This window comes from Corythoichthys intestinalis, chromosome 7 (genome assembly GCF_030265065.1).
Source record: "Corythoichthys intestinalis isolate RoL2023-P3 chromosome 7, ASM3026506v1, whole genome shotgun sequence".
Classification (NCBI taxonomy): Eukaryota; Metazoa; Chordata; class Actinopteri; order Syngnathiformes; family Syngnathidae; genus Corythoichthys; species Corythoichthys intestinalis.
This window is the reverse complement of record NC_080401.1, coordinates 12,003,481-12,460,319: the sequence shown is the minus strand read 5'-3', so window position 1 is coordinate 12,460,319 and position 456,839 is coordinate 12,003,481. Positions and strand designations below refer to the sequence as shown.

General features: G+C 39.6%; 9 protein-coding genes, 1 long non-coding RNA gene, 11 other non-coding genes and 1 pseudogene across 24 annotated transcripts; 6 read left to right on the top strand and 16 right to left on the bottom strand.

Moving 5' to 3' along the window:
- The first annotated feature begins 14,893 nt into the window (after positions 1 to 14,893).
- On the top strand, positions 14,894 to 41,578 carry meltf (melanotransferrin). The gene is made up of 16 exons (XM_057840134.1): positions 14,894 to 14,939; positions 21,111 to 21,265; positions 24,513 to 24,612; positions 26,588 to 26,773; positions 26,853 to 27,012; positions 31,403 to 31,470; positions 31,576 to 31,760; positions 31,993 to 32,158; positions 33,136 to 33,281; positions 34,981 to 35,077; positions 35,155 to 35,349; positions 35,453 to 35,606; positions 37,982 to 38,049; positions 38,135 to 38,322; positions 40,608 to 40,800; positions 40,900 to 41,578. Exons 1-16 carry the CDS (start codon positions 14,897 to 14,899, stop codon positions 40,959 to 40,961), a joined length of 2,166 nt encoding a protein of 721 aa, XP_057696117.1. The 5' UTR covers positions 14,894 to 14,896; the 3' UTR covers positions 40,962 to 41,578.
- A 3,469-nt stretch (positions 41,579 to 45,047) lies between these two features.
- On the bottom strand, positions 45,048 to 45,987 carry ncbp2as2 (NCBP2 antisense 2 (head to head)). The gene is made up of 2 exons (XM_057841852.1): positions 45,928 to 45,987; positions 45,048 to 45,822 (listed from the first exon to the last, which is right to left on the bottom strand). Exon 2 carries the CDS (start codon positions 45,735 to 45,737, stop codon positions 45,432 to 45,434), a length of 306 nt encoding a protein of 101 aa, XP_057697835.1. The 5' UTR covers positions 45,738 to 45,822; positions 45,928 to 45,987; the 3' UTR covers positions 45,048 to 45,431.
- Positions 45,988 to 51,818: 5,831 nt separating this feature from the next.
- On the top strand, positions 51,819 to 57,681 carry fkbp2 (FKBP prolyl isomerase 2). Its single transcript, XM_057840418.1, has 2 exons — positions 51,819 to 52,376; positions 57,041 to 57,681. Exon 1 carries the CDS (start codon positions 51,937 to 51,939, stop codon positions 52,351 to 52,353), a length of 417 nt encoding a protein of 138 aa, XP_057696401.1. The 5' UTR covers positions 51,819 to 51,936; the 3' UTR covers positions 52,354 to 52,376; positions 57,041 to 57,681.
- A 919-nt stretch (positions 57,682 to 58,600) lies between these two features.
- On the top strand, positions 58,601 to 119,685 carry ncbp2 (nuclear cap binding protein subunit 2). 2 transcript variants are annotated; one of them, XM_057840415.1, is made up of 6 exons: positions 58,601 to 58,885; positions 59,147 to 59,233; positions 59,310 to 59,404; positions 59,503 to 59,641; positions 119,333 to 119,466; positions 119,543 to 119,685. In XM_057840415.1, exons 1-6 carry the CDS (start codon positions 58,811 to 58,813, stop codon positions 119,547 to 119,549), a joined length of 537 nt encoding a protein of 178 aa, XP_057696398.1. In that variant the 5' UTR covers positions 58,601 to 58,810; the 3' UTR covers positions 119,550 to 119,685. The 2 variants fall into 2 exon arrangements, with proteins under 2 accessions (XP_057696398.1, XP_057696399.1); XM_057840416.1 differs by lacking the exons at positions 119,333 to 119,466; positions 119,543 to 119,685 and adding an exon at positions 65,554 to 66,138 and having other exon boundaries at positions 58,651 to 58,885.
- On the bottom strand, positions 99,965 to 122,579 carry LOC130918594 (uncharacterized). The gene is made up of 3 exons (XR_009063788.1): positions 122,326 to 122,579; positions 120,554 to 120,726; positions 99,965 to 100,080 (listed from the first exon to the last, which is right to left on the bottom strand). It is a non-coding gene; the product is annotated as an uncharacterized LOC130918594 (long non-coding RNA).
- Positions 120,415 to 287,629, top strand: LOC130918591 (contactin-associated protein-like 4). Of its 2 annotated transcripts, XM_057840413.1 has the most exons (24): positions 120,415 to 120,737; positions 146,286 to 146,396; positions 188,613 to 188,806; positions 200,254 to 200,401; positions 203,242 to 203,436; positions 211,397 to 211,572; positions 215,711 to 215,854; positions 216,504 to 216,771; positions 220,913 to 221,056; positions 227,336 to 227,507; positions 231,972 to 232,078; positions 235,929 to 236,048; positions 236,300 to 236,497; positions 238,790 to 238,952; positions 239,478 to 239,602; positions 242,811 to 242,981; positions 247,680 to 247,898; positions 251,654 to 251,893; positions 259,578 to 259,802; positions 260,093 to 260,226; positions 260,487 to 260,574; positions 282,559 to 282,774; positions 285,749 to 285,820; positions 286,691 to 287,629. In XM_057840413.1, the coding sequence occupies exons 1-24, from the start codon at positions 120,662 to 120,664 to the stop codon at positions 286,879 to 286,881; spliced, it is 3,897 nt and encodes a 1,298-aa protein (XP_057696396.1). In that variant the 5' UTR covers positions 120,415 to 120,661; the 3' UTR covers positions 286,882 to 287,629. The 2 variants fall into 2 exon arrangements, with proteins under 2 accessions (XP_057696396.1, XP_057696397.1); XM_057840414.1 differs by lacking the exons at positions 120,415 to 120,737; positions 146,286 to 146,396 and adding an exon at positions 168,928 to 169,301.
- On the bottom strand, positions 190,190 to 190,260 carry trnag-gcc (transfer RNA glycine (anticodon GCC)). Its single transcript has one exon. It is a non-coding gene; the product is annotated as a tRNA-Gly (tRNA).
- On the bottom strand, positions 190,608 to 190,678 carry trnag-gcc (transfer RNA glycine (anticodon GCC)). The gene has a single exon. It is a non-coding gene; the product is annotated as a tRNA-Gly (tRNA).
- Positions 192,085 to 192,155, bottom strand: trnag-gcc (transfer RNA glycine (anticodon GCC)). Its single transcript has one exon. It is a non-coding gene; the product is annotated as a tRNA-Gly (tRNA).
- An 8,653-nt stretch (positions 287,630 to 296,282) lies between the features above and the next one.
- trnag-gcc (transfer RNA glycine (anticodon GCC)) lies at positions 296,283 to 296,353 on the bottom strand. The gene has a single exon. It is a non-coding gene; the product is annotated as a tRNA-Gly (tRNA).
- A 380-nt stretch (positions 296,354 to 296,733) lies between these two features.
- Positions 296,734 to 296,804, bottom strand: trnag-ccc (transfer RNA glycine (anticodon CCC)). The gene has a single exon. It is a non-coding gene; the product is annotated as a tRNA-Gly (tRNA).
- A 6,516-nt stretch (positions 296,805 to 303,320) lies between these two features.
- On the bottom strand, positions 303,321 to 303,391 carry trnag-ccc (transfer RNA glycine (anticodon CCC)). The gene has a single exon. It is a non-coding gene; the product is annotated as a tRNA-Gly (tRNA).
- A 147-nt stretch (positions 303,392 to 303,538) lies between these two features.
- Positions 303,539 to 303,609, bottom strand: trnag-ccc (transfer RNA glycine (anticodon CCC)). The gene has a single exon. It is a non-coding gene; the product is annotated as a tRNA-Gly (tRNA).
- A 1,429-nt stretch (positions 303,610 to 305,038) lies between these two features.
- trnag-ccc (transfer RNA glycine (anticodon CCC)) lies at positions 305,039 to 305,109 on the bottom strand. Its single transcript has one exon. It is a non-coding gene; the product is annotated as a tRNA-Gly (tRNA).
- A 506-nt stretch (positions 305,110 to 305,615) lies between these two features.
- On the bottom strand, positions 305,616 to 305,686 carry trnag-gcc (transfer RNA glycine (anticodon GCC)). The gene has a single exon. It is a non-coding gene; the product is annotated as a tRNA-Gly (tRNA).
- A 151-nt stretch (positions 305,687 to 305,837) lies between these two features.
- trnag-ucc (transfer RNA glycine (anticodon UCC)) lies at positions 305,838 to 305,908 on the bottom strand. The gene has a single exon. It is a non-coding gene; the product is annotated as a tRNA-Gly (tRNA).
- A 148-nt stretch (positions 305,909 to 306,056) lies between these two features.
- trnag-gcc (transfer RNA glycine (anticodon GCC)) lies at positions 306,057 to 306,127 on the bottom strand. The gene has a single exon. It is a non-coding gene; the product is annotated as a tRNA-Gly (tRNA).
- Positions 306,128 to 306,224: 97 nt separating this feature from the next.
- On the top strand, positions 306,225 to 311,374 carry LOC130919057 (V-type proton ATPase subunit E 1-like). The gene is made up of 3 exons (XM_057841451.1): positions 306,225 to 306,372; positions 307,217 to 307,480; positions 311,064 to 311,374. Exons 1-3 carry the CDS (start codon positions 306,225 to 306,227, stop codon positions 311,372 to 311,374), a joined length of 723 nt encoding a protein of 240 aa, XP_057697434.1.
- A 9,523-nt stretch (positions 311,375 to 320,897) lies between these two features.
- Positions 320,898 to 327,521, top strand: LOC130919056 (uncharacterized; annotated as a pseudogene).
- Positions 327,522 to 349,949: 22,428 nt separating this feature from the next.
- cp (ceruloplasmin) lies at positions 349,950 to 371,820 on the bottom strand. Its single transcript, XM_057842217.1, has 24 exons — positions 371,573 to 371,820; positions 366,125 to 366,369; positions 365,823 to 366,035; positions 363,625 to 363,798; positions 363,458 to 363,549; positions 361,900 to 362,062; positions 361,633 to 361,771; positions 361,428 to 361,567; positions 359,216 to 359,356; positions 359,078 to 359,122; positions 358,766 to 358,980; positions 357,515 to 357,662; positions 357,032 to 357,244; positions 356,541 to 356,745; positions 354,916 to 355,055; positions 354,688 to 354,816; positions 354,365 to 354,471; positions 351,400 to 351,455; positions 351,148 to 351,219; positions 350,841 to 350,932; positions 350,593 to 350,732; positions 350,454 to 350,510; positions 350,214 to 350,319; positions 349,950 to 350,143 (listed from the first exon to the last, which is right to left on the bottom strand). The coding sequence occupies exons 1-24, from the start codon at positions 371,728 to 371,730 to the stop codon at positions 350,118 to 350,120; spliced, it is 3,216 nt and encodes a 1,071-aa protein (XP_057698200.1). The 5' UTR covers positions 371,731 to 371,820; the 3' UTR covers positions 349,950 to 350,117.
- An 11,902-nt stretch (positions 371,821 to 383,722) lies between these two features.
- On the bottom strand, positions 383,723 to 396,091 carry tm4sf18 (transmembrane 4 L six family member 18). Its single transcript, XM_057840215.1, has 4 exons — positions 395,690 to 396,091; positions 389,324 to 389,392; positions 388,467 to 388,609; positions 383,723 to 384,675 (listed from the first exon to the last, which is right to left on the bottom strand). The coding sequence occupies exons 1-4, from the start codon at positions 396,074 to 396,076 to the stop codon at positions 384,477 to 384,479; spliced, it is 798 nt and encodes a 265-aa protein (XP_057696198.1). The 5' UTR covers positions 396,077 to 396,091; the 3' UTR covers positions 383,723 to 384,476.
- Positions 396,092 to 401,220: 5,129 nt separating this feature from the next.
- LOC130919441 (glutathione hydrolase-like YwrD proenzyme) lies at positions 401,221 to 454,374 on the bottom strand. Of its 2 annotated transcripts, XM_057842166.1 has the most exons (12): positions 454,170 to 454,374; positions 446,862 to 447,015; positions 446,634 to 446,787; positions 441,762 to 441,968; positions 438,560 to 438,712; positions 438,389 to 438,476; positions 437,965 to 438,136; positions 410,667 to 410,823; positions 406,956 to 407,138; positions 406,645 to 406,729; positions 406,016 to 406,111; positions 401,227 to 401,716 (listed from the first exon to the last, which is right to left on the bottom strand). In XM_057842166.1, exons 1-12 carry the CDS (start codon positions 454,267 to 454,269, stop codon positions 401,571 to 401,573), a joined length of 1,695 nt encoding a protein of 564 aa, XP_057698149.1. In that variant the 5' UTR covers positions 454,270 to 454,374; the 3' UTR covers positions 401,227 to 401,570. The 2 variants fall into 2 exon arrangements, with proteins under 2 accessions (XP_057698150.1, XP_057698149.1); XM_057842167.1 differs by lacking the exon at positions 410,667 to 410,823 and having other exon boundaries at positions 401,221 to 401,716; positions 437,955 to 438,136.
- Between the last annotated feature and the right edge of the window lie 2,465 nt (positions 454,375 to 456,839).

The window sequence follows — 456,839 nt, the reverse complement described above, 5'->3', positions numbered from 1 at the left end:
AAAAGATGATACACACAGGCGTTGCCTCTGTAGAGATATTTTACAAGCATGAACAATGAACGTAGGTTCGCAGCCGTGTTTCCCTAACTCGCCCACTCACTGAAACGCTGCGTAGCTGTCCGTCTTCTTCTGGCGCGTGAGCGCTCTTCTTCGCGTAAACAAGTGCAAGTGCGCCCGCATGAAAGCGCCACAAAGTAAAAGCATGCTTTTCAATATAAAAATAAAGTCAATAATACAATTGAACACACATTGCAAAAGGCAGAACACTAACTTGGCCATAGCTCTCAAGAATTATTCCGATAAGTATAGCATAAAGAACATGCTAACAAGTTTACCAAACCATCAGTGTCACTCCAAAACACCAAATAACATGTGAAATGATATAATAATGTGTTAATAATTTCACATATAAGTCGTTCCTGAATATGTCACACCCCAGCCAAAGTATGAAAAAAAAAAACTGCGACTTATAGTCCCAAAAATATGGTAAATCACACCCACATGGTCCTGTTAAGCCAAAACCAAGTATTGTATTGTTGTCCTTGTTAACATAACCAGTATCTCATGCCTTGTTCCATCCCTCCCCTCCACATATTCTCGGTGTAGTGCACATTTAGAAACATCACCATCACAGCTAGATGCATCAGTGTTCCTTCTTACTGTGGTTGCACAAAAAATGGGGGCTTGTTCCTTTGGCATTTGAGGTCTATGAATATGTGATTCACTTTCTTTTTAAGAATGCCTTGTGGGTCTATTGGGTCACTCGGGTCATATATTGTAGTTATTTAAGACTTTGGAAGAACTATATAAATTTAGTGGTTTATGCCTTTTAATCACGATACATCCACATACTGTAAAGGACTGTGCCCTGGTACAATACACTTACTTTAATTTGGTCTCATGGCGCTCTCCCTGCACTGAACATCATTCTGCTTAGACAGTGTATTTCCATACAATGTTGATACATATCAAATCTCCAGAAAAAAATACAAAAATAGCGGAAGAAGCCATCATGATGTCACCCACAATTCCAAGCGGTGGAGTTGACTATTTCAGCTGTCGCCTTTTTCCTAGTCTGGTGACTCATAGATATTTGTTTACAAGAGGACTTCTCAGGGGTATTCCATTAAAACATTAGTATTAACCTACTTTTAGAAAATATGTGAGATCATGATCACAATGATGTCCGTTTAAAATGTTTTTTTTTTTTTTTTTTGTAGGGAACGCTTTGTGCCTGGTTAATGAAGTGTTTTGTACTTTGAGCGCGACGGTCATAAATGGGGATACTGTTAAATAAGGCGTTTGCATGTGTCTTCTACCAAGTTTTAAATTTGAAATTATGAGATGCGTTTGGAAACTCGGCCCCGGATGGACCTTGTCAACTACTTGTTTGCCATTACTCCTATTCTCACCCCACCTTTAAGCTGACTGGAGCCAGCAGACTTACAGAGAAGCCAGTTTTGCTCTATGTGTTTTGAAAGCTAAAAGGATTTCCCCATTTCTCAAAGTATCTCAAGCTAATTTGTATTCATTTCGTGAATTTTTGGGGGGTGGGGGGTTGATTTAACAGAACTGGACTCTTTATTTGATTCTGGCTATATGTTTTAGATACCACTGTCTGTTAGAGTAAGCACTGATGCAAAGAATCTATTTCAAAGATGGATCTACAGTCTATATAACATGATATTTATCCCTCCGCTAACTGCCTATTTTGGTACAAAAATAAATGTCTACTGAGATTTGATGACGTCTGTTTTGATTTTCAAACATTTTGTGTTGATTGTGTGACCCTGAAGAACATGCTTTTATTGCCACACAAAAATAACTGATTGGCTGCCAGCCCTCTCATTTTTAAAATGAATTTAATGTACTGGTATATTGCCGTCAATGGCAGCAAATGAGTTAAAGCAGGACCGGAGTGGGACTCATTTTCAGCCCGGGAGTTTCATGCTTTGACCTACTGTATTAAAATATTGTAATAATAATTAAACACGATTAATCGCATGCTGTAAATTGTAAACTTGCAATGAATGGCATTTTTTTAAATCTTAATTTTTAAATAGACCAGTAGCACAGGAGTTGACCAATGTGCTTACCTTACATAATATTAAAGCCACATTAGAAACAAGAAAAGAGTTTTACTTGGCACTTGTAAAGATGAATTAAATACGGATTTTCCCCAAATAACTTGTAAAATGGGAGGCACAGAGGAAGATTGGTTAGCATGTTTGCTGACAGTTCTGAGATCAAGGGCTCAATAACAGGTTCTGTGTGGAGTTGCCATTTTAGTTTTGGGGTACTATTATTTTATACAGTGTATCACAAAAGTGAGTAAATCCCTCGCATTTCTGCAGATATTTAAAGGATATCTTTTCATGGGACAACACTGACAAAATGACACCTTCACACAATAAAAAGTAGTATGTGTGCAGCTTATATAATAGTTAATTTATTTTCACCTCTAAATAAATCAAAATAACCCTAACCCCTGGCAAAAAATTGAGTGCACCCTATAGAAACTACGTACATCCCTAAATGTCCAAATTGAGTACTGCTTGTCATTTTTCCTCCAAAATGTCATGTGACTCATTACAGGAGTGTTGTCAGCATTGCTGCAGAGATTGAAGAGGTGTGGGGGTCAGCCTGTTAGTGCTCAGACTATACGCCGCACTCTACATCAAATTGGTGTGCATGGCTGCCACCCCAGGGGGAAGCCTCTTCTGAAGACGGTACACAAGATTGACATTTTTGGTCTAAAAAAGACAGTTACGTTTCGCCAGCCAAGGGGATGTCACTCGGAGCCTCCCTGTGCTTTTGCGCATCTATAGAGCGTCTCGGTCAGCCATGACAGCTGCCCAACACACGGGTAGGTTCATCACTTTCATCCGAACATCCTCAACAACAACCATAATGGGTCGCGCCAAGCAGCCAGACGGGTTCACGCTCGTCATGCTGCCTCAACGTGCCTCATTTTGACCATTAAAACCCAAAGTTAAGTTATACCAGATCAACTCAACAGGAGGATACTCTCTCCCAGAGCTGGCGGCATTGGGAGTGTGTCGCTTGGTCTTGAATTCCAAACTATGGGATGCTGGAAGGGCCATAATTTATCGCGCAAAGGGGGGGTTGCGCATAGACTTTATTGACTGGACACGGGGCGCAGGGACAATTCATAGGGGGCCTATCTCTGTCAAAGCTGACCAAGTGGAAACGCAGACAGCTTTTTACGTTGAATTTTTTGGTGAATAAATGCTTAAATCCCTGAATCATTTATAGTTATGGACGTAAAATCTCGATTCTTGGTTATAAGTAAAAAAACGGGCAGTTAGCATTTATTTTATGTAAATATGTCCAATGTGCTGCTAGTTTTTAAGCCACTGTGGTGCCACCTTATCACTAAAGAGCTTTTTACGTTGACATTCTTGTGAAGAAATGCTCAAATCCCTGAATTCTTTATAGATATGGACATAGAACAGTCTCGATTCTTAGTTAAAAGCAAAAACAAAAAAACGGCAGTTTGCATTTATTTTACGTAAATATTGCGAAATATAACGCCAATGCTGCAGCGGATAATTTTTCGGATAATTTGATTTTTTTTCACGTTTCAAAATGCATGCATGGTACGAAAAATATAATGATTACCTTGAATCCTCGAACAAATCACTCCTGAGACAATCCTACCTCTTTGTATGAGGTACAGCTTTCGTACTTTTTCAACCTAAATCCGGCATTGGGTTGCCGCATGAGTTTGAGAAGACCGACTGTGAATAACTGCAGCGGAGTGTGGGACGGCCCCCTATGAAATGGCGTGCCGCAGTGTCTGGGGAATCGGTCCCGTCAATATACAGTGTATCACAAAAGTGAGTACACCCCCTCACATTTCTGCAGATATTTAGGTATATCTTGTCATGGGACGACACTGACAAAATGACACTTTGACACAATGAAAGGTAGTCCCCTCAAAATACAGACATTAGTACAGTATCTAAACCCCTGGCAACAAAAGTGAGTACACCGCATGGGAACTACATACATCCCTAAATGTCCAAATTGAGTACTGCTTGTCATTTTCCCTCCAAAATGTCATGTGACTCGTTACAGGAGTGCTGTCAGCATTGCTGCAGAGATTGAAGAGGTGGTGGTGGGGGGGGTCATTCCCACCACCATGCTTGACTGTAGGCTTTCTCCTGGATTGACAGCCATGCACATCAATTTGATGTAGAGTACAGCGTATGGTCTGAGCACTAACAGGCTAACCCGCCACCTCTTCAATCTCTGCAGCAATGCTGACAGCACTCATGTAACGAGTCACATGACATTTTGAAGGGAAAATGACAAGCAGTTCTCAATTTGGACATTTAGGGATGTACGCAATTTCTAAGGGGTGTACTCACTTTTGTTGCCAGGGGTTTAGATATTAATGGATATATTTTGAGTTATTTTGAGGGGAAAATAAATTAACTCTATTATATAAGCTGCACACAGACTAATTTTCATTGTGTCAAAGTGTCATTTTGTCAGGGTTGTCCCATGAAAAGATATACCTAAATATCTGCAGAAATGCGAGGGGTGTACTCACTTTTGTGATACACTGTGATTATGAAGTCTATGGGTTGCGTTAATGCCGTTATTAACGAGGTTATCTGACAGCTTCATTAAAAATGTAATATTACGACCGGCCCAAGTGTCAGGCCGGCCCACCCGGAAGTGTCCCAGCCCTCCCAACTAGTCACTCCGGGCCTGAGTTAAAGTGTAATTGCACATCCACTACAGTAGATGGCGGTAACACACTCATTGTAAGAGTGTGTACTCTGTGTGGGGCTTTTATGTGTCAACACGTGTTACATGTTAACATCAATTTATGAATGTGTTTAGTCCTTGTTAAGATTATATAACATACAATATCAGACAGTATCCCGCAAGAAAAGAACACAATTAGATTATCACATGTTCCTCAAACTAATTCATCGAAAGGTGTCATTCACACCTTTCAATGGATTTAAAGTGATTTAAAATTTATTTCATATTTCACGCGGTATTTTATGCTCCTGATTGAAATGGACCGCTTGGATGTGTGTGGAAGCGATCGATATATTTTTTCAATTTTTTGAATCCCACGCCACGAACATAAATGACTTCCTGGATTGACGAAGAAATGCGAATGTGACGTCAGTGGGATAATCATCTTCAGAATACAGCCAATTCTACAGTATGCAGAACAACTGTGGATTCAGCGGATTTTGTGGATTATTTCGTTTATTTTTTGCATCACGCCAGCCCAATGCGCTGCAGGCTTTTGTTGCTGCACCACAGAGAGGTGTGTGTGCCGTTTTGGGTTTCAAATAGTTCCTGTTCACCGCGGATAATGGCTAAAACAAGTCCGACAACTGTGGGACCATTGTGAGGTGAGTAAGCGACGTGTTTTATATTATGTCACATACTGGGATCATGGAGAACGTTTTGCACACTTGCATTTTGTGGGTGAAACTGAGAAGGCCACACGGCCGACGACTGGCGGCTTGTTGCACACCATGGTCGCCGGCCGATAGAGGCGTGCCCGCTAAGAATTTGTTTTCTTCGGCTTGGCCACGAGCAGCCCCCCTGCTCTGACGTCGGCCGCTTTGGCTTGCCTATCCAGTCCGCTCGGTCCTATTTGCTTGCCCGCCGAGAATGCACTTTCCTCGGATTGGCCACGAGCAGCCCCCCGCTCCAACGTCCGCCGGTTTGTCCACCGAAAATGGGTTATTTTTGGTGTTCAATCCCGGCGACGAGCACTGCCAGTCCGCCGTGGCCACAGCAGAATGACGAGCCATAACTTGCTCCCCGCAGGTGGTTGGCCGATCCAGCCCACTCGGTCATCTTTGCGTGCCTGCCGAGAATGCGCTTTCCTCGGCTTGGCCACAAGCAGCTCCCTGCTCAGACGTCGGCCGGTTTGTCCGGCGGTCATTTCCCAGCTGCGTCCCAGGCAACGAGCACTCCTGCCCGCAGCAGAGGAACGACGAGCCAAAACGTTCTCACCGCCGGGGGCTGGCCAATTAGTGAAGACAATTAACCCCGCCACTGTGTGTGTGGCATGAGTTCGAAAGACGAGAATAAGACTTGGAAAAGCTGCTCGTTTCGGGTTGGCATGTCGGGTAGATGTCACGCCTCCTGTTTTGTTTATACTCTTTCCTCAGTCTTTGAAGCCGGGGCAGGGAAACGACAAAAGCCCGACAAACTCCAGTGGCGTAAAATACTGTTCGGGAAAAGAAGAAGTGGCAGTAATTTTGCCCTGTCGTACTGCATAAATGCATTTTTAATATTTTATATTCCATTCAGCACTAAACTCTTATTTGTCATGACCATACCAATTATTTAGCAATTGGGGAAAATACTTAGATAAAAAGAATATCCTGTAAAAATATTGGAGTAGAGAGATTGAAACAATGATGACATTTTGCTGCGCTGTGTCGTATTTTCCTCATTCTGAATCTTTTCTAGTTCTAAATCAGATGAAATCGTGACCTGCTGACGTCATCATCCAGCTGGGGATGCTAGAGTGCTATAAGGACAGGCAAGTCTTAACGGCAGATTAAAAGACTAATTTCTCATCATCTGCGCTTTGCCAAATTGTTGTTTATAGTCAAATCGTCTCAAATTATGATTCTAATTCACATAATAATGCGACTTTAGATTTTTTATAATGCTGTCACAGGCACTTTAAGAGTAACCTTGAAAAATGGAATGTTCCGTATTCAGAAACAAAAATACATGTGCCGCATTGAGCTTTCAAGGGGCACGCTTTGCCCCATATTATCATGAAACGCGAAAATTGTGTCTTATTTGTAGAACAAACGTATACTGTGGTATGGTGCTTTACAAGAATATGCATGGAAACACATTCCAAAGCCTATCCCGCGATTTCACCAATGACTTAAAGCAGTAATGTGAAGTAATTTCTTCACATGCCAAATAGGGTCACAAGTAAAGTAATTAAACATTGTCCAACAAATAAAGCATGAAAAAATAATTTATATGTTGTATATTTGACAAAATAATCGCGTTTCCGAAGTTTGAGCCTGAAAGGGGACGAACCCGGAAGTGATACGTCACACCGGGAACGCGATGGCACCTGCATACATACGGCCGCCATACAAAGCCCTTCAAACAATGATTCAAACAGCGATATAAGCGATAGATCGAGCGCAAGGGAGGAGATCCAAGTTTTTGAAGAGTTGGAGGAAGAAGAGGAGCTTGGAATTTTATGTTGGACCCAACATGTATTAGCCAGACGCTAATCAGGATGCAAACAATGTGCCTAGACCACCTGACATGGAATGGATACAAGACCCATCGAGATTACAACATTGGTAAGATAAAGGCTGTTATTATTTTCATGATTTGAAGATGCAGGCATTTGCACATAATTTTATGTTTTTGTCTATCTGATGACATTGTTAAAAAAAATAATAATCAGACTTCATGTTCATTTTGGCAGATCTGGCAGCTCTCGTGCATATAAAATAATAATATAAAAATGTTGGGGGGAAAGAAGGAGATGAGTCGTTGTTATATCTTGACCGAGTGACCCACGCGACACCTTTATTGGCTTTTACAACTTTACTCAACGTCTTGCCAAGTGACTCTGAACAACTTTTCTCTTTTAGTCAAGGAGTAAGGCACAAACAATAACATCTAAATGACATGCGTACCCTCTACTGGTGAACTCCCGTATTACAACTAAATAATATCCACTATATCACAGTCATCGATGGTTTTCTCCACTTTATTGTGGCAACAATAAGAAAACAAAGTGGCGTCTAATGGCGTGAGGAAATGTAGTTTTTTCACACAAGCGAACAGATTACAAAGCACCACTTCAGTGTTGTCCCGAGACTACATTTCCCATGATTCACTGCGTGACCTGCGCGCTCGCTGATTCGCTGCGAGATTGACTCAATGCCAACACGCTAAATTATCACCTGTCAGCGGCTCTCGCGAAACAAACTAGAAGGCTATCAAGCGATCACCGTGAAAGAAATGCCGAACTGTACAAATGCAATGCAATGCTAGAAGCATGAAATACATAATAAAATACAAATAAATGTGCACAAACTCACCGGCGGTGTGTGTCTCTTACTGCAACGTGACCGTGAATTACCGCGACGCCGACCCGCTTATGTGCACATCCACACCCCTTTCCCGATTGACAGTGGATTAACCCTTTCGGACAACATTGTAGATGACGCACAATTTAAACACGCTTAACCTAGCGAACGCAACAACAACTATGTTCGGGGATTGCCACGAGTTAACTTTCGGCTAACGTCGCTAGCTTATACTGTTCATTCCAAAACAGTTGGCAGCTCTGCTTTGACAAAGTCATCAGTCAGCTATCCAAAAATCATACTTACTTTTTGGCAAATCCTTGATCATAAGCAGAGCGGTTAAGGAAGCAGGCATCTTCGAAGTGTTTGCAGCAGAGAACATGATGGCATGAAATTCATTCACTTCGTGCGAACGAAAGATGTCCATTTACGTGCCCTGCTATCCTTTGGCCACTCATACAACTTTTCGTTTGAGTGAGAACAAAACATCGCCACACGCCGCCGTGGCATCTTACGCAACAAACAATACTGTTCTATGGCGGACTTCCCTCGCACTTCCCGGCAGAGGTTGCGCTAGACTTTTTTGTTGTCTGTCATTTTGACTGACAGTGTCATAAAAATCCGGTCATAATCTATTTTTATCCGTCACTTAAATTTTTAAAATGATAATAATGACATATTCACTAGTATTTAGTTTTCATTCATTTTTAATTAATATTCTGTCCGAACAAGCTTAACAGAGAATCCACACCGTGCCATCACACATCAAGCAGATGAATATGTAACTTTTTCTCCGCAGTGACAAAAACAGCTGACTGTGGCCCCAGTATGTAGGCTACGAGCCGACCTAAGCATAGCTTTAGCTTTTTTATCGACGCGACTGACAATGACATTCTCCTGTTTCAACAAGCTATCCTTTACCATCAGCCCTGTCTTTCTTATATATCCTCTGGTTGTCCTACGTCTCTTACCGTTCTTGGGGGTAATTTAGTTAGCTTTGTGTAGCGATCGCAAATGCTACTCAGTGACAGCCAACGAACACTTGTAAATTTTTCATTGATAATATATCTTAATCCTATAATTTATTTACACTTCCCCCTTACTAAAGTTGTTTTATATATATATATATATATATATATAACAGAAACGGTAACAGTGGCAGTCAAATACCATTGCAATTCTTTTCAGGTCATTGTCAGACAGAAGCAGTACGGCACAACGTTACGCTACAAAAATAAGTTAAAAATATAAAAATGGCTTACCTCTTTGTCCTCTGAAAGACCATGCCAACCCAACATAACGTTTACTGCATATGAAACGTGAATGGATTCGCCGAGCTGGTGTTAAAGTCCGCGCAAGTTGATTCGGTCTTCACATTTTTTCCTCCCTAGTTTTTGGTTCCGGAAACGTTTGAAGAAAACATCCTTCGTGTGTCGTAATGTCTAGAGTCGTTTCTACAAGTTTCAAAAAAGCAATGCGTGATCGGCATGTTCGTTTTTGAAAGATTACCGGAGAAAAGTAGCACTTTTTACATTGGCTCTATGCGAGGGTGGGTCTATAATGTCCCACTTCAGCTTTACTTCCGCTTTACGATGCAACGTCACGGTCTAAAAATAGCCTGCGTGCGGTACGCCATTGCGTGCCCGCTTGTGCACAATCAAATGTCTCAAGTGGGATTGCTGCAGAGGCTTTCCTTCATCCTCCACTGCATCAGTCCCTCTTTTTTCACCTCTTTTATCAACACCATCGTCGTTTTGGGGCTTTTTGAAGAAACTTCGGACACTCAGTTGCCTTGACATTTTTCCGAGTAAGGCCAACGACGTCATGCATCAAGAGAGACAATAGCTAATTAATATGCTCACTCGCCACCCTGTGGTCTGGGGTGTGAATTGCAACCTATCAAAATGACGGATGGACTTCATTTTTTTCCGTCACCGTTTTAAAAAAACGGTCAACGACGGAAAATATTCGGTTAACGCGACCCCTGCTTCCCGGTGTGACGTGATTTCCGAAAATTGCCGAAGAAAAGCATTTTCGTTGTCAAGGACGTTGCTATGGGTTAAACAAAGAATCTGGAGGGGTTGCGTTAAAAAAAATAATGAGAATATGCCTATAACTGTTTAGTCATTGATATTATTCAAAAACATGGTTGGCCAACCTTACTTCACATTGCAGCTTTAAAACGGAACAATGACAATATGAAATCCCATTCATCTCATTGGTCAAGGTACCGTCGCTTGCCATGATGATAAAGGAAGACAACATTAGAGTGTGGGAGAGTAGAGGTTTGAGTGAAGCTTGAGTAAAAACCTTGTTCAAAATGATGATCATTTGTTTTCTTGTTCTTATCTGTGTACTTTTTCACTAATTGTACTATATTTTTGTGTTCTGGCAATTTTATTTGTATTTCCACATTATGGAGTGATGTTTTGTGAAAATGCTACTTCTGAGGGGACCTTGAACGGAGCTTAAACTTGTTTGGAAAAAAAAAAAAAAAATTACCTCAGATTTTGCACTTTTTTTTAACCCCCCAAAAAAGGCCACAGATACACACACGCACCCACCCACACAAAATCTCATGAATTTAAAGGATAAATCATTTAAATTGATTTTGTTTTTTTTAATGAAGCAGGACAGATTTATTCTAGTATATTTGGTATTAAAAATACATTGTTGATAATTATCATTTTTCCATTTGTTTATATCACTCAAATATGTATGTGATTAATTCAGGTTTGAGTAAAATTATGATTTTTTTTTATTTTTTATTTTTTTTAAATCACTTTTCACATAAAAAAAAAAAATTTAAACTGTGACGGTTATCGGGCCAGATGTCCGGCTCTACCTATGAGGTGTCCCTTATTTTTTATTTTTCCAGGGAGTTGGCATTCCTAGGTGTGAAATCCAATCCAATTGTACACAAAAAATTCAGGTAGGTGGCAGCTGTTGAGTAACTTTTTTTTTTTTTTTTTGCCCACAGAGGGGCACTATTTCTCAATCTCGGTTCAGATCACAACACAGTTATGTTCAACGGTGTGTCTTTTAACATGCAGTAGTATAGTAGTACAATCTTCTGGGCATCCATATCACAGGATTACGATACTGCTGTAATTTCATAATTTCTGTCTTCAGGTGAAAATGAGATGATTCCCAAGTCATCTGATGTCATGTCATGTGTGAATGACTCATGAATTTCCACTCACCTCAGAGATCTGAGTTATATTGTTATTGCAGCAACGGATTGTGCTGCAATAAAGTTATCACCATTCAAGTTTACAAGAATCATCATAGGCATCGTAAAGATAGACGCCTCTTTCAATTAGGCTGCTTACTGGACCTGATGTACAGTACCAAACAGCCGCCATCTTGGATGGGCCTCTAATCCAGTTCTAGTGTGTTTATTCATGCTTCAGCTACGTAGAGGCACATGTCCTGAATCTGTACCAGATTTTCACACTGCAAAAGTCAAAAATATAATTGTGAGCAACTGAGAACGTAAACCCAACTCCTGGCGTTACGTAAATTATTTGAGTACAACTGAGTCATTGACAATAATATAATGCTATGCAAACTTTGTTAATAGCTGCCTCACTTTCAGTATACAATCAAAAACTAAGCACAGAGCCAGTGACGTCAACTGAGTTTTTATTCTGAGTACATTTTTAAGGGACTTTGCAGTGGAAGTTACATTGATAAATAATTTGATCGGGCCCCCCCAATTTTTTTTTAACCAGAATAGCTCATTTGAATTAATAAAACATTTCTAAGTACCGGAAATACAAGGCTTAAGAATTGGGAAAAAAAATTAAGCTGCCTGTAGGCGTGTCTAATGACTGCTCAAACCACACCCTACTTCAAGCGCCAACTGTCTGTCAGTAAACTAGGTCTGTGTCTATGGCATTATATTTGTGCCACAATTCCGAGCGAGCAATGATTGATTTTGAGTACAGAAAAATTGATTTCGAGCACAGAAAAATATATTGAGCGAGCAATTAAAGATTTTGAGCACAGAAAAATTATATCATATTGAGCAAAATAAAATCTACTCTGTGCTCCCTGTGTGTGCATGTTAGTTTTACCCGCTCTATTCCACCCTCTCGCTCTTGCTCAATCTCTCAACCCCTACGCTCGCCGGCTTGTTTTCCCTGCCCTCTTAGTTTGGCACACACGTTACAAATGTGCCACGAAGCCAACCAATCAGAGAGCTGGCGGAAGTACTGTACACTGGCTGTTTGCCCTCCAATTAGATCATTTGTTACATTCGTCCGAAAAAAGCAAAGGAGATGGACTTGGTAGGGAGAAGGATGACTTCTTCGGAAACTGCTTTGTGCATTATTACACAAAAATCGAGACTGTTTGTGATTTAAGCATTTATTCACAAGAATTTTCAATGGAAAAAGCTCTTTGTCTGTGTTTCCACTCAGTCAGCCTTTACGGCCACACCAACAATGCTGGCTAATACGCCAGCCTGGGCACCTGGTCCTACACCAACCCCTACGACGACGGAAACAAGCAAATCTTCATCTACTTTGACCCTGTGCAACATGGGCCCTTCGAGCGTGTGCAAGTAAGGGGGACAGTTGGACTTGGAGCAATTGAAGAAAGAGTAGCAACACAAAAATACCACCAACAGATGCGGAGGTATATACCTTTGTGTGAAATCAGTAGTCAGATTGGCCCTACGACCCACCAAATTCAAATTATTCCGTAAAAACCACTGATTGGTGGACTACCGACCGAAATGAGTATAGAATTTGTTAATAAAATTGTTTAGGATTATTTTAGATGCATATGTTATATTTTTCTTATAGAGTATTCGACGAGGAATACGATAGACCCATTAATAGACTTTTTTGGAAAAATCCCCATTTCTTTAAGTACGGTAGTCACATGAATAATGAGGTGGCCTGTGAAAATCAACGCAGAACAACTCTGCAAAGACTTTCCAGAGATTACTTGGTAAGTTACTCTTTAAACAATCATGTGGTATTAATAGCTGATTGGACTTTCTTAAACATGTATAATCTATGTGACAAGGTTAGCGCTGATTGGGATTGATAACAGAGTCGTTAGAAAAATCGGCCAAATGATTCCATGGTATGAAACACCCTCTGCACTTATCGCTGTGACGTGTAGTATAGCTGCGTGCGCTAAATCTGTTGGCCCTCTGGGGGCCCCTGCTGGCTGGGGGCCCTAGGCAATTGCCTGGTTTGCCTAATGGGACGCTACGCCTCTGGTGGTCGTCAACGCCAACACGGTCGCCGGGCTGAGGCTTCTCGCCATGACCACAGGCAAAGAGGAACATAGGGACATGGAGACGGAGAAGGAGCTGAGCCAAAAGGCGAAGCTCTCAATTTACTAGTTAATCTACTTTCCTACCCTCACCTATGGTCACGAGCTTTGGGTCGTGACCAAATAGAACAAGAGATCGTGGATAAAAGCGGCCAAAATGAGTTTCCTCCGCAGGGTGTCCAGGCTCTCCCTTAGAGATAAAGTGAGAAGCTCGGTCACCCGGGGGGGACCTTCTCCGTGTTGAGAGGAGCCAGTTGTGGTAGCTTGGGTATCTGGTTCGGATGTCTTGTGGATGCCTCCCTGGAGAGGTGTTCTGGGCATGTCCCACCGGCAGGAGCCCCGGGGACGACCCAGGACACGCTGGAGAGACCATGTCCCTCGCCTGGCCTGGGAATGTCTTGCGATCCCGCCAGGGTTTGGTTCAAATGGCTGGAGAGAGGGAAGTCTGGGCTTCCCCGCTAAAGCTGCTGCCCCCACGACCTGACCTTGGATTAAGTGGTAGATGATGGATGGATGGATGGATGGATGGATGGATGGATCACATTTGATACTTTAATTTCCTGATTTTGAGACTTTCTCCAAAAAATTGATGGATGCAAGTCAACATATGCATCTGCAGGTTCCATGAGAAAAAAAAAAAATCAGGTTATAGATTATAGATATAGATATAGTTTTGACAAATTTGAAAAAATTGTTCCTGTAAGACCTTATCTTTCCAATTTTGGGATTCTCTGACAATTGCTTCATGTTGCAAATCATCAAAACAACTGCACCGTCCCTTCAAATGAGCTACTTCCTACTTTTCCTTGAGTACACCAGTACTTTTAGAGTTTAGAAATTTACAATGCAGTGTAAACAGCATCAATAAACTTATGCTGTCTGTTTCGACAAGAGTGAGTTACTAGGTAATGTTCCAGCATTTACAACCTGTACGTGTGTGCTGCGTGTTGACCTGAATGTCCACCAGTGGAAAAGCACCACAACCGCAGATTTGAAAACTTTTAAAAGACTTCTCTGTTCACACTCTGGTCTGCAACTTGGCAACTCTGGCAGTGGGAGTTGTGTGTGAGGTAGCACATTTCCTGGAAGAATTTAAAACAAAACAAAAAAATCTACTTTTTTGCCCAGTATATACCATTATAGAGTACTTCTATTAATACCTGACCTATTGTTTTACCCTATTATTTACTCAAATCTCAATCATTATTATTGTGCACAGGAAAGCCTGTACATTGAAAGCCGGTGAGTAGCAGGGAGGCGCGTAAACTGCCTCCACACAGCACACATACTGTTTGTAGTACACTCTTGGGTTAGTGTGCTGCTTTCATCACACGATGGGAATAAAACTTGAGCATTGCTTGAGTGTCCTGCCTTTATTCCACCAGAACACGCAGTGAAGTTGTGCAACTAATTTCCTGAACCTCATCTCAGAACTTTGACCTAGGTTTTGAAGATAAAACTTGCACTTGGACTGAAGAGTCAGCAAAGAGAGAAAAGTTGGCTACGTGATCACAACCATGTGGAGCAAGGCGGGAATCCTTCTGTTCATTCTACATGCTGGTGAGAAATAATTTTACTCCCACTTACTTTTCTTGAGGTAAAAGATCTATTTAAATAAAATACTAATGTGCCTGATATTAAGAATGAAACATTTTGATTAATCAGTTGGGCAAAAAAAAAACTAATATGGTATTAAATTTAGACTATAGGATAGAATTATATTTTTTGTATGTATTATAGAAACTGGACTGACATTTCATCTAATACAGAATGTTAGGGTATTAAATTGAGATACGTAAATCAGTGGCTTGACCAGTGTTTCATGTTCAGTAAAGGGCGTAGGGATGGTATGGACATAACGCTACCAACTTTTCAGGATGCTCAATTTTTTTCTTTCTTTTAAATCATTATATATGTTATGTTGCCACGTCAAATTTCGTCTTTCAAAATATTGATTTCATTGTTGACAATGAGAACAATGAGCTATTCTATTCTATTCTAAATTGTCCCCACCAACTTTTAAGCAGCCTCATTTGCATGAAATAGTGAGTACAGTTATATAGGTAATTTAGATTGTCTTCCAATATGTTGTCGGATAGAATTGGCCCTATCATTATAAAATGATTTTTTTTCCCCATTATGTTCAGACGCCTTTTCACTTGTTGAATGCGCCAGTCCATTTTCTTTCCTCAAACACACGTTTGATTGGCTGAGGACTTGCAATTATTTAAAATGTATTTATTTATTTTCTACATTTTTTATTTTAAAAAATATTTTTATATACAGCAAATGGACACATTTTGTCAGATATTCTTACATTAATCATAATCAAGTTAAAAAGTTTCCAATTTTTTTGTTGAGTTTAAATGTGCTTGTGGACAAAAGCTGTACTTTACCTGAAGGAAGGCTTCATTGATATTTAGTTTTATTATAATTTGACTAAGATGTTTTTTTTTTTTTTTTTTTTTTTTTCAGTTATATTTAATTCATTTATTTATTTAGACAGACATTGTTGAGTGGTCTTAATACAAATGTTTATTTTTTTTAAGCATTCCTGGATTGTTAAAAGGTTATTAACAAGTTTGTATTTATTGTGTTAATGTTAATATAATTTATGTTCAAATATTCCAATTGAAATTTGCCAATAAAATGCAGAAATGTATTCTATAAGTTTTAAAATGATTATTTAGTAGTTTTTGAAAACAAAAGGTAGAATCGAACGGTGTATCACCTGAACCGACACACATGAAAGTTAGTATAAGTCAATACAGATTTGTTTTGTATGGATCATTTAGCCTGTCCGTAAATTAGGTTCATGTTCATGAGAAATGCCTGACCCCCTGTTTAACCAATCCGTTTGGTCTTATTAATCTCCCATCCCCAACAAAATGTGCACATGCATGTTTATGAGCGTCCCTACTAATGTTGAGACCAAACCCTTGAGAATTGCATGCAGCTTTTTCTTAAACAAGGAAAACAAAAGGAAAAGTATTTAAAATACAATATTTATTAGTCATTTAGAGACCAAAGTTTCAAATTCAATGTTGTCTTTGTAAAACTCTAATGTTTTTCATTGCTGAAAGTCTAATAAAATAGAAAATTTAGAGTCACTTTCATTTGTACTGCCAATAATCCTTACTAGTACTGCAACGATTAATGGATTAACTGGAGTTATCCGATTAGAAAAAAGCTTCAAATTAAATTTGGCTGCTGACTGGCGTTGTAATGGTTTGTTTTGAAAGTGTTTGCATTTAGTTTATTGATTTGAGTGGATACATGCATTGCTCTCTATTGGCAACAGTGAATATCTAATAGCTCATTTAACAAGGTTGAGCCCAGCTGCTCCCTGATAAGACCAACATCATGTACATTTTTGTTTGAGCTAATGTTTTTTATGTATTTTTAATTTAGTTGATAAGTATATTAAGCAGTTTTTTTTGTGGGAATATGTGTTTAAACAATTTGTTTAGAGCATTATATTATAAAAACATTAGCATTTCATAGCATTTAAGATAGCGAACTTTTGCCATGCAAATTAGCTAATTGTTCTTTTGTTGTACTTAGATCCTCATTTATTTTTTTTTAATACCTCTTGAGGCTAAGCTCAAGTATTTTCATTTATTTTTAAATACAGATCCTCTTTTTTTTTTTTTAATACCTCTTGAGGCTAAGCTCAAGTATTGTCATTTATTTTTAAATACATTTATTGCTCTTGTGAAATGAAAGTACATTTCTGCATAGTTTGAAGAAACTTTTATTTTGTATTCACATTTAATGCTCTTTTGAAAGTGCTGTCTTTGCCAGCCTTTATCTACCATCTCCTAAAATCTTTTCTGCAATGCATTAAATGTTCCTAATCCGATTACTTGATTATTCGAACGAACATATTGATGATTACTTAAATAATTGATTGCTGCAGCCTTAATCATTACAACAAATATATATACAATTACAATATAATTTGTGCGGTACCATTATAATCTTTAACAAAGAAAACAACTGCTATTGAGGATACCGTAATTTCCCGAATATAAGGCGCACCCGTGTATAATGCGCACCCCAAATTTACTTGTAAAATCTAGGGGAAAATATTGTACCCGTTTATAACGCGCACCCTAATTTTAGCACCAATAAATAGAAGAATACAAGAAAACAGAGCTCGTGTACAGATACAGAAATGTCATTTTACTGACTGGTGAAACACAGCACAAGCCTAGCATATTGGTAGTTCAAAACATTACCATAAACTGACAATATTTACGGTAATAATACGATTTGACAACTTCTCCAGCTTACCAGAATCTAGGAGAAAACAAAACAGATGTGACTTTTCTTTTAAAGGCTGCTGTATAACTTGCTCGTTTCTTCATGATGAATAAATGTTTCTTCCATGGATTGATACGGTAAAATGAAAGTGAGAACGTAAGTCGGAAATCCGTGAGAGCTCATCGCTATGACCACGAAAGTAATAGGAACTATTGTTATTTGGGATTGAGTTTCCTGAGGGACAGTTATAGTTGACGGACACAGGAAGTCTGTGTGCTTACATTATGGTCAGAGTTGCGGAGCTGCAATAAACGTTGACTCAAATGAGTTCAAGAAACTAAATTCCGTGCTTTATGAAGAGTAAAAAAAAGCAGAATTTAACACAGACGAAATCATTCGACCGGTTAGAGTGAAGTATTACCGAAACAAAATGGTGACGTCACGTACCGTAATGGTCGGCAACGGGTCGTCGCATACGTTTCTTCAACACAACGTGGTCGTGTCAATAAAAAAAAATCGGTTTATATATATATATATATATTTCTGTCTCCATCCATGTACCCGTTTATAATGCGCACCATGATTTTACAAGTTGATTTTGGGGAAAAAAAGTGCGCGTTATATTCGGGAAATTACGGTAATTGTGTGCTTAATCGGGCAGAACTACCACAGAGCTATCTAGGGTTACCAACCGTTCCATGAAAAACGGAATCATCAGCTTTCCAGAAACAAAAGTACGCGTCCCGTATTAAGCTTACAAGGGATGCGCTTTGTCCCGTATTATCATGAAAATCCAAAATATAAAAGTTAAAAAAAAAAAAAAAAATCATTTCTTTATTAAATGCTTCATTAAGCGTCCACTCAAATCCGCTCCAGCTGCTCACCTACACACAATGAGCTGCAACAGCAACTGTTTAACAAGTTAAACGATTATTGACGCATGCGGCGCTTTGAAGGTCGAGTCTCTGGCAAGATCAAAGCTTAACCGTCTGACGAACAGAGCAGGGAAAGGGAGGGAGCAATGTGAGACTGCGCGATCGGCTCGGGACAGCTTATCTGTATTTTTTTTTTTTTTTTTTTAACTGAAAAAAATCCGCGATGGACTGAGGGCGGGACGTTTGAAGCGCGAAGTAGCGAGGGATTACTGTCGTGGTTTATTTTTAGCACGGACGAATAGTGGTATGGTACTTTTCAAAAATGTGTCAGGGAACATATTCCCCCGCCTTTCCTGCTTTTTGACCAATGACCTCCTGACAGAACAATGACAATCCCGCTCATCTCATTGGTTGAGGAGACACTATAGTGTGCCATGAGGAAACCGGAAGACAACATAAGAGTGTGGGCGATAAGAGGTTTAGGTTAAGCTCGAGTTAAAAGCATCTTCAAAATGATGATCATTTGTTTTCTTGCTCATCTCTGTGTACTTTATTTTGACTTTTTGTATTATATTTTTGTGTTCTGTTAAGTTCATTTGCATTTCTACATTATAATTGGAGTAATCATCAGTGAAACTTTTATTGCTGGGTGGACTTTGAACGCACCTAAAATGTAAAAAAAAAAAAAAAAAAATTACCTCAGCGTTTGTTTGCACGTTTTAAAAAAGTATTTAAAAAAAAAAAAAAAAAAAAAAAAAACGAAGGCCAAAAACACACACACAAAAACACACACACCCCACACCCACACACACATACAAAAGGCTCAGGATCTTAAGGGTTAAATTATACAGTTTTAAATTCAGCTTGAAATATCTAAATTTTATTGTAGAATTTTTTGTATCATGAATACATTGCTGATAAATTGTTTTTCATTTGCTTATATCACTCAAATATGTATCTTATCAAGTCAGTTTTGAGTAAAGTTATTATATTATAATTATAATTTTAAAAAATCAGTTTTCACATACAAAAAAATAATTAAAGGGTTATCAGCAGGGGTAAAAGTGGCCAGAATTTCTTGCCGGAACTCCCCGACGTGAAAGTCGCCACGGAGCCAGAAATTTTGTTCATTTATTTATTTATTTATTTTCATTTTTGTGGGGGGTCAAACCTCCTAAAACTACTGAAATGCAAAGACAACTGTTTTGGCACAGTTATTTCTATAACACATACAAAAACTGATTTTCGTTCAAAATTGTATTTTTTCAATGATTTGCAAAATAAAAGTAAACAAAAACAGCAATAACCCCAACCTCCATCTCCTAATTTTTACTTTCCCTCATTTCCTCACATACTAAATGCCAAATCTCAATTTTAACTACGTGAGAGCATAGGATGTATATTAAAATTGAAGTTAATGTAAACATTTAGTTTTGCTTTCTTTTTTTTTTTTTTTTTTTTTTAATTATAAAGATATAAGGAACATACATTCAGAAAAATAAGTGCAAATGACTTACAGTATGCAGAGTGCAATGGAATATATTTTGAAGATCGCACAAACGTTGACTTTTTTAAATCATAAGGAAATGCATAAGTAGCCTAAAATAAATGAACAAATACTAGTATAAGTTCAAAGTGCACATTGACTGCTAATATGTTCTGAACCTCTCAATCAGAGCAAGTAAAACTAAATATGATAAATACTGTAAGCCTCCTCAACTCTTTCCTTACTCTTAAAGATTTGATCCATTTTCTGTTGCATTGCCATTTTTTTGTCGCATCAATTCAACATTTTTTTTTCCTTTTTGCTGTTCCAGAAAACACAAATTTGAACTAATCAGAGCTAACTATCTCTGCTGATCACATGTCAGTATGTAAGCCAATTGAATGGATTAATGAGTCCACGTGTTTTGCTTTGTTGCGTGCATTCGCACATTGACGTGACTCATCATCATCAGACTCAGATAATTGCAGCAGCTGGGGAAACCTCCATGCCGTCCGTGGAATAAAATCAATAATAAATATCGGTGGAAACGGATTACGCTACACAAGCACTTTATTGTGCTTGTTGTTAACACTTGTGTATGTAAAACTGATGTTGGTAGATCGTTTTTTTCTTGAAGATGAAATACATGTGTGGCAGTTTAGGATATTTTATTTATTTATTTATTTATTTTTAATATAGCGTTTTGACAGTTCCCGTCATATTTTTGGAATCAAAGCTCCATGTACCGGAACAACATTCCGGCCCTGAACCTTATACCGGAACTGCATTCCGGCCCTGAATCTTATACCAGAACTGCATTCCTGACAGTTCTGGCCCACTCTCACCCCTGGTTATCAGGCCGGCCGGCTCTATCAATGAGAGGTCTCCTTTTTTCAGGGAGTTCGCAACCCTAGAGCTCTCATTAGTTTGAGAAGTAATTTAGTTTAAAATGGAAACCATCCCTTTCACCTCAAAAAGTTGCTTCTGAAGGTTGATATGAACGAGAAAAAAACGATCACAATGCATTTTATTCATGTTGAGATTCTATGCAATATAGCAAAGGTAACGATGTAAATGAACTCTCATCTCTATCTGTTTCCTCAGTGTGTGGTCAGAGCAGCATCAGGTGGTGCACCATCTCAGATTCCGAGCAGAAAAAATGTGAGGCCATGTCCCTAGCTTTTACCCAGGCCTCCATTCGACCATACCTCAACTGCATCCGTGGCACTACAGAGGAGAACTGCGTGCAGAAGCTCCAGGTTCGATTTTTAATCAACTAGGACATACATGGAGCAGTGCAAACTCTAAAGAGAAACCTGTTTGAAAGAAAAAGCATTACTTAGACTAATAGTTAATAGTGATAGTTAATAGGGGTGGTAAAAAAATTACGTCACATCCTTATTACGTCACGCAATTCTCGTATCGATTCAAAACCTGTCTGTATCAATCCTTATGCGTGTGTTTTTGGTGGAAATAAACAATTCAGTGGCTGCACTTCTACTTGCGTCCAGTAGTTGGCAGCGCGCAGCAGCATAGCCTTGCAGTCTGTTGAAGAAACAACAACATTAGACTAATCAGAGTAGAGATTTTTGTACGTCACCCTCTAGCAGTTGCTTGGATTACTCCTTTTATAAATCTGAAGTTTGGGCTCATTTTGGTTTTTACTGCAAAAACGGAGGTGTGGAGAATTTAGTTTCCTGCATTTAAGCAGTTTCGGAATAAAGAAGGTTTGCACAAAAAAAAAAAAAAAAAGATCAAATTGTTATAGAAAATGTTATAATGAAAGCCATATGTATTCAAACATAAAAAATATTTTTACCTGAGTCGTGGATGAGGTTTCAGGAATAAAGTGATTCAAATGTACTATTTTCCATTGTTTTTTCTAAATTGATATACAAATATCGCAATAATCATCTTTGAGTGTATGGTGCTAAATCAAGGCCAAAAGTATTGCAATCTGAACAAAAGAAATGATTGAAACAAAAAATAAACAAATAAATAAATTGGATGTTTGAGTTTTTTTCTTGAATCTTTCAAAAGCAAAAAAATATTTTTTTTTTTTTTCAGTTAAAAAGTTGATATTTTCAGGTTCAAATATTTTTGGTTTCAGGTATCGAATTTTCACCTTTAATTTTTTTTAACTTTCAGATCTTATTTTTTCAGTTTCTTTTTTTATGTTGTTGATATTTTCAGGTAACGTTTCGGTTTCCGTCACGCCACACTCTGTCCACTTTTCTTTTGTTGGTCATTCTAGACCAGGGGTCCCCAACGACTGGGCAGCAGACTGGTACCGGCCCGTGGCGCATTTGGTACCGGGCCGCGCAGAAATAATAAATAATTTATTAACGACTGCATTCTGGCCGAATGACTTTGGCCTGTGCTGCTTAACACACCAATATCCCTGTCTACTATAGATATACAACTACAGGATAGGAGGTCGTCATAGAAATGCATTGAGTGGACTGTTAGCAGTACATCTTGTTTTGTATATCTTTGTGCGCTTGGCCTCGATAATAACATATGACGTAGGTCGTCGCCTATCACATTTGTTCCCGGAAATAATTAGCCGCACACTAGAATGACTGAAAAACTGACGTCTTTGGACAGATTTTTTTACGGGGAAAAGGGAACCTGACGAGCCAGAGGATGAGCCTACAACCTCGAAGAAAACAAAATCTATGCTACTTCCCAATCACTAAACACCCACGAACAGCGAAGGAGTGGATTCGTTACCCGTATTTGAATTAACCGAGTGATTCGAGCATGTCTGTGCAACAGGAATATCAGCTTGTAGAGATCGCAAATCACGGCGACCTTAAACGTACATTTGAGACAACAACTCTACCGAGGTTCTGGATTAAAGTCATTTCGGAATATCCTGACATCGCTTGGAGAGCACTGAAAGCTGTGGTACAATTTCCAACATCGTATCTTTGCTTCTCTCACTCTCCCATCTCGGGACCATCTTGTCTCAACAAAACAAGCTCAGACCTCCCACTGATTCAGCGGGTGAGTTGTATTTTCCGTGCACTTAACACAACAGGGCTAAAAACAAATATTATTTTATATTTGCTGTATTTTTCTGCCGCACATTGCTGGTGTTCTGACAAATTTGGCATGCGCGTAACGTTAAAAATGACCGCAAATGCAGCGATTCCAAAGTACACACTACAAACTGTCTTTAAAGAAAGGAAAATTAACTTAGGTTTGCCATGTTAGCTGCACACAAAAACTGCACGCACGCAGCTCTCCCACTTAACGACTTCGCCTTGTCGTTAAGCATTAATTTACGCCTTTTTCGTGTTGCACGTGTATGTTTATGATGTAAATAGTTTTTTAGTACCGTTGGATGACATTGAGAATCCAACAGAATATAAAAGAGGGCTTTTTTCACCACCACAAAAGCTTTGGGAGCAAAATTTGATGAGGGTGCAAAATCTGACATAACACTGGTCCGTGAAAAAAAAGACCCAAATCACACAGGTCCGTCGTGCAAAAAAGGTTGGGGACCCCTGTTCTAGACAACTCTTGGTCAGTTTTGATGAATAATAATTGGAAAATATGCCAGGTTCATGACTTTTACTTAAAGAAACGGTGTGTCCGAAATCCAAAGCAAAACACGAACGCAGCGTCTTTTTGCTAGTTTGTGCTGTAAAATGTTTCGTTTGTGCTGCTATCATTTTTTAGATATTGTTATAATAATTTCGAGTGACGGCGTCACTCACAGCCCCCCATTTATTGCAAAATGCACCCAGAAGTGGTGACATTTGTTTGTGGTTGCTGTAAGGACACACCTCTATTATTGAGAGAGTTGGAACGCTCCATCAGCTGCGGGGAGTTAGAACACGGATGTAAAAGTGGAGAGAGTATGGCGTTATAATCCATCAAAGAAGCCACGTCTCCTGAAGGCACCATCATTTGGTCAACACGCCTCTCGTCGAGGCCACGCCCCCCCCCCCCCCCCCCCGCACCAAACATGAACGTGAAAAAAAAAAATGAAACTGAAAACATAAGATATGAAAGTGAAAAAAAAAATCTGAAGGTGAAAATTATATAAGCGAAACCAAAAAGTTACTATTTGAACCTGAAAATATGAACTTTGTAACAGAAAAAATAACATGTTTTTTTTTTTTTTTTTTTTTACGCTTTTGAAAGATTCAAGGAAAACATCTTAAACATCGTTTCATTTTTCTTTTTATTTCAGATTACAGTACTTTCGGTCTTGATTTAGCACCATACAAGTGTAGTATTGGGATTAATTGGGATCAAATCGAATGGTGACCTGTGAATTGTGATACGAATTGTATTGCCAGATATGAGGCAATACACACTCCTAATAGTTACCAATTGTAGCGTTTAACCCCCCTCCACTTGTCATTCATTTTTGAAAGTGGCAAATCACTATTATTAAAATGTTTCCAATTCCTCACAAAATGTTTGAACACAAATGGGGTCTAATATGTTGGTGCTGCTGTTCATTTTGTTTGTTTTTGGGTACGTGTGTAGGCAAATGAGGTTGATGCTTTGTCCATGTTTGCCCCTGACATCTACAAACTGGGAAAGAGTGCCTCATTCAAGATAGCTGCCAGTGAAACAAAGGCCGATGGTAAGACTGTTGATCTTCACCACTTAAAAGTGAAGAGAAATCCCTAAAGCGTGTGACTCTTTAACAGTTTAACAGTTTTATATCATTCTCGCAAGCTTAAAAATTAAGATGAACATGATGCATTTCAATTAATAGCCTAGTTAATAGTTCAAGGAAAGCACTTGACTTACATAGGGTAAAGTCGGGAAGCAGATGGGACCCTGCCAGAACAGATTAATCATGTACTAGTATTTTTCCACTTACAGTGCCTTGCAAAAGTATTCGGCACCCTTGAACCTTGCAACCTTTCGTCACATTTCAGGCTTCAAACATAAAGATATAAAATTTTAATTTTTTGTCAAGAATCAACAACAAGTGGGACACAATCGTGAAGTGGAACAAAATTTATTGGATAATTTAAACTTTTTTAACAAATAAAAAACTGAAAAGTGGGGCGTGCAATATTATTCGGCCCCCTTGCGTTAATACTTTGTAGCGCCACCTTTTGCTCCAATTACAGCTGCAAGTCGCTTGGGGTATGTTTCTATCAGTTTTGCACATCGAGAGACTGACATTCTTGCCCATTCTTCCTTGCAAAACAGCTCGAGCTCAGTGAGGTTGGATGGAGAGTGTTTGTGAACAGCAGTCTTCAGCTCTTTCCACAGATTCTCGATTGGATTCTGGTCTGGACTTTGACTTGGCCATTCTAACACCTGGATACGTTTATTTTTGAACCATTCCACTGTAGATTTGGCTTTGTTTTGGATCATTGTCCTGTTGGAAGATAAATCCCCGTACTAGTCTCAGGTCTTGTGCAGATACCAACAGGTTTTCTTCCAGAATGTTCCTGTATTTGGCTGCATCCATCTTCCCGTCAATTCTAACCATCTTCCCTGTCCCTGCTGAAGAAAAGCAGGCCAAAACCATGATGCTGCCACCACCATGTTTGACAGTGGGGATGGTGTGTTCAGGGTGATGAGCTGTGTTGCTTTTACGCCAAACATATCGTTTTGCATTGTGGCCAAAAAGTTCAATTTTGGTTTCATCTGACCAGAGCACCTTCTTCCACATGTTTGGTGTGTCTCCCAGGTGGCTTGTGGCAAACTTTAAACGAGACTTTTTATGGATATCTTTGAGAAATGGCTTTCTTTTTGCCACTCTTCCATAAAGGCCAGATTTGTGCAGTGTACGACTGATTGTTGTCCTATGAACAGACTCTCCCACCTCAGCTGTAGATCTCTGCAGTTCATCCAGAGTGATCATGGGCCTCTTGGCTGCATCTCTGATCAGTTTTCTCCTTGTTTGAGAAGAAAGTTTGGAAGGACGGCCGGGCCTTGGTAGATTTGCAGTGGTCTGATGCTCCTTCCATTTCAATATGATGGCTAGCACAGTGCTCCTTGAGATGTTTAAAGCTTGGGAAATCTTTTTGTATCCAAATCCGGCTTTAAACTTCTCCACAACAGTATTTCGGACCTGCCTGGTGTGTTCCTTGGTTTTCATAATGCTCTCTGCACTTTAAACAGAACCCTGAGACTATCACAGAGCAGGTGCATTTATACGGAGACTTGATTACACACAGGTGGATTCTATTTATCATCATCGGTCATTTAGGACAACATTGGATCATTCAGAGATCCTCACTGAACTTCTGGAGTGAGTTTGCTGCACTGAAAGTAAAGGGGCCGAATAATATTGCACGCCCCACTTTTCAGTTTTTTATTTGTTAAAAAAGTTTAAATCATCCAATAAATGTTGTTCCACTTCACGATTGTGTCCCACTTGTTGATGATTCTTGACAAAAAAATTAAATTTCATATCTTTATGTTTGAAGCCTGAAATGTGGCGAAAGGTTGCAAGATTCCAGGGGGCCGAATACTTTTGCAAGGCACTGTATGACTGCACGTCATTCCTTATTGACTTTAATTTGTAAAAACATTTCTGTCTCACTATTATATGCTTTCCCGGATCTCACTAGTGTTTATACTGTATGTGTCAGGTACCGGGGCCTCTTACTTTGCCGTTGCTGTTGTCAAAAAGGCCAATTCTGGAATCAACATTAACAACTTAGCTGGGAAAAAGAGCTGCCACACTGGGAAAGGCCGAACGGCTGGATGGAATATGCCCATTGGATACTTCATCGACCAGGGCTACATGTCCGTAATGGGCTGTAAATTCTCACAGAGTAGGAAGAATTTATGATTAAACAGTCTTCAGTTATCGAACCTGAAACACTCCCTGACAGTTTCAATACGCGTGATCAGGTGTGGCACAGTTTTTCAACAGCAGCTGTGTTCCGGGAGCAAATGAGGAGGCCGGTGATCCCGCGTCTCTGTGCCAGCTGTGCATTGGTGATACAAACGGACAACACAGATGTGAGGCCAGCAACGATGAACGATATTACAGCTATGAAGGAGCTTTTAGGTAACGATTTGCACCTATATAACGTTAACCTAAATTTTAGAAAAGGAACGAGTAATAATAAGATTCCTGTTTGATTATGTTTAAAAGAAAAAAAAAACCTAAACACAACTTATTGTTTCCCCATTGCCTTCTTCGTAGGCAAAGATGCTAAATTGTGTATTTGTATTAATGTGACCCAGTGTTGTTTTTGGCAGCCCTTTTAATTTTTGTCTTATTCTTTTGGATGAAAATACTTACCGTATTTTTCGGACTATAAGTCGCACCTGAGTATAAGTCGCACCAGCCACAAAATGATCAACGAAGAGTAAAAAAAAACATATATAAGTTGCACCGGAGTATAAGTCACATTTTTGGAGGAAATTTACCTGATAAAAACCAACACATATAACAGAAATGTAATCTTGAAAGGCAATTAAAAATAAAAATACAATAGAGAACAACATGCTGAATAAGTGTACAGTATGATAATATTACATGATGCATGAACAACCAAATGCGAACGTGGCCGGTATGTTAACGTAACATAGCTATTAAGAGTTATTCAGATAACTATAGCATAAAGAACATGCTAAAAAGTTTACCAAACCATCAGTGTCACTCCAAATCACCAAAATAACACGTGAAATGATATAATAATGTGTTAATAATTTCACACATAAGTCGCTCCAGAGTATAAGTCGCACCCCTAGCCAAACTATAAAAAACTGCGACTTATAGTCCGAAAAATACGGTATTAGTCTTAGTCACATTTTAGTCATTTTCAAATGTTTCCCATAGCAAATATGTTCTGCCCTGTTGCTTAATCACGTCTCATGAGATGAATTTGATCATCTCAAATTTATTTCATTCTCTGCTTATTTGTTTCTGAATTTGTGCTCTAAGGAAGAGTACCCTTAGGAGCAAGGGATGAGTCAAAATGAGCAAAGACATCATTGAGACAAAGGAGATTGATTTGAGAAAATTTTGAGAAGACAAATTCTCATAATTGAAAATTGAGTTATAGCTCCTTTCTACTGTATCCTCGTTGACCTACTGCTGACGCAGCACCAAGAGCAATATGGGGTTCAGTGTCTTCTTCAAAGAGACTCGAACTCACAACCTCTGGATTGGGGAAGGACTACGGTACTCTATCAATGAGACGCGCACGGGCTCAAATGCACTATATTCGATGTGACACAGGACATTAATAGAAAGCAACTTCAGAAAGAGTATGTAGCAGCGATGAACCAAATTTATTTTATTTTCCTTCATTTACTAATCTAAATATTTCTTTGATACTTCAAAATACTTCCAAATTGCGGACATGTTGGCTGTGAGCCAGTCGTTTTAGCGAGACCACGTCAGCCAACGTGTTGCTTCTCATCGTGTTTTGATTACATGATCACATGAGGACTAAGGTTCTTCACACTATCCGGTGGTCTTCAATACAGATAATGGATTTATAGCTATTTCAGCCGATAGTTTTTAGTGCTGAATTTTTGGTCACTAATTTTTACATTGTATAAATGAACCAGATATGTTATTGAATTATTTGCCCAATTACAGTATATTATTTTGTCAGATTTGGGCGCGAGATGAATTAAGATGTGATTGGACATGTCAGAGCAGACACTACTCTTTTCTTACAGTGAAAGAATCTTGAGAACCCAAAATGAGCAATTACAGAAAGGAAGGAGATAAAATTGAGAAATATTTGTAACTGGCACAATATAGGTTTACTTGGCTTGTCCAGGAAAAGAGGCAGCTTTGAGGCAAGTTAAATAATAAAATACTTTGGTCTTCCATATCTTTCACTGAGACATGACTGAGATAGTGAGGCCAAGAAGGGAGATCAAATTGAGACATATATAAGATCAACGGAAGATCTCATAGTTGTCTCTTGGTGAGATCTTGAAAGGAGACGGCTGTGAGACATCGTGCCAGTAGAACTATTTGTCAAGGCCTTCTCATGTAATGCTCACTGTGAGACTTACTTCTCACTAGACAAATTTTGAGAAAACCACTCTGGTCTCGACCGTTGCTGATTCACTTCTCAGATATGTAAATGAGACATGAACAAGAGCTCATCTTCAATTTTGCTTTGCCATGGGTTTCGTCTTCATCTAGTTTTAGTCTATGAAATCTCATACAAATTTTGTCTAGTTTTAGTCGACAGTTACTCAAAATCGTCTGGTAAATTCAAACGTTTTAGTCGAAAAATAAATAAAGGTTTCCAACAATTTTGAATGAACATCGACAGACGAGCACATATTGTAGCATCTACAACGACACTTTGAGATGATAATGCACACTCAGCAGGAAAAGAAGTACATTATTTTCAATTAAAACTACCAAGAAGCCACGAACTGTATATGTCGGAAAATACTCAGGTGACTTGAAGTTCCGCTCTGAGATCCCCAATTTGGCCAAATTTCAAAACTGTCCGAGAGCATTTAAAAAAAACAAACAGCAAAACCATAACTGGAGGTAAGAGCATGAGAGAGCATAATTAAGGATTTTAATGAGATATTATTGCTTACTTACCTTGTTTCGATCCAAAAACTCCATGTATTATGTATCACGAGTGTCAAGACTCAGATGTGAACGGCCACAGCCGGATTTGGGGGGGATTTTATGGGTGAAACATTGTAATATAACAAGGGTTGCGATGCATAAATCGCAGACATCAAGGAGTGGTCAAGATGTTCTTTTTCATATATTGACCCTTTTCAACGTTTTTTTTTTTTTTTCTAATTTTTCTTTGTTTGGACCGATTATTTATTATCTAACATATCGGGGAAAATGTGACAGTAACAAAAAAAATACAATTAAGCGATATTTATGAGGTAGATATCCATGACTTATTTACGGACACCATTTTTTTCATTGTGACATAATTTGTTTAAAAGTTTAAAATATGCGAGTGAATAATTTTTTAAAGTCGTTTTTTTTTTTTTTTAATGAAATATTAGACATCAATTAGTGATTCTAATCTAAAAATGACATTTTGAATAATAAATAAAATTACCTTCTTTTTATGGCTGGATTAAAACAAAAGCGGTTGCGGGACGTCTGTAAACAGGGGTTTCCAGAGTAAAACGGACAAATTAAAAATAGTTTGGGGGCTTAATGCACTATGAATCTGCTATGACAGCATATAGACATATTGTTCTATCAAACACAACAGTTTTTTTGGCTTAAAATACAGCAGTTTATTTTAAAGAGGGATGCAAGAGCAGAAACTTCTTTTTCAGTTTGTCTGTGTTTTCAAGCCATATATATATATATATATATATATATATATATATATATATATATATATATATTTATTTTTAAAAAGTCAGAGCGTTTAACATCCTCTAGACCAGGGGTCCCGAAACTTTTTCCTGTGAGGGCCACATAACTTTTCCCTTCTCTGATGAAGGGTCGGGGTCAGTTTGTAACAGAAAAGGTGTGACGTTTGCAGCAGTGCCTAAATGTAAAATGTATTGCTTTTCAGAGAGCCCCAATCAAATAACCCTTTCTGGATTCTTCACGGAACAAAAGTAAATAAAATAAAATAAAATAAAAATAATAATATAATATAATATAATATAATAGAATAGAATAGAATAGAATAGAATAGAATATAACACTATTAATTAAATAGATAGTAACCAAATAACCCTCTCTGGGTTCTTCACAGAAAAATGCCAGGAAATAAATAACACTATTGTAAAAAAAAAAAAAAAAAAAAAAAAAAATGCTCCCTGGTATTGTTCAGGGGGCCAGACCAGATGTGGAAGCGGGCCACATCCAGCCCTCGGGCCGTAGTTTGGGGACCCCTGCTCAAGACTTACTGACCAGAAGAGCCAAGTGTCTCTGCTTTTGGCTGGCTACATTCTAAAGCTAAAGCTAACGTGAACGCGAATGCTATGCTAACGCTAGGATTACATTTAGCATCTGATGATCACTCAGCAGAGACTTTTAAAGGCCAGAGCAACATTGCATATTTTCTCTTACAAAGATAAGAAAACAAATCTTACTGTGTTTCCAAACAATCAAGATGGAGCACAGCCTAGCTTGAGACACATCCTAAACTCCAGTGAGGAGGAAAGGCCCAGCACATCTCACATGACTGACATGACCCAAACACTGCCATGATACAAGCTGACGTACAATATGAAAATGTCACGCATTGTGAACATATGACAGAAACAATGTCGCATTTTCGTCTCGTTGTCGTCTCATCAGACGAAAACTGGCATTCGCCTAGTTATTTTCGAGTCTCCCAAGCCTCGTTTTTAGCTTGTCAGCATCATGGAAAAATTGTTTGTCGAGGAAAACAACACTGATGTGACTGCTTATTTATGGGTGACTGGCTTTTGTACAAAGATTGCAACTTTTGAACGTCAACTTTGATTGGTCTCAGGTGCCTGGCTGAGGGTGCAGGAGACGTGGCCTTTATCAAACACACAACAGTGGAAGAAAATACAGACAGTAAGCGTTTAGTTAAATTAGTTGGCAGCTACAGTGTATCACAGGGACAAAGTATTGATAAACAATATTTGTGAAACTGTCTGTTATCACTTCATTTTTCTTCAGATCATGGTCCAGAATGGGCGAAACCTTTGAAGTCAGCAGACTATGAGCTTTTGTGTCGGGATGGCAGACGAGTTCCTGTCAGTCAGTGGAAGACATGCAATCTGGTCCGTGTCCCATTCCGAGGCATTGTGGTTGGCAATCATGTCACTCCATCCGTGGTGTTTAACATGCTTCAAGAAGGACTGGTAGGTCCAAAAATTTCACTTGTATACAAGTCAACATCTGAAAACTTTTCTTAAACTCTTTGTTTATTGTATGAGTTATTCACAACAGTTGACTTTTATTTGATAATGTAGCGTTGTCACAATTTGGATTATGGCTAAGTAATTCAACTCACGAAAAAAAGATATTATTTGCTAATGGTGATTCATCATGATGTATGAGGAAGTAAAATTAATTTGTCCTTTGCATCTACAGGAGAAGTCTGGATTCAACATGTTTTCCTCCACACCTTACGGAGAGGGAACACTACTCTTCTCGGAGTCCTCCGTCATGTTTCAAAACGCCGAGTATGATGATCCGAAGAAATGGATGGGTCAGATCTATTATAATGCCATGAGTGCTATGGATTGTAAACCTTCAGGTACCAGTTCCAATTATTTGCATTCACTTGTATACACTTAATCTACAATGAAGAGTAAAATGTGTTAAGAATGAAGTGGCATGGGAGGGTGGGCCATGACAACTAAAGTTAAGCGACAAATTATATCTGCATGTTTTACTTTTTGATATGTCTTACTTAAAAAAATAAAAATAAAACGAAAAATAAAATGAATTAATCGAATGTATTTTTATGGCAAAATTCCATTCGACATAAGACCATTTCGACTTACAAATAGGTCCTGGAACGAATTAAATTCATATGTAGAGGTACCATTGTATTTTCCGTTGCTTGTAATTTTGTTGATACTTATTCAATTTTTCTCTTTTATATGTCATTTGGAAGCTGATATCTATTATTTGCTGCAACATAAATCGTTATGTTTATTAAGGATAAATTTGCTGTCTGTGGAGCTCAATGCACTTTGCTAATCTTTGAGGGACTGAATAAGCCAACAATTCAGTTTTGATGTTCAGCTGCTGTTGCCGTAACAGGCTGACCTGACTGTGGAAAATCTTTGAATGTACCGGCCTCGTTAAACCTTTTCAAAAGACTGATTATAGGATGGGCTGGATAGGTTGCAGGTATGAAATTGCCTTTGAAATTCTCGTTCAGTAAATGTGACGCTCTCAGTATTCCAGAAACAGTTCAAAACCGCAGTCTTTTGCTCTTTTGTCAATAGGCTAAACATCATCAATATAACGATATATCTGAAATACAAAATATAAGATTTCAGCTTTCAAATGACATATGAGAGATAAAAAACTGAGTACGTATCAACAAAATTACAAGCAAGTGGAAATATACTGTTACTTATGGCAGACATATATTATTTACAACAGATATGTTGCAACAAATAGTATCTACTCACCAACAGTGGCTACTTAACTACATTATCCAAATACATAAAACATTTGCAATGTATCTACGTACCTGATCATTTGTCAATCTTTCAATAGAAAGCTCTTTGCGGTGGTGTGTGCTGTCTGCGGGTGAGCAACAGAAATGTGCTGCAATGGGTAGTGCCTTTCAAAATAAAGGGCTCGCTCCGAATGTCAATTGTATTTATGGGGACTCTGTGACGGACTGCATGGAGAAAATAAAGGTAAGGTGATCATTTTCAAATGGTATCTGACATAGGCTGAGTTTTACTTTTTTTGGGGGGACACAATATGTTGATGACCCCGAAACGCAGTGTCAGCAATAGAATTAACTTACAAGAATATTTATAATAACAAGTTGAAAATTAGCATTTTTTGTTTCCCATCATTCTTGAGGGGGATTCTAAGTCAGGCTGCTTAGGACAGCTCTACCAAGATTGTCATCCATTGAATATGGAATGCCTGCCGGTGTCGTGCCAATGTAGTTACCCCCATAAAAAATTGGATCCCCTGGGCGGAGCCACTGCGCAGCACTGATTTACTTGATTTCCGTGTTTTGGTGATATAGTTATCTACGAGGTTTCATGGCCCATCCATAAAAATTTCCATCCATTTTTCTATCGTATAACATAACATACATACTGAACGTAAAAAAGGGCAATGTTTTACAGTTTTACTCGTAGGATAACCTGTAACTGTTATTACTGTAATTCAAGTCCAGAATGGAGTTTCTCCAGTTTAATAAACGTCGATGTCCAAAATATATAACTGTGGTTCTTTTCTGGCTTCAATTATTAAGTCGACATAACTAATGCGTGTGTGTGCGCTCCCGCGGCCAGGTGATACAATTTTTGACGGGGGTAACTACATTGGCAGGACACTGGTGGTGGCTCTGTTGTACAATTAGCGTCTTTTGTGGGGCAAATAGAAACTCCGCTCAGCATTTTGGTGGTGCTCTTTTATTCGCATTTCATGGTCCACATTTTCAATCCTTGGTTCTTGCTCAGTAGTTTTTGTCGCTTTTGAAAGCTTAGGTTTGAAAAAAATTACGTATAATTATCTTTCCTCTTCAGTCTCGGATGGTTTTGGCTAAGCAAAGCAAATGACCGTCTAAGGTGCGAGTAACAAGATCTGTTTGAAAAATAATTTTTACCCATTATAAAAATATCTTTTTTTTTTTTTTTTTGTTCATTCCATCTATTTTTGTTGTTTTATTGCTTTACAACGTTTATAGACAATATTTTACCAGAAAACGCATAATTTGAAATCATATATAGGAAAGTCAATTACATGCAATTACACTTTTCGGCCACCGGGGGAGGGGGCGTGTGTGTGCGCTCCCGCGGCCAGGTGATACAATTTTTGACGGGGGTAACTACATTGGCAGGACACTGGTGGTGGCTCTGTTGTACAATTAGCGTCTTTTGTGGGGCAAATAGAAACTCCGCTCAGCATTTTGGTGGTGCTCTTTTATTCGCATTTCATGGTCCACATTTTCAATCCTTGGTTCTTGCTCAGTAGTTTTTGTCGCTTTTGAAAGCTTAGGTTTGAAAAAAATTACGTATAATTATCTTTCCTCTTCAGTCTCTGATGGTTTTGGCTAAGCAAAGCAAATGACCGTCTAAGGTGCGAGTAACAAGATCTGTTTGAAAAATAATTTTGACCCATTATAAAAATCTTTTTTTTTTTTGTTCATTCCATCTATTTTTGTTGTTTTATTGCTTTACAACGTTTATAGACAATATTTTACCAGAAAACGCATCACTTGAAATCATATATAGGAAAGTCAATTACATGCAATTACACTTTTCGGCCACCGGGGGAGGGGGCTGGCCCCTCCGGCCCCACCTTAAACTCTGCGTATGGTCTTTGAAATGTTCATTTGCATTAAAATCCCAAAAATGTACTTTACCACTTTTTCAGAGCAATGAGGCTGATGCTATCACTCTTGATGGAGGTTATATCTATACAGCTGGCAAGGACTATGGCTTGGTACCCGCTACTGGAGAGAGCTATACAGGTACAAGAAAAGAAAGTGTGAAGCATATGGACGCAATACGTATACCATAGACTGACAATGTATTCATGTTTGTCCAGCGGACAGGGATGGCTCCAGTTATTATGCTGTTGCGGTGGTGAAAAAAAGTAGCTATGACATCAGGAGCCTTGATGACTTGAAAGGCCTTCGCTCCTGTCACACTGGATTTGGTCGAACAGCTGGTTGGAATGTTCCTGTATCGACCCTGATAGAAAAAGGCCTGATCAGCCCTCAGCGCTGTCAGATCACCCAAGGTTGGTGGAACCAATAGAGTCCATGGAATAACTCAATCAGATCTAGCCAAATGAAAGAATATTTTGCTTTATATTTCCTATTTGTGCTTCCTACAATACCTAGCTGTGGGTGGGTTCTTCAAGCAGAGTTGTGTACCTGGTGCAAATCAACCCGGTTTTCCTAGCAACCTCTGTGGCTTGTGTGTGGGAGATGACTCTGGACAAAACAAATGCGAAAAGGGAAAGGACCTGTATGATGGTTACGACGGTGCCTTCAGGTAGGAACATTACACCAATTGTGCTTCTTGATATAATTTTTTTCCCTGACATATTACTGAATGATGGTGGAATAGTGTTGAGCACATCTGACTCAGATATTACCATATTTTCAGCACTATAAAACACATCTAAAAGCCTTCAATTTTCTCAAAAGAAGACAGTGAGCCTTATAACCTGTTGCGCCTTATACAGTGGGGCAAATAAGTGTTTAGTCAACCACCAATTGTGCAAGTTCTCCTACTTGAAAAGATTAGAGAGGCCTGTAATTGTCAACATGGGCAGACCTCAACCATTGGAGACAGAATGTGGAAAACAAAAAAACAGAAAATCACATTGTTTGATTTTTGAAGAATTTATTTCCATATTCGAGTGGAAAATAAGTATTTGGTCACCTACAAACAAGCAAGATTTCTGGCTGTCAAAGAGGTCTAACTTCTTCTAAAGATGTCTAACACCTGTCCACAAACTCAGTCAGTCACACTCCAAACTCCACTATGGCCAAGACCAAAGAGCTGTCGAAGGACACCAGAGACAAAATTATAGACCTGCACCAGGCTGGGAAGACTGAATCTGCAATAGGTAAAACGCTTGGTGTAAAGAAATCAACTGTGGGAGCAATTATTAGAAAATGGAAGACATACAAAACCACTATTAATCTCCCTCGATCTGGGGCTCCATGCAAGATCTCACCCCGTGGCGTCAAAATAATAACAAGAACGGTGAGCAAAAATCCCAGAACCACATGGGGGGACCTAGTGAATGACCGACAGAGAGCTGGGACCACAGTAACAAAGGCTACTATTACTAACACAATGCGCCGCCAGGGACTCAAATCCTGCACTGCCAGACGTGTCCCCCTGCTGAAGCCAGTACACTTCCAGGCCCGTCTGCAGTTCGCTAGAGAGCATTTGGATGATCCAGAAGAGGACTGGGAGAATATGTTATGGTCAGATGAAACCAAAATAGAACTTTTTAGCATGGGGGTGGAAACATCATGCTTTGGGGCTGTTTTTCTGCAAAGGGACCAGGACGACTGATCTGTGTAAAGGAAAGAATGAATGGGGCCATGTATCGAGAGATTTTGAGTGAAAATCTCCTTCCATTAGCAAGGGCATTGACGATGAGACGTGGCTAGGTCTTTCAGCATGACAATGATCCCAAACACACAGCCAGGGCAACAAATGATAGGCTTCATAAGAAGCATTTCACGGTCCTGGAGTGGCCTAGCCAGTATCCTGATCCCATCCCCATAGAAAATCTGTGGATGGAGTTGAAAGTCCGCGTTGCCCAACGACAGCCCCAAAACATCACTGCTCTAGAGGAGATCTGCATGGAGGAATGGGCCAAATACCAGCAACAGTGTGCGAAAAGCTTGTGAAGAGTTACAAAAAACGTTTGGCCTCCATTATTGCCAACAAAGGGTACATAGCAAAGTATTGAGATGAACTTTTGGTATTGACCAAATTCTTATTTTCCACCATGCTTTGCAAATAAATTCTTTAAAAATCAAACAATGTGATTTTTTTTTTCTCCACATTCTGTCTCTAGTGGTTGAAGTTTACCCATGTTGACAATTACAGGCCTCTCTAATATTTTCAAGTGGGAGAACTTGCACAATTAGTGTTGACTAAACACTTATTTGCCCCACTCTATATGGATCAATATTGGTTAATCATGGCAACATAATTCCCTTTAGCACAGGACCATCTAGTGGTTGTATAATGCAAGCCCAACCACTACAACAAGCACTACTAATGCACCTTATAATCCATTGTTGACACTTTGCCATTGATCCCAAAAAATGTTTGCATTATTTTGAGTTTTACAGTTGACAGTGACTTTTTGAAATGACTGAAATAAAGGAGGTTTTCCACAATATACTTATTTCTCAAGATCCACCTATATATCTGCCCCTTATACATTCATCCAAAGCAAGTTATTGTTAGGAAAAAGAAAAACAACAACAAAAGTGGATCTGTATTGATCAGTCATGACATGACATTCCCTTTAGTGCAGCTTCATCTAGTGGATGCGCAATGCAACCCCAACAACTACTACTACTGCACCTTAAAATGCGGGGCGCACTATATATGAAAACGGTTTTAAAATAGGCCATTCATTGAAGGTGCGCCTTATACTCCGCTTATATTGCGGAAAATACGGTGGTCTCTGCTCCTGTGTGTTAACTCAATATCCACATGCTTGTGTGGGTTTTCTCAGGGCCCTCTTAAAATATTGTCAAGGTCAACTGAACACTTGAAATTGTACAAAAGTATGATAAAGACTAACAACTAAGGACAGTAGAGAATTTGAAGTTAAAAAATGCCTGATTTGTCAAAAAAAAAAAAATAATAATAATAATTGTTTCATGCAGGTGTCTGGCAAAGGGAGATGGAGATGTTGCTTTTATCAAGCATTCAACTGTTTTCAAAAATACTGATGGTAAACAGATCAGAAATCAGAACAGAAATGTTTAATATTTTCCTGAATCCTAACATGAAACTTTTGTGTGGTTGTTCATGTTCAGGCAACTCTAGTGAATCTTGGGCCACAGATCTCCATTCCAAAGACTTCCAGTTGCTCTGTCCCCATAACACCAAAGTTGACGTCACTAAGTATAGATACTGTAATTTGGCTCGCGTCCCCTCTCATGCCGTAATGGTGCGGCCTGATGCCAACATCCACGCGATTTATGGTCTCCTGGACAATGCACAGGTACTTGAGAATAAATTTTACAAAGTTTCATATTCTGAAGGATGTCAGTCACTGTGAGCAGAAAGTATACTGTAGTGCAGCTCTATGGGACACATAACTGTCAGGATTGAGTAATAGAGATAGCACGAAGGTTAAAGGTTAGGTTGCTTGGGTGTCTTTGATGGAGTTTTCATGTTTTTGCGGATTTCTCAATCACTGTAGATAAAACATGAAAGTAGTGTGAAAGTGAGTATTGATGGCTGATTATCGGACTATTGAGGAGGAGTTCAAGTATCTTGGGGTCTTGTTCACGAGTGAGGGTAGGAGGGAGCGGGAGATCGACAGGCGGATCGGTGTAGCGTCTGCACTAATGCGGACTCTGCACCGGTCCGTAGTGGTGGTAAAGGAGCTGAGCCGAAAGGCGAAGCTCTCGATTTACCAGTCGATCTACGTTTCTACCCTCACCTATGATCACAAGCTGTGGGTCGTGACCGAAAGAACAAGATACAAGCAGCCGAAATGAGTTTCCTCCGCAGGGGTGTCCGGGACTCTCCTTTAGAAATAGGGTGAGAAGCTCAGTCATCCAGCAGGGACTCGTCGAGCCGCTACTTCTCCGCGTTGAGAGGAGCAAGCTGAGGTGGCCCGGGCATCTTGTTCGGATGCTTCCTGGACGCCTTCCTGGAGGGGTGTTTTGGGATGTCCCACCGGCGGGAGGCCCCGGGGACGACCCAGGACACACTGGAGAGACTATGTCTCTCGGCTGGCCTGGAAACACCTTGGGATCCCTCCGGAGGAACTTGTTGAAGTGGCTAGGGAGAGGGAAATCTGGGCTTGCCTGTTAAAGCTGCTGTCCCCGCGACCTGACCCTGTAGCAAGCGGAAGATAATTTTCATGCCTCTGGTGCAATCGATATGCCCCGTGCAACTATACGCTAATTGAACACTAGAGGGGGCAACATGAGTACAAACACGATTAGGCAGGTGAAAAAGCTCCTGACCAATAGAAATCAACATTGAGAGCAGCGTACCTTCAGATGGGTACTGCACACTCTTGTAGAGTAGTTGGGGATATGCACCTGATATTGGCTTGCAATCCGCATTAAGCTTTTCATTAATCATTTTGCCAGGAGATGTTTAGTTTAGTTTCAGAGTTTTTTCAGCTTGTTAAGCTTCTGTTTGCAGTGTAATCAATTTTATTGCTTGTTTTTTTTTATCATTCTGCAATTAAAATAAAATTGAGCTGTCAATGAATTTTCTGGTTCTTTCTTTGAACATTGGTTTAGATCTCTGTATCACATTTTTGCATTGGGGAAAATACTTTTGAATAGAATTTAGAATTTACAGTGTATCACAAAAATGAGTACACCCCTCGCATTTCTGCAGATATTTAAGTATATCTTTTCATGGGACAACACTGACAAAATGACACTTTGACACAATGAAAAGTAGTCTGTGTGCAGCTTATATAATAGAGTTCAGTTATTTTCCCCTTAAAATAACTCAAAATATAGCCATTTACATTCCAACCCCTCATGTAGCGCAACAATACGTCTTTTAAGATCCTCAGAGAGTTATTTGCCATGTGGTGCCATGTTGGAACTTTCAGTGACCAGTATGAGAGAGTGTGAGAGCTGCACTACAAATATGAACACACCTGTTCCCTATGCACACCTGGACCTAGTAACACTAACGAGTCACATGACATTTTGGAGGGAAAATGACAAGCAGTACTTAATTTGGACATTTAGGGATGTAGTTTCTAAGGGGTGTACTCACTTTTGTTGCCAGGGGTTTTGATATAAATGGCTATATTTTGAATTATTTTGAGGGGAAAATAAATTAACTCTATTTTATAAGCTGCACACAGACTACTTTTCGTTGTGTCAAAGTGTCATTTTGTCAGTGTTGTCCCATGAAAAGATATACTTAAATATCTGCAGGAATGCGAGGGGTGTACTCACTTTTGTGATACACTGTATACCGGGCTTTAAACAGGTTTATTTTGGTGTTGAAATTGGCTGTTTAACGAAGTAAACGGGACATTGCTCTGTTTTGAAGCCAGCTTCCAGTGGTAAGCTTCTGTACTGCAAGTTTTAATTCATTTTCAAAGACGGTTGTTTGTCCCTTAGTATAATGTTAGTATAAGTATAACACCATTTACCATTTACCATTGTGAAATAACTTGTATAACCTTATCCAACGTAATGCAGGCATAGCCCAGTAACTTTACTGAAAATTGAGTTTCTGCCACATCTCAAATGTTTTGCTTCATCAAACATTTTAAACACTCTCATTTTTTCTCTGTAGACATATTTTGGCAGTGACACAGGTGCAGAGTTCCGCATGTTCGACTCGCAGGCATACAAGGGCACAGATCTCCTCTTCAAAGACTCCACTGTACGTCTTGTGGGTGTAGCTGACAAAAAGACCTACAAGGAATGGCTAGGCCAGAATTACTTGGACTCACTGATCAATATGGAGTGCAATACATCACATAGAGGTAAACATATCCCATATCTTTCATCTTTTTAATTCAGTGTTTATGGATTGAAATTGGATTGTGACAACTGTAATGTGTTGAATTTCTTGTGTATTGTAGTGATTTCCTCACAGTGGTTTGTTGGCGTAATGCTGCTCTGCTCCATGTTGATGACCATCTGAATGTCAACATGAGGAACTTGACCCACTCTCATCCCTCTCTTTGTTTTCCTATCCTGATACCCCATCACATATCCCTGGTTAAATATGGATTCAAACCTTCTCTGACATTAACAAAAGAAAAAGTGTCACTTGTTGCTATAAAAGAAAACCTGAGTATTACACTACTAATTTGTTTACAGAGGGTGAGCTGCCATATCAGAGCATATGCTGTCACCTGTTACATTCTCAGAAGTCTACAGTGATCCCTTCATTCAAAATAATGTTTAAAAGGCCTTTGGTGCACAGAGAAATTCCATTTTACCATGTCGTAAAACATTTCTGGATTTTCCCTTCTCATTGCTACCTCTTGCTTGTTCCTTTTTATATTCAAACTATCCATTTAATGTGTTTTCTTATAACTACGGATTTTTTTATATGATGTTCAGATGCCATATCAGTGTATATGTACTGACTCATACTGTTGGAAATTTGTGCAATCTATACTCTGAACAGAGATTTTATTTCGGTGTGAAATGATAAATTGTAACTAATATTTAGTTGCCAGGCCAGTGAGTCTGCACGGGTATTAAAAGCTACTTTTCTATTCAGCTGTGTTGTATCTTAATAAATTCATAAGCATTTAACGGCATTTGTGGTGTTTTATAAAAGGCCAGCAAGTGACAATGTTTATTCTGTATATCCTGATACTCTTTTTTTCCTCAGACAAAAAATTTTGTCTCTGTTGCTCTGTCATCTTGCAGAATTCACTTGAAAACGTTAGCATCGACTTGCATCTTTGTAATGAATGAAGAAAGGGGGAAGTGCCGTATGCCATTAAGTAAGGGTGTAACGGTACATGTATTTGTATTGAACCGTTTCGGTACGCGCTGCTCTGTTCGGAACGGAGGCGTACCGAACGTGTTTCTGATGTAATGTAACCCGTACTTTTCTAGGCTGTGAGTCGATCAGGTTACAGTTTCTTTGTGTAGATTATATTTACTCTGTCTTCTCTACTATAATGAGGACCAACACGGTAGGACAGAATAACCCAGAAACGTCAACTGCGCGACAACATGGCCCCCGCGAGAACGCAGTGAAACGCGGGCGTTAAAGTCAATCAGCCAATGCTCACCAGTCGCAGTGCGGCCGCGTGTTAGACGTGTCCCAGAAGCAGCTCGACACGACGCACGCGAAAAGAACGGCAGAGTTTATTATTTGACGTGAGACGTGACCCTCCTGCGTCAATAGTACTACCGGGAGCTAGGATCGGGCAGACCGGAAGTCACTTGTTTAAAAATACGGTGGATCCGGTCGATTTTCAAACTAATATGCAATCGTAACCCACTTTTTGAGTCCATCACATTTCTTGAGTGATAGATCGGAGCACAGTTGACTTGTCTTTGTTGATTTACTGCTGTCTTCTCTGCTATAATAATAACCAACCTGGCCCCTTATTCAATACAAAACCCTCCTACCACAACATAACAAGTAGGAACTAATATTCACATAGGAACTAAAGTTACACAACATAAAATATACAATATAAATGAATGCTACATCACATTTGTAAAATATAAGTACATAATAAAATCAATAATAGCCCATTTAAATAAATTGAAATGAGCTAAAACACCTGTAATTAAATAATAATAATAATAATAATAATACACAAATCCTGCTTACACAATTACATTTATTAATTTCTGTGTGGCGCTTTAACTTGAGAAAATCCACCAATAAAGCTTTTGAAAACCGTTCATTAAAAAAAAAAAAAAAAAAAAGATTCATTGAGGCATTTCATTTGTAAAATACATGTTAGAATCTTTGTCATTGGGATTGCTTTTCTCTAGCACAGGACTTCTTTTTTCTTCTTTCAGAAAGAAAGCTGACCAATAAGCGGGGTCTGAAAGGCAAATTGTTGTTGGATTATCTTTGAATACCCGCTACTTTTTGAGCAGAATTCTAGCTTTGTATAGGCTAATGTTCCTATTGTTGAAAGCACAAATGTGTGTAATAAACAACTAGCACGTTTATATTTTGCATTTTGTTTTCTTACTGTACCGAAAATGAATCGAACCGTGACCTCAAAACCGAGGTACGTACTGAACCGAGATTTTTGTGTACCGTTACACCCCTACCATTAAGTAGTTAGCACATATATAGTTTTTTTGTATGGTAGGGTTCCTGCCACCCTCCTCAAAGTTAATTAGTGCCGGTGAAGGCGATACAGACCCCCTCAAGATATAAAAGAGGTGTCATTCAACTAGCTGTCAGTCGACATATCACGAATATTATGAAAATATTTTATATATGGTTGAAAAGTTACCTAGTGTTGCTTTAAGTACAGCTACAGGTGCAAAAAATACTTAAGTACAAATATTTAAGAAAAATCTACTGAAGTAAAAGCAATTCCTTTAAAGTTTACAAATGGTGTATAGCGCCTTTCCACCTTTTAAGGCCCTCAAAGCACTTTACTCTCTCATTTCGTCTCTCGTCTCCTCATCTACCTACAACCTCTGGGTTGCGGAACGACTACACTAGCACTGAGCCACATCATTCCAAAGTAAAATGTATTTTCTCCCGATGCAATAAATGTGGTAGCTTGTACATATATATTTTTATATTTTATAAATATATACATACACAGAGATCTGAGTCAACATTTAAAGACCCAGAAAACTAATTTACTGCCGTTTTAAAACTGCAGAATGGAAAAAAAGCAATAAAATTGTCTGCACTGTAAACAGAAGCTTAACAAGCTCAAAAATTCCAAAACTTAGTTTATAATGGCAGATTGCAAACAACTATCAGGTGCATACTGCAACATACTGTAGGAGTGTTTTTTTTATTGGTCAATATCTTGTTCACCTGCCTAATGTTGCTTGTATTTGTGTTGCTGCCTTTAGTGCTCAGTGAAGTCTACGTTTCAGTAACGGTTTAGTTGCACGGTGCTTGTCATTTCTGCCGGAGGCATGAAAACAAAACTATCTATTCAAAATGAGGAAAAAAAGAAAAGTAACGTGTCACGTAGGCGACAATTTGAAAAGTAGTAGTGTAAAAAGTACAGATACCTGCTGTAAAATGTAGTGAAGCAAAAAGTACCACTTCGTATTTGTACTCAAGTACAGATACACAAATATGTACCTTTGTACTGGGACAGAATAAAGTACAGTTTACCACATGGAAAATGTAATCATGATTCTTTGATCACCTTCAGATTTGACTTTCCAAAGAAGCCCTCAGATTACACAACTGCTGACACTTTAACACAGGTTTTAAATTTAAAGCCTCGAGGCCTTTTTTGTCAACGTGACTTGGTCAGTACTTTCAATTTTTCAAATAAAAAATATTTACAGCACTCGAATGTGCAGACATACGTGGTTTTTACCACAGTACAGTTGTCATAATGACTCTGAGCAAAAGGCTGCAAATTTTCAAGAAATTAAAAAGGTCATAGTCCGCCCGTCTGCGTGGCTGTTGCGCGCCCGGTGGGGCTTGCGTGCTGCTGGATGTGGTAGGGCATGCTCGGGTTAGGGGTTCCGGTGCCGGGATTGGCGATGCGGCGGCGTAGGGTTGGTCGCCAACGGGCTTACACTCATAAGAGATTCACACGATTACTGGGTTCTATATCACAGAACTGATTTGTGTACACTCTACCCCTTTCAATCACTTAGCTTATAGTCTTATAGACACCCCCACCCCCATTCTCCTCTTTCACTGGCCAATAGGCCCCCACATGGTGTAAACCGGAAATACATCTCGCTGACGATAGCACCAGCATATTAGTAACTAGTTTAGATGTTCAATGTATTTCTTGTTGTTGTTTGTGTGTTTCTTTTCTTTCTTCTCTTGTATTTCTTTTCTTCTGTCCCCCCATAATCCCTTCCTGTTCGCTGCTTCGTCATAATAAAAAGGTATTTTGAATGATCACAATGGGAGTATGTCAGACTCTGAATGTGAAACATTAAAACTGTTCAGAATCCGGGCACTTAGACTTCCATTCTCTGTGTCAAACAGCTGTACAGGACAGGTTAAAAATAAATAAATAAATAAAAAGGTCATAGTATCTCATACAGGAAAGCAAGTGGAAAAGTGACAGACCAAACATTTAGAATTATGTTGATTTAATCTCTTGAGAATATACAGTACTATCTTTATTTAATTTACATTAAAATGACACTCATTTACATTAATTTCCAAATGTTGAATCGGTTTGGTTGACACTAGTAAAAGTTGAAGAAGCTTATAGGGCCACCGCCATCAGTGCATGCTAATCACACATGGGCATACCAACACATACATCTGTATCGTGTTCCAATTAATGTCAGTGTACTGTACGGCCTCAGATTCCAATCTGAATCAAAAGCTCCATGGTTTGAGGTCAGCTCGTTTTGACAGGACAGCCACCGATGATTCATTGTCTCCAATGTTGACAGATTGTGTTCCCATTTAATGTGTCTTTCAGACAATATTCAACCTTCAAAGGTCCATCTATTTTTTAACCTGACGTGATCCATCTTTCCAGCCGTCCTTTACTTCATTGACAAATGTCTCTCGGACTCTCTTGAGTCGCCTGCCGACGTCCTCCACGCCCCCTGGCACTCGATCAGCCTCCTCTCGAAGTTGCCGCACTGTCTGGGACCGCAGGACCCGCTGCGAGGTGTCTCTGCCGAATATTTGAGCCTTGGTGATGGCGTACGCGGTGATCTGTGCAGCCCTCCGAATCGGGCGAGACTCCGCCAACCTCTCGACGACATGGAGGTTGTTGAGCAGGGAGAGCAACATTCGAGACAGCATCGTCACGTCACCTCGAGCAGGTTGCTTGTTTGGTTAGCTTGGCACTTAGCAATTGAAACTTGACAACCCCCGATGTGGAGTCGTTCTGGAACAACAACCGTACGCAACGATAGTTTGACATGTAAATTAATGGACGGACTACGCGTTTTTCTAAACGGATGGTTTAATAATCTGAATAAAGGTGACTTACTTAAGTTGCAAAGGTGTCCGTGACCGCCTGCAAACGTCACTGGTGAAGCGACGTATGAGATAGTGTTGTATCGGTCGCGAACGATTCGTTCTTTTAGAACGAATTGTTTGGGTGAACGAGACCGAACTAATCACCATCTGCACTGATTCGTTCTATGAAGTTGGTGCTTGTTCACTGCGTGGGAGGGCGTTGAGCAAGCGGCAGCGTCTTCTGACATCGCACACGACCAATCAGACGCCAGCCTCATCGCGGGCAGGGGAGGGACCGGAAACAGAATCAGGGCGTATGTTCACTTCCACGTGTGGCCAATAAGCAGCCAGCGTGCAGGCAGGGGGGTAAGACTGAGTTTTGTCACTTCCCGTTCAGTGACTCGGTCCTCCGGCTCCTGACGTAGCTTGCTGCTAACTTGACTTTCCAGTAATGACTATGCGGTGAACGAATCAAAAAATGAAAGGAAAGGACTTTGTCACATATTTGTTAACGTGGAGCCTATTAAATGCAACTCAAAAAGACAAAAACACCACACAAATCTAGCGAGCATGGTTTAGTGTACTACTTTTCTCAACAGACTCGGGACTACCTATTACGACATACTATCAAATTTACAGTAATTTAAAACACGGGTAGCTACAAGGCAAGCAAAAGCTGAGCTGCGGTGGCGTGACGGCAATGAAGGGGGCAAAGAACTGTCACTATATGGAGGCTTCATGGCAGCGATATTTACGTCATATGTGCACAGAAAAAATATATATTGTATGATCACCATAATACTGATTTGCAATGAAACGGTATATACATGTCCATTTTTTCCAAGTGTTTTATTTTTATTTTTTCGTGTCAGGTGTTGATTGGTTTGACAAATTATGTCAATCCGTCCATCATGTGCTACTCAAGCGCCCCAAAACAACGCACATGGACACGGGAGATGTCGCAATATGTCTACATTTTTCTTATCAGACTAATGAGAGTAGAGAGGCGATATCGTAAAGAGCAAACAATTATTTCTCGTCAGCATTTGACGAACTGAGATGCGGGGACGCCAGGGGAGCTGACCGGATTATTTTATTTATTAATACCAGTGCAAAAATTCAATACGATCACCATAATACTGATTTGCAATGAAACTGTATATACATGTCAATTTTTTCCGAGTGTTTTATTTATTTATTTTTCGTGTCAGAGCGTGTCGGTTGGTTTGACAAATTATGTCAATCCGTCCATCATGCACTACTCAAGCGCCCCAAAACAACGCACGCGAACACGGGAGATGTCGCAATATGTCTACATTTTTCTTAACAGACTAATGAGGGTAGAAAGGCGACATCGTAAAGAGCAAGCAATTATTTCTCGTCAGAATTTGACGATCTGAGATGCGGGGACGACAGGGGAGTTGACCGGATTATTTTATTTATTAATACCAGTAAAAAAATTCAATACGATCACCATAATACTGATTTGCAATTAAACTGGCAAATATGAAAATGTAGTATTGTCTTTATTTCAGAGCAGCACATTCGACAACTAGCTATTTACACTTATAGTTTTAACAATAGTGACTAAAAATAATAGTGATGAGCATAAAAACAAAAATACAACAGAGCGAGAGGTAAATATGATGTGTTGGTCGTTCCATATTTAGACATTAAACTATCGATCTATTTTTATTTTCGTGACAGCAAGCATGCTGCGTTGGCTGGTGGCAGCAGCATTATAAATGTGATCTAGAACATGCTAAAGAAAGTCCGTGCGCCCCCGACCCCAACCCCCCGCTGCCCCCACAAAAGGAAAATGTTTAACCGTGTCCTCAATCGAAATGCAAGCACGAGCCATGACTTTGAACTAGGACAGACGACGCGGAAGTTCTCCCTCGCTTTTGCAGCAGCGGGAGGGAGGGAGACGAGGCTGTCTGTGAAAGCAGAATGATATTGCCTGTCACTCATTACTGAAACTACGACGAGTGGTCAATGTGCAAGAGAGGGAGGGACCAAGCAATGTCACTTCCCGTTCAGTTATATTGCGAAGCGGTCTTTGGTGATTCGTTCGGCAACGTCACTTCCCGTTCACTAACCGAACGATTCGTTTGGGCGGGGAGGGAGATGAGGGTGGCGAACGATTCGTTGAACGATTCGTTTGAACGAATCTTTTTACTGAACGATCCGGAATGGATTCGTTTACTCAAGTGAACGACAGATCCCGTCACTAGTATGAGACTCTTTTTCTTCTTCTAATTCATTCTAACAGGGTAAACGCGCCTATGAGGAAACACCGCCCCTCCTGTTCAATTTACGTCATTACATTTTCAAATAACAAATACCATAGATATAATCCATAAAACGCTAGATGTCTGATGCACACCGTGAGTCATTAGGAAGCAATGAAGCATGTACTTTAAAATGGCTACAGATTGCACAATAGCCAACCAACTTTCAAACCACTTGAGTTGTCATAAACGACATTGACGCAATCAATATACTGCACAATTGAAAACAATTTTAACTTGTTTGAAATTCAACATCGAGCCTGAATCATAATCATTCAGTTGTGAAAAGGATTTTTCTTCAAAATAAATGAAAATGAATAGTAATAAGCTGGGGGGAAGAATAATAAAAAGATATTCAGATAAGTGTGACCCGTGTGCATTTTGCGCGCCGAAAATTCTATTTATTGATTTTTTTTTTTTTAAATTGATTTCTAAATATTTTGTGACCTCATATAAATTAACTATTTGGTCGCCAGTGACAGTAATAGACATCCAATCCATTTGAACTGGGAAGGCCTAAAAGCCATCATTCGATGCGAGTGAAAATTCAAGTGGCCCCTTTCCCCTTATTGATTTTTTTCCCCCAAAGATACATTACAATTTAACAATTGTGATACTATATCATTTGACCACTTACAGTCCCTCCCCGTTAAAATGGAATGGACGTCTATTGTCGTGTAAAGCACTTTGAATTGCCTTGTGCACTTTTAATGAGTACTAACTCGTAGTGTTGTTGGAACTCCAATCTGGATTTCGTTGTTATCCTGACAATGACTAATAAACTCTGAATGTGAATCTTGTGTTGAATTGTGCTATACAAATAAGTTTGCCTTACCATAACACATATGCACTGTGATCTGGGCTGGCAGTAAATGAGTTTAATGATAACTTTTCTTTTGGTATTTATACTGACAACAAGGGTGTAGGTTTGGTTTCAACATTGGTAGGGATGAGGTAACAGCATAACCTTCATGTACACTTTTTGCTCGGGATGGGACATAAATAAGACCAAACAGATTGGGTGAACGGGGGTCAAAGCTACATTTCTCACGAATATGAACCTAATTTATTGATCGGCTAAATCAGGGGTGCCCATTACGTCGATCACGATCCACCAGTCGATCTCAATGGTAATTTGGGTAGCTCGCGACATCCCAAGATTTAATTTCTATTTTTTAATGTACATAGTTAATTATGATTATGTTGTGTTGTGTGAGCAACATGAGTTTATCCAGCACCCGTCTCTCTCAAAGCAGATTTTTGCTCAAGTATTTCTGGTTCTATAGTTTCCAGCAGAGTTTGCTACATTTCTCACAGTTTAATTAATGTTAACAGTCGAAAACACAAACAGAAGGACACTTCTCTCTAAGCAGCTTCCTACTCAAGTTTTGCAGGTTAGCAAGTTCACACAGTTTTCACAGTCACACATCTTACTCTGATGCAGATTGGACTTTCAGTAGCAAAAATAGTGGTGTGTTTCCTGCCTCAACAACATTGGCGTCGTCTAAAATTACTTACAGTGGCTGCTTCTAGCCGAAAAAAAAAATCTTTATCTAATTTCCCTCTTCTTCGGCGGCATGTTGTTGACATAGGGGCTGTGCGAGTGCGAGCATGCATGTGTGTCTGGGACGGGTGAAGTCATCAGCCAATTAACTATGTGTTCAGGGGGGCGCATTCAGCAAATGAAAAGAGGTAAATGTAAGTTTTAACATATTGAAAATAATTCACTTAATAATGGTAGCGTCAGGGGTGAAAGTGGGCCAGAACGGTCAGGAACGCAGTTCCGGTATAAGATTCAAGGCAGGAATGCAGTTTCGATATAAGATTCAGGGCCGGAATGCTGCTCCGGTACACGGTGGTTTGATTCCAAAAATATGACTGCAACGGTCAAAACACTATGTAAACAAAATGCTAAGCTGCCACACATGCATTTCATCTCCAAGAAGAAAACAATCTACCAACATCAGATTTACATACACAAGTGTTAACACCAAGCATCATAAATTGCTTGTGTAGCGTAGTCCGTTTTCACCCATATTTATTATTTATTTTATTCCACGGACAGTATGGAGGTTTCCCCAGCTGCTGCAGTAATCTGAGTCTGACGATGATGAGTCACGTCAATGTGCGAATGCACGCAGCAAAGCAAAACGCATGGACTCATTTATCCGTTCAATTGGCTGACATACTGACATGTGATCAGCAGAGATAGTTAGCTCTGATTGGTTCAAATGTGCATGTTTCCTGAAACAGCAAAAAAAAAAAAAAAAAAAAAAAAAGTTGAATTGATGCGACAAAAAAGGGCAATGCAACAGAAAATGGATCAAGTCTTTCAAAGCAGGGATAGAGTTGAGGAGGCTTATTTGTCATATTGAGTTGTATTTGCTCTGATGGGGAGGTTCAGAAGATCTTAGCTGTCAATTTGCACTTTGGTTTTATATTTGTCCATTTATGTTAGGCTACTTATTCATTTCCTTATGATTTAAAAACTTCAATGTTTGCGCAATCTTCAGAATATATTCTATTTCACTCTGCATAATAGAAGTCATTTGTACTTATTTTTCTGAATGTATGTAACATATCTTTTTTATTAAAAAAAAAAAAAAAAGAAAGCAAATGTAAATGTTTACATTAACTTCAATTTTAATATACATCCTATGTTCTGAAGTAGTTAAAATTGAGATTTGGCATTTAGTATGTGAGGAAACGAGGGAAAATAAAAATTAGGAGATGGAGGTTGGGGGTATTGCTGTTTTTGTAAACTTTTATTTTGCAAATAATTGAAAAAATACAATTTTGAATGAAAATCGGTTTCTCTATGTGTTATAGAAATAACTGTGCCAAAACAGTTTTCTTTGCAGTTTTCTTTGCATTTCAGTAGTTTTAGGAGGTTTGCCCCCCCCCCAATCTTAAGTAGTTAAAATTGAGATTTGGCATTTCATATGTGAGGAAATGAGGGAAAATAAAAATTAGGAGATGGAGGTTGGGGTTATTGCTGTTTTTGTTAACTTTTATTTTGCAAATCATTGATAAATACAATTTTGAATGAAAATCTGTTTCTGTATGTGTTATGGAAATAACTGTGCCAAAACAGTTTTCTTTGCATTTCAGTAGTTTTATGAGGTTTGAACCCCCCCCAATAAATAAATAAATAAATAAACAAAATTTCTGGCTCCGTTGCGACCGTCACGTTGGGGAGTTCCAGCATGAAATTCTCGCCACTTTCACCCCTGGGTAGGGTCAATTATTTTCTTGCATCATATGGAATGACAATCTAAATTACCTTTCTAGCTGAACCTATTATATAATGCATACAAGTTTGCTTAAAAGTTGGTGGGGACAATTTGAGCATCCTGAAAAGTTAGTATTGTTATATCCCTACCATCCCTATGCAAACCCACACCCTTGACTGACAAGTTAGCTAAAGTGAATTATCAACATTAGTTCCTTTTTGGGACTCGTTGATGCAGCCCTGACTCTTAATTTCAGCTACCTCCCACCAATAAATTCAGTTTAAAAAGCCTAATAAAGGATAAAGCAACTTTATTTGTAATATGCCTATTTTTTTAAATCCGCAGATCAACTCCTATTCGAAAGGTGGCGCTGTTTGTAAACGACAGAACTCATTTCCTCGACTGATGACCTACTTCCATTTCCCCTATCAGTGAATGCACGCCTCTTATGTGCTGATTCAACTCAATTGTGCAGCTTGTTGAAGGTACAGAAAGCAAAAAGAATTCAATAAAATCATGCGGGCGTTTTTCTTGTTAGCGCTGACGGCGCTGTCCCTGAGCCCAGTGCTGGTCCACGGGTCCGAGAAGAAGAAACTTCAGATCGGTATCAAGAAGCGAGTGGACAATTGCCCCATCAAGTCCCGCAATGGAGACGTGCTGAACATGCATTACACCGGGAAGCTGGAGGACGGCACCGAGTTTGACAGCAGCATTCCCCGTGGCAGACCCTTCACCTTCACACTGGGCAGCGGTCAAGTGATTAAAGGTTGGGACCAAGGCCTGCTTGGCATGTGCGAGGGAGAGAAGAGGAAGTTGGTCATCCCCTCCGAGCTTGGTTACGGAGACCGAGGAGCGCCACCCAAGATCCCGGGAGGAGCGACCTTGATCTTTGAGGTGGAGTTGCTCAGCATCGAGAAGAGATCCGAGCTTTGATGGAGGGGTGTTAAAATAGCCTGGTAAGTTATCCGAACACCTGTGTCGGCACAATCTTACCTGAGGTGGTTGACAGAACTCTTTCTCATTGTGAGTTAATTCAAATTAAAAACGAAACAAAATCACCCCACCAGCATCCTTCTTTGCACTTTTTTGCACTATAATGCTATTGATTATTTATTGTTTTTGGCTGATTTTCTAAATATTTTCTTTCCTGTCATATTGTATGGAGATTGCCCACTCACTTGAGTTTTCCCCCCCTCTATTTTCAGTAATAAGCTATCTATAAGTAACCAAATGCCTTTGAAATACCCCACATTAAGGGAACACACTTTTTTTACCTGTCCTGTTCAGCTGTTTGACACAGAGAATGGAAGTCTAAGTGACCGGGTTGTCTGAACAGTTTTAATGAACACTCTTTTGTGATGTCACAGGTCTTTTGCACCAAGGATTTGTTGGAAATGCATATATGTGTAAAGTGGGGGCAATGGCCCGGAAACTAGGGATGTCCTGATCGCATATTTTTGCGTCCGGGTCAACTGATTTCGAGAATCTGCTAATACCGAGTCCTGATCCAATACAGAAAAAAGTGTTGTGTTTTTTAACAACATTTTAAACATAGCACTGTCCCACTGTGCCACCCTCATAATGTGAATTACTTTTAAACAAGAATAACTTAGAAAAATGCTTGTCTCTATTAAATGCGTCATTCAGTCCCCTCAAACCCAATACGTTTCTGATAACAGCCTCTCACTTACACAATGGGTTGTCACAGCACACTGCCGCTAGTGTGTAACAAACTAAACGATGATTGACACATTTGCAGCTAGAGCTACCAAGTTTCTCTGGCAAGATCAAAGCAACAAACCTGTCAATCATCGTTGACTTTAAGAAGCTAATACCAGACCATTGCTGACCAAGAAAATTAGCAGGAGGGAGAGTGAGAGGCTGTAGGAGCATTAAGCATAAAAACATAAATATATTTTTTAAATCAAAAACAAGATCCTTTTCATCTGATTCCAATCCTCTGAAAAATAGCATGAAAATTATATATATCAAGGAAAGATGCAATGATGCTATTGGAAAAAAAGATACTGTCCTATCCATCTTGTTTTCCACTGCAACTTAAACCTAGGGCAGGTTAATGCAATGGCTAACTAATCAGCTTGAAATGGAAACAAAAATTGGCCAAGTAGTGTTTGACCTTTGGACTCAAATGTAATAACTAGAATGGGGAATCTTTGGGTACCCAACGATTCGATTACGATTCAGAGGCTACGATTTGATTACAAATAGATTATTGATGACCCCCCCAGCTATTAGCTGTAGAGCTGTCCCGACTAGTCGATGTTGTCGACGTCATCGATGACGTAAATGCGTCGACTGGCAAAACATACAACAAACGTAACGTAAACATAAAACAAACAGGTAATGACGGGTTAAAAAAAATTACATGCAGCTAACGTTTAGAATGGTAGGCGCTCGGCAATACAAGCGGTTGTTACTGGCACCCCCAAGAGGGCCGCTGTTATTTCAATGTGACCGGCGTTGTCAGATTGAGCAAAGAGGACGCCGCCGCCTTCCCGAGGAGGAAATCGGACGAACTCAGACGAACCGATGACAACGAGCCAAGTGAATCGCCGGTGAGGAGTTGAAAACACTGCCAATTCCCTAAAAGGGCAGAGATGGTTACACGTGAAAGCGGCATAAGGCCAAAAAAAGCGGACCAGAATAACCAGAGCCTGGAATTATTTCAAGTAAAATATGGAGGGTGCCACTGCGTGTACTCTTTGCTAAGCTGAGCTCGCATACCACGGTAGCACGTCGGCTATAAACGAACACTTGAAGCGCTGTCACCTAAGTATAATTTTCGAAAACAACAAGAAACAACAAGCTAGCGGATTGTAAGTCCATACAACTCTCTAACGATTTTTTAAATGGAAGTTGCCTTTATGTGCGTCGTATCAACGCGCATTTTTATTTAATAAAATAATATAATTATAGGCGGCATGGTGGCTGAGTGGTTAGCATGTCTGCCTCACAGTTCTGAGATCAAGGGTTCAATCCCGGGCTTCGGCCTTCCTGTGTGGAGATTGCATGTTCTCCCCGTGCCTGCGTGGGTTTCCTCCAGGAACTCCGGTTTCCTCCCACATCCCAAAAACATGCATGGTAGGCTGATTGAACACTCTAAATTGTCCGTAGGTATGAGTTTGTGCGTGAAAGGTTGTATGTCTCCTTGTGCCCTGCGACTGGCTGGCAACCAATTCAGGGTGTCCCCAGCCTACTGCCCGTAGTTCGCCGGTATAGGCTCCAGTAACCTCCGCGACCCTCGTGAGGAAAAGCGGCATGGGAAATGAATGAATGAATGAATCTAATTATATATTTTTTGAATTATTATTAAATTTATTAGGCTCATGGAAGCTCCCACTTAGGGAAAATATATACATATAACCTGTATATACATAATATAAAAAATATATATGGAAACACCACTGGCCTGCTTACTGTTATCCATGACTGCACTAATTACACTAGTTATTTAATATTATAAAGTTTTACATATAGTAGTATACTATAAAATTAATACTATATACTTAATTTTTGTTACTGTGGGTATGTGTGCCTTTCATTCAAAATAATTGTGGTAATATTTCATTGTGCCCTCTGCATTATCTTCAGGTTAAAACAAACAAAAGTTGAACAGTTTTTCCCCTTCCCCAAAAATGCGGAATGCACACCGGTCAGAGCATCTGAACTCACACAAAGTATTCTGAAAATGATTGTCCAGGACATTGCAATTCATTTTAACATTTAGAACAATATAGACAATGACATACCGCAAAAACAGTAAGAATTGTTTTGACTCCTGTTAAAAAGGTGAAGTCACAGTGTTTCCGTTTACATTTTTTTGCACCAGTTAATGCCAGCAGCATTTGACCTCATTGTTTGTGATTTATTATTGATATTTATGTTATTTATTCATACGTTAATAAAGAATTTAGGTGTTCCAATTTTTTTTTTTGTGAATTAATAAGCTTTAACAAAAATTTCATTATTAAATTAGTAAAAAAAAAAAAAAAAATTATTAGATTAGTCGACTAATCATAAAAATAGTCGGCTGACTAATCAGGAGGAAATTAGTCGTTTGGGACAGCCCTAATTAGCTGCTTTTAATCTTTCATACATTAGTGACAAGAATTGTACAAAAAGCCTCTCGGGTTTGAATAAACGACTATTTCAGTATCAACAGTTCAAAACAGTAAATAAAATACTCAAGTCCCCATTCTGTATCAGCAGCATTAATCTACATTCTATTAATTTAATGTTGTAAATCAACCGTTAAAGTTGTTAAAATTGCTCCTGTTATTCCATAATTTCCCTTCTGTCTACTTTTGACATGTGAAAGTTTTAAAACTATTTTAAAGATACATTAGATTCAACTCAAGATTTTGCCGATTTAGGAGTATTTAAAAAAAAAAAAAATTTGGTTCACTTGCAAGGTTCGCTACAACAACCTTCCAGGGAAGTCTACTGCTTTAAGATGGCGGCTGTTTATTAACGCCGGCAAGTCTGTAATTTCGCATCTACCGTAGTTTTCAATACATGTGCTGCTAACGCCGCCGAGCCTGTCATTTCACATCTATTTCTTTATACAAGTGATATCTACCATAGCATTATGTAGACGTAGTTTGTAGCAGCTGCCGGCAGCACTCAGGTATTATTGTTTTTTTTATCTAGCGGCATGAGTTGAGCCAGAGCCGTGAGTTGAGCATTGTCATTACCCGGGTAATTACAAGCATGATGTTTACTCTCTGACCATTCCTCATTGCTTCCCGAAGACCGCGTTGACTGCGTTTTAGTTTCGCTTTACTGGACATATTTCAATAATCGGAATTAGGATGTGTGTGAATCGTTCTCGAATCTTCCACAGCCGAATCGCGAATAATCTAAAAATCGGAAATTTCGCACATTTCTAGTAACAGCAGTTTAAAACGTGCTTGAGGGATGTTAGCATGTTTCAATAAATCAAAACTTTAATAAGAAATAACATTTCATTCATTGAAAATGCCGCACAAAGTTCTTTATAAAATAAAACAAAAGCAGAACGGATGCCAAGCACACAAGCTTTACACTTTAGAATTTTGTTTTACACACATTAGGAAAAAAAAAGTGAAGTGAAATGACGTGAACAGTGCTTCCCCCTCTGTTATGTTAAATACTGTATGAACAATACAAAAGGTTATGGTGATTGATCAAAAGTATGGCATTAAAGCTTTTACAATGAAAAATGTGCTGGTGCACCTTCAGAAAAAAATTAGGCACACAAGTGCAACCAATGCAAAAAGTAAAAGTGGAGCCTTGGTAATATACTGTATATTGCAATGTTATTTTTTCCCAATATCGTTCAGGCCTAAAACAAAACAAATCCCCCCCCCCCCCCCCCCTTTTTTTTTTTTCTTATGGGATCGAGACTTCGTATCGCCAGATTCTCAAAATCAGGTGACTCGTGTGCAGAAATATGCAATCGGGACATCCCATGTATACACAAGTCTTTTTATCTCAAGGTGCTCTGCGATTGACTGATATAGCCTTGACATACTAATTAATAATACCAAGTGGATTGTTCAATAAGTAATGTTTTTTCTTTCGATGTTCAATTAGTAATGTTGTTTCTTTCGATTTGCAGGAGATGCATCTTTTCTTGGAAGGCACATCTGACATCACTGAACAAAACAGCGTGATAAATTTCAGATCGGACTTCAACATCAACGCATTACATACTCTATGCTCTTTATTTTACTGGAACAATGTTGTTAAAATAAGAACTGGCCTACTGTAATGGATAAGAAACACTGCAGCATTCCAATGAATTACAATAATATTTTTTCTGTTATGAATAGGCATATTTATGTCATTCTTTTTCTTATAATAGACCAGGCAGATAATTTCACCAACTGCGGTGATAGACAACAAACAATGTCAGCTATCGTTGACTTTTTTTTTGTAAAAGGATAAAAAGTGACCTTTGAAAAAACAAGACTTTTTTTTATTTCCCTTATAAAATGTGTTTTTAAAAAAACATCTTTGAATATCTAATAGATACAGTCCCACTCTCACTATTCTGATTACAGTATATATTAACTGCATTTCCGCTTGAATTTATACGCTAAAAGTGTTTAATGATTGACTAGATGTATGAATTGAAAGTTTGGGTGGCCGGAAGGAGAAGAGAATCGGCTGGATGTCAGGGGGATGATGCATAGAACACTTGTGGTTTGTGACAACTTATGATTTTCATGAGAGGTTAATGATCGAGTACTACTTGTCTTAGCTTTGCGTTCTAATTAAAAGCCACTGTAGATGTCTGAATATTCTCATCCATCCAGGTCATTTTAGTCTCTGTGCATGCAGATGCCATCAGTTAATGCAAATGCTTATTTGGGACAGCACTATCCTGGATGTTGTTGTAGGAACTCAGCTATTTTTCTCCAGGTTGGAGGTTCACCCTCAAACAATAATTGGCCTCATTCTTTCATAATTTCTTGTAGGGTCTCTATAATGTCTTTTCACTTTAACAGATTACTAGCCTTTTCAGATGGCAAAATGTATGTAAGCTCTGGTCAAGATTGCAACAAATTGCACAGAGCATGTGAAGTCATTTTTATATAGCCCTACCATGAGTCTCAAAAGTCCTACAGGAGACCAAAAAGAACAATATCCTCTGATCCAAACTCTCAGTTAGGCAATGTTAAATCTCCAAACCCCACCAAGGGGTGTTTGTGGAGATGCTTACACAAATCATATATAAACAGCAAATCAAAAGATATGGTAGGCTATGGCGGTAATAGCATATTTAAATCAGGCTAGATGTGTAATGGCTGGGTCGGCGTCGTATATAAATGGTGGCCTTTTTGCCTCGGGGAACTTCCCATATGGGCTCTACAGCAGCTGACGTAAGGAGCAATTCCACTAAAATTCGCTAAATTCGAATTCTTGACGTATATACAAACTGTTTGGTTTATAACAAATGAATTATTCAACATTGAGACAATTTTGAGTAGACATGATAAATATTCATAGGTCTGCAGTAAAAAAATACTGCGTCTCTGACGTGTAAGACATTTAAATCAAGTCTTTTGGAAATCGTGTAAAAATTGAGCAATCTTTCTCTATTACAAAGTACTCGCTCTATTCTGTATACTGGTATGTACGTTGAATGCCCCCGAGGCAAAATGGCCAACGAGTGACGACGCCCGTGATTACTTGCTCAAAGCGCGCAGTGACATCTAGCCTTACATGTAATATCTATGGCGAAAATACCTAATGCAGCGCAAACCACCACTCTAGGATTGTTTCACACGGACGTGTTTAAAGTACGGACCCTACAAGCGGAAACGCCGTATTGGTTCCGTGACGCCAAAGAAGTGTTATCTCCTCGTCTAATAATTCAGCTACAATGTCTGTGAAATTGAATGCCCTAAATAGTGATTCCTACACCGATATTGGAGCATACAGAGACCAACATTTTAAGGTAAGACATGTTTACGTTACGAGTTTGCTTCTTCTTGGGTTATGCTAGCAGTTTGATGATATCTAAAACGCCAGCGAAGGAATTGTCCATTTTAGTCTTAATAAATTCAGACCTATTTAGCGTCCAGAATTATCGAAATATAAATCCACACACTGTAGTTGAAGCCTAGGAATTACTAAATGAGTTTTTAGATTTGATATTGTTATCATAATCTCCAATTAACGCTTAGTTAATGTGTACGTGCTTATATTGTATTTCCAGGGTAAATGTCATATACAAGAGAAGCTGCTGAAAGCAAGCCACACTTTGTATGTAGGAAATCTCTCCTTCTACACCACAGAGGAACAGGCAAGAGATGCTGAACTTAACTAAAATGATCTGTCGTGTTTATACAGAATAACCCGTGTCTTTCTATTTTGTGCAGGTTCATGAGCTCTTTTCAAAGAGCGGAGATGTGAAGCGCATCATCATGGGTCTAGATAAAGTCAAGAAGACAGCCTGCGGGTTCTGCTTTGTGGAGTATCCTTTTGTGCCTGTTCAGTTTAAAAGTGCCCAAACACACATCTGAACTAACTCAAGTACTTCTCCTCATTGACCGGACTTAACTCCATGTGTAGATACTATACAAGGGGAGATGCAGAACATGCAATGCGTTTCATAAATGGCACACGTCTCGATGACCGTATGATCAGGACAGACTGGGACACTGGATTTAAGGAGGGAAGACAGTATGGACGTGGCAAGTCTGGTGGACAGGTAGGTCATTTGGGAATTGTCACTTGCTGCACTGAGTACTTCTGCCATTCTATGGACGGGTAGTCCCAGGTTACGAACGAGTTCCGTTACTACACTGGCGACGTACCCCGAATTTCTGCTCAATAACAGCGATTAAAATTTGCGTTTATGACTAGCTGCTGAAGCAGTAGTAATCCTCACAAATGATAATCAGGTATCTATTAGCTTCCATTATCAAAAACAAAATCGCATAAACTCGCCAAAGTATTTGATAATTCGATCACGATTAAAAATGGACAATAAACGGTACAAAAACTGTTATATACGGGTTTCACCTCTGTGGATGCTTCACAAGCAACAAATGTGCGCGCAAGCTTGCAGCTGTGATCTATCTACGCCCTCACTCCTCCTTTTGTGTGCGTGTGCGCAAAGACGTTCTTCATGTATCATTCATTCACAAAAACATTTTGGAACACACAAGCTATTTAAAGAACAAACACATAAATAACAATAATAAATCACAAACAATGCGATCAAACGCTGATGGCATTAACTAGTGCAAAAGAATGGAAGGTAAACAGATTCACAACACTGTGTCTTGACTTGTCCAACAGGATTCAAAAGAATTCTTACTTTCTCTTTTTGTGGTGTGTCTATATTGTTCTGGGCATTAGAGTGAACACCACCAGAGTAGATAAATAAATGTCACATATCACTAGAGTGAATTACGTGGGGGAAAAAAAAGGACGACAAGATTAAAGTCGTACGATTGCCAAGAGAAAAGAAAGTCTCATAATTACGTAGGTGGAATGTAGCTGTGAGCCGCTACGCACATATACTTTAGCTGGAAGCTACGACGAAGTATACGTTTTTCGATTGATTACAATTTGATGTAGACTAAGAAAAATAATAAGGTTTTTCTTATTTGTAAAACCGATTCTAAAACAAGATGCTTTCAATATTGTTAATTTTAAGGGAGGCGGCAACGCGCTATGTAGAGTACGTAGCTGCTTATTCAGCTACATTAGCCCCTAATACTCCATTATATGACGCACATACTGTAAAAGGCAACTTCAATAAAAAAAAGTCATAATATGGACTTAGTCAATAAATAAAATGAATTACGAATTCAAAAAAATGTATGAATTACAAATTCAAAAAAATATAATCAAGAAATTCATTCAACAAAGTCTATAAAATTAACTACGGCTCATAAAGGAGGGTGTATTGGATTTTGGGGAAGGAATGTGAAGTGTATTTTAATGCAAAGTGTGTGTTACATATGTATATACACTCAAACTTTTGAACGGTAGTGTGTATATATATATTTATGGCGGAAAACACTCAGGTGACTTGAAGTTCAGCTCTGAGACCCCCAATTTAGCCAACTTTCAAAATTGTCCGATATGCACGTGTGATACATCATTGGAAAGCTTAAAATCTCAATTTTCTGGGGGAAGAAAAAATTTGGACAGGAGGGCATTTTTAAAAAATGTTTTTTAAACAGCAAAACCCTACCTGGAGGTGAGAGGACGCGAGAGCAGAATTAGATGCCATGACTTTAACGAGATATTATCGCGTACTTACCTTGGTTTGATCCAAAAACTCCATGTCACATGTACCACTGAGTGTCAAGACACAGCTGTGAATGGCCACAGCTGGATTTTTTGGGGGATTTTAAAGGTGAAACATGGTAATATAAAAAGAGTCGCGATGCAGAAATCGCAGACATCAAGGAGTAATCGAGATTTTCTTTTTCATATATTTACCCTTTTGAACCCCCCCCCCCCCCCCCCCCCCCCCCAATTTTTCTTCATTTGGAGCGATCATTTATTATTTAACATATTGGGGAAAATGCGACAGTAACAATAAAATACAATTTGGCGATAGTTATGAGGTAGATATCCATGACTTTTTTACAGACGCCATTTTTTTCATTGTGACGTATACTCACCGGCCACTTTATTAGGTACACCTGTCCAACTGCGTCTTAACACTTAATTTCTAATCAGCCAATCACATGGCGGCAACTCAGTGCATTTAGGCATGTAGACATGGTTTATCTCCTGCAGTTCAAACCGAACATCAGTATGGGGAAGAAAGGTGATTTGAGTGACTTGAACGTGGCATGGTTGTTGGTGCCAGAAGGGCTGGTCTGAGTATTTCAGAAACTGCTGATCTACTGGGATTTTCACGCACAACCATCTCTAGGGTTTACAGAGAATGGTTCGAAAAAGAAAAAATATCCAGTGAGCGGCAGTTCTGTGGGCGGAAATGCCTTGTTGATGCCAGAGGTCAGAGGAGAATGGCCAGACTGGTTTGAGCTGATAAAAAAGGCAACAGTGACTCAAATAACCACCCGTTACAACCAGGTAGGCAGAAGAGCATCTCTGAACGCACAGTACGTCGAACTTTGAGGCAGATGGGCTACAGCAGCAGAAGACCACGCCGGGTGCCACTCCTTTCAGCTAAGAACAGGAAACTGAGGCTCCAATTTGCACAAGCTCATCGAAATTGGACAATAGAAGATTGGTAAAATGTTGCCTGGTCTGATGAGTCTCGATTTCTGCTGCGACATTCGGATGGTAGGGTCAGAATCTGGTGTCAACAACATGAAAGCATGGATCCATCCTGCCTTGTATCAACGGTTCAGGCTGGTGGTGTTGGTGTAATGGTGTGGGGAATATTTTCTTGGCACTCTTTGGGCCCCTTGGTACCAATTAAGCATCGTTGGAATGCCACAGCCGACCTGAGTATTGTTGCTGACCATGTCCATCCCTTTATGACCACAATGTACCCAACTTCTGATGGCTACTTTCAGCAGGATAATGCGCCATGTCATAAAGCTGGAATCATCTCAGACTGGTTTCTTGAACATGACAATGAGTTCACTGTACTCAAATGGCCTCCACAGTCACCAGATCTCAATCCAATAGAGCATCTTTGGGATGTGGTGGAACAGGAGATTTGCATCATGGATGTGCAGCCGACAATTGTGCACCAACTGTGTGATGCCATCATGTCAATATTGACCAAACTCTCTGAGGAATGCTTCCAGCACCTTGTTAAATCTCTTCCACGAAGAATTGAGGCAGTTCTGAAGGCAAAAGGGGGTCCAACCCGTTACTAGCATGGTGTACCTAATAAAGTGGCTGTTGAGTGTAATTTGTTTAAAATATGCGAGTGAATAATTTTTTAAAGTCGTTTTTTTTCTTTAAACAGAATATTGGGTAACGTTTTTCCAATCTTCTATTGTCAAATTTCGATGAGCTTGTGCAAATTGTAGCATCAGTTTCCTGTTCTTGGCTGAAAGGAGTGGCACCCGGCGTGGTCTTCTGCTGCTGTAGCCCATCTGCCTCAAAGTTCGACGTACTGTGCGTTCAGAGATGCTCTTCTGCCTACCTTGGTTGTAACGGGTGGTTATTTGAGTCACTGTTGCCTTTCTATCAGCTCCAACCAGTCTGGCCATTCTCCTCTGACCTCTGGCATCGACAAGGCATTTCCGCCCACAGAACTGCCGCTCACTGGATATTTTTTCTTTTTCGGACCATTCTCTGTAAACCCTAGAGATGGTTGTGCGTGAAAATCCCAGTAGATCAGCAGTTTCTGAATTACTCAGACCAGCCCTTCTGGCACCAACAACCATGCCACATTCAAAGTCACTCAAATCACCTTTCTTCCCCATACTGATGCTCGGTTTGAACTGCAGGATATTGTCTTAAACCATGTCTACATGCCTAAATGCACTGAGTTGCCGCCATGTGATTGGCTGATTAGAAATTAAGTGTTAACGAGCGGTTGGACAGGTGTACCTAATAAAGTGGCCGGTGAGTGTATAATGTGATTACTTTTATACTTCAACTGGGGAATAATAAAGTTCCTGACAACCAGGCCTATGTACTTGGTCAAATCAGAAACTCTTAATTAGGGCTGTCAAACGATTAAAAATTTTAATCGAGTTAATTACAGCTTAAAAATTAATTAATCGTAATTAATCGCAATTAATCGCAATTCAAACCATCTCTAAAATATGCCATATTTTTATGTAAATTATTGTTGGAATAGAAAGATAAGACACACAACGGATATATACATACAACATACTGTACATCAGTACTGTATTTGTTTATTGTAACAATAAATCCACAAATGGCATTATTAGCATTCTTTATGTTAAAGTGATCCACTGATAGAAAGACTTGTAGTTCTTAAACGATAAATGTTATAGTTACAAGTTATAGTAATTTTATATTAAAACTGGGGCTGTCAAACGATTAAAATTTTTAATCGAGTTAATTACAGCTTAAAAATGAATTAATTGTAATTAATTGCAATTAATCGCAATTCAAACCATCTATAAAATATGCCATATTTTTCTGTAAATTATATATATATTCTGTAAAATAAATTGTTGGAATGAAAAGATAAGACACAAGATGGATATATACATTCAACATACGTTACATAAGGACTGTAGTGGGCATTTCACTCTACTGTCATTTAAATCTGTCTATGCTGTCCTCACTCCGAAGCGTCTACTTTTTACAAAGCTAGACAGCTAGTGAACGACGCCTTAATAATTAGACTTCTTCCTTTTTCATCTGATTTATTAATAAAATGGCCTCAAACCATTGTCCTCTTTAGACCGTCGTAAAACTACAAAATAAAAGTACACAAGCATTGCATTAGCAACAACGTTAGCTTAGCACGCTATACAGGTTCACTAAACATAAACAAAAAGCGTCTCATACAAAAAATATAACATTTCGCTTACTAACATAATATGTGCATTCTTTACAACAACCATACTTACGGACAAATCTTGTCCAAGGATCATATAAGCACAACATTATCAGCCCGAGACGTCGTGCAGCCATAATGAACTGGAAAGAAAGCAATAAACCATGTCGCTAAGCGACCACAAGAGTTCGCTGTTGGACAGGACAAAAAGCCTTGCTGTAAAACTTACCGAAAGGCAGAATACTTTCTGAGCGGGACATGTGCGTTAATTGCGTCAAATATTTTAACGTGATTAATTAAGAAAATTAATTACCGCGCGTTAACGCGATAATTTTGACAGCCCTACTCTTAATAGGTGGTGGGATAAAAAGAACATACTCTTACTGTGCAAGTTAAGAGTGTTATACTTGACCCCTTCAAAAAAGGTTTTATCTGAATAGCAGAAATAGAAAACCTGTCACCTTGTTTAAGCTTTTTGGCCCACAGTAGACCTAATATCCCACAAATATGTATACAGTGATACCTCAGCTCACGAACGCTTAAGCTCACGAACTTTTCGCCTCAAGAACATTAAATTCGCGAGCATATAGTCTCTGCTGACGAACTAGTTTTCGGCGGACGAACCAAACCACTCGGTCGAACAGCGCCACGAGAAGCTGACGCACGCTCACGGCGTCCCAGTTCGTCCCCTCCCTTTCGATGAGTGCGGACGTGGTTTGTGTTTGATAGACATTTTGGACCATATTGAGTGTACTTTTGTTATTATGGGACCGAAAAAGACCCCACCACAGGCTAGTGTTAAGCCTAAGAAGACATGAAAGAAAATAAGGTATATTTTTGTGTAGTTTTAAGGCTTATTTAGTAGAAAATTATGTTTTATGGGGACCTGGGAACGGATTATTCTCATTTTAATGGTTTCTTATGGGAAATAAATGTTCGGAAGACGAACTTTTCGCCTTACACACACTTTCTGGGAACCAATTATGTTCGTGAACTGAGGTATCACTGTATTTTTAAGCACCGGTAATAGATTTGAGCCATTTCTTTTTACTATATACTGCATGTTCATGCTTTAGGATTGTAACTTGCAGCTAATACTGTGTAATTTAGTTGGCCAGAAATATGAACACTGGATGTACCGGAAAGATTATAAACCGAAGTGAATATTTGGTTTTTTTTTCTTCCCTGTTTAGGTAAGGGATGAATACAGACAGGACTACGACCCAGCCAGAGGTGGCTATGGAAAGTTGGCTCAGCAGCACAGAGGTCCACAGTAGCTTTCTGTCCTGATGCATTGTGCCCCCCCCCCCCCCCCCCACCACCACCAAACAATATTACGACTGTAAATCAGCAATTTGAAGAATCCATTTTTTCACTATTTCTGATGTTGAAGCTGAGTGATAATTTTAATGAGACGGTGAGATCCTTGTCAGCCTCATTATACTTGTCTGCTGGAGGAACAAAAAGCAAGCATGCCATTTGATGTGTTTTCCTTCAAAAACATTACTTCATTGGGAATGTCCCAAATTGTGTATTGATTTTTTTTATATATATATAAAGTTATACTTTTCTACCTCTGCCAATGCTTTTTCATTATGTAGTTGGTAGTCCATATGAATGAGTGACCACAATCAAATAAGAACTGCATTTTCATGAAGCCGAGTGGAGATATCTGAACAATGAACATTAAATTTAATCCTTCATCTGTTGGTTTCCATTAAAAAAAAAAAAGTAACGAGCATTTGTACCTTTCAAGATTGGATTATACATTATAATGCTACCTAATGTGACCACCTTCCTGTTTACACTTAAAGCTCCTCGGTATGTTCTGAAAATGTACACAAGAGGGCACAAGATGACCAAAACAGTGGTTCACACAATGGGTTCGAGTGGAGGCACAAAATCGAATCTCCTCTGTTCCTTGGTTCATTAACACAACAAACGAATTTGGATTTCAGCAATTGCTTTCTTTGGGTTTGAAGCTTCGATTTCTTCTTTTACATCTTCACAGTTACCAAATGTCTTTATCAGAAACCCTCAAAGCTTTTCAACGTGTCCTAAATGACCATTTAATTAAAATAACGAATCATCCGATTGAATTTCATAGTTATATGGCGTGAGGCTGAACAGAGAGGGGAAAAACCTTTCAGTTCTTCATTTTACTTTGATCTTTTATTTAAAATTAAATGATTTAATTACCATGCTAAACCAATCCAGCCTGTCTAAGAATGTCTGGAGGGAAGTTCACATATTATTCTTAACTTTTAGGTTTGCAAAAAGTTGAATCAAATGACATATTTGGTACCGAATCCCAAAGGGGTTGATGGCCATATGTGTTGGGAAAATATACCTCATTAGGGGGGCAATTATGTTGGCATCCTGACATTTCCTACTAAGAAATGATACAGCCTCACAGCACCTGGTTTTGCTCAGGATAACATCATGGTTATTCGTCACGGTAAGCAATAGTTGCTTCTTGTTTTGGCTCCGGTCGCAAACAACAGGATCTATCTCATGTTTCTTAATTGCAAGTCCCCTTGTGCCTCAAAACAGTTGACTGCCATAGTTTTGCAGGAATTTGAAGTATCTGGGTGGACTTGTGCATGGTCTGTCAACTGTTTGAGATGTGGATTTGCCAAACCAAGTCCCTTTCGAGGCTCTTTCAGTTCCTGAAAGAAGGGTTGACTACTGCCAACTCTGGGCCTACTTCCTCTTTGCATGGTTTTCTTCCTTTTCACCATGGAAGATATGCTTAATCCCCCCCTTTTAATTGTCCTGGGAGGTTACCTGTGTATTTCGTTGCACGTGGGTTGCGTATTTGTGGATCACTGTGTACGTACTGGCAATTTAGCGTTCAGGTTCTAAATGCTTGTACATAAATAACGTTTTTATAATTTTAATTTCTTTTTCAGATTATTTAGCATTAAAATAGTGCCTTAAAGTGCCTGTGACACCAAAAAAGCATGTTTTATATTACAATATTTGATGCTCCTGAATGAAATGGACCGCTTGGATGTGTGGAAGCGATCGATATATTTATTCAATTTTATTCAATCTCGCGCCATGAAAATGAGTGACTTCCGGTTCCTGTCTCAGGTTGAGGAAGAAGGCGAATGTGGCGTAGAGATTATCTTCATAATACAGCTATTACTATATAGTGCATGCAGAAGGACTGCGGATTCCACAGATTTTGCAGATTAATTCGTTTATTTTGTGCGTCACGCAAGGCCAATGTGCTGCAGGCTTTTGTTGCTACAACAGGGAGAGTTGTGTGAGGCTTTTTGTATTTCCAAAAGGTCCTTGTTCACTGCGATGAGCAAAACAAGTCCGACAACCGAGGAACCATTGGACGGACAAGAAAGTGAGTAAGCTTGGTGTGTTATTTTATGTCAAATACTGGGATCATGGCAAATGTTTTAATAAGGAGGTGGCTTGCATTTTGTGGGTGACAATTTAGGAGTGGGAACCTCTTGGTACCTCACGATACGATACGATTTGCGATACAAAGCTCATGATAACAATGATCTGATGATATGGCGATACAACGATTATCGATACATTGTTCAGGAAATCATTCTAGGATATTTTACAAGCAACTAATAAACAGAAAAACACAATTTTCGTCCTTCGGTTGTGTGTTTATCACTAGTAGACGTCCAATCCATTTGAACTGGGAGGGTGGCAGCGAATCAACAAATTCGTTCATTCACTGCCCTCCCTCCCACTTCAAACGGATTGAACGTCTATGGCCGTTAGTGGCAGCCAATGCCAGGCAATGAGGTCATTTTGGGCCATTGACCTGTTGTTTTTCAGTTACTTCCTGTTGATTTGGGGGTATTTTATAGGTCAGTTCCTGTTTATTTTGAGTTACAGAACAGGAAGTGACCTGGGAATCACCCAAATAAATAGGCAATGACTCAAACTAAACAGGAAATGACCTGTAAATGAACAGCAAGTGACCTGTAAATGCCCCGAAAATCGGACCGAATGACTGGCTTTGAATGAACAAACTTTCCCTGTCCAAATGGATTAGGCGTCAAGCACCGTCAATGGCAGCCTTAGAGTTAACTGAGATTATTTTGTTATTTTGGTGGAAGACTGGTAGCAACTTGATGGTTCTTTTTTTTTTTTTTTTTTTTTTTTTTTTTAAACACTGACACCTTTTTAAAACGATATCTTGATTCTTGACAGGAGCATATCAATAAACTTTTGGGATACAAAGTATCTCGATATATCACCATTTCGATATTTTGTCACACCCTTAGTGACAATACTCGCTGTCCACCCAGAAGGCCACACGGCCGAAGACTGACTGCTTGTCGCACACCATGGTCACCTGCCAATAAAGGCATGCCCCCCTACAGAGCGCTTTTCGCGGCTTGGCCCCGTGCAGCCCCCTGCTCTAGTCTCTGGTCTGTCATTGTGTAGACTTCCACCCCCCCTTGGTCCTCTTCGCCTGCTCGCACACAGAGCACTTTCCTCGGCTTGGACCCGAGCAGCCCCCCGCTCTCATCTCCGGTCCTCGATTGTTTAGACTTCCAGCCCCCTCGGTCCTTTTGCGTGCCCGCTGAGAATGCTCTATTTTCGGCTTGGGCTCAGGGAGTCCCCCGCTCTCGTCTCGTTCTCCATTGTGTCTATTTTTCGCGCTATCTGTTTTATTAACATTTTTGGTGTTTCCCCTTCTCTCCCCGGCGACAAGCACTGTCTGCCAGCTGGGGCCGCAGCAGAACGATGAGCTGTAACATGCTCGGCGCCGGGGGCTGGCCGATCGGTGAAGACAATCAACCCCGCCGCCGTGTGCGACATGAGTCAGGGTAGTTTTGTGTGATTTTTCTTTTTCAAAAGGCGAGCATAAGACTTGGAAAAGCCTCTCGGTTCAGGTTAGCATGTCGGCTAGCTGTCATGCCTCCTGTTTTGTTTGCGCACTTTCCTCTGTCTCCGAAGCTGGGGTAGGGAAAAGACAAAAGCCGACTAACTCCGGTGGCATAAAATACCGTTCAGGAGAGGAAGAAGTCGGCAGTTTTGACCATTATGCAGTAATTTTGCACTGTCGTACTGAATAAACACATTTTTAATATTTCATATTCCATTTTGCACAAACCTGTTCTTTGTCATGACCATACCATTTATTTAGCAATTGCGGAAAAATACTTCAGATAAACAGTATATCCTGTAAAAATATTGCTGCTGTCTGTCGCATTTTCCTCATTCTGAATCTTCCCCCTCAGTGGACTGAATTCTAAATCAGATGAAATCGTTACCCTGCCGACGTCATCATCCAGCTTGGGACACTAGAGCGCTATAATGGGCAGGGCTAAACGGTAGATTAAAAGACTAATTTCTCGTCATCTGCACTTTGCCAATTTGTTAAATATGGTCGAATCGTCAAAAAATATGATTCTAATTTACATAATAATGTTATTTAAGGTTTTTTTTTATGCTGTCACAGGCACTTTAAATTATTATTTAGAGGTCACATGACAAGGTCATGGGAAGTGTTGCATGCATTAACTGCAATTATTTCTTAAGGAGAAAATACATTTTTGCTATGAGCACATTCATGTTACGAGTTTGGTCTTGGAACAGATTATGCTCTTATCATGAGGGTTAGGGATGTACAGAAAGCAAAATTCTTGGCAGATATCCTTAACTCCTCAATGGGCTCTCTGGTAAAAGAAGCTCACCTTGTGAAGACTGAGGAAGTTGCGAATAGCACAGTTCATGTTGTACAGTACCTCACTTTTTATGGCATGAATTCTACAGAGTTATATGGGTAATTGTGTGATTCCACATGTTCACATTTAATGGCCCATCTCATGCATTTTTCTGTGTCACACTTGCCCATTGGTTTCGCCGCTGAGGTGATTTGGGGGTGTGTGATACATGTGCTAGAAGCTAATTAGGCATACTGTTAAGCTGTTAACATGATAATTCTCAAATCATATATGCCATTACAAGCTTAATCAAACTTCAAGTGTCCAATGTGAAAGTGATACCACCAATTTTATCATGTGCTCCACATTCACACCTGACACCTTTCAAACTAACTGGTCACATGATACTTGGGAAGAAAAGTGGATAATCAGGCTCAATTTAGACAATTTCTTTATGGGGTGAAGTCATGTTATTAAAAATGGCCAGAATGTCCTTTTGCAAGCTAACTTAGTTAGTTCATTTTCCTTGCCTCAGCCAACAGCCACTTTCTCATTATTCTATAATTAACAACAACAGCAACAGAAAATGTAAATGCAACACTTGTATTTGCTCCCGGTTTTTATGACCTCGTCCATGCCCCTCAAATGATGTTCATAAATCTATTAGAATTCTCCTTTTGTCAAGATTATCCATGTCCCCCTCACAAGGTCAGGCATATCAAGATGCTGATTAGACATTTTGATGATTGCACAGCCACGCCTTTGGCTGCTTAAAATAAATTAAAAAAAAAAAAAACACTTTGAAATACGCAGTATTGTTTTAACGGGGATTGGATCAGAAATCCAGTCAGTATCTGGTGTGACCACCATTTGCCTCAGACAATGCAACAACTGACAAGACTGTTTGATTGTGGCCTTTGTAATGTTGGTTCACTTCTCTTCAATGGCTGTGTGAATTTGCTGGTTATTGTCAGAAACTGAGGCCATGTCTACTTGTAACGTTATTTTGCAAAAATAACTTTTTCTTCGGTTTAGCCTATCATCCACACGCACATTTTAAGCATTGAAAACAAGGGTTCTTAAAAATTCTGACCAGAGTGAAGATGTGCAAAATCTGCATTTGTAGACCCTCATATGGACACTGATAACCAATGATTTAACTGTGGAAAAGTCACTATTCGCGACAAACTTTGTTCCTATGTCACACATGACTCGAGACCAATGTTTACGTTTGGAGACAACATGGATACCTTCGCAGTAGGTGGTCACAATATCGGTGATTCTTAAACTACACAATGTCAAAATTCGACTTTTTGTGGATGAAATGTACCCATTTTCTTCAAATAGTACTTCAATTATGCATTTTTTCCCCTAAAAAATGTTGAAATCATGAGATCCAAATTCTTTAAATTTCCAATTTTACAAAAGGCAAAGGAAGTTGACTATAATATTCTTAATAGAGTACCCCTCTTCAAAATTCTTAAGTCTCTGCATTAATTTAGACCACAACATCTGTATTTTTTTGTAATTAAGACATTGAAACGACTGACCATTTATTTTTTAAATGTAAATTTGTTCATGCTTTCTGAGACAATTTGTATGACTGGTTATTTCCTAAATAGCCCAATATCTCCAGCCTCACAATAAAAAAGTTTTATATGGTATCTCTTTATTAGATTAATCGCACAACCTAACCTTTAACACAGTTATCATTCTAGGTTTTTTTTTTTTTCATACATAAGAATATTTAAAACCAATTCTAAATTTTAATATTTTTCATAAAGAATTGTGTCATTATTTTTCTTACTTGAAATATATGAAAATGTAAGATTGTAAAGGAGCTTGAATTTGCTGTTTTTTTTTTTTTTTTTTTTTTTTTTTTTTTAAATTGTTTTATTTACTTATTTATTTATATTTTTTTCTCTACTTATTTTACTCTAACTTTTTACTTAAATTTCCTGTGTGATTGTAATTTGGTGTATGATTAACGGTTATTCTTTAGGCTTGTCTGTTATGTTTAGATTTAGACAACAATGCCACAACCATGCCACTTATGTTGTAATGTTGTATCTGTGAATGTACGATAATAATAATTTAAAAAAAAAAAAAAAAAAAAAACCTTCGCATTCGCAGTTGGTTAAGATCTAATTATTAGACTGGTTGTATTGCTACCATTTATTTACAGACTCTTGCATTGCTCCATATTGAGGAACACAGGCGGAGGAGACTGTTTGCACCCTGTTGGAGTTGTATACCTTGTCAACATCTAGGTCTTGTGTAAGCTTTTCTCCTGCAAATTAGACAATTATTTTTCGTGGATTCCTATGAATGTACTTAAAAACGAATGAATGCGGTTGGCTGTGGATGCTTTTTTTTTGTTTTCTACAAACACGGTGGTGTGAACGTAATTATTTTTTCCGTGCGTATGAAAGCAGGATCCTCGTTCAAACAAACAAAAAAAAAAACTGCTAGGTGTAGACATGGCCTGAATCACGCTGTCCTATTCACTGATCCTTAGGAACCAAAACATGCTTAATTAGTAGGACCTCTGTTGAGTAAGCTGTCCAAGAAAGAACTGGGATGTTTTCTGTTTCCAGGAATTGCTTACAGATCCTTGTAAGAACATGGGGCCATGCAAGGGTTATGGATGAATGACACAACGGTCATTATGGGATCTCTGCATACAAATTGCCTCAATAAAATGACCTGTATTCGTTGTCTACTGTATTTTTCGAACTATATGTTGCAGTTTTTTTCATAGTTTGGCTGGGGGTGCGACTTATACTCTGAAACGACTTATGTGTGAAATTATGAACACATTATTATATCATTTCACATGTTATTTTCGTCTTTTGGAGTGACACTGATGGTTTGGTAAACTTATTAGCATGGTCTTTATGCTGTAGTTATCTGAATAACTCTTAATAGTAGTTATGTTAACATACCGGCCACGTTCCCATTTAGTTGTTCATGCATCATGTAACATTATCATACTGTACACTTATTGAGCATGTTGTTTTCTATTGTATTTTTTTATTTCAAATTGCCTTTCAAGATGACATACCTGTTCTATGTTTTGGATTTTATCAAGTAAATTTCCCCCAAAAATGCGACTTATCCTGTGGTGAGACTTATATATGGCGGAAAACACAGACGACTGAAAAAGCAGTTTCTGCTCTTGCACTCCTCTTTAAAAGAAACTGCTGCATTTTAAGCCAAAACAACTGTTGTGTTTGATAGAACAATATGTCTATATGATGCCATAGCAGATTCAGCCCCGAACTATTTTTAATTTGTCCGTTTTACGCTGGAAACCCCCGTTTACAGACGTCACGCAACCGTTTTTGTTTCAACCCAGCCATGAAAACAAGCTAATTATATTTATTGTTCAAAATGTCTGTCATTTTTAGCTTAGAATCATTAATTGATGTCTAATATTTTGTTTAAAAAAAAAAAGTCTTTAAAAAATATTCATTCGCATATTTTAAACTTTTAAACAAATTGACAAAAATGCCATCTGTAAAAATGTCACGGATATCTACCTCATAACTTGCTTGTATTTTTTTGTCACATTTTCCCTGATATGTTAGATGATAAATAATTGATCCAACCCAAAAAAAAACAACAAAAAAAAGTTTAAAAGGGTAAATATATGAAAAAGAAAATCTCGACCACTATTTGATGTCTGCAATTTCTGTATCGCGACCTTTGTTATATTACCATGTTTCACCCATAAAATCCCCAAAAAATCCAGCCGTGGCCATTCACAGCTGTGTTTTGACACTCAGTGATACATGCGACATGAAGTTTTTGGATCGAAACAAGGTAAGTACGCGATAATATCTCGTTAAAGTCATGGCATCTGTAATTCTGCTCTCGCGCACTCTCACCTCCTGATAGGGTTTTGCTGTTTAAAAAATATATATATTTTTTAAATGCAATCCTGTCCAAAAATTTTTCTTCCCCCAGAAAATAGAAATTTTAAGCTTTCCAATGATGTATCACACATGCATATTGGACAATTTTAAATTTGGCCAAATTGGGGGTCTCAGAGCGGAACTTTAAGTAACCTGAGTGTTTTCCGCCATATGTTTTTTTCCTTTTCATTGCGCATTTTTTGGCTGGTGCGACTTATACTCAGGTGCGACTTATAGTCTGAAAAATACGGTATATACACTATCCATACACAGCCACAGTAGGGTCACGTGATTCACAACCACGACATCAGCAAATCTCAGCCATACGGTGGTGCCTCCAGAAATTTTTCTTAGGGGTGGGCAAATGGCGCCACTTAAAATCTTGCAAGAATTATATTCTTTGGTTTGGTTGGCTAATGATTTAATGTCAGCTATCCATATCAGTCCAGTCAACATTTTGAGTTCCACGGCTGCTACAATCTGACATTATACTGGTGATTGGGGTGGCAAACAAATTTATAGGGGGTGGGGGGGCGTGGCCACCCCCTGGTGGCGCCATTGCAGCCACATGACGCCACACGCTGCCTGCTATCTATTCTGAACAATGAAAACCGAGGTTTCAGTCGTGAAAAGACCATCTCTGCAGTGTTACAGATGCCATCGAATGTAAGCATTCGCTTTCTCAAGTCAATCACGGAGATAAACCTGGAAACCCCCAATGAAAACGATGAGCAATCAGAGCTTTCCTGAGATGATTTCAGACACTTTATGCTGAAATTGTTTGTTTATACAAATTTGTTGCAGCAGCTGTTGGTGTCTGAGGTCATGGGCTGTTGTGGATATTCGTAGTCTGTGCTTGTGAAGTCGATTGGATGTACTGCCATTTGTGGCATTGTGCTGTGTCATACAAGTGTGTTCATTTTTTATACAGATGCGTAGGCCTATAAAGCGGGTAAAATTGTATTTCTTGTCCCTTTTCACTGTTTCTACTGAGAAGTAATGCAAAGTTTTTAAAATCTAGGAAATTGCAGGGCAATATCCTGGGGCAATATTAAATGTAGAAACCACAAATGAGAAGCTGCCTCATTACTGACGGTAATTTCAATTAATTTCCTATAATGGTTCTGGCTTCTTCAAGTGATGCACACTGTGCACTCGTATCTATAAAAAAAAAACAGGCTGCAGTACAACATGATACATCTTCATTTGCTGTGTATGTGTAATACGTTACGGTAAATATTGTATCACATTTAAACAAAGCTTTTATTGATACTTTAGCAGACATTTTTTTTTTTTTCCCCCCCCAAAAACAGAAGTCCATCACTTTAACACTCATTTAAATATTAGCAAGTCGAACAACAAAATACTCAAGAGTTAAACTGTGCCCACAGTTTTTTATTTAAATATTTCAAATCATTTGAAGCATTAAATAATAGAATGTCTTAGTTCTCTTCAATCAAGTAAAAGCACAGAAAAGCACCAGTGGAATTGCAAAACTGCTTGTCAGTCACAGCTGCAGGCCTTTGTACAGTACGCTTGCAGGTTTTTAGCTCTCACCTCCCTCCTGTTGGGAGCCGTTGACCCTAATAATTTAGTTCATGCTTCACTGTACTTTCAATTCCCCATGGCTGTCTGACTGATTCAACCCACCCTCCATGCTCAACTAGCGTTATGATACATTCAGTAAGTTTCACCATTTATTCCCTAAAGATCAATGTGAGCTGAATTCAACACACATATCAGAGGGTTTTCATTAGCCACAAGTTCAGGTTTTGTAATGACTGCTAAAACCTCTTTCATTTTTCTTCACTTTCACTGACAAATATCATTTGAAAAATCCTTATTCATAGATTTATTAAGACTTTAATCACATAAACAGTTATAATTGTTCACAGTTATGTTCTAGATGAAAAATTACCATCTATTGAGAATAATACTTCATTTTCAGAGGTCATGACCTGAAAAGTTTTCGCTCCCTGGCAGAAGCACAACAGTACTCAAGAATTGTTTATCACAGTTTTGTGAGGAAGGCGTCAGTGAAGCAATATGAATATGCAGATAAAGGAGGAAAAACTTGCAAAAAAATATTTCATGACTGTTTTTCAATTAGGAAATTGTTTTGAAATCAGTGTATACAATTACAGCAACTTCAGTCAGCCAAATGGAACAATGTTGCATTGGTTTAAGAATCACTTGTTTGCTTCTATAGCCCAATTCCCACGGGATTGGTATTATTTTGTGGACCTTAGGTGATTTGTAATAATTGCGTAGGATGCAGGGGATCTTAATTCTGTGCAAATGTGCCATGTGTGTAAAGTAAAAATGCTCCCTCAAATTACATATTCTATTACATCAAGCGCAGACGTCCACTGTGAATCTTCTTGCCAGTGTTCGTTATTGTAATTGCAGACCTTTCCTTTTATTTTGCCTTCTGTTCTCTTTCAATCTTCGCACACCTTTCTGTATCTGTTCTGAACAATGAAGGAAACGGTGGAAATTATCATTAGCAGTCTTCAAAGCTTTTTGGGGACAAATTATAAAACAGCCTCATATCGGACCATATGGGGATGCGGCAAAGCAGCCCTATGGCCAGGCAGAGCTCAGCAGGGTGCCGGCTGCCGAGTCAGCCAAAAAATCTCCAAGAAGGCTCTCCTCAGTGGGCTGAAAATGCTTCCAAACAGCCCTGTTCAGGTGGAGCTCTGTGGGCTGCCAAATCAGCAAAACTAAAAAGCCCTCCAAAAGAGTTTTCTGATTATATTAAGTTTATTGGATTACTAAAACACACACACATGAAATAACTTTAAACAATTTTATAAATTGAAAACCCTTGTTTTACAATTAAGTAGGGTGACCAAACGTCCTCTTTTGCCTGGACATGTCCACTTCTACACTGTGTCCAGGATGTCCGGCGGGGTTTTATAAATTCGTGAAAATGTCTGGTATTCATTATTTTTCACGTGAGTAATTAGCGTGTGATGTAATTTACTGACGCTTTGCACAGAATATTACGAAACTCTGATGCCTGTGACGTGTGCCCACTGGTTGGTTCTGCTGTGTCAGTAACAGAGAAAACAGACGTCAGAGCAGTGTTCCGTCCTCCCCCAAAGTGCTAAAACAAAAAAATTAAAGACTAAAATGACATTTTTGAGTGTGTGTGTGTTAAATGAGTATTGTTGTAAGGCTACGTTTGATTTACATTATTTCACTGGAAAGAAAAAGAGCTTTTTAATAAAGCTGGATTTTCTAAAGAAGCGGTAAGATTTAGAAAATTATTTCAGATTATTTATTTGTACAGTAAGAATTGAAAAGACAGCTATTATTTTGTTCAAGGATGATTTGCTAATACAGAAGAGGAATTACTTTTTGTTTAATCATTATTTTACTTCAGTTTTTTTTTTATTTTTTTTTTTAAACGTTATTATTGTTTTATTGTTTTAGGAATAATAAAGCCTGTTGAGGAACGTTTGAGAATCTGAATTTGTGTCTTTGGTTATATAGCTATTATTTTGTTATAAAACTGAATTTTCTATCCAAACGGAGGAGTCAAACTTTAAAACTAGTAAAGTGATAAGCATCTTTGAGTGAACTATGGGTAAAATTTAAGTATATCAAGGCCGGGCCGAGTGTCCTTATTTTGGGAAATCAAAATATGGTCACCCTAAAATTCAGATGAACCCTTTGTCTACAAAAAGCATCATGAAATATGAAGTGCTGTAAAATTACTTGGTAGACAGCTGTGTTGACTGTGGACTTGATAGAAGACTATGGATATTCATCAAGACATTACATTGCCCTCTGGTCCCAAGTCCCCTTTTCAGATCACTTGCATTTGGCTTGGAAAAAAAAATTAAGGTGCCGGAGTCTTATGCAAAACAGCAGGAATACATGTCAAGTTACTTAAAAGTCCTGTGAGAGGCTTCCATTGTCAGTAATGGTTTGAGGAGCTACGTTATTTCCAACTGGATTTGCAAGGTATTTGTACATTTCAGAAAATTTCCATGATACAGGATTGACCCTCAAACTGAGTCTTGCACTTTGGGTCGTTGCGTGGACTTGAGCCGCACCCCAGCGGAAAGAATCTTGCTTAACAAAAAAATACTCCAGATCTCATTTTTTTATGTGTAATAGTGGAGAAACCTCTAAATAAAAGCCAGTATTTCCAGGAATTGGCTTCCCCTTTATCAATGCCATTAATATTTTAGCTCGTTAGCGGTGTCATCTTTTTTTGTGTGTTTACTGTTTTTCTCAATTGCTTTGGTACGTTTCTCAGATCAGAATTGAAATTCTCAAAACTACTTGTTCAATCCTCACAACATGTCGCACAAGTAGCAAAACAACATGGATGACCTGCAAAAGCCAGTATTTTTGTGCAAAATGCTTAGTCTATAGCTCCAAATTAATTTTCTGCGTCAATGAACATGTCAGTGCTGGCTGAATGACAAGTCCTTGTTTTATTGTGTACAGACAAGACAGTCAGATGGCTTAGCCATGCTCTCAACTGTACAGTTACTCTGGTGAAAGGCTCTGATGCTGAAGATAGTTTAAGTAAGTTTTGATGAAAATTGCAAGTTACACCTTTGTGAGTGATTGATTGCTGAGACTGGACAAATTCAGTTTACACTTTTACTGTTTATACAATTTCCTGACCATGTCACTGCGATACAGAAAGCAAAAGACAGCACTGAGTATCACAAATTTTAAAAAATATATCAAAATTAGGAATGTGAACATAAGATAATCGGCACAACTAAACTTTGAGTTCCACATGTCGGGATTTTTTCCCCCATTCTTTCTACACATCTTGACATTCCTCCCTGTTGGGCCACACATTTTCATCCATATTACAATGGATATCCTCCCTTGCTATACAGCGTGGAAAGAATCTTCTTGAATGCCTTATCTGAATCTGCTGTGATGTCATTGCATGCTGCATTAATGGCATCCAGAAGAGTCATCAGAGTATGAGGCTGACGATCATACACTTGCCCTCTCCATGTGGAGAAAAATTCTTCTATTCGATTGAGGAATGGGGAATATGGTGGGAGGAACTCCATTACCATTCTGCTGTGGGTTGCAAAGCATTCCCTGATTGTGTTGGAGTGGTGGAAACCCACATTGTCCCAAACTATCACAAATTTTGTCAGGTTAAAATAAGTTACATAAAACAAGTAACAAAAATGCTTAGAAAAAAGCACACACATGTTGACATATTCCGACAACATGCTCATGGATTTTGCATATAAAGACTTATGCAATTAAGTAATAACTAAATGTTGTCGGTGGTGAGACTATTCAATAGAGACCCATGATCATCCATTTTGACCATCATGGCGGATGCAACTGATAATGTAGGAAACAGCAGAGAATTGTACAAAATCATTAGCGTGGATGCGCAAAAATATCTACAACTTGCTCAAAGGAATGAGAAACTGTTTTTTTTTTTTTTTATTATTTGCACAAGTGATGCGATGTTGTGACGAGTGAACAAGTAGTTTTGAGAATTGCAAGCCTGATCTGAGAAACCAGAACAATTGAGAAAAAGTGTAAACATTACAACATATTTTCTCCATTATCAGAGGCCTAAGAAATTTCCCATCTGCATACTTAAATATTTTGAGCATCTGTTTTTAGCTTGAAGGTCATTTATACTATAGTTGTTGTCTGACCCGTAAAAGTGTGCTGGTAAAAACAGTGATGCATGAAAAAGATATGGCCCTTCATTAATGAGGTTTTCTTAACTATGGTTTTCTTAACTATGGTAGTTATGGGCATTCTACATTCAAACAGAACTGCCTGATGTCAATCCTGCTCTCTTACATTTCATTATTTGTAGAGGGCAGAGACAGAAAAAACTCACAAAAATAACAACACAGGTCTTTGAGTACAATATGGCTCCAGAGGAACAATACCTTCAGGATGGTAAAACTTCAGTTCATTTGTGCTGTCTTGCCTTTCCTGGTATTTGACCTTTTAAAGTTTTTGCACACTGTTTGCACCTTGTTGGAATTGTTTACCTTGCTAACACCTAGCTCTTGTGTGAGTTTTTCTCTTGTGAATTTGTGAAGTGACTTGCTCCTGAACTACATAAAGTGTCTTTCTCACCATTATGGTTTTATTATATTTTACTCTCACTCTTTCCGACCATGTCTGTTAATATTTATTTATTTATTTATTTAGTTATTTTGCCAGAAAAGAACAAAATCATCTTAGGTTTAGTTAAAACATAATTGTACTTAGGTGTGAATTTTATGGGTTACCTATCTAAGATGTGATGTAACAGATGTAACAGCCCAAAATCTACTAAAAATGATCTTGAACACTGATTCTGTGTTTTTGTTATTCAACATCAGACAGGGCATAGGTGTAAAAGTGCTCTGATGCAAGCTTGCCCATATTGGCAGGTGGTTGCTTAGCATCGATGGTTTTCCCGCTGGCCAGTCTATTGCAGTTTACCTTCAGAAATCACTTTGTGAATCCCACTGCTATTGAATAATCAGTTCGATGTCATCAAAAAGTGATTTTAGATGGCCTTCTATAGGTGAGCCCTCACAACACATAGACAATTAATTGGTTGTTCAATGGTGCGTGGAGCACTCTTATCTGTAATGTGAAAATGGCTTTTTTTCCCTCTGTCCTGTTCTGTTTCTTTATCTACTGTTTCTTCTTGGTCATTTTCCTGGCATTCTTGTTGATTTGTGACATCATGATACCTCCCAGGTCAATGTTGGTGCTACAATAGACCTCTAGTTTGGGGAAACAGCTTGTTGGGAGAGATATTTTTACCTGTATATGTGTAAATTGTAGTGTTGTAGTCAACCTAAGTTTTTTTTTTTTCTTAATGATTTTGATTGGTTTACTCGTTCTTCAAAACTTGGTGAAGCGGCTTTTACTGTGTTGTAATGGTAAATGGTAAATGGAGTTATACTTGTATAGCTGGCTGCAATGAGTCCTGCTTCAGAACATATATTTCGGGGGTAATAAATAAGGCCCAATGTATTCTTTAATTGTCTTGATCATCCACTTTATGAGGATTTCGACCTTCCATCTGGATGTCGCTCGTAAATGCCAAAAACAGATAGATGGTTTGTCAGTGCCTCGAGACTAATGCCTCTAGTGCCTCTAAGACTCAATTATAAATAATCAACTTTTCCCAATTGACCATGACTAGCTATAGGGATATCACTTTTGATTTTGGTATTTGTTTTTGCGTGCCAATTCTCAAATCGGATCAAAGCAGGTAAAAATATGTAAGCACTGCTGTATTTCTGTTTTTGTACCTTATGCTTCCTACCAGAGCTTGACATTTACAGCTGCCAACCCACCAAATATGGATCAATTTCAGCTATGGTGGGGAATGGCACGACTCACAGTAGCCACTTTCAGGCAAGGGCGAAGGTTTGGTCTCAACATTAATAGGGACGATATACAGTGGGTCAAATAAGTATTTGGTCTACCACTAATTGTGCAAGTTCTCACACTTAAAAATATTAGTGAGGCCTGTAATTGTCAACATGTGTAAACCTCAACCATGAGAGACAGAATGTGGGAAAAAAAACAAAAAAATCACATTGTTTGATTTTTAATTAATTTATTTGCAAATCATGGTGGAAAATTTGGTCAATACCAAAAGTTTATCTCAATACTTTGTTATGTACCCTTTGTTGGCAATAACGGAGGCCAAACGTTTTCTGTAACTCTTTACAAGCTTTTCACACACTGTTGCTGGTATTTTGATCTCCTCTAGAGCAGTGATGTTTTGGGGCAGATCTCCTCTAGAGCAGTGATGTTTTGGGGCTGTCGTTGGGCAACACGGACCTTAAACTCCCTCCACAGATTTTCTATGGGGTTGAGATCTGGAGACTCCAGGACCTTGAAATCCTTCTTACAAAGCCACTCCTTTGTTGCCCTGGCTGTGTGTTTGGGATCATTGTCATGCTGAAAGACACAGCCACGTCTCATCTTCAACGCCCTTGCTGATGAAAGGAGATTTTCACTCAAAATCTCTCGATACATGGCCCCATTCATTCTTTCCTTTACACAGATCATTCGTCCTGGTCCATTTGTAGAAAAACAGCCCCAAAGCATGATGTTTCCACCCCCATGCTTCACAGTGGGTATGGTGTTCTTCGGATGCAATTCAGTATTCTTTCTCCTCCAAACACGAGAACCTGTGTTTCTACCAAAAAGTTCTATTTTGGTTTCATCTGACCATACCACATTCTCCCAGTCCTCTTCTGGATCATCCAAATGCTCTGTAGCGAACCGCAGACGGGCCTGGACGTGTACTTTCTTCAGCAGAGGGACACGTCTGGCAGTGCAGGATTTGAGTCCCTGGCGGTGCATTGTGTAACTAATAGTAGCCTTTGTTACTATGGTCCCAGCTCTCTGTAGGCCATTCACTAGGTCCCCTTGTGTGGTTCTGGGATTTTTGCTCACCGTTTTTGTTATCAGTTTTGACGCCACGGGGTGAGATCTATCATGGAGCCCCAGATCAAAGGAGATCTCTGATGTCTTTCAACAGCTCTTTGGTCTCAGCCATAATGGAATTTGGAGTGTGCCTGACTGAGATTGTGGACAGGTGTCTTCTATAAAGATAATGAGTTAAAATACATGCCATTTATACAGGTAACGAGTGGAGCCTAGTTAGATCTCGTTAGAAGAAGTCAGACCTCTTTTACAGCCAGAAATCTTGCTTGTTTGTATGTGACCAAATACTTATTTTCCACTCTAATTTGGAAATAAATTCTTTAAAAATCAAACAATTTGACTTTCAGTTTTTTTTTTTCTTCCACATTCTGTCTCTCATGGTTGAGGTTTACCCATGTTGACAATTACAGGCCTCTCTAATCTTTTCAAGTAGGAGAAGCACAATTGGTGGTTGACTAAATACTTATTTCCCCCACTGTAACAGCATAACCTGCACGTACATGTTTTGCTGGGGACAGGACATTAATAAGACCTAACAGATTATTGAACCGGGGTCAGAGCTACATTTCTCACAAATATGAACCTAATTAATTGATAGGCTAAATAATCAGTGCAAAATAAATCTGTATCAACTTTTACTAACTTTCAAGTTTCAGGTGATGCAACATTCGATCAAAACCTTTGTTTTCAAAATTTACTAAAGAAACATTTTGAAGTGCAAGTCCCTTTATTAAAAAAAAAAATGGGGAGCTATCCAAGAATGGGTGCACTTTTGGGGGACACTGGAGCACCCCTAGACTCAATTAAAGTTTTGTGGAGTGATTTAAGGAAAAATATTAATGAAAAAAAGTCAATAATATCCAAGGACCGATCTACATCTGAGGCAAACTAGACTACCCAAAGACTTGAACCAAAGTACTCTCATGAAATTCTGATGTGTGATTTCATTTAACAGATATTTTTTTAATGTCAGTTCATGTTCATGTCAGTGTCCACCTGAAGTGTACCCATTTTTGGATAGCTCCTCTTTTTTTGAATGAAAGGACTTGCACTTTGAAGCCACCGCGTTGCATTACCGTAATGCACATAATGCAAACAATGATCCAAAAGAGGGACAGCTATCTTGGCTTCGTTGTTCCTAGTGGAGGTTGGCTAGACTGCAATAGTTTTGCAGGTTAGCAAGTTTAGACAATTTAATGTTATGCTAACTCTGACACAGGTCGGACTTTCAGTAACAAAATTTGTTTTTTTTCCCCACCTCTACAATACGTCTTTATACATTACTTACAGTGGCTTCTGCGGCTGAAAAACCCTTCTAATATCCCTCTTCTTCGAAAGGGGTGGAGTAGGCGGCATGTTTGCGATATCAATCTGACGGGGCTGTGTGAGGGTGTATTTGTCTGTGTGGTGGGGTGGGGGGGGGATTGTCATCAGCCAATCAAATGTGCGTTTGAGGGGAAAAAAAGTGGAACGGCACATTCAGCAAGTGAAAAGGAATAAATGTTCGTCTGAACTTTATTAAAATAATTCTTTTAATAATTTTAGGGTCTATTCTATCATTACAACATATCTGAAGACAATCTACATTGTATCACAAAAGTGAGTACACCCCTCGCATTTCTGCAGATACTGAAGCATATATATCTTTTCATGGGACAACACTGACAAAATGACACTTTGACACAATGAAAAGTAGTCTATGTGCAGCTTATATAATAGAGTGAATTTATTTTCCCCTCAAAATAACTCAAAATATAGCCATTAATATCCAAACCCCTGGCAACAAAAGTCCCTTGTCCAATGTGGACATCCCTAAATGTCCACATTGAGTACTGCTTGTCATTTTCCCTCCAAAATGTCATGTGATTTGTTACAGGAGTGCTGTCAGCATTGCTGCAGAGATTCAAGAGGTGGGGGGGTCAGCCTGTTAGTGCTCAGACCATACGCCGCACTTTACATCAAATTGGTGTGCATGCCTTTCACCCCAGGAGGAACCCTCTTCTGAAGACGGTACACAAGAAAGCCCGCCCGTCTCATCAGACCATAGGACACGGTTCCAGTAATCCATGTGCTTTGTAGACATGTCATCAGCAAACTGTTTGCGGGCTTTCTTGTGTACCGTCTTTAGAAGAGGCTTCCTCCTGCACAGCAAAATCTTTAGAGTTGATGTTTTGGTGTAAATAATTTTGAGTTGATCGGTGTTGATTTGGGTGTTGTTTTAACACTAGCAATGTTAAAATCGCACTTGGCATGGTGTCAATTAAGTGAGTTGAACATCGACAACCCTTGCAGAGTTAAATATACTCCTAGCAGAGTTAATCAGCCACACCCAGTTTAAATGCATGTGTCAGAAAACAAAGCAGGTGCAAAGACTTGTGGGTGGAGTGACACCACGACTGTAAGTAGTCTTGTCTGTAAATAGGTGGGGTGCATGTGTTTGGTTGAATAACCGATATAAGTAAGCCTGACTTCTATGCTTTCTTAAGGAACGCAAAGTCACTGTTCCCTCTCGCATGCGCAGCAATAGGGTATAACAGGGTACTCTCTGTGCATGGGTCCCCCACTCATGAAAAAATATTAACATCATCCCAAATAATTTTTAATGGTAACACTCTTATTGGAAGAAAAAAAAAAATCAGTCTTAAAAATGCACTTTTATGTGTCACAAAACAACACAATAAATGTTAAAAATTAACACTCATAGTGAAAAGGAGTAACACAATATAGTGTTAAAAGTACACTTTCATGTGTTATTGGACAACACTGACAGTGTCAGATATTTAATACGATTAATGAGTTAAAATATTTACACTTTCCAAAGTGTAACTTTAACTCAAAATCCGTGAGAATTATATAAACTCCGAAAAAGTGTTGATTTGAACTCTATCCGAGTTGAATTAACACTCATGATTTTGCTGTGTGGGGTGACAGCCATGCACACCAATTTGATTGAGTGAGTGCGAGAGTATGGTCTGAGCACTAACAGGAAAGCACATGGATTACTGAAACTATGTGCTATGGTCATCAGCAAACTGTTTGCAGGCTTTCTTGACGTGTCAATTTTAAAGTACCGTACTGTACATCCTATGTCCTTAAGTAGTTATAATTGAGGTTTTGCATTTAGATGCGAGGAAGTAAGGGAAAATAAAAATTAGGAGATGGAGGTTAGGTTTACTGCATGGTGTTTTTATTTGTTATTTTGCACATCTTAAAAAAAAATTCAATTTAAAATGAAAATCAGTTTCTTGTGTAAGCCTTGTTACAAGAAGTGTAATCCAGTAGGCTAATGTCTGTGTAAAACCTGTTGTGTTCTAGTGTATGTAATTGGTATAACTGCCAAAAGCAGTTTTCTTTGCATTTCTGTGGTTTTAGGACGTTTGCCCCCCACCCCCTAAAAAAAAGAAAAATAATTTATATATATATACATATATATATATATTTCATCTGTCTCCGTGGCGACCTTTATGTCAGGGTGCTCTGGCAAGAAATTCAAGCCACTGTCACCCCTGCTAATAACCCAAACTGGCCGGTGAACACCTCACTGTTTGAAGGCTATGTGGAGTGCAAACTGCCACCCGTTACGTTAAGCAGCTATGAGGCTGTAGTTAGCTGTAAAAAAATGTCACTTTCCATTATATGGCATGTTGTAACAGCAACGTACTTATATGTGTAGTGTATTACCAGCACCTTTTGAGTAAAGAGCCCCGCCTCCAACACGGACGTAATAAAGACTAAAGAACACTCAGTCTTTTTCTGTTGTCCTTCTCCATCTTGTCCGTCTCAGGCAATTTTGGATTAAATATTTTAAAAAATTACTAATATAACCAGTAATATAACTTATTTCTTTCAGCAAAGAGTATGAAGTAATACACGGCATTACAATTTCTTATATTTTTAAGCAATAATGTTCCACCTCTGCATCCTTTGCTCTCACACCAACTACCTTCATGTCCTCTTCACTGCATCCATAAACCTCCTCTTACCTCGTTCTCTAGACTTCCTGTGTTGCATATAGAAATCTAGGATCCTTTTGCCTATATATTCACTATCTCTCTGTAATTTCCGGACTAAAAGCCGCTACTTTTTTCCTTCATATCGAATCCTGCTGCTTATAGTCTAGTGCGGATTATTTGTTGATTTATTTGTGTTAATAGGTAACACTTTATTTGACATCGGTGTCGTAAGACCGTCATAATTATGACATGATACTATCATGGACATTACTGAATGCTTATGACAGATGTAATTAAGTGTCACCTCGCAAATTATGTCACGAACTCCATTTATGTCCAGCTCGGATCTTTTACACCTATTCAAAAGTGAGGTAATTTGCTGGATAACACTAAATGACATCTGTAATAAGTATTCATTCATGCTCATGACAGTGTCATGTCATATTTATGATTGTCTAATGACAGTGCCACTGTCTAATAAAGTGTTACCAAATGCCATAACTAGCAATTAATGAAACAACTTGAACAGTAACTGAAGAAATAATGAGCACAGAATATGAATTTTGATAGTCATTTACATCTGTAGCACTGCAATGCATGCTAGGAGTCATGGTGGACAACAACAGTGTTGACAGTAGGTGGCAGCAGAGGTTGACTGTCTCCCACTAGGGAGCAGTAATGGCCAAAGCTTTGCAGCCAATTGGTTCAAAGCTTCATGGTGGTTCATTTGGTCTTATAACAGTCGTATGATGCCGCTGTCAAATAAAGTGTTATCAGTTAATATCTTTTGATGTAAATATCCCATGATATGAATAAAAATCATACAACAATAGCCACAAAGTTTGGTGAGCACATGACACGGTACATGAACCGTAACTAATCATACCACGACTTAAAAAGAGTATTAAAGACCACAAAAAGCCTAATGACTCTGATTGATAATGCAGTATTGGGATACACTGACCAGCACTTTCAGCAGCAATATCTATCTTTCCATTGTTGGATAGTTTCATCTCCACCAAATACATTTAAGGCATTGTTCAGTTCTACTTTATTGCTTTTCCACGCATCAAGATTCTCAGGAACTCAGCCGGTCGTTATGGAAACAAGTTTTCCTTCCTTCCCTCCTTAATCAGTGTCAAAGTTAGGGATGGCATCTTATTTCTCACTTCTAGCAGTCTTAAAGACATACAAAAAAAACCTAAAAAAAAAAAAACTGGTAAGTTGAAATACCTACAGTGGGGCAAATAAGTATTTAGTCAACCACTAATTGTGCAAGTTCTCCCACTTGAAAATATTAGAGAGGCCTGTAATTGTCAACATGGGTAAACCTCAACCACGAGAGACAGAATGTGGAAAAAAAAAAATACCGAAAATCACATTGTTTGATTTTTAAAGAATTTATTTGCAAATCATGGTGGAAAAACAGGATTTGGTCGATACCAAAAAGCGGTTGAGATCTGGAGACTAGCTTGTGAAGCTTGTGAAGAGCTATAGAAAACGTTTGGCCTCCGTTATTGCCAGCAAAGGGTACATAACAAAGTATTGAGATGAACTTTTGGTATTGACCAAATACATAGTCATCAAGACAGTAGGACTGAATGAAACTTATTTAATATAAAATAAAAGAAGCTGTTGTGCTGGTGCAGTATGTCATGTTGTGGCGGGAATAAAATAATTACTTTCCCTCCCTGATGAATTCACCTAATTCAGTGATCCCTTCACCATTCTACTAAAGTTCTTTCAGTAACTAACACTCTTTTGGTACATTGTGTTGTTGTGTTGCTTATACATAATTTTCATTTTAATTACACATATGTTTTAAATGGATGGAGGGGAGGGGGTGCTGGCAATGATATTTTGACACTTAAACACGATAGCCACACGCATCATCTTCAGTTTGTTTTTGACCCTCTCCTCGCCCAACCACTTCCCATTAATGCCTGCGTCTGAACCCCCTGAAAGTTCTGCCCCGGTACCACTTATGTACACTTAAAAAGCAAGACTGGAAGTTGTCCTGTCACGTACGAGCCTATACACAACAAGCCGATAGTGGCAGGTTGGTTGACCGTCATTTAGTGCTGACAGCAGGCTATTAGATTTTTTTTCATGCATATTGACGGCATGGCCACCTGGATTGAAGAAAGTGAAGCCCAATTCATCAACATGATCCACTAGGGGCCACTCCTCTGCGACATTCCATACAAACAGCAAGTGGACAGACTGATGAAAGGAAAACTCAATCGACCACCAACTCATTATATTAGGTGATATTGATCACTCTTTTCGTGCTCTGAAACAGAAATTGGGTGTTGTTGTTATTGTTCTCTGACATCCTTGGTATAATTGGCTCTTTCAATTCAAATCTGTCCAACGTTAACTAGCATATGGGTATGTTCAATACATCTTTAGCAACAAGAGGCACAAAATAATACTTGTTACAGACGACACAAGTTAACATGACAAAAAAACATGAGTATTATATTACAGTACATTAAAAACTACAGGGGTGGGACACAATAATGGAAACAGCTAACATTTTGACATCATAGTCAATTAACATAATTGTTAAAGATTGGCATGAGGAACATTCTAATCAAGTTGAGCATCTCGTATGGCCGGCACAATTCCCATACATCAACATTATTATGCATTTATGGTCAGTTTTAGAGATTCAATTAAGACGTTGATTACCACCACCATTGTCTCTAAAATAGAAGGTATTTCAACTGAAGAATGGCTTAAAATTCTTTTGGAAACAATTCTCAAGTTGTATGAATCAATACCTCGGAGAATTGAGGCTGTAATTGCAGCAAGAGGCGGGCCTACACCATATTAAATTAGTTTTTGTTGATTTTTTTAAGGTGTTTCCATTATTTTGTCCAACCCCTGTATCTCAACTTTACAGTAGACAGTTTAAAAACAAAACAAAAAAAAACAAATGGCTTAACATTTGTTTAAGCAGACATTCCAGTAATACAAATTGACAGATATTTACTTTTTTTTTTTTTTAATGTACATCTGTTACGGCACCATTTTTCTGTTCGTAATGGTGCCTCTGGCACGTAACACCAACACTGCAAAAACATACCTCCTTAAAACTTCCGTATTTTTCGGACTACAAGTCGCACCTGAGTATAGGTCGCACCAGCCATAAAATGCCCAATGAAGAGAAAAAAATATATATATAAGTCGCACCGGAGTATAAGTCGCATTTTTGGGGCAAATTTACTTGATAAAATCGAACACATAGAACAGATATGTCATCTTGAGAGGCAATTTCATATAAAAATGCAATAGAGACCAACATGCTGGTTAAGTGTACAGTATGATGTTACATGATGCATGAACAACGAAATGCGAATATACTGTCCTCACCAGGATGTTACAGCCCAGTCCTGGCTATACAGCGAGCTAAACACCCAAATGACGATGCTGGACTTCTGTATAATATGCTGAATCAGTTTCGTCCTCGATACCAAACAGGTTCGCATCAATGTAAATAAATGATAATTAGGTGCTATTACAGCAATGACACAAACGGTTAGCATGCGTTCGCTAGCATTAGCACATCGTTCAAACAACCACACAACTGGCTCTAAGTGTACGATCGTGGATGGAAAACACACAACAACAACAGAAAAGATGATACACACAGTCGTTGCCTCTGTAGAGATATTTTACAAGCATAAACAATGAACGTAGGTTCGCAGCCGTGCTTCTCTCTCGCTAACTCGCCCACTCACTCAGAGCTGCGTAGCTGTCCGTCTTCTTCTGGCATGTGAGCCCTCCCTTTGACGTGAACAAGTACGAGTGCGCCCCCACGTGGGAGTGAAAGCGCCACAAACTAAAATCATGAATTTCAATATAAAAAAGTCAATAATATCATTGAACACACATTGCCAAAGGCAGAACGCGAACGTGGCCATAGCTATTAAGAGTTATTCTGATAACTATAGCATAAAGAACATGCTAACAAGTTTACCAAACCATCAGTGTCACTCCAAAACAACAAAATAACATGCGAAATGATATCATGATGTGTTAATAATTTCACAGATAAGTTGCTCCTAAGTATAAGTCGCACCCCCAGCCAAACTATGAAAAAAACTGCGACTTATGGTCCGAAAATTACGGTAGTTAAATTTCCTTGTTTTCAGTGTTAATCTACTAGAAATAAGTGGATTTGTCTGCCAGTGCTTAAAGTAAATTTTACTCAGACTTCTTGAAATAAGAAAAATAGCTCGGCTTTCATTAAGCTTAAAATGAACTTGACAGACTTATTATTTAAATCTTAAAAAAAGCTTTAAACACTCATTTTAAGTACTATTGCGTGTATAATAAGCAAAAATTACTTCTTCCCAGCAGCAAATTGAGGAAACTAAAAATATTTAAAAGAAAAAGACTTAATCACCTATATTAAGCAATAAATCAAGTATGTTTAATCTTTTAAAAAATATCAAACACTCACTCGAAGCAAAATGTTGCTGAGGTCAAGCAAAAAAAAAAAACAAATTTTCAGGAACATATCTAATTAAACCTATTAAAAAAATCACTCATTCTAAGCAACAGAATAATTCCGTTAAATTGTAAAATATACTTGAAACACTTGTTTTCTAAAATTAAAATATCTTATTTGTTACTTGTTTTGAAATAATAAGTTTGAGATGTTCGTGAGCTTGAGATGAAATGATTTGTTTAAGTTATATTAGAGTGTTTGTTATTTTAAGGGGGGGGGTCAGAAATGTTCTTAATTTAAGAAAGATATTGTTTAAAACATGATTTGAAAGCAAATTTTTCTTGATATAGGTGAAAATTTAGATGTACAGTATGCACTTAATAAGAAAAACATGTAATATTAATTTAAAATTGAATATTCTTACAATTAATCTGTTAACTAGTCTTTAACACCCAAAACACTTTGGAGAACATTATTTGACTAGATTAAAAAAAAATAATAATAATAATCTTATCAAGACGTTATAAATTTGCAGTGAACAAGATGCTTGCACTTCATTGCATTTTGTGAATACCCGCCCGTCTCATCAGACCATAGGACATGGTTCCAGTAATCCATGTGCTTTGTTGACATGTCTTCATCAAACTGTTTGCGGGCTTTCTTGTGTACCGTCTTCAGAAGAGGCTTCCTCCTGGGGTGACAGCCATGCACACCAATTTGATTAAGTGAGTGGGAGAGTATGGTCTGAGCACTAACAGGCTGACCCCCCACCTCTTCAATCTCTGCAGCAATGCTGGCAGTACTCCTGTAACGAGTCACATGACATTTTGGAGGGAAAATGACAAGCAGTACTCAATTTTGAACAATTAGGGATGTACGTAGTTTCTAAGTGGTGTAGTCACTTTTGTGTCCAGGGGTTTAGATATTAACGGCTATATTTTGAGTTATTTTGAGCGAAAAATTAATTAACTTTATTATATGCAGTAAGTTGCACACAGACTAATTTTCATTGTGTCATAGTGTCATTTTGTCAGTGTTGTCTCATGAAACGATATACTTAAACATCTGCAGAAATGCGAGGGGTGTACTTACTTATGTGATACACTGTATATGTTAACATTATATTCTTATGTGAATATACAGGCAGATGGTTACATTACAGTTTATGCATTCTTATGCCTTGTACAGTCTGGAAATTGTAACGTGTGAATGAGCTGGGACAATGCTTTTACTGTGTGTTGGTCTGATATACCAAACAAGCACTTTGAAGCCAGGCAAACGATGAGTCTTGATGCAGGAGACACTCACAACAGGACGACTTTGCCTTCAAACTTTTAAATGAAAATAAAAAGAAAGAAGGTAGTCTGTCTATGTACTGCAGTGATCTGCCGTGGTGCTGGCAAAAAAAACAACCCTGTCTTGCTTCCACATGAGCTGGCTTCATCTGAACTGCCCAACTTGAAAAGCTGCTTCTTCCTACCAATGACTCATCATGTGACTACATGCACAGTTTCAGGATACATTTTATCACATTTCGAGGTAAACTATACATAAAAGCTTATTCATGCAATAATTGTGACATTACTTTTAACTGCATTATCAATTATAAAATTAGGAAGATGTCAACACTTTGCAATAAATAAAATACACTTCACTCACTGAATTCGCTTCCACACTGTGTGTACAGTGAATAAACAGACAATTACAGTATGATACTGATCGTGTTGTGGCTCATTTGCCTGACTAGGATGCAGGCACCGTCTGTTCACTTTAGACTCTGTGTTGGTTTGAAACTGAGTGTGAGTGCTGTCTCTATATGTATTGATTAGCAAGCAAGGAGCTGTCTGCCTTTTGCCCAAAGTCATATGGGATAATCTCCAGCTCACCACGAGCCTTAAGAGGGTCAGCTGTTATAGAAATTAGACGGACTGATGTCGTGTTGATGCTACCCCTTTGGGGGCCCAAAGCTGAAAAGTAAGATTGTGTGGTGATATATGGGGGGGCCACTAAGTCACTACTCCCCACGGGACGTAAGTCAATTTAGCGTACAAGCACAAAACTTCACAAATGGCTAACAAAGACTGATTATTTATTCAATTACAATTTACTTGGTAGATGGAAGCATCAAAGAATCCCGTCATTTTTAATGGTGGCAAATCGCTCTATCACTCTGCTCTGACTCCTACAGGTCAATAAAGGTGGTGGAGTGATGATGATTATTAGTGTATTATTATGACTAACCACTGATGATAATCATACGTGAATGAGCTCTACTCCTGTACTCTTCTATGCGTAAAGACAGAAACACAGCTGATACTCCAGAGGGAAGACACCCCAAAGATAGTGGTAAAAGGAGTGCATTTCAGTGATATGGAAATTCTCTATATGAACAAATGGAATGGATTGGATAACGACATACTGAAGGTTTTTTTTAACCTTACTCTATGAAGTGAGGGGAAACCTGGCAGATTTATGATCATATTACTAATATTCTGGCAACTGTATAGTGAAGCATTTTTTGTAATGTTTTTTTTTTAACCAAATTATTTATGGGGGGCTTAAGAATATTTCAGGGGGCTGAAGCCTTCCTAAAATAAGCCTAACAACGTCAATGGATGAGGTGCAGCCAATTGTCACTGGAGATGAGATAACTAAAGCACAAGTGCCAGATTATTAGTTCACTAAACAGCTTTAAAGCTAAGGATAATGACGATCTTGATGCCAATATGATAAACAGGCATAGACCATACGTGGAGATCAAGGGGGAGCATAGTCGAAAATGTCATTGCATATAATTGACTTTCCAATCCAGTATATGAATTTAAAATTGTCTTTGCCGGTAAAATGTTGTCTATAAAAGTTATAAAGTAATAAAACAAACCACAAAAAATAAATGAAATGAACAAAAAATAAATAAATAAATAAATAATGGGTCAAGACAAATTTTCAAACAGATAATGTGACTAGAACCTTAAAGACGGTCATTTGCTTTGCTTAGCCAAAACCACCTCAGGATAGAAAAAACAAGAAGAAGACAACAACAAAAAACAAACCTAAGCTTTCAAAAGCGACAACAATTATTGAGCGAGAACCAAGAATTGAGGATGTGGACCTTGAAACGCCGGAGCGCTCCGCCAAAATGGTGAGCGGAGTTTCAGTTTGTCCCACTTAAGACGCTAATTGTACAACAGAGCCACACCCGGGCATACCATATACAATTGACGGGGTCCTTGGCCAAAAGCATAACTGTCCTAAGCAGCCTGATTTAGAATTCCCCTCAAAAATGATGGGAAACAAAAAACGCTCATTTCCAATGTATGATGATGTATTGCTGGCTGGGATATTCAGTCAAAAAGAATGCAGTCTCCTGTTTGGCCAACCGCCATTTTCAAACTCACCACAGTGAGGATTCGTTTTGCGAGGGTGTGAGGGATTGGAAAAACTTGTAATTAAATTGGATATCTCCGCGGAACGCAAACATTGGTGTTACTTCTCCACGGAAAAACACGCGCGCTTATGCAGGAATGCACACACACACACACACACACACACACACACACACACACACACACACACACACACACACACACACACACACCACACACACGCACACACATAACTAGGATGATCTACTAACCGAGCATAAATCTTGTAAGTTAATTTTATTGCTGACACCGTGTTTCGGGGTTACCAAAATGTTTTCCGCTCCCTGCCACCAAAGTCAAACTCTGCCTAAGATAAAGACAGACTCATACCGACGCACACATCTGTCGTTTAAACATTCAGTGGTTCCCGCCACATTACCTTGCTATCATATCTCTAGACTAGAATGTAATGTGTTGTGGTCAACGGTGCCAAATCGCTCTATTGGGAGTGTACCACAGGTGTCCCACAGATATTGTAGGACCAGTTATTTTCTCTCTGTACATAAATGATCTTCCAAATTCATGCTCGACTGTGCACTTCAAATTGTCTGTATAACATAGTTTCTTTGCTTAAATTCTTAATAACTATTATGTTTAAACTTTTCAACCAATACAGTCTTTTGTTTGTGGAGAGGTACCATTGCTCAGATCACCATTTAGGCTAGGAAGACCTCTGCATCTTTTACGGTAACCCCTCAGTTTTATCTGGAGTTGTTCACAATGGATTGCTTGAGACTGAAAGAATTCAACAAACAACAATTTATAACTCAGTCACTGCAGCTACAGTTTTAAACAATTTGTACCTGTTGCTGTTTTTTCTTTCTTTCTTTTTATAGTAGAAATAATTAAGAAAAAAAGCACATATGAATATATTCATTAGCAGAATAACTAATGTGTGAAAATGTCAAAAGGCGATGAATCACTTTAACTGTGTTAAAATACAAATATTGAATGGGCCACCTGAACCTGACAATATTTTTGCAAAAACTGCTCACCCGCTACTTCGGCTTTTTCTAATTGCAACATATGCCAGTGGGTGTGTTGCAGCTCCCTGAAAAGGCCTTAAAAAGAGGTAGAATCTTGAAAATGAAAGATTAATGCAAGTGGGCATGGTGAGGTCTTCCAGGAGCTAGCAGTATTGGAGAAATCACATACTGTATTATCCAGCCAAATGACCTGCCCAAAGCTCCAGGAATCGTGCAGCAGATGTTGCGATAAAAAGTTAGAGGAAGAGAACATTGATCACTTGGCTGACTGCATTTGGTTTGCAAAACAGATGGGAAACAAAATTGGGCAAGCAGAGTATGCTGAACAGCAGCTATAAGATTTTTGATATATATTTTGGAAACAAATAAAACAATATTCAGAGTAGTGTTTGGATATGCCGCACTGCCAGGTAAAATGCTGCAGACCCTCATTCCCTGTCACTGCCAAATCCTTTCCTGTGGCAGGATGCTGAGTGATGGATGTTGTGTGCTCATGGACACATCATTGTAATTCGGTTTGCATTATGTTGAGCTCCAATACAAAGGTGTATTATTTTACATTTTGTAGAATCTATTAGAAACACCTGGAAGTCTGTCAGAGTCATCTTGATTACCCAAGTATGTTCAAAACAGAAGAGTTGTTTGTTTGTGTGTATGTTTTTTAGCCACTGTTGTGTACATTGCAAATTTATAATTTGTTAATCAGATTTTTTTTTTTAATCTAGTCAAATAATGTTCTCCGTATTGTTTTGAGTCTTAGAGACTAGTTAACAGATTAGTGTGTCAGATCATTCCACTTACTTGAAATAAATATAAGTACCGTAAGTATCACAATTTGTTCTTATTCAGCCCACACATCTAGTAGTTGGTTATTTTTCACCTAAATCAAGAAAAAATTGCTTGCAATGAATGTTTTGAAAATATCTATTCTTGAGTTAAGAACATTTGACTTTTCAAAGTTTATTAAAAGATTAAATATTCTAATTTATTGCTTAAAATAAGGCTGTTAAGCTTATCTTCGGACAGCTATTTTTCTTATTTCAAGAAATCGAAGAGAGTAAAATTTACTTGAAGCACTGGCAGATAATTTCACTTATTTCTAGTAGATAGACTATAACAAAAACAAAGTACATTTAGGACATGTTATTTATATGTACAGTGAACCATTTAGCAATGTAAGTACCATTATTGGACAATGCTGGGTAAAGGATGCAAAGAGTCATCATGCAATAAATACAAAGTGACCAGTAGTGCGGTAATTATGATACATATTTGTGACAATGCTGCAGTCATAGTCTTTAAAGTGTCTAGAGTGGACGACTGATTAATAACAGTTAAGTATTTAATGCAGAATTCTAAAACTACAATAATGAATATGTCAAAACAGAGATGCAAAACTGGCAAAAATTGCCAAGAAGTTAGCAGGAAAGTCAAGTTCAAGAAGGAGAAGAAGTTCAAGAAGAAGACTGATAGTGTAGCTGGTATATTGGCCTGAATTTGACACAGGCAGCTGTAGGCTCAATTCCTGCTTAGTGATGATGTTAATGTGAGTGCGAATGGCCTGCCCTGTAACCGACTGGTGAAGTCAGCTGAGATAGGCTCCAGCACCCTATGACCCTGAAGTGAACAAAATGGCTAAAGAACATATTCTACCCTAGAGCTGCCATTGACCTGAATTGGCAAAATAAGAATGGCCCTGTTGTTGTTTTCCGTTCATGTTCATGTAGAGCAATTCTGCACGTTTATTTATCAATTTATTTATTTAAATGGATTCGTCTTTTGTTTACACTGTCCATTAGAGCTGATGTTTTTTCAAAAATTTTTTCTATCCTTCTTGCCCGATGACAAAAATGGAATTCCGCTTCATGAGCGTGCTCTGTTACAAGATTTTTTGAACGTGCCAGAGAGCCAGCCAATTCATTTCTTTATGCAAACCTGTCACAATGGTTGATGAGGCTTATGACTCCGTTCCCGGAACATGTTGCAGTGCTCATCCAAACTAATGAAAACTACAGTATAACAAAATATTAAGGCCAAACTATGAGAAAGAAAGAAAAGGACACTCACAAGAATACGTATTTGAATATATTTTAGTGTTGCTCCGATACCATTTTTGGCACCGATACCTGGCTGTGCAGTAATCGGCTGATACCGATACCATTCCGATACCACTTCGTTTGAAATTATATATAATACAGTAGATATATACTGTTTATATGAAGAGCTACATACTTGGATGTGAAATCATGGCTATCATGGCTTTGTGAGGATGCTGCTTACCTTTGTGAAACAGGAAAAAGACTAATATAAAGTGAATCCGGTAGAACTTTTTATTGCATACCTGGTATGGGTGACAAATAATAATAATGATCTAATAATAATTGACCACAGCATCCTGTTTCTCAATCAGCCTTCCTTCCTGAGCAACAGCAGCAACATAACTCAACTCCATCTTTATAGCAACGCACAAATGCAAGCAGCGCACGAGTGAGTCTTTCTCTCTCTGACAGAAAAACACACAGCCACTTAGCTTAGCTTGCTTTGCTTATTTCTACAGCACTTTGGAAACAGGTCTCAAATTACTGTGGTATTTCTTTCAGTAAAAGACAATAAAAGTAGAGTAGAAGAAGTGAACTGACCAGAGTTTGTTGCTGTGGTCCAGCCCCCTTTCTCTTGGTAGAAGTTGCTGCTGTTGCAGCCTCAAACTCATTGTGTTCGTCCACATGTTTCATCTTCAAATGTTTCATCAGGTTCGAGGTATTGAAACTATCCGATTTAACTCTACCTCTTGAAACTTTTAGGCCGCAAATCTTGCATGCAGCCATTGTACTCGACGGAGTTTCGATGCCAAAATATTCCCAGACCGCAGACATTTTCTTATACAGGTTTGTTTTTCTTCCATATGAAAAATCTGCCCCGGCATTGGTTAAGAGTCGCTATTAGCCCGCTCTCATTGGTCTGTAGAAGGCCAATAGCGACAGCTACTTGGCATGCAAAGTGATCACGTGTGATCACACAACACAGAGTGTAGTGAGCAGTGTTGTTAAAGGGCAATTGAAGGGCTTTTGGGATTTCGCTCTTGAGTGATTTACTCAGTTGAATTGTATTAAATGCATCATTCGCTGTGTCAAAAAGTCACATAAAAAAAAAAAAACAAAAAAAAAAATTGACCGCATAGTTTTTGAGTTATGGCCATAGCAACACCCTAGCAGCGAGGGACGCGCCGCCCTGCCAACCGCTACCTGATGACGTAACTTCCAGGGAGCCTCGCCACCACTCTGAACACGGAAATATAGCACCACGCTATCCTTGCCATATATTGCAAACATTTTCTGGGTTATACTCGCGAGATTTGTCATGCCATCTCGATGTGTAGCGATGAATTGCTCACAGGAAGACATGAGACTCTATGAGTGATCCAAAAAAAAACTTCTCCTGCAAAGGTTTGGACCGTTTTTGTGAGCATGCATACAGGTCCCCAATAGGCTCATTGTTTTCATCATTTCAGCGACAACAGCTTTGAAAACTTACAACAACGCAACCTTGGTTTTACAAAGACGTAAGTAGAGACCCTTACTGGCTTTTATGATTCTAAAATTTGATGCACTTCTGTTGATAAACGAGGGGGATTCCTGCTTCCTGTTTGTTTAAGTGCAACATTTTTTGTTGTTGCTGTTGCCCTGTCATAAGTAGATAGGTTTGCTGACAGGTCATCTACTCATGTGATTTTATTACTATATCAATAGGTATTATGTAAAGTCAAATGCCCCCAGCACCAAATAGGTCCTTGGCTCGTTGTTTTTGACCTGTCACAGGTTAAATATAAAGCCTATTTATAAAACAATCCACCTGCCAGGCCCTAATGTATCAAATACATCTCAATAAAACAATGACTATTGTACTACAGCATCAACATCAAGGTCTGCCTATTCGAAGAGGGAACAATAGCATCAAATAGATGCTGCTTTGACTGGGGCATTATTATTATTTGATCACCAAGAAATTATTATTAAAAATTATTAAATTAAAATTAGGATTCGTCCAATATTTTCCTGCTGCTGCGATTTTTTTTTTTTTTCCCCCAGGAAGCCAAACATAAAAAATTAAGCGGCGGAAATCCTCAACACGATGAAAAAGGCGTTGCAAGTCAGTCGCCCCCCAGTTTCCCAAAGTCAAGAGAGACTGGGTCGAGTCATATGATGACCCAAGTTATGCGGTGTCCAGCGATGACGACTGAAGAGATCCTATGAGGCCTGCCAGATGCTGAATTTCTTCCGTCTGCGACATCAGATGAAAATGACTTAGGAGAAAAAAATGTAGCAAATTTTGATTACATGAAATCTAGTCATATATACAGTACACATTTTTAAAAGAAAAATCTAGTTACCTTCATATTTTAATAATAATGATTTATCTTTGTATAGAGAACACTTAATGCTACAGAAAAGAGTAAATACATTTTTCCCACTGCCATTATCATTTCTCAATGTTGCGCTAGTCCGTTGCTATCCTTGCTTTGTATTGCTTACTAAATTTATGTTCTTTGATGTGTGCCATTGTTTGCTTGGTATAACTTAGCTTTCTATGTTGTGTCACAATTTGACAGCGAAAGCTGATGCTGATTTAACATAAATCTGGTTTCATTTATTATTGTGGCCTATTGAATATTGTTTCAGAATGTAATATAATTACAATATATTATATACCAATAAAATACATTAAACAGTCAACAAAATATGTCAATGTTGTTTACAATTTATGGTTTTATTTTTTTAATGTAATTCATGCCATGCCCCTGTCAGTGCTTCAGCCTCCTCAAGTTTGACTCTCACGTCTGGGATCTCCTGACGACACAGGCATACTCTTGGAGGGTAATTACTTGACGGTTTACAGCAACACCTGGAAAATAAAATCATTTTGTCATTTATTTTAAAAAATGAATAACCAATCATTTGATTTAGAAAAAAAAAACCATGAAAATTATCACCAGTTACTTTGCCAAGTAACTAATTACTCTTACATTCAGGTAACTGAGTTACTAACGCAATTACTTTTTGGGAGAAGTAATTTGTAACTGTAATTAATTACTTTTTTAACGAAAGATTAACAACACTGGTAGTGAGTGTCAGGAGAAAGAGGTCTGCGTTCAAGTGATACCGGTAAATGGTATCCGTGCCTTATTTGTTGGCACTCGCCGATACCGATATCACCATTTTAGTGCCGGATCGCCCCAAACCCCCCCCCCCCCCCCCCGATACTGGTTTCGGTGCAACATTAACATATTTACACCTTTCACTTAAAGCAGTGCTTCTCAATTATTTTCTGTTACGCCCCCCCAAGGAAGACGTAAATGTTTCGCGCCCCCCCCCCCCCAACTCTCTGCCACCACTGTAAATAGTATCATTCGTCTATATTACTATTATAAGTACGCCTCAGCCTAACATTGTGTCCTTTTTTTCTATTAAAGAAAAAAAGTAACATAGATCAACTTATAATAAAGTATAACTTTTTTAACATTGTGTTGCTTGTAACAGAAAAGACTTAACGTGCATCAATTTGCCTGAAGTTAAAAAAAAAAAAAAAAAAAAAAAGTCACATCCAAACTGTAAAAATACACTCAAGGTACATTTTTGACCATTTGATACTGAAAAATAAAATGTAATAAAATCAGTAAATAATAACAAATTCAAATTGATTAGAAACATTTACTCTTCAGGACAACGTGCCAAAAAATTTGACCGAAAAACAACTGAATAGAAGGGGGGAAAAAAAGTCTTTGGACAGAAGGAAAGTTTTTATTTTCGCTGATTCACCACAGTGCTCACTGGTTTACTGATATAACACTGACAAAGCGGGACGATTGTGACAATTGGCAATATTCGGCACATTTTCGCTGAAAAACAATCAAGCGGCTTATCAATGAGATTGAGGTCGAATGTCTTTAAGTGGCGTCTTAACTGATTTGGCTTCTCCGCTATAATCATTTTTAGACTCAGTAAACAGTGGTCTTTCCTCATTTCCCACTATATTAAAAGTCAAAGGCAAACGGCCCGAAAAAAGCGCATTCTCGGCGGCCGAGGTAGAACCGTAGGTGAGGGCGGTGGTCGTGACGATCCCAAGCCGAAAACGGCACTTCTCGGCCGGACACGTGAGAACCGAAGAAGACAGTGGGTCGCTGCTAGTGTTGTATCGGTCGCGAACGATTCGTTCTTTTAGAACGAATTGTTTGGGTGAACGAGACCGAACTAATCACCATCTGCACTGATTCGTTCTATGAAGTTGGTGCTTGTTCACTGCGTGGGAGGGCGTTGAGCAAGCGGCAGCGTCTTCTGACATCGCACACGACCAATCAGACGCCAGCCTCATCGCGGGCAGGGGAGGGACCGGAAACAGAATCAGGGCGTATGTTCACTTCCACGTGTGGCCAATAAGCAGCCAGCGTGCAGGCAGGGGGGTAAGACTGAGTTTTGTCACTTCCCGTTCAGTGACTCGGTCCTCCGGCTCCTGACGTAGCTTGCTGCTAACTTGACTTTCCAGTAATGACTATGCGGTGAACGAATCAAAAAATGAAAGGAAAGGACTTTGTCACATATTTGTTAACGTGGAGCCTATTAAATGCAACTCAAAAAGACAAAAACACCACACAAATCTAGCGAGCATGGTTTAGTGTACTACTTTTCTCAACAGACTCGGGACTACCTATTACGACATACTATCAAATTTACAGTAATTTAAAACACGGGTAGCTACAAGGCAAGCAAAAGCTGAGCTGCGGTGGCGTGACGGCAATGAAGGGGGCAAAGAACTGTCACTATATGGAGGCTTCATGGCAGCGATATTTACGTCATATGTGCACAGAAAAAATATATATTGTATGATCACCATAATACTGATTTGCAATGAAACGGTATATACATGTCCATTTTTTCCAAGTGTTTTATTTTTATTTTTTCGTGTCAGGTGTTGATTGGTTTGACAAATTATGTCAATCCGTCCATCATGTGCTACTCAAGCGCCCCAAAACAACGCACATGGACACGGGAGATGTCGCAATATGTCTACATTTTTCTTATCAGACTAATGAGAGTAGAGAGGCGATATCGTAAAGAGCAAACAATTATTTCTCGTCAGCATTTGACGAACTGAGATGCGGGGACGCCAGGGGAGCTGACCGGATTATTTTATTTATTAATACCAGTGCAAAAATTCAATACGATCACCATAATACTGATTTGCAATGAAACTGTATATACATGTCAATTTTTTCCGAGTGTTTTATTTATTTATTTTTCGTGTCAGAGCGTGTCGGTTGGTTTGACAAATTATGTCAATCCGTCCATCATGCACTACTCAAGCGCCCCAAAACAACGCACGCGAACACGGGAGATGTCGCAATATGTCTACATTTTTCTTAACAGACTAATGAGGGTAGAAAGGCGACATCGTAAAGAGCAAGCAATTATTTCTCGTCAGAATTTGACGATCTGAGATGCGGGGACGACAGGGGAGTTGACCGGATTATTTTATTTATTAATACCAGTAAAAAAATTCAATACGATCACCATAATACTGATTTGCAATTAAACTGGCAAATATGAAAATGTAGTATTGTCTTTATTTCAGAGCAGCACATTCGACAACTAGCTATTTACACTTATAGTTTTAACAATAGTGACTAAAAATAATAGTGATGAGCATAAAAACAAAAATACAACAGAGCGAGAGGTAAATATGATGTGTTGGTCGTTCCATATTTAGACATTAAACTATCGATCTATTTTTATTTTCGTGACAGCAAGCATGCTGCGTTGGCTGGTGGCAGCAGCATTATAAATGTGATCTAGAACATGCTAAAGAAAGTCCGTGCGCCCCCGACCCCAACCCCCCGCTGCCCCCACAAAAGGAAAATGTTTAACCGTGTCCTCAATCGAAATGCAAGCACGAGCCATGACTTTGAACTAGGACAGACGACGCGGAAGTTCTCCCTCGCTTTTGCAGCAGCGGGAGGGAGGGAGACGAGGCTGTCTGTGAAAGCAGAATGATATTGCCTGTCACTCATTACTGAAACTACGACGAGTGGTCAATGTGCAAGAGAGGGAGGGACCAAGCAATGTCACTTCCCGTTCAGTTATATTGCGAAGCGGTCTTTGGTGATTCGTTCGGCAACGTCACTTCCCGTTCACTAACCGAACGATTCGTTTGGGCGGGGAGGGAGATGAGGGTGGCGAACGATTCGTTGAACGATTCGTTTGAACGAATCTTTTTACTGAACGATCCGGAATGGATTCGTTTACTCAAGTGAACGACAGATCCCGTCACTAGTCGCTGCGTGAGTCCAGCTCTGCATGAGTCTCTTCCGTGTGCTCTTGCTTACTTCAAAAATACTGCACGCACTTTGAAAATGAGAGCGCCACTGCCACCCACGGAGTGGATGTGCAAGTACACTTTATTCTAGTACGGCAAAAAAAATAAAAAAAATAAAAGCATGTTCCCCGAGGTCACTCGCGCCCCCCCTGGCATCGCTCTGCGCCCCCCTGGGGGGGCGCGCCCCACCATTTGAGAAGTACTGACTTAAAGCAACATTCTGCAAACTCACACAATTTTGTGCTTCTTGAGTGTTGATACAATTGCAGAATGCAGAGGATCAAGCAAATGCATGCATCACCATTTTAGTCAGTGGCTTTCTGGATTTCAAAATCCAAACTCGCCTGTGTATATTAGCGCTTACCCTCCCTAAAATTGCCCGTCCTCAACATTTCACTAATCTCTTCCACTTCAAAATATTTTTTATGTCCCCTTTACACCCTTGAATACCTACCTTTCATTTCTGCTCTCCCAGAAAGAACAGCTCTCTTTTCATTTTAAATGACATTTAAGAAGTATTATGAAGATGAAAGAAAAGTCCACTTTAATGATTTAATGTAAAAAAAAAAAATAAAAAAAAAAGCAGTTAATCTTCGACAGGATTAGTGTTTGACTGGTGAAATAGAGGTGTTCATGTTGGATGATTTAAATGTGTTAAAACTGACATTTGTAAAAATCAAAGCCACTCATTTTGCTACTTTATTTCTTATTAATATTAGAGGGATCCATGAAGCTCTTCAAGGAGGCTGTGGGAATTTCACTAGAATAAAAAAACAAATATAAAATGATGAATAGATGATGAATATCATTGAGCTAACAGGCTAAGGACAACCAGTAGTTCACAAAAGAAAGATTTTGAGAACAGTAAACAAAACCCCAAAACAACAATAGGTGACACATTTTGGACCTGAATCTTCAAAGTATATGTAAGTGACCTCATCAACCCTATAATTGCAACATTATCACGTCACAATTTTACAGGGTAATTTGCAAAAACATAAATGAACAACCCACCTTCTGACACTAAGCCTTCTAGAGATTAATTTATAACTGACATATGAATCAATTTTACAAAATCCCCTTCTTTGAATAGTTCTGTGTGCCAAAATTATTCAAAGCCTAATTCAGTTTTGACATCTAATTTATTCAATATGATAATGTAGCGTTTCTTTTTCTTTTCTTTTCTTTTCTTTCCTTTTTTTTTTTTTTTTTTTTAATTTAAGAGAATGATATATGAGAATAAACATCAAGTTGTCTGATATTAATGTCAGTTACTTGAGTAGATTTCCAAGTCAACACCAATGAATATATAACAGCGTCTCACATAACTTCAGCCTGTATAATTTGATTAGGAATGGGTTGCTGTAGCAGCTTCAACAGCGAAGCCTACTTGCATAGTAATAAATCTATAGCTGTAGGCATATTCAGTCAATGAGTGGGAATTGTTAACGGTAGAATGGCTTGATTGATTAGAGTGAACAAAAAACTAAATGTAAGGTGTCAGAAGCAAAAATGTAAGGCCGGGTGAAATGGCTTAAAGTTAATGTCAATATAAATAGAATACTTTTCTAGTGACAGTATATATATAATTGTATAAGTGTATATAGAAACGTTTCTGAGTATTTCTGAGTGGTTTGTATATATTTCCATAATCCACCTTGAAAATGTATTTCTATTCATTCCTTCTCAGTAAATCAGCCAGCTAAGGATTTGAAGCCCTGACTTCACACAGTGGGTGTCAGCAGCAACATCTAGAGAGTGGGTGTAAAGGTATCATAATCTATTCTAATACCACGACTGACTTTGACACAATTACTTAAACAAAATTCGTATGCTGCAACTTCAGAAATGATTTTTTATATTATATTTACATACGACATAAATAAATAAATAAATAAATAAGTGTCTTTTAAGAGTTTAAAAATAAATCATAATTTGTGCAAGCCTGGGAACACGTTGGGATCCCGCCGGCGGAGCTGGTTGAAGTGGTTGGAGAAAGGGAAGCCTGGCCTTCCCAAATAAGTATTTGGTCAATACTAAAAGTTCATCTCAATACTTTGTTATGTACCCTTTGTTGGCAATAACGGAGGCCAAACGTTTTCTGTAACTCTTCACAAGCTTTTCTTACACTGTTGCTGGTATTTTGGCCCATTCTTTCATGCAGATCTCCTCTAGAGCAGTGATGTTTTGGGGCTGTCGTTGGGCAACATGGACTTTCAACTCATTCTACAGATTTTCTATGGGGTTGAGATCTGGAGACTGGCTAGGCCACTCCAGGACCTTGAAATGTTTCTTACGAAGCCACTCTCCTTTGTTGCCCTGGCTGTGTGTTTGGGATCATTGTCATGCTGAAAGACTCAGCCACGTCTCATCTTCAATGCCCTTGGTGATGGAAGGAGATTTTCACTTAAAATCTCTCGATACATGGCCCCATTCATTCTTTCCTTTACACAGATCAGTCGTCCTGGTCCCTTTGCAGAAAAACAGCCCCAAAGCATGATGTTTCCACCCCCATGCTTCACAGTGGGTATGGTGTTCTTCGGATGCAATTCAGTATTCTTTCTCCTCCAAACACGAGAACCTGTGTTTCTACCAAAAAGTTCTATTTTGGTTTCATCTGACCATAACACATTCTCCCATTCCTCTTCTGCAGCATCCAAATGCTCGCTAGCGAACTGCAGACGGGCGTGGATGTGTACTTTCTTCAGCAAGGGGACACATCTGGCAGTGCAGAATTTGAGTCCCTGGCGGCGCATTGTGTTACTGACAGTGTTGTCACGGATTACTTAAAAAAGTAATTTAATTACTGATTACACCTAAAAAAAGTAATCTAGTTACTTTACTGATTACTTTATTATCAGAGTAACTAAGTTACTTTAAAAGTAACTTGTCAGTTACTTTTTACCAATTTTTCTCCTTTTGCTGCCTCAACATAAAAAAAACAGAAAAATTTCATCACGTGTAATTGAGTTTTTCACATAAGGCTTAATCTTTGAGTTAGCGGGGGTTTAATTAGTCGATGGAGATGATTTCAACCACCAATGACTCGCCCTAGCTTAGCCATTCTGGAGCACTAAAACTAACAAATAACTGACAAACTGCACGAAATTTGTTTAAATAAAGTCCAACTACTAATTAAATCCCCGCTAACTCCAAGATTAAGCCTATTGTAAGAAATTCTGAACTTCCCCTTTGAAATAAAGACCTAGCCATTAAAATGTTGTCTATAAAAGTTGTAAAGCAATAAAACAACAAAAATTTATGAAATGAACAAATATCCTACAACATACAGTTTTCATAATGGGTCAAAATCATTTTTCGAACAGATCATGTGACTAGCACCTTGAGACTATCCTTTGCTTTGCTTCGCCAAAACTACACCAGAGGAGGCAAGATGGATATTTAGAATTTCTTTAAACCTAAGCTTTCAAACGCTACCAACAACAACTTCAACAGCTGATTGAACTCGAACAGTATCAAGATGTGTGTATTTGATACACTGCCAATGGGTTTTCCCATTGTGAGTGTATCAAATACTTGTTCTCCCCACTGTACAGTATTGGCCAAAAGTTTGGAGACACCTCAAAGGTGGATACTTTGAAGAATGTAGAATACAAAACCTGTTTTCAGTTATTTCATTTTTTTTTGCCATTCCACATGTTCGTTCATAGTTTTGATGTCTTCAGTGAGAATTTACAATAGCAGTGAAAAATGTATAAAACGCAAAAATTATTAAGTGTGTCCAAACTTTTGACTTTCGTTTCAGTCTTCAACATGCTTCTCCCCACGGTCCCACAAATATAAAACTCCGCCTACGATTACAAACTCTTAACTATAAAATGTACATAACTACACATATTATAAAGGCTAGTTGCTGGCTGCCTCGTTACCTGTCGTCTTGTTTTGAGTTTTCGCAACGCGTTGTGCTGTAATTCCAGGTGCTTCCTTGTTGAATTGGATGTCAAGTATATAGCGGTCGACAGTCCATCTGAGCCAGCGCAGAGTTTGCAAAGCACGGAGATATTTTTGTCATCTTTACTGGACGGATATGTGAAGTAACGGCTGTATCTCCAGTGAGCAAATGCTGCCGTTTATTGTATCTCTCCGGCTCCTTTACTGTTAGCGTCGCCCGGCTATGTGGCAGACGGCGCGCATACAGCATGGTACTGCACGTGACCCGTTTTTTTCCGATGAGAAAACGTGAGATGTGATGTCACTCCCAAACTCAAATGCGGTATTTTCTATTCAAATGCTCTTCGTACATGACTACAGTATTCTTCATTCTACATACAGTATGAGGCAAAAACAAAATAGTAACGCACAGTTACTGAGGAAACTAACTTTAATCAGATTACTGGCTTGGAAAAACTAACGCGTTAGATTGCTCGTTACTGAAAGAAAGTAATCAGATTACAGTAACGCGTTACTGACAACACTGGTTACTGATAGTAGCCTTTGTTACTGTGGTCCCAGCTCTCTGTAGGTCATTCACTAGGACCCCCGTGTGGTTCTGGGATTTTTGCTCACCGTTCTTGTTATCATTTTGACACCACGGGGTGAGATCTTGCATGGAGCCCCAGATCGAGGAAGATTATCAGTGGTCTTGTATGTCTTCCATTTTCTAATAATTGCTCCCGCAGTTGATTTCTTTACACCAAGCGTTTTACCTATTGCAGATTCAGTCTTCCCAGCCTGGTGCAGATCTACAGTTTTGTCTCTGGTGTCCTTCGACAGCTCTTTGGTCTTGGCCATAGCGGAGTTTGGAGTGTGACTGACTGAGCTTGTGGACAGGTGTCTTTTATACCGATAATGAGTTAAAACGGGTGCCATTAATACAGGCGGGTGCCTCTCTAATATTTTGAAGTAGGAGAACTTGCACAATTGGTGGTGAACTAAATACTTATTTGCCCCACTGTACATCTGCTTGAGGACCGTCGCACTGCAAATTTATAATGTCGTAATCAGATTATTATTCTTGAATCTAGTCAAATAATTTTTTCCATCTCGTTTTGAGTGTTAAAGACTAGTTAACAACATGTATGCGGTATGCACTATTGGTGGTTGACTAAATACTTATTTGCCCCACTTTAAATAAGTTCAAAAACATGAATTTGCACATTTTCCAGTTTTTAAAAAACATATTACTCCCCATGGGTTAACCCTTTTTCAAGACAAATATCTGGCCATTCAACCCACTATTGGAATAGGTCCTATATCTCCGTTTGCCCCATTTCGAAGGAATTTAGCTGCATAATATACTATATGCAGGGGTGCACATAAGTAGTCCGCATGCGCGCATGCGTACCGGACATAGACAAACGTGCTGGCCATCAACGGCTTCCATACGCTTTTGCGTACCAATGGCTGACCATAAGCCTGTCGCAATATGCAACAATTCCATTTATCGCGCGATATATAAAAATGAAGGCGGTAATTTTTCCGCTGCGATTTATCGCCTCGCGTGCACGTGCGTGCGCGCGTGCGGCAGACGTGCTGTTAAAAGTTCGGATTCCTCGTTACCAACTGCGCAAAATGCATCTTCGTTCCAAGTCCGGCAAAAACTAGCGCCGGAGCCAATCGTTCCCATTATATCCTGTTGTTCAATGTATACCGGCCGCATCAGTGCTCCGGAGTGATTGTGGACCATCTACAGCGCGCCGGTGTCGTTGACGTGTGGGCGCTCCCGTCAGGACTGACATTTCATGCGGGTGGCTGTTTTTCGGCACAACGCCGGATATTTACAACGAAGTCCGCCAAAACATTGTTACCGACTAGGCTGCTACGAACAACCTCGCTTTGACAATAAACAGCTGATTGAAATTAAGAGCGCTGTGTCATATGCTGGTGTTGTGTAGTAATGAGCAGACGTGACTTCAGCGACGCTTGTTAACTTTTTTAATGCGCGCACACACTAGATATCATGAAATGGCACACTAGATGTGCTACGTCCCATGCCATTGGCTACGTGAGCACAGAGTGATTATGGGTTACGTAGTCCATATACTACATCGATGAATTCTAAACTGTCATGACCGAATGGAAGTTAGGAAGGCCAAATCATTCCATACTAGTGACTACAGATAATGTTGCAAATATTGTTAATTCAGTACGTGACACAGATGGATTCGGACCACAAATAGGATGTCTTGCTCATGTAGTAAACCTAGCTTCTAAGAAAGCTGTAGCAATCAACAGTGTGCCTTGCCTCACTTTACAAACAGTAAAGATTGTTCTCAGCACTTTTGTACAAACATTTTTCAGATCAGTAAGAAGTAAGCACATACAGTAAATATTATGCACTAAAATGCATGTTTATATGATGGCAATTTAATTTTTGCTCGCTAGCAAAAAAAAAAAAAAAAAAAAAAAAAAAAAAAGAAACAAAAAATATAATTGTTATATTTTTTTACGGATCATTAAATGTATTGAATCGGATCGAAAACCGTGACCCCCGTATCAAAAATCGTACCCGACCGTGACTTAACTGTATCGTTGCATCCCTATGGAACACCATTGCAGAAGCTATGACGGGGAAAATTTTTCATTTGCCTAAAGGCTTAAGTTATTAAGTGCAATTTTTTTTCTCTTTTTTTACAATTTTTTTTAACACATTTTATTTATTCTGTGGTGCTGTGCGGTATCAATATTGTTGTTTTTTTATTGTTGTAATGGTAAATTGGTTTTAAAAAATTGGGGGGGGGCGCAATAATATCGCAATAATTTATGAGAATAATTATCGCACACTAATATTTGTTATCTGACAGGCCTAGCTGACCACTGTATTTGCGGCGAACACGAGAAAATCACTTCTCAAAATGTCAAAGAGGCAGCCCCCACTGAGTAATTATTTCCGTGTTCCCCCACCCCCGTCAAAAGACAGACAGACGACAGAGACATCACCGGAGCTACCGAAAAAAAGGACTTTTGCTCAAAAGTGGCTGCAGGAGGTACCATGGCTAGAAGCAAATGATGCTCGCACGGAAATGTGGTGCAACATTTGCCGTGAGAATCCCAATGTCGCTAATAAGAGCAGCGCATTTTATGTAGGGTCAAAGAATTTTAGCCATCCAAACTTTGAAAAGCACGAAAAAAAACAGAGCATGTGGCAATTAATCAAACTATCGATGTCAGACAGGACCCCACTCGCCCTATGGACAAGTGGCGGAATAAAGTTATTGTAGAACAGCGCCATGCGCTGACAAACGTGTTTTTGCCCGCATTTCACAAAGCTAAACATGCACGTTCAATGAGCTCTTATGAGGAGGACATCCCACTTTTACAAAGGCTTGGAGTTAATGTGAGAGCCGCATATGAATGCCCTTTATTTTGAATTAGTGCTTTTATGTTTATTTCTTTACATTTCACTTCAAAGTAATGGCAATTTTGTTGTGCCAGTTGATGATAATCAAGCGTTAATTGTTTATATAATTAATTAAAGGTAATTGGCTCTAAGTAAAGCTTGTCATAATTTTATCGCATCAGGCGGGTCGGCTCTCAAGCTCAATGAGAACCAAGTCACATCTCCAGGTCCTCCTCTGAGAACCTGGGCAAAAAAATTATGTGCACCCCTGACTATATGTCAAATAACAGTGTATAACACTTTTGGAGAGAGGAGGAAATATGACTTCTAGTGTCGAGAAAGAGTCGCACCTTTAGTCTTAAAGGTGCTAAATGGATTGTGTGACTTTTTCACTCGTAACTGCTACCTCGGCATAACTGCTGGCAGAGGCTTGCCGAAACAGCGCTGCTACTGTGGGTACGCGCGTGGGTGTGCACAGGCGCGTGCTTCCCTAGAGCAGGGGTCGGCAAAATGTTGAAAGAGCCATATTGAACCAAAACAAATACGTGTGGAGCCGCAAAAACATAAAAGCCTTAAATAAGCCTAATAATAATAAGAAGGCAACTCCTGCTGTATGTACTGTATCTGTATTAGCTATATTAGCGTACTATCAAAATGACTAAGTTGGCTAAAAATACGTAATGAGCCTTCAATGATTTAATGTTTATTTTCCCTGCAGTTCATCTAATGTATGTATGAAGCCACCTTAAGCTTAACTTCATTACAATATTAATGAATTGTTTCATTGCTTTTATGAAATTATAGAAATGCAAAAAGAAATAAGATTTTTGATGTAATTTTTATTTTGAGGTTTTGAAAAACAATAAAATGGAACTTGCATAACATGCCCCTCATTTGGGCATGTCTTTAATTTTCTTTATTATCTTGGTTTTGTATTTGAAGTCTGCAAATAGGTGTTCTGATATGTTGATGAATGTCTCCTTCATGTACTCCATCTGTAAACGGGTTTCTATGATTTATTATCTCCCGAGTTGCAACAAAACTTGCAGCAGTAGTGGAGTTTGGCGATGCAATCCACTTAAATCTATTTTTGCTCTCCTCTAAGTTCTTCAGAAGTAATGCAATCACACTTTTTTCTATCACTCCCAACTGGGTACTCGGCTTCAAATGTATCATGCCTTCCCTTTCCATCTTTTCATTTTACTCTTTTTGTTATTTGACAACTTCTCGCCACCGAGTAAACATTCAGGCAATCTTTCCATATTGGCAACGAATGCAAGTGATTCGGTCCAAGAAATGTTGAATCCTCTGTTCTTGGTTATTTTTCTCGTTTTCCCTTTCGATACCATGGCCCATCACACAGCCGCCGGTTTGTATACAGAAGCCACCCTGCTGATAGAAATGTGTGTTGCAGGCTATGACGCAAATCTTCATTGACAGAAATGTTGAAATTTAATATTTATTCTAGACATTTTTATAGCATTGGAAAACGTTAAGAATGTTTGTGTCATTTTTGACCTGAACACTCTCAATTGAAGTGCAGACTATTGGGGATGTCTCAGTTAAAATGTCAAGGCTTTGTTTACTCATCATGGCATTGGTGGAGCATGCATGGAGTAGGCAAGTATTTTGAATTAACACAAAACATTCGATATGGTACCTTTAATAGACAATGGAAAGTAGCAGGATAGAGAGATTTACAAGAAGGGGAGTCTGGCAGATTATGCCATCAATTAGATTAGATTCGTTTCAGGATGTTCTCTGTGCGTCATGAGACTTCTGAGCTTCTTCTTCCACAATGATTCAGCACTTCTATGGCTCCAACATTATAATTTTTTAGTCACTGTTTCTTAGTTAGGAAGATTACATTCCATTGCAGTTTGCATTTTTCCCCTCCTGATTTCGATAAGAAATCTTCTAGCTCAGGTTTTTCATTGTCGTTTATTCTATGCCACAAGCAGTTTTATCGCAGCACTTTTATCAAATAAGTCCTTTTTTCCCCAGAAAGGAATTGTTTAAGGCCCATTAACAAGGACTACATGCTTAATGTGTCGCAGTATCCCACCGGGATATAGTTTATTTATTCATTCATCTTCCATACTGCTTATCCTCAGGAGGGTTGCAGGGGTGATGGAGCCAGCCAGTCGTATTATTTGGACATTGATCAACTATTTTTTACTGTTACATACAGTAAGTGTTTACGTTAAATAATCGAAAAATTGCAGTTGAACCTTTCCAGGGACAGTGGTCATTACAGTGAATAACTATTCAAAAGTTTCTTTTTTTCTAAATGAATACAGGTGCCCCCCAGGTTACTTATGCGATTTCGACTTTATGACGCCAGAGTCTCATCCTTCATTTTGTCTCCAACTGTATTTAAAAATTTTTTTTTTTATAAACAGTACCCTATTGTACTTCACAGTATCTTATTTTTTTACTTTTTCAGTTTTACTTAGAGCTAACAAGGCAACTGTGCTTTTTGAAGCTTTTTACTTCCTTCTCTTTTGATAATTTGTAAAGCTGTAACACACATATGTACACTTATGTTCAAATCAACACGCATTTTAACAATAAAACACTTGACACAAAACAATGGGTATTCAAACGTCCATCTTGTTTGGTCAATATGTAAATTTAGTAGATTAAATAAGCCTAATTTGCCTAACAAAAGTCCGCTATCTTAAATGCTACGAATGCTGACGTATTTACTAAACTGAATTACAAATGCAGACACAAACATATATTAGCTGAAACAACTTACAGCCTTGTGTGGGCCAAACCAGAGCACAGCTATCCTCTGTCCATGTCAGACATCTGAGTCTGCTCCTCAGTCATACAAGGCGACAGTCTAGCCAGACTCAACACTGCCCCAAGAGGGCACTGTATCCTCCATTATTAAACAAAATACAGTGGCACCTCTACGTACGAAGTTAATTCGTTCCAGGACCTTGTTTGTAAGTTAAAATGGTCGTATATCGAACAGGATTTTCACATACGAATACATTATAATTCCATTAATTTGTTCGACAGCCTGAAAACCTACACTAAATCCTAATAAATACTGCTGTTACTATCGCAAATAGCAATTACAAAGAGCAAAACAAATACATTATGAATAAAAATCGTGATAATAATAATATAATAATAGTAATAATAATAATAATACCTCTAATAATGTAACAAATCGGGTTCTAATGTGGTGAATGTATTTTGCGTGTTGTACCTAAACCGCGGGGCTGACGGCAGAGTCAGAGAGAGTGCAGTTGGGATATTACTTTCTCTTTTAACGTCCTGTTGTTGCTGGCTGGGCTTCGACAGACAATTGGCGTGTTGTGTTGCTCAACTTCTGAAATAAACTATGAAAAACTTGACGAATCTGGCGATCTCTTTGGTGATGGTACCACAATAATAATTGTCACCTTAACTTATAAAGACTGGCAAATGGATGTCGGAGGTGTATTGTCAAGCAGTTCACGAATGCGCACCACACTAGTCAATTGTAAGCCTCACCTTTTTTGTTTTTTCATCATCTGCTTTAACATTCTTCGAACCCATGTTGATTTCTCTCACAAGAAAATCCGCGTGCATCCGTCATGCAGGGAAACAATGACATTGCGACGCTGTCATAAATCGTCGTATTTCGAGCATTTCGTCGAATGTGGAAACAAATGGCATATGTCTAGGTACCACAATCGTTTCCCCTACATAGTAATTATTGTGGCGGGCCGCCACACCAAAATAAAAGCCGCCACGCCTTGCAAATGCGTTTTTTATTTTTTTTTTGGAAGATTTAAAGATCAGAATATCAAGAATATGGACCAGGTCAGCACGATGTCAAAGATGGCATCACAGACTGATGAATGGGGAGTGCTGCTGACGGCAACATTCGGCCATTGCGTTGACAGTGCCCATCTAAACAGTGAACTGGGAGATTTTTCTTCAATGAACTGAGTAAGACATTTGGTCAACTGTACATTGTACAGAACTGTACAATGTGGGTTTGAGATGCTTGAGTGTCTTCATTTCCTAGATCTCATTTTTTTCTAATTTCTGTGTTGGTGAAGACAGACTTGAGCAACAGGGGGATCATCTTGCAGCATTCGTCACATTGACTATAAATGGACCACCTATTGCTGATTCCCCCCAACCCCACTCTTTTTTTTTTTTTTTAAATCCAGGAAAATCAGGTGTTCCCAGGTAGGGTGCAAACTGATCTTTGTTATGGTTCTTGAAAAAAATAAATAATAAAAAAAAATAATCATAATTTAAAAAAATCCTATTTGTCATGATATGAAACAAATTCGCCACGGCACAACATGATGGGGTTTTCCGACTTCGACGCAGTCCACCACCACCACAGCTTCAAAAAATCCGAGGGGAAACCCTGTACCACTCTGCAATACTTTTAGACCTTTGAGTTATTTTGATAGCTATTTTGAGATTTAGGGGTACTTAAAGGGTTAATTCCGATTTCCGCGGAAATTCGGGTTTTGTCACCAGCATAGGAACGGAACTCGATCGTATCTCGGGACTACCTGTATAATAAAAACATCTGAAACGTTTAAAGAAAAAAAAAAAAACACAAAAAAATTGAGTTTTAGATCATTAAATGTTTGATACATTATGGCCAACTATGATTACATATTGCTAATTAGAAAATCTTTCATTTAATGTGAGATATGCGTAAACAGCATGTAACGTCACACCTCCATGTATTTAAAGGTAAACAATGTATTTTTCTTTTATTCATTTTATAAGCCAGCTGTTGAATCTCAAGATTCATATCCTTTAAGAGTCCCTTCTTTCTGCTTTTGTAATACACTTCAGACAATAGTACCATTACACTGTCAATTGAGTCCTTTATGTGTTCTCCGTAAAATGTGCGTGTGTGGTGTTACTACTATATACACTCTACAGTGCCATCTCTCATATGCTGTTTATCAGTTTTTTTTCGCTGCATGTGCCTTCGCTTATTTTTTGCGTACAGATATCCTTTTAAACTGCATGCTCTTCCGCATAGAATCATCCAGCACATTGTGATGCCAGTGCACCAGCCACTGTGGCTCACTCTTGATAGTTATTAGCGTTCTACTGTTTCCTCTCTATTTGAAACTGTAATTGGTCATCCAGGGACTTCTAATGTGTGACAGTTTGAATAACGTGTAGTCTTTACTGGTTTATACAGTGGGCTGTATCAACTTCTGTAGCAGCTAAAATGTCACAGAGGAAAAAACTTTCCTGGCTAATCCTCCCTTTTAAGTAGAGGCTTGTACAAGGACTTTTCATCTTAAACTGTCACAGTGCTGAGCTTTAATACTTTTATTGTAAAATGACACATTAATTCGACAGTAAATGTGCTTGGTGACTTCAGAAGCACCCAATGAGTCGAGCCTAAACATTTGTACATGATATGTTTTTGTTATTGTTCATTCATTCATTCATTTTCCAAGCTGTTTATCCTCACGAGGGTTGAAGAGGTGCCGGAGCCTATCCCAGCTAACTACAGTGGTGGAATGTAACGAAGTAAAAGTACTTTGTTACTGTACTTAAGTACATTTTTGTGTATCTGTACTTGAGTACATATATGAAGTTTTACTTTTTACTATATTTTACAACACGCATCTGCACTTTTAACTTCGCTACTTTTCCGATTGTTGCCTACATTACACGTTACTTCTGTTTGTTTTGTTTGTTTGTTTCTTTTATTATGAATTGATAGTTTTGTTTTCATGCCTCCGGTGCAATCGATTAGCCCGGTGCAATTATACCGTAATTCAGCACCAGAGACAGCAACACGACTAGAAGTAAGATTAGGCAGATGAACAAGATATTGACCAATAAAAACAACAGTGAGAGCAGCACACTTTGAGATGGGTGCTACACAATCTTGTGCAGTAGGTGGGGGTATACACTTGATAGTTGCTTGCAATCCGCCATTAAGCAAAATTTAGGATTTTTATTTTTTTTTCTTTAGCTTTATAAGCTAGTGTTTACAGTGCACTCAATTTTATTGCTTGCTTTTTTTCCTTCTGCACATTTTTAATTAAAATTGAGCAGTCAATGAATTTTCTGATTCTTTCTTTGAATATTGGCTAAGATCTCTCTCTCTCTTTCCCTCTTTCTCTCTTTCTGTCTGTCTCTCTCACACACATATATCACACTCTATATATTGCATCGGAAGAAAAGACTTTTACTTTTTACTAGGGCTGTCAAAATTATCGCGTTAACGGGCGGTAATTATTTTTTTAAATTAATCATGTTAAAATATTTGACGCAATTAACGCACATGCCCCCCTCAAGAATAAAATGACAGCACAGTGCAATGAAAACTTGTTACTTGTGTTTTTTGGAGTTTTGCTGCCCTCTGCTGGCGCTTGGGTGCGACTGATTTTATGGCCTTAAGCACCCATGAGCATTGTCTATTTACATCAACAATGGTGGGCTACTAGTTTATTTTTTGATTGAAATTTTTACAACTTTTATTAAAACGAAAACATTAAGCGGGGTTTTGATATAAAATTTCTATAACTTGTTCTAACATTTATCTTTTAAGTCTTTCTATCCATAGATCGCTTTAACAAAATGTTAATAATGTTAATGCCATCTTGTACTTATATTGTTATGTTGAATGTATGTATCCATCTTGTGTCTTATCTTTCCATTCCAACAATGATTTACAGAAAAATATGGCATATTTTATAGATGATTTGAATGCGATTAATTACGATTAATTAATTTTTAAGCTGTAATTAACTTGATTAAAAATTTTAATCGTTTGACAGCCCTACTTTTTACTTGTAATTTTAAACAAACACAAGTACTTTTGTACTTTTACTTGAGTATTTTTTTTCTTATAGGGGCTACGTGTACTTAAGTAATTGTTTTGCACCTGTATCCATACTTTTACTTAAGTAAAAAAAGTGAGTACTTCATCGACTATACAGTAGGTGGGGTACTCCCTGAATCAGTTTCCAGCCAATTACAGGGAAATTATTAGTTTTATTACCGTGTTTTCTGCACAATAAGGCGCATAGGAGTATTAGGCGCAGTAGTAGTAGTAGTGGTTGGAGATGTGTTGTACATCCACTAGATGGTGCTGCGCTAAAAGGGAATGTCATGCCATGATTAACCAATATTGATCCATACATAAGGCGCATCGGATTATAAAGCGCACTTGTCTGCTTTTGGGGAAATTTAGACTTTTAGGTGCGCCTTATCGTGCGAAAAATACGGTATTTCTAACATATTACGCTTTCAAACCTCGTGCATTTGATCTGGAAATAAGAGTGTTTCGTTACACCATTACACCAAAAAAACAACATATTTTTTTATTATAAATTGGTATATATGGGTATGATCATAATGATGTACAATAAAGTAGTTTGTTGATTTTCTAAGTGTGGCCCAGATGACATGATGTACACAGTGTGGTCCAGGTTAAGGGTTACTAAATATTCTTTAATGCGGCTGGGATTAATGAGGCAGAGTTGCTCGACTTGATGTAGCGTAGTTTTCGGACTATAAATTGCAGTTTTTTTCATAGTTTGGCTGGGGGTGCGACTTATACTCAGGAGCGACTTATGTGTGAAATTATTAACACATTATGATATACGTTCACATGTTATTTTGGTGTCACTGGAGTGACACCGATGGCTTGGTAAACTTTTAAGCATGTTCTTTATGATATAGTTATCTGAATAACTCTTAATAGCTATGGCCACGTTCGCGTTCTGCCTTTGGCAAAGTGTGTTCAATTGTATTATTTACTTTTTTATATTGAAATGCATGCTTTTAGTTTGTGGCGCTTACACGGCCACGTGGGGGCGCACTTGCACTTGTTTACGCGAAGAAGAGCGCTCACACGCCAGAAGAAGACGGACAGCTACGCAACGTCTCTGAGCGAGTGGGCGAAAGAGAGGGCGAGAGACACCTGCAAACCTACGTTCATTGTTTATGCTTGTAAAATGTCTCTACAGAGGCAACCCCTGTTTGGATCATCTTTTCTGTTGTAGTTGTGTGTTTTCCACCCGCGATTGGACACTTAGAGCCAGTTTTGTGGTTGCTTGAACGATGTGCTAATGCTAGCGAACGCATGCTAACCGTTTGTGTCATTGGTGTAATAGCACTTAATTATCATTTATTTACGTTGACGCAAACCTGTTTGGTATCGAGGACCAAATTGATTCAGCATATTATACGGAAATCCAGCATAGTCATTTGGGAGTTTAGCTCGCTGTTTAGCCAGGACCGAGCCGTAGCAACCTGGTGAGGACAGTATATTTGCATTTCGTTGTTCATGCATCATGTAACATCATACTGTACACTTATTCAGCGTGTTGTTCACTATTGTATTTTTACATTAAATTGCCTTTCAAGATGACATACCTGTTCTGTGTGTTGGATTTTATCAAGTAAATTTCCCCCCAAAATGCGACTTATACTTCGGTACGACTTATATATGTTTTTTCTCCTCTTCGTTGGTGTTAGGGCCTCTGCCCCTCCTTCCTAATTACAGGTCAGACGGGTGGAGTGGCCGCAGCTGTGATCAGTTACAATCAGCCAGCTTTAAAAGCCCAGCGGACGCACCACAACGTCGCCAGATCAACTTGTCTTTCTTCTCAGTCAGTTGTATCCCGCACCCCTATTATATACATTGATTTTGACTCTCGGCTAATGACCTCTTTGTCTTGCTTCCAGGACCTGATCAGCACGCCCCTCGTCGGATACCTCAGCTTATCTTCTGACCCGCTAAACCCGACAGCTGCCGACATCCCACGTTGGATTCAACTTGCAACAATTCCTCCTTCCGTCTGAGTAATCATCGTGTGTTCAATAAACTTGGCATCTCCCCACTCACGTTCCCTGTTGTCTGCGTTGGGATCCCCCACCACTTCCGCAATCCTTAACAGTTGGGCATTTTATTGCTGGTGCGAGTTATACTCAGGTGCGACTTATAGTCCAAAAAATACGGTAGGTCTTGGAATGGACAGGCCAGTCATCAGCATCAGAATGATCATCATCCAAAAACTGCTGATAGATTCTATTCATATGAGGCTGGGCATCACCAGCAGATATCCTGTATATGAGCCATTTCAGCAACGTGTGTAGTGATATGAGGGTGTGAGGACCTAATTTCAGTGGTCAGAATAAAAAAGAAGACCTGCCACCAAACGATTTATAGAAGAGGATGAATCAGGTAGCAGGGCCTCTGAAGTTTTTCTCGTGTCAAAAACTCAAATCTGAACATTCTGTCATCTGTGGAGCAAATAGGAATCAATTCTCCCTTTCCTTGAGTTGTATCAGAAAAAATCAATCCGGCTGCACTGCATTGACCTGTGAGATCCTAGGTGGTTGTGACACATTTTGTTAAGGTTTAACATTGATATGTGGTTGTTTGGAACATACAGTATTCCCTCTTAGCGTTGGAGCGCTGTGCATCTTCTCTGCATCCCAAATTCCCCGTGCACATGTAAAATAAATGAATACATAATAAGAAGTTGACAGCTCTTAGAAGAGTCACTGGGCAGAACAACTACATTATGTGTGTTATCCCAAAACAATAATGATCCTCAACTTGCCACTGCTCTGTGCTGATACATCTGCAATAGTCTGTGAAAAGCCACCCCACCTCTTGATTTTCTCCCTCCTTTTCCTCCTTCTATTACTTGACGGAGTGCAGACGGTGTGAGAGCATTCCCTTTTTCTTACCGTCTGTACCAACTAGACTGTGGCAGCAGCTGAGTGTAGCTGGAGGAGAGAGAGGCAGCGAACAGGAGCAGAGAGGACTGTCTGCACTCACGGTATCGTGGTTTCAACATGCCTCTGAGGAGTACAAGTCTACCTGGGATTGCTGTGCTCATCTCTGCGTTGCTTCGCAGCCCCTGTGGGACAGGTGAGCAGTCCTTTTAGGTTCACCGTGAGCCATAGGCTGGTTTTTGAAACATTTATAATACTGTGATACATCCCGGGGCACGGGGTAATAATTCTTACTTTGATGATGGACAGCTTTTTAAAAGCATATAAGAAAACATAAATTCAAGGAACCTTTTTATGTGTGATGTGCACTCTATGGAGCAGTTTTGAATCTCATGACACTTTGTGTAATGACAATAAAGGCATTCTATTGTATTTTATTTAAAATGGTTTTACTCCTACATTGTCCTCAACGTCCAAAACTGATGGCTTGTCATGTTTTGTCTTTCTATCTTAATTTATTGCCATGAAAAATACATCAAATTAAACTGGTTGTAGTTACAATGTAACTAGACAAAAATAACAAACATTCAAATCAAGTTTCTTGCATTCATGCAATTATTATTGTTTTTTTAATTTATTATTTTTTCATATTTTCATTATTTTTTAATATTAAAATAATGGGGAAAATGTAATAAATAAGGGAGTATAACAGAGTTATACAGAAATAGTTATACAGAAATATATACATACTGTACATACCTTCATACTTAAAATCATGTTGTTTAGTGTTAGGAGATGTGGTTGCTCAGCATAATGTTCAATAGTATGTCAGTTTCAGCCAACGTAGTTTGCAAAGAATACAAGTATAAAATACCCTCTCATGGAAATAAGATTGAATAGTGGTTGTTGAGAAGATTGATGGCAAATGAGAGTGTGGTTTCAAAGCATACAGTAAGTATAAGCTAGGCTTTCTCAGCTCTTTTGTTTAGAGAGAAAAATAACAAAAAATATGACATTGAATGACAGACACTTGCTGGCATTGACCGAAAATGACATAAAAATAGTGAAAGATACAACAGCACCTGCATAGTTCTGCTACCATCAAGATAAAGCCAATTACCGAAAGTTCAGATTTTATTTCTATTCTGAGTGGTGCTGGAAAATGACATGATGATCAGATGAGTTAAGATGTATGAGTATTGAACAAACAAGGGAGAACAAAAGTGAAAGCTTTTAATATGAGTGATCAGATCCATATCCTGCCTGACATGACATGAAACAATGAAGCATGAACAATGGCTCCAACTGCAAAACTGTCAACCAACATCTCCATGATTAGCTGCACTCAAAAAAAAAAATGAAACATGGTATTTAAGGAACAACCTTATTTCAAGTGGTTTCATACAACTGCTTTAAGTAACTATTAAGTTATGTAGTTCAGTGAAAAATGCCTAGATGATTAAGTAAGACTTAATAAACTAATTGAACGAGTTAAGCAATTCCTATTCATACCTTTTACATGCAAAATGTGTAACCACCACTTGTTTTCTTACAAGAGGAGTATTAATTTTAAATATCCATTGTAATGTGAATATTCTGGATAGTAGGGGACTCTAGTGCAGATTTTGCGCCTAACTGGCAATTATACCCTATTGTTGCACTTGCAAGAGATAACAGAGGGACTTTGCATCCCTTAAGTAAGCACAAAAGTCAGGCTCAATATTTTTTTTTTTTTTTTTTTTCAATCAAACACATTCCAACAATATACAGACAACACTACTTACAGTCGTGGTGTCATTTCACCCACAAGTCTTTGCGCCTGCTTTGTTTTCTGAATGCTGAAACACACATTGTCAGCCGCGCTACGCTTAGCTCCGTTCCGAACGACGCAACAAATACGTTTGTATTGTAGTCAATACGAGGTGGTCCACATGATTCGCTCAGCTCCGATCCGGATGCGCCTGAGTCCGCCTCTCCGATCCGTCAAAACTAATATATGTACGAGGTCTATTTTCTGGTCCGTCAACCTGCGGCCGGATCAAGCCCTGCTGTTTAGCACACACCAAACAGGAAATATAACAGCAGCAATATCCGGTCTTTCAAAGCAAATAATGTTAATAAAAGTGTTATGCATCTAATTTTAACCATATTTTATTGTAATTTACACAAAACAAAATGTATACAGGTCATTTGCATGGGATGTACAGCACTCACGTATCTCCAAACAATATATTTTAAAATGACTAAAGGAAAAGACATTCTTCATAATACTATTGTAGCGTGACTAGGAAGTGCTGCATTGGTCGTCAGCGTGACTCTCTTTTATTGGTGTTTTTGATGCGGCAACACGAAGAAAGCGCAGAAAAAAATAAACAGTAAAAAGTGAGCTAGACTTCTGTGCTTATTTACTGAAACTAATTGCCGCTGACAATTCTTGCAAGTGCTGCACTATGTTTGTGTATATATGTGTGCGCGCGCTAGAGATAAGATCTTAAGCCAAAAGCCGACCCGACCCGAATTTCGGGCATGGTCGGGCCTATAATGTCAATTATTACGTTCGGGTCGGGCCGGGTTTCTCTCTCGCTAACTTTTTTGTAGTAAATATACAGTATATATATATATATATATATATATATATATATATATATATATATATGTCAACTAAAACGATGTATTGATATTAAACTAAGGAATACCGGTAAATAAATAATTTGAATGAAACAGAGAAGGCGCTGTATGGCAATTGCGAACGGAGCCGCGCGGAGCCTCTCCTTGTCAGAGAGGCGTGTCCATGTGAGCACTATATCCCACACAGAAATATATTAAACAACCTTTTCCAGTGTTATTTTGTTGTGTAAATGCATTTGTAATGATTATAAAAATATGCAGACTATTTAAACATTTAAAAAACTTGCGTTTTTTTCTGGCAACTTGGGAAAATCAAAATAAATGTAAAATGGGCTGCTGCATTTAATTGCCAAGAAATTGAAACATGAACTATCCAGCTGATAGAACAGACACACAAATATAAAATATATAAATGTTTATTGAATATGCATATACACTCTTGTTAACTGGGAGAATTCTTTACAAAAGACAGGCTTTAACTTGTTTTTCCAAGCAGTGCTCTGTCGAGGTCTGACTGACACATCGTGCTCCGGCCTACAAATAAAACATAACATTTCGGGGATTTTTTCCGGGCTTGGGCCTCCAAACAAAGTTGATTGATCGCGCTTGGGCCGGGTCGGGTTTTAATACCCATGGGCCCGGGTCGGATCAGGCTGGATTTTTTAGCCCCAATCTTACCTCTAGCACGCGTGTATAGGGGCGGGGGAGTTGCATCCGCGGGTTATTGTGTGCTTTTGTGTGAGTTGAACTGAATTTAACTGTAGCTAAACTGTATTACTGGCCTTTGTGCATTTTTGGCGTGTTTTTCTCCCTGAAAATACTGTCACAATAATAAACGTTGTGTTGATCTGATCAGGTATAGTCTCCTCCATTTTGAGCATGCGCGTCTAGAGTCCACGGGTGTACGGACCGCATGAGAGTCGTATGCTGTGGGCATTGGGCTTTGCTGGCGATCTGCATTGTATTTGTTGCGTCATCCGGAACGGAGCTGAGTGGAGCGGAGTGGACTCTGTGTGTTTCAGGGGTGTTTCGGGGGTGACACGTGCACTTAAAATGGGTGTGGCTGATTAACGCTGCAAGTACATTTAACTCTGCCAGTGGTGTCTGTGTTCAACTCACTTAATTGACTAGTGTTAGAACAACACCCAAATCAACACCAATCAATTTCAAAATGTGTGCAATCACGTTACATATACATTAAGTAATTCTTTTTCATTAGTGTTTTAATTGACTCTCTTACATAAATGCAACAATGGGTTCAGTAATTTGTAAAAACACAAAGCTAATATGTATATACAGTAGTACTTCTACATACGAAGTTAATTTGTTCCAGGCCCTTGTTTGAAAGTCAAAATGGTCGTATGTCGAGCAGGATTTTCCCATAAGAATACACTATAATTCCATTAATGTGTTCCACAGCCCGAAAACCTACACTAAATTCTCAATAAATATTGGTGTTACTATTGAAAATATCAATTACAAATAGCAAAACAAATACATTATTAATAAAAATCGGAATAATAATATGATAATAGCAATAATAATAATAATACCTGTAATGATGTAAGAAACATGATTCTAATGCGGCAATTGTGTTTGCGTTGTGTACCTGAACGCATCGCGTGGCTGACTTGGTAGAGTGAGCCTTTTTAGTTTCACTTTTACCTTGTTTACTTGCTGCGGGGGACACCAGGCATAAGTTGATGGAATAAAGTATTAGAAACTAGGGCTGTCAAACAATTAAAATTTTTAATCGAGTTAATCACAGCTTAAAAATTAATTAATCGTAATTAATCGCAATTCAAACCATCTATAAAATATGCCATATTTTACTGTAAATTATTGTTGGAATAGAAAGATAAGACACAAGACGGATATACAGTGGGGAGAACAAGTATTTGATACACAGTCAATGGGAAAACCCATTGGCAGTGTATCAAATACTTGTTCTCCCCACTGTATACATTCAACATACTGTACATAAGTACTGTATTTTTTTATTATAAATAACAATAAATCGAGAAGATGGCATTAACATTATTAACATTCTGTTAAAGCGATCCATGGAAGACTTGTAGTTCTTAAAAGATAAATGTTAGTACAAGTTATAGAAATTTTATGTTAAAACCCATCTTAATGTTTTCATTTTAATAAAGTTTGTAAAATTTTCAATCAAAAAATAAATTAGTAGCTCGCCATTGTTGATGTCAATAATAATTATGGTGCTGAAACCCATAAAATCAGTCGCACCCAAGCACCGGCAGAGGGTGGCAAAACACCAAAAAACACAAGTAACAAGTGGAAATGACACTTTGCTGTCATTTTAATCTGTTTGAGCGGGGCATGTGCGTTAAATGCATCAAATATTTTAACGTGATTAATTTAAAAAATTAATTAACGCCCGTTAACGCGATAATTTTGACAGCCCTATTAGAAACCTAACGAATCTGGTGATTTCTTTGGCGACTTTACCACAATAATAATTGCCACCTTAATTTATTAAGACTGGCGAATGGAGGAAGACCGTCATAGACCATCTACGTTTGTATTGTTGAGCGAGCCATATCACGAATGCGCACCCCACGCTCATATTTTTCTGTCATATCTAGTTTCATGTCAATGCATGGGTCGCGTTAACCGAATATTTTCCGTCGTTGACCGGTTTTTTAAAACGGTGACGGAAGAAACTGAAGTCCAGCCGTCATTTTGACAGGTTGCAATTCACACCCCAGACCACAGGGTGGCGAGTGAGCATATTAATTAGCTATTGTCTCTCTTGTTGCATGACGTCGTTGGCCTGACTCGGAAAAATGTCAAGGCAACTGAGTGTTTGCCTGGCACGGCCAGACTGTTCTCCCTGTATTTTTCAAACACTGAGAGAAAAGTCTGGGACACAGCCTCTCGAGTAGGTACAAAATCAATCGACAAATCAGATTTGTTTATTTGCGTGACGTGTTCTTCACGAGGAACGTCACTCTTGCGCGCCGAAAGTCGTCTCTACAACAACAAGGATGGCGGGAGAGCCGAGAATATGTTCCAATCCACGGTAAATTCAGTTTTAAATGAGCTAAAACACATCGACACGAGACATTGACAACAGTCTGTCTCGCGCTAGCCATGTTGAATAAACTCGGTTCTCCTCGTATGTTTACTTCCGCGCGCAAGTCCCTCGTCCTGCCCTCGTCGCTTTGCTAACGGCACGTCTGCCCGTCGCTGATTGGTGCACTCCGCTGTCTGTTTGCCCTTTGTTAAGCTTGTTCGGACAGAATATCAATTAAAAATGAATGAAAACTAAATACTATTGAGTATGTCATTATTATCTTTTTAAAAATGTAAGTGACGGGTAAAAATAGATTATGACCGGATTTTTATGACACAGTCAGTCAAAATGACAGACAACGAAAAAATCTAGCGCAACCTCTGCTCAATGGTAGCGGTAATCATCACCTTTTTCTTTTTTTCACCACCTGCACTAACATTGTCAGAACCCATGTTGATTTCTCTCACAAGAAAATCTGGCATGTGTTCGTCTTGATGGAAAACAAAGAAACTGCGGTGCTATCATAGATCGTCGTATTTAGAGCGTGTCGTCGGATGTAGAAACAAATAGCGAGTCAAATTTTAAGTCGGATGTCGAAAAGATCGTGTGTGGAAGCGATCGTATGTCGAGGTACCACTGTACAATGAAAAACACCTATTCAAAAATTTGATTTTATTTAATTTAATCATGTTACTTATATATTAAGCAATAATTTATCAAGCTGTCAAACGATTAAAAATTTTTAATCGAGTTAAGCACAGCTTAAAAAATAAATTAATCGTAATTAATCGCAATTCAAACCATCCATAAAATATGCCATATTTTAATCAATTATATAATATAATAATTCTAAATTATTGTTGGAATGGAAAGATAAGACACAATACGGATATATACATTCAACATACTGTACATAAGTACTGTATTAGTTTACCATAACAATAAATCAACAAGATGGCAATAACATTATTAACATTCTGTAAAGCGATACATAGAAAGAAAGACTTGTAGTTCTTAAAAGATAAATGTTAATACAAGTTATAGAAATGTTATATTAACACAAAACTAATGTGTACTGTATATACAATAAAAAACACCTATTTAAAAGTTAATATAGTGTATGTGCATTTTTTCAGTGTGCACAAAAAAACGATTCTTCACATTTTTCCCCCTTTTGGGCTATAGCAACACATATTACAATCAACTCCATGAGTGTGAGGTTCATCTAAAGTCCAATCCTAACCCATGATTAAAAGAAAGTTAGTTTACAACATAAGCTAAAACAACAAATGTAATGACAAAGAAAATATCTTAATGTATGCATGTAAAAAATTTTTAATACACAGCCAGATATCCTCCTTGCCTGACCAACCGTGGATTATGAACAGTGTTTTGAGGGTATGTTCCAGATGAATTGAGTCTGATTAATGTGTTCAGGCCATTTCAATTTTACTTTTATTTTAGTGTTTGATAACAATATGAGCTATGAGGAAATATTTTCTTCTTACATTTTTTACATGGTGAGAAGAGCATAAACAATTAAAAGATTTGTCATGTCAAGAAGTTTTGGATACACATCTGTTAACACATACACATACGTGTTTCCAACTGCAAAATGTTTTTCACAGCATTCATGGTGATTTGTTTGCATACATAAAATATGGTTATGCAGTTTTATATTGTTATCAGTAAGAGAGTGAACTTCTCAGTCGTTGATGGAGCGAGAGCACTCAACACTAAGGATGTTCCGATCGCATATTTTTGCACCCGAGTCTGAGTCACCTGATTTTGAGAATCTGCCGATACTGAGTCCTGATCTGATACCGAATTTTTTATTTGTAACAAAAGTTCCAAACATAACTGTACTGTACAGTGCTACCTCGACACACATCGACATTGGACCCTTTCGATAGCCGACGTAAAATTTGGCTTGTCATTTGTCTCGACATATGACAACATGCTCGAAATACATCGATTTACGACAGCGCCGCAATGCAAGGGTGTAGGTTTGCATAGGCACAGTAGGGACATAACACTACCAACTTTTAAGGATGCTCAAATTGTCCCCACCAACTTTTAAGCAACCTTATTTGCATTATATAATGACGTCAGTTATATGTCACAATGGTGTTATATTTATAGATGGGTAATTTAGATTGTCTTTCCATATGTTGTAAGGATAGAATTGGCCCTACCATTATTAAGTGATTTTTTAAAATTATATTATTTTATTTTAATAATTATTTATTATGTTCAGACTTACATTTACTCCTTTTCACTTGCTGAATGTCCATTTTCCCCCTCAAATGCATGTTTGATTGGCTGATGACTTGCATTTATGTAAATGTATTTATTTATTTTCTACATTATTTATTAAAAACCTTTTTTGCAGCCTATGCAGACATTTTTTCAGATAATCATACATCAAACATAGGTAAGGTAGATAGTCTTCATTTTTGTTGAGTTTATCTGTACTTGTTGACAAAAGGAGCAGTGTTTTACCTGAAGGAAGGCTCCATTTTTATTTATTTTTGTTAATCCTTGTCTAAGAAGTTTGTTCAGTTATATCTATTTATTTAGACAGACAATGTTGCGTGGTCTCAAGACATATGTTTATTTTTTTGCATTCCTAGCTAGTTAAGAGATTATTAACAAGTGTGTATTTATTATATATGTCAATATAAGTTACGTTCAAATATTGCAATTTTAAATTTGCTAATGAAATTATAATAATATTCTGAAGTTTTCAAAATGTTTCTTTAGTGGTTTTGGAAAACAAAGGTTTGAATCGAACGATGTATCACCTGAACCAATACGCATGAAAGTATAACTCAATATAGATTAAATTTGCATTGATCGTTTAGCCCATCAATTAATTAGGTTCATATTCATGAGAAATGTAACCCTGACCCCCAGTCACCCAATTTAGTTAGTCTTGTTAATGTCCCGTGCCGAGCAAAAAGTGTACATGCAGGTTATGCTGTTATATCGTCCCTACCAATGTTGAGAGAAAATTTATGCCCTTGCCACAATTTCATTGTTTTTCCTCATCAAGGCAGTATGGTGGATTTTCTTGAGAGCAAACTCAACATGGGTCCCAGGAAAGTTAGTGCAGGGGATGAAAAAAGGAAAAGAGTGAGGTTCACCATTGAAATTAGGAAGGAAATGATAGAAAAATATGAGCGTGGTGTGTGCGTCAGTGAACTCCCATGAATTCCCTTGTTTGCAGTGTGAATCTACTAGAAATAAGTGAAATTATCTGTCAGTGCTTCAAGTATATTTTACTCACTCAGATTTCTTTAAATAAGAAAAATTGCTAGCTGAAAATAAGCTTTAACAGAGTTATTTCAAGCATTAGTTTAGTACACAGATTCCAGAAAGGGCCTAGTGGGTGCAGGTTTGCTTTCCAACCAATGAAGAGGACACCTTTTCACCAATTAGATCTTTTACATGTGTAATCAGTTAAACTTTGTCAGGTGCTGCTTGTTTCAGCAGGAAGTTAATTGGTTAAACTTTCTGCGCGTTATCGGTTGGAACAAAATCCAACACCCACTAGGCCCTTTCTGGAATCGGTTTGACACCTGAGGTTTAGTATGTTTAATCTTAAAAAAAAAAAAAAAAAAAAGCTTGTGTGTCAGAAATTATCCTAATTCAAGACCAGATATTGTTCAAAACATTATTTAAAAGCACAATTTTCTTGATTTAGGTGAAAAATTACCAGATGTATGGGTTTAATAAGAACAAATTTTATTATTTACTTAAAGTAAGTGGACTACTGTACCGCATACATGTGTTAACTAGTCTTTAACACTCAAAACGAGATGGAAAAAATTATGTGACTCAAGAATAATAATCTGATTACGACATTATAAATTTGCAGTGCGACGGTCCTCAAGCAGATGTACAGTGGGGCAAATAAGTATTTAGTTCACCACCAATTGTGCAAGTTCTCCTACTTGAAAACATTAGAGAGGCCTGTAATTATCAACACTGGTAAACCTCAACCGTGAGAGACAGAATTTGAAAAAAAAAAAAAAAAATCACATTGTTTGATTTTTAAACAATTTATTTCCAAATTAGAGTGGAAAATAAGTATTTGGTCACTTACAAACAAGCAAGATTTCTGGTTGTCAAAGAGGTCTAACTTCTTCTAACAAGGCTCCACTCGTTACCTGTATTAATGGCACCTGTTTTAACTCATTATCGGTATAAAAGACACCTGTCCACAATTTCAGTCAGTCACATTCCAAACTCCACTATGGCCAAGACCAAAGAACTGTCGAAGGACACCAGAGACAAAATTGTAGACCTACACCAGGCTGGGAAGACTGAATCGGCAATATGTAAAACGCTTGGTGTAAAGAAATCAGCTGTGGGAGCAATTATTAGAAAGTGGAAGACATACAAGACCACTGATAATCTCCCTCCCCTTTTTGGTAGAAACACAGGTTCTCGTGTTTGGAGGAGAAAGAATACTGGATTGCATCCGAAGAACACTGTACCCACTGTAAAGCCTGGGGGTGGAAACATCATGCTTTTTGGCTGTTTTTCTGCAAAGGGACCAGGACGACTGATCTGTGTAAAGGAAAGAATGAATGGGGCCATGTATTGAGCATTTCAAGGTCCTGGTGTGGCCTAGGCAGTCTCCAGATCTCAACCCCATAGAAAATCTGTGGAGGGAGTTGAAAGTCCACGTTGCCCAACGACATCCCCAAAACATCACTACTCTAGAGAAGATGTGCTTGGAGGAATGGGCCAAAATACCAGCAACAGTGTGTGAAAAGCTTGTGAAGAGTTACAGAAAACGTTTGGCCTCTGTTATTGCCAACAAAGGGTACATAACAAAGGATTGAGATAAACTTTTGGTATTGACCAAATACTTATTTTCCACCATGATTTGCAAATAAATTCTTTAAAAATCAAACAATGTGATTTTCCTGTTTTTTTCCACATTCCATCACTCATGGTTGAGGTTTACCCACGTTGACAATTACAGGCCTCTCTAATATTTTTAAGTGGGAGAACTTGCACAATTAGTAGTTGACTAAATACTTATTTGCCCCGCTGTATCCTCATCTACTCGATCAGCCGTCTTCTTCGACCTCCTTTCGCCAGTCTCTTTACATTAAGGTTACGATAAAAACGTTTTTTTATTTCTGATTTTTTATTATTATTATTATTGTAATAACAGCAAGGTCGCCAGCTTCATCAAGTTTTTTCAGAACTTGTGCAACAAAACACCACTACTGTCCGCCGTAGCCAACGCCAACAACGTGAAAAGAGAAAGCAAAATCGCACCTTTCTCACTGTTTCATCAGTCGCACAGGAACAACAATACACAACCGCCACATCAAAACAGTTTGTTACATTATTATTATATTATAATCCGATTTTTGTTTATAATGTATTTGTTTTGCAATTGTACCTGCATTATTTATTAAGGATTTAGCGTAGGTCTTAAGGATGTGGAATGAATGAATCGAATTATAATGTATTCTTATGGGAAAATCCCACTCGACATACGACCATTTCGACTTACAAAACAGGTCCTGGAACGAATTAAATTTATATGTCGAGTTACCACTGTACTGCCTTTTTCGCATTTTTCCAGGAGTGTTACGGAGTATAAAACGTATATATGTATTTTTGTTTCTTTTGACAATGCCATTATATTTCTGGATTAGTTTGTTACTTTTTAGCCCAATTGTTTTTTTTTTCTTTTCTTTTTAATTAAAAACCTGATCCACTTCACCCGGTTCCAGTCTTCTGAAAAATAATCTAAGGGACCCGATTTCCAAGCACGTGATTGGATCGGGGACATCCCTACTCCATCCTGTTTTAAAAAGAGTAGAAATAGGGCATGTCACCTATCGTGATGTCAACTTTTGGTTCTGCCTTCTAAACTGCAGTTTTTTTTAAAAATCATATAAAATAACCCTCAAATAATTAAGCGAGACCTGAAAACTATTGCTTTTCTCAAAAGTGGATAAATCTGACTTAAATTACAATATTAATGTAAATATGTGGCTGATCTGTTAACACCACTCCTCAATCTCCTCGCTGAGACCAATAGGTCAATCCTAAACTCTTGCTTTCCTGTGCTCGTTTGTGCTTTCACATGCCCAAAACATGCATGCTACATGGATAGAAAAATTAGGTAGGTGTAATTGTGAATGGTTATTTGTCTTTTGTGCCATGTGATTGGCTTGCAACCAATTCAGGGTGTACAGAGGTATTTCAGAACTAATGATTTACATTTTATCCCTAGTGTTTTAGTCTTGTTGAAATTTCAACTTTCAATCCAAACCATTTTGCTACCAAAACAAAAAGATGCGTGACAGTTAATGAATGTGGTGTCAACAAAAACATTCCGGCGTGTGGTGTCTTTCTCGAGGGCACCTAGACTGTACAGGTCTACACATCAGGTTCGTTACATGTTTTGAAATATTACTCCCAGTATCGCTAATCCTCTTACTGATGACTTTCCTTATGGGTGTCTAGTAGAGTGTTTCATCAATTGGCTGAGAAAATGAGCTGCGGGTTCTGATTATTTAAATAGCTGAGGTTGAAGGGGCTACTTAAATCAGCAGTTATTTTCTTGGAGGGCGAAAAAATCATTTTCAATCCACTGCAAGTGAGTCAAATATGCTGTATGAGTGCTTGATTTAAGTTTGGGTTTAGCGCCCTGCTTCACATGCAAGCAAATCTGTCCCATCAGAAATGTATAAATTTTCAGAGAGTGTGTACAGCCTCAAACTTCTGTATAAAATCAATTTCCTGTGAATGTGCTTGAAATTTCTGAAGCCCGCCAAATCCTTTATGCTTTAATGAGAACTGGGATAAGTAGTGGATAAATCACATTCCCCTACTTGGTGTCATTCTCACAATGTGTTTTGTGCAAGTGTAGTTAAAAGAAGATTGTGATGAAGTCAAGGTTATGTAGCAGGCACCGGCAGGTGGTGGTGCAAGTCTGGAGACTCCTGTCACAAATCTTGATTTATTAATCCACAGCAAGTAGTTAAGCAATACAAGTGATAAAGATCTGCAGTCAATCCATCTGCACTTTGTGACCTGTGGGATCTTATACAGTATTTGGCTCAGGCCTGCTACCCATAAATGAGAGTCACCAGAAAACAAAGCCATCCATCAACAGACTGTCATTACCGTATACAAGATGGCTTTTTATTGTGCCAACCATCAGCCACGTTCTGCTGAGATCATCATTCATTCCCAGTCTTTAAATGCTACAGGATATTTGGAACCACAGTCATTAGGTAGATAATATGAGAGCGCAAAAAAAATCAACAATTTTATTTCATACAGTATAACTCCTTTCCCCACATCCCTTTTAATTATTACTGTATACTACTTATAACAAGTTAGAGATATTTGAGTGAAATTTCAGGATGAACCTGAAATGCACTATATCCTTTAAAGGTGAGATCAATTTTGACTATCTGTAACTTTTTTATGCACCAACTGTTCAATATTTCAGTACTTTATAATTACTTTTAGTGGTATATACAGGGGTTCCCACGGTCCTTAAATAGTTTCAATTTGTTTTTGTTTTTTAATGTGTTTTTTTATTGTTTTCCAGTCACCAGATAAATTGAACATACATTCCTGAACAATGGAATCAAACTTGCAAACTATGTGACATTAATACTGTATATAAAAATAAGTTCAAAATTTTAAATTGGGATAATCAAGGTCTTAAATTGCCTTAAATTTAATGGAAAATTGCAGTAGGTAAAAAATTTCCAGACGATGTGTTTAAAGTCAGGGGAATCACTGTAGTCTGCCATAAAACTTCTAATATTGTGTATTTGTTGTATTAATCGCTGTGCACTAGATACGAAAGTTTGGGATAAATACAGTATATGTTATGTACTTCCTTAATCTACCCATAGCAAAGCAAATTGAAGAAGAGATCTTGTTCATGTCTCATTTACATCTCTGATCAGTGAATCAGCAATATTTGAGACCAGAGTGGTTTTCTCAGTTTTCTCAAATTTGTCTTGTGAGAAGTAAGTCTCACAGTAAGCATTACATGAGAAGGTCTTGAGAATGAGGATAAGCGGCTTGGAAAATGAATGAATGAAATAATTAAAAAACATCTGATTCAACGTAAAAATTAGAGACGCGTTGAAAAATTTGGCGCCGAAAACTATCGGCCGCTACAAATGCATTATGGGTTTTTGGTTTTGAAGACCGAAAGTTTACCACCAAATAGTGTGAAGAACCTTAGTCCCCTTGTTTGATGACGTAATCAAAACACGGCGAGAAACAACACGCTGGCTGACACTTTCTGGCTAAAACTACTAGCTCACAGGCAACATGTCCGCGATTAGGAAGTCTTTTTGAACTATCAAAGAAATATATGAATGAGCAGCTTCTGCTCTTGCACCACTCTTTAAAGTAAACTGCTGTATTTTAAGCCAAAAGAACTGTTATGTTTGATAGAACAAAATGTCTATATGCTGCCATACCAGATTCATGGTGCATTAATCCCCCGAACTATTTTTAATTTGTCCGTTTTACCCTGGAAACCTCCGTTTACAGACATCGCGCAATCGCTTTTCTTTCAACCTAGCCATAAAAAGAAGGGAAGTAATCGTATTTATTATTCGAAATGTCTGTCATCTTTAGCTTAGAATCATAATTTATGTGTAATATTTTGTTTTAAAAAAACGACTTTATAAAATTATTCACTCTCATATTTTAAAGTTTTAAACAAATTACGTCACAATGAAAAAATTTGCGTCTCTAAATAAGACGGATATCTACCTCATAACTATCGCTTAATTGTAGTTTTTCGTTACTGTCGAATTTTCCACAATATTTTAGATGATAAATAATCGATCCAAAGAAAAATTGAAAAAAAAAAGTTTAAAACTGTAAATATAAAAAAAATGAAAATCTCGACCACTCCTTGATGTCTGCGATTTCTGCATTGCGACCCTCGTTAAATTACCATGTTTCACCCATAAAATCCCCCCAAAAGCCAGCTGTGGCGATTCACAGCTTTGTCTTGACACTGATACATGCTACTGTACATGGAGTTTTTGGACCGAAAAGAGGTAAGTACACGATAATATCTCGTTAAAATCATGGCGTCTTTAATTATGCTCTCACGTGCACTCACCTCTAGTTAGGGTTTTGCTGTTTCATTTTTTTTTTTTTTTTTTTTTTAAAGATACCCTCCTGTTCAAAATTTTTCTTCCCCCCAGAAAATTGAGATTTTAAGCTTTCCAATGATGTATCACACATGCATATTGGACAATTTTTAAATTGGGGGCCTCAGAGTGGAACTTCAAGTCACCTGTTTTCTGCCATATACAATGAAAAACACCTACTTAAAAGTTAAAATAGTGCATGTGCATTTTTTTTGCATTTTTTTTTAGTGTGAGTGAGGGGGTTTTGCTGCATGCATGCGCACATCGTTGCAAACCATCAAACTCAGATACATAAATAAAATAATAAATATTTGTGGAAACGGATTACGCTTTACAAGCATTTAATTAACTTGTTGTTAAAACTTGTGTATGTAAATCTGATGTTAGTAATTTGTTTTCTTTTTGGAGATGCATGTGTGGCTGCCCAGCAGATTTTTTTTTGACATTTGCTGTCATATTTTCGCACCGTTCCAGCCCCAAATCTTTTACTGGCATAGTGGACCGTTCCAGCCCACTTTCACCACAGCTTTGGACTGAGTTAATGCTCACTGTGCACACTCTGACAATGAGCGGAACTGCCATCTACTGTAGTGGATGTGCAATTACACTCCATTATAAAAATTTAAAAAATAAAAAATGACACCTGGGATCACGTGCATTCCCGGCGGCATTGCACTGCACAGCGGCGCAGTCCCCATCACATTAAGAGAGTTTAATGTATTTCTTTTGGGAAAAATTTAATCAAAGTTGATCAGTCATAAATCTGAAAGTGTAAAATTGCATATAATTTTTTATTAGGCCAATGCAGGGATTGCTGTGTTTTTTTCTCGAGCATGCCGACCCATATCTTTTCACACAATTGGCATTCGGGACCATTTAAAGGCTTCCCATTTTAAAATTGAATAAAGCAAGAGGAAGTATTAAAATAAAAGGACAAGTCAGCAATCTTTTCTGAGACGGTGATTTCTTTTTTCCTCATTTGGTTTCAAAGTAAAACTGAATAAAAGAGGCACAAGTATATAAGGTATTCCATTCCAATTTTAGCAAATGGCTTAGCAAATAGAAGAGGGTATGAGTTATCTGTCATACATTTGCAAGGATGGGTGTGTGTGTTTATGTGTGAAGAGAGTGGTACTAAGAATTGGATTCGTAATGATTATGCTTATTTAATTTACTTTTTCATGCTTTTGTCATAATTAGCCAGGTGTGGGTTGGAACCAAAATGCAGATTCGGCGACAAGCTTGACAGTTTGGCCAGGAGGCCGTTTATTGCAATCAACAGCAGAGTTCAGAGTGTAAAAACAGCAAAAAGAGGCAGACCGGATTACTGAAGTCAGGCGTGGTTGCGTGGCCGTCAAGAAGAGCAGGCAGGATTAAATATGAAAGAGGTCTCAGGACGTGAAGCTTTGTGCTGGAACGATCAGACAGTGAAGTGAAGTGAGCCTGCCACTTAAATACTCCCCTAACGATGATCAGTAGCAGCTGTGCCAAGCCGAGAGGCGGGAAAAGGCAGGTGAGTGAACCAGAGAGGCAGGGAACATGACAGGGCCCCCCCTCAATGGCCGGCACCCGACGGCCCAGGCGCCTCAGGATGGGCAGCATGGAAGGCACGGATGAGGGCGGGATCAACGATGAACCGGGAGGGAATCCAGGAACGCTCCTCAGGGCCATACCCCTCCCAGTCAACCAGATACTGGAAACCCCGGCCGTGACGCCACACCGCCAGGAGCCGCCGGACAGAATAGACCAGGCCGCCATCCACAAACCGGGCGGGCGGCGGGGGTCTGGCCGGAGGGACAAGACGACTTGCACGGGCAGGTTTCAGCTGACTGACATGAAAAGTGGGATGGACTCTCATGGACTGGGGTAACTGCAGGCGCACGGATACTGGATTAATAACTTTAGAGACCGGAAAGGGACCCAAAAACCTGGGAGCAAGCTTCCTCGACTGGACCTTCAAAGGCAGATGTCGTGTAGACAGCCAGACCCGGTTACCCGCAGCGTATGTCGGGGCAGCAGACCTCTTGCGATCCGCAGTGGTCTTGTAGATGGCCGAACGACGGAGCAAAATGCGTCGAGCTCGTTCCCAGGTCCGACTGCATCTACGGCGAGAGCTGAAGGAACTGGAGAGTTGTTATCGAGTGCAGGAAAGAGCGAGGGCTGGAAGCCATGAACAACATGGAAGGGTGAGAAGCCTGTCGCTGATGATGGAAGAGTGTTATGTGCCACCTCCAGCCACATCAGCTTCTCGCTCCACGTGGAGGGGTCCTGGGACGCCAGGCAGCGAAGACCAGTCTCGAGAATTTGGTTCAGCCTTTCCGCTTGACCGTTGGACTCGGGGTGGAACCCAGATGAAAGACTGACGGTTGCCCCTATCATCTTGCAGAAGGCTTTCCAGAAACCACATCAGTGGGGAAGCCATGCACGCGAAAGATGTTGTACATCAGTACTTGCGCCAGTGCCTTGGCAGACGGTAATTTTGGTAATGGGATGAAATGTGCCATCTTGGAGAATCTGTCTACTACTGTGAGAACAACGGTGTTGCCAGAGGATGGGGGTAAACCAGTTACAAAGTCCATACATATGTGTGACCAGGGTTTGGATGGTATAGGTAAGGGATGGAGCTCACCAACTGGTCTGCGCGTAGATGGCTTGCAAGAGGCACATACTGAACAGGCGTTGACATATTCGGTCACATCGTTGCGCATGGCTTTCCACCAGAACCTCTGAGATATGACAAAAGTTGTTTTGGTGATACCCGGATGACAGGAGGTCTTGAGAGTGTGGGCCCAGTGGATAACCTCACCGCGAAGATCAGGCACCACGTATAGCTTTTCCTTGGGGCACTCTGATGGAATCTCTGTGGACTCAAGAGCAGATTTTACTTTGCTTTCAATATCCCATGACAGCATGGATAAGAAACAGGATTCAGGCACGATTGGCATCGGTTCAGAGGGTCTTTCCTTGAATCGAATATCCTGGATAATGCGTCTGGTTTCGTGTTCTTGGACCCTGGTCGATATGAGATATGGAATTGGAACCGGTTAAAGAACAGAGACCAACGGGCCTGGCGTGAATTCAGGCGTTTAGCAGTCTTGAGGTATGACAGGTTCTTGTGGTCAGTCCAGATCAAAAGGGGCTGTGACGCACCTTCAAGCCAGTGCCGCCATTCCTCTATGGCTAGTTTAATTGCTAATAGTTCTCTGTCACCAACATCATAATTTTTCTCCGTCTCTGACAATTTTTTCGACATGAAGTAGCAGGGGTGAAGTTTACCGTCCATGGGATTTCTCTGGGAGAGCACTGCTCCGACTCCCACATCTGAGGCATCCACTTCCAGAATGAATTGGTGAGCCGGGTCTGGCAAGGAGAGAATGGGGGCAGAGGTGAAGCGGTTCTTCAGCAGATCAAATGCTTTCTGGCATGGCTCTGTCCACTGGAAGCGTTTATGGGTGGAAGTGAGAGAATGCAGGGGTGAGGCAATGGTACTATAATTCTTAATGAATTTTCTGTAAAAATTAGCAAAACCCAGGAATCGCTGTAGCTCTTTTAGGTTCTTTGGTACGGGCCAGTTCCGGACAGCCGAAATCTTTTCAGGATCCATCTTGACCTTACCCTCGGCGAGAATGTACCCGAGAAATGGAACGGAGGATTTATGGAAATCGCATTTTTCAGCTTTGACATACAGCTGGTTCTGCAGCAGTCGCTGAAGTACTGCCCGTACATGCTGCTGGTGTGATTCCTGGTCGTGGGAGAAAATCAAGATATCGTCAAGATACACAAATACATTCTTATTCAGCAGGTCACCAAGAACATCGTTTACAAGGTTCTGGAATATGGAGGGTGCGTTGGTGAGTCCAAATGGCATGACGAGATATTCATAATGTCCTGAAGGGGTGTTGAAGGCTGTCTTCCACTTGTCTCCTTGCCGTATGCGCACCAAATGGTACGCATTGCGCAGGTCCAGTTTTGTGAAGACTTTAGCACCTTCCAATAACTCAAATGCAGACGATATTAGCGGGAGAGGATAACGATTCTTGACTGTGATTTTATTTAGGCCTCTATAGTCAATGCATGGTCTTAGTGTCTTGTCTTTCTTCTCTACAAAAAAGAAACCAGCCCCAGCCGGGGAAGAGGAATGACGGATCAGGCCCGCGGCCAGGGATTGCTGGATGTACGATTCCATGGCCTTACGTTCGGTTGCAGACAAGGAATAGAGCTTGCCTCGTGGTGGGGTGGTACCTGGCAAAAGCTCTATAGCACAATTTATTTCTCTGAAGGGGGGAAGCGAAGTAGCTTTGCTTTTACTGAAGACTTCCGAGAGGTCATGATAACAACTTGGAACATTGGTGAGATCAGAAGGAGGGACCAAGGTTAGAGGAAGTCGCGGAAAACACAAGTCCATGCAGTCTTTTCCCCACTTTATTATATTGCCAGTGTTCCAGTCTAACTGTGGGTTGTGTTGCTCTAACCGCGGTAGACCAAGGATTAGCTCATGGGGCATGTGATCAAAGACATGAAGGCAAGATTCTCAGAATGGGTGTCTGTAAACGTCACACAAACCGATTGAGTCCGATGGGTGACTGATCCAAGGGGGGTGCCATCGACAGCCTTGACCGCCAGGGGGCTAATCAGACGAACCAGGCAGGGTGACAGACGCCTAGCAAGACGGAGGTTGATCATGTTAGCTTCTGAACCCGAGTCAATGAAAGCTGAAACTGTGACATGACAATGGGGTGAAGACAAGATAACGGAGGGAGTGATGCTCCCTGGATTACTGATGATATTCAGGCTCACCTGGACTGATGCGTTTGCTGGGTATAATGCGGCCTTGACTTGACAATTGTTGACTACGTGGCCAGGTTGTCCGCAGTAAAAACATAGTCTATCTCTTGCTCTGCGGTGACGTTCCTCTGGGGTGAGACGGGTACGACCCAGCTGCATTGGCTCCTCCGGCGTTGGTTCTCGTGGCGGAAGGGGTCGAGGCGAGAACTGTTGAGGTCGCGGCAGGTAAGAGTTGGTGTTCCCATGATTGTGGTGAGAAGGTTGCCGTGGCAGACGTCGTCCTTCCTGGTCCCGCTCGGCAAGGCGTCGGTCAATCTGCATGGCCAGTGCAATGAGGGAGTCCAGGTCGCCAGGAATGTCGATGGCTACCATGGCCAGCTTGATGGGGTCAGACAGAGCTTGGAAGAATGCATCAGTCACTGCGGATGGGTTCCAATCGCTGTCGGCCGCCAGCGTACGGAATTCAATGGCGAAGTCAGCTACTCGGCGTTTCCCCTGTCGCATGTTCATTAGGGCTAATGACGCCTCTCTTCCCGGCGGTTTGCTTTGAAAAACCTGTTTCAAGGAGCTGGTGAAAGTCTGATAAGATGAACATACAGGCGAATTACGGCTCCACTCAGCGGTGGCCCAAGCTGCGGCTTTCCCTGAGAGATGGGAAATGGCATACGCCACCTTGGAACGCTCAGTCAGGAAGGCAGAGGCTTGTAATTCAAAGTGGAGCTCACATTGCGTTAAGAAGGTGTGGACGTCTCCCGTGTCACCTGAAAAGCGCTCCGGACGGGACAGCTGTAAGTTTGCCTGTGTGATTGGAGCCCCCAATGGTCCATCGGAGAGCAGGTTGGGTTGGTCCATACGAGCAGCGGTCGGCCTGACTGATCGGGCTGTGGGTTGGAGTTGAAGAGCGATGTTTCCAAGCTGGGAGTTCAAGCTCTGTATCATGGACTCTTGTCGATCAGTTATCTCTTTCAGAAATACATGGAGGGAGGACAGCCGTTCCTCTTGCTGCAGGAGTTGCTGTTCTTGGGCTCTGAGGGCGACGTGATACAGAACCAGATCTGCAGGCTCCATGTTCTGGTCTGATCGTTCTGTCATGATTAGCCAGGTGTGGGTTGGAACCAAAATGCAGATTCGGCGACAAGCTTGACAGTTTGGCCAGGAGGCCGTTTATTGCAATCAACAGCAGAGTGTAAAAACAGCAAAAAGAGGCAGACCGGATTACTGAAGTCAGGCGTGGTTGCGTGGCCGTCAAGAAGAGCAGGCAGGATTACATATGAAGGAGGTCTCAGGACGTGAAGCTTTGTGCTAGAACGATCAGACAGTGAAGTAACGTGAGCCTGCCACTTAAATACTCCCCTAACGATGATCAGTAGCAGCTGTGCCTAGCCAAGAGGCGGGAAAAGGCAGGTGAGTGAACCAGAGAGGCAGGGAACATGACAGCTTTTTGGGGGCTGTATTTTTTTCCCTAAGAGTATTGTGATTCACGGACAGATGCAGTTGTGTTCAAAATTATTCAACCCCCACAGTAGATAAGTGTTTTTGCACGTCTGACATTTATTTTTCATCTTGTTTATAATCACATTAAATAATGACATGTCAAATGCAAATGCAAGTGAAATAACAAAAATATCTAAGGGAATATTCCAATTTATGGCCTTTCTGCGATTACTTCATTGACAAAAATTTTCAGCCTCATAGGTATGTGTAACTTAAGTTGTTTTGTGTGACAAAATCCTTTGCAACAATAACATCGTTTAGACGTGAAGCATAGCTTGACACAAGTTTCTCCACAGGTACCTTTGCCCATTCCTCATGGGCAAAGGCCTCCCGTTCATTAACATTTATGGGCTTGCGTGCTGCAACTGCCTTCTTCAAGTACCACCAGAGATTTTCAACAGGATTTAAGTCTGGTGATTGCGATGGCCACACCAGAATCTTCCAGTACTTCTTTTGCAACCAAGATGTGGTAGATGTTGAGGTATGCTTAGGATCATTGCCCTGTTGGAAGGTCCAAACCCACCCAAGCCTCAATTTCGACAATGACTGCATGACATTTACATCCAAGATCTCCTGGTATTGAACTGAATTCATAATACCTTGCACATGTTGAAGATTCTCTGTACCTGAAGAATCAAAATAACCCCAGAGCATGACTGACCTCCAACCGTGCTACACAGTAAGTAGGTTGTTCTTTTCTCTCTAGGCATCATTCTTTCTCCTCCACACGTACTGTTGATCCATTGGCGCAAAAAGTTCCAGTATGGTCTCATCACTCCAGAGAACAGTATCCCAAAACCTTTGGGGTTTGTCCACATGGTTTTTGACATAATTCTTGTGGAGGATTCTTTTTCATAGGAGTCAGCAGGTGGGTGCGCCTGGGAGTTGTTGCATGGAAGCCATCATTTGGCAGTGTGCGTCTTATTGTCTAGGGTGAAACCTGAATACCTTCCTATGACATGTCCTGTCATAGTTCTTCAGCTGTCACCCGGGGATTTTTCTCCACCTTTTGCTTCAGGTATCGCACAGCAGTTGCAGATAGTAACCTCTTTCGAGCACGCCTAGGTTGTGTTTCCACTGTGCCTTTAGCTTGAAACCTGCGCACTATGCTCCCAATTGTGTCTCTTGAAATTTTTAGTCCTTTTGCTATCTTTTTATATCCATATTCTTTGCTCATGAAGTGAAATGACCTCCTCTCTGAACTTCTTTGACCATTTCTTGGACTTCACCATGTTGTAAAGATGTCATTAACTGCCAAGAAGAACCATGTGTCACAGTCCTTTTAAATCTGCTTAATTGCTGCTCATTAGGGTTCTGTTCACATCTGCAAATGTTTTAGTCAGCTGTTTGACAACACCTGATGGAAACCTTTGTTCTTAAGAGTGGTGGACTTGGGGGGGTTGAATAATTTTGTCAATATGGTAATCACAGAAAAGCCATTACCGTATTTTTCGGACTACAAGTCGTACCTAAGTATAAGTCGCACCAGCCATAAAATGCCCAATAAAGACAAAAAAAAGAAAAAAACATATATAAGTCGTACTGGGGTTTAAGTCGCATTTTTGGGGGAAATTTACTTGATAATATCCAACACATAGAACAGATATGTCATTTTGAAAGTCAATTTAAAAAAAAATACAATAGAGAACAACATGCTGAATAAATGTACAGTGTACAGTGCATGCACAACGAAATGCGAATATACTGCCCTCACCAGGACGCCACGGCTCGGTCCTGGCTATACAGCGAACTCCCAAATGACGATGCTAGACGTCCGTATAATTTGCTGAATCAATTTGGTCCTCGATACCAAACAGGTTCACATCAACGTAAATAAATGATAATTAGGTGCTCTTACAGCAATGACATAAATGGTTAGCCTGCGTTCGCTAGCATTAGCACATAGTTCAAACAACAACACAACTGGCTCTAAGTGTCCGATCGCGGGTGGAAAACACACAACAACAACCGAAAGATGATACACAGGCGTTGTAGAGATATTTTAAAACCATAAACAATGAACGTAGGTTCGCAGCTGTGTTTCTCTCTCGCTAACTCGCCCACTCACTCACAGCTACGTAGCTGTCCGTCTTCTTCTGGCGTGTGAGCGCTCATCATCACATAAACAAGTGCAAGTGCACCCCCACGTGGGCGTGAAAGCGCCACAAACTAAAAGCATGCATTTCAATATAAAAAAGTCAATAATACAATTGAACACACATTGCCAAAGGCAGAACGCGAACGTGGCCGTAGCTATTACGAGTTATTCAGATAACTATAGCATAAAGAACATTTTAACAAGTTTACCAAACCATCAGTGTCACTCCAAAACAGCAAAATAACATGTGAAATGTTATTTTCACACCCCCAGCCAAAATATGAAAAAAAAAAAAAAAAAAAACGCGACTTATAGTCCGAAAAATACAGTAATTGGCATATTCCCGAAAATATTTTTGTTATTTCAGTTGTATTTGTCTATTTGACATGTCATTATTTGATGTTATTATAAACAAGATGAAAAATGAATGTCAAACTTGCAAAAATACTTATCCACTGTGGGGTTGAATAATTTTAAACACAACTGTATATGTGGAGTCTTTTTGCCATACAAATTATTATGTTGAAGTACAGTATTCACTCGGGCTACAAACTCTCGTGAGAGATAACTGGTAACCATGACGTTTTCTGTTCTGTTTTTTGTTTGAACTGAAAGAAAGGTTAGAATCCAATGCAAAAGAAAATAGTAATTTGCCTTTTTACATGGTTGCTTTTGGTTTTGATACAACCTGTTCAACCCACAATATATATCCCACACCAAGGGTGTAGGTTCGGGCTCAACATTGGTAGGGTCGATATAACAGCATAACATGCATGTAGACTTTTTGCTGGGGACAGAACATTAATAAGACCAAACTGATTGGTTAAACGGGGGTCAGGGCTACATTTCTCACAAATATGAACCTAATTATTTAGGCTAACTGATCATTGCAACATAAATCTGTATTGAGTTGTACCAGGGCTTCTCAATTATTTTCTGTTACGCCCCTCATAGGAAGACACGATGCGCTCATGCACTGGTCCTCATGGGAAACGCAGTGTTAAAAAAAACTACCGCTTTTGTCCACCAGCGTCGCCAAAATCGACCAAAACTGAAAAGTTACCAAGTGTTGCTTTAAGACCACATAAACAAAACAAAAATGAAAATTGGGAGGGTAAACCTCGGTTCACTACATTTCTCACAGTTTAAGTAATGTGAACACCAGAAAATACATACAAAAGTGGAGGACACTTCTCTCTAAGCAGCTTCCTACTCATGTTTTGCAGGTTAGCAAATTCACACAGTTTAATGTTAGGCAAGCTCTAATGCAGGTTGTTGCAAAATTTCACTAGCAAAATTAGTGGTGTGTTCCTCACTTCCATAACATTGACGTCTTTTTACATTACGTACAGTGGTTGCTGCTGGCTGAAAAAAAACTTCTAATATCCTTCCTCTTTTAAGGGGGTGGATGAGGCAGCATGTTGGCGACATGTTGTATTTTCGTTGGGTCAGTGTGGGTGTGTGTGGGGGGGCAAATCCTCAGCCAATCAAATGTGAGCTTGAGAGGGGAAAAATGGACTAGCACATTCAGGAAGTGAAAAAAGGGTAAATATAAGTTTGAACATAATGAAAATAATTCACTAAATAATGGTAGGGTCAATTGTATCCTTACAACATATGGGAAGGCAATCTAAATTACCTATATAACTGAACTCATTATAAAATGCAAATAAGGTTGCTTAAAAGTTGGTGGGGACAATTCGAGCATCCTGAAAAGTTGCTAGTGTTATGTCCCTACCGTCCTTATGCAAACCTACGCCCTTATCCCACACACATTAACACTACCTACTAAACAAGTTGTGCATACTTGCAAACAACTCTTACATTCATTTTTCTGTCCTACTTTTCCTCATGAGGGTGATGGAGCCTATTCCAACTGATAACGGACATGTGGTTATACCCTGAACTTGTTGCCAGCACAAAGCACTTATACACAAACCTTTCACACACACAATCACACTTATGGTTAATTTAAATGTTCAATCAATCTAGCATGCAAGTTTTTGTGATGTGAGAGGAACCTGGGGAAGACCCACAAAGGCATGGAGAGAAGATGCAAACTCCACGCAGGAAGGCCGGATTCCAAAATTTAACTATTGATCTAAGAACTCCTAGGAATTGTGTTCGCCAATCATTCAAGGTGCTGCTGCCTGCACACAACTATTGTGGACTAATATATGGGGAAGTAAAGTGTGTGATAATGGATATTATTACAAACCAGTTTGACATTAATAACATTTTAAAGCACTTATCGTAAGGTAAAGCTACTTCAAGTTGTTTTTGGAAATCAAGATTTTTTTTTAATTCAACATGAACTATTATACAAGATTTCAGTAAACATCAATCAATGCAGCTCTTTGTCTCTTTTCAACAGTTTGACAAAATGTTGTTCTTCAATCCATACGTGAATGAGTTGAGAAAAGTCTCACCTTTGATAAAAATATGTTTCCCTTACTCCTGTCTTTGTGACAATACCACATTTTCAATTGTGCATTCTACTCAACCGACATTATTTGTCAACAGATGTTTGTGACAGCCCGCTGGTGTCTAATCTGCCCCATTCGTCATTCCAAAGCTCCTCACAGCTGTCTGGTAGCCATGGGCCAGTCTACGCGAAGGTCAACAGGAGGGAAGGTGAGACTGCCAATCAGCCAATGCAATGATTCACAGAAAAGAATCCAAAGGAATAAAGGTTTAATAGAGTATATTATTTCAAATAAATATTTTATTTGCTCCAAATTTTAAAAGTGAATGTGTTTAAATTAACTGTTTATTTAAAAACAAATCCAGATATGAGGCAGTGGTGATGACTGGGTTTAGAAGAATACGAAAAGTTTGTAACTTTTTAACCTGCAGTCATTACTTAGAATTGGCGTTTTCTAACATCAGCAGTAAAATTTGCTAACTCTAAATCCGAGTGAGACCAGAGTGGGAAAGGTGATGAAACTAATTAATTGAGTCCAACTTTCCTGAGTAAGGAGAGCTTTGTCACTTTAGGTTAAGAACCTATTTACGACCATCCATTGTTAAATTTGTCATTTCGTGGGAAGAATGTATTTCGCTGACTGCACACAACAATGACCAGAATTTCATTAGGGTGAACTGATTTAAGTTATTGGATTTGATAGACCACTTTCCTCTTTGTCTTTCACCAAGCTGAGTAAGGCATGTTTTAAGTGTTTTAGTGCTCTTCAGTATAAATCTGTAAGTTAAAGTGTTTGACAAAACCTTTGTCGACATTAAGCATTTCGCTCATCTCTGACATCAGGCATAATGTAGACTACACTCCTGGTATGATCAATTGTCAATTACAGTACACGTAGAGTGACAAACATTCACCCTGTCACCATGAAGTGAGAACCGAACCCACACAGTGCATACAGAACAGTGTACAGTTTGCGGACCGTCATTGAAAGGTTTTGTCATCAACGTTTTTTTTCTTTCTTTAATGGGATTGTCCAATCATTTTGATGATTTGCTTCTAAATACAATACATACAGTATGTTTGAAGATAAGGGCCATATAAAGATGTGCACAACATGAGAACCAATGAGTTCTTAGAATCAGAATCTCTTTTTATGTCTGGATTTTTGCCAAGATTTTTTGGGTGATTCTAGAAAGATCTAATACCACAATGCCTTTAATAGGCACATTTCTTGGATGCCACAATGCACAGAACAACATGATGACTGTCAGGGAAGCTCAAATTTGAACTCCAAGACAAGTGTTACCTCGATAGCGCGATTACAGAAATGAATACGAACCCAACCATGGATTGCTTTTCTTCGAAGGTTTTATAAACAAGAGCTCTAGGGCACAAAATGATGTGACCCAGCCAGGAGCTAGATCACCCAGAAAGTACGAAGCAGTACAATAGAGGCTGGATATTTATACTGTTGAAAAGGGCAGTGCCGGAAAGGAAACTTTACCAAGAAACGAAACTCATCATCTCACAAGCCTGGGTATTTTTCCATACAAAAACATCTTTGAGCTGAGACCTTGAGCACCGGTCCCAGCTGGAACAAAGATAAGAAAACACAGTCCTCCCTTGTATTCATTCAGGGCATATGAATAAGAACGGAACATAACAGTCCATATTTGGGCATATTGATACCGTCTACGATCGTCAAGGCCATGAGAAGGCACACTCAACAGATTAATGCTACAATGTTCTCATTCAACCATAACAAAAGCATACAAAATATAATGTAAAATGGTTTTGTTTTAAGCATGAATAAAATTCTCTCACAATGGCGTTATTTAAACCACAGAAAAATGAGGAGGTAAAAAGAGGTTGGCCGACTTCTTTAAGAGCCATGCGCACAAGCACCTATGAATAACTAGTAAAGCAGTCTTTGCCGTGAACATTTTAAAAAGGATAGTTTTGTAAACTTCAATCAGAAGCAACAGGATTCATGAGTTATTTCATGCTGGTTAATGAGGCAGCACTGACTATCTCACCACCTGATCTTTGCTGTCGTCGACTACCCTGGTCGGCAGTGTACGTTGACATTTGTGCTTTTATGAAAAATGTTATTTTAGTCCACATTTACGAAGTTTAAAGCTGAGTACCTATACAATATACTAAAAATGCTAATTCCCATTTTAAAAAGGGCAATGCGACATATTTGCAGACATGTGCGATCAATATTCATCAACGTGTAGTACAAAACAATCAAATGAATATAAATTATTAACCACCCGATGGCTGTTAATCCAAACACTGAGTAAATTGACAATATTGTCTGATAAATATACATATGTGTGGTTTATCAATTGTGCAGTGTTAGACTAATGCTTATTGATCATTTCCAAAAGAAGGATTAAATAATAGTGTTGTCCGAAAATGACTTTTTAACCGACAACCCGATATAGTCCAACTCAACAAATCAGATACCGATACATGCGATCGTGCACTTAACATATTATAGTTAATTGTATTGTGATGTCCCACTGGATGGTTTAATAATGTAACAACGTTTTCCAAATAAAATAAACATTGTGTTAAAAATAAGCGAACAACTTCAACTAAAAGTATGGAAAAAGTGCAAATCTTGTACTACTATATTTGTTGTTGAAATGAAAATAGTGCAAACATCAGGTTTTTTTTTTTAATCAAATGCAAGTGCAAAGTGCCAATAAGGCACCTTTTCTGTCCTCAATGTGTGTGCGGTTACACAAATGAACAGACAGCGAACAAATCAGGCTCTAAAGAGATGTTAGATCCTGGAGTAAAGTTGAATTGGCTTTATCGTGGTCATATTTCTCCTGACAAGAGCACTGATACTTTTTTAAAACTAAAAACAACAAAACATTACGTCAATATTAAAAAAAAAAAAAAAAACACAAATAAAGCAAAATATACACCACGTGTCAATTTGAATAGCAACTTGTAGTACAGCTTGAAGCAATGAAATAATGTAACCACATTTGACCACAAACGCAAGCAAAATGGAATATACACATCTCCAACGCTGATGAATATGAAACAAAGGAAGAATATAACTTACAAGTCATGCTTGTATAAGGCACAAACAACATGGTGTGATGGCAAGAACTGCTATATGGTGCATTGGCTGCAGATGTTAGCTCCTCCATTTAGCTCTCTATTCGCAATGAGCTTGCGTCTACATATGATGACGCCAACAGAAAGGACTGGAACAATTCAAAACTAATTACACAGAGCGCCAGCAAAGGGCGTAAAAAACACCAGAAATACAGGCAGGCAATAAGTGGACATGACAGCATTGCCATATGCATATTGGCCCAAAACAGATAACGAAAAAACGATGTCCAGATTATCCAATATCGTTTAAAATGCTTTTATCGGGCGATGGACAACTCTATAAAATAGCATTCTGCTGCAGACTGAGAGAAACAATGTTGATTCTCTCGCGCGTCAGTCTTCTGGTTAAAAAATAATTGATGTTAATTGAATGGTCCAAACATATGTTTGTGTTCACAAGGCAAACATGCTAAAAAAATAATAGTATCCACGCTGTATCAAGTGCAGGTAGTTCGACTGACAGATGGCACAGGGGAGAGGTGTGTCTTGAATACAGTCATCAGACACGCCTACAGCGTCTGACACCTGACAGACCAGCCTTATTTTCTTCCTTTTTAAAGCCTTGATACAAATACTCATATTTTTCTTTACTTATTTATTATTGGCAAGCTTGTTAACAACAGTTTTTACTTTCACCCAATAAAACAATTTATTAAATTTGTCTTTGACTGGACTGTCCCTTTAAGAATGTTTTTTTCAATGGATCAAACAAATATTTAATTAATTTTGGACATGCTTAATATTGTAAAACAAAAAAAAAGCAGTTCACAACATATTATTTTTTCATAATATGGACATTTCTAAAAATGTTTCCAACTTTTGCCTGGTACTTATGGTACTTTTGCATCATAGTGTCTTTACTCTTTACTTATTTACATGTGAGTTTTGAGCAAAGAGGTTACTGGAGAGAGGCTGGTTCAAATCAGCAGATCACTGCTATGCTCGTGTGTATTAAATATCGTTGTAATCAACCAAAAAGGATAGAGAGGTATTGAACCAATTGCATCAGATAAACTAAAGGTTTTTGCTTGATCAATTTGGTTTAGTGGTTAATTCTTTTCTGTGCTCTGTGCACAGAAAGAACAAATTGTTTTGGTCGAGAATGCCAATACAAGTTTTGCCCTTTGTCGATTTAAGCCTCTTGCTCTTGCTCTGTTGCTGACACTGACTGTCAAGAAGATGCTTCAGGCCAGTGAACTGATGTGAACAGACTGAAAATTGAGCTGTTGAAAAAGGCAATGTCCCTCGACTGTCCTGTTCTTCCTGACTGTTTTGTTCTGTGATGTGGCAGAAGTGCAAGAGAGTCTCTGTCTCTGGCAGAGAACAACACTTCAAAGGCAAGTGTGCTAGATACACACTGTCCAAGCTAGTTTTGTGCAGATGGGGAGTGACAGAAATGGCTTTTGCATGCATGTAGACGAAATGAAAACAGGGTTGCAAAGATGCTGTGTGTAGAAAAGGATAAAAATTTGCTTCTTCAACATTTGCTTTTTGTTAACTGACCAGTCTCCTATTTTCCCCCGTGCTTTTGTGTATCTGAAAAGTCAAGGTTTTGGAGAGATCTTGTAAGACAGCTGAATAGACAAGAATACAGATGTATCCTGAATAAGTCAGCATATTTGAAGAGATATGCTTGGAAAATTAGTAATTTAGCAGTGACAAAAGTAAGATGTGACAGCATGCTTTTTTATACAATAGTGGTCCCTGAAAAGATTAACACAGGTCATTCTATACCAGAGATTCAATCTCAACTGAACAGCCAATAATTCTTTATTTGAAAAAAAAAAAAAAAAAAAAAAGTTAATTAAAAAAAAAAAAAAATGACTGACTCTAGAGGTTATTCTTAGGGATGCACGATATCCATTTTTTGAAACCGATACAGATATTGATAACTTCCTGCTCCTCAAGGCCGATACCGATACGATAACCGATAATATATACGTATATCATTTTTCCAATGTATATTCACCTGAGATTTTGAACACCTGTAGGTAAAAAATACTAGTGGTTGATTCAGCATAGATTTGCCTTTGAACGAACCAGTATTGTCATGATGGAATGAGCGTTATTATAATGAACAAAACAAAGACAAGAACAGTTTTGACTTAAAAAAAAAAATGCCCCTATTAATTTTTTCAAATAAGTATAATTGGAGTCAATCACAATCAGTCAGTCAATATCATTGAAGATGTGTTCCCCTGAACAATGAGCACTGATCTAAAACAAACATAAACCCAACAGGTATTGTGCTTTGTCAGCAAAACATTTGGTGCAACAGGAGAGGAGACGTTTGTGGTCTTGGTCCATGAAACAAATTTCTTAACCTGGCAGTTATAGGACAGCAAGTCTATTAATAACCAATAGGCCTCTTAAGAACTTGTAAACATAACACTGTAAAATGAGAACATTTGCTAATTGCCATTATAAGGTTGATCACTCAGTGATGGAAAAAATACGGCCTCTCGAATAGTAACAAAACTTAGCATACTGGCAAAACAGGAGTGGAAACAAAAGCACACATCCCAATCCATAGACACCATGCCAAAAATATTATTAATAGGCCCGATAATATATAGTGTTATTGGATTTATAGGGATGACGTCATAATTCGTATTATCGGACCAATAATTATCGTGCACCTCTATTATTCATGTAAGTGGATAGTATGTTTGTCCTCCCAAAAGACTTTACAGAATCACAGTGTTAGTTTGATATTTTCCCCAGTTTACTGTAGTTGTGACAGGTCAAGTAATAAAATCGAAATAGCCAAATATGTGTATAATCAAAGGGATGGAGAAAAATGTATGACTTATTAAGTGTTGTATTTCCTTTGGTAACCTATTTGAAATTCAGTGTTGTAATGCCTTTATACTATGTGGTCAAGGATTACACAGTTGCTGTTGCATTTCACTCATATTTTGAGGAATCTGGTAATAAAGTACATGTACTGCTCTCAGGTATCACTCTCTCTCCAGACACGGACTAACTTCAGCCAGTGTTTTTCAACCGGTGTGCCGTGAGAGATTGTCAGGTGTGCCGCGAGAAATTATCCAATTTCGCTTTTTTTTTTTTTTTTTTAAACGTCGTCAGGCGTAGTTGCAGAAAGAAGGAAGGAAGGACTAGGTAGAACGTTTCGGTTGTGTGCCAATGAGGGAGGGATTGCTCGTGTCGCGTTCAAGAACTGCTCGGATGTTTAGCCACCTTGCTGTCCGCGACAATCTGGACCCCAGCACGTCTACTGTACGTCATTGGATTAGACTCGTCAAGTGTCGATATACACGAAAGTGTTCTTTCTATTTTATCCATATGTGACGACTGTCAATCCTCCCCCTGTGTTTTATTCCAACACATTTTCGAGGACAGCAAGGTGGCCGATGGCTACGAATCAGAGCAGTTCTTGAATGCGACATGATCAGCTATCCAACAGCGCCATGGTGCCAAACAAGCTTAAACTTCATCTCCAAACGAAACACCCGTCGCGTCGCTTCAAAATAGGTCGATGGACTATTTAGTCCGCCTTTGTGAAAACAGAGAAACAGGCAACTCTTTTGAGAAAAACTACAAAGGTAAATGAGAAAGCCCTCAAAGCCAGTTACCTTGTTGCTGAACTTGTTGCCAAATTCAAAAAGTCCCACAGTGTGGCAGAGAAATTAATACTACCTGCCTGCAAAGTAACTGTCAGTGAGATCCTCGGCCCTAACGCTGTTAAAGACATTGCTAAAGTCCCCCTGTCTGATAAGTCTGAGCTTTTCAAGCGTAACTGCAATTAAAAAAAAAAAAAAAAACAGACAAAGAGCTGTTGAAGAAGAGCTTCGTGTGCATCTTTCTTCAATTCCAGCCAGGATATCGGCTTTGTGTTCATCTAAACAGGCTCAAGTCACACTGAGTTAGAATAAATATTGAGAAATTATTGGATAATTAAATATACTGTACAGGAAGAAATTTTTGGTTTGTGGTGTGACGCGACATTTTTTCCTATGTAAAAACGTGCCGTGACTCAGAAAAGGTTGAAAAACACTGACATATGCCAATCTTCAGGCCCTCCCTTAACTGGTCTCACTCAGTTACATGTTTTCCCACTGTCCTCCCGTTATGAAGCCCCTTGAGAAGAGAGGGGTTGTTAAAGGCTAGGTTCATACCGCAGCTCTTGATGCACAAATCCATTTTTTGATTGTTGATTTTGATTGTTTTTCCGGCTAGAGTGAGGTATTAATTTGACGGTCAGAACGGAACAACTCGCATAGAAGTGGACCATTTCATATTCAGGTCCCTTTCGTCTGTGGTTTTGAATCCCATTTGGGCACATTTTTCAAGATGTGGTGGCGGTCTGAACTCTCAAGTCTCCCAAATTGGAATTCATATGGCAATTACGTCAGCAGAAAGTAAGAGATGCAGGGAGGACAGCAGTGAAGGAGCTGTGCATCACCATTAGCGCAAGGGTGACCACTTTCATAGGGTCAAAATGGAGGACATGTTTAAAAAAAAAAAAAAAAAAATCAGACTCCCATTGTATTTTCATCAACAATAAAGTTTTGCACAGTTTATAGATCATATTTGTGTAACTAAATAGTAAAAAATACCAATTAAAGGTCAAACTTTTTTCGACAGTTTATTTAGTTTACTGTAGGCAAACGTGTTTTTAAATTGAAACGTGCTCCAGAACAAATGTTATTTTGAAACAGTATTAACAAGGAACATTTGTAACAAACAAAATTCTTAAGAACAAAATTTTTTACTGTGTAAAAATGTGAGCATTGAACTGCTCAAAAGAAGTGAAGCCTTTATAAGAAGAACAACTTTACAAAGTTCAGCTGCAGTTATTTTATTTTCCAGAGGCGATGAGGATTCTCGCCTCATTCTTTTATGTTTTGTGTTCTCCGTGTGACATTCTATGGCTGCTTTGCCCCTGCTGCTAACGTCCGCGTCACACCGTCAAAGCATGCAGAAACTGTGGAACGAGTCTCGACTGCTTTTGGCGAGAAAATTGTGCTCTTTCGTCCGTTCAATCATAAAAGATGTCCGCTGTTTTGGCATGTTTGCTAGCGTTGTTGTAAAATCTCGGTGAGGAAATTATGTCATCAGATAGACACACGTGAAGCTTGGTTTACATTTTATTGAACAAATGATATAGGACATTTTTAAGTGAAGCCACTCTTGGCCAATTACAGACCAGTTGTGACAACCGGGGGCTCATTTGCATCACCATTGCGTTCCCATTTTCTTTAAAAGCCAGACAAATGGCAAAGGGGTTGTGCCGGGTGACGGACACATCACTGAAAAGGTTTCCATTCTAAAACCAGACAGATGGTCACCCTAGTTAGCCCCTAGCTTGAACTCGGCTTTTAAGAGGGAAGTGGGCTTGACCACAGGCATTAAAAAAAATAATAATAAAAAAAAGAGCAGGCCTCAGAATTTTCTTTCTGTGCAACAAAGGAGCAATATTTCAATACTGCCTACACGGCCGAGTTGGGACAAACTGGTCGTATGTGTGTGCGTCATGCACGCACAATGTGTGCGTGTTTATCAATAAATTCTGAATATAAGAGTAAACGAGGATTTTTTATATCTTTTACATATGTCCTCCTTTTGGAAAAGGTCATAGAATAACGTAGAGCCAGTCATTTGTTTTGATGCTTCTGCGCATGCGGGTCAGTTAGCTCAACGCGTGTTGAATACGCATGCGTAGTACTTGAACGGGCTCAGTGGAAAAAGGAAGTCTCAACGTCACACCAAAAAACAGAGGTAACAAAAAATCTGAATTGTGCATGAAGACCTGCCGTCTGAATCCAGCCGGTAGTAGTAAGTAGTAAATCCCTAAAGGTTTCTGTCTGTTTCTGTGCAAGTGCAGTTGCCTGTGCGTTAAAACAATATTGTCATCAACTATTTTTGTTAATGTCGTCCGGCAATAAAGGGTTTGAGAGAATTTGACGTCAAATTTGTCCCAAAATGTCAGTTCAGTGCATCTTTTTTGTTTAACCCTTGAGAGTCGAAGGACGCGCCGGCGCGTCCTCAGCGCACGTCGTCTTTGAAGCGCCCTCGTGTTTTAATTACGTCACCCATATGCCGTTGGTTGGTCTTGTTTTAAAGTGCGGAAGTTGCGGTTTACTCTTGTTGTTATTTGAAGTCAATCGACCAACTAAAACGTGAGATATTGTCATTTAAGTTTTATAGTTTTATTGTCCTCTCAAAAAAACATTAAAACGCTGCATGGATCATTTGTTTATGTCTACATTTCCATCATTTCTTGTCCTTTTTCAAAACGGAAGCTCCATGAAAAAACACAAATCAAACGAACCCTTTCGAAGTCACAGTGGACGCACAAAATGCGTTTTTAAAAAAAATATATATATATAACTGCCATGCGAGGTTCCACCGAACGAGAGGGAGGAGTGTTCTGAAGCAGCGAGGTGGCGACCGACGGCCGTTTGAATCGAGCGAGCGAGCGACTTTGTGTGACTTTGAGAATGAACAGATAACTAAATTTAGCGCAAGCAATTGTGCTTTTTGATCAACTTGAGGAAGAGGATGGTCCAAATTCGTCATCATTGTCTTCTTCGGAAGAGTCCTCGAGTGTGACGGAGATAGTGACGGATTTAAACACGTGGGTGACGCCATCGATGAGCAGAGGTAAGCCAACTCACTTTTTTTTTTTATGCTGAAAAAGTTTCTTTTGAAAGCTTCTTTTGATATTGCAGGACAAAGTTAATTTTGATGCAATATAAGTGTGTGTTTGTGTATATAATAATAAATGTGCAGGTCTTCTTTCTATATGAAGATTAGGGATGTAACACATATTCAGCTATGGTATTCTTTCTATTGTCATACATATAGATTTCCATTATTATTTATTTCTCTATATATTTTTATTTTATACTTTAATATTTTCATAAATACTGACTTTTTTTTCATGTACTTTTATAGTGACAATGAAAGTAAAGTGAAATGAAAATGGAAGGGTGGAAAGAGGACCGACACCCCATGGAAGTGTGGGCTGTGTGATGTAGCCCTGTGTCAAATTCCAGAACGAAACTGCTTTTCGGAGTGGCATGCCTGAAAAAAATTTAACTTGTTTATTGTAAATATTTTTGAAAATACTTTTTTTCCCCAATGTTATATATATATATTTTTCCCACAATCAGTCTTCTCAATTTGTGTGTATAAATGTGTGTTCAAGAAGCTTGATTGTGTGTACATAGTTTTCATCAGGTGATGGGCCGCAATACCTAAACTCATAAAGAGATGGCCTCTAAACACCTTTTGTGTTTGATGATATATTTTTTCACTGTTCTTCACTGTTTGGTCTGCTGTATATAACCTGTTTTGACTAGAGCATGTATAAAGGCAAAAAACGCCTATGGTTATACCTGTTGTTTATGTTGAATTGTCAAATATAAGACTATTTATTCTAAATTTTTTTGGTTGAATGTTCATCCTAACATGTTGAATAAATATTACAAAGTTTCAAAACGGTTCGTTACGCATGTTTGGTTGTCAATTGGACATCAATATTAAAAATTTTGATAAAACGATTTTGAAATTTTTGGTCTTTTGGGCCCAAAATGATGATTTATAATTGGTCAGTGAAGGAAACAACAGTTTGGACATGAAGTTCAAGGTGTCACAAAAAAGGGACCAAACCAGGCCATCGTAAACAATTCTTTCTTTGAAATATAAAGGCAACTTCAAAGGCATGCAAAATCAGACAAAATAGGCCCAGAACTTAAAGGGTTAAACATTATTTCCCCCGTTATAGTAGTTCTAAGAAATTCCTGATTTTCATAGACTCTTTCAACAACCATATTACCACATGAAAGTCATTTACACTAAAAGAAAATGGTAAAAAGATTAGTATTGCTTTAAGCAGTGAAAAACATTCCACTTCCACAAAGAGCAACAAACATGAAGCTGTTTGACATTGATTAACAAATGTCAAGGAGCCTCATAGTCAAGAAGTCGATTGCACTGATTCTGAACATTGTCAAAATGAAGTTGCTAATTCATATGGATTAAAAATTCTTTTTTTTTCTGGGCAATCTTTGCAAATATGTGCCTGACTTCCTGTTAGTGCTGTTTCATCGATCAAGGCACAGTACATAATAGTTTCATAATAATGCTGCCTTCGTGTGGTGTCATAATGTTGGTAAATACCAATTGTCCAGTAGAAAATTGCAAGTGAACGCCCCCTCGAGTATTATTTAGTACTGGAAATTTAATATGAAACGTTGATGAAAGGTTTCTGAGACGAGACACTCCATATTACCGTTTTCTGAACTGTTTACCATTGACGGCATCATTTACCGGGACCCCTTGATGACTCGGCCCATATTCCAAACAACATGTTGCATGTGGACCCGCATTTCTATACCACAATATGGATAACTACGCAAGACCTAAAAAATGATGTTTCAAGACATTTTTGTGCAACAAAGGGTTCGTCCAGGATGGCTGGCTGAAGGTAGTTTACTGTGTCAAGCAAATGCACCGTAATGGGTGGTGGACATGGTTAAGAGGAGTGATAATGATAGATGAATTAATGAGTCTTAAACAGTTTTGTCCACGCGACAAACCAAAATGAAGTGTGTGTCTGCCATACTCTGCAAAAACACACCACCTTAAAACTAGTTACATTCTGTTTTCAGTGTAAATCTAGTAGAAATGAATGAAATTATCTGCCAGTGCTTCAAGTAAATTTTACTCACATTTCTTGAAATAAGAAGAATAGCTATCTGAAAATAAGACTTATTTAAAGCAATAAATAGTACTGGGGCATGAACGATTCAATTCGATGCGGGCAACAAGCCGAATCGATTCAGCGCATTTTAAAATATATAAGACTAGTAGCCTAGATCTTGAGCCCAACCCAGCTCGACCCGAATTTCGGGCTGAGTCGGCCCCAAAATGTTAATGATTTACGTTCGGGTCGGGCCGGATTTCTCGCTCGCTTTTATTTATTTTTTTAATAAATATATATTAGTATACTAAAACGATGTATGGATGTTAAACTAAGGAATATTTGTTATAAAAATAAATATATTGGATAAAACAGAGAGAAAGGGCTTTGGTAATCCCAAACATGAGCCACAGCAGAGCCAGTGCATTGTTTGCGCATATGAACACCATGGCCCCGCCCTCCTTTTAATCTTCCCCTCACCCTTTGGCCTCTCCGCGAGTCTGCAACTGCATCCTCGTATTTCCTTTTCGAATTTCGATATAGAGCAGCAAGAGGTGAAAAGCAAACTAAAGACGGGGGGATTGAAAAGGCAAGAATCCACGAGTGGTGTGTGGAAAGGATTTAAATCGATAGTGGAAGATGCTACAGAAAACCGTGTCGGCCTTGCCGAATGCAACAAATGTGGCGCTTTGCTCTCGTACGAGAGCAGAAAGACTGGCACCTTGACGCTGAGCAGGCATTTTAAAAACTGTACTGGCCTAAAAGATGATATTCGTCAAACATCGTTATTATCATTTGTTTCGAGGGCTGCACCTTTTCGTGCTAAGCAGGACATCGTGGTGTTCCTTTAAATGTTATTATTTATTTTATTTCAGTGCTCCTTAAGGCAGGTTGTTCTTTTGTGTGTTCTAATGCGAGTCATTAAAATAAAGAATGTTGTTTAAAAGTATTTTAGTTTATTTCTGTATATGCCTCTGTTCCTCTCATTGTCAAGAGGCACGTAGTGAGCCAAATATCCCACACAGAAATATATTTAACAAACCTTTCCAGCGTTAATTCGTTGTGTAAATGAATTTATAATGATCAGAAAAATAGGTAGACTATTTAAACATTAAGAAAACTTGCGTTTTTTTCTGCCAACTCGAAGAAATTAAAATAAATGTCTATTGCATTAAATGTTTATTGAATATGCATCTTACAGTCTTGTTTAACTGGGAGAATTTGTTACAAAAGACGGGCTTTAATTTGTTATCATTACGCACATGGCATCGTCACAAAAAACGCAACCACGCATCGCATCCCCGCATTTCCTCCCCCACCTGAGTCCTCACAAATAAACTGGGCTCGGGCCTACGAATAAAACGTACATTTTCGGGGGGGTTCCGGATGCGGGCCTACAAATAAAACGTAAAAATTTGGGGGGGTTTCGGGCTCGGGCATCCAAATAAAAAATGAAATTTTGGGTTTTTTCGAGCCCAGGCCTGCAAGGTAAGTTAATTGCTCAGGCCGGGTCGGGCTTTAATACGCGCAGGCCGGGCCGGGTCAAGTCGGGCTGGATTTTTTAGGCCCAAACTAGGCTCTAATATAAGTACATTCAAAAATCTTCCCTGCGCAATTCCGGTGATGCAACGGATTTAGTTTTCCCATTTGTATTATTATTCTCATGTTTACCTGTAGAGGAAGCTACTTTACATTCAAAGCAATGCAGGGGGGACGAGGAACCCAAATCCGCTTCCTCACCAAAGTAATGTCACAGACATGCGCATTTGCAATCGAGAGAGCAGAGAGATAGGACATAACATAACAATGGCTGAAGCGGAGAAAGAGGGAGTGCTACTGTGTGTAAAAAAGGAGAACGCCCTGGTCTCATTCAAAGCACAAATTAAATGCTGTGATGTTTTTTTTGTTTGTTTTTTTTAAATATATATATCTGAAAGTATACTATTTTCATTTGACTTCAACCAGGAGTGACACAAGAGCCAATAAAAAGTTGTTTAATGTCTGACCGCTTGTGTTGCCTCATGATTCACGAAAAATATGCTTTGCTTTAGAATTTTAATGCATCCCAGGCTTTAATGCATCTCGATGCATTGCCGAATCGAACCGAATCGAATCGTGGCCCTCCAAATCGTAATCGAATCGAATCGAATTGTGAGGGCAGTGCCGATGCACACCTCTAATAAATAGTATATTCAATCTTTAAAAAAGCTTGTTTGTCAGAAATGTTAATTCAAGAATGTTCAAAACATTATTTGAAAGCAAATTTTTCTTGATTTAGGTGAAAAATGACCAACTTTTAGATGTATGGTTTTAATCACAAACAAATAGTAATATTTACTTAAAGTAAGTAGAATAATCTGACACATTAATCAGTTGAATAGTCTTTAATACTCAAAACAAGATGGAGAAAATGACAGTATTTGACTATAGACTTAAGAAAAATAATCTGATTAAGACGTCATAAATTTGCAAAATAAAAAATGGGGTGTTGAACTGACATAAAAAAATTATGGAAAGAATTTGCACCTGATAATATAGCTTTCCTTCAGCATTTAGCAATTGTGTCCTTTTAACACAAAGCGCACGTGTCAGGCCAACATTAGGCACTCATGTTGCGCGAACATAACACACTCCTGTTGAGCCAACATAAGGCACTCATGTTCACCCCAAAAACATGTTGAACCGACATTAAAGAAATACATAATTTGCACCTGATTAAATTGCTTTCCTTCAGTATTTAGCAATTGTGTTCTTTTAACATAAAACACACATGTTAAGCCAACATAAGGCACAACTAGGGCTGTCAAATGTATCGCATTAACGGGCGGTAATTACTTTTTTTAATTAATCACGTTAAAATATTTAACGCATGCATGGAACGACCCGCTCACGCATTGCCGCAAACAGACTACAATGGCGCCATTTTATGTATATACAGAGCTCAGAAGCAGTGACAAGTGAGTGGAGTGGATACAGGCATTCATTTGGACTGTGCCTGTAATTGCCAAAGCTTTGACATCTCTTCCACAACAATTATATCTATTGAGGCGAGCGACGTGGGGAAGAATGATAGGAGTTGATCTTTTTCTTATCACCCTGCATTGTACACAACGCAGAGAAGATATAGCATTTGCAGCCACCATACACAGTCATTGTTGCCCCACTTCCCATCATGCATTTGGGCAGAACAGTTAAGTCACTACAGTAATATTTACTGAAAGCTCAACAAAAACAGTGGATGGCAATATTTAGTAAGGGTGTCAACAATAATCGATGCGGCGATGCATCCCGATGCGGGCAGGGACGATTCGATTTGATGCGGGCAACACGCTGAATCGATTCGGCGCATTTTAAAATATATAAGTACGTTCAAAAATCTTCCCTGTGCAATTACGGTGATGCAATGGATTTGGTTTCCCCATTTGTATTGTTATTCTCATGTTTACCTGTAGAGAGAGCTACTTTACATTCAAAGCAAGCCCGTAGAGGTTAGATCGGGCCTAAAAAAATTCCAGCCCAACCCGACATGGCCCGTTGGTATTGAAGCCCGACCGGCCAGATCAATTAACAATAGATTTGCATGCCCGAGCCGAGTGATGCGAAAAAAAAAACAAAAAAACGCAGCAGCAGCAGCAATTTATTTTCATTTCTTCAAGTTTTCTTACTGTTTAAATAGTCTACATATTTTTATAAGAGTTATAAAAGCCTTTACACAATGAAATAATGCTGGGAAAGTTTAATATAAAAAAAAAAAACACGGTTTTGCAGACACACAGAGGAGAAGATTCGAAAGGATCACATTTGCCTTTGTGTGCATAAATAAAAGTGTCTTTCCTAACAAATTCTCAGTTGGCAGACAAAAAACGCAAGTTTACTCAATATTTAAATAGTCTACATATTTCTAAGAGATTTATAAAAGCATTTACTCAACAAAATAACGCTGGGAAAGTTTAATATTTTTAAAAAAACACGGTTTTACAGACACACAGAGGAGAAGATTCGAAAGGATCACATTTGCCTATGTGTGCATAAATAAAAGTGTCTTTCGTAACGAATTCTCAGTTGGCAGGAAAAAAAACGCACGTTTACTCAATATTTAAATAGTCTACATATTTTTGTGAAATTTATAGAAGCATTTACACAACGAAATAACGCTGGGAAAGTTTGATTAAAAAAAAAAAAAAAAAGCACGGTTTTACAGACACACAGAGGAGAAGATTCAAAAGGATCACATTTGCCTTTGTGTGCGTAAATAAAAGTGTCTTTCGTAACGAATTCTCAGTTGGCAGGAAAAAAACGCAAGTTTACTCAATATTTAAATAGTCTACACAGCCCTCTGCGCATTTTTTTTTTCTTTTTTAATAATTTATTAGTCCGGCGCGGCGGCCCGGCCTGACCCACCGAAACGTGAATGCTTAACATTTCGGGTCGGGTCGGGTTCGGGCACAAGATCTAACCTCTACGCAGGGGGGACGAGGAGCCCAAATCCGCTTCCTTACCGGAGTAACGTCACAGACAAGCGCAGTTGTAATCGAGAGAGCAGAGAGATAGGACATAACATAACAATGGCTGAAACGGAGAAAGAGGGAGCGAGAAATATTATAGATATAAGATAGGCTAGGCCTACATTTTACTTTTGTTCTACATTGCAATTTAGTTGATGTTTTGTTTGCAACTGAACTGATCCCTGGATTGATATTGCGATAAAGATGCTGCTGCACTACAATATTTTCTTTGTCGTTTTCTTTAATATTTACTTGAATATTTTTATTGATGGGTCGTTGTGACTAAAATACAGTGACTTTTATTACTGATTTTGCACAGGAGTTCAGATGTTGCACTGTGTGAAAGGCTGCTACTGTGTGTAAAAAAAAAAAAAAAAAAAGAGAAAGCCCTGGTCTCATTCAAAGCACTAATTAAATGCTGTGATCTGATTTTTTTTTTTTTTTAAGATATATATGAAAGTATACTATTTTCATTTGACTTCAACCAGGAGTGACACAAGAGCCAATAAAAAGTTGTTTAATGTCTGTCCGCTTGTGTTGGCTAATGATTCACGAAAAATATGCTTTGCTTTAGAATTTTAATGCATCCCAGGCTTTAATGCATCGCAATGCATTGCCGAATCGAACCGAATCGAATCGTGACCCTCTGAATCGAATCGGATCGAATCGAATCGTGGCCTTCCGAATCGTAATCGAATCGAATCGTGAGGGCGGTGTCGATGCACACCTCTAATATTTAGTCACAATATACAAACTCACAATTATCCTTTAAGACTCTATCCGTGAATCCCTTTCACAGAAAGAATGTTAATAATGTTAATGCCATCTTGTGGATTTATTGTTATAATAAACAAATACAGTACTTATGTACAGTATGTTGAATGTATATATCCGTCTTGTCTTATCTTTCCATTCCAAAAATAATTTACAAAAAAATATGGCATATTTTAGAGATGGTTTGAATTGCAATTAATTATGATTAATTAATTTCTAAGCTGTGATTAACTCGATTAAAAATTTTAATCGTTTGACAGCCCTAATTGTAACGTAAATGGCCGTCAATGGCATCAATTTATATATGCCTCAATGGAATCCAGTACATTGGCATCAATGGTAGCGACATTCATGATAGTCAATGGCATCGACGTACATAGCTGTCAGTGGTGTTGACTTACTTAGGCGCCAGTTCATTGTCAATGGGCTGTAATGGTAAGTGGTCATACATCACAACCACCTACAGTGCCTTGCAAAAGTATTCGGCCCCCTTGAATCTTGCAACCTTTCGCCACATTTCAGGCTTCAAACATAAAGATATGAAATTTAATTTCTTTGTCAAGAATCAACAACAAGTGGGACACAATCGTGAAGTGGAACAACATTTATTGGATAATTTAAACTTTTTTAACAAATAAAAAACTGAAAAGTGGGGCGTGCAATATTATTCGGCCCCTTTACTTTCAGTGCAGCAAACTCACTCCAGAAGTTCAGTGAGGATCTCTGAATGATCCAATGTTGTCCTAAATGACCGATGATGATAAATAGAATCCACCTGTGTGTAATCAAGTCTCTGTATAAATGCACCTGCTCTGTGATAGTCTCAGGGTTCTGTTTAAAGTGCAGAGAGCATTATGAAAACCAAGGAACACACCAGGCAGGTCCGAGATACTGTTGTGGAGAAGTTTAAAGCCGGATTTGGATACAAAAAGATTTCCCAAGCAAAGCTTTTAAACATCTCAAGGAGCACTGTGCAAGCCATCATATTGAAATGGAAGGAGCATCAGACCACTGCAAATCTACCAAGACCCGGCCGTCCTTCCAAACTTTCTTCTCAAACAAGGAGAAAACTGATCAGAGATGCAGCCAAGAGGCCCATGGTCACTCTGGATGAATTGCAGAGATTTACAGCTGAGGTGGGAGAGTCTGTCCATAGAACAACAATCAGTCGTACACTGCACAAATCTGGCCTTTATGGAAGAGTGGCAAGAAGAAAGCCATTCCTCAAAGATATCCATAAAAAGTCTCGTTTAAAGTTTGCCACAAGCCACCTGGGAGACACACCAAACATGTGGAAGAAGGTGCTCTGGTCAGATAAAACCAAAATTGAACTTTTTGGCCACAATGCAAAACGATATGTTTGGCGTAAAAGCAACACAGCTCATCACCCTGAACACACCATCCCCACTGTCAAACATGGTGGTGGCAGCATCATGGTTTGGGCCTGCTTTTCTTCAGCAGGGACAGGGAAGATGGTTAAAATTGACGGGAAGATGGATGCAGCCAAATACAGGAACATTCTGGAAGAAAACCTGTTGGTATCTGCACAAGACCTGAGACTGGGACGGAGATTTATCTTCCAACAGGACAATGATCCAAAACATAAAGCCAAAGCTACAATGGAATGGTTCAAAAATAAACATATCCAGGTGTTAGAATGGCCAAGTCAAAGTCCAGACCTGAATCCAATTGAGAATCTGTGGAAAGAGCTGAAGACTGCTGTTCACAAACACTCTCCATCCAACCTCACTGAGCTCGAGCTGTTTTGCAAGGAAGAATGGGCAAGAATGTCAGTCTCTCGATGTGCAAAACTGATAGAAACATACCCCAAGCGACTTGTAGCTGTAATTGGAGCAAAAGGTGGTGCTACAAAGTATGAACGCAAGGGGGCCGAATAATATTGCACGCCCCACTTTTCAGTTTTTTGTTTGTTAAAAAAGTTTAAATTATCCAATAAATTTTGTTCCACTTCACGATTGTGTCCCACTTGTTGTTGATTCTTGACAAAAAATTAAAATTTTATATCTTTATGTTTGAAGCCTGAAATGTGGCGAAAGGTTGCAAGGTTCAAGGGGGCCGAATACTTTTGCAAGGCGCTGTATGTTTTCCTGTCATTGAAAATGAAGGGAAAATGTTTGCCATTAAAAATGAATGGAATTCCGGTCATTTTGATATTCAAACGATGCCGGTCGGTGAAACGGTTTGGAGTCTCCAGTGCGCCGAAAAAATATGGATAATAAGATTATGAAAGAAATAAATAAAAATAAAGTTGAGGAATTTTAATCTAATTAAAAAATAAAAAAAACACACTTTTCACACACAAAATAATAATTAAATGGTGATGTTTTTTGGGCCGGACGGCCGGCTCTACCAATGAAGTTTCACTTATTTTTTTCAAGGAGTTGGCAACCTTACTTTTAAATCTCGCAACAAATGACGAGATTATTGCAATTGGTTGGAAAGGCACGTTAACATTATGTTGCATCAACATTATCTAATCTAGCTACTCATTCATTGCTCATGTTCATGTATGGACTTCATGATTTAATCATGCTCACCTTGGAAACATGATGTGTTCTTGCTGAAAATGCACATTGCCTTTTAGTAAACTTTACAACCTACCGGAGTAATTTTTTTGAGTGGAAGCACAAGAAAAGGACACACTTGTTAATATCATGATGATGCATTAGCAAGTGGTAAGGATAGTCTTTCCCAGCGCAAGTGAAGATGTCCCTAATGTAATATAATAAAAAGTTTTTTTTTCTCCATTATAAAAACAATTTTGTGTATCCTGGTTCAAGAATTGTGACATGACTTGAATTGTGACTTTTTTTTATTTTTTATTTTGTCTCGTTACAGCCATATTCATAATCATTGTAATGTTTTTCCTATCGCAATTTTAGTTTGTGAATTGGTGTCGTTCTTTAAGTCTCCTCTGCGATTTCACTTGTCCAACTCAGCTGTAACCAGCAAAGGTCAGGAGTGTCTGCTCTCTTGTTATGCTGTCAGTGGACTTGTCTGTTAGTGAGGCACTTATTACTTCACTTAATGAACAGGAAGAGTTTAACTGTCTCAGCTGTTACTAACATTGGACAAAGAAACAATGACCTTAGACAAATTGTCAATTTTCACCTGAATCAATCAGAATTTAGTTAGTTTGCAGTACAAACAAAATGTAATTTTATATTTTGAAAGGTTTTACATACAAACACATGTAATACAAGTCATAATAGAGCCTAGGGTATTAAGTTAGAACTTATGCTGCATCAAAGAAAACAGTAGCTACTGTATTATGAAACAGCACTCATTTAATAATGTATATGTGGAGTCAGGGGGGATATCAACGATACAGCATTGCATCTCTATAACTGAAGAATGGAAAAGAAATTGGATTCTTTTCAAAAACTGAAAAATGTCCAAGCAAATCTTTGATGCCCAAAATGAAGTATTAGATTAAAAGCAACCCGCAACATACCATATGCATATTCAAATGTTTCAGGTTTTTGCAAGCGAACAGTACAAAAAAACATAAATCAGCATAATTGACGTCGACATGAATGTACAAGTACTCAACTCCTCCAACTGTTACCGCTATGTTAGAAAGGAGAAGGCTTTTTACACAATAAAATTTTTGTTTTGGCATCACAGTGTGTTTGAATACCAACCCAGTAGTCCTGTTGATAGGCTAATGGGCTCTATGCATGTGCGAGACATCCAATGGATCAAGGATGGTCAGCTATTTCCGGCTCGCTATGCAGGTAGTCCTGGGGTTACGGTGTCATTGACCAACAACATTTCAACTTTACGACACCCGTGCCTCATCTGCCATTAAGTCCCCTGTAGCATAGTTTCTGCTTAGTTAGTACATAGTGCTTGTCTTAGTATGTGCGCCCGCAGTATTTTTGCCTTTCTTTTCCCTCCTTTTTCCATATTATGGCCCCAAAGAAGAAAGCTTGGTCTTCAAGGTTCAGCTAAAACAGTGCTTCTCAATTATTTTCTGTTACGCCCCCCCCAGGAAGACGTAATCGTTTCGCGGCCCCACACTCTCTGCCGCCACTGTAAATAGTATCATTTGTCTATAAAATTATTATTATTTTAAGTACACCTCTGCCTAACCTTGTGTCGTTTTTAATATTATAGAAAAAAGTAATATAGCTCAACTTACAGTAAAGTATAACATTACTAACATTGGTTTGTTGGTAACAGGAAAGACTTGAAGTGCATCACTTTGCCTGAATTAAAAAAAAAAAAAAAAAGTCACATCCAAACAAATTCAAAAATACACTCAAGATACGTTTTTTGACCATTCAATACATGAAATTTAATAAAATCAATAAATAACAATAAATTCAAATTGATTAGCAATATTAACTCATGAGAACAATATGCCAAGCCATTTGACCGAAAAAAAAAAAAAAAAAAAATTAATAGAACAAAACCAACAGTGTCATTGGACAGAGGGACATGTTTTTTTTTTTTTTTTTTGCTATTATGCACTGAGCAATTTGTTATGCCACTTTATATGATGGTAACAGTGCTTGCTGGTTTACTGACAAAGCAGGACGATTTTTGGCAATATTTGGCACGTCTTCGCTGAAAAAAAAAATCAAGCGGCTTATCAATGTGATTGGGGTCTAATCTTTTTAGGTGAGGTCTTAATTGATTTGGCTTCCTGCTACCCGTTGCAAACATTTTTAGATACTGACTGGTCTTTCCTCGTCTCCTACTGTATTAGAAGTCAAAGCCAAAATCTGCATACGCTTCGTCTTAGCTCTTCATATCTCCAGTGCTCTTTGCTGTGTGCTCTTGTTAGGTTAAAAAATACTGTGCACACTTTGAACACTGAGTGGATGTGCAATTACACTTTATTCTAGTACGGCAAAAAAGTAGTATGTTCCCCGAGTCAGAACAGCACCTTTATTTTTTTATTTTATTTCACATGCGCCACACCAGGTATCACTCTGCGCCCCCCCCCCCCCCCCCCAGGGGGGGCTGCCCCACTATTTCAGAAGTACTGAGCTAAAAGAATTAGAGCTGTCCCGACTAGTCGACATAGTCGACGTCATCGATGACGTAAATCCGTCGACGAGCACAACATCCCGTCGACGGTTAATGAAGGGTTAAAAAAAATATGCGCGGAAAGTTCAGAATGTCGGGTGCTCTGTATGCAAGCGGGGAAAGCGGCACAAAGCCAAAAAAGCGCACCAGAGTGTCCAAAACATTGACAAAGAAATAAAGGAGGGTACACTCTTGTGTCCTGTCTCTTCACTGCCAAGCTTGGCTGCACGTCGGCCGTGAATAAACACCTCAAGCGCCGTCACCGTTTGTAAAAAAAAAAAAAAAAAAAAAAAAAAAAAAATCTTTTTTTGTACACCAGAGGGTGCTGTCGCTTTACTAAATAATAATGTTTCATTGACAATGGGCCTATAAGTGCTATAAGTATTGCCAACTGAAAGGTTTATTTCATGTTATGGTTTATTTTATGGTATAGAAAATTATATAACGTTAAAAGGTCATAAATATATACAGTATATACAGTGATTGCACTCAAGGAAAAGATTGTCAATGATAAGGTAATAAATTAAGGTAAAGGCAATTCATATAGAGTCTACCCACGCACCACGTGTTCGCTGTAGGGTTCCGCCCACTTGTCCGTCATTTTGACTCTGTATTTGCATTGATTTCAATTGATGGCGCAATTTAAAATGCATTTCATGGAAGACCCGGTGCTTTCTGATGCCGCAAACTCACTGGATCTGTTGCATAAAAGGCGTTATGAGGAAAAGCTTCGTTCTATACAGTCGCCAGATCCATATTTGATGCCCAAATCGATGTTTTTCGACCCAATGTCTTCGCCCTGTCTGCCTGACATCTGCTACGCTGATATTTAAAATGATCTTGTCCACACAAAATCAGCCTATTCTCACGAAAAACTTCAAGAGCTTGGACGCTTATAAATACTTCGTTGCTGGTTGGGTGAAACAGGTCCTCGTTTGGCAGGAATCTATCTTGTGCTTGGAAAGGTGAGTTACGAAATTTTCCATTCGAATTCTTCTGTTATTGCTAACATCCACTGTCAAGTCTAATGTATTTCATGTCGTTTGTCAATGGAGTTAAGGCTTTCAATGTTTATATGGTTTAGCGATAGCACGCACTACATACATACGTGTATGTTGTCGGCGATTAGCCTAGCAATGATCTTAATTGTGGTTATTTGTCAGCCCCGTAGACGAGGCCAGTTTCTTTTACTTGGTACCAGCTAAATATTATTCAAAAAATAACGATGGTGGAAGATAGGGAAGTCACAAACATCTTGAATTTGAAACTATGTCGTACTACGTCGTATGTTGTCGGCGATTAGCCTAGCAATGATCTTAATTGTGGTTGTCAGGCCAAAACCCTCTAAATATATATTAAATGCATCTTACCGGATATAAAATGACTACTACATAGTCTCTGGTGATTTTTTGGTGTCCAATTTTCACGTCGAATTGCAGCCGTCCATTTCGCTCTTCTATTTGGATCCCTCGGAATACGGTAAAATTTCAAGTCTCTCCTTCCATCTTCTCTGTTAGTGCAACCAACAGCCACACACGCCTTCACCATTTTGATTATTAATGTTAAGGAGCAGAAAAACACGCTGTAAATAGGAGAAATGTACGTAGCCGTAATAGGTTAACACTATGTTTTGACGGACAAGTGGGCGGAACCCTACAGCGAACACGTGGTGCGTGGGTAGACTCTATAGGCAATTCATTGATATATAAATAAGGTTTAAAAGTAAAAAGGTGAAAAGTTTTCATTAATTTCTAATTGTGTTGTTTTATTTGTGTGCACCGTAGCTCTTACAGTGTGATTACATCAAGGATGGAATAAAAGTTGTAAACCATCAGTTTAAGAGACCATCTTTTCAATTGGGATGCTACACTAGTTAATTCTATCAGCATTTGAAGTCATTGTTTATTTGTGATTTATTATTGTTATTTACGTGTTTATTTGTACTTTAGTAAATAATTTAAGTGTTCCAATATGTTTTTTGTGAATTGATAAGCGTCAACAAAAATTTCATTGCTAAATTAGTAAACAAAAACAAAAAATATTTTTTTAAATTATTAGATTAGTAGACTAATCGTAAAAATAGGCGGCTGACTAATCGGGAGAAAATTAGTCGTTTGGGACAGCCCTAAAAAGAATAGCAATTAACATGGAAACGAAGCTTAGCAGACAACGTAGAAAGAAGGGACACCTACGAACATCGGTAAAGATATGTGTGTAATGGCTAAGAATGGCAGCACAACATTAACAATAAAATCTCATGCATGCAGGCTTGTTCTGAATAAAAGGAAAAGGAGGCTAAGGCTGGATAAAAACATTTCAGTTGCAAATGAACCGCTGAAAACAATAACTCTCCAGTCTCCATAACCCTCTGCAATAATAGTCAGAACAGCACCTTTATTTTTTTCATTTTATTTTCATTGTGTGTCGCAATGCCCACTGCATACGTCTCTCATCCGGTCCGTACACCCGTGGACACATGCACAAAACGGAGAAACAGAACATGTTCTATTTCCTGTTTGGTGCGTGCTAAATGGCAAGACTTGATCCGGCCGCGGGTTGACGAACCAGAAAATAGACCTTGTTCTTATTTTCAGTCTGACGGAGCGGAGAGGACGGAGTCAAGCGGATGCGGATCTGAGCGGATGATGTGGACCACCACATATTGATTAAAATAGAAACCTATTTGTCGCATCATTTGAACGGAGCGACTGGAAATTCAGGTTACGTCGCCAGCGTAATAACGAAACTTGTTCGTAACTCGAAGACTCCCATTAACTGCTTGAGTTGTACTTGTCAACATGACCCAAATAATGCATTTATCAGCAAACAAGGAGCACTTACGGTCGCATTGATGAGTGCCTGCTTTATGTCAGGCTTCTTGCAGGTGTAGTGTAGTATTCAGTGGGTAAAGGAGCACAAGTTAGTTGAAACCAATTCCACTTGAGCTTTTCGGCAGTATCAAGCAAATATACAGGATAGAATTTAAGTGCTGCTCCAGTAAAGAAGAGTTAATTAACTTATTTATTATTTGCTCTCTGAATGTATTTGACAACTCCAATAGCTGACTCCGTGCCCGATCCTGTGTCAGCTTGCCAGATCAATAATGAATCAAATGTCAATATTGATATTGAATCAATATTGAACAAACAACTGATTTTATTACAAATGTTGACGCGTGGTCGACACAGAAGACGTTTGGTAATGTTTGAAAAATTCGTTGTTGTCGTGCTGAACTGGAAAAGTTCTGAGCAGATCAATCACAGTCCTTCGACATTCACATCACGCGCGTTTTTTTTGGAGGTGCACATCAGAATCAGCCTTAAACAGGAGAAGACGCAGGATTCAGGACATATCATCTTGGCGTACGGACATTTTTATGGTAAGTGCTTTTTTCAAAGACATTACTGCGTTTCGAAGTCACTTCTTGACTGCTAAACAAGTTATTCAATAGAGCGTTAATAAAATTGGCGGTGTATTCACGTGTTCTGCTATGGCTGCAAGTTATGTAATTGAAAAAATTGTTGCATAACAACATATGGAGGGAGAAAGCATTTACTCTGTGTTGCTGTAAATATTTCAATGTTTGAATACTATCATTGAAACTGAGACTCTCTTCCTTGTGTTTGTGTATTTGTGTTACTACCTTGATTGCACAGATGGGTGAGCCTGGGACGAGGTGCTACTGATCACCATCAGCTGCTTACTTAAACCAGTCCTCGGCCTCACATCATCACCAGATCAACAACTCACCTACAGATATGTGACTTTCAGCTACCCTGATATAATCCTGATACTGTACTCATTTTTGAGTTCTTACCCCCTAGATCCTGTACTGATTGCCTGGAAAAACACCTGCCTGCCCGTTCACCTGTTCTATCACCGAACTGCCCACCGGATTCTTCGGACACTATCTACCACTCCCTCTCATCGTCAATTAATTAGGTCCCCCGTTACTCTAGAACCTTAAAAAATATAATATGTTGTTTACAGTCGAAAAAGGTGTCAGCCTTAATGTGGAGTTGCTTGTTCCAATTAAAATATTTTGTGAAAGAACAATGTTGTATTGTTATGTTGTTGTATGTTTGATTAATATGTTAGCATTAATAAATAACATGAAAAAGAACTGTTGTCACTATTGCTTTTAATAGACACATTTAATTTGCAATATAAACACATTACAGTGAGATACATTGGACAAAATGGACCCCAAATTTAATACTGATAACAGTTTTGATACAAATCTGGCCCAGATTGGGTACCCATAGCAAAGCAAAATTCAAGATGATCTTGTTTGATGACGTAATCAAAACACGGCAAGAAGCATAACGCTGGCTGACGCTGTCTTGCTAAAACTACGAGCTCACAGGCAACATGTCCGCGATTAGGAAGTTTTTTTGAACTATCAAAGAAATATATAAATGATTAAATGAGCAGAAATAAAACAACTTTGCTTCATCGCTGCTGTATGCGCGTTCTGAAGGTGCTTTTCATTGATATTTCACGTCACATCGAGTATAGTGCATCTGAGCCCATGCCTGGTTCAGGTATAGAGTAGTTTTTCCACAACCCAGAGGTTGTGAGTTCAATTCTCTGTCCTGATTAGCTCATCTAATATCCTTGAGTGAGACACTGAACTACACGTTGCTGAGTCACCTGTAGATGAGGATATAGTGCAGGGGTGGGCAAACTATTCCACAAAGGGCCGTAGTGGATGCGGGATTTTGTTCCAACCCATCATGAGGCCAGCGTTTCACCAATCTGGTGTCTTACAAGTGCAATCAGATGATTGCAGTCAGGTGCTTCTTGTTTCTTGTTTGAAACCTCATTGGTTTAACTGTCTGTGCCGAATCAGTTGGAACAAAGACCTCACCTACTGCGGCCCTCGAGGACTGGTTTGCCCACCCCTGATATAGTGTCAAAATTCTTTGAGTGCCTGAAAGGCTATACAAGTGTAACTTCATCTTCAATTATGAGAATTTCTCTTCTCTAATATTGCTCAAATCTGGTTTTCTCAAATCAATCTCCTTAGTCTCAATGATGCCTTTGGTCATTTTGACTCATCACTTGCTCCCAAGGGTACCCTTAGGAACACAAACTCAGAAACAAATAAGCAGAGAATGAAATAAAGTTGAGACGATCAAATTCGTCTCACGAGACGAGATTAAGCAACAAATGAGTAGCAAATTTTTACTATGGGTAACATGTGTGCCATATCGGGGCCATACATTAATGTCGTGTCCAAAACTGGTTGCTGATCCGGCAAGTGACTCTTTACTGAGTTTGGGGCATTGTTCAAAAAGACACTGGGGCGGATCCGTTTTACGAAGTTGGGCTGGAATTTGCAGTACATATGGCACATATCCGCTTGTTATATTTTGCTATCTAGGAAATGATTAAGGTGCTCTTCACTGGAGCAGCACTTAATCATGTTGTATTTCACATGCAATGACAATACTCTTCAATTAAATACATAAAACTGTAAAAAAAAGTAAATTGTATATTCCACCTGCAAGAAGCCTGACAAAAAGCAGGCACACATTACGAGACTTTAAGTGCTCGTTGTTCTTTGATACATTTATTTTTCTGGTTGTGTTGACAGGCACAACTCAAGCTATTCCAGCGAGCCGGATGTACAGTAGCCAACCATCGTTGAAATTATTGCCGGAAGTCCCACCTTCTCATATGCACTTCTTTAATATCTATTGAAATATTAGGGCCATTTAATGAATAATTGAAGTGCAAATCTAACATCACGCTCCTTTAAATACGTCTATGTTTACAGTACACCAGTGTTGTTTTTGGCAGCTCTTTTAATTTTCGTCTCAGTCTTAGTCAGGGGTGAAAGTGGTTAGAATTTCTTGCCGGAACTCCCCGACGTGAAGGCTGCCATGGAGCAAGAAATTTTATTTATTTATTTATTTGATTTTTATTTGGGGGGGCAAAACCACTCAAATGCAACTTTGATCAGTTATTTCTATAACACATACAAAAACTGATTTTCATTCAAAATTTTATTTTTTCAATGATTTGCAAAATGAAAATATGAAAAAACAAAAACAGCTATAACCCCAACTTCCATCTCCTAATTTTTATTTTCACTCATTTACCCACATACTAAATGCCAAATGTCAATTTTAACTACTCAACAACATAGGATGTACAGTGCCTTGCAAAAGTATTCGGCCCCCTTGAACCTTGCAACCTTTCACCACATTTCAGGCTTCAAACATAAAGATATAAAATTTTAATTTTTTTGTCAAGAATCAACAACAAGTGGGACACAATCGTGAAGTGGAACAAAATTTATTGGATAATTTAAACTTTTTTAACAAATAAAAAACTGAAAAGTGGGGCGTGCAATATTATTCGGCCCCCTTGCGTTAATACTTTGTAGCGCCACCTTTTGCTCCAATTACAGCTGCAAGTCGCTTGGGGTATGTTTCTATCGGTTTTGCACATAGAGAGACTGACATTCTTGCCCATTCTTCCTTGCAAAACAGCTCGAGCTCAGTGAGGTTGGATGGAGAGTGTTTGTGAACAGCAGTCTTCAGCTCTTTCCACAGATTCTCGATTGGATTCAGGTCTGGACTTTGACTTGGCCATTCTCACACCTGGATACGTTTATTTTTTAACCATTCCATTGTAGATTTGGCTTTATGTTTTGGATCATTGTCCTGTTGGAAGATAAATCTCCGTCCCAGTCTCAGGTCTTGTGCAGATACCAACAGGTTTTCTTCCAGAATGTTCCTGTATTTGGCTGCATCCATCTTCCCGTCAATTTTAACCATCTTCCCTGTCCCTGCTGAAGAAAAGCAGGCCCAAACCATGATGCTGCCACCACCATGTTTGACAGTGGGGATGGTGTGTTCAGAGTGATGAGCTGTGTTGCTTTTACGCCAAACATATCGTTTTGCATTGTGGCCAAAAAGTTCAATTTTGGTTTCATCTGACCAGAGCACCTTCTTCCACATGTTTGGTGTGTCTCCCAGGTGGCTTGTGGCAAACTTTAAACGAGACTTTTTATGGATATCTTTGATAAATGGCTTTCTTCTTGCCACTTCCATAAAGGCCAGAGTTGTGCAGTGTACGACTGATTGTTGTCCTATGGACAGACTCTCCCACTTCAGCTGTAGATCTCTGCAGTTCATCCAGAGTGATCATGGGCCTCTTGGCTGCATCTCTGATCAGTTTTCTCCTTGTTTGAGAAGAAAGTTTGGAAGGACAGCCGGGTCTTGGTAGATTTGCAGTGGTCTGATGCTCCTTCCATTTCAATATGATGGCTTGCACAGTGCTCCTTGAGATGTTTAAAGCTTGGGAAGTCTTTTTGTATCCAAATCCGGCTTTAAACTTCACCACAACAGTATCTCGGACCTGCCTGGTGTGTTCCTTGGTTTTCATAATGCTCTCTGCACTTTAAACAGAACCTTGAGACTATCACAGAGCAGGTGCATTTATACGGAGACTTTATTACACACAGGTAGATTCTATTTATCATCATCGGTCATTTAGGACAACATTGGATCATTCAGAGATCCTCACTGAACTTCTGGAGTGAGTTTGCCGCACTGAAAGTAAAGGGGCTGAATAATATTGCACGCCCCACTTTTCAGTTTTTTATTTGTTAAAAAAGTTTAAATTATCCAATAAATGTTGTTCCACTTCACGATTGTGTCCCACTTGTTGTTGATTCTTGACAAAAAAATTAAATTTCATATCTTTATGTTTGAAGCCTGAAATGTGGCGAAAGGTTGCAAGATTCAAGGGGGCCGAATACTTTTGCAAGGCACTGTATATTAAAATTGAAGATAATGTAAACATTTACTTTTTGTTGTTTTTTAATTTTTTGATTGATTGATTGAATTTATTTCGAAAACATCCATCACATTATGGATATACAAGAATACAAACAAAACATAAGACTCAAAAAGGAGTAGGAAGAAGTAAAAAACTTATATGAATCCTACCCCTTTGTCCGCTACATACTCATCAGCATGAATCAGACAAAACAAATACAATTCACAACAGTTCAATAATGCCTAAAGAACAATGGTTGGTATCACTCAACATTTTCTCAACATAAATACTATAATTCATTTCTATAATTACAGAAAACAAGATCTTTGTATTTTCTCTTAAACACGCTCAAATTAGCGCTTTTCTTTAGGTCCTCAGTAAGTTTGTTCCACAAGTCCACACCTAAGATTGAAGGACAAAAGCTCTTTTTTGTTGTACGGTGATATTGCTTTTTGAAGTTTAACTCCCCTCTCAGATTATACCCTCCTTGTCTAGTTGAAAACAAAACTTGTATATTTCCAGGTAATGCGTTTTTCCGTGCCTTTAACATGATTATGGCCGTTTTGAATTTGATTAGATCCAGGAATTTTAACTGCTTGGATTCCAAGAACAGTCTATTTGTATGTTCAAGGTATTTAGCCTTGTGCACTATTCTTATTGCCTTTTTTTGAAGTACCACAAGTGACTGTAAATTCCTGGGATATGTATTGCCCCAAACCTCCACACAGTAGCTGAGGTATGGCATTACTAATGAAGAGAACACGATATGGCGTGCTTTATAATTTAAAAAGGGTTTCGTTTTGTTCAGTAGTCCAACACTTTTTGCCCGTTTTGTTTTTATGTTCTTTATTTGTGACTTCCAAATCAACTGTTCATCCAGTATTACACCTAAAATTAATTAATTAATAATAAGGATATAAGTAACCTACATTAAGAAAAATAAGTACAAATGGCTTATATTATGCAGAGTGAAATGGAATATATTTTGAAGATTGTGCAAACATTGACTTTTTTAAATTATAAGGAAATGAATAACTAGCCTAACATAAATGAACAAATATAAGACCAACATGCACATTGACAGCTAAGATGTTCTGAGCCTCCCCATCAGAGCAAATAAAACTAAATATGATAAATAAGCCTCCTCAACTCTTTCCTTGCTCTTAAAGTTTTTATCCATTTTCTGTTGCAATGCACTTTTTTTTTTCCAGAAAACATGCACATTTGAACCAATCAGAGCTAACAATAGCCACGTTTACATGCTGACTTTTATTCATACGGATTCAAATCATTCCAAATGGAAATTTCACATCAGCTGTTTACATGTCACTTCATCTATTCCGATCCAGCGTTTACATGTGTCTGCCTTTTGAAGGGGAAACGATATCGTCATCGCACACACCATATAACTGTTTGCATTAGTCTAACACATATATAGTCTAACACATACATATGGTACAGGTTTTCGTAGGCACCGTCTAACTGTTTGCATTAGGCTAACACACGTAATATAATTAATCAGGAAATGTGTATCATTTTCATATTTACGGTAGGACTACACTACTAATATAAAATAAATAGCACACCATAGTTTAATGAGAAGAAATAGAGATACACAATGCCGTCTTATCACAAGAGTGACGCACATACTCGGGGAATCTGCTCTCAGCAAACTCCAAGGACAAAGCGCTTTGTCCTAAAACAAGCACCACCAGCCCGGACAGCAAAGTTGATAGCGGGCGTCCCAATCCGCGCACGAACCTAAACCGCCCAAAACCGGCCACAGCGGGGGCGGCCCCAAAGCAACGCCCAGAAACGCCTTCGACGAGACCCGCGTCAGCAAAGACTTCAAAAAGACTGGACACTGAGATAAGACAGATTTCTTCTGCTCGGAAACATGTAGCCTTGTTTTGGATCCAGAATTGTCCCTCCGTCGTCTGTTTTTGCCTTGTTTTTTACCATTGTCGACGAATAAATTGTCAACCTGTTTTCGGCGAGTGTTCTTCAAGCTTTTGAAACATGGAGTCAGTGTGCAAAGGGTTAACACAGGAACGCGCGGAGTTTAGCTTCCTCCTTAGCCTGGCTCCTCGGGGGAGTCAGCGACGGAGCACATTTCCGTTCTGTTGCCGGCCTCCCCGTGCAGTTTGGGCTGGGAGGACTAAATTCCTTCAGTTGGTGACCCGACGTGATGGTTTGACGACGTGATAGGCCCAGACGACGGAGGGGATGGACGAACGGCTGCGGAAGAGTCAACTGGAGCCCTTTTAGGTGCACCGCTAAAAGCCGAAAAGGTAAAAAGACGTTTTGTCATAATTTAAGGCGGGTGAAAGTTGGCTTGAAGCGACCTTCGACCATTTTGTGTTTTGTCTAACTGTGATTTGTGCATTCGGTTGAAGGAATAAGGGGAAACAAGTGTAGTGTAACATCAGTCTTCATTAGTCTTAGCACTAGAGGGGTAGATTCAGAAAGAGTGCAACATATACGCCATGCGTCGCGTAGTTTAGGCTGGGCGAAGGAAAAAAAAAAAAAAAAAAAAAAAAAAAAAAAACAGGACAAGCTTAGGTTATTAGGAAGCGGTGTCCCCGGAGCCTCATTAAATTGCGAGAAACTTAACAACACAAAAGAGGTTGTGAGCCGCTGCCTGCGCCTGTCGCGCGCACTTGCGCGCGCACGTCTATGTGCGCTCGCAACCGCGCGACCCTCTCCATTCCTTTCCTACATACTAAAATACTATAATTATATCACAAATACTAAATAAAATGCTAAAATAAATATGTAAGAGGATCCTGCTAAAATAAAAAATAAAAGAACAATAATTTAGAAAATACTAAAAAAAAAAAAAAAAAAAAAAAAAAAAAAAAAAAAACTAAGACTAAAAACTAAAAAACCATTAGCCAGTTACTGGCTACTCATTCCTAAATATTAAATAAAAGAACAATAATTTAGAAAATACTTAAACACCAATCTTCCGTGAACACCAGACCCCCACCCCTTTATCAACTTCACCCTCCCCACTCGCGCTTCCCAACCACAGGTTGGGACACAGCGTTTCCCTCCCGCTCAGGCTGGTTGGCTCCTAGACAACAGGTTGTTGTTTCCCGATTTGATGTGGTGGGACATACGTAATATATACATGCGCATGTATGCATATACATACAAAGATATGTGTATGGGATAGATATGGGCATGTATATTTGAGTATAGAGTAGATGCGACGACCCACTTTTTAAGTTAGATGAGGGGTCTGTTACGCGCAATATGTGTATGCATTTATATGTATATTTAGAGGTATACATATAAATTTGGATAGACATATACTTGTCCTGAAGGTTGTGGTGGTTTGGCTGGCGGGCAGCGTCAGGCCGGGCCAAAGCCACCGGGACTGGAACGTAGCGGTTCCGCACCTCAGGGCTGACGAGTCGGAGGTTTGAGAGCTGGGTTGTGGAGGCCCTAGGAAGTGGTCCCCCCTTAAAAAAGAATAAAGGTATTAAGCCCGCTGTTGGAAGTGACGCCCAACAGCAAAGAGGGCCTCGCTGCTTGCGGTAAGCAGAACAATAAACATGGCCATGAACACATTCGCCCAGCGGAGATTTAGGTCAGGGACCCGTGACAAATGGCTATATGAATGCGCTAAGGAGGGCTGTGAGGGTACAGGGAAGAAATTAGACGAGTTGTTGTGTCGTGTAGTCTCTTGTTAAAGTAAGTGGACGTTTTGTTTTGCTTAGTGTTGTTCGAAATGAAGCCGAAAAAATAGGAAGCGCCCCTGTTAACGTTCTGGGAGACAGCCGTTGGCATGGCGCCTGGAGTTGGGCTATCTGATTAGAAAAGAACACTGTGTTCAAAATAAGGAGGGCGGGCCGTCGGTGGCCCCTATTTGCAACATGGGGTCCTCGACGGCATCCGCTGGGTTGTTTGCCAAGATTGATTATAAGGGGAGGCTAGAATTGAAGCTGGGAATTTTCCAGTCCTTGTTTAACATTTTAAGATAAAATTGAGAGCCAAAAAAGGGACAATATGTAAAAAATTCTAAAAAAATCAGTAGATCTGATTAGAAAAGGAACACAGTGTTCAAAATGAGGTGCGCGGGCCGATGGGCGGGAGGCCCCTCTTGCTCTTGTTCAGGCCAAGCAGAGCAAGGAGGGCTGAAGTCCCTGGGTGTTTGGTAAAGTTATAGATTTAAAAAAAAAAAAAAAAAAAAAGCTTTTTCTAACAAGAAGATTTTTACTCACAAAAGAATGTAGAGAAACAAAAGAATATTAAAGTGATGCGTTCAACCACGAACTTACAATTATTAGAATAACAAACATGCAAACCGAACCAGCAAAGAACACCTTAAAATTAGTAACGGGGAATTGATATCATGGCTCGCTTCTAGTATGACGAATAGTTTGAAATGTAATTTTTAGGGGATTCAAGCATGATGAATATGGGGAAAGTGTCACTTTTGGATCACATGTTGATAGAATTGGCTGTCGTGAATTCAGCTGAGATCCAAAGAACAACAGGATAACTTTATTGATTTTAGTTTTGATATAAGAAGACAATTAAAATTGAACTAATTTTTGCTGTTATGAAAATAGAGTAGGAAATAAGTGGCCAACTTTGTCGAGACAGGCCATGACCAAAGTTAATTAACAAATTATCAAATAGGGGGCCACAATAAAACATGTAACAATGCAATATAAGAATTGTAAATATTTGAGCTAATTGACATTCATAACACCCCTTAAAGTAACTAGAACATCTTTGAAAAAAAAAAAAAAAAAAAGCAAATGGTTCTTTCATAACACTTATCACGATTCCAAATTTACATCGGAGATAACGTTCCCAGAATGAGATAAATAGTAAGTCTTATTAGTTTTTATTTTTATCTTAACTTGGATATTTTCTTTTCACTGTTGACACTTGAAGGAAATAATTTCATTTAGTATATTTTCTTTTCCTTTTGCACTTTCGTAAAACTGATTTTGGAGTTATTTTGTAGTTCCGTTTAATTTGGAGTCTATAGAAGCTAATTTAAGTTTGAGATGCCTTGCCTAAAGGGTTAAAGTTTAGGAAAGAGCAAAGTTTTAAAGTGGGTCATCTCAAGCTCAAGTCTCTGGTTGTTTTGGTAAAACAATAGATAAGACAGTCCTTCCCTAGCCACTATTGACTCCCGGAAGAATGCGGAGGGAGAATCTCCTATATGTGTTAATTTTGATATACGGGACAATGTAAAAGTGGATTTAGGTTTTTAAAAAGACTTGAAAATGCCAGATTCCACTAAAATATAATCTTTTGGGTCACCTGCGGATAGAATTGGGCTATCCTTGCAAAAAAGAAATCAAGAAATGAATAAAATAAAATAAAAAAGGGGAATAAGACATTTTCACCAATTTCATGATCTGGGATGAAAAGACAAGACCAATGTAGGTAAATTTTGTGCTTTGAAATTATAGGGGAAATTAGCAACCAATTTTTTAAGAGAAAGACCACAGTAGGAATCGAATTAACAAATTACATAAGAGGGGAGGAATTAAATTTGAGAACGTAAACAAACACGGGCATCGTGCCAAATGCAATTTATTATGCTGGGGAAGTTGCTTATGTTAAAAGTTAAGAATAATACTCGAACGATACAACGATAATGAGACAGAATCTAGAGATGAGTTAATTTAATTTCAGAATACCTTTCCAAGTCTACTGCCTATAAATACAATTTCCCCAGTATAAGACAATTTTTATGTTTTCATTTTGGATTTTTGTTCTTGATCTTTTGATGAATTACTCTCATGTGATATTTTTCCATTCCTTTGGACACCTTTATGGAACAGATTTTTATTTTTAAGGACTTGAATAATATTTAAAAAAAACAAACAAAAAAAAGGAGGAGTGGAGAAAGTGTTGTTTAGTTCCATGTCTGTGCTAACTGTATTTTTCATATTTTTTTAGAATTTTTTCTAAAAATTCTATTCATCTATTTCTATTCTTTTCCATTTTTTATAAAAAGTCAAACTGGTTGACTTGCATTTATTCTATTGATCCTATTCACTGGTTCGTTATTTTGCAATTATTTTCGGGGGACCTAATTGTTTCACAAAAGGGGAGAAAGATATATATTTTGAATGACATAAGGAACAAAGGAAAAGGCATCACTTTCCAAGACATAAATATTTTAATTATTGCTGAGTGGCTTTGTTTGGGATCTGAATTGGACATGAGGGGTTTGTAAACTGGAAATAATAAGACATATAAATGTTTTTGTGTTGATTGTTGCAATGGTAACCATTGAACAGTTTAAACGTGTAGTAGACAACCACACACCGTAGAAATGAATGTACAACTCCCATCCTTTGACAAAATGATTCCTTGTGACTAGGGTTGTTGACGATCAATATTATTAAGCTTATTGATAAAAAAAAAAAAAAAAAAAAAAAAAGGAGTTAGAATCTCAAATGATGGCATTTAGACCACCATAGGGGATAGTTTTTGATTTGGTCTAGATAATTGGGGTATCACACAAGCTGATGTAACTTGGGAATGATAACATGTACTGGGTATTCATAATGCACTTTGAGTAGTAGCTATGAGTGATATAGCCATGCTTACAATTGCAATTGTGGGCATGGCTAGAGGGGGTTAAGTGGGCCAAGATAACACCAACATTATTACTGAAAGTTAATATGGATGCGGACAACTGTAAATTTTTATTGACCTGTACAGTCTGTTCAACTCTAAACATACAGTTCTTAGGCCCAACAAACAGTAAATTATTATAAACATAATACTATTCATAATCTCACTTAGCTTTAATAGCACGACATATTTTAGGAGCACGCAGAGGCCATTACAACGATCTAAAGTTTTCCCGGACCACATTGTTTCCCAAAAGATTTCAAGGTTTAAGGATAATAATCTGCCACATCACATGTTGGAGTTTTGAGACTGGTGCGGTTGGGACGTTTCAGGTGGTAAGGTTACAAATAGGCCCAGTTATGATAAGTAAGTATGACAAATTGTCTATTCTTAAGTTTATCCTTATTTCTGTTTATCGATCCCCTGAAACACCAGATGTGTATGTTGACAGGATGGGAGGACATTCGCCCTGAACGCTAGCAGGGCTGGAACTGGGTGTGACAAGCGGAGCCATCGCACCGGCACACGGACCACCGGTTGCGCGGGTGGGAGAAGGGATCGCCAATGGTTGGAGGATCAAAGGTTTGATTCCAGACCCCACCTATTCCCTCAGGGCTGTGACCGCGGTACCGCACGAGCCGTGAGCTGGTGGCTGTGTGAGAACAGGTGCTCACAAAATAATGGTTCATCGCCAAGGGACAGCCGTCACGACTGTCCCCACGGTTTTATACTCACCCCAGCTGACGATGCTGTGTTTCGTCGGGGTGAATGTTTTCCGGTCTTTTTGAATTTGAGAAAGTATTTAAATGTTAGAGAGATTACCGTGCCTCAGACGTCTCGACAAGCATTAGGAAAAAACTAAAACATGTGAGTACGTGGCATATTTTAAGTACACCACATAGTCCCAGATGTATTTGATTAAGATTCTTTACTTTTATTATTTTATTTTCACTTTCTAATGATTAACTTTCCTGTAGGTACCGCATTATATTTTAGACACCTTAAGCTCATTGTTTGTGTTCTACACAAAGGCAAAGTCGTTCTATGCTTTAATTAGGGAGTGTTTTAAAATATGTTGGAGGCTCTGTATTCTTTTGAGTTGAACAGATTACAGCTACACTAGGATCCACTAGGGTGGGGGGCAACCATGACGGATCCGGACTGGGAGAAAATAAACAAATTCCCATACGACCCATGTCCTAGGAAGCGACAATTGATTATGGAAATAAATAGGTTTAGCGTCATGGTCCCTGTCGCTATAGTGCTCTCGTTTATTTGTTCTTTGTAATATTATTTTTCGCTAAAAGGTTTGGATTTTCTTTCCTTTTTCCCTTTTATTGATTTCACATGCGGATGTTGCTGTTAGAAATGTGGTGTGGAAAGGTGCCCCTGGCGTTGTTGGTAAGTGGTGGGAATACACATTGTTTATGTAGTGGGGTTTATTTTTTCCGTCACATTTTTTCGATCTTTTGCAGTCACATTTGGGTTTTGTAATTCCTCGACACATGTCATATCACTGGATTGTTTTACATCTCCACAATCACCATAGATTCATTTTCGTTCTTGGGATTTTTGTTCAAAGACTACTATTTTTTCGTTAGGTTCTAAATCATAGTACTCGGTAGATTTGTGCCATTTTTAAGTCCCAGTTTTATTCTTTAGCCTTTAGCCATATTTGTCATTTGGGGTGGAGAATATAACTTTTATTATTTTTATATACTTTTGATTAGGATATTTATTCATTTTTTGGTCAATGGGGCGGAATAAAGTTTTTCTTTAATTGGGGTGGAATAAAGTTTGCCTACAGGCGTCTGTGTCCATCATTTTCAACAACTGGTAAGGGGTGAAGACGTTTATTTCGAGTTTCGAGTTCATGGTGTCCAAGTTTTTCTGTATGGCAACATTCCGCTTTTGTACAGTACCGCTTTTTCACCATTCTCTAGTCAATGGGGGAATGTTTTTGCTGTGTTATGTTTTTAGATGTAGTAGTTTGTCAGTGCTGTTCTTTTTCTTCATTTAAAAGCTGTTCTGAGATGTTTGACACACTGTTGCATTCGTTTTTCTTCAGGGCTGTGCACAGTTCCCTCTTACTACAGGTGGTGGTTGACCCTAACGTTACGGAAGTGAAAAGAGGGGCACTTAAATTTTCATTTACTGGACCAAAATTTAACTCAGTACGGTTCTCACTTTTCCTGATTTAAAGGTTGTTATTCAATGGACCAAATTTAGCTTAGTGTGTCTCTCATTTTTCTTAACTAAAGATTAACTTTATTTTTATTTATTTTAATTTAATTTAATTTAATTTAACTGAATGTATATCTCATTTTTCCTAGCGACAGGAATAACTTGATGGGTAGCCCGTCTATTTGATCATGAAAAATCGGTCTCAATGCACCTGTACAAAGAGGGCACTGTGAGCTGATGCCTATAGCCACGGGACCGAAGACAACCAAGGATTAACCCTTTGAGGCGGTATCATATTGTTTTAAAGAGTACTTAACAGGAGTCCTGAGGGGGACAAATTTCGCACATCCCTGTTTAAACTGTTCATCAATTGCTACATTTCTTCCACCACTTGACAAAGCTAAGTTCTAAGGCCACATCCATGTTTTTTCGATCCCCTGTCGGGGCTCGAGAGGGGGAATGAAGGGGAAACGATATCGTCATCGCACACACCATATAACTGTTTGCATTAGTCTAACACATATATAGTCTAACACATACATATGGTACAGGTTTTCGTAGGCACCGTCTAACTGTTTGCATTAGGCTAACACACGTAATATAATTAATCAGGAAATGTGTATCATTTTCATATTTACGGTAGGACTACACTACTAATATAAAATAAATAGCACACCATAGTTTAATGAGAAGAAATAGAGATACACAATGCCGTCTTATCACAAGAGTGACGCACATACTCGGGGAATCTGCTCTCAGCAAACTCCAAGGACAAAGCGCTTTGTCCTAAAACAAGCACCACCAGCCCGGACAGCAAAGTTGATAGCGGGCGTCCCAATCCGCGCACGAACCTAAACCGCCCAAAACCGGCCACAGCGGGGGCGGCCCCAAAGCAACGCCCAGAAACGCCTTCGACGAGACCCGCGTCAGCAAAGACTTCAAAAAGACTGGACACTGAGATAAGACAGATTTCTTCTGCTCGGAAACATGTAGCCTTGTTTTGGATCCAGAATTGTCCCTCCGTCGTCTGTTTTTGCCTTGTTTTTTACCATTGTCGACGAATAAATTGTCAACCTGTTTTCGGCGAGTGTTCTTCAAGCTTTTGAAACATGGAGTCAGTGTGCAAAGGGTTAACACAGGAACGCGCGGAGTTTAGCTTCCTCCTGGCCTGGCTCCGCTCGGGGGCGTCGAGTGGCGGAGCACATTTCCGTTCTGTTGCCGGCCTCCCCGTGCGGTTTGGGCTGGGAGGACTAAATTCCTTCACTTTATTCCGAAAGGACGTTTGACAACTGCCGTCTGACATGCGCAGATTAATCAAAACAAAGCGTCACGTTGCAAAACATGGAGATCGATCGTCAGATCAGTTGCTGTTTTAACTTTTCGAGTGGAAACAAAACTTCAGAATGACACGCCGTTCATTTAAAAAGTTGTGTGGGTGCGCTGTGCGTGTGCTTGGAAGCCATGTTGCAAGTGACGTTACTTACGTCACCAAGTGACGTCACCACGTCAGTACGGAGCATGCGCAGAAAGAACGCAACCAGACACCATTCCGCTTCCCTGTTTACATGATATAATTTTACTTCTAATCGGTTTGGGAAAAGGAATATTCCACCCCTGTGAAACGGAATGAAATTCCATTCGGTTTGGGCCTGTTCATTCCGAATGAGGTGTTTATATGGAACACATTTATTCGGTTTGAACAAATATTCCGATTGTAATTGGAATATTTGGCTCCATGTAAACGTGGCATATGTCTGATGATCACATGTCAGTATGTCAGCCAATTGAACGGATAAATGAGTCCAGGCGTTTTGCTTTGCTGGTGCATCCGCACATTGACGTTGCTGCATGCATCTGCACATTGACGTGACTCGTCATCGTCAGACTCAGATAACTGCAGCAGCTGGGGAAACCTCCATGCCGTCCATGGAATAAAATAAATAATCAATATCGCTGGAAAGGGATTACGCTACACAAGCACTTTATTATGCTTGCTGTTAACACTTGTGTATGTAAATCTGATGTTGGTAGATTGTTTTCTTCTTGGAGATGAAATGCATGTGTGGCAGCTTTGTATTTTTATATTTTTTTACATAGTGTTTTTACAGTTGCCGTCATGTTTTCGGAATCAAAGCACCATATACAGGAACAGCGTTCCGGCCCTGAATCTTATACCGGAACTGCGTTCTGGTCCTGAATCTCATACCGGAACTGCGTTCCTGACCGTTCTGGCCCACTTTCACCCCTGGTCTTAGTCTTTTGGACGAAAGTACTTATTAGTCTTAGTCATATTTTCGTCATCTCAAAATGTGTTTGTCTTAGTCTAGTTTTTGTTGGCAGAAACTCAAGACTAATTTTGTCTATTTTTAGTCGACGTTTACTAAAAATGTTGTCGTCTGTAAAATATAAAAATTTGACTCCAAAAATAAGGGTTCCCAACTTTTTCTTATTAGCATTTACAGATGAGCACATATTGTCGCATCAACAAGGACAACGCTATGCTAACGCTACGAGTTATATTTAGTGTGTGATGATCACTCAGCACAGACCTTTAAAGGCTACAGCAACATTGCATATTCTCTCTGGTATAGATAACGAAACAAATTTTACCGTGTGTGTCTCAAAACAAGTAATGGGGAGACTGGAGAGGACACTAGCACGTCACATGAGCGACACAACCAGACACTGCTATGATGCAGGCTAACTAAACATAAAATGTCACACATTGTGAACATGTGACGGAAACTATGGCGCATTTTCGTCTTGTCAGACAAAAACTGGCATTAGTTTCGTTATGTTTTACTCTCCCAAAACACGTTTTTAGCTTGTTATCGTCTTGTCATCATCATGAAAAAATTGTTCGTTGACGAAATGTTTTCATTATAGTCATCGTTGATGAAAACAACGCTGCAGTACACTATATCAATATACGTACAAACTATTTATACAGTACTAACATAACATATTAACATAACATAATACAATATTGACATGTAAACACTAAAAGGTCATGAAAAATGAGATTCACTGACTCAAGGAGCCATCTACCTTAAATATTCAATACAATCTGCATCGTATCTGTATGGGCAATACTGGTCTTTGCAGTCACTTGGAACAGAGGGATGCCAAAATATATAGCATCGTATACCATTATTTTCCATGCTGTCAGTGTGGATGTTCCGCCTCCACCGGAGAGGTTTGCTTCCTGAAGGAGAGAGCATGAAAGAGGCGGATGCTGCGATGTTGTTGTTGCGAATGTTGATGACACGTAATTTATCGTGCCTTGAAAATCATAATTGTTGGCCATTTCATACGATATATCAGATGAAAAGTCAATATAATAACAATCATAACATGCCAAGGTGAGTTAGAGTATAATAACCGCTGCAAAAAAATAGAATAAAAGTAACATTAAATGTGCCGTAGCTCTGTCCTCCAAATTTATGTTTTAATGATGGGTGAATTAATATTTAATACATGTACCGGATGACTAGAGAATTGGACGTCTTAATGTTAACACTGGCCTACAAGGCAGTTATATTTAATTTCTATGAAGTATGCCAGAGGGAAAGTACAAATTTTTCCAATCAAGTTACCTGGCTGTGTGAATAGTGCCTTGTCAAACTACCTTCTTTCCTGTTACTCTCAGTCTTGTATAAAGTGACACATTTTTGTTGTCGCAGGTGCTGGAGGGTGGTCTCCTCTCATCTCGGACAGATACCAGTGGCTTGAGGTGGACCTAGGGAGCAGAACACGGATCACTGGTGTTGCCACTCAGGGACGTTATGGTAGCTCCGACTGGTTAACGGCCTACCTGTTGATGTTCAGCGATACAGGCCACAATTGGAGACAACATCGTCAAAAAGACAGTTTTGGGGTAATTAGAGCTCCATTGTGTGGTTTTGGTTTTAATTTTACTTCACCGAGATGCAGTTTGAATTTTAACCTTTTGATCACCTTTCATTGGCAATGTTTTTGTATTGTAACTAGTTACGCAAATTTTTTCCATGCATATTTTTTTTTACAACGTTTCAAAGTGCATGCATGGGCTATTTTATATAATAATTACCTTAAATCCTTGACCAAATCCCTCTTGAGACACTGTTCCCTGCTTATATGCAGGAAACTTTCATCCTTTTTCCACCTAAAGCCAGCGTTTGAAGGGAGTGTGTTTGAGTTTATCATAGTGAAAGCCAAACGCTCTGCCTGGGTCGGACCCCAACAGGAAGGCCTGGTGCAATGTTTATGGGAGGTGTATTGTCAACTGATTGTGAAGTCTATGGCTCAACAATGGCCAGCTTTCTTCAACTTTCTTTGCATGCATGCAGCCGAATAAACTTCAAAACTTTTCAAATTGATACTGCATTGGCTGGGAATCCAACCCAGGCCTCTCACATGGCAAGTTAGAATTCTACCACTGAAATACCACTGCCCGCATGTCAGCTTCGTAAATGTGTGTAAATCTAAAATGTTTCATCAAAAATGCAAGAGTGAAAGCTTGTCAAAATAGTAACCCTTGTCACAGTATTCTGGAAGATCACTGCAATTTAACCTCAATCAGATACTGGATTGGCTGGGAATCAACCCAGCCGAATAAACTTCAAAACTTTTCAAATTGATACTGCATTGGCTGGGAATCAGACCCAGGCCTCTCACATGGCAAGTTAGAATTCTACCACTGAACTGCCAATGCCCTCATGTCAGTCAGATAACATGTGTAAATCTGAAACGTTTCATTAATAATGAAAGAGTGAGAGCTTGTAAAAACGGTGAACCTTGTCATGGGATTCCAGAATATCACTGCATTTTAAAATCCAACTTCACCTAAAAACTACTCAATTAGAAACTGCATTTGCTGGGAGTCAGACCCAGGCCTCTCGCACGGCAAGCAAGAATTCTACCACTGAACTATCAATGCCCACATTTCTACCATGTAACATGTGTAAATCTAAAACATTTGATCAAAAATGCAAGCGTGAAAGTTTGTCAAAATAGTGAAACTTGTCACAGTATTCCAGAAGATCACTGTAATTTAACCTCAATCACATAGGCTGGAAATCGAACCCAGGCCTCTCGCATGGCAAGTAAGAATTCTACCACTAAACGACCAATGCCCACATGTCAGCTACATAAAATGTGTAAATCTGAAACGTTTCATTGAAAATGAAAGCGTGAAAGTATAGTGAACCTTGTCATGGGATTCCAGAATATCACTGAATTTTAACAACAACCTTAACCTCAAAATTACTCAACCAGATACTGCATTGGCTGGGAATCAGACCCAGGCCTCTCGCATGGCAAGCGAAAACTCTACCACTAAACTACCAATGCCCGCATGTCAGCTACATAACAAGTGTAATTCTGAAACGTTTCATTAAAAATGAAAGAGCGAAAGCTTGTCAAAATAGGGAACCTTGTCATGGGATTCCAGAATATCACTGCATTTTAAGATCCAGTTTCACCTAAAAACTCCTCAATTAGATACTGCATTGGCTGGGAATCAGACCCAGGCCACGAGCATGGCAAGTAAGAATCCTACGACTGAACTACCAATGGCCACATGTCAGCTACGTAACATGTGTAAATCTGAAAAGTTTCATAAAAAATGCAAGAGTCAAAGTAGTGAACCTTGTCACAGTATTCCAGAAGATCACTGCAATTTAACCTCAATCACATACTGCATTGGCTGGGAATCGGACCCAGGCCTCTCGCATGGCAAGCGAGAATTCTACCACTGAACTACCAATGCTCACATGTCTGCTGTGTAGCATGTGCAAATCTAAAATGTTTCATCAAAAATGAAAGAGTAAAAGTTTTTTAAAATAGTGAAACTGCTTACCTTACATGTCTGTAAGGTAACATGTGTAAATGTTAAATGTTTCAGCAAAAATGAAACCGTGAAATCTTGTTAAAATAGAAAACCTGTTCATGGGACTCAAGGATATCACTGCATTTTAACAAAAAACTTAACCTCTAATCTACTCAATCAGATACTGCATTGGCTGGGAATCAGACCCAGGCCTCACGCAGGGCAAGCAAGCATTCAACCACTGAACTACCAATGCCCTCATGTCAGTCAGGTAACATGTGTAAATCTGAAACGTTTCATTAATAATGAAAGAGTGAGAGCTTGTAAAAACAGTGAAACTTGTCATGGGAGTCCAGAATATCACTGCATTTTATTATCCAACTTCACCTAAATACTACTCAATTAAATACTGCGTTGGCTGGGAGTTGGACCCAGGCCTCTCACATGGCAAGCAAGAATTCTAACACTGAACTACTAATGTCCACATGTCAGTTGTGTATCATGTGTAAATCTAAAATGTTTCATCAAAAATGCAAGAGTGAAAGTTTGTATAAAATAAGGAACCTTGTCAAAGTATTCCAGAAGATTACTGCAATTTAACCTCAGTCACATACTGCATTGGCTGGAAATCGGACCCAGACCTATCGCATGGCAAGTGAGAATTCTACCACTGAACTACCAATGCCCACATATCTTTAAGGTAACGTGTAAATGTTAAATGTTTCATCAAAAATGAAACCGTGAAATCTTGTAAAATAGTAAAACTGTTCATGGGATTTAAGAATATCACTGCATTTTAACATAAAACTTAACCTCTAATCTACTCAATCAGATACTGCATTGGCCTGGGAATCAGACCCAGGCCTCTCGCAGGGCAAGCAAGCATTCAACCAGTGAACTACCAATGCCCTCATGTCAGTCAGGTAACATGTGTAAATCTGAAACATTTCATTAATAACGAAAGTGAGAGCTTGTAAAAACAGTGAACCTTGTCATGGGATTCCAGAATAACACTGCATTTTAAAAATCAACTCAAAACTATTCAATCACATACTGCATTGGCTGGGAATCGGACACTGGCCTCTCCTATGGCAAGCGAAGACTCTACCACTGAACTACCAATGCCCACATGTCAGTCATGTAACATGTGTAAATCTGAAACTTTCCATTAAAAAAAGAATGCGAGAAAGCTTGTCAAAATGGTGAACCTTGTAATGGGATTCCAGAATATCACTGCATTTTAGAATGAGTGAAAGCTTGTCAAAATGGTGAACCTTGTCATGGGATTTCAGAATATCACTGCATTTTAACATCCAACTTAACTTCAAAAATACTCAACCAGATACTGCATTGGCTGGGAATCGGACCCAGGCCTCTCGCATGGCAAGCGAGAATTCTACCACTGAACTACCAATGCCCTCATGTCAATCTGGTAACATGTGTAAATCTGAAACGTTTCATTAATAATGAAAGAGTGAAAGCTTGTCAAAATAGTGAACCTTGTCACAGTATTCCAGAAAACCACTGCAATTTAACCTCAATCACAAACTGCATTGGCTAGGAATCGGACCCAGGCCTCTCGCATGGCAAGCGAGAAGTCTACCGCTGAATTACCAATGCCCACATGAGAGTCAGGTAACATGTGTAAATCTGAAACGTTTCATCAAGAATAAAAGAGTGAACCTTGCAACAGTATTCCACATTATCACTGTATTTTAACATCCAACTTCACCTCAAAACTACTCAATCAGATACTACATTGGCTGGGAATCGGACCCAGGCCCCCCGTATGGCGAGCGAGAATTCGACCACTGAACTACCAACTTCCACATGCCACTTTGGTAACATTTGGAAAGCTCAAACGTTTCATCAAAAATAAAAAAGGGAACCTTGTCATGGGATTCCAGAACATCACTGCATTTTAACATCCAACTTAACCTCAAAATTACTCAATCAGATACTGCATTCGCTGGGAATCGGACCCAGGCCTCTCGCATAGCAAGTGAGAATTCTACCACTGAACTACCATTGCCCACATGTCAATTAGGTAGCATGTGTAAATGTTAACCATTTCATCAAAAAATAAAGAGTGAACTCTTTTCAAAATCGTTAACCTTTTCATGGGATTCCAGAAAATCAATGCATTTTAACATCCAACTAAACCTCAAAACTACACATTAGATACCGTATTGCCTGGGAATCAGACCCAGGCCTCTCGCATGGCAAGAGAGATTTCTACCTCTGAACTACCAATGCCCACATGTCTGTTAAGTCACGTGTGTAAATCTGAAAACTTTCATCAGAAAATAAAAGAGTGAACGGTATTCCAGAATATCACTGCATTTTAACCTCAAAACTACTCAATCAGGTACTGCATTGGCAAAGAGAGGTGATGATTTTTCCACCTCAGCGTCCCCTGAGTGCTGAGTGTTCACTTCTCAGTCACGGGTTCCTCCGTATCCTTGTGGCAAGACAAGATGTCTCGCCATTTGTTCTGGACTTTCCGCAAGAACTGATTTCTGGATCTGGTGGTTTAGACGTGGGCTTGTAGATGTCTTGCCTATCACCTAGTTGTTAGTGTCCATCTTGCTCAGTCAGCTGCATGACGCGCGCGTTGGGCTTCTGTGGTCAGAAGGCGTCCTGTATCTTTCTGTCTTTCTCTGCCTATTGTCTTGGTGCTGCAAGTTCTAATCATTCCAAGTCCAACTGTTCATAATATCAAATATTTTTTGTTTGTTTTTCTTAAACTATGATGTAAATGCTATTTAATTATATTGGGTGTGTAAGAGTAATACAAACAGCGAAATAGTAAATACGAGAAAAGATGTGATTCCCTGACTGATTATATGAAGTGTGTTCAAGTAATACAGACAGTCAAACAGTAAATACGAGAAAAGATACTATTCCCTTCAATATAAAACTTATTTTTCAACATTGGATCAAAATTGAAAATATTTTAGTTTAGAATATCATCACTTTACAACATGAGATCAAATGCATCAAAATGCAAAACTGTCAAAATTAAAAATGTATTCCCTGAGAACAATTTATCTTCTCGTGGAAAGACATGCAGTATTGTGTCAGTGCTTCACCATTTGTGTCTGATTCTTCCTTATGCTGCTCCTCCTGTTCCCACCCTTGACTTGTCTTACTGAAGGCTTGTTAGAGGGCACTCGTCTTTCCGAAAAGGCTGAGGAAAAACTAAAAGAGATGCTACTCAGAGCTATTTGGTGAACTTAATGCTCCACTGACCAGACAGATAAGCACTTCAGAATGCTGAAGACGGCGCTAGGAAGACAATTACACACGACCAGATAAGCCAATTTCAGTCACTGAGCAGCACATCAATTGTACTCATATCAAAGACTCATCTTCTCAAAAGGAGAAAGGCAGAAACAAAGGTCATTCACTTGAATAATTGTATGACATATAACCATAATTCTTCCCACTATGGAACACACGCTAGGTCTTTTTTTTTTAAATGTCAACCAGTTTTGCAGTTGAAGTATTTGTGATTTTAGTGCTCATTACCAAGAATAGAGTTAGGGTTGGAGAGTCATGCTTGACTAGGGCGTCAATGAGCATTCGATAGTTCTGCGGCAAGGGAACGCGTTGCTCTGTAATTCACCGCCAAGCCACTACAGGGCTGTGGCGTTGTGTTTGTACGGTTTTGGGGGACTTGTCGACTTCCTCTAGTTTTCTTCCGGTTACACAACAATGCTAACGGAGAAAAAAAAAAAAACAATCCCAACAGAGATGGAACGCTTGAATGTGCATCTTCAGCTCATCAACATTGAACAACAAATGTTGATCATACAAATGTTGAGGCGCAGAAGACGGTTCGGAGGTGGTCTGTCCGACTGTTGATGCCGCACGGAGACTTCTAGCCTCGGGTTGAAGCCAGCAGCTGTGGCAGCTAGCTTCAAACTGGCGTCGAGCACTGTGTCCAGCGTCTTGTCCGAGGTCTGCAAAGCATTGTGGACAGCCCTCCAGCCCGATTTTTTGCCGTGTCCCACAACCAGCCATTGGGAAGCCATAGCAGATTTCTGGTGGCTATGGGACTTCCCAAACTGCGTTGGAAGCCTTGATTGTAAACACGTTATCATAAAAGCACCAAGGCACTCTCATTCAGTGATGATGTATCAAGTATTTGAACTGTCTGTTGTTGAAAATTAAACATCAAATCAACTCTTTTGACACCAAATCTGTGCTTTATTCTTCATATACTTGATGTGTGAAATGTAAATAAGTCACAGAATCACAGCAAACATAAGCACATAATAAAAGATGAAGTGCACCAACCAAAAATACGACATAAAGTGATAAAAAGCTGGTAGTTTTTGGCCGACTGTGTCACCGCTTCGGGTGGCCATTCGCTTCCGAGCACACACATACTTGTCTCGGTGGTTCTTCCATTTTTTTTTTATGCAGTGGCTGACCTTGCCATTTGGCAAACTTTATAATGTCTTGACGAGACATTGTGGAAGTTGTCGTACTTGATCTTCGAGAATACTCCCGTCGGCTTGGTCCATTTTTGCGTGTAGCAAAACAATGTTTGAAAATGGCGGTGATTTCGCTCTGAACCAGAAACAACATTCTGAATGGACCAATCACAGTCCATTTGCGCCACGTCACCACGTGTTGACGTCGCACAAGTCAAGATTTTGTTGAGGTGCACGGCAGGCTACGCCGGAAGGTCGTAAATCGGTTCTGCCTTGATGGCACAGGTCTGCCGCAGAAGCATAATTCGGCCTTTAATTAAACTCATAGGAGAGAGGTTTATCAGCATTATTACACTTGTGGTCTCGATACACAGGATGTGACGTTGCTCGCCTTCAATTCTTTTTCTATGGAACTAGTGTGAAGAGGCAAAAATGGCCTACCCTCTTGCGGCCAAGTGACACGCGACAATAGTGCACATTGAATTTCACGCTCCTTCACACACACACGTGCACACACGCAACGGTTTTGTTGAATGACAAATCACCTGAAAAAACACTGGGCAGCCCGGATATCATGTCCATACTCCACAATTTTGCATTATGGACGAGCACATCATTTTAGTCGTGTGCATATTCTTTATAATTCTTGGCAAGTTTAGAAGGATATGAATAAATAAACAGCAACAAGTGAACTTGTTGGCACTCAGGTAAATTTTCTTTCATTTTGCAATCCTTCGAGCATTTTCTCAAATGTGTTTACTGATGTAGGGCTACCCGACTGGATTGCTAAAATGAGTATTTGTAATATTTTATTCCACACGAAAAATAATATGAAATAAGGCATATAAGGTCTTCACTGGGAAGTTATTGCCAATCACAGACAAGCGATGACACACAGGCAGAGCATGATGTGTGGGTTTAAGCTCAATGGCAATTACTTTTGCATTTCGCCGTTGCTCGTCGCCTCTCGTCTGCCAAGCCCATCAGGCTATATTTACACTTTGAAAGTCTGAGTCTGGGGACTCCAGTTATATGGTGGCACCAGAGGTGGGTAGTAACCAGTGCTTAATTTGTAAATCGTAAAATGCCAGAACGCAAAGTACATATGACAGGGCAGAGTTGACGAGACAGACATAGGTCCTGGAACATACGCAGAAAATGGTGCTGAAAACAGCAAATGCCCACTTGCCATGCTGTGGGACTTACAATCCTCAATTTCAGATAATATCCATGATATACGTACATGATATCATAACAATTTACTATTTTTTAGGCTATACTCTGCACAGCACGGGCAATTGCCCACATAACCACAGGTGGGCAGGTGGGACTTACAGTACACAGTAAGCAATTAGTTTCTCAACAGGTCTAACTTGTAAAACATAACAAAAAAGTCAGAGATTACCAGTGTTGTTAATAACGGCGTTACAATATAACAGCGTTACTAACGGCGTTATTTTTTTCAGTAATGAGCAATCTAATTAATTACTTTTCTCATCTTGGCAACGCCGTTACCGTTACTGAGGCGGGAAACGCGTGCGTTACTATGCGTTACTAAGTTGGTTGAATAAAAAAAGTCTGAGAGAGACGGACTCACGGAGACGAGAGAGCAGAGCAGAAGTGGGGAGGACGCCGTTGCAAACGCGATGCTAGGTGGCTCCAATCGGTCTTTGTCAGTCACGTGCCCAAACTAGCGGACACGCCTCCATGCACCATTTTGAGTGTACCACGGATGTAAACAAACCAGAACAGGAGTAGCTCCGACGCCGCATTACTGCTTCCATCTTCATCGCTGGATATAAAATAAACTCCCTCGTTTACCTGAGTGAAGCCATAGCCTACAAACTATGCCCACATGATACGGTAGATATCACATATTATAGAACTAGATGCAAATGACAGACACGGCTGCATTGGCATTGCGTTAGTAAACAGCCGCCATCTTAAAGCAGTAGACCTCGCAGGAAGGCTCTGATGTAGAGATCCTTCCTCGCGAACCTAAGTAACTTTTATTTTTAATGTTATTTCAAAATGCTCCTAAATCGGCAAAATCGTGACTTAAATCTATCTTTAAATGATGAAACAGTTTTAAAACTTACACATGTTGATTGTTGAAAGTTGACAGAAGGGAACTAATGCGATAACTGGAGCAATTTTAACAACTTTAACGGTTGATTCACAACTTAAAATGACTTCCACACATAGCAAAGGTTACTATCTAGTTATCGCAAGACCCTTGTGTCTAGTTAAGTGGAGGGTAAAGAATTGGGCTAGGGCCAATTGTCCCCAAAACCCTTTAAACTTCACATTGTGTGACCTTTTTTTTTTTTTTTTTTTTTTTTTTTTTTTTTTTTTTTGAGAAAAAAAAAACATGAAAATTATCACTAGTTACTTTGTTAAGTAACTAATTACTCTTACATTCAGGTAACTGAGTTACTAACGCAATTACTTTTTGGGACAAGTAATTTGTAACTGTAATTAATTACTTTTTTAAAGTAAAATTAACAACACTGGAGATTACAATACATAACACAAACCCATTTTTTTTTGCGAGTTTCAAACCCCCCCCATCTTCTCTGGCCCCAAAGTTCCCACTGCCTTACAAATTGTGCAGCCCAAACCCGAATTTCCCTTAAGAATACTGGCCTGTTGTTCCGACTGTTGGTTGTCCACCTGGCTGACTGCTGGCGCTGTAGCTGGCCCCCACTCTGGGTGGCACTGAACCTGACCAGCTGCTGCCATGGTAGCAACCCCCAGCCCCGGCTTAGCTGTCTGTCTGTGAACCTGCCCAGCTGCTGCAGCGCTAACCTTATTCTGCACCAGGTCCTGCCCGTTAGCATGATCGCTGCAGCTTCCCAGTTGTTGCTTTTTTGATTTGTATTTACATCTTCCTTCTTTTTGAAAAAAGAGAGTAAATGCAACTGTCTTTTTGGCATGTTGAACTACCCTTTGATCCTGGCTGCTTGCTCCCGAGATGCCACAAATTTCCAAAGGTTTTTTTTTTTTTTTTTTTTTTTTTTTTTTTTTTTAATGTCAAGGGCATAATTTGTTGGTACGGCTTTTCAGTGCATCAACAAATCTCTGACTTTTTCAAATGACATTAAATTTTTATAAACAACTTTGTTACCAGCATCACAACGGGGCCACTGTCCTGTTTCAATGTGACCAGCATTGCCAATTTGGTGTAGAAGAAGAAGTGGGTGAGCGTAAGGAGGAGAGAGAGGGAGCGAAAAGGAGAGTTGAGTTGCGCTGGAGCATGGTGTTGACTGGTTGATTGTACCCCGCTAATTTTTGTTTAGTTAATAGAAGTCTCCATGCAACAGCCATCCGAGGCGTCTCTGTGTTTTTATGCACTACACCACCTCCCCGAAGGAAGAACCGGACGTAGGAGCAATGACGAACAAGCCACGGAAATCGCTGGTCCACATATTATTAATATTTTCTATACACGAGAGGTGCCAGATCTGCTCAAATAAGTCCCAGGACACAGAAAGGCCAAAATCAAGAGGTGCCGGATCTTGCTCCGGCCGGACCCGGCACAAATTAACCCCTGGTAGTAACGCGTTGCGTTTACTCAGTTACATTTATTTGAGTAACTTTTTGAGAAAAAATGTACTGCTTAGAGTATTTTTACCAGGCAATACTTTTGCCTTTTACTTGAGTAGATTTGTGAAGAAACACTACTCCATTACTTAGGGCTACATTAGAGTTGTTACATTTTTTATACTTTATACTACATATTAACTTTATTATTGCCAGATATGCCGGCAGTGGCCGTCTCAGTTTCACAAATGAGAAGTTGAAACAACCACATGACTCCGTTATACCAATCAGAGTTAACAATGTTTTTTCTCCACGAGAGGGCACTCATGCGCTTTAGACGGGTGATGTTTCATATTGTTGTTCTGGTGTGAATTCAATTTTTGTGTCATCAATTAGGCCTTATATGGTCATGTAATCGGTTATAACACAGAATAATAATTACAGTTCATATCGATGAAGAAAAAGAATAGCACGATTTAAAAAATAAATCAAATATTGTAAGCAGTTACTCACAATGTTACTGATTGAGAATTGAGTATTCTTTTCAACTAATACTTTTTTTCTTGTACTTGAGTAAATTTTTGGATGACTACTTTAACTTTTGGTTGACTACTTTTACTTTTCTAGTGATGTAATTTAGAAGTAACGCTACTCTTACTTGAGTAAATCTTTTATCTACTCTACCCACCTCTGGTTGGCACCAATTTGAGTATTTGAGACTTGGGTTCCTACAATTTATGAGAGACTCAACTCGACTTTGACTTGGTGTTCATGAAACTTAACCTAAATTGGAAATTTGATTACTGTAAATTCCGCACTATAGAGCACATCTGATTATAAGCCTCACGGTCATGTAACAACCATAAAATACATTACTGATATACAGTATCTACACATCAAAAACGTAAAAAAAAAACTAAATTGTTTTGCGTACACAAAAGCTGAAACCCCACGGCAGCTCGTCATAGCTCATTCATGTCATACTTCCACACTTAAGATGTCGGGTGTAGTTGGCGGAGATTGAGATGCACTCCTTAAAAGGGCCCGATATGGCTCATGAGATATACATTCTCCCTTTACGTAAATCCTATACTTGATATAAAATAATAGCATAGTACATTTAAATGACCTGCAGAACAGCAATTAAATTTTTTCAGGTAAAGTGGCAAGTTTTTTTTTTTAATTTTTTTTTTTTAATTATTAATGAAAAGAAGCTTCTCAACTTTATCACGCAGACAAGTTTCTCCGCTCTTTGAGAAAATAAGCTGCAGCACTGTCTCTCGCTGGTGAGGCTGCTTCTTTATTTCACATCCTAGTAATGCTCTTTATAACGCAGATCAAGTGGAGTCGCGATGAAATACACAGATTCTGAATAGACCTCAGTGAAGCATGTGCTGATGGACTGACTCCAATAGTTTTGCTTTCATTGTTTTCCCTCCATAGTCTGTCAACTTAATTGCGCTGAAATATGACGAGTGTTTGTCATAAGTAGAGATGTTTTTATAATCTTTATTATCTTACGTTTCGTAGGCTCTTCCAGGCAACAGCAATGCTGACACGGTGGTCCAGTACAAACTTGAAGAGATGGTGGTCACTCGCTTTCTCCGCCTCATCCCTCTGGCCTGGAACCCAAATGGAAGGATTGGACTTCGACTTGAAATATATGGATGTCACTATGGTAAATTTTATTGTTTTTTTCCGAATTAAAGTAAATTAAACTAATCACCAAAAACAACAACAAAAAACATTACCTGTACATACTGTAGATATAAGCTGCAAGGTCTTGAACTAAGGCACTTACAGACAGAATTTTTTTTTTCAACAATACAGTGGGGCAAATAAGTATTTAGTCAACCACCAATTTTGCAAGTTCTCCTACTTGAAAGATTGGAGAGGCCTGTAATTGTCAACACGGGTAAACCTCAACCATGAGAGACCGAATGTGGAAAAAAAACCCAGAAGATCATATTGTTTGATTTTTAAAGAATTTATTTCCAAATTAGAGTGGAAAATAAGTATTTGGTCACCTACAAACAAGCAAGATTTCTGGCTGTCAAAGAGGTCTAACTTCTTCTAACGAGGTCTAACGAGGGTCCACTCGTTACCTGTATTAATGGCACCTGTTTTAACTCATTATCGGTATAAAAGACATCTGTCCACAATCTCAATCAGTCACACACCAAACTCCACTATGGCCAAGACTAAAGAACTGTCGAAGGACACCAGAGACAAAATTGTAGACCTGCACCAGGCTGGGAAGACTGAATCTGCAATAGGTAAAACGCTTGGTGTAAAGAAATTAACTGTGCGAGCAATTATTAGAAAATGGAAGACATACAAGACTACTGATAATCTCCCTCGATCTGGGGCTCCATGCAAGATCTCACCCCGTGGTGTCAAAATGATAACAAGAACGGTGAGCAAAAATCCCAGAACCACACCTAGGGACCTAGTGAGTGACCTACAGAGAGCTGGGACCACAGTAACAAAGGCTACTATCAGTAACACAATGCGCCACCAGGGACTCAAATCATGCACTGCCAGATGTGTCCCCCTGCTGAACAAAGTACACGTCCAGGCCCGTCTGCGGTTCGCTAGAGAGCATTTGGATGATCCAGAACAGGACTGGGAGAATGTGTTATGGTCAGATGAAACCAAAATAGAACTTTATGGTAGAAACACAGGTTCTCGTGTTTGGAGGAGAAAGAATACTGAATTGCATCCGAAGAACACCATACCCACTGTGAAGCATGGGGGTGGAAACATCATGCTTTGGGGCTGTTTTTCTCCAAAGGGACCAGGACAACTGATCTGTGTAAAGGAATAAATGAATGGGGCCATGTATCGAGAGATTTTGAGTGAAAATCTCCTTCCATTAGCAAGGGCATTGAAGATGAGACATGGCTGGGTCTTTCAGCATGACAATGATCCCAAACACACAGCCAGGGTAACAAAGGAGTGGCTTCGTAAGAAGCATTTCAAAGTCTTTGAGTGACCTAGCCAGTCTCCAGATCTCAACCCTATAGAAAATCTGTGGAGGGAGTTGAAGGTCCGTGTTGCCCAGCTACAGCCCCAAAACATCACTGCTCTAGAGGAGATCTGCATGGAGGAATGGGCCAAAATACCAGCAACAGTGTGTGAAAAGCTTGTGAAGAGTTACAGAAAACGTTTGACCTCCGTTATTGTCAACAAAGGGCACATAACAAAGTATTGAGATGATCTTTTGGTATCTCCCAAGAGGTTTTATTATCTCTTTAATAATTACACCAGAACTTTATGGATTACTTATCCTGCTAACGGGAAAGATTTTTACATGGTTATATGATTATGTATTCAGTCATGATTATATAGGAAATTTTATTTTGTTGCTTCATCAAACAATCTTTTATTCAGAAAAAGCACGGCTCAAATGATCCCCTATGATGATATCATTTAATGGACCGCCTGGATGTGGGTCACCTGGGCGCTCTTCTGCAGCCAGGCCTGAAAATAGGGCACGATGGGAGTACCTGGTGGCCAGGCGGTCGCTATGGGTACGGCTTGAAGAAGCAATTTGGATTCCCCTTTCCATAGGCACCTCTCCTCACCTATAGTGGGGCTAAACAAGCTGTATTGCAGCTGAAGGCAAGGCGCTTGGAGGGCTGATCCACAGCTACAGAAGCTGGTTCTTAGCAAAGGAGCCTGAGCTGGTGTCGGACTCACCTCAACACCGATGCATTTTAGGCTCTGGTACCAGTCCTCACAAGAGGGGTTGGACTTTATTCCACTCTGGATTTGCCCATGCTGGAGTGCTCTCCTTCTCCCCGACTTCTCTGCATTGAGAGGAGTCAGATGATGTGTCTCTGACATCTGGTTTGGATGGATGTGCGGCTCTGTGTTAAGCTGTTTTAGGCACATTGCATTATGACGGCCTTGGGACGACCCAGGACATGCTGGGAAGACTCCTGTCTCCTGGCTGGCCTGAGAACACCTATCCCTTGAAGCACTGGATGAAGTCATCAAGAAGGAATTTTAGAGTTCTGTGATTAATACCTTGTGACCTGACTGTGTATAAAGTGGAAGAAGATGGATGGATGGATGGATGGATGGATGGATGGATGGATGGATGGATGGATGGATGGATGGATGGATGGATGGATGGTTGTTGCTTCATCATGTGAAGACAGATGGTTGTTCTTACTGATTGCCAACTAGTTTAGTCTTTTCAACACTTTAGAGGTGTTGGAAAGTAATCATTATTGATAATGATGACTATCAGCAAATCTTCAGGTACTGTGATTTTTGGGAACATTTTGTAAGATCTAATGGATGCTTCTTTTTACAAATATCTAGTGTGTTTCAGAAGTCATTTGTTTGTTTGTTTGTTTGTTTTTTGTCTCAAAGCCCTTTGAGACACCCTTGTTGTGATTTAGCGGTATACAAATAAAATTGAACTGAATTTTTTTTTTTTTTTTTTTTTTTACCAAATGGCAAACATATACAGTACCATATTGTGTTGATGTTGCTCTTTGTTTCTAGCTTCTGATGTAGCAAACCTTGATGGCAGCAGCAGTGTGCTATACAGGCTGAGTGCTCAGTTGAGCCCGTTGGCCATTTCTCTGAATATGAAAACCTCAGAGAATTGCGGAATCCTGCTCCATGCTGAGGGAAAGGGAGCTCACAGCCTCACTCTGGCCTTAGAAAAAGGCAAACTGATGCTTTTTCACCAACAAGGTACGTTCTTCTTTTAACCTACAAGATTATGATTATAGGTCTTTCAGTTTTTTGGTTTGTTGTGTTCTTTAGTTTCACACAAAATTGAAATGAGTCATATTTTTAATTCAAACTTTGCTTTGGGCTATTTAAAATAGTGCTCGTTCTCAGGTGATAATCAAAATACTGTAGACGAAGATGCTGTTCTTAAAACTTCCAATGTGATGGAACGTAGCAAATGACTATGTAATTGGTTAGGTTTTCTTGAATTCTGAAAACAGAAATGTGTCATTGTGAAATGACTCCTACTGTGTATGAAGGTCATTAAATGTAGGTGTCAGTGTGTGTAAATGTTTATAATGGTCCAGCTGTATGCGGTATGTGCATTTGGCTGGGAGAAGCTCCTGGAGAAGTGGTAAGATAAAATGATTTAGGAAGGTCAATGTTATTGTTTTAAGTTCATGTTAATGGACAGCTACTCAATAATGAAAACCACAACCGCAGTAAGCGTAGACCTTTGGACAATTTTCATGAACATTCTGCTCAAGCATTTGCTTGAAATCTTTTTAGCACTGTGGATGTGACTACAGCTGGTTCATTTTCTGAGTGAATGCTTGAGTAGTTCATGTTGGAGCAGTCTTGAACACTAAATTGTACAAATTATGTAAATATAAAAGTCGCAGCATTATAGTGTCTGTTCTGCTGTTACTCCCCCTCACATTCCCAAACCTTACTTTATGTTTGAATTGAACTGACTTTGTTGTGAATGTAAGGAATGTAACCATAGCTCACAGTTTGATTTCGTCACGGTACGATCATGACTGCAAGGTCGTTGGAAAACTAGTGGCATTGCAGGAAGGTTGACGATACAGGTGGAGTGGCAATGTGCACGAAACAAAAATAAAACACATTTTTTTTCTTAACTGGCTAAGTCTTTCTCAATAGACTTGTCTCAAAGTTTTTTTTTTGTGAAAAAGCGTCATTCATTCATTTAACTTTCATTTCCAGGGTGACAACAAGTAGAAACTTTCTCTCCTCTAACGTTAGCTTTGATCAGTTTCAGTTTAGTTGCAAATTGCAAAAAGGAGGGTTGCAACTTGCAACCCTAATGAGGACAAGCGTGATTAAACATGGGTAGATGGATCATCAGATTGATGATTATTTGGCTTCCAGCTCCTCCTTACTAATCCAATCCGAAACAATGAATACAGCATCCCTATTTTTTTCACTAATTGTTAATATTTCTAGGGACTCTATAAATTTTACACCTTTTGTAGGAATATTTGCTCATTCAACCTCTCCCAAAAATAGTTGAGACCGGTTCTGATTTGTTAATTTACTTAGTGATTCAAAGGGATCCATAATCTGAACCGCTTATGCTTTCAAGAGTCACTGGGGCCAATCCCAGCTAACTACAGGCAGTAGGCAGGGTGCACCCTGAACCAGTTGCCAGCCAATCGCAGGGCACAAACAACCATTTGCGCATACAGTATACCTAGGGGCAATTTAGAGTGTTGAATCAGCCTACCATGCATGTTTTTGGGATGTGGGGAGAAACAAGAAAAACCCACGCAGGCACATGGAGATCATACAAACTTCACACAGGAAGGGCAGAGCCCAGGATTGACCCCTTGATCTCAGAACTGTGAGGCAGACGTGCTAAACACTCTGCCAAGGCACCTTGGCCCCAGCAGCTCTAATATTCTTACTATTTTTTATGTTAAATGGCCCTCTTCAAGTGGGCCAAATAACATGATGATAAAGTAAAAAGAGACTTGTTTCTGTATTATCGCTGCATTAGAGGGGTTTTAATTCCCTGGTGGCATCAGTGACTGTCAATTTGTTTTACTGAGATCTAATCTTTCATCAGTGTGGCATGCCAGTCACAAATCCCTTTATCCCTTTTGGTTTGACAAATAGCACAAGTGTAACAAAGGAATAGTAAATGATATAACAATGAAGTGCTGTACAGCAGTGGTCCCCAACCAGCGGTCCGCAGCGCATTTGCTACCCGGCCGCCAAGAAATAAATAATTTATTAACAGCTGCAATCTGGTCCGTGGCTCTTGACACATCAATGTCCCTGTCTACGATATAGACTAATCTGAGGAAATATTTGTATAGATCGCCATCTTGTGGTTGGCCGCAATTACTAGAGTGTTTGCACACCTGTAGCAGCCCAGCACCAATCAATGTAAGCAGTAACCTTAGCTGCTGCTGGCTGTGTGCTGCTGGCGGTGACGTCTTTGGACAGCTTTTTTACGGGGCTGAGGCCACATGCTGAACCAGAAGAGGAGCCTACAACCAGGTCCATTCTGCATAATATGTGGCTAAAAAATAGCAAACGGGGCAAAAAAATCAAATGCACTGAGAGCATCATACCTCATGGTGAACCGTATTGCTAAAGCTAAGAAAACTTTCACGATTGGAGAAGAACTCATTATGCTTGCGACCATGGATATTTGACGACAAGTTTCAGGAGAGGCCGCTGTTAAAAAAAAGGTTGATTCAGTGTGTGGTGAGTGACATTTTCTCTGCACTTAATACTAGTCCTTCTAAAAAAAATTTTTTTTTTTTAAATAGCATATTGTGATAAAGTTAATTATTTTCTGGAATGTACTGATAAAAATAGATTTTCATATATTTTAGATTTATTACACATAACTGAAGTAGTTCAAGCTTTTATTGTTTAATATTGATGATTTTGGCAAAAAAGTAAAGAAAAAACAAAAATCCCTATCTCAAAAAATTAGCATATTTCATCCGACCAATACAAAAAAGTGTTTTTTAATACAAAAAAAGTCAACCTTCAATTGATTATATCAGCTATGCACTCAATACTTGGTCGGGAATCCCTTGGCAGAAATGACTGCTTCAATGCGGCGTGGCATGGAGGCAATCAGCCTGTGGCACTGCTGAGGTGTTATGGAGGCCCAAGATGCTTCGATGGTGGCCTTAAGCTCATCCACAGTGTTGGGTCTGGTGTATCTCAACTTCCTCTTCAAAATATCACACAGATTCTCTTTGGGGTTCAGGTCGGGAGAGTTGGCAGGCCAATTGAACACACTAATGCCATGGTCAGTAAACCATGTACCAGTGGTTTTGGCACTGTGAGCAGGAGCCAGGTCGTGCTGAAAAATAAAATCTTCATCTCCGTAAAGCTTTTCAGCAGATGGAAGCATGAAGTGCTCCAAAATCTCCTGATAGCTAGCTGCATTGACACTGCCCATGATAAAACACAGTAGACCAACACCAGCAGCTGACATGGCACCCCAGACCATCATTGACTGTGGGTACTTGACACTTGACTTCAGACATTTTGGCATTTCCTTCTCCCCAGTCTTCCTCCAAACTCTAGCCCCTTGATTTCCGAATGACATGCAAAATTTGCTTTCATCTGAAAAAAGTACTTTGGACCACTGAGCAACAGTCCAGTGCTGCTTCTCAGTAGCCCAGGTCTGGTGCTTCTGCCGATGTTTCAGGTTCAAAAGTAGCTTGACCTGGGGAATGCGGCACCTGTAGCCCATTTCCAGCACACGCCTGTGCACGCTGGCTCTGGATGTTTCTACTCCAGACTCAGTCCACTGTTTCTGCAGGTCCCCTAAGGTCTGGAATCGGCCCTTCTCCACAATCTATCTCAGGGTGCGGTCACCTCTTCTGGTTGTGCAGCGTTTACTGCCACGCTTTTTCCTTCCCACAGACTTCCCACTGAGGTGCCATGATACAGCACTCTGGGAACAGCCTATTCGCTCAGAAATTTCTTTCTGTGTCTTAGCCTCTTGCCTGAGGGTGTCAATGATGGCCTTCTAGACAGCAGTCAGGTCGGCAGTCTTGCCCATGATTGCGGTTTTGAGTAATTAACCAGGCTGGGAGTTTTTAAAAGCTTCAGGAGTCTTTCGCAGGGGTTTTGAGTTAATTCGTTGATTCAGATGATTAGGTTAGTAGCTTCTTTAGAGTACCTTTTCATAATATGCAAATTTTTTGAGATAGGGATTTTCTGTTTTTTCTTGACTTTTTTTTTTTTTTTTTTTTTTTTTGCCAAAATCATCAGTATTAAAACAATAAAAGGCTTGAACTATTTCAGTTGTGTGTAATGAATCTAGAATATATGAAAGTCTAATGTTTATCAGTACATTACAGAAAATAATAAACTTTATCACAATATGCTAATTTTTTTTTTAGAAGGACCTGTATTTCTTTTTTATCCTCGATGTGTTATTTTATATTTACTGTTATTTTCTGCCACACATTGCCAGTCCATGAAAAAAAGGCCCACATTACACCAGGCCGTGCTGCAAAAAATGCTGGTGACCACTGATGTACAGGACAGAGGTGAGGGTCCTGCTTTCAAATCTGTTGCTCTGTTTTCCTGATTCATGACTGTCCTCTTATACGAAACTTTTTTTGTTTTCTAGACTTTCTATTTTCATTTGTCAGCCTATTTCATGCGTTGCCTCATTTCTGTTCCTACTACTTGTTAGATATATTATTGGCCATTTTCAGCAGCATGCACTTTGTGCACTCCACATCTGTCTCTCCTCTCTCCCATGGGTTTGCAGTTGGCAGACAGTGTAATTTAGCTCACTGACTTGATGCATCCATCCCGAGACACTGTTTGCTGTCGGCTCAACAGTGAGAGGAGAAAGGGGGAAAACCTGAGCATATAGACATATTGCTAGCAGCATATGATAACTTGTAAGAGGCTACTCATATTCCCTCAGGTCCTCAAGCACTCTTTACACCAATGAATGTCACATCATGAAGTAAACTCACTGGCTGCATAACAAAGCGAGCATAGAAATCAAACATGGCCAATCCCAAACATTTAAACATAAGTAATTCAAGAACTTGCTTTGTCAGGGAAATTGTTTGTGCGGCAGCAGCCATTGATTATGGTGTGCGAAAACAGGAATGATTCATGGGACTAGGGGGGGAGACAGAAGAAAACATCCATGCTGTAACGTGTCTCAATATGCCAAGAAGTTGGAAGAAAATGACTAGCTCATTAAGATTTATGCCCTCTCTTCAAAACACTCATTTCTTCGTTGCTTTGCATTCATCAAAATGTCAGTTCGCTGTAATGTACTTCGCTCCTTGCCAATTCAGATCAATTCGTAGCTGTCAAGAGACGCTATAACACACAGCAGCAAATGCACAGTGGACTGGTGAATGTTTTGGCCCTTCACTTGCACAACTTCTGAGTGTTGCTGAACAAATTTGAGATGCAGACATTCATATTTTTTCCATGTTTTGGAAATAAGAGTTATCTTTTGTCCGCAGTGTCTTTCTAAACTATGAAATCAGAATAGGCATGTTTATATTTTCACGTGATGTTCACTGGCCATGCCTATCTGGACAAAGTAAAGCAAAAGTACTGTTATTGGTCCATTTTTGTATTTGTACTCTTATATGGTTTTTGTACTGTAAAATAGCATTTTTTTCCAAAACAGCCACAAAGAATGCAATAACCTTTCTATGTTTTCTATTTGTGCTAAACACAACAACAACAGCAGTACTCTGGTTTAGGATGGATAGAAGTTCAAATTTCCCTACATAGTTTTCATGTCACGTCAGGAGTACTTTACTGAATTTGAAAGATTGGACTCCACTGAGCCACAACCCGTAGTCCTTTTGTTTGTAAAATAAACCCAAAAAGTACAAAACACAGTTTTAATTCCATTTTGCTGTTGGCCAGGAAGCCAGCATCAGCAAACGGAAGAGATGTAATCAAAGACAGGCTTTTTTGCGCGCAGCGCCCTCATTTGTTTTGTTACGTTCCTATGGCGGCCAACGTTTTAGTTGTTATTCCAAGAAATTCAATCGTTTTCATCAGAAAAATGGTTGATACGTGTTGTACTGGGGCACAGCGGGGCATGAGCAAGAGCTAGCAAAAAAAAAAAAAAAAAATAGCACTTATGTATCATAAAAAGTCTGAAATAGTGCTTTAAACTATGTATGATAGTACCAAAATACATGTTTCTGTAAAAAAAAAAGGCATTATTTATTTATTTTTTTCTCCCAGCTATCAGTATTCAAAATCAAAATTGGGACATCCGATGTTGATAGCATAGAATTCACCTTTGCTCATGCTCATCAACTTCCATCTCTCCTTCACCTCTTCCTGAAATCTGCAGTTCTACTTTGTCTGGACAGAAATGGGTATATATCACTGTCACTGTTATTCTATGAATCAGTGTTTCTCCACTTAGAAGTTGTGACCTAAAAGTCGTTTATGTTGCCTGGGTGCGTTACCTATCCCTTACTCTTCTCGACATCCGACGTAAAATTTGACTCGCCATTTGTTTCTACATCCGACGAAATACTCGAAATACGATGATTTATGACAGCGTCGCAATTTCATTGTTTTTCTGCAATATGGACGCACAGCGGATTTTCTTGTTAGAGAAATCAACATGGGTTCCAAGAATGTTAAAGCAGGTGGTGGAAAAGGAAAGGAAAGGCTTACCATTGAAATGAAGATGGAAGTATGAAAAATATGAGCGTGGGGTGCGCGTCCGTGAACTGCTTGACAATACTCCCCTGAACCTCCATTCACCAGTCTTTATAAGTTGAGATGACAATTATTATTCTGGTACCATCGCCAAAGAGATCGCCAGCTTCGTCAGGTTTTTAATAATTTTTTTCAGAACTTGTGCAACACAACACTGCCAGAACAACAGAACGTTAAGAGAGAAACTAATATCTCAACTATACTCTCTCTCACTTCGCCATCAGCCCCGTGGTGCGTTCAGGTACACCAGGAAAAATACAGCCGCCACATTAGAACCCGATTTGTTAGATTATTACAGGTATTATTATTATTTATTACTATTATTATGTTATTATTCCGATGTTTATTTATAATATATTTTTTTGCTCTCATTTACTGAAAGCTCAACAAATACACTAGATGGCAATATTTAGTCACAATACACAAAGTCATAAGTCTTTCTATCCGTGGATCCCTCTCACAGAAAGAATGTTAATAATGTAAATGCCATCTTGAGGATTTATCGTCATAATAAAAAAATACAGTACTTATGTACTGTATGTTGAACGTATATATTCGTCCGAGTTTTATTCATTTTTTTCTTAATGCATTGCCAAAATGTATATGATCGGGAAAAATAATCGGGAATGCTTGGAATTGAATCGGGAGCAAGAAAAAGCAATCGGATCGGGAAATATCGGGATCGGCAGATACTCAAACTAAAACGATCGGGATCGGATCGGGAGCAAAAAAACATGATCGGAACAACCCTAGTATCAGCAGTATTTATTAAGGATTTAGTATAGGTTTTTGGGCTGTGGAAAGAATTAATGGTAAATGGTCTTATACTTATATAGCGCTTTTCCACCTTTCAAGGCGCTCAAAGCGCTTTACACTATGTATTCTTATGGGTAAATCCTGCCCGACATACGGCCATTTCGACTTACAAACAAGGTCCTGGAACGAATTTACATCGTATGTGGAAGTACCACTGTATTTTTCTACGTTATCCCTGTTTTAAAACAATTCAGCGGGACAATAACATATTTAAAACTTTTCTTAATTAATTTATTTTTTAAAACATTCTTTCTTCAGTATCGGATTGGAACTCTGAATAAAATGTGAAGTGTTTTAAATAGTTTTGCTCTATTTTGCACAGGAACAGTTGCTGCAACAGTTAATGCAATTTTCTATGTAAAAAAAAAAAAAAGACTAAATATCAAATATCACCTAGTTTAAACGGAGATACATGCCTCTGTGTTTTTATGAATTTTAAAAGATAATACGTTCATCGTTGAAGTATCGCAATACGTATCTGAGACGAGCTTAGCAATGTATACATATACAGTATATATACATATTTATACTGTATATCTACACATATTATAACATAATAATATATACACACACCAAAAGTAAGAAGAAACCATTTATCACTTATAACTCATATTTTCACTTTGACAAAAATTCCCTTTTGTCTTCCATGCTGCAGGTTTGAGTTCATCCCCTGATGGTCATGTCCTAACATCAATGGGTAGTCTGCTTGACGACCAACACTGGCACTTCGTAAAGCTTGAACGAACTGGCAACCACCTCAACTTCACCGTAGATAAGAATACACAGCAAGTTGTCATACCAAATGAGCTCAGCCATTGGGACATTCACTGGGTGAGAAATACACAACGACCATACATTTTGACCTGTGAAACTGTCATCTCACTTAAGGTAGTCTGCACAAAATGTTCTAAAAGGTTTTGTACAGCGCAGTGTAGCATGTGTTAGTTTGATGGTCATGCTCTGGTAATCCGGTGTTTTCACATTCTAGAAATGTGTGCTTTAAATTGATTTAACTCTAAATTGCCTTGAAGGTGTGAATGTGGGTGACTGTGAGTATGAATGGTTATCAGTACCCTGTCCTCAGCCAAAATTAGCTTGGATTGGGAGAAGATAAGCATTACAACATGAATGGATAAATGAGGTATTTTTTTATTTTATTTTATTATTTTCTTGAATACAACATGGCTAGTGTTGAAAACCTTCCATTTGTGTAATATAAAGATACATATTTAATTAAAATTCCGCACCTACTGTCGGGCAAATAAGTATTTAATCAACCACCAATTGTGCATGTTCTCGTACTTGTAAAGATTAGAGAGGGCTGTAATTGTCAACATGGGTAAACCTCAACCATGAGAGACAGAATGTGGGAAAAAAAACAGAAAATCACATTGTTTTATTTTTAAAGAATTTATTTCCAAATTAGATTGGAAAATTAGTATTTTTAAGTATTTAAGTATTTGGTCACCTACAAACAAGTAAGATTTCTGGCTGTCAAAGAGGTCTAACTTCTTCTAACGAGGTCTAATGAGGCTCCACCTGTTACCTGTATTAATGGCACCTGTTTTAACTCATTATCGGTATAAAAGATACTTGTTCACAACCTCAGTCAATCACACTCCATACTCCACTATGGCCAAGACCAAAGAGCTGTCGAAGGACACCAGAGACAAAATTGTAGAACTGCACCAGCCTGGGAAGACTGAATCTGCAATAGGTAAAACGCTTGGTGTGAAGAAATCAACCGTGGGAGCAATTATTAGAAAATGGAAGACATACAAGACCACTGATAATCTCCTTCGATCTGGGGCTCCATGCAAGATCTCACCCCGTGGCGTCAAAATGATAACAAGAACGGTGAGCAAAAATCCCAGAACCACACAGGGGGACTTAGTGAATGACCTACAGAGAGCTGGGACCGCAGTAACAAAGGCTACTATCAGTAACACAATGCACCGCCAGGGACTCAAATCCTGCACTGCCAGACGTGTCCCCTGCTGAAGAGAGTACACGTCCAGGCCCATCTGCGGTTCGCTAGAGAGCATTTGGATGATCCAGAAGAGGACTGGGAGAATATGTTATGGTCAGATGAAACCAAAATAGAACCTTTTGGTTGAAACACAGGTTCTCGTGTTTGGAGGAGAAAGAATACTGAATTGCATCCGAGGAACACCATACTCACTGTGAAGCGTGGGGGTGGAAACATCATGCTTTGGGGCTGTTTTTCTGCAAAGGGACCAGGACGACTGATCTGTGTAAAGGAAAGAATGAATGGGGCAATGTATTGAGAGATTTTGAGTGAAAATCTCCTTCCATCAGCAAGGGCATTGAAAATGAGACGTGGCTGGGTCTTTCAGCATGACAATGATCCCAAACACACAGCCAGGGCAACAAAGGAGTGGCTTCGTAAGAAGCATTTCAAGGTCCTGGAGTGGCCTAGCCAGTCCCTAGATCTCATCAACCCCATAGAAAATCTGTGGCGGGAGATGAAAGTCTGTGTTGCCCAACGACAGCCCCAAAACGTCACTGCTCTAGAGGAAATCTACATGGAGGAATGGGCCAAAATACCAGCAACAGTGTGTGAAAAGCTTGTGAAGAGAAACAGAAAACGCTTGGCCTCTGTTATTGCCAACAAAAGGTACATAACAAAGTATGTATTGAGATGAACTTTTGGCTTTGACCAAATACTTATTTTCCACCATGAGTTGCAAAAAAAATTTCTAAAAATCAAACAATGTGATTGTGTGTTTTTTTTCCACATTCTGTCTGTCATGGTTGAGGTTTACCCATGTTGACAATTACAGGCCTCTGTAATACTTTTAAGTGGGAGAACTTACACAATTAGTGGTTGACTAAATACTTATTTGCCCCACTGTAAGCACACCTGACCAAAAGCCACACTGGCCAAAATTATTGAAATTAAAGATAAAAAAAAACATGTAAGCTACGCCTGAGTATTAGCTGTAGGTGTCCTCGCTTTAATATAGGATATTTTCATGGAAATAGTTTGCACAGAAAGATTTGAGTGATCAAACATTTATTACTCAATCAACATCATCTAAATGTTACGTTCTCCTAACGCAGCCATCAGGGCAGCCAGACAGAGCCACAAGTACCGCTGGTGTTCTCAGAGCCAGTCTGAAACCATAATAGCATTTAACTTTAATACCCAGGTCACTAAAGTTATGAGAAAAAAAAATCAATATCCACTATACCTTGAATTCATAGCTTCTGAAACTACTCATTAACTTGTTCTTCTCGAATGGCAGCAAGCATCGGGCTGAGCCTTCGTGGTCAACAAAATCCGTTAAGTGCTCGCTGAAAGCAGCTAGCCGTGTACTGATGCAAGCTTAGCAGCTTCGTTGCTTCAAACTTGCTAATATCCTTCTTAGAAAAAAAATCTGTTTCACCCCCCATTGTTAGCCCTAAATCATTATTCTGTAGTGGCCTCATGCCTGGGACCGAGAACCTATTCATTGTGAAAATCCCCAGTGTAGCTGAATTCCAACAAAGCAGATGGCCGGCTAGCAACTATGAGCCCTGCCATAGCAGATTGTGGATATTCATTCTTTTAAAATATGTCTTACCGCCCATGGTCTGCCTTAGATTGTCCCTCTATCGTGAAACCAGTTGTCTTATTTGGACAAAAAGTCAGCTCATGCATGTAAATAAAACATATTCTTAGAAAAGGAGCATCAGTAATGCTCTCAAAAATCTCTAAAAAACAAAGCTAAGGGTGCATTCGACAATTTACTAAGACTGTGTGGCTACACCCGGTAAACTCACGCAGTCACGCTAGTCGAGACTTTTGACGCACCCAAAGTGGTAATGGGTAATGGGTCTTTAAACCACGAATAGAAAGACATGTGGTTCTTAAAAGATAAATGTTAGTACAAGTTGTAATAATTTCATATTAAAATCCCTATGAATGTTTTCGTTTAAATAAAATTTGTAAAATTAGAGTAACTAGTTGGTCGCCATTGTTGTTGACGACGTAACGGACTATGGGTGGTGACGTCACTGGACCACGCTGCCGGACTTCCACGGTGTCACTCTTTAACTACACAAACATGTTGTCGGTTCTGCTTTCCCAATCTGAACCCAAGTGGAACATTAATGAGTAGGACAGCTCTGTCGATATTTCACAAAACGAGCAGCAAAAGCAAAATGAACAGGAAAGACGGGATGAGATGAAAGTATCATCCATGTATCAAGTTCGCTAGTGACAGCACTCTCCTGCTCTAGTGACGGAGCAGGAGAGTGTTTGATGTCAAAAAATGTTTGAGAGTCATCTGGGAGGCTGGCGATCATACACTTGCCATCTCCATGTGGAGAAAATTTTTTCTATGGGATTTAGGAATGGGGAGTATAGTGGTAGGAACTTCATTACCATTCTGTTATGGGTTGCAAACCATTCCCTGATTATGTTGGCGTGATGGAAACTCACATTGTCCCAAACTATTTCAAATTTTGGCAGGTTAAAATAAGTTACGTAAAATTAGTAATGAAAATGCTCAGAAATAAGCACACACATGTTGACGTATTCTGGCAACATGTTCATTCATTTTGCCTGTGAAGGCTTACGCAATTAAGTATTGACTAGATGTTGTGGGTGGGGAGACTATTCAATTGAGACCCATGATATTCAATTTTGACCATCACGGCAGATGCAACTGATAATGTAGGAAAGAGCAGAGAATTGTACAAAGATTGCATTTGCATTTGCATGAATGCACAAAAACATCTGCACCTTGCTCAAAGGAATGAGAAATTGCTTTTGTTGATGTGCGCTAGCAATGCGATGTTGCAACGTAATTTTGAGAATTGCAAGTCTGATCTGAGAAACGTACCAAAGCAATTGAGAAAAACCATAAGACCCTAAATGTAATTTGAACCAAAATAATCATCTTTTATGGATGGAGGTGGGGGTTACCAAGGGTAACTGTTTATGTGTTGGTGAATTTTGCAGTTGAGTCTTGGAGCTATCCAAAGCACTGGACCTCAGTCAAATCCTTTTAAGAAGAACTTCAATGGCTGCGTGGAAAACCTGTATTACAATAATCTCAACTTGATAGAAATGGCAAAACAAAACAATCCCCGGGTCACTTTGATGGTAAGTTGACTTTTTTTTAACAGTTTTTCCTGCTACAACAAACTATGGTTTAGTTATCCACTCTTCTATCCCATATACTCTGTTTCAAGCTAATATCACTAAGCACGTTTTCTCGAGACGTTTTCTCGAGAACGTTGTAGAAAATGTATTATGGAAAAGAAAAGCAATTGTTTGAATGTTTAAATTACATGGAAACCTCAAAATATAGCCCAATTCTTACAAATTGTAATAATTTTGAAATTTACTGAATATTACATGAATTCGCTGCTCAATTTGCTGACATCATTTATCCGTTCATGTCATCATGATCATGATCATCATCATTATTTATTCATTGTCTTTAGTAACTGTACGATCAATGTTCCCAACTTGTTGATAGTACCATATAAAGAAAAGAATATCACTGTATAATAGAGCCGAATAAAATAGTGCTTTTATCACAATGGGGGGCAAGCAGGCAAGGAACCTGGACCAAAATGTGGGGAAGTAAGGAAAGCGAGTAAACAAAGTGGGAAGGTACAAAAACTTAAAAGTATTTATTAATTTGGTTTGGACAGAGCCCCTAATACTTGTAAGAGGTTTTACCAAAATGTAATATTAGATTTTTTTTTGTCCCATTGTTCATTGGCTGCCTTCCTCTTCTTCTCAGGGCAATGTGACTTTTTCTTGTGCTGAGCCACTTTCAGTGGCTGTAACGTTCACTGACCCCCAGAGCTTCTTCGAGTTGCCTGGACGCACAGCAGGTTCATCGGGGCATATCATTATAACTTTACAGTTCCAGACATGGAACAAGGACGGATTACTACTCACCTTTAACATTCTGCAACAAAACAGAACTCTCTGGCTGTATTTAAGTGAAGCCAGACTCCAACTACAGATCAATGACAGTTTTGGGGCACTGCTCAATCTCCATACAGGTTGGTAATATATACATCTACTGTATACTGTCAAACTGAATGAGATACAGTATCTCATTTTATTTATATGACCACTGTGGTATCTTGACCTACAGTAACAGTGCCCCAATTTATGACCTTTTCAAATAACTACAGTAGACGTGCCTTGGTTGAATTTGCTTTCTGTGATGGGTTAAAATAGTTCAAAAACTGTTACGAGTGAGCTTAATATTTCCCCTCTTAAGCAAAGTGAAAATAAAGGAGGAGGTTAATTAGTGAATAATACAAACAGTCAATGACACAAATGCAAAATGACAACACTAGCGTGCAGGTCCAGTAGGCCCAAATTCACTTCCAGCTGCTCACACGAAGACTAACCTGCCATGTTGCTCACATGGTTTCAACTCTTAACACTTTATGGGACAGTGGTCACTATCTGATCATGCCTGGATGATATTTATAATTTGACAAAATTGTCCGATATCACGTGTGATACATCATTGGACAGTTTAAAATCTCAATTTTCTGGGGGAACAAAAATTTTGAACAGGAGGCCATTTTTAGAAAAAAAAAAAAAGTTTTATGAACAGCAAAACCCTTTCTGGACGTGAGAGCAGAATTAATTAATTAACGAGATATTATCGCGTGTTTGCCTTGTTTTGATCCAAAACTCCATGTAGCATGTATCTCCGAGTGTCAAGACACAGCTGTGAATGGTCACAGCTGGATTTTGTGGGGGATTTTATGGGTGAAACATGGTAATACAAAAAGGGCCGCGATGCAGAAATCGGAGACATCGAGGAGTGGTCGAGATGTTCTGTTTCATATATTTACCCTTTTAAACATTTTTTTTTTCAATTTTTCTTTGTTTGGATCGATGATTTATCATCTAACATATCGGAGAAAATGTGACAGTAACAAAAAAGTACAATTAAGCAATAGTTATGAGGTAGATATCTCTGACTTTTTTACAGACGCCATTTTTTTTCATAGTGACATAATTTGTTTAAAAGTTTAAAATATGTGACTGAATAATCTTTTAAAGTCTTTTTGTTTTTGTTTTTTTTGAATGAAACATGAGACATCAATTAGTGATTCTAAGCTAAAAACAACAGACATTTTGAATAATATAATTAATTTCCTTCGTTTTATGGCTGGGTTGAAACAAAAGCGGTTGTGCGACGCCTGTAAACGGGGGTTTTCAGGGTAAAACGGACAAATTAAAAATAGTTTGGGGGCTTAATGCACCATGAATCTGCTATGGCAGCATATAGACATATTTTTCTATCAAACACAACAGTTGTTTTGGCTTAAAATACAGCAGTTTCTCTTAAAGAGGAGTGCAATAGCAGAAACTGCTTTTTCAGTCTTGTCTGTGTTTTCCGCCATATACTGCACGTATATATGTATGTATGTAAATATGTCCAAAAAAAATAAATAAAATAAAAATATGTCTGTCTATATGCTGCAATATACTATGTACAAATTTATATATATATATATATTAGGGCTGTCAAACGATTAAAATTTTTAATCGAGTTAATTACAGCTTAAAAATTAATTAATCGTAATTAATCGCAATTAATCGCAATTCAAACCATCTATAAAATATGCCATATTTTTCTGTAAATTATATATACATATATTCTGTAAAATAATTTGTTGGAATGGAAAGATAAGACACAAGATGGATATATACATTCAACATACGGTAGATAAGGACTGTAGTGGGCATTTCACTCTACTGTCATTTAAATCTGTCTATGCTGTCCTCACTCCGAAGCGTCTACTTTTTCCAAAGCTAGACAGCTAGTGAACGACGCCTTAATAATCAGACTTCTTCCTTTTTCATCTGATTTATTAATAAAATGGCTTCAAACCACTGTCCTCTTTAGACCGTAGTGAAACTACAAAAAAAAGGACACAAGCATTGCATTAGCAACAATGTTAGCTTAGCACGCTATTAGGGATGGGAATCGAAATCCGATTCCAATTCGGAACCGGTTCCGAGTGTTTCGAGGCCTCGACATCACAATGAAAAAGCTTGAACGATCCCTTTAACGATTCCTAAAGACGCGTATTGCGTCGTGACGTGTGTTGTTGTCCAGACGCATCAAACTAGCATGGCGCCAAGAACCACTCGCTCCAAAGTTTGACTACACTTCACCAGGAAAGAGTGTGAAAATGAAAGGTTACGACGGGTAAGCACGAGCATAACAATGACAGCACGTAGGTTCAAACGCTCGAAAGTGTGTCTTCACTTCACAAGGAAAAATTACAACAAAGCGACTTGCAGTCATTGCAAGGTGGAGATAACTGCATCTGGAGGGAATACGATTGCGCTGTCCTCAAACTGCGGCCCGCGGCCCAAATACGGCTCGCCTCCACATTTGGTCCGGCCATTTTGAATTTTTTTTTTTTTTTTCTCAATCGTGTTATTTATTTTCTGGCCTTTTCCTTGAAGAATTCAGAGAGGGTTATTTGGTTATTATCTATTTAATTAATAGTGGTTTTATTATTAATTATTATTACTATTATAAAGAATCCTGAAAAACAATAATTTTTTACATTTATGCACTTCTGCAATCGTCACACTTTTTCTGTAACAAACTGACCCCGGCCCCTCATGAGAGAAGGGAAAAGTTATGTGGCCCTCACAGGAAAAAGTTTGGGGACCCCTGCTTTAACACATATTGCCAAAGGCAGAACAAAAACCTATCTGCCAATATATACCAATATTTTTCATTTCTATTAGATAAATGTTTCAGTAAAATGTTACACATTCTTGTGTATTTGCCACTTATTACCATAGTTAATATTGAGGCTTTGGGCCTCTTTTGATCTCGTTGTGAGTTTGTAAGGTTGTGACTTCTGAGTAAACAAACTCGATGCCAATCAAAACGTTTGTTCTTTTTCCCCAAATTAGAATCGATAAGAGAATCGATAAAGAATCGAATCATTAAGCAATATCGATAATGGAATCGGAATCGTAAAAATCCTATCAATTCCCATCCCTACACGCTATACAGGTTCACTAAACATGAACAAAAAGCGTCTCATACAAAAAATATAACATTTCGCTTACTAACATAATATGTACATTCTTTACAACAACCATACTTACGGATAAATCTTGTCCAAGGATCATATGAGCACAACATTACAACGTAGGCGTCAGCCCGAGACGTCGTGCAGCCATATTGAACTGGCAAGAAAGCAATAAACCATGTCGCAAAGCGACCACAAGAGTTCGCTGTTAGACAGCACAAAAAACCTTGCTTTAAAACTTACCAAAAGGCAGAATACTGTCTGAGCGGGACATGTGCGTTAATTGCTTCAAATATTTTAACGTGATTAATTAAAAAGATTAATTACCGCGCGTTAATGCGATAATTTTGACAGCCCTAATATATATATATATATATATATATATATATATATATATATATATATATATATATATATATATATATATATATATATATATATATATATATATATATATATATATATAATATATATATGGAGAAAAGAATCCTGGTATAGGCTATCAGAATTCACGCAGGAAAGAGTTAAATGCACATTGGAAACACTACAGTTTTTGCTGTGACTCTCCTTGTTCTAATTTATTATTTAATTGCACTTTACATACACTTGTTTGCAATTTTCCTTTGAATTTTCTTTTATTAGTTTTTTGTTTTTGTTTGTATATTATGGTGGTATTTTCCTTGATTAAAACATAGAAAGTTATAAATTGTTTTGTGTTTCGGAAGGAGATTAAACATATCATTGGCATTTCAATAGAGAGAATATATTTGCAATAAAAGTAAATTGAGTTACTAGCCTGTTCAAATGAAACTAGTCAATATGTACAAACTTCCAGAAGCAATCAATATTGATGTAATCTTTCCAGCATTAATCAAACCTTTGTATTTTTACTCTCCATGCTCACCTTTGAGCTTTTTCAGGTTTATTCTGTCAGACATGACATTCAACTTGACTGTGTAACCTTTCTCATGATAAGTGAACTTTATTAAAAAAAAAAAAAAAAAAAAAAGCGTGTTTTTGTTAATTCTGGAAGAAAGAGAAATTTCACCAGATGTGGGCTCATAAACAATATTTTACACAGAGCAACTTGATTTTAAATGACATTTTTCTGCAGGTTCGGGGCTGAGCGACGGTCTGTGGCATTCTGTGAAGCTTACCTTTGCAGAAGATCACCTGAGTATCAGAGTAGACAACGATAAAGGAGCGACTGCCCATACTGCAGTCATTCCGCACCCTGATGGGCAACTATACTTTGGTGGTAAGAAAACATATTCAATGCAATATTATCTACACAATTTTATACAGTATATGGAATATTAAGTGCCTCCACACCATTTAACAGTAAACCATAGCAGATATACAGTACTCTCATTGGCCATATCAAAATTATGGTTTACTGTTTCTTCTTGAAGTACATTTTTACATTTGTTTGAATGTGTCTGAATTGGAAATGCAGTACATGTCAACATAGAAGCTATTTCCTTGTAGAAGAAAGTGGTGTGAGTTGTGCCGGGAGGAAGGAGTGCCACGACTACTGTCCTGAAAATCAGAGTAGTCGGTCTATATTTCACAGACTATTGATTTGAGATCAAATATGACTGTTCCCGAGGATGCATCACATGCTAAACTAATTGTACATACTGTATTTCCGTTTGGGGCATTAATGCCATCCTCTTGCTTTAAAGACACGTTTGAATAAAAACTGGCACAACTCACCCCACTCTCCCCTACAGGTGCTTCTTTTCTTTAATTTGGCAACTATTTAATACTCTCAAGTCCATGTTTAATTGAATACAATGACCTGGAAACTCATTAAATTTATTGCATGTTAACAAAGTAAAAATATATTACGAATCATTTTACATGTAAGCATAATTAAATATGAAAGTCCATCTAATGTGCATGAAATATAAAAAAGAAATTATGTCTCAGTCACATACTGGAAGGCTCAGCCATCAGTGTTTGAGTGCCTTAAATTTAAAGTGATAATACACAATTAATAATGTGTCTAGCTCTCCCATTTTCTGCTGGGAGCTGTCAAACTGCACCTAATGGTCTGACTATAATTAGAGTAATGTAGCGCCTGTAGGCTGAATAGCAATGAATCTGTCTGATGACTACCATCAGCCTCAAGAAAGAATATCTGATAGATCATACAGTACACATGGTGTTTACGGTCTGTTAGTGGATAGAGTACTATACTGAATACTTTTCAAGATGAATAAGGCAGAATAAGAATAAAGACAAAACAGTGAATAAGTAAAAATGCAGTTTAGTAACCCATTACATTTTTAACTGTTTCATATATATAAAAAAAAGTAAATGAAAGATAAAATACAGTCTGCTTTAGCTTAATCTACCTCAGATGATTCATTAAATAATCCCATAGTCATGTTAAAGATGCCATCAAAAAATTTCATGGTAATATTGCAGCCACTTTTAATTACACACAAATGAAGGTGAACAGCACTCTGCTCACAAGATATATTAGAACACTACCAACAACTGCTGACTAAATTAATTGTATATTAGTGGGATACCATGTTGAATACATTTAAATTTATTCAACAAATTTAATTCCAGACATTTAAGCCTCCTGATGAAAATAATCCATTTCTCTACCTTTGCCAACAGGCAACTCTTAAACTAGCTTTGATGTTTTGCTTAAATCTTTGGATATTATTACAAATGTGTCCAGGGCAAGCTTTTTGTATATTATGATTCACTTAATTTATTCCAGAAAAAAGAACAACAAAATAGTTGCTGAAGTGCATTTTTTTTGGTCATTTTCCCTATGATTTAAATATTATTCCTTTTGTTATTCATTTTTGCCCAAATAAAATTGAGAGCTAGAAGGATCGCCATTAGTCACATTGCATTTACAGTACTTTATAGACAAACAACCACACACGCTAACATTCACAAGTTAAATTAGGCTTCAGCTAGGAAATCTGATGCAGTAAGTAAGTAAGCATGGAAATTCTACAAAGAAATGTTTCAAGAACCGGGATCTCTAGGCTAAAACTAACATGCTAACCTGCTTACTCCTATCGACCATGCTGACTTTATTTAACTGTAACGATAATTGCTAAATATTTTGAAGACTCCTCTTTTCAAGAGGACCCCCCCCCCCCCGCCCCAATATGCTTTTAAGTTGTTGCAATTTCCCATGTAAAAGCTAAAATACTTTGTTTAACATTGAAGAAGAAAAAAATTGATTTTCTGTTTTCAGAGATTATTTAATTCTATTACCAAACAGGAGATGCCGACACACAATTGAGGAACAAAAAAAGCAATAATCACCTAAACTACATACAGTTATTAAGGAATGAACAGTTAAAAGCTGGCCGGCAGTGGTGGAATGTAACAAAGTAAAAATTTTGTTACTGTACTTAAGTGCATTTTTGTGTATCTATACTTTACTTGAGCACAAATATGAAGTGGTACTTTTTACTTTTACTTCTACATTTTACAGCAGTTATCTGTATGGTTTACTCCACCACTTTTCAAATTGTCCCCTGCGTTACACGTTATTTTTGTTTGTTTTCTTTTTTTCTCATTGTGAATCAATAGCTTTGTATTCATTCCTTCGGCACAATTGATAAGCCCCGTGCAACTATACCTTAACTGACCACTAGAGGCAGCAACACGAGTACAAGATTTACAAAAAAAGTACAAGAAGAGTACAAAAAAAGAGTACATGAAACAAGATTAGGCAGGTGAACAAGATATTCACTAATAAAAATCACCACTCTTGCACAATAAGTGGCTGCATGCACTTGATATATGCTTGCAATCCGTCATGAAGCTAAGTTTTGGAATTTTTGAGATTTTTAAACTTCTGTTTACAGTGCAGTCAATTTTATTGCTCATTTTTTACGCTCTGCACACTTTTCAATGAAACTTAGCAGTCAATTAATTTTCTGGTTCTTTCTTTGAATATTAGGTCAGATCTCTGTATGTATCTACAGTATGTATGTATGGATGGATGTGTATGTATGTATACTGTATACATTGTAAAATACCAGGGACGTGAAGGGTTAGGGTTTTGGATCGGTTTATTTAAACAATGAAAAATAGGAAAAGAACAACTAAAACAAAAAACCTCCGTAACTGGGGATCAGGGCCACACCGTGCAATGCCACTCCCGGTATTGCCCATTAATCCTGGAGATGCAGGGGGGAAAATAATGTTAGTCAGGATTCCCGATCGGGGTTACAAAACGAGTACAAACTATCTAGCTGACTTCATACCCACGTCTCATGGACACCCTTTTTATACGTTGGGGAGAGCCCCTTGATTGGTGACGCAAACTATCTGTTGCCTCTTCAGGCAATTTGATGCATGTGTGGTGGTCACCTCTCTGGAGAGTTGATCTCCAGGGTACTTCATATGGAGTCTCTGGTGAGTTCGCTGTCCAAGGTGCTGAGCCTCCGTGGTGACACTTGTTGAATTAACCACTGAGGCGCCACACATTTTTGCATAGCAACTTTTTCTTTTTATTTGTAAATGGTAAATACTTATATAGCGCATTTATCTACATGGTTACCATGCCCAAAGCACTTTACATTAGCACACATTTACCCTTCCACACACACATTCACACACCAAGGGTGATGCTGCCATGCAAGGCGCTGTCAACCCATTGGGGGCAGATTAGGGTTCAGTGCCTTGCCCAAGGGCACTTCGACAGTGGGCAGTAGTAGCCAGGAATCGAACCGCTGACCCTTCGGTCCAAGGACAACTCCAACTACCAACTGCACCACGGCCGCCCTAAAGCAAGTACCATATTGGCCCGAATATAAAATGGCCCTGATTATAAGACAACCCCCTCTTTTTCAAGACTCAACTTTGAAAAAAGACTTTTCGAACACCAAATTATTTTTTATACAGAAAATAATGACAGTACATCTGAAACAAATGATTATAACGATATATTTGAGAGAAAAAGCATGTTATTTTGCCTCATTCAAATCTTAAAATCTGAACATTTAACTATGTAAAATAAAGTGCAATCACATTCGTAAATGAATGGCTTCTGGTTTTTGAAATGTAAATAAACCGATATATTGTGATAAAACAACAAAATTGCAATAACTGCATTAACCATCAAAGTGAAACACATCTGAATAAGGAAAAACATTGCAACAGAATAATACAAACTGGTTAAAATTGAGAGCTGGCGCCATCTAGCGTCGTGAATGGGGAGAGTAGCTGAGATCTGTCATGACAGAACATCGCTTCACATCACCGCGAATATAAGACGACTCCCTCTTTTTCAGTCTTATATCAATGCAAAAAACACCGTCTTATATTCGGGCCAATATGGTACTTATGTACTTTAATTTAGTAATTTTTTTCTTATACACTTGCACTTTTACTTAAGTGATTTTTTTCCACACCTGTATCTGTTGTTTTGCTTGGGAAAAAAAAAAAAAGTGAGTACTTCATCCACCACTGCTGGCCGCCCAGGAGTGAATTCCCTTGAGTGCTCCAAGCGCCTTTGAGAGGTTTCCGCCCCCAACCTTCCAAATGATGCAGTTTATATTGTTGGTATGCAAATCAGCAAGTTAGTGCCAGCCCTCCAGCTGGGCAAAAACAGTGGAAGGTCACTTGAGTCACTCTTATCTGGATGACCTTGTTGAGGAAGGAATGCTCCCATATCTCTTGCCTCATAACAAGAAAAAAAAGTCATATAGTTCACAGATGTCGGTAGTATACTAGCGATGAAGGAAAATGTATGATCATGTAAAATGAACAAATGAGTGGGAATAAATGAATACATACAGTGCCTTGCAAAAGTATTCGGCCCCCTTGAATCTTGCAACCTTTCGCCACATTTCAAGCTTCAAACATAAAGATATGAATTTTAATTTTTTTGTCAAGAATCAACAACAAGTGGGACACAATCGTGAAGTGGAACAACATTTATTGGATAATTTAAACTTTTTTAACAAATAAAAAACTGAAAAGTGGGGCGTGCAATATTATTCGGCCCCTTTACTTTCAGTGCAGCAAACTCACTCCAGAAGTTCAGTGAGGATCTCTAAATGATCCAATGTTGTCCTAAATGACCGATGATGATAAATAGAATCTACCTGTGTGTAATCAAGTCTCCGTATAAATGCACCTGCTCTGTGATAGTCTCAGGGTTCTGTTTAAAGTGCAGAGAGCATTATGAAAACCAAGGAACACACCAGGCAGGTCCGAGATACTGTTGTGGAGAAGTTTAAAGCCGGATTTGGATACAAAAAGATTTCCCAAGCTTTAAACATCTCAAGGAGCACTGTGCAAGCCATCATATTGAAATGGAAGGAGCATCAGACCACTGCAAATCTACCAAGACCCGGCCGTCCTTCCAAACTTTCTTCTCAAACAAGGAGAAAACTGATCAGAGATGCAGCCAAGAGGCCCATGATCACTCTGGATGAACTGCAGAGATCTACAGCTGAGGTGGGAGAGTCTGTCCATAGGACAACAATCAGTCGTACACTGCACAAATCTGGCCTTTATACCATCCCCACTGTCAAACATGGTGGTGGCAGCATCATGGTTTGGGCCTGCTTTTCTTCAGCAGGGACAGGGAAGATGGTTAAAATTGATGGGAAGATGGATGCAGCCAAATACAGGAACATTCTGGAAGAAAACCTGTTGGTATCTGCACAAGACCTGAGACTGGGACGGAGATTTATCTTCCAACAGGACAATGATCCAAAACATAAAGCCAAATCTACAATGGAATGGTTAAAAAATAAACGTATCCAGGTGTTAGATTGGCCAAGTCAAAGTCCAGACCTGAATCCAATCGAGAATCTGTGGAAAGAGCTGAAGACTGCTGTTCACAAACACTCTCCATCCAACCTCACTGAGCAGGAGCTGTTTTGCAAGGAAGAATGGGCAAGAATGTCAGTCTCTCGATGTGCAAAACTGATAGAAACATACCCCAAGCGACTTGCAGCTGTAATTGGAGCAAAAGGTGGCGCTACAAACTATTAACGCAAGGGGGCCGAATAATATTGCACGCCCCACTTTTCAGTTTTTTATTTGTTAAAAAAGTTTAAATTATCCAATAAATTTTGTTCCACTTCACGATTGTGTCCCACTTGTTGTTGATTCTTGACCAAAAATTTAAATTTTATATCTTTATGTTTGAAGCCTGAAATGTGGCGAAAGGTTGCAAGGTTCAAGGGGGCCGAATACTTTTGCAAGGCACTGTATACAATATTTTAAAACAAAAAACATCGTCATTTATAAATTTGTCAAGATTTCTCTGACTAAAAGTCTGATTTTTTAGTTTTTCCTTCTCATTCTCATGCCGAAAGCCTTCCACTTAGCACTCCTTGATTAATGTAATAAACATAAGCATGTTTCACTGTTGAGTACTGTTATTCAACACTATGCCCTCAGATAATTACCATAATTTAGTGTCATTTCGTGGCACTTACACACCAACATTAAAGCAGACATTTGTAACTGTATTCGGTGTTAGCCAACCTTGCACTCCATTAACTGTTTTGTCATGCATGATCTTTTTCAGGCTGTCCTACACTGGATAATAATCACAAGTGTAGCAACCCCGTTACAACCTTCCAGGGTTGTATGCGTCTTGTGACTCTGTACAACGATCTGGTGGACTTCATCAAGATGCAACAAAGGCTGCTGGGAAATTATAGCCACTTGTGGATTGATATGTGTGGCATCACCGACAGGTAAACCTCCAAAATGCTATGATTCCTCTGACCCTGCAAAATCCAGCAACAAGCCAACCAGCTGATTATTCCTTATTATTTTATGTAATTAGTAAATGAAATAACAAAGTGCTGATTTTATTTTCTTGACAACTATTTTGTCAGGTGAACCCTTTAATTTATAGAGCAGGGGTCAGCAACCTGCATGCAGCTCTTTGCGCTGCCCTATTAGCTCCCTGGAGCTTTTTCAAAAATGTTTGAAAATGGAAAAAGATGGGAAAGGAAATATACAGTATTTTTTTTTTGGTCTTAACAGGGTTTCTGTAGGAGGACAAACATTCCTTTAATTCATCAATAAAGTAGTGAAGTTAAACTTGAGGCGCATTGTACAACAGAGTAGTCACGTTGTGCATCATTCTCTACAGGATGAACTGGAGGGAAAATAAACATTTAATTATGAAAGCTCATTATGTATTTATAGCCAACTTCGTCATTTTGATTATAGGCTAATATAGCTACTATAGATATATAAAGCATGTGTTGCCTTCATTATAAGACTGATATAAGGCTTTGAATTTTTGCGTCTCCAGACATATTTGTTTTTTTGTTTTTGTTTTCGTTTTGGTCCAGTATGGCTCTTTCAACATTTTGGGTTGCTGACACCTGGATAGAGCATGGCGATTGTTACATATCAAGCTAATGAAATTAAGTTTTAACATCTTAATTTTAGTATGCAGTCAAACACAAATAAAATAATTACAGTTAGTTTTTCATAAATTTCTGAAAAGAAATAAAATACATCCATCATTTGCCAAAGCTTGAACAAACTGGTACAACTCCAATTGGATATATGTTGATTCTGTACATAGGTTTGTCTTCGTTTTAATAAGCAGTTAAAACAGTTTTGAGTAAATCTTTACAATTTTTTTTTTTTTTTTTTGTAATTACAATCTAGGGGGCATTGGAAAATAATGGAAACTGTTGTTGGATAAAGATCAAAATGGTTTTGTCCAATATAAGCAAGACTCCTATAATATCTAGAACGTGCTAAATATATTTGAGTTAAAAAAAAAAAAAAAAAAAAAGCAAACTGCAGGAGAGACAGCAATAAAATCCTTAATTGAAAAGGCCTTTGATGAGTAGAGTGGCCCTATTTAAAACCATTTTTGTACCTGAGAATTTGTTGAGAATATCAAAGAATCGGAATTAGCATGTATTCAAGGGCAAGTAAAACTACCAATATTCTATACTGGTATAAAGATGATGAAATGGGAAGTCAGCTGGGATCAACTTCAGCTATTCCAAACAGGACAACATGAAGAGATAAAAGTTGTTTGTAAAAAAATCAAATTACGAGCGTATTCCTAATACGAATTCTTTAGGGCATCAGGGCTCATACAAATAATTGCATTGGGAATCTTTACACTCTGCACCCAAAGAAATTGGCAATGTGTTCACGTTTGTGTAATCACAAGTCCTTTGAATGAAAATCTGGTGTAGTATTATGATTTATATATATGGCGGAAAACACTCAGGTGACTTGAAGTTCTGCTCTGTGACCCCCAATTTGGCCAAATTTCAAAACTGTCCAATATGCATGTGTGATACATGATTGGAAAGCTTAAAATCTCAATTTTCTGGGGGAAGAAAATTTTTGGACAGGATGGCATTTAAAAAATAAAATAAAAAAAGTTTTTTAAACAGCAAAACCCTATCTGGAGGTGAAAGCACGCGAGAGCAGAATTACAGACCCCATGACTTTAATGAGATATTATCGCGTACTTAACTTGTTTCGATCCAAAAACTCCATCTCGTATGTATCACTGAGTGTCAAGACACAGCTGTGATTTTGAGGAGGATTTTATGGGTGAAACATGGTAATATAACAAGGGTCCCGATGCAGAAATCGCAGACATAAAGGAGTGGTCGAGATTTTCTTTTTCATATATTTACCCTTTTAAACCTTTTTTTTTTTTTCTCCAATTTTTCTTTGTTTGGATCGATTATTTATTTTCTAACATATCTGGGAAAATGCGACAGTAACAAAAAAATACAATTTAGCGATAGTTATGAGGTAGATTTCCATGACTTTTTTACAGACGCCATTTTTTTCATTGTGACGTAATTTGTTTAAAAGTTAAAAATATGTGACTGAATTATTTTTAAAGTAGTTTTTTTTTTTTTTTTTTTTTTTTTTAAATATTAGACATCAATTAATGATTCTAAGCTAAAAAAAAGGACGGACATTTTGGATAATAAATATAAATACTTACCTTGTTTTCATGGCTGGGTTGAAACAAAAACGGTTGCGTGACATCCGTAAACGGGGGTTTCCAGGGTAAAACGGGCAGATTAAAAATAGTTCGGGAGCTTAATGCGGCATGAATCTGCTATGGCAGCATATACAGATATTGTTCTATCAAACACAACAGTGTTTTGGCTCAAAATACAGCAGTTTCTTTTAAAGAGGAGTGCAAGAGCAGAAACTGCTTTTTCAGTCTTGTCTGTGTTTTCCGCCATATATATATAATTTAAATCCTTGCAACTGACTCGAGAGAAATGGCTGCATATTTCCATTTGAAGACCACACAAAACAATGGACTATTAGCGCACTTGATTCTTTGATAATGACCACAGTTAAGAAGCTGAGAACAATGTCCTCATGCGGCCTAATAAAAAATCAGAACAAAGTTGTACTGCAATTGATGTTCTTCCAATGCAAATCAGCATAACGCTGTCATGTGTGGTTAACATATTGGCATGTGGTTTCAAATCTCATCAGATCGCACTGCTCACAATGATTTGAAGACGTTTTCCCCAAGCCAGTTTTAAAACATCCCTCCAAAACCATAGGCACACAGTCTGTTCATTTTCAGTTTAATTTCAGTTTTGAGCTGCAGTTGGTATTCCAGGTCCCTGTCACCACCCCACTGTGATTCTCGTCATGTATATTTGCCTCCATCGGCACTGAACCTCAGCACCTTTCCCAGCTTCTTCCTGCGGATTCCTCATTTACCAGTTTTTTTTTTTTTCTTCTTCCCTGTGGTATTACCTTTTTACCCATATGAATCTGTATTGTGTTCGCTTCCTTTGAGCTTCAGATCATGTTGTTGAGTTGACCTCTGCGGTGTATCAAAAATATTAAACAGAGTAATGTTAGGAATATTTTCTGCAGGATTATTTGCATTTTGTACCTAAAAGAAAGCTATTTTGCACCATAATATGTTGTGGTTTGCTTGTCTGTCTCGCATTCTTGAGTTATCAAGGTGGGTTCCAAATCATGTGTGTTAGGTTAAATGAAGACTCTAAATGTTCCGTTGGTGTAAGTGGGAGTGTTTAGTTTTGTGTTGGACATTGTTCCAAAAGCAGTTCCCCAGATTTCATTCTTATTTATATGTATAATTTTTTTTTAATTGAATCCAATTTTAAAGCTTTTCTGTTCACAATGTATATGATAATAGACGAGGCAGATCCGTGCATGTCTGAAAGAACGCCCAAAGAGCACTTGGTACAAAAAAATATTTTTTTGTAATTTGAGTTAACTGAGATATATCAAGTTAGGCATGTTTTCCAGCCCAAGATTATTACTTACTTATTAAAAAATTCTGTTCACAACAAGGTGATAAATATTGAGTTTGGTTTACTTATCATATTGAAAAGTAAATTTCTGTACATTATTGTTTATTTTAGTATTCTGTTTTCAGACGTTTACGCCTTTTTATTTATTTTAATTTTCAAAACTTTTTAAACGTTGTATGTATATTTATTCATTTAAAGCACACTTAACTACCCAGGAAAACATTAGCCTCCCACTGACCCCTTAACAGTCATGTACAGGTTTCGCTCTCACAGCAGGACCTGCTACATTGTTAGAGACTTCACTCAACTGTGTCACCATCTGTTCTCGCTACTGCCATCTGACAGGTGTTTCAGAGCCTTGATGATCTGTACTTCCAGGTCCATACCTCGATGTGTTATTTACGCCATAGTTTTTTCTTGATATGCAACTAGAGTTTCTAGCATATTTCCCATATATAATTAAACAGATGGATTTTTTGTTGTTCACCAGTCATGAAAAAAAATGTGCATTTGAATGTGTCACTTATGTCCTTCTGATGTAATGGATTTGAACCCAAATGATTTTTTACTGCAACTTCTCAACTTAGAATACTGTCGGCCGACGTGTACTAATTTTGCAGCTGTGGGATAAATAATGGTATATACTGTCGCAAACTGATTGCACTTCAGGAGGGTTTTATCTTTATTATGCAGTCCTTCAGCTGTTTCAACCTCTTAATTCGCACACTAAACTTATATAAATAAGAATAAATAAATAAATAAATAAATAACAATATTATTAAAAAAATAATAATAATAATAATAATGTTAAAAAGGGGGGGGGGCAATTTAGTTTGAAGGTGCTTTCATTTTGGGTCCATTCAACCTGTTAACCTTCATCCACTTTCCCCCTTGTCTTCCTTTCAGATGCTCTCCTAGTCACTGTGAACATGGAGGAACATGTACTCAGTCATGGAATACCTTCCATTGTAACTGCTCTAACAGTGGTTACACAGGGGCCACCTGCCACAGCTGTGAGTAACATTGTTCATTTAATGGTTACAAGAAATATTTCAAAATGCTAGCAATGAAATATATATTTGATATTATTTAAATTTATAATGAAGACATATTTATAATGCGGTTATAGTCTTTATATTGTATACGTACTGTGTATTGCTCACTATATAGTGTCTACATTTAGTACAGATTGCGCATTGATTACACCTTAATATGGCTTCTCCCAAGAGGCACTGACACACAATTTATTATTATGTATCCAAGGAAAGCTGCATTATTTTTGTTTCTGCTAACTCAGGGGCAAGGAAACTTCCTGTGAAAACCAATTAAAATTCACCAGACATGCAGCAAAATTACCATTTGGGCAGGGCAGTATTTATATTGTATGTAAATAGACATTTTACATCTCAAATGTTTTTAGGACTTAATTCATAAGGCCATTATGCAAATAATAACACAAGCCCAGCAGCACTAGAAGGAATGATGTTACAACACAGCTGCTGTTCATTTTCTTACCCTCATATTTCAAGTAAACTTGAAAAACCATTTTACTTTATCCACACACTATTAACCAAAGAAACATATTTCCACCACACATTCTAAGCTTTTGTTGTCTTCTTGAGATTTTTGTTGTTTTTAATTTTTTTTATGAAGAGGAAACAATGGAAAAGGTCCTCAGATTTTAATGTTTCATCAATAAATAAGTAGAAATGGATAATTTTGCGAAGCTGGCACAATAGAACTGCGATTCTGAGTCAGTACTCAAGCAGCCGGTCAAAGGAGACAAAATAATGTTTTGGAATTCAACCACGGATAGAATATTTTTAAACATGTTGCCTTGTTGCCCTAAGTTTAAAAGAAATGCTGTTTTTGACAGTGATTTATGTGTGAACCAATTTAGAAAAATATTTTAAAATAAATAATAATTTTTTTCAAAGGGCCTGTTCTACTTGCAACAAACGTCTTAACTTACATACCGGTAGTTCTTGCTATGTGAAAACTAAACTTTCCTAAAACACCTTAAACTCCATTTGCAGTATTTTTACTGCAATAGTTTTCTATCAATTGTGTCCAATCCGATTTTAGGAATGTCCAAGGGAGAAGTAAATGTGACTGAATCGATTGAGCGTACTTTCTTCCTCTTCGCAGGAGGTCGTAGTGGTTGGTTTTGTCCTTGGTGGTATTCTCGTAGGGCAGAAAAAATCAAAAGGAAGACAACAATATGAAAAATAGAAAATATGAAAATGACTCTCCCTGGGATTGTAGCAGTTAGAGTTGTCTGATAATGGCTTTTTAACTGATAACTGAAATCCTGATATTGTCCAACACCAAAAATCTGATATGAATAACAAACCGATATCAATCGATCCAGTCGTTGACTTTGGCTAGTTGTATTGTGATGCCCCACTGGATGCTTTACAAATGATAAATGAAAAACTTCAAGGTTTTCCAAATAAACAACCAGTGTAAAATAAGAAAACAGCTTCAACTTACGTTATGGAAAAAGTGCCTATACTGCACCACTATTTTTATTGCTGGAATCAAAATAGTGAAAACATCAGTTTGTTTTTTATCAAGTGCAAGTGCAAAGTGCCATTAAGTCACTTATTATGTCCTAAATCTGTGTGTGGGTACACAAATCGACAGAGAGCGAACAAATCAGGCTCTAAAGAGAAGTTAGACACTGGAGTAAAGTTGAATTGGCTTTTCTGTGGTTATCTTTCTTTTGACAAAAGCATTAATCCTCTTTTTGTAAAACAGCAAATCATTGGGTCAATAATATGAATGTTTTACGAAATTTTTTTACGAAATTTCCGGATCACACTTTTATGGAAGATGAAAGAAATTTCGTAGCAGGTTCGCAGTGAGTAAGCAACAGGCACACTTTTGCTTAATAGACAATGTTTATTGATTAGAAATTACAAATAAATGAATGTAGAATGTAGAAAAAGGAATAAAGCAAACAAAGCAAACACAACAATAACGCTAGATATAGACTGTACTTCTAGATCCCCGCGCTACTGTTACAAGATATTCCTTTGAGAATAGCAATCAAAACCCTTACCGTTTGATAAGCGGGTGGAGAGTCGACACCCCCGGCAGAGTTTACAAAGGAATACAGGCCAGGCAACCGCAGGAACATCCATGGCTCCAACGACCCTAGCTACTCTAGCTACTCTAAAGACTCTAAAGACTCTAAATACTCTCGAAAAATGTCCGGCTATATATTGGCGCATGTCACGTGGGAACAGAGGTGGACACACTGCCTGCAATCTTATTGGTTCACTTGTCGTATGAATCTCGTGTCCAAATATGATTGGTTTACTTTAATACATAGCCTGAAGGCACTCTCTAAGGCTCTTTATTGTCAAAGGCAGATATGTGACTTTTATACATAGCCCAAAGGCACTTTGTTATTTAATAATGATGGAACCAGTGCGGGTCACAAAAAGATCACAGGTGTTTTTCTACCAAATTTTTCTCCATACAATGAAATAGTCATAAACTAAAGCAACGTATACACCATGTGTCAAATTGTATAACAACTTGTAGTACAGCTGGCAAGCAAATAATTTACCACATTTTACCACAAATGCAAACAAAACGAAATATACACATCTCCAATATACTGCACAGCACTCATGAGTATACAACAATGGAAGAACATAACTTACAGGCTTACTTGTAAAAGGCTCAAACAATGTGGTGAGGTAGCAAAAACTGCTATGGTACATTGGCTGCAAGCGTTAGCTTGTCCATTCAGCTCTCTCTATTCGCAATGAGCTTTGATTACATCAGCAGAAAGTGCTGGTACTTATCAAAACTAATTACACCTAAGCGCCAGCAGGGGGCGACAAAACAACAGAAACCCTGTTAGGCAGTAAGTGGACATGACAGTACTGTCATATGCATATTGGCCCAAAACCGGTAATGAAAAGCCACTGCCGGTATTATCCAATGTCATTTTAAAATACTGTCATCGGCCGATATTATTGGCTACCCAATAATATCGGACAACTCTAGTAGCAGTAGCTACGTTTGATGTCGTCGATTGATGACGTCGTATGAGTCTTGAGAGTGTCGCAGATTATCATGGAATCAAAGCATGCTTACTACCTCTTTTTTCCTCAACGCACCCTTGGTGTTTGCCTGGTAAACCAGCCTGACATACACCGTGTCTAACATAAGGTAAAAATTAAATTGCTGCTAGAGATGGGGCTAACAACCACAGACTGAATCTGAAAGAACCAATGCGACGCATACTGCCGGTTGTAGTGAATTTATAGTTCACAATCTTGTACATCATGTATTGTTGTGTGCAGTACCTGTTTTTGCAAAGATAAACAATAGAAATCTATTCGAATGATTTGCTGGATTAGGGTTTTAGGTTTTCCTTTGACTCCGTCTAAAAGACCGAGAACGCTCAAGACTTTTCATAACTCCCAGGAGTGTAAAAAAGATTCGCCGTGGCTTCCATTCATGACACATCACAAAGTCTCACCTCTCATGCTGCGATTTGTTAGTGCAGATTGGAAATTGGAAATCCAATTTACAACCTCACAAGACCAGACTGCCTTGCCATATATCGTGTACATGTCGAAAGTCAGGCTACCTTGTGAGGCTAACGTGGTAAAAAGACCTTCAGTAAAGTCACACAAGATATTGGCAATTTGAAGGTGGTGCTTCAGGGGCAATTTGTTATTTACAGATTTCTCTGAAATGGCTTGATGTTGTTAAAAATTAATGTCCATTTTGTTTAATTAAAAGATGAATGAATGAGCTTGTTGATGAAGAACAGATCATCATTACGCCATAGGCCCTGTAACATTCCATGTATAAGCTTGTGCCTATTTTTCTCAACAGCAAGGTATGAACAGTCGTGCGAGGCCTACAAACACAAAGGAAGGACATCAGGCCATTATTATGTAGATGTGGATGGTAGTGGTCCAATTAAAGCTCAGCTCATATACTGCAACATGACAGGTAAAACACACACACACACGCACACCTACACGCACACACACACACATGCACGCACACACCCACCCCACACACAACATAATGTAATCAAAAAAATTAGAATCTATTATAAGGTACTTGAATTAAATATAATTACCTCATATTTATTTTGTGTAATTACTAAATTGTTTCTTCTTTTGTTCCCTCTAATTTTTTGCGTCTGAAGTGCTATATTAACTCACTTGGAAATCATGTCTCTTGTGTGACCACTTAAGACAGAGCCTGGATGGTAATCAAGCACAATAATACAGACCTGACCACGCTGCAATCAAGCACCGAGAGAAAGCAACATTTAGCCCATTTCCGTTATGCATCCGAAGAGGAGCAGTTAGCGGTGATCCTCCGCCAATCGGAGCACTGTGAGCAGGAACTGTCTTACTTTTGCAGGAATTCCCGTCTCCTTAACAAACCAGGTAGAACTTCAAATGTGATGATTGATCTCCTTTTAACACGAGTTATTTTGGGGGGGAAATTAACTCACCATTCTAATCAGTCAGAAAGACAATTGGTGCTGACAATCGTAAATGTTAAACCAGTTAAATATTTCAGATATTAAAGTGCCTGTGGCAGCATGAAAAAAAAATCTTAAATACTGTCATTATGTGAATTTTGAGACGATTTGACTATATTGTAGCGGATGATGTTGTTGAGTCTCGTAGCTCGCTGAGTAAAGTTTTGGGTTGCCGTGTTAGGCCGCTTGTGTCTCTCGTGACTCTGTTAACTCAGCCCGAACGCGCACGGCCAAATAGTTCCCCCCAGGAACACAACATGACCCACTCAAGTCCAGGTGAATTCTGTGTTATAATGTAGTGGTCACTACAATATACAACAATTTGGCAACGCGCAGATGATAAGAAATTAATCTTTTTAATCTGCCGTTTAGCCCCGCCTGTCATTATAGTGCTCAAGCGTCCCCAGATAAATAAAAAGTAGGGTCATGACAAATAACAGTATTTAAATGGTTAATGGTAAGTGCTAAACGGAATAGGGTTAGGGATATGAATATTAAAATGCATTTATTCAGTAGGACAGGTCAAAATTACTCAATAATGGTCAAAACTGCCATCTTCTTCCTCTCCCGAATGGTGTTTTATGCCACCAGAGTTAGTCCGGCTTTTGTCATTTACCTGCCCCTGCTTCGGAGACAGAGGTAAGAGCTTAAACAATGACAGGCTGGCTGTGCTTGTTGCCTGGAATGAACGCCGAAAATAGCCCATTCTCGGCGGACAACACCAGGGGACGACGGGCTTCCAGTGCTCGTGGCCAAGCTGAGGAAAGCGCATTCTCAGCAGGCACGTAAGGAGGACTGAGCGGGCTGGATCGGCCAGCCCCCGGGGTGAGCAAGTTACAGCTCGTCATTCTACTGCGGCCATGGCGGGCTTCAAGTGCTCGTTAACAAACCGAGGAAAGCGCATTCTCGGCGGGCACGCGAAGAGGACCGAGGGGGTTGTGTGACAAGCCGCCGGTCGTCAGCCGAGTGCCCTTCTCGGTGGACAGGGAGCTTTGTCAGCCACAAAATGCAAGCCACCTCATTATCAAAACGTGTGCCATGATCCCAGTATTTGACATAACATAAGATATGTAGCTTACTCACTTAGTCATCCATCCGATGGTTTTTTGATTGTCGGACTTGTTTTGGCCAAACTCCACGGTGAACAAGAACTTTTTGAAACCCAAAAAGGTTCACACGCCTCTCCCTGGTGCAGCAACAAAAACCTGCAGCACATTTGGCAGGCGTGATGCGAAAAATAAACTAATTAATCCACAAAATCAGCTAAATCGACAGTCCATCTGCATGCTATAAAGCAATGCTGTATTGTGAGATGCTGACCCGGGTGATGTCACATTCGCATTCCTCCTCAATCCAGGAAGTCACTCATTTTCATGGCGAAGGATTCAAAAAATAGAATAAAAAAATCAATCGCTTCCACACACATCCAAGCGATCAATTTCATTCAGGAACATAAAATACCACGTGAAATATGAAATAAACATGCTTTTTGCTGTCATAAGCACTTTAAAGTACTGCATGTGTGTGTGTGTTTGTGTGTGGTCAACACCGATGACGGCCTAGCCACAGATTCACAAAAAATGAAAATACTAGTATTGTTGTTTTGGAAATATCCTAAAGCTTGTGCTGCTGTGGAATACAGTAGAGGAGTGAAACGACAAGACTTTGACACGGAGATGTCTTCCTGTATTTCCATTACTTCGGTTCTTTATTTCCATAGTAGTTTGACTGCACTCTGGTATGATGCTGCTTTATTATACAAATGTGAAGACCAGCGAGCAATGCATTACAATAGTCAAGACTGGACATGATGAATGCGTGTATTGTCACTCATGGATGTGTTGGAAAGAGCTGGGTCAAATGTAACACCTCATTCTTTTTGCTGCTGGGTTGTCTTGAGTAAAAGTATTATTATTGAAATTTAAAGTAGTATCCTAAAACACGGGCTTGTGTGTAGCCAAGTCAATAATGAGCAGGATTTATAAGCAAAAAAACTACCGAAACAATATTACAAATTATATTGAAAATAATCTTTCAGGATATTGTTGCTGTATTTAAAAAAAAATCGGCAGTTGTAAAAATAACAATCCTTGCCTGATCCAGGTTTACCAAATACTGTGGTCATGAGTGACTACCATTGATTAGTATCTGTTTAAAACTAACTAACCAATTAAAATGTTTGCCTATGTTTCAGACAGTATGTCACTAAGCTGGTGGTTTGGAGGTCAAGCTCCCGGACAGATCCAAACACACTGGGGTGGAGCTCTGCCAGGCAGTCACCAATGTGCTTGTGGCCTGAACAACAACTGTTTGGACCCAAATGTCCAGTGCAATTGTGACGCATACAATGAACAATGGTGGTGTCATTTATAACGTTTCTATGTATAGTATTTGATAAATATAATATGAACATGTGTTAACATGTAGAGATTTGCTTTACGGATTTGAAATTGGTTCTGTTTTGCATGATGACCAAATTTTTTGGACTATAAGGCACACCAGATTATAAAGGGCAAGTTTATTATTATACATAAGACACAACTTAATTATAAGTTATATTTGTGCATCAGTTTCCTACGTTTGTCATTTCTTCCCTATCTTTTAATATTGGAATTATATTTTTATTTAATACATTTAATTTTTTTGTGTGCGTGTGTTTGTGTGTGTTATTTGTGGGTTTGATGAATGATAAATTAGTGTTGCGGACTTTATTGGAGCAGTATAATATGTAAGGTGCACTGGATCACGGGCACACTGACAATTTTGGGAAAAATAAACAATTTTAAGTACACCTCATAGTCCGAAAAATACGGTATCCATTGCCTTCTTAGTCGTTTTATTTGCCTTTTTGTCATTTTGCTTCATTGCCTTTTAACTCCCAGGACTAATGACTCCGGTCTCCTCACCCATAAAGAGACTCTTCCAGTACGTTCTCTGGTACTGGGGGGCATAGAGCCAGACTCAGAAGCTGCCTACAAGGTGGGACCTCTACAGTGTCATGGAGACAGTAGGTTCCTTAAATTTGTTGTTTTAAATTTATTCCTCCAAAGAATTAGCCGCGAAAATGCGTTGATTCTTCAGAAAACAATCCTGATTCTGCAAGAGAACTATTCTTGATTCTGCGGCTTATAAGATGATTTTTTTCGCAAGCAGGATTGTTTTTAGTGTTTCCCATCCAAAAACCAGCCGTTTCGGTCAAATTTGTCATGCTCGCGCATTTTTTTTTCAAAACAAGGCGTGCACAATGGCAGTACACACGCATCATGGATCATTTACGTACTACTACTAGCCGACTACAAAGAGAGCGTTGTGTTTCACCTAAAGCACAGGTGTCAAACCGATTCCAGAAAGGGCCTAGTGGGTGCAGGTTTGCTTTCCCACCAATGAAGAGGACACCTTTTCACCAATTAGATCTTTTACATGTGTAATCAGTTAACTTTGTCAGGTGCTGCTTGTTTCCGCAGGAAGTTCATTGGTTAAACTCTCTGCACGTTATCGGTTGGAACAAAATCCAGCACCCACTACGCCCTGTCTGGAATCGGTTTGACACCTGTGACCTAAAGTATGTGTTGGAGTTTTTTTATTGGAAATAAAAGCCCCCGTGAATTTTAATGCAAATCCCTGCAGCTAGACGGCGCAATGACACGCAAACACATTTGAAAACTGAAAGAGGCTAATAATCCTCGGTTTAACACCCCCTTTTTACAACACTCAAATAACTTGCACACGGATATCTGACAGTGCTCTGCACGGCAGCAGGTCAACAGCTACAACAAACTATAATATCATAATAATCCTCTTCATTTTCGCTGTTTTTGTAATGAAAAAATCGCTAATTTGTTTTGGTGCCACGTTAACGCCTCCTCTGTCAACAGTTTACTTTTCCACTCCAATAGCGCATTATTCAACGTGACCCGTAAGCAAGCAAGGTGTCAGGTAGTGTTATTAACATCAAAACCTTTTTCAACATATATATGTAATCCCCAAAGATAAATATGCTATTGTTTCAATGTTTGATTAATTTATTAAAAAAAGAAAGAAAAAAAAAATCTCCCAAAACACTTTTCTCCGCAACACCAGGGGGAGCTGCAGCACCCTCAGCACAACACTTTCCGTGCCACTGTATGATAACAAAAAAAAAAAAAAAAAACCTAAAATGAACAGTTGCAAAACAGATTAATACGATATGGATATAACAATCTCTAATGAGATTATTTGCTATATCCAAACACTGCGAAAGATTGTGGTAATAGATTATGAATACTCAATAGTGTCTTTGTCACTCGTGGGTAAATTCATTTGCATTAATTTTGAAGTGCAAAACATTTAATTAAAACCCTAACCCTTGGTTTGAGGCATAAACAGGGGTTAAATTGACAAGAATTTCTTGCCAAAACTCCCTGAAGGTCGCCATGGAGCCAGAATTTTATTTTTTAATTTTTTGGGGCTGGGGGTGGGAGGGCATCGGACTTACTGTGACAAAGCTAATAATCTGAGAAACTGATTATCATTCAAAATTGTATTTTTTCAATGATTTGCGAAATAATAGTTTCGAAAAATACTAGTAAACCCAACCTCTATCTCCTAATTTTTATTTTCCCTCATTTCCTTACATCTAAATGCAAAAACTACATTTTACCTACCGTATTTTTTCTGCACTATCAGGCGCATCTGAGTATAAAGCTCACCTTCAACAATGGCCTATTTTAAAACTGTTTTCATATATAAGGCACACTGCACTTTAAGGCGCAGTAGTATTAGTTGTTGGGGTTGCATTATGCATCCACTAGATGGTGCTGCGCTAAAGGGAATGTCAGGCCATGATTAACCAATATTGATCTATATACAAGGCACATCTGATTAAAATGTGCACTGATTGCTTTTAAGAAAATTGAAGACTTTTAAGTGCACCTTATAGTGCGGAAAATACAGTACTTAAGAAAATGTAAGGAAGAATGTAAACATTGACTTTTTTTTAATAACAGAGATACAAGTAACATACATTAACAAAAATAAGTGAAGAAGATAACTCAACATTGATTTTTTTTGTTATTATAAGGAAATAAAGAAGTAACATAACATAATATAACACAACATAACATAATTAAAACAAGTCCAAAGTGCAGATTAACATGCAAGATGTTCTGAACCTCCCCATCACAGCAAATAAAATAAAATAATGGCCTTTTTTATCGCATTCATTGAACAAAGTTATTCCTTTTTCCTTTTTTTTCTTTGCTGTTCGTGCATTTGAACCAATCAGAGCTAGCTATTACATGTCAGTATGTAACCCAATTGAACAGAAAACTGAGTCAAGGGTGGTTTGCTACATGCGCACATCGATGCGACTGGTCAGACTCAGGTACAGTGCTGCCGTTGAGGAGAACTGCGTGGAATAAATAAATCATAAATATTGGTGGAAACGTATGACATTACAAAAGCACTTTATCATGCTTGTTGTGAATACTTGTGTATGCAAATCTGACATTAGTAGATTGTTTTCTTCTTGGAGACGAGATGCGTCTGTGGCAGCCTGGTAATTTTTTTTTTTAACATGAGGTTTTGACAGTTGCCGTCATATTTTTAGGATCAAAGCACCATTCCGGACCTGAATTTTTTACCGGAACGGCGTACCGGACCATTGCGGCCCACGTTCACCCCTAGGCATAAGTGATATTGAAGGCTATATTTAAATAGAGTGCAAGTGATCCTCTTGATCTGGATATTATTAAAAAATAAATAAATAAATAAATAGGCTTACTGCATAGATTGCGGGGGGAAAAAATTACTTTGTGCAGGACATTGCATTAAACGAAGCAATTACATCACTTTAAAAGAGGCAGTCTTGTAAAAGCAATGCCATTTGTTTCTAGGGCCAGTTACTATACAGTAACATCCAGCGGCCAGGATGAAAACTATTGTACATGTAATAATAATAAATAAATTTTAACATCAGAGCAATAAACCCAATGTATGAAATATATTTTGGTTCCAACAATTTCAGTCTTTCAATTACAACATGGCATGTTTATTTCTGTTTTAGAAATTGCATCTCGTTTTGCTCTGTACTAATGACCTTTACAATTGTCTTTAATTTAGCTTTTTACTTTAATCCCATAATCAGTTCCAAGCATGAAGTTGCAAGTGTTATATTGCTCTTGTGATAAGTGTTTCCAAAGGGGACTTTGCAAATGGGTGCCTTTTTTGTGTTCCAGAAAGTTTTTGGAATGCTGCACTCTTTGATAGAGAGACGTCCTACCTTCATTTCCCTACCTTTCATGGAGAATTAAATGCAGACATTTCTTTTTTATTCAAAACAACATCGTCCTCTGGAGTCTTCCTTGAAAATCTGGGCATCAAAGATTTTATCCGTATTGAACTCAGATGTAAGTGAAAGCTTAGCTCTTTTTTCCATACTATGACCTTATAAAAGTTTTTGTCCCGATGTTATCTTGCCTCTGGTTTCTATACCTCTATTTTCATTTCCTTCTCTCAATCCAGAAAAAAAAACAGTAGAGCATGTCTTCAGTTTGGCTCATATTGTTTAGGCAGCAGGTGGTAAAATGGCTCTATATCTATATTACTGTTTTTGGCATCACTCAGACTACAGACGAATTTCCTCCAGGGATTTTCAATCCCACAACACTGTATTTTCTCACTTACTATCCATACCCCATAAGAAGATAGCTGTCAAACAAGAGTCAGCACTCTGATGACTTCTTCTCTAAATGTGGATTCATGCAGTCTGTTAGTTTGATGATTAATGTAAAAGACTCATTAGAGATGACTGTGCGTCACAGATGACTCTGTGGAGCTAATAAATAAGTATAAATATTTCAAAGCGTAATCAGTAAAGCCTATTCCACATTAGGAATAATATAAATAAACATTGCGAATCATTCATGCACCTGTGGAAGAAAATGATACAATTTTGAGTCACAATCCTTAAAGCTACTTTATCAATACAAACCAAAAGGAACACACGAGTGCTAGTCAGCATTAATAAATTAATTGTTTAGGTCAAAGAAAATAATGTTCTTCATAAACCCGCCTGATTTGAATTGATAAAACTGCTAACTATTTAATAAGGTTCCAAAATAGGGCAATATAAGGCCGGTCCATCAGGTCTCAGATTCTGTTGGCATTGCTGCTGAGTGTGCTCAAATCTCACCCTGCTCAAATGCAAAATGTCTGCTTGCTACCATAGCTTGTTACAACGTGAATGACACTTGTTTAGATGTTTGCCATGTCTACCGAATTTAACTACCATGCCGGCGAGGCTTTGTGAATACAAGCAAAAGCATCTCTTTTATCAGCAGTGCTTTGCGAGAGTGAAACAGCAGCATGGCGGTGAGCAAGCCGCAGCTCGTACAGCAGTTTCCATCACTAATTCCGTACGTCATATACAATTGCCCTTGGCAGTATTGTAGCTGAATGTTGCATCCACCACCCAATGAATTTCCTCTCGGCCGCAGGGCCGCCCCAGTGCTGCTCGCGGCTGGTCGTCTGCTACACCGTGCATCAATACACAAATCTCACATTACATAAAACATATATGAAGATATATTTTGGTAAAGGAGGCCATCATTTTTTCTTTGCCACACCCGGATGATGATGATGATGATGATGATGATGATAAACTTAACCAGCTACATGTAGATTCAAATCACAGGAATAACATACTGCACATACAGAAGTCAAACAAAACAGTAATATAGAAACACATGCCAGTGGCTCCATTGTTTTGAAAAAAATGCAACAATATGCATAAATATACATATGTTCAAGCAGAAAAAGGAACCGTCTAGATCAGAGTCAGTGATGCAGTCAAACTGAATGGGAACTGAACTGGAGCTATAAACACACATATCCAATTTGTAGACAGCCACTTTATAGTGGTGATCCAATCTTTATAGTGACATAAAATAGTAACTGAACCTTTTGGAATTTCTTACATTTCTGCATAAAATCATCACATTTGATCTGATCTTTGTAAAAATCACACAGATGAAAATGCAGTCTCTGCTTTAACTCAAACCACCCAAACATTCATAGGTTTTCATATCTTAATGAGGATAGCATGCATTCATTGAAAGAAGGGCGAAAATAAGTAAGTGAACCCTCTGCCCAAGGAGACTTAAAAGCGCAATTGAAACCAATTTTTACCAAGCATTTTAAGTCAGGTGTGTGCCCAATCACTGATGTGGTTTAAATCTGCCCTGCCCACTATAAAACACACACCTGCTTAGAAATGTCTTGATGAGAAGCACTGTCTGATGTGCATCATGGCTCGGTCAAAAAAGCTGTTGGAATACCTTCGATCAAGGATTGTTGATTTGTATAAAGCTGGGAAAGGATACAAAACCATTTCCAAAAGTCTGGATGTTCATCAATCGACAGTATGAGTAGTTGTCTACAAATGGAAAGAGTTTGGCACTGTTGCTTCTCTCCCAATGAGTGGCCGTCAACCAAAGATGACGCCAAGAGTTCAAAGCAGAATACTCAGAGTGATAAAAAAGAACCCTAGAGTGTCTGCTAAAGAAATCACTGGCACAGTCCAATATCTCTGTGCACACATAAACTATATGTAAAACTATGGACGGGAATGGTGTTCATGGGATGACTCCACAGAGGAAGCCATCGCTGTCTAACAAAAAAAAAAAAAAAAATAAAAAATAAAAAATACATGATTGCTAATGTTCGCAAAGAGGCACTTGGATACTCCACAGAGGTTTTGGCAAAATATTTTGTGGACCACTGAAACCAAAGTTGAATTTTTTGGGAGTAACACATAACGTCATCTGTGGAGGAAAAATGGAACAGCTCACCAACATCAACACCTCATCTCCACCGTGAAGCATGGTGGAGACAGCATCATGATTTGGGGCTGTTTTGCTACCTAAGGGCCTGGACAAGTTGCAATCATTAATGGTAGAAGGAGTTCAAAAGTTTATCAGGATGTTTTGCAGAAAAACCTGAGGCCGTCTGTCAGACAGTTGAAGCTAAAAAGAGGATGGATGCTGCAACATGACAATGATCCAAAACACAGATGTAAATCAACTTTAGAATGGTTTCAGAAGAATACAATAAACGTTCTGGAGTGGCCAAGTCAACGTCCAGACTTGAACCCCATTGAGATGCTGTGGCATGGCCTAAAGACAGCGATTCATGATAGACATCCCAGGAATCTGACTGAACTACATAAGTTTTGTCGCGAAGAATGGGCCAATATTAGTCCTGATCAATGTGCTAGACTGATCTGCAGCAACAGGAAGCATCTGATTGAAGTTATTGCTGCCAAAGGGGGGTGGCACAAAATATTAAATGTGATGGTTCACTTACTTTTCCCCCTTCTGTCCTTGTTTGCATACTATCCTCATTAAAATATGTAAACCCCCATAAATGTTGTTAACACAGACACTGTTTTTTCATCTGTGTGATTTCGACAAAGATCAGATCACATTTGATGGAGATTTTATGCAGAAATGTGAGAAATTCCAAAATGTTCAGATACTTTTTCATACCACTGTATTATGTCTGCATGACTACGAAAATCTCAGAATATTCATAGTGGCAGCCTAAAATCAAGAATAACTGTCTTGGATATTAGAGTGTAGTTCCCAATTTAACTTTTTTCACTGGAAGCACAATAGCACTAAACCTGAACTTTAGTGGCACACATTATAATTTGACCTGGAAAGTAAATATTCACTTTCCCACTCATTTTCACTATGTCACTGCTAAATACTTTGACAGCCTATTTGTGCATTATTACAAACAACAGGACTTGAATTGTGTCTGTAATTAAAAAAATATTAAGAATGATACGGATGAAAAAGACAACAACATCAAGATTAGGATGAGGATGAGGACGACACTAAAAATTGGAATTATTGTCAAGACCAGATATTTGTTATCCATTCATTCATCTTCCATGCCGCTTATCCTCACGTGGGTGGTGGGGGTGTTGGAGCCTATGGGCAGTAGTTATACATTATTTTCAATGAAAATATATACCTTTTTTATGGGAATTTATGTGAGTCTAAAAGCATCTAAAAAATAAATTTAAAAAACACAGTGGAAATGTAAGACAAACATATAAATACAGGTTGTTTTTTTTCCACATCTACAGCTCAAACGGGTGTCAATTTCCCTTATTATGAGTCAAACTTTAAAAGCTGATGTTCATGAGTAGTGTACTTACCTCCCAGCCAGGAGTGTACAGCTGCACAGAAGATAATTGACATGAGTGATATCCTAAAAGTATGATAAAATTGAGACTTCTTATTTCTTGCTGAACGGGCACAGAAAAGCGCCTGAAGCTACAGTCTACTCGAATCCTCTTGTAGCTCACCCAGCTGTTCCAGCTACTGCCCAGTTGTGGCAACAGACTAGAGGGAATAATTTCATATTATAATTAACTATAATAACCTATTCATGTTGACTTCCAATTTAGAGGCCGTTTAAGTTTTGTAGTCATTTTTACATCTGTTCCCAAAAGTGCTGGCAAAACTATTTGAGTGTACCAGCACTCATTTCAATTGACATTATTGGGGATTTTAGTAAAAGGTCTTAATACTGCTGAATAAACACAACATAGTCACCAAAGGAACATAGCTTTCTGAAATACTTAATTTAATTTTTATTGGGGATCTGAGTAAATCAGGCCCCAGCGTTGTGCATTTGACGAAAAAATGATCAAGAAATGAATATTGCTTATCCTCATACATGTCACATAATAGCATATGATAAAACTGTTCATAGCAGCAAGAGAAAGTGTGTAGTGTTCATCATCACAGACACATACGCAAATAAAGAGAGGGAAATTATTCAAGATGTAATATAAAAAAATCATGTCTAGAAAATAAAGTGACAAATGAAATGTGAAAGATTCTTGAACAGCTGCTACTCAAACAGCAAACCCATGAGATCCCTCTGCAAGTTCAATGGTGGGACAAAATCTTAATTGTGTTCTTTCTTGTACTATTTATTAGAATTCTGCAAGAATATGATCTCAATTCAGCTGTGAAGATAAAGTTTGCTTGTCTCAGTTCATCTGTTATGCTCCCTGACCGTGTCTGCAGCCCCCTTTGAAGTGATCTTCTCTTTCGATGTGGGGAATGGGCCACTGGAGCTCCGAGTGGAAACTGGGGTCCCTCTGAATGACGAACGCTGGCACAGCGTCCGAGCCGAACGAAATGTAAAAGAGGCAACGCTTCATGTTGATGACTTCCCTGCAGTTATACAGGAGGCTCCTTCAGATGGCCAAATCCATCTGCAGTTAAACAGCCAACTGTTTATAGGTGAGGAGCAAGTGTTGTTACTTCTGCCAAGCGCCTATAACTTTAAAAGAAATTAGACTCCCCTCTTAAAAGATATTCTGAAGTACTACCGTCCACTATCTGTATCCCTTCAACAACAAACAGGACTACTCTTCCACTTTGCTGTGCATACTGGCTGAACGATATTGGAAAAAACTGACATTGCGACTTTTGGGGATTTTGCGATATATTGCGGTATTGTGATGTTAAAACTAGAGAATTTTCACGAGATGACTTGAAAAGCTCTGTTTGGGGAGACTTTGGTTGACTCACAATGACCACATTGTGGTCATTTGAGATGTAATGATCCGATCGCGTGATAAAAAATCGGCCCGATCGCGCCATTTCTTAGCAGATCAGAATTGGGTGAAAAGGATCTGTGTTTTTTTTCTCTCACCTTCCGTACTGAAAAGCAGTGCGTCCAAACCGTTTTTCTTAGTCACCACTGCAGTTGGCATTTTGTACTTAGTGCTAACGATGATTGACAGGTTTGTAGCTTTGATCTGGGCAGGGACCGCATTAGTTGCTCTAGGAGCAATGGCACAAATGTGTTAATCATTGTTAAGCTTGCAGTCTGGCGTGTGCTGTGGAAACTCATTCACTGTGTATGTGAGAGGCTGTGAGAGGCTGTTCTCGACAGCGTGAGCATCAAAACAAAAACAAAAAAATTTCGGGACTCAGTATCGCCAGATTTTCAAAATCGTGAGACTCAGACTCGGATGCAAAAATTTGCGATCGGGACATCTCTAGTATTCATATAATACCATTTGACCCAGGCTAAGGGGGTTTATTTGTGAATGATTGGTGTATATAAAAGGGATCCAGGAAGCCATGTCTGCACAGTTGCTGCTTTTGTGAAGCAAAACAAAAGTGTACATTAAAAAAAAAAAAAAAAGAAAGAAAAAAATCGCACGTCCTGCGATGGGACTATTAGGCATACGCACATTGCGATGGCGATGTGCAAGCGATATATTGTGTAGGCCGATAGTTAAGATATAATGTCTAAAGCTATTTCTTCTGATTTGATTTTATACTACCATAATTTCCAGACTACAAGCCGCTACTTTTTTCCCTCATTTTGGATGCTGCGGCGTATGCAGTGATGCGACCAATTTGTGCATTTTTCTGACAGCTGCCCGGGGCGCTCGAGCATGGAATGTGGGAATGAGACGTGGAATATAAGTGTCGAGGAAGACACTAGTTTGCACTATTACCGGTGGTTTAACTTTGTATGTTGTGCATGAATAGAGGTGGCGGACCCTCGTCTTTGTGCATGAGTAGAATTGGCAGATTTGCATCATGGAAAACGCTAGAAAAAATTAAATTGGCCATCCGAGTTGTATGGGAAGTTTCGATGACTCGCGGCGAGAGATCGTTTGCCAAGACTCGCCTCACGCGAAGAGCAGCTATTGCACAGGTATGCTGGGTAAGCCTGCCAGCGTGAAGCGGTGTGAAAGAAGTTCGCCATCACCAACGGGTTTCGAGGGGCCAGTCTGCTACGTGACGAGGAGGCCGGCACGGGCTCATGAGTAAATTTGCCTCATTATGGGAGACATTGAAGGCAACAGCGAAGGCGACAGCGAAGGAGACACTGCGTGGCGAAGTGTATCTGAGCGTCTTCATATCCGACACTGAGGGTGAAGACTTCCATGGTTTGAGCGCACAGGAGGAAGATGAAGATTGCTAACAAAGACTTTTGTGTTTTTAATAACCAGCCCAATTAGTGCTGTGGAAAATAAGTATTTGGTCAATACCAAAAGTTCATCTCAATACTTTGTTATGTACCCTTTCTTGGCAATAACGGAGGCCAAACGTTTTCTGTAACTCTTCACAAGCTTTTCACACACTGTTGCTGGTATTTTGGCCCATTCCTCCATGCAGATCTCCTCTAGAGCAGTGATGTTTTGTGGCTGTCGTTGGGCAACACGGACTTTCAACTCCCTCCACAGATTTTCTATGGGGTTGAGATCTGGAGACTGGCTAGGCCACTCCAGGACCTTGAAATGCTTCTTACGAAGCCACTCCTTTGTTGCCCTGGCTGTGTGTTTGGTATCATTGTCATGCTGAAAGACCCAGCCATGTCTCATCTTTAATGCCCTTGCTGATGGAAGGAGATTTTCACTCAAAATCTTCGATACATGGCCCCATTCATTCTTTCCTTTACACAGATCAGTCGTCCTGGTCCCTTTGCAGAAAAACAGCCCCAAAGCATGATGTTTCCACCCCCATGCTTCACAGTGGGTATGGTGTTCTTCGGATGCAATTCAGTATTCTTTCTCCTCCAAACACGAGAACCTGTGTTTCTACCAAAAAGTTCTATTTTGGTTTCATCTGACCATAACACATTCTACCAGTCCTCTTCTGGATCATCCAAATGCTCTGTAGCGAACCGCAGACGGGCCTGGACGTGTACTCTCTTCAGCGGGGGGACACGTCTGGCAGTGCAGCATTTGAGTCCCTGGCGGCGCATTGTGTTACTGATAGTAGCCTTTGTTACTGTGGTCCCAGCTCTCTGTAGGTCATTCACTAGGTCCCCCCATGTGGTTCTTGAATTTTTGCTCACCGTTCTTGTTATCATTTTGACGCCACAAGGGGAGATCTTGCATGGAGCCCCAGATCAAGGGAGATTATCAGTGGTCTTGTATGTCTTTCATTTTCTAATAATTGCTCCCACAGTTGATTTCTTTACAACAAGCGTTTTACCTATTGCAGATTCAGTCTTACCAGCCTGGTGCAGGTCTACAATTTTGTTGTTTGATAGAAGAAGTTAGACCTCTTTGACAGACAGAAATCTTGCTTGTTTGTAGGTGACCAAATACTTATTTTCCACCATGATTTGCAAATAAATTCTTTAAAAATCAAACAATGTGTTTTTATGGGTTTTTTGTCCACATTCTGTCTCTCATTGTTGAGGTTTACCCATGTTGACAATTACAGGCCTTTCTAATATTTTCAAGTGGGAGAACTTGCACAATTAGTGGCTGACTAAATACTTATTTGCCCCACTGTATATATTGCTAGCAATTTTTTCTATTTGCGTGATGTATGCCTTCTGTAATGGATAAAAATTGGGATTTTTTTTTTTTTTTTTTTTTTTTTTAGGTTTGATATTCAGTCAGCCAACTAAACTGCAAACAGTACAATCCCATACAGGTTAACTAGCTAAACTATTAACGTTGTAACAGGTAAACGTTATTATGTAGTTGACTGAGATACGTTTCGAGCTCTGTTAAGATTCATACAGTATTTTACAGCTACCGTATGTTATGTGGTAGACTCAAAAAATGTAGGATCCATACAGGACATCACTAACATTTTGTTGTATAATTTCTATTTAATAATTTCTGTTCTGTTCTGTGAAGTTACTTGGGTTTCCAGTGTATTCAAACTGTCTGCATGCCGTGTCCGGATACTTTTTTCCTGTAGTGAATGGAGAGCAAGGAAACGACATTTATTAGTTCACACTAGAGATTGGAATTTATTCTTAGTTGTTGTGTTGCCATAATGGTAGGTTGTTACAGATCTTAAAATGTGATGTTGTAGAATCTTTATAGTTGAGGGGAAAGGCTCACTTAGTGAAAGGGGTAAAATATCCGCAACACGTCCAGATGACACATCTATCAGCCTGAAACTTGGCATTGTAACACAGACAAGCCTATACTTCTGATTAAGCCTGCATCAGCAGAGAAATAAGGAATGACTTTAGTTGCCTTTTTGTCTTTTATTTCCCTTTTTAGGAGGTACAGCTTCCAGACAAAAGGGCTTTAAGGGTTGTATCCGTTCTCTGCAGTTAAACGGGATCACTCTTGATCTGGAGGAGAGGGCAAGGGTCACGCCTGGGGTCCAACCTGGATGCCCTGGCCACTGCAAAAGCTATGAGTTCCTCTGTCAAAACCAGGGACTTTGTGTGGAAAGACACAATGGTTTATATTGTAATTGTAGTCAGTCAGCCTACACTGGAGCCTTCTGCCATAAAGGTATGGATTTTAAAATTCTTCTTTCTGATCAAATATTTGTTTGTGGCTGGAGCTGTAATTGATTTGTAACAGAAGACATATGTGTTTTGTTTTTTTGTAACCAATGACAGATAAATACATAATGAATATGACATCACATTATAGTAAATGAACCTCTCCATGAAATACATACAGTACAATATAACTCCAAAATGGTAATTCAGTATCTCCTCGCACATTTAAAGGAAACCTCGAACTTAAAGCCACAATTGTTCTCTTTTACTAAAATATGTTATTAGAAACACATAAAATATTGCCATTGATTTAAAAATCTATGATATTTAGTACATGTTTTGACCTACGGAGGGCGCCGTGTTTTATGCGCGCAATGAAGGCTCGGGGCGATGATGTAGTTTTCCACTGTCACTCGACGAACACTACCAGGTTACTCCAATTCCTTCTACGCAGCGAGACTTCCAACACACGCGTACATTGGTTAAAAGTGGCGAGTATTTACTTTTTGTGTTTTTATTTTTATGTGTATTTTTATTACCTTTTAATTGCCTCAAAAATACTTTTTGCATGTGTTTCCCTCTCATACATTTAAGCATTGTGTTTTGTTGCATTGTGGTAGCTTTAAAGCAGATTGTTGATCTGTTGACCACATTAGTCACGTAGCATATTTAAACCACCCTTATTTGATATTACTACGTTTAAGTATTTTTTTAAGGCCTCTTTAGTATGTTCTGTCTGTATGCAGCTAAACAAAACAAGCTGAAAGCGTACGGTAGTATTTTGGGTGTCAAATTCACCTCTTGCAGGACGTTTCGCCCTTGTAGCAGATTTTGGCAGAACTACGTTTTTCTTTCCTACGCTCGTCTCATCCCATCTTTCTTGTTCATTTTGCTTTTGTTGGGTGTCAAATTCGCCTCTTGGAGGAAGTTTCGCCCTTGTAGCAGATTTTGGCAGAACACCGTTTTTCTTTCCTACGCTCGTCTCATCCCATCTTTCCTGTTCATTTTGCTTTTGATGCTCTTTATTGTGAAATATCGAGAGTGCTATCATGCTCATTAATGTTCTTCTCGGGTTCAAATTGAAAGGGTTGAAGAGATGACATGTTTATGTCGCTAGAGTCATACTCTGTAAGCCCGGCAGCCATGTGACGTCACCGCCCTGTGATATCAACAACAATGGCGACCTACTACTTAGACAAATTTGACAAATTGTATAAAAACGAAAACATCAAGAGGCATTTCAATATCAAATTATTTTAACTCATAATAATGTTATCTTTTAAGAACTACAAGCCTTTTTATCTGTGGATCCCTTTAAAACTGTTAAAACAACATCTGTATAAAACTGAGTTACATGTTTGCTTGCAGTATCATGCAATGTAGTACAAACCAAACCAAACAAAATAAAGGGGACAAAAAACAAGCATCACAATGTGGTATGAATGCACAGTACGTTCTTTCAAGCTTGACTTATTCTATCTGCACACATGCTTTTTTACAACCATACGATTATAATTCTTTGTGGTTACACGCAGTGATGCTTTCAAACATTAAAATGATAGCTGTAGAGGTTAATTTCTCATTGAAGAATGTGAACCTATATTTGATTTTAGGCTGAGTCAGGTGAAAGTACCTCAAAACCCAATTATGTTAACTTAACATGACCCGGTGAGACTGTACGTGAAAAGAAACGTTATCTTTCTAAAGAAGCCCTTCAGTCAGCAGATATCAGACTGACCCTGAATTGACTTCTGTCAACATTGAAACAGTCTGGGCTTTTTTTTTTTTGAGTGGCTTTGAAAACACCATAATGAGCACTCTGTCCAAAAGGTCAAGGAGAATGGTAACATGAAAGGACTTTTCCACTTCATTATAACATTTTATATTAAACGCAGTTCATCACTGGCCAACTAATGTCACTAACAATGGTGAAAGTAAAAATAATATACGAATAAAATAAAATGAAATTTAAGAGGCTAGGAGAGTTTACATGTTCGCCTCACAGTTCTGAGATCAAGGATCTACTGGCATTTATAAGTGGCTGCTCACAGCAGTTTTGCCTACTTCCTAGAAATCTTGGCATTTATTAACATTTTTCTCCACTATCAAACAGCGGAAAAAGGAAATTCTGTCATTTCTCAAATTCTCCAAGATTCTTTCAGCTGGGATGTACTGGATCAAAAGATTACAATTCCTTCAATGTGAATCAAACTGAAAATTAACCAGATACAAGGCATTAGAAAGGCTTCCTTCACAATGTCGCTGTCTTTGAATGGCTTCTAGAGCTTAGAAAGGACGTGACATACGCAATAGGAAACAATAGTTGCAGTTAGCTTGAGTCTTCGTTCAATCATTCATTTTCCCTACTGCTCATCCTTGAGATGTGGTAAAAAAAAAAAAAGACTGCTGTGCAGCAAGCTGTGCTTTTTCAGGCCGTAAAATGGTTTTTGCACAAAAAAAAAAAAACATTGAGCTCCAGATTCCCTTTCTTCGCCACCGTTGCATTGCAGATTAAACAAACAGGCCTGGAATGCAAAAAAAGAACTCAGGATGAAAATGATGCATTTCCTCTTTTTTCGCCGCCATACCAAAGTTTCAAAGAGTGAAGAGAGAGAGAATTTTTTTGGACTATAAATTCTTTTTTCACATTTTGGCCGGGTAGTGCGACTTATATGTGAAAATATTAAAGGTAAACATGATTCAATCAATATGTTGTTTCTATATTCTTTATTTTAATGTAGTTAATGCATCAAAAATATAAAATACAGTAGCACTTTGACATACAATCGCATCAACATACGATCCTTTCGATACCTGATGTAAAATTTGACTCGCCATTTCTCTTGACGTATGATGACATGCTGGAAACACCGCGATTTATGACAGTGCCGTAATTTCATTGTTTTCATTGGAAGCACAGGTAGATTTCCTTATGAGAGAAATTAACATGGGTCCAAAGAAGGTTAGTGCAGGTGGTGGAAAACAGGTGACAGTTACCATTAAAATTAAGATGGAAATGATAGAAAAATATGAGCGTGGTGTGCATGTCAGTGAACTGGCTCGACAATACGGCCGGATTATATCTGCGATCTTGACGGTCCTCCTCCGCCAGTCTCTATAGGTTAAGGTGACACTTATTATTATTATTGTAACATCGGCATGGAAGTTGCCAACTTCGTCAGCTTTTTAATCATTTATTTCAGAACGTGTGCAACACAACACGGCTACTGTCCACCTTAGCCGTTACCAATAACAACAGAACATGAAAAGAGAAAATAAAAACATCCCACTCTTCCACCCTTCCACCCTTCCTTCCTTCCTTCCTTCCTTCCTTCCTTCCTTCCTTCCTTCCTTCCTTCCTTCCTTCCTTCCTTCCTTCCTTCCTTCCTTCCTTCCTTCCTTCCCTCCCGTCAGTCACACGATGAATTCAGGAACAGCTATTTGTAAATGTACCAGCTGTAGTTATTAAGGATTTAGCGTAAGGTTTTGGGCTGTGGAACGAATTAATCGAATTATAATGAGTTCTTATGAGAAAATCCCACTCGACATACGACCATTTTGACTTACAAACCAAGTTCTGTAGACGTATCACTGTAATATACAGTATATATATAATATACAACTGAAAATAATTTGTTTAATATAATATTAAAAACTTTATTTCAATATAAATCGCCATTGTTGTTTGGGTTGCTCTGTGTTCTGGGTAGTCCCATAAAATAATGCCGCTGGCTGTAGAGACTATCCATAACGATGAGCTCAAACATTCAGCCTTTCTAGTTCTAGCCATTGTGAAGCAAAACTAATCAAGACTGACCAAGACAGAAGTGAAAAGGTAGACAACATCACAACAGGAGAAATCTTTAGTTGGCCACGTTCAATGGTGGGTCTGTTTAAAATATTCACCGATGCCAACGCAGATAGAAATTCTGACACCATATACTTTTCTCGGTTGTTTATGCATCATGTAACATGAGCTGAATGTGTTACGTTAACATACCGTACACCTATTCAGACTGTTGTGCCCTGTTCTTTATTTTATTTTTTTAATCTGATTTGTCCTTCAAGATGAAACATATGTGTGTTCTGGATTTTATCAAATAAATTTCAACCAAAAACTTATACTAAAGTGCGATTTATAGTCCGAAAAATATGACATTTGTGACCACAGACATATACACTTTTGTAAAAGATAATGCCGCTAATTGCTGCTGACAAACAAAAATTGAAATACAGTCAAACAAAAACTTTGTTTCCCTTTTTTTTTTTTTTTCCATAACTGCTCAGCATCGATTTTGTATCAGTCCAGTACTGGAAGTTCACGATTCACCAGTAGCTTGCTTCTCAACCAACAAATGTGCGCGCAGGCTTGCAGCTGTAAACTATTCCCTTTTCTCACTCATCCCTCGCCCACTTCTTCATAGAACTAAATACGCGCTTCCTCATGTGTGTGAACGTGCATTCTTCCTTGTGTACATGCGTTCTTAGTTGCGTGCGGTAGTATTACCTGCTCTGTGCTTCCTGCGCCAAAATAAAAGCATGCATCACAAAACAAAAGTCAGCATTTTATATACAGTATATATACCGTGTTGGCCCGAATATAAGACGGCCCTGATTATAAGACGACCCCCTCTTTTTCAAGACTGAAGTTTGAAAAAAGACTTTTTGAAGACCAAATTAATTTTTATACAGAAAATAATTACAGTACATCTGAAACAAATTATTATAACAATATATCTGAGAGAAAAAGCATGTTATCTTGCCTCATTCAAATCTTAATATCTGAACATTTAAATATGTAAACTTAAGTGCAATCACATTCATAAATGAATGGCTTCTGGTTTTTTAAATGAAAATAAAGCAATCTATTGTGATAAAACAACAAAATTGCAATAACTGGATTAACCATCAAAGTGAGGTCTAACTGTAACTGTAGTCTTGAAACAAATCTGGAAAAACATTGCAATAAAATAATGCAAACTGGTTAAACGAGAGTAGCTGAGATCTGTCATGACAGAATGTTACGGCACTGGGCCGTAGTTCTGTCACTCTCCCTCATTTTCTCTCTCCAGGTCGCCCAGCTGCTGCTAATTGTCATCAGCCCTGTATATAAGACTGGCCGACCAGCCTGACGGCGCGCGGCGGATACTGCCTGCTGCCAGCCAACCTATTTGGGCTCAGTTATGTTTTTGTTAGTTATGTTGCCAGTTATTTTTCTGTAACTACTTACTTTTGCACATTTTGATTTTTTGGTTGGCAATAAAATTGTGTTTTCCAAACGTTTTTCTATAACCCCCGCTCAGCGCCATCATTTGTACCACGCCCGGCCATTTTTCTCTTCGTTATGGTGCCGCTGGCACGTAACACAGAACATTACTCCTCAAGTTCAGCATTCGCTTCAATGATATCTGGCACCATCTAGCATCGTGAATGGGTATAATGTCAAGACCCCGAATATAAGACGACTCCCACTTTTTCGGTCTTATTGGAATGCAAAAAACAGTCTTATATTCAGGCCAATACGGTACATATATTGGATATAAAATGCTGACTTTTGTTTGGTGACGCATGCTTTTATTTTGGCGCAGGAAGCACAGAGCAGGTAGCACTACCACACGCAACTAAGAACGCATGTACACAAGGAAGAACGCACGTGCACACACACGAGGAAGAGCACATTTACTAACCCTATGAAGAAGTGGGCGAGGGATGAGTGAGAAAAGGGAAGAATTTACAGCTGCAAGCCTGCGCGCACATTTGTTGGTTGAGAAGCATCCGCAGAGGCAACACCTGTATATAACACCTTTTGTACTGTTTATTTTGCCTTTTCAATTGTGGTCGAATACTTGGGGCGTATTTGTTTTTGTTGCTGTGCGGACGCTAACTGATACATGTGAATGCCAATTTGAATTGCTGTTATTGTAGAAGAAACAGATTAATTTCATTTTATTTTAGTTTCATTCTGCAAGTTTTGATGTCATTAGCAGCAGAATAAAGTCAGCAAACCACACGGACGTCTGACATTATCATTTCGGAGCTTAGCTCGCTGTCTAGCTAGGACTTAGCTCCAACGTCTTGGTGAGGACAGTACAATGATTTATACAGTGGGGCAAATAAGTATTTAGTCAACCACCAATTGAGCAAGTTCTCTTACTTGAAAATATTAGAGAGGCCTGTCATTGTCAACATTGGTAAACCTCAACCATGAGAGACAGAATGTGGAAAAAAAAAAAACAGAAAATCACATTGTTTGATTTTTAAAGAATTTATTTCCAAATTACAGTGGAAAAGAAGTATTTTTTTTTTCACCTAAAAACAAGCAAGATTTCTGGCTGTCCAAGAGGTTTAAATTCCTCTAACGAGGTCTAACGAGGCTCCACTTGTTACCTGTATTAATGGCACCTGTTTTAACTCATTATCTGTATAAAAGACACCTGTCCACAACTTCAGTCAGTCACACTCCAAACTCCACTATGGCCAAGAACAAAGAGCTGTCGAAGGACACCAGAGACAAAATTGTTGACCTGCATCAGGCTGGGAAGACTGAATCTGCAATAGGTAAAACGCTTGGTGTAAAGAAATCAACTGTGGGAGCAATTATTAGAAAATGGAAAACATACAAGACCACTGATAAACTCCCTCAATCCGGGGCTCCATGCAAGATCTCACCCCGTGGCGTCAAAATGATCACAAGAACGGTGAGCAAAATTCCCAGAACCACACGGGGGGACCTAATGAATGACCTACAGCTGGGACCACAGTAACAAAGGCTACTATCAGTAACACAGTCCACCACCAGGGACTCAAATCCTGCACTGCCAGACGTGTCCCCCTGCTAAAGTCAGTACACATTCAGGCCCATCTGTGGTTCGCTAGAGAGCATTTGGATGATCCAACAGAGGACTAGAATGTGTTAGGGTTAGATGAAACCAAAATAGAACTTTTTGGTAGAAACACAGGTTCTCGTGTTTGAGGAGAAAGAATACTGAATTGCATCCGAAGAACACCATACCCACTGTGAAGCATGGGGGTGGAAACATCATGCTTTGGGACTGTTTTTCTGCAAAGGGACCAGGACGACTGATCTGTGTAAAGGAAAGAATGAATGTGGCCATGTATCGAGAGATTTTGAGTGAAAATCTCCTTCCATCAGCAAGGATATTGAAGATGAGACGTGGCTGGGTCTTTCAGCATCACAATGATCCCAAACACACAGCCAGGGCAACAAAGGAGTTGCTTTGTAAGAAGCATTTCAACGTCCTGGGGTGGCCTAGCCAGTCTCCAGACCTTGCACATTTAGTGGTTGACTAAATACTTATTTGCCCCACTGGAATATGGAATGTTTTTGGATAGTTATTTTGAGATTTAGGGGTGCTTTAAGGGTTTATTCCGACTTACATGGAAAATCCAAGTTATGTCGCTGGTGTAGGAATAGAACTCATTTGTAACCCGGGGACTACCTCTAAAGTGTGATTACTGATTATTACTATCTTTCTGATTCTTACATTATAAAGACAAAGGAATTCCTGCAGTGAAACAAATGAGGCATCATACTCTTTGCACATTCTTTGTGACAACGAAAGTACATCCTTTCCTGGATAATTTATCCATTGAATATAGTGCTCGCTGCAAATGTGTGACAACTTAATGCATGGGATACCAAACTTACTAGAAACTCTAATCTGTTTCAGTGATTTCTGCCAACTTTAAGTCATCAACATCCATAAGATATACCCTTCAAGAGCCCCATGAACTGAGCCAAAACCGTAGTGCCTTGACTTCATCTATCTTTTCTAAAATGACACTGAAAGGAGAAAATATCTCCCTGAACTTCAGGACTACACAGACTCCCGCACTGCTGCTCTTTGTCAACTCATTCTACAGGCAATACATTGCCCTGCTCATCAACAGACAGGGTAAGGGCATTCGTGGCTTGTCAAAGTAAAGTACAATACAGTTGTTGTTATTTTAATTTCTAATGTGTTTGTAATTATGTTTGTAAGATGACTAAAAGTATCCTGGAAGACAGCTCTTTTGTCATTATTATTTGAAGTTGTAGTGTTGTAATCTTGCATAACATGCAATGCATTTAAACTTACGCCTTCAAAAGTATCAAATAAACTATGAACATTTTTGCAAATATCTTGAGTTTGATGTACTTTTTTCTTCATGTGAGCATATTTTTCATTTTGTGTGTGTTTGTTAGGTGAACTAGAATTAAGGTACAAGTTACACAACAGCAGAAATGTGGAGGTGTTTGGAAGCAGTGTCATGAACCTGGCAGATGGACGCCTGCATGCAGTGGCCATTAAAAGGCGAGGAGACACCATCTCTATTCAGGTACATGCAGCCACTTAGATTCCCATAAATTACCCGAGCAAGTAGAGTAGCTCACAGCAACAGTATGTATATAGTAGCATGTTGTTTCTGATGCTTTTTTTTTTTTTTTTTTTTTGCAATGAAACACTATAGAATGTTGTTTTTGCACATTGTATTAAAACATTTTAGATTATACTCTGGATTTTATTCGCTAGAGTCTCTTAAGAAACAATACATTTTAAGTGTAGGTAATTTTTCTTTTATGGAACATCATTCCACAGGTTGACAAGAGTGACAGTGAGAACTTCCGCTTGACATCTGATGTAGAATTCAACAGCATAAATGCAATTATTCTGGGAAGAGCACGGGGTGAGTGAGGCATATAGGTACACTTTTGTTAAAAGTAACCACTCCCAGGATTCTTATCATTTTCACTCTTACTGTACATGCATAAGATTGTGATATTTGCGAGTTTTGTGATTGGTAGCAATCAATTTTGTAGGTCAAATCGCTCTGCAAACTAGCAGATTTCGGTGACCATGGAACATTACATTGTGCGTTATTATGTGATTGCGAATGGTTGTCTGTCTCTGTGTGTGCCCAATGACTGATTGGCGACCAGTTTAGCATGTATCCTGTCTTTCACCTTAAGTTAGCTGGCATAGGCTCCAGCGCCTTGTGACCCTGGCAAGGATAAGTGGTGTTTGAAAATGGATTGATAGAACTTTCAAGTATTTGGGCAGAAATCCTTCAGCAGTTCTTATTCGGCATTTCACCATATTCAGTCCAACTTCATGAAGATTGATTGTGAACCATGAATTTCCTCTCTCTGAAGGAAGGTTGCTGACACGCACCAGCCATACAAATACAGTATATACTGTAGATGCATACATGTGCATTTGTTGTAGTTTATTACAATATTTTTGTCACACAACCTTTTCCTGTGTTTATGTCTCACCTTGTTTTTCTCGCAACCTCCCCCTATTCTCACCACGGCCGTCTTAAAGTGCCCGTGACACCATAAAAAAAAATCTTAAATAGCGTTATTATTGGAATTAAAATCATATTTTGAGACAATTTGACCACGTACAACAATTTGACAAAGCCCAAATGATGAGAAATGAGTCATAAAATCTTCTCTTCCTCTTGTCATTATAGCGCTCTGGCGCCTCTATCTGGGTGCTCACGTCAGCGAAAGAGTGATTTCATAGGAGGAGGAAGCGTTTTTCAGCGATTCTGGTTCAAGTGTGGCTCTTTCAAGTGATATTGTCGATCCAGAGGAAGCATGTGGCATACGACCATATACGAGGGGTATTAAAAAAGTAATGCACCCAACTTTATTATGTACAAACAAATTATAACGGGAACATGTATTATACATTTTAAAAAAAGGTACAAGTGTGAGGATTGCATTTTTACTTCCCCACATAGTCTCCACCTCTCTCAAGAGCTACAGTCCACCCATGAACGAGGGCATGTATACCAGTGTTGTAGAACTAAGCCGGTTGATCTCTAAACCAATTCTCGACAGCAGTTTTCACTTCATCGCCATTGCCATATCGGTTGCCCCGGGGTCCTTCTTTCATTGGACCAAAGAGGAGGTACAGTGCCTTGCAAAAGTATTCGGCCCCCTTGAATCTTGCAACCTTTCGCCACATTTCAGGCTTCAAACATAAAGATATGAAATTTAATTTTTTTGTCAAGAATCAACAACAAGTGGGACACAATCGTGAAGTGGAACAACATTAATTGGATAATTTAAACTTTTTTAACAAATAAAGAATCAACAACAAGTGGGACACAATCGTGAAGTGGAACAACATTAATTGGATAATTTAAACTTTTTTAACAAATAAAAAACTGAAAAGTGGGGCGTGCAATATTATTCGGCCCCTTTACTTTCAGTGCAGCAAACTCACTCCAGAAGTTCAGTGAGGATCTCTGAATGATCCAATGTTGTCCTAAATGACCGATGATGATAAATAGAATCCACCTGTGTGTAATTAAGTCTCCGTATAAATGCACCTGCTCTGTGATAGTCTCAGGGTTCTGTTTAAAGTGCAGAGAGCATTATGAAAACCAAGGAACACACCAGGCAGGTCCGAGATACTGTTGTGGAGAAGTTTAAAGCCGGATTTGGATACAAAAAGATTTCCCAAGCTTTAAACATCTCAAGGAGCACTGTGCAAGCCATCATATTGAAATGGAAGGAGCATCAGACCACTGCAAATCTACCAAGACCCGGCCGTCCTTCCAAACTTTCTTCTCAAACAAGGAGAAAACTGATCAGAGATGCAGCCAAGAGGCCCACGATCACTCTGGATGAACTGCAGAGATCTACAGCTGAGGTGGGAGAGTCTGTCCATAAGACAACAATCAGTCGTACACTGCACAAATCTGGCCTTTACGGAAGAGTGGCAAGAAGAAAGCCATTTCTCAAAGATATCCATAAAAAGTCTCGTTTAAAGTTTGCCACAAGCCACCTGGGAGACACACCAAACATGTGGAAGAAGGTGCTCTGGTCAGATGAAACCAAAATTGAACTTTTTGGCCACAATGCAAAACGATATGTTTGGCGTAGAAGCAACACAGCTCATCACCCTGAACACACCATACCCACTGTCAAACATGGTGGTGGCTGCATCATGGTTTGGGCCTGCTTTTCTTCAGCAGAGACAGGGAAGATGGTTAAAATTGACGGGAAGATGGATGCAGCCAAATACAGGAACATTCTGGAAGAAAACCTGTTGGTATCTGCACAAGACCTGAGACTGGGACGGAGATTTATCTTCCAACAGGACAATGATCCAAAACATGAAGCCAAATCTACAATGGAATGGTTCAAAAATAAACATATCCAGGTGTTAGAATGGCCAAGTCAAAGTCCAGACCTGAACCCAATCGAGAATCTTTGGAAAGAGCTGAAGACTGCTGTTCACAAACACTCTCCATCCAACCTCACTGAGCTCGAGCTGTTTTGCAAGGAAGAATGGGCAAGAATGTCAGTCTCTCGATGTGCAAAACAGATAGAAACATACCCCAAGCGACTTGCAGCTGTAATTGGAACAAAAGGTGGCGCTACAAAGTATTAACGCAAGGGGGCCGAATAATGTTGCACGCCCCACTTTTCAGTTTTTTATTTGTTAAAAAAGTTTAAATTATCCAATAAATTTTGTTCCACTTCATGATTGTGTCCCACTTGTTGTTGATTCTTGACAAAAAATTAAAATTTTATATCTTTATGTTTGAAGCCTGAAATGTGGCGAAAGGTTGCAAGGTTCAAGGGGGCCGAATACTTTTGCAAGGCACTGTAGTATGACGGTGCCAAATCAGGAGAATATGGCGGGTGTGGTGTCACAGTTCATCCAAATGAAGTGATGACCTCCATGGTCCTGATGCTTGTGTGAGGATGTGCATTGTCATGCTGGAGGAGCACATTTGCCATGTCCAAGTTGGGCCGAACACGTCGAATTCTTGCTTTGAGCTTCCTAAGAGTCTCTATGTATACCTCAGAGTTAATGGTTTCCCCCTTCGGCAAAAAATCCACAAGGATTACACCTTGAGAATCCCAAAAAACGGTGGCCATAATTTTGCCAGCTGACTTTTGGGCCTTAAACTTTTTAGTCCGTGGTGAATTTGGGTGACGCCATTCCACAGATCTCCTTTTAGATTCAGGTTCAAAATGGTATACCCATGTTTCATCTCCAGTAATGAGGGATCAGGGTTCAGAGGGGTTTCTTCCTCTGCAACAAGGTCTGACGAGCTTCAAGAGAGGCAACCATTTTGGAAGCTAGTTTAAGCTTTAAAAATTTGAAAATAAGAAAAACACATATAACAATCGCAGAAAGGTGTGTCCTAAGATTGGTAAAATCCTGTACAAGCAATGCACTTGAGTGCATTAATTTTTGAATGCCCCTCGTATATTTGAGTCATATTTGGAGGAGGAGGAAGATTCAGAACGAGAAAATGTGACAAAGACATCAAACACGATGCTGATGACTAGAGCATACTGTAAAATGTCATCATTGTTTTTTATCTCTCTAACCCAATGTATTAGCGCGGGCTAAAAAAAAAATTGAACAAATATATCAATCGCTTCTACACACATCCAAGTGGTCCATTTCATTCAGGAGCATAAAATACTGCGTGTAATATGAAAAAAAGATGATTTTTTTGTGTGTTTGTGTCACAGGCACTTAAAGGAGCATTCTGTCAGCATTGCCAGGGCAAGGTGTCGGTTTTTCTCAAGACTGTAACAATACAAAAAAATTCACAATTTGATTCATATCCCATGTCTTGACTCACTACTCAATGCACAATAGGATTTTTTAAAATGTGAACCATATTTTACTTCCCATAATTTACGCACTATAGAACATTCCTGCCTATAAACCACACAGCCCAAATTTCTTAAAATTCAATTAACAAAAATTAATATGTACACCTCACTTGATCTGAAGTCGCACGTACAAAAAATGAGTATGTATCCATACATTTTTTATGGTTTACTTCAACACTGTGTGTATTTGAGGGTCATTAAAGCATTCATGAGTCTCTGAGGTGTCATATGATTGAATGTAAGTGCATTTTTTTTATTTTTTTATTTTTAATGTTTAATTTTGTCCAGTCTTTATGCTTGTGCAAAATTATTAAGTTGACATTCCTGATGGTAGTAATACTTAATGGCACCCCACTTAAAATGATCAATGCACAAGGACTTATTCTTTGTCAATATAAAGTATAAACACTTGCCCATTGACACATCCAGTGCTAAAGGCCAGACACGGTCTAAACAATAAAACACTTGCCACTGACCCAACCACTCAAAAAATGTCAAATTATTTATTCCAGTTCGATCCTGTCAGGGACATATTAATGAGAATGCTGCTGTTTGCAGGGGCAAACAAACATTACCACTAAAATAGCTTGAAAAAGGAATTTCTGGGCATTTTTCAATGCAAGTTATCTTGCAAATTTGATGTTGAATAACATCAAAAGTTATGACAAAATCTTTCATTCATCTTTCATGCCGCTTTTCCTCATGAAGGTCACAGAGGCCTATCTCTAACCAGAACCCTAAAATAAGGGACACCTCATTGATGGAGATTACAGGCCCAATAACTGTAAAAATAGAAACTCTAAGGTAAAAAAAAAACAAAAACACTTGTCTCTCAAAAAAAAAACAAAAAAACTGTAAACATAAACTCTGAGGTAACTTGCAAACAAAAATTCTAAACCAACAACAACAAAAAAATTGCTAATTTTTAAATGTATTTATTTATTTATTTATTTGGTAGTCTATGCTGCTATATTGGTTTCCGTCATCTTCATGAGAAGCGACAATAACTCAACCAATATAAAACCACATACGTTGCTCACACAACATAATTAACTAAATATTCATTTAAAAGAAACAAAACTCGCACACTACTCGTCTAGTAGATCGTGATCGACGTAATGTGCACCCCTGTTCAAGACTAATTGAAAAAAAAAGTTTCTCCAGTACCTCTTAACGTCTGCCCAATACTTTGGATTTTTTTTCTTTTTTTTTTCGATGAGGCAGAAATAATATGGTGCCTTCTAACAAGTACGCAAATTCTGAAACCTGCGAGGTGCTGACGTATTGATTGCATGCTGTTCTGTGGACGGAGAAACTCAAGTCATGGCTGAGGAATGCGCTTTCTTGAAGTATGGGACACTTGAAAAATGGCTTGCACATCTCCAATTGCTAAGCTAAATCATATCTCGATGCACATTTGTGTGTAACTGGAGTTCACAATAACATAGAAAAAAAAACGATTCCGTTCTCACCGAAACTAGTAAAATTCTTTACAAGGCTATTACAATCTCTCTTACTTCTTAAAATTAGATGAGTGGCTATTTCCTTTGTAACAAGGGGAGTCCAATGAGAGCCGGGTGTGTAGGCCGAGTCCTCACGGTGATGAAGCTGAGCGAGCGAAGTAGCTCCCAGCTGGATTAAAGTGCGACTGGTGAGAGGGTGTAGAGATTGCGAAAAAAAATGTGACAATAAAAACAATCGTTGTGCAATAAAAATATTGTTCTAAACAACAACAAATGCACATGTACAGTATGTATTTAAATATTTTGCTCGATTAAACTAATCTCCTCAATCAAGGACTCAAATGCACTGTACGTTTGGGTGCAACGATGTGACGCAAGACATCAAGGGAAAAAAACTTACGAACGAGCATGTATAGCAGCGATGAAACAAATTTATTTTATTTTCCTTCATTTTTTTAATTTGTTTTTTTAAACAAAGTGCTGAGAGCCTTGCAATAACGACAGAAAAATCCAAACATTTTCAAGGATTTCAAGAACCCATACGAATGTATACGTTCATTCTAAAAATCAGACACTATTTAAGAGTTTCATGATAATACGGGGCAAAGTACGTCCCTTGCTAGCTCAAAATGGATACATACTTTCGTTTACCAATACGGGACAAAAGGGACAGTTGGCAACTGTAATCCCCACACTCACACTCATACATGGAGCAATTTGGAGTGTTAACTCAGCATGCATGTTGTTGGGGTATCGGAGGACACCAAAGTACCGAGGAGAAATCCCACACAGGAACAGAGACAACATGCAATGCCGAAGCCCAGGATCATGAACCCTTGATCGCTGAACCAGTTGGCGGACGATCCAACCTCTTATCCACCGTGCCGCTGTTATTAAAAATATGTTTAAAAAACATAAATAAATAGTGCAACGTCACCTTTAAACATTCAACTACAAAACTGATGTTTTGCCATGTTATTTTGCTTTTCGTTGCATTCTTTTCTGTCACCAGGAATAAAAGCTACATATAGTCTTTCCATTAGGAGGTGGAAAATGGTCACAGAAGGAGAGCTTGAATATGCATTTAAATGGCATTAAAAGCTCTTTAAGTGGACAAGTCATGTACATGGGTAAGACAGCGCTGGTATTTTGTCACTAATGCAAAAGTTCAGACACTATGAGAGTGTATGAGAGCATGCATCTGGCCTTTTGTCTGTTATCTTAGTGTCGAGCGTCGGTGTCTTTATCCTTCATGTACGCCTACAAACTGCTTTCAATATGACATTACGATAATAACCTTAGAAAAGGTCCTTCACATTGTATGCTAATGAGGAATGATTGAAAAGAGCAAATTACTTCCAAGATTGGAGTCAGAACCCTGCTTTTCAACATAACACCCTTTGACACTGTGCTGCTGTGGGATGTTTAACTGAATCAGGGAGTCACGTACTACAGTTCAGTATCACTCTTCAAACCTTTTACTGCAAAGACATGTTTTGTCTACAGCAGAATTTAGTAGTTAGTACAAAGTGTGATTTATTTTTTTGCTTCAACTAGTATTTTTGTTGTTGTTGTTGTTGTTCATAATAGACAAAAGTGTTTAAGCGTCTTTGTGGGGCTTGATAAGCGCTCTAGAAATAAATGTATCATTATTATTAAAAATCTGAGAAAATCTGTTAGATTAACTAATCTAAATTTGTGATTAGCTAATCCATTAAATACAGATCCCATTTCTCTTAAATATGTTTAACTTTAGTTGTCATACCGTATATTCCTCTCACTGACTCAGATTTACCCAGTTAAATTGACTATTTTAAATTCAATTTTAAATTGACTACAGTTTGATAGCCCAATCGTGCCGATAGTTTATTTTCTCTAATGCCCTCTACACGTAGCACAGTATCCCCCCCCCCCCAAAAAAAAAAAAAAAACCCTTTTCTACAGTTTAAACGATCATCCACACACAAATGCACATTTTAGAGCAAGTACTTTTACTTGAGTAATTTTTTGCACCTGTTTCTGTACTTTTACTTAGTAAAAACAGTGAGTACTTTACCCACCACTGCTCATTTGTAGGAAAAATATTATCCACACATAACTACATAAGTGTGTTTTTTTTTTTTTTTTTACATATTTCTTGACGTGCATTCAAGCACAGAGTGATTGAAAGTATGTGACAGTGAAATGGTTCAACGATCGTATTTTGTCTTTTTAGCCCTTGCCCTCGTGAGATATTTGTGAACCATTAAATTGTTAGCACAGGTCGCTATCGCTCGCAGTCACTTATGTGTTTACATATGTGTATTATATACACAGGTACCTCGACATACGATTGCTTCGACACACGATCTTTTCGACATCCGACGTAAAATTTGACTCGGTATTTGTTTCTACATCCGACGACATGCTCGAAATACGATTTATGACAGCGCCGCAGTTGCTTTGTTTTCCCGCAAGACGGACGCACGGCAGATTTTCTTGTGAGAAATCAACATGGGTTCCAACAATGTTAGTGCAGGTGGTGAAAAAAGGAAAAAGGTGAGGCTTACCATTGAAATTAAGATGGAAATGTGCGCGTCCGTGAACTGGCTCGACAATATGGCCGTAGAATGTCTCCTATTTCAACGGTCCTCCTCCAACCTCTGTACGTCAGCCTTTATAAGTTAAGGTGAAAATTATAACTGTGGTAAAATCGGCAGAGAAGTCGCCAGCTTCGTCAGATTTTTAATCATTTATTTCAGAACTTGTGTAGCACAACACGCTTTCTGTCCCCCGCAGTATACAGTGTATCATAAAGGGAGTACACCTCTCGCATTTCTGCAGATATTTAAGTATATCTTTTCATGGGACAACACTGACAAAATGACACTTTGACACAATAAAAAGTAGTCAGTGTGCAACTTATATAATAGAGTTCATTTATTTTCCCCTCAAAAGAACTCAAAATATAGCCATTAATATCTAAACCCCTGGCAACAAAAGTGAGTACACCACATAGAAACTACGTACATCCCTAAATGTCCAAATTGAGTACTGCTTGTCATTTTCGGTACAACGGTACACAAGAAAGCCCGCAAACAGTTTGCAGATGACATGTCAACAAAGCACATGGATTACTGGAAGCTTGTCCTATGGTCTGATGAGATGGGCGTGCTTTCTTGTGTACCTTCTTCAGAAGAGGCTTCCTCCTGGGGTGACAGCCATGCACACCAATTTGATGTAGAGTGCGGCGTATGGTCTGCGCACTAACAGGCTGACACCCCACCTCTTCAATCTCTACAGCAATGCTGACAGCACGCCTGTAACGAGTCACATGACATTTTGGAGGGAAAATGACAAGCAGTACTCAATTGGGACATTTAGGGATGTACGTTTTTTTCAAAGGGGTGTACTCACTTTTGTTGCCAGGTGTTTAAATATTAATGGCTATATTTTGAGTTATTTTGAGGGGAAAATAACTATTATATAAGCTGCACACAGACTACTTTTCATTGTGTCAAAGTGTCATTTTGTCAGTGTTGTCCCATGAAAAGATATACTTAAATATCTGCAGAAATGCGAGGGGTGTACTCACTTTTGTGAAACACTGTATGCCAAAAACAAAAGGACATTAAAAATGAAACTAAAATCTGTACCACACGCCCCTATCTCACTATGATGTCAGCCACGTGGTGCGTTCAGGTACAGTACGACGCAAAACACATCCGCCACATTAGAACCCGATTCGTTACATTATAACAGGAATTATTATTATTCTGATTTTTATTTATAATTTCTTTGTTTTGCTTTTGTCATCGCTAATCAAAATAGTAACAGCAGTATTTGTTAAGGATTTAGTGTAAGTTTTTGGGCTGTAGAACAAATGAATGGAATTATAATGTATTCTTATGGGAAGATCCTACTCGACATACGACCATTTCGACTTCCAATCAAGGTCCTGGAACATAGTAACTTCGTATGTAGAGGTACCACTGTATGTCATTAATACATTTGTGATGTGTATGTGATGTTGTAAGATTCCAACTCCTCTGGGAGCGTAAGCGCAGTCCATGAATGTAAACACCGGTTGCACATATGACGTTTGAACATTTTTTGTCGTTCAACGGTTTAAAAAAATGCAAATCTTCAGTTATTAATGTACACATGACGACGGATCAAACACAGAATTCGCAAATCTTCACTTTGGTTGAAGTTTTTAAAAACCTTCATTTTTAATGTACGAAATGTGCGTCTGCATGTGGATGATAGGCCAAACCGTGGAAAAAGTTGTTTTTGCGAGATATCCTGCTCCTTGAAGACATGGTCCATTGAGCTTGAAAAACATTTCCTTCAAAGATTCCAAGTGGTCATGAAACTCGTAATATACTTGACTGTTTGCGTTTGTGATTGTGAATTCATTTTCTTGCTAATTGCAGACATGGAACAGCTGGTCCTATTAGTTACTCAATGCCATTATAAGGGCAAAATACCTAAGTACAATATTTCATTAACAAGCTTGTGCAAGTACAGAAAGAGAAAGGTAAATGTGACATTCAATTATGAACGCATTTCAGTGACTTTGGATTTTATATCTTCGTCAGTGACTTTCTGTGACTCTTCCAGTAACTCGATATATCACTTTCTCAACCTGTGGCTATTCCACACATGGTGTCAAAATGTAAAAAGCACCAGAGGACAGTGTAAATTTTGGGAATTTTACTGGTTGATTCATGGATCAAATCAATGCTTAGAAATTGAGATGTTGGTGTTCATATCTCTTGAAGGACACCAAGATGTCCTGAAACATTAGACAGCTGCATTCAACTGCTTAGAGATCAGCAAATTAAGTTCACATGTAGAGGTCAGAATGCATTTAAAGTGGGCAAATAAGTATTTAGTCAACCACTTATTGTGCAAGTTCTCCCACTTGAAAATATTACAGACAGAATGTGGAAAAAAGAACAGAAAATCACATTGTTTGATTTTTAAAGAATTTATTTGCAAATCATGGTGCAAAGTAAGTACTTGGTCAATACCAAAAGTTCATCTCAATATGTACCCTTTGTTGGCAATAATGGAGGCCAAACGTTTTCTGTAAATCTTCACAAGCTTTTCACACACTGTTGCTGGTATTTTGGCCCATTCCCTCCATGCAGATCTCCTCTAGAGCAGGGGTCCCCAACCTATTCCACTAAGGCACACTGTGGGTGCAGGATTTCATTCTTACCAAACAAGATGACAACACTTTTTCCCCAATCTGGTGTTTTACAAGTGCAATCAGTTGATTGCAGTCAGGTGTGGCTTGTTTTAGCAGAAGCCTCATTGGTTCAACTGTCTCTGCTGGATCGGCTGGAACAAAAACCAGGACCCACAGTGTGCCTTGAGGACTGGGTTGAAAACCCCTGCTCTAGAGCAGTGATGTTTTGGGGCTGTCAGACTATCAACTCCCTCCACAGAATTTCTATGGGGTTGAGATCTGGAGACTGGCTAGGCCACTTCAGGACCTTGAAATGCTTCTTACGAAGCCACTCCTTTGTTGCCCTGGCTGTGTGTTTGGGATCATTATCATGCTGAAAGACCCAGCCACGTCTCGTCTTCAGTGCCCTAGCTGATGGAAGGAGATTTTCACTCAAAATCTTTCGATACATGGCCCCATTCATTTTTCCTTTACACAGATCAGTCGCCCTTTGCAGAAAAACAGCCCTAAAGCATGATGTTTCCACCCCCATGCTTCACAGTGGGTATGGTGTTCTTTGGATGCAATTCAATATTCTTTCTCCTCCAAACACGAGAACCCGTGTTTCCACCAAAAATGTTCTATTTTGGTTTCATCTGACCATAACACATTCTCCCGGTCCTCTTCTGGATCATCCAAATGCTCTCTAGCGAACTGCAGACGGGCCTGGATGTGTACTAGCTTCAGCAGGGGCACACGTCTGGCGGCGCATTGTGTTACTGATAGTAGCCTTTGTTACTGTGGTCCCAGCTCTCTGTAGGACATTCACTAGGTCTCCTCGTGTGGTTCTGGGATTTTTGCTCACCGTTCTTGTTATCATTTTGACGCCACGGGGTGAGATCTTGCATGGAGCCCCAGATCGAGGGACATTATCGGTGCTCTTTTATGTCTTACATTTTCTAATAATTGCTCCCAGAGTTGATTTTTTTACACCAAGCGTTTTACCTATTGCAGATTCAGTCTTCCAAGTCTGGTGCAGGTCTACAATTTTATCTCTGGTGTCCTTCGACCGCTCTTTGGTCTTGGCCATAGTGGAGTTTGGAGTGTGACTGACTGAGGTTGTGGACAGGTGTCTTTTATACCGATAATGAGTTTTAAAAAAAAAGGTGCCATTAATACATGTAACGAGTGGAGCCTCGTTAGACCTCGTTAGAAAAAGTTAGACCTCTTTGACAGCCAGAAATCTAGCTTGTTTGTAGGTGACCAAATACTTATTTTCCACTGTAATTTGGAAGTAAATTCTTTAAAAATCAAACATTTTGATTTTCTGTTTGTTTTTTTTCCCACATTGTCTCTCATGGTTGAGGTTTACCCATGTTGACAGTTACAGGCCTCTCTAATCTTTACAAGAAGAAGAACTTGCACAATTGGTGGTTGACTAAATACTTATTTGCCCCACTGTATATGGGTTTTAGGTTCATGCTGAAAGTACAACCCATAAATTCAATATCCAAAAATTTATGTTGGTGATGTTTGTGTCCTTATATGTTCCAAATAGAACCTGATAGTTAGAATAATTTTTTCTCTATAGGTTAAGGTCGCTTTATTTGTATTTGTTCTAATCTTACTTTGGACTCAATCAATAGTAACAAGTCACCCAGCCTCAATCTATGAGTAGACACACTGAGGCAGTCATATTTGAATTGGAAATAGAAATGATATATTGCACTGTCAGTCCCTGCCAGTCCTGTCATCCATCAGATTAATTCATAAACCAGAAAAGAAGAGTAGCTGTGATTTTCACAGGAAGACACACAGGTAAAGAAAAAGAAGCGAGGCAGTATATGTGGTGGCATGAAAAAGTTTGGGTAGACTTGGTATGCCTGAGTCTTTTCATGCTAGTATAGTTCATAGATATGAGGAATCTGCTGCTTTATTCATTCTTAAATATAATACTGAAATGCTTAAATGTGTCTTCTTAAGTAAGTAGGATTTCATCAGAAAGATTGTGTAAAAGTAGCAAAAGATAATGTTCCAAACCTCAATAATCGATGTAAGCACTTACGCAGACTCTTGTTTGGGAGGATTCTGTAAAGTGAGTTTTGACATGACATCGGGCAGTACTTGAGTTCATTTGAAAAAAAAAATACTAACGGTATATATGTTCAATTCAATTTTATTTGTATAGCCCTGGATCACAACAACGTTGTCTCAAAGGGCTTTGCAGGGGCAATATGATACACAATCAGAAACAGCAAATGAAGCAACAAAGATGAATAAATAAAGTTCAAGTCCTGGGTATCCCCCATCCTTAGACCCTCCATGTCGGCAAAGAAAAACTCCCAAATCTCCAGAGTCTTTGGGAGAAAATGAGAAACCTTGGGGAGTACCACAGTCAGGAGAGATCCACTCCCAGGACGGATAGACAGGAAGCCCCAGGACTGCTAATGGGAATTAGCAGGCAAAGTTACAGTCCGTAAAGATGCAGTGGAGTAAAGGAACAAGAAGAGGTCCATCTAGCCAGATGAGACGGGGGGATATGTTGTTTGTAAATAACACTTAGTGCAAGTTAATATTATTTTCAGCTGAAAAAAGCAGTTTGACAATAAATTGTTTTTATTTTCTATTATGTTACTTCAGCGAGTTTATACTACATATATACTGTACAGTGGTACCTCTACATATAAATTTAATTCGTTCCAGCACTTGGTTTGTAATGGTCATATGCCGAGCGGGATTTTCCCCATAAGAACACATTATAATTCCATAAAGTCGTTCAACAGCCCAAAAACCTACGTAAATCCACAGTAAATACTGCTGGTGAAATTACAAATAGCAATTACACATAGCAAAGCAAACAAATTATACATGCAAATCGGAATATTAATAATAATAATAATACTTTCGTAACGAATCAGGTTCCAATGTGGTGGTTGTGTTTTACATACTGTTCCTGAAAGCGCTGTGTGACTGAAGAGAGTTAGAGAGGTTCTGATGAGTGGGAAGTTTTTACTTTCTCTTTTCATTGTAGGTGTCAGCTATGGCGGACATTAGCTGTGTTGTGTTGCACAAGTTCTGAAATAAGTGATTAAAAACCTGATGAAGCTGGCGACTTCCTTGCCGATGTGGCAATAATAATAACAATAAATTGGAAATAAAAAAAGCTGTCACCTTAACTTCTAGAGACTGGTAAACGGAGGTCAGAGGAGACGGCAGGTGGAGTAGAGGAGGATACATCTGCTTGAGGACCGTTGAGATCGTGGACATATTACGGCCTCATTATCGAGCCAGTTTACTGACGCAGACACCACGCTCATATTTTTCTGTCATTTACTTCGTAATTTCAATGGTAAACGTCACCACCTGCACTAACTTTCTTGGAACCCGTGTTGATTTCTCTCACTAGAAAATCTGCCGTGCTGCTGACTTGCTGGAAAACAATGATATTGCGATGCTGTCGTAAATGGTCGTATTTTGAGCATGTCATACAGTATGTCGAGACAAATGACAAGTCAAATTTTACGTCAGATATTGAAAGGATCGTATGTCGATGCATTTACAGTGTATCACAAAAGTGAGTACTCCCCTCGCATTTCTGCAGATATTTAAGTATATCTTTTCATGGGACAACACTGACAAAATGTCACTTTGGCACAATGAAAAGTAGTCTGTGTGCAGCTTATATAATAGAGTTCATTTATTTACCCCTCGAAATGACTCAAAATATAGCCATTAATATCTAAACCCCGGCAACAAAAGTGAGTACACCGCATTGGAACTACACACATCCCTAAATGTCCAAATTGAGTACTGCTTGTCATTTTCCCTCCAAAATGTCATGTGACTCGTTACAGGAGTGTTGTCAGATTTGCTGCAGAGATTGAAGAGGTGGGGTTTCAGCCTGTTAGTGCTCAGACCATACGCCGTACTCTATATCAAATTGGTGTGCATGGCTGTCACCCCAGGAGGAAGCCTCTTCTGAAGACGGTACACTAGAAAGCCCGCAAACAGTTTGCTGAAGACATGTCAACAAAGTACATGGATTACTGGAACCATGTCCTATGGTCTGATGAGACGAATATTAATTTGTTTGGTTCCGATTGCCTCAAGCATGTGTGGCGGCGACCAGGTGAGGAGTACAAAGATAAATGTGTCATGCCCCGGGTCTGGCATGGTTGTGGGAATTAACCCCCCCCCCCACCACCTTTTGAGTTATTTTGAGGGGAAAATAAATGAACTCTATTAAATAAGCTGCACACAGACTACTTTTCATTGTGTCAAAGTGACATTTTGTCAGTGTTGTCCCATGAAAAGATATACTTAAATATCTGCAGAAATGCGAGGGTTGTACTCACTTTTGTGATACACTGTATATTTTGAGGTACCACTGTATATACTAAAGATGCACCGATACCGATACTAGTATCCGCAGGGGGTGCCGATCCGGCCCAAAATGGTGGTATCGGTATCGGCGAGTACCAACAAAGACGGCGCCGATCCCATTTACCGGTCCATTATTATAACATTTGACCACAGCCTTTTTCTCCTCCTGGCGCTCACTACACTCTGTCTCTGTGTTGTGTGATGACACGTGAACACCAAGCAGCTATCGCTATTGGCCCGCTCCAGGCCAATGAGAGCGGGCCAATAGCCACTCCTGACCAATCAAAAGGGGGCTTTTTCATATGGACGAAAAACAAACCAGGAAATATGGCAGCGGTCGGGAACTATTTCCAAATAGAAATCCCGTCGATTAAAATCAATGGCTGCATGCAAGATTTGCGGCCTGAAAGTTTGGAGATGTGGAGTTAAATCGGCCAGTTTCAATACCTCGAACTTGATAAAACATTTGAAGACGAAACGTGAACGAACACAACGAGTTTGAGCCTCCAAGAGCAGGACTGCTATCCAGAGGAAGAAGGCCGCTGGACCGGAGCAACAATCTCTGGTCAGTTCACTTCGTCTACTTTACTTTTATTGTCTTTTACTGAAAGAAATGCCGCAGTAATTTGGGAAGTGTTCCCAAAGTATTGTTGCCACCTTTCAGAAATAGAAATAAGGGACTCCCACCTCCCGAAAAAATGGAGAGACGGGATGCTGTGGTCAATTATTATTACTTATAATTGTTAGCGTCCGCAAATGCGGAAACAAGGTTGAACCTCGAAGCAGACAACAAGTGGGGGATACATAAAAGGGTTTAATGATTGCAAACAAAAAATAACACGCGATCGCGGGATGGTAGAAATAACAAAAGGAGTCCGTGACAGCAGGTCGACGGACAGACTAAGACAACAGGCAGCGGTTACAAACAAGAGCAGCACACTAACAGAAAAACCCAATGCAGGGGCGTACACAGCAAATGTAGCGAGACTGTTGCGCCAGATGTCAAATGGCGATCAGCAAGGCAAATATCTCGGCAGCCTTCTCTGAGAGCACCCGTGCTTAAATGCTGCGTTGATGAGCCTGCATTGGATTCAAGTGCCACGCCCCCACGCCCAGCAACAAAACACAATCTAACCAGCAGCAGAATGTGACAATAATTTCATGAAAGTTGCACTGTTTGGACTTTGAGAGGTTTAAAAAAATTTATTCAGTTCATTCAGAGTTTACTATTATGAATTTATTTTTACTTTCTTACTGTTGGGCTAGTATTATACATGTTTTATTAATTTCACAAATTTAGCACTATTTTGGCCTTTGAGAGCCAAAGGTTTATTCAACTATTGTCTACTAGGGTTTAGTGTACTTTTTCCTATTTTGCAAAGGTAAGCAACAGCCTGACAAAGCCTTGATAGCAATGATTTCACATCCAATTATGTAGCTCTTTAGGGAAAAAAAAAAAAAAAAATTTAAGAAAAAAAAAAAATATATATATATGTATATATATATATATATATATATATATATATATATATATATATATAAACGGGGTGGTATCGGCTGATACTGCACAGCCAGGTATCGGTATCGGGGCCAAAAATGGTATCGGTGCAACACTAGTATATACTATAAAAATGTTGGTTTTGGAACTACTTTCCCTTAAACCTGATAACTGGTTGGACCACCATCAGCAGCAAATACCGAAATCAAGCATCTCTCTGGAAGTAATCTGGCTCCAGAATTGTTTCAGTTTATTTTTAATTTGTTTCACATGTGAGTGGTGGGTTTTTGTCCCAGTCATAGCATTTTTATCAGATTCAAGTCCAGACGTTGTCTAGGATACATCTAAACATTGCTTTTAATTGTTTGAAGCACTTCAAAAGTTTTTTGGGGGTATGTTTTGGATTGTTGTCCTGCTGTCACACGGTGGGCTGGCAGACGGATGACGAGCGATGGACCTGATTGTGGGGGAAAAAAACAAAGCACAGAGGCGAGGCTAGCGGACAGGCAAGCCAGGCAGTTGCTTGGGGCCCAGGCCAAAAAAAGGGGCCCCCAAAGGCTGCCAAATTGTACTCCACAGAGACAACAAAAATAATTTGAGTTGACACAGAAAAACCACCTTGTGGGGCTCCACTCCATCTGTTGTAGCAACCACACTTGCTGTCATTGGACCCTGCGTATTTCATGAAAAGTCACACTTAAATGTGTTATTGTAACCGTGTAAGTTTATTTTACTTGATGTTACTTATGTATATTAGTAATTTTTTTTTTATTTAAAATGTTTTATATTATAACACATGTTGGAAGAGTGGTTAGCACATCTGCCTCACAGTTCTGAGTATGCTGGTTCAATCCTAGCTCCGGCGTGTGGAGTTTGCATGTTCTCCCCGTGCCTGTGTGCGTTTTATCCGGGTACTCCGGTTTCCTCCCACATCCCAAAAACATGCATGGTAGGCTGATTGAACACTCCAAATTGTCTGTAGGTATGAGTGTGTGCATGAAAGATTGTTTGTCTCTGTTCCATGCGACCGACTGGATACACTCTATGCTGGTTGCCAGCTCAGAGTGTATCCTTCCTCACCCTGTTTGTTTGGTGGGATAGGAGCCCGCAACCCTCATTAGGATAAGGCATGGGTGTCGAAACCTGTCCTGAAGGGCCACTGTGGGTCCTGGTTTTTGTTCCTACCAATCGAGCACAGACAGTTTAACCAATGAAGTTTGTGCTAAAACAAGCAGCACCTGACTGCAATCAACTGATTACACTTGTGAGACACCAGATTGGTGTAAAGATGTCGTCTTGTTGTGTAGGAATGAAATACAGCACCCACTGCGGCCCTATGTGGAATAGTTTCGACACCACTGGGATAAGGGCTTCAGAAAATGAATGAATAGGGTATATTGTCTGGCAGCTTTTTTTCTTTTGCGCTGGCCTTGTACATTGTTTACTTATTTGTCGTATATTTATGTTTGCAGAAACCAAATTTTTGTGGTGTGCATGTGTGGGGTGAGGGCCCAAGGGATTCCTTGCTTTGAGCCCAAGAGACCCCAGCAACGCATCTGACATTGCAAACAGGCGAAAAGGGGAGTTAGTACACAACGTTTACTTGGTGACGCTGCGACATCAAGACGCAACAATTGTGTTGCGGAATGGCCTCACCTTTACATGGTGACGGTGAAAACAGAAGGCGAAGATGCAAACTTTTGATAAATGCCTCCAAAGCGGAACGATCCAATTGCTGGTATTGCTCCGCAACCATATGCATGGACTGCTCTTGCTCCGATGACGTCAGCACTCGCACACGTCACTTTGTGCATGCGCAGTCGCTGTTAGTAAGCATTCAAAACAGCAAACATGGCAGATCGGTGGCTTTAATTTACTGATTTTATAATATTTTTAATTTAAATATATTTTATTTTCATGTTTTTGTGGTGGGGGTACGCCATTGCTTCGAGTGGGTGGATGTGTTGTCTTCCGAGCTGAGGAAGCTGTTGTCAAGGAAGTCCATCATTGGCTGTCGCTTTGTTGAACTTTGTCATATTCTTGGAGCATCACCATGGAAACGGCCCCTAAAACTAAAAATGACAAGGTGAACCCAATAGCAACCTAGCAAAAAATGTACATAACAAAACCAGACAAGAACACACGGAGTGACATGGACAATGACACAACTAAGGCTGAACTGAGACCGTGAACTTAAATACAAAGACAGGGTAATGAGACGAGATATGGCTGGTTTGCACGAAAGGTAGAGGGGAACATGGTAACAGGTAACCTGAATTGGTAATCACAAGGACCCAAGTGTGTTTCAGTCATTTTTTTTCAGACAGTGGTAAAGAACATTTTCTTCTAAGAATTTGGTAATAATCTTGTCTTGTCTTAGTTTGCAATGTTGTAGGGGTTTGCAGGTATTACCTCATGTAGTACAGTGGTATGAAAAAGTATCTGATCCTTTTGAAAATGTTCATTTTTCTGCATAAAATCACCATCAAATGTGATCTGATCTTTATCAAAATCACACAGATGTAAAAACAGTATCTGCTTTAACTAAAACCACCCAAAAATTTATAGGTTTTTATATTTTAATGAGGATAGCATAAAAACAATGACAGAAGGGGGAAAAATAAGTAAGTGAACCCTCTGTCTAGGGCAGGGGTCCCCAACGACCGGTCCGTGGCGCATTTGGTACCGGTGTTGTGCCGAAAAAGAGCCGCCCCGCGTGAAATGTCCCCCCTGACAGGAACGCTTATTTATGCTTTATTGAACATTTATTTAATGTATTTAATTTATTTATTTATTTTATAATTGAGCGCCCACACGTCACTCGTACAAACAGCTTTTTCTAACCAATCGATGGAAATGGAAACAATTTTCTTCAACCGAGAATATGTATTATTTTACTCTGCTTGAACTAATAAATGTCATACCTGTATGATTGTCATTGGGAAATGGTCATGAAAAAACTGTAGACTAATACATTTCTGTTCAAAGATGGTTATGTGGCCCTAGTCCACGATTTGTTACTAAAATACCGTACTAGTATTTTGTGTAATTTATTTATTTAAAACTGATTTTACAGCCGTAAATCCATTACTGTAATGCGTCCATGAAAACATTTGATGTTTTCACCTCAATAAAGCGTTATAAATAAGCGTTCCCGTCAGGGGGGACATTTCATGCGGGGCGACTATTTTTCGGCACAACACCGGGCCGCACAGAAATAATAGATAATTTATCAACGACTGCTTTCTGGCCGATTGACTTTGGCCTGTGCCGCTTAACACACCAATATCCCTGTCTACTCTAGATATAGAGGAGGTCGTCATAGAAATGCATTGATTGGACTGTTGGCAGTACATCTTGTTTTGTATATCTATGTGCGCTTGGCCTCGATAATAAGGTATGACGTAGGTCCTCGCCCATCACATTTGTTCCCGGAAATAATTAGCCCCACACTAGAATGACAGAAAAACGGACGTCTTTGGACAGATTTTTACGGGTAAAAGGGAACCTGACGAGCCAGAAGATGAGCCTACGACCTCGAAGAAAACAAAATCTCTGCTACTTCCCAATCACTAAAGACCCACGAACTGCAATGGAGTGGATTCGTGACCCGTATGTGAATAAACCGAGTGAATCGAGCATGTCTGTGCAACAGGAATATCAGCTTGTAGAGATCGTAAATCACGGCGACCTTAAACGTACATTTGAGACAACAACTCTACCGAGGTTCTGGACTAAAGCGATTTCGGAATATCCTGACATCGCTAGGAGAACACTGAAAACTGCTACAATTTCCAACATCGTATCTTTGTGAAGCGGGCTTCTGTCACTCTCCCATCTCGGGAGATTCAGTCACTGATTCAGCGGGTGAGTTGTGTTTTCCCTGCACTTAACACGACGGGGCTAAAAACAAATGTTATTTCATATTTGCTTTATTTTTCTGCCTCACATTGCCGGTGTTCCAACGAATTTGGCAAGCGCGTAACGTTAAAAATGACTGCGAATGCAGCGATTCCAAAGTACACACTGCAAACTTTCTTCAAAGAAAGGAATATTAACTTACATTTGCCATGTTAGATGCACACAACATCTGCACGCAGCTCTCACTTAACGACTTTGCCGTGTCGTTAAGCATTAATTTACACCATTTTTGTGTTCACATGTATGTTTTTGGCGTAAATAGTTTTTAGCACCATTGGATAACATTGAGAGTACAACTGATTATATAAAAGTGGGCTTTTTTCACTGCCACAAAAGCTTTGGGAGAAAAAATTTATTAGGGTGCAAAATTTGACAACACCAGTCCGTGAAAAAAAGACCCAAATCACACTGGTCCGTGGTGCAAAAAAGGTTGGGGACCCCTGGTCTAGGGAGACTTAAAGAGCAATTGAAACCAGTTTTTACCAAACAATTTAAGTGAGGTGTGTGCCCAATCACTGATGAGTGTTTTAAAGCTGCCCTGCACACTATAAAACACACACCTGGTAAGAATTGTCTTGATGAGTAGCATTGCTTGATGTGTATCATGGCTCGGTCAAAAGAGCTGTCTGAAGACCTGCGATCAAGGACTGTTGATTTGTATAAAGCTGGGAAAGGATACAAAACCATCTCTGAAAATCTGGATGTTCATCAATCAACAGTCAGAGAAGTTGTTTTGCTGTCTCAGGGCCCAGGACAACTTGCAATCATTAATAGTAATAGGAACTCAAATGTTTATCAGGATGTTTTGTATGTAAACCTGAGGCCGTCTGTCAGACAGTTGAAGCTAAAAAGAGAATGGATGCTGCAACAAGGCAATGATCCAAAACACACAAGTAAATCAACTTCAGAATGGTTAAAGAAGAACAAAATGCACGCTCTGGAGGGCCAAGTCAAAGTCCAGACTTGTACCCTATTGAGATGCTGTGGCATGACCTAAAGACAGCGATTCATGCCTGACATCCCAGGAATCTGACTGAACTACAGCATTTTTGTAGAGAAGAATGGGACAAGATCAGTCCTGATTGATTTGCCAGACTAATCTACAGCTACAGGAAGCGCCTGGTTGGTTATTGCTGCCAAAGTGGGGGCCACAAAATATTAAATGTGATGGTTCACTTAATTATTTTTTCCCCAATCTGTCATTGTTTGCATGCTATCCTCATTAAAATATTAAAACCTATAAATGTTTGGTTGTTTTTAGTCAAAGCAGACAGTTTTTTTCATCTGTGTGATTTTGACAAAGACCAGATCCTCTTTGATAGGGATTTTATGCAGAAATGTGAGAAATTCCAAAACGTTCAGATACTTTTTCATTCCACTGTAATCCTACCAAATTACTGTAGCATGATAGCATGACAACAATTTTAACTATGCATGTACGTATGTTAGCCATTTCAACATTCAATATATTGTACATAGTAAGGGAGAAAAATAGTCATTAAATAGACTCGTCAGTGTGAATATGACAAAAAGAGTCACTGGGAGTTGCATTCTTAAATCTACCTGCATGTTATTTTTGTTTATTTGTCTCCAGATGCTGATATTGTGGACATGGAGCTGGCCAAGGTGGCTGCAGTTGGCTTCACCGGCTGTCTCTCAGCAGTTTACTTTAACTCCATAAGCCCCCTTAAAGCAGCTCTGTTCCAACCTGGCAGGCATGTAGCCATCACAGGCCCACTGACACAGTCAAACTGTGGTTCTCTGTCCTCTGCTAATCCCCAATCTCCAGTAACAACACATTCTTTACCAGGTACAACAGAAAACAATACTTGACCATACAGCACCCAGTTTTAAAAACAATGTATAAATGATAAACAAGATGTCTACAGAGTAATCTTACATTTCACTTCTACCTTTTTCTGCTGTCTTTTTTCTCTCTCTTATTCTGTTCCGGCCATTTGGTCAAAAGTTTGGACACACCTTCTCATTTATGCCTGTCATTATTTTCAGGACTATTTACATTGTAGATTCTTGCTGCAGGTATTAAAACTATGAATGAACATGTAGAATTATATACTTAGCAAAAAAATGTGTAAAATTGAAAACATGTTTTATATTCTAGTTTCTTCAAAATAGCCATTTTGTTGTGATTTCTTGTTTTGCACACCCTTGGCACTCTCTCGATGAGCTTCAAGAGGTAGTCACCTGAAACAGTTTTTACTTCTCAGGCATGCCTTCTCTGGGTTAATTAGTTGAATTTTTTGCTTTATCCAGTGGGTTGGATTGCATTGAATGGGGTGTGTCCAAACGTTTGGCCCTGTAATGTATCTTTGTTACTTACAATACCATGAAAAAGTAATTTCCCTCCAGACCCAAAACCCGGTTGGACCATCCACACCAGAAAAAAATTTAAATCAAGAACTTCTGTAGAAGTATTTCTGCCCCAGAATTGCATGTACAATGCTGTATGTATGTTTTGGATTGTTGACCTGCTGCAGTTTGCTTCAGTTTGAGGTCACAATCTAAAGGTATTATATTCTCCTTCAGGAAATTCTGGTAAAGACCAGGAATTACGGTTCCTTTAATTACAGCAAATCATTTGTGTCCTGAAGTAAAGAAGTAAGCCCACATCCTCACACTAACACAACTATGTTTGACTATTTGTATGAAGTTGTTTTCTGAAATGCTAGGTTATATTTTTGCCAGAATTAATAAAATGCACCTTCCAAGAAGTTCAACTTTTCATCCCATCAGTCCATATAATATCCTCCCAAAGTCTTGGCAATCATTCTGATGTTGAATTTGTTGTTGTTGTTTTATAGGAAGACAGGTACATTTGTTTTTAGGTTATTAGTTATTTTCTTAGAACTTTGCTACGGATTACAATTTGTCTATTTCTTCCTTATTGTTGAGCCATGGACACTGACCTCAAGAAATGCCAGCGGTTATTTAACTTGTTGTACTAAGTTAATTTGTAATATTCTGTTGAGTCATCGCCATGCTCTTGGGGTCATTCGGGGAGGCCTCCCACACCTGAAGTTTGTTCTTGTGGATAATAGATCTCATTGTGGTCTGCGGAAGTCCTTAAGCTTTAGAAATGGTTTCGTAACTCTTTCCACACCAATAGAAACCAATTACCGGAACTTTATTTTCCTCAGTTCGTTTGGATCTTGGCATTTTTATTGCAGCTGTGTTTGCCAGACAGTTTCTATTGAAGTGATTTCTAATCTTATCTTTGTCTAAAATTTATATTTGTTAATTTTAATCATTAAAGTAGGAAAATAATTCAGAAAATAATGAGAATCATGAGAATAGTTTTTCACGGACACAGCCACACGCACGCACACGCCCCAACCCACCATATGTCAGACTCATATGTTAGATTGAGTTATTTTCAGTTTGATGACTGTTGTATCGTCCAGCTGCCTCTGGTAATAAGGCGTTACAAAATGTTTCTCACTTAATTCAATCCAAGGGCGTAGGTTTGCATAGCGACGGTAGAGACACTACCAACTTTTCAGGATGCTTAAATTGTCCCCACCAACTTTTAAGCAACCTTCTTTGCATTATATAATGTGTTCAGTTATATAGGTAATTGAGATTGTCTGCCCATATGTTGTAAGGAAAGAATAGACCCTACCATTATTAAGTGAATTATTTTCATTATATTCAGACTTACATGTATCCCTTTTCACTTTGCCGAATGTGCCAGTAAATTTTTCGTTTGATTGCCTGATGACTTGACCATGCAACACAGACACACACGCACACTCATACAGCACCGACAGATTCATGTCGACAAAACGCCACCGCCTCCACCCTCTTCAAAGAGGAGGGATAGTGTTATTTTTTTTGGCAAGCAGAATTCATTTTAAGTAATATAAAAAGACATCAATGGGTGGAGCAGGGTAGGTGATGGAAACACCACTATTTTTGCTACTGAAAGTCCGAACTGCATCAGAGTTAGCATAAAATTAAACTGTCTGAACTTGCTAACCTGCGAAAGTACTGCAGTTAACCCAGCCTCCACAAGGAACAACGAAGTCAAGCTAGCCGTCCCTCATTTGGATCATTGTTTGCATTATGTGCATTTCGGTAACGCAACGCGGTGGCTACAGAGTGCAAGTCCCTTTATTAAAAAAAAAAAAGAAAAATGGTGAGTTATCCAAGAATGGGTCCACTTCAGGGGGGCACTGACATAACATGAACTGACATGAAAAAAAATCTGTGAAATTATATCACACATCAGAATTTCATGAGAGTATTTTGGATTAAGTCTTGGGGTTGTGTAGTACGCCTCAGATGTAGATCGGTCTTTGGATAGCTTTGATTTTTTTTCATTACTTTTTTCCCAAATCACTTTTAAAATACATTAGTTTAAGTCAACGGGTGCTCCAGTGTCCCGCAGAAGTGGACCCATTCTTGGAAAGCTCCCCGTTTTGTTTTGTTTTTAATAAAGTGACTTGCACTTCAAAATGTTTCTTTTGTAGTTTTGAAAAGCAAAGTTTTGAATCAAACGTTGTATCAATCAATTAGATTCATATTCATGAGAATTTTAGCTCTGACCCCCATTCAATAATCTGTTTGGTCTTATTAATGTCCCGTCCCCAGCAAAACGTTTACATGCAGGTTATTCTGTTATATCGTCCCTACCAATGTTGAGACCAAACCTACGCCTATGATTCATTCATATACTATATATGTAAACAAAGGAGAACACAATAATGCCTATAGTACACTGCAGCTCTTTTTTGGCTTTATCTTCCTTTTCAAAATGTTTCCAGACCCACCTCCTTCACTGGATCCAAGTCAACCTTTAGTCAACACCATCAGGAGAGACTCAGCTGTAATTGGAGGTACTGAATCAGATGATTGAAGTTATAAAGTTTGTTTGTGTCTTTTTCCAAACATGCGATGAACCATTTTGTAGTTAGTCATTTTCCTTCTTTTCCAGATGCCTAATGTAAAACTGTTGCAAGCATCACACAGTAACTGATATTTAATAACCAATCAATCAATGATAAATATAACCTGCGACACTTTAAAAGGTGTTTAAATGTGGGTCAAGCATTATCATGACTTGACAGAACTATATGACGCATCTGCATCCATGGAAAAGGGCTGTGAATCTTATGCATTAAATGTCACTGCGTGGGTTACCTTCTATGTTTATCAATATTGTTCAAAAGCATTTTCAATAGCTACTTGTTTCATTTATGTTACCTTTTCCACCACCTTTTGTACAAATGCTGCATGTCCATCAAGAAGTATGAGAGGAAACATAGGATTTTGATTGTATTGGTTGTCTGTTCTTGCTTCAAGCAGCACTTTCAAACATAGAAATGTTTTCATATCGTTGTTGCATTGTGGACTAAAATTCACCTACGCTGGAGGTTTTGCATTAAGCCAGTGCTTTTCAGACTTTCGTCCCTTAAATCCTTCGCTCACACAAGTGATTTTACTTTGAAACTCATACAAACACAGCAGTGAGTGTGTGTACTTTACATCTATGTTAATGTTTACAATTTACAAGTTATTAGTATAGTGCAGTATAGTATTTTATTTTTATCAAGCACTCATGTGCAATTAATCTCATATTTTTTAAGAATTAGATTTTTTATGACCACGTTTAGATAACGTAGCTGACATACCTTAACAGCAATATATATCTGACTCTTTGGTACATGTGAGGCATCTTTGACTAATATTAACGTCACTTTTCGTAGGTGTTATAGCGGTGGTGATTTTTATCACTGTTTCTGCGTTGGCCATCATCGCCAGAATCACCTGCAACAGACACGAGACGTATCGGAACACGGATGTAAAAGCATCACAGCCTGACGTTGTTAACGATGTCCATGACGAACCAAACTACCATAGTGCTCGCAATGATAACCAAAAAGAGTTTTTCATATGAAGGAAGTGTTACTGACAAAAGAGACTGGCTCTGATCTGCAGCACATTTTTACGAAAAACCGCATTTAGAGCCCTGGGTCAATTATCTGTACTTTTTAATTTTGATTTGTAAATATTGTATGCTTTGCACAACTGGTAAAATATCAGTGATGAGTGGATATAAGATGTCAGTATTCTAGTATTCTCATTTTAACAGTGTGGATCTTATAAAATATGAATAAAGTGATTGTGTACAGTATTTAAAATAAATCTTACGTAATGTCTTATTCAAAGCACCAATGCCAAATTTATTCTGCATACTGTATGAAAATGTTGTAAAACTGGTATTTTGGGGGATTGAAGTGGTTTAGCAGCTCATGTATATCTTGAAGAAGCCATTGAGTGGCGACTCTGTGATGGATTGTCAGCAATCTTACGGACCGAAGATTCAAACCCACAACTTCAGACTCTGAGGGAGACGAGCTGATTAAATTCAATGTGTCCTGCATCAAACAGTTATCAAGCTGCCAAATCAGATGGGGCACCTCCTGTTTAATATTAACTTATTTCACCATACATAATTGTCTAGTTTGATATTTTGTATATGTATTTACATTTGTTACAACAGTGTTTCAGGGTTTTTTCTTTAAAAGAAAATGATCGTTGGTGGTGGAAGGTTAATATTTAAATACTTTTTTGAGGGGGCTTTGGGGTTTGTTATGAAAAATAAATGTACATTGGATGAAAATTGCAAATGAATTAAAAAAAAATGCCAGTCATTTGATGCTTAGATATTTTTTGTGTTTTGATTTTATACTTCTCATTAGTTGCATGCTGAAAAGATTAAGATGTGACTGTATGCAGACTGATTAACAGATGTTCAACTTCATCTATATTCAATTCAATTTTATTTGTATAGCCCTATATCACAACAAGGTTGTCTCAAAGGGCTTTGCAGAGGCAATATGATACACAGTCAGCAACAGTAGATGAATAAAATAAAGTCCAAGTCCTGGGCATCCCTCATCCTTAGACACTCCATGTCGGCAAGGAAAAACTCCAAAAACCCTTTGAAAAAAATGAGAAACCTTGGGGAGAACCACAGTCAGGAAAGATCCACTCCCTGGATGCATAGACAAGATGCACCAGGACTGCTAATGGGAATTAGCAGACGGAGTTACAGTTTGTAGAGATGCAATAGAGTGAGGGAACAAGAGGAGGTCCATCTAGCCAGATGAGATGGGGGGGGGGGGGGGGGGGGGCAATGAGGACGTCCATCCAGCCAGTGGTCCAGATAGTCAGGAGGCTGCGGCTGAAAAATAGCCTCTCCCCAGAGGGGAGGAGGAAAGGGGACACCGGGTGACTAGTGATGAAGAGACTAGTCAATTAGATATTAAAATTAGAAAAGATATTTATATTGATACCAATATAAAAAATATACATGGTTAATATTTGCCCTTGACCTGTGTTAAATGAAATTCATAATGTATTTGTTAAAACGCAACAACAAAAGGAAAATCCATTGAAATGAAGATATGAAGTACCGGAATTGCAAATAAACACATAATGCAAGGTTCATCAAAACGACTTTTTTAATATTTCTTTGATCTTGATAGAAATTTGCTGAAGTGTTCAGCGTTATGTAACATTTCGACACATTGCTAAACAGAATGGATAGTGTGTCACAGAATATTGACACCTGGTGGACATCAAAAGTTCCTACAGATAACCATGTTTACCTCTCCGACTCTACTTGTTCCGTGACCACCAATATTCTGGTACTTTAGGCAATTTCAATTACTCATATATTCAGTGACGTTTCCTAACATGGGCGGGTTGGGCGTTCACCCAGGGCGACAAATTGCTAGAGGCGCATCAGTGTTGTTTTCGTCAACGATGAAGATAACGAAAATATTTTGCCAACGAACACTTTTTCATGACGATCACAAGACGATAACGAGCTAAAAATGTGTTTTGGGAGACTAATACATAACAAGACGAAGCCAGTTTTCTTCTGACGAGACAAGAACAAGACGAAAATGCACAATAGTTTCAGACACATGTCCACAATGGGTGACATTTTATGTGTAGTTAGCTATCGTACACAATCGGCACAACTAAACTTTGAGTGCTAAATGTCGGGATTTTTCCTCATTCTTTCTACACATCTTGTCATTCCTCCCTGTTGGACCACACATTTTCATCCACGTCACAATGAAAGTCCTCTCTTGCCATACAGCGTGGGAAGAATCTTCTTTAGAGCTGTCCCGACTAGTCGACATAGTCGACGTCATCGATGACGTAAATCCGTCGACGAGCACAACATCACGTCGACGGTTAATGAAGGGTTAAAAAATATATATGCGTGGAAAGTTCAGAATGTCGGACGCTTAGTATGCAAACGGGGAAAGCGGCACAAAGCCAAAAAAGCGCACCAGAGTCCAAAACATTGACTTATTTTTAAAGAAACAAAGGATGGTACGCTGTTGTGTCCTGTCTCTTTAATGCCAAGCTTGGCTGCACGTCGGCCGTGAATGATAACAACAGGAGATTGTAAGTCCTTCTAACTAACTAATGACATGTTTTATTGAAGTTGCTAAGCCTGTCGCGATATGCAATGAGTCCATTTATCGCATGGTAAATAAAAATGAGGGCGGTCATTTAAGTTAGTTAAACAAGACTAAGATGCATGGTAAATGGTATATGGAGAATACTTATATAGCGCTTTATCTATATTGTTACAATGCGCAAAGCGCCTTACATTAGCACACATTTACCCTTTCACAAACATATTCCCACACCAAAGGTGCTGCTGCCATGCAAGGCCCTTGGCAACCCATTGCATATTCAATAATCATTTATGTCTTTTATATTTGTGTGTCTGTTCCATCAGGCGGATAGTGGATTCGACATTTATTTTAATTTCTTCGAGTGGGCAGTAAAAAAGTTTTCTTAATGTTTAAATAGTTTACGTATTTTTATGATCATTATAAATTACACAACAAAATAACGCTGGAAAAGTTTGTTAAGCATACAGTATTTCTCGTATGAGAGCAAAGCGCCACATTCGTTTACATTCAGGGAAGCCGACACAGGTTTCTGTATAGCACCTTCAACAATAAATTTGAAGCCTCTCCATACCCCACTCCTACCGGTGCATGTTGGCCTTTTCAATTCCCCCGTCTTTAGTTTTTCACTTCTTGCTGCTCCATATCGAAAAGGAAATACAAGGTCAAAAATGTAATGGATGCGGACTCGCTGAGGGGAAGATTAAAAAGAGGGCAGGGCCACAGTGTTCACCTGCTATGGCATGCCAAATTATTTATTTTATAACAAGTATTCCTTAGTTTAACATCCATAGATTGTTTTAGTATACATATATAGATTGTTTTAGTATACATATATAAATATATATTTATTTTTAAAAAGTTAGCGAGAGAGAAGTCCGGCCCGCGTCGACCCGAACTCAATAATTGACATTTTGGGCCCGACCCAGCCCTGCTGGTGCACAAAGAGGGAGGCTAATAGAGAGACAGGATGCTGTGGTCAATTATTATTATTATTACTTATAATTTCATGAAAGTTGCACTGCTTGGCCTTTGAGAGGTTTAAGAAAGTTCAGTTCATTTATTATTACGACTGTATTTGTACTTTCTTACTGTTGGGCTAGTATTATATATGTTTTAATTTGACGAATTTAGCACTATTTTGGCCTTTGATAGCCAAAGGTTTATTCAACTATTGTCACCCGTGCCAGGTATGCAATAAAAAGTTCTACTGGAGTCACTTTGTATTGGTCTTTTTCCTGTTTCGCAATGGTAAGCAGCAGCCTGACAAAGCCATGATAGCAATGGTTTCCCATCCAAGTATGTAGCTCTTTGAAAAAAAAAATATATATATTAACGGAGTGGTATCGGTATGGTATCGGTAGCGGCCGATACTGCACAGTCAAGTATCGCGGCCATATAATGGTATCGGAGCAACACTAGTTGCAAACCATTGCCTGATTATGTTGGAGTGGTGGAAACCCACATTGTCCAAAACTATCACAAATTTTGGCAGGTACTAGAAGTCCCATGGGTGTCCCATTTTGGGACATCCTGGGATCATCCCCAAGACTGTCCCACTTTGGGACAGAAAGTAGCCTTTGTTTTGTAAATGGGGCCATTACTGATGCACCGAGGAAGGACACGTCGGCCGCATCCCATTTCTATTTTTCTACCCGTACCCCTTGGCCCTTCAAACGTAGCAATAAGGGGTAAGGCTTGAAATGTCAGCCCTACGAATTGGTACACCTCTTCACACTCACGTACGTCTTAAGTCCGTTCAGCCAGGTGTTACGTAACCAAAAGCGACGATAAAAAGTGCACTAAGTGCACTTGTACGTTTAGCAAAACTGAAAAACAAAACAAACATTACACATGAAGAACCACAATGAACAATGAACTAATATTACAATTAGTGGTGTCCTTTTTTTTTTTTTTTAATTCATCACACCCCTAATTAGTGCACTTTTTATCGTGCTTAATCTTTTTAAACTATTACTTTTCTGACTGAAGAAAACACATTGAGAGTAGACAATACTGGTCATCAGCTGTTAGAATATTATTTGTATCAAGCTTGTTTCATTTAATTTAAGCAAAGCAAACAAAACAAACACTTGTAACTAACGGAAGGGTCCACAACACATGCACATAGATGTGGAGCACTAGTTCAGTTTAATTTAATTTGGTTTCAAATTAAATGTAATATTTACACCATTGTATGAAACCTGAATGATAGTTTGTTGCTGCATTTGAGGAAGGTGGGTAGTCAGGGTTTCCAACCTCTGATCTGGAAAAATATCATAAGTACGCCTCCATCACTTGATCGCTTATGAGGTGTCAGGTTTGCTGGAGGTCAAAATGTCTTTTGAAGGCCAAAATAAAAAAACAACTTGTGGCGATCAGCCGTCTTTGCTGTTTACATTCGCTTGGAATGCTTTAAGGTCAAAACTGGTACCCACCGAGGATGATAAGTCAGGCTTCCCACCTTCCTCGAATGTAGCATGAGAACGAGAGACCGAAGCACTCCTCTTTATTTGGGTCGTATTACGCATCTAAAAAATAAGTCCTTGTAGAACTAAATGAATTACGGCAGTCTGGTGTGAAATTGTTTTGGCCGCATGTGTGTTTTGAAACAATGATCTGTGTTTTAAATGTATTTGACTGTGTTGGATCTGTTCGTAGAGCTGTATCGTTTTTTTATTGGCATGCTATAATGGTGCCATTGACTCGCACTAACCTAAACCCTCCGGAGCCTTGACACTAACAAATAACTTGCAAACGAAACTGTACAGTTGGGCAAATAAGTATTTAGTCAACCACCAATTGTGCACATTTTCCTACTTGAAAAGATTAGAGAGGCCTGTAATTGTCAACATGTGTAAACCTCAACCATAAGAGACCAAAAATGTGAAAAAAAAAACAACAGAAAGTCACATTGTTTGATTTTTAAAGAATTTATATCCAAATTAGAGTGGAAAATAAGTATTTGGTCACCTACAAACAAGCAAGATTTCTGGCTGTCAAAGAGGTCTAACTTCTTCTAACGAGGTCTAACGAGGCTCCACTCATTACATGTATTAATGGCACCTGTTTTAACTCATTATCGGTATAAAAGACACCTGTCCACAATCTCAGTCAGTCACACTCCACTATGGCCAAGACCAAAGAGCTGTCGAAGGACACCAGAGACAAAATTGTAGACCTTCACCAGGCTGGGAAGACTGAATCTGCAATAGGTAAAACGCTTGGTGTAAAGAAATCAACTGTGGGAGCAAATATTAGAAAATGGAAGACATACAAGACCATTGGTAATCTCCCTTGATCTGGAGCCCCATGCAAGATCTTACCCCGTGGCGTCAAAATGATAACAAGAACGGTGAGCAAAAATCCCAGAACCACACGGGGGGACATAGTGAATGACCTACAGAGAGCTGGGACCACAGTAATAAAGGCTATTATCAGTAACACAATGCGCTGCCAGGGACTCAAATCCTGCACTGCCAGACGTGTCCCCCTGCTGAAGCCAGTACATGTCCAGGCCCGTCTGCGATTCGCTAGAGAGAATTTGGATGATCCAGAAGAGGACTGGGAGAATGTGTTATGGTCAGATGAAACCAAAATAGAACTTTTTGGTAGAAACACAGGTTCTCGTGTTTGGAAGAGAAAGAATACTGAATTGCATCCGAAGAACACCATACCCAATGTGAAGCATTGGGGTGGAAAAAATCATGCTTTGGGGCTGTTTTCTGCAAAGGGACCAGGACAACTGATATGTGTAAAGGAAAAAATGAATGGGGCCATGTATTGAGAGATTTTGAGTGAAAATCTTCTTCCATCAGCAAGGGCATTGAAGATGAGACGTGGCTGGGTCTTTCAGCATGACAACGATCCCAAACACACAGCCAGGGCAACAAACAAAGGAATGGCTACGTAAGAAGCATTTCAAGGTCCTGGAGTGGCCTAGCCAGTCTCCAGATCTCAACCCCATAGAAAATCTGTGGAGGGAGTTGAAAGTCCGTGTTGCCCAACGACAGTCCCAAAACATCACTGCTGTAGAGGAGACCTACATGGAGGAATGGGCCAAAATAGCAGCAACAGTGTGTGAAAAGCTTGTGAAGAGTTACAGAAAACGTTTAGCCTCTGTTATTGCCAACAGAGGGTACATAACAAAGTATTGAGATGAGCTTTTGGTATTGACCAAATACTTATTTTCCACCATGATTTGCCCATAAATTATTTAGAAATCAAACAATGTGATTTTCTGTTTTTTTTTTCCCACATTCTGTCTTTCATAGTTGAGGTTTACCAATGTTGACAATTACAGGCCTCTCTAATATTTTCAAGTGGGAGAACATGCACAATTAGTGGTTGACTAAATACTTATTTGCCCCACTGTATTTGTTGAAATCAAATCTACAAACTAACTAAACCTCTGCCGACTATAAGATTAAGCCTAATGTCAAAAACCCTGAAACTTAGCTTTAACGCGTCAAACCTTTTATACAGATATGGCATTGGCTGGGGATCGGACCCAGGCCTCTAACATGGGAAGAGAGAATTTTAACACTGAACTACCAATGCTGACAGTCTGAAGAAAGATATGAAAAGTGAAAATTTCATTAAGAAAGAAGGTCAAAGCTAAATTAAGTCAATACAGTAAAACTGATCACAGTCCTGGATAACAGAATAACACTGCCTAAAAGTGTGAAACCTCTTATACAGATACTGTAATGGGTGGGAATCGGACCCAGGCCTCTCGTATGGGAAGCAAGAACTCTACCACTGAAATACCAATGCAGACACTGTGAGGAAAGATATGAAAAAGTGAAAATTTCATTAAAAATGAAGGTCAAACTCAAAGTGCGTCATAACAGTAAATCTGATCATGGTCCTGTACAGAGTAACACTGCATTAAAGTGTCAAACCTTTTTACACAGATACTGCATTGGCTGGGGATCGGAACCAGGCCTCTCGCATGGGAAGTGAGAATTCCACCACTGAACTACCAATGCTGACAGTATGAAGAAAGATATGAAAAAGTAAAAATTTCATTAAAAATGAAGGTCAAAGCATAGACTTCATTACCTATTGACCTGACACTTCGTCATTCTTTGCGTAACGCCTTATCACAGGGAGCCGAGCTTCAGTTAGTATAGTCAGGCGAAGACGGCACATGCTCATGTCTGAGCTCGATTCAAGCTTGGATTTTTGAAAAACCACGAAAGATGTACCGCATACAAACAGGAAGGATTGTCTCAGGAGTGATTTGTTCGAGGATTCAAGGTAAATATTATATTTTTTGTACCGTGCATGCATTTTGAAACATTGTGAAAAAAATCAATGGGAGAATGGGAACCGCGATGGCATTGGCGTCATTCTTCGACATATGTACGTATATATATATGCGTACATATATGCGTAACTGCCCGGTTTTTTGCTCTTTAAACAAAGAATCGAGACAGTTTTGTGTCTATTCATAAATATATTTATTGATAAAGTATTCGTAAATATAAATAACTCCAATTATTTGCACTGCATGAACATAGGGCTCTCATACACATTTTATATTTGTTTATTTAGATGTTCTACTTACAAGTCACTTTTGAGATTTCCACTTATCATGCACGGCAAAGGGAAATGCTCCACAATTTCACTGTACAACTGTATAATGACAATAAAGAGCTATTCTATTCTATAAAAAGTTGTGATTGTATATAGGATTTATTAGTTATCTATTTATATATAATAATTGATTCTGCATGTTTTCCTCAAGTATTATTATTATTAGTAGTAGTAGTATTGTGAAAATTGAGTGATTTATTAGCTTTTATGAACATGCAGTAAATAAAAGAAAAATAAGTTGGTATTTTGAGCAAAAACTTATATGACATGTTAAATATTGGTATTGAACCTGAAATTATTCTTGCTTATCTCTGCATTTGGTGATTTTTGTGCATGTAGTGTAAAATCTGAGAATTTTATAGCCATTTTAAGTTTTGTCATACTTATACAGTAAAAAATCAATAATTAATCGGGATTTTATTAGGGATCGACTTTGAATTTTTTTTTATGCCACTGCTCATGGAGGTTCATATATGGTGAACAGAGGTGTCTGTTTTGGTTTTAGGTCACTAGCAGCTTTAGTTTTGAAAATATTTGAAGTTTTTGAAAATAGACCCCTTACGAATCGGCCCCGTTTCCCGTGTCATGTCAATAGGTTATAAAGTCTATGGTCGAAGTCAAATTGCGTCTAAACAGTAAACCTGATCAATGTACTGTATAACATAGTAGCAAGGCCTTAAAGCGTCAAAAAGCTGATACAGAAACTGAATTGGCTAGGAATCGGACCCAGGCCTCCCGCATGACAAGTGATAATTCTACATCTGAACTACAAATGCTGACATGCTGAGGAAAGATATGAAAAAAGAATAATACCGCATTAAAGTGTCAAACCTCTGATAAAGATACTGCATTGGTTGGGAATTCTGGCAAGCGAGAATTCTACCACTGAACTGCCAATGCTGACAGTATGATGAAAGTTATGACAAAGTGAAAATTTCATTAAAAAAGAAGGTCAAAGTCAAAGTGTGTCAAAACAGTAAACCTGACCATGTATAACAGAATAATACTGCATGAAAGCATCAAACCTCTGATGGAGATGCTGCATTGGCCGGGAATTTGACCCAGGCTTCTCGCATGGCAAGCAACAATTCTACCACTGAACTATCAATGCTGACAATCCTAACAAACATATGAAAGTCAAAATTTCATTAAAAATGAAGGTCAAAGTCACGTTGCGTCAAAACAGTAAACCTGATCATGGTCCGGTATAACAGAGTAACACCGCATTTAAGCGTCAAACCTCTATTCCAGATTCTGCATTGGCTGGGAATCGGAGCCAGACCTCTCGCATGGCAAGCGAGAATTCTACCACTGAACTACCAATGCTGACATTCTGAGGAAAGATATGAAAAAGTGAAAATTTCAGTAAAAAGTTAGGTCAAAGTGTGTCAAAACGGTAAAAGTCTGCATTAAAGAGTCAAACTTCTGATACAGATTCTGCATTGGCTGGGAATCGGACCCAGGCCTTGAGCATGGGAAGCAAGAAATTCTGCCAATTTCTTCCGATTCCAATAAATTCTACTAATTCTGCCACTCTGAGGAAAGTCAAAATTTTATTAAGAATGAAGGTCAAAGTCAAAGTGCGTCAAAACAGTCAACCAAATCGTGGTCCGACATGACAGAGTTCCATGGCACTTAATCGGAGCATGGCCCAATATGACAGAGTTACAAGGCATTTAAGTGTCAAACCTTTTATACAGATTTACTGCATTGGCTGGGAATCAGACCCAGGCCTCTCGCATGGGAAGCGAGAATTCTACCATTGAACTACCAATGCTGCCATTCTAAGGAAAGATATCCAAAAAGTGAAAATTTAATTAAGAATGAAGGTCAAAGTCATAGTGCGTCAAAACAGTCAACCGAATCATGCTCTGGTATGACAGAGTTGCACAGTATTTAAGTGTCAAACCTCTTATACAGATTTTGCATTGGCTGGGAATCGGACCTAGGCCTCTCGTATGGCAAACAAGAATTCTACCACTCAACTGCCAATCTGAGGAAAGATATCAAAAGAGTCAAAATTTCATTAAGAATCAAGGTCAAAGTCAGCTTGCGTCAAAACCCGATCGTGGTCCAGTATTCCAGAGTAATACTGTTTTTAAGCGTCAAACCTCTTGTACAGATTTTGCATTGGCTGGGAATCGAACCCAGGCCTCTCGCCTGGTAAGCGAGTATTCTATCACTCAACTAACAATGCTGCCGCTCTGAGGAAAGATATCAAAAAAAGTCAAAATGTCATAAAGAATGAAGGTCAAAGTCATAGTGCGTCAAAACAGTCAACCGAATCATAGTCCGGAATGACAGAGGTTCACGGCATTTAAGCGTCAAACCTCTTAAACAGATTTACTGCATTGGCTGGGAATCAGACCCAGGCCTCTCGCATGGGACCCGAGAATGCTACCACTGAACTACTGTAACTGTAGTAATACAAGAAGTTGGAATTTATTGATTATTTTGCATCCACATTGTTTTTGTTTTCTACCTGTGTTGCAATACTGCCATCTTATGGTGAAATATGTTTTAGTGAATACGTAAAGTTCACGTGTTGTTTTGCGTGTACCGCGACAAGAGAGAAAGAGCGCGAACCCACGGACCGAAAGAAAAGAAAAGATGGAGGACACTAACAAAAGAATACAGACTCACGAAGAAATTTAACAGCTCTCTTATGTTTGGACAGAAGGTGCACACGGTATGATTGTATTTTATTTGAATGGATGTTGTATTTTATTTTATGGAGGTTTATTGATGGTTGTTTGTATGCTTTTTTAGTTTTTCACGGTGTTGCTCGCGCAGCAAAGGAGGAAATAAAGTGGCGAAATACATCAGTCGATTCGTGGCCATTTTCTGTTCCACTCAAATAGTTTGAGAGCCGTTACAGTGAAAAACGTGTCCTGTTGGGGCCAACTAAAAGACTTGTCCATCGTGGCCAAGTGAAAAACACGTGTGGGCCAAGTGAAGAACGTGGCCCAGTGTAAAACGTCGCAGCTAAGTGAAAACGGGTTGGCCGAGTGAAGAACGTGGCCAAGTGATAAATGTGACCGTTGTGGCCAAGAAGAAGACGCAACCGTTGTGGCGAAGAGGTGCCGCTGGCCAAAGTGGGAAAAACTGGTTCCTTTGGTGAAGAAGACGGTGGCTCATGCGCTGTTGATGAAGCATACATCCCGCGACTTTCCTTCGACTTTGAAATGGAAAGTAGTTCAGAAGCTCGTGTTTTAGAGTACGTAATCAAAGCTCTAGAAGATGAAAAGGCCACGTTAGAGATTAAATTATCGGGTGATCTTGAAGACGCAGAAAAGGAAGAGGTTGAAATATGTTTAAGTGAAATCCATGCAGACCTTGAAATAAAAAATTTTGGCCAACATCCAATGCTACCTGCATTTGAAGTTGAAACAGGAGTTAGGCGTTAAGAGAGAGAAAAACATCTAACTGACAAACTGTTAGAATGGAAAAAAGATGACATAACAAGCAAAGAAAGACTTTTTATATCAACCTATTTGCAATTTAAAGCAGAGGTTCAATTAACAAGATCCAAACTGAAGGTGGCATGCTCTAACTTTGAGTTATGTGATATGATTCAAAGGGTTGCAAAATGTGAGTCAGATGTAGGTCAAAATTATTTTGCTTTACGAACACTGATCACACCATCTCAAGACATAAGGAGAAAAATGAACAGTTGAAGTTCAGTCTCCACAGAAATATGAATGCTTCTAAAAAGGTGTTATGCAGATGTTGACAAAGAATTTGATGCACAAGCTGCAAAAGAGTCACTAGCCCAGCTACAGCAAAGAGAAGATGCGAAGTCGATATTTGGCTCAACAGTGTCAAGACTTGAAAGTAGGTACAAAAGTTCTAGTGAGCATGAAAGTCAATTTTCTGCCAAAAAAGCCGAAGCAGCAGCACGTTTAGCTTCAAAACGAGCAGAAATAATAAGAGAAAAAGAATCTCCGTCCAAAGGCAGGAGATACTAGCTCAACAGGAAAGGTTGAAAATGTTGGAAAACCGAAGAGATCTTGAGGCAATAGATGCAGAATACAATGCATATGTTGAAGAGGAATCAAAGATGAATGCTGAAATAAATGCTAGTGAAATAAAATTCACTTCAAGTCGGCCTTCAATACAACATAACATTGTCCCGCGCCCACAAGTTCTTCATGATCCAGCGCTAGCAACCTTGCCGGATGTAAAAATTACACCAATTTCCCAAAATGTGCCAGTCCCACAAATTAATGATAGCAATACGGTGCTAAAGAACAGTGAAGTAGCGCTAGTTCAAGCGTTAAAAGAATGGTTTACTATGACTAGACTACCAGCCCCAGAGCCATTTATATTCAGTGGAGATCCATTGAAGTTCATCGAATGGAACACCTGCTTTAAGGCTCTCATAGAGACCAGCTGTATTAATCCAGCACACAGACTGTTCTATTTGAAAAAATACCTAAGTGGAGAAGCACTTACTGTACTAGAGGGGACATTTTATCGAAGCGATGAAGAAGCCTACCATCAAGCTTGGGAAGCTTTGAATAAACGCTACGGCCATCCTTTTGTTGTCCAGAGAGCCTTCAGAGGAAAATTGAGCAGTTGGCCAAAAATTGGGTCAAAAGAGTCTCTCAAATTGCGAGAGTTTAGTGATTTCCTCATTTCATGTAAAAACGCTATGCCCCATGTACAAGGCCTTAAGGTATCAGATGATTGTGAGGAAAATAAAAAAATACTTCTCAAGCAACCAGACTGGGCAACAACACATTGGAACAGACATGTAACCAAAAGACTGGATGAAGGAAAAGAATATCCAAGTTTTGCAGAATTTGCTGATTTTGTGGCTGAAGAAGTACGCATCGCATGCAATCCCGTCTCGTCCCTGTTTGCACTGCGAACATTCGACAAACCAGACAAAGAACAGAAGCGTATGAAGGCAAGTGTTCTAACTACTACGACAAAGGCGGTCAAAAGAACGAAGACTACAAGCACAGCTCAGCGTAACGAAGAACCCAGAGTTATCCCTTCTTCTGGGCTAAACAAACGAAAAATTGAATGCATCTGCTGTAAGCAAAGCCACTTTATTTACAAGTGTGAAAAATTTGCTGAAATGTCTCTGGAGGAAAGGAAAAAGTTCGTCATTGAGAATAATATGTGCTTTAGTTGCCTAAGAGTTGGTCACATTGGCAAAAATTATCGTCAAAAGGCTTCCTGTAATATTTGTCGAAAAAATCATCCTACTCCACTTCATGAAGATCGTCAACAAGTGGACAAACCTGAAAAGCCACCAGAAGAAAATGTTTCTGCAGTGTCAAATAATGTGAAAATTGACAATAATGACCGTACGTCAATGATTGTTCCCGTATGGTTATCTGGTGCAAATAATAATACACATGAGATCTTGGTTTATGCACTGCTAGATACACAAAGTAGCAATACATTAATTGTCCAAGATATTTGTGAAAAAATCCAAGCATTTACAGAGCCAATTAAGCTGAAATTGACAACAATGACAGACAAGGGTTCAGTTGTACAGTCAGAGAATAAATGAGTTTAAAGTAAGAGGTTACTTTTCACAAGAGTACATTGACTTACCAACCACATATACTCGTGATTACATTCCCCTTGAACAAAACAGTATTCCCACTCGCAGAACAACAAAACTGTGGGCACATCTTCAGAATATTTCAAAAGAAATGCCAGAATTGTTAAGATTGTCCTGCAGCACTTCTAATTGGATACGATTGTGCAAGAGCTCTTCAACCAAGAAAAGTGATCCCAGGCAATGATTATGATCCTTATGCCATTAAAACAGACTTAGGTTGGAGTATAGTAGGATCCATCAAGCCTTGGACAAATTCAGTGGAGGTGACCGGAGCATGCCATCATATTTCTGTTAAAGAACTGCCGTTCATCACTCCCTCCTCTGTGATTAGAGCATTGGAGACATATTTTCTGGACACAAATCCTAAATAAGCAACTATATCACAAGAGGACATTTAGTTTTTGCAGATCCTGAATGGAAAAATACATTTTGATGAGGAAGGTCATTTGGAAATGCCATTACCTTTCAGAGAATGTCCACAGCTTCCAAATAACACACAGCTTGCAATAAAGCGACTGAATCATTTGAAAGCAAAACTGGAAAGAAATGCTAAATACAATGAAGACTATACAAGACTCATGAGATGTGTCTTTGAAGATGGTGATGCAGAAGAAGCAGTAGGCATACCTGCAGATGGTGTCACATGGTATATACCTCACCATGGGGTATATCACCCCCGAAAGCCAGAGAAGATAAGAGACATTTTCGACTGCCCTGCTAAATGTCAGAATGTCTTTAAATGACCATCTTCTCACAGGCCCTGACTTAATTAATGCACTTATAATAGTACAGATTTAGAGAACATCAAGCTGCCCTCACCTGTGATGTAGAGAAAATGTTCCATCGCTTTCAGTTTCTCCAGAAGACAGAGACTTCTTAAGGTTCCCTTGGTGGCAGGATGGGAACACCTGTTTAGCGCTCAAAGAATATCGCATGCGTGTTCATATTTTGGAGCAGCATCTTCTCCAGGATGTGCAAACTATGGCATCAAGTATCTTGCTCATCAATATGAAAACGAATATCCCTTGGCAGCAATTTTTATTCTCAAAAACGTTTACGTGGATGATGGGCTGATCAGTGTTGGTACAATCCAAACAGCAAAACAGTTAGTCTGTCAAGCACGAGAAGTTTATGCAAAATGAAAAATGCGTTTGCACAAATTTTTTTTTTCATTCATTTTCCATGCCACTTTTCCTCACGAGGGTCGCGGAGTTGCTGGAGCCCATCCCAGCTAACTACGGGCAGTAAGCAGGGGACACCCTGAACTGGTTGCCAGCCAATTGCAGGGCACAAGGAGACATACAACCATTCACACGCACACTCATACCTACGGACAATTTAGAGTGTTCAATCAGCCTACCATGCATGTTTTTGGGATGTGGGAGGAAACCGACGCAGGCACGGGGAGAACATGCAAACTCCACACAGGAAGGCCGAAGCCCGGGATTGAACCCTTGATCTTAGAACTGTGAGGCAGACGTGCTAACCCCTCAGCCACCGTGCCGCCTTGCACAAATTTGTTTGCAACAAAAGAGAAATCTTGGAGGTACTCCCAGAGTCAAAACATGCTAACAATAGCAAAAATGTCAATCTGAACTATTCCGACATTCCAATGCAAAGTGTCCTCGGAGTCAAATGGGTCGTAGAAGTAGACTCGCTCTCGTTCAATGTCGCTTTCAAAGAAAAGCCAGCTACTCGAAATGGAATCCTGGCAACAGTCGCAAATGTTTATGATCCACTGGGATTTCTCTTTCCACACCTGACTGGAAAACAAATTCCTCGGAAAACTCGATCATGGTCCAGTATAACAGAGCAACACTGCATTTAAGCGTCAAAACCTCTTATACAGATTTACTGCACTCGCTGGGAATCTGACCCAGGACTCTCGCATGGGAAGTGAGAATTCTACCACTGAACTACCAAAGCTGCCACTCTGAAGAAAGATACCTAAAAACTCAAAATTTAATTAAGAATGAAGGTCAAAGTCATAGTGCGTCAAAAAAGTCAACCGAACCATGGTCCGGTATGACAGAGTTGCACGGTATTTAAGTGTCAATCCTCCTATACAGATTTTCATTGGCTGGGAGTTGGATCCAGGCCTCTCGCATGGCAAGCGAGAATTCTACCACTGAACTACCGATGCTGACAGTTTAAAGCAAGATATGAAGCAAGATATGAAAAGGTGAAAATTTCATTAAAAATGACAGTGAAAGTCACGTTTGATCAAAACAGCAAACCCGATTATGATCCAGTATAACAGAGTAACACTGCATTTAAGCGCCAAAACCTTTCATAAAGAGTTACTGCATTGGCTGTGAATCGGACCCAGGCCTATCTAAAAACTCAAAATTTAATTAAGAACGAAGGTCAAAGTGCGTCAAAACAGTCAACCGAATCATGGACCCGTATGACAGTTACACTGTATTTAAGTGTCAAACCTCTTATAGAGATTCAAAGTCAAAATGTCATTAAGAATGAAGGTCAAAGTCATAGTATGTTAAAAAAAGTCAACTGAATCATGGTTCGGTATGACAGAGTTACACGGTATTTAAGTGTCAAATCTCTTATACAGATTTTGCATTGGCCGGGAATCGGACCCAGGCCGCTCGCATGGGAAGGGAGAATTTTACCACTGAACTACCGATGCTGCCACTCTGAGGAACGATATCAAAAAAGTCCAAATTTAATTAAGAATGAAGGTCACAGTCATTTTGCATTGGCTGGGAATCGGACCCAGGCCTCTCGCATGGGAAGCGAGAATTCTACCACTGAACTACCAATGCTGCCACTCTAAGGAAAGATATCAAAAAAGTCTAAATTTAATTAAAAATGAAGGTCAAAGTCATAGTGCGTTAAAAAAGTCAACTGAATCATGGTCCCGTATAACAGAGTTACATGGTATTTAAGTGTCAAACCTCTCATACAATTTTTGCATTGGCTTGGAATCGGACCCAGGCCTCTCGCATGGGAAGTGAGAATTCTACCACTGAACTACCAATGCTGCCCCTCTAAGGAAAGATATCAAAAACAGTTAAAATTTAAATTTAATTAAGAATGAAGGTCAAAGTCATAGTGCGATAAAACAGTCTACCGAATCATGATCCGGTATGACAGAGATGCACTGCATTTACGCGTCAAATCCTCTTACACAAATTTACTGCATTGGCGGAGAATCGGACCCAGGCCTCTCGCATGGAAAGCGACAATTTTACCACTGAACTACCAATGCCGACAGTATGAAGCAAGATGTGAAGCAAGATATGAAGCACTACCAATGCTGTCACTCTGAGGAAAGATATCAAAAAAAGTACAAATTTAATTAAGAATGTAGGTCAAAGTCATAGTGCATCAAAACAGTCAACCGAATCATGATCCGGTATGACAGAGATGCACGGTATTTAAGTGTCAAACCTCTTATACAGATTTTGCATCGGCTGGTGTCAAGTTCAAAAATTAGATCCTTAGGTTGACATTGTAAAATTACCCAAAAATAAGGAGAGAAGACACTCAGTTTTCTTGGCCAAGGAGGTCAAACATGTGACTCGTAAGTCACCAAGATTGATCTAAAGGACAAAAAACCCTCCTTGGTATTTTATTTAGGGGTTTTCCCTAAACAAGATTGGGAGCCGCCCTCAGGGGAGGGGGAGCAAGCTGGCGACACCCATGTGGTTTTTTATTGGATATGTGTGTGCATGTAGGTGGAATTAAGTGATACACGTGTGTGGAGCAAGAGCTTATGTAAACAATCAAAACAATCATATAAACAGTCAAAATAATATATAAACCGTCAAAATAATGTGGACACTTTTAGTTATGCAACGTTAAACAATCAGCAAAATAGTCCAAACACTTCCAGCTGTGCACCGCTGTGGCCCTGGAAGATGTCCTCGGATGGAAAATCGTCCTCGAAGGGCTAGGCGAAAGTCCAAACCCCAGGTGCTGAGGATGCCTGGAAGGTCTAGTTACGCAATGACGTGGCCATGAAGCCACTCCGACCCTCTTCTACACTTTGTAACACTTAAGCATTATACTACAATCTGGTATAGCAAGCAATAATCATTTACTGGTTATATAAGTAAAGAAAAATATGGCAATATGTATTATTTATGGTATATATGAGCATAAGCAAATATTCAATAAGCAAACATTTAATAAATCAAACCCCGATAATTATCTCAACAGCTGGGAATCGGACCCAGGCCTCTCGCATGGGAGGCGAGAATTCTACCACTGAACTACCAATGCCAACAGTATGAAGCAAGATGTGAAGCAAGATGTGAATCAAGATATGAAGCATGATATGAAAAGGTAAAAATTTCATTAAAAATGATGGTCAAAGTCACGTTGCATCAAAACAACAAACGCGATTATCGTTCAGTATGACAGGGTAACACCGCCATTAAGCGTCAAAACCTCAGATACAGATTTACTGCATTGGCTGGGAATCGGACCCAGGTCTCTCGCATGGGAAGCGAGAATTCTACCACTTAACTACCAATGCTACCACTCTGAGGAGATATCAAAAACGTCAAAATTTAATTAAGAATGAAGGTCAAAGTCATAGTGCGTCAAAACAGTTTACCGAATCGTGATCCGGTATGACAAAGTTGCACTGCATTTAAGCGTCAAAACCTCTTATAGAAATTGACTGCATTGGCTGAGAATCAGACCCAGGCCTCTCGCTAGGCAAAGGAGAATTCTACCACTGAACTACCAATGCTACCACTCTTAGGAAAGATATCAAAAAAAGTCAAAATTTAATTAAGAATGTAGGTCAAAGTCATAGTGCGTCAAAAGCTGGGAATCGGACCCAGGCCTCTTGCATAGCAAGCAAGAATTCTACCACTTAACTACCAATGCTACCACTCTGAGGAGATATCAAAAAGTCAAAATGTCATTAAGAATGAAGGTCAAAGTCATAGTGCATCAAAACAGTCTACTGTATCATGATCCGGTATGACAGAGTTGCACTGCATTTAAGCGTCAAAACCACTTATAGAAATTTACTGCATTGGCTGAGAATCGGACCCAGGCCTCTCGCTTGGCAAGGGAGAACTCTACCACTGAACTACCAATGCTACCACTCTGAGGGAAGATATCAAAAAAAGTCAAAATTTAATTAAGAATGTAGGTCAAAGTCATAGTGCGTCAAAACAGTCAACCGAATCATGGTCCGGTATGACAGAGTTGCACTGCATTTAAGCATCAAAACCTCTTATACAAATTTACTGCATTGGCTGGGAATAGAACCCAGGACTCTCGCATGGAAAGCGAGATTTCTACCACTGAACTACCAATGCTACCACTCTGAGGGAAGATATCAATAAAAGTCCAAATTTAATTAAGAATGTAGGTCAAAGTCATAGTGCGTCAAAACAGTCTACCGAATCATGATCCGGTATGACAAAGCTCCACGGCATTTAAACATCAAACCTCTTACAAAGATTTTGCATTGGCTGGAAATCGGACCCAGGCCTCTCGCATGGCAAGCGAGAATTCTACCACTGAACTACCAATGCTGACAGGATGAAGTAAGATATGAAGCAAGATATGAAAAGGTGAAAATTTCACCTGGGACAATTCATCACAGGCCTTGCTGACAGCGTCACCGATGTTATGAGCAATCTCCATTACCTCTTTGGTTTGCTGCATCACTCTCACCGAGAATCGGTGTATCCAGAGGGCACCAATACACAGCGGGAGGGCGAGCGCCAGCAGTGGGCCGAAGATAAAGAGGTCTTCCACTCTCTCGATCTGAAGAGCCGTCAAGCATATGGGCCTCTATTTTCCCCTGTAGAACCTAACCTAACCTTATAGAAAAAATTCTGTCCAGTGAACTCAGCGTCCAGTCAAGCAGCTCCAGTGTACGGTTGTTGAGATCACACAGCAGGCACGTGCACGAGCAGATTAGTGATCTGAGTTTGCTACAGGGCATATTTTCAGGGCGTACAAAGTTATGACTTTGTCTCTGTCCCTGATATTCCATCATCTATTTGTTGTGGGAACATTTTGTTGTGGCTGTGTGTGTGGCAATAGTGTTATGTGTTATTATAACTGGTGTTCAAGTAGCAAATAAAAATGCTTTCCTTATAAGCCTTTTTGAAGTAACCAAATGATTCAATACTCGTAAGTGCTGGGTCACTGGTATTCCATAGGCGAGTGCCAATGTTTGTAACCGAAAATGATTTTAAGGTTGTTCTGACTCTGATAAGAAAACAATCTGGTTCCTCTCAGGTCGTAATTGGATTCCCTCAGTTGGAATCGAACTTGTAGGTTAGACGGGAGACAGTGTGAGTGGCCCTTGTACATCATTTGAACAGTTTTGAAGTTTATCAGGTCATAAAATTTTAATAGTTTGGATTTGATGTAGAGCTCATTTGTGTGCGCTCTGAATGGTGCGTTGTGAATGATCCGAATTGCTTTCTTTTGCAAGATCAAAAGGGGATAGAGGTGAACCTTATGTGTGTGTCCCCAAATTTCCACTACCAGTTGCCCAGTCTTGCAAGATATGAAAAGGTGAAAATTTCATTAAATATGACGGTCAAAATCACGTTGCATCAAAACAGCAAACCCGATAATGGTCTAGTGTCAGCGATGCCGACGTTCAGAGCAGATCAAGCATATCATAGCCTTCATTGAGCAGGAGGCCAACGAGAAAGCGGAGGAGATTTACGCCAAGGCTGAAGAGAAATTCAACATCGAGAAGGGCCGCCTGGTGCAAACGCAGTGCCTGAAATTCATGGAATACTATGAGAAGAAAGAGAAGCAGATCGAGCAGCAGAAGAAAATCCAAATGTCCAACCTGATTAGCCATGCCCGCCTCAAGTTCCTCAAAGCAGATGATGACATGATCTTGGACATGCTCAACGAAGGCCGGCAACGAGTCGCCAACGTGGCGCGATACCCGCAGTGGTACTCTACGCTGATCGACGACTTGATTCTGTAGAGTGTACAGGGAAGGGGTCGCGTTAACCGAATATTTTCCGTCGTTGACCGGTTTTTTAAGACGGTGACGGAAAAAACTGAAGTCCGTCCGTCATTTCGACAGGTTGCAATTCACACCCCAGACCACAGGGTGGCGAGTGAGCATATTAATTAGCTATTGTCTCTCTTAATGCATGACGTCGTTGGCTATTCTGTCAGAATATTGTAGCGTCACCGGGGTCTGGCGGCGGCACCGTGATTGACACATCAACGCGAGGTTCTTATTGGTGCACCCGGTGTGCCAGCGTGTCATCCAATTGGTGGACTAGATTGCCGCCTGTGTATAGACCCCAATCACATGACGTCACAACTCCGCCCCCCTGACTGGAGCCGCCATATTGTGTGTCAGCTCGTCGTGTTTACATATTGCCGCTACGTTACGTCTCCTATTATGGTGTAGGTTCACTATCCTCTTCCCCTCACTATCCACTCGCTCTCGCTATATGATTGGCCGAAGAGTCGAAATGCTCTCCCGTGATTGGCCGAAGAGTCGAAATGCTCTCCCTTGAAATGCCTGTTTAAAAATGGAAAAAAGGAAAATCGATGGATGATACTACACACAGAGCGTATTATTAACAAATGCTAAAGTTGTATATTCATATAGCGAGAATAAGGAACGTCACTGACAAGCGCAGGCCCCCGCGAGTGGATAGTGAGGGGAATAGGATAGTGTGCCTACAACGGCGTGTTTTTCTGCTCGTTAACATTAATAATCAAAATGGTGTGTGGCGGTTGGTTGCAGTAACAGAGAAGATAGACGGAGAGACTTGAAGTTCTACCGTATTCTGAGAGACCCAAAGAGGAGAGCGAGATGGACTGCTGTAATTCCACAAGAAATCTGGGCACCAAACGATCACCACAGACTATGTAGTAGTCATTTTATATCTGGTAAGATGCATTTAATATATATTTAGAAGATTTTGGGCTGACAACCACAATTAAGATCATTGTGTGACGTTGGTGATTGGGGTCTATATAGTTGCCTCTTTTTCTTTGGGGGCGGAGTTGTTGTTTTGTTGGTGTTGTTGGCGGTAAGCAGAGTAAAAAGAGGGAGAAAAATACCACGACTTCCATGTCTAATTTTTCGCCGCCATGCAAGCGTTACAATATTAATTAAAAAATGAATGAAAACTAAATACTATTGAATATGTCATCATTATCATTTTAAAAATTTAAGTGACGGGTAAAAATAGATTATGACCGGATTTTTATGACCCTGTCAGTCAAAATGACAGACAACGAAAATGTCTACCGCAACCTCTGGTACAGGGTGACCCAAAAAAACAGTTTACACTGCCATAATACAATTTAAATGCCATGTTTATTCATCTTAGAATTAGAATTTAATCACAAATTATACATTATTGTAAAGAACATGTACAGTACACTATTTTTAAATGTGTCCTCCCTTAAGTGTCACAACAGCCTCCAGGCGCCTGCGGAACGCTTGACAGGTCTTCTTTATGTAGGATGCTGTCATCTTTTCCCAAGATCTAACAATGGACCTCTCCACAGAAGTTTGTGGCTTCTTACAGGCACTGTCCTCCACAGTTGCCCATATGCTATAATCCAGGGGATTGAGATCTGGACTCTGGGGTGGCCACATATCACCTTGTCAATCAACTTTTTGGTCCGCACAGATCATGTTTTCCAGACCCAGGTTTTCGTGAGGCTGTTCCAGTATCTTTCAGCTTCTTTTTAACTTTGTAGACTGCACATCAGGATATTCTCAGATTTGCTGCAATCTCAGTAGGTGTCAGACCGGCACGCAGCAATTCAGGTACAGCTAAAGTTTTCTTCATTTTCAACAGAAGCACAGGAATTGTAGAGACGAGAGATTACCAGCTGCATTGAGTGACCTTAAAGTGCTTGTGACACGAAAAAGCATGTTTATTTCATAATACACGCGGTATTTTATGCTCCTGAATGATATGGACCGCTTGGATGTGTGTGGAAGCGATCGCTATATTTATTTAGTTTTTTTAATCCTGCGCCAGGAAAATGAGTGACTTTCGGCTTCGGTCTTGCATTAAGGAGGAGGGCGCTGTGACGTGTACGGTAGAAGACGTCCTCTTCACGCTACAGTGTACTGTTGTGTATGAGGACGAAGGATTCAGCTGATTTTGCGGATTAATACGTTTATTTTTCGCATCACGCCAGCCAAACGGCTGCGGAAAAATCATTCTGTATGAGGGAGAGGCGTATGCGCCTTTTTGGAGTTTCAAAAGGTTCCCATTCACCGTGGATATTTACTGTGGGACCATTGGACTTACGATGAAGTGAGTAAACATCTTGTTTTGTATTATGTCAAATACGAATACAGCGATTACAAAGTAAACACTACAAACTTCCTTTAAATGAAGGACTACTTACTTTTGATCATTGATAGGCATGTAAAAAGCTCTCCTAGTGCATTAGCAGCAGCACGTTAGCTGCGTTAGCTCCAGCCACCCTCCTCCGGGGAACGAACTGTAAATTGCTCTCCGCCGGGCAGTTTGCCGATCCGCTAAGACATTCGACAACCGGGTCGTCATGTCAAATAATCCAGGATAGCTATGTGTGATTTTCCGCTTTGAAGACTTTGAAACATCACTCGGTTCGGGTTAGCATGTCGGCTAGCTGTCACGCCTTCTGGTTTGTTTACATTCTCCGAAGCCGGGGAAGGGAAATGACATATGTCCGATTTAGGTGTCATAAAATATCGTTCGGGAGGTGCGACAGTAAAGGTGAAGTCGACAGTTTTGACCGTTATGGAGTAATTTTGCCATGTCGTCCTGAATAAATGCATTTTTATTATTTCATATTCCATTCAACACAAGACTGTTATTTGTAATGACCATGCCATTTATTTAGCAATTGGGGAAAATACTTGGATAAAAAGAGTATCCTGTAAAAATATTGAAGTAAAGAGACAGAAACAATGACATTTTGCCACTCTCTTCGTCGCGTTTTCCTCGTTGTGAATAGTTCCCCCTCAACGGGCTGACTGGTCCTTCTCATGCCATTTATATAGCTATTGGGGAAAAATACTTGGGTAAAAAGAATATCCTGTAAAAATATTGGAGTAGAGAGACTGAAACAATGACATTTCGCGGCTTTCTTCGTCGCGTTTTCCTCGTTCTGAATAATTTCCCCTCAATGGGCTGAATAGTAAAATCGATGAGCCAAGTCTACCGCTGACGTCATCCACCTGTTGGGGACGCTAAAGCCCTATAATGGTAGGCGTGGCTAACCGGCAGATTAAAAGACTAATTTCTCATCATCTGTGCTTTGCTCAATTGTTGTATATAGTCGAATCGTCTCAAAATATGATTCTAATTCACATAATAATGACATTTTAGACTTTTTTTCTCGTGTCATATGCTCTTTAATGAATCACTTAAGCATGACAACCTATTTAGATATGTTTCAATTATGTTTTAAACAAGCAGTCAACTGAGTGTAAACTTTTTTTTGGGTCACCCTGTACAGTATATCAACTGCTGGAGCCCAAAGTGACCATTCTGTGTCGTAATCAAGACTTCCGGTTGGTCCAGGCATCCACTCTGAGTAATAGTCCGGTGTACAAGGCAGCCGTGAAGAACAACCTAGAGGCCCGCATGGATCAGGACAACTTCCTGGCGCTTGACATCTCAGGAGTTATTGAATTGTACAACGGAGACAGCAAGATTAAAGTGGTCAACACTCCGGAGAGCAGACTGGACCTCCTGGCTCAGCAGATGATGCCCGACATCAGAGTGGCACTTTTTTGCGCCAACCCCAATCGCAAGTTCATGGACTGAGAAGCCCTGTCCCTTTTTTTTTCTGTTTCGTTTCCATTTTCTATTGTTTTAGGTCACAGACCTGCGCAAAAAGGCAGTGCTTTGTCACTGTTCTTAATATTATTGTCATGTATGTGTCATGTGCTGACCAATGTTTTCCTCTGCGCGTGAAGAAACGCCACCTATGTGAAGCGTGACTTACTGGATTAAGGCAAAGAGAGTCAGGCTGTTTAAAGAGTTAATTTATTATTTATTTATTTTTTATTATTTATCATTTATTCCGTCAGAGAGGATGCACTGTCTGTATCTAAGTTTTCCTGACTAAATTATATGTTTGAACATGTCATGTGCAGTCAAATATAATAAAATATATGAATGGTGGTATTTTTTTTTCTTTTTAATTAAGGTCCAAGTCGAAGTGTCTCAAAACAGTAAAAATGACCATGTATAACAGAATAACACTGCATTAAACATCTTATACATATATTGCATTGGCTGGGAACTGGACCCAGGCATCTCGCACAGCGAGTGAGAATTCCACCACTGGACTACGAATGCTCACAAAGAAAAGTACCATGTAAAAATTGACACAATAAAACAAAACACAATATTAGGCAAAGCTCCGCTCACTCAAGAGCAGGGGTGGGCAAACCGGTCCTCGAGGGCCACAGTGGGTCCTGGTCTTTGTTCCAACTGATCCAGCACAGCGCTTTTAACCAATGAGGTTTCAATGGAAACAAGAAGCACCTGACTTCAATCAACTGATTGCACTTATAACACACCAGATTGGTGAAAAGGTGTCCTCTTGATGGGTTCCAGCAAAAACCTGCACCCACAGCGGCCCTTTGTGGAATAGTTTGCCCACCCCTCCTCAAGAGGGACACATTAAATACTCTTGAATTTATTAGCTGATGACGATATTAAATGTAGATTTCAGAAACCACAGAGGGCAAAGACCGGCATCTAAAAAATTTGTAATTTTTCACCTAAATCAAGAAAAAATGTCTTCAAATAATGTTTTGAACAATGTCTATTCTTGAATTAATAACATTTCTGACAAACAAGCTTTTTTTAAAGTAGAAATATACAAATTTATTGCTTAAAAAAATATCTTAAGCTTATTTTCAGATCAATTTTCAGATTTGTCTTGTTTCGAGTGAGCAACATTTACTTGAAGCACTAGTAAATAATTTCACTTATTTGTAGTAGATTTACACTGAAAACAAGGGAATTTAACTAATTTTATGGAGGTTTGTTTTTGCAGTGTGACAAACACAAAGATAGGGGACACCAGATATTTCTCAAACCTTTCAATATTGCTCCTCAAAATGAAATTTGTGGTGGTACACTGTAAGAGGATGATGTGTGTAGAACCCAGCCACACAGTGAGGTAAAAAGGAGTGATATGTATATCCTTTGCATTAAATTCATACACCCAAGACAAAATTACTGTATATTACTTAAAAAAAAAAAAAAAATTAAAAAAAGATGCACTTTATCGTCCACAAAGTTGCTGACCTACCATTGACATTTTGGCTCCAAATTCAAGGTGACATAGGTGTATGGCACCGTAAAAAAAACTTAACATAGATTGCTACATAAAGTTACGATCACTTTGAGAGAACCAAATTGATACATGCCCTTATGTTTGCCATTGTATGCCTCATAGCTTCTTGCCTAGGTCACTGCTCTTTTTGCATAAATAAATCTTGTCCCTAAGTGTCCTGCATTCGAAAGCTAGACAAGGGCACAGTCACACAGTAGATCACCAGGCCTTGCTGTGCCACTGATTACATCTTCGGCATATTTATGCAGAAGAAGTCCCATAGATAAAAGCCTCATGTTTTATTGATATTTGGCATGCACAAAGTTGGAATTCATCCCTCAGACAAATCACCTCTGATCGTCTAATACTATGTGTCAGGAATGAAAACAGGTTGGGTCACAGGACAACCTAGTTTTTTTTTGTTTTTTTTAAATATAGCAGTTCATTATACCCAGGGTTGAAAGTGGCTAGAATTGACAAAAGGGTCACCACAGAACCATTTTTTTAGGAGGGTTGGGGGTCAAACCCCAAAACCCAAAAAACCCTTAAAAACACAGAAATGCAAAAAAACAAAAAAACAACAAAAAACAAGTTTGACACATGCATTAGGCTACTGCTTTAAACTTACTGTAACAAGGCATCCATGAGAAATTGATTTTCATTCAAAACTGTAATAAAATATTACTATATAATAATAAAAATAATAAAAATTACTTACATTGTGCACAGTGAAATGGAATATATTTTGAAGATAACAAAACATGTTCTGAACCTCCCCATCAGAAAAAAATTAAAATCAAGTCTCTTCAACTCTTTAGTTCCTCCTAAAGATCTGATCATTTTTTTGTTGCATTGCCCTTTTTTTAATGCATTAATTCAACAAGCCTGTTCTTTTTTTTAATCCAAGAAAACATGTGCATTTGAACCAATCAAAGCTAACTATCCATGCTGAGCACATGTCAGTATGTCAGCCAAATGAACGGATATCTGGAGTCCAGGCCTGGGAGGGTGGTTAACCCTTTAACACCTAAGCCTATTTTGGCCGAATTTGCATTTGATGTTGCCTTTATATTTCAAAGAAAAAATTGTTTATAATGGCCAAGTTGGGTCCCTTTTTTCAGCACACCTTGAACGTAGTGTCTAAATGGTTGTTTTCTTCACTGACCAATTATAATCCACATTTTGGACCCAAAAAGACAAAAATCCTGTTGATGTGCCGTTGACAACCAAACATGTTCGACCAACCGTTTTGAAGCTTGATAATATTTATTCAACTTGTTAGGATAAACATTCAATAGAAAAAAAATAAGATTTAATAGTTTTATGTTTGACAATTCAACACAAACAGCAGGTATGGTCATAGGCGTTTTTGGCCTTTACACATACTATGGTCAAAACAGGTTATATACTTTGCAAAATAGTGAGAGAAAAAAATTATATATATTATCTAACACAAAAAGGGTTTGGAGGATATCTCTTTGTGAAGTTAGGTGTTGTACCCATCACCTTATAAAAAGTATATACGTACATGCAGTCAAGCTTCTCGAACACACGTCTACATAAAAATTGAAAAGATTATAGTGAAGAAAAAATATATATAACTTTGTAAAAAGTATTTTAAGAAATATTGACAAGTAGTTCAGTTCAATTCAATTTTTTCAGGCATGCGACACAATAAAGTTTTTTTTTTTTTTTTTTTGTGCACTCAATAAAGCTTCTTCTTGAACAGGTCACGGAGTTGCGTCACACACAACGTCACACAGCCTACTCTTTCGCCGTTTGCGGCTTTGCGCGCTGCTGTCACTTCTACTCGCCGAGACGCCGACTCATCCCAAGAAAACAACGACAAATACGGCTCATCTTCTTCCTTGAGTTAATGAAATAATGCATTAGCTTGCGCTAAGTGTAGTTTTAGATCCATTCGGCACGTTTCAAAGTCGCTCGCTCAAACCAACTGGCCGTTGCTTGCTTCGCATGCCTCCCTTTCAATAGTTGGCGCCTCGCTCGGAAATTTATTTAAAATGATCACATTCGGTTCGTCCTTCTTGACATCACAATGGCTCTTGGGATTTGTAGTCTTTTGTGCTGCTTTCGGTTTTGAAAAAGGACAAGAAATGATGGAAATATGGAGATGGATACATGGTCCATGCAGCGTTTTAATGCATATTTATGAGTGCAATAAAACTATAAAACTCAAATGACATTATCTCCCGTTATTCTTGGCTGATTGACTTCAAATAAAAATTGGTGTGGACATCAACTTCTGCACTTTCAAACGAGACCAACCAGCGGCACGTGGGTGACGTAATTACAGCGTGACAAAGCTTCAAAGACAATATGCGTTAATGCATTGCTGCCGATACGTTCGGTGTTAAAGGGTTAACTGAGCACAAGCGCACATCAAAGCAACTCGTCAGACTCAGATATCTGCTGCAGCTGTTGTAACGATCACTTCTGTGTTCCTCTTTGTTCCTTACGACATCCACCACACAGTGGCGTCTCTTTATTCACGTTCGTCTTCTTCTTCAGTTGCTACTCACTTTTTGGTGGAGTCAATTGTGACCGCATGTGCGTGGTCCTTTGCACTCCCGAGTGACGAGTGGTGGAGCTGGATTTTATTTATTTTTGTGTAATGAAAGTGAGTTAGTTTAAGTCTGCTCCCTTTTTTATGTTTTTATGCACGTATCTTGCCCTGCCACGCGTTACACTGTGGAGCTCTGTGCTGTCAGTGAAATAAATAAATATTACATGTCGGTGGAAACGGATGACACTACACAAGTACTTTATTATGCTTGTTGTTAACACTTGTGTATGTAAATCTGACATTAGTCGATTGTTTTTCTTTTGGAGATGCCTGTGTGGCAGCCAGGTGGGTTGTTTTAGCATGGGATTTTGACAGTTGCTGTCATTTTTTCGGGATCAAATCTAAACACCGTTCCGCACCGTTCCTGTGTCGAATCTCTTACCAGAACTGTGTTCTGTACCGTTACGGCCCACATTCACCCCTGTTAATACAATGTATAACATTTTCAATGGATTTTGAAGCAGTTAAATAGGTCATGTTTTGGGGTCACGATTTTATCATTCAAAATATATTTAAAGAATGGTGCCATTTGTGCATCAATATAGTCTACTGTTATTTAATTATCTTATATTCCTACACATTTTGTGTTTTTGTTGATGTCAACATTACCTCACATAAGATGTTTGTGCAAAATGCCAAAAATTGTCTTGATCAAATAACATCAAAGGGTGTGTAAAATATTAAGAACATGCTATATTATGCTGTATTAAGGAGTAATTGATATCCTTAAATACCTAATTCACTCTGCACTTACAGTGGGGCAAATAAGTATTTAGTCAACAACCAACTGTGCAAGTTCTCCTATTTCAAAAGATTAGAGTCCTGTAATTGTCAACATGGGTAAACCTCAACCATGAGAGACAGAATGTGGAGGGAAAAAACCCCAGAAAACCACATTGTTTGATTTTTAAAGAATTTATTTTCAAACAAGAGTGGAAAAGTATTTGGTCACCATCAAACAAGCAAGATTTCTGGCTGTCAAAGAAGTCTAACTTCTTCTAACGAGGTTCCACTCGTTACCTGTATTAATGGCACCTGTTTTAACTCATGATCGGTATAAAAGACACAACATCAGTCAGTCACACTCCAAACTCCACTATGGCCAAGACCAAAGAACTGTCGAAGGACACCAGAAACAAAATTGTAGACCTGCACCAGGCAGGGAAGACTGAATCTGCAATAGGTAAAGCGCTTGGTGTAAAGAAATCAACTGTGGGAGCAATAATTAGAAAATGGAAGACATACAAGACCACTGATAATCTCCCTCAATCTGGGGCTCCATGCAAGATCTCACCCCATGGCGTCAAAATTATGACAAGAACGGTGAGCAAAAATCCCAGAACCGCACGGGGGGGACCTAGTGAAGGACCTACAGAGAGCTGGGACCACAGTAACAAAAGGGTATTATCAGTAACACAATGCGCTGCCAGGAACTCAAATCCTGCACTGCCAGACATGTCCCCCTGCTGAAGTCAGTACACATCCAGGCCCATCTGCGGTTCGCTAGAGAGCATTTGGATGATCCAGAAGAGGACTAGGAGAATGTGTTATGGTCAGATGAAACCAAAATAGAACATTTTGGTAGAAACACAGGTTCTCATGTTTGGAGGAGAAAGAATACTGAATTGCATCCGAAGAACACCATACCCAATGTGAAGCATGGGGGTGGAAACATCATGCTTAGGGGCTGTTTTTCTGCAAAGGGACCAGGATGACTGATCTGTGTAAAGGAAAGAATGAATGGGGCCATGTATCGGGAGATTTTGAGAGAAAATCTCCTTGCATCGGCAAGGGCATTGAAGATGAGACGCGGCTGGGTCTTTCAGCATGGCAATAATCCCAAACACACAGCCAGGGCAACAAAGGAGTGGCTTCGTAAGAGGCATTTCAAGGCGTAGCCAGTCTCCAGATATCAACGCCATAGAAAATCATAGTGTTATTTTCCACCATGATTTGCAAATAAATTCTTTAAAAATCAAACAATGTGATTTTCTTGTTTTTTTTTCCACATTCTGTCTCTCATGGTTGAGGTTTACCCATGTTGACAATTACAGGCCTCTCTATTATTTTCAAGTGGAAGAATTTGCACAATTAGTGGTTGACTAAATACTTATTTGCCCCACTGTATATGTTAAAACACGAGAGTGGAGATGGGCTGATTTGGTTTGGGATGACGATATTTTCGACCAGAGGGAAAAACTCTTGCTTTGTGTGCTTGTTGGAGTGACAGCCAGATAATGTTTGTGGAACATGGCTAAACAGAGAAAATTGTCCTTGTTTTGAGCCCACCACAACAGCACTGGTCTTGTACTGTAGTGAACATTTCTCCACCCTCATTAAACTATGAAGTTGTTGAAAATCTTTCTGGAGTCTGTCTTTTTCCACTTCCCTGGTTCGTTGTCACTTTATACAGATGCAAATTCAGAAATTGAAGACAATTTAAATCAATTATGTTGACAGACACATTTCATTCAGTGCATTTGGTGCAGGCGACTGCCTCTTCGTCAAGTAAAAAATATGTGCGTAGCTACTATTCACCTTCAACTTCTAAATGTTTTCGTGGAGTAAAAAAAGTCAACTTTTTAAGCCGTCTATTCAACCATCGCATCCAGACTGAAAATGAATTGTGCTTGCACAAGGCCACCGTTTACACATTTATGCATATTTGCCTCAAAATGTGACAGCCAGGAAAGATTTTGTTGTATTTTCCCTGGGACATTTCATCATAAACAGTATATGTTAATTTTCATTTTTAGAATTAATATAGGTCAACACATAAATATGCCAATGTGTGCTTATTATGAGAAGCTAATGTTAACACTGAGCTTAAGCTACTCTGTTCTAAATTTGCAGCACTGCTTAACTTTGCGTTGGACGTTAAAGTGTTTCTGTGTAGTCTGGGAGACCGACTGTGGCCCCTGTGTGCTGGTCATGTCATTGCTGTATCAAACCAGTGTAGGGGCTAGGGTAGAAAAGTGTAGGCTTAAACGTTTAGGAGAAGTAAGCCTATAAGTGATACAACAAAAAGTTTTGTCTGTTTGTTCAAACCTTTTTAATGTGCACATGTAGTCTTCCAGGATGCTTCAGCCTACACTAAATTCCCCTGGTTAAGTGTAAGTACCAGTACTAACGGCTTAAAATTAGCTTCAATAATCAAAACATTAAGGCTTTAATGACTATATAGAGAGCTTATAGTTAAGCTAAATGGTTCTCTCGTGTCTATAAATGGGAATAAATGCATCTGGCTAATTTATGCAAGCTGTGAATATCTCAATAACATTCCTCCGGTAGCTTTGAGTGTTGATGATCTGCTTGTACATGAATCCTTTGAAATACTCAGAGTCATTGCAAATCCCGTCAGTCACATTTCTGTTTGAAGACTGCTTGTTGATTTGGTTCCCTGTCTCCTTTGTGATATTTTGTGTTCTTTACAAAAACGTGTAATATTAAATTCTAATGTTGCACCTTCTGGCTTGTCCAATTAGTTTGTGAGAGGAACTTTTTCAACTGTATATCTGAATGCCCTTCTTAACTCACTTGTTTCATTTTTTTTTTTTTTAATTGATCAGGGACTGGGACCATCACTATCTACATGAAAGTCAGTGGCATGTATCATTAGACTACTAGCGAATACTAGTAACTTTAATTACAGAATGTGATGAGCACTGTTGCTAATAACGGTGTTTCTAAGAGCATTATTTTTTTTCTATCAGTGAATAATCTAATTAATTACTTTTCCCATCTTTGCAACACCATTACCATTACTGAGGATGTGAAAGGGCGCGTTATTACAATTTGGTTGAATGAAGCAAAAGTTGTCTGATTTTGTCACACATCAGCTGCCTGCCTGAAGAGAGCAGACCGGGGGGCAGTGGAGGAGGGGGTGGTGACGCCGTTGCAAAAGCGCTGATGATTGGCAAAGTGTGCACAGCATGCCCTGCTTCACTGCATACTCCGGCAAACACAACAATACAGTGATAATGGCGACGGGCCAGGGAATTTCAAAGGTCGCGTTCTCAAACTAGAGTAGGCCTCATATACAGTTTCAGAGATTTTACATTTGTGTTTTCTTAACAGACTGTAGTATATTTGATCCAAATAAATCCCAAATGTTCTAAACTGTTTTATAGTGTTTTAATTCTTCAATCAGTAAAAATAACCATCTTTGATGTAAAAGATGTTATAGATATGTATCATGTAATAAATTGTGAATAAAAGATGAAAAGTTACAGTTACTTTGCTGAGTAACTAATTACTCTTACAATGAGTTACTATATGGTGTTTGTTCGGACATAATTCACCTAAAGGAACTTTCTACGTGTGTTGAGAGTTCCGCCCGGACTTCCCCCCCTGGCGGACCTCTTCTTCATTTGGTTACACTACACTACACACGTGTCTGCGAACTGATAGCTTGTATGCTTGAGCTGAGCAGGGAAATAAATGTTCCCAGTTGGTGATCCCATCACTCCGCCTACGACTCCTTTTTCCTGGCGCCACACTGGTGACCCCGACAGTGGACCTGCAGTCTCCGGGACCACAGAGAGCTCAATGGCCGATAATGCCACACTTAAACTGCCGGAATACTGGGAGTCGGCACCCGAGGCATGGTTTGCACAGGCCGAGGCGTAGTTCGGCCTGCGCGCCATCGACGACGATGAACGACAATTTTGGCATGTCGTTACAGCGCTGAACAGCAGGACAGCGTCCCAAGTTGTTCGCTTCATCACCTCCCCGCCAGCTCGGAATAAGTACGGCGCGCTGAAGGAACACCTCCTGCGGGTGCATGGTCTGTCCCAGCGTGAGCGTGCACGCCGACTGTTGGACATTGGCGGGCTCGGCGGGCGCTCGCCGACTCAGCTCATGGACCACATGCTAAACCTCCTGGGCGACGAGGAGCCGGGTTCGCTGTTCAGAGAGCTGTTCCTGCGGCAACTTCCCGTACACGTGCGCACCGCCCTCGGCAACTCCGACGTCTCGGACCCGCGCGCTCTAGCGGAAGAAGCCGAGGCATATTTGACCGCGACCCCTCGTGCGGTACACGACCACGTGGCGCCGCTGCAGGGCGCTTCCGAGTACCTCGCCCCTGCGCATGCCACGCGCACGCCAGCCGACCAGCGGAGGAGCCGTCAGGAGCGCAACCTACGGGAGGGCTGGTGCTTCTATCATGCCCGTTTCGAAGCCAAAGCGAGGGATTGCCGACATCCGTGCAAGTACGCGGCGACGGAAAACGGCGGAGCCTGCCCCCTTTAGTGGCTGGGGTGGCGGGCACTTCCACCCAGCTACTTTTTGTCGTGGATTCTCTCTCCGGTTGCAAATTTCTGTGCGACACCGGCGCGCAGAGGAGTGTAGTGCCTGCTTTACCCGGAGAAGTGGCTGGCGCTTCGCCCGGTCCTGCGCTGCGGTCAGCTGATGACATGCCTATACAGACGTACGGATTTAAGACATTGGATTTGCGCTTTGGCACTCAGCGGTTCATCTGGGAGTTCGTCGTGGCGGACGTCGCCTATCCCCTTTTGGGAGCGGACTTCCTCTGTGCGCACAACCTGTTGGTGGACGTCGTGAATGGACAACTGGTGGACGCTCTGACATTCTTTTCTATTCCTGGGGTCAAGGGTGCGGGCGAACGTGCCTGCTTTTCCAACTTGCTCGCTGAGGACAATAAGTTTTGTCGGTTGTTGAGTGAGTATCCCAACCTCACTCGTCCCACCTTCTCCGCCGTCTCCACTAAACATGGTGTTGAACATTGCATTGTGACTTCCGAGGCTCCTGTGCATGCCCGTGCCCACCGCCTCGACCCAGCTAAATTGGCTGTTGCCCGAACCAAATTTGAAAACATGGAGCGGCTGGGGATTGTTAGGAGCTCTAGCAGCCCCTGGTCATCTCCACTACACATTGCTCCTAAGCGTGATGGTGGGTGGAGACCATGCGGGTATTATCGTCGCCTTAATGACATCACCACGCCCGACCGGTACCCCGTGCCGCACGTACAAGATTTTTCGGCACACCTTGCTGGTTGTGTGGTGTTTTCCAAGGTGGACCTGGTGCGCGGCTATCACCAGGTGCCTGTCCACCCTGCGGATGTACACAAAACTGCTGTGATCACTCCGTTCGGGCTTTCTGAGTTTTTGCGGATGCCGTTCGGGTTAAAAAACGCCGCGCAATCTTTCCAGCGATTAATGGACTCCGTTTTACGCGATATGCCGTCCGTGTTCGTCTACCTGGACGACATTCTTGTTGCGAGCAAAGGCGTTCAGGAACACATGCAACACCTGAGGGATTTGTTCAGTAGGCTGGAAGCGCACGGTCTTGTCGTGAATCCCGCAAAGTGCGTTTTTGGTGTCCCGTCCGTACAGTTTCTCGGCCATCTCGTTGACAAGGATGGTGTGGTTCCAGTGCCCTCCAAAGTGGAAGCTGTCACCGCTTTTGCGCTTCCTCGGTCTCCTCGGCGCGGGGGCTCAGGGAATTTTTGGGGATGGTGGCGTACTACCACCGTTTCATTAGGCACGCGGCGCACGTCATGCGCCCGCTATATGAAGCTCTCAAGAGCACGACTCCTACGCAAGACATTGTTTGGTCTGCCGAGAGGTTGGCGGCGTCCGAGGCCTCCAAAGCTGCTCTCGGACAGTAGAGCCTAGTTCGGGCCTAAAAAATCCAGCCCGACCCGACACGGCCCGCTGGTATTGAGGCCCGACCCGGCCCGAGCTCGATCACTTAAGTAGATTTGTAGGCCCGAGCCCGAAAAACCCGATTTTTTTTTTTTTTTTTTTTTTAATAAATAATAACGCTGGGAAAGTTTGTTAAACATATTTCTGAGTGTGTGGGATATTGTTCTCACATGGACGCGCCTCTCTGACAAGGAGAGGGAACAGGAGAGGGCGGCGCCTCGGCCGTGCAGCGGGAGGACAAGAAGAAAAAGCGGCCGGCGCCACGGCGTTCGTGCACACGCACAAGCAAAAGCGCAATACAGAGAGCCTGCTCTCCAATTTTTTTATTTTTTTATTTTTTTTTTTTTTAAATAATTTATTAGTCCGGCATGGCGGCCCGACCCGACCTGACCCGAACGTGAATGCTTAAATTGTGGGTTCGGGTTCGGGCACAAAATCTAACCCCTATCGGACAGGCGACGTTGCTGGCGCATCCTCGGCCCGACGCGCCTGTTGCCCTCACTGCCGACGCGTCCGATTACGCCGTGGGGGCTGTTTTCGAACAGTGGGTTGACTGTTCCTGGCAACCGCTCGCCTTTTTCAGTCGCCAATTGGTGCCTCGTGAGCGCAAGTTTAGCGCCTTCGACAGAGAGCTGCTGGCCCTCTGGCTAGCCGTGCGTCATTTTCGCTTCCTGTTGGAGGGTCGTGACTTCACTGCGTACACCGATCACAAACCTCTCGCGTTCGCGATGTCATGCTCGGCGGAACCGTGGTCCGCGCGGCAACAGCGCCAACTTTCATATATTTCAGAATTTACCACCGACATCAGGCATATCTCGGGTAAATCAAATGTGGTTGCTGACTGGTTTGTCCAGGGCACTCGCCGGCGCGGTTCAGCTTGGTTTGGACTATGCCACCATGGCGCGGGATCAGGAGCAGGACGACGACGTGAGCGCTCCCTGTTCTGGTGATTCGGGCCTGCACGTGCAGCGCGTTCCGGTGGGCGACTTGGGCATTGCGCTGTGGTGTGACGTTTCTTCCGCCGTTGCTCGCCCTTTGGTCCCTGCACGCTGGCGTCGGAATGTGTTCGACGCGGTCCATAGCCTTTCCCACCCTGGTCGGAAACCGTCCGCGAGACTGGTGTCTCAAAAGTTCGTGTGGCGTGGGCTCAAGAAGGACGTGCTTGCGTGGACTGATTCTTGCGTCGCTTGTCAGCGCGCCAAGATCCAGTGTCACATTAAAATGCCCCCTGAGACCTTTCGCGTTCCCGAGAGGCGTTTCGACCATGTCAATGTGGACTTAGTGGGCCCGCTGCTGCCGTGTCGCATGGGTTCACACACCTGCTCACCATGGTCGATAGGACCACACGTTGGCCCGAGGCTGTTCCGTTGTCGTCCACGTCCACGGCGGATGTAGCGCGTGCGTTTATTGGGACGTGGGTCGCACGTTTCGGGACGCCTTCTGATCTTTCGTCAGACCGGGGGGTGCAGTTTACATCCGAGTTGTGGGGCGGCGTCGCCGACAGCTTGGGTGTCAAACTGCACCGCACCACTGCGTATCATCCACAGGCAAATGGGCTGTGCGAACGTTTTCACCGCTCCATGAAAGCCTCCCTTCGCGCGTGTTTGAGCAACGGGGACTGGGTAGATAAACTTCCATGGGTGCTGCTGGGTCTCCGGTGCGCTCCCAAAGAGGATCTGCAGGCATCTTCCGCCCAGTTGGTTTACGGCCAGGTGTTGCGCGTCCCCGCTGATTTTGTTTCCGAGGCAACCGTTCCGTGGTCTGCTGTGGGTCAGAAGGCTGACCTGCTGGAGTTCGCCGGCAGGTTTGCCCCTGTCCCGACCTTGCAATACTGCGTGCCCCAGGTGCGCGTTCCGTCCTCCTTGCGTTCCGCGAAGTTCGCTTTTCTCCGCCACGATGCGCATCGCGGCCCCCTGCGGGCTCCGTATGATGGCCCTTACAGGATTCTGGAGCATGGGGACGGTCTCGCTGGACAGGATTAAACCTGCTTGTATGAACCCTTCTCGGTCGTTGGAGGTTGCGCTGCCTCCTCGCCGGGGTCGCCCCCCTGGTCGGCGTCAAATAGGTTTGGCTGACTCGTCTGTTCCTTCGCCCTCCGCCCTGGGGCTGCCACCGCCCCTTTCACCCCGGCCTTCCTCTCCTGTCGCCTTCCCCCGGCGTACGTGTCGTGGTCGGGTGGTTGTGCCGCCTACTTTTGATGACTTTGTGTATGGGTGAATTCTGGGGGGGCTTGTATGGTGTTTGTTCGGACATAATTAACCTAAAAGGAACTTTCTACGTGTGTTGAGAGTTCTGCCCGGACTTCCCCCCCCCGGCGGACCTCTTCTCCTTTTTGGTTACACTACGCACGTGTCTGCGAACTGATAACTTGTAAGCTCGAGCTGAGCAGGGAAATAAATGTTCCCAGTTGGTGATCCCATCACTCCGCCTACGACTCCTTTTTCCTGGCGCCACAACTAACTCAATTACTTTTGGGGAGAAGTAATTTGTAACTAACTAATTACTTTTTTAAAGTAAGGTTACCAACAGTGGTGATGAGGTGTATATAAAACATGCTATTTGATAAAACAATAAGATTTTGAGGACACCCTGTTAATATTGCAGGGTTGCTTAGCAATAATGTAACAATTATCGAGACATCCATTATGATAAAAATGTTTTCTCATCACGATGCAACATTCATCAAACTTGGTAATGCATACATTGTCCTGCCTCTGAACTCATATAAGAGTGGTTCTGAAATGTCCCCATTGGGGTGTACACTGAACTCTAATGTGATTATTATTCAGCTCTTTAAACAGCACACTTATCAAAGGCCAACTGTCAGACCTAAAGCAAGCCAGAAGCTTCCCAGTGGGACATAATAACTTAGTCTAAATGTTATGAGTTTAAACAGTGAAGGTCACATTAAAATCTAAATGATGGAGCAAATATTAATGATCACATATATTTTATAATAGTTTGCCCGCACTCATACTCAAGCAGTTTAAAAAATGCAATAAGTCCCAAAATTCAAAACACCAAAAGGGTTTGATTGTTTGCTTTGTGGTCAACAGCACGATAAAATTCTTGTCCTTTAATGTCCCTTTCAGAATCACTCAGTGTTTAGAAAACGCGGCAGAACAATTCAAATCTGAAGACTGGAAAGTGGCCAAACATTTGCACATATGCACTCATGGTTTGTGTTTGTGTAAAGTGTTTACAGTTCATTTTTGCTAAGGCACCTGTTTTGTGTTTGGTTCATTTCATGTTTGTTGCTTTAGTTAGTGATGTGCCCTACTGTGCCGAGGCGCCGATGCGTGTACCGACTAAACCGGAAAAAAATTTGCAAAGCGCACATCGAGGAATGTGTTGATTATGCTTGTGGCCACGCCCGAAGCCTCAGAACGCGCGTTGCTATGTCCGAAGCCTCGCGAGATGGGCTTCCTACATCATCGCCAACACATAGTTTCTCGGGTGATTCGAAATAAAATGGTGCACCGAGACGACAATGAGCTGACAGGTGACACTGACAAATCCAACTCGCATCTTCAATCAGATTCGTTTTGCAATGGACGCATCATCCACAATGAAAAAGACGAGAACATACCCTGTCTGGGATCATTTATAGCAGATCTCTCCAAAAAAGGTACAAACTATAATAAGCAGTGTGAATATATATTGTAAATTATTGTGACAACACAGTGTATCCCTCATTAATGTCTTTCTTCTACTTGCTGATATTTCAAAAGGTGAAGTGTAAACTTTGTTCTAAAGAACTTGGGTACCAAGAGAACACTTCATCTATGTTGAGGCATTATAGGGCCTTGCATCAAAATAAGGAGACAACTCAAATGGAACCACGCCCAGGTAAGCCATTTTAACATGCAATGAAAAAACAGCATAGCCTACCATGTATATTTCAAATGTGACAGATGAAATGAATGACACCTATCATTAATAGGCCAACTCTGTTTCTGTTCAACTGCAGTGGATAAGAATGCAGTGGAAGAGGCATTGATCAATATGGTAAATGAAGATTGCCAGCCCTTCAGTTTTGTGTAGGACACAGGGTTCAGGAAGCTTATCCAAGCTTTCGACCCTACATATGTTCTCCCCCACCAGGCAGGTCTATATGAGAGCACATAAATCATTATTCCCCATTCACCCATAACCGCTCTTCCAATATTGTTCTTTCTCCTTTCCTTTAGACTTTGAGAACCATGGTGGAGATGTACCGGCAGGCAAAGGAGAAGGCCAAGAGCTTATAGCAAAGTCCTCTGCAGTAAGCATAACAGCAGATATGTGGACCAGCATCAACACAGATGCATATCTGGCAGTCACTTGTCATTTCATTGATTAGCACACCTCTCTGCATTCAGCTGTGTTAGGTGTGCTCCATTTCCCTGACCACCATACAGCTGAGAACATGGCTGCCGTTAAATCGGCACTCATGGCACAATGGGGCATTTCCACCAAAGTAACTTGCCTTATGACAGATGGTGCAGCCAAAATGGCTGCATGTGCCAGAGATCCTCATCTGCACACTGATAGTGAAGAAGGCTCTGGCAGAAAACGCTGAGCTGTCTGAGATCCGTCTTCAGTGTAGGAGGATAGTTGGCTACTTCAAAAGGAGTACTACTGCAAAGGTGAATTCCTTTATTTTATTACACAGCAGTATCCAAATTATTGCTCAATGGCTATATTTTTTGTAGACAAGGCTGACACAGGTGCAGGAGCAAATGAAGCCTACAGAGCCTGTGCTGAAGCTCATTCAAGAGGTAAGTTGACATCCATAACTGCTTCCATTCCTCTTTCAAACAATAATGACCTTTTATTTTTAGGTGGAGACACGCTGGAACAGCACCTTCCACATGCTGCAATGCATGTACAACCTCAGGGAAGCCGCAGGAGCAGCCCTGGCAGGCCTACACACTGACATTACCCCACTCACATCCCACTAGTTGAGGCTCATTTCTGAGAGTCTGCAGGTGCTGTCCCCATTTAATGATGCCACCGTAGAGCTCTCAGAGGAGAGGAGAGTGTCAGGGTCTAAGGTCATACCACTTTTGGCCATGCTCCAACACACCATGTAGGATGACATGGGAACCATACAAACGGAGGAGGACAAAGCAATGGTTGAGGGTCTGAAAAAACAACTGAGGGACAAGCTCTACAACCTCCAAGCCATGAGCGTCATGCCACTGGCAACACTGCTGGATCCCAGGTTTGTATCAGTTGTCTGTTTTTCTCATCTGTCTACTAGTAACAACAAATGAGCAACTGCCTCTTGTTGAACAGTTCACAACTGCAATGCGTCTCATTGTCACTTGTAGGTTCAAGAAGATAGGCTTCTTTAGCACCAGTAAAGCACAAGAGGAGGCTCACAGCTGAATGTGCAACAGTGATCCGGCACAGGACATCTTCCTCCTCCTCCTCCTCCTCCAACCCATCATCTTCATCAACACAACCGGACACAACAGAAGCTTTCCAGCTTGTGGAGCAAGGTAATATTCGATACATTCTAATGGTGTTAATTAAGCAATAGGAAATGAGCGGCAGTGCATTATTGTGGGATAAGGCATTCTTTTGCTCCCATCTCTACGATGGGCAGCCAGAACCGCCTGTTGGCTGTTTGTATGTTTGTTGTGTCTTGGGTGACAAACTGTGGCGGCGATTGGACCACACACACTCATGCAGAGGAGCACCCAGAGTGAGACCGCAGATGCGACTGTGGAGGTCCACACTTACCTGGGGGGAACCCAACATAAGCAGGATGTCAAACCCACTGGACTACTGGGAGCTGCACAAACATGTCTACCCAAACCTCTACAAACTAGCAATAACCCTTCTCTGTACCCCGGCCTCATCCGTCCTTTGCTAAAAACTATTTTCAAAAGCAGGAGAAATCCTATCTAAAAAAAAGAAACCGTTTAAAGCCAAAAACTTTGGAAATGCTAGTTTTCCTCAATAAAAATGAATGAAAGGTGTGTTTTGTTCCATGTTTATATGTCAATGTCTAAAAGCAATCATTCTTTCAAGTAACACACACACATTCATTCACATCACAACTCCCTGCCCTTTTGACCCCATCAAATCCATGGTATCATTTTAATCACTCCGTCTGTCATGACATTTGTTTTCCACATGAAGGGTCGATAGAACAAATGAAGCCTCATGATGCTTCAGACCAGGAGCGAACCAGTTGGATGGAAAGCCTCATTGCTTCTTGATGCTTCAGTTTACCATCACTAGCTTTAGCGCATCTTGCCCTGTGATCGCCTATTGATTTCTCCTGTTGATGCCTTCCCCTTATGTGTCTACCACTCGCTAGACTCTTCCGTCAAACACCTGGTCACCACCACTCTCATCGTCTTGCTACCGCGTGTCTGTGTGTATTTAAGCTCCCTGTCACACTTGGGCAGAATGGAGCGGACTCACGTGCAAAATTCAGTCTTTATTGAACACAAACAGTCAGAAGCAGGAACAAACTGAGGGCGCTCCAGAAGGAGGAAATAACGAGCTATGAAATAAAATGATACAAATGGGAAACGAGAGCCAGGCAAAATGCACCAGAGTAGGGCACTATGACAAAGGACTTGGCACTAGGCATAAAATAACAACAAGCTGTGGTAGAATACTATGAATAAATTTACAACGTAGAAATAACTTGGACTATGAATACTGGCCGTAGTGACAACAAAGGGCGAAGACACTTTGGCACGAGACTAAGGGGTGACAAACAATTTAAGCACATGAGAAATGGGTCACAGGTGGGAACAATAGGTAATCATAATCAGAGACAGGTGAGACAGCAGGAAGGGTGAGTGGTGGAACAACCCTCACCCAGGCGTGACACTCCCAGTTTTTGTTTGGCCCTTGTCAGCAAATATACCGCGTATTAACAGGTTGGTATGGATGTAAAATACTTTACTGACATGTAGTTGCCAGGCAGAAAGGTAACTTAAAGCACTCAATGCGATGGACAGGCTGTGTACTGTGCAAGTGAGCCTGTGTTCCAAACGGCATCACATTATGAATGCAATGAATTATTATTCATTATGACCTCAAGGGGGCAGTAACGTACTGTAAAAAGTCAACTGGCTCTTAACACTGGAGACACTAACCAGCACATTATTTTTTTTTTATTTTTATTTTTTTTTTTTTAATTAAAAACCCGATGCTTTTCACCCGATTCCAACCCTCTGAAAACACATGACCGTGTCGGAGACATCCCTAGTCAAGTATGAAAATGTGACCGGTTATTTGAATGGCACAATTCAATTGTTAAATTGAAGAGTCAAGTTATTTGATGTACCCATGCATACTGTATATGCTGTAAATTCTAAAGTTGTAAATAATCCATCAATTATACATCATTCAGTGGTATGAAAAAGTATCAGAACTTTTTGGAATTTCTCTCATTTCTGCATAACATCACCATCCAACGTGATCTTATCTTTGTCAAAATCACACAGATGTAAAAACAGTGTCTGCTTTAACTAAAACCACCCAAACATTTATAGGTTTTCATATTTTAATAAGGATAGCATGCAAACAATGACAGAAGTAGGAAAAATAAGTAAGTGAACCCTCTGTCTAAGGAGACCTAAAGAGCAATTGAAACCAATTTTTACCAAACATTTCAAGTCAGGTGTGTGCCCTATCACTGATGAGTTGTTTAAGTCTGCCCTGCCCACTATAAAACACACACCTGCTAAAAAATGACTTGACGAGAAGCATTGTCTGATGTGCATCATGGCTCAGTCAAAAGAGCTGTCTGAAGACCTGCGATCAAGGATTGTTGGTTTGTATAATGCTGGTAAAGGATTTAAAACCTTCTCTCAAAGTCTGGATGTTCATCAATCAACAGTAAGAGAAGTTGTCTACAAATGAACAGAGTTTGGCACTGTTGCTTCTCTCTCAAGGAGTGGCCGTCCACCAAAGATGACGCCAAGAGTTCAGCGCAGATTAGTCAGAAAGGTAAAAAAAGAACCCTAGAGTGTCTGCTAAAGTAATCATTCTCACAGTCCAATATCTCTGTGCACACATCAACTATATGTATAACTATGGCCAAGAATGGGTGGACTCCTAACGCATGGGGGGACTCCACGGAGGAAGCCACTGCTGTCTAAAAAAAAAAAAAAAAAAACATTGTTGCTCGTTTAATGTTCGCAAAAAAGCACTTGGATACTCCACAGAGGTTTTGGTAAAATATTTTGTGGACTGATGAAACCGAAGTTTAATTGTTTGGAACTAACATACAACTTCATGTGTAGAGGAAAAATGGAACGGCTCGCCAACATCAACACCTCATTTCCACAGTGAAGCATGGTGGCGGGAGCATCATGATTTGGGGCTGTTTTGCTGCCTCAGGGCCTGATCAACTTCAAATCATTTAATGGTTGAATGAATTCAAAAGTTTATCAGGATGTTTTGCAGGAAAACCTGAGGTCGTCTGCCAGATAATTGAAGCTAAAATGAGGATGGATGCTGCAACAAGACAATGATCCAAAACACAGTACTGTAAATCAACTTCAGAATGGTTTCAGAAGAACAAAATACACATTCTGTAGTGGTCAAGTCAAAGTCTAGACTTGAACCCCATTGAGATGCTGTGGCATGACCTAAAGACAAGGATTCATGCCAGACATCCCAGGAATCTGATTGAACTACAGCAGTTTTGTAGAGAAGAATGGGCCAATATTAGTCCTGATCGATGTGCATGACTGAAAAATAAAAGTCCTGCTCAATGGAAAAAAAGTTTGTTTGTTTTTAAACCCAGATATCTCAAACACATTTTAGAGCAGTAATTGCGATACATGATACCGTGAAACCGTGATATTTTGGCTTATGGTTATCATACCGTCAGAATATCATACCGGCACATGCCTATATTTATGTCAAACCAAAACCCAAACTTCAGTTCAAAATGTGAGTGTTAGTGTGTAAGCTTTATGCTTTGAGAAAAAAACTCACTTTGAAATGTTTGAGGTTCGGAGGTTGCTTCATACATTATTTTATGTTTATCTAAATTGAGACATTAAACTTTAAAGTAGTAAAAAGAAGCAGGGGAATGTTGGCGACACAACCAGGTAAAAGTCAGAGGCTAAACCGTCACATTGGGCTACCAGGAAAGCGGGCTCTCCATTGGCCGTGTCCTCCAGGGCCCTTCATTGATAGCGGAGGACACAGCTGACCAAAGTTTCAAACCCTGAATTAGCACACAGCTTTAAGCCCCTTTCAAACACGTTGAAACACTATGAGAAGCGCAGGATTTAAATGGACAGCCTTTGTATGTGAACGCAATTTCCCGGGTCGACTGACGAAATCACGCAGACATTTCACGGGTCGTATAATTCCTGTGAAAGTCTCGGGACGAAAGCAAGCGTTAAAATTCCCGTGTCACAGCACGATGGCTGATAATATCACTGTGGGCGATCGCCACTTCTGCTTTCTTTGCAGTAAGATGAAAAGCGGTAAACAAACATCGCAATTATCAACATGGCAAACTGGAAATAGCAAACTAAACTGAAAACATAACGGAATTAAATTGCTACTGGATCGTAGAGTCGAGGAAGAGAGTCCATCGTCCATCTTTGGAAATCTGTGGTTTATTTTGTTGCAGATGTTAGGGTCCACAACTGGAAACAAGGTTGCACCTCAAAGCAGAAAACAACGGAGGCTGCGGCTGTGGCTCGTGGGCCGGGTGGGCGGGTCGTCTGGGGATGGGCATAGCGTTGGTGGTGCGTCCCCTCTCGCCATCCCTGAAGGCCGTTTGATGGTTGAGCGGGTGGCCCAGGGGACCACCCTGGATCCGGGGGGCTCCATTGCTGGAATGTGGGAGGAGGGATGGGCTGCGTTGAATCCCCTCCCCCCTCACCGCACGCCCTCCCTCCCCGGGCTGGCTGGGTGGGGCCATGGCCCTGGGTTGGCGCCCGCGTGTCGTCTCCGCTCGTCTGCCTGGCTATCGTGCACTTGGTGGGGCTCGCGTGCAGTTGTATGTGATGGGGCGCGCTTGGTTGGGGGGTCCCGGTGCCTGGATTGATGGGGGGGCGGCAAAGGGTCTGTCGCCAACGAGTTTACACTCACGAGGGATTAACATGATTACTGGGTTCTAGATAACAGAACTGATTTGTGTACACTTTTCCCCTTTCAATCACTTAGCTTATAGACTCACCCAGCCCCGCCCCCTTCTTTCCCTGGTCAACAGGACCCCCACATGGTGTCAACTGGAAATACATCTAGCTGACAATAGCACCAACATGTTAGTAGTTAGTGTAGACGTTCAATGTCTTTCTTGTTGTTGTTTGTTTCTTTTCCTTCTTCTCTTGTCTTTCTTTTCTTCTGTTCCCCCATAACCCCTTTCTGTTCGCTGTTTTGTCATAATAAACGAGATACGTGAATGATCACAATGGGAGTATATCATACTCTCAATGTGAAACATTAAAACTGTTCAGACCTACCGGGCACTCAGACTTCCATTCTCCGTGTCAAACAGCTGAACAGCACAGGTTAAAAAGAAGAAAAAACAACAAAAACAACAACAATAGAGGGAAGCATTCAAGGGTTTATTAAATTTTTTTTTTTAAATACACGCGATCGCAGAAAAGGGGGAATAACACAATGGGTCCATGACAGTAGGTCGACGGGGATCAATAATACTAACCTAAGCAGTAGGCAGAGAGGTGATAAGACAACAAGACAAATACACTTAAATACCAGCACAGCATAGGGGATTTCAGAACAAGGGTGGGAGAGGTGTCAAATGACGGCCAGCAAGTTAATATCTCGGCACCCTTCTCCTGGATCGCCTGGGCTTAAATGTAGTCTTGATGAGCTTGAATTGGCTGCAGTTACGACTCTTATTCAGGAGAAATTCCTGAATGTGCTCTAGGATCTCCCTCTCTCTGGGCTGCTAAATATTCCATTTTAGCTGCTTACAAGCGGACTGTAAATTCTGTCACCGTTACTGTGTAGTGAAAATCCATTATAGTCAATTAATTCTAACTTCCTTGTTTGTCATGTTGACTACCGTTTGGGTCATATTGGGATAATTTACCACATGAAAGTAGCAAAAACAAACAGGAGGTTATGTACTCTGACTGGCACTGCATGACTCCTGTAAGGATTATGTGTCAGATAGGTGAGCGCCGAGTGAATAATGTCCTCCACAACAGCAGGTGGTCTTGCATTTGCTGGACAGGGTGCTATTTCCCACTAGACCTTAATGTAAGCAGGTGGTTGCCAGGGTGGACAAGGTGAGTGACAGACAAAGTTGCTAATTTCATCCCTGTGGAGGTGTTAGACTTTTCAGGTAACAAATTCTGACAGCAAATGGCCTGCTGAGAAGTGCAGATATTTTTCAGCTGCTTGGCATTGGTGGTGGGGGTGAGCCGCAGTGGCCCGCTGATGGATAAACTCTGGAGGGCATGTGGGGCATCTCAAGTAATTATGAATAATGTCTATGTGTCTGCTGGATCACAAACTGGAGAGGCATGAAATGAGTTTAATTACTCAGTTTGCACACTTCAATTGTCTTTGTTTTGGGCTGATGGATATTAGGAACACTTTGCTATAGCGGAGGTTAGAGTCAAAAGTAAAAACATTTCAGGGTCCGCATTAAATATATTTTTTGTTTCTGGATGAAGGAGATTGATGGCAACCCGATACTAATGACAGTTCACAGCTGCAGCGATAACGGTCCATTGGGCAATCTTATCACAACATGCAGCATCTGTAAGTTCTTGTGTCAACAAATAATATGCTGTATCTGCATTGCATTTGTAATATGGCGTGTACAATATGTTCCTCTCTTGCATCTTCCGTCACCAATTTAATGACTATCAATTAGTCCAGTTATATGTTTCTATATTATTTTCACGTACTGTCGATGATTGTGAAGTACTGTATGTGTACTATTACTACATACGAAAGTATGTGAACTACCAAGGACATGGCGAATCGGTTGTCGTTGTCATTGTAGAGCTTAAGGGATTTATCCACACTTGCTGTGCCCTGAGAACACATTAAATATCAAGTGATTTATCTAACTGTTTTCACATTTTCAAACAACAACAACAACATCAAGAAAACAATCTGATAAGCAGCTCAGGGCTAAACGCAGCACCTTTGTTCCATAACTCAGTAAGCACCCTCAACATGTTTGGCTGGCATTTGAAAGATAAGAGTTTTAGATTCACAATCTCAACTGGTAGCCACTATATCTGACATTTCCCTGACCTTTATATTATTTGTCTCAAAATGTAAATGTTCTGCTCCGGTGGCATCCTACCTTACACCGAGATTTGATCGTTTCTAAGATAATCAACTATTTCAAAACATCATTCACATTACTGGATTCATTATGAAGTCAGAGGAACATAAATTACAATTTCCATAATGTGTATATAGTCTTCTTTTGTGTACATACAACTATTATCTATTATTATCATCGAGTCGTACAATATCCATGTTTGAAACCTGCTGAGTACTGTGGTTCCATTACAAACCTTTCACTGTTTTTTGACAGAACATGACATTTCTATTTCAACCAATCAGAATTCCATCAGCTTTATAAATTGAACTTGTCAATGACCTGAATAATGCTCAAATTTAATTTCAACGTTTAAAATGATGGCATAGGTTGAGTAAGGGAAATTATCAGCATTAGAAATAAAAGGATGAATAGATGGATTCCAGCGGTTTAATTTTCTCTGAATAAGGTGCCCTAACTTTGATGTTTAGCTAGTCATTACATTGTCCTACATCACTCTCTGTTCTCAACACAATTCAGGATTTGAAGCATTTTTAAACAAACTACACAATAAAATGATTTATTGTTACGATTTTTTATTTAATATCAAATATTAATGACATTAAATTCTAACAGGAGACTTAAAAAAGGAGGGTCTAAGTTAATACTTGATATGAAAATTGATTCAAATGCATTTAGATATTATTTTAAGAGCACTCATTTCAGGACAAAACCTGTGTGAAATTGTTGCCAATTTTGACACCAACAAAATAAAGTCAGTATAACTATGGAGGTAGATTTGTATCTTTATTATTTAATCAAAATAAAAGTTTCTTCAATCAAAAAAAAAAGTTGTGGTGTCCATGATTCTTGCATCTTCAAGCATTTCAGTCATATGCCATTGGTGTAGCCACATGTCACTCAAACATGTCTGACCAATAGCGAAGTGCAACATTTGTGTCAAAATTATTCAGTTTAAAAAAAAGTGTTTGAATTTTTTTGCACTTAAAATCAAAGTGAGTTCAAAACTTTTTGCACTTTAATAAAAAAAAAAAAATTCAAATAAAAACAATATTTAAAAAAATAAAAATAAATATTTTTAGAGGAGGGCAATTTTGTTTTTGCATGTGATTTTTTTCCTTGTTTGAAATTTTTGTTTTCTTTGATTGAAGCAACTTTTTGGGGGGATTGAATGATTTATTCATAAATGTCCTACAGACATAATATGGCCCAAACACAAAAAGATTGCTTCAATCAAAGAAAACATTTTCAATGAAAAATGAAGTGTTAAAATGCAAAAATTTGAGTCCCAAATATTTTCTCACATACAAAAACTTTTTTTCTATGATTGAAAAAAAATTTTTTTTGATTAATTTTTCTTTAAAAATTTTTTTTGCAGCAACTTATTTTTAATTGAATAATAAAGACAGATTTCCCAGCCAAAATGTGGCCCGAATGCAAAACAACATTACTTCAATCAATAAAGTTGTTTCAATTAAAAAAATAATAATAATTGAACCAAAGAAAAATTGTTTCAAATGCTTCATGAGTTTATTTTTGCATTGACATTTTTTTTAATTGAAGTGACTTTTTATTGAGAATATATATATATATATATATATATATATATATATATATATATATATATATATATATATATATATATTAACTCATTCACTCCCAGCCATTTTCACTGGAGCAAGGCCCTTTGCTCCCAGCCATTTTACTGGATTTTGACTGATTTTGCAAGGCCCACAGAAAATTCTGTTCTATTGCTATATGAACATGGAACCCACCAAAATAAAAGATTAGACTCTCTTCTTTCAGCAGAAAAAAAAGTAAGTTCATATCTTTTTCCATTCTTTAGAAATCAGCATTAGAAAATAGCTTGACACTTGAAACCGTTCAGTGTTGCAACTGTTCAATTTTGCACATCAGATGTTTTTAAAGAAAAAGTCTTAGCCAAAGTTATTTATTTTTATTTTGTTTTTCAAAATATCTATATTTCAGAATATTGTATTTTCTATTTTTGAGCAGAATTCTAGCTTTGCATAGGCTAATGTTCCTATTGCTGAAAGCACAAACGTGTGTAATAAACAACTAGCACATTTATATTTTGCATTTTGTTTTCTTACTGTACCGAAAATGAACAGAACCGTGACCTCAAAACCGAGGTACGTACCGAACTGAGATTTGTGTGTACCGTTACACCCCTAATATATACAGTGAGGAGAACAAGTATTTGATACACTGACAATGGGAAAACCTATTGGCAGTGTATCAAATACTTGTTCTCCCCTCTGTATGTATATATATATATATATATATATATATAATATCTGGGATAGGCTCCATCACCTCTGCGACACTCGTGAGGAAAAGAGGCATGGAAAATGAATGAATGAATGAATGAATATATATATATATATATATACTGTATATATACATATATGTTTTTTTTGGGGGGGGGGGGGGGGTTGGATAATAAAGGCGCAGATCTACCTCCATGTATAACAGAACATTAGGTAAGTATGTGAACATTTCCATCCACAACCGCTGCCGCTGCATTTGCAAATCCGCAAGTGATCGACTGTCCTCAAACATGTAGGGAAACTCATTTTCAACAATTTATTTGTCACATTACGTCACGTCACGATTTTTTTTTAATGAATAAAAAAATTACACAAACGTAGAGGGGAATACCCAGTAGTTTTGACTCATTTTTTTAATTTTTACAGTCGGTAATTCTTAGCGCTGGGCTGTTCGTTTGAAGTTTGCCGATATTTTCATTCAACAAAACCTCTTGTCATTTCTTACTAAACAAAAAAAATGTACATACGTTGACATAAACTTGTCTTCATCGTTACTTTTGGTGTATTTTGGGGCAGTTTAAATGATGCCTACATATTTTGACCCCCGCCTCACTGAGGGGCGGGACTGAACTTGATGTGGAGTAGGGAAGAGCGCAGTCAACTCAACTGAAGCACACATCTCAAGTAATAATTTCCAAGCACTTTCAATTCACCTTTGTGCATGAACTAATATTTTCTTATTTATGTTTATTTTAGATTAAACTTTCCAATGATACCTTTTATTATTAAAATCAGTGATAAAATAAAGTTAGAGGCCCTTACCTCACCCTACTATAAAGGTAGAAATGGGCCACAAAGATTTGGAGTCCCATTGATTCCTACTGCACTTGTTTGCTTGCACTTGTTATAGAATAATGATCTTAGTCTCATTGGAATCACACTTCCATGTAGATTCTAATTATACCAATGTTTGCATTCTGTAAAAAAAAAAAAAAAAAAAAAGTCACATACCTGATTTTTGTATGCTGTCAGAAATCCCAGGTTTTCATTTTGTTTTATTTTATTTTTTTCCCCCTCAAGCTACATAGTCACCCATGGAATTGAAGGAAACTTGCTGGTCAGACAGAATAAGTGCTGATACTGCGGATACGAATGGTCAACATCATGATGGAATAGAAGACCATATTTGCAGGAAGGATTGTAGGGATGGATGCCAGTCAAAGTGACTGCCTCTCACATGAGATCAGACTCTTGGGGGATACCAACACAAAAATGCATGCTGGCACAATGACAAAGTCAGTCAGTCAAAGACAAGAGAATGAATGCATCAACCAAAAATAACCAATTGTAATTAGAGTAAATGCAGAATAATAGTATCAGATTAGTCTGCTTCCAGCATTTAACAATACGCAATAACGCATAAATAATACAGTAAAAAATATATATAGATTACATGTGGGCCGTTTCACCTATACTGGACAGTTCTCCCAGAGCCTAAATCCAATGTGTGGATTTAAAAATTTTTTTTTGTTCTCCAAAATGGTCTACGAATAAACGCTCACCTCAGAAAACTATACTTGAAGGTTTGCATCCTAAAGTTGTTATAGTAGCTTTGCATTTAAAGCAGACCCATAATAAGCGCTTTTTAGGGATATCAGCTGTCGAATTATGAAACTTCATTAACCATTGCTTTTTCCTTAACATTGTTATTTTTTTCATACCCATCCAATGATTGTTTTCTTCTCCTAACACGGTGTTGACCGTAACGGTCATGAAATAATGCTTCATTAGAATGGCCAGTCATCTTAAATTTTTCTTCCTTCCAGTATTTATTGTCGTTTATGGAGATTGATACACAGTTTGTGGTTGTAGCATCAATGCTTGCTCCTACTGTATACTATCCCAGCATTCACAACCTCACTTGACTTCCTCTCTCTCTCTTCTCTCACACAGGAGTAAAAAGATATGCACCTCTAAACAGATTGCAATACATCAACATGACAGCTCTATACCTCCAAATTGCTATGATGTTCAGAGGGTGATGATCACCCATCTATATTTAATTGTTCTAATTATCATCAATTCAGACTCATTTGTTATGGGTTTATCATTAGTACTGCTCACTTATTATTTGATACTCCCATTTCCCAATACTACTAATGTGAATGAGGACACTAATGTAGCCATTTTACATTATAATTAAGATACAATACACTCCACAATTAATCATAAAATTGTACAAGAATGAAACCTTGTGCTTAAGAAGACACGTGATTCTTTCAGAATAATTAGTGTTTTAAAGTTGTTTTTTTAAAACACAGAATGATCACTTGAATAATCAAGCATTGAGCTATAAATATTCGCATTAATTATGTATGGGGGACATTAAGTTCGAGTGGGCCATGTTCTGCACCTCAATTGTTGAGGCGGCCGATCAGAGTTGTTGCCGTAAGGTGGTTGGTGCTTGTCAAGGCGGCAATCCTCTAAACCCGCTGGTGGACACCAACGGTAAGGGATACCGCCAAACTGAAGAAAGCCTATCGGGCCTTTTGGCCTGTAGGACTCCAGAGGCAGCTGACAGGTATTGGGGGGGCCTAACAGAACGCGGCTTCGGCAGTCGCTGAGGTAAAAACCCGGACATGGAAGGACTTCCACGAGGCCATGGAAAAAAACCTCTGGAAGGGTTTGAGGAAATTCTGGTCCACCATCCGCCATCTCAGGAGAGGAAAGCAGTGCACCATTAACGCTGTTTTTCGTGGAGATGGGGTACTGCTGATCTTGACTCGGGAAGTCGTGAGTCAGTGGGGAGAATACTTCGAAGACCTCCTTAATTCCACAGACACGCCTTCCTTTGAGGAAGCAGAGTTTGTGGACTGACAGGTGGGCTCTCCAATCTCTGGAGTCGAAGTCACTGAGGTGGTTGGAAAGCTCCTCAGTGGCAGGGCCTCCGGGGGTGGATGAGATCCGCCCAGAGTTCCTAAAGGCTCGGGATGTTTTAGGCTGTTGTGGCTGACTCTGGATTGGCAGACCGGGGTGGTGGGACCGGAGGGTGTGTTCAAATTTTAGAGGGATGACCCTCCTCAGCCTCCCTGATGAAGTCTAAGCAGGGGTGTTGGAGAGGAGGGTCCATCAGGAAGTCGAATCTCTGATTCAGGAGGAGCAGTGTTGTTTTCATTCCGGCCGTGGGTAAGTGAACCACCTCTACACTCTCGGCACAGTCCTCGAGGGTGCATGAGAGTTGGCCCAGTGGGTCTACTTGTGTTTTGTGGATTTAGAGAAGGCGTTCGACCGTGTCCCTTGGGGTGTCCTGTGGAGGGTGCTTCGGGAGTACGGGGTACTGAGCACCCTTGTAAGGGCTGTTCAGTCCATGCATGGCCGGTGCTAGAGTTTGGTCCACATTGCTGGCAGTTAGTCAGATTAGTTTCCAGGGAAGGTTGGACTCCGCCAAGGTTGCCCTTTGTCACCGGTTCTGTTCATAACTTTTATTGAGGGGTTCCGGTTTGGTGGCCTCAGCATTGCATCTCTGCTTTTTGCAGATGATGTGATGCTGTTGGCTTCATCAATCCGTGATCTCTAACTGTCACTGGAGCATTTCGCAGCTGAGTGTGAAGCGGTTAGGATGAGATCACCAAAGATCACCATCTCCAAATCCGAGGTCCTCAGTCGGAAAAGGGTTGTGGGCCCTCTCGGGGTCGGTGAAAAGATTCTGCCCCAAATGGAGTAGTTCAAGTATCTTGGGGTCTTGTTCACGAGTGAGGGCAGGACGGAGCGGGAGATCAACAGGTAGATCGGTGCAGCATCTGCAGGGATGTAAACTCTGCACCGGTCCATTGTGGTGAAGGGGGAGCTGAGCCAAAAGGCAAAGCTCTCGAGTTACCAGTAGATCTACGTTCCTACCTCACCTATGGTCACGAACTGGGTCTCCTGACCGAAAGAACAAGATCGCGGATTCAAGCGGCTGAAATGAGTGTCGTCCGCAGCGTGTCCGGGCTCTCCCTTAGAGATAGGGTGAGAAGCTCGGTCATCCGGGAGGGACTCCAGGTCGAACCACTACTCCTCCGCATTGAAAACAGCCACTGGCCTCCCTGGATAACTGTGCCGGGCATGTCCAACCCGTGGGAGGCTCCAGGGATGACCCAGGACATGCTGGAGAGACCATGTCTCTCAGCTGGCTTAGGAATGCCTTGGGATCCAGCCGGAGGAGCTGGCTAATGTGGCAGGGGAGAGGGAAGTCTGGGCTTCCCTGTTAAAACTGCTGCCCCTGTGACCCAACCCCAGATTAGGTAGATAATGGATGGATGGATGATAATATCTACACAATTCATTTTCTACTCTTTAGATGAGAAAGAATAATCATCTGATGAGCCCTCCTCTCCACTCAATTCACTAATTAGCTGCTAGCAGATAGAAGGAGATTCATATCTATTATACAGATGAAAAACAGCAAAATCGGAGAATCGGGGTGGTGGAGATTTAAACTGGATAGTATAAGATATAATAAAGCCATTTGTTATCCTGAAAGCAAGCCCTTAAAAAGGAAAGGTTTTTGGTGTCAAAGCGATACGAACTACAGCGGTGATGTATGGGGTGTCTGCCATGGATCTGGCTAAAAAACAAAAGAGCACAATAATACAAAGTACCTTGGGAGAGAAACACTTCGGTCTGCTAACTTCATTTGGCCACTTGTCATACTATAATTACCCTGATCTTTAGATTCCTGCCCTCCCCATAACCTGAAAACTGCTGGCAGAAATATGAATAATGGAAATCTGAAAGGAATGTCAATTAAGTTTTTATATTGGTGAAATGAATGATTCACATCCTAATATATTCAGCCCTTCAGGAGGCCCCGACCCATATTTGATAATAGTTGCAATATAACTTCTTATCACCAATTCCGCTATGGATGCATCACAACTCACTGAAAGGGAATGTGAGGTTTGTAAAACTTACTCAATAGAAAATGAATTACATTACATTTAATGGTTGCTGGCACAAGCTAGCTGGGCAGTCCTTTGGAGCAAGGTTCTTATGTGAATTGCACATATTAAGCCCCTAGCCCAGACACGTCCAAAGTGCGGCCCGGGGGCCAAATGCAGCCCGTGGTCAAATTTCATCCGGCCCCCAGCCTCTGTCATAAGATCAGTAACGTCTGGCCCACACACAGACTTAATAAATTGGTCAGCAGAACTGCTACCACTATATGAAGTAGCTTACACACTAAATGCTGCTCCTCATTTACCCACTAAAAGGCAGCAGCACTCTAAGCAACATTACACCGTGTAATCCTTCCAATTTTCTAAAATGGCGACAATCAACAAAAAAAAAAAGTTGACTGCGACGGCTGACGCTTCAAGGATAGGTAGAAATTGGACTATTTCTTCAATAAAATACGCAACAACTGTGTCTGCCTCATTTACAAAGAGACAGTTTTTAAAGAATTCAATGTGAGGTGATATTACCAAACAAGACACGCTGACATGTATGACAAGATTACGGGGAAGATACGCAGCGAGAAGTTGAAGCAACTTTTGAAGCTAGTTTAATTTCACAGCAGCAGTATTTCGCATGAGCCCGAGAGTCGAAAGAGAACGCTAGTTGCGAAATTGTTGAGCTTATTAATTTAAAAAAAAATAATAAAGCAAATGTGACACACAGAATGGCTTGCTAAAATTTGCTTAAATATATTGTTCTGCGTAAAGGACGTCAGCAAAGGTCGGCCCCCCACATTTTTACCACACCAAATCTGGCCCCCTTTGCAAAAAGTTTGGACACCTCTGCCCTAGCCTGTCACGACAATTACTATATCGACTTATCGTCCAAATAGTAGAAACTAATTGGCCATGTATTGAATAGTCAACTATTATATTTTTCAGGACGTGATAAATTACATGTCATCAACATTCATTGGCATAGACTTGTTTACTCTCTCTCCCCTTCTGTAAGAAAACTAGCTCTCTGCTAGAGGCGGGACTTACACACATACACACCGATGGGGTGGAGAATAATGGTGTACAACACTGCATATTTGGCATTCCTCTGGTCCAAGTGTCTGCAGGGCCAGCCCCATATTGCCATGCAGATACAATGCATACAATTGCAAGTGCCATCTGTGTCTCGTGTGTGGGGGTATTTTTTTAAGCGTGAACAGGACTGCGCCTTTGGCAATATGCAAAAAACATGTTAATTTCGGCATTCATGTGCAGGAAACAGGAGCAGACCGCATACTGCACCTCAAGGTTGCCAGATCACAAATGAAATCTCCATTAAAATCACTCTGTAAAACCCGCACAGTTTAATAAAAACGAGCACAAAATACAACCTCTTGCCCAAGGTAGGATTTGTTAAAAAAAAAGAGAGACCAAATTTTATCATCCCGCCCAATGCATTTCTCTCTTGCTCCAAGTCTTTGAAAGTAGCCCACTTGGGTAGAAAACAACCCAATCTGGCAACACTGCTGCACCTGTAGCAGGCACTGCACATGTGCTCTTCATACACAGAGGTAGGTAGTAAGGCATTGTTTACTTGAGTAACTTTTTCAGAAAATGTAGTTCTCAGTTTTACCACACTTTTTACTTTTACTTGAGTAGATTTGTGAAAAAGAAACACTACTCTTACTCCACTACTACCACTACTCTAGAGTTGTTACGTTTTTCCTCTTTATTCTACATATTGCCTTTGGACTTGGTTGTAGGCTCCACATCTGGCGCAGCAGGTGGCCTTTTCCCTATAAAAAATAAGCTGTCCAAAGACACAACCAACAGCAGCTAACGTTACTGTTTACATTGACCGACGCTGAGCTGCTATATGTGTGCAAACACCCCAGTAATGCCAGTCAACCACTAGAGGGCGACGTACACAAATTTCTACCTGGACTAGTCAATAGAATAGACAGGCTTATTGATGTGTCAAAATTCACAGCCAAGATTGAGGTTCTCTGCGGCCCGGTAGCAAATGCACCACTAACCGGTACCGGTGCCAGGCCCAGTAGTTGGGGATCACTGGTCTTGCCAAAGTTAAATCAGTATATTGTTATTTTATTCTCTTGCACACTTATGTAATAAATGTACAGGTTCTATTGTTCAAATTCCTCCCATCCATTTTCAAAAACCTCTTCTCCTCATTAGGGTCTGTGAGTCAAATGAGGCCAATACCAAAATCTGACAGAACTAATGGCTGGTCTCGTCACTAGCCAATTGGAGCGCACACGTAGAAAACAATTTACACATACAGTATATGAACAATTAAAGTGACTTCAAATAAATCAAGGAGCACGTTTTCAGAAAAGTAGCTGGAGCACACAGAGAAAGCCCACAAAAGTAAAGGGAGAACATGCAAACGTCTCATAGAAAGGCCCGAATTAAGACTTGAGCCACAATAACCTGAACTGACAGACGTAAGCACTGCGTGAGGCGATAATTTCCAGTGTGTTGAGCTTTCGAAACTCAGCATGGCAAAGACTGACTCTATGTGGCCTGATGTTTACAGTATATTGTAGTTGAATCAAAAATGACTGAAGAGTAGCCAACTGCACAGGTTGGTGTGCAGACTTATACTGCGCACAGCCTCAAGTAAATAAATTCTTTGATTTCCAAGCCCAGCTGTTCATTAACTCTCAGCGCATCTTGTAAAACTCACTGTGGTATGATTTTGGCATGTGATAGAGAATCAAGCGTGTTATGTCTTGTATTTGGTCTCCAAACTGATTAAACAGCTCTCTACTCATTAAATCATTAATCAAGCTTATGCCAACTTGTCCCAGAGAGCTTCATGTGGGTAACATCCATGGCCCCATTTATGAGCTTCAAACATGCTGGTGTTAGAGGGTAAATGCCTGGAATGTAAGGAGTAATTCAGAGGCACAAATCATATTAACACAACAATACTGCATGAGACCCAATGTGGGAATTTCATGAGCGCAGACAACAATTTGACAGGTTTGCCCGTTCAGCCTGGCTGATTTTCAAAACACCAGCTGGAGCAGTGCCGCATGGGCCAAGGAAAAAGCCATTAACTTTAGGAACAAATTTAATTAACACTGCAATGAATTAATAATTTTGCTATGGTTTTCACCCATGTCTTTGGATTCTTCTTTTACGGGTAGTCTTGGAAGACTTTATAAATTGAAAACAAGTCTGACATGTGTTGCACAGTAAAGTATTTTTCATTACTATTTTAAAAGCTTTACCTATTCTGTTGTGTTTCCACCATAGTATGAGGCTAGGGGCAGGATGGGGGTGTACAGGAAGGAACCACCCAACACACAGCCATTGCCTGGCTGAGTAGCCAATGAGCTATGTTCTGATTGGCTGTTTGTGGCACTTTTTTGACATGGCAGGCAAAAAAAAAAAAAAAAAGCTTTGTGCACGTGCAAAAAATAAAATTACCAAAATGAAAAATGTGTCCCAAAAAAATTGCAAGTATAAAAATTAGGGCTGTCAAAATTATCGCGTTAACGGGCGTTAATTAATTTTTTGAATTAATCACGTTAAAATATTTGCCGCAATTAACGCAGATTACCTGCTCAGGCAGATTTAAATGACGATACAGTGAAACGCTCACTTGTTAATTGTGTTTTATGGAGTTTTGCCGCCCTCTGCTGGCGCTTGGGTGTGACTGATTTTATAGGCTTCAGCACCCATGAGCATTGTGTAAGTAATTATTGACATCAACAATGGCGGGCTACTAGTTTATTTTTTGATTGAAAATTTTACAAATTTCATTAAAGCGAAAACATTAAGAGGGGTTTTAATATAAAGTTTCTATAAATTGTACTAACATTTTTTCTTTTAAGAACTACAAGTCTTTCTATCCATGGATCGCTTTAACAGAATGTTAATAATGTTAATGCCATCTTGTTGATTTATTGTTATAATAAACAAATACAGTCCTTATGTACCGTATGATGAATTTATATATCCATCTTGCGTCTTTTCTTTCCATTCCAAATTTACAGAAAAATATGGCATATTTTATAGATGGTTTGAATTGCGATTAATTGCGATTAATTACGATTAATTAATTTTTAAGCTGTAATTAACTCGATTAAAAATTTTAATCGTTTGACAGCCCCAATAAAAATAAATATTTGCAAATGCACCAACTGCTTTTACAAGCACAAACTATTTTTTTAAGCTTTGTGTGTGCGTGTGCGTGTGGGTGGGTGGAGGTGGTATTTCATCGATCCTGCTTTCTCTGGTACATTTTAGTCACATGTTGAACTTTCAATACATTTTCTATCTGTTCTTGGGACATTTGGACAAGAGATCCTGTTTAATGCTTCAGTCAGTAGTGAAGCAGAGAAAATCACCTAAACATGTCATGTTTTTTTGGGGGGGGGGGGGGGGGGGGTCGCGTGTGGAGGGGCGGGGGGTCTTCTTGGAACCCTCCCAGCGTCTCTCAACATTCAATCTCTCACTCCATGTACGATGAAAGTTTTGCAGTTTGACTTGCTGTTAGACTGCCCTCTGCTGCAAAATCACAATCAATACAGTCAAAGAAAATCACATGCAGCCATTACATAGACAGTACAGTATTGTGAAAAAAATTAGGACAGCCTATGGAAACCTGTGTTTTCTAACATATTTGGTCATATGGATATTTAATATCAATTTTAACAATCTTGAGAGATTCAATTAATAGAACTAAACAATTAAAACTGAAAAAAATATATTTTTTATAATAATTTCTGAAAAATGTAATCATAAATAAATGATTTCCGATGAGGAATAAATTATGAAACCCCCACATTCAAACCCACTTAAAAGGGCTAGAATCACACACAGGAGTATTACATCAGGTGCACATGATTAGAATATCATTACCCAGTGTTTCGAAGGAGGCTTGCCTCATTTAAACCTTACATTTAGTTTGGTGTACCCCTGACTGTTGAATTGAGAGAAAATTAGCGGGAAACATCCCCCTAGGAGCAGGCTACAGGCACCCGGAGCCTACGCTAAAATCATTGTTCTTGGAACCAATGCAGATCGTTGAGGTTAAGAATTTAATCGCACAGTGTGTTAACAAAGACTCGACTGACCTAAATGAAATTGATATGAAATTTATTTAAAACATTCATAGTGAAATACTACACCCCATAACCCATATCTTCAATAAATCTTTTGAGACAGGAGTCTTCCCTGATGAAATGAAAATTGCGGAAGTTGTCCCAATTTTCATAGGAGGAAACTCACATGAGTTCAATAACTATAGACCCATTTCAATCCTGCCTCAATTATCCAAAATCCTCTAAAAACTCTTCAACGACAGACTGGAAAAATTCATAACAAAGCATCATTTACTACATGATAGCCAATACGGGTTTAGGAAAAACCACTCCACTGTGCAGGCACTAGCAGAGTCACTAGAAATTATCACGGATGCTATTGACCAAAAACAATACTCCGTGGGAATTTTCCTGTACCTGAAAAAAGCCTTTGATAAGGTTAACCACAATATCCTACTGGTTGAACTAGAGAGATTTGGAATTCAAGGCGTTGTACTAAATTGGGTACGTAGCTACCTACATAACCGATCGCAATATGTAACATTTGATGGGTGTAAATCAACTACACGTCAAATCACATGGGGCGTGCCTCAAGGCTCCGTCCTGGGACCGAAACTGTTCATCATATACATAAATGAGTTATACAAAGCATCTGAACAACTAAAAATTGTACTTTTTGCGGACGACACCAATATCTTTTGTTCAGGGAAGGACCTGACAAGCCTCACTAAGCAAATAAATGCTGAACTAGCAAAAGTGCAGTAATGGTTCGACGCTAATAAATTGTCTCTGAATCTCGAAAAAACTAAATACATGCTATTTGGCAGAAAAGGTCTCAAGGAGCACTTAAACTTACAAATAAACAATGTGATGATACAAAGAGTAAGGCAGCAAAAAGTTTTGGGTGTAGTACTAGACGATTTATTAACATGGAAGGCCCATGTGGACCAGCTGCGCAATAAGCTTGCCATAAGCATTTCTATTCTCTTTAGAGCCCAAAATATGCTAGATGAGAAGGCTCTCCCAACTCTCTACAGTGCACTTATCTTGCCGCATCTTAGTTATTGTTCAGAAATTTGGGGGGACACACATAAGGTTCACCACTACCCTCTTTTGATCTTGCAAAAGAAAGCAATTCGGATCATTCACAACGCACCATTCAGAGCACACACAAATTAGCTCTACATCAAATCCAAACCATTAAAATTTTATGACCTGATAAATTTCAAAACTGTTCAAATGATGTACAAGTCCCACTCAAACTGTCTCCCGTCTAACCTACAAGTTCGATTCCAACTGAGGGAATCCAATTACGACCTGAGAGGAACCAGATTGTTTTCTTATCGGAAAGTCAGAACAACCTTAAAATCATTTTCGGTTACAAACATTGGCGCTCGCCTATGGAATACCAGTGACCCACTACTTACGAGTATAGAATCATTTGGTTACTTCGAAAAGGCTTATAAGGAAAGCATTTTGAGTTGCTACTTGAACACCAGTTATAATAACACATAACACTATTGCCACACACACAGCCACAACAAAATGTTCCCACAACAAATAGATGATGGAATGTCAGGGACAGAGACAAAGTCATAACTATGTACGCCCTTAAAATATGCCCTGTAGCAAACTCAGATCACTAATCTGCTCGTGCACGTGCATGTTGTGTGATCTCAACAACCGTACAATGGAGCTGCTTGACTGGACGCTGAGTTCACCGGACAGAATTGTTTCTACAATGCGACCTACACCTAACCAACGGCACCCTAATCAATGAACCCACACTAATCGACAACATTGCTTAAGTGCCATGGCAATTAATAATGTTTGGGAAGATAATTCATGTGAAAAACAAAAAAAACAAAAAAGAAAAGCTCATGTAATGTGATGTATACAACTCTACCATGTTTGATTGTGCGTCCTTGGCTGTAGGGGGACGGGTATTGCTAAGCATATGCTTCTCCCGTCCGTCTGCCCTTGTCTTTCTTCAGTTCTTTCTTTCTTCGGCTAATCATATCACATTTTGTAATTGTCAATGATACCGATGATGATGACAAACATTTCATTCAAAACACCATGGTGAGAGCAAAGGAGCTGTCTGAGGCCTTCAGAAAGAAGATTGTAGACGCTTATGAGTCTGGTAAGAGATTTCAAAACATATCAAAAGAGTATAAAATCAGCTATTCCACTGTCCGGAAAATAGTCTACAATTGGAGGACACTCAAAACAACCGCCAACATGCCCAGGTCTGGCCGTCCAAGCAAGTTCACCCTGAGAGCAGACCGCAAGATGCTAAAAGAAGTCTCCAAAAACCCTACAATGTCATCACGGGACCTACAGCAGGCTCTCGCTACTGGTGATGTGAAAGCACATGCCTCTACAATCAGAAAGAGACTTCACATGTGTAACCTTCATGGAAGGTCAGCAAGGAGAAAATCTTTGCTCTCCAAGAAGAACATGAAGTCCAGGCTGAGGTTTGCCAGAGTGAATGTAGACAAAGACCAGAACTTCTGGAATAATGTTCTTTGGACAGATTAATCTAAATGTAATTATTTGGACACCAGAAAAGAGGACATGTTTGGCGCAAACAGCATTCCAGGAAAAGAACTTCATATCAGCTGTGAAGCATGGAGGTGGAAGTGTCATGGTTTGGGGATGCTTTGCTAAAGCAGGACCTGGCCAGCTCACCATCATAAAATCTACCATGAATTCTATCGTGTATGAGAGGGTGCTTGAGGAACATGTGAGATCATCTGTGAAAAAATTAACACTGAAGCGAAAATGGACCCCGCAACATGACGATGACTCAAAACATACCAGTAAATCCACCAAGGACTGGTTGAAAAGGAAGAAATGGAGAGTCCTGGAATGGCCGAGTAAAAGCCCAGATCTTAATCCCATTGAGATGCTGTGGGGTGACTTGAAACGGGCTGTAACACCTCAAACATCTCACAGCACAAAGTATTCTTCATTTAGGAGTGGGGGAAACTTTCTTCAGACCAATGTCAAAGACTGGTAGATGGCTACAAAAAGTGTCTCACTGAAGTTATTTCAGCCGAAGGGGGTAACACTAGCTAAATAGGTGGTAGGGTGTCCTAACTTTTACCTCAGTTAGAATATGCATTTTTGTTGATATATTTGGTCTAATGAGTAAAACAATGTTAATTTTTGTCGTTTACCTGCTATTAAATCACTTTCCTTTCCAGTGATAAATTAAAACAAGATCAGACATTGATATGTGAACATTTCTTAATAAAGAACTGAATATTTAATGGGGTGTCCTCATTTCTTCACATGACTGTAAAATGTCACATAGGCATATTATAGTGTAATAAGGATAACACATATACTTTTTATGGTATATATTTTAATAAAAATGTGAAGATCTGCAGTTTTCTTGTTTCTTCAAAATTTTAACCAGTGAACCCCCTCTTCTTCACTACAGACATAAAAATAGTTACATATTAGCATATACTTATTAAATATCCTAAACTTCACTGTGTACTCACCTTTTTCTCTTACAGTATACATAGCTATTGTGCCTGCCTTAATATGGTCGGTAACATGACAGTGAACCATCCACGTTCCAGGATACTGAGGACGCATTTTTACTGTCTACATGGGATGAAGGAAAGATTATATTACTGTAACAGAAGACTATAGCAACAATGAATGTCTAAAGTGCAGTATAGCAGCTTTAGGATAAAGTATGCTCAATAGCTTGCAGGATCAATCAATGACAGCTTCACCTGGAAGGTGGCTGGAAAAAGTTGAAACACATCTGTCGTGTGAGGGCCTCCACTCAGCTGGTGAAATATGAATGTTGGAGATGTTAGTTTACCAATGGTACTTTATGGTAATACAGTTTGTTTTCTATATTTAAATTACCTTATATTCCACACTATGCCCATGCCAGTGTACACCATGTATGTCCACCTCATTACCCATACCCATCAGGTACCAGTAAACCTTGTCCCCCACCTCCATGTTCAAGCCGTTCAGGTTGGCGTAGACAAAACCATTAATGGCTGCATATTCATGCACAGAAAAGAAAAAGTTTGGAAAATTAATGTCATTTAGAAAACATTCATAACAGCATACAGTTAGTAAAGGCACTTTGAATAGGCTTTTCTAACCATGCATTTTGTTGCTCTCTATAAAGTCCTCATCATCCTTCAAGTTTGGTCGTGGGTTCCTAATGTGGGTCCTGATGTTTTCATCTAAATACCTGGTAAATATTGTTTATGAAACCAATAAGCCAACATAATTAAAGTGTTTCATTTGGCAACATAACAAGGAACATATTTTATGGTTAGATTGGGAAGTCCATGGAAATTGAAGATACACCTTCGGTCAGCATTTGCAAACCTTTGCAAGTGAGCCTAGTGGTTGGGAATCACGTTTTCCTAGACTGTTAGATTTTTGGGAGGAAACTTTACTTACCAGCTCTCATTTTCATCAAATACCATCATCAGCAAAGCAAATTCCTCTATTTCTTTCTTCAGGCCCAAACTCCTTGAAATAACATTTCAAAGTACACTTTAGCATACAGTGTAATTTCATTATGTGGACAAAATACTTTACAAAACACTACTGCAGTATATTTACGCAATGACACCACACAAACATTTTGTGTAAAATAAGTTATGAAGTATTATCATTCATACCAAGAAATCAAAATGGAGAAATCCTTACCTAGCCAAACTACGTCGACAGATGACTAAGGGGCCAATCAGACCACTGTATAGGTCCTGGCAGACAGGGAGGTAAAATGTCAGTACGTGAGTGCGTGGGTGTGTGTTGTTATTAAAACCAGGGGTGAAAGTGGCTAGAATTTCTTGCCGGAACTCCCTGACATGAAGGTCGCCATGGAGCCAGATTTTTTTTATTTATTTAATTTTGGGGGGGTGGGGGGTTAGGTCAAATCCCCTAAAATCGCTGAAATTCAAAGAAAACTGCTTTTGGCTCAGTTATAACTATAACATATGCACGCAAAAAATAAATAAATTAATTAAAAAAAACTGCTTTTACACAAGCATTAGGCTACTGCATTACACATACTGCTACAATGCATTGATGAAAAAACTATTTTCATTAAAAATAGTTGTTGTTTTTTTTTCAATGACTTGCAAAATAACAGCTAACGAAACTGCAGTAACCCCAACCTCTATCTCCTAATTTTATTCTGATCAATTTTCTGTTGTATTGCCTTTTTTTTTAATGGCATTAATTCAACATGCTTGTTTTTTTGTTTTTTGCTGTTCCAGAAAACATGTGCCTTTGAACCAATCAGAAGTACCATCATTTTTGGACTATTAGGCGCAACTATAAGCCGCCATCCATCAAATTTGACACGAAAACAACATTTGATCATAGATAAGCCGCACTTGACTATAAGCAGCAGCTGTCCTCACTGTTTTATGGGATATTTACACCAAAGATAGAATAATTTATTTAACAGCGGCATCATAACATTATGAGAAGATCAATTAAACCACCATGAAGCTTTGAACCAATTAGTTGCAAAGCTTCATTGCTTCAAGAAGCTTTATTTGGCTGTCACTGCTCCCATGCGGGAGACAATCAGCCTCTGCTGCCACCTGCTGTCAACACTTTTGTCATACAACATGCCTCCTAGCATGCATTGCAGTGCTACAGATATAACTAGTAATCTAAATTCATGTTCTGTGCCAATTATTTTTTCAGTTACTGTTCCAGATGTTTCATTAATTTCTAGTTATGGAATTTGGTAACACTTTATTTGACAGTGGGACAATAAGACTGTCATAAGACAATCATAATTATCACATGACACTGTCATGAGCATTAATGAATTCTTATAACCGATGTTATTATCATCATCTGCAAATTATCTCACTTTTGAATAGATGTAAAAGACCCAAGCTCGACATAAAAGGAGTTGGTGCTGTGATTTGCCGGATGACACGTAATTACATCTGTCATACGCATTCAGTAATACCCATGATAGTGTCATGTCATAATTATGACGGTCTTATGACACCACTATCAAATAAAGCGTTACCTATTAACCCAAATAAAACAAACCACACTGGACTATAAGCTGCAGGATTCAAAATGATGGAAAAAAGTTGCGACTTTTAGTCCGAAAATGACGGTAACTATTAAGGATGCAACAATACTCGGTTTTATATTGAGCCGGTCGATACGCCCTGTTCGATTCAATACGCAAAAATATTCGATGCAAATGAAAAGCTCCCAAAATGTATTTTCCGAAATTTTTCTTGCGTGTGCTCGCTAATATGCCCGGGGTGCATCGAAAACTGAGGGCTGTGCCTTCTGCCTTGAAAAACTGAGATCCTTTGCGCGAGCAGCCCTCCTCCCCCAAACTGCGTGGAGGGTGGAGCGAAGCACGCTGCATTTGTTTGTGGCTGAGGTAACTGACACGACAACCATGGCTAGCGAGGAAAGACAGAAATTTGAGGAGGCACCTTCAGCGTCGTACAGAATCGCTGTGTGGCAGCATTTTGGGTTTGCCCTATCCCCTCTCGTACATATTTCACAAAGACTGTCTTCCCGAATATTTACAACAAAGTCCTCCAAAACATTGTTACCGACTTGGATGCTACGAACAACCTCACTTGGACAACAGACAGCTGGATGTACATGATGAACAATGAGTGGCAAATTAAAAGCGCTGTACTTCTAACTCGTCCTGTTTATGACAGTCGATTGTCATATGCTGGTGTTGTGCAGTAATGAGCAGACGTGACTTCTGTGGCATTTGCTCACTCGCGTGCACACACTAGATATGATCAAATAGCAAACTAGATGTGCTACGTTAGATCCCATGCCATTGGCTATGTGAGCCCAGAGTGATCATGGGACACGTAGTCCATATACTACATCGATGAATTATAAACCGCCATGACTTAATGGAAGTTAAGCAGGCCAAATCAATCCATACCAGTCACTATAGATAATGCTGCAAATATTGTTAATTCAGTACGTGGCACAGATGGACTCGGACCACAAATAGGATGTTTTGCTCATGTAGTAAACGTAGCTGCTAAGAGCCATAGCAATCAACAGTGTGCCCCACCTCACTTTACAAACAGTAAAGATTGTTCTCAGCACTTTTATACAAAATTTCTTTCTGATCCGTAAGAAGTGAGCACATAAATATTATGCACTAAAATACATGTTTATACTGTATGATGGCAATGTTATTTTTACTTGTTAGCAAAATTTAAAAAAAAAAAAAAAAAAACTCAGAAACAAAAAATACAAGTGTTATCATTTTTTTCCCCAGAGCATTAAATGTATTGAATCGAATTGAAAATCATGTCCCCCGTATCGAAAATCGTACCGAACCATGACTTAACTGTATCATTGCATCCCTAGTAATGGTTTGACATGACTCGTCATTCAGAATACTGCTGCAGCTGATGAGAGCTCCGTGCCGTTCGTGGAATAAATAAATATTGGCGCAAGCTACACAAGCACTTTTTTATGCTTTTTGTTAACACTTATGTAAATCTGACGTTGGTAGATCGTTTTATTCTTAGAGATGAGATGCTGCCGTCACATGTTCGGAATACAAGCACCGTTCCGCCCCGAATCTTTTACTGGAACGGTGTTCCGGACCGTTCCCCCCCACTTTCACCCCTGATTAACATACCTTCACAACGTCCACTGTGGAGTAGTATGCTGACACAGAGCACTCTTCTTGCTCAGCTGTTGGTCCTGTATTCTTTGTAACATACCACTCATAGGTGTGAGTCTCCCCTGTGATGTGATGTCATAGTGGGAAAACTTATTTAGATGATTAATAACGAACATTGAGTATTAATTTGCAAGTTAAGGTTTGGGGGAGGGAGGCTATGAATTGTCTATGTATGACCAACTCAATCAGCTTTTCCATTTCAACTTAAAGAGAGCAAAATCAACAATAAAAAAAATAAATGACTTTTGTTGTTGTGCAGTCGTGATGGCTTTGTTCACCTGGTTTGGTGTGGTAAACATTTGAGTTTTCTGTCTTGACTCCATGGGCGTGAATTGAATACGATCTTGATGCCATATTCTTGAAAACTACCTTTACCTTGTCACCAACGTTAGCATGGATCATAGGACCTGAGAGAATTAGATGCATTGGTAACCAATGAGTGACTCTCTGCAATAATTAGGTCTCAAAGTTTAATATGAGCCTTGAAACACTAGTTTGTAACCAACCCATAATGCCGAGGTGTTCCATGTCAGAACCTCTTTCCATCTGGTTGTTGAACTTTTCATTGGTAAACTGACGGTAAACAACCTTCTTATAACGTGAGCCGATAAAGCCGCCCGACTGGTCAAGGAAGACTGATGCAGGACTGCGGGGAGAAAAAAGGCAGTTATTTGGCCACCAAAAATGTAATACTTTTGCAATTTTATTTTTCATGTTTATATCAAATAAGTATTTTATTTAAATGACCAACATACTGTATTTATGTTAGCGCTTCAGCAGCTTGTTACTTTTCATGAATTGTTTCTGTGATTATGAGCCAGGTGGAGAACGAGCCAAAATATTCCAAAAAAGAATAGCATCCCTTTCAGAAAATGTGCATGAAGGCTGATTGATTAACTAAAGTGTCAAATTAGAATGATCAATTGAGGGCTATAATTTCTTTATACGATAGAGTATATTATAATAATCCACACATAATGCAGATATAACAAGAGTGACAACTTAAAAGAGTTACTAAAATGACATTTAGAAAGTTTGTAGTGATTCGATATGAAATTAGTGTCACCAGAAAATGAATTGCTAAACTTTAATCCTCAGATTTAAAGTGAGTTGCTTTACAAATTTAAACTGATCTTGAATCATTGCATTGTAAAATCTAATATAAACATTATGAATTTAAATCTAATTTATGCCAGTACTTTAGGAAAAGCATACAATCAACCTTTATTTTGACATTTATTCTCGTAGAATTAGTTTTACTTTCTTTCCTCGTACTATTACTTTGAGAATAAAATTCGTATTATAACGTAAGGCTAATGTATCCGAGTAAGCAGCTACGTACTTTACGTGGCACGTTGCCACCTCTGTTAAAATCAACAATATTGAAGGTATCTTGTGTTTTAGAATCTGTTTTACCAATAAGAAAACCCTTAAGATTTTGGCTCATCTACAAGTTATTATCCATAGAATTATCTATAATCTAATGTTTCTTTGTCGCTCCGAGCTAATGTACGTAAAGTGTGTAGCGGTTTACAGTTACATTACTCCTACGTAATAATACTATTTTTTTGCCCGTAACACTAGTACAACTTTAATCTCGTCGTCACCAACCCCACCCCTTTTCTTCATTTGGCCATAATACTCCGTTATAGAATATAAAACCAAGAAGCCAAGAGAAAATGTCTACTAAACCCACTGCGAAGGTATCCGTGTTGTCTCCAAATGGCAACATTGTTCCTACGTTATACATGAAACCAAGGTGTGTCGCAGACAGTGAAGTTTCCACAGTTAATTTTTCAGTTATAAGTGTCCATATGATGGCGCTACAAACGCAGGATTGGCGCATCTTCACTTTTACCAAAGTTTTTAAGAACCCTCGTTTTCAATGCCCAAAATATGTGGACGATAGGCCAAACCGTTGAAAAAGTTCTTTTTGCGAAATACTCTGCTACGTGTGTGTAGACACGGCCTTAATTGCCAAATATACATCTCAGAGATACGTATGAATACAAATATTTTACTGCAGTTTTAAAACTCTTCTGCTAAAATGGGGGGAAAAATATTCAATTCCTTAGATTTTGTATAGACAAAAAAAAGGGGCGAACTGTGTTTGACGACAGGTAGTTGTTACCTTTGCTGACCGCGAAACATTTCAGCTTCCCAAGTACGATTTGGAGAGTAGTCCCAGTCCATCTCCATGGCAGCTATGTAGTAAGTTTTAAAGTGCAACATCGTCTCACCCTGACGCTGCATAAAGCTGCATTTCTGCACTGTGTAATTGGCTCGCATTCCTCCACGATAATTGTTGACCATAGGTGACGCTACTTCAAATTGACCTGGAAAATACACAGGCATGACTAGGTGTTATTTCTGATATTTTTTAAATTCTTTGTGAAGATGGCTATGTGTATCTGCCCTTAAACTGAAACCCTTTCAATTAAGGTAGGAGAATTATTTGGGGTCAGAAAAGTAAAGTTCTTAATATTTATCTTAAACTGGCCGTAAATATGTTTTTATGTAGAGTTGTAATATGGCCTGGCCAATAACCAAATAAATTAAAGAACATTGTACATGGTTATACAGTTTGTCTCTTTTGAAACATAATATGAATGCAGAGACTACCCATGCTATCTGGCTCCATCGTAACAGTGTGTGAGATATGTGGAAAAACTGAAATGGCATCCAGTCTGTTCTGGCGAAAGATGAAGCGGTTGCCATTGAAGTAGAGACTGTTGATATCAGTCTCTGAACCCAGTCCTGACAGGTGCCATGTGACTTTGTCCCCCTTACACATCGTCAAGCCTTGGAGGTTCCCATACACAAATCCATTGATGGCTGAAACAAATTAAGCAAAAGTTTCAAATTGGTGAAAGTACAGTAATGAGAAGTGGCATATTTTTAGTTTTCCATTTAGCAGCTGGAGACTGCAAGATGTGGTTCATTCCTTCTTCATTTAGCAACACAACAAAGCATATCATTAACAAGTGAGCATGTGAATGCGCTTTGTGGAAAGTGCTCCCTGAGCACCACCCCAAGCAAAGTTGTTTCGCCGCCTCTCGACGCTGCTAATGTCAAACATGTTAAAATTCAGATGTGATTGCCTACAATGCATCTTGTTGCTCTCAATAAATCCCTCGTCCTCTTTAACAGTGGCAGCAGCTGTGGCGAAGGCGCGAATGGAGTCATCAAGATACCAGCTCAGATTTTCATCAAAAACTGTGGCCAGCAGGTGGAACTCTTTATTATAGTTCTTCTGTAAGGTGGACAAAAAAAGAAAGAAAACTGAAAACAACATGTAGAGGTACCATTAACTCATTCACTCCCAGCCATTTTCACCGGAGCAAGGCCCTTCGCCCCCGGCCGTTTTACTGGATTTTGACTGATTTTGCAAGGCCCACAGAAAATTCTGTTCTATTGCTATATAAACATGGAACCCACCAAAAGAAAGATTACAGACTCTTCTTTCAGCAGAAAAAAAGTTAGTTCATATCTTTTTCCATTCTTCAGAAATCAGCATTAGAAAATAGCTTAGTGTGGGCAATTGTCCAATTTCTGATGAAAAAACAGAAATTGAGATTTTTGTAAAAGCATACATTTCAAACATAACTTTGACTTTAACACAGCTATTTTTCGCTTTTGTGACATACCAGACATCTGAATAATGTTTTCGCTCTACAAAATAATATAAATAACAAGACAAATAGACATAACATAAACATAACAACGGGGAAGGCTCTCGGCTGCTCCCGGTTGAATGAGGTGGCTCCCAGTAATCTGATGAGTCTGGATCAAGATCGGTCTCACTTTTTTCATCATCTTCATCGTTGGTTTCAACCTCGGGTTCAGGAGTAACACAACGTGAGCTCCGCAGAACACTGGTGGAACCTGACGCTGTTGTGGCCGTCACAGTCTGTCTCATCAAGAAAGATTTTTTTTAGTCCTTCTTTGACGATGGTTTCGTTTTCTTTTCAAAACACTCCTTCAGTGTCGTTTGCCTTTTTTTCCTGATCGTTCTCCACATTTTTCTCAAATTCCCACGATCCCTCCAACTTCCGTTTCCTGACTATTTTTCTTCCTTTCTTGGCCCGAGATAGTTCTTTTATTGCTTTAAAATGAGTTTTGAGCATTGTGCATTGCAGTTTAGGTGCAACAGAACCTAAGAGATGCCTCTTGAAAAAAAAAAAAAAAAAAAACGTAAAAGACGTATAGAAAGAATTAAAAATAGAACGTATTTATACATTTTGGGAGCAAATGAGTCAAGTAATATTAAGTGATATTTCCAATTCCCTGTAAACCCTTCATTAAGGTACCTGTACCCAATCTAAACTTTTGCTTTTTTTTGGGGGGGGGGGTTACCTGGATTCCTTTCTTTAAAGAATTTGGTCGACAGACAAGCATTGGTCCAACCAGTCCAGAGTTTGTGTCTTTTACAGGGTCTACTGCTGAGTAGTACAGGTACGTCAGACAGTCAGCTTCCCCCTGCACCGGTCCAGCACCCACAGGCACAACCCACTCATATGTGTGCATCTTCCCAGGTGTGACCAGAGCAGCAGGAGGAGGAGTCACTGTCCCTGTATATACATACACAGTATCACTGTGTTATTTATAGCTCCCAGCAACTATACACGCAATGGCTTTTGTCATTTTAGATGATAATACATCACTTACTTTGTTCATGTTTTAATTCCCTTAATTTTTTGGCCGTGTAAGACTCTAAATAAGCATAAAAGACAGAATACAGTCAGAACAAACATGAAACACATGAAATGAAAAGAGCTGTTCAAAATACATGACAATTTTTTTAACCTTCTAGTTCATTGTGATAAAGCGTTCCATCTTGTTCAATACTGTACTCTACGCCATGCGGCTGTATGGAGTAAGGCCGACTGGCCTTGTTCTTAAAGACCACCTTTATAGTGTCCTTCTCTTCAGCTCGCAGTACGGGACCTGTAAGACAATTAAAATTGAAGTTTCTGAGCTTTAGAAGTGGATTAAATATAATCTGGTCATGGTGACAAAGGGGTACATTTCCAGTAAAAAGTCATTTTTGGAGAACTTTAAAGCAGAGCACTCATTGAAAGTGGCACCAAAGTGTTTTTTTTTTTTTTTTTTTTAAGAGCCTTAGATGCCAGTTTACTAGGTTTGTATGTCAGCTTGCTTTGAATATGCCCAGAATGTCGTTTTTTTTAAGCGGTTTTAATTGTTTTGGGGGGAGGAGCTCTTCTGCTGACATGGGTTCTTACGATTCTGACGCACTGGGGGGTTTGAGTCGATCAAGAACCAGGCAAATAGGCCACCTTTTGCTAGCAGGCAAGCAGAGCAGCCGTTAGGGCAAACAGTGGCGGAGGGGGGAAAAAAAGTAAAAAAAGACAAGAACTGGTCATGCGACAAAAGTATTGTATTTAGCCACAGGAAATGCACGTCTATAGTATGTATTTGAAATACTGCATTATTTGTATACAGTATGCTTTGTGCGGCGCAGTTAAGAACCAGGAAGTGACAACCTCCAGACAGCTTTTCTCAGTGCTCAGAACTCCTGATATTATTGGGTATATAGGAAAAACGAAGAGAGACATTACTTGCATAATATGGCAAGGTGTGACGTCAAACCATGCGCAATTTTAAAACCATTTGCGGAACGAATTCACTTGCAAACACAATTCCAATTTAATATTTAAAAAAAAAAAAAAAAAAAAATTTAAACTAAAATACGGACAACACACTTCTACCATGGCACACTTTCGAACTCCTATGCATAAAACCATAGACTTCATAATATATTGACGGGACACGGGGCCGATTAATATGGGGCCTATCTCCGTCAAAGCTAATGGAGTGGAATCACAGACAAGGAGCTTTTTACGTTGAAAATTCTTGTGAATAAATGCTTAAATCCCTGAATACTATATAGATATGGACGTAAAGCAGTCTCGATTCTTGGTTAAAAAAAAAAAAAATTTTTTTTTTAAACGTGCAGTTAGCATTTATTTCAAGTAAATATGTTGAATGTGCTGCTAGTCTTTAAGCCACTGTGGAGCCGCCTTATCATCACAAAGAGCTTTTTACGTTTAAAATTCTTGTAGATGAATGCTTAAACCCCTGAATTCTTTATAGATATGGACGTAAAACACTCCTGATTCTTTGTTTAGAGAGCAAAGTACCGGGCAATTTGCATTTATTTTACGTAAATATGTTGAATGTGCTGCTAGTCTTTAAGCCACTGTGGCGCCGCCTTATCATCACAAAGCTTTTTACGTTGAAAACTTGTGAATAAATGCTTAAATCCTTGAATTATTCATAGATACGAACGTAAAACAATCTCTATTCTTGGTAAAACGCAAAAAAAAACTAGCAGTTAACATTTATCTTACATAAATATTGCGAATTATGACGCCAGTACCAGAGCAGTTAATTTCTTCCATTGATTTTTTCACGTTTCAAAATGCATGCATTGTACGAAAAATATAATAATTACCTTGAATCCTCAAACAAATCACTCCAGTTTATACGAGTTACAGCTTTCGCTCTTTTTTAACCTAAATCCGGCATTGGATCGCTGCATGTGTTTGAGAATAACTGCGACTAACCCCGACTGAAGCGGAGTGTAGGACGGCACCCTACTTGAAGGCTTGGCGCAGTGTCTGGGGACTATGTCCCGTCAATATCATTATGAAGTCTATGATAAAACAGTTCAAAATATTAGAACATGACTTTAGTGCCTCTTTAAAATCAATGAAATGCAGAATGATAACAATTGCTATGGCCGGTATGCGATTACAATAGTACACATGTGTATTTGTGTATTTGTGAAGACTACTGCCAAATAGTGAATATTTCAATCCAAAGACTGTGTACATTTTGTATTAGATAGCTCATTATATGCTGTTTTTTTGCAGTGAAGGTGGGTGAATATTCAGTTTAGTGTTGAGTTACTTTGCTGTAGAAACCAACCATTTAATTCCAGACACATATACATTATTTGTCATGATTCATCTGGTAACGAATACGCCTAAATTACCCAGAATCCCAAGGTGTTGCTCTTCAGGACTGCGTAGCATCTTGGTCAGAAAGGAGCTATCTGTGTATTCCACATAGCGAACCTTCTTGTATCGACTTCCAATACGATTCCGACCTCTTGTCACAAACATATCTGCCTCACTACACAAAAATACACAAGCTTGAACTCTCCCACACATGAACGGCATGTGTGTGTGTTAATCAACCTGTCTGTTGGAAGTATAGGAGCATAATCCCAGATTTCTTCCTCCGCAGCAATAAAGAACTCTCTGAGCTGCCCATGTGGACGGGGTTTGTGGACATTGGGAAAACACTTTCTGATCTCAAATATGGCCTGCATACCACCTTCATAGACAAATATGCACAAAAGCAAAAGTAAGTCAGTTGAGTGATATCATTGTTGACTAAAATAATACAGCGAGTAGAATAAGCAAAAGGATCTGGCAAAAGGTCAGGGGGAAAAAAGAGCCCACCCATCAGATGATCGTTAACAGTACACGTCAGCAGCCAGTGTCCAGGGTTGTCTGCTACCATGTCAGCTGTGGCGCTCGAGCCTGGGAAAAGACTGATTGTGTCTGTGTGGTGATTCTCACTAGTCAGGATCTGTCCATGGAAATGAACTGAATGCATGTCCACCTGCCAGGGAGAAAAGAGTGACATCTTAAGATGTGTTGGAATTCCTCTAAATCATATGTGTCTAAACTATTCCATAAAAGGCCAGAGTTGGTTCAGGTTTTCATTTCAATTGATCAAGACGAGACCTCTTCACCGATCTGGTGTCTTACAAGGGTAATCATATGATTGCAGTCGGGTGCTGCTCATTTCAGAAAAAGAAAAAAAAAAAACATACTTGGTTGAACGCTCTGTGCTGCAGGGGGGGGGAGTTATGGGGGTGCTGTGGGTGGGACTGCACACGGGCCTCTAAGGCAGTCTTTTTCAACCGCAGCACCCTAGTGTGAGATTGCCAGGTGTGCCGCGAGACATTATCGAACATCATATTTTTGCTTTTTAAGGTGTCGGCCGGAGTTACAGTAAGAATGAAGGAGTAGGTAGAAATTTTCGGTCGTGTGCAGATGAGTGAGGTATTGATCATGTCGTGTTCAAGAAGTGCCCGGATTTCTAGCCATCTGCCACCTTTCTTTCTGTGACAATGTGGACCCAAGCACTTCTACTGTACATCATTTGATTAGTCAGACATGTCCAAAGTCCAGCCCGGGGGCCAAATGCGGCCCGTGGTCAAATTTCATCCGGCCCCCAGCCCCTGTCATAAAATCAATAACATCTGGCCCGCACACAGACTTAATTGGTCTGCAGTACTGCCACCAGCATATGAAGTAGCTTACACACTAAATGCTGCTCCTCATTTACCCTCTAAAAGGCAGCAGCACTCTAAGCAACATTACCCCATGTGACCCTTTACTCCCAATTTTCTAAAATGGCGACAATCAACAAAAAAAGTTGACTGCGAAAGGCCGACGCTTCAAGGATAGGTGGAAATTGGACTATTTCTTCACTAGAATAGGCAACAACTGTGTCTGCCTCATTTGCAAAGAGACAGTCGCTGTTTTTAAAGAGTTCAATGCGAGGCGATATTACCAAACAAGACACGCTGATATCTACGACAAGATTACAGGGAAGATACGCAGCGAGAAATTGAAGCAACTTGAAGATAGTTTAATTTCACAGCAGCAGTATTTCACAAGAGCCCGAGAGTCGAAAGAGAACGCCACAAGGCTAGTTGCGAGATTGTTGAAATTATTACTTTAAAAAAATAATGAAGCAAATGTGACATACAGAATGGCTTGCTAAAATTTGCTTAAATATATTATTATACGTAAAGGTAGTCAGCCAAGGTTGGCCCCCCACATTTTTAACACACCAAATCTGGCCCCCTTTGCAAAAAGTTTGGACGCCCCTGGATTAGACTCATCAAGTGTTAATATACACGAAAGTCTCCTTTCCATTTTATCCATATGTGACGACTGTCAATCCTCCACCTGTGTTTTATTCCAGTAGATGATGATGTATTACCTCATTGCCTAAACCAATCATATGCCAATGGATCTTGCTCCCTTGGCACATACTCAGTCCAGGTAGGTTACCATACAGAAATCCATTTATACCTGCAAAACATTATGTACGATTTGAAAACCTGTATGCTAGGTGGTATCTGTATAGGAATTACACCATCTTCTCACCATGCATCTTGTTACTTTCAATGAAATCTTCATCCTCTTTCAGGCCTCTGGCAGGGTTTGTTATATGTGTCCTGATGTTCTCATCTAGGTACCAGCTGAAGTTTTCATCCGACACCAAAAATATCAGAGCATACCTGTACTCTGCTGCACCAACTCCATGCACATCCAGAGTTCCTACACAAAGGGTTACATTACACCATTTAATTTTTTCTATCAGCAATTGTTTCCAAATAAACAAAAAAAAAATGCTATAAGCGAAGACAAGTAAACACCTAGTAAACATTAATTGACCTTCAAGTGACATATGGTTGCTCAAATTACAGTACCGTAATTTCCGGACTACAAGCCGCTACTTTTTTCCCCTAATTTTGGGTACTGCGGCGTGTGCAATGACGCGGCATATTTTTGTATTTTTCTGACAGCCGCCAGGGGCGCTCGAGCATGGAATGTGGGAGTGAGACACGTGGAATATATGTGTGGAGGAAGACGCTAGTTTGCACTATTACCGGTAGTTTAACTTTGTGCGTTGTGCATCCGCCTTTGTGCATGAGTAGAATTGGCATACCTGCATCATGGAAAATGCTCGAAGAAATTAAATTGGCCATCCGAGTTGTATGGGAAGCATTGATGACGAGCGGCGAGAGATCGTTTTGCCAAGACTCGCCGCATGCATAGAGCAACTTTTCACAGGTTTGCCGGGGGAGCCTGGCAGCATGAAGCGCTGTGAAAGAGTCCGCCATCACCAACGGGTTTCGAAGGGGCCATTCTGCTGCGTGACGAGGAGGACAGCACGAGCTAGGAGTGAATTTGCCTCATTATGGGAGACATTGAAGGCGACAGCGAAGGAGAGACTGAGTAGGTGCGTGGCGAAGTGGATCTGAGCGTCTTCATATCCGACACTGAGGGTGAAGACTTCCATGGTTTGAATGCACCGGAGGAAGATGAAGATTGCTAACAAAGACTTATGTTTTTATTAACCAGCACAATTAGTGCTGCACCACCATGCTGATGCTATGTAACTTCCGGCCGCTGCTATATAACTGCCGTGTTTGCCGGCGCTGTTTGGAACAAAAAGTTAAGGTGTGTTATTAAAATTTTGAAAACTGTATATTTCTTTGTCAATGTCTCATGTTACTAAGTGGGCACACGCGGCTTATAGGCAGGAGAGGCTTATGTATGTACAAAATGGTTTTTCCTTTAAAAATGTACTGGGTGAGGCTTGTAATCAGAGGCGCCTAATAGTCCAGAAATTACGGTATATAAATCTTTGACACTGAAGAAAATAGTAGTTAAATCCAAGCAGGAGCATCGCTTGCAAGCACAGCTATTACTGAAACAACTGTGATATCAGCTTTACTCACATACATAAACACAAGTAGACAGGGGTAAAGATTATAGCTAAAAATTTTTAAAATCGGCACACTCTTTGTCGTCACTCTACCAGTCTGCATTGCCTTAGTCTTTAATTTTCAAGCAAAATCTGTGTATTAAAAGACTAAGTTATAACTGGTGTGTAAACAGTATTAATTAATGGAACAATGTGGTTCTTGTGAGGTCACGAGTACAAGTACAGAAAATCTGGGATACTCGCATTAGATTGGCTAAATTAGTATTGCCATTTAGAAAATGACGGAGGTCAATTCTGTAGAAAAAAAATAAAAATAAAAAGTATTTGAAAGGTAATTTATGATGGAGGTACTGTCTGCTTCTTTTAAAGATGTGACAGCTGTATCGCCAGAATTTTATTTATTTATTTATTTAATTAACTAAATAAAAGTGTACTGAATCCCAGAAAACTGAAAAGTAGAAATGGCTAAAAATAAAATGGCTAAAGGTTTCTATTGGTAATGTCTGGTAAATTTGATGCATGTGTCACACTACAATGCAAAACTATGAAATATTATGTAGAGACTTGTAGGCAGCATGTGTTGGAATCCTTATCTTAATTATTATTGTTAAAAATAAATGTGCTCTTTTCTGTTCAGGATTGCAAGATGACTGGAATCTATTTTGAAATCAGTCTTTTTTTATAGTCACTCTGACAGCATTCTATATTTAGATTGATCAATGAACGTGAAATGTTTGTAACGTGGCAAGAGTACCTAAGAGAACCAATCGAACTATTGGAAGAACATGAAAATTCTGTAAAGAAAGGTATCATTTTAAAACAATGAGTATCGTATACATTTGTCCAGTACCTTTCCTACAGATAACAAGAGGTCCTATTAGTCCCGAGTTTATATCTTTTGGAGTTAAAACATGAGAGTGGTAGAATCTGGTCAGGCAGTTGCTCTCTGTTGGTTTTGGGCTGTGGGAATGTGGCAGGGTCCACATGTAAGTGACTGTTGTACCAGGAGCCACTGAGTCGTCTCTCTTCATCTCAGATGTGGTACCATCTGGGTACAATGCTCCTAAAGAAAAAAAACTCAAACTCAAAGACTAAAAGATCTGACAGGTGTATGCTTCGACTCAGTTTGACAACAAATCATTCATTACTTACCCTCGCTACCTTTGCTGTAGTTTAGCCCATGAGGATGGATGCTGTAGGGTCTGGACGCCATGTTCTTTAGGTGGACAATCAAAGTGTCTCCTTCCTCAGCCATCAGCCGGGGTCCCAGGTAGCCCAACCAGGCTGGTTTAATGACCTCTGTTGTGTACGTTGCATCACTAAACTGCTTATAAATAGCCTTCTTGTAAGTAGAGCCGATTCGCTGGGGGCCTTTCTTAAGAAAGACAGCAGCTTCTCTGCAGGGAGACCCAAGAGCACAGAAACAGTGATTGACCATTCAGTAGACCTCGCTGCACAATGTTTGGTAGCATGGTCTCCGAAAGATTACACAACACTGTAAATGAATAGCGCGCTTTCTAATAGGGGCTACTTGTGACCTCCAACAACAGTAAACAGGGTCATGTTTGTTAACTGCAGGTTCATGGGATACAGACTTCTCTCTCAATTTGTTCTAATACGGTGTATGAACTTCTTCGCAGAAAGGTTGACAGCTGGGCTAGGCTTGGCCAAGCAAGAAATGCACACTTTAATTAATAGGATGACTTTTGGTACCAGACAGAATTGGAGCTGATGGGAAAACTACTAGTGCTCTGCTAACCCAAAACAATGCTAATTAGTTAGTTAGCCTCGTCTAGTGAATGGAGCACAAACTGGATTGCTCAAATCCTATTCCTCACGCTCTGGTCTGAACTTCAACCTTTGTCGTCCATTCCTCATGTCAGAATGTTTCCTCAACAACAGTCAAGGCTTGTCATACAGCCACCTGATAGACAGAGACTACAAGAGGTGGGTTTCTTGAGAGCGATGAGCCTCTGAATTCAAACCTTTGCTTCACCCTTTCCCTCCGCGCTTTGTCCCCTCAGAGACATGGGATGGGTAGCTGGGTAAGCACTTCCTGTCAGCTGCTGCCCACGCTCTCGATGATGCACCCATCCCTTCTCCCCCATTCTTCAAACCTTTGAAGGTATCTTGAGCAGGGGTATCCAACTCCGATCCTCGAGAGCCCCTATCCAGCTTGTTTTCCATGTCTCCCTCCTCCAAAACACCCGACTCAAATAACCAGGATTGTTATCAGGCTCCTGCATTGCTTGCTGATGAGCTGATCATTTGATTCATGTGTGTTCAAGGAGGGAGACATGGAAAACAAGCTGGATAGGGGCTTTCGAGAACTGGAGTGAGACAAACCTGGTCTAGAGATTTGGCTGTTTTTCTGCGTGTTCTCTTTCCCAAACTTTAGAATTATCAGGGAGATATGCTGACCAGTTGCCCACATAGTCACTAACCATCTAACTAAAGAGAGAGAAAAAAAAACAAACAACTTGTATGTCAGGCCGTACGAAAATCGCAATTACGTTCTGGTTAGTGATGTAACGAGGTGCGCCGAGCCTTAAAAGCGTGTGTTGAGTAATGAAGGGATGTTTCTTAGTAGCGCGTACCAAAGCTCGCTTCATTTAGGGGAGGTTCCAAAAACGAAGTCCAAAGCCTCGCTGCCCAGCCGGACCACGTGATTGCTTCAGGGAGTTCTTTAGATTTTGCCGCGCGCTTTGAATGCTCGCTGAAGTATACTAAGACCTCAGGCTACATTCAAAATTAGGGTTTTTGAAGGAGCATTGCGATCAGGTGAGAATTTGGATAGTTCGGAGAGTGAAAGGTGTAGGAGTGAGTAAAGAAGTAGTGCAGTAGTTAATAGGATGGAGCCAGCAAGAAAGAGGACGTCCTTTGTGTTGAAAAAAACTTGTTTTTGAATAAAACAATGAAAATCCCCACCATCCTGTTCCTGCAGCTACATCAATGTTCAATTTACACAAGCCTAATCTGTGCCCTTTTTCAGATTACACAACCACGCTTGCTGTCCTCTCCCTGATTACGCACATGCCATTTTCAGAGAAAACATTGCACAACCTGCCATATTATGATAATATTATTTGAATAATTTTCCCATATACACTAAATATAGAAAAAAATACTTTTATTTCATGAGTGATGATGTACTATATGTGGCCACTCCTCCTACTGGACCGAAAAGTTCATACGTTTATATGCATAATTTGTGGTACGTTTATTTTTGGAGCGCCGCTTCGCGCTGTTGACCTACAGGAGACATCACCATATTATGTTTTGGGGTTTTTTTTACTGTGAGGTACTGTTTGCGTGTACGAGTGTGGTTTCTGTTTTGTATATTTTTGTTTTTTACTTTTTGATTCAGGGGGTACTGTCCCTTCATACATTATGATCACACAGGTTATGAGTTTGACGCCATTGCTGAAGATGTATGCCAAATTTAACTTCTGCGACTGGAAAACAATGAAAAGAATGTTGAAGAAAAATATATATACGAATGTGATAATCTACAGGGGGGCAAATAAGTATTTAGTCACCCACTAATTGTACAACTTCTCCCACTTGAAAATATTAGAGAGGCCTGTAATTGTCAACATGGGTAAACCTCAACCATTAGAGACAAAATGTGGGGGAAAAAAAAAACACAGAAAATCGCATTGTTTGAGTTTTAAAGAATTTATTTCCAAATCATGGTGGAAAATAAGTATTTGGTCAATACCAAAAGTTCATCTCAATACTTTGTTATGTACCCTTTGTTGACAATAACGGAGGCCAAATGTTTACTGTAACTCTTCACAAGCTTTTCACACACTGTTGCTGATATTTTGGCCCATTCCTCCATGCAGATCTCATATAGAGCAGGGATGTTTTGGGGCTGTCGTTGGGCAACACGGACATCAATTCCCTCCACAGATTTTCTATGGGGTTGAGATCTGGAGACTAGCTAGGCCACTCCAGGACCTTGAAATGCTTCTTACGAAGCCACTCCTTTTTTGCCCTGGCTGTGTGTTTGGGATCATTGTCATGCTGAAAGACCCAGCCACGTCTCATCTTCAGTGCCCTTGCTGATGGAAGGAGATTTTCACTCAAAATCTCTCTATACATGGCCCCATTCATTCTTTCCTTTACACAGATCAGACGTCCTGGTCCCTTTGCAGAAAAACAGACCCAAAGCATTATGTTTCCATCCCAATGCTTCACAGTGGGTATGTTGCAATTCAGTATTCTTTTTCCTCCAAAAACGAGAACCTATGTTTCTACCAAAAAGTTGTATTTGGGTTTCATCTGACCATAACACATTCTCCCAGTCCTCTTCTGGATCATCCAAATGCTCTCTAGTGAACCGTAGACGGGCCTGGACGTGTACTTTCTCCAGCAGGGGGACACGTCTGGCAGTGCAGGATTAGAGTCTCTGGCGGCGCATTGTGCTACTGATAGTAGCCTTTGGTACTGTGGTCCCAGGTCTCTGTAGGTCATTCACTAGGTCCCCCGTGTGGATCTGGGATTTTTGCTCCCCGTTCTTGTTATCATTTTGACGCCACGGGGTGAGGAGGGAGTTGAAAGTCCGTGTTGCCAAACGACAGCCCCACAACATCACTGCTCTAGAGGAGATCTGCATGGAGGAATGGGCCAAAATACCAGCAACAGTGTGTGAAAAGCTTGTGTAGAGTTACAGAAAACGTTTGGCCTCCATTATTGCCAACAAAGGGTACATAACAAAGTATTGAGATTAACTTTTGGTATTGACCAAATACTTATTTTCCACCATGATTTGCAAATAAAGTATTTAAAAATCAAACAGTGATTTTCTGTTTTTTTTTTTTCCCACATTCTGTCCCTCATGGTTGAGGTTTACCCATGTTGACAATTACAGGCCTCTCTAATATTTTCAAGTGGGAGAACTTGCACAATTAGTGGTTGACTAAATACATATTTGCCAAACTGTATGTGCATTGAGGATTTGGTCAGACAATATTTTGCAAAATAATTCCTTCCCAACAGACACACACACAAAAATCAACAAAACAATCATGTGGTTGGGAGACAACTGACTGTGATTATACACTTAGCCAGTAGGTTGTACCATGCACACATGAAGTTTCGAGAAATGAACCCTTTCTCGAACCAATTGGCTCAAGTGGTTCAAGGCCTCATGAGGCTTCATCTCACCATCGCTAGTTCTGGCCAATTAACTGAAATCAGTGGTGATTTTGAGTAGCCTCATGGTCTAAAGTTGGCCCACATGGAATCTCGAGAAAAGGGAAATGGAATATAGTCACGCATTCCAAGCTAAAGAGGCTGGGCTAACGCTCTGTTTAAATTAGGTTGACCAAACGTCTTCTTTTGCCGGACATGTCCACTTTTCACATCCTGTCCGGCGCATCCGCTGGGGTTTTATAAATTCTTGACAATGTCTGGTTTTCATTATTTTTCACAAGACCAATTAGCGTGTGTTGAAATTGAATGATGCTTTGCACAGAATGCTACAGCACAGTGCTGCCTGTGACGTATTCCCAGAGAGCATGCTCAGATGCTGAGACTTTTATTACTATTAATACGTATATAATCAAATGCTCACGTACCCAAAAGAGTAATAAAGACAGAAATACCTTTGTTCTACTTTGGATACAAATTTGTCAATTCTATTCACATACAAAGCTTCGTCACGACAGGAGCTCACATGCTGTCGGCATGTAGACTTGCTATACTTACATTTCAGCCACTGTTGATTTCTGATGGAGCTTTGTACTGGTGTGATATTTAAAATCCCGTTGTGGTGTCGCATTGTAGCACTGCCAATGATTGTAAACTTTTATAGCAGTGTTTGATTTTGCCTCGGCTACCGGTGCTCGCTTTTAAGGTAGCTGTCAATGAGCATAGCCGCGCTAGTCATTATGGGAAATGTAGTTTTAAACTGCTGCGTTTGGAAACATGCTGGTTGAATCGTTTGTCAGTTTATTTTGGTTATTGTTTGCATGCGTGCGACAATTGTCGTAATAGTAATTTATGAAAATATTTGCCTACTTATAGCCTACTGTGTGTGCATTGACTGGACTACATTTCCATGGGTCTGCATGATTTTATTATTATTTATTTATTTATTTATTTATTTTAATAGTTTTTGCGTTTTTATTTTTCAATTATTTTTAGGATTAATAAAGCCTGTTGAGTAAACTCAAAGGATTTGAATTTTGTGTTTTTGGCTACATACCATGTGGCTAATTTTCGTTTATAAAAGTGATTTTTTTTTTTTTTATGCAGATGGAGGAGGCACACTTTAGATATATTAAAGTAATCTTTGAGCAAACTTCGAGGAAAAAACAATTATCTCGAGGTCGGGCCGAGTGTCCTCTTTTTTGGCAATAAAAATATGGTCACTCTATTTAAATAGAGTTGATTTTGGTGGCCGTTTGTGAAAATATATGAATATGGTATAAAATGAAATAAAAACAACCTTTCAATACAACACTGCACTGCTATCTCAAAGACCATTACTTTTATCAGCCATGCAGTGGCCTACAGTTTATATCACGAAGACGAATGCCGCCACAGTTTTACCAATCATAACTATATCATACGGGAAAAGTTAACACTCACTCATCTTCCTGGATAGTGCGATTCTGTATGAGGTTCATCCCACTCGGCGCATAGTTCCAATTAACTTCATCTATCCTGAGAAAGTATTCTCTCCTTACTCCATGAATACATACTGATGCACAACTCAGCAGAACTAAAACTAAAACTGGATGAGGCATTTCCACACAGTAGTTTTAACTTCTGACAGACTGTCAATCAGTCCAACTCATTGACTTGTTAGGTCCACTTGGTCTTTATGCTTGCCTGTCCTGACTGCTGGCAATCAATCAATAACGACTTGAGGGTTCACTGACCAACCACCAGCATGAACCCACCCACCCTTACCCCCTACTTGCATAAGACCGGAATAATAGTGGACCTGATGTTAGTGCTCGCAGAATTGTACTTTGTAATGAAAATGAACCAAAAGCTTCAACTCAATAGGCAATAGCGTTGTTAGAACAATGTGAATTTAGCAAATAATGATAATTATAGCCTGCTTTAAACTTTTTGTGATAACAGTGATGCAGAAAACAACTGTGGGAAGCGTACAAGCGTTTATTTAATACAAAAAAAAAAACAAAAAAAAAACACGCGATCGCGTAAAAGTGGAAATTACAAAAGTGGTCCATGACAGCCTGTTGACGGGGCTCAGTAATACTAACTCGTGGGTAACTAAAGCCCCCTTTCACATACGCCGAAACACTCTCGGGATTTAAACGGGCAGCCTTGTATGTGAAAGCAATTTCCCGGATCGTCTGACACGGAGATTACGTGAACGTTTCACGGGTTTCGTCTTAGTATAATGTCCGTGGAATGTCCCGGGACGAGGCGTATGTGAAAGCAAGCGTTAAATTAAATGGCTGATGACGTAAATATCATCGATTGTCACTTCTTCTTTCTCGCAGTAAGACAAAAAGCGGTTAACAAACATCGCAATAGGGTTAGGGTTAGGGTTTAGGGTATTATTGCTTGTTGCTTATTAATATAGAAAGCTGGATATAGCTAAATTAAACTGAAAATATAACGAAATTATATTGCTACTGGATCGCAGAACCGAGGAAGAGAGTCAATGGCCCATCTTTGGAAATGTGTGATTCATTTTGTTGCAGATGTTAGGTCCGCAACTGCGGAAACAAGGTTGTACCTCAAAGCAGAAAACAACAGAGGGAAGCATTCAAGGGTTTATTAAATATAACAAAAATACACACGATCGCGGAAAAGGGGGAATAACACAATGGGTCTGTGACAGTAGGTCGAGGAGATCAATATATGCACTCAAATACCAGCACAAAGTAGGGGGATTTCAAAACAAGGGCGGCAGAGGTGTTGAATGGCACGCAGCAAGTTAATATCTTGGCACCCTTCTCTTGGTTCGCCTGGGCTTAAATACAGTCTTGATGAGCTTGAATTGGCTGCAGTTACGACATCAGGAACGCTCCCACAACCGGCTGTGTAATAAAACACGATTTGACCAACATTGCTATAGCCCATTCCGACCAAAAATCACTTCAAATTTGGGTTATAAAATCGTGCCAGCAGCCCTCCCCGCACAGAGAGCGCCAGTGGCTAACTCAAGACAAGTCTGTGAAAGTGTCCAACCCGCGTCATTCTCTGCACATCTCTAGATGCGTGAAAGCCGTGAAATGAGTGAAACCCGTGTCACCTTACACGGGAATTTAATGGGTTATGTTTGTGAAAGGGGCTTAAGGCGATAGGCAGAGCGCCAAAAAGACAAAATAAAACACTCAAATACCTGCACAAGGTAGATGTTACAAACGAAAGTAGCAGACGAACAAAAACCCCACACAGGGGCGAAACAAGTAAATGCAACGAGACTAGAGTACGAAGTGTCAAATTGCAATCAGGAAGAAAATATCTCGGCGCCCTTCTCTTGGATAGCCTACTTTTATATTCTACTGTTGATGAGCTGGGATCGGCTGCAGGTGCGAATCCGGAACGTTCCCACAGCCGGCTCTGTAACAAAACAAAATGTGACAAGCAGAAGAATGTGAGTTTTCTTGGAGCTAATTCACTTTCTACTACACACACTCAGTCTCCCTTTCTCCAGGTGAGTTTCAAATTGTATATCGGAATGTCCGTGACTAAGTGCGGCCCCTTTGAGAGACGCTTGGGACTTGTGGGCTGTGACGTAGCGGGAAGCGAGCGAGTAGAGTGAGTTATTTATTGTTGCCACATTAAAGTGAGTAAAGCCATTCCTGGGTTCTCACCTTCTTCACCCTCAGCCGGGGGTATTACAATTTATTGTTTGCGTGTGTTTATTTTGATTCTTATTAGTTTTTGTTAAGCAGCAACATTATCCTGAAATAGCAGTACTAGTATTAAACATGCAAACACATGACTAAATATCCATCCATCCATCCATCCATCCATCCATTATCTTCCGCTTATTCCGGGTTCGGGTCGCGGGGGCAGCAGCTTCAGCAGGGAAGCCCAAACTTCCCTCTCCCCAGCCACTTCAGCCAGCTCCTCCGGCGGGATTCCAAGACGTTCCCAGGCCAGCCGAGCGACATAGTCTCTCCAGCGTGTCCTGGGTCGACCCCGGGGCCTCCCGCCGGTGGGACATGCCCGGAACACCTCTCCAGGGAGGCGTCCAGGAGGCATCCGAACCAGATGCCCGAGCCACCTCAACTGGCTCCTCTCAACGCGGAGGAGTAGCGGCTCGACACCAAGCCCCTCCCGGATGACCGAGCTTCTCACCCGATCTCTAAGGGAGAGCCCGGACACCCTGCGGAGGAAACTCATTTCGGCCGCTTGTATCCGGGATCTTGTTCTTTTGGTCACGACCCACAGCTCGTGACCATAGGTGAGGGTAGGAACGTAGATCGACCGGTAAATCGAGAGCTTCGCCTTTTGGCTCAGCTCCTTCTTCACCACAACGGACCGGTGCAGAGTCCGCATCACTGCAGACGCTGCACCAATCCGCCTGTCAATCTCCCGCTCCCTCCTACCCTCACTCGTGAACAAGACCCCAAGATACTTAAACTCCTCCACTTGGGGCAGGATCTCATCCCCGACCCGGAGAGGGCATGCCACCCTTTTCCGGCTGAGGACCATGGTCTCGGATTTGGAGGTGCTGATCTTCATCCCAACCGCTTCACACTCGGCTGCAAACCGCCCCAGTGAGAGTTGGAGGTCACGGCTTGATGAAGCCAACAGCACCACATCATCTGCAAAAAGCAGAGATGAGATGCTGAGGCCACCAAACCGGACCCCCTCAACGCTTCGGTTGCGCCTAGAAATTCTGTCCATAAAAATTATGAACAAAATCGGTGACAAAGGGCAGCCTTGGCGGAGTCCAACCCTCACTGGGAATGAATTCGACTTACTGCCGGCAATGCGGACCAGACTCTGACACTGGTCGTACAGGGACCGAACAGCCCTTACCAAGGGGCTTGGTACCCCATACTCCCGGAGCACCCTCCACAGGACTCCCCTAGGCACACGGTCGAACGCCTTCTCCAAATCCACAAAACACATGTAGACTGGTTGAGCGAACTCCCATGCACCCTCGAGGACCCTGCCGAGGGTGTAGAGCTGGTCCACTGTTCCACGGCCGGGACGAAAACCACACTGCTCCTCCTGAATCCGAGATTCGACTTCCCGACGGACCCTCCTCTCCAGCACCCCTGAATAGACTTTACCGGGGAGGCTGAGGAGTGTGATCCCTCTATAATTGGAACACACCCTCCGGTCCCCCTTTTTAAAAAGGGGGACCACTACCCCGGTCTGCCAATCCAGAGGCACTGTCCCCGATGTCCACGCGATGTTGTAGAGGCGTGTCAGCCATGACAGCCCTACAACATCCAGAGCCTTTAGGAACTCTGGGCGGATCTCATCTACCCCCGGGGCCTTGCCACCGAGGAGCTTACCAACCACCTCAGTGACTTCAACCCCAGAGATTGAAGAGCCCACCTCAGAGTCCCCAGACTCTGCTTCCTCAAAGGAAGGCGTGTAGGTGGAATTGAGGAGGGCTTCGAAGTATTCTCCCCACCGACTCACGACGTCCCGAGTCGAGGTCAGCAGTACACCATCTTCACTATACACAGTGTTAATGGTGCACTGCTTTCCTTTCCTCAGACGCCGGATGGTGGACCAGAATTTCCTCGAAGCCGTCCGGAAGTCGTTTTCCATGGCCTCACCGAACTCCTCCCATGTCCGAGTTTTTGCCTCGGCGACCGCCGAAGCCGCAGTCCGCTTGGTCAGCCGGTACCTGTCAGCTGCCTCCGGAGTCCCACAGGCCAAAAAGGCCCGATAGGCCTCCTTCTTCAGCTTGACGGCATCCCTTACCCCAGGTGTCCACCAGCGGGTTCGGGGATTGCCGCCACGACAGGCACCAACCACCTTACGGCCACAGCTCCGATCGGCCGCCTCAACAATGGAGGTGCGGAACATGGTCCACTCGGACTCAATGTCCCCCACCTCCCCCGGGACAAGGGAGAAGTTCTGCCGGAGGTGGGTGTTGAAGCCCTTTCTGACAGGGGATTCTGCCAGACGTTCCCAGCAGACCCTCACAATACGTTTGGGCCTGCCAGGTCTGACCAGCATCTTCCCCCACCATCGGAGCCAACACACCACCAGGTGGTGATCAGTTGACAGCTCCGCCCCTCTCTTCACCCGAGTGTCCAAAACATGCGGCCGCAAGTCCGATGACACGATCACAAAGTCGATCATCGAACTGCGGCCTAGGGTGTCCTGGTGCCAAGTGCACATATGGACACCCTTATGTTTGAACATGGTGTTCGTTATGGACAATCCGTGACGAGCACAGAAGTTCAATAACAGAACACCGCTCGGGTTCTGATCGGGGGGGCCGTTCCTCCCAATCACACCCCTCCAGGTCTCACTGTCATTGCCCACATGAGCGTTGAAGTCCCCCAGCAGCAGCAGAACAAATATTAAGCTATAATATTACCAAACCCAGATTGTTGACTGTGTTATTTTACAGTTTTGATGTATGTTCCATGCCTGAATGTGCGTCTTTAGTTGTATGGGGGACGGGAAACTGATAAGCATATGCTTCATCTCGTCCGCCTATGTCGTCTTCTTCGGTTCCTTCAGGCAAATCATATCACATTTTGTAATTGTCAATGATTGTCAATGATACCGATGATGATGACAATAAAATTCCATCATATATATATATATATATATATATATATATATATATATATATATATATATATATATATATATATATATATATATATAATTGATTTATGGCGAGCGGCTAGCCTAGCTTGGTTAACAAGTGGGACTGGGCAGTCGGGTAGTTTAAAAAGTTGCACAGAGACAAAGGCTACATCACCAGAAAAAAATAGTTAAACAACGGAGGTTTAGGGGCACACACATACACTCATTATGTGTTACCTTTGTGTAGGGGTTGCAGGCGGGGGCATGGATGGCAGCTATTGTACATGCAGCTCTTGATGCAATTAATGTGCCGCCTTCTTAAGTCCACACTGCGTGGTCATGTTGACAAATGACAGGCGGTACGCACCTCACAGGAGGGCATGTGTTTGCGCCTTTGGAGGACAGAGAGCGCTCTCACAGTGATTCTGGCTGCGGTGCTTGGGACAGCACATGCACTATTGGCATAATAATGATCATGACTTAAAGTGATCCTCGATCTTTATGACAAGTAATTCTTAAAAGATAAATATTAGTATGAGTTATAATATTTTGATATTAAAACCCCTCTTAATGTTTTCGGTTTAATAAAATTTCTAAAATTATTTTAAGTGATAGATCGCCATTCTTGTTACATCGCAGTGCGTGACGTCACCGGGCCGAACTTCCAGCGTGTCACTCTTAGCTACCCCAACATGTCGTCGGTTCTGCCCTTCCAATTTGAACCAGATCGGAAAAGTGAAGAGCAGGACAGCACTGTCGGTCGTTCACAAGACGGGCATCAAAGGCAAAATGAGAACAGCAAATACAGTACCTTATAAGAGAAGAATTGGGCAAAACTGGTGATGTACTCACTGCAAGTGCGTCCCATTGACAACGGAGCGAGAGAGTGTATGCTGTTGAGAACTCCGGTTTTGTTGGCAGATCTTCAAGGTAAGATATTGCGTTTTCAAACTTATCCCAGTATAATTATGTGGATTGTTAGTGTCCAGAGCTGTTGTATGCTTTACACAAAGTACAAGCCAACAGTTTGACGGGAACAAATCCTCTAATCGAGTGTAATCCATGTCTTGTATTTTGTAACGCGTGGTAGGTAGGATATGTGCATAAAAGTACCAAAAAGGGGAGAAGCTTCCACTTATGCATATTTATTCACAAAAAAAATATTTTCACCTTGACCACTCGTCACTCGGGAGCTCAGCGGTACGCACACACGCGTTCCCAGACGAACTTCAACATAAAAGTAAGGTCCATGTCAGTCACTGTCGTCACTGTAGCGTGCCATAGTGCTTTAATTATTTGGTATGATTTGGAGAAAACTCCCACGAAGAAAAGTCGACAAAAAAGATAGCAATAGTAAGGCAAGGCAAGGCAAATTTATTTATATAGCACAATTCAACACAAGGCAATTCAAAGTGCTTTACATCACATGAAGATCATAAAAATCACATTTAAATCAATAGAAGTAATCCAAATCCGCATTTTTTCACTCACTCGAAGATTCAGGAATTAGACTGATCTCATCGCAATGTTGCAACCGTGATCAGGCCATCGAATCCACAAAATAGACTTACCCGAAAAGCCGCTGTGGGACCGACAAATCCTGAAATTAGACAGATGCGAAACCAATATTGCCGCCGCAGTGGGACCGTTGGATCCAGAAATTAGACGGATCCCTTACTTGACTGAGGATCCAGGAAAAATGTCTGGGCGCCAGTTGTAACGTGTGGTAGGTAGGATACCAAAAAGGGGAGAAACTTACACTTATGCACATTTATTCACAAAAAATAATAATTCCACCTTGACCACTCACATCACTCCACTTACCATTTGACTGGAAATTGCATCCAAAAGCAGCACATCGTGGTATTTTACTTCGCGAGTTTAGGCAGCAATACACAATTGTTGTATACGCAACATATTTGGAAACATCACATTTACATCATCACTGCGAGCCCGCAAAACATGGCGCCAACTATCGGTCAAAATGTGTACTAAATATTATAAAATATTGCCATTGATTTAACATTTTATGTGTTTCTAACAACATATTTTAGTACAAGAGAACAATTGTGGTTAATTAGAGCCTACATGTACTTAAGGTAGAGGATGACATTAATAACCTTGAGAAGGGCACTTGCTCGGTTAATAGGGCCAGTGCCTGAGCACCACCTGGCATCTATCTGTGCACGCCACTGGTAATACTGACTAGTCTGTCAATTTTCTACCCTCCTGTAAACGGCTCTTCTGGACGGGAAGTGAAAAGTAAATAGTACTGGTAAGAGCGGACAACCATGCTTAAATAGTTTCAGCTTTTGTACATGAAATAAATGTTTGACAATGACATTAGTTTTTTTCTTGTGTGCATTTCTGACATTTGAAATGTCAACCAAAATGTCCGTAGATATTGGTGATTAGAATCAAACAAAATGTTTCTACATTTGCATCAGCCGATCATTTTCATCCACATATATAAAATATGAGCGTTCAAGCAAGTTTGTCATCACTACTGAGTCTTGGAATTTCTTAGACCAAGAAAAACAGCAGAGGAAAAATATCAAAAGATCTTATCAGGTCAATTAGTTGATATACAGTGGTATGAAAAAGTATCTGAACCTCTTGGAATTTCTCACATTTAAGCATAAAATCCCCATCAAATGTGTTCTGATTTTTGTCAAAATCACACAGATGTAAAAACAGTGTCTGCCTTAACTAAAACCACCCAAACATTTATAGGTTTTTATATTTTAATGAGGATAGCATGCAAACAATGACAGAAGGCGGGGGGGGGGGGGGGGGGGCAAATAAGTAAGTGAACCCTCTGCCTAAGAAGACTAAAAGAGCAATTGAAACCAATTTAAGTCAGGTGTGTGCCCAATCACTGATGAGTGGTTTAAAGCTGCCCTACCCACTATAAAACACACACCTGGTAAGAATTGTCTTGATGAGAAGAATTGTCTGATGTGCATCAGGGCGCGGTAAAAAGAGCTGTCTGAAGACCTACCATCAAGGATTGTTGATTTGTGTAAAGCTAGGAAAAGATACAAAACCATCTCTAAAAGTCTAGTGTGTAAAGCTAGGAAAAGATACAAAACCATCTCTAAAAGTCTGGATGTTCATCAATCGACAGTCAGAGAAGTTGTCTACAAATGGAGAGTTTGGCACTGTTGCTTCTCTCCAAGGAGTGGCCATCCACCAAAGACGATCACTCACGCCCAATCACTGATGAGTGGTTTAATGCTGCCCTACCCACTATAAAACACACACCTGGTAAGAATTGTCTTGATGAGAAGCATTGTCTGATGTGTATCAGGGCGCGGTTAAAAGAGCTATCTGAAGACCTACGATCAAGGATTGTTGATTTGTGTAAAGCTAAGAAAGGATACAAAACCATCTCTAAAAGTTTGGATGTTCATCAATCGACAGTCAGAGAAGTTGTCTACAAATGGAGAGTTTGGCACTGTTGCTTCTCTCCAAGGAGTGGCCGTCCACCAAAGACGATGCCAAGAGTTCAGTGTAGAATACTCAGAGAGGTAAAAAAAAGAACCCTAGAGTGTCTGCTAAAGACTTACAGAAATCCCTGGCACAGTCCAATTTCTCTGTGCACATATCAACTATATGTAAAACTATCGCCAAGAATGGTGTTCATGGGAGGACTACTCGGAAAAAGCCACTGCTGTCTAAAAAAAACATTGTTGCTTATTAATGTTCGCAAAAAGGCACTTGGACACTCCACAGATGTTTTGGCAAAATATTTTGTGGCGTGACGAAACCAAAGTTGAATTGTTTGGGAGTAACACACAATGTCATGTGTAGAGGATAAATGGAACAGTTCACCAACAATATTACCTCATCCCCACTGTGAAGGATGGTGGAGCGAGCATCATGATTTGGGGCTGTTTTGCTCCCCCAGGGCCTGGACAACTTGCAATCATTAATCGAATCATGAATTCAAACATTTATCAGGACAACTAAATCAACTTCAGCAGTTTTATAGAGAAGAATGGGCCAAGATTAGTCCTGATCGATATGCCAGACTGATCTGCAACTAGAGGAAGCGTCTGATTGAAATTATAGCTGCCAAAGAGGGGGCCACAAAATATTAAATGTGATGGTTCACTTTTTCGCCCGTTTGTCATTGTTTGCATACTATCCTCATTAAATTATGAAAAAACAGCCAAACATTTACAGGTTTAGTTAAAGCAGACAGTTTTGTCAACTGTGTGATTTTGACAAAGATCAAATCACATTTGATGGTGATTTTATGCAGAAATGTGAGAAATTCCAAAGGGTTCAGATACTTTTTAATACCACTGTATGATCAAAAGTAATGGTTCAAGTGTATTTGAGTGTTACTCATCCATTCATTCATTATCTATTGTTTATTTTTAATCATAATCATTTTGCAGATGCTGCATACCAAGATCCTTCACAAAGAACCAGTAGCACTTCATTTGCTTTAGTCTATCATGGGTTTTGTAACTCTGGAAACTTCTCAACTCAAACTCTGACCCCCATGAATTGATTACTAAACTAAACTAAACACAGCAGTTAGTTGCCACCACCAGTGTCGCCACAGTTACTTGCACAAAATAACTTATATAAAGTTCCCAGTTGCTACAGTATATTGAAGAAGTTATTTTTGCAGTCACTTTACTGCTGCTTATTTTTAAAAGGAACTGAGATAAGTTACCATTAAATGTATTTTAAGTCTTTGTGTTCTCTTATAATTAGTTTTTAGTATTTAGTTTAAAATAGTTTGTTTTGTTGATGATTGAATTTGCTTAATTTTCTCTGTATTAGCTATTTCAAAGTTTGATTTTTGTTTTGTTTCTAAATAATCACCTATGTTGGTGATTATATTTATATACACCATTTTTTTATAATAGTTTTTATAAATAGTTGAATTATATACAACAGATGCAGAAGTACATGTTATGTTAAATGTTTTTCTGTGTAGAATACTTGTTTCCCTAGCTAAAAAAAAATAATAATAAAAATAAAAATGACCAAGATAAAGTTTTAAAAATCAAAATCAATGCAATCTCAGCCCTTGAACGTACAGTACACTGTTACTTGAAATTTAATATCGTGCTTCTGAAGCCAGATAACTTGAGTGGCCAAGTGGTCCTAACATTGCAAGTCAGGGCAAACAATTTTTCCGATTGAGTGATGATATACACAGGCAGAAATGTTGCTTATAGACTAGGCCAAAATGTGGCACATTTCTTCTTAACCTAATGTAATTGTAAAGGGAAAAGTTCTTGTGTGTAAATTTTCTTTTTATATTTCCAGATCCCATCCAACAAATGGCATTCAATAATTCTTTTTGAAGTTTTCATTATTTACCTGAGCTTGTTATTGTTACTTTTCAATAAAGAAAAAAAGACTCAGGAATAAAAAGGCTTAACTATTTAAAAAAAAAAACTGGACAATAATTTTACATAGTTGGGGTGTTTATGATTTGTACATAAGAAAATAATCTCATTGCTTTATTTCCCCATCATATTGAATTGTATCCCTACCAAATGTAACTGAATAATAATTGAACCATTGCTTTTACAGATTTTATCTTTGTATCTAATCGCAGCACATGTATCTAGATTTGTATCGAATCGACCTCATAGAAAAGATTCCCAACTCTAATACATGATTTCTAATTGGATTTGCAAATGCAATCTACCAACGTTGTTAATCTGAATGATGATCTGATTGAGGGATTTTTATATGGAATTTTTGGACAAATGATTGCATTCTCAACGAAATTGACTCAATTTATTTATTCAACTCCACGGAGAGGAGCCGGCTACCATTCTTATAATGCATGACAGTTCATGATGGATACTTTCGATTCCTTTTTTTTTTTTTTTTTAAATTATTATTAGTGAGTACGTCGTCCAGTGTTTTATTTTAGGTTAATTAGCCAACATATTATGTTGTTGTGAGTATTCATCTTGACTGAAAGGGATTTGGGCATGATTCCTATGTTCAAATGTTGCATTTTATTGTGGACCAAAGCCAAAGACCCAAAATGCTAATTACTGTATTATGAACCTTCTCCGTATCTAGATCCTAAGAGTCTATCATGTGATATTCAAAAGAAAAATGAGTACCGTAATTTTTGGACTATACGGCGCACCTGACTATAAGCCGCCACCCTCCAAATTTGACACGAAAATGGCATTTTTTCATAGATAAGCCACACTGGAATATATCTGTAAGTCTCAGCTGTCCTCATAGTATTATGGGATATTTGCACCAAAAAGATATTAACCGTTCAAGCTTTATTTTACCAAATGAACCACCATGAAGCTTTGAACAAATTGGCTGCAAAGGTTTAATGCTTCAAGAAGCTTCATCTGGCCATAATTGCTCCCTTAGGGGAGACAGTCAACCTCTACTGCCACTTGCTGGCAACACTGTTGTCATCCAACATGCCTCCTTCCATGCATTGCAGCGCTACAGATGTAAAGAAAAAAAAAAAAAAAAAAAAAAATCATCTTCTGTGCTAATTAGTTCTTCAGTTACTGTCCCAGTTGTTTCATTCATTGCTAGCTATGGTATTTGGTAACACTTTGACAGTGGCACCATAAAACTGTCATAACACCATCATCATTATATCATGACACTGCGATGAGCATTAATGAATGCTTATGGCACATGTCATTTTGTGTCATCTCATCCGGCAAATTATTTCACTTTTGAATAGATGTAAAAGATCCGAGCTGGACATGAATGGAGTTAGTGACATGATTTGCCCGATGATACTTAATGACATCTGTCATAAGCATTCATTAATGCCCATGATAGTGTCATGTCATAATTATGATAGTCTTATGGCAGTCTTATGACGCCGCTGTCAAATAAAGTGTTACCCATTAACCCAAATAAACGTGCAAATATGGCGTACTGGACTATAAACCGCATGATTCAAAATGAGGGGAAAAAAAGTAGCGGCATGTAGTCCCAAAATTACGGTATTTGCCCTGACAAAATAGCTTGAGTTACATCACTGCCCACCACACATACACACTCAAAATGGATCTGGTTTTATTCAAGGCAGCACAAACATTATAAAAATATGTCACTAAAATATATATATTTATATAAAACAATTGTTCACACCAAACTAGGATTTAAGAACCAAAGAAAAATGTACAACAAAATAATTCAAAATAGGAACAAATGTACAAATGCATTTTGTAGGCATGAACCAATGCAACATTACCCGATAGAACAAATACCTATATCTTAATTTTTTCACAAAAACGGGCACATTTAGGTCAGACTGACTAATACTTTTTAACGCAATTTTTAACAACACAAAAGAAAACATGTACAAGACACCTTTAGTTTATTAGTGAACAAATAAGGACTATTTGATCATTGCATTTTTTTTCTCCCACCAGCTGCTAAGTTTCTTCAAGTTAAGAGCTAATAAAAACATGATTGTTCTATATTAACAAAAACAAGTACTGTGTGAGACAGATTATTCTTCTCAGTGAATGTCTGTGCCTTGCTATATTATTCACAACAAAATAAGAGTGTCGGAAGACTTAATGAACCCAATACCTCAATAGCAGTGAAGTGTTTCATCATTGTACATTTCCTTGATTTCATGGACTGCAAATAGGTTTTGTGTAATCTTAGTATTGATGTTGTGTGCTTTCTTTAAACTGTAATAGATCTGAGCTGTTGACATGCATGGCCTTCGGTGTATACCGTACAGTAGATATTGCAATGTATATTTAGGCGTATGTAAATGTGTTTGTGCCTAAGCATTCAAACTGTACTCTTGCTTATAGCAACAAGGTCGACAGACAGCGTTGACTAAACCGCTGCCGAGCTGTAAGAGGCACAGGATGAACTCTAGCACTGCCAGACCCAACAGGACACACAACAGGGTCACGTTCCACTCGACAATATGCAGCGGCTGGAGGCACACAGACCACGTCTCTGATTGGAGCAAATACCTGAAACCGAGATATAGGAAAGAAAATCAAGAAATGCAGGAACACAAACTGAATAGAAACACAAATATATTTGGATAAAATGGAGGGTATGCTTTTATTTTGCGTCATAATTTTATTTACTTTTTTTTAGTTGTATATTTTTCCACTTGTACTGCTAAACTGCTAGGACACACGGAATAATACAAGTACTAGTAATTCAAAGTTTTTAATGTAAGTTCTAATGTGCCACAGATGAGTTTGTAGTGCTCCCTTTGTGGTTGTTTACTTGTATTGTTTTTCCAGAAAAGGCTGGACTGAAAAGGGTTTCAAACGAAAGACAACACCTACACTGCTGGCCAAAAGTATTGGCACCCCTGCAATTCTGTCAGATAATGCTCAATTTCTCCCAGTAAATGATTGAAAATGCTTTGGTAGTAATATCTTCTTTTATTTTGCTTGCAATGAAAAAACACAAAAGAGAATGAAAAAAAAAACCAAACGAAATCATTATCATTTTACACAAAACTCCCAAAATGGGCCGGACAAGAGAATGTGCACCCTCAGCCTAATACTTGGTAGCACAACCTTTAGACAAAATAACTACGAACAACCACTTCCGGTATCCATCAGTGAGTTTCTTACAATGCTCTGCTGGAATTTTAGACCATTCTTCTTTGGCCAACTGCGGCAGGTCTCTGAAATTTGAAGGGTGCCTTCTGTAAACTGCTATTTTCAGATCTCTCCACAGGTGTACTATGGGATTCCCGTCTGGACTCATTGCTGGCCACTTTGGAAGTCTCCAGTGCTTTCTCTCAATCCATTTTCTAGTGCTTTTTGAAGTGGTTTTGGGTCATTGTCCAACTGGAAGACCCATAAACTCTGAGGGAGACCCACCTTTCTCACACTTGGCCTTACATTATGCTGCAAAATTTGTTGGTAGTCTTCAGACTTCATAATGCCATGCACACGGTCAAGCAGTCCAGTGCCAGAAGCAGCAAAGCAACCCCAAAACATCAGGGACCTTCCACTATGTTTGACTGTGTTGGACCGTGTTCTTTTCTTTGAAGGCCTCGTTTTGTAAACTATGTTGATGCCTTTTCCCAAAAAGCTCTACTTTTGTTTCATCTGACCAGAGAACATTCTTCCAAAACGTTTTTGGCCTTCTCAGGTAAGTTTTGGAAAACTCCAGCCTGGCTTTTTTATGTCTCTGGGTCATAGGTGGTGTCCCTGGGTATAGAGTCCCTTTTCAGACGCCGACGGATGGTACGGGTTGACACTGTTGTACCCTCGGACTGTAGGACAGCTTGAACTTGTTTGGATGTTAGTCGAGGTTCTTTATCCACCATCCGCACAATCTTTTGTTGAAATGTCTTGTCAATTTTTCTTTTCCGTCCACATCTACGGAGGTTAGACACAGTCCCATGGGCTTTACACTTATTGATGACACTGCGCACGGTAGACGCAGGAACATTCAGGTCTTTGGAGATGGACTTGTAGCCTTGAGATTGCACATGCTTCCTCACAGTTTTGCTTCTCAAGTCCTCAGACAGTTCTTTGGTCTTTGTATTCTCCATGTTCAATGTGGTACACATAAGGACACAGGACAGAGGTTGAGTCAACTTTAATCCATTTTAACTGGCTGCAGGTGTGATTTAGTTATTGCCACCATCTGTTATGTGCCACTGGTAAGTAACAGGTGCTGTTAATTACACAAATTAGAAAAGTATCACACGATTTTTCAAAGGGTGCCAATACTTTTGTCCAGCCCATTTTTGGAGTTTTGTGTAAAATTATATTGATTTAATTTTTCCCCCATTCTCTTTTGTTTTTTTTATTGCAAGCAAAAAAATGAAGACATTAATACCAAATAATTTGCAATTGCAATCATTTTCTGGGAGAAATTAAGCATTATCTGACAGAATTGCAGGATTGCCAATACTTTTGGCCAGCAGTATATTGCTCTTGTGAAATGAAAGTGCAATTCTGCATCGTTTGAAAAAACACTCAGGAATTTTATTTTTTTAATTGCATTTAATGCTCTTTTGAAAGTGCAATCTTAGCAAGCCTTTGTTTTACATTTCCTAAAATTTATTTTGCAATGCATTAAATGTTCCTAATCCGATGACTAGAATATTTGAACTAACTGATAGATTAATTGATTACTTAAATAATCGATAGCTGCAGCCCTAATTTCAAGTGTATCAGTTTTTATGTGTGCTGCACACGCTTCACCAACAGTTATACAGTATATACCCTACCCACCGACGTCACAAAACCACGTGCTCGCTGTGTGGTTCCGCCCACTTGTCCGTCATTTTGTCTCTGTATTAGCATTGTTTTCAATTGATCGAGGAATTTAAAATGCATTTCATGGAAGACCCGGTGCTTTCTGATGCCGTAAACTCACTGGATGTGTTGCATAAAAGGCGTTATGTGGAAAAGCTTCGTTCTATACAGTCGCCAGATCCATATTTGATGCCCAAATCAATGCTTTTCGACCCACTGTCTTCGCCCTGTCTGCCTGACATCTGCTACGCTGATATTTACAATTATCTTGTCCACACAAAATCAGCCTATTCTCACGAAAATTTGAAAAACTTCAAGAGCTAGGAGGCTTATAAATACTTCGTTGCTGGTTGGGTGAAACAGGTCCTCGTCCACGAAAATTCGGCAGGAATCTATCTTGTGCTTGGAAAGGTGAGTCACGAAATTTTCAATTCAAAATCTTTTGTTATTGCTAACATCCACTGTCAAGTCTAATGTATTTCATGTCATTTGTCAATGGAGTTAAGGCTTTTAATGTTTATATGGTTTAGCGATAGCACTCTCACTACATACATACGTGTATGTTGTCGGCGATTAGCCTAGCAATGATCTTAATTGTGGTTATTTGTCAGCCCCGTATACGAGGCCAGTTTCTTTCACTTGGTACCAGCTAAATATTATTCAAAAAATAACGATGGTGGAAGAAAGGGAAGTCACAAACATCTTGAATTTGAAACTATGTCGTACTACGTCGTATGTTGTCGGCGATTAGCCTCGCAATGATGTTAATTGTGGTTATTTGTCAGCCCCGTAGACGAGGCCAGTTTCTTTCACTTGGTACCAGCTAAATATTATTCAAAAAATAACGATGGTGGAAGAAAGGGAAGTCACAAACATCTTGAATTTGAAACTATGTCGTACTACGTCGTATGTTGTCGGCGATTAGCCTCGCAATGATCTTAATTGTGGTTATTTGTCAGCCCAAAACCCTCTAAGTATATCTTAAATGCATCTTACCGGATATAAAATGACTACTACATAGTCTGTGGTGATTTTTTGGTGCCCAGTTTTCACGTCGAATTGCAGCCGTCCATTTCGCTCTCTTTGGATCCCTCGGAATACGGTAAAACTTCAAGTCTCTCCTTCCATCTTCTCTGTTAGTGCAACCAACAGCCACACACGCCTTCACCATTTTGATTATTAATGTTAAGGAGCAGAAAAACACGCCGTAAATAGGAGAAATGTACGTAGCCGTAACAGGTTAACACTATGTTTTGACGGACAAGTGGGCGGTACCATTCAGGAGAGCGGAGTTGTGACGTCACGTGGGTAGGGTCTATACCAGTATGTGTCTTGTTATACCTATTCAAGCATAGCTCCCCCTGGTGGCCAAAAATGTCATTGCATGTAATTGACTTTCATACTAAACTTGTATATAAAGATTTTGCCGTTAAAATGTTGTCTATAGAAGTTGTAAAGCAATAAACAACAAAAATGAATGAAATGAACAAAAAATATATATTTTATAATGGACAGTATGCTCCTACCGTCCTCCTTGATCTGCAAATGGATAAGCCCACCCAAGAGACGTGAAGCACTGTGGACCCTGTATCAAGGCTAGGCCTGAGATGACGAAACAGTAGCTTGCCCCTATCAGCCCCACCACTGCAGCCAACACTGACCCACACATCTGAATGGCAAGAGAATACATAATTATTTGAATACATTCAGTACAGGTAGAACAATAATAATAATATTAATACATTTTATTTCTAGAGCGCTTTTCAAGATACGCAAAGACGCTTTACAAGAATGATGGGAACACAATAGCTCAACAGGAATAACATTAGATTAAAAGCAGGATAAGAGTAAATAAAGTCGAGTGCTTTAAAGGTAATGACAAGGATCTTGTAATAGATTCTTAGTTTTGCTGGGAGCCAGTGAAGTTGACAGAGGATGGGGGTGATGTGGTGTGTAGTGGGGGTCTGAGCGATGAGGTGTGCTGCTGAGGTGTGGAGGAGCTGCAGTTTCTGGAGGGACTTATTTTGGAAACCGAAGAGCAGTGAGTTACAGTAATCGACGAATAAGACGTATTTTGAAACAAATAAGAGGCAGCTGCTCTGAGAACACACACACGCACTCACACACACAGCTGCACATGTGGCTTGACTTGTGTGTTCCAAATCTACTGTGTGCTGTGTTAACCAACAAAGGGAGCTTTGTTTAATAATCACTGCTGGATTAGCATTAGCATACCATCTACCAAAGGGGATAGTGCAATAGGTGACACAAATGCCAAACAGAACATGTTGTGTTTTGTGAAAAGAATACATGAAAACAAATGTTGCATATCAATAGTGATATGCTAAAATGAGTGTGATATGATGTTTGATGAGTATCTTACCATAAAGCTCTCATTCCAGCAGCAACTGCATTTCCCCAAAGTGATGAAGGTTATAGCAGGAACAAGTATCTAAAATATAATAGGAAAAAAATTGTTAATTGCCACAAATGTCAGAGAAATTCCCCACTATGAAAAGGTTTGGGCACCCCTGATAATTTTCTTTTATAAATCATTGGTTGTATGGATCAACAATTTCAGGCAAATACCAAAGAAGCACAGTAATATTTGAAAAGAGGTGAAAAGAAAATAAGAAGGCAGGTGCATAAATTGTGGCAACCCAACAGAAAAATTACATCAGTATGTAGTAGATTCTGCTTTTGCCACAATAATGGACTTTATATGTTTGTATAGGGCGGAAAACACTATGGTGACTTGAAGTTCCGCTCTGAGACCCCCAATTTGGCCAAATTTAAAAATTGTCCGATATGCACAAGTGATACATCATTGGAAAGCTTAAAATCTCAATTTAATGGGGAAAGAAAAATTTTGAACAGGAGGGCATTTAAAAAAAAAAAAACTTTTTTTTTTTAAAACAGCAAAACCCTAACTGGAGGCGAGAGCACGCGAGAGCAGCATTAAAGACACCACGATTATAACGAGATATTATCGCGTACCTACCATGTTTCGATCCAAAAACTTCATGTAGCATGTATCATCGAGTGTCAAGACACAGCTGTGAATGGCCAGAGCCGGATTTTATTTTTATTTTTTAGGTGAAACATGGTGATAGAAGAAATGTCGCGATGCAGATGGTTGAGATTTTCTTTTTCATGTAGTTACCCTTTTAAACGTTATTTTTTATTTTATTTTTTATTTTTTGTTTGGATCGAATATTTATCATCTAACATATGGGGGAAAATGTGACAGTAACAAAAAAAATAGAATTAAGCGATAGTTATGAGGTAAATATCCGTGACTTTTTTACAGACGCCAAATTTTTCATTATGACGGCATTTGTTTAAAAGTTTAAAATATGCGAGTGAATAATTTTTTTACGTCTCTCTTTTTTTTTTTAACTAAATATTAGACATCAATTAATGATTCTAAACTAAAAATGACAGACATTTTGAATAATAAATATAATTACTTACCTTCTTTTTATGGCTAGGTTGAAAGAAAAGTGGTTGCGCGAAGTCTGTAAACGAGGGTTTTCAGGGTAAAACGGACAAATTAAAAATAGTTCGGAGGCTTAGTGCGCCATGACTCTGCTATGGCAGAATATAGACATAGGCCTATAGTTCTATCGAACACAACAGTTCTTTTGGCATAAAATACAGCAGTTAATTTTAAAGGGGTGCAAGAGCAGAAACTGCTTTTTCAGCCTTGTCTGTGTTTTCCGCCCAAGACAAGTTTCCTGAGCTAAATATGGTTGGCGCCATCTTGGACAATGTCTGCCTCGAACTTCCGAAACTTCACAAAAAACAACATAAATTACGGTTGAAGTAAGCAGCGTTTTGACAAAGTTAAAACTGCAATATTAAAGCAGCGGGACTCACGGAATCTACATAAATGGAATCAGCACGATGTAGATGAGATTGTATGATTGTTCTTATCACTTTGTTGATCATTTGTGGACGAATTATGACAACCTGTCTGCCTGTGTTGACGTGAGGCTGATACGCTGGCCACTTGAGTGACCAAATTGAGCGGAAATTACACATTATATTACATTTGCAGAATGCAGAATGGCTGACACGGATTTTGTTGTTACAAGGAAATACTACATGGTATGTACATACAGTATTAACAAAAATAGTATGTCATTCTTTTTTATGATAATGATCACAATAAAAAACATTTGAACAACATGAGACCATTGTTGTATTGAAAACGATTGGTGCATGTGCAAAACGGGTCAATAAATCACAATTTATAAAATTATTAGAAAAATATCAATGAAAGTTAAGCATATGAGGAATGTATTATCAGACAGCAACGCTTAAGGGTGCCAAACTTTCACCCGACATTACGAGACCCTCTGCGTCATTCAGACGGGCTTCCTACTGCTGTCCTTGGTAATTCCAGCTCCAATAGCGTATCTTAAAGTTGCTGCAGTTAAAAAGTTCGTAGTTGGATCTCGGGATCGAGCGGACGGTCCGCCGTCTGTCCCAGCCCTTGCCTCTCAGCCGCTCCCGGGATTCAATCTGTCCATCATCAAAGTAAAACGTACGTAGTCTCGATATACGTCCATCAACGTACAAGTCGTCTTCCCTTGCCTAACAGCGTTTTCCAGCTGTAAACAACCAATAAAAAATGTAACACTTGGATTTATGAGCATGCAGCGGCCCCAACCTATAGGCCCCAATCACCAACGTCACACAATCACATGATCGCTGTATTGTGCCGCCATATTGTCCGTCATTGTGTGTCCGTATTGTCAATGATCGTAGTTTCTAAAGGTGGATTCACTTGCAAATTATGGAAGCCCCGGTGCTTTCAGACGCTGTAAACTCATTGGATGAGTTGCATAAAAGCCGTTATTTGGAAAAGCTTCGGTCGATCCAGTCGCCAGATCCATATTTCATGCCCAAACCGATGTTTCCTCCCATCCCGTGCGTCAGAGCTCGTCCTGAGACCACAAAATTTCCAATCATACTCCAGTTTATGTCACGATGAGGAGTCGGGTACCCAAAATCGGCACCGGCCCGAATATAAACCAACATTTGGTCAGCTGAGCATCACCGTTGTAAAATGAAACTTGATCGACAACGGGCCGGTGTGTGCCGAAAAATAGTTGCCCCGCGTGAAATGTCCCCCCTGACGGGAGCGCTTATTTATAACGTTTTATTGACGTGAAAACATCAGATGTTTTCATGGACGCATTACAGTAATGGATTAACGACTGTAAGACCAGTTTTAAATAATTAAATTACACAAAATATTAGTACTGTATTTTAGTAACAAATTGTGGACTGGGCCACATAACCATCTTTGAACAGAAATGTATTAGTCTAGAGGTTTTCACGACCATATCCCAATGACAATCACACAGATATGACATTTATTAGTTCAAGCAGAGTAAAATAATACATATTCACGGTACAAGAAAGTCGTTTCCATGTGGCCACTCCCGTCAGGGGGGACATTTCACGTAGGGCGGCTATTTTTCGGCACAACACCTGTTGTTGGGCTCACCTTCTTGCTGCGCGACCGTGGTGACGAGCTTCATAGTCTCCGTCTGATTATGTCTGCGATCGTGTTGGCATCATATTGATGTTTTCGCCGCTGTCTGACGACTGTCGACACAAACGCATCATGGACCGAGATAAACAAACCGTGCTGCTTTAGAGATTTGCCCTTTTAACAATGGGCACACAGCAACTACTAAAATGACCGTTTATCTTCTCTGTTACTGCAACCAACCGCCACACATGCCTTCACCATTTTGATTAATCGATGTTAACGATTGTCAGGAAGGTTTTTGGGTTTGTTTACTAGGCGGTGATTCCTTAGACAAGCAGAAAAACACACAGTAATAGGAGGAATGTACGTAGCGGTAACATGTAAACACGTTGAGCTGACGGACAATATGGCGGCACCAGTCAGGGAGGCGGAGTTGTGACGTCACGTGATTAGGGTCTATCGCTGGAACCCTCCAGAATGAAGGAAAAGTACAAGCAATTATGGACGCACACAGATCAACATTCCGTCGCACATCTCAACAGGTGGCTGCACTCGACTTCGAATATGCACCCGCATTGGCACACGCCTCTCTCAGTCCCGAAACACTTTGACTCACTCACTCAGCGGTTACTATGGAAACGAACCCGTATTAAGAAGATGGAAACCTAACATTTTCTATTCAAAACCCTCTTAGTACATGACTACAATATTCTTCATTCTACATACATTAAGTGCCAATAACAAAATAGTAACGCACAGACACGAAGGAAACTAACTTTAATCAGAATACTGATTTAGAAACATGAACGCGTTAGATTGCTTAATACTGAAAGAGAGTAATCAGTCAACACTGCTTGTAACAAAGACCGGGACCCACTGCGGCCTTTGAGGACCGGTTTGCCCACCCCTGCCATATCATATATATTTAAGACTGTTGAGGTACCGTTTGTGAGTATGTGTGTGATTTTTGTTTTGTATGTATAGGTCCTTTTTGTTTGTTTGTGTGTTTGTTTGTTTGTTTGTTTGTTTGTTTGTTTGTTTGTTTGTTTGTTTGTTTGTTTGTTTGTTTGTTTGTTTGTTTGTTTGTTTGTTTCAAGAGCACTGTCCCCTCATACACTATGTGAGTTTGATCCCACTTCTGACGATGTATGCCAAATTTAACATTTGGAAAACAATAAAAAGAATGTTGAATATATATTCATTCAGTCATTCATTTTCGAAGCCGCTTATCCTCACGAAGGTCATGGGGGGAATATATATAAATATGATCATTTATGTACAGTACATATATGATTTGGTTAAACAATATTTTGCAAAATGATTCCTTCGCACACACACTAAATAAACAAATCGCGCGTCATTGAGAGACAACTGACTGTGATTATACACTTAGCCAGTAGGTGGTACGGTGCAAACATGAAGCTCCCAGAAATGAACCCTTTCTCGAACCAATTGGCTCAAGTGGTTTGATGTCTCATGAGGCTTCATCCCACCATCACAAACATGTTGAAAAATCTTTGTTTTCCAGTCATTTGCCAGTAGTTTTGAGGCTCTCATCTTCAGGGAAGATTCAGAGGAGAAACACTTAAATACCCTTTCTCATGATTGGATTCACCTGTACGTGTAAGTCAAGGGTCAATGAGCTTACTAAACAAAATTTGTGTTCCAATAACTGACGCTGAAGGCAATTCACATCAAGAAAAAAAGTGTCCCAAAATGTATGCACCAGGCTTCTTTTGTTTAGATAATTACTGCACACATTCCTTAACCCCTATGAACTTGTTTTCACTTCTTAAATATTACTGTGTTTGTGTTATACGATATATTTAAATTGTTTATCTATACAAGCGATGATCTAGAAAGTAACATCTTGAAAATGATCAGGGATGCCCAAACTTTTTCATACCACTATATCCGCTTCAAAAAAAGACAGGATATGGTGTGGATGAGGTTATGACAAACTTCAATTAGTGATGAGTAATTTCACATTCCTTTAAGTTATCCAAAGTTCCCTGTAACCCTGTGTCCTGTCATTGCTCACAGGAAGTTCAGTCACATCCTAGAGGGAGGGAAGTTCCCAAGGTCTTGCTTTTTCCCAAGCAAACGTGCACGTCCACATATTCACACTTTTGTATGTACGCACGCACGCATGTAAGCACACACATACAATACCACCACACCAGTTTTGTCGTTATAGAAACCGAAAGAGAACAGAGAGGCCAGATAAATTCCAAATTTTAGTCATAAGTAACTCCGAATAATTTTTGGAAATGAAAAATAAGCATTATCAAAAGTTTTTGCCCATCTTTAATAAACACAAACTAAACTGAAAGAGTAAAATTTGATTTTGAAAGACCTCTCTTTGCCACACAAGTAAACAATCTGAATCTTGTGTGAGAAAATATAATTTCTCATGTTTCCTCGCCTAAAACCGAAACAAAGTGAATGGCTCAGTGGGAGCATAAACCCCACAGATCAGCACCATGTAGAAGGATTAACTGTTTCTTCACACAGAACGTTTCTGTTCTCAGGAGACAAAAGTAGACCCATGCTGACCGAATTAAGCCAAAAAGACTTTGGCAAATACTATGAACAAATTTTGCAATAATAAAGGGATATAAATGACCAGAAATATCCACATTTCAATTATTTTCAGCGAAAACTATCCAATAAATGCCATCATGTAGTATAGTTTCAGTGAATTAAAAAATAATCAACACAGTGTTACTGTATATAAACAAAGCTAGTGCTTTTAAACAATTAATTTGATTGAATGGGGAAAAACTTTTGCATGGTAAATGTGGATATGAGCAGGTTTCCAAAAATGGCTCACTTCAATTCATAGAGAAATGATTGTGATTTTATTTCCTGCATTTGCAACATGCACAAATATGAATATTGTGAATTCATAAATCAGAACTAGTTTACCTTTCTGCCTCAGAATGAGTTATATATAATGTTTTGTTATTGCACTACAGTTAAAAAAATATACCGTTTACTTCAAAATTTACTTCTGTAACACATATTGAACAACAATACTGATTTGTCCAAAAGCAAATATTCTTTGCCAGATTAGATGAATTCAATAGCAAGAACTTTTTACAATTATATATTGTCATTTTATATAAGAGTTGTATGTCAAGTGTGTAAAGAAAATGAAAACGCTTCTTAATTGTTCCTCTTCAGAGAATAATCTCATCATACAAATGTTATACAAGAAATATAGTTTTTGCTTTTACTTACCAGCAGTCCTCCACCACCCAGGCCACCAAAGTACAAGATGTAGCTGGCCAGACGCCCCAGCTGTATGTATGTCATTTCTCCCATAGGAAACAAGAGGAGCAGATTGGCAACAATACAACAGAGAGCCAAAGGTAACAGAGCCAGGCCCAAAGACCTGGCAAAGCCCACTGAACAACACATCACTTGGCCGAAAAATGGAAGAAAAAACAAAAACCCAAAAGTGCAAGGAGGAAAGACCAAATTGGAGTAGACTGAGAGAATGGAGAAAGCGTAAGGAATGGTTAGGGCAGCTGGCTGGGGAGTCAGGAAACAAGCACAAGTGCTGAGAGCCTGTGTGTTGGACAGATAATCCTTCCCTTCAGAGGCACTTCTACAATGGAACAACATAGGCCAGGAAACACACACAGAGGAAATAATCTAACCAATGGCTGTTCTGAGTTTATAATCAGAAGTTTCAAAAATGCCATATGAGAGCGGAAGTGTGTTTTATGGGTGAGTATGCGTTTGAATATCTTCTTATAGGCCCAATTACATTTACCTGTTTATTTTCCCTTACAATGAATGAGGATGTCACAATGACAAGTTGATTTTTGAATAACTACCAGAGTTGTGCTAAACATGTAAGCGGGTGTGTAAGTCTTTCACAAATGCCATGTGTGTATAATTGAGAGTCTGTCAAATACTTAAATTTTGTATTTGAAGCACAGAACACAAACAAAATTATTAACGATTTTTTTTTTTTTTTTTTACATTTGTGTGACAAATGTAGATCTTGAAAACTGACAATAGTGAGATGCATCTGAATAAGTTGTACTTCATCTTTGACTTAAGGAAAATATGAAAACTCAAGATGATATTTCTAACAGATCAGATGTCCTAGATTTAGAATACAGTGATCCCTCGCTACTTTACATTTCACAGCTTCAGTGTGACTACAAAGTCAAAATGCTCTACCAATATATTTATTTTTATTTATATATACATATATATATATATATATATATATATATATATATATATATATATATATATATATACAGTGGTACCTCTACTTACGAATGTCTCTACATACAGAATTTTCAGGTTATGAGACGCCTCACCGGGAAAATATTGACTCGTTTTGAAAGAAATTTTAGGATACAAAAGGTAAAAATACAGTATGCCTGGTACTCGCAGCTCCCAAAGTTTACCGTAAATGTAACATACTTATAGCTGCTTTGGCATTGGCTATTGCCCAGCATTTTTGGCATCCAATTGGCTAAGAGGTACCTCTTCTGTATTTGTATGTGTGTTTCCCAGCTTCTTCATTCGCCCCATGCGTTTACATGACAGTATTAACTTTTATTCTTTTCTCTATTCTTTGTTTTACATTATGCACAACTCTGATTTCATGTTTATTGTGCAACAAATTGTAAGATGTACAGTCTATCACAAAAATGAGTACACCCCTTGCATTTCGGCAATAATTTATCTTTTCATGGGACAACACTGACAAAATGACACTTTGACACAATGAAAAGTAGTCTGTGTGGCTTATATATGTCTTCAGCAAAGTGTTCTCAGGCTTTGTTGTGTACCATCTTCAGAAGAGGCTTCCTCCTGGGCTGACAGCCCAGCACACCAATTTGATGTAGAGTGTGGCATATGGTCTAAGCACTAATAGGCTGAACCCCCACCTCTTCAATCTCTGCAGCAATGCTGACAGCACTCCTGTAAAAAGGCACATGACATTTTGGAGGGAAAATGACAAGCAGTACTAAATTTGGACATTTAGGGATGTACGTATTTACTAAGGGGTGTACTCACTTTTGTTGCCAGGGGTTTAGATATTAATGGCTATATTTTTAGTTGAGGGGAAAATAAATTAACTCTATTATATAAGCTGCACACAGACTACTTTTCATTGTGTCAAAGTGTAATTTTGTCAGTGTTCTCCCATGAAAAGATATACTTAAATATCTGCAGAAATGCGAGGGGTGTACTCGCTTTTGTGATACACTGTATATGCTACATGTTATGATGCATTTTTATGCATTATAAAAGATTTATGCCTGAATTTTGGGGGGCTTGGAATGGATTAGGGCATTTACAGGGAAAACGCATCTCTACCTACGGAATTTTCAGGTTACGAAACAACTTCCAGAACCAATTAATTTCATAAGTAGAGGTGCCACTGTATATATTTGTATAAAATATAATATAATATAATATAATATAATATAATATAATATAATATAATATAATATAATATAATATAATATACGTGAGGAAAAAGCGGCATGGAAAATGAATGAATATAATATAATATAATATAATATAATATAATATATACTGTACATGCCCTGTGTATCAATCAAGTGATGGGTTGATAGGCTTATGTCTATTTTTTTTTTTTTTTTAATTCAATCCAGTTAAAATGTATTTGTATAGCAGCGTATACAAAGGTCAGCAGCAATATTAGGGTCCCGAGTCTTATTTGGGCCTAATTTTTGGGGGAGAGAGTGTGTGCATCTACAAAGCTTAGCAACACCCCTGACTCAAGAGGATTTTAACTCATGCAAGACACGTGATTGGTTACCGGCGCAAGATTGACCAATAAGAGCACGAGTAGATTTATCCCGGGAGCTGCACATCATGGCAGGGGACGAGAATGTGAAATTACCAGCATGATTAAGGCAGGCTGTAACACGCCATTACGGTTAGAACAAATACATAAGGAAGGATGAAGCGAAAATCTGCAAAACTGCTTCGTTATGTTTTAGTAGAGCTACAAAGCGCGTTGTGACACAGAACCAGAAAATTGTGAAAACGGAAAACATGTTATCGTGTTGGATTGTGGATTACAGCCGAAGACGACGATGAAGAAATCGAATTTTGTGGCCTTACCCTGAACAAAAGGCCCATGAAATCAACGACAACATGGCCGGAGCCGTCGAGCTCATCAACTGTATTGAGTAAGACATGGCATTATACGAGAGCATCTTTGCTCAAAAGAAAAAAACAAGGCCAACAACTCCCCATCCAGTGGTGGAATAGAACAAAGTAAAAGTACTTCGTTACTGTACTTAAGTACATTTTTGTGCATCTGTACTTTACTTGAGTGCAAATATGAAGTGGTACTTTTTCCATTTACTTTACTTTACTTCACTGTAGGGTGGCCGTGGCGCAGTTGGTATCTGGATTTGTCCTTGGACCAAAGGGTCAGTGGTTCGATTCCTGGCTACAACTGCCCACTGACGAAGTGCCCTTGGGCAAGGCACTGTACCCTGATTTGCCTCCAATGGGTTGACAGCACCTTGCATGGCAGCAGCCCCATTGGTGCGTGAATGGGTAAATGTGTGCTACTGTAAAGCGCTTTGGGCATGGTAACCATGCAGATAAATGCGCTATATAAGTACTGTCCATTTACCATTTTACTGCAGGTATCTGGACTTTTTACTCCACTACTTTTCAAATTGTTGCCTACGTTACTTTTGATAGTTTTCTTTTTTTCTCATTTTGAATTGATAGCTTCATTTTCATGCCTCCGGCGCAATCAATAAGCCCCGTGCAACTATACCGAATCTAAGCACTAGAGGCAGCAACACAAGTACAAGCAAGATTAGGCAGGTTAACAAGATATTGACCAATATAAACCACCACACTCTTGTACAGTAGGTGGAGGTATGCACCTGATAGGGAAGAAAATACTTTTACTTTTTACTTGTAAATTCTAAAGCAAGTACTTTTGTACTTTTACTTGAGTACATTTTTTTCTTGGATACTTTTACTTTGGTAAAAAAAAAAAAAAAAAAACACCACTGTCCCCATCACGATGTTCCTCGTCCGTCGGAAGCCTTCTGCAGAAGGCCCAGCTACTTGACTCAAACCCAGAGCTCTGTCAGTAAATGTGCAGTACGGAATTTATACGACTGCTACTTCGCGGTTTTTCACCTTTCTTAGGGGGTTCTGGTCCCCATTAACCGCTATAAACGAGGGATCACTGTACTTATATTCAAACTGTGCTTTTCCTTGTAGGCACACGCGGAGATTATGGGGTGGTACAGCCCCCCCTGGTAGCCAAAAATGTCATTGCATGTACTGTAATTATATTATATAAATTTAAAATTAAGACTTTGCCAGGGCAAAATATTGTCTATAAAAGCTGTAAAGCAATAAAACAAACAGCAAAAATGAAAAAAAAATAAACAAAAAAAATATTTTTAGAGTGGGTGAAAATTATTTTTCGAACAGATCATGTGCCTAGCACCTTAGAGACGGTCATTTGCTTTGCTTAGCCAAAACCACGTGATTTTTTCAAACCTAAGCTTTCAAAAGCGACAACTACTGAGCGAGAACCAAGGGTTAATGATGTAAATCATGAAACGCCAGAGAGCAGAGTTTCAGTTTGTCCCACTAAAGACATTAAGTGTACAACAGGGCCAGCACCATTCAATGCGACGAGCTTGGCCAGCAAGCCTGGCCTGTCCAAAGCAACCTGATTTAGAATTCCCCTAAAAAATGATGGAAAACATAAAATGAAACACTCTTTTTTTAATGTATTATAAATATTCCTGGCAGAAATATTCAGTCAAAAAGGATGCAGCGTCTACTTCTCCACTAAGACAGACAGACAAATGCGCGCACACACGCACACAGCTGGGATATACGAGCATGGGATAAGCTACTATCCGAGCATACATCTTGTAAGTTAATTTTATTGCCGACACTGCCTTTCGGGGTAATCAACATGTTTTTTCCCCCGCTGCCACAAAAGTCATACTCCGCTTATGCTTGTAGGTCAGAGTTACACAATTACTCAGCAGGTCTGTATACTGTAAGTCAAAGGGGCACTTCTTTACCTCTAATATTACCATGTTAGAAAGCTAAAACAATTCTGGAGTGCAGTTGTAATTTCATGGTTTGAAAAGGTCCGTTTACAGCTGCCTCATAATCCAAGTGGAATGCACAACATCCAGATAAACTGCACTGTAATATGAAATGCCTCCAAGCTGCTGTAAGAAGTCCTGTTAATCAGGGTGATTATGGAGCAAAACAACATGGCTCTTTTTTCAAACCTTAGCACTCACAAGAGTTGGAGGATGTAAGTAGATCAACACGGAAGCGCAGTCCAACATAGCATTTCTAAATCCAGACATTTTTAAAAGTGTCTATTAATCTATAGATCAGCCGATAAACAGCCCATTTCAATTTAATTGTTGTTCCCAATAAATTACCTTTTCAAAATGTTTTTTGTCAAACTGCCTGTTCTTGCTTTTCATATTGTAGCCCTACTTAAAACCTCATTACGATCCAAATGTGCAAAAGCTAAATCCAAGCTGTTTTTCAACTGGTCTTTAGATTTTAATCAGGTCTGAAAATGCTCATTGTAAAAAAAAAAAGTACCGTATATGTGCTGTCATTTTTGGGAATGAGTCCCCATGCTAATCTCCTGTTTTAAATTCAAAATCTTTCATGACTGACAGACATATAATGACAAAGTAAAATGTGACAGTAAATCTTTTCAATTACATGTCAACAGAGTTGACCATTTGATCTGACGGAGGTGCTAAAAAATTCTGATCCTTTCAACACACTCGTAAAATATGTCCACAGATACCTGACGCATAAAATGGGATCTGATTAGTTTAAAACAAATGGACAACAGCATGACATCAGTTTTCACTTTTCCAGGTTTCCACCTTTCATTTATTCATTGTTTTTCCCAGTTTTTTATCCTAGTAAAAAATAAGGGCAGTCAATCAACGGTGGGATGCACATACAATTAACCATAACGAACATTCACACTCACATTGATACATAGGCATATCGTAGGCACTTTACCAGCAGTGTGAAATTGGCAAAGATAAGTAAATTAATCACTAAAAAGTGACTGAGCAGTCTAGAATCCCATGGCACATCCATCTGATCGGGGGTCGGATCCTGCCCACAACACCCTTGTTGGATGGTCATTGTGATTGACAGATGGGTCCCACCAATCTCCTAATGTGATGATCTGTCCCCTTCCAAACTGAGACCTCTTGTGACCTGCGTTATCAGACAGAGAAAACACAGAAGAAGAAAAAAAAGACCAAAACTAAGGCTTGTTTGGCCTTCTTCGACTGGTTTTTGTGAGCAGCTATTATTAGAATTGTGAGTTACACGTACATGTTATCACAATGTGTAAAAACAAAGTGTATAATCAATTATTGCTCATGAATAGGTTTCAAAATTAACTGTACTTCAGAAAGAATATGTTATGTAAAACACGTTGCAATGCAAATTATCTTATGAATGCAAATATATACAATACAGGGTACCCGTGGGGTCTTAAAATTTGAAAAAATCTTAAATTTGATAACCGTAAATTAAGGCCTTGGAAAGGTCTTAAATTTTGTTTACAAGTCTTAAATTTCATTCTCATATGTCTTAATTTTCCCGACTTATCTGTGTGATAGAGGTAATAACTGTATAATAAGTAAACTAACAAAAAAAGTATGGAATGTTGTGTCGTAAAATTATTAGGGGTGTCAAACGATTAAAATTTTTAATCGAGTTAATTACAGCTTAAAAATTAATTAATCATAATTAATCACAATTAATCCCAATTCAAACCATCTATAAAATATGCCATATTTTTCTGTAAATTATTGTTGGAATGGAAAGATAAGACACAAGATGGATATATACATTCAACATACGGTACATAAGTACTGTATTTCTTTATTATAACAATAAATCAACAAGATGGCATTACCATTATTAACATTCTGTTAAAGCGATCCATGGATAGAAAGACTTGTAGTTCTTAAAAGAAAAATGTTAGTACAAGTTATAGAAATTTTATATTAAAACCCCTCTTAATGCTTTCGTTTTAATAGAAGTTGTAAAATTTTCAATCAAAAATAATCTAGTAGCCCGCCATTGTTGATGTCAATAATTACTTACACAATGCTCATTGGTGCTGAAGCCTATAAAATCAGTTGCACCCAAGCGCCAGCAGAGGGCGGCAAAACTCCATAAAACACAATTAACAAGTGAGCGTTTCACTGTACCGTCATTTAAATGTGTCTGAGCGGGGCATCTGTGTTAATTGTGTCAAATATTTTAACGTGATTAATTTTAAAAAATTAATTAACGCCCGTCAACGTGATAATTTTGACAGCCCTAAAAATTATTTTTCATTTTCTCTGACTTTATCGATCATTGACCGATAAATGCACTGTTTCAGTCGGAAAATCCAGATTTCCGCGTTTTCGAAAATGCAGCATTACGTTGGAGCTTTACGTACAGTCAGTCACTAACAGGCTGTCGTCGTCCACGCAGCAACTTTGGGATGGGAAAGTGCAGATTCAACACATTTGGTTGCGTGACTCAAAATATGATTGGGTTCAGGCTGTACCAGGGAATGAGTGGGAGGCTGGGTGCAGCCTGTGCCGTAAAAACTTCAAGCTCGGCACAATGGGACATATGGCCTTGGAGTCGCACAGAGTGCTAAACATTTGGCATGCTCAGTAGCTACAGTCCCTGACAAAAGTCTTGTCGCTTATCCATTTTGTAGAAACAATTGCTAATAACTTGAATTTTAATTATTCAATTGGTCTCAGAAATGGCTCATATGAAAACTAAGACCCTCCCAAATGATGTAGAATGTACACTGAAAAAAAAAATTGTCATTTAATGAAGAAATAAAGGTCAAATTTTGGCAAGACAAAAGTTTTGTCACCTACAGAAAGTAGTGTGAAAATTGAACAAAAAATGTACTTCAAATACAAAAATATGTTACATAACAAGCGAATTAAGTAGTGGTGCTGTGAGATCCAAATTTAATATTTTGTATGACTTCCATGGGCTTGAAGGACTGCATCCATGCGGTTCGGCAAGGATTCATACAATTTATTGATGACGTCATCAGGAACATCAAAGAAAGCGGTCTTGTATGCCTCCCAGAGTTCATCAACATTCTAGGGTTTCGTCTTCCATGCCTACTCTTTCATCCTACCCCAGACATGCTCAATGATGTTCATGTCTGGTGACTGGGCTGGCCAGTACTGGAGGATCTTGATATTCTTTGCCTTGAGGAACTTTGAGGTAGAGATTGAAGTATGCAATGGAGCACCATCCTGCTGCAGAATTTGTCCCTTTTTATGCTTAGGAATGTAAGAGGCAGCTAAGATTTGTTGCTATTTCAGACTATTAAGTTGCCTTCCACCCTGCAGATCTCTCGCACACCCCCATACTGGATGTAACCCCAGACCATGATTTTGCTACCACCAAACTTCACTGTTTTCTGATTGAATCTCAGATCCATGCGGGATCCAGTAGGTCTCCTGCAATATTTGCAGCGACTGTGGTGTAATTCAATGGAAGATTCATCTGAAAAATCCACCTTTTGCCACTTTTCCAGTGTCCATCCTTTTGACAGGCTGTGGGCCTTGGCAAATGCCACGCATTTTTTTAATTGTCTGCACCCTGAGAGATCTGCAGGGTGGAAGGCAACATAAATAGACTGAAATATCAACAAATCTTAGCTGCCTCTTAAATTCCTAACCAGAAAAAGGGACAAATTCTGCAGTAGGATGGTGCTCCATCGCATACTTCAATCTCTATCTCAAAGTTCCAAAACGCAAAGAAGCTCAAGATCCTCCAGGACTGGCCAGCCCAGTCACCAGACATGAACATCATTGAGCATGTCTGGGGTAGGATGAAAGAGGAAGCATGGAAGACGAAACCCAAGAATGTTGATGAACTCTGGGAGGCATGCAAGACTGCTTTCTTTGATGTTCCTGATGACTTCATCAATAAATTGTATGAATCCTTGACTAGCCGCATGGATGCAGTCCTTCAACTCCATGGAAGTCATACAAAATATTAAATTTGGATCTCACTGCACCACTACTTAATTCGCTTATGTTATGTAACATATTTTTGTATTTGAAGTATTTTTTGTCCAATTTTCACACTACTTTCTGTAGGCGACAAAACTTTTGTCTTGCCCAAATTTGACCTTTATGTCTTCATTAAATGATAAATCTTTTTTCAGTATAACAACTATATTTTTGTACATTCAACATCATTTGGGAGGGTCTTAGCTTTCATATGAGCCATTTATTATTAGTTATTAGCAATTGTTTCTCCAAAATGGATAAGCGACAAGACTTTTGTCAGGGACTACACGGAGGCAGGCACCCATATCTCAGTTCTGCTCAGCTAACCTCAACAGTCACCTCGGCTGCCAGCAGCACCGAGCCCTCTCAGCCAGGTAACATGCAAGCTCTTTGTAGCTCGAACTCAAAGCCAACTCTTAAGGCAGAGGTGACCTGGACACTAAAAACATTATCAGACCACCACTTGTATTCCTCAAATGACAATATAAGAGAGCTCTTTAAACTCATGTTTCCTGACTCAGAGATCGCCACTACATTCACATGTTGGAGCAACAAGACTGCCTACATTACTAAGTTTGGTCTGGCCCCTTTTATTGCCAAACAACTGACCGAGCAGGTCAATAAAGCGTCTAAATTTGTGGTCATGCTTGACGAAAGTCTAAACAAAAGTACAAAACTAAACAGCTTGACATTCATCTGCGCTACTGGGCTGGTGACCGCGTCCACTCAATCTGTCCTTCCAAACTTTGGCTCTGAGATCATGGGCCATGCTACAGCGGTGGATCTGCTTAAACATTTCAAAGTAAGTATTCTTTATATCGTTGTCATTTGCACAACCTATCTATCTAAACTGTTATGTATGTCAATATAGCACAATACTTGATAAAAGTATTGACATCATATATCATAAAAATGAAAAATACAACATTTGAAATTATTTTTCATCATATTTTGTTTTTACAGGGCTGTATGCTCCATTTGTAATACATTTGCACCAGGTGTGCACATGCACACACTGTATTGTTTAATTAAAACAAGTGATTGTTACTTGTCCCTATCTTATGCTGTTATTCTTAGTCATTCTGAGAGTTTCTTTTGCATTATTTTATAAATGTATGCCAGAGTAGGTGCAAGATTGGTCTTAAATTTCATTGGACGTGGTCTTGAAAAGGTCTTAAAAGGTCTTAAATGTAAATGGAAACCTCTTTGGGGAATGCTGACAATAATATGAGGGTGCTATATCTTAAATAAATTACTTGGGTGCAACCCCTTCCAAGTAGATCATGCTGCAGACTTTCAAGCATGAAATAAAGAATGACAGTTGTTGAGTATATAGGGATTTACACCATATTTATACATGACGAAATGGATTTGGTGGTGATACAGTCACCTCAAATGTACCGGTATCTGCAATAAGCTGTGAACACTAAAATGCAGGCAATAAATGACCAAAAAGTACCTGTGACTGGCCAGTTGACTTTATGGCCTCGTTTTCTTAGAGCCTCAGCGACCTCTTGTTTGATCCCCTCCTCCAAGTTCACTGACCATTGCTTTTCTATGCCAAGAAAGAAGACCAATTAAGATATGAGCGAATAAAATAATCTGTGACAGATAGATTTCAAACTTTCTAATACTTTTACTCTAATACTTTCTTGACTATAAATTCCACATTAAAAAAAAACCTACAACCTCAATATAAATCTCTTTACAAGTTGCAGGAGTCTAAATTTGGTGAAAATAGCCATGGCCTAAAGAATAGATTTTACAGGTGGAGGTGAGGTGACTTTGATGACAACTGATTTGACAGTTGTGGCATGCTCGTTTGAATATCAGTTATCCTCTTTACTTTAGGGAGGGTGTTGGGATTAGTCTTTGCTCCTGTATCGATGTTCAATATCATGCTTCTCCTTATATGGAGTTGCGAATGCTCCGCTTTCAATGCCATTGACGCCACTAGACATCCAATCCATTTTAAGTGAGAGAGGCTTGCAGCGAATGATCACAGTTAAATCACTGTTAAATGGGTGCCCTATAAAGGGTTAAGGAAGGCTAAGCTAGTGTTGTCATATTGGAAAGAACAGGCAATACCTTTGCGGTCATATTCTACATAGACCCTTGGTGAATCAAGTGCTTGCTGTGGATTCATCCCAAACTCCAACATGTTACACAAAACCTAAAACACAGTAAGTACAGGTGTGTTATTCATTCAATTTCCATAATACTGCACCATTGACCTGGTTGGAATTGTTAAAATTTGTTAGAAACTAATGTTACAGTTTACAGGAACCTCCCTCAAGGAGGCTCTGCGATTCCTCAATTAGACAGCTGCTTTCTCGACCTTTGACCAATATCTGATCGAAACATTCACTGTATGCTTCAGTTTTTTTGTTTCTCAATACCTGAATGTGTCCTTGTGGCTGCATCATAGCGCCCATTACGCCCAAGGAAGCAAGAAGTTGCATCTTTTGAGATTTAGTTGCACAGTCAGTGAGGAGCGCGGGTATGATAGTGTGGTAGGGTCGCTTTCCTCCAGCCACACAATTAAGACTGTTATGATCAAGAGAGAAGTTGGCCCCACGATTCTGTGAGGGTTGGGAGAAGATTTCACAAAATCATTATCCGCAAAAAAAAGAAAATCAAGGGCCCCCAAACTACGGCCCGCGGGCCGGATGCAGCCTGCCTCCACATTTGGTCCGGCCCCCTGAACAATACCAGAGAGCATTTTGATTTTTTTTTTTTTTTTTTTTTTCTCAATAGTGTTATTTATTTCCTGGCTTTTTTTCTGTGAAGAACCCAGAGAGGGTTATTTGGTTATTATCTATTTAATTACTAGTGTTATTATTATTTATATTATTATATTACATTATTATTTTTTTTATTTTTATTTACTTTTGTTCCGTGAAGACTCCAGAAAGGGTTATTTGATTGTGGCTTTCTGAAAAACAATAAATTTTTACGTTTAGGCACTCCTGCAATCGTCACAATTTTTCTGTTACAAACTGACCCCGGCCCCTCATCAGAAAATGGAAAAGTCATGTGGCCCTCACAGGAAAAAGTTTGGGGACCCCTGCTTTACATAAACATCATAAATCCAAGTTTATCATACAGACACCTGACAATATCCCTTACAGCAATGGAACATATACATCTGGGGTCTCCAAACCGGTCCTCAAAAGGCCGCTGTGGGTCCTGGTTTTTGTTCCTACCAAACGAGCACAGACAGTTTAACCAATGAGGTTTCTGCTAAAACAATCATCACCTGACTGCAATCAACGCATTACACTTATAAGACACTAGATGCAAAGGTGTCTTCTTGTTTAGTGGATATGAAATCCTCTACCTACTGCGGCCCTATGTGGAATAGTTCGGAGACCACCGATATACACAGTATGCCCTTTGCTAACAATCGGGTAAGAAAATGGCTCAGGGGTTAAAAAGGTGAGAAGGGTGTGGAGGAAATATGTTCCGGTAGGCCTGTCCCAAATGACTAATTTTCTCCCGATTAGTCAGCCGATTATTTTTACGATTAGTCGAGTACTTAATAAATATATATATATATATATATATATATATATATATATATAATTTTTTTTTTTTTTTTTAATACCAATTTCGCAATAAAATTTTTGCTGATGCTTATTAATTCACAAAAACATTTTGGAACACTTAAATTCTTCATTAAAGTACAAATAAACATGTAAATAATAATAATTAATCACCCATAAATACTTAGGTCAAATGCTGATAGCATTTAGTAGTGCAAAAGAAGGGAATGTAAACCGATTCAGAACACAGACTTCGCCTTTCCAACATTATTCAAAACAATTCTTCAAAAAAAATATCCAGCATTATTATTATATTATACTACTATATATAATAGCATTATAATAATTATAATATTCATTGCTAATCATATTTTTTCAAAAAGGGTGTCATTTTAAAGCTATTCTTAGTGGTGGATCTGAATTCTGTAGTGTCAGCCTATAGCGTTTACATATTATAGTATTAATTCTGAAGTATGTGGGATTAACTCCAGAAATCGTAATTTATATGAATGTGACATGCTTTTATTTTGAAATGTTCACCGGGTGTACATTCGCTAAACTGCTAAAAGCTTCACACTCTGCAAAAAACACTTTTCTTCAATGCTTAAAGTGTCACTCAAAGATTTTTTTTTTTTCGTTTGCAAATGCTCTTAACCAGCCATTTTTTTAATGTTTTTCCCTATTAGTCCCAATGTAGCAATGCTAACGTTTACAGTGCTTAATATAGATGTGTTTCCTTATTTTGTATGTCTGAACTGTAATTCTATGGCGTGTTGATTACCAATAAACATCTGTCAAAGGAACTGGAGTCTCATATGTCATCTACATGCACGCACGCATGCTGTGATAAAACGCAGCAGTGACATTTATCGCCCTCATTTTTATTTACCTTACGACAAATGGACTCATTGCATACTGCGACAGGCTTAGCAACTTCAATATAACATGTCGTTAGTTAGTTAGTTAGTTAGTTAGTTAGTTAGTTAGTTAGTTAGTTAGTTAGTTAGTTAGTTAGTTAGTTAGTTAGTTAGTTAGTTAGTTAGTTAGTTAGTTAGTTAGTTAGATCTACACAATTCACGTATGTCACCCTTTTTAACTTAAAAACGCGAATTTCGCCAAAAGTGAGTGGTTTTCATGCCTGAATAATGACGCTCCCACTCTTCGGACTTTCTATATTTAACTGAGTTTGTTGGTGAGGTTTGTTCAAGGCATAAATATTTCAATTCACTAAATTGAGGGGGGAAAAGCCAAACGTTTTGACACATAAGCAGCACATACGTATGGTGATGCACCCACTTGAAATAGAGTTGATTTATATATGATAAAAGACGCAGTCGACCTTTAGAAATCTAAGCTAAACCTGCTCAATTCCAGCAATTTTTTTTTTCTACAGAGTACAGAGAATATTTCAGGATATTTTGTTGGATGTTCTACTTGTGTAATATTTGTTACTGACGTGTTTATGTTAACAATGGTGAAGTTACCGGTATGCACTCCATGTTCAGGCAGGACAAATTAACTAAAAAAATACAAGAATATAAAATCGAGGTAGTCCACAGGTTACGGACGAATTATTTTCCTAGGCTGGCGATGTAACCCGAATTTCCGCAGAAGTTCAAATGAAGCCTTAAAGTACCCCTAAATATAAAATAACTTTCCAAAAACATGCATTATACATGTTAGAGTAAAAAAATATGATACCGTGAGGTACATTGTATTAAATGCCGTTATATTGAATGAGTTTTCGGCCTTAAAAAAAAAAAAAAAAAAAAAAAAACATTTGCGAGTGAGGGCGCTGTGGAAATAACAGGGAGACGAGAGAGGGGGGGCTATCATGGCCGCTCAGGTCGGCAGCGTTGCGTCTCTTAACGGGAGCCTGCTGTCCGAACTCAAAAAACCGGATCGGGACTCGCAAGAGGAGTCAACGCCAGGGGAAAAGCAGCAGCAGCAGCAGCAGCATGAGAACAAGGAATTGGAATCTGACGCCGTCAGGAACTGCAAGACGGCACCGATGCTGCTGGGGGAGAAGGGGATCCCGACATGGCAAGAACTAGTTACTGTTTACACAACTAAAAAAAATAAATTAAAAAAAAACAAAAAAAAAAACAACAACAACAAAAACTGGAGACAGAATGGCGGATAAGACTCCGGTGTCGTAACCTGGGGACTGCCAGTACAGAAAGAAAATAAGAGCATGTACCAAAAAAAATATATGTTTCATAGTAATACAGATCCAGTGGGATGACTTAAATATGTGAAGATTTGGAGCTCATCTACTGTAAAATTCATTAGCAGACAAAACAATTATAGGGGAACATGATAGTTTGCATTATTGTTTAAAAAGACAAGGGCATACCGTGTATATGTTCCATTGCTGTTGGGGGAAAATGTCACTTACTGTACATGTACCTTTATGGAGGGAATGTTGATAGGTAAATCAGAAGGTAAATCGGTCAGATAGTGAATTATATTTCAGGTGATTGAATTTAAAGAATCATCTCAGTTGCTACTTGTCATGTAACACACAAAAAGAAATATTAACAGCCTGGCACTAAATAACCATACCTGAAGTGAGAAACCACAGTCTTTCGGAACAAGCCCGGTCCCAAAGCCCATATATGTGCTGTTGACGAAAGAACAGGCATTCCCCTGACTGTCAACCACACTGAAATAGACTGTCTCGCTTCCTGTTATCAGTGAAGGCTCTACATCGCCCATGGCCCTAGGACACACAAAAATAATAAACACAAGTTTCTGAATAAATTTGTGCTTCACAACTATTTAAAAGAAAAAATAAATAAAAAAACGACAACTCCAGCTGTATTATGTTCAGGAAACTATTTGTGTTTAAAACATTGATATTAAACTAACGCCTAATTGTTTTACCCCCAGAAGCAGTGTTGACACACATCAAAATGACTAAATTCACAGTCACATTTTTTGACTTCTATTATTGAACTAGCAGTATGACCCGGCATGAATGGCAAATAAAACATACTTTCCTTACGGCTGATTTATGCTTTTGCATTGCAGTGACAGCAGACTTACGCCTTTTATGCAGACCCGCTTTACGACCCTACACCGTAGCCCGACGTGCGCCTCCAAAAAATCCTGACAACGCATCATGTCAACGCGTCGTGACGTGAACGTCAAAGTACTGTGATTGGGCCGCTCAGAACCTTGTTTCCGGTTCAGCACAACAATACCACCGTTTTCAATTATTCAAAAAACGTCTTTGTCGCCTATGCTTCAACATTTGTATTAACAACATTTGTTGTTCATTATTGACTAGCTGCAGCTGAAAATACACACGTTATATGACCACAGGAAAATTAAAGGGATTCGACAAGAGTACCCCAAAACCGTACAAAGACAAAGCCTCACCCATCTAGTGGCTTAGCGGTGAATTACAGAGCAGCACGTTCCCTTGACGAAGAACACAGAATGCTCTATAACGACATCGGGTCTACAGCGTCGCTCCACCGTCACCGCAATGAAAAAGCATAATTCAACCCTTAGAGATGCAGTTGTAATGTACTAATAGTAAAAGGACACCAACACCATAAAGGGGTTAAAGTGCCTGTGACACGAAAAAGCATGTTTATTTCATAATACACGCGGTATTTTATGCTCCTGAATGATATGGACCGCTTGGATGTGTGTGGAAGCGATCGCTATATTTATTTAGTTTTTTGAATCCCGCGCCAGGAATATGAGTGACTTCCGGCTTCGGTCTTGCACTGAGGAGGAGGGCGCTATGACGTGTACGGTAGAAGACGTCCTCTTCACGCTACAGTGTACTGTTGTGTATGAGGACGAAGGATTCAGCGGATTTTGCGGATTAATACGTTTATTTTTCGCATCACGCCAGCCAAACGGCTGCGGAAAAATCATTCTGTATGAGGGAGAGGCGTATGCGCCTTTTTGGAGTTTCAAAAGGTTCCCATTCACCGTGGATATTTACTGTGGGACCATTGGACTTACGATGAAGTGAGTAAACATCTTGTTTTGTATTATGTCAAATACGAATACAGCGATTACAAAGTAAATACTACAAACTTCCTTTAAATGAAGGACTACTTACATTTGATCATTGATAGGCATGTAAAAAGCTCTCCAAATGCATTAGCAGCAGCACGTTAGCTGCGTTAGCTCCAGCCACCCTCCTCCGGGGAACGAACTGTAAATTGAACTCCGCTGGGTGGTTTGCCGATCCGCTAAGACATTCGACAACCGGGTCGTCATGTCAAATAATCCAGGATAGCTATGTGTGATTTTCCGCTTTGAAGACTTTGAAACATCACTCGGTTCGGGTTAGCATGTCGGCTAGCTGTCACGCTTCTGGTTTGTTTACATTCTCCGAAGCCGGGGAAGGGAAATGACATATGTCCGATTTAGGTGTCATAAAATATCGTTCGGGAGGTGCGACAGTAAAGGTGAAGTCGACAGTTTTGACCATTATGGAGTAATTTTGCCATGTCGTCCTGAATAAATGCATTTTTATGATTTCATATTCCATTCAGCACAAGACTGTTATTTGTCATGACCATGCCATTTATTTAGCAATTGGGGAAAATACTTGGATAAAAAGAGTATCCTGTAAAAATATTGAAGTAAAGAGACAGAAACAATGACATTTTGCCGCTCTTTTCGTCGCGTTTTCCTCGTTGTGAATAGTTCCCCCTCAACGGGCTGACTGGTCCTTCTCAAGCCATTTATATAGCTATTGGGGAAAAATACTTGGGTAAAAAGAATATCCTGTAAAAATATTGGAGTAGAGAGACTGAAACAATGACATTTTGCAGCTTTCTTCGTCGTGTTTTCCTCATTCTGAATAATTTCCCCTCAATGGGCTGAATAGTAAAATCGATGAGCCAAGTCTACCGCTGACGTCATCCACCTGTTGGGGACGCTAAAGCCCTATAATGGTAGGCGTGGCTAACCGGCAGATTAAAAGACTAATTTCTCGTCATCTGTGCTTTGCTAAATTGTTGTATATAGTCGAATCGTCTCAAAATATGATTCTAATTCACATAATAATGACATTTTAGACTTTTTTTCTCGTGTCATATGCTCTTTAATGCGCAATCGCTTTTCCATCACTGTTTTTGTTTCACTTGCTGCTCTTGTGCCTCATATTAGAGCTGTCCCGACTAGTCGACATAGTGAACGTCATCGATGACGTAAATAGAAATGAGGGCAGTAATATTCACGACTGCGTTTTACCGCTGCGCGTGTGCATGCGTGCATACATTTGTGCGTGCGTGCTGATGACATATGAGACTCCTGTTCCTTTCTCTTATCAACACGCTGTAGAATTAAAGTTCAGACATACAAAATAAGAAAACACATCTATATTAAGCACTGTAAACTTTAGCATTGCTACATTGAAGGTGAATGGGGAAAAAAGGCAACCTACTTTAGCCTGCAATGAAATATTGGCAGTCTTCTCCAAAACGCAAACTTGCTGTTAAAAGGTGACACTTCAAACATGAAAAATAGCTGGTTAACAGGTTTTGCATACGAAAAAAATGAAATAAAATCTATTACTGACACCACATGCAATGACAAAAAGTGTTTTTTTTTTGCGGAGTGTAAAACTTAAGTTAGCTGTTTAGCGAACGTACGTGCAGTGAACATTTAAAAATAATAGCATGTCATGTTCGTCATATAAATAACGATTTCTGGAATTAATCCCAGATACAGTGATACCTCAGCTCACGAACGCTTAAGCTCACGAACTTTTCGCCTCAAGAACATTAAATTCGCGAGCATATAGTCTCTGCTGACGAACTAGTTTTCGGCGGACGAACCAATTCACGCGGTCGAAAAGCGCCACGAGAAGCTGACGCACGCTCACGGCATCCCAGTTCGTCCCCTCACTTTCGTTGAGTGCGGACGTGGTTTGTGTTTGATAGACATTTTGGACCATATTGAGTGTACTTTTGCTATTATGGGACTGAAAAAGAGTTACCTACAGTCCTTATGGAAGGTGACTCGTGTTACCAATTCGCCCTCGACTGGTAATTGGCGGTGCTTTCAGCTTCCCACCGTAGTGAGAAGTGGACCGGAGAGTCACGTTGGCTTGTTGTCGTCGGTTGTCTTCGGTTCGCCCGATTTCCTCTCCAGAAAGGTGGCGGCGTGCTAGCCTGGTACACCAGACTCAACGCTGTTCCAGCTATTGAGTCTGGCCACCCTTCCCACGGAAACAATTTCCAGGGCGGAGCAAACCACAGCATACAGACAGCGGAGTGGACCAATCAGCGACGGGCAGACGTGACGTTAGTAAAATGGCGACTTCAGGATGACGGACTTGCGCGCGGAAGTAAACATATGAAGAGAGCGGAGTTTATTCGACATGGCTAGCGCGAGACAGATTGTTGTCAGTGACTCGTGTCGATGTGTTTTTGGTCATTTAAAACTGATTTTACCGTGGATTGGAACATATTCTCGGCTCTGCCGTTCACCGTCTGTTTTGCTGAAGGGACGACTTTCGACGCGCAAGAGTGACGTTGCTCGTGAAGCACACGTCACGCAAATAAACGAATCTGATTTGTCGATTGATTTTGTATCTGCTCGAAAAGGCCGTCAATGGGATGGGTCCCAGACTATTTCTCTCTGTTTGAAAAATACAGGGAGAATAGTCTGGCAGAGCCAGGCTAGCGGCGTGCATACAAACACCCAGAGGCGTCGGATGGCTTTTTGTGGGCACTTTTATTAACAACCAAAAGCATGTGGGGGGCACAGCAGTGGAGTCTACGCTAACTGCGCACTTTGCCGGTAACACTCTCCTTCCAAACAGTAACTCCCTCCCTCCCTCCTCCTCCCACTCCCACTCCATTCCATCAAGCCATCAACTACCATCACAAAGGTAAATAAAACGACTTTATTCTACAGTACAGTTTATTTCTTTAATTATAATACAATAGCACATTTATTATACATAAAATAAGGTATATTTTTGTGTAGTTTTAAGGCTTATTTAGTAGAATATTATGTTTTATGGGGACCTGGGAACGGATTATTCTCATTTTAATGGTTTCTTATGGGAAATAAATGTTCGGAAGACGAACTTTTCGCCTTACACACACTTTCTGGGAACCAATTATGTTCGTGAACTGAGGTATCACTGTACTTCAGAATTCAGATTCTACACAAAGAATACCTTTAAAATGACGCCCTTTATGAAAAATCTGACAGGGAATGAATAATTATTATAATACTATTATATATAGTACTATACTATAATATTAATGCTAGGTGTTTTTTTTAAGAATTATTTTAAATCATGTTAGAAAGGCGAAGTCAGTGTTCTGAATCTGTTTACATTCCATTCTTTTGCACAAGTTAATTCTATCAGCATTTGAACTCGTGTAATTTATTTATGTTATTTACGTGTTTATTTGTACTTTAATAAAGAATTTAAGTGTTCCAAAATGTTTTGTGAATTGATAAGCGTCAACAAAAATTTCACAGCTAAATTAGTAAAAAAAAAAAAAAAAAAAATTATTATTATATTAGTCGACTAATCGTAAAAATAGTCGGCTGACTAATCAGGAGAAAATTTGTCGTTTGGGACAGCCCTACCTCATATACAACACAACCTCAAGAGACAGTGCCTTTATTGAACAGAAGACACTGAATCATAACAACGGCAACGACCACTCTCAGTCATGGTTGCCACAACTACCCATGAACCATTGCGGACGTAACACATAATAATTAATAGTCCCTACAGTATTAATATCCAGCCGAATAATCCCTTAGCATTATTCCGGAAAATTGTACTTTTTTTTTTTTTCAATTCCAGCGTCTTGTTGTGGAGTAATCAAAGTCAAAACGTATCATCAAAGTACATTTACAGTGCCTTGCAAAAGTATTCGGCCCCCTTGAATCTTGCAACCTTTCGCCACATTTCAGGCTTCAAACATAAAGATATGAAATTTAATTTTTTTGTCAAGAATCAACAACAAGTGGGACACAATCGTGAAGTGGAACAACATTTATTGGATAATTTAAACTTTTTTAACAAATAAAAAAATGAAAAGTGGGGCGTGCAATATTATTCGGCCCCTTTACTTTCAGTGCAGCAAACTCACTCCAGAAGTTCAGTGAGGATCTCTGAATGATCCAATGTTGTCCTAAATGACCGATGATGATAAATAGAATCCACCTGTGTGTAATCAAGTCTCCGTATAAATGCACCTGCTCTGTGATAGTCTCAGGGTTCTGTTGAAAGTGCAGAGAGCATTATGAAAACCAAGGAACACACCAGGCAGGTCCAAGATACTGTTGTGGAGAAGTTTAAAGCCGGATTTGGATACAAAAAGATTTCCCAAGCTTTAAACATCTCAAGGAGCACTGTGCAAGCCATCATATTGAAATGGAAGGAGCATCAGACCACTGCAAATATAACAAGACCTGGCCGTCCTTCCAAACTTTCTTCTCAAACAAGGAGAAAACTGATCAGAGATGCAGCCAAGAGGCCCATGATCACTTTGGATGAACTGCAGAGATCTACAGCTGAGGTGGGAGAGTCTGTCCATAGGACAACAATCAGTCGTACACTGCACAAATCTGGCCTTTATGGAAGAGTGGCAAGAAGAAAGCCATTTCTCAAAGATAACCATAAAAAGTCTCGTTTAAAGTTTGCCACAAGCCACCTGGGAGACACACCAAACATGTGGAAGAAGGTGCTCTGGTCAGATGAAACCAAAATTGAACTTTTTGGCCACAATGCAAAACGATATGTTTGGCGTAAAAGCAACACAGCTCATCACCCTGAACACACCATCCCCACTGTCAAACATGGTGGTGGCAGCATCATGGTTTGGGCCTGCTTTTCTTCAGCAGGGACAGGGAAGATGGTTAAAATTGACAGGAAGATGGATGCAGCCAAATACAGGAACATTCTGGAAGAAAACCTGTTGGTATCTGCACAAGACCTGAGACTGGGACGGAGATTTATCTTCCAACAGGACAATGATCCAAACCATAAAGCCAAATCTACAATGGAATGGTTCAAAAATAAACGTATCCAGGTGTTAGAATGGCCAAGTCAAAGTCCAGACCTGAATCCAATGGAGAATCTGTGGAAAGAGCTGAAGACTGCTGTTCACAAACACTCTCCATCCAACCTCACTGAGGTCGAGCTGTTTTGCAAGGAAGAATGGGCAAGAATGTCAATCTCTCGATGTGCAAAACTGATAGAAACATACCCCAAGCGACTTGCAGCTGTAATTGGAGCAAAAGGTGGCGCTACAAAGTATTAACGCAAGGGGGCCGAATAATATTGCACGCCCCACTTTTCAGTTTTTTATTTGTTAAAAAAGTTGAAATTATCCAATAAATTTTGTTCCACTTCACGATTGTGTCCCACTTGTTGTTGATTCTTGACAAAAAATTTAAATTTTATATCTTTATGTTTGAAGCCTGAAATGTGGCGAAAGGTTGCAAGGTTCAAGGGGGTCGAATACTTTTGCAAGGCACTGTAAATTTATACATTAAATCGTAAAGTTTAAAAGCCAACTGCGACATTTGCCCAAAAGACGGCGCTGTCGCCCTACAGGAAATTTCTTTGCTAATTTTTGGAATTTGGAATGAATTTGCTGCACTACATTTAGGCCTAATGAGATCAAACCCATCTAAGAACACTCCCAGAAACATGAAGTACAGCTGGACAAATTTCTTCCAAAAAAATATTAAAACTAGCAGAATTTGACAGCCATCTTTAAAATTAAACATATGGAAACATCCCAAACTAATATAACTTTGTTCCATTCATCAGTTAAAATGTACACATTTCCAGAGACATGACAAATATGCCAGTTTTTGCCACCTTAATTGAGCCCGTTCTTTTCATGTGAAAATTCTAACGGCACACTAACAATCAATAAAATTTAAAAAAAAAAAAAAAAAAAATGTCTCAACACACCAATGTACCTGACCTGTATAAAGTCTGGGCCTATCAGTATTCTGTTGAATCAATAGCGTACCGCACGAATGCTATTTTTAGACTGTGACATCGCCATCGTAACGCAGAAGTGTGACATTATCGACATGCCTTCGCATACAATCCATGTTACTTCTGTTTGTTTTCTCTGGTAATCTTTCAAAAAAGAACACGCCGATCTAACACTGCTGCTATGGAACTTGTAAAAACGACATATGAAGGATGTTTTCTTCATACGCTTGCCGAAACCAAAAACTCAAAAACGTGAAGAATGGATCAACTTGTGCGGACGTCCAAAAGACCAGTTTAACGCCAGTAAGGTCAAGCCATTCACATTTCATATGCAATAAACATTTTGTTGGGGGCCATGGTACAACAGAGGATGAAGAGGTAAGCCACTTTGATATTTTTACTTATTTTTTAGCGTGGCGTTTTGCCGTGCTGCTTCTGTCTGACAATGAATGACCTGAAAAAAATTAAAATAGTATCTAACTGCCACTGTTACCTTTTCTGTTGTATAAAAAACAACTCTAGTAAGGGGGAAGTGTAAAAAAAATTATAGAATTAACATTTGTTATTAATGAAAAAATTAAAAGTGTTTGTTGGCTGTCACTGACTAGCATTTGCGATTGCTACACAAAAATAGCAATGTAAATTGCCCCGAAGAACCGTCAGAGACGTAAGACAACCAGAGGATATAATATATAAGAAAGACAGGGCATATGGTGGTAAAGGATAGATTGTTGAAACAGGAGAATGTCATTGTAAGTGGCATAACGCAATGCACGCAAGCTAAAGGCGTCGATAAAAAAGCTATCTCTGGATCAGGTCGGCTCTTTTTCAGCCCTCGACACTCAAGCCATCTCTTGAACTGAACATTTGTCCGTTGTTCCACATCTTTACCAGTGAATTTGGCACCAGGGACATCATTTTCAGATAGAATTGGTAGGTTTTGGTCAATCAACATCTCATTCGTACACTATTTCCATTCATTTACTATTAGGGACAAACGGGAGGTTGACCCGCCAAGCAACAATTGCTAACGTCATGAATATTGTAAGAGCCATATTCCTGATTTGTATTATTATATGTAATTTTACTCCTCGCCACTGGAGGCTGTCAATCGCGTCTTTCCACTGACCTGGAATCAGCCCAGGTACGCTTAAAATGATAGCTAATCATGTCACAGGTGTTGGTAGTCAGTCAGTACAAATATTAATGAGCAAAAGTGACGTGTTGCTTGCGGTACGCCATCGCAATAGTTGAATGCACCTTCTGCTACAGTTGGTTTAGTAAATTGTTTAATTGTTTGGCCTGCCATGACAAGTCAGTTGCATAGATCATGGATATGAACAAGATAACAACAATAATTTTTTTAATCAATAAATTGCGATTGGATCATTTAGTGCAGAACTGATGACGATACAGTATATATAATATATAAAAATATGTGTGAATGTACAGTGTTATCACAAAAGTGAGTACACCCCTTGCATTTCTGCAGATATTTAAGTGTATCTTTTCATGGGACAACACTGACAAAATGACACTTTGACACAATGAAAAGTAGTCTGTGTGCAGCTTGCATAATCGAGTTAATTTAACAAAGGACATATTTTGGACTTGGTTTGCTGCTCTGGCTCCACCCCTTCTGACTGCAGGCCCCACCCATTACTATACTCTGACCATTCCCTAGTTACTTTCACTCTCAAGATCCCCTTTTCAAACATTATCCTCCCCAGATCAATTTCATTTCGCAAGACCGAGACCATTAACACCCAAGCACTCTCTTGTGACATTGACAACCTTCCTCCCACAAACTCGACCAGTTCACTTGCCGATTTAGTGTCCCATTACAATACCCATCTCCGCTCACTCCTGAACTACCACACCCCCCTAAAAACCCGTTCTGTTTCCTTCACCCAATCCGCGCCCTGGTTCACCCCTGCTCTCCGCCTGTTTAAGTCACGAAACGGTCAGCTCGAACGTCTGCACAAGAAAACTGGACTATCAATACACAAAGAAATTTACTGTCCACAACTCACTTTATACAAGAACCAAATCAATGCAGCCAAATCAACTTACTATTCCAGTCTCATTTCAGCTAATCAACACAACTCTAAAAGCCTGTACTCACTTCTAGCCAAACTCACTAAGCCTCCTGATCCACTCCCTCGTCAGATATGTTCTGCTAATTTTTGTGAAGCCATCCTGATATTCTTCTCCACGAAAATCACTGACATTCTCCAATCCCTGACTCACCACGGAGCTGCAGTTTCTGGGACTGACCGTGTTCCCTTTCATGTTCCTCTCATTAGCACCCTCTCCTCATTTACCCTTCCTTCAATCCCGGATATCTCTGACATCATCACCAAATCCAAACCCACTACCTGTCACCTTGATCCTCTTCCCACTGCCCTCATCAAAACTTGTCTTCCCTCAATAGCCCCCCTCATCACTACTATCATTCACTGTTCACTTACATCCGGTACGGTCCCTCCATCCCTCAAAACTGCTTCCATCACACCCATTCTAAAGAAACCTAACCTGGATCCCAACAATTTCAATAACCTCCGCCCCATCTCCAACCTACCTTTCATTTCCAAAATTCTTGAAAAAACCGTTGCATCCCAACTCCATAACCACCTAAATACCACTGACATTTACGAGCACTTTCAATCCGGTTTCCGCCCCCTCCATAGCACCGAAACAGCCTTACTTAGAATTACAAACGACCTCCTCATAGCATCCGATTCCGGTTTATTATCAATTCTCATCCTCCTCGACCTCACTGCCGCCTTTGACAACATTTCCCATACAATCATTCTCGATAGACTCTCCTCCATTGGTATCACCCACACACCCTTTTCCTGGTTCACTTCCTACCTGTCCAACCGCACACAATCCGTCAAACTTGGCCCCATAAATCCAGTTCCCTCCGTGTCTTCACTGGCATGCTCTGTCCTGGGGCCGCTCCTCTTCATCATCTACATTCTCCCCCTCGGTTCCATCTTCCGCAAACACAACATTCACTTTCACTGTTACGCGGATGACACCCAGCTCTACATATCCTCAAAACCAACCGTCTCCCTCCCACCGTCCTCCCTCACCCTCTGCTTAGATGACATCTCCTGGTTCTCCTCCACCTTCCTCCTACTTAACAGCTCCAAAACAGAAGTCCTCTTAGTTGGAACCACCGCAAAGCTCTCTAATGTCCATAAATTCTCTATTACCATCAACAATTTACCGACCTCTTCTTCGTCTCAGGTTAAGAGTCTGGGTGTCATCCTCGACAGCACACTTTCCTTCCGGTCACATATCGACAGCATCATCAGATCAGCCTATTTCCACTTTCGCAACATTTCTCGCCTCCTCCCTTCTCTCAACCGCCATACCGCTTCCACTCTGGTCTGTAATCTAATAACCTCTCAGCTCGATTATTGCAACTCACTGCTCTTCGGTCTCCCTAACAAGTCCCTCCAGAAACTGCAGCTCCTCCAGAACTCAGCAGCACGCTCATCACTCGAACCCCCGCAACACACCACATCACCCCCATCCTCCGTCAACTTCACTGGCTTCCTGTCAAACAAAGAATCAACTACAAGATCCTCATCATCACCTTCAAAATACTCCATGCCATGGCCCCTCCCTACCTTTGAGATCTTCTCCGTCTAAACAATCCAACCCGATCACTTCGCTCTACCACTATTCTTCCACTCTCCGTCCCCAGTGTCCGCCTCTCCACCTTTGGTTCCAGAGCTTTTAGTCATTCCGCCCCCCAGCTCTGGAACTCCCTACCCCGATCTTCGCAGCATATTTACCCTATCACTTTTCAAATCTAGACTGAAAACATACCTGTTCACTCTTTCCCACCCATCATAACCCCTAGCTCTGTTATATTTTTACTTTTTTATTGTGCTTGAATTTTTTATATACCTTTTATCGTACTGTGATTCCATGTCTCTTGTGAAGCGTCTTTGTGTGTTTTGAAAAGCGCTCTAGAAATAAAATGTATTATTATTATTATTAATTTATTTTCCCCTCAAAATAACTCAAAATATAGCCATTAATATCTAAACCCCTGGCAACAAAAGTGAGTACGCCCCTTTGAAAAAACGCACATCCCTAAATGTCCAAATTGAGTACTGTTTGCAAGAAAGTCCGCCCGTCTAATCAGACCATAGGACATCTTTCCAGTAATCCATGTGCTTTGTTGTCATGTCTTCAGCAAACTGTTTGCGGGCTTTCTTGTGTACAGTCTTCAGAAGAGGCTTCCTCCTGGGGTGACAGCCATGCACACCAATTTGATGTAGAGTGTGGTGTATGGTCTGAGCACTAACACTGACCTCGCACCTCTTCAATCTGTGCAGCAATGCTGACAGCCCTCCTGCAACGAGTCACGTGACATTTTGGAGGGAAAAGGACAAGCAGTACTCAATTTGGACATTTAGGGATGTACGTTTTTTTTTTTTCAAAGAGGCGTACTCACTTTTGTGGCCAGGGGTTTGGATATTAATGGCTATATTTTGAGTTATTTTGAGGGGGGAAAAAATTAACTATCATACAAGCTGCACACAGACTACTTTTCATTGTGTCATTTTGTCAGTGTTGTCCCATGAAAAGATATACTTAAATATCTGCAGAAATGCGAGGGGTGTACTCACTTTTGTGATACACTGTATGTACTGTATCCAAATAGTTGTTGAAACTTTAACCCTTTAACACCTAAGCCTATTTTGGCCGAATTTGCATGCATTTGATGTTGCCTTTATATTTCAAAGAAAAAATTGTTCACAATGGCCAAGTTGGGTCCCTTTTTTCAGGACACCTTGAACCCCATGTCTAAACTGTTGTTTTCTTCACTGACCAATTATAATCCACATTTTGGACCCAAAAAGTAAAAAAAAATCTAGGGTTGTTCCGATCATGTTTTTTTACTCCCGATCCGATCCCGATCGTTTTAGTTTGAGTATCTGCCGATCCCGATATTTCCCGATCTGATTGCTTTTTTTTTTTGCTCCCGATTCAATTCCAATCATTCCCGATAATTTTTCCCGATCATATACATTTTGGCAATGGATTAAGAAAAAAATGAATAAAACTCGGACGAATATATACATTCAACATACAGTACATAAGTACTGTATTTGTTTATTATGACAATAAATCCTCAAGATGGCATTTACATTATTAACATTCTTTCTGTGAGAGGGATCCACGGATAGAAAGACTTGTGTCTTTGTATATTGTGACTAATTATTGCCATCTAGTGTATTTGTTGAGCTTTCAGTAAATGATACTGCGGCCATGCCCCAATGCATGATGGGAAGTGGAACCATGATGGGAAGTAAAACCATGACTGTGCATCGTGCTACCAATGGATATATCTTCTCTGCTTTGGGAAATAACTTATTGTGTTAAGACAAAGATCAATTGCCACCAATCGCCACATTGCGTCCCATGATATTTCTAGTCACAGGGACAGGGATTGCTAGGTTATAGCCAATTGAAGAAAGGCTCCAAAGGCTGCCAAAATTCATTCTACTCATTTTGCGCTGCCTTTTATCACTCTATATAGGTAAAATGGCGTCTTTACAGATTGAGTGCGACAATGAGTGAGAGGGTCGTGCAGCGCATATATTAATAGTGATAAATATTTTAACGTGACACATTTTTAAATTAATTAATTGCTGCCGTTATTGGGATATTTTTGATAACCCTCCCCTTAAGCCTAAACTAGACACTCTGGATGAGTGTAACATATTTTGTCTGTAACGTTAAATACAATTAGAAAACGATTTAATTAAAATATACTATATATATTAAAAAAAGGAAAATCCCGAAATCTTTTTTCAAAATTTGTAATGTTGATGTCCCATTGACAACCAAACATGCTCAACCAACAGTTTTGAAGCTTGATAATATTTATTGAACTTGTTAGGATAAACATTTAATAGAAAAAAATAAGTTTGAATAGTTTTATGTTTGACAATTCAACACAAACAGCAGGTGTGGTCATAGGCGTTTTTGGCCTTTACACATACTCTGGTCAAAACAGGTTAAATACAGTGCAAAATAGTGAGAAAAATATATATATACTGTATATATATTAGTGCTGTCAAACGATTAAAAAAATCACATGTCAACTGTGTGATTAATCATGATTAATCACATTTCCCTTGGGATGAATAAAGTTGCTCTTCAGGAAAACAAAATCTAGGAAAATACTATAATTGACTTAAAATTTGTTTTAAGATGAAATGTATGATGTGTGAATGAATTAATACTTAACTAAATAGAGTTTAAAATTTTTATTTAATCACTCAGCTCGTATAAATAAAAAATAAATTGTCTGTATTATACAGCAAAGAGCTTTAACAGATTAAAGTGCCTCAGACTAACAATGTGGCTCAAGTACCGTTTGGCATATTACCCAAAATGAACTGCCGATCTAAAGAGCAGACAAGCACAATACAGTAACAAAAGCTAGTGCTTCAAAAAATGTGTAAACAACTTGTCTGTTAAATTGAACATTTCACACGAATAAATACAGCGTTTGCAGTTTTACACTAAATGGTCTGAAAGCTGTGTGAAATATAAAAAAAGTCAATTCTCACACACTCAGCAGAAAAACATTACACTAAACTGTGTGTAAAGGTGTTTAGAAACACTGCTTAAGTCATACTCTATTGTTTTTTTAACCAACTGCCCAGGCAAATTAGCTTGTTGACATTTTCAGATAACAGAGCAGACCTTTTCTTTTGAACAATGAGCCCTGTCAAAGAAAACAGTCTCTCGCAAGGAACGGTTGTGGCAGGTGTGACAAGTAGGCCTGTCGCGATAACAAATTTTAGTGTGCGATAATTATTCTCATAAATTATTGCGATATGCGATATTATTGCGCCCCCCCATTTTTTTGAACCAATTTACAATAACACAGTGAGAATACAGTATATATTAATAGATCAAGTGCACCCATTTAAACGCGCTGAATATTTACTCTTAAATTCAAAAATACTTTTTAAGAAATCACAACTAAAAACAATAGACCATGCCTCTTAAGTAAAAAACAACAACATTGATACAGCACAGAAACACAGAATAAATAAAATGTGTTTAAAAAAAAAAAAAGAAAAAAATTCCACTTAATAACTTAAGCATTTAGGCAAATGAAAACTTTTCCCGTCATAGCTTCTGCAATGGTGTTCCATAGGGATGCAACGATACAGTTAAGTCATGGTTCGGTACGATTTTTGATACGGGGGGACACGATTTTTGATCCGATTCAATACATTTAATGCTGTGTAAAAAAAAATAACAATTATATTTTTTGTTTCGTTTTTTTGTTTTTTTTGCTAACGAGCAAAATTTAAATTGCCATCATATAAATATGCATTTTAGTGCATAATATTTATGTGCTTACTTCTTACTGATCTGAAAAAAATTTTATAAAAGTGCTGAGAACAGTCTTTACTGTTTGTAAAGTGAGGAAGGGCACACTGTTGATTGCTACAGCTCTCTTAGCAGCTAGGTTTACTACATGAGCAAGACATCCAATTTGTGGTCCAAATCCATCTGTGTCACGTACTGAATTAACAATATTTGCAACATTATCTATAGTCACTGGTATGGATTGATTTGGCCTTCTTAACTTCCATTCAGTCATGACAGTTTAGAATTCATCGATGTAGTATATGGACTACGTGTCCCATAATCACTCTGGGCTCACGTAGCCAATGGCATGGGACGTAGCACATCTAGTTTGCCATTTCGTGATATCTAGTGTGTGTGCGCATTAAAAAAAGTTAGCACATAAGTTTGCTCATTACTACACAGCACCAGCATATGACAATCGACTTTCATAAACAGGACAAGTTTGAAGTAGCTGTTCGTTGTCAAAGCGAGGTTGTTCGTCGCAGCCAAGTCAGTAACAATGTTTTGGCGGACTTCGTTCTAAATATCCGGCGTTGTGACGAAAAATAGTCGCCCTGCGTGAAATGTCACAATGTCACTCCTGACGGGAGCGCCCACACGTCAACAACACCAGCGCGCCATAGATGGTCCACAGTCACTCCGGAGCACTGACGCGGCCAGTATACGTTGAGCAATAGGATATAATGGGAACGATTGGCTCCACTGCTAGTTTTTGCCGGACCTGGAACGAAGGATGCATTTTGCGCAGTTGGTAACCAGGAATCCGAACTTTTAACAGCACGTTTGCCGCATGCGCGCACGCACGTGCACGCGAGGCGATAAATCGCAGCGGAAAAATTACCGCCTTCATTTTTATTTATCGCGCGATAAATGTAATTATTGCATATTGCGACAGGCTTAGTGACAAGATACTTTTTTTGCATGGTGGGCCAGCTTACTGTGGGCACCACTGTGCGCAGACCACCACTGTAGTGGACATGAGTCCATGCTGGCACTGCATTGTACCTGTCAAGTGGTTTGTCATTGGTTGTTGTTGTTTGTTGTCATTGATTTTCAAGGCCCTCGTCTTCGACTATGTTAATGGGTCAACACTCTACAGTCTCTGGTATACCCATGTAGCGATAGCAGTAGTCAACCTACTTGTTGTCTTTTTGTTGACAAGTCCGAGTCCGCACTCTGCCAGTGTAGCTTGATGACTGCGGCTTGTTCCCGTAGTGTTAGCGTCATTGCTAACACTAGCAAAGATATGCTTTGCCCAATGGTGGTACTTTAGGCTGGTTGAGCTTCGATCGAAGGACAGTTCATTACAGCAGTATGTGCACACAACTTTGGTTTTATCCAGATTTCCATTAGGCAGCTTTTCTTCACTCATCGTGGCTGGCTGCATTTTGTCCTGCATTGCCGCGCGGGGAATGTAAACATCTGCGTGTTGGACTACGAGAGGCAGTTGTGGCCAAACTTAGTGTGAGGAGTAAATTGCGTTTTTTTTTTTTTTTTTTTAATGCGTTAATATTTCCAGATTAATCATGGTCGTTAACGCGTTATTGTTGACAGGCCTAATGAATATATCATCTAACAAAAAAAGGGTTTGGAGGATATCTCTTTGTGAAGTTAGGTATTGTACCCATCACCTTATCAAAAGTATATACGTACATGCAATCAAGCTTCTTGAACACACATCTATAATATAAAAATTGAAAAGATTATAGTTAAGAAAATATATATATAAATTTGAAAAAGTATTTTCAAAAATATTGACAAGTAGTCCAGTTCAATTAAAATTTTTCAGGCATGCAACCTAATAGTTTTTTTTTTTTTTTTCCCACACTCAATAAAGCTTCTTCTTGAATAGGTCACGGAGCTGACACAATGCCACACAGCCTACTCTTTCGCCGTTTGCGCGCTGCTATCACTTCTACTCGCCGAGACTCCGACTAGTGAAGGGATACAGTATGTCGTTCAATTGAGTAAACGAATCATTTCCGGTTCGTTCAGTAAAAAGATTTGTTCAAACAAATCGTTCAACGAATCGTTCGCCCCCCCCCCCCCCCCCATTTCCCCACCCGCCCAAATGAATCGTTCGGTTAGTGAAGGGGAAGTGACGTTGCCAAACGAATCACCAGCTTAGCAATACTCACATGACGTCACAACCACCCCTCCGCGCCATATTGTCCGTCAACTCGTCGTGTTGACGCATTACCGCTACGTAAATTCCACTTATTTTGGCGTGTTTTTCTGTTCGTTAACATTAATAATCAAAATGGTGAAGGCGTGAGTGGCGGTTGGTTGCAATAACAAAGAAGATAGAGGGAGACACTTGAAGTTCTACCGTATTCCGAGAGACCCGGAGAGGAGAGCGAGATGGACTGCTGCAATTTGATGAGAAAACTGGGCTCCAAACGATTACCACAGATTATGTAGTAGTCATTTTATATCTGGTAAGATGCATTTAATATGTATTTAGAGGGTTTTGGGCTGACAACCACAATTAAGATCATTGCGAGGCTAATCGCCGACAACATAGTTTCAAATTCAAGATGCTTATTTCTTCCACCATCATTACATTTTGAATAATATTTAGCTGGTACCAAGTGAAAGAAGCTGGCCTCGTCTACGGATCATCAGTTAAACAGCTGTGTCCAAACCTTTTGCAAAGGGGGCCAGATTTGGTGTGGTATAAATGCGGGGGGCTACCTTGGCTGATTCACATAGAACAATATATTCAAACAAATTTCAGCAAGCCCTTCTGTGTGTCACATTTGCTTTATTATTTTTTTTTCATTCATAATTTCAACAGTCTCGTCTGTGTGGGGTTCTCTTTCGACACTCGGGCTCTTGCGAAATACTGCTGCTGTGAAATTAATCTAGCTTCAAGTTGCTATAATTTCTCGCTGCGTATCTTCCCTGTAATGTTGTCGTACATGTCAGCGTGTCTTGTTCGGTAATATCATTATGCGTCACATCGAACTCTTTGAAAACAGCTACTGTCTCTTTGCAAATGAGGCAGACACAGTTGTTGCGTGTTTTATTGAAGAAATAGTCCAATATCCACCTATCCTTGAAGCGTAGGCCATTGCAGTCAACTTTTTTTTTTTTTTTGATTGTTGCCAATTAGAAAATTGGAAGTAAAGGGTCATACAGCATAATGTTGCTTAGAGTGCTGCTCTTAAAGTTTTTCAAACTTTCGTGAGAATAGGCTGATTTTGTGTGGACAAGATAGTTGTAGATATCAGGGTAGCAGATGTCAGGCAGAGACGGCGAAGACAGCGGGTCGAAAAATATCGATTTAGGCATCAAATATGGATCTGGCGAATGGATAGACTGAAGCTTTTCCACATAATGCCTTTTATGCAACGCATCCAATGAGTTTACAGCGTCTGAAAGCACCGGGGCTTCCATGAATTGCACTATAAATTGCACGACAAATTGAAACCATTGAGAATACGAATAAACAAAGACGGACAATATGGCGGCCGGATACAGCGACACGTCATTCTGTGACGTTGGTGAGTAGGGTCTATACACTGTAAGTGAACGGGAAGTGACATTTTTTGGTCACGCCTCCTCTTGCACACAGGCCCCTATATAACTGGTTGCTCGTCGTACATTCAGAAGTGAGTAACAGGCTATATCATTCAGTTTTCGCTGCCTCGTCTCGTCTCTCCCCCCTGCTGCAATAGCGAGGGAGAACTTCCGCATCGTCAATCGTATTTCTATGGGATCAAAGTGATGGCTAGTGCGTGCATTTTGATTTAGGAACACGGTTAAACATTTTCCTTTTGGGTGGGCTCGGGGGCGCATGGACTCTCTCTAGCAGGATCTTAATCACATATACAACATTGCCGCTACCAGCCTCCGTGACACGCTTGCGAATAAAAAGAGAAATCGAAAGATCGAAAGAAGAAACATTATATTTACCTCACACTCAGTTGTGTTTCTGCTTTTATGCTCATCAATATTATTTTTAGTAACTATTATTAAATCTCAAGGGTAAATAGCTGGTTGTCAAATGTGTTGCTCTGAAATGAAAACAATACTAAATTTTGATATAAAAAAAAGTTTTATTGCAAATCAGTATTAAGAGGATCGTATTGTAATATCATTTTTGCACTGGTATTAATAAATAGATAATCCAGTCAGCTCTTCTGTCGTCCCCTCATCTCAGATCGTCAAATGCTGGCGAGAAATAATTGTTTACTCTTTACAATGTCGCCTTTCCACTCTCATTAGTATGTTAAGAAAAATGGATATTGCTACATCACCAGTGCCTGCTTGCGTTGTTTTTGGCCGGTTGAGTAGCGCAGGATGGACGGATGGACATTAATTTGTCAAACCAACCAATAACTGACACGCTCTTACACGGAAAAAAAAAAAAAAAACGGAAAATTATTTACATGCATATACCGTTCATTGCAAATCAGTATTATGGTGATCACACTAAATAGTCATTTTCCTGTGAACAGATGAGGTAAGCCTCCATAGATTGACAGTTCTCTCCCCCCTGCGCTGCCGTGACGCGTCCGCAGCTCACCTTTTGCTTGCCTCGTAGCTACTGGCGAAAGAGTTTTAAACTACTGTATATTTGATCGTATGTCGTCATATGTACCCCCGAGTTTGTTGCGAAAAGTAGTACATTGAACCATGCTCACTAGGTTTCCGTGGTGTTTTTGTGTGTTTGAGCAGCACATGATAGGCTCCACATTAACAAATATGCGACAAAGTCCTTTCCTTTCACTTTTTGACCCGTTCACTGCGTGACTGGAAAGTTAGCAGCAATCTCGGTCAGGAGCCGGAGGACCGAGTCACTGAACGGGAAGTGACATAACTCAGTCTTGCCCTCCCGCCTACACGCTGGCTGCTTATTGGCCACACGTGGAAGTGAGTGACGGACGCTCTGATTCTGTTTCCGCTCCCTCCCCCTGCTCGCGATTAGGCTGGCGTCTGATTGGTCGTGCACGATGTCAGACACTGCTTCTTGCTCAACACCCTCCCACGCAAGTCCCGACTCCCAACTTTCTTAAGAACTAATCAGTGCAGAAGGTGATTACTTCAGTCTCGTTCGCCCAAACAATTCGTTCAAAAAGAACGAATCGTTCACGACCGATACAACACTAACTCCGACTCATCCGAGGAAAACAACGACAAATACGGCTCATCTTCTTCCTTGAGTTGATGACATAATGCATTAGCTTGCGCTAAATTTAGTTTTAGATTCATTCTGCTCGTTTCGAAGTCGCTCGCTTAATCCAACTGGCCTTTGCTTGCCTCCCTTTCCTTAGTTGGTGCTTCGCTCGGAAATTTATTAAAAATGTTCACATTCGGTTCTTCCTTCTTGACATCACAATGGCTCTTGGGATGTGTATTCTTTTGTGCTGCTTTCAGTTTTGAAAAAGGGCAAGAAATGATGGAAATATGGAGATAGATACATGGTTCATGCAGCGTTTTAATGCATATTTATGAGTGCAATAAAACTATAAAACTCAAATGACATTATCTCACGTTTTTCTTGGTCGATTGACTTCAAATAAAAACTGGTGTGGACATCAACTTCCGCACTTTTAAATGACACCAACCAGCGGCATGGGGGTGACGTAATTAAAGCGTGACGAAGCTTCAAAGATGATATGCATGAACACATCGCTGCCGACACGTTCGGCGTTCAAGGGTTAATAGAGTCATTGTGGAAATGCATATTATTAGGGGTGTGACAAAATATCGAAATGGTGATGTATCGTGATACTTTGTATCCCAAAAGGTTATCGATATGCTCCTGCCAAGAATCGAGATATCGTTTTAAAACAGTGTCAATGTCTAGAAAAATATATAAATAAACACAACAAGTTGCTATCAAAATCTTCCACTATAATAGTGTCTCAGTTAAATCTAAGGCTGCATTGACAGTGCTCGACGCCCAATCCATTTAGAGTGGGGACGTTTGTTCTTTTGAAATCAGAGCATTCACAGTCATTCTGTCCAATTTTCAGGGCATTTACAGGTCACTTGTTGTTCATTTTAGGGCATTTACAGGTCATTTCCTGTTGAGTTGTAGTCGCTGCCTATTCATTTGGGTGATTCCCAGGTCGCTTCCTGTTCTGTAACTCAAAATAAACAAGGGCAGCGTTTCAATCGCAGTTTAAATGAGCCCATCAATGACAAAAATTGTCATTGATGTTTCTATTTTGCTTGCCTTTTCTATTTTGTTTTTAACGAAAGGAATGGTCTGTCAATCAAATGGCGTTGGGAGGGACTGAACTTAAACTTCAAAAAGGTTAAATGGTTTTTCCGATCATGTTTTTTTTTGCTCCCGATCCGATCCCGATCGTTTTAGTTTGAGTATCTGCCGATCCCGATATTTCCTGATCCGATTGCTTTTTTTTTTTTTGCTCCCGATTCAATTCCAATCATTCCTGATAATTTTTCCAGATCATATACATTTTGGCAATCCATTAAGAAAAAAATGAATAAAACTCGGACGAATATAGACCCTACCCACCGACGTCACAAAATCACGTGCTCGCTGTATGGTTCCGCCCCCTTGTCCGTCATTTTGTGTCTGTATTATCAATGGTCTCAATTGATCGAGCAATTTATAATGCATTTCATGGAAGACCCGGTGCTTTCGGAGCCGTAAACTCACTTGATGCATTGCATAAAAGGCGTTATGTGGAAAAGCTTCAGTTTATCCATTCGCCAGATCCATATTTGATGCCTAAATCGATGTTTTTCGACCCGCTGTCTCCGCCGTATTTGCCTGACATCTGCTAGCTACCCTGATATGTACAACTATCTTGTCCACACAAAATCAGCCTATTCTCACGAAAGTTTCAAAAAACTTTAAGAGCTTGGAGGCTTATAAATACTTCGTTGCTGGTTGGGTGAAACAGGTCCTCGTCCACGAAAATTCGGCAGGAATCTATCTTGTGCTTGGAAAGGTGAGTTACGAAATTTTCAATTCAAAATCTTTTGTTATTGCTAACATCCACTGTCAAGTCTAATGTATTTCATGTCGTTTGTCAATGGAGTTAGGGCTTTTAATGTTTATATGGTTTAGCGATAGCACTCTCACTACATACATACGTGTATGTTGTCGGCGATTAGCCTAGCAATGATCTTAATTGTTGTTGTCAGCCCAAAACCCTCTAAGTATATATTAAATGCATCTTACCAGATATAAAATGACTACTACATAATCTGTGGTAATCGTTTGGAGCCCAGTTTTCTCGTCGAATTGCAGCAGCCCATCTCGCTCTCTTCTCTCCGGGTCTCTCGGAATCCGGTAGAACTTCATGTCTCTCCGTCTTCTCCGTCTATCTTCTCTGTTATTTCAACCGACCGCCACACACGCCTTCACCATTTTGATTATTAATGTTAACGAGCAGAAAAACACGTCGTAAATAGGAGGAATGTACGTAGCCGTAACAGGTAAACATGATGTGTTGACGGACAATTGGGCGGCACCAGTCAGGAGGAAGGAGTTGTGACGTCACGTGGGTAGGGTCTATATACATTCAACATACAGTACATAAGTACTGTATTTGTTTATTATGACAATAAATCCTCAAGATGGCATTTACATTACTAACATTCTTTCTGTGAGAGGGATCCAAGGATAGAAAGACTTGTAACTTGAGGCTTGCTGTCCCTTGCCGGTGGGGTGGACGCCCCCTGGTCGCCGGCGCTTGGTGTGGCGCCTGCTCGGGGTGCGGGGTGGGTGCTTGGTGGGTGGGAGGGGGGTGGGCGGTCGCGGAGGCGCCGTGGGTGGTCTGGGGCGGGGATTGATCGGGGCCCTGGCGCTTCTTCCGCCCTGGGGCCGGTGGTTCTGGTGGACGGGGCCACGCCCGCGGGAGCCTGCCTCTTAACTCACGCACTTCTCACTTCGGCACTGTAAATATTTTTCACCCTGGCACTTACATGGTCATACATTTCTCCGGGGAGAGTTGGGACGGGACTTTACAGTCCCAGCCCGACTCCCCCCTGTTTTTAATGCACCACACACCAAGGTTGTGGGATGGTTGGGACCTGTTGGGGGGGGGGGCCTCACGGCTGCCTCCTCACCACAGGCCCCGCCATCCCTGCACCTTTTTTAAAGCACCACACACATCATACTCCACAGGAGAGCTCCGGCAAAGGGCGGTGGGACGGGCGGCTGGACAGAAACTCCATGCTGCGGTCCCACTGCCCCAAGCCAAGCTCTCCTATTTTAATGCATACATTGCACTACCCTCCCCTCACACCCCCATCACGGTGCTGGGTGATGGCTGCCAGTCGGGAACCTGGCAGCCACAGTAATAGGGTGGTAGGTGGGTCCCACACTTTTTCTATATGGCGTGGCTCCCGGGGTGTGGCCTCCCCTCTGCCTCGGCTGCCGGCCGCGGGAGTGGGTTGGGGGGTCGAGTCTCCGATCTTGCATCGCCCCGTGGCAGTTCCTGGGCGTTCTCCTGCCTCCGCCTTCCCCTCTCTTCTCTGGCTGGGCATTCGCCCTGCGCTCCGTCGCGGGTCGCTGGCTGGGCGCCGGTGTATCAGCGGGATGTCGCCTGCACCGGCGGGGGACCCTGCCTTGCCTGGGGCTTGGTGGGCCGCTGGGGGTCCCGTGGCGTGCCGTGCCGGTTGGGGGGCTGTGGCTGTGGCTCGTGGCCCGGGTGGGCGGGCGGGGGTGGGTGTAGGCGTGGGGTTGGTGATGCGTCCCCTCCTGCCATCCCTGAAGGCCGGTTGATGGGCGCGCGTGTGGCCCGGGGGACCACCCTGGGTCCCGGGGGGGGGACGGTGGCTCCTTTGCTGGGCGGCGGGAGGAGGGATGGGCTGCGCATGGCCCCCCCAAACCCCCCGCCCGCCCTCCCTCCCCGGGCTGGCTGGGTGGGGGCCGTGGCCCTGGGTTGGCGCCCGTCGGTTTCTCCGCCTGTCTGCGTGGCTGTCGCGCGCCCGGTGGGGCTTGCGTGCTGCTGGATGTGGTAGGGCATGCTCGGGTTGGGGGTTCCAGTGCCGGGATTGGCGATGCGGCGGCGTAGGGTTGGTCGCCAACGGGCTTACACTCATAAGAGATTCACACGATTACTGGGTTCTAGATCACAGAACTGATTTGTGTACACTCTACCCCTTTCAATCACTTAGCTTATAGTCTTATAGACACCCCCATTCTCCTCTTTCACTGGCCAATTGGCGCCAACATGGTGTAAACCGGAAATACATCTCGCTGACGATAGCACCAGCATATTAGTAACTAGTTTAGATGTTCAATGTATTTCTTGTTGTTGTTTATGTGTTTCTTTTCTTTCTTCTCTTGTATTTCTTTTCTTCTGTCCCCCCATAATCCCTTCCTGTTCGCTGCTTTGTCATAATAAAAAGGTATTTTGAAGGATCACAATGGGAGTATGTCAGACTCTCAATGTGAAACATTAAAACTGTTCAGAATCCGGGCACTTAGACTTCCATTCTCTGTGTCAAACAGCTGAACAGGACAGGTTTAAAAAAAAAAAAAAAAAAAAAAAGAAAGACTTGTAATTCTTAAAGGATAAATGTGACTTTGTATATTGTGACTAAATATTGCCATCTAGTGTATTTGTTGAGCTATCAGTAAATGATACTGCAGTCATTTAACTTCTGCCCAAATGCATGATGGGAAGTGCAACCATAACTGTGCGTAGGGGGCACCACTTGATATATCTTCTCTGCATTGGGAAAAAACATAGGGTGTTAAGAAAATGAGCAACTACTACCTTCTTCCCAACATTGCCTCCCACGTTGTTTTTAATTGCTGAGAGAGGTATTGTAAGGCTTTAGCTACATAAGAAATGGCTCCAAATTCTGTCAAAATTCTCCCTACTCATTATACGCTGCCTTTTAGCGCTATCCATAGGTAAAATGGTGTCTTTATGGATTGAACGCGACAATGCGTGAGTGGGTCCTGCAGCGCATGCGTTTATTATTTAACGTGATTAATTTTTAAAAATTAATTACCGCCGTTAACGCAATAAATTTGATAGCCCTACTTTAAGCCAAAACTACTCTGGATGAGTGTAAGACATTTTGTCTGTAACGTTAAATACAATTAGAAATGATTTAAATAAAAAAAAATATATTAAATAATAGAGGTGTGCAAAATTTCCGATTCTTAGATTATTCGCGATTCGGCCGTGGAAGATTCGAGAACGATTCACAAACATCCAAATTCCGATTATTGAAATATGCCAAGTAAAGCGGAAGTACAACACACTCAGCGCGCCGCGCGGTCAATGAGCAACGGAGCGAGAGTAGCTAAACATCATGCTTCTCATTACCCGGCCCCTCGGGTAATGCCAACGCTCAACTCACGGCTCTAGCTCAACTCATGCCACGAGATAAAAAAACACAACAACATACCTGAAGCTGCTACAAAAGTACGTCATCCACATAATGTTACGGTAGATATCATTTATATAAGACTTGATGCACTACGGTAGCGGTAGCGTTTGCAGCACATCTACAAAAAGCTAGATGCAGACGTAGTAAACGGCCGCCATCTTGAAGCAGTACACTTCTCTGCAAGGCTGTTGTAGCGAACCTTCCAAGCAAACCTAATGAACTTTTTATCTAAAATACTCCTAAATCGGTAAAATATTGACTTGAATCTATCTTTAAAATAGTTTTAAAACTTTCACATGTCGAAAGTTGACAAAAGGGAAATTATGGATTAACGGGAGCAATTTTAACAACTTTAACGGTTGATTCACAACATTAAATTAATTGAATGTAGTTTAAAGCTGCTGATACAGAATGGGGACTGGAGTTTTTTTATTTACTGTTATTTTTGTATATTTGTTTACTGCTATATGTTAACTTGATACTGAAATAGTAGTTTGGTTTAGCCTGAGAGTATTTTTGAACAATTTTGGAACAAATGTACAAAATATTAAAAAAAAAAAAAAAAAAAAGGGGGGGGGGTGCATCAATAATCGTTTTAGAATCGAATCGGACCATCTGAATCGTAATCGTAATCGAATCGTTAGGTGCCCAAAGATTCCCAGCTCTATTAAATAAGGCATGTCCAATATTTTTTTGCCGATTCCGATACTTTGAAAATGACGTGATTGGACCCGGACATCTTTAGTTAAATGTATTCGAACAACAAATATGTTTACAGATTGTAAGGTATAGACAAATAAATAAATAAATAATGAAATGCCCATATAAAATTTCATACAAAACTTATAATTCTGATAATTCCCAGGTACCAACGTATTGCCATCAAGCGTGGAATACTTCTCCGGCTTATTGACATGAGTCGCAGTATATTTTGTGCGATGTGGAATAATGGTGCCAACAGCGGGTGGCGAGGCCTGGCCACGGCTCCCCCCAATGAATTTGTTGTCTACCCCCCTGGTCACCCCACTCGCCAGTATAATGTCAGATTGCAGTAGCTGCGGAACTCAAAATTTTGACTGGACTATTATGGACTATGTACATTAACACAATATAATAGTATACAATAAACAATATAACACCATCAACAAAAGTATATCAGAAGGTGTGTCTTGAAGTTTTTCTGACAACTTTCTACTGCCCTGTTTAATACTACAAAATAGTAAAAACCTGAAATTATGGCTTTTATTTTTTGGTGTGCAACCTCAAGGTTTTAAGTGGCCCCATTTGGCTAACCCTATGAAGAATTTCTGGAGGCGCTACTGATTTGAAACAGGCAGTATAGCGCTACTCCAACACCTTGAGGTTGTTCCATGATTTTCTTGCCTGTGAGTGAACGAGGGCAGGTGTGTTCCATTTAAGTCTTTCGCTCCCCCTCCGCCCACTTTCCCTCCACCCTCCAAGTGGCCCTCAGTGTGACGTCATAGCAAGTGCTCAGGGTAAGTGAGCGAGGGCAACTCAAACCGTGATTGGAACGCAGCCAGGGAGTGACCCATAAAATACCCCAAAATCAACAGGAAGTAACTGAAAATTAACAGTTAAATGACCTTAAATGGCTCAAAATGACCTCATTGCCTGGCATTGGCTGCCACTACCGGCCATAGACGTTCAATCCGTTTGAAGTGGGAGGGAACCTCTCAGTTCAAATGGATTGGACGTCTACTAGTAATAAAATCAATCCAATTCACAGCAGAAGCTTGTTTTTTTCTGTTTATTAGTTGTTTGTAGAATATCCTAGAATGATTTTCCGACCAATGTATCGATAATTGTTGTATCGCCACATCGTCAGATCATCGTTATCGTGAGCTTTGTAACGCAAATCGTATCGTATCGTGAGGTACCAAGAGGTTCCCATTCCTACGTATTATCATGTGTTTAAAAGTTGATGCACTCAACTACAAAGTCTTGTTTGCTTAGCAGAGGTACTGTCGCCAAAATACACATTCACAGCAGACAAGGCAGTTAAGAAAAGGAGGGGAGGGGTTAGTTGGGAAGAACAGTCCACACATCAGTCTAAAGTCAACAGAGGGTTACAGGCTCACACTGGTACGGACTAAAACACACACACTCACAGAGAAGTACCTGTCCATGTTGATGAGCTGTGCTCGCTGGCTGCTGAACTCTTTTTCCAGTAGGCTTTTAAGTGGAATTGTCACATGGTCTGGGTCACACACAAAGCTGTGAGCGTCTGTTAGTGCCAAGCGAACAGCTTCCACAAAGATGTGGATGTAGTCTGCACTATTATGAGCTAAATCTGTAAATAAACACGGGAATTTCAATTGTTTACATCTACTCTTTAAAAGGAAAAAGAAACACAGCCAACATTTTTTTACGTTACTCATTGCTAGATTTCTAGATACTCGCTTTGTTGGGGGTACTATTTCAGTGTTATGTGAATTGCGCGCACTGTTACATGAAATTACAAATTCCCATTTGCGTTTGGTGGGTGTGAAGTGTAATTTGACATATTTAAATCATCAGACCAAGCTTCCACTGTAATAGTTACCTTTGAGAGGGAAGTTCTCCAGGATGTTGAGCAGCAGCAGGGCAGCCAACCCTTGGCTGTTAGGAGGACACTCCCATAGGCACACACCCTGAGCACACAATGGAGTCATTTACATAGCTAACCTTGTTAGTCAAACAGAAATCCAATAAGCGAATGAAAATTTCAAGTCACCTTGTACTTTGTGCTTATAGGCGTAACAACATCACTGTCATGGGTACTGAGGTCATCCAATGTCATGACTCCTCCATGTTGGATGATGATATCAGTGATGGCTTGGGCAACTCTGCCTTGGTAGAAAGCTGCTTTTCCATGCTGCCCCAATTCCTATTCATACATTGTGTATAGTAAAGGCCAAGCAAGGAAATCCGCAGTGAGAAAAGGGAGCTTAATCATTACATAGACTGGAATGAAAAGCTGTGTGAATCAGGTTTAATAGTAAAATTAGTGAAAAATTATTTGGGAAATGTATTTGCCATTTTATTCAGCTAGCTAAAATATTTAAAGATTTGTAAAGCACTGACAATAAAACTTCACAGAAGTGCCAAACTGGAACCAAATCCTTATGCTGTGTGAAGAAATAAACCAAGTGTGACTTCATAAAGCTATTGAATATGGCTAATAATTTCCCTTCCCAACCCTTTTCTTTATAACTGATTAAACCTTGCTTCTTCCGGTTATTCTTAGCATTATTGGCCATGCCCCTATCCATGTATTTGATCAATGTGACTCCATCATTGTATTTTGCAGGATGTGTGTGGGCATGGACAGTAAGTACATCAAGGAACTAACACACCATCACCACTGAGGAATGACCATCATGATACCATGGAAAGTTGGAAACCTTCCATCAATGAAACTGAGGTCATTGACAGCTATTGTTTCGCAACGTAGTCATAAGCATGAATGGGTGTGCATGTGTGTGCGTAGTGATTCCATATTGTGACATGACAATTGACTGCATGCCTATCTTCATTAATCATGATTTGGCTCTCGGATAGACTGGCCATTTTACACCTCTGTGAAGTTGCCCTCTCCATCAGACGCAAATTTCTATAAAAATTATGCCAATCATTTCTGCTTTGTTTGTGCTGTAAAAAGTTTAGTTTGTGCTGCAATCGTTTTTGAGATACCGTAATTTCCCGAATATAAGGCGCACCCGTGTATAACGCGCACCCCAACTTTACCTGTAAAATCTAGGGAAAATTCTTGCACCCGTGTATAATGCGCACCCTAATTTTAGCACCATTAAATATAAGTCTCGTGTCTCGAACTTTTATAAAGTACGCGGTTGCAGCATTTTTTAATCCTTTTGACAATTTTTTTTTTTTTAAATAGAATATTAATTTTCTTTCTGTGGTAAAATTGCTCACAGTATACGATAATAATTTTCATAAAGTCAGGAGTTGTAGCGAGTTTTAGCAGAATTCACCAGCGGAACTAATGTTGGAAGTTGTGTAGTTCCCGGGGGGAAGAGTTTAGTTAAGGGAACAGCCGGAAGTAAACAAATGTCCCGCGATTTGCATGCAAGACGTACGTTGTTACTTTGTGAGTTTCAGTGTAAATAAAACAACGCAGCTTGGCTCAGTGGTTCGACACTCTTCTTCAGACTCCTGTCCTAGCTCGCCACACGGTCAACATTTATACGAAACGGATTGCCGTATACGTTCTCTTCAAGACAACATCGCCGTGTGCCGGCATGTTGCAACGCAAAGGTAAGAAAAATGTACCGGTAAATAATAAACGAATAGTACAAAAAAACATTTTAATTTTATTAGATGTGAAAAATATCATGAAAACAATTATTTACCGAATGAAACTTGATTATTATATCACTGTCGTTCGGATTAGGTAATATTGTGCTGGTCCATGCTTACAATGGAACATGAATCATGATGAATTTTTTCTGTCTCCGTCCCTGTACCCGTGAATAACGCGCACCCATGATTTTACGAGTAAATTTTGGGGAAAAAAGTGTGCGTTATATTCGGGAAATTACGGTATTAATTTCGAGTGATGACGTCACGCGGCCCCCCCATTTATTGCAAAATGGACCCGAAGTGGTGCCATTTGTTTATGCTACGTTCGTGTTCGTTTGTGCTGTAAAAAATTTGGTTTGTGCCGTTATATATATATATATGGCAGAAAACAGAGACAAGACTGAAAAAGCAGTTTCTGCTCTTGCACTCCTCTTTAAAAGAAACTGCTGTATTTTAAGCCAAAACGACTGTTGTGTTTGATAGACCAATATGTCTACATGCTGCCATAGCAGATTCATGGCGCATTAGGCCACCGAACTATTTTTTAATTTGTCCGTTTTACCCTGAAAACTCCAGTTTACAGACGTCGCGCAACCGCTTTTGTTTCAACCCAGCCATAAAACGAATTAATTATATTTATCAATCATAATGTCTCTCATTTTTAGCTTAGAATCAATAATTGATGTCTAATATTTCGTTAAAAAAAAAAAAAAAATTTTTAATTATTCACTCACATATATTTAACTTTTAAACAAATGATGTCACAATGACAAAAATGGCGTCTGTAAAAAAGTCAACGATATCTATCTCATAACTATCGCTTAATTGAATTTTTTTTTGTCGTCGCCGTCGCATTTTTCTCCCATATGTTAGATGATAAATAATGGATCCAGACAAAGAAAAATTGAAAAAACAAAACATTTAAAAGGGTAAATATATGAAAAAGAAAATCTCGACCACTCCTTGATGTCTGCCATTTCTGCAGCGTGACCCTTGTTATATTACCATGTTTCACCCATAAAATCTCCCAAAAAATCCAGCTGTGGCCATTCACAGCTGTGTCTTGACACTCAGTGATAAATGCAACATGGAGTTTTTGGATCGAAACAAAGTAAGTACGCGATAATATCGCATTAAAGTCAAGGCGTCTGTAATTCTGCTCTCGCGTGCTCTCACCTCCAGATAGGGTTTCGCTGTTTACATTTTTTTTTTTTTTTTTTTCAAATGCCCTCCTGCTCAAATTTTTTCTTCACCCAGAAAATTGAGATTTTAAGCTTTCCAATGATGTATCACACATGCATAAAGGACAATTTTGAGTTTGGCCAGATTGGGGGTCTCAGAGCGGAACTTGAAGTCACCCGAGTGTTTTCCGCCATATAATTCAATCAAAAGTAAAAATAACGCAACGGACAGAATAATAAAAATAATGCTTAAGAATGACTAGGCTGATTTGGATTCACAGTGGGAATTGTTGGGGAACAACATTGCAGTTTTTTAAACTCTACCTAAACCTTCATGCCATCCACAGTACTTGTTTTGGCATTGAAAATGTATCCAGGGATGTGTACAAACTTGATATGTTATTTTTGTTTGACGTAACATTTTATTTGATATACCTTCAGAGTTCGGGCTAGGGCAGGGTTACGAAAAACTTGTCCGTGTTTGGGTGGCTGATGGTCAATCAGCAGGGCTTCATCAAGTTCCCTCCCAGCGTTTCGTAGCTCAGTCACCCAGTGTTTCCAATGGTAAGCAGTGACTTCAGCAACAGGAAACCCCACCTCAGCTAGTTCCACTGCCCCATTGAGCACCTCCTGCAAGGAAAGCTACGGGAAGCAGCAAGAGGAAACACATGCGGATTACCTCACTGGAAATGAAGCAGGAAGTATGACTCATTGTTTTGAAAAGAAATATACCATAGTGAGTTATAATTGAACCTGTACAGGTGATAAGAATATTTTTAGTCTTACATTGTGTCATTCAGTTTTGAGTTTCATCACAAACATGGAAAAATTTTGCTTGAATGGTCTGACTTAATCAATCCACGTGCCCCTGTATGCTTTCAGACTATTCAAAAGAGCTATATATCACTTTCATCAGAATTTACAGAAAACACAGTGGTATGAAAAAGTATCTGAACCTTTTGGAATTTCTCAACTTCTACACTTTTTCAAAATCACACAGATGTAAAAACAGTGTCCACTTTAACTAAAACCACCTAAACATTAATAAGTTTTCATATTTTAACTAGAAACTGCAATTTCGGGAGAAATTACACCTGGTCTTTCCTCTGTGGAGATACAAATCTTAGCCCCACGCAGGTCTATCACTAGAATGGACAAACATGCCTATCAATGGCATGAAACAAAGTAAACGCCATTAGAAATGAATGGGAAATTTGGACGTCCATGGCCGTCAATGGCAGCACCCTCCATAAGCGTCAATGCAATCGGGGACATTTGGGGTACACGTCCTATTGATATCTGGTCATTTCCTGTTGATTTGGGCTATTTTTTTTTTTTTTTTTTTTTTGCCATTGAAAATGAATGGGAAAATATTTGGACGTCCATGGACGTCAATGGTATCAACTTACATAAGCGTCAATGGAATACAAGTACATTGGCATCAATAGAATGAACAAACATGAAGAAATGCCATTGGAAATGAATGGGAATTTTCGACGTCCATGGACATCAATGGCATCACCCTCCTTAAGCGGCAATGCAATCGGGGACATTTGGGGGACACGTCCTATTGATATCTAGTCATTTTCTGTTGATTTGGGGAAAAAAAAAAATTCCCATTGAAAATGAATGGGAAAATTTTGGGACGTCCATGGACGTCAATGGTATCAATTTACATAAGCGTCAATGGAATCCAAGTACATTGGCATCAATAGAATGAACAAACATAAAGAAATGCCATTGGAAATTAATGGGAAGTTTGGACATCCATGGACGTCAATGGCATCACCCTCCATAAGCGACAATGCAATCGGGGACATTTGGGGGACACGTCCTATTGATATCTGGTCTTTTTCTGTTGATTTGGGGTAATTTAGTTTTTCCTCATTGAAAATGAATGGGAAACATTTTGGACGTCCATGGCCGTCAATGGCATCGACATCCATAAAGTAAATTGAATCCAAGTACATTGACATCAATAGATTTGAGATGCATGGCCGTCAATGGCATCAATGCAATGTAAAAAATTCAATTGGAAATCCCATTGTAAGTGAATGGGAAATGTTCTCGTTAGAAAAAAATGGGACAGTTTGCAAATTGCCGGGAAACCGTACATTTTATCAAAAAATTTACCGTGTCATTTTTATGCCCCTCGCCATCCCGGAATTTTTGACGCCCATCTTGTGTGTTTTCGTCAAAAATTGGCGGACTAGTAACAGTTTGAAACTTGTCTTTTTTTCCCATTAAAAATGAATGGGCAGGTTTTTGGCAAATTTCCGGGGAACCGTATATTTTTTCCAAATTGTATTGATAACCTTTATTCCCCTACCTGTCCTCGAATTTTTGATGCCCAAATTGTGTGATTTGGTGAAAAATTGTAGGACTAGATACATTTTGAAACTTTTTTTTTTCTCATTAAAAATGAATGGGCAAGTTTTTGTCAAATTTCTGGGGAACCGTAAATTTTTTCCAAATTCTGTATACAACTTTTATGCCCCTCACCGTCCCGGAATTTTTGATGCCCAAATTATGCGATTTAGTCACAAATTGTAGGACAAGTAGCGTTTTGAAAATTGCTTTTTTTTTTTTTTGGGAAAATTGCCGTTTAAGGGGAAACGGAAAAATTTTTGGGGACTTTTGAAAAAGTCCCTGCGTCGCGCAAAAATTCCGGACGTGTTGATACTTGAATGGTGCCGATCGGTCAAGCGGTTCGGGCTGCGCAGCGCGCCGAAGGATTCCTATTTAAAAAAAAAAAACAGAATAACATATAGGGGGAGGCCGTAGAATCTCACTAAGGAAAGACCAGGTAATGAGGATAGCATGCAAACAATGACAGAAGGGGGAAAAATAAGTAAGTGAACCCTTTGCCAAAGGAGACTTAAAGAGCATCCATCCATTCATCCAATTGAAACCAATTTTTACCAAACAATTTATGTCAGATGTGTGCCCAATCACTGATGAGTGGTTTAAAGCTGCCCTGCCCACTATAAAACACACCTGGTAAGACTTGTCTTGATGAAAAACATTGTCTGATGTGTATCAGGGCTCGGTCAAAAGACCTGCCTGAAGACCTGCGATCAAGGATTGTTGGTTTGTATAATGCTGGGAAAGGATACAAAACTACCTCTAAAAGTTTGGATGTTCATCAATCGATAGTCGGAGAGGTTGTCTACAAATGAAGAGTTTAGCACTGTTGCTTCTCTCCCAGGGAGTGGCCATCCACCAAAGATAACGCCAAGAGTTCAGGGCAGAATATCCAGAGATAAAAAAGAACCCTAGAGTGTCAGCTAAAGACTTACAGAAATCACTGGCACAGTCCAATACCTACGTGCACACATCAACTATATGTAAAACTATGGCCAAGATTGGTATTCATGGGAGGACTCCACGGAGAAAGCCACTGCTGTCTAAAAAATAAAAAAAAAAACATTGTTGCTCATTGAATGTTCGCAAAAAGGCACTTGGACACTCTACAGAAGTTTTGGCAAAATATTTTGTGGACTGATGAAATGAAAGTTGAATTGTTTGGGAATAACACCAACATAACACCCCGTGACCACCGAGAAGCATGGTGGCGGGAGCATCATGATTTGGGGCTGTTTTGCTACCTCAGGGCCTGGACAACTTGCAATAATTAATGGAATAATGACTTGAAAAGTTAATCAGGAAGTTTCACAGGAAAACCTGAGGCTGTCTACCAAACAGTTGAAGCTAAAAAGAGGATGAATGCTACAACAAGACAATGATCCAAAACACAGAAGTAAATCAACTTCAGAATGGTTTCAGAAGAACAAAATACAAGTTCTGGAGTGGCCAAGTCAAAGTCCAGACTTGAACCCCATTGAAATGCTGTGTAATGACCTATAGACAGTGTTTTATGCCAGATATCCCAGGAATCTGTCTGAATTACAGCAGTTTTGTAGAGAACAATAGGCCAAGATCAGCCCTGATCGATGTGTCGGACTGATCTGCTGCTACAGGAAGCGTCTGGTTTAAGTTATTGCTGCCAAAGAGGGGGCCACAAAATATTAAATGTAATGGTTTACTTACTTATTTTACCCCTTCTGTCATTGTTTGCATACTATTCTCATTAAAATATGAAAACCTATAAATGCCTGGGTGGTTTTAGTTAAAGCAGACATTTTTTTCCTCTGTGTGATTTTGACAAAGATCTGATCACATTTGATGGTATAGTTTTTCATACCACTGTACAAACACTGCTAAAATGTGCGTATAGAACATTCATTAAATATACTCTAGAATACATTTGTTTGTCATCAAAATCATTGATTATTTTGTATTGTAATGCACGAGCCCTACGTTTCCATAAATTGGAAAAATTTACATTTCCTTTAAACACGTTTTTTGAAGTATTTGAGATGAAGAACACAGATAATTAAACACGCATATTCATCATTTTTTAAATCTTACTAATTATACTTATTATAATAGTATAATAAAAATATAATTTAAAACTTGGCGGCACGGTGGCTTAGTGGTTAGCACATCTGCCTCACAGTTCTGAGATCAAGGGTTCAATCCCGGGCTTCGGCCTTCCTGTGTGGAGTTTGCATGTTCTCCCCGTGCCTGCGTGGGTTTCCTCCGGGAACTCCGGTTTCCTCCCACATCCCAAAAACATGCATGGTAGGCTGATTGAACACTCTAAATTGTCCGTAGGTATGAGTGTGTGCGTGAATGGTTGTATGTCTCCTTGTGCCCTGCGATTGGCTGGCAACCAGTTCAGGGTGTCCCCTGCCTACTGCCCGTAGTTGGCTGGGATAGGCTCCAGCACCTCCGCGACCCTCGTGAGGAAAAGCGGCATGGAAAATGAATGAATGAATGAATGAATTTACAACTTTGTGCAGGTTACACCCAAGGCTGGTTGCGGAAACTTTTGTACGATGCATTAACATTCACAACAATGAACACAATACCATCTTCAATGAAACCAACATGTATGTTTTGGGAATATTGAAAGATGTATCAGAAAGAATGGCACACAAGTACAGGGAGAACTCTGGTGTTTACGTATGGACTCTTGAAGCCTAATGATACACTGATGAGAACCCATATATGGTTTTAGTTTTCAACTAGATAACACAAACACTAATCCAGCCAAATGTCAGTGAATCGTAAGCTTAGCATCTTCTTCCTTCAACTTTAGTACACAGTTTACTGGAATGTGTGTTTGTGACTGTGGTGTAAGTCAATGTTTTGTTGAAATGTAAATTATTATGTTAAATGGGTTGGATTTATGGCTCACTTTCTCATGATGCAATAGACATACACAAGCACACACAGTCAAACCTTATGACTACCAAACATCTCTATGGTATCACACCAGCACGCAGGTGCTCCCGGTACTGTAACATTCAGAGCGTCAAAAACTGGAGGGGGGTCATTAGCACTGTACATGCGACCCATTAGGTATTCCAGAGTCAAGCCTTTGGGAGAACGACCACTATATCACAAAAGAGAATGTTTTCAGTATATACACTATAAAGACATTGTGAAAATACAAAGAAAAGTGCTTACCTGCCATTTATCCCTTTGATCTCGCCGGTGTTGCTAGTAAAGAACAAGCAGAAGGCATCACCACCAAGACCGGTGCTGCACGGTTCTGTAACTGCTAGAGCCGCTGCTATGGCCACCGCAGCATCTGCAGCATTACCACCACGCTTCAGAACATCTGGATAAATAGACAAACCAATGCTTGTTGCTAAAGTACTGCAAAGCGCACCAATGCAGCATCAATATTACGGTGCGTATGCCAATCATGCAGTCGACGGTGCAAAATACATCTTCCCACCTGATTAACAGGTTAGTGCCAAATAACCTGCTCATCCTTGTTGTTCATTTTCACCTCTGTGTTGATGTTTTTTTGGTCGCCTAGTCCCGTGAATAGTGAATTTAGATGGTTCAACTTAACTGATTCCTAAAGTGTAAACTACTCTGTTCGCAAATTGAAGTAGCAGATTAGCTGCAGTCTTTTAGCTAACTGGCTATGACTACACTGACAATTAAATGTGATTCGAGTGAGAGGCTCGCACTCAAGAGCTTTGTCTAATATTGTGTTGATATGTGGTATTTGAACTGTATCAATACTAATGCTATTTTTTGCTACAGTGATCCTCTCTACTTCGCGCTTCAAACCTCAGTCCATCAGATTTTTTTTTTTCATTTAAAAAATGAATACAGATGAGCTGCCCCGAGCCAATCGCGTAGTCTCACTCACCTCCTCTTTGATCTTCAGGCATTGTACTGGAGTTGCTTATTAAAGTTAACGATGATTGACAGACAGTTAAGCTTTGATCTTACAGAGCTGCTGATAGGCCGAGACTTCAAAGCACCGCTTTTTTTTTTTTAAATGGAGTCTACATTTTTTTGTTTATAAATAATTCTGCGGGACAATAACACGTTCAAAACATCATAATTATTACATTTGAAGTGCTTAAAAACAATTTATTAAAGTACATAGTATACATAATGTTTTTTTTTTTAATTATACAGTGGTACCTTGACATTCTATCGCTTCAACACACGATCCTTTCGACATAAAATTTGACTCGCCATTTTTTTCTACATCCGACGACATGCTCGTAATAGGACGATTTATGACAGCGCCGCAGTTACTTTGTTTTCCCGCAAGACTGACGCACCCCGGATTTTCTTGTGAGAGAAATCAACATGGGTTCCAAGAATGTTAGTGAAGGTGGCAAAAAAGGAAAAAGGTGAGGCTTACCATGGAAATGATAAAAAAATATGAGCATGGTGGGCGCGTCCGTGAACTGACTTGACAATAACGCCATAGAATGTCTAGAATCTCGACGTTCCTCCACCGACCTCCGTTCGCCAGTCTTTATAAATTAAGATGACAATTATTATTGTGGTAACATCGCCAAAAAGTCCCCAGCTTCGTCAGGTTTTTAATCATTTATTTCAGAAGTTGTGCAACAAAACATGCTTATTGTCCGCCCCAGTTGAACAAAGTGAAAGTAAGCGTCCTCCCGCGTGGCTGACTTGACAGAGGGATGCTCTGTCAAGTCAGCCACGCGGTGCGTTCACGTACACCACGCAAAACACATCCGCCACATTAGAACCCCATTCGTTACATTATTACAGGTATTATTATTACTAATATTATATTATTATTTTTATTCATAATTTAGTTGTTTTGCTCCGTCTAATTGGTATTTGCAGTATTACCAGCAGCATTTGTTGAGGATTTAGTGTAGGTTTTCAGGCTGTGGAGCGAATTAATGTGATTATAATATATTCTTATGGGAAAATCCTGGTCGACATACGACCATATCGACTTACAAACAAGGTCCTGCAACGAATTAACTTCATATGTAGAGGTACCACTGTACTTTGAGAAAAAAGTGAGAAAAAAACATGTCTTATATGAATCTCTATCCAATGAAAAATCTGAATAAATACATTGAACACACAAAAAAAATTGGTGGGGGGGGGTACTACTTCGCACTTTTTCACTTATCGCGGCGGGTTCTAGTCCCCATTAACCGCCGCGAAAAACGAGAGCTCTCTGTATTTTTTTATATGAACAAAATGAATAGAATCAATCTGTATGAATGAATTGCCTATCTTTGTGATACAACAAAACAACAAAAGGTCACCACACAGGTCCCCCCAGAATTCACCCACACAGGACGCCAGGCGCAACCCGAATCAACAGAACGGAACGGACAGGTTGCGCAGCCAGGGCGTCTGTGGAAGACGACCGAACGGACAATCAGGCGGCCATCCAGGCTGCCAGATGTGGGACGCCCGAGCAGAACAGTCTGGAGGACGCCCAGGATGCCAGGCGACGGACAACCGAAAGCGACGATCAGGAGGACGACCAGGATGCCAGGCAGTGGACGACCGAGCAGGACAATCAGGTGGCAGCCCAGGACGAGGAGCGCGTCGTGCAGCACCGCCCAGGCGAGGCCGGAGAAGCGGACGCCAAGAGAGGTGGCACACGTTGCTCAGCTGCGGGCGAGTATGAGGTCGAGACGTGCCACAAGCAGCACCACCCAGTCGAGGCTGCAGACGAGGGCGATAGGCGCGGCAGTCGGAGTTCACCGGTTGAGGCCGAGGACGAGGGCAACTGGCAAAATGCACCAAGCCGACCGGTCGTAGCAGGAGCGAAGGAAACGCCGAAACCGTAGTCGAAGCGACGTCAACGTTGTCCAAAGGCGGTGGACGAGGAGAGACGTCGGGGGCGACGTTCGCAGGCCGAGGTGCAACCTCGGAGACTTCCGGAGGCACCGGCACAGCAACGAGGTTAGCGGCGGTGGCCAGCGGCGCTGGCAGATGACTGACCTCGGAGACTCCCGGAGGCGCAGGAGCGAGGTCAGTGGCAGTGACGTCCAGCGGCGCCGGAAGTGTGGCGACCTTGGAGACTTCCAGAGGCACAGGTGCTGGAGCGACGTCATTAGGAAGGCCAAAAAGCAGGCGCAGCGCCGTCAAGAAGACGAGGGCCGGACGCGGCGGCGTCGAGAAGACGAGGGCCGGACGCGACGGCGTCGAGAAAACCAGGGCCGGACAGGAGGCAGTCGAGAAAACCAGGGCTGGACAGGACACAGTCGAGAAAACCATGGCCAGACGGGATGCCGTCGAGTAGGCCCGAGGCAGACGGGGCGTCGGGAAGTGCCAGAGCGGAAGTGCGCAGGGGTGGCATGGGTACCGGGACAGAAGTACGGAACCGGGGCGGAAGCGCCGCCATCTTTGGCGGGAACCTCAAGCAGCAGGGCTCTCGAGGCAGGCACCTTGGGCGCCTTTGAAGTCGATTTGTACGACGGTTCAAAAAGTCTGAGGAGGTGCACCTTGAGCCCCGTATACTACCTTCGGCGGATAAACCAAGAAGCGCTGTGCCATGACCGCCATCGAGTACCCAAGCGCAGCCACCACCTGGTAGAAGCGCATGGTATCGTCGGAAATACCACGGAGGACAAACTGCTCCTCCGCTGATGCAAACCACGCGGCCGCAGAAGACTCTTTGAACAAAGCTAGCTCGAGAAAGCTAGAGTCCGCCATTGCTTAAAGTGTTCAAAAATGCCTCTGAGACTTCAACGAGGCAAGCCGGGTCACCAATGTGGCGGTATGAAATGTTGAGAGTCTTGTTAGCTCGGATTGCTGTCCACCCGCTGTAACTCTGCTCTCCCTGTGAACTCTCGTAACTTTCTACTCAGCCGGAACGCGCACGGCCAAATGGACACATGAGTACGGTGGGTGAATTATGTCAAACAACAAAGGGTCACCACACAGTGATATATCCTCATTTCTGTCCAGATAAAGTAGAGCAGCAGAGTATAGACCCTACTCACATGACTTCACAACCACGCCTCCGCGCCATATTGTCCGTCTACTCGTCGTGTTGATGCATTACCGTTACGTAAATTCCTCCTATTATAGCGCGTTTTTCTGCTCGTTAACATTAATAATCAAAATGGTGAAGGCGTGTGTGGCGGTTGGTTGCAATAACAGAGAAGATAGACGGAGAGATTTGAAGTTCTACCATATTCCGAGAGACCCGGAGAGGAGAGCGAGATGGACTGCTGCAATTCGACGAGAAAACTGGGCTCCAAACGATTACCACGGATTATGTAGTAGTCATTTTATATCTGGTAAGATGCATTTAATATATATTTAGAGGGTTTTGGGCTGACAACCACAATTAAGATCATTGCGAGGCTAATCGCCGACAACATACAGTTTCAAATTCAAGATGCTTATTTCTTCCACCATCATTACATTTTGAATAATATTTAGCTGGTACCAAGTGAAAGAAGCTGGCCTCGTCTACGGATCATCAGTTAAACAGGTGTGACCAAACCTTTTGCAAAGGGGGCCAGATTTGGTGTGGTAAAAATGCGGGGGTCTACCTTGGCTGATTTACATAGAACAATATATTTAAACAAATTTTAGCAAGCCCTTCTGTGTGTCACATTTGCTTTTTTTTTTTTTTTAATTCATAATTTCAACAGTCTCGTCTTTGTGGCTTTTTCTTTCGACACTCGGACTCTTGCGAAATACTGCTGCTGTGAAAAAATAAACTACCTTCAAGTTGCTATAATTTCTCGCTGCGTATCTTCCCTGTAAGTGTTGTCGTACATGTCAGCGTGTCTTGTTTAGTAATATTGCGTCACATCGAACTCTTTGAAAACAGTCTCTTTGCAAATGAGGCAGACACAGTTGTTGCGTGTTTTATTGAAGAAATAGTCCAATATCCACCTATCCTTGAAGCGTCGGCCATCGCAGTCAACTTTTTTTTTTTTTTTGATTGTCGCCATTTTAGAAATCACACAGAGTAATGTTGCTTAGAGTGCTGCTCTTAGTTTTTCAAACTTTCGTGAGAATAGGCTGATTTTGTGTGGACAAGATAGTCGTAGATATCAGGGTAGCAGATGTCAGGCAGAGAGGGCGAAGACAGTGGGTCGAAAAATATCGATTTAGGCATCAAATATTGATCTGGCGAATGGATAGACTGAAGCTTTTCCACATAATGCCTTTTATGCAACGCATCCAATGAGTTTACAGCGTCTGAAAGCACCGGGGCTTCCATGAATTGCTCTATAAACTGAACGACTAATTGAAACCATTGAGAATAGGGCTAAACAGAGACAGACAATATGGCGGCCAGATACAGCGACACGTCATTCTGTGACGTTGGTGAGTAGGGTCTATAGAAAGAGGTGAAGGAGAGATTAAAGAGCATACGACACCAGAAAAAAAGTCTTAAATGGCATTATTATGTGAATTAGAATCATATTTTGAGACGATTCGACTATATACAACAATTTAGCAAAGCGCAGATGACGAGAAATTAGTCATTTAATCTGCCGGTTAGCCACGCCTACAATTATAGGGCTTTAGCGTCCCCAACAGGTGGATGACGTCAGCGGTAGACTAGGCTCATCGGTTTTACTATTCAGCCCATTGAGGGTGAATTGTTCAGAACGAGGAAAACGAGACGAAGAGAGCTGCAAAATGTCATTGTTTCAGTCTCTCTACTCCCAATATTTTTACAGGATATTCTTTTTATCCAAGTATTTTCCCCAATAGCTATATAAATGGCTTGAGAAGGACCAGTCAGCCCGTCGAGGGGGAACTATTCACAATGAGGAAAACGCGACGAAGAGAGCGGCAAAATGTCATTGTTTCTGTCTCTTTACTTCAATATTTTTACAGGATATTCTTTTTATCCAAGTATTTTTCCCCAATAGCTATATAAATGGCTTGAGAAGGACCAGTCAGCCCGTCGAGGGGGAACTATTCACAATGAGGAAAACGCGACGAAGAGAGCGGCAAAATGTCATTGTTTCTGTCTCTTTACTTCAATATTTTTACAGGATATTCTTTTTACCCAAGTACTTTCCCCAATTGCTAAATAAATGGCATGGTCATGACAAATAACTTGTGCTAAATGGAATATAAAATAATAAAAATCCATTTATTCAAGACGACATGGCAAAATTACTCCATAATGGTCAAAACAGTCGACTTTACTGTCACACCTGCCGAACGATATTTTATGACACCTAAATCGGACATGTCATTTCCCTTCCCCGGCTTCGGAGAATGTAAACAGACCAGAAGGAGTGACAGCTAGCCGACATGCTAACCCGAACCGAGGGATGTTTCAAAGTCTTCGAAGTGGAAAATCACACATAACTAGCCTGGATTATTTGACATGACGACCCGGTTGTCGAGTTTCTTTGCGGATCGGCAAACCGCCCGGCGGAGAGCAATTTACAGTTCGTTCCCTGGAGGAGGGTGGCTGGAATTGTTGTGTAGCTAACGTGCTAACAGCTAACTGCTAATGAGCGTGAGGATAGCTTTTTACATGCCTATCAATGATCAAACGTAAGTAGTCCTTTATTTAAAGGAATTTTATAGTGTTTACTTTGTAATCACTGTATTCGTATTTGACATAATACAAAACAAGATGTTAACTCACTTCCTTGTAAGTCCAATGGTCCCACAGTAAATATCCACGGTGAATGGGAACCTTTTGAAACTCCAAAAAGGCGCATACGCCTCTCCCGCATACAGAATGATTTTTCTGCAGCCGTTTGGCTGGCGTGATGCAAAAAATAAAAGTATTAATCCGCAAAATCAGCTGAATCCTTCGTCCTCATACACAACAGTACACTGTAGCGTGAAGAGGACGTCTTCTACCGTACACGTCACAGCGCCCTCCTCCTCAATGCGAGACCGAAGCCGGAAGTCACTCATTTTCCTGGCGCGGGATTCAAAAAACGAAATAAATATAGCGATCGCTTCCACACACATCCAAGCGGTCCATATCATTCAGGAGCATAAAATACCGCGTGTATTATGAAATAAACATGCTTTTTCGTGTCACAAGCACTTTAAGGTTGATGAGCATGAGCAGAGGTGAATTGACTATCAACAAGTGATGCGCCAATTTTGAATACTGGTGGCTGTAAAACAACAAAACAAAAAAAGTTTTTTTTTTTTTTTTAACAGAAACTTGGAGTTTGGTTTGATTATATGTAGCTTAAATCGCTATTTCTGAATTATTAGGACAGATAAGTGATTAAATATAAATAAATAAATAAAATTGCTTGCTCGTCAGTGACCCGCTGTGCCCCAGTATTGTATTAGGTCTAGTGACGCCCCTGGACATCTATATTATTCAGGTCCCCTTGGATTGAGGGATTCTCGCTGCCGCTTGTTACCTCTCTCCCGACAAATTTCCACAGTGATTCCTTTTCAAAACGTTACGTTTGTCTAGTTTAGTTATTAACAAACGCTCCTGACTTTTCCATTCCGAAAAGTGAATTTCTCTTCTCCATGACAACTTTGCACACTCACCCAGTCCTACAGCGGAAGCGAGGGGCTGGCTGGACGCCACACAGCCGTGTAAACACACCACAGGTGACCGACGAGAAGTGAAACACAAGTCTGTGTCCATGCCAACCTGTCTTTTAACGGCTTTGCACTGCAATAAAACTATTTGACGCCGCGATGTAAAACAGCTGGGAAGAATGCGGCGCCGAGCCGAGACAATCAGTTTATCGGGGAGCGTTCGCTTTTCCTCAGCCACGTATTAATCGAATGTAGCTCACGTCGATGAGTGAAAATGATGCACAATGAAATGAAGCTTCACATAATTGTAGCGTCAAAATAATACATTTCATTCAGGATTTTTTCTGGTACTTTTTCTGAATTGAATTACAGTTGGATTATCAATAAATAAATGAATACCCTTAAAATTCACGTATTGTTCTCAATTGCACCTTTATGCATTTTAGAGGTGTTTACAGGGAGCCCTCTCCTGTTCTTAAAGACAAATTGATCTCCTTATTGACACAAATAGAATTGCAAACTGATCAGAGGTTGGTAGAGTAGCCAAAATTTTTATTTAATTAAAAAATTAGTCATCCAAAAAATGTAGTCTAGTACAAGTAAAAAAGTATCCAGTGAAAAGAATACTCAAGAAATGAGTTGACATTGAAATGACATTTTGAGTAACTGCTTGTTTTTGTTTTTGTTTTTTTAAACAATGGTATTTTTTTTCTTTCAGCACAAACTTGTCTATATGAACTGTTGTTATAATCATACTGTACAATAACCCGCTATATAACCACACTAGTGTTGTATCGGTCGCGAACGATTCGTTCTTTTTGAACGAATTGTTTGGGTGAACGAGACCGAACTAATCACCATCTGCACTGATTCGTTCTATGAAGTTGGTGCTTGTTCACTGCGTGGGAGGGCGTTGAGCAAGCGGCAGCGTCTTCTGACATCGCACACGACCAATCAGACGCCAGCCTCATCGCGGGCAGGGGAAGGACCGGAAACAGAATCAGGGCGTATGTCACTCACTTCCACGTGTGGCCAATGAGCAGCCAGCGTGCAGGCAGGGGGGCAAGACTGAGTTTTGTCACTTCCCGTTCAGTGACTCGGTCCTCCGGTTCCTGACCTAGCTTGCTGCTAACTTGACTTTCCAGTAATGAATATGCGGTGAACGAATCAAAAAATGAAAGGAAAGGACTTTGTCACATATTTGTTAACGTGGAGCCTATCAAATGCAGCTCAAAAAGACAAAAACACCACACAAATCTAGCGAGCATGGTTTAGTGTACTACTTTTCTCAACAGACTCGCGACTACCTATTACCACATACTATCACATTTACAGTAATTTAAAACACGGGTAGCTACGAGGCAAGCAAAAGCTGAGCTGCGGTCGCGTGACGGCAATGAAGGGGGCAAAGAACTGTCACTATAAGGAGGCTTCATGGCAGCGATATTTACCTCATATGTGCACAGAAAAAAATATTTTGTATGATCACCATAATACTGATTTGCAATGAAACGGTATATACATGTCCATTTTTTCCAAGTGTTTTATTTTTTTTTTCGTGTCAGGTGTTGGTTGGTTTGACAAATTATGTCAATCCGTCCATCGTGTGCTACTCAAGCGCCCCAAAACAACGCACATGGACACGGGAGATGTCGCAATATGTCTACATTTTTCTTAACAGACTAATGAGAGTAGAAAGGCGATATCGTAAAGAGCAAACAATTATTTCTTATCAGCATTTGACGATCTGAGATGCGGGGACGACAGGGGAGCTGACCGGATTATTTTATTTATTAATACCAGTGCAAAAATTTAATACGATCACCATAATACTGATTTGCAATGAAACTGTATATACATGTCAATTTTTTCCGAGTGTTTTTTTTTTTTTTTTTCGTGTCAGAGCGTGTCGGTTGGTTTGACAAATTATTTCAATCCATCCATCATGCGCTACTCAAGCGCCCCAAAACAACGCACGCAGACACAGGAGATGTCGCAATATGTCTACATTTTTCTTAACAGACTAATGAGGGTAGAAAGGTGACATCGTAAAGAGCAAGCAATCATTTCTCGTCAGCATTTGACGATCTGAGATGCGGGGACGACAGGGGAGTTGACCGGATTATTTTATTTATTAATACCAGTGCAAAAATTCAATACGATCATCTTAATACTGATTTGCAATTAAACTGTCAAATATCAAAATGTAGTATTGTCTTTATTTCAGAGCAGCACATTCGACAACTAGCTATTTACACTTATAGTTTTAACAATAGTAACTAAAAATAATAGTGATGAGCATAAAAACAAAAATACAACAGAGCGAGAGGTAAATATGATGTGTTGGTCGTTCCATATTTTGAAATTAAACTTTCGATTTATTTTTATTTTCGTGACAGCAAGCATTGTAAATGTGATCAAGAACATGCTACAGAAAGTCCGTGCGCCCCCGACCCCAACCCCCCGCTCCCCCCACAAAAGGAAAATGTTTAACCGTGTCCTCAATCGAAATGCAAGCACGAGCCATGACTTTGAGCCCATAGAACTAGGACAGACGACGCGGAAGTTCTCCCTCGCTTTTGCAGCAGCGGGAGGGAGACGAGGCTGTCTGTGAAAGCAGAATGATATTGCCTGTCACTCATTACTGAAACTACGACGAGCGGTCAATGAGGAGCC

Bases quoted from the DNA above. Each gene is read 5' to 3' on its own strand.
- fkbp2 (XM_057840418.1), top strand. From the start codon at position 51,937: ATGCGGGCGTTTTTCTTGTTAGCGCTGACGGCGCTGTCCCTGAGCCCA.
- meltf (XM_057840134.1), top strand. From the start codon at position 14,897: ATGTGGAGCAAGGCGGGAATCCTTCTGTTCATTCTACATGCTG. The intron at 24,613-26,587 runs GTAAGACTGTTG...TGTATGTGTCAG, and splicing joins CAGTGAAACAAAGGCCGATG to GTACCGGGGCCTCTTACTTT. The intron at 27,013-31,402 runs GTAACGATTTGC...GATTGGTCTCAG, and splicing joins AGCTATGAAGGAGCTTTTAG to GTGCCTGGCTGAGGGTGCAG.
- LOC130918591 (XM_057840413.1), top strand. From the start codon at position 120,662: ATGCCTCTGAGGAGTACAAGTCTACCTGGGATTGCTGTGCTCATCTCT. The intron at 200,402-203,241 runs GTAAATTTTATT...CTTTGTTTCTAG, and splicing joins AATATATGGATGTCACTATG to CTTCTGATGTAGCAAACCTT. The intron at 238,953-239,477 runs GTGGTGTCATTT...TTTAACTCCCAG, and splicing joins GACGCATACAATGAACAATG to GACTAATGACTCCGGTCTCC.
- LOC130919441 (XM_057842166.1), bottom strand. From the start codon at position 454,269: ATGGACACAGACTTGTGTTTCACTTCTCGTCGGTCACCTGTGGTGTGT. The intron at 438,713-441,761 runs GTATATCAAATA...ATGTATGAATAG, and splicing joins CCCTAGCCCGAACTCTGAAG to GAATTGGGGCAGCATGGAAA. The intron at 406,730-406,955 runs GTATTGAGAAAC...ACTGTGTTTTAG, and splicing joins AGCCACAAGGACACATTCAG to GTTTTGTGTAACATGTTGGA.
- cp (XM_057842217.1), bottom strand. From the start codon at position 371,730: ATGCCTCATCCAGTTTTAGTTTTAGTTCTGCTGAGTTGTGCATCAGTA. The intron at 350,933-351,147 runs GTAAGTAAAGTT...AATATTTACCAG, and splicing joins TTTGATGAAAATGAGAGCTG to GTATTTAGATGAAAACATCA. The intron at 350,320-350,453 runs GTGAAGCTGTCA...CATCCCATGTAG, and splicing joins TTTTTCCAGCCACCTTCCAG to ACAGTAAAAATGCGTCCTCA.
- LOC130919057 (XM_057841451.1), top strand. From the start codon at position 306,225: ATGAGCAATCTCCATTACCTCTTTGGTTTGCTGCATCACTCTCACCGA. The intron at 306,373-307,216 runs GTCAAGCATATG...GCCGACGTTCAG, and splicing joins CTCTCTCGATCTGAAGAGCC to AGCAGATCAAGCATATCATA. The intron at 307,481-311,063 runs GCCGGCAACGAG...CACCCTGTACAG, and splicing joins CTTGGACATGCTCAACGAAG to TATATCAACTGCTGGAGCCC.
- ncbp2 (XM_057840415.1), top strand. From the start codon at position 58,811: ATGTCTGTGAAATTGAATGCCCTAAATAGTGATTCCTACACCGATATT. The intron at 58,886-59,146 runs GTAAGACATGTT...TTGTATTTCCAG, and splicing joins ACAGAGACCAACATTTTAAG to GGTAAATGTCATATACAAGA. The intron at 59,234-59,309 runs GCAAGAGATGCT...TATTTTGTGCAG, and splicing joins TCTACACCACAGAGGAACAG to GTTCATGAGCTCTTTTCAAA.
- ncbp2as2 (XM_057841852.1), bottom strand. From the start codon at position 45,737: ATGCTGTCTCGAATGTTGCTCTCCCTGCTCAACAACCTCCATGTCGTC.
- tm4sf18 (XM_057840215.1), bottom strand. From the start codon at position 396,076: ATGTTGTTCCATTGTAGAAGTGCCTCTGAAGGGAAGGATTATCTGTCC. The intron at 389,393-395,689 runs GTAAGTAAAAGC...ATTATATTTTAG, and splicing joins TGGGTGGTGGAGGACTGCTG to ATACTTGTTCCTGCTATAAC. The intron at 388,610-389,323 runs GTAAGATACTCA...CTTGCCATTCAG, and splicing joins GCTGGAATGAGAGCTTTATG to ATGTGTGGGTCAGTGTTGGC.